Source organism: Marmota flaviventris, chromosome 5, assembly GCF_047511675.1.
Source record: "Marmota flaviventris isolate mMarFla1 chromosome 5, mMarFla1.hap1, whole genome shotgun sequence".
Lineage (NCBI taxonomy): Eukaryota > Metazoa > Chordata > Mammalia > Rodentia > Sciuridae > Marmota > Marmota flaviventris.
Window position 1 is genome coordinate 120,103,807 of NC_092502.1, and position 576,716 is coordinate 120,680,522.

The 576,716-nt window shown below is 37.4% G+C and overlaps 3 protein-coding genes and 1 pseudogene across 5 annotated transcripts; 1 reads left to right on the forward strand and 3 right to left on the reverse strand.

The window, feature by feature from the left end:
• Positions 1-78,985: 78,985 nt before the first annotated feature.
• On the reverse strand, positions 78,986-345,099 carry Rab3c (RAB3C, member RAS oncogene family). The gene is made up of 5 exons (XM_027938147.2): positions 345,024-345,099; positions 319,581-319,808; positions 203,694-203,812; positions 108,609-108,733; positions 78,986-79,193 (listed from the first exon to the last, which is right to left on the reverse strand). Exons 1-5 carry the CDS (start codon positions 345,039-345,041, stop codon positions 79,006-79,008), a joined length of 678 nt encoding a protein of 225 aa, XP_027793948.1. The 5' UTR covers positions 345,042-345,099; the 3' UTR covers positions 78,986-79,005.
• On the reverse strand, positions 140,266-141,068 carry LOC114094993 (zinc finger CCHC domain-containing protein 9 pseudogene; annotated as a pseudogene).
• A 59,949-nt stretch (positions 345,100-405,048) lies between the features above and the next one.
• Positions 405,049-415,544, reverse strand: Gapt (GRB2 binding adaptor protein, transmembrane). Of its 3 annotated transcripts, none has more exons than XM_027938131.2 (2): positions 415,453-415,544; positions 405,049-406,616 (listed from the first exon to the last, which is right to left on the reverse strand). In XM_027938131.2, the coding sequence occupies exon 2, from the start codon at positions 406,442-406,444 to the stop codon at positions 405,971-405,973; it is 474 nt and encodes a 157-aa protein (XP_027793932.1). In that variant the 5' UTR covers positions 406,445-406,616; positions 415,453-415,544; the 3' UTR covers positions 405,049-405,970. The 3 variants fall into 3 exon arrangements, with proteins under 3 accessions (XP_027793932.1, XP_027793930.1, XP_027793931.1); XM_027938129.2 differs by having other exon boundaries at positions 405,049-406,845; XM_027938130.3 differs by lacking the exon at positions 415,453-415,544 and adding an exon at positions 410,017-410,148 and having other exon boundaries at positions 405,049-406,845.
• A 27,270-nt stretch (positions 415,545-442,814) lies between these two features.
• On the forward strand, positions 442,815-448,773 carry Plk2 (polo like kinase 2). The gene is made up of 14 exons (XM_027938119.2): positions 442,815-443,188; positions 443,785-443,892; positions 444,035-444,151; positions 444,341-444,470; positions 444,685-444,772; positions 445,244-445,339; positions 445,443-445,641; positions 445,735-445,882; positions 446,233-446,330; positions 446,640-446,769; positions 447,016-447,256; positions 447,375-447,504; positions 447,752-447,862; positions 448,001-448,773. Exons 1-14 carry the CDS (start codon positions 442,928-442,930, stop codon positions 448,190-448,192), a joined length of 2,049 nt encoding a protein of 682 aa, XP_027793920.1. The 5' UTR covers positions 442,815-442,927; the 3' UTR covers positions 448,193-448,773.
• The last annotated feature ends 127,943 nt before the right edge of the window (positions 448,774-576,716 follow it).

The following is a 576,716-nucleotide window of genomic DNA, read 5'->3' on the forward strand; positions in this document are numbered from 1 at the left end:
TATCCATATTCTCATTTACAAATGCCAGAAAACACAGAGGGATGAGTAGTAGAGCAAGCGCTGAGGCTGCCATGCTCTGGGGATGAAAAGAAGAAGGGAAGGAAGCAGGCACAAGAGTCTGAAGATGTGGGAGGCCAAGCTTATGGGTGACTGAGTTACACTCCCCAGCTGGGTGCTGAGGCGCTCAGTCACAGAAATGGGTGTGTCTTGCTACAGCCCCATGGGTGAAGCTATGCTCACCTGTTCCTTTGTAATATAACCCCTTGCCCTGTTTAGGATAGAATCTTCCATGGAAGTGCCTTGAATGTGTCCCCTCCTCTTACTCTGCCCTTGGGTGTGGCCTACCCAGGTGTCAGTCAACCTGCTGACAGTGGACATCATGAAGATAGACTCAGCCCCCTGAAACCTGACCCCTTGCCTCATTTGAATAGCTTCTCCTCAATAAAAGGGGTCAGCGCGTGTGCTCTCGCTCTCTCTCTTTCTGCGGACCCTTAAGGTCAGAGGAGCCGTCACAGCAACCCCAAAGAAAAAGGTATTTGTGTCTCTTGTGTGGTTATTTGGTGCAGCCCAGTTAGCCCAGTTTAACTAGAGTGACCCCTGAGCCTTTTAGTCGTGAGAACAGAAACCCGGCATGAAGACTCTTCAGGAAAGCCCTGGCTTAGCTTGTGGTGTAGCCTGACTCATTTGACTTGTGCAAAGAGCAAAGCACTAATAATGATGATGCTATGGTTAATTCTGAAGTGAGTCAAGTGAATATTGTTAATTTGTTGGTCAAGGTTTATGCATTACAGAATTGAGTATGTAGCCAGGTGCTGTCAATAGTCTTGGCAGAATAGAAAAAGAATAAGAAAATAGCTTCTCTTTCCTCACTGGTAAGTGAAGGGAACCATAGGTGCCTGGCAGAGGTATTTAGGATATGATAGGTAACGTGTGAAGTGTCTTAATGCCTGGGCTGCAAAGGTGTCCAACAGTGTTGGACACTATTATAATAGGTCTTTTCCCATATTACTTTTTAGTTCATCATGTGATTAATGCAGAATTTGCTATATTTCTAGCAAGTGTATGTGTGTGTGTGTGTGTGTGTGTGTACACAGAAAGCTATTAAGAGACCTAACACTTCTGAGCACATTTCATTTACATATAAAATTCTTATCTTTTACTTAATTCATGATTTTGTTTTGGATCTACAGGTCAGTCATGTTGCCCATTGCTCAACCACAGTTGATTCTGGGAAACATGACATGTTCCATGAAGAGTGTTGGGGTGAGGAGTGGGGACACCTGAAATCAGGCACCTTGATGAGGGGGCTTTCTTTTAACCCAATAATTGGGCCATACTCATATCAATGGTTGAGACTATAAAAAATAAATGCCACAAAGAACCTTCAAATCTCTTGAAGGAAAAAAGACAATGGAACAAAGTCTTAAACTTAGAAATCTCAGCAGCCCAACAGAACAGTTCTGCTGTTTCCTGGGAACATACACAAAAGTAGAATTAGGGGCTACATGGCAGTTCATTCAGCATTGAGCTTTGAGTTAGGGAGAGCCACAGTGAGGCTTCACCTACGTCAAGGACCAAATTAACCACCATGGTGCTCGGATTTCCAACACACTAATAGAGAAGCCAGCAATTTTCAATGAATAACTTTCAGCATATACTTACATCCTAAACTGAAAGAAAGCTAATAATAGCAAGGAGACTTCTCTACTAGCTGGGAACTTTATGGGATAATTACATCCCCTGAGGATTAAAAGTATCATCTCTGTTTCTTGCTGTGTAAGACCAAGCAACTGATTGTCTTTCAATTATCACCCATAGCTGCTTCCCTGGCTCAAAGACTTAACAGTGGGGAAGGGCAAATATATTGCATGTAAAACCATGCAGATGTTTTAATCTGACTCTTTATCACATACCTTGAATTTCTTGAGGATAAGAGCGTAGTCACAGAAATCAGGGAATCCATTCACAGATTTGAACTGTGTCTTATTCCAGCTCAAGATCTGGAGAAATTTTATATTCTAAGTATATGTGTATGTATATATACACACAGATAAAAATATACACAGTTACCTAGAAGATGACATGTATGTATATCAAGTCATTTTCTCATCACAAGAAGAAATTTTATAGATTAATGACATAAAAAATTGTCTAGCTTACTTCTAAGAAAAAGTTTGTCCTTAGATGAATTTGTATTTGCCTACAATGAAAACTGAAGTAGATTATTTCGTGTGTGTGTGTGTGTGTGTGTATGTTTGTGTGTGTGTATGTTTGTGTGTGTGTGTGTTGTCTTCTAATCATTCATGTTTCCTTTATGCAGAAGCTTGGAAACATCTGCCTCTCTGTCTCCTTTATATAATCTCTTTTGTGTTCTTTAACTTTTAATTGTCCTCTTTAATAGCATGTAGTTTTGTAATGTACCTGGAATGTTTCTGGATATCTATGTTTTAAAATCAACTGAACAAACGCTCTCTTCTGTGGATGAAACATGGCAAATGCTGTTACCAGTTCCTTTCCAGAATTCTGCCACAGTCCTTAGAACCTCTCTTCTCCTCCTTATGTTAAGTTAGTTCTATTTTCTCTCTTTAACCTTTGCCATCCCACCCTGACTCCAGCAGAGACGTCATCAAACCTGGATTACACAGTCTCCGTCCTGCCACCCTCTCCAGCCAATTTTCTCCTCCATTTCATCTCCAAAATGATGTGAAATTAACTGTCTTTATAGGTAACTCAAGAACTTTCCAGTCATTCACTGCTGTGGCTAAAAACTAAGGTTATCTACATCATCAACTGCTAATCAGAAGTGGGTGAATCAAACCTGAGAGTCCTGTGACAAATTTCCCAGGTCTTACTAGGTTTTTCCTTCTGGAATGATTAGGATTTTTTCTATTTAAGCCAAATAGAGATTACAAGTCTTTCCTGCCAAGGATTATTTTCTTGTTCCCTAACAAGTGTAGGTCACAGGGCAAAGACTGAAAGAGTTGGAACATTTATTATTGAACAAGGTGGCCAACAATGGCACTTCAGGTTTGTTGAATATGAAAGAAGGTTACAACTCCCCTGAGAACCAGTGGAGGAGAAGCAGCCTCAGCTAAAAAGCAATAAAAACATTTTTGTGTGGCTCATGCTCTGCTTGGTGCTCCTAACAGTGAGTTTGGATGGGATTGCTTCTAGTTTATCTCTGAACTCTTCAGCAGCTCACAGTGACAATTATCAAGCCATCATTGGTTAGTATATTTGTTTTCTAGAGCTGCCATAACAAAGTACCACACACTCGGGTGGCTTCATACAGCAAGCATTTATTCTCTCAGAGTTTTGTAATCCAGAAAATTGAGATTGAGGTGTGCTCTCCCTGAGGTTCTAGATCATAACCCTTCTTTGCCTCTTTCTAGCTTTCTATTGGGTCACTCCAGAGCATTCTTTGGTTTGTAGATGCATCACTCCAATCTCTGGTTACACCTGATACATGGCCATCTTCTCCCTTTGGGTGTCTGTCTCTTCCTACGGCATTTTCTTCTCTTCTAAGGATACCAGGAACATCAAATCAATGGCCCACTTTACTCTAGCATTGATCTCATCTTACCTGATTACATGTACACAAACTTATTTCCAAATATAATACCACAGTGTAAGATGCTAGGGGTTAGGGCATCAACATGTCTCTTTGAGGCAATGTGATTTAACCTATAACGTTTGGGATCAAGTTAACTTAATGTCTCACAGATCCCTTCAGATCCTGAGAGCTTTTAGTTCTGAAGGTGGGAGTGCATTGCTGCGGTAGGATCAGGGGAGTTTGTAGAGTGCATGTCCATCCCCGCTGCTGTTCAGAAGGCTCTTTGTCTGAACCCCTTGTCATGTTTGTCTGGCACACACAACAGCCACTGTCCTGACAAAGGTTCCATCTGCGTTTGTAGAGTGAGCAATCAGAGCTACATTTGTGCTGCAAAAATACTTGCAGATCTGCCAGGAACATGAATGACAGGCATTTTCCACAAAAGTTTCTCTTCCTCTGACAAGCTAGGAACTGTTTTCTAAAAGCACTACAGAGGCAGTGAATTCCCTAGCTAGAAATCTCTTTAGAGGGAGCCAGATTTGCAATGAAGTGCCAACTTTCTCTATCCAAATTTCCTCTGTTCTCACCTTTTAGTACAGAAGAGGAGCATGGAGCCTATGGCCCAAGACTGGCTTCAGCAAAAAAAGTTGGCAATGTACTTCCGCCTGGGGACCAGACCACAAGGGCATCACTAGGACATTGGCGGGGGTGAGGGGCGGCTCTTGGCTTCCTAGTAGGCCTGGAGGTTGGGCAGGGCCAGAGCGTTGGCAGCTGAGAACAGTTGGACTTCTGCCCAGGACCCAGCTGCTGCTACTCCACTCCCTGGTGGCAGCTGCTTGGGTACTCCTTTGATGTAGCAAGGGCACTCAGAAAAAGCCAAAGGGGAGATCGGGGGTAGCCTGGGGTAGAACCATGGAGAGGCAAAGCATGTCAGAGGTGCCTCACTGAGCGCTGCCTTCTAGAGCACTCAGCCCATTTCCTGCTGCAGCCCATCTTAGCAAACCTTGCTCTTCCTTGGCTGGCTCTCAGTTTAGACTAAGATGTAGACACCATCAAAGTAAATGCATCTTGACAAAAGACAACATTACAACAAATTTAGTTATGGATCCAATTGGCTTTTATTTGTGATTTATGAATCAGGCAATGTCTCATTTTATGAAAAGGAATGGGTGTTCTGCTGAGTTGAGCAGAGCAGGTTGACTTCACAGACAGAAAAGGACTCTGGAAAGCAGAGAGAGAGAACAAAAAGCAGACTGATTGTTTCTAAATTACTTTGCTTATAGTGTTAAAATGGAGTACCTCCTTATACTGCTGAGGTAGATTGAACCCCTTTTGACTGGTTATAAATTTTATTTAATAAATCTTTAGCATCTATGTCAATACAGAAGAGAAAAGCCTTGAAAAATAGTCTTCCCTACAATGTCATATATATATATGACATTGATGAACCTTTATTTTATTCATTTATTTATATGCAGTGCTGAGAATGGAACTCAGTGCTTCACACATGCTAGGCAAGCGCTCTACCACTGAGCCACAGCCACAGCCCTTCCCTACAATCTTAAATAAGGTGGCACAATGGGTGACAGAAAAGTTTTTGTCCAAAAAATTGCAAAATATCTAAAAGCTGCTTGTTTTTTGGGGGGAGAGCTCATATCTATCTTTATTTTATATTTGTTCTTAGTAATATATTACACATACTATATTAATGATATGGCTTTAATTTTGAAGTAGTATGGCTAATAAAGAAACTAAGAGGAAAAGGAAATACAGTATTTTGCATTTCCCAAGTTATTTACCATTTGAGATTCTTCTTTCTTTTCTGAAGATTCAAGTTTCTATCTGATATCATTTTACTTTAACCCCAAATCTCCTGTTCAGTTTTGTTTGTTTATTTTGGTAGTGCAGATCTGCTTATGACTAAATTTCTTAGATTTTTTTAAAAATCTGGAAATGTCTTTTTTCTTGTTATTATTCTTTGTGAAAATTTTAGAGGTGCCTAATAATTATTGCAGAACAACGGGTTTTATTGTGGTATATTTATACATGCACATGACACAGTTGGTTCCACTTCAATTCCCAGTACCTCCCCTTGCCCACTCCTCCCTCCATGACCCCTCCTCCAATCCACAGTTGTCCCTTCTATTTTCACGAAATCCCCTTTTTTCTTTATTCTCTCTAGCTTCCACATAAGAGAAAATATATGACCTTGAATTTTCTGAGTCTGACTTATTTCTCTTCATACGATGGTGTCCTGTTCCATTCATCTTTCTGAAAATGACATTGTTTAATTCTTATTTATGGCTGAGTAAAACTCCATTGTGTGTATTACCACATATTCTTTATTCACCTGTTGGTAGACACCTAGGCTGAATCCATAGTTTGGCTATTGTGATTTGAGCTGCTATAAACTTGAATATGCATATATCTACACAGCATGCTGACCTTAATTTTCCTGGATAAATACTGAGAGTCTATAGCTAGATCATATGGTGGTTCCATTCCTAGTCTTTTGAGAAAACTCTTTGTACTGATTTCCATAGTGACTGTAATAATTTACATCCCCACCAACATTGTATCAGAGTTCCTTGTTCCCTTCACATCCTCTTCAGCATTTCTTGTTATTTGTATTTTTGATGCTTTGTCATTCTAATGGAGCTAGATGAAATCTCAGTGCAGTTTTGATATGCATTTCCTAGATGAATAGAGACACTGAACTTTTTTTGCATGTAATTGTTGGTTATTTATACTTCTTTTGAGAAATATCTGTTTAGTTCATTTGTACACTTATTGATTGGGTTTTCTTTTAACATTGAGTTGAGTTCTTTATATAAGTAGCATGCAAAGATTTTCTCCCATTTGTAGGCTCTCTCTTTGCATTGTTGTTTCCTTTACTATGCAGAAGCTTTTGAGTTTAATGCCATTGGTTTATTGATTCTTGAGCTAGGGGTCCTATTGAGGAAGTTATGGCCTACCCAGTGATCTTAAAGAATTGTCTCCTGGTTGAATCCTCAGGATCTCTCCTATCATCACAAACTCTAGCTTTGTAATATTGTGTGTTTTAGGTTTATTCTTTCATATCTAAAGAGAGCTTCTAGACTCATTCAGGATAATGTTTCTGGATCCTTCACCTTTTTTTTCATGAGAAAAAAGGCATCAGAGCCATGTGAAAAGGAGTCTTTGCAGTGGGCTGATGGGAGAATACCTAACCACCAAATTGGTGATGATTATGGTTTCTGTTCAATCCCCCCACAAAAAAACCCTGAAATTTATTTATCCCTCAATACACTAGAAAGTGAACCTTTAGTACTATAATTCCAGGTCCATAACAGATCATGGAGGAGGAGGCTGTAGCCAGAGATGTGGTTGGCAGGATGAGGAGGAACGAATAAGAGGAGATAGTGGCAGAGAAGAGATTTCCCATCTCCTTCCAAGGCAGCCATGGTGCCTATTGATGGCTCCCTGCCCCTGCCAACCCTCAACTGGAGTCCTCATTGAGGGCCCCACCTCCAATCCCTCCCACACCAGGACACAGAGTGACTCAAAGAACCTACCTTTAGGCTGGTTTTTATAGCTTTGGAGATCCAATTTAATGTTAGCTGTAACTCTAGGCACGATGCTTGTAGGCTAAGCTGTAAACACGGATCATCACATCCCCAGAATATCTCATTTTAATTGTATTTAATTTCATCTGCAGGCAACAGAACTGAATCACAGAGAAGTCATGCTTTTAGCACTTTATCAAAATCCCAAGGAGGCAAATTCCCTGAAGTGAATTTGTTCTTCCATATGCCAGATTTACCTCAGAGTTGAAGTGCTTCATTCCTACACCTCCTGTACTGGGTGTGTAAATTCTCAAATTATTTAAGAGATGGAGGATCTATGGTTTTAAGCTACTGCTTTGAGACAGTGGGGGAGTGAGGGAGATGGGGGAGTTGGGTGGGTAGGGTGATGAAAGAGAACACTGTTTTCATGAGCACGAAGTGCCACCAACCCCAGAACTCACCTCAACATGTGGAAGGTTCTAAACTGGAAGAGCTCACACCCTACAAACAGAGGTTTTCTCTGAAACACTCTGATGAGTTCACGCTTGGCTAGTGTTAGCACTACGAAAACCTTTCCCTGAAAGGTGGCGCCTTGACATGCTCAGCTGGAGAACTGATCTCAGAACCCAGGTCTGTCTGACCTTCTTCTGCCCCTGTCTGTCCGTCCTCTCTGATCTTCTTTCCTGAAGCGCAGGGAGAAGCTTCTCTGCAGTTCCCTTCTTTACCCACAAATCACTTCTGCCAGAGGAACACAATTGCCTTCAGATCTTCTTACTAAAATTTCATTAATCAAGCAAGATTAAACTCACACCACAGAAGAAGAGAGTAACACTGGAACCCAGAGGAACTTGATCACAGGCCATTGTGCATTCTCCAGGCTCATTCACGTTCTCTTGAAATCATTTACTACTCCTCCTCTAAAATTTTCTAGTTCCCTCCACTTCTTCCCTGCTACAAAGAAGGTACTTAGCCTTCAAGCAGCTAGACTTTTCTTTGAGATTCACATTCTGCATAACTCCTGGGTACATGGTGTGTGCATTAATAAATTTGTTATTCTCTTCTCTTGATAACCTGTCTTTTGTTACAGAGGTGCTGGCCATGAGCCCTTATGAAGAGTAGGAAAGGGATCGCTCCTTTCCTGCTCCTACACTAGCAAGATCAGGCACTTAGCCCTCTGAGGAGAGTATATGGCTAGGGAAAACAGTCACATGCTAACTCAAAGCATGTGGTTTTGCTGCTGGTTCTTTCATTGGTAGCAATTATTTTAGTTTTGTGTAAATTTTCTGTCAACTTAATTCATTGTAGTTGGTGATACGTACTCTTCGTGCCTTGGTTTCAAGATATCTAAGGAAAGTTTTATCCTAACTTGTGGATTGACACTACCACCCACAACCTCTAACCTGTTCAGTATCTAAGAAAGGCTTCCTAGAAGGTGCTAATACTGAGGTGAGCTAGCCAGAGACTGGCAAAGACCTTTACATCCAAATGCTCTGGTAGCAAGAAAAGGCTGCTGGACAAGAAGTATCTAGAGTGCAGAGCAGCTATGGCCACTGATCTTTCCAGGTTCTGAGACCATAGTCAAGCTGTACTGTGTTTTCCTTCAGGACACACCCAGAGCTATTCTTACTTGGCTGCTGGACTTCCAGGTGGACATGCAGTGTCCACTCACACTATCACTTTGCTCAGAATACTATAGCTGGATCACCATCCCCAAGGCTGGCTAGTGTAGAGCTAACACTCACTGCTTATGCCATCAGACCCACGATGACAAGACCAGTGCCTTAGAAGGGACACAGCAAAAATATATGATTGGAAACATTTGGAGCCCTTTTCTTATACTGAATTTATTTATAAACAATGCTATTTACTGAAATGGTATCTTGTTATAAACACATAAAATACTATTTTTAAAGAAGATTTATGAAAACACAGACAACATCACTTAGATTTTAACTCACTAAATTGTACTACCTTAGCCCAATTTGATTGGTCTATTTTAGATAGATTCGAATAAAAGAAACAGAAACATGACCTTCCCATGATTGACTCAAAAAGTAAGGGTGAGATATCGGGGCTGGGGATGTGGCTCAAGTGGTAGCACGCTTACCTGGGCATGCGTGCGGCCCGGGTTCGATCCTCAGAACCACATACAAACAAAGATGTTGTGTCCGCCGAAAACTAAAAAATAAATATTAAAAAAAGGGTGAGATATCCACAGAAGTAGCAAGTTCAAACTCTCCATAAATTATATTCCCAGTGTTGATTTTGCCAGGATTATGGATAAAAATTCCATTTGGATGGCCCCACTTTACAAAGAAAAAAAATCTCTTTTCTATGGCTAGATTTTGGCACAACATCAAGTCACCTCATGGTCAGGAGGAGATGTGAAGAGCCAAATGTGGGAGGTTCAACCAACAGGACCTCAGCACAGGGAAGGGACTTGTGTGTGTGTGTGTGTGTGTGTGTGTGTGTATGTGTGTGTGTGTGTAGGGGGTCATCTCTAATAGGAGTAACATGTTTGGGACAAGGGACTTGGGCACATAATTGTGTGTTTATGCCTTATACAGGCATTGTGGTTTCAAGTCTACCTCTAACTATTACCTAATGAGCCAGTTGTGTGGACCACACATTTCCTTTTATAGGCCTGACACACCATACGCCATTTGTTTGATATTAAACATTTTAAACTAGAATAACTTTGGAAAAATCTTGCTTGATGTCTGACTCAGAAAAAAAGAATGGAAAAACTAAAGACACAACTTCAGCTGAAATAAATGTGAATACCCACCATACTCTTTGTTCTCAATTGTCACAGATTGAACCCAGGGGTGCTCTACCACTGAGCTACATCCCCACCCTTCTTACTTTGAAGCTTGCTAAGTTGCCCAGGCTCATCTTGCACTTGTATCTTCCTGCCTCAGTCACTGGGATTGTGGGTGTGCACCACTGTACAGTGATCCCTGGCACAAATGTTCTCTCTTTTTAAAATATTTTTTATTTGTATTTATTTATTCTAATTTGTTATACATTGCAGAAGAATATATTTCAATCCATCGTACACTATAGAGCACGATTTTTCATGTCTCTGGTTGTACAAAAATTGCCAACAGATCTCCATTGTTCATGGAACTGAGTAATATTGGTGACTGAAATTGTTGTTCAAATGGCATGAGTTTACAACATAAAGATAAAAATGGCTTAATTCAGTGTTCCAGGGAAACGAAAGTGCTCACCTGTCTGTGAAGAAGAAGACATTAACAATTACATTCCAGAAAATTCTCTGACTTTGAACACTTGTCCGTGGTACTTATCCTGAGTTCTGCCTAGGAAAATGCATCATGACCTGCCTTCTTTCCATGTCTGGCTGGTACCCTGGGCCCCTGCCCACACCCACAGCAAGCCCAGATGATCACAAGCCAGCCTCTGACCTGTCTGCCACCGAAGGTTTCCACTCTGATGCTGAGAGGCCAAGATGGTTTACCACAGTTATCCTTGGTGCTTCCTGGATCGAAACTTCAGACTCTCTTTTGACTTCATTAATAATGAAGAGGGAAAAAGAGGCTATTCTGCTGTGAAGTTTGCTGATACTAACAAGTTTTATTTTTGCACTTCAGGATTTCTTGTTTCTCCGTCATTCAGGAAAGCTATTAGATAACACCGGAAGATGTCGATGTAAACCTCCTTCTTGTCTCTTGATACTAGATAGGAGCACTTTGAAGTATTCTCCAAAGCATCTGCTTAGGGCGAGGAGCCAAGTTTCCACTCATCCACCCAGAACTGCATGATGAGTCACAGCTCCAGAAGAGGAGGGCAGGCAGTGTGCCTGGAGGTGAGGAGGGGTGCCAGCAGCCAGGCATCAGGCTCCCATTTGGGCTCCAGCTGAGTTTCCCAGGTCAAGAATCTATGGCACAAAAAGCCAAAAATCCCATCTTGAAAGCACTTGCAGACTGCCCTCACCAAGCCGGCTAAGCTCAGTTTAGGTTTTGGAATTCAAATTCTTGCAGTTTATAGACGAAATATCCCTTAAAATCAGCAGACTGGAAAGTCAATGAAAACCAGATGACAGAAGGATCTGACATTTGAAAAATGCTTTGATAAGATTGGTTGAAATATCCCAGGGATCAAAATAGGCTATTTTTAACACTCAGTGCCTTGTCAGCATACACAGGATGCTCACCTTTGTCTGGGGAATTTTAACATTTGCTTTCTGAACAAGGACAGAGTGTCCTAAGATACGTGACTGATGTCTATTTCAGTGCTATCATCCAGGTTTTGTTACACTGGCCCACATTTACTGTGGCTAGAACCACAGATCCTTCCTTCCTTCCTTCCTTCCTTCCTTCCTTCCTTCCTTCCTTCCTTCCTTCCTTCCTTCCTTCCTTCCTTCCTTCCTTCCTTCCTTCCTTCCTTCCTTCCTTCCTTCCTTCCTTCCTTCCTTCCTTCCTTCCTTCCTTCCTTCCTTCCTTCCTTCCTTCCTTCCTTCCTTCCTTCCTTCCTTCCTTCCTTCCTTCCTTCCTTCCTTCCTTCCTTCCTTCTTTTCAGTACTGGGGATTGAACTCAGGGGTGTTCTACTACTGAGCTACATCCCCACTCCTTTTTACTTCAAGTCTGGTTAAGTTACCCAGGCTGATCTTGCACTTGGATTCTCCTACCTCAGCCTCCCCAGTCGCTGGGATTATGGGTGTGCACTACTGTACAGCGGTCCCCAGCACAAATGGTTTCTTTCTTTCTTTTTTTTTACTTTTTATTTTAAATTTACTTATTTATTCTAATTTGTTATACATGAATGCATTTCAATTCATAGTACACATATAGAGCACAATTTCTCATTTATCTGGTTGTACACAAAGTAGAGTCACACCATTCATGTCTTCTTACATGTACCTAGGGTAAGGATGTCCGTCTCATTCCACCATCTTTCCTACTCCCATGCCCCCTTCCTTCCCCTCCCTCCTCTTTGCTCTATCTAAAGTTCCTCCATTCCTCCCACACTCCCCCCATCCCCATTATGGATCAGCATCTACATATCAGAGAAAGCATTCTGCCTTTGGTTTGGGGGGATTGGCTTACTTCACTTATATTCTCCAACTCCACCCATTTACCTGCAAATGGCATAATTTTATTCTCTTTTAATTCTGAGCAATATTCCATTGTGTATATATACCACAGTTTCTCTATCCATTCATCTACTGAAGGGCATCTGGGTTGGTTCCATAATTTAGCTATTGTGAATTGTGCTGCTATAAACATTGATGTGGCTGAGTCCCTGTAGTATGCTGTTTTTAAATCCTTTGGGTATAAACCAAGGAGTAGGATAGCTGGGTCAAATGGTGGTTTCATTCCAAGTTTTCCAAGAAATCTCCATATTGCTTTCCATATTGGTTGCATCAATTTGCAGTCCCACCAACAATGTATGAGTGTGCCTTTTCCGCCACATCCTTGCCAAAACTTATTGTTGTTTGTATACTTAATAGCTGCCATTCTGACTGGAGCGAGATGAAATCTTAGAGTAGTTTTGATTTGCATTTCTCTGATTGCTAGAGATGTTGAACATTTTTTTTTCATATATCTGTTGACTGATTGATTGTATATTACCTTCTGAGAAGTGTCTGTTCAGTTCTTTTGCCCATTGATTGGGGTTATTTGTTTTTTTGGTGTTAAGTTTTTTGAGTTCTTTATATATCTTAGAGATTAGTGTTCTATCTGATGTGCATGTGGTAAAAATTTGCTCCCATTCTGTAGGCTCTCCCTTCACCTCACTGATTGTTTCTTTTTCTGAGAAGAATCTATCCCATTTATTGATTCTTGATTTTGTTCCTTGAGTTATAGGAGTTTTGTTAAGGAAGTTGTGGTCTAATCCAACATAATGGAGATTTGGGTCTACTTTTTTTTTCTATTAGGTGCAGGGTCTCTGTCTAATTCCTAGGTCCTTGATCCACTTTGAGTTGAGTTTTGTGCATGGTTAGAGTTAGGGGCTTAGTTTCATTTTGCTGCATATGGATTTCCAGTTTTCCCAACACCATTTGTTGAAGAAGCTATCTTTTCTCCAACATGATTTTGGTGCTTTTGTCTAGTATGAGATAACTGTATTTACGTGGGTTTGTCTCTTGTCCTCTATCCTGTACCATTAGTCTACAAAAAAAAAAAAAAAAAAAAAAAATTTGGTGCTAATACCATGCCATGTTTGTTACTATTATTACTGTATTATAGTTTAAGGTCTAATAAAGTAATGACACCTGCTTCAATCTTCTTGCTAAGGATTGCTTTGCTTTGGCTATTCTGGGTCTCTTATTTTTTCCAGATGAATTTTATGATTGCTTTTCTATTTCTAGGAGGAATGTCATTGGAATTTTGATAGGAAAATATTAAATCTGTATAGTATTTTGAGTAGTGTGGTCATTTTGACAATATTAATTCTTATCCAAGAACAAGAAAGATCTTTTCATCTTCTAAGGTCTTCCATAATTTCTTTCTTTAGCACTATGTAGTTTTTATTGTAGAGGTCTTTTACCTCTTTCCTCTTTTGTTAAGTTGATTTCCAAGTTTTATATATATATATATATATATATATATATATATATATATATATACACACACACACACACACACACACACACACACACATATTTGAGGCTATTATAAATAGGGTAGTTTTCCTAGTTTCTTTTCAGAGGATTTGTCATTGATGTACAGAAATGCCTTTGATTTATGGGTGCTGACTTTTATATCCTGATACTTTGCTGAATTCTTTTATTAGATCTAGAAGTTTTCTGGTAGAAAACTTTTTGGATCCTTTGGGTACAGCTTCTAGATAAAAGCATGCAACAGCAGAAATCACTCTTCCAACATGGTTTTTATTTTATCTTCGGACCATGGAAGGTACTTCTCTATTGTCACTGCTGAAAGAATCTGAACATATCAGAGCACAAGGCTTCTTCTCAATCCAGACACCTACATATTTCACATTCAGCCATCCAGCCCCCTGCAGGGAGCACCTGTGTGAAGTCACCTCTCAGCAAGAATCCTATTGGAATGGAAAGGGGTATTGAGATTAGTTAATTCATTGTATAGGGTTGTCCTTTGTTGTAGTGAGGATTATTTTGCACCTCTGCCTCCCTATACCAAATACATTTCTAGAAGCCCCTTGAGAAGGAGAAATGCCATCAAGAAATTCCATATGTTGCCAGGTACCATGGTACACACTTGTAATCCCAGTGACACAGGAGGCTGAGGCAGGAGAAAGGCAAATTCAAGGCCAGCTCGGGCAATTTAGTGAAACCCTGTTTCAAAATAGAACAAATATTTACAATGGGCAGGGGATATATCTTGGTGGTAGCGCATCCTTTTGTTCCCCAGCACAACATCAACAGTAACAAATGAAACTCCATATAAGACAAGTCAGAGAGTAATAAAAATGCCAGACTCTGGCCTAGGTGTCTGTGAAAAACTTAAGAGTTAGGACATCACATGGCCAATTGGCATGAGGCATCTTCTAAGGGGTGGGGGGGCATTATCAGGAACCCAGGAATTTTGCACCTCCAGTTTCCCACAAATTCCCTTATTCGTGGCCTTAGAGAAAGAAAAGACTCAAGCAGGTAAATTAAGAAAACTCACAGATCACAGACTAGTGTCTGTCTTTTGTTTCTAATGCTTTTCCTGTCCCGGCCTCCACAGGGGTCTCATAATACCTTTCTGTGCTCTCTGCTCTTAGATTTCATGAGATTTCCCTCTGCCCCTGACTTTAAATCTCCCCTCCCCCAACTTTTTTTTGTTGTTGTTGTTAATTTGTTTGTGTTGACCTTAAGCTTGTTCAAGTTGTTTCAGTTATTTTCAATCAGAAAGATACAACTCAGAGCCTATACTTGAGAGGATAATTAACAATGCATGATGCTAACAAAAGTAGTTGTAAACACAGCAAAGTCACTAAAAAAAAAAAAAGTCTTAGTATGGTGATCAAGTTTTTCTAGAAATCTTGGTTCACACCCATTGCCCTCTTTCATATCCAACATCTCAGTTTGTCAATAAATTATATTGTCACTCTAGCCAGAGGATTCAAGGTGGAAAATGAAATTTTCATAAAGATAGTTGAGCTTACCAAGAAAAGATAAAAAGGAGGAGGAAATGCTTTGCACAAAATGTCTCCTTTAGCTGCTGCCCTCAATAGATGCACTTGAGCATGGTTCAAAATAAAATGTAGCCTGTTACTGCTTTCCTTGCCCCCAACAACCAGGTTGTTGATGAATAAAACAGGAAGAGACTAATATGACCCTATTATGTTTTTCTTCAGTGGAAAGCTCAGACATTAAAACCCATCATTATTGAGCCATAGAGCAACTAATTCTGATTTGGAAGAATGGCAAATGTTTAGGTATTATAGTCTATTAAAAAGGAGTGCTGTGTAATCAGAGCACTTGAATGACCTCATCTAATTGGATTCCTTTCTTGAAGTAAGAAGAACAAAGCAGCAAAACGATCCCCCCCACTCAATAACAGCAAGGATGATTTCCAAGGTTGAAGGACATGCAATGGAAGGCCTATTTGAGAGTCCAGGACTACATGGAAATGGCACTTAGTAAAAACACTTTACCTCTGTTATCTGCCAATCGGGTTGTAAATGGATAAATCTCTTTATTTGTATTCTCTAGTGTTGAGAGCCACAGCCAAAGGAGCCCCAGCAAACTTTCAGACTGCCAGCTGATGATTGGCTCACAGCGGCCCCAGCATCTTCTAGCTGATTGGCTCCTCTGCGGTGATGCTCATTGGGCTGTTTCCCTGCCCTTTCAGACCACGGAGCTGCTCATTGGGGGACTTTTTTGGCTCCACCCACACGACCCAGCCAATGGGCCTCAAGAGCAGGAGGAGTGGGGGAGGTTGAGAGGCTTGTGGGAAGCCGGTGGTGGCAGTTTGGCTCTGAGGGTTTTTCCTGAGGAGCTGTTTTGTTTGGCCTGTGTGGTTCTAAAAATAAAGTTTGTTTCTTTTGACAAGTGGCTCCTGAATGGTGCCCAGCCAGACTGCGGCACTCTAGGTTTCAAGGCTTAGAAAGCTATTCTTCCACAAGCCTTATTAAATTGAAATATGACTTCTTCTTTGTCCACTCTACATGGGGTCTCTGGCATCTCCAAAGAGACTGTGAACAAATTGAGACCAGACAAATCAATCACAGGTTTCCCTGTGTAAGACACAATCTGGATGACTGAAAACAACTCTGCTCAACTCACTTCCAAGAAGAAGCCTGGTGAGGCAGATGTGAGACCTGTAACTCTTCCCAAGTGTGCTATTCAAATAAATCGGTTCCTCTTTTCAGGAAAGAAGAAGAAATAAATAGTTGGAGAGACCAAGCATGGGAAATATAATGTAATAGATATTCTTCCAGTGGGAAGGAGGAATTAGGAGAGGAAAAGTCTTCTTTCCCCCCTTTTATTAACCCAGTGTGGCTCTCTCTCAGGGTAGGAGATCAGGAGCATGTCAAGAAATTCCTACCCACACCCTGACAAGGCTGGTCCTGGGCTACCAACACTATAACCTTGAGGAGTTCTGGAGCCAATCTTGAGAAGTTCTGGAGCCACTCACTCTTAGGCAATTTGGAATTTGTCTTCAGATGGACCTAAAATGAGACAATACATTAATAAATCAAATCTAAGCCCACACTATACTGGCACTAAAACTCACCTCCTCCCTCTTTCCCAATCTGTATGTCTGATTGCTTTATCCATCTTAGACTCAGAGGAACAGGCAGGACAATAAGTGAAAACATTGATATAAAGTACATGAAACAACTTCAACACTAAAGTGATGACCCTGCAGTCATACCTGTATTTTGAATATAAATCTCATCAGAATGTCATGCCCTTGAGGAGAGTTAAAGTCCAAAAATGACAGGCAATATATAATATAAAGAGTTCTTAAAATCCAAACTCAAACTTCCTTTTTATGAGTTAAAAATTCTGTGTCCAAAAATCTTATGTCTAAAAGCCATGCTAACAAATTTCTTGTTCTGCTCAATTTCAGTTAGAACCCCAGTGATTTCTGAGTGATACAGCAGAGATAAAAAAGAAATCCTATTTTAGTTTTGGCCTTGTTAAATGCTGGTCAGTTATATTAGTTATTTGGAGTTCCTGACCTGGAATCTTAAATTTACTGGGGAGAATTTTTTTTTTCACTCTACATTGCTTTGTGTTAGAGATAAAACCCATCTATATACAATTTCTTCTCTTAGAAAGTCTTTTGAGGTATTGCAGTTTTCCTTGAGAGTTCAGAAGTTTTCAACGGAGACAGACTTATACACTATTTTGGGATTTCCTTTCTTTCCCATGCAGCAAGTGAGCCAGTGGTTCCTGCTCTTTCTGATTCTCCCTCTTCTGCCTTGTGCTGAGAAAAGATAGGAATCTGTCTCTAATTTCCTTACCTTCACTATCTCTTATACAGCAGATATATTCCATTCTATGGAATGGGATACATTATCTAATTCCCATGGCATCTTGCAATGAAATTGCTCAGGTCTGAATACCTGCCTCCTGAAGAGTTTCTCCTCTTCCTCCAGTTTGTTGTATTTGGAGAGCCTTATTAAACAGATTCCTAAACCAAACTACTATTGATGCTTCTGAAACATCAATAGTCCTTGGAGCGTAGAGATCAGCAAGCTGGTGGATGTATCTCCAGAGAGTCTCTTCTTTGGGAGATTCCAGATTTTGAGTAACATTTCTCATCTGTTTGCTGACATCCTGGCCTATGCCTCTAGTGTTTTATCTTTTTTCACAGCTGATGTTCCCCTTTATTTGGGGGGAAATTTCTAATTGATCTCTAACAGCCTGCTATGTTTCCCATTTCTTTCTTCATACCACTTGCTGGGTTAAATGCCTACCTTCCTATCATATTTTTTTTTCTTCTGGCTCATACATTTGTCATACTCTTTTGCATTTTATATTTTGGGAGATTCATAATAAAAAATGTGCAATCAACAAGTTCTGAGTCTTAAAACACATACACTGTGTCTAAACAGATCTTACCTTCTTCTCCTAGAGAGATTTTCCCATTAGTCCAGCACACAGCTCAGACCTGGGCTCAGCTCATTTGTCCTTCTTGGCTCTCCTTCCATTTATTCAGTGATTCCTTTTATAATCTTAAATCTACTAACTCCTTGCCATGCACCTTTGAGATGTAGACGATGCTCTAGTGACTGAAAACTTTTAATCCATCAGGTAATTCTTTGAATAATTTACCTGGTTCTTTCAGGGTTTCCCTCTCAACTTTGTCCAAATTCACTGGATAAAGCTTTCCAAAATTTTAAAGATTTCTCTTATCTGGAATTTTTTCCATTTGTGCTTTTAGGGATTGATAATGTGTTTCCAGGCAAAAGACTTATAATGTTTGATAAAGATACACAAATGGTCAATAAGTGCATGAAAAGATATTATACTTTCACAAGTCACTAAGGAAATGAAAAATCAAAGCAACGAGTTACCACTGCAAACTACTCGTATGGCTATAATAATAATAATATTTTTTTCAAAAAGCAGAAAATAACATCCTTGTCAAGGATATGAAGAGATTGGAACATTCATGCCTTACTGGAGGGAATGTGTAATGTTTTCCATCTAGTGAAAAACAACTTGGCAGTTTCTCAAAAAGTTAAAGAATTACCATATGAGTCAGCAATTCCACTTCTAATCAAAATAATTGAACACAGTTATTCAGACAAAATCTTGCATTGGAAGGTTTATTGCAATAATCAAAAGATGAGAATGCCCCAAATGTTCAACAGATGAATTTGTAAACAAAATGTAGTATATTTATACAATTAGATAGTATTCTGTCATAAAAATGAAGTATTAGTAGATGCTATAACACATATCCACCTCAAAACCATTATACTAAGTGAAAAGGCTACAATATGATGCCTGTCGGGCAGAGTGAGGCTGAAGCCTGGGAAGCAAGGTTCAGGGATCAAGCAGTTGAAAGAAGATGCAAAACCCAGTTGTGATAAATATATGCTTTATTAAGGGGTAGAAGTATCACCTAGCCAGCCCCTAGCCATTTCCAGTTAGTCCCTAGCCAGTCCCATTTAGCCCCTTGAGTCCTTTCCATATAGGCCTTTTTATATGCAAGCCAAACAAAGAAGGCATACTGCCAACAGGTTACACTGGTGGGCACATACTCACAAGCAAATGTTTATGACCTTGAGTACATTTACTGAATCATTGTTCAAGACCTTGGATACATACTAAAAACAGCCCATCAGAAGCCTTGGCAAGGGAGCCTAACTATAGCCATTTGTGTTCTGCCCCAACAGTGCCCTTTATATAAAGTAAATAGAATAGACACATCTGTAGGAACAGAAAGCAGATTAGTGGTTAGCAGGGGTTTAGAGGACTGAGAGGAATGACTGCTTAAGATACCTACTAAAGTGCCCAGTCTCTCCCTCTTTCCATCACACACACACACACACACACACAGAGAGAGAGAGAGAGAGAGAGAGAGATTCCAAACAAATTGACAATACTAAGATTGTCAATTCCAAAAATATTGACAATACTAAGTAGTGGCAGAGATATAGATCAACAATAACTTCTATACATTACTGTTGTAAATGCAAAATGATGTCGACATTTTGGAAAGCAGTTTGGCAATTTCTTACAAGATTAAACTTGCCTTTACCATGAGACTGAGATTTTTGTACTCCTAGACATTTGCATTCTCACAAAAACCTGCATGTGAATGTTTACAGTAGCTTGGTTTATAATCTCTCTACTCCCTAAAGAAAAAATAACCCAAGTGTGCCTCTGCCAGTGAATGGATGATTGAACTGTGATATCTCAGTGGTAAGAAGGAAGGAACTATTGATCCAAACAACAGAAGAACAAAGTCAAATGCGCTCCTGTGCTAAGTGAAAGGAAGCCAAACTCTAATGGACACTTACTATATGGTTCCACTCACATGGAAATCTGGGAAATTATTATGCAAATAATTACAAATATCATTGCAATTGTAAGTATATATTCTGGAAAAGACAAGACTATGGGGATAGAAGACAAAAGACACATTAGCAATTTCCAGGTGTTAGAGGTACTGAAGTACAAAGGAGGTGAGAGAAACATGAGATGATAAATTGTGGCAGTGGTCCTACAACTTATGTGTTGCCAACATTTCCAGAATTGTGCAGTGAAAAAATGGCTACATTTTATGATATGTAAATAATAGTTTAATTTGAAAAACTGGAGAAATACATGAATATTTTTCAGCATATCAAGTGTGACATAGACTCTCAATAAATTAAAAAAAATACTGCTTTCATATTTATTTTTAAAAGTCTTAAATAACACAAGAACAATTTTTACAACCAGGTTAAAATTTAGTTAGTTCATAGATTACTAAGTCTTCTCTACCAGCCCTGTCAATGTTTTTTTGTTTGTTTGTTTGTTTTGTTTTGTTTATACCCTAGGAACCTAGAGTATGAAAATGGGAATATATTGTTTTAAAGGTTCACAATTTTGGATAACCTGTATTTCAGATAGATGTTTAACTTGCTTTAAAGGTGTGCCAAGGGCCCTAATCTTTTCATCTCTATGGAATAAACAGGAGGAGAGAACACAAAAGATCTCAGGTTTAAATTGTGGCTTTCAGAAAACTTCCAGTGCTGATCTGAAGTAAAATGAGAAAGTAAACATAATGTAATGAGTTTTTCCTAAAACTAAACCAATAGAGCTTATAAAGACTGATTTTTTTCCCTGGTATTATGTGCTTTCCTTCTCTTTGGGTATTCAAATGGATTTTATTTACAAAAGTGGTAATAGTGGGCAAGTTTTTGATATGGTTGTTTCAAGATACTCTTTAAAAAGAAATAAAACCAAGGTATGTAGATGCACCTCTGTTATTCCAGCTATTCAGAGCGCAGAGGCAGGAGGATCTCAAGTTTGAGACTGGCCTAGGCAACTTATTAAGATTCTATCTTAAAATTAAATTAAATGAAAGTTCCCTAGCATTCACAAAGTCCCAGTGAACGCCAGTGATCCCCAGTGCCACCCCTGCCCCCCTCAAAAGTCTTCAATGTTATTTGAGTAATTCAATGTCCCATTCTTTGTCTTTCTCTGTCTCTTGGTCTCTCATTTATCTTTTATCCAGGCATGGAAATCCAATAATCTGTCTGGTAAATACCAGTTAAATGCCAGGGTCACTGAGCCTGGGTTGCAGCTTCCCTGTGACCACATGGTTCCCATTCGTCACTGACCCTCATCTCTGATCAGGTTCTTGGTCCCAGCTGACTTCAGCAAGTGCAACAGTCTAGACTGTCTCAAAAATGTTTGAAAACTCACTAGGCGATTTTAAAATTCAAGGACTTGCTCAAACATGTTAGATTTAAAGGATCAAAATCTAGGCCCAGAAGCCACACATTTCCCCACATGGAGGATGGAATAAGCATCTCTTTGGATCCATTGCTATTTCACACTTTCGGCCGAAGGAAAAAAAATGACTCTAATAGCCAAACGAACAGCCCCTGTTCCATGGAGGTCATGTCTGCATCATGTCTTAATCCTTAGCTTGAGTGAGGATCCCCTGTGGCCACAAACCCCTAGATGCCACTGTGTTTGCTTTGTAGGTTTGGCCACCTACATGTTCATGTACTGCATTTTCAAGGCATTCTCTCAGTTCAGTAACATCCTACTGTTAGTCTGCTGAGGATCATGTTGGCTGCTGTATTTTAACCTCCCAATTCTCCTTTGTCTTTGTTCTTACGTATCTGCCTGGTTTTTGAGTTCAGTTATGTACAGACCTCCATTTCTTCCTGTTCCCTGGCCCCTCCTGAAAACAAATATTTGATTGACAGCTTTACCTGACATTTGATTTGCTCAGCATCCTCCCTAGATTTTGCCTGAATTTCAGCTTACTCCTCATTTCCGTAATATATGTGTGTGCTCAGCCTTGGGCAGAGACAAAAGGAGTAGAATTCTAAGAATTTTGGGTTTTATGGGGAATTGAAAGAAAGATATTATCAGTATTGAGCACCCAAGGCTGGGTGCACTTGGCTAGCCTAGAGAGAAAAGATAGCAGCTTATAGCTAGTATCAGAAAAAGAGCCAATTTAAGCTGAGAAAAAAAGATATTTAATAGGAAAAATGAGGTTAGCATGATGATTTACCAAAATCTAAATATCCTTTAATGTCTTGGTTATACTTAGGTATTATAACAGAGCACTAAAATAAAAATGGTTTAAACAGTGAAATGTCTATTTCTTTTCTATAAAATCTAATCTGATATTGTAGCTCTGTTTCTCAAAGTTTTCAGGAGTCCAGGATTCAATGCATGTCCCCCAACTCCCAACTTCCACCAACAAGAAAGAGAAAATGGGATGAGAGATACAAACTTCTCTTTAGAAGTACCACTCAGAAATTGCATAATTCATGTCTCATATCCAGTTGGCCAGAACACTGTGGCCTGGCCACATCAAGCTGCAAGGGAATCTGGAAAATATGGCCTTTGTGAGTCATGTATGCAGATAGAACTGCTGTAGTTACGTGAAAATGGAAGAATGGACATTGTAGGATAACAAGCACTCCCTGACAAATTTGGTATGTTGTGACTAGGATCCAGGAACAGCTGTCAAGGAAAGATTGCTAATGTCTTGAGGTCAATCAAGTGTGTCTTCCCTGGTGTAATTCCAAGTCAATTGATAACCAATGCTCTCCTAGAAGACATCACAGTTGATGACAAGCACAGCAACCTGTATGGGAGTAGATGAAGATAGATGGGAGAAAGCAAAATTACCTTGCCCCACCATCCTCCTTCTGCCCAACCTCTGCCCCAACCCACTTCTTGGGATGAGAGCCTTGTGGAGCCATTCAAAGCTCTCTATTGGGTCACAAGTTCTAGTTTCACATCCCATCTCTCCAATCAACCCTCTGTATGCCCTTGAGCAACTTGTTTTTCCCTCTTTCTGTTTTCCGCATCTATGAAAGAGATAGTCATGGTAACTGCCTCACATACTTGATCTAATGATTAAATGATCCAATGCATATGGTTGTTGGAAGGTAACCAAAATAACTTCAGGTAGTTCAGTTTATGCCTCATGAATAAATACTGCTTAAATGTGAAACCATCTAGCGTTGAAATTGTTTACAACTCATCTGAGAAAGAAATTCTCAGTTACACCAATGGGAGTTGAATAGTTACTATAAAGATTGAAATCAGCATCATCAGGAGCACTATCAATGAACATCCAAGCTCTAACATCCAAGCTGCTCTTACTATCCTAGCTTACATTACCATCTACTGACCCAAAGTATCTGAATAGGATCTTGAAAAATTTAGTACCTATGTACTTATGCCCTTCTTCCAAATCCCAGACGCTCAATGTATTTGTTAAATTTCTACCAAGGTAATTCTCAGTGGTAGAAAATATGAACAGAGATTCACTCAAAGGAAATTCTCAAAGTCATCTGGAGAGTTTTCAACTGCACATCACACATATTGCCCCAGAGTTTGTAATACCAATGAACCCACTCACTAATGATGATGGGCTAAAGCCAGCTACTACCAACTCACAAGAACAAATTGTATGTGTCTATTTGTAACTTTATGCTTAATAACAATGCATTGGTTCTTTGAAATCAGATATGGTGGAAATATTTGCACCATGGAACTCCACAATCTTTCTAAACCAGGGGTCCTTAACTCTTCTCTGCAGTACTTCTTGGTTTTTGGTACCAGGGATTGAACTCAGTAGCATTTGACCATTGATCCATATTCCCCAGCCCTATTTTGAATTTTATTTAGAGACAGGGTCTCACTGAGCTGCTTAGTGCCTCACTTTTGCTGAGGCTGGCTTTGAACTCACAATCCTCCTGCCTCAGCCTCCCAAGCCACTGGGATTACAGGTGTGTACCACTGTGCCCTGCCTAAAGAGCTTCTTTTTAAACATTTATCAGAGGACCACTTCATCTGCCATGGAGACTTACTAATAGATGAGCTTCTAGGAATAATCTCCCACATTGCATCTCTGCTTTCCAGCATGTTGGAGTGGGAAAAGGTTGAGAATTCAATGTTCTACAATATCCAGAGAATGAAGCTGGATACTGCAAAGTCTGTGTTACCCAGAAAAATCAGATGTGTGATGCCTCAAGGAATAGTAAAGCATCTGTCTCTAAAGCATCCGTCTATTATGTATATAAGAGTCCTTGCATACATGATAAAACCTATGAGGAGAATTCAGAAGCATTTAATTTCTTCCTTAACCTTCATGCCACAAACAGCAATGATGAATAAAAGCTACTTGTATCAGAAAGAAGTAGTTCAGTTCATGGTAGCAGAAACATTAACACAAAATGGCTTAAGACAGGAATTTAAATGACCTGCATGACTAAAAATCTGTTTCTGAGTGCAATAAATTACATGACATTAGTCACTCTCACTCTACCTCAACTTTGCTTCTTCTGTGTGACTTCATCTGCAGGTGAGCTTTGCAGTGACAACAAGGACAGACGATAGCTGCTCCAACATATGTCATAGTTATGTAGTCACCTCAGCTGGAAAAGTGCCTCTCATGCTAGGTCCAAAGGAAGTCATAGGCAAAGACTCCAGTGGCCAGTTCTGGGCCTTATGCCAATGTCTCCAGAAGGGGCAAAGTGAGTGTCACGTGACCATGTGATCTAAGAGTGGAAGGAGGGCATTCTCCTATGAAAAAGGGATGTTGTTAACAATAGAGGAACCTGATGGTAGGCAGGGGAAATAGGTTTCCAGAACTCACAAAATTTTCTCTGCTATGTAGAATCAGTAAGACTGTCCTGGCTTCATTTTTCCTTACAAACTTCTGAGCCTTTCCAATATTAGTGAGAATTTGAGAACCTATTTGATGAGAATTGCCAGCAGAAGAAAGAAAGAAAGAGAGAGAAAGAAAGAAAATCTGTATTTCTCTTTTCAGTTTTGTGTGCTTTAACATAAGAAAAAAATTGAAGAAGTTCAGAGGGGAAGTAAAGCCATTAATTTTATGGAAAATATTAAATAATGTACTTAATCAGTTGGAAATATAATAAGAAAATGATGAATATGAAAGATGAGATTATTTAGTTTACTGAAGGTCTGAGGCCAAAGAGAGTGAGCAAGGTTGGAGCACAGAAAGGAAAGAAAAATTATTTTGAAAATTAAAATGTCAGAGAAGGAAGAGCTAGTCAATGATAGATGGTTTCAGAAAGTACAAATCCATCAATTTAATCAAGATTTTTCTGTTAAAATTGATGAACTAACAAGTTTGTTCCTTTCTCCAGCATCACAAGTGACAGAATAAGCAAAGCTAGAAAATCATTTTTTACATGAACTGTTTTCTCCATTACCTTGACAACATCATAAGCTGAAGACAGTAATGTTGATAATATTATAATCTAATTATTTTTCTCCTCCACCTTCATTATTTTTTTAATGTTCAGGATGATGAGAATAAAATTTTTACTTATTTTACTCCATATAGATTTTTCTTACTTTTGGAGTTGTTGAAAACTATAGGTGCTATTTTGTGTAGTATTAGATTCCGAGATAATAAACTCATCAAGAAAAATTTTGAATAGTATAAGAGAAAAATGAAAATAAAAGAATTACTTTTCCACGCTTGAGTTAATTGTGCTGTATCATTTTGTAATAATTCCATTCTTGTTATGGTTTGGGAAAGTGTCCCCTAAAGAATGACTATGTGTTAAAGGCTTGGTCTCGGGACCTTGGTGCTATTGGGAGATAGTGGAGCTTTAAGAGGCAGAGCCTAATGGGAGGTATTTAGGTGATTGGGGGTGTACTCTTGAAGGGAATTTAGAACAGAAATTTCCTTCTTTCTTTCTCTTTTGTTCCTGGCAATTTAGGTGAACAGTTTTGCTCTGCCACATTCTCCCCATCATGGTATACTGCCTTGCTCCAGGCCCAAAAGGAATGGAATCAATCAGTCATGGACAGGAACCTCCAAAACTGTTAGCCAGAGTAAACCTATTGTCCTTATAAGGAAAATCTTGGGTATCTGCTATAGTGACAGAATGCTGATTAACACAATCCTCAAACTGTGTGTAAAAAAATTTCTCACAGGGAATCAGAAATGTCACTATTGTCCAGAAAAGAAGATGAGCATTTAACACAGCATTACACAGAGCTGCAATATTGCTTTAGAATAATAAAGAAGATGGTCATATAAATTCCATTACAATTAGTATCATTTTTTTAAAAGAGAGAGTGAGAGAGGGAGGGAGAGAGAGAGAGAGAGAGAGAGAGAGAATTTTTTAATATTTATTTTTATTTTTTTTAGTTTTCGGCGGACACAACATCTTTGTTTGTATGTGGTGCTGAGGATCGAACCCGGGCCGCACGCATGCCAGGCGAGCGCGCTACCACTTGAGCCACATCCCCAGCCCAGTATCATTATTTTTGATATCATCAAAATAGTTACTGTTTGTTAAATGTTTTCAATGTGCTAAGCACCATAATAAATGCTTCCTATGTCCTATTTGATTATATAAAAAGCTGAGGCTTAGCAAGTTTAAATTACTTGCTTAAGGAGAGGATTCCAGGAAGCAGCAAAATCAACATTTACACACTGATCCTGGTTATCCTGGTCAGCATCCCACATCAATGAAGATAAACTATAAATTAAAAACATGCTCGGGCCAATTAGCCTCCTGATGTTCTAAAACTAAAGGGTCCATTCTCATCCTTTGCCACTGAAACAATACTCAAAAAGAGAACAAAGCATGAGTATGTTCTTCAGCTATTAAACATTCACCTCACAATACATAGAGGCGATAATCAACATTATCTTCCTTGAATGAGAAGCTTAGCATATGATTTTTTTTATATTCACCAAATTATATTGTCTGAGAATTTAATTATTAACTGCCTATCATGTGCAAGGTACTAAGCCAGTAACATCAGGAAGAACAATTATAAGTTAAACATAGCCATTGTTTCTAAGGTCTTACAATATGGAGTAGGGTTGGGAGAGAGGGGAGAAGCTCGGATGAGTAAAACAAACCATCATTAGGACAACACCGTAAAAGAGCTATAAAGCAAGTATTATAGGAGTTCAAGGAGAGAGCAGAACCCTGTCCATTTGTGGGAAGGCTTCACAGAGGATATACCACTTGATATGGTTCTGGTAGTATTTGGCAGGATATCAGCATTTACAGAGGAAAAGAGGGCATGCAGGAAGAAAGGAGATCATAAGCATCATAAGAAGAGGCAAGTGACTTGTGATCCTGTGGTCTGGCACACACTGAAGTGATGAGTGAAACTCCCCAATCTGGCTGCAGATAATGAATGCGTATGAGGAGTCATGGGAGGCCAGGCCTCAAGCAGACTTTGGAGAAAGTGTGCCCTGCCTTTTGGTCAAGCTGAAGGTGGGCACAGTTTGCAGGGAGCAACTGGACCAGACAAGAAAACAATTCAGTTGGAAAGGAGATGACCAGATTCAGACAACAATGCACAAAATCATCAGGTCACCGCTTTTCAGACTCTAAAAATAAATTCAGAGTCACCTGCGCATCTTGTTAAAATGCAGACTCTGCCTTTAAAACAAGCTCTCACATTAGGCTGAGGCTGCTGGTCCATAGAGCATTCTCTGAAAAGCAAGGGATAGTAGTTTAGAAAGAATGTTGGCTTCATAAATCTCTTTTCAAAATAAATTTGCTCTGATACTTTTTTACTTTTAAGCCAGAATTGGTAAGTCTATATAAACTGGTATACAACTAGGAAATGCTATTGGCCAAATCATATTGTTAACATTGCGTAATGTGTAAATACATAACAATGAATCCCAGCATTATGTACAACTGTAATGCACCAATAAGAATGTGGAAAAAATAAATAAAATAATAAAGATTTGACTAGGAATGAAATAAAATAAAATGATACATAAAATATCCTCAGTCTTGAGTCAACTCTCTCCCCGGATACTTTTTCTCTCTTTTTCATTTTTCAACCTCAAATCTAAAGTTTCCACTTGCATTTTCCTCTATATCCTTATTTCTTTTTACTCTTTAAATGCAAACTTAAAGAACAGGAAGAAACAAACAGATTAAATGAGGTCATTTAAGTAGTTTGTGGTTTCAGCTGCAGAATTTTGTTATTTCGAAGGGAAGCAGAAAACATGTGGATGTATAAATAGAGGTGTAGAACACAAGTTCACAGAAATTTATTCTCTCACTGTATAAGGATGAGCTCACATTTAAAATGCAGTGCTCAAAGATGATTGCCTTAGTGAGGAAGTGGGTTATTGGTTACACGAAGGACAACTCAGGCAATTTAGGTTTTTCTGTCACTCACTGAGGACCAGATGCTGGGGCTTTGACCTCTGGAATAAGTTAAACAAAAGGTAGTTAGTAGCACCCTAAATCTTAAAGGCTGAAACAAGAAATACAGCAGGGGACTCCAAACTGGGTCAAGGAGGAAATTCTAGAAAACTACCTGAAATAAATGATGTTTTGAACATTTTAAGTATAATGCTATAGATTAGGTATTTTCAAAAGGAAAACATGTATTTCCATATGGTATTTTCTCTGACTCCTAAAACAGTCATTCATAAAGAATCATAGGAGCAAAATCAAATCAGCCATCCACACCTTACCTCTTCAATACACAACCTTTGTTTCGTTCCTGCCCCTATAATGCCTCTGGGCCACACAGGTGAGAGCAAACTGACCCAGGATGGGAAGCATCCACAAGAAACAGATTAATCTATAGTTAGGGTCATTATAATTTTATGCATTTTAGATAGATTATTTGGCTGATTTAATGGACTGAATAGATGGTGACAGTGTCCATGTCTCCTATCCAATGTCCACTTACATACCAATTGCTAAGTGCAATTGGCAATGTAGACTGAGGTTAGAGAGGTTTTACCTAGGCTTTCTAAATTCCCATTAGCCTCTCTTTCTTGTAATGGTGTTCCTTTGTGAGTAAAAAAAAAATCTTGCCTATCCCAACTAAAGATTTCCTTTAAGAAAACTTAGTGGATCACAAAGAGAAACTATCATATAGTAAATAAGCACTCATTCTTATTATCAGACTAACACACACGGAACAAGACATTGGTGGAACCAGGGACATTTTTGTTGAAAACAGTACTTTTGTGCTGGTGGCATATGCCTATACTTCCAGTGGCTCAGGAAACTGAAGCAGGAGGATTGTGAGTTCAAAGCCAGCCTCAGCAACTTAGCAAGGCTCTAGCAACTATGGGAGATCCTGTCTCAAAAAAATTTTTTTAAAGGGCTAAGGGTGTGGCTCAGTGGTTAAGTGCTCCTGGATTCAATCCCCATTACAAAAACAAACAAACAAAAAAACCAACAACAACAACAAAAAACAAGTTTTTAAATTAAAAATAAAAACAGTACCTTTTTTACTTTTATTGGTGCATTATAGTTGTACATAATAGTTTGGTTCATTTTAACACAGTCATATATATATGTAATTTAATTTACTCCATTTCAGTACATGGTAACCTCTCCCCCCTTTATTCTTCTTCTTCTACTCTACTAGTCTACCTTCCACTCATTACTGTATTTTTAATTGACACTTTATAGATATACATAAAGGTAGAATTCACTGTGGTATATTTACACATGCACATATCATAATTTTGTCAAATTCATTTTGCATTTCTTCTTTCCCATCTCTCCTCCCTCCCCCTCAATCTCCTATTTCACTGATCTTCCCTCTGTCTTTATTACATCTGATCCCCTCCACCTTTTCCCCCTTTACTTTACTCCAGCGTCCACATATGAAAGAGAACATTCAACCCTTGATTTTCTGAGTCTGACTTACTTAACTCAGCATAATATTCTCCAGTTCCATCCATTTACCAGAAAAAGCCATAATTTGATTCTTCTTTATGATTGAGTTTCACACACATTGAAACTCCATTGTGTGTGTGGAACATTTTCTTAATTTATTTCATTTATCACATTTTCTTTCTTTCTTTTTTTTAAAGAGAGAGAGAGAGAGAGAGAGAGAGAGAGAGAATTTTTTTTTTAATATTTATTTTTTAGTTTTCAGAGGACACAACATCTTTGTCTGTATGTGGTGCTGAGGATCGAACCCGGGCCGCATGCATGCCAGGCGAGCGCACTACCGCTTGAGCCACATCCCCAGCCCATATCACATTTTCTTAATTCATTTAATCTATTCATCTATTGATGGGCATGTGGTCTGGTTCCATATTTTGGCTATTATGAGTTGTGCTACCATAAATGTGCCTGTATCACTATAATATGCTAATTTTAGTTCTTTTGTATAAATAGCAAGGAGTACAGTACCTGGGTCATGTGGTGGTTCCATTCCTAGTCTTTTGAGGAACCTCTGTACCTCTTTCCAGAGTGGTTGTACTAATTTTTAGTCCCACCAACAATATATGAATATACATTTTTCCCCACATCCTTGCCAAAATTTATTATCATTTACATTCTTGATAATTGCCATTCTGATTGCAATGTGATGAAATCTCAGTGTATAAAAACAGTATTTTTAATAACAGTGATTATATGAAACCTTCAGTCCCTTTGAGAGAAAATGCCCAGTTAAGAAACAGGTCCTGTGCAGTAAGTAATTTCAGCAACACTCAGCCCACGGGACCTACACCAGCATATATACTACCAAACCCAAGACTGTTCTGGACTCATGAAGTGGCCCTACACAAAGTGATAAATGAAAAGAGATAATTATCAATAGAACTTCCTTTAAGAGTTTGGATAAAAATTTGTGGAGAATCAGTAGTGTATGGAAGGGTGTGGGGAACACAAAGAAAAGCAGAAACTTGGAGTAGTGGAGCCACAAGAAAGGCAGAACCCAAAGAGGTTAAGTCTCTCTGCTGGGGTTCTTGGAGGTACTAGGAAATTCCAAGGACCCTTACTAACTCCTAGGCTTTGCAAGGCCCAGCTTCACCAGCTTCCTGACTCTTGGTGGAGCCTGTTGATTCAACTCTTCATGAGGTTTCATAAGAATGTAATGATCGTTATTATCCAAAGTACATGTATGAAGACACGAATTGGTGTGAATATACTATATATACAACCAGAGATATGAAAAGTTGTGCTCTATATATGTAATAAGAATTGTAATGCATTCCTCTATTATATATAAATTTTAAAAAAGACCCAGCTAAAGGCTGAGATTTCCATTAACAATTCCTGAGTTCCCTGTCCCCAGTCCATATTAATGAAAGTAACCAAATGCTTAACCAACACAAACATAGAAAGAATGGAAGAAAAGACTTAGAGATAGAGGAAAGGAAATACAGACAGGAATATAGATCCTAAAACGAAAATTCTAGTAGTTTTAAGACCTATTCATGAGTAGATAGATGTTCTACCAACATCTCTGTCAGATAAGACCTGTGAATTTAAGGTTCTCTCTAAACATGATCAGGAGTAATTACAGACAAAGAATAAAAAGGTAAGCATATTTTTAAAAAATTATTTCAAAATGGCAACTTTAATTTTAGTAAATTTTATTATTAATTATAACATGTGAATTTTTTCTTCAGATTTCAGTCTTCTTTATTAAACTCACAGTTTTGATTTTATTCTATTTTGCCATGTCTTGTCCCCCCACAGAACACAAAGGGTCTTTCAGATAAAAGATGCTAACTATTAAGGGGATGGGAAGGGGAGGTACTAGGAAAAAAATCTGACCAAATTATATTGCTATCCTGTGACCAAGTCCAGATATGTAAAAATGAAATCCTATCATTATGTAAAATTATGATGCACCAATAAATAAAGGACTCTATTTTTTACAGCTTGTGAATGTTCTGAAAAACAGAAAAAGAAATATTCATTTGTTTTATGCCCCAACCCTTCTTCCTACACAATCCATCCCCAAACTGAGAGCTCTGAACAATTTATTTTCTGTTCCTTAAAGTTATGATTGCAATAATGACCCCATGGTCATTATTAGTTCAAAGAAGAAGAAGAAAAAAAAAAACCTTTACAAAATTTCCTTCTCATTTCAGTCACCTCATGATGGCTTGCCCTGCTGCTTCAAGTCTCAATGCCATCCTTTAGAATGTGGCTCACATCACTGATGAGCACCATCACTTGAAATCCCTCAAGCAGGTTGTCAGAGAGAAAGCTTCCTCAATGAGTCTCAGCACTATTGTCTCTGGCCACAGTGAGCTTAGTGATCACCATGACAACACGGGCAAGGTTAAGAAGAAAGGCATTGTTGTTCCCTGGGAATGATGCTAGGGAAGGGGCCTTGAATTCTCAGACATCATCTTCAGCATCCGGTTAGGCCTCTCATAACTTACTGCTGAAAGCTACCTTCTTCCTCCTAATATTTAGATGACCTTCTGCACACTGGGGAATGCTATAGAAAAAAACATATATGTGAGTCTTTAGCTACTTTTATAGTAATCCTAAAACACTACATATAACTAAAACAGAGCCTTAGGGCACATGGGGAATCCAAGAATTTTAAATTATTTTTTCCTAATGTCAATCTTTCAGTAACTAACATAAATAAATAAAAAATAACAAGACTGTAGATTATGTGTGACATAGCATCCTGCTTTCCAGATACATCAATAATTTTATTTACATTATTAAAATTCTAAAGGCTATTAGAGTTTCTTGTGAGCAATAAACAGTGAACTGTGATTCAATAGAAGAGCACAGAGCCTTTGAAAACTGATCTGGTTTGTTTCTCTATGAGTTATACTCTCCCTTTGCCTAAGAGAAAGCAAAAATTCCTAAATCAGCTAATTTTACTCAAAGTAGATAACCAGTTCTCCTTAACTCTGCCTTCTAGCTTGGTATGAGACATGGCATTGTATTGTGTTAAAACACACCTCTGTGACCATGGTTAAGTTTATAAATTATCAACTCAGAAGAACTGGAAACCCTGGCCACATTACTAAATCTCTCTGCCCAGGAGAATAGGGATGTAACTACAGCATGCTCACTTACTTGCAATACAAGCAAGAACAAATCAATTACCATACCTCATTTCCCAAAATGTCATATTAAGGTAGCAGTCTCACATCTTTGTTTACCTTAAAGTAGTGGCCTTCTGTATTGAACAACACTTGACAAGATGGATGGCCAAAAGGAGCAAGCTAGATCTCAGGTTATACTCAATCTGCCCAACCACTAACTTTTCCCAGTTGATCTTGAAGATGGTCCACAGTGATCTTTAACCCCTGCTATTCATTACCATTGCATAATCTTCCCTCCTTTTGGATAAAAATTTGTGGAGAATCAGTAGTGTATGGAAGGGTGTGGAGAACACAAAGAAAAGCAGAAACTTGGAGTAGTGGAGCCACAAGAAAGTCAGAACCCAGAGAGGTTATAATGGACATAATGGCTCTCTTCTAAGGATCACAATGCAGACAAAGTGATTGGATAAAATAAGAAACAACAACAATTATTACTGCATCTTGTTCATCTTCTCTTACTCTGAGGAAGACAGCTGTGATGTTGGTGGCTGTCCTTGAAGAAGTCCACATGGAAATTAACTGAGGGAGAACTGTAGACCACAGAAAGCAAAGAACTGAAGGAGGCTTAGCCCATAGGTCACTATAAGTCCAGAAGGAACTGAATCCTGCCATATGAGTCCAACAAGTTTATAGATTAGCTTGGAAGTGATTTCTCCTGTTCCCCAAATCTGGCCTTCAGAGGAGACCTCAGCTCTGTCTAACCATTTGTTTTTAGCATTGTTGAGAGACCCTGTGGCAGATGCAGTCAGCTAATCAATACCTGGATTCCTGGTCTGAAGATACTGTGAGATTGTAAATGGGTGTTGTTTTAAACCACTTAGTTTCTGAATAGTTAGTTTTGTGCCGCAATAGATAACTAGTGAGTATGGTCAGAAACCATGGTAGAAAGTATTTGCCTTGAAATGGTATATTTTCCAATGTCTGTGTCTCAATCCACTAACGATTATGATTTAATTTAGTAACCTAGCCAACCTCAACTAGAATTTTATGGAATAGAATAGAAAAATTTAAAAATGGAAAATCAGAAGTGTTAAAGATTAAAAATCTTTTCCTTACAAAACTTATGTCATATTATATTTCACATACTAGATAATGATGTAAAATTTATTTATCATGAGTTGACCAAAAAATGCTTGAAAAATACAATCCTAAGTGAAAATTATAAAAATCAAATAGTAAAATCCATTTATCTCCCTTTCCCTCTTCCTAGTCAAGTGGAATCAACTTTTAAGATGTGACTAAAGTCTTTACCCTTTTCAGAACCTGATGGTTTCCTCCATCTCCTCTTGGAATAGAAAGCCTGCAAGACTCCAGTGTGAGGCGTGCACTGTCTTGTGATCAATGACATCGATCTCAATTGTTATTTATAATTGACCAGGGGATACATATTTCTCCTGAAATGTATAGCAAGATCCTTGAGACAGAGGGCTATGAGTCCCCTGCTCAGAGGATACACCATGGTCACTATAAAACATGCAAAGAAGAGGCATCCCTAGGTGATAAAATGTTAGGGGGAAGGAGCACAGCAATGCAGAGTAGCACTGTAACCGATTGAGGTGGGTTGGAAAATGATCCCCTCAAAGATTTCCTGTCCTAATCTTTGAAACCTGTGAGAGTTCCTTTATGTGTCAAAAAGATCTTTCCATATGAAATTAAGGATTTTAAGATAGGTAATATTTCCCAGAGTATCATAGTGGCTCCTAATGCAATTACATGCTTTGATTGGAGGGAGATATGAGACAGGTAGAGGGGCAAGAGGAAATGTGGCCCCAGGCCAGAGATCAGAGTAATGCTGGCCCAAATTAAAACATGCTGAAAGCCACCAGAAGCTCTATATTCCATCTAGAGCCTTGGGACGACTTCATGTAGTCCTGCTGACTCCTGGATTTTGGCCCGTGATACTGAGCTCAACCATCTGGGCTCAAAATGCAGAGAACAAATTCCTATTACTTTACATCAACAGGTTTGTGGTAATTTGTTATAGAAGCAATAAGAAATACACCCATCAATTCCATTTTTACCTTTAGGTCCCGAATAGTCAACATTATGATGTGCTCTGTGCCTTATTGATATTCAACAATATTTCTTTGCATCTTTTAGAAAACTAATCAGAAATAAAGTGGTCAATGTTCTCCCCAAGGATTAGGCTTGGTAGATTTGTTGGAATATTCCCAGTAGGCAGCATCCATGACAATAATCTTTCTCCGCCCCAGTACTGGGGATTGAAAGCAAGGAGTGCTCTCCCACTGAGCTATATCCCCAGCTATTTTATTTTATTATTTTATTTTGAGACAGAGTCTAAGATGTCCAGTTTGAATTTGAACTTACAATCCTCCTGCCTCCCGAGGAGCTGGGATTACAGATGTGCACCAATGATTTTTTTTTTATATCCATATCAATGTGGTGACATTGGAGTCATGCCAGCCTTATCAGTTTCCCTAAAAGACAGCCTGAGAGAGCAATACTTGCTCAACTGATTGGGTGATACTCTCAGGAATCAATGGGAAACTAAGCCATATGTGATCCCAACTACAGACTAGCTTTAGTCTGATCCTAGGAAGGACTTTGCATTATAAAGTTAGTTCCACCTTGAATTAAAGGAGTCAGCCTTTGCATACACCCAATCTCTAAATTCAGAAATGGGAGACAGTTGTAGGCATGGGAGCAAAGGGTCACGCGGGGCAGGGAATTATGGCCTCCCAGGCAAAAATGACTAGTTCCATAAGATTATTGTAAATAATGATTAATCAAAGAAAACCACATATGACAAGCATTATGTGAATAATCAACTGCTATTGTTCCTTATATAAGCAACCAATATATAATAATTAACCATTTTAGAAAATTATGAGGATAAGTTTTGGTTAATTGTAATGTGTAATTTAAATGACAGTGGGTGAGTATTGTTTACCCACTGAGTTTGAACTCTGCATTCCTGTGTTACTAAGCTCTTCATCACTGTGTCCAAAATACCTGACAAGAATAACTTAAAGGTCTGGGTTTGTGGCTCAGTGGTAAAACACATTCTTAGCTTGTATGAGGTATTGGGTTTAATTCTCAGCACCACATGTAAAATAAATAAAATAAATGTCCATCAACAATGTAAGAAAAAAATAATAAAAGAATAACTTAGAGGAGGAAAAGTTGATTTGGGGCTCATGGTTTCAAAGATTTAGTCCATGGCTTCAGGCCCAAGTCGAGACACAACAACATGGTGAAAGGGATGGTGAAGGAAAGCTGCTCAGTTCATGGCAGCCAGGAAGCAAAGAGAAAGCAAGGTGCCAGGGACAAAATATAAATCCCAAGCACATGCTCCCAGTAACCTACTTCCTCCATCTCACCCCCACCTGCCTACTCCATCAAGTGGATTGATCCACTGATTGGATTACAGCTCTGGTAATCTGATCCTTTCACTCTGAACATCCCTGCATTGCGTAAAATACGAGCTTTTTGGTCAACGACTCATATTTGACCCCTAACAGTCCTTTAGCCTGTGGCAGCTTGAGTAGTAGGGAAGAAAAAATAAACGCAACAGGAAAAAAAAAATGAAGGAGCCTTTGGGACTTAGGAGAAATTGCATCAGACAGGAAGCTCCTCAGAGCTTACCTATTGCAGCAGGAACCCAGGGCTGACTTGGGCTGAGATCCACCTGGAGTCCGGGGTAGTAGGTGGCAGGTCCTGAACTAGTCTCCTGGAACTGCCCACTTGAGAGCTAATTCCATGCATCCATCAGACTTCTTCCTCAAATGAGATACTTTTGTAATGTGGCAGATGCTGTGCACTGGCTCCTTCAATGTCCCTTCCAGTCTCTTTGTTCCTTTCTACATAGCAGAGGTGGAAGAGTTAGAGAGACACCCCTGAAGCCTGGTATTGGATGCAGCCATATGCTAATGAGAAGGAAATGACCATGCAAACCAGAGGCTCCCTGTAGGAAGTTCAGTTTTCTTTGCAAGCAGGTGACGGAGGCATGTTTACCCTTAGCACCTGTAGTAGTACTTGCACTCGCTAGTGCCTGATGATATTGGTGCATAGCAACAGACAATTGAACCCGTGATTTTCACCAGAACAGCCTGTGGATGGTTGATTATTTCTTCTGACTGCTATACATCATCTAACCTAGCTTACTGGTCCTGCAAGAAATTCTGGTCACCTAATAATTCTCCCTCCCCATTTTTTAAAAAATTTGAAATAGCAAGAGTGGATCATGTTGTTCGTAACTAAGGGCCCTGGCTGATATTTACTGTTGTATTTGGTCCTTAAATCTTATGCCTACTGTTAAATTCTGCTTCCATAGTTATGGTATAAGAAACTAGTGGTTCGAGAACATGTTTCATTCATTTTGTTTTTAAATAATTTTTGTCCCTCCCACAGTGTTGAATGTTCAATAGGTACTCAAAAATACGTATTTTTAAAAAATGTGGTCCTTCTAGAGAAGGGAAATATAAGCTAGATCACCCTGGGAGGTCTGTGAAATGATCCATTGTAGTGTAGGAAGAAAATATTAGAAGTCCATATAAATAGAAAGTTGAATTTTTACCTGAACATTTCTCATATATTTTGTTAATACTTAGATTGCTACTGGTACATATATATTTACAAATGAGTAAATGTGTGCATCCATCATCAAAAGCTTTATTGATATGGATAAGATAGAACATGCTTGTAGGTCACAGGGTGAGTGACTTTTCATGGTGTTTTCAGTGATTTTTTTTCAACTAATCAGGAATTTCCCATCAGAGCCTAGAGCTCTGCAGAGAACTTAGCAGAGGGCCACCTGACAACGATTCCTGCCACCTGCAGTGTTCATCCACTGTTCTCAGGCCACAGCAACAAAGGTCTCTGCCTTGGGATAAGGGCACCACAGTGAGGAGAGGAAGGTTTTGATCATCCTGTGGCAAGGGATGAAGGAGACCCATGGCCCGAAGGAAGCAGGGGGTGAGCAGGAGGGAGATAGAAACACAGATGGGCACCTGAGGGAAGAGTGAGACAGGTGGACACCGAATAAAATAACAGCCCGTACTTAAGGGGCATGGTGCCACATTGCAAAAGGAGACCATCTTGTCTTAAAGAAAGGAAGAAAAAAAGGGGGGGGGGGTGAGGAGCCAGGGTGGAGGGTGGCTCAGAACACTTGCCCTCCTCTGTCTGCCGCCCTCTCTCCCCAGGGCCAGGGGGTCATCAAAGAACAAGGATCTAAACCTCACCTCCCCAGAAAGAAATCATCTTTAAACAACAAAAACTTGCTCCCTAACCACACAATACACAGCCTTGAAATCCTCCCTCTCCTCCAGATGAAGGGTGTGATTTTCATTGTTCCTGATCTTATTCATCCTTGACGCAATGGCTCCCCGAGGGAATTCTGTTCGCCAAGAGCGTTAGAAGAGACACAGCATTTTTCTTGAGAGGCTCAAGGTCACTCGCTGTAACGTCAGAGAAGGCAGCTTGTTGGGATCATGGAACCAAAGAGTGACAATTATGTTTCCCAACAGATGTCTGTGTCCTTAATCTGCCCGCTGTGAGGGAGACAACAAAGCAGAGGATTCAGTCCTCCTAGGCTGGGGTGTCAGGACCATCCGCTTTGATTAGGATGCACTGGGGAACAGGGAGCTGGGGGCTTGTCACTGGAAGTCTTCTCCCTCTTAAGAGCACAGAGAGGATAAAATAAGTCAAGAGGAGCAGGTAGAGAAAACAGGGATGAGGAGCAGCGAGAGAGAGAGGAAGGGCAAGCAGAGGAGAGAGGCAAGGGGGACACACAGCATGGTCCCTGCTCTCTTCCCAGGCAGGGAATCTCATCAGAATAGCAAGCAGGTGTGAGCAGAGGAGGGGCTGGAATGAGGTCCCTGCAGAAACAGTCTGCATCAGAACAAAGAAGAAACAAATATCTCGGGGGTCCTTAGGATTCTGCGACAGCGATGTGAGAGTCTGCAGGAGAACAGGGGCAACTGTGGTGACAATTTGTCCTTAAAGACAATAAGAAGCAGGTCACCAGCAAATGCCAGAGCTTCTACCAATGTTATAGTTTTGCAGAGAAGAGTGATAGGGAATCGCCATGTGGGAGTTGCGACTTTGTAGATAGCCTCCTGTTTGCCCCTTGAGGGCAGGTTACCCAGTTTGCTGAGTGTCAGGCGAAGCAGCTCAGGATCCAGGTGACCTCACTGATCCACCTTCTGAGCTTTACTGGGGGATTAAGAAATGGGAATCAGTGTGCTATGCTGGAAGGGGGCTGAAGTGTGCTGTGCTTGGAACCTCATGTCACCTTGTGAGGGTGCCATAACACCAGACTCATTTCTTTATCTGCCTAGTGGGTATGCTAGTCCTTGCTTGATTATGCTTTGGTCGATACGTATGCGGAGGCACAACAACATGCTCAGTTTCCGCTCAGTTGGTTCCAAGCCTTATAAATGCATCAGCTCACTTGGAGAGCCCTATGACGCAAATGCTATCACTGTCTCCATTTCACAAATAGAGAAGCTAATTAAGCACAGTGGTGTTGGCTACCATGCTCAATGTTACATGAAGCTGGATATTAGAGGCTGAATTCAAACCCTGGCAGTGTGACACCAGAGTCTAACCACCATCCTCTGCTCTGCCTTCAGTCAATCATAGGTCAATGTTTTTGTCTGGAAAATGGAGTTGTTTGACCACATGGTCTCTGAGGTTGCTTCCATCCCTAAGCCTACCTTATAGGGTCTTGGGTATTAGGAAAAGCAACTTGCACCAGGAGCTGACCGGCACGTCTGTGTCTAGGCTGTGCTTGTGCATACAGAATATGGAAATGGGGAAATTCTCTCTATTCTCTATAGCTCCCAAGTCCTTCAGACAAGGCCCACCTCCTGCTGGCCTAGAAGTGCACACAAAAATGGTGTGCATTTGGAGACAGACCGATGAGTCCTTGCAGCTCTGAGAAGCAAAAAGAGAATGCTGGGTTTGGGGACTGCTGGAAGGTATCTATTACAGAACTTTTGCAAAATTTGCTCATTTTTATCCTATTTGTTTAAACTATGGTTAAAGGACTGATTCTACATTCTGGGTCCCCTGAAGTCAATGATAAACTATTACTTGAGGCAAGAGCAAAAAAAAACCATCAAAGCCCTCTTTGCACTGCATATGAGGTTTTCCTTTATGCAGAGCTGGGTAAACATACTTTAGAAAGAAGATCTCTCTCTCTCTCTCTCTCTCTCTCTCTATATATATATATATATATATATATATATATATTTTTTTTTTTTTTTTTTTTTTTTTTTTTTGAAGGAGGGAAAGGAACCTGTGGTTGAAAAATAAATACCCAATGAGGGCTCTGCTCAAGAAGCAATTGTGGGCAGTAGTAGTATTTGAGGACTTCCCAGGGAAAGACAATGTTGCCATTCATAAGTGTTTTACTACATACATTTTTATAAATTTCAAATTCCAATAGAGGAATATGGGGAGGAGAGCAATATTTCTGGAAGGTGGGCACTATAATCAGGACTTTTAGTGCTTTGGGAGGAATTCTTGTTCGGGATATCAGTGGTTTTAAGATCCTGATTTTTTTCTGAGACAAAGGGAGCTTAAATTGATCTATCTAAGGGTCCAGCCAGAAGACCTGGGGACCATCCAGCATCAAAGTCCAAGAGAAAGCAGAGGAGAGAAGATGGAAAGCTCAATGTGACTGGCGCAACGTGGGTGACATGAGTCAGACTTCTCACAGGCAGAGCCAGGCTGAGAAGGCCAGCTGTTGCCAGACATTATTTGTTCCCTAAAGTCAAAGAGCTTGGGTGTAAGGCCAGCTGAGGCATGTCCCAGCTGCTCCAGAGGTGAGGGCCAGACATTTGCTCTGGCCTTGGATTAGAGGATGGAAAATCACCATTGTCCTGTGAGGAGACACTTCACCCCCATGGCAAGGCCTGGGCCCTCACAGAGAGAAATGACACAGTCAGCCATTCTCAGAGATTGCTTCATTTTCTGAGCCTGACCTGGGAGTCAGCTGTGATGTCACTCAGTCACTCAGTCCCTACCAATATCTTCAATCACTCTCTACTTGATTAAATCAGCTGATGACAGGTGCTCAGGGACAGGATTATTGGAGGACAGGAGGTGAGGGGATGGTCTTCAGTGAGGAAGCTCTCCATATATTTCCCCTTGGAAATCCCCAGAAGTATGAGCCAGATACCTGCAATCTTGACTGTATTGGACTTGAGGGGATGCAAATGTATAGACTCTGGAAGAAGCATGTTAAGGTGCCTATTGCATTAAATTTTCTATCTCCTCTCCCCTGGTGATGTCCTGAAATCAAACTTAGGAGTAAACAACAAGTCTGTTTCTTCCCCAACACTTTGGTTTTTTGAGGGGTGGAGATAGATTATGAAACCAGAGACTGGTCCAGAGAAGGGCTGAGGCATGGGCCGTGGCACTGAGGGGCAAAAACCACAATAGCACTGGGAGTAGAGAACACACTCATTTGCCCAAAATGTATCTGAACTGGCTGCAGGTTGTTCTTGCCTCTTATGCTGTGTCATTTAATAAGGAGCACTCCCCTTGCCCCTCCCCTGGCCCAGGGTTCTGCAATTCCAGATTTGTCTTCCCAAACACACTTGGAAGCTCCTGTGGGTTTTCATACTCTCAGCATCCGCCTCCCTTTCTTTCTCACCTCAAATTCCTAAATGTGGTGATCTATCTATCATCGGTTAGAACACACACACACACACACACACACACACACACACACACACGAGTCTCTTTCTTGATAAAGAAAGTCAATGCATCATCAGTAACATTTCCATGACTTAAGTCCTGACCGCCTTGGTGAAGAATAACAGCTTCAGGCTACTTGAATTGAAAAAGGGAGACAACTTAGAGTCAAACTCCAGCCACCTACCCACAGCAACCTCAGCTCAAGAATAAAAGCACATTTACAAATTCCAGGGCCTCAACCTCAGGGTCTGGGCTCTTCCTAGGGGCAGTGAATCTTGCTGGTGACCAGTGAGAATGCTCCTGTGTGCAGTTCCCTGGGCAGCACATTTCAACATTCCAGTCTGACCAGAGAGCTCCCTCTTGTGGCTTTTTGGAGCACATGTTTTTATTTTCAGCTCACCAAATGTCAAAATGGGTAATTCCAAAGACAAGTTTGTATGGGGTTCTTAATCTCTGTTTAGATTCTTTTATTGGTAATAATAATTACTTTCTTACACCCTTATTGCATGCCAGATCCAAAATATATTAATTCTTAAAATAGCCACATGACCTATAATTGTTTCCCCATTTTACAAAAGAGGACATGAAATACCCAAATGGGCCAGATTTCCCTGATAGTGATCAGGATGCTACCTGGCCCAGCACTGCTCTCTCCTCACTGCCTGGCTGTGTATGAGCAAAGATCTGGTCCTATCAGCCATTTGGTCAGAAAAAAAAGGGCATTTCACCAATTGTGCAAATGGCATTTAAATTTCTTTGTATTAGCCATTGTATACCAATTTATAACCACAATTGCTGTCAAGAGGTGCTTCCTTTATGAGGAAAGCTACTAGGCAAGGTTCTCAGCTTTGATTTTGCTACTATAGCAAAAAAAAATCATACTCTTATTTTCTCAAATTTTCTTATACAAAAATGTAAATAACACATTATTTCTTTCTTTATTTCCTGCCACAGATAAGTTGTTTAGACAGTTTAATGGATCTTTAAGTTTTTTAAAACATCTATTAAATAAAGCTAAAAGTTATTTGTTTCCTTCTGTTATTTGGAGAATTAGATTCCTGAGGTTTGAAAGTATACTTGTTTGGAAGTTAAAAAAAAAAAAGGAAAACGCTTGGATTTGGCTCTGATTTTTAACAGCTGTCTGACCTACACAAGCATTTGTCAATTCAGGATTCCAGTTTCCTTTTTTATAAAATGTAAGCATTTGGCAGATGAATTTTAAACCTCCTACTAGCTGGATTATTAAATTTGGGTGGGTTTTAAGAACAAACATATGAAAAATGTAGTAATGACTAGCAGGTGTCGATAACTTCACTCATGCAATTATGAATCACATATTCTTCTTTCTAGATATAGATAAATTAAGCTTATTGTTACCTAGATCCTATGTGAAATGGGCTGACATGTAATCACAATAAGGAATCCCATGGGGAAAATGAAATCTCACCCATACCCCTGTCTGGTCTCTGAGCAGATTGTTAGACCATGAAAAGGTGGTGCATACCCTCTGGTCCCTTGGGCTAAAGCTCTGATGGCCGTGTATGCTCTCCGATTGCTTGGGCACAGTAGAAACCCATAGAATGCAAGCAATTCCCAGCTGACACATGTTACTTCAGAAAGTTTCTCCTTTTTCTTAGTTTGAGCCATGGCCAGCCTCCTCAGAAAAGTAGCAAAGCCCAGGCTCAGAAATATTCTATTCCGTGTAAGTCTTCATGGTTAACCTTCACAGAATATGAGGACAAGGAGAAAAGAATAAAATTTCTCCTGAAACCACTAATGAGTAGGGTCAGGTGAAGGTTAACAGGAGGTCAAGGAGGACATTTAGATCCATGGCTCTGTGGAGCTAGTAAGGAACAACTCTGTTTTCCTAATTCCCTGGTGATCTCCTTTTACATGGTTCTTCTTTATAAAGTGAAGTTACATAGGACCAATCTCCTTTTTCTCCTCCTTTTTTTTTTTTTTTTTTTGATACTGGGGGTTGAACCCAGGGCCTCACACATGCTAAGCAAGCACTCTACTGCTGAACTGTGTCTCCAACCTGTAGGACCAATCTTAATGACTGGAAATAAAGAAAACATTTTCCCAGTGTAGGAATGGGAGGTATCAAAGTCAGGCTTAACCTAAAACAAGAGAAAAAGTTAGGAGAATCAGCCAAGCTTCAGGAGTTTAGAGGTCTAAGAGAGGGTAAGATCCATCGTGATTCTCAGCTTCCAACAGTAGAATCCAAAACTGACTTGGGTAAGCCCTTGAAAAGGTTGTAAAACCAGACATTAAGCCCATGCAGCAAGGAATCAGTCGCTCACACTTACTTTCCATCTACCCGGAATGGACTCCATGCAGCTTGTCCGTTTGCTTCTTGGCTTCAGAAACAAACTCTCAAGTGGAGCCCAGATGCAAGGGAAGCTGTGAAAGTGAGCATCGGGCTTCTGTACAAAAGTCTGTTCCTGAGGTGGAGAATTCTCTGATGCTAATTTATTAGTCAGATTCTTGGCAGGAAATAGATGGCACCCTCAACTGTATGACTCAAAAGAGTTTAATGAAAAACTACTATAATTATAAAGGTGTGAACAGAACAGGGGAAACCATCAAGGAAAGGATAGGTCTCCCAAGGCCAGCCACTGTGGGAAGCCTTCACCATTCTTGGACCTGAAAGGATACAAAATTACTAGTGAAATGTGGCAGGACTGTAGGCCCAGGAGCCATGGCCTCAACAGAGCATGTCAGACACTTCCAACCTGTGGCCTGGCAGTGGAGGAGCTGGGCAGTCACACATTGTGACCCTCTCTTCCCACCTTTCAGGCTCCCATGGCTGCCTCTCACTTGCTGAACCCACTGGGAAGTGGGGCCTGAGATGCAGGGTTTGGAGGAAGGACTTTCAAGCAGAGAACAAGGTGGGGAAAGGCAGAGATGGTCAGGAAAAGCAAATGGAGATGGTTCCACATTCTCAGGAAGGGCATTCAAAGGTGCTGGATGCTACACCTCCTTCACAAAAGACAAATGTTCCAGGAATCCATGGGGAAGGGTCTGGGTAGAAGGCCACAGTGTTAGTGCAGCCTGTCTCTTTTTGGAGGTTCCCACACATTTATCTTTTCATTTAACATATGTTCTTATTCCTTCTTCTTTTAATTTTCGTTTGCCAAAAAATTTTAATGTTTTTTTCCCTTTCTTTTCTTAGTCTATAATATTTTTTCCTCTTTTACCTTTGCAACATTCTCCCCTTTCCCAACTCATTTACTTTTATCTTTTATATTTCAATTTTATTAAAGTGAAAAATGTACTTGAAAGAAGAGCCAGAAACCAGGAGACAGGTAAGCCAGAAATGAAAGACAGAGACCAGGCAGAGACACACAGGAGAGTTTATTTGTAAGAGCTGACAAAGGCCATCTCTCTATAGTAGAGAGAGGCAAAACAGGCTGGGGTTCCAGACGTCCTTGAGCAGAAAAGCAAAACTTTTTCCTTAAAGTGCTGGCTGTCACTTAAGATGGCCATCCAGATGCTAAGCAAGGAGCTTATAAATACTACAGAGGAAGTGCAGGACATTGTGACAGCTCATAAAAGAGTTAAACAGCTCTGTGTGAGTGAAGGATATGGAAAATAATGACTTCCAAGACAGGAATAAAGGAGGACAGTGTGGCTTAGGAGGAGGGAGGGGGAGAAGTCAAACACTAATCCTTCTCAGTAACTATAGGTCCTGGAAGGCAGGTGCAAATACTGAGGGCTGGGCCCTGGATTTTCACCCTTTCCCATTGTCCATGAGTCCTGGAAGGAGAAAAGCCAACAGTGAAGGTCTGGGTAACAATGGATCCCCAAGGAAAGAAGATAAGCAATGAGCACAGAGCTCTGAAATTTCATCCCTTCCCAGTAATGACGAGTTTCAGACTTTTTATAACTTTTTTTCATGACTGCCCAAACCTACATGTTATGTTTTAGTCTCCAATGATTAAGCTCCTCTCATTGGAAACTATAAAACCTAGACTCCTTCTGTAACCAGCAGCCATTTTCTACACCAAAAATGAATCCGTTAGCTCATTTTTGAGTCAATCCTGACTGATTGACTCTGTTGCTTATATAAACAGTATTGCTGAATCTGCTGAGGTCTGCTACTGTCTCGGTTATATGTGCTCACCGTGAGTATCTTAGAGCTGGGGGTAATAGTGACTTCCAGAAGGAAACACGGGAGTCCCCTGAGGGCAGAGATCTTGGGGCAGAGATCTTCCCTACTCTATCCCCAAGGCCTAGAAAAGTTCATGACTCATTGTAGGCACCCAGAAGGTGCTGTGGAAAGAATGAGTGAATGAAGTGGCCTGGAGGCTGGGACTGAGGATGGGCATGTGCTATTCTAGCCCAGCAGGGGGAAGAGCAGTGGACACTGAGCTAGCATCTCCATGAAGGGCTTGCGGCAAGAACAGGCAAGGATAAAGTGACCCTGGGGCAGTATGACCCAGGACAAAGCTAAGGGAAAGCAGGGGCCCAGTCCTGGAGCTCTTCAGCCATACCAAAATTTTTTTCCTTTATTTTATGACAATGGAGAGACATTGAATCATTTAAGGAAGGGAGAGGCAGACTAGAGATTGAGTTAGACTGGATAATCTCTAAGTTTTTGTTTACATGTGTGATTTCTCCTACAACAATGGATTCCTTTTATTCCTCAGTTTTCTCTTGTTCATAAATTTATAATAGTTGAATATCTGTTTTATGCACAACTGAATGGTAGGTACCATGGGAAAATTGAAGAGTATTAAAACATATTCTCTGTATTCTATATGCTAACGTTTTATAGAGATTTACGAATACTAGGAAAAATAAGTTAAGTGTCATAAAAGAAATCAAAAGCTACTGAGTCTGTAAGATTCCAAAGAGAGGAAAGAAAATACCCAGATATTGTGGTGGTTGTTCCAGGGCAGGATGTAGTGGTGGGAAGGGAACAGGAAGGTAACCCTTATTTTTTAAAAAGGCAACTTTTGAAAGATCTTAACAAGAAGGAAAATTTCAACAGGAAAAAAGAAGTATCTTTCAGATAAAATATAGGCATGAACAAAGGCATCCACCCTTGTGAAGGGTACCCAATTGTGGAGAACCTAATTGTATCACAGGAAAGCAGGGAGCTGAAAGTCAAAACCTCTGTTCTCATATTCCAACAAAAGAAAACTTCAAGTCAGACACCAAAAGCTAGGCAAGAGAACTTTATTATAAGTGAAAGCAAAGTGAGGATCAAACAGAGAGCATGACCGTGGGGAGGGGGGTAAATTATCTCTGAGCAGAGAACAACAAAGGAGAAAATGCTATCTCCATAGTTATTACTGTTTGATGTTTATCAGGAGAACTGGGGACCACCTTCTGCACTCTTTGCCAATCAGGTGTTCAACTCCTCCTTCATGACAGGCAGAGGAGTTTTCAGCCTTAGTTGGTCTACTCTGGAACTGACATGGTGCCCATCCCATTTAGAAGGACTTCATCCACAAGTCAATGACATGTTAATGTGGGCATAGTGATCAGTAGCTAATCAGAAGTTGCCTTAGTGCACCTGTGCTACTAAAGGACTCCTTCCCAGATAATTGGAGACACCTATAGCCATAATTCCTAGATGTATATGAACCTTAAGGACCATGGAATGTGATGGACAATATTATCCAAAGTATATGTATAAAGACACAAATTGGTGTGAATATACTTTGTATACAACCAGAGATATGAAAAATTGTGTCCTATATGTGTCATAAGAATTGTAATGCATTCCACTGTCATATATAAATTTAAAAAATTAATAAAAAAGATTTAATCCCATTAATCCTTTCTTTTGACACATTTTCCAATTAGCTCCTTTGCCTCTGTTTATTTTTTTATAAATTAATTACTACCCTTTGATTTCTCATCCACTTTAAAAGTAGTTTTAAATCAGACCCTAAGTAATTTAAAGAAAACTTGTGATCTTGCCATGAATTTCACTGCTCATTACTAGCTACTACCTGACAATTGTAGAGGATTGAGGGGAAAGGGAGAGGGATAAGAGCATGTAAGTTCTGGCTGGCCTTCAATGGCCAGTAGGGAGCTTCAGCAGCAGTTCCTAGCCTTACAGTTGCATGAGCTGGAAGGGGATACTTACCTAGGATAGCATTGTTATATAATGAAAGGAATGCTGTCACAATCGCCTTCAAAGTGGGAGCTGACAGTTTGGGTGAACAGGGGTCAGTGCAGTCATCTCAGAAATCCACATGTTAAGAAAATAGGGCCTCAATCAAGGGAGCAATGATAGAATTGAATGTGGAGCTGCATTTTATAGCTATGGATTTACACCAACTATAGGTGCCTTATCCAATGAGAAATTAACCAGGGAAGGCTCAGAACCATTTTTTTTTAAATTATGCCTGAGTCCTCGGGATTTTGTGACTAGTAGAATTTTGGTGTCATAAATAAAAAGAAGACAAGAAGAGAAAATTTCTGGGAAAGAAGTACTGACAGTTATTTTTTAGAAAGATGTAGAAGGACATAGTTCTTAACTTTAGGAGAGATGAGTTGCATAGATACATAATAAAGCAAAAAAATGTTTGGTGTTGGTAAGTGTCATAAGGATGCTACCCCAAAAGCGCACAGAAACCCAGAAGGGATGAAATACTTTACAGGTGGGAGAGACAAAGAAGCCTGTAAGAAGAAGGTAGTCTTGAAAAATGGGCAGGATTTGTGATGTGGATTTTGTTTTGTTTGTTTGTTTGTTTGTTTTGGGAAGATGACATAGGAAAACCAATTGGTTTTATCTAGTAAAACTTAAAAGAACATATGATCACTGACTCAGTAATTCCACCTGCCATTTTATACTTTAGAGAAAAACGGCTTTCGTACACAAGGATGCATATGTAAAATGTTTAATGTGTAAAGCTGAAATCTTCTGAATGTCCATGTAGAAGAAAATGGATAAAACATGTTATTTCATACAAGAGAAAAATATGTATCTAAAATAGATTAAATGAATGAGAGCTATAGGTAAATATCATAAAAACATAATGGTGAGACAACAAAGTATATATTTTAGGGACCCCTTCAGAAAACATGGCAAACTCATGCAATTTATCTAAAAATAAATCAATGAAGAGGCTATATCTGGAAGAACCCATGGGTGAATGGAATCAGGGGGTTGGTAAAACACTCAGAAACTAGCAAGAAAGAGAAATCTTACCACCGCTGCACCTGAAGTGATTAAGAAGGGATTGGTGTTAATGGAACTTGGTGAGAGCTGAAGTCATAAGAGAACCTGTTACAAGGAAGTTACTGCCCCCAAATGAAGCCATTACCAAAAATGCAGCCAAAGAGGAAGACAGCAGGAGGAGGAGAAATCTTACATGTACGTTTTCTATGTTTCTGTAACAAATTACCAGAAACTTGCTAACTTAAATCTTATCATGAAACAGTTCTGAAGTTCAAAGGTCCAAAATGAATTTCACTGGGTGAATTTCAAGGTGTCAATAGGTCTGGTTCCTCCTGGAAGTCCTGGGGAGACTTTACTCCCATGCTTGTTTCAGTCTCTAGAAGTCCTCTCTGTTCTTTGACTCAAGGTCTCTTCTTCTGCCTTCAAAGTCAGCATTTTCTAATTGCTGACTCTGACCTTCTTGCCTTCCTTTTATCAGGATACTTCTGATTACACTGGACCTACCCAGATAATCCAGGATAATCTCCTCAATAAAGATCCTTAACTCATCATACCTGTGAAGACCCTTTCACCATGTAAGAAAACATATTTATAGCTTCTGAGGACTGGGACTTTGACATCTATGGGAGGACATTATTCTGCCATATTTTCTCTTCTGTAATTCCTCAGCCTCCTGTCGCTGCTGCCCAGTGGGCAAATCCAGTCCATCAAAGAAACCTAAAGATGCAGTCCTTAGAAGTCAGCCTGTTGGGACACATGATCATGAGAAGGACAAAGAATGGAATTGGGGTGAGGCATTGGAGACTAAGCAATGAGAGCTGTGTACTGAAATGTATCATATGATATAATTTACATAAATTGGAAAAAAAATACAAAATACATAAAATGATACTATATCACCAATTATTACACATACATGGTAATGTTATTTTTAATATTTTCAGACTGTTTTAGCCAGCTTTTTTGCCGCTGTGACTATAGGACCCAACCAGAACCACTGAAAAGGAGGAAAGGTTTATTTAGTGCTCATGGTTTCAGAAGTCTTAGTCCATAGTAGGCCAGCTCTATTTCTTGGGGCTTGAGATGAGGCAAGACATCATTGCAGAAGAGATTGGGTGGGGAAGCAGTTCACATGGTGATCAGAAAGCAGAGAAAGAGGGGAAGTCTCCACTTGCCGGATACAGATATATACCCCCAAAGCATGTCCCAATTCAACCTCCTCCAGCCACACCCTATTACTTCAGTTACCACTCAGTTAATCCCTATCAGGGGATTAACTGGTATAATCCCTGATAGGGATTAACTCACTGATTGGGTTAAGACTCTTACAAAGCTACTCATTTCTCCCCTGAGCCCTTTCACATGTTCTCACATACCCCTGCCCCCCCAAAAACTCATAGTCATCTAATATTGCAAAATATATTTAGTCTATTACCTTAGTCCAAACCCCTAGTTTCAACAGTTTTGAGATTGTTCACAGTTCAAGTCCAAAGTCTTCTCTGAGGCTCAAGGCAAACTTGCATTGTAAACTTCTATAAAATTAAAAGCAATATACAAGCATTCAGTAGATAAAGGTACAAAGAAAACATCTCCATTCACAAAATTAGAGGCATGGAAAGAAGGGATAGGATCAAAGTAAGACCAAAATCCAGCTGGGCAAACAAGTCCTGTAACTCCATGTCTGGCATCTGGGGTTCATGTCATTGTAATATTCTCTCCAAGGGGCTCGTGTAGCTCCCCACCTGTGGCCTTGTTGGTTGCAGCCCAAGTGGCCTTCCTGTTGGTTTGTCTCTGCTCACTTCCTGCAGTTTTCCTGGACTATGTTCCATGTTACTGGCATTTTTAAATCTTGGGGGTCTCCACTGCAGCTTTGGCTTTCTCTTCAACCTCCACACCTTAACTTCTCAGAGAGTGCCTGCAGGAACTCTGATCCTGCTTCACTTTGCCTGGCCTTCAAGACCTTCCTTAGAAATCTTGATGAAAGCCTACAGGACCCCCTAACTCCAGCATTCTGCATTCTTGCAGAACCAGCACCATGTGATTGATGCCAAGGTCTACCGCCATCTCAAGCAGTAGCTAAGCCTCCAGGGATCCTGGCTGTAGAAGCCTCTGAATTTCTGGGTAGCTGAACATGTTGAAAAAATTCCAAGGGCTCCTTATGCAAGAAGGATTCCCCACTGGTCTCTTCTCAAGATAATTTTCACTTTTACTCCCTTGAGCCTGAGATGGATGTGGTCTTGTCAGCTCTGGAGAGGATGCCCTCAACCATCTTTCTTATTGTCACTGGGCAAAGTCTTTAGCATTTCTTTAGTGGTGATAATGTCTTTAACAACTGCAAATTCCTTAGCCCCAGTTTTAATCCCACTTTTCAAGTCCCAGTTTTTCAAATCTTTCTGCTCTGCTCTCTGCTCCTCATTATCACAATAAATTTGACTAAAAACCACCAGCAATATCCATGCCACCTCCTGAATGCTATGCTGCCTAGACATTTCTTCCATCAGATTAAGAAGTCCATCACGTTTAAAATCAGCTTCACAGAAAGTCTCAGGACATGAGCAAAATGCAGACAACTTCTCAGCCAGAACATGACAGGAATGGCCTCTACTCCAAACTCCAATAGAGTCCTCCTTTTCTGATCTCTCTTGAGATTCTCTTGAGTCTTCACTGTCCGTGGAACAATGGGCATTCTGTTCTTCTGAGCTCCCACAAGAATAAGCCATTAAGCTCCACTTAACAACAACCTAAAGTGTTTCCAGCTTGCACTGCTAAGCATCTCAAAATCCCTCCTACCTCCAAAAACTCCAAAAAATTCTGAACCACATGATCAGGTTAGTCACAATAACAATCCCACTTGGCAGTACTAATTTCTGTTTTAGTCAGCTTTTTTGCTGCTGTGACTATCGGACCTGACTAGAACAACTACAAAGGAGGAAAGGTTTACTTAGGAGTCATACTTTCAGAGGTCTTAGTAAATAAAAGGCCAGCTCTATTCCTGAGGGCTCAAGGTGAGGCAGGCAGGACATCAGGGCAGAAAAGTGTGGAGGAAGGGACAGCTCACATGGTGAATCAGGAATCAGAAAGAAAGAGCAGGGGCAAGGTCTCCACTTGCCAGATACAGTTATATACTCCAAAGCCATGCCAAATTCCACCTTCTCCAGCCACATCCTACTACTTCAGTTACCACTCAGTTAATTCCTATCAGGGGATTAATTCACTGACTGTGTTAAGGCTCTTACAACCCAATCATTTCTCCTCTGAACCCTCTTGCATTGTCTAATATGTGAAGTTTTATGGGACACCTCACATCCAAACCATAGCACAGACTACCATAATTTGCAAAGATAATACATATGGCTTCTGTATAGCCCTTTATTAACATTTATACCCTTCATCCACATCCTATTGTTAACATTTTACATTGGTGCAGGACATTTATCACAACCCATATGGATGCATTATTATTAACTGAACTCCACATATTATTCAGATTTCCTTAACTTTTTCCTAATGTCATGTCTCAGGTTCCTTTTTACTGGTGACAATTTCCCAGACTTTTCTTGTTCTTGATGGATGATATCTTTAAAATATCCAGGAGCCAAAAATACTCCTTTTAGGATATCAGGTACCTCCAGGGACAATGTGAAGGGAATTGCATCCCAGCAGGGATACACAGGTCCTTGGGATTGTTCACAATGTCTTCTTTCTTTGAACACGTCTGAAACAGGCAAACGTTTGGAACTGAGAGGACTGGATGGAGGGTATATTTGTTGTGTTATTCTCTGTGGGATTTTTGTTTGGCTGAAAGAGTTCAGAATCAAGTCAAGGACTTGGTAAGAAGGGAGAAGCATGAGTGCAGGAAGAGGGAGGGTGGATGTAGTCTGAGGGGAAATGGGCTGTGAAGTGGTTAAGCCAGAGCTGACAAATGCTGGAAAAGTAAACTATAAGCCCTGGTTCAGATGCCAATGGTGGAGACCAAATTAAAACTCTCTAAGTGAGAGGCACTGGTGACTTCTGAGCAGTGGACTTGGAGGATTATCCTTTGAGAGCTATTGGAAATCATGTTGGAGAATTAAGGTGCCCAGCTATGGATATGCAATGATAGGGCCCTGGATGTGAAATAATAGTGAACACTTAGGGAGTGCTCACTCTGCTAGTCCTCACTCTGCCAGGCCTCTGTGTTCCTAATTTAGTCTTCACAACAACCCACTGAAGTAGTATTATCACCACCTCTATTTTACAAATGAGAAAACTAAGCCACAAAGAAGTTGAATAACTTCCAGATAGTCACAAATCCTGGCACTGAGTGGGAGGTAACCAGGCTCACGGTGTTACCGCTGTTGACCGGTGACGAGTTCTTGCTTTCCCAATGTTGAAGAATAACACTAAAGAAGCACGCCGAGGCAAAGTCAGAGTAGAAATTAGAAGTTTATTAAAGGACAGCAGAAAAGACTTCTCCCAGAGGAAGAAGGGGACCCAAGAGGTGGAATCCGTGGAAGTGCGGTTGTTTCCCCTTTTTATAGTTTTGGTGATGGAATGTAGGTTGGAAGGCCCGAGGGGTGGGACACAGGTGGGCCAAAGAAGTAATCTGGTCAGGAAGGACTTCTGAGTCAGCACCTTTTTGCTGGGGGCTGTTCATTAACATTTCTTTGAGGTGGACTTTGGCCTAGGGCCTTTTCGGGACTTCCATGAGTTGTCCTGTGTTTTCCCTGAGTCATTCTCAGCATGGTCTCCATTTTAGATTTCACTCCATATTAGACCCGGATTTATCTAACTACACTGACTACCTAACTTTAAATCTGGCTTCATTGGCAGGGCACATGCACCTGGAGTTTGCATTCTTCGCCCCTCAGGTATTAGTAGTAGACCCAGGTTCATGTGACCAGGGCATTGGGACAGGGAGAGGTGGGCTTTGGGGAGTTAGTGATTCAAGTTTGGGTGACCAAAGGATACTGTTACCATGCAGAGAGCTATTAAAAATCGGGGGGGGGGGGGGGGGGGGGGGCGGGCGGAAGAGCTGGATTGAGTAGATGGCTGATAAGAGAAGTTGGGTTGAAGGAGTAGGAAAGGTCTAGAAGAAATTTGTAAAGCAGTTGAGGGACCGGCGACTTTGGAAGTGTGTTACAGCTCTGTGAGTCGCAGAGAGTGCCTTTATGAAGGAAAGGAAGAGAGAAAAGCGAAAGGCAGGAAGCAATAAAAGCTGTGAAGATCGTAATGGTCTCATAAACTCGATGTATTAAATATTTAGTAGGCTTTTTACTCAAGTATGATACTTCCTCCCACCTGAGTTCAGACAAGCCTGCATGAAAGGTAGTCTATCTTTTTTTTTTTTTTTTTAACAACTCCATCTGCTTACAGAAGGGTTCTTGGCTCAGGGGTTTCTCTCTTTGGAGGAAATAGTACCTCTCTGCCAAGTTTATTTCCATATTACTTCTATTTTTCTTCCTAATTGGCCCAGTACTTTTCACTTTTATTTACAGATAATTATATTTTTGTACCTTTTCAACATTTTTGTTCAATGCAAAATCTTATTTTGATGTGAGATAAACAGGAGTTGCAATGAGCAGGTTAATAAAGATAGGATGTTATGGGCAGCATATCGACTGAATGTTTTAAACTCATCATTGATTTCAGAGTGAAATGAAGATGTAAAATGTTAACTTTTGTACCCTCTGAGGAGATAAGAGGAGCAGGACTGTGTAGCTTCTTTTTTCTTCCTGTAGGAGCTTACCTTTGAGGATTTCTGAGGTCTATTTTAAAATACACCAAGCAATGAATTTTTTTAAAAAAACTTGGTGATATTTGACAGCAGAGAGGTATATTCATGCACATTGTAATATTTCAGATTATGGCTAAACCTGAAATTTCTGCTAAAGTATGTTATAAAGATTCACTTATTGCAAAACCGGGTTCTGGGCTATTCAATACAACTTAGAATGGGGTTGTAATCTTCCAGTTCTGTCTGAAGAAACCCCCAAAGAGGAAAGATTGGGGGGATAATGTTGATATAAAACATAATCTTTTTGGTTATTCTCATAGAAAGGAAGAATTTAAAATGTTGAGTCATTTTAGTCAAATCTATTTTTTTATATAGTCAGAACTGCATGGAATAAGAGAAGAAGCCTATAAAGAAGGAACAATGACCCACCAGCCAGAGGTATGGTCTCATCTCTTACTTGCTAGACTCCTACACAAACCAGGATCACTTGCCCTCACCTTCAGAAACCCATTGGAAATGAAATGGGATGAGGCTAAATCTTGACATTAAAAAAAAAAAAAAAAACACTTTCTGGGAGCTGGGGTTGTGGCTTAGTGGTAGAGTTCTTGCCTAGCATGCATAAAGCCCTGGGTTCAATCTCCACCACTAAAACAAACACACACCAAAAAAAAAAAAAAAAACAACCACTTCCCAGGCAATCCAGTACCCAGGGCTAAGAACCTTTGCCCAGAAACTTAGTTTATCAGCTCTAAGTTGCCATGTGATAGAAGAGTTAAAGTGAGGCAGCGAGTGCTCGTGGGAGAATAAGGGAGAGCTGAGCTGGAGGGGAAATGTGGTGTATGTTTAGACTGACTCTCAGCAATCACTCACTCTAGAGCTTAGTTCGATCCAACCAGGAAACCTGTTCTCCTGGATATCATGGGCTCAGGGTAGAGCACACGATCTCTCTCTGGTCAAGGAGACTAAAAACATAGGAGAAGTCTGCCCCAGGTAGTGATTTGGAAAATATCTTTTACCTGAGGAAAAGTTCCAGAAGGATGTATTCTTTTTTTATTCCTTGTGCCCTTTTATTTGGATGTGATGCTTGGTTCTGCTGAAGAAGAAGCTATTTTGCTCCTTGTCTATAGATGGAGTAACCCCAAAGCTCCAAAGATCCTGGTGTGGATAATACTGTTTAGTACTGGATGATACTATTTCAATCAGTGCTGGAACCTATCCCTCTTCCAGGATTTTCTTTTCTTTTCTTTCTTTCTTTCTTTCTTTCTTTCTTTCTTTCTTTCTTTCTTTCTTTCTTTCTTTCTTTCTTTCTTTCCTTCCTTCCTTCCTTCCTTTCTTCTCCTCCTCCTCCTCCTCCTCCTCCTCCTCCTCCTCCTCCTCCTCCTCCTCCTCCTCCTCCTTCTTCTTTTGGTAGTGTCTAGGGGCACTTTATCAATGAGCTATTTTTTTTTCTTTTGAAGAATATGTCTTTAAAAACATACATATCATTTTTCTTTTTTATTTTGAAATTGGGTTTCACCAGGTTGCTGGGATGGGCTTGGACTTGTCATACTCATGCCTCAGCCTCTTGAGTCCATGGTATTATAGGTATGTGTCCTAGTGCCCAGTTGTGATTTTCATTATGTTGGATGAAAAATCTATATTTAAAGCCATCTTGAGTTAGATTCTATTATTTGTAGCCAAACACACTGTAAATGATAGAGTGAAAGTTTATTCCTGTCATAAAATCAGGATTGAATTCTCTAATGTGTTTCTGTGGAACTATATAAGTCTTCTTAAGGCTTCTGTGAAGGTAAAGTCTGGAACTTGAAAAATTCTAGAATGTTCCATTAGCCATATGAGTCAAACTCCTTTACTTTGATGAAGGAGGTAAGAACTAGAAAGTAATATGACATTTCAAAGGTCACACAGCAAGTTGGTGATATCGCTATGTCTAGAAAATCTAAAAGATATTGTATAGTCAAACTATTGTAGAGATTACATCCCACCATATTAACATTCAGCTAGTTTGTTGACATCCTCTCCATGTGTCCCAATATCATGTCCCCTATAGACAAAGTGATACCTATAATGTTTCCTCCTTAATTTAGAAAGCCTAAAATATATTTTAAAAGTTATGTTATTCGGCTTTGCTGTATTAAATTTCATTTTCTCAGTTTATATTTGACAATCAAGGGAAATTAGATAATCATCCAAATTCATTTTGTTCTATAGTAGAAGCTCTTGGGGTCAAATTGAACATCTGCTTTATTCTTGATAAACTGGGTGTCAGCCTCCCTCATGTAGATAACTACCTCTTCTTCAGAAAGCTTCTTACCATTGATACTAAACTCTGCAGCTATAGGTTTATCTTTAGAGTTTAAGAATCAGTCTGTTATTAAAATGCAAATATCTCTGGGAAAAATAGTACTCAAATCCATGCTTCTCATACTGAGGTAATGATACCCTTAAGCAGCCTGCCAGGAGAAAAATGCAGCATCCTTTCCTGAAGAATTAACTCGCCCTGATGGTGAAAAAGAAAAGAGAAGGTATAGGACAAAATGAAACAACATATGCACTTTAAAGATGAAACTAGAGATCAAAAATAATTCTTGTGTTACCTGAGTACCTCTGTTCACTTAATTCTATGTAGGGGTCCTTTGGGTGAAAAGTTTAAAAAGCACTAATGTGTTGTTTGCCTCAATTTGCATGAATTGTTTCTCTGAAAAATTTAATGAATGCTTTATCTAGCTTTTTTGCTGCTATGACCAAAAGACCCAACAAGAACAATTAGAGAAGGAAAAGTTTATTTGGGGGCTCACAGTTTTAAAGTTCTTAGTCCACAGACCTCTGACCCCATTCTTTGGGGCCCAAGGTAAGGCAGAACATCCTGGTGAAAGAGTGTGATGGAGAAAAGTGGCTCAGGATATCACACCAGGAAGCAGAGAGAGAAAGGGAGGGGTTCTACTGAATATGGACAAAATATATACCCCAAAGGCATGCTGTCAGTGACCCATCTCTTCCAATAGTTGGAATCGCCTATAGTTACCACCCAGGTAATCCTGATCAAGGGACTGATGCACTGATTAGGTTTAGGCTTTTATAAACCAATCATTTCACCTTTAAACTTTCTTGCATTGTGTCACACATGAACTTTTGGGAGACACCTCATATCTAAACCATACCGAATGCCAGCTGATCCTCAAGAGGGAGCTCACTATGATCTGAGTTCCATTTACTATGTGTGAAAAATTAATCCAAAAATTAGTGGAGTAAAACAGTAATTTTAAGCTTATAAATTCTGTAGGATAAAAATTTTGACAAGATACAGAAGGACTGCCGCAGCCCGGCTGGCTGGGCAAAATAACTGGGGGGTGACGAAGAACTTGTGTAGATTGATACAGCAGGAGTGGAAGCCTTTTATTGCAGGACAGGAGCAGTATTTATACATTCCACACAGCTTATCTAATTAGCATAAACTAGATACAGCAGTCAACCAATCAGGAATCTCCACACTTAATGGCTTGCTTTTGTTACTTCTCAAACCACTCCCTCTGGCATTTTGCCAGGCACCATCCAGACTTGTTTATGAACTCTAACATTCCCCTGGCAAAATGCCAGGTGTTATTTTGACTTGTTTACAGACTCTAACATTTCCCCCTTTTGTTTAATTTAAATAACGACCATAGTGGTTTTTACAGAAACACCATAAATAACGTGCTACAAACAGAAAGGGAGGATACAAAATGCCACAATACCAAGCCAATTGATGGCTCCATGCAAGAAGCCCTTGGAAAAATTATACCAGCAATGACACCGTTAGCAAAGATGCCGAGTTACAATTTGTTGTAGATTACAGTTTGTTGTCTCAGTTCAGGTAAAGCAGTGTATCAATAGATTAACTCACAGTCCAGGTAAATTACAATCCAGGTAAGTTCTGCAGGCAGCTAGCTTAAATCACAGTCCAGGTAAGTTCTGCAGGAAGCTAGCTTGATCCGAAGTCTCGTCCGGTTCTCAGCTGAAATCTCAGTCCGGTTTTCAGCAACACTGGAAATTCTTCCACCTTGGTCTTTACCAGCACTGGGACAAAGGCAGGAACTCCGGATGGCTAAAGAAAATCCTGTAGCATTCTACTAAGAAAACAACCTTCTGAACAATTTAGTACATTATCTCAAGGTTTTTTTTTTTTTTTTTTCACATTTGAAATAAGCATTAATAGTGCTCATTACTCATCAGCTTCCAGGTGTGGGAGAACCATTGTAGCTTAGTTATTGGCATTGAAAATGACCAAACATCAGGGACACCAGTAGTGTCTTCTGCTGGCTGTAGTGCCTGGGCAGCCCCAGATGGCCCTGGGGAGTGTCCCGGACTCAAACTGCTACTGGGCACAGGGAGCAAGAGCCTGCGAGACTGTGCCTCCAGGTCAGGTCTAGATTTGGGCTCGTGGCAGTGGAAGAGCCAGCTCCCCGGCCAGGAGGTGGGGAAGGGCCAGTCGCCGCCGCCTCTTGGAAAATCCTTGCTGCGCTGTGACCGGCTTGCACACTCGGCAGCCGCCTCTCCGCTTCACGCACCCTCCGGTAACGAAAAGTATTCAGTAATAGCCTTTTGCTGCAACTTTTTTTCTGATAATCTTTTTTCTTCTGAACTTTCTTTTTCTTTCTGACTAGAGTTCCTGGGCTTCCATCAACACATGCCCTAACTATTCTTGGTTTCACTGGGGTGCCTCCTTCCCTTATCAATTTACTTAACACCCCTTCCATATTTTCATCACAAAGACAATACAACATTTCAAGACAAAACAAGACACAAACATACTGTATCAATCTTTTCCATTTTCTCGAAATGGCCATTTTTCCTCTCGCCCTATCTGCCTAGGGACGAGCAGATTTGCTCCCGTCCTATCTATGGAAGGGCAGCTTTTTTTTTCGTCACTTACCCCCCAGTGTCCCGGGGCTCCCGGTACGGGCCACCATCTGCCGTAGCCCGGCTGGCTGGGCAAAATAACCGGGGGGTGACGAAGAACTTGTGTAGATTGATACAGCAGGAGTGGAAGCCTTTTATTTCAGGACAGGAGCAGTATTTATACATTCCACACAGCTTATCTAATTGGCATAAACTAGATACAGCAGTCAACCAATCAGGAATCTCCACACTTAATGGCTTGCTTTTGTTACTTCTCAAACCACTCCCTCTGGCATTTTGCCAGGCACCATCCAGACTTGTTTATGAACTCCAACATTCCCCTGGCAAAATGTCAGGTGTTATTTTGACTTGTTTACAGACTCTAACAAAGGACCGGCAAATCTTTGCCCCAAGATCTTTAGGCCTTACTTGGGATTATAGCTTGCTAGAAATCTCAAAGACAGAGTCATGTGAAGTTTGGTCACTTATGTGTCTGGCAGTTAATGCTGACTACTGGCTTGTAGGACCATTTCTTTCCCTGTGGGTTAACTTGAGCTTTCTCACTGTGTCCATAGCTGATGTCCCTAAAAGAGAGCCAGCCAGGCAGAAGTTGTAGCCCTTCTCAGGAGTTTTAATCTTTTTAAAAAGTCATGTAGCATTATTTCTGCCAAATTCTATTGATCATCATGGACAATAGCCTGCCAAGATCAAGGGGGGGGGGGACAAACAAACCCCACCTCTTGATGTGTGAGTGGCAAGATCCTTAATAGCAAGTAGAGCTGGAGACATTATTGTGGCCGTTTTTTAGAAAATAAGGTCTGTCACTGAAAGCTTACTATTGCCAAAGGATTTCATCTTTTGGGGGTTAGTCTTCTGTGGCTGTAGAGAAATCCTTCAATTTCCACTCATATCTTCAATGGAAAGGTTGTCTTAAGAAAACCTACAAAGAATATGGATGGATTGTCCCATTTCCAGAGCCTGATAAATAATTCCACATGCAGGCACCTCAGGAACATCCTTAAAAATAATAACCTGAATATTCAATATACCTCTAAAGAATATTATTGTCAACATAATTCATAATCAGATACTCACAAATAAGCTTGATCCTCATGTCACGTTAGACCATCTGTAACTAAATTTCCTCAGGATAAGACCTGGCTCTGTCTCTCTCAGAAGTTAGCAACACAGTGCTTTATGTGCGAAAGGTCATGATCTGAGTTTAACCAGAATATGAAAAACTTTATTCACTTCTCCATCTGATGTTGAATAATCACATCATTCTTTAAAACTTTGGTTCCTTGTCTAGAATTTAGAATAAAAATCTTAACCTATTTCATGGGGATACTATAATATAATGTCTGTATTTAAACAATACAAGTAGGCTATTAATATTATGGTTGATTTATAGGTTACCTGAGATGCTTTAATGTGAAGATGTATCTTAAGTCACTTTGCACACAGTAAATACTCTGGAAAATTTGATATTGTTTTCATTATTATAACCAATTTGCTAGCCCTCATCTAGCTCAGCAATTTTAAAATCTGGTATTTATGAGATTCATCTAATATAATAGTTTAAGATATGGATTCTCAACATTCAGTTTTAGGTGCTTTTACTCACTAGGTCTGAGGTGGATTGCAGAATGTTTGATCATAATAGTCCCTCTTCCCCAGCCATGACCCCCAGTTAATTCTTACATTTTTTTTTTAATTTTTTTTTTTAATTCTTACATTTTGAAGGAATTACAGATGGGCATTGAGCATATACTCAGAAAATCTCTCAGGCACATCAGCCCCTGGGCAGTAAGCTTCACAGAATGAACTTCTGCTTCCTATAGGCAGTGAGGCCTGAAGGCACAGGAGGGTATCTCAATGGCTGCACACATGAGTGGGGTTTGGGGAGGAAAGAGGCAGTCCACCTAATGAAAGCTCTGTCCCCACATTGTTTTTCCCAGGAATCTGTTAGAGTCTTTGCTGTTCTTAGTCTAGTGAGTGTGAGGGTTTGCCTTTTGTATTGACTAGGGTATAAGGTAAGACAATTTCCCAGGTCTTAATTTTTCTTTGAAAAAAATCAATTAATTAAAGGAGCAAATCACACTTTGTAGAGGACCAATTTACATGCACAACATCATTAAAACAAGTCTCTTTAACAATGATTGACCACTAGTTCCTCTGAACAAATGATGGAGTTGGTATTCCTGAAACAGACCTATAGCACTAAGCTGGTGACTGATACATCTGACCCACAGTGCACTCTGCCCTTCTGGAGGAAACTTACACATTAATTACTGGTGAGAATGACAAGAAGTCAAGAATTGCTGGTCTTATTTCTTTGGAAAAGCACATTCCCTGGATAGTCCTTGATAACTCAGGAATACTGTGTTTTAGGAATTGTTTTAGTCTATTGGTTTTGCCTGTCCCCACCCTTCCTGTCTCTGATTTTCTAAGTTTTAACAGTTTGGTTCTGGAAAACCTTTTGTCACTTGCAATGCTTAAAAGGGACAACTGTACTAGTTGTATAATCTTCTGACTCATTTATTCTCCTTATTCCTCATCATATTTTAGAATAATTATAAGGATATTGTTGATTACTTTTCCAATTTTAAAATTCTTCCTAATCTCATTTTCCCTCACCATCAAATTTTCCTGATTCAAAAATTTTTATAACACTGATGTATTATATTGAACACACCAAATAATAGCATAGATTGCTTAATTTATTTCTTTTGGATGTAATTTTTTTCTTATCAAGTATATTAGAGCCCTGCTAAGTGAGATAAATGATGCTGAAATGCTGCACTCACATTATATTCTAGTTTTCCTTATCAAAATTGACATTTAAAAAGTCATAGAAATTCTTACTCTGCCCTCTTCTGGCAGCATCTGGATGCAAATGTTTCTTTCCTGCCTTTTCAACTTGGTATATAAATGGTACACATATAAATAAGAGAACCTAACACATACTGAGTGCCATACTGAGCTCTGTGCTGGGCATCATGTAATTTAATCCCACAACAATTTGGTATGCTATTATAAAGAAATTGAAGATCATAGATGTCAGAGTCAATATTCATATCCAAGGATGTCCATGTCCAAAGCCTACACTCATGCTCTTGTCTTGCACTAACTCCAATCCAATATCTTCAAAGAAAAAATAGTCTTAAAAAACTCTGTATTGCATCTCTGAGACCTATGTGCAGTCCAGAGCATAAGATCGTGTTACAAAGACCTGGCTTTAAACCATCCTTACCTCTTCCTGAGTTTCTCTCCAAGGACAAGTTATTTACCATTCCCAAACCTCAGCTATTTCATCTACTGCTCTCTATCAGGACAGTAATGGCCAACATTCAGCAGTTTGGTGAGAACTGAATGAGACAATTCATGTAAACCACAATGTTAACAACCAACATGTGGTGGGCCTGGTGACCATAATCTTGATGAAAACTATCGTGTTTGTAACACTTAGTTTGTTGGGCATGCTTTTGATTGCTGCCTTTTATGACTTCCCATAAATGTTAAGCAATTTTTTTCCAGTGGAAAGGGGCCTCCTGGGCATCCTATTGAGCTTACATTGGAAACTTTCTTCCTCCATGAGGCTAGTGTATGAGAATTACCTTTGATTTCATTAAAGACTTGGATTGAAATGAGAATTTGATCCCTGGACCTTCATTTCTCATATAGTATTCTACTCAAAGTGAGTTTTGACATGTATCTCTCAGTAAACAAACATATTCAATGGTTTATTTAAGATTTGGTCACTTATTTCCATTTGATGCCAAATCATACAAATTCAGTGTTAATGGTGCTGCCTAAAGGACCTTCCCATGCTTGAAAGGTATTAGCCTGAAATGAAAATGTTTTCAATGAAGGAATCAATATGGTGTAGGGTGTTTGTGGGGATGACAAAAATATTTTTAAAGTGCTTCAGAAACTCATGAAAAATAAATGACACAATTTAAAAAATTCCGCAATGCTGGCAAAAATGTGGCGAGACAGGAATCTTTAAATAATACCCATGAGTCTGCAAGTTGGCCTGGTTTTTGGAAAGCAATTTGGTAATGTGTAAAAAGAGTTTTAAAGATGTTCATACATGTTGAACTTTCACTTTCAGAAATCTGTCCTAAAGAAGGACACAAGCCAAGGCATAGCTAAGAGATTTTCATCACGACAGTGCTGATGACTAAAAGGTTAGAAGCAACCTTTTCTAAGGCTGAGATTTCTACGGTGAAGGGGGGATTACCTATAAAAATTACACTATCTATACTAAAATGAACTGCAATATAGCCATTAGTAATATTGCAGGCTGCATGTGTATCTCAGTGGTAAAGTACAGATTTTTTTTTTTATAGGTGAGGCACTGGGTTCAATCCCTAGCAGGAAAAAATCCACCCAGCCAAACAACATAAACCATTGGTGTGGGAGATAACTCAGGAAGATGCTCATAATACAGTGATGGGTGAAAAATAAAACTCAAGTTCCAAACCATACTAAAAACTATTTCTCTGTTGTGCTGTCTCTGACTTTATGTCTCTATCTGTATTCAAATTATAAACATATGCATTGCATTACAAATACAATTTGTTCCCTTCTCATATTATTTTCCTTCTTCAAAATGTAACAGGATTTTCTGTGTCATTCCAGAGCTATTTCTTCTCCCTATTTTTAGAATAAACAGGAATGTGTATACTTAATTAAAACATCACAACAGTTAGAAAGAAACCATCTAGTGTCCATGTTTCCTTTATAAGTCATTGAGTTAAATAAGAAAAAAATCTTGATAACCAACAGAAGTATGAATCCAATAATTATGGCAGGGTGTATATTTCTAATGCACAATTAATACTGTGACACCATTCTTTCCTACAATGTTTTTGTGTGTGTTCCCCCAAATCCACTTCTCTATATGATTTCAGTTCTCACTATCATCTTTAAAAAAGTCAAATACTCCTTCAATACTATATCATAGTACAGGTTGAGTATCCTTTATACAAAATGCTTGGGATTAGAAGTGTTTAGGATTTCAGATTTGGGGGGATTTATTTGTTTATTTGGGATCACACCATTAACAGTGAAAAAATAATGTGTTTGGGGTAACTGAGCAGAACAGGAGCATGCAGAGGATGCCTGTATCAGCATAAACACAAGCAACAGCAACAGCATCTGTGTTTCCATCCACACCCATCAATGAGCTCACGTGTGGAATTTTCCACTTGTGGCGTCATGTTGACTCTCAAAAAGTTTCAGATATTGGAGCATTTCACATTTTCTGATTAGGGGTATTCAACCTGTATTTTAATTTGATGGTGCTTTTATTGATTTATTTATTGTATTTTCAGCCTTGAGTTACATCTGACAGAATGTACATATTTAAAGTACATAATTCGATAAATGATTACACACCTGTCATATTACTTGTTTATTGCTATAAAATAAGTTATGCCAAAAATTTAGTGGTTTCCAACAAGTATTTTTTATTTTACTTTTTTTGTGTGTGGATCAGAAATTTGGGAGTGGCTTAACTGGGTGGTTCAGGCTCAGGACTTACCAAGAGGTTCCTGCCAGGTTATGGGGATGAGAGCTGTGTACACCTTAAGATTTAAATAAGGGAAGGGGTTCCATTGTCAAGATGGGTCCTGCTCATGGGTTTCTGGCAGGCCTCAGATTTTTACTTGCTGTTGATAGGAAGCCTTAAATAGCTTAAAAGTCTCAGCAACTTAGTAGCTAGTTTCCCCCAGGGTGAGTGATCCAAGAGAGAATAAACAAGAGGAAACTGCAGTGTCTTTTGTGACTTAGCCTCTCAAGGATATCACCACTTCCTTTTTATTCTATTTGCTAGAACAAAGTCATGAGGTTCAGCCTGCAGTGAAGGTGGAAGAGGCTCTACTCCTTGAAGAAAATGATGTTATTTTAGTCACCTATTTCACTGATGGGACTTAAAGACCTGACCAGAACAATCACAGAAGAGGAAAAGTTTATATAAGGGCTGACTGTTTCAGAGGTCTCAGTCCATATACAGACAGCTCCATCACGGAGGAAGAGTATGGCAGAGGGAAGCAGCTCCCATGATGATCAGAAGGCAGAGATAGAGGTCTCCACTTGCCAGATAGAATATATACCTCAAAGCCATGCCTCCACTTGCCACCTCCTCCAGCCATACCCTACCACTTCAGTTACCATTCAGTTAATCCCCATCAGGGGATCAATTCACTGATTGAGTTAAGACTCTCACAATCCAATCATTTCTCCCCTGGATTTCATGCATTGTCTCACATGTGAGATTTTGGAGGATACCTTATACTTAAACCATAACAGACGTTAAAAAGGTAAGAATGTATTTTAAAACAACTTCATGAATAAGACCAGCAATATTTCATGATAATAAATGTATCCTATATTGAATAAGTTCTAAGCCAAACTAGTTTATATAACTTGGAGGAGAAAAATCCAAGGATGCAACATGACCTGGGTACAATGAGGAAAAATGTGTTACTCCATGTGTCCATGGAGCAGGTTTCCAAATGTGGCCATAGATGATGTATTTTAGATTTGCCTGTGGCAGTTGTTTAAATCACAGATTCCTGTGTCTTCTGCATTCAGATCCCCAGGAAATAAATATGCCTCACTAACAAGCTTCTTGGGTGATATTTTTTCCCATAAACATTTGAGAACCATGGGCACAGTGGTTAGGAATGTAGACTTTGGGTATCTGTGTTGAAATCTCACCTCTTTTATGTAACTCTGAATGCAGGGAATTTTGGACTTTCTGTTCCTGCAGATTCCCCAGTATCTAGAACTGTGCCCCCAAAATATTTGTAGAGTGAATGAATAAGCAAAGGAAATTGTTGGAGTTTTCCCAAGTTTCTTAGCAAAAAAAGTGATTTCTCACTTTAGTGCCATGGTAATAACCGAGTGAGCTCATGTGAACAATAGGCACTACAGTGTCCATAACCCATGAAAGTTCATATAGCCTGTGGGAGGGAATTAACACTGATGTTGCTATGGTTATCACCAAAGTGGTTCTGACATCAGCAAGGATGGAGAAAACTTTTTGTTTTCAGAGAAACTCATTCATTGGAAATGTACTCTTGATTTGCTTACTGGGTGAGCATTCTGAGGTAAGGACATATTTTCAAAATTTATGAGAAAATCATCTTTCTTTAGAAGGTCCAAGTTTTTAAGTGAGTCTATGAGAGAGTCAAAGGAAATACAATTTAAATGCATCCTTTTATTTATTCTTTTCTATATCTTTTTCTCTTCCCAATATAAGGAATTTTGACATTTCTGAAAAGAAAAGTTTATATTTTGGCTGGTTTCAGGCATAAAGGATGTGCCAACTACTCCTCATTGAATGAGAAGATGAGAGAAATAAAACACACCTAACCTCCAAAGAAAAGATTGGAGATACCACAAAACTGTACTCAGTTTCAGTGGTCAAATTGTGGAGTGACTTTAGCATGGTCTGAATATTGGACAGTTTACATTTTAAATCCCAAAGTAGGATCATTTATACTAAGATCATTTTATTCATGAGCATGACATGGAGATAGAATGTAACTGATGACTAATAAACCCCAAAGAGTTGTTGTTACACTTTTAATATCACACTATCCTTGGAAGAGTCTTGTCTTTCAACCAACAATACAAGAAAAATATTCTAGACCTTTACTGTTTAAGGTCAGATATGTGAGAGAAACATTGAAGGGCCTTTTTTTTCTTTATTAAATTATTTACTTATTCTAATTTGTTGTACATGATGGCAGAATGCAATTCGTTTTATGTTATACATATAAAGCACAATTTTTCAAGTCACTGGTTGTACACCAAGTATTTTCACACCATTCGTGTCTTCATACATGTACTTAGGGTAATGACATCTAACTCATTCCACTGTCTTTCCTACTCCCCCCTCCCTCCCCTTTGCCCTATCTAAAGTTCCTCCATTCCTCCCATGCTTTATCATCCCCCCCGCCACAGCTCCCATCACCATTATGAGTCAGCATCCTCATATCATATAAAACATTCAGCCTTTGGTTTGGGGCGGTTGGCTTTCTTCACTTAGCATTATATTCTCCAACTCCACCCATTTACCTGCAAATGTCATGATTTTAATTCTCTTTTAATACTGAGCAATGTTCTATTTGCAAATATACCAAAGTTTCCCTATCCATTCATCTACTGAAGGGCATCTGGGTGGTTCCACAGTTTAGCTATTGTGAATTGTGCTGCTATAAACATTGATGTGGCTGTGTCCCTGTAGTATGCTGTTTTTAAGTCATTTGGGTACAAACCGAGAAGTGGGATAGCCAGGTCAAATGGTGGTTCCATTCCAAGTTTTCTAAGGAATATCCATACAGCTTTCCATATTGGTTGCACCAATTTGCAGTCCCACCAGCAATGTATGAGTGTGCCTTTTCCGCCACATCCTTGCCAACACTTACTGTTGTTTGTATTCTTGATAGTTGCCACTCTGACTGGAGTGAGATGAAATCTTAAAGTAGTTTTGATTTGCACTTCTCTAATTGCTAGAGATATTGAGAATTTTTATATGTTTGTTGATTGATTGTGTATCCTCTTCTGAGAAGGCCTTTTACAGAGAGTTATAGTATTCTAGGAGGCTACTAAGAAAAGCATTCTCAGGAAATGCATAAGTAGGCCTTCAGAGTAGTATTTTAAACTACAGAGAAATAGAATGTTCTAGGTCCTTTCTTTAGGTCCTTTTCAGTTTTTGATAACATAGTTTTAAAAATCATAAGAGTGTTTTTGTCAAAACTCTATTTGTAGTTGTAGAGTTTTATTTTGTGGTATCTGAGAATCTAATGCAATTTATAAGATATACCACATCTCTTTTAAGATAGCTTTTGACTTCTAGGTAACTTGTTCAAATCTCCATCAGAATGAAATACTCTCTTCTTGCCTCCTGTGAGAGACACACTTACCTGTCCAAGCCCAATGAATGGTGTAAGAGACACAAGATACAGCAAAAAGTGAGGCTTTACTTTAATGACAGTCTCATAAGGTAGGTGCCTGGTGCTCAGGAACACATAGATTGGGTACAGCAGCCTTTTATCCCCTAAAGTGCAAGGTCCCTCCCTGTGTTTCTCCTTGGCTGAGTATTATGGGGTGTCCAGTCTTCCTGAACATCGCCTAGGTTTTACTATCTCTTATTGGGTTATTTAAATAAATATACCTTTAGTTGTCCCCATTTCCCTTTGTTCTCTTGTGTCAGGAATGTCCCCTTGGATTGAGTGTCTTTTGGCATTTATACAGTTTATTTTTGTTGGTCAGGAGTGTGTATGTGTGTGTGTGGGAGGGGTGTTCTTCTCACCTGATTGTCAAGGGGCTGTGAATTTTTAAACTCTGCTTGTAGCTTTTCATTCTTCTCTATCCTCCAACCACCTTGTTACATCCTAGGTAATTTTACATGTAAAGCTAAATATTGTATTGGGAAAATGGACCACTGGATTTTCTATTTCTCACACTCCCGTCCTGACTTCCCCTATAGCTCAAACATCAACAGATGGTCTCTTGTGAATGTCATCTTTTCATTGCATGGCTATGGTTATGCCAGTTTCCAAAATTTCCATCATCAATACCCCTCTTGCCTCCAAAGTTCTATTTTAAATCTCCTTTTAATTTTAGCTTGCTCTCTCCATTAGGTGACTCCTGTCTTTTGGCCTTTCTGTTCTATGAATAGAGGCAAGGACAAAAAGATGTTGAAGGAAATGCTAATTTATTCTTGTTCTAAAGTAATGTAGGCTGCTGGGAATACATCATACCTGGCACATCCAAATGAGGAGAAAAAAGTAGAAAGGAGTATTCACCAACTTTGAGAAACTGGAGATTGCCTTCCCCTTTCCAGCAAACAGCCGGAAAATTGGTGGGAATCTGACCCCTAAGCTCAGTTGGGCTTGCCACCACTCAACAGACTATTTCTGGTTTCTGTTACATTAACTATGTATCCATATGAGGGAGTCCTTTTCTTGGTTAGTTTGTAAATTATAATAAAGACAATTTTCAAGTATCGGTTACAGTATAAAACTCAAAAAAGATAGCTGTTGTTGATTTCAGAATTAGTGCTTGTTGGAAACTGTGCAACAGATCAGTGAGAATATTAGGACAGGAATAAATCAAGACAACTGCATAGACAGTCTTCATAAGGTGAATGGGGAAGAAGAAGCTGTAATAGGGATGAGACAATTGGACTTGGGTGGAGATCATACTGATTTTTTTTCTCATGTCTTTAAACTCCATCTTTATTGGATTTTTCTTTGACATATAATATGCTATTCTCCCATTGGGAAATTAAATAATTTTGACAATCCCCATTCAAAAACCCTCTCTTCTACATTTTGTCTGAAAGAATGCCTTGTTCCCTTTGCTTATTACTATTTGCTTTTCCACCTAGTGCTGTTTTTGTTCTCCTTCTCCCTCTAAAACTGTTCCTGTCAAGTTGACTGGTAATTTTTATACCAACTTATATCATATAAAAATTTAAATGACTTCTTCCTCAGAATTTTGATGTCTCTTGGCTTCTTCTGTCTCACTCTCCCTTAATTCTATGTCCATCTCTTTGATCAATTGCCTTAGTCAATTTTTTGTTTCTAAGAGTATAGTACAACAGACTGGGTAAGCTAGAAAAAAGAGAAGTTTGGGATCCATGGTTGGAAAGTGGCATCTGGTGATGGCCTTCTTGCTGTTGTAGTCCCAAGTTGACACAGGGCTTCACATGGCAAGAAGCAGGGAGTAGCCACATATCTCTAGTTTCTCTACTCATAAGTTACCAGCATGCAAAAATGGGGACTCCAGGCTTATGATCTAGTGTAATCAAAGTCACCCCCAAAGGCTCCATCTCTGAATAGCACAGCTGAATTAAGTTTTCATCTTTTTATTGCCTCACAACATGAGTTTCAGAGGGGACCCACCATAGTCAGACCACAGTGCTATTCCATTTTCAAGGCTCCTGTGTGAGTTTGCCTTCCTCAGACACCTACACATGTACAGCACCCTAGCTCCTAGCTGGCTCTGTTATTATGTGAAACAATTATCAATTGAAATTGATAATTTCAATTATCATCATAAACACAGAAGCTTGTGTTTAACCTCTACCTGCAGTAATCAAATTATATTGTAATTGGTAGGATGTTTTTTTGAAATATTAACCCAGATTTTCCTCTAACATCCACCTTCCATGTATTTCCCATACCCTTTGCGTTCCTTCCATTTAGTTAGCAAAATTGCTTTAATAGAGAAGTAATGCATTGCATAGAGAATATATATAACTAATAGTTGAAGTTGTTTGTGAATTCAACTAAAAATAGCATGTAAAGGATAGAGGGGATTAATAACCAATTAGGAAGAAAAGATGAAGAGTTAGTCTCTGCCAGACTAAAGATTCTATGGACTAGGTGAGTGTAAAGTTGAAGGAGAAATAAGAGAATCAAGAGGTAGAGTGTGCCTGGGAGCTATTGAAAGGCCAGAGCCAGACAGAAGTGGACCCTCAGATATCTCAAAAGTACTTGTGGTGTGGCTGGATTGGTAACTGTCCTAAGGTCTATGATCAAGGACATTGTGTCCTGTTCATCACTGCATCAAGCGCCATGCATAAAGTGGTGTGTGCCCCTCATCCATCTCATCCATGCGTTGCTCCTGGTGACTGCTCCTCTTCTAGATTGTGCCAATAGGTTGCAAAGTTATCATCAGGCCTTAGACTTCTGGAATAGGAATATGCAATCTTCAGGTAGCCAAGATGACTTTTTAATACTCTTAGAAGCTCTTCTCGATTCTACCAACAAGGCCTTTGTAACTCTAGAACATAGTCAGGTCACATCAAATTTACCCACCTTACAAGATTGCACGTATTGGACATTCCTCCTACACTTCATTCCAAATTCACATGTTGGATACTCAGAGCCCTAAATGAAAGTGTACTAATCCTGTCTCTAGTTCAAGCTTTATGTTGTACCTAGGCTGCTGATGAAGTGAAAATAGGCATCCTAAGACCAAAAATAACATGCATTGAAGGAGATAAAAAAAATTAATCCAACTGAAGCTGAGAAATGCAGGAATATAGTCTCTTAGATATTTATTGTAGTTTTCAAAAAATAAAACAAGATAAACTCAAAGAACAAAAACCACTTTCCACACAGAATTCACATACAAACTGAATACCTAATAGAGCACATACCATTTTTTACACAATTAATTTCAATAAAGATAATTAAAACTTCACAATGTGAATACACTTTATAGCTCTAAACCCAGACAAGCGCTCCTGTGGACACATGAAGTCACAATATTTGCTATGCAGCAGTAGTTTTCAACTAAACATCACGATCACTATACGAAAGCGTTAAGCTGTTGTCACTATTTTCTCAAGAAGAGTTCCACAGTGCAGTCACTGCGAAGGAGCCAAAAGTGCCCGTGTACAAAGGAGGGTTTTTATCTGTGCATTTCTCATTCCTTTTACAGGAAACATGGAGCTACAGAAAAATCTCTGGGTCACATCTGCCTGGGTGACATTAGGTTGAACAATGTCTCATGGTTCTGGGCATTGGCAAATGTCTAAATTAATGGTTCTAATGTGGCTTTAAAGCAACTTGGATTTTGTGGCTGAGCATGAGGCTGCTCCAGACAGAGGAATATGGGAAAGGACATTTTGTCTTCCTCACGGAGACAGAAAGACAAAGAGCTAAACTGGGGTCACTTGAGGTTTTTCAAAGGGTCACTTTGAAGAAAACAATCATCTATAGCTGCCAGCTCTGCCACACCCCCGTTCAAAGGGACTATACTATGGTCTTTGCCACTCAGTAGCCTGGCACAATCTCCTCACTATTTAATTTTTTTCTGGGATCCTATCTGACCTCCTCCATGAAGCTACTCTTGACTCTTCCAGTTCCTTAAGGTCCCCATTCTCTGTGCTCTTGACATAACTGAGCACTTAGATTATATCTTGCACTTTTTTCTCCTCATTCTCATTAGGGACAGGAGCCATACCTCTTGCATGGTTGATTCCTACAGTACTGAGTATGTGGCATTTAATAACATGTGACAACAAATGACACTTTAAACCACACCTTTAAATTTTCATTCTATCGTTGGCTAGAACACTTTTCTTTTTTCTCTTTATTTTTAAAATTTGGCACAAAGACAACATTGGTTTCCCTGTTTTGCCCATGTTTACTTGATTTTTTCAGTGGTTTTTGAGAGCTAAATGCAACTTTCAATCACAGTTAAATTCAGTCCACATATTGACCACATAGTCCAAAGCCATTTAATGTGACTAACACATCCTCACCTGTCAGTTCCCCGTCAAGTGATATAGGGAGAACAGAAGCCTTTTTAACGTGTATGGACAGACATGACCATCTAGAACCAACTGTACTCCATTATTGTTTAATGAGTAAGTTGTAACTTGTTTTTATTCCTAAGGATATCATGGTTTACCCAGCTAACTAAATGAGAAAAAAAGTACAATATTAAAAAGAGGCATTACCTTAAAGATTGAAATGGCAACTAGGAGTTTAAAGTTGTTGACCTAAATTAACATTCATATACATAAATATTTGTAGCTTTTAGTAATCCAGCAACTGGGCTTAATTTCTTAATTTTATGTCTCTGTGAAGTTTCAGGCCACCAAATTTGGGATTAACCAAGGGGGTATGAGGATGAATATATGAGTTCATGAAGACATACCAAAGTGATATAAGGATACTGGCATTTCTCTTATATCACCAATGTGGACAACTGAGAATTGAAAGTGAACATAACATCAGCTATAATCTAAAAAGACAGTGGTGTGATAAGAGTTCCCAGAGTTGACAGTATCCAAGTTGTAAACAAAGTAAAATGTTGAGTAACAATAAAACATACATACAAATTCAAGAGTGAAAATTCTTAGTAGACATAACATGTGATCAACCTTTCTGAAAAGAGAAATAGTCACTTCTTTATGCACATATTTCCCCATAGTATCTAAATTAGTTGCTTAATACACTCTTACAAGAGGCTTAAGAAGAATTCTGAATTATCAAAGGAATGCTTTTATAAAATAAACTCACAATTATTCTGTTTTGAAAATAAAATCCACAGTTCCAAAAGGTAAAATTGACATGTATTTGCAGATACTAAACATTTGGTCTTATAGGAAAAGAAGTACTTTGAAGTAGGCACAGAGGAGTTTCACATGACACCAATAAGATATTTACTGTATAAATTGCACCACTAGACAAATACTGCTACAAGAAATCATTTGAATAAGCATACAGCCATCAAAGCATCTCACACATTCATTAGAATTCACTTTTGCACACTAGTTTATATACACTGAGTAAGTCATTAAATATTGCACTTATTGGCCCATGAACCCTCAATTCTGAGGTGTTGAAAAATAGAAAACAAATCTATTTTTAGAACATATTTCATGCAACATTTAAGACATTTCAGTTCTACAAACACCATTAAATAGTTGTACATTTGGACAGTCCAACTGTATCACATCACATCTGACATTAACAATATATAACAGGAATTACAGGACAGTTTTCATTCAGCACACTGCCTATGGATGATGAGACAATGCATGAAAATCGTCATATTGACACAGCAAACATCCCCAAACTTCACTTTGACAAGGAGGAATATGGAATCACTAGTCAGATGTAAGTCATGCTCACGTCCCTGAAAGGCCAGGTGTCTATGTGGCTCATGTACCATTTGTGTCTATAAGAATAGCACTCATGAACTTTAAGTGATCCTTGGCCCCAAATAACATTAATATAAAAATATATCCATTAAGCAATAGTTACAGCCAACTCTCAATTGTCCACAATGAAATTATGAACACAGATGAATGAAATACACAGGTAACCCCCCAGCCTCAGTTTAGCTAGTAATGACTGGTTGAAACTCCACCAATAATAGCTGCAGATAGGAGATAGATGGTGAAATCTGAGTCTCACTTACTATTCTTAGTCCTCTCAGTCTCTGAGGATAATGCTTTTAAAACCCTGAAACAAAAACAAATCAGGAAGTACAAAAGAAAAACATGAATAAAAAGTTCTAGATGATCTGATCTGACAACCCAAGCTATCTGTGGGATTTTTGAAATAATTCATTTCTGTTACTAGAATGTTTGCCGAACGCATTTTCTCTCCACCCTCTGTTTAATGGGAATTCTTTCTTCACACAGACACACAGACTCATCAAATCAGTGTGAAGAATCTATTTCATGGGCCTTTAAAAACAAGATGTGAGCTACAGTTGGCACTTAGCAAACACCCCCTTTTCCCCTAGCCCTGAGAAAGCACCATGGATGGAATTTTCCCTTTGCTAAAAAAGTATCAGGGTTGTAAGTGTGTGTTGGGAGGGGCAGCAATGTGTGTAGCCTGGGAGAAACTATTTCAATCTACCAAAGGGAAATATCATTTGGCTAGAGTGTCAAGCATTTGTAGAAATATTTAAAAATACATTTATTTATGAAATACCAATAATGATAAGTAGCTACATTTTAGATAAATTTCCCAACCTGTTTTTGCCTCCTTAAGGAATACTGTATTTCTAGTACCTTGAGCCCTTGAGGAGTAGTGTAGGGTGAAGATAATTAAGATGAGGGGAAGATTCTGGTCATAAACACTATCTTTTGCCTAATTTGTTCCAGCGAATTCTAGGGTATAAAACAGGTTTATATCTGTAACAGACTTTGGTCAAAATTTCATCTAAAATGTAAAGAACTCGAAAAAGTTGACATTAAAGTTAAAAGGCTTAGTATATCAGCAAGATTTCACCATTACTACCAAACTACTAATGCACAGGTCGGACTCTCAAATAGGCAGAGCTGAGCAGAGCAGTAGATCATTTTTCTGGGCATGATTAGAAAGATCACTTGGGTCTAGCTGCTCATGTGGCACCCTGACAGAGCACACTGAGTGAGTGTACATACAAAGGAACAGAGTTCCTGTCATGCAATCAGTGATTGAGAGACAAAGGGCTCCTTAGACAGGCCAGCTCCCAAGTCTGTTTCCCTAAAAATACCTGATTGAACACTCTAACTGTACTATGAGGATTATTAACAAACACACTAATTTTTGGTCTAGAAAGATTTCAGTCATGACTTTAAATGAAGATGTACATCACAGTTTTTCTCATGCAGCTGCTACCTCAGCTTGCTACTGCTTGGTAGGGTGGATACATTGCTGTTACAGTCCCACAAATGCCACACAGTAACTTAAGATTGTAGGACATCCTCAACCATGCACTAAGATAGATGTTGGATAAAGCACATCACAATGAACCACTGATTATCAACTATGACAGTCCAAGATTAATGTTGTTTTATGAAAGTTTAGTTAATAGTGGAATGCATTACCTTTAAAAAAAAAAAAAAAGAACTGTATACCTGAAAATCTGTCAGCATAATGTAGCTAAAATTGGAAGTTTAATCCGTCACATAAAAAAATACCTAATGTGCTAAATCAACAAAATGTCTATAATTAATCTGGGTAGGCATTAAGTAGGTTAAATATATATTTGTCTTAAATAGTGTAAGTTGTAATTTTGTAATTTATATTTCACATATATCATCACATGCTGCACCTTTCTGATAAAACTGAAGGGCATCATCAAAGTTTGTTTTCCAAATAAAAATCCTAGCACTTATATACTAGGCACCAAATGAATATTGACCCTCAACTGACCCTAAGGAGGAGTTACGTCTTTTAGTCATTAGAAGTTCATCAGGCCAGTAGTAGTAGTCCATAGGGGTGGTGGTAGCCTCCAGGAACTGACTCACCATCCTGAAGTAATTCTAATCAGTCTGTAGATGTGAGGCTAATGGTTAAACAGCATCACAGGACTTAGGAAACCTCCTACACCTTCCATTCATCTTCTGAGAGGCTGAAATGCAGATTCACTACAGGGATGGTTAATTTTAAATGAAATAATTTCCAATCCAATTTCTTAACTGTATTAGGAAAATAAAGGGATGTACAACACCAATGTTCTTGGAAGCATCTTCCTGAAGCAATTGAGAGTTATTCCTAACTGTATTTTGAGGTGTGGAGAATGGCCAGGTGATGAACAAAGGAAGAGAAATTTAGACTTAAAATACTAATTTAATTGCCTCAAAGATGAAAAGAGAAGATGTCTAAGGTTTACAAACTAACACAAGTGCATACTTTTAAAGATGCCCTGTTCTTTTAAGTACAAATTTAGTTATGCAAGGTAAAAATTTGATTAGGCATTGGTAAAAATGACGTGTAGATATTTGGGCTGTTGGCAGATGTAGGTATAGCGTGTGAGTATGTGTGTACATATGTGTACTGGCCAAATGGTTGAAAAACCTTGGCACTATAGTACTATAATTATAAACAGTATAGCTTGATGTCAATAGAAGCTCACCAAGTTAACCCTGGGCTGGTTGTTCTATCTGCCAAATTTGATTTTAAAAACCAGGATATCTTGATGAGATTAGGAATAGAGAATATTCACTCCTCTTGGCATGTGTTAAATCAGGGATATAGGTCTTCCTTCTTTTGAGTTCTGTAACATTCTTTTGTAGAAAAATTTCATTGAATTATTTGCAATGAAATTCACAACAGGGTGGCAATTACAGAATTAAGAATAAATGCAGAACTCTTCACTTCCATTAGGGTTTGGAAGATAGAAATTGTGGGATGAACCTTGGCAAGAACACCAGGGGTACTGTTGCATCGCTCTCCCCTGACTGGGATAGTGGTCCAACACTGTGTAAGTGAACACTTGGTTTAGGCTTCCCCATTAAATTCTAATAAAACATTAATGTTTTCTTGTCTTCACTCTTACAGAATGTGAGAGTGGAAATTTATTATCAATTAGTGGAACTGAAACTAAGAAAGATAAAAAAAAAAAAGAGCATGGATATGCTTAAAAACCCCAAATGCTCTTTTCCATTTTTTTTTTTTACCTTTTAAGTTACTGATAATGTGTGTGACTTAGTTCCCTGATTTGTAGGTATTTATTCTCCAGAGACATCTTTCGATACATGCATATTTTCCTATCAGTACCCTTAAATAATAAATGTGCACCCAATATTTTCACTTCTCTGTTTTTGAAAAAAAGATTTTAAAAAATCCTTAACACAACCCCCTAAAAAAGAGAAAGTCAACCTAATGGAAGTGACTTTCAGAATCTGTCAAGCACTGATCACTGCTCTCCCCAATTCCTAACTGTAAATAGTACTGGACTTTGACACAATGCCAAGTTCCTCAACAGGGTTCCACACAACACTGGAATCTGTTGTCTGTAATTTATACATTGGTTTCAGAAAATCTGGGGTAAAAGTCTGGATGTTCAAATGATTCCTTTCCTTTTTTCAAATTGCTGTAGATACAAAGGTTTCCTGGAACTTTCAGCTACAGAGTGTTCTCTAAGCAGAGTAAGCATGTTTAAAGACTTACACAATTACAAACACCCAGATTAAAAAACAGTCAAGAGGAAATCAGTCCTTCCTCAACTTAGGACCCATTGAAACGTTACTCAAACAACTTCTATATAGATAGAAGAACATAGCTGAGGTTTGAGCAGAAGGCAACGATTGGGGAAGCAAGTCTATATCCTACAGGAATAGGAGCACTAACAAGGTTCAACCTAAATTCTACTCCGAATGTTGATGGTTCCAGAGAGTTGTGGTGGTGGTGGTGGTAGTACAGGAATGTGTGGTGGGGAGCAAGCCTCTAAGGAAGTGGGGGAGCTCAGGTCTTGGAATTCTATAGCTACTCACACTCTTCTTGGTTAAAACACTTACTGCATAACTGGCTTCCAGTAGATACCTTTTCATCTGCTCAGTGCTCCTAAATATTCAGAAAGTTGGGTAGAATTAGTGGAAAGAGCAGTCCTGGGGAAGGATATTTGCTTATTTAAATATGTAAATTGATATAACTGTTTAAATCTGGTTCCAGTCAGGTTAATAGTAATGGCTTAGTAATGGCCTTAAAAACAATATTTCAATTTACTTATAGTCAATGGCCTCCTCAATTATGAATGAAAAATAGATACATTGTTTCTAGTGAAGTTGACCTGTGACATTGTCCCTAAAGAGTAACATTTTCACTTGATTTTCAGTTAAGAGGAAAGCAAATTAAATCTCCTGCCATCTCGCCCTGCTCACACATACACATTCAAGCAACTCCTTATTCATCATCTCTACAAGTGAGTAGCATAGTTTGAATCCATGGCACAAAAGTCAGATGTAACAAAATGGTAGTCTGAAGTCCCAGCAGTAGCTTAACTGAGAAGAAATTTGAAAAAACAAAAAGAAATGAAACTTGAAGACAAGTAAATAACAAGTCACATGCAGGTACCAGATGTTTATAGATGAATAGTCCTTACAAATTTAAGATCACATATTTGCCACATATTAACACAATAAATCTCCCAAGATTTGAATGCATGAACGGGCCATTGACATCAAAGACTTCCTTCAAATAATTATTAGGCAGTATAAGTGAAGGCTAATAGACCATTTATGAATGCTGTTTCTTGGCAACCGGAGCCCCCTGGAGCTGCCTGTGTGCGAGGGGCACTAACAGCCACAGTTAGGCTGCGGTGGAGGAGGGGTTTCCTTGAGTCTTGTGTTCTGCTTTGCGGCAGTGATGGCTGGATCGGTCTCCAAACTCTCTGACATTTTGTCACAGATGATATCCACGAGGCGCTCAAATGTTTGCTTGACATTAATGTTATCCTTGGCACTTGTTTCAAAAAACTCAAACCCTGGAGGAAACACACAGGAACACAGCTTGGTCATTTACATTTCTGAAATTAAATGGGATTCGATTATGATTCTGAATTGTGAAAAAGTGATGGTGGGGCAATAGTGGGTGTGGGTTTGATCTGGGTAAGAGATGACAAGTGGACATGAGCATCATTTCAGCCAAACTACCATCCTGCTACCCAAAGACCATGAATAAAAGAGTTATGATATAGAATTGGAGTATTTTATTTTTCCCCACTGATACATTCATGTTACCAGCATAGCTGAATAGACTTTAAGAAGTATTCTTTTCCAAGAGTTAGTAATGGCATCATTAAGAATCCTATACACTGAGTCTGTCTTGGCTATCTCTTCCTTACAACCCTGGCCCACATGTGGCCGCCTCCAACCTTTTCTAAAACAGGCATTATTTGGCATTTCCTTTTTCCCATATCCACATTCTACCAAAGATATTCATTTTTATTTTTAATCAGCCTGAGGTTTAGAAAATATCTTGTGCATATTCTGTTGGGAAAGTGACTGCCAAGTTCTAACATAATTCAGATCTAACTTTTTCCACGCCTGCCCTGCTGCTCTCCAGTGATGGGGTGGGTGGCTTCCAGGAAATGCCCAGTATCTACTAGGACACAAGGTGGCACTAAAGAGTCATAGGATTTACCTTAAGCTTGCTTCAATCTCCTTTAGGAAAATTTTGTATAGCTAGCCCAACAGTGCTCCAGGGCTTTGTACACAGCGTCACATCTATCTACTGGGTAGTGGTGTTTTCAGTTATCTATCAGTAGAATGTTTTTAAACCAATCACTTGGAAAGGACACTTGATAAATTTCAAATTAGTAGTCAAAATTGCATGAAGGTACAAAAACGCAAAGACAGCTTCACTCTTTGACATGTCACTGTACCTGGGTAGAAACAGCCTTAGTATGCTGCTTTAAACAGTCTTATCACTCTATTGTTTGCATTCATGTTCCACTGGCGGAGCTTGCCAGTCAGTTGCCATGACAACTTCCCCACTAGGCCAGACAGAGATTGCTCTCGTCCATTCAGGGGATGTTGATTTAGGATGTATTGGGCTGAACACAGAAAGGCTTTCTAATCCATTCTGAATTTTACACCCTATAAATCCTCTGGTTACATCTGGCCCTATCTCAGAGGAGCCACATGGATTCCAAATGATTAAATCAGGTGATTTCATTCCAGCTCTTGGGACTAAAGGGAGAAAGAACAGACTGACACTTTGCATCTGTGTCAAAATCTCTCAGATAACCCAGAAATATTTATTTTATTAACTAGCATAGAGCATGACAGAAAAATAAAACAATTTACATGAGTTAAAATTTCTAATTTAATTATGATAATATTTGATTAGGTGACTAAAATGAGCTTGAATTTCACTAGTTACTCTATTGTTAAAATACAAATGAATATTTGGCAGGATTTGGGCTGAAAAAATAAGAATAGAACCAGGTTCTATAAAATAGAAGTGGATATATCAAATTGTCTTTGGCTTCTCTCTTTCATTTTGTCTCTTTGGTAAATGATTACGCAGTTCTATTATGTTATGCACTTCTTTATCTGTGGATATGGCTGACTGGTATCAACCGAGGTCTCTTAGCTAATGTTCGTACAATTGGGCTAGAACATTCACCTTTCAACAATGGCGCCTAGATTTGGGGGAGGGCAAGTATGGATCTAAGCAATATCTTTGTTGCTTAGGTATCAGAACTATTTGCATCCTTCTTGTCATTTTCCCAGTACTAATAAAAGGATGCTTCATGTCACAAGATATGAAGAATCCACTGAAGTAGCCAAGATTTCTGGATGAGACTTTGGAGAAAATAATTTTAGAATTTGGTAAAGTTCTCATTTACAGGTTCAATTCTATTATCACTTCTGCCAATACTTCTTTTACTTATTAGCATGTTTGGAAGTTATTAAACATGAAAGGTGTTGTAAAAGGTTTAGCTGTTATAAAAAGTGGTTCACACAGCTTTTGCCAAATGAAACTCCTTTAACTTAGGCATTGAGGCCCTCATGATGCCGGTGTTCACTTGAGGTCATTAAAATGATTCTTGATCACAAAATCTTAAATGTCCTCAGCTTCTCTGCCTTAACTTGGGGCCCCAAGAACACATGGCTACTCAGGACAGAGTGTCCAAGGAAGAGAATGACACACATTTCCCCAGTATGACTGAGCAGGAGATGGTAACAAGTCTTGATTATCAGCCCACACATTTTGATACTCCCAATACCAACACTTCCTCGCTTTGAGACTATGAGCAAGTCACATTTCTGATCTCTACTTGTTTTATTAATGACACTTGCCTTACCTATATTACAGGGATATTATGAGGCTAAAATAAGAAAATGTGAGCTCAAGTTCCAAGCAAACTGAAACAATAACAACAATGGTAATAATGAAACAACATTGATTGAGTGACCACTGCCTTGTAGATACTATCCAAAGCACTTATTTCCTCCAATTTACTGATAAGGAAATGGAGGAAAAAAAAATGGCTAGGCAATTTGTTAAAACCTTTCCTAGCTCAGCTAGAAAGCGGCAGAGCTGAATTGTGAAGGATTAACTCCCACTTCTCCAGATGCCTTCCATAAGTCAGCTACTATTTGGTTCCATTTAAATTTTAAGTTCCACGTTAATTAATAATTCCAAAGTAGATTATAAATTTTCACCAATTTAAACAATTAGAACATGATTAAATAGATTTAACACTGTCAGTGCACCAAATGAAACAATCTTTCTTAATCATTTAAAAGGTTCTCTGTATCTTGTACTACTTAAGATGATCTATCAAGCTAGTCATTATGACAGCTGTCTCTCTTCAGAAGTACAGAATTATAGTTATAAAAGTTTCTTGAAATTAGAGTGTTTCTCACTGACCAATAGCATAAGTTGTTCATATAATGAAATATTAAAAACATATCAGCATTAAACTTACAATCAATATTCATCATTTAGTTGTTTAGATTCAGAGTTTACCATGCAGTTCACAATTCTTTTCACAGGTGAATCAGAGTCTTCTTTTAGTCACTTATGTGGGAGGCCATTCACTCCAGCCTTTCTTCTTCAACTAATTTGTTGGATTTCATGGATATTATCTCTTCCAGTCAGTATCTCAGTATTTCAAGTTCAACAATAGTAACAGAAGCTTTCTAGGAGCTTCTCAGAAATCTTTATCCTCCATTCGTAAATACTAATGTTAGTGGCAAGCTAGCACAACATTCAATGATGCTTCAGAAACAGAGGCTTGTAACACTCTGAAGATTACTTCCAATTTACAGGGTTGGGAAGTATGGTTCAGCAAGATCAAATAAGTAGCCCAAGGTCACATAGCCAGCTGGCTGTCAGTCCGACAAAGATCTCCTGGTAAATAGGTTACTGATTTAGCTTCCAGCCTTGGACACCTGTCCCTGACTACATCATCTGCTAGTAATAATTTCAGCACACATATGTCTTCATCAAATCATCAGTGAACACTTTCATTCAGCTCAATCATGGAAACTCTGATCATCCTTTCTTGCTCCTCCTGTATCATAACCTTCCTAATTTCTCTCTGGAAGAGATGACATTGATTCTGAGTTGGATGAGCATTGCCCTGTGGCCTGGCATATCTCTGCTTTCGGCTTCCTTATGCCTGTTCCTAAAACGATGGTTCCTGCACTTTCCAAAAGTCATTACAGGCACAGTGGGATACTATAGATGACCTCTTTTGCTTTAGGTCTTCTTGGTGTTAGGCAGACTGAAGCTTGCAAAGATTTTGTTTGGAAAAATGTGTGAGCTATGCAAAGGAAGAAGCACAAAGTCAATTTGTGTCTTAACTTTTTATGTGTGTGTGTGTGTGTGTGTGTGTTGCTGGAGATCAAACTCAGGGGCTCATGCATGCCCAGAAAGTACTGTACCACTGAGTCACATCTCCAGCCCTGTGCCCACTTTTGATGTGCAAGTCATTGAAGGAAACAGCAGAGAGAAGGTGTGAACCAGATTTCACTCAGAGGCCCAAGTGGTGTGATCCTATGCCTTGACTTCCTAGGGTTGGAGCCACACCCTGTGTTAGAAACACCTAAAATGGAATCAAGGTTATGGGTACAGGTCTTCAGATGATGCATAAGTCTGCTTAGGTTTCTTACACACACATAAAAAAGTTAAGATTCACTCTCCTCTGTGAACCCATTCTCATAGCAGCACGACTGGTAATAGCCAAAAGGTAGAACCAACCTATGAATGGATAAATAGAAGTGTCATCTGACACAATGAAATATAATTTCACCTTCAAAGGACAGAACTTTTGACATATACTATGATATAAATGAATCTTAAGAACACTACAGTAAGTGAAATAAGTTAATCACAGAAAGTTCCACTTACAGGAGGTATGTTGAGTAGTTAAACTCACAGAGACAGAAAGTTGAGTCCCCAAGAGACTGGGGGCAGGGTAAATGGGGTGCTGTTTAACAGATCCAAAGTTTCAGTTTGCAACATGAAGAGTTCTGGCTGTACCACAATGTGAATGTACTCAATGCTCTTGAACTGTACACTTAAAATGATTAAGAAGGTATGTTTTATGTTATATATATATATCTCTATATATCTATATCTATATATATATCTATATCTATCTATATCTATCTATCTATCTATCTATCTATATCTATATCTATATATATATATATATAGAATATATATATATAGAATATATATATATATATATATATATATATATATATATATATATATATATATTCTACCACAATTTTTAAAAAAAGATTCACTATCCACATACACTGCTGGAGGAAACTTTAAAATTATAAAGCTTCTTTTGTTTCTCATATGATTAAACAAGTAATTGACCCAGCAACTCCACAGTTACACACTCAAGACGAATGAACACACATGTCCACATAAAATCTCATACACAAATGTTTATATCAGCATTAGTCACAATAGGAAAAAAGTAGAAACTGTCTATATGGATAAATAAAATGTGGCATATCTATATAATGGAATATTCTTCCACCATAACAAGTAGTGGAGTACTGATACTGTGGCTGAGCTTTGGAGAGGGTATACTTTATGCTGGAACAAGCCAGCATAATGGACAACATGTTATACAACTCCTTTGACATGCAATGTCTACTATAGGTAAATCTGTAGACAGGAACTAGATTAGTGGTTGTCAATTGAATGTGGTAGGGAGTGAATGCTAATGGGTATGGGGTTTCTTTCTGGAGTGATGAAAATATTCCAAAATTGATTGTGATGAATGTTGCAAAGCACTGAGACTATCTTAAAATCATTGAATTGTACACTTTAAATAGGTGAATTCTATGGTATATGAATTATATTTCAATAAAGCTTATATATTTCTTAAGAAAAGAATTGCTACCTTAAGTGAATGAGAATTTATAGTGTCCTTGGAGATTCCTTAGAATCTCCACAACATTGGAGAAACCATTCCAGTGACAGATAGAATCCTTCATTAGAAAACATCTTCCTGCCCTAATACAAACCCTTCCTGCAAGTGTTTAAGTCGGATCCTTTTGTTCTGACCTCGGTGGAGACTGAAAAGCAACTGCTTTTCTGGAAGGGAATTCTAGTACATGCTAGTGAACATGAAGAGCACAAATGCCATGCCTTCTGGTTGGTGGCACTGGCCTGGCTTACTGGCATTGTCCTCTATGCTTTGCTGAATGTCCCTTGAGCAAAAGAAGCTTTGGAGAAGTCTGGCACCTTTTCAGACTGATAACCCACAGGGCATTCAGGCCAAAAGCATGCTGCTCACTGAGGTGGCAGGTTCCAGGCTGTCACTCTGGCACTTGAAGAGTACTGAAATATTACAGCATTCCACAGAGTCCTTTCCACTTGTGACTGCACTGAATTAACAATAATAATCACATTTCTAACATTGAACATTTAACCAGCCCCTTCAGCCTCTTTCTCTAGTGCATTCATTAAAACAATCTTAGAGGTGACACATAACTCATTCCCACACATCAATAGCTACCCCATGTTGTTTTCATAAACTATTCTGTAGAATTGTTTTTTGTTGTTGTTTTCTTTTCTTTTTTTCTTTTTTTTTTTTTGCTTCAGGAAACTCCTAAATACCAGTTGGAATTCACTTTGAAAGAAAAATCACAATTGCTGTTTTTATTTTCTGGAAAATTGCTACTAAAACAATAGTTCAGTGAATCATTTTAATTTCTAATTAGAAACCTATGATCTGTTCTTAAGTTTCTATTCCCAAACTCCCAAATAAGATCTTCTATTTCCAGATTCTAGTTGCAGTTCCAAAGTCTTATCCTCCCTTTCCTACAGAATCGGATGAACCAAAGCTACAAAGAAAGGTCATTTGGCTGCCTGGTGAGTGACAGTTGGGCCAAAAGTAAGGATTGCTGAGCAGCAGGACAAACTGCCATATTAAGCTTGTCCTGTGCTGGACCCCAGCCTGGAGTAGACTTTATGAGGAGTGGGTAAGACTTTTGCCCTATTTTCCTGAGGAAGGGCCAAAGAAAGCTGGCTGAAATTGGAGAGAAGCAAGAATGAGAGCTCAGCCAAAGGCTAGTGTTGCTTAAAACAAACAAACAAACAAACAAAAAAACGTCAAGGATTTCAGTCCCTCATTCCTTGTCTTTAGTTAGGCAGGACTAAATGGTAGGAGTCTGAAACCATGCAATGGCCATTCTATGGCTTTGAATAATCCTGGCCAATGTAGCCACCCTTCCCCCTCTTCAGTCGAGCTCATCCCTCCTCCTCTGGTGGTTGGACTCAACACAAGCCCTATTACAGCTCTGCCCATGTGAGTCTCCTTGTGAAGCACACCCCTCATCCTCTTCTCCTTCCCAATCAAAGTTGGTCCCCCAAAAGGAGTCTGCTGTGTGTTACACCTGGCTGCGACCAGACTGTTGAAAATTGAATCTTGGGCCAACTTTAAAAAAAAAAAAAATCAGAATTTCTTCCCATAAATATATATTCAGATTCTGAAGTATCTTTAAACCTTGGAATATTCAGTCCTATGAATTTGTGAGGGCATGCCTTCCATGTATACTGGTACATCTCAAAATGTCATCATTTTCTCTGCAGCTGACCACAGTCCTTGTCACACCCAATCGTCTCTGACATGAAATCCACATGCCGATTGTCAGTGCTCTTTCCATTTACACTTAGGTTTCTCGGTGACCACATCTCTATTAACAGTGGGAAAATGGAAGCTTCACAGGAAAGGGCTTTGTGTTTCAAAGGAAAGGAGAAATCATTCCACTTCTTTTGTGAAAATGTTCTTCTATGTATTTAATCTGCAAATTGTGTTTGAATTTTATACTTGGCTGCTTTACTTGTTTAATTGTTTACATTACCCGCCTGCCCCCTGTAGCTATTTGAGATTGAAGCCTTCCAGATCTGAGTTTTCTTTCTGCTAGAAGGTCTTGCCTTATGACTATAGCCCACAGGGGATCAGCTACAAACTAATGAGATCTCATTGTGATATCCAAGGCATCATGATATCCAGGGCATTACTTGCTCTTACAGTTCTTTTCTACCATGTATTTGGAGCTTAATTTCTGTTCTGTATTAGGTGTAAAACACAAACTCAAAACCCATTCTGTGGCCTTTAGCATGCTCACAACATTGCACAGCCACTACCACTAATTCCAGAAGTCCTCATCAGGCCAGAAAGAAAATCGACACATTAAACAATTGCCACCCCCCATACAAGGGGTATTTTGTTCCCCAGCTAGATTGTGCATTTCAAGTGGGGTTCTTCGTATCCCTCAAAATACTTTACACAGTGCCATGAGCAGCTGACCAGCATATGTTGTCTAATTAAAGGATTGATGACTATTAATTGTCCGGGAAAAGCTGATTGGGTGGGAATGGAGACCCAGAAGGAAAGGGAATCACTTTTTTGCTTTGTTTTTGGTCATGAAGTGACTAAAACTGTGAGCAATTTTGTCAGATACATTATTTCTAGATGGAGTTTACCAAGCATGGAATTCTACAGAATATGATTTTGTTTTTGCCTGGTGGGAAATTTATAATAAAAAAAAAAAAACAAATTAAACTAGCTCTAGTCACCCATGAAGAAATATGCATTTCTGAAAAATCTGAAGAAATGCAGGGATGTTAGTTACATTTGGACATGTGAACTAACAACTCTTAAAGTGCTGAGAAGTCAAGGTTCTGTCAGATTGGTTTTAATATAGAGATAAGAATCATTTATAATTGGTAGAGTGACTATGTGAAAATGGTGCTAAGCATTTTTTGAAAAGGGTTTGTTTTCTTAAATCAGATAAATAGTAACCTTTGTAACTTCTTAGAATTTCAGTAGGCTTTCATTAAGACAAAGAGACATTTTTCAGGGCAGCCTATTTATAAATTGTCAAGAAAAACATCAAAAAAATTTTTTGTGTGGGATTTGCAGTTTACTATAACATTTATATGCATTATTAATTAGCAGGTTATCTTTGCTGTGAGGTATACATATGAAATAAAGCAAATAGTGTAATATATTTTCAAGTGTGTAGGCCCCTAATTAATAAGATTTCATCGTAATAATCAAGGATGTGGAATCTTAAATTCAACTGACATTTATTGAGTAGGTAGTACCTGCAGGGCTATATTAGGCAATTTGCTTTCATTTCCTACTTCTGGGACTAGCTCCAGGAAGTGAATACCTTTATAATATTCTTTTTACAGATGGGAAAAGTGGTTGAGTCACATGTGGCAATGAGGACAAGAACTCCAGTCGGAATCTATAGCCTGCACTCCTAACTTCTGTACCTGCCTAATGTCTACCTTCAAATATTCTGGCAGTTCGCCCTTCAATTATGGAATAATAACTGTTAGCATCATAAAAAGTGTGTGGTGAGTCTTATCCATCCAGAATAATATGTTTTCATATTATTATGAAATGTTTTCATATTATTATACTTACCAATTCCTAAAATCAGAAAATTTATCTCAAAGTCTACATCTAGCTCCTCTCAAAGGTAACACAGCCCAGCCCTCCCATCCATTGCAGATGCAGAAAGCAATGTGCTGCCTTGCCCTGATGACGTTCCTTCATATGAGAATGAACTCTGGAAATCGTGGTTAAGTCATCTCTTCTCTTGATAAAGCTTGTGTTTAGAAAAGGAACTTTCTTTTCAGAAGCAACTGGTTTGTTCATGACCTCTCAAAGCAGAGGATAAGATGATGATGAATCTGTCTTCAGACCTTTTTTTAAGAATGGCCACTTCCTTGTCAAAAAAAGGCAATCCAGGTGCATGCCAGTTAGTGTAAGTTAAAGACAAAAGAGAGAGACAGAAAAGGATGCTAGGCTAGATTTAATAATCTATTCTGATGACTTTCATGGGTTAAATAACATAGTTCATAAGAGGAGAGGGATGAGGTGCCTTCAGAAACAAGCAGTGTGTATCTTTGTTATCTAGTCTCCAGATAGGGACCAGAAAAAGTCACCTGCTGGGAGCAAAGTTATTAAGTAAACGCTACAAAGTACATGTGATTAGGCATCTGCAGAAGTAAACTTAGCCCAAGATAAGACTAACAGATGATATTTTGGTGAGAATGGGGCATTTTCAAAAATCCATAGAGGAACTAGGTTTTATCTAAAATTTTCAACATATAGGGCAAGAGCTTTCTTTTAGGTGTGACTTAGTGAATTTTAAAATTTTAGAGGTGAGTTTATCAGAAGAGAATGGAGATGATTTGCTTGGAATGAAGGTATGGAAATCCAAGGATGGAGAGTACACTACAGGGGTGTGGTCCAGGGAGAGGAGGGGTGTCTGTACTGAGTTGGTGAGTGTGCACATTTGTCTTTCCACTCCATAGAAGCAGGGTCCTCACTCAGTGGCATTATCTTAATCGCTCAGGCCTGGCACATAGTAAACACTCAATAGAATAGGGAATACGCTGGGTGCAATGGCACATGGATGTAATCCCAGTGGCTCTGGAGGCTGAGGCAAGAGGACCATGCGTTCAAAACCAGTCTTAGCAATGGCAAGGCACTAAGCAACTCAGTGAGACCCTGACTCTAAATCAAATACAAAATAGGGCTGGGGATATGGCTCAGTGTCCAAGTGCCCCTGAATTCAATCTGCAATACCACCCCCCCCCCAAAAAAAAAAGAAGAGCATTGTTGAGAGCCACAGCCGAAGGGGCCCCAGCAAACTTCCAGCTGCCAGCAATCCAGCTGCCGGCTGATGATTGGCTCACAGCGGCCCCAGCAACATCTAGCTGATTGGCTCCTCGGCCCCAGCAACATCTAGCTGATTGGCTCCTCTGCGGTGATGCTCATTGGACTGTTTCCCTGCCCTTTCAGACCACGGAGCTGCTCATTGGGGGACTTTTTGGATCTGCCCACGTGACCCAGCCAATCGGCCTCAAGAGCAGGAGGATTGTGGGAGGTGGAAAGAAGCTTGTGGGGGGAGAGACAGGCTTGTGGAAAGCCGGTGGTGGCAGTTGAGGCTCTGAGGATTTTTCCTGAGAGGCTGTTTTGTTTGGCGTGTTTGGTTCTAAAAATAAAGTTAGTTTCTTTTGACAAGTGGCTTCTGATTGTGCCCAGCCAGACTGCGGCATTTGGTGGCTCGCACGGGGAGCGACTGAGGGTAAGTGAAACTGCTCGCCCCTGAGGGCAGGGCGAGAGGATGCGTAGCCATTTTAAGATTCTTCTTTTGTTATTTTGTTTCACTTTTGTTTTAAGTTGCCTGTCCCTGGAGATGTGTAAGATGGAAGAAAAACCGCTCACATCTGAGGAACAGATAGGGAGAAAGGACGGATGGACATTTCAGGAGGCTATTATAATGATTTTGTGTTGTTTCAATTTTGTTTCACTCTGTTTCAGTTTTGTTAGGCGTCATCTTGTTGGGTTGTATTATAGTAGAAATACGGGATCAGAAATTAGTAAAAAACAAACTGAAAGAGTGTTAAGTAAATTGTTAGAGGAAGGAGGCATCCCAGTAAAATCAATAGCAGTCAGGGCATACGTTGATACAATACAAAAATGTAGCCCATGGCTTTTTAAGGAGGAGTTGTTAAATATATCACAATGGAACCATCATGGTGAAGATTTAAAAAGAATAGAAAAGAAAAGCCCAGGGACTCTGCCAGTTGGCACATTGCCATTGTGGACGTTCATATCTTGTTTGCTTAGTCCAAAGCCTTCAGTTCAGACAATGGTAGAGGAAGGAGAAGACATATTGATTCAAGTAAAAGAGAAGGTCTCTCAAGTTAGTCAGACAGAGGAAAAGATTCAAGTAAAAGAGAAGGCCTCTCAAGCTAGTCAGACAGAGAAAGAAAGTGTAAAACAGAAAAAGCCATCAGGGGGAAAGTTAAAACAGGAGACTGCTACTAACACCTTTCTATCACCAGAGGACGTAAGTGTCCAACTAACAAGGCCACCTCCATATGCTGGGAGGTCCCCAACCCCGGCAGTTGATAGTTGGGATCCTGAGACAAGATCTCAAATATTAACATGCCCTGTATTTGAGGCAGGAGGGCAGCGATTTTTACCAAGTTTTAAATTTCAAAACAGTGAAGCAGCTAAAAGAGGCTGTAACAACCTATGGTCCTCAAGCACCCTTCACTGTAAGCATGGTCGAATCCATTAACAACTTGAACATGACGCCAGCAGATTGGGCTAATATGTGTAAAGCTGTGCTAAATGGAGGACAATACCTGTTATGGAAGATTGCCAATGAGGAATTTTGCAAGGAGACGGCTAGGCAAAATGCAGCAGCTGGTTATCCTCAGAGAAATCTAGATATGTTGTTAGGAAAGGGACCTTATGAGGATCAGCAGCAACAAATTGCATATGATCCTGGCGTATACGCACAAATTGCTGCAGATGCAATTAAGGCATGGAAGACTTTACAAGGACATGGAGGTTTACAAGGTCAATTATCTAAGGTAATACAAGGAGCTAATGACCTTATGCTGAATTTGTAGATAGGCTTATTCAAACAGCTACCAGAGTTTTTGGGAATACAGAACAAGCAATGCCATTACTAAAACACCTGGCTTATGAGCAAGCGAATCGTTGGTGCAGAGATATCATTAGACCATGGAAACATGAAGATTTAAACACATATATTAAATTATGTAGAGACATTAATGAACAAGAGCAAGTCGTGGCAGCTGCAGTAAAACAGGCTTTAGATGCCAGAGACATTAATGAACAAGGGCAAATTGTGGCAGCTGCAGTAAAACAGGCTTTAGATGCCAGGCCAAGAACATGCTACAATTGTGAACAAACAGGACATTTTAAAAGGAATTGCCCCATTGGAGGAGGGTTTAACAAAACTAGGTATCAAAGGAGTAGAATACCAGGTATTTGCCCACGATGCCGTAGAGGGAGACATTGGGCTAATGAATGCCGTTCTCAAACCACCATAGAGGGTACTCCATTATCAAAAAACGAACAAGGACCAGGTGTTTATCCACGATATCGTGGAGAAAGGCATTGGGCTCCATTGCCAAAAAATGGACAGGGGGGCCCAATGCTCCGGGGCCCAAAACCACAAATATACGGAGCACTGGAGGAACCCAGCAACCCCATCAGGGTAGTGCCCAGGACACATTGTCCATCAGATCCCTCATCAGACAAACCAGAGGGAGCGCAGGGTTGGACATCTGCGCCTCCGCCAGAGCAGTACTAACTCCAGAGATGGGAGTTCAAATCATTCCCACAGGGGTGAAAGGACCTCTTCCCAAAGGAACAGTAGGCTTATTATTGGGACGCAGCTCTTCTACTCTAAAAGGACTTATGATAAGTCCTGGGGTAATTGATCCCGATTATGAAGGTGAAATAAAAATTATAGCCAGTTCTCCAAAGGGTATATCAGTAATTTCACCAGGAGATAGAATAGCACAGTTACTAATAATACCCAGCCTACATGATAAATTTTCCAGTCGTACTGTAGAAAGAGGTTCCAAGGGATTAGGCTCCACAGGTGTAGATTGGGCTATGCTTTCTTTAAATTTAGATTCTCGCCCCATGCTAAAACTAAATATTCAAGGACATGAATTTAATGGGCTACTGGATACAGGTGCAGACCTTAGCATCATCTCTCGTCAAGAATGGCCAAAACATTGGCCATTACAACAAGCCACTCAAACGCTTCGAGGCCTAGGAGTGGCGACTAATCCCCATAGAAGTGCAATGGTATTAGATTGGAAGGATCCTGAAGGATGTGAAGGACCTATACAGCCATATGTATTGGATCATCTTCCCGTAAATTTATGGGGACGAGATGTCCTAGATCAATTAGGTTTGACATTAACAAATAACATCAACCAAAATGCACCCACTATTATGACTAGACAAGGTTTTAGGAAAGGAAAAAGATTAGAAAAACAAGAACAAGGTATAGCAGCACCAATACAAATAGATCAGGGAACAGAAAGACATGGGTTGGATTTTCAGAAAGGGCCACTGAGACAATAAAAATTACTTGGAAATCAGAAAGACCAGTATGGGTTCCTCGGTGGCCCCTGACTAAAGAAAAGATACAAGCAGCCCATGACCTGGTCAAACAACAATTAGTGGAAGGACATATACAACCTTCTGTATCTCCCCATAATACTCCCATTTTTGTCATCAAAAAGAAATCTGGTAAATGGAGATTATTGCAAGATTTAAGAGCCATTAATAATGAGATGGTTATTATGGGACCTGCTCAATCAGGGATTCCTCAGTTGTCTGCTTTGCCAAAAACCTGGTATGTTTTAGTTATAGATATTAAAGATTGTTTTTTTTCAATTCCAATTCATCCTGAGGATAGTCCACGTTTTGCATTTACTATCCCTGCACTGAATCATGAAGGTCCTGATCAGAGATATGAATGGAAAGTACTCCCTCAAGGGATGGCTAACAGCCCAACTATGTGTCAAATTTATGTTAACAAAGCAATCCAGCCACTTAGAAATCAAAATCCTGAACTACAAATATTTCACTATATGGATGATGTATTATTAGCACACAAAGATAAAAACACATTGCTAGAATGTTATGCCACACTTACAAACTTATTAAAAAATTATAATCTAGAGATAGCAATAGATAAAGTACAATTAAATTTTCCAATTAATTATTTAGGAGTTCTATTATCCTCAACCATGGTCCGTCCACCAAAAATTCAAATACGAGTAGATCAACTCAAATCACTTAATGACTTTCAAAAGTTATTAGGAGACATAAATTGGATAAGGCCTTATTTAGGTATACCAACAGGAGAGTTGGGACCTTTATTTGATATCCTAAAAGGTCCATCAGATCCAAATTCACCCCGAATGTTAACGCCTGAAGCAAGAAAGGCATTAAAAATCATTGAAACATATATGGAAAATATGCATTTGGATAGAATTGATATAAGTTTGCCTTTATTATTTATTGTACTACCAACAAAAAATATTCCTACAGGAGTATTTTGGCAAGAAGGTCCATTATTATGGATACATTTATCTTATTCTCCTAACACTATTCTTACTAGGTATCCTGAGGCTGTAGGACAATTAATACTCAAAGGAATAAAAGCAGCAAAGGGAGTGTTTGGAATTTCTCCCAATAAAATTATTACTCCATATACTATGAATCAAATTGATGAGTTAGCTAATGAGTTAAATACTTGGGCAATAATCATGTGCAAATCTAATGTTTCATTTGATAACCACTTACCATCTAATCCTTTATTGTCTTTTTGGTCATTGCATCCTGTAATTTTTCCAAAAATGACAAGAAAAACACCTATCATGAATGCTCCAAATATATTCACTGATGGGTCAAATAATGGTACAGCAGCAGTAGTTACCCCTGATCAAACTTTTACATTTTTAGTACCCAAACAATCAGCTCAAAAGGTAGAGCTTAATGCAGTTTTACAAGCTTTTGTGATGTTTAAAGATTCTGTATTTAATTTATTTTCTGATAGTCAGTATGTAGTTAATGCTATAGTATCTCTTGAAGATGCTGGTAGGATTTCCCCTTCTTCTACTGTTTTCTCTTTGCTTTCCACTATACAAAGTCTAATCTGGGACAGAAAAGATCCATTCTTTATAGGACATATCAGGGCACATACAGGATTGCCTGGAGCCCTTAGTTTGGGCAATGATTTAGCAGATAAAACTACACATGACATACATATTTTCTCTACACTAGAAGAAGCTATAAATTTTCATAAAAAGTTCCATGTCAATGCTAATACTTTACAAAAGCGTTTTAAAATAACTAAGGAACAAGCTAGACAAATAATAAAACAATGTCAAAATTGTGTGACCTTTTTACCACAAGTTAATCTTGGAGTCAATCCTAGAGGATTGATACCTAACCATATTTGGCAGATGGACGTCACACACTTGCCAGAATTTGGAAAATTAAAATATTTGCATGTTACAGTTGATACTTCTTCTGGATTTTTGATGGGCTCCCTTCATGCCGGAGAAAAAACTAAAGATGTTATAGCTCACTGCTTACAAAATTTTGCCACTGTGGGTGTTCCAAAACAGTTAAAAACAGATAATGCCCCTGGTTATACTTCTACCTCTTTTAAACAATTTTGCTCAACATTTGGCATTACTCATATAACAGGAATCCCATACAATCCACAGGGACAAGGCATAGTTGAAAGAGCTCATCAAACTATTAAAATGTACTTATTAAAGCAAAAAGAAGGAATTGGGAAGGGGTATATATTCCCCAAAGATAAACTTAAAATAACCCTTTTTACTCTAAACTTTTTAAATTTGGATTCATCAGGACTTAGTGCTGCGGAAAGGCATATGTGTCCAAAAAATGTGCATAAGCCCAAGGTACTTTGGAAGGATATTCTAACAGGACAATGGAAAGGTCCTGACCCAGTAATTGTCTGGAGTCGGGGGTCTGTTTGTGTGTTTCCACAGGGAGAACAGCAGCCGATTTGGATTCCAGAGAGATTAACCAAGGTCCTGACCCAGTGATTGTCTGGAGTCGGGGGTCTGTTTATGTGTTTCCACAGGGAGAACAGCAGCCGATTTGGATTCCAGAAAGATTAACTAAAGCAATTTCTACAGACCAAAAAGAAGATGATTTGGCTCAAATCCATAACAACTGATATCCAAAACTCCAGTTTGGCTATTCTTACATCTGCAACAGAACCAGGATGCTTTTTTCAATATCTATTTTATTATTGCCCTTTGCCATATCATGAAGTTCTATTTTGTTTTTTGAGCTCATACAGACCTAGGTTAATGTTTTGCTGATCAGTTCTATTTTTTGACTATAGAGTTTTTAAACATTGCAATGGAGATTTCACCTGTAAAAAGTTATAAGGCCTTTACTATAATGTTATGTGTTGTATGTATTATATTATGTGTGCACACTTGTGTTTTGTGTTATATGTTTGAATGTACGTATGTCCATATATCATATATGATGAGCGCTCATGATAATATGGATCCAAATATTTTTTTTTTCACGTGATTTATATGGTTTAATTTAAATTGGGTAAACAACTGTTGAGGATTGTTTTAATATGTAAACAAAAAAGAAGGTTAACAGATCTGTTTGTTTACTTTCACCTTTCCTTTTCATTATATTTAATAATTCTCTTAAAGATAATGTAAATTGTTAAGAAAATTGTTTTCTTTTAGTGCCTTCTGTAATGTTACATAATTTTTTCTTTAGTCATTATTGCCAGAATTCCTATCTTCATCCCAGTGCTGGTGAAGTCAAAGATAAAACCAATCTACAGCTTCTACAATAGCCATCACTGAACTGCTTGCAGAACTTGCCTGGACACATTGTGAGCTCACCTGTATGCATTGTGAACTATCTGTTGGTGCAGCGACTTGTGGTAGTGTTGGGGTATTTTTGCTGATGATGTCACCGGTGGTACAATTTTTCAAAGGAGCCCTCAATTGGCTTAATGTCATGGCATTTTGCATCCTCCTCTACTAGTGATGGTCTAAAATTTGGGGGCCAACAGAGGTGAGGCAAAGAACCTCACCCCCCCACTGGTGCAAAGGCCTATCCACAAGTATAGCTGTATGCTGGACCGGTAGTCAGTGACGGGTATGATCCAATTGCAGTGGTACCAACCTAAGACAGGAGGCTGACGCCTAGAGGTCAGTTCATCCGATGACGGGTAAGGACCATATGTTGAATTGGACTGCCTAACAGACACGGTCCCTAAGCCACATGCTTGTTGTTTAAACAGAGAGGGGGAGATGTTGAGAGCCACAGCCGAAGGGGCCCCAGCAAACTTCCAGCTGCCAGCAATCCAGCTGCCGGCTGATGATTGGCTCACAGCGGCCCCAGCAACATCTAGCTGATTGGCTCCTCGGCCCCAGCAACATCTAGCTGATTGGCTCCTCTGCGGTGATGCTCATTGGACTGTTTCCCTGCCCTTTCAGACCACGGAGCTGCTCATTGGGGGACTTTTTGGATCTGCCCACGTGACCCAGCCAATCGGCCTCAAGAGCAGGAGGATTGTGGGAGGTGGAAAGAAGCTTGTGGGGGGAGAGACAGGCTTGTGGAAAGCCGGTGGTGGCAGTTGAGGCTCTGAGGATTTTTCCTGAGAGGCTGTTTTGTTTGGCGTGTTTGGTTCTAAAAATAAAGTTAGTTTCTTTTGACAAGTGGCTTCTGATTGTGCCCAGCCAGACTGCGGCAGAGCATAGGGAATAAATATATGAACATCATTTGGATCCTTTTTCTGATATCTAGAAACACTGAGATCTTCATGAAAATTAAGAGTGGTTTTTGCTTGTTTGTTTGTTTTGTGGTACAGGGGAATGAACCCGGGGCCTTGTACATGTGAGCAAGCACTCTACCAACTGAGCTATATCCCTAGTCCCAAGAGTGTTTTTTTTTTCTTTTGATAAAAAGATCCTGATTATCTGACAGGACCATGAATGGTCCCCAATTTAACCATGTTTTGATTTTTTTTTTTACTTTATGGATGGTGCTTTCACTTTCAGTACAGTATTCAATAAATCACATGAACTATTCAAATCTAAGAATAGGCTTTGTATTAGAAGATTTTGCCCAACTGTAGGCTAAGGTAAGTGTTCTGAGCATGTTTAAGGTAGGCCAGCCTAAGCTATGGTGTCTATTGGCTAAGCTTATGAAATGCATCTTCAATTTAGAATTTTTTCAACATAGAATACATTTACTTTGACATAATTCCATGGTAAATCAAGAAGCATCTATTATACCAACTCTGGCAAATAATAACAGGCATTTTAAATTTGAATTCAGTCTCTTGTGAGTTTGGTGAGTGTGATTTGTTCTCCACTGTTCCTAGCACTAATAATTTTACCCCAAGAGAAATAAACAGCATTGACTAGTGTATAAAGCTGATGGACAGACCTGGACCTCAGTCAACTGTATCCACCAAATGTACATTTCCCAGTCTGGCATGAGCAAATAGTTCTTGATTTGAGCTCTCTCAATTCCCAACCCTTAGGAGATTAAATTCTATGTAGAAGATGCAGCTCTTATCTCTTATATCTGACTTGAATTTTTGGTAAAAGTGATATTAGCACTTTTGTGTTGTTTTAAAACAATCAGATAAAAAAGGAAAACAGGGCCTGGGGGTATAGCTTAGTGGTACAGCACTTGCCTAGAACACATGAAGCTCTGGGCTCAATCCTTAGCACTAGCACTACAAAAAAAAAAAAAAAAAAAAAAAAAAGGAAAAAATATACCCCCAAATTGGATTCAGCAGTTCACATGGGTCTCAATTATACAGAACTGAATTCATTTGACAAAGCAATAACTCAATGAATTAAGGGCAAAAGAACTACAGAGGCATTTCTCAAAAGAAAAAATGCAAATGGCCAACAAATATATGAAAACATTTTTGATGTGCATAGCAATCAGAGAAATGCAAATAAAAACTACATTATTTCATCTCACTCCAGTTAGAATGGTAATCATCAAGAATATAAGAAATAAATGGTGGTAAGGATGTGAGGAAAAAGGTACACTCCTACATTGTTGTTGGGACTGAAAATCAGCACAATTACTTTGGAAAGCAGTATGGAGATTCCTCAGAATACAACAGTCACTAGTATGGCAATATGTAAAAACGTGGATGTGTAACCGATGTGATTCTGCAATCTGTATACGGGGTAAAAATGGGAGTTCATAACCCACTTGAATCAAATGTATGAAATATGATATGTCAAGAGCTTTGTAATGTTTTGAACAACCAATAATAATAATAAAAAAAAGCTAGAAATGGAACCATCATATGACTGAACTTTCTTACTCCTTGATACTTATCCAAAAGAACTAAAATCAGCATATGATGGCAATATAGGAACATCAATGTTTATAGCAGCACAATTCACAGTAGCCAAATTTTGGAACCAGCCCAGGTGCCCATCAATAGATGAATGGAAAAAGAAAGTATATTTATATAATGAAGTTTTATTTAGCCATAAATAAGAATGAAATGGCATTTGCTGGCAAATGGATGGGACTAAAGAATATTGTGCTAAGTAAGCCAGGCTCAGAAAATCAAGGATCAAATATTTTATCTTAAATGTGAAAGCTATAGCAAAATAAGGGGATAGAGTGGGAAGGAGATGGGACAGGAAAAGGGAAGAACTGTGGAATAAAATTGAACAAATTATGCTATGTACATATATAAATACGACACAGTTAATTTCACACTTATGTACATTGACTAAAAAATAGATAAAAAGAAGCAAGACAAGTAAAGTATAGAAAGGGGAACAAGGGGAAGAAGGAGAGGGAAAGAGGAAGCATTGGGTATGAAATGGAGCAAATTCCATGCATGTATGATTATATCAAAATGAACCTCACCATTATGTGTAACTCTAATGCACTAATAAAAACATTAAAAGACATATTGAGAAACGGATCTGGAAGTTTCTGACTAGGAAGAGGGCACAGCTTGCAAGACAAGGAGCAAGAGCAGAGTTCTAAGCCAAATTCAAGTAAGAGAATCAGGGATGGATAATTTTGTGAGATGGGGCAGGGTATGTGAGTTTGGTTAGAGGATAAGCAGCTTAGATCCACAAAGGGTAAGAGATTAATGGAATCTGGGGAGCTCCTGGGTAAGAAGACGTTGCACATTGGTGGTCCTTAAATCAGCTGGACTCAGGAGAACGGAGATGCCCCTGATGTCAAATGTTCGTAGAGAGCTGAATTAGGAAGAAGCAGTATAGGAAGGACTACATACTTCGATGAAATTGGGTAAAGAAAGCAATGAGAAAAATATGGATTTGCTAGGTCTTGTGAGTTGACCCACTGGAGAACCCTGAGTTTAAAAAAGAAGTTTGGTGTACCATTCCAGTGATGCATGGCTGAGTCTCCATGGGCTAGGAGGCCAAACACTTCTCATTCAAATTGAGTCCCTTTGGAAACTGAAAGGGGATATAATTATTTCACACTGGGAAATAAGCATAAACTGGTGCTGTCCTGAGCAATCTCAGTTGGGTGGTCACTTTATTCATAAGGAGCAGACACTTTCTGAGGAATGCATTTTAGCTGACAGTAAAGAAAATAGAGAGCCATCAGGTTATAAAATACAGATCAAGAGTTAGTAGGACTTGGGGAGATCAAGGGAGATGAGGACCAGGAGGAAGTGGGAGCCCCTTCTCTTCCTAACCCGCTGTGTAATCACACCTAAACAAATGAAGTACATTAAAATGTGGCTTTGGTTTATTTTCTCTCTCCTGGGAATACTTAGCCCCACAGAACATGAGCCAGGAGAAAAATGGTAGGTTAGCTGTGCTGCTCCGCTGACGGCTGTGTGCAGCCAGGTACTTAGAATATTTAAATAGCATGGCTGTGCCTCCCTGCTGAATCCAGAAGTTGGCAATGCCCATTCTTTCATAAACACTGCAATTAGGATTTAAATAAATCTTTAGAAACTGCTGAAGAATCGAGTCAGTGAAAATTTAGAGCAGGTGGTTTGAGTTTTAAAAATAGGCTTCAGGGCAATGCTATCCTCATTCAAATTGCTGACTCCTCAAACTGGCTTCCTTACAGAATTGCTTTTGCTGGGGCAAGAGGAAAACAAATAAAAAAAAAATTGAAGAGAAAAAAAAAAACATTATCCTTTATTAAACTCCAGTAGCTGCAGGCAGTGTTGTGGGTCTGAGCTTAAGAGGAAGCTTGAAAAGGGGCAAGGTGGGAGCACATCCACCATGAGAGCCATTTGTGCTCCTCTGGCTTCAGTGTCCCAGCTAACTAAATGGCCCTTGACAACTCACACTCTATTGATAGGCTGAAGCCCATGGAACAAGATTAGTATAAAAATGTGTGTACTGCCAAATCATTAAATCCGCGGCAGTCTTTTGCTTAAGCGGTTAACAATGCAGACATAGATAGCTTTGCTAGCCATGTTTTCATGATTTGCTTTACTTGTTCAAAAAAAAAAGGACTTAAAGGAGGCAGATTTTAAAGACCTAATTTAATTTCATAGAAAAGAAATTTAAAAGTGACTATTTGCACTATGTAATATACAAAGTCCTCTCTTTGCTAAGAACTTCCATGCTCCATTGTCCCCCTACCCTTTGTGAATTAAAGCTCATCAAAGCACTTAAACAATAATTCACTATCATCTTTAAAAGTATGGATTTCAGGATTCAAGTGCTTAGATTTAAGGTTAACTCTGTGCACTTGTTTTCTAGATCTTGTCTGATTTGTCCTTGTGGATGTCCTTCAAATATCTCCATCTTCCTGACTTTGTACCCTGTGCATTTTCTGGGTGTCTTCTCTTCTGCATTTGAACATGTTGATTTTACTCCCCAATTGTCCTCCATGATGATTTCAATCAATTCCTCAGGCCGGACACCTGGGGTCATCTTTTATACCTCCATCTCCTCAGCCTCCAGAATCTAGATCTTAATCAAATGTTATTAGTTCTACTACCTAAATAGTGTAAAAACCTCTCTCATTTATATTCTCACTGCTTCTACTTAGTTCAGGGGTATGATCCTCGACTGCAACACCATCAATTCAGCCATGGTGATATCTTAAATCTGTTTTTCAGCTCTGATTTCTCACTAATAGAATTACCTGAGGAGCTTCAAACACTCGTGTTTGTGCCACACCATCAGAGATTTTGATTTACCTGTTGTTTGTTGGGAGCAGGGGTGGGGGTGGGGGTGGGAGAGAAGGGTATAGGAAAGAGTCCTTGCATGATTTTTTAAAGTGCTCCACGAAAGTTTTAATGTATTACCAAATTTGAGAACCCCTGGTTGGGCCTCACTGTGTCACACGTGTATGCATTTGTCTCACGTTTGCCCCTAGGCTTCCTGTGATTCACCTCTAATACATCCTTTAACCAGTGGGCTCCAAACATTTTTGTACATCCTTACAGTTTTTAAAAAATAGATTCAGCACTGCTCTAATATATGAATACTTATTTTATAAAATATAAATAATTTAACATAGGACTAATTAAAACATACCAATAACCGGGAAAAAAATTAAGATACTAATAATATTTTCTTTCTGTACTCTGCTGTTAAATGCCCTAATTCTGGGAATGCTTCATGTTAAAAGGCCAAAAATGAAATTAAATCTTAACACTTCACTGTTTAAATTTGATGCTGGGTCCTCAGCATGTGTAAAACAAAGTTCAACTTCTTCAGTCCTGCAAACAAGGCTCCCCATAATATGTCAACTTTTCTGGGCTTTGATCTCTTCATAGTTCCGTTTCCTTTGCTTATAGGGACCATCACCTGTATATCCATCCATCAAAATCCTATGCATTCTTCAAGACCTGGCTCAGTGGGGCCTTCCTCAGAGCCTCAAGACAGAGAGATAAATGTCCTTTAGCTCCTGTAACATGAGTCTGTACTATCGTAGCACTACATACAGACTTTTTAGAAGTCCTTGTTTATGTGTCCCTCACTACATTAGAATCTTCTCGGTGAGCAGGACTTTGGTCTTATTTTCCTCTTACTCTCAGTGCCTAGTCAATAGTTCATGCTTTATAATATTACATGAAAGAATGAATGGATGAGTGAATAAGTGAGCAAATGAATAAAATACTGCAATGTATTCCTGAATTCTGTTTTAAAGCATCTGCCTGCTGCCTCCATAAACAACCAAACAAATAAACTCCTCGCAGGTTGTGGAAACCAAGAACAGAGTTTAAATAGGCTTACTAGCTACAGATGAGCACTCCTTCCTAGCCCACTGAAGTTTGGGAAGAGAGTTTTGGCTCATTTATTTTATCTCTATGGAATTTTATACAATTTCAAATGGACTTTTCTAAATTCTCATTGGGCACGATGCCTTGTTATAAAATCTTAAATTTCTTTTCTTATCCTCAAAGGCCTTCTTAAAATATGTGTACCCATTAGTCACATGGGGATCAGACTAGAAAGCTGGATGATTAGCATTACGCTGTCATATAAGTCCAGCTCCTGAGCCAATACAGCTTCCTTCTGCTGACTGTTGGGCTAATGTGCCTCTTGATTTTTTCCCCATAGATCAGTGGTTCTCAATGATGTCTACATACTGAAGTAACAGAGAGTTCTACTTATTTATTTATTTTTAGAATACTGATGTGTAGGTACCATCCCAAAGATTCTAAGTTAATTGTCTTGGGAGGCAGTTTGGGTGCTGATATTCTTAAAAATGTTTGGGATCATTAAAATGTTCAGCCAAGGTCAAGAACCTTTCTTCTAGAGTCACTCTTCCTTCTAGATTTGTTTTTCTACTTGTGACTTTTTTTTTGCTTGATCCAAGTTTTCTGAGACATAAGTGAGGTCTCCATGTTCCAAGACCAAATACCTATGACTCCTACATCTTTGCTGATTTCAACTGTAGAACAGTCTGGTGTGGCTCTCAATATAACAACAACAACAATAACAACAACAGCAACAACAAAGGAGTTTCCAGTTTCTTAATTGGGAAAATTCCAGAAAGCTGGGCACATTTCGAAAAGAGAAAGCATGCATTTGAGTAATGCTGCATTTAAGAGAATTTACCCTTGAGAACAATTTTATTTTAATCTTTCATTGGATCATGAAAATCACTGGGAGATTAAAGAGCACATGAACATAATTTAGATAGGTTTACCATATAAACCTAACTTCCTTCTAGACTCTTAACGTAGAAAACTAAATCTAATTAAGACTAATTCTGTTCCTCAAGGTTGTGACAGGGTTATGGCACATGAAGTGGAGCTTAGCAAGTGGAGCTTTATACCTGAAGTGTAAAGCTTACTACTGTCATTTTCCATGCTGGAAATGTATAATCTGCTTGAATGGATCAGACAACACAGATCCGAAAATTCAGGGTTCCTATGACCATGTGGTTTCACACTGCAGTCACTGGCCTTCTCTCTCTCTCTCATCCCAGGCTTGGCAATGAGAAAAGGGTGGTGTATGCTAAAAGATTCATAGAAACAAATTTGAGAATCCCAGGCTCAGAGCTCCCCAATCAAGCACGTGGGGTCACTCAGGTTCATCAGCAATCAGAATCATGGTTACTAAAATCAGGTGGATTTTCCTGTCTGGGTTTTAATGATGATTCTTTCACTTCAGTGGGCTTTGCTGCAAGACTGGGACCAGGACATACAAGACAACAATAGTCCCAAACTCTTATCCCTGATGGAACAGAAAAATCCCCCCAAATCTGAATTCTCTCTAGGATCTGCCTCCCATGATTTCTCTAAATGCTTTTGAAAGCCATTACATATTCTTCCTGCATCATCTTTCACTTCCAGAGATAACTGGGTTACATTAGTATATTGGTGTGGAATATTGTCTTAAGTTTACCTCTTTTTATTTTAAGACACTAAGTCCTTGAAGGAATTGTTTAATGAAGCCAGTCTTTATCAAATCAACATGTTTCAGAGTTTGTAGGCATAGAATATATCTTTTTTTTTTACTCTTTATATTCCTAAAATTAGAAGCAACTGTCCTCTCATAGAAATCAATGCTCCTCCTCCATCCTTCAAAATACACAAGCTGATGCCCTCCAACCTTGTTTAATTTATGCATCATGATATTTGAGAGAATTTCTGATATACAGACCACATTTTAAGTGCCACAAAAGAGATGACATCTGTTATAACTCTTCAACATCATTATAGGAGTTGAAAAGATATTTGTCAGATGATTGATCAAAACAAAAAAAAAGTCACTAAATGTGAAAAGAAAGGGAGGAAAATTGTCCAGCTTGGAAAGATGGCAGCGTTATGCATATTTTGTGTCTGTCAGAAATCCTCATGGGGGGGGGGCTGGGGTTGTGGCTCAGCGGTAAAGCACTCTCGAGCATGTGCGAGGCCCTGGGTTCTATACTGAGCTCCACATAAAAAATGAATAAATAAATAAAATTGAAAAAGAAATCCTCATGAGGTCTCTGCACAGAACAAGGGATAAGGATGCAGGGATGGATCGAAATTTAGTAATACATCTATATGGCATGACAGTTGTTTGAAAAGTAATTGGGAATATCATTTTCTATTTTCTTTAGCAAGAAATATTACTGTAAATTAAAAAACATATTAAAAACTGACTTTTTACAAATTGATAATCAAAATAATCACTTTTTTCCAAAAGCAATTTTAATTTATCTGCAGGCTTTGTTTCTCTGACTACATTTCTGGGAAACTTAGGACTCTCTACTCTTTCACAGGTCAATATTCTTTCCCTATGACTTCAAGGCAATCCAAATACCTTTCCCTCCATAAATTTCTTTATTCCTTTTCCCAGGTAAATTCTACTTTAAGATAACCTTTGTCTTTAATTCCATGTCCCATTTTTTTCATTTAACATTTAGTAGTTTTACACTTACAACTTAAATGTTGAGAGTTTATATATATAATTGTCATATTGTAAATTCAATATAAAAGACACACATTCTTACATAATGTTATAGAGTGTATGCCCATAGACTCAAAGTTGAAAGCATGTATGGGAAGAATAGTGCCACCTATAGGACAATGTTGAGCTCTGGCAGCAATTTCTTATCCTCTCTAAATACACCCTGCTGTGAAAGTCAGTATGCTAAAAAATTTGGTATTGTATAAAAGTTATGAAAGTGTTTGCTAAACAGTGTAGGTCCTAGGCTTTAACTTCAAAAACTCTGATGCAATAGGTCCAAGTTAGGGTGGGTGAGCATATCAAACTCCAGTTAACGCAGCTACATATAGATTAACCAACCACCCTACGTCATAAATTCTGAATGTATATAGAATTGGCAGGTAGATAGAGGATCCTGAGGTTACATCATGAGATCAGTACTGGGACCCAATTTGCAGTCATTAATTTGTAGGTGGAATTAAAATCTTGTAATGGATGGGAATATACAAGGGAGGGTGTAGAGGTTGAAGAGTGGGTGGGGGACACAGAGGGAAAATCAAAGTGCAACAGAGAGAAAGGAGGAGTCTACCAAGGACAGAACGCTTGGCTGGAAGGATTATGGAGAACAGAGGGCACTGTGTCATGGAAACTAAGGTGTTGTAAAGAAGGGTTGCTCATCAGAATCAAATGAAACAAAATAGCTAGCAGAGGGAAGGCCAGGAAAAATAATCCTTGTTCATATAGTCTATCACCATCAATATAATGATTTCTGGAAGGCAGGGCTATTTGTCATTATATTCTCAGGAGCTGGTATATTGTATACACTTAATAAATGTTTGGTGAATGAAATTAAATTGGCAAGGGCACGGGCCATAAAAGAAGTTTAAAGCTCTCAGCTACAACTTGGTTTCATCAAAAACCCTCATTAGGATGAGAAAATGTTATATGGATATAACCACCCATAATGGAGAATTATTGAAACCAGGTCAATAAACCAGTTATTTTGAGCCATCTGCCAAGATGTGGTAATGACCTTTAAAAAAATTGCCTAACCTCTTTGCATGTATGACAGTATTCTGGAGAGAAAAATTATAGCAGTAATTTAAGTAAATTAAATTCTTTAAAACCTTTATATTTAGATTCTGGGTATTATTGTCCACCCTCGTCCAAATAAATGATCTCTCCTAATTATCTATAGATGCATGTGTAATCATGAGGAGAGCAAACCACACTGAAGGAGGTAAATGACTCTCCAAGAATGCACACGTGTTGGTTGCTATGACAACTGCTGGGTTTTTATTGAATAGAGAGAAAAAAATCAATTAGAAACCATTGGCAGAACTTGAACAGAAAGATAAAACATTTCAAAACAATTCTACCCCACATTCTGGTAACTTTGCCCATGTCTGTGCAGTGAATGGAGAGGGTGTGTATGTGTGTCAGATGGTGGAGTTCTAGGGAAAGTCAGGATCCTGATGCATTTCCACTAATCTAATACCCCTTCAATACCCCTGATCTCAGCACCTGAGTACTGTGTTACAGTGGAAAAAATTTAGCTATTACCTCACTCTTGTGTGGCAATGACATGGAGCAAGGTTTGAATTTGATTGAATTTTCTTGGAACCAAGCAGTTTCAGGCTTATTTATAGAGACAGATTCTATCTGTATAGAAGTTTTTTCTCTGCAAGGCATATACTTTGGGTAGTCAAGAAAATACAAGGAGGAAAGAGATAGTCTGAGGAAGTCACTCTGCTAATAATGCTCTTCTAGGTTTCCTTGTTCCTTTTTCTTGTGAATCTACTATTCTCTACTCCTATCTTCCTGAGAAACTAAGAAAGGTTGCCAAGCTTCTAGACTCTGCCTAAAATATTGATAAATTGATAGAATGGGTAAAACCAGACATCAGCTGTGGGACTTTTCATGAGTGGCTCTAAGAATGTTTGGTGGAGAGTACTCGTGGTCATGAAGAGATAGGTTTTAATGGAACGAGCCCATTGATCTCATGAGGAAATGGCCAAGCTCTCAGAGTGAACCGGGCTTAGCTCCGTTATGAGATTACCAAGGGATAGACTGAACCATTCAGAGGGTCTCTGCTTCACCTGTCTGTGCTACAACCAAAGCAGACTAATTCAGAACACCCATTTTATGGCACTGTTTTTCATATGGTAGGTTGAGACTCACTGGTGGGATCTGCTTAGGAGTTGAGACCATCATTACACAACAGAAAAAGAAAGACAATAATAAAGTGAATCTCTTCTAGTGAAGGTAAATGTATTTTGTGAGAACTTGTTTCTTCCTCACTCCCTGCTCCCCCATATATAGGCTCTAGATAAGCATATTGAATATATTTCTTACTGCAGGTCCTGGACAAAAAGGTTGGAAAGTTTGACTCTTCTCTGATAAGAATCCCTTATCATTCTCTGTGTTCTACAGAAAAATTAGTTAACAAACAAACAAAAAAATCCCAGGTCTAAACTTGAGGGCTGGAATTGTTCTCCAAAATCACAACTTCTGCAATCTTACACCAGGTTTTCTAACCTTTGTACTCACTGTCCTTTCAACTTAGCTCTTCTTAATGTCTGCCTACCACAGTGCCCTTCACCCAGAATGCATCTTCTCCCCTTGGTAGTTTCTAAATTCTGGTCTCCATACCTCGCCATTTAGTCTATATGATCTCCATCTTGTCTCCTTACTTGTCTTCCTAAGGGCGCTACCATCTCCACCTACTATCCCAGCAGGTGTCTGCTCCTCCTTTGTCCCTATGTCTGTCTCCCTATTTCTGGACATTTCCTTTGGGCATCTGCCTTCCAGCTCATCAACACCTCATTGACCTGTTCTTGTTGTCTTGTTATTTCTCGTTGTCTCTAGTCTCCCCACTTGCTTAGCAGCAACTTGAGCACAGGGACTGTGGATCATGTTTGTTTGTATCCCCCATGATGTCTGGCACAAAGGAAGACATAAAACAATGTTTTAAAAAGCCTTGATTTAACCAGTCATTAGTCCTTCCTTTACCCAGAAACTCTACCCTCCTCACTCTGGTTTCTGTTAAGATTTTGTGTTTGAAGTGGCCTTGTTATTTCTAAAGTGTGCATGTATCATTTTGGCTGATGGTACCTATAAGGGCTTGGATAAGTAGGCACAGGTTATGAAACTCATTCTTGAGAGATGAGAAACTTGAGTCTAAAAATGGTTTGTAATAGTAACATGAGTTATCAATGATGTCCACAGAACTAGAATCAAGGATGTGATGTGTTTGGTGGCATTACCATATGCCAATTATGAGAACAATTGATTACACAATAACATGCTTACTCAATGCAAAATGATGTGTTCAGAGAAAACCCCATAGAAATAGTGGGAAAGTCATAATCCATGTTTTTCACAGAATAAGAGTGAGAAACCTTGCACTAAAACTAAAATCTTGGTATCAGCTTTGCTTTTATAATTGTGCTTGAATTCCATCGATACTGCAGCAAGTAAGAAAGGCACAAACCACGTACAGAAGCGTGAGCTGCTTTCCAGTTTGTTGACAAACTTTCGGTTAATGTCACTCTGATGATTACCTGAAACTTTGTAGAGTGTTACAAATAATTACCAAGTTCTCTTCTTGTTAATTTACTAATTTGTTTCTTACCAAGCTGTTCTCCTAAATGTTGGCCTCTCTCGGTTGAAATGACCCTCTCATCTTCCATGTCACATTTGTTCCCAACCAGGATAACCTGGGCATTGTCCCAAGAGTACGTTTTGATCTGAGTTGACCTGAAAAAAAAAATAACAAGCACAAAATGATCAGAAGAAAGGAGAACAACATAAAATGAAGGGAGAAAGATCTATACCAAGATGATAATAGCAAAAAATGAAGCTCAAATGCCTGACATTTAGAATTAATGAGTTCAGTACAATTTCATCCTTAATATTCTCACCAGGGATTGCTAGAGTCAAAACTCAAGGCAACAGGCTGGTGTAATTGCTCAGTGATAGAGTACATGCTCAGCATGAGCAAGGCCCTGAGGTCAAGCCCCAGCACCATAAAACAAATCAAAATAACATTGTTATTATACCAAGAATTATTTTGTGCTGATGAAATTAGTACGAATATGTGTCTCCCTTCCCCTGTTTTGTTACTGCTTTATGTAACGCCTTTATATCGAGGGCGTCTAACCACCATGGATGCAAATGATGTGCCCAATTTTAGTACTAAAATATCTCAAGAAAACCCTCAATTCCAGGCAAATTGAGATAGTCACTCTTCGTATTTACAGCCCCTCATACAGAAACATCATTTTCCCTTCTTACCATAACAACTTAAAGAACTAAGGCAATCGAGGCTTAGGAAATCCAGCATAATAATTAAAAAAAAAGGGAGAGAGAAATCATAAGAACTGATCAATACTCAGGCCTTTCATTTGTAAGAGAAAAATGCTAGTTGAGTTAATATTAAAATAACAGCTGGACGTGGTGGCACACATCTGTAATCCCACTGACTCGGGAGGCTGAGACAGGAGGATCCTGAGTTCAAAGCCAGCCTCAGCAACAATGAGGTGCAAAGCAACTCAGTGAGTGCTTGTCTCTAAATAAAATACAAAATGGGGCTTGGGATGTCAATTCCCCTGAGTTCAATCCCCAGTACTCCCCTGCCTCCCCCCAAAAATGCAATGCTTATTCTGAGATTCAGAATAAGCCTCTCATATAGATCACAACACAGGGGATCTAAAGATGGTGGGCCAGAGGGAGGCAGCATTCTGTGTAACTCCATGTCTCGGGTCTCAACTAGTGAGAATACTGCTTTGCTGAGAGTGACAGCTGATCCATAGCTGATCCCTTACAGGAATCATGGCTGCTGTGCCATGTAGGCCCCAGGTCTCAGCATTAGAAAAGGACTCCCAACTACTCACCCATATAGGTCTGGCGGGTGCCTTAGAGGGACCACTGGCATCAGCACAGGTGAAGAACTCCCAGACACAGCTCCCACGAAGGACACTCAGCCACTACCCACTGGCAGGAACTCTGGCTGCCAGTCCCTATGGACCCCCATCTACTAATGTGGGGCTCCCCGGTCACCTCCATCTTGGGACTGGGCAGCTACTGCCATAGTCCCCTACTCACGGTAGCCTGCCTACACCTGGGGACACATCACAGGCTCTGAAGAAAGCCAACAGCCGCAACACTGCACACCACAGAGCTCATCTCTGAACGCATCACACAATGCCATTGCCCGACTCCCCTACCCGACCTGACACCCCATCACTGAAAGTAGCAGCCTCCATCCTGGGTCACTTCCATCACAGTCTTTAGTTGGGGCAACTAACAGTTTGGAATACTGTAATACACTATACCAGGTACCCATAGTTTTCTAATTCCCACCAGACCCCAGCAGTCACTAACTCAGCAGAGTGACTTCCCAATTCAAAACAACCCTCCAAAGGTATGCAGCCACCAGAATGGAACACACAAGACCCCCAAGAGAAATACTAATACTTCCTATTAGGAAGTAGAAAGGGAGAGAGTGTGGGAGATACACTTTAGAGACTAATTTAGAGGGCAAGACTGTGAGGTCTACAGGTGAGATGGGGAGATAAGACACAGCACCCACCTCACAGGAGCAGACCCCAAAAAGAGATCGCTGAGGTGCAGTCTCCCAAATGGGACCAGTGAGTGCCAAACCCTACTTCCAGGTGCCTTGTGCCCAAGACCAACCCTCAAAACCTAGTAACCCCTACCATCCTGAGGGTGGAGATACCAACTAAGAACAGACAACCTCAGCTACTGGATGAGAAAGGAGGCAGGAAAGATACTGATCTCCAACCAAAACAATTCTTGTTCTTTCTTCTCCCTCTTTATTCTCTTGCACCAAAAACATATGTTAGAGAAAAGACAGTCTCTTCAACAAACAGTGCTGGGAAAACTGGAAATTCATATGTAAATAAAATTAAACCCCTACCTCTCACCATGCACAAAACTCAACTCAAAGTGGATCAAAGACCTATGAATTAAACTAGAGATACTGTTCCTATTAGAAGAAAAAGTAGGACCAAATCTCCATCATGTTAGATTAGGCCCCAATGTCGTTAATAAGACTCCTATTGCACAAGAATTAAAATCAAGAATCAATAAATGGGATGGATTCAAACTAAAAAGCTTCTTCTTGGCCAAAGAAATAATCAGTGAGGGGAATAGAGAGCCTACATCTTGGGAGCAAATTTTTGCATCTTGTACATCAGATAGAGCACTAATCTCTAGGGTATATAAAAAACTCAGAAAGCTAAACATCGAAAAACAAATAGCCCAATCAATAAATGGGCCAAGGAACTGAACAGACACCTCTCAGAAGATGATATACAATCAATCAAATATATGAAAAAATGTTCAACATCCCTAGCAATTAGAGAAATGCAAATCAAAACTACTCTAAGATTTCATCTCATTCTAGTCAGAATGGCATCTATTAAGCATACAAACAACAATAAGTATTGGCAAGGATGTAGGGAAAAAGGCACACTCATACATTGCTGGTGGGACTGCAAAACGGTGCAGCCAATATGGAAAGCAGTATGGAGATTCCTTGGAAAACTTGGAATGGAGCCACCATTTGACTCAGCTATCCCATTCCTTGGTCTATACCTCAAGGACTTAAAAACAGCACACTACAGGGACACAGCTACATCAATGTTTATTGCAGAACAATTCATAATAGCTAAACTATGGAACCAACCTAAATGCCCTTTAGCAGATGAATGGATAAAGAAAATGTGGTATATATATGCAATGGAATATTACTCAGATATTAAAAAGAATAAAATCATAGCATTTGCAAGTAAATGGATGAAGTTGGAGAATATAATGCTAAGTGAAGTTAGCCAATCCCAAAAAACCAAATGCCAAATCTGATATAAGGAGGCTGATTCATAGTGGGGCTGGGAGGGGGAGCATTGGAGAATTGGAAAAACTCTGGATAGGACAAAGGGGTAGGAGGGAAAGGGAGGGAGTAAGGGGGTAAAAAAGATGGTGGAATGAGATGGGATATCATTACCCTAAGTACATGTATAAAAACACGAATGGTGTGAAAGTACTTTATATACAACCAGAGATATGAAAAAATTACCATTCTGACTGGAATGAGATGAAATCTTAGAGTAGTTTTGATTTGCATTTCTCTAATTGCTAGAGATGTTGAACATTTTTTCATATATTTGATTGATTGTATATCATCTTCTGAGAGGTGTCTGTTCAGTTCCTTGGCCCATTTATTGATTGGGCTATTTGTTTTTCGATGTTCAGCTTTTTGAGTTTTTTATAATAAGAATTTTTTGAGTTTTTCTTGTAATATGAATTGTAATGCATTTTGCTTTTATGTATAACAAATTAGAATAAAATTTTTTAAAAATTAAAAAAATAGATCACAACACTAAAATAATTCTGATTTTGAAATTTAGGTAATGATTATAGTTGTTTTCATTTGCAGGTGTTGTAAATATATTATATATATATAGCACATTAATTTAATCTGTAGAATAACCCAAGTGAGATGCTATCCCTATTTCACAGGTAAGGAAAGTTTGGCAGAGAGGGGTTAAATCACTTGCCCAAGATCCCACAGCTAGTGCAGTGGCAGACATGGGAATCACACCAGGTGTGGGTCTTACATCTGTGTTTTTAAACACATTCCATACTATTCATTAAAAGTTTGAAAAGTGAAGTTCTGATGCCTTTATTGTTATCCATTAGAAGAAGCTGAGAGGAAGCCCTGCTTTAATCCTCCCTTTCTGTTATTTGAGAACAGTAGGTGGTAAATGGAAATAGGTGGGTGAGACACATTGTCCAGCAGGTGGCCAGGAAGGAGATTCTGGAATGTTGAAAAGCTAAACAAATGACTAAAGTTTGGGAATCAACTCAACAAAAGAGGTGAAAGAACTCTACACTGAAAACTACAGAACTCTAAAGAAAGAAATTGAAGAGGACCTTAGAAGATGGAAAGATTTCCCATGCTCTTGATAGGCAAAATTAATATTGTCAAAATGGCCATACTACCCAAAGCGCTATTCAGTTCAATTTGATTACAATTAAAATACAAAATGTCATTCCTTATAGAAATAGAAAAAGCAATCATTAAATTCATTTGGAAAATAAGAGACCCAGAATAGCCAAAGCAATCCTTAGCAAGAAGAGTGAAGCAGGAGGCATCACAATACCAGACCTTCAACTATACTACAAAGCTGTAGTAACAAAAACAGCATGGTGTTGGCACCAAAACAGATATGTAGAGCAATGGTACAGAATAGAAGACACAGAGAAAAACCCACATAAATACAGTTATCTCATACTAGACAAGGGTGCCAAGAACTTACATAAGAGAAAACATACCCTCTTCAACAAAGGATGCTTGGAGAACTGGAAGTCCATATGCAGCAAATGAAAACAAATCCCTATCTCTCACCATGAAGGAATAGACTTTTAAAGTATCAAAAACAGCAGCCTGGGAATTTTCTTACAACAATTGTTAAGTCTTTCAGGATAGAAATAGAAGAGAGTGCTGAGCTGTTCTCAAACTGAAGGGAGAATAAAAAATGAGATAAATGGCTTTGGGGCTGGGGTTGTGGCACAGTGGTACAGTGCTTGCCTCACATGCACGGAGCACTGGGTTTGATCCTCAACACTACATAAATAAATAAAATAAAGGTGTTGTGTCCATCTAAAACTAAAAAAAAAAAAAAAAAAAGCAAATGGCTTTGAATTGCAGCTGGAAAACTTTCAAGGAGATATGATCATGGCTTCTCCCTCCAGAAAGAGCTAAGAGGCAGAGGGGGTTTTATTTAGAGTACCCCTGAAACAAGCACAAGTTTTCAAATGAGATTAATAGTCATTTGATATCCACCTGGATATATCAGAGGCAAAGCATATTTTATCATAGAAGTTATGACATTTCTAATTCCCCCTTTTTACTGGTTCTTTTTGGTTATACGTAACAGTATAATTCATTTTAATATAATTGTACAAGCAAGGAATATCTTATTCTAGTTAGGAACCCATTCTTATGGACATACCCAATGCTGAGATTCACTATTCACTATTCATTTAAGTACATAGGAAAATTGTTTCAGATTCATTCCACTGTCTTTCCTTTTCCTATTCCCACTCCCTTCCCTGTCTAATCAACTGAATATCTATTCTTCTCCTCTCCCCACTTATTGTGAGTTAGTTTTCACTTATCAGTGAAAATATTTGACCTTTAGTTTTTGGGGACTGCTTATTTCACTTAGCATGATAGTCTCCATGACCTTTCTAATTCTGGTACCTAAGTTAATGGCTTATTCTTTTAACAACAATTCGATTTGGCCTGTGACCATCATCTAGAGAAATGAAGACAAAAATTCTAAACTCTGCTTTTCCCTCACCACATCTTATCTTATGGAGTATATAAAAATGATGAATTCATAGTGAATTAAGATATAAAAAGTATCTTACACCTGGAGGGTATAAATCTCATTTGCCATATATTTTATAAAATGTGTCCAAAGCTTCTTTTGGAGGATATGAAATCTAATTAGATTTCCTTAGGTAATTTTGAAAAATTATTTTTTTTGCTTCTCTAGCTCTTGCAAACTAAGAGCTAGCCAATACTTAGAAAGTATTATCCATTTATACATATGCAACATTCCCCATTCCTTAACAATTAATAAAAAATATGAAAACAAGAACATACTTCTTCAGCCATGAGGTTACTTAGGCCCTAGGTAGAGAGTTCTTAGGTTAATGGAGAAAGTTCTAACCTAAGAGCACAGCTAGAAATCAGATGTCCAGAATGAGATTAGTGGTATGGGGCTCACAGGAGAGAGTCATACTTTGAAAAGAAGTGAGGACCAGGAAAATAACAGGGCTTCCGGCGTCTCCTGGGAGCAAATTCTTGCTTAAGGCAATTTAGCACTTTTTTAACCTGGTCAAACCCAACCTACCACAACTCTGACTGCAAAAACTTAACCAAGGATGTGCCTTGGGTAAGGTAAAAAAGGGGCAGAACTCAGCACCTACTAGCTAGTATGTGTCCATTAACCCATAAATAGGATGGCTGCTTCTACCATTAAATACAACTGAGTAGCTCAGCTCTGCTGACATAACACCCATGAAGCCTTGGGCTGTTCCTACAGATTACCCATTTATGCATATGCAACATTCCCTATTCCTTAACAATTAATAAAAAATATGAAAACAAGAACATACTTTTTCTTCAGCCATGAGGTTACAAGAATAATCCTTCCCATTTTTTCTTAAATAATCAATATTTTTATGTAACCACCTTATAAGTTCTAAATTGCTAAGAAAAAAATATAAAATGTTTTCTACAATGACCGCAGCATTATAGAGAATCATTATTTTGAAAGCTCAGAAAGTCAATGGAGTCTAATTTTCTTTTTTCATTTTCTAATTTTCTTTTTTAATGAAACAAAAATCATGGTCCGAAGCATTTGTGCAGAAGTCAACAATAGATTGATTTGCCATCAGAGTTGGTTGATTTTCTGATTGAAATCAGGGTTATAAATGTCCCATGTTTGGCTTTGGTTTTGACTGCTCTGGACTTCCCGACGTTGTTATCCATCAGTAGAGCAGGGAAGGTAGCTTTAGGCATAGCAAGAAATAATCAGAACAGTGTAGCCTAAGATGTCATAAATTACAAGATAAAAATTATTTTATAATGGCTATGATTGAAAAGATGGGCAAATTAAACTCTGTCATAATACTGTAACAACAGTCCTGCTTGACACATTTATTAGTCACTTTAGCTTCTTTTGAAATTTCTTTCATGTACTCTGCAGGATTTAACACTTTTGTTTATTTATTTATTTATTTTTGGCCTTTAGTTGCTTTGCTTAATGCTTGATAGATAATCATGCCACACCTATCTCAACAATAAAAGTTAGCATACTTTATCTGCTTGTGGGTATTTTCCTTTCTTAGGGCCTATAAAGCATTAAGTTGTTGTTTTGCAAGAAATATGAAGTTATGGTCATCAATACAAAATATTTATATTGCTATTATCAAAATTATATCCCTTCTTGCATATAAAATAATTCTCTAATCATGTGACAACAATATAGGGGACATGCAAGCAATATATCTACTATTACATGTTGACTGCAATAAACCATAGTGGACAAGATACTTCCCAATGTCAGAAATATTACAATAAGAACAATCGTGCATCTTTGGGTCTGTAAAATGCAATTTTGTGCTTGGTATTGTTCTTATGTAGGAATACCTCAGTTGATACAGGGGCTCAGGTTATTACCTTAACTCAGGAAAACTTTGATGATAAGGAAGTATGAGTCAGGAGCTGAGCAAGATCCAGAGATGTGCATATTTCATTTACATTGTACTGTGAATTTTGGTCAGAGGAATGTTGGGGGTAATAATCCAATTCCCATCTCTTCCAACTCAGAATCATAACAGTGTATTTACCTAGTTTTAGAAACTGCTATAATTCCGAGCATCAGTATCTTCACCTATAAAATGAAGCTGGCACATTTTTTTTTTTTTTTTACTTACTCTGGGTCTGTTGGAGGACAAATATGGTTTTAGGTAAACTACACTGTACTTTTCAAACTTGTAAATATCCCTTTATAAATAGAACACATTATTAGTCCCATCTTGGGCAGACAGTTGCTCCTCTTCCCAAATCCAGCTCAACTCATCTTTTCTAATTACTATAATACAGTAATTAGAATTTTTTTTCAATGAAAAACCTCTAATTTTATTTTCAGTTCATATCTCCAGGCTGAGGTTCTATATAAGGAATTTTTTTTTGCAGGTGCTGGGGATTGAACCCAGGCCTTGCACATACTAAGCTTATGGAGCTACATGCCCAGCTGGAGCTCCATGAGTAAATTTACAACGGGGAGCACATATTCTTCCTTTGCTATGACTATTAGGACTATAACACGTTTATTGAAAAAATTCTCCTTTCATGTGGTGTTTATTTATTTTTAATCTTTTAATATATTTTTGTAGTTGTAGTTGAACACAATACCTTTACAGTATGTATGTATGTATGTATTTATTTATTTATTTATTTTTATGTGGTGCTGAGGATAAAACCCAGGACCTTGCACGTGCGAGGTAAGCGCTCTACTGCTGAGCCATAACCCCAGCCCCTGATATTTATATATATTTACTTTTTTGGTCATTTGCTGTATTTAATAAAATTTCTTATTTGGGGAATGAGTTTCCAATCACCTAATTAGAGGGACAGTATAATTTCTTTGTTGGGTAGAGATACACATTTAAAGAGAGTGACTATCATCAAATAATATACATGTGAAAAGATGATTTATTTCTGAGTCCCTGCAAAAGACCCTTTGGGATTTACTGCTAATCTCAACAAGATTAATGGAATCAGAAGCCCTGTGCTAGTCACCATGGTTACTGTGCAAATTGCAGTTAACTCAGACCTTACCAGTACCAGATGATAGCGACTAAAATATCCATTATTTATTTGCCATTTAGCTAAAACAAAACAAAATAAAACAAACAAAAGTACCCTCAAACCTTCTCTCAATATTTATATACAATCTTGAAAGAGAGAAAGGAAAAACATGATTACCCCCATTTCAGTTATTGTTAAATATGAAAGTAGAGTCTCAAAAAAATTGGAGCTGATACAGATAGATGAAAAGAGGTTTTGATGTTTTACAATATTTTGCACATAAATAACTGAACTCTGCATGGAATAAAATAATTTTAAGCCTGGAAAGCTATAAAAACAAACCAAATTCCTACAATATCTTTAATCCTTCTCTCCTATTCTGAGTATACAAATATTTTCCTACCAATTCAATGTCTTCTCATAGAGAATGATGGGATCTTATTAGTCATAATGTTTTTTTTTAAAATATATTTTTAGTTGTAGATGGACACAATATCTTTATTTATTTTTATGTGGGGCCAAGGATTGAACCCAGTGCCTCACATGTGTGAGGCAGACACTCTACCACTGAGCTACAACCCCAGCCCTAGTCATAATGTTTTGAAAACAGTCTACAAAATATACTTCAGTGAGCCAGAAAAGTAATTGTTTTCCATGGTCTGATTTAGGCTATATGTGGGAAAAGTGAAGTATCAGACTGACTAGCTTTTCTTCACCCACTGAAGTGCAGACAGATTTTAGAAGCAGACAGTTTTATCATACTGGGAGTTAATATTACCCTGCTGCATATATTTCCCTTGTTCTCTGCAACGTTAGGATCCTTAGTTTTTTAGTATCTTGGCGTACTTCAAGTTCATAAGGAAACTTCCCAACCAGATATTACTCATCATGTACACAAGATTATTATTTTTCTACTTAGTTTCATTATTTATTCATTCTTTTTTTTTTTTCTCAACCTTCGGAAAAGTTTTAAACATTATCCCAACTCAGATTAATTAAATCAGAACCTCTAGGGGCTTCATCAGAGGCATTAAAAAATAGCTCCCTGGGTGATTTGTATGTGTGTTCAGGGATGAACAACACTGCTGACTCCTTTCAACAACTCCTTTTTTTTTTTTTAAAGTTTTTAAGTGATCCATTTCTTTATTTCCCACCTAACACCACAAAGTATTTTCAGGTAGTTTACAAAGATGCCTACAAAATAAAGAAATTTTAAAAAATGAAAGAGTAGTAGCAAGGAAACAGAAATAAACATCATAAAACCCAATAATTTGAAATGCTATGAATGCTAATGAGCGCTTGTTTAAGGAAGCTAAGGAGATATGCTTTTGATATGTACATTAACTCAGTTAACAAACAGATTAAAAAAAATTAAAGCATCCTTGAATAAAGATCCTCTAATATTTGCTATCATGTATTATTATTTAAAGATACAGGTTTATGTGTTTTGGTACAATTGTTACATTGTCATTAAAAATTCTAATAATCGAGAAAAGCTGAAAAAAAAAGTTATCAAAAACTCTCGCTATCCCCACTATTGACGTTCTGTGAAGATCAGGCAATAGACTGCATTATTGTCTGCACTTTGTCATTATTTCCTCTCCTAAAGTGGACTGTATTTCCACACCCAGTGACTGTTAAACAAGTGAATTGCTTTGACCAATGGAAAATAAGGAGATTTTGATGTGTGCCACTGTGAGCAACAAGCATCTGAGCCATGGTAAGTTTTCATCAGTGTGTTCTTGCTCCTCATCATGGAGACAGCCTGTCCCAGAAAGGAGAAATGAGAACCCAGGAGGAGCACATCTGAGTTTTGCAGAGACCAACACATCTCTACCAAACCTAGAAAAATCCAGTTTAACCTAAAATTCTTCATATGGTGTTGGTGCCTGTGTTTAAATTCAACTCTTGCTATCCTCCCTGCCTCCAACTCTGATATAAACTTATTAATTTCTTTAAATTTCCCCTATATGCTGTATATTCAGTGAATAAGGACTACCAATGAAGCACAGTTTCAAGTTTTGTGAGGCCTAAAATTAATAAAAATTTGAGGGCCTATTTAAGACAAAATGTGAATTCACAAATGTAAAATTACAGGTTTAGGATATTTTGCAGCAGATGCTGGTGGTGCTCTGTCCCTATCCCCTAGGACTTCATACTTCTGTGCTTGCTGGCTGACTGCCAGCTGCCAGTGTCTACATCTCTGCTTTACAGCTTTCTCTGAAGCAACTGAAAGGCACTTTACCCATCAGGGAAAGCCAAATAAAACAAGAAAATAACACACCCAGGCGCAGCCTATAGCCAATGACTGACAGGAGTCAATGTATAAATACTCTACCTCCTTTTCTCCCCAGATTGCCACCTCTCTGATTTCCAGCATTTTCTAACAGAATGAAGCTCTAGATACCCATAGTGATGGCTGGCTTAAAAACATATCATTTATTGGCTGTCTCCTTTCCACAGCTCACTTCCCAAGCCCCTACGGATGTTCCTACCACTTCCAAATTAGATGACTTTAATTCAAGTTTCTATCTTATGCCTTGCTTCTGGGAAAACCCTTCTAAGACACTTTCAGCAGGGGTAAGGGCCTAAAGTTGATCAGTGTTCTGGAGCTGGTGTAATGGCTTAAAAGCACTGATTGTTGTTAAGTTATCTTTTTCTTCTTTTTCCCTTTTTTTTTTCTAAGACCCAGTTTACTGGTACATCACCAGACTTAATCTTTATTAACTTTGCAAGAAATCTACCTCTGGTCATCACATGTTCCATTTGTCTGAAACCCACTACCACCTGTCAGGCTCTCTCATCCTTCTTCATTTAGACATGCCACACATATTTCCATGGACTAGGGGCTCCTAATGTGGATCCACATGTGACCTGTGCAGTACTCACCATGATGCCTCATTTGTCCATATCCTTCCTAGACTACATCTAATGTGAGGGCAGGGACCTCACTATTCACCACTGTGTCTCCAGCATTCAGAAGGTGCTCATATAGTAACTTTGAATTAATGATTGAATAAATCAGGCAATGATTGACTGACTGTCTATTACAGAATAAATGCCTAAAAAGCCTAGTTAATTTAGAATATAAGCATAAAATGAAAGCAGCACAGGAAGAGGATCGTCCTCTCAAGTGATGGCAATGCTCCCGTTGCACCACCCTTTTTGGATGTGATGATGGTCCAGGTCTTCCATGGTCCTTCATGCCCTGGCAGTGTCCACAGTAAGGAAAGGCAAGTGCTGGCACCTCTGCTCCTTGCAAAGGCCATCTGTGTGACCAGCTATCCACTCCAGTCTGGAAGAGTCATGTTTTCCTTTCTGATCCTGCATTAATAATCAGGATGGCCTCAGGGAGCCACTCAGCATCTCAAAATCATGGAGTATTTGCTTTGGGAGGGCCCTACTCCAATCCCCTCATTTTGTAGATGACAAAGCTGCAATTCCAGATAGGAAGTGACTCCACCAAAATGATGAACCACCTACTGAAATGGTCTATAGCCTGAAGCTCCTAGTGAGTGCTGTTCTATAATATGCTGTCTTCTTCCATAGGGAGGGGAGAGAAAGTGGCTACATTTTATTGGATATGAAACTTCGTAAGAAAATCATATGCTAAATATTTGATCATCTTTTCAAAACAAAAAAACTTATATATATGTATGTACATATATACATACATATATACATACATACATACATATATACATACATACATATATACATACATATATATACATACATATAGATATACATACATATAGACATATATATATATATATACACATAAATATATACATACATATATACATCCATATATATACATATGTATATATCTCCTGGAGAAAATCAAAATCCCTGAATACAAGAGTGTCCTTTGGCTGTGTGTGGGAATGAGCAGAACTGGATGTGCCTAAAGGGTCTCTTCAGTAGGTCTGTTGCTGAGAGTCAATGCTAGGAATTTCTTTCAAGGACTCAAGAAGCTGTCTTCTTGGTCCACATGGTCCTGGAACTATCTTGAGCCACATCTGATTCTACATTGTTAGTCTAAATCCAAACCTTCACCCATTTCCATCATGCTTCCTTTACAACTTCTGATCTCACTTTTATTTCATAAAATGTCAAACTCTATTTTTAAAAGAATATGTATGGTAGAAGCAATTGGACATCTGTCTCCTTTTATGCAAAAAATAAACAACACCAAGTAGGTGAAGCAAGACCCTCTCTGGATAAAGGAGGGGAAGGAATTCTGACCTGGGCAGGTATGTGGCTCAGCCCAAGAATGTCTGAGTTGTTCTTTTACCAGAGAACAAGGCCTAAGTCATGTCAATAGAGATATCTTTTTTTCCCCTCAAATGTGATAAGATTATGCTGTCCCTGGGGAAATTAATGGCCTTTGGCAAGATGTGTGGTCTTCTCAGTTTAGTGGTTAGTGCTTGCTATAGAGGAAGCTAGGTTTAGGGTCTCTTATCTGCTTTACATGCACTCAAATACCAGAAATTTCTACTTCCTTTTCATAGCCCTAGGGCTGGAGCAGAGGACAAGTCTCTTTTTCTGGCAGGAAAATAAGTGAACTGAAAATACTATTAGTCTCCAAACAGTAGACTACTCTTTTGAGGTTCTACTATCAGGAAAGATTGTGAAAGACTTTGAAATAGGCAAAAAAGATGACCAGTGCTCCAGTGTAGAATGCCATTCCTGTTCATCTTCATCTCTCATCATCTTTGAGCTAATTTATGACTTCATAGATGGAGAAAACTGATAAGAACACAAGTAGACGGTCATCATTATACAAAATACATGTATGAAGATGTGAATTTGGTGTAAACCAACCTTATATACAAACAGAGATATGATAAATTGTAGTATTAAGGTGTATTAAGAATTGTAATGCAAAAAAAATGAGAGTTCATGTATAATAGTATAATTTGGCGTGAACATACTATATCTACAGAGTTACGAAAAATTGTGCTATGAATGGATAATTATGAATGTAATGCATTCCACTATTATCATGTAAGAAATAAAAAATGAAACAAGCAAACAATAAAAAAAAGAACACAAATGAGCTCTTGCTAATAGAAAGAAAGAAATGAAAATGAATGGAGTCTGGTGGAAGGCAATTGATTATTGCCCCATGGATATTAACCCATTTTGCAACGTTTGTAATTGTGTTTTAGCGTTCCTGATTGCCTCTGTGTGTATGTTCATTGAATATACCCTGGAGCCCTGGCAGCATTCTAATAGTTCCATCTTTAAGTCATCAGTTAAATAATATCATTGATGTGTTTATTCTATATGTGGATGGAATTTGTGATTCTACCATTTTTAAAAAACTGACCATATTAACTTAACATCTGATAGTGGAAGGCTTGTGTTTGGAATGATTAGACAATCTGTATATAAGAAGAGCAGCAAGCCCTGTGACCACAGTAGATTTTCCATCCTCAGTCGCAGTAGAGACCCACTGGAGGGCAGCATTGAGAAACACTCCTCAAGTCAGACTGGATTCCTTCAGTGTCCCCTCAAGTTAGCAAGAAATGCCTTCTGAGAGGGGGATGACCCTGATCCTTGCTAACTCACATATGGTGCACTGGTCTTTCTCATGGAAGCCAGTGTATTGCAATAACCAAAAATATATAACAATTATTCTATATCAATGCAAACATATAATAATAAATAAATGGTAATGAAATGGTAGCTTCATTTACCAAACCCTCACTCTGTTTTAGGCAGTGTATTTCATATATGTCATTTTATTTGATTCTTAGAACAACATTGAAGGTATGTACTATTATTTTCCCTATTTTGCTAGTGAAAAAACTGTAAAATGAAAATTTATTTTGTGTAAAATTCCAGAAATATTTGCATAACATGTAATAGAATTGCTCAATGCCCTGGGTTCTAGTTCTTTGATATCTGATTAGGAGATATCTCTGAATCTCTTCTTCCTGATTTAGAAGAGGGAGGAACAAAGACTGCTCATCTTCCCTCCATATTTTCAAGAGTTTTGAAACCCTGGAATATTATATTAAGTCAAAAGAATTAGTATCACTGGTAAACTGATATAATTATGTACATGGCCTTGACACAGTATTCCAAATTCATTCTCTAAACAGTCCTCATTGTGATTTTTCTTGATTTTTGTAACCTCTAATTGGAAAATGTTAGTACGGGAGAAAAATAAAATAAAAAAAAACTGCCTTATTCGATTTCAACTCAATGAATGCATTAACAATGTCGGGCATTGGGCAAGAAGCTGGCAACACAGTCGTAAAGAAGAAAGATGTGGTCTCTGCTGTTTGGGAGCTCACTTGCAGACTGCCTCCACCCTGTGCTCCCACAGACACTCAAAGCAGCATGTGTTTATGAAACAACTACTGTGCATGAGACACTGATGTCTGTAGCACATGGTGTTGCTCTTCAAACTTTAGCAGGCATTAGAATCACAGCTTCTTGCACCCCAAGCCCAGGTATTCTGATTCTGGAGATCTGGGGTGGGCCTGAGAGTGCTTTACAAGTAAGCACCCAGGTGATGCAGATGCAGCAGGTTTTCAGACCACATGCTGTGTGGTACTGGGTGAGGAGATAGAAATAAGTAGGGCACAGCCCCTACCTTCAGGCTTCCATGTTCCCTAGAGAGGCAGGGGAGTGGCAGCCTTTTCAATCAGAGGCCCATGGTGATTGTCCAAAGATCCAGAGGCTTGTGAATGCTCTTACGATGGAGGCTCCCAGGGGAGATGATGATCTGAAGCTGGCTGGGGACACTATGCCTGGCAATGAAGAAGGGAGCCCTACGCAGTGGAGAGAGGATGGGTCTAGGGATTTGTCTTGGAGCTGCCACGGCTTTTGTGAATTCAGCTCAGATTGCTCTGGGGTAAGTTGAGAGAAATGGGGTAGGGTGTAAATCCATCTAGTTTTAGGTCTTGGAGACTGGGCAGGAGATGGGAGTAAACTGATAAGCAGGGAGGCAAGGAAAGATTATCCTCAGGGCCAAGTAATGAACTTAAGTGGGAGCTACTCTCCCTTTCCTGGGTCCTGGGTTCTGGTAAAATGAATTGTAAAGAGTTGAAACTATCTGCTCTCTTTCAGTAAGACATTTATCTTTGTAACTCCTCCTATTAAACGTTTCTGAAGCATTTTTATGTTAATTGTCATAAAATCCACTGTATGATATCTGTCTCTCCCACACTTGCATGCACACATGCACGCACGCGCGCGCACACACACACACGCACACACCTCACACATAACATAACCTTTAAAATGATGGTGGTTTTTAAATGAACCAGAGCAATGAGGTTTTGTCATTATAGAGAACTCTGGCCTCAGAAAATATGAAAAGGCCAAGCCCTACAGTTGCCATTTGCCCTTGGTTGCAGAGAGTAATTGCTATTCAGATCTCACATCAAATAACGCATCCCATAATAGGTCAGCTGCAGGTTGAGCATATCAGCCATAGCACTTTTGCTAATACGCTTTATCACGCAGTGGACAAGTGGTTCATTGCACCCCATGCTCAGTTCTGATGCTCAGATGAAGTTCTGTTCTCTGTGCCTCCGGATGATCAGAAGGATTGTGTTTATACTGTATTCCTTAGAGGCAGACAAGGTCAGGGTAACATCATTTTGGTGGGGGAAGTTCCAGAAGTCTACTATTAAAATAAGAGAGTAAGCAAGCTACAATTGATGTGCGAGAGCAATATATCAACTAAATGAAGATGCACCTCATGCATGTATTAACATCATTCTTGAAGTATACTCATGCCCTTCAGTTACTGCTTCAGAGGAAATTGTCCAATAACACCACATCCCCTGAGTGAATTGTGTTAACTAGTAATAACCATATCTCAAAACAGAAAAAGCAAAACAAAACTCAAGTCATTTCTAGGAAAACAGGATTTTTGTACCAATAGAAGCACTTCAGTCTCCTGCTGGGCTTTTTCTGGATATGCCAGTCATTTGCCTATTTGCTCGTGAATGCATTTCTTGCCCTTTTTGTGCTGTGTTCTGTATGGGTAGGAGCTGGGTCTATAGTCCCTGTTTCCCAGGCTGCATTGCCAGCTAGTTTTTAATGGGAGGAAGCTGAACAGAGGGATGAGGAAGAGGCTGTGTTTCTTTCCCTGCTCAGCTTCTATACCTTCTTCAGAAAGGGCAGCTGCCCCATCTGTGGTCTCTAGGAACACCACAAAACTAGAGTTTCCCCCTTCATAATTTATCAACTCCAGAAAGATCAATTATTACTAAATAGTAGTGTAGCTACTACACAGCATGTCTTATGCAGCTCAGCATCCTATAACAAGATACTCTGGACTGGGTGGCTTAAACAATAGGAATTTATTTCTCTCAGTTTAGAGTCTGGGAATCCAAAATTAAAGGGCATGGAAATATCGTTCCTGGAGAGGGCTTTCTTCCTGGTTTGCAGGGGACACCTTTGTGCATCCTCATATAGTAGAGAGAGACAGGGGGAGGGATATTTTGTTCTCATGTCTCTTACCAGGGCACAAACACCATAATAATGGGGGCCTATCTACATGAACTCATCTAAAGCTGATTACCTCCCAGAGACCCCAGTTCTACATATCATTATATTTGGGATTAGGACTTCAACATGTCTTTTATTTATTTATTTTATAAATGTGCTTCAATTTTTAAGTTTCAAGGTCAGTTAGGGGAAGTATGAATGTGGGGAATTTCCTGTAGAGGCTGGAATTCTTATATTGCTTTTTCTTACCTATCTACAACTATCTTTAAAATATGCTGAAATTCAGGGGCAAATATTTGTCATTTTTTAGTTTGTGTTTTTACTAGGCATTTTTTTTCTTAAAAAAAAAAAACACACAAAAAAAAATGCTTTCAAAACTAGAAACGCTTTTTTGTTTCATCAGAGTTCTACCTCCAAGGAGATTGCAGGCAAAAATTCCTTGCTGATATTTTGAAGTCAAAAGTATCTTTTCAGTGGTATCCATAATTCTCTAGAGATATCCTATTGTTATTTGAGATAAAACAATTTTTAGTCAAGATTAAATATGTCAACTCAATATTGGAGTTGTGATTCTCTTTGTCAATTCTGTTGTTGGAACTTATATTCCCTTCCATTCACGCCCAGTGTTCCAGCTACACTGAGCATCAGCATTCCCTGGGTACATCACACTCTTGACTTCGCTTGGCTTTTGCTCTGTTTTTCTTACACTAACAACATTATTTTCTCCTATTAAGGCAAGCACAGAGAGGGGAGAAGAAAGCCATGACCACCACATTTGGCTCAAAGAACTAGAGTTACTGTTTGCTCTGCAAATGAATTTTTATGAATCTCATTGTTAAAATGCTAAGTCAAGAGAGCAGAAGAGATGATTACGTTGCTAATACCCGGGAAGCATCCTCCGTGATTATGGCTAGACATGTTTTAAAATATCATAACAGTCTGAAGCAAAGCAAACCACAGTGAACAAGAAAGAATGACTATCCACCATGTAGCAGAAAATAATTTAGTGAAGAAAAAGCTTTTCAAAATGGTTAGTTTAAGTCTGAATCAAATACAAATTAAATACGAGGAGCATCTCTTCAAAGTAATTCTATGATCTGTCTCTCATTATAAGTTACTTAATTGTGTTATAAGTTAAAGAAATTGAAAATTGAAAAGAACTCTTGGGCCACTTAATCTAGCTACCCATAAGCATAAGATATACCCTATGGGTTTACTTACCAAATCAACCTGAAATAATGAGGTGAAGGATACTTCAATGATGTGATTGAAAATGTTAGTTCTATTTCCTGAGACAAATATCTAATTTTCTTGTCTTTAACCTCATCTTTGAGCTCTTACTTTTCTCCCTGAGAGTCAGATAAGAGCATTTATTCTTTCTGCAACATTCTTCGGCGCATTGTATGAAATTCTCCAGAAATGTTGCATCATATTTTGTCATTTCACAATTCATCTGGTTTTTCCCAAGAACAGCTACAGGGATCAAATATCTTAGTAAACTCTGTGATTTTAGAATTGTGAGTCAATTAATTTTGCTTAACAGGGTCTAAATTTTCTATGTTTATTATTATTTATTTCTTCCTATAGACAATTCTATTTCTCTTTCCTTTCTTCATTGGTTTTACTCTGTAATGCCCACTGTGATAGTGGATACTGTTGTGTCCCTCTGACTTCCTATGTTGAAGCCCTGATCCTCAATGCAATAGTAGCGTGAGGGTAGACGCCTTTAGGAAATAACTAGATTTAGATGAAGCCATGTGGGTGGGCCCCCATCATTATGTGGTTGGTGCTTTAAAAATAAGAGACATGGGGGGTCTCTCTCTCTCCACTATGTAAGGATGCATGAAGGTCTTCCCTACAAGCCAGGAAGACAGTCCTCACCAGGAACTGAATCTTTTGCACTTTGATCTTGAATTTCCAGATTCCAAACTGAGAGAAATAAATTCCCATTTTTAAGCCATCAGTCTATGGTATCTTGTTATAGCAACATGAACTAGACCAACTAGAGAGTAACTATAGCCTATTACATAGCCTTTGATCTCCTCACAGATGACAATATATATCCAGTTAGCTAAAACGAATCTTTCTAGAATTTATAAATTATGATGGCTATGTTAACTCTCTAGGCAGAGACACGTCATTGTCAGTTGGAAAGGTCCCACTTCTCATATGATGCCCTCTTGCCTGACATCCTGCCTAGAGCCTTCAAAAGCATATCACAGTTTCATCTGTGGACACTTCATGCATATGTTAAAATAATCCATCGAACTGTATTAGTATGTTTAGCTAATACATGTTAATCAAAAATCAAGTAAAAAAAAAATTTAAACAGCTTATCATACCAGAAAAAGCAAGGGCAGCAAGTATCAAATGGATTCACATGCCTATTGGCTATGAAAGTGTGAGATAGAAATTCATCTTTCATAAAAGAAGACTAGCTAATTAACAGCCAAACATTTATTCACTTTATTTTCCTATTCTGCAGAAGATGTGTTGATAGTACAATTAGGCCATTCCAGTTGATTAGAAAATAACATTCCAAACCATGCTAAGTCATAAAGACATCTCCAATTTTTCTGCTGTGTTTGCCTCTTTGCTTCACTCCCCCACTGACCTGCCATCAGTACTGACAGAGGAAGTGGTTACCTTCTGACAGATGAGTCCATTTTGTGGAAGATTTGGTTTACTTTTATTTGGCTAAAAGTACCAGTATCAATTTTGGCTACAATCTTCTGTTCAAAGAAACATAAGCAATGGGTTTCCATCCAATGGTTATAACATAGTGCTTCTTCATTGATGGTGTTTTTGTCTGGAGAAATCTTTGATTGTTAATACTAGGGGAAAAAGGAGTTAGTGGGTGTCCTAGACAGAGGCCAGAAATGCTGCTAAGGGCCTTTCAATGCATGGGACATCTGTCCCCATTCCCCAGTGTAGAATTCCCTGACCCAAAATGTCAATAGTGCCATGATTGAGAAACTCAATTCTAATGAAACCAAAGGATTTCTTTTTCCTCTTCTTCTTCCTCCTCCTCCTTCTTTCCTTTCTTTCTTGCTGTGATGTCCAGATGGCCTTGGCCTCAAGATCCTTTTCCCTCAGCTTCCCAAGTATCTGGAATTACAGGCACAGGCCCTTGCATCTCGCTGGGATTTCTTAAATAATTGTGTGTCCAGGGAACTCATGCTTCACCTTCATATGAAGGAGAAGTTGTTAGAGTTTAATTGGTTCAAATGAAATCCAGACACCCACTCAGGTAGTTTTGAACAAACACAAATCAGGAAGTAACAGCTGAACATTATAGATATTCCTTTATTGGCAAAGCAAAAAAGACTTATAATCAAATACCACAGAGAATAGACATTTTTGATAGAATGATCTTTTTGTAGGGGGCATTTTTTCAGATTAAATAACAACAAAACCAACAACATTAGACTGGCCCCCTGTTTTCCTGTGGCCACACAGGTTTGCGACTAAGAGAAGTAAGTTTAAATGTTCTGATTTCCTTTCTGTGGTTCCAAAAACTCCCCAAATCATTTTATCACTAAATATATCCAAGGCAATCAGATTTTCACTTAGTCGTTTCCTCCTTCTTTTATTCTAAAATCAACTCAGTGGTTGCCTGGTTCTTTCTTCCTCCTTAAAATAATCTCAATTGTTAGTATTTATTGAGCATTTAATATATGATAGGAGCTTTTATGAAAATTTTACATGTATGGTGTCAATTAATACTCATAGTAACCCTACAAGACGGGGTTAATGTTATCTTCATTTTATTGTTGTGTGAAAATGAGGTACAGTGAGTTTAAACATAAGCCCAGAATGGCACATCCCATAAATGGAGGTGTGGGGCACAATTCTAGGGAGTTTAGCTCCAGAGTTGTCAACCTTCACTACTAGAGAAATGTTCAGCCCAGAAGATCAGATATTCCCTCTATCACTCCTTCCCTTACAAAACTTCTGTTAGATATGAGAATCTATTTACCATCATGATGTTTAAAGATATTTGTAAAAAATAAGAAGGGGATTAAATACTCCATTTGCTAAAAACTCGAATATTTTATGTGTTTGATACTAAATTGAAAAAGTTATGTCCTGGTCATATATGGGTTCAGGTATGCCCATGCCCCCACAGCCATCTTCCCTTCCATATTCCCGTAGTAGCCAGCTCCCAAGCTCGCAGACTGTGTACTGTGTCACATACACCTTCCATGAACATTTCCTTTGCAGGCGGGACACTCTCTTTGCCATCTCAGTACTATTTATTGCTACTCCTCCATTCTCTGAGGCACTCATGCTCTCCCCAAATAGCCCCACTTGTTATCTGGGCATGTATTTTCTCCCTGGAATGCCGTCTTATTCTTTTCAACCTACTCAGTGTTGCTCACCTTTCAACTCACAGCTCAAATTCCACCTTATTTAATTGATATTTTTTCATTTCCCTGGTTCTTATGGTACCTGCTATCCATACTATTCTTTTAATTCTAAAGGATATCAACTCTTGCTCTAAAACATTCTATGTATTTCTTTACTTCTGAGCTATGGAGTTGGAATTTTGAAAATGGTAAGAGCTTAGATGTCCGTGTCTTTTCCAAAGTATCTTGTGGTTCTTGAATTAAGTATTTTGTAAATGACAGAATGAATGAGTACAGTTGGGTAAAAATGGAGCACTCTACTTCTGAATCTAGATAACTGAATAAATTTGAACTTAGATAAATTAAAAACACCTTTATTTCTCCCCAGGTTTTCTCTATAGTATTGCAATGTTTAATATGTACAATAATATGGAACATCCAGTATTAACCAATGGACATTGAAATACAAAAGGAAAAATACTGAGCAAACAAAAATAAATATTATTTTTAGGCATTTATCAACACCAGGGATGCTATAGTTTGAGAAATTGTGCATGAATATTGCTCTGCAGAAAGGCTGAGAGCATTTATTGGTATGTGCAAACACAGGCAGGCACCCCACCGCCCCCGCCACATACACACACTGTGTATAGTGATTTTTCTTTTTTTTCTTTACCCTTCAGTATTCAGGCCAAACCAGCTTTTACTTAACACTATTTCCCAAACTTGCCATTATAGCAAATAAAGTGCTAAAGATGTGTTAGCAATGGTGCTAAATATGACAAAAATCTCTTTGGGTGTAAAAAAGCAACTGTGAACTCATGTGATTTGATTTCAGTCTTCAGTAGCTTTTCAGACCCCTTCCTGGTTGGGAGTTTGCCCATGGGGAAAGAAAACCCAATGAAACAGGAGAAATTCCTGGGGACTCTGCAAGGTCAGAGTCCTGGGTAAAGCAAAGTAAGCAAGAAAGGTAACATTCTGATTTTAAAAGCTGATTAAAATTCATGGAGTTCCTGGCACTTGAATGCAGAGAAAAACAAGAAAGATGACTGGTCATTACTTTTTGCCAGTCATCCTAGAAGTGAAAAAAAAAAAAAAGGGGGGGTTGTCTTAAGACATGTTCCAATAATTATACTGAAGAAATCCCTGGCAGATAACCAGACTCAGAAAAAGAACAATTAGCTGAAGATCCTGACAGTCTGTAAGAGTTTCATATTTATAAGAAGCTCAGAGAATAGGCTGAATTATTTTAAAGTTCATTGTTCTAGGTACATTTATCTTGCTGATCCTTAAAGCCTATTCTGTGGAGGGTTTATGTTTTTTAACTTGACTGCCCAATAAATCACCCTACTTGAGACTGTGCAGCAGATATGACACTAACAAAGTCCTGGATCATTTGCAGAACCAAACCAGTCATGAGAATATGCACTGACACAGATGACCAGAATCTGTTTTTATTTGTACAAGTATAGAGCAGGTTTTGTAACAGAATTATTTATTGCTGACAGCAAATAGCATAGGTTTAACAGTAAGTTTTTTGCATACTTCTGTGGATATTCAACTGAGTCTAGAACACTAAGAATTACTTTCCACTTTGGACAGTTGCTGAAAATAAAAATAAAAAGACACTTATAATCTCACCAGAGAAAACCTCAAACCTAAACTCTTAGCCTCAGGCATTGAACTGGTTTTACTTCATTAACATTTGTTGTTGTTGTTGTTGTTTTTCATCAAATGGAGCTTGCCTGCTTAATACTGCTGGCATCAGAAGTCTAGTCGAAAATAAGAATGACTCAATAATGGGACCTGCAAGTCAGATAATAGACTGCTGTTTGGACTCTTCCAAATCATTTTTTTTTTTCCTTCTTCTCCTTCCTGGGGCTTAGCCATCAGCTGGAGATACCATGTCCCAGCCTTCTCACAGATGTGGCTAATCCCTGGTCGATGGAATCAGTATAAAATGGAAGGAATAATTTTTATTTTGCTTGCCCAAAAGGGAGAGCTTATTCTTGGCCACCTCATGTACCCTATTTTGCAGGAATATGGCCAAGGCTATGAGCCAGCATCTAATATGCGATGAGATTAGCACTCTGGTGAAGATTATGTTAGCAAGTTGGAAAGAACTTGTGGCCCTGTAGGACTTTGTGGAAGGTCACCTAATATAGTCTAGTTGTGCTATTAAATGGAACAGAGAAACAATATCTTGTGTCACTTGGCCTTGTATTTGAGGGTCCTTCTGTTAAAGCAGCTTAGCTTTAATCGGAATTCTTACCTGAACCTGTGTGAATTCAGTATATATCTTTATATGCACCCATCTACTGCTGCATTCCTCTTTTACAGTAATTCCTTTATGCAGATTCTGAGCCCACCACAGAAAATGAGAAAATACTTTTTAGGGCCTTTCTCCCCAGCAGCAGATGGAATCAAGTAATTGACTGCTTACTTCCAAGACTAACTATAATTTCTAAAATATTCCAGTCTAGTCATTATCATTCCTATGTCACCAGCCATGACTGTTATTCTTTGCATGTGAAGTTTCTGCATGATTTCTCTGTCCTTTGGGAACACGAACACACAGCCACTGGCCTATAAATGCAATTTATCTTAAGTACAAACAATAAAGAAACCTGGCAGAAGGCCTATTTGTCAAGCCTTTGAACCTTGAACCTGTGTTGGCCCATTAGTAATGTATATGGAGTCTATTATAAGCAAGAAAAAAGAAGCTAATACATAATATGTAGGGTTAAGGGGTTTTCTAAGTGTGGGTAAAAGTCAGATTGATTTAGTACAACAAAGTACAGTTGTTATTGTTGTTGTTTTAACTTTCAAATACAGCATTTTTTTCAGATCTTAGATTTTTTTTAAAAAATATTTTTTGGTTATAGATAGACACAATATCTTTATTTTATTTATTTTTACTTTTTTGGTGCTGAGGATAGAACCCAGTGCCTCACACATGCTAGGCAAGCACTCTACCACTGAACCACAACCCCAGCCCCAGGCCTTAGATTGTTAAGTCTTCTAAATTTATATTACATTCTATTAGACTAATAATTCACAGGAAAAAGTTTCATCTAATGCTTCACTCAGCAGGTACACTGTATATTAAGGGTAAAATTTCACACATTTCATATGAGTACAGTTTGGATGCTGGATTTATGAAGAATAGAAAAGACTACAGCTCCACATTTTTTTTTTCTTTCTTGCTGTGGCACCATGTCAAGAACAGTTGTTAAGGGAGTGAAGGCTAAAAACTCAAAAGCTTGGAGGTCTTTACACTTTTCAGAATTTACTTGAGGAATGAATTTGACACATCCTCTGATAGTCTTCTCTGGTTTCTAGAAACGTTATTTTGTTATAACCAGTTGTTACATTGCACCATTTCAAGAGCTCAGCTTTGGGTGAAGCAATGGTGGTCTTATGACCTGCAGGAGATAGTCCAAATCTAGAAGGTTGACCTCAAGCCAGAAAATAGAAGACTCCCTTTCTGGGATTGAGATATTATTTCAAATCCCATAATTTTTATAATTACCCATACTATGAGTATGAGACAATGACATGTTCAATAAGAAAGAACATCAGGATTTTAGAATTTCAAAATCCTTGCAGGAATCTAGACTTTAATGATTGACTGCTTTCTGGTTCCCATTGCTTCTCACGTCATACTGGCACCACATGGCCTATAGCATCGTGCGTTGACCTGCTTTGGAGATTAATGCATGCTGTTGTGATCCCTAGTTCCATCACTCACCATTCAATATACACTTGATTATGCTCGGGGCTATAGACATGATCCTTGCAACTTTGAGACTTCTGGTCTTAGCTTTGTGGCTTCTTATTTCAGGCATGAACTTGTATCTTTCTTTGCTAGAAACCCTGCAGAGTCTAAGAAAGAGATAAAGCACCCCAGCTCTAGAGATTGGGAGCTCTGGGGAGAAAGAAGAGAGACATACAGCCAAATTCCTTGTAGGGGTGCTATATTCCCAAAGACTGTTATGGGCTTTGTAGCTATACTGATAATGTGTTATCTACACTGAACTTCAGAAATATAGCCAAGTGCAAACAAGGGTATATCCTGCAGAATACACTATAAGAAAAATGCCAATCAGTTCAAGTGGGAAGATAGTAGCTCCAAATTGATGTGGTAAGCCCATATTTCACTAAGAATGGCTGGGGAAAGCCTGAACATATAGCTGCATTTATATCCACAGAGATGAAAGGACTCCTCAAGGTCACTTAGAGCTAAGCTTAGTACCTGGGGATGCTGATTCCATCCAGACTCTCACATTCTCTTTATTTATTTTTTTTTTCTTTTCCTTAAGCTCGCTAAAGAATTCCATTTAGAAAAATAAAATGTGGATGGTCCCTCACAAAATGTGATTTTTCTGTGCCTTCACCCTGAGTTTGTGGTGGTTGAGCGGCAGCACAAGGCTGTGCCCTGATGTGCTCACCGCAGGCAGCACGGAAACATAGCTTTTTCATTATATTTATGGAGACAAAGACACGGCAGGGATTTGCTTAAACATTAAAAAACACCCATCTTCAGGGATGGAGAAAATAAACGTTTCCTAGTGTGAGGGAAGTACTAGCCTATAGAATTAATAGCTTAAAAACCCTGATTATTTTTTCCTGCACTACAAAGAATAAAATTGCTAATGACACCACTAGCTGACTGTGAGCTTTTCCCTCCTTCTGCACAAAACGCTTTCCAAAAAAAAATCTGGCTCCTGTCAGCAATTCACAGAATGCAAGGACTAAGTGTAGAGTACAAACAGAGGGCACCCACACATGAAAGAAGTGGGGTTTTGGCCCATGAACCACAAATAATGTGTTTCCTGTGTGCCTGGTTATATTGACTGACAACATTTAAATGAGAGTCTTATAAATGCCTTAGGAATATATTATTATGCAGCAGCATGAGATAGAAAAGGAAATTTAAACTTTCAGACATCATTCACTGGGGACACTAGGCAGCTTTATCCAAATTCAGGGACAAGGAATAAGCATTACCTGAGACAGATACTTTCAAATCAATTGAGTACATTATAAAAATGATTAGTCACCTCACATGCACCAGATAAAGTACATCACTGTTTTCATAAATAGCTCATCTCTTTGAAGAAATAGGACCAATTGGTTTGAAGAAATGCCCTTTCCTCATTCCTTTTTTCTGGTGCTATCAGTATAAATTTGTCCTTAATAACTGTGTGTGACGCTGACCTCTATCAAAGCCATCTTCAAAGTTGTCTTCTGTCATCTGCCAGGTTCTGTGTCCACAGATGATGAAAACTCAGGATTAATTTAGGTCCCTGTGCTCCCCAAGAATTTACATCAGACTTTAACACCTGACATGGAATGAATACAAAACGCTTTCTGTAATATTCATAGAAGAAGGATGTGGTTGGGGTGTGGGTGTGGAGTAGAGGGCAGAACACCTGTAAATCAAACCCAAATCCTCATTGCTCAGTGAAGGAAGGGCCCTTTCTATTCCAGTCAAAAGGACTTCAGAGAAGTAAATGTCATTTCACACTGATCCTATTCACATATTCCCATCACCACCCAGGACCAGAATGTATTGAAGGGTTTAGTGAAATCTGAAAAATCTGGGTTTGAATATTGCTCTAGCCATGGAACAGCTGAGAGGCCTCAAGCTACGTTTTTATTCTTGAAATAGTGTGGTTAATACTAGTATTTTTTTTCTCCCAACTATTTTTGAAAAGTTTCAAACCTATATACAAGCAGAAGTCACACATCTAGTTTTCACCTAAGGTCACCAATTGTTGACATTTTGCCACATTTGCTTTTTTTTTCTTTTCACATAACACTTTGTGGTGGTTGTTGAACTATTTAAAAGTAAGTTGTGGGCTTGATGACATTTAAATACTTCACAGTTATCTCCTAAGAATAGAAGACAGCCTTCTCCCTAACCACAGCTCCATTAAATCAATGAAGAAATCTGATCTAGATACTAATGTATGGTCTGAATTCAGATTTTCCCAATTATCCCAGTATAGTCTTTTTATTCCCCATTTTTTGGTACCAGGGATTGAACCAAGGGACTGAATCACATCCCCAGTGGTTTTATTTTTTATTTTGAGGCAGGGTCTTGCTAAATTGTTTAGGGCCTAGCTAAGTTGCTGAGGCTGGCTTTGAATTTGCAATCCTGCTGCCTCAATCCCCAGGGATTGAGGTATACTGGGATTACAGGTATATGCCACCATGCAGGCCCAGAATGATCTTTACACCTGATGTTTTTTTTTTTTTTTTTTTTTTTTCCTGATCAAGGATCCAGTTAAGGTTCATATGTTACATTTAGCTGTCATCTCTTTAATCTATTTGAATTTAAAGCATTCACCCCCTTTTGTTTTTCAAGATATTGACATTTTTGAATAGTCCAAGCCAATTGTATAATTTCCCATATCTGAATTTGTCTGCTTCCTTGCAATCAGATTCAGGCTAAATTTTCAATCTGAACACTATGTGTAAGATGCTGGTTCCTTCCCATTACATACACCACAAGGAACACAGTGTCTGTTGTCTCATTACTGATGATGCTAACTTTGCTCAATTGATTAATAATATATTTTCAGTCATAGTTTTTACATATTTTTTTTTCTATAATAAAGAATTTTTTGGCAATATGTAACTAACCAATGACATGATACTTTGAGGGTGTGAATATTCTCTTCTCTAATATCCTTATCCATTGATAATCTTTGACTCAGTTACTATATTCATGGTTGAAAATTTGTGATATTCCATTTTTCCTTTGACTTGTATTACCTGATATTCTACTGCAAAGAAAAGCACTCTCCTTTGAGTTTCATTATAAATTGTTACTTTTGAAATGTAATGCATTATAATCAAATAATATCTACATTTAGAGTTGTGAGGGTTAAAACAAAAGTATCTAACATTCCTGGATCATACCAGTAATCGACAAGGAGTAACTATTATTTCTAATGATAATTATTTTATCTTATGTGCTGGAAGCTAACTTGTTAATTTAATGTTGCAGCAGAGCACCTACTAATCTACAAATCTTGCTCAGATCAACATTTGGCACTTCCTGACAAGAAGTGACAGTGATTTCCCTTGTTCTTAAAGATTAAAATGGTTCAAATGTTAGATAGCTTTCTGTTACCATAACAAATATCTGAGATAAATCAACTTATAAAGAGGAAAGGTTTATTTTGGCTTACAATTTCATAGGATTCACCCTATATGATTAGTTGGCTCCATTGCTTGGGTCCTGCAGCAAGGCAGTACAACATGGTAGGAGTGAGTAGCTCTTCTCCTGGCAGCCAGGAAGCATAGAGAGAGACACAAAGGGGTGAGGGTCCCAATATCCCCTTCAAGGACAGACACCAATGACCTAACTTCCTTCTTCTAGGCTCATCTCTTAAAAGGTTCCACCACCTCCCAATAGTGCCACTTATTGTTACAAAGCCTTCAACATATGGGTCTTTGAGGGATGTTTCATATCTACACTGGCAATACCTATAGACTAGCAAACAATTCACAGCTGCTTTTATTCCAGTCACATCACTGCTTCTGTCTCAAAACCCAGTACATGATACCTCCTCTGCTGGTCCCTGCTCCACACCCACAAATCCAACAAGCTCCACCACCCTGACTATTCTCTACCTTTGGAGGGAGGGAGAGGCTCATTCTTTGCAGTGAGTGGCAGTTCCAGTTTATTGGGAGGCCATTACTTAAACAAGCAGGCTTGGAGGAGAGTAATAATGGGATGTCAAGGCAGCCATGATATACAGCGAGCTGCTTGCTTATTTTCTAATTTCTCCTTTTTGGTTTCTAGGGAGTCTTATCTCTTCAATGCTAAATTACCTCATTGGCAGTAAGTTTGTAAAGCCTTTAGGGAAGCACATGAACTCCTCTTAGGGTACTAGATGATAATTATGTATCCTAGAGACAGGGTATGAGTTACAGAAGAATATATCTTGCCAAGTACATAACCATTACTGACCTGTGTACCCTTTCCTTTTCTATGCATTTTCTGCCTTTCTCGGTCCTGCTCTATGCCTAGGGAAGCTGACTATCACCTGGATTTTCTACCCATGTGGTTTCTAGTTGGGTTTGGCAATGGAAGTCACTAGCCAGAGCTCAGATGGCAGGAGAAGAAAGAGGCCACTGTCTCTTCTCTGGGAGTAGAGGATTTCTCCATACTACAGCTCTTGTGGACCTGGCCGCCATAGCTCTTCCTCTCATTGGAGATAGTTAATATTTTTTTAAGTCTCCTCTGCCTTCAGCTTTGAGGGCAGTGGTAGTTTCCTGCCATGATAGTCTGAAGGTGCCGCACTATCCCATTTTCTTATCTTTGCCAACATTCTTGTAAATAATCTCTTTACAAGTCTCTTTCTTTGAACCATCTGGGAGGGATTCCATTTCCTGCCAGGAATCTGCCAGGGCCCTGCTACATACTGAGATCCTAGTTATCTATTAGGTTCTGTACAAGAAGATTATTCACATAATCCTCCCTACCACCCTGTGCAGAGGATCACAATTACCACATTATAAGTGGGTAAACTGAGGCTCACAGAAGTTACATGGCATGCCATGTCATGTAGACCTACCATGCAATAGAGGTTGCTAGCCTTGCTCTATTCTATATAGAGTGCTTCTGCATCTGTAATCCACATAGCAACTTCTTTGAAGATGGTCCATGAAGTTTTTAATTTCATAGGTGAGGAGTGGCCTGAAGATACGAATGTTACTTGGAATAAACACCAAGAGATCTAACACAAAAGGCTTGGAGTTCCCTAGCCCCTGTTGGAATTAAATCTCTCTTCTCCTACTCACGTTAGCTTGAATTCACAGGAAAGGGCAATTGCTAGGTGAACCTATTATGTCAATGAGCCTGACTGGAGGAGATGAAGATCTAACAGGAGTTTTTTTTTTTTTTCCTGGACCAGTGATTTGCTGCCCTAGGAATGATAGAGGGAAGGAGATGAAACATTTGGTGGACCACATCAACATGCTATCAAGCGGAATCATGGTTTACTCTACTTGCAAGATCCTCCATTTCCATATCTGCTGCCCTCTTTTTTATTTTATTTTTTTTTAAATTTTTGCCTTCTCTTTTGTGTTTCTCTATATCTTGTGCCTATAATTTATGCAATAACTTCTATGTTTCTGTCTCTCATTACCATGGAGTTTTTCCTCTATGTCCAAAGCCATCTCAGTTCCTGTGAGTGTGCTGTACATTAATGGAAATCACCATGCATTGGGACTGGAAGACCCAATAAACAGAATTAAGTGATGCCTGTCCTCTTTTCTCTGGGGCCTTTTCTCTCCACTCCTATTTTCTTAATACTTTCCACAAAGCTTATTTTTTTTGTTTTGTTTTTTAAATAGCAAATACATTTTTATTCAATATTTTTAAAATATAGACTTTGTGGCAACTTATAAATTTCTATAATAATAATAATAATAATAATAATAATAATAATATTTTAAACCAAGAAAACAATATGACCAAAAATTCATTCACAGATGCAAAGCAGTATGCTTTGTTTAGAAGTGGTTCAATTTGATGCATAATTTGCTTTTAAAAAGATGATTGTTGGGGTTCGGGTTGTGGCTCAGTGGTAGAACATTTGCCTAGCATGTGTGAGGCACTGGGTTCAATTCTCAGCACTGCATATAAATAAATAAAATAAAATTCCATTGATAACTAAAAAAAAGATGATTGTTTACAATCATCTGTATTACTATATATGTATATATACATTTATATATATATATATATATATATATATATATATATATATATATACACACACACACACACATATACAATCAACTATATAACTTAGTTTTGTCTAAGTTCTATTCATTAAAAACAAGTTCTTTCAGAGAATCCAATTTAATCATCTTGTGCTTTTCTTCAGTGATTTTCTCCAAACAGTGGTAGAAATACTCCTTGAGGGACAAAATGCAGTAAACTGTTCTTGATCCTAAGGAAGCCTAACTTGTAAAGCATGCTCAGTCTGGAAAGTAACAATGTGACACAACAGTACTGAATGTTATTAAAAATTGACAGCTTTAGGTATTTTTGTTTTGGGTTTCTTTGGTTTAGGTGTATCCAAAATTTCTTCATAGTCTGCACTCATCCCCTTTGCCCAGCAACCAACTATGATCATTTGATCTGAATTCTGACTTTCAGGACAATCTTTCTTAAAGTGTTCCACAGAACCACAGAGCTTGCAATCATCACCATCAGCATAGAGTCCTTTGATTATGGGGACATGATTGGGACAGATGCCCCATTTCCCCACAAACAAAAACATTTTGCAAAAGGAAATTCACCAAGAGCTGGGTCTACTTTACCCTTGCATTTGGTTATTTCATGCTCTGCGGACCCTCATCAATAGTGCCCATATCTTGATTTTCTAGGGCAGCTGGGCAATCTGAAATTCCATGGCCAGGTGTTTATAGAGGAAACATACCATTGCATCTTTCTTTGCTGTTTGTCTTTTTAATCATCTTCATTGCCATCATCTTTCTTTAAAGCAACTGCAGTTTATTCCATTACTTCCTGGCTATCCGTTGCTATCATCTGCCCATTGTAAACCATCTGTGAGTTCTGTTTTAGGTATTCCATGAATCCATTCACATCTTCATTGAAGTACTATTTTTTTCTTTTTTGTTCTTTTTATGTTTTGCTTGGGGTGCATCATTTTTAAGAAAGAGTATATTAACTTCAAGTTTTTTTATGATTTGGTAGATTTTGGCTTGTTCCCTTCAAGAACCCCTACTTCATGTCCTCCCATTGTGCTGCAAGCAAAGGTCTCTTATTTTGTGTGGTAGTAACTTGTGCCTACCTGACCATGTTGCATCAATCCCGTGTAAATCCTCTAGAGGAGTCAAGTTAGCAAGCCAGAGAAGCCTGGCCCCCCAACCTCACAAAGCTCTTTTGGCCCTTTGTTCTAAGCAGCATTCAATATGCATTTTACAGTACGTGCTTTTTAAGATAAAAAATTATAGCTAGGAAGATTTCTGGTAGACAGTTACTCAGCAGGCCAGGGTGTCAATATGAGGTATTTCTTCCAGTAGCCTGATTTCTGTGGGGATAGAAGCCAGGTGATATAGCAGAAATTGTACAGGGTTGAGGGCTTCCTTTACCTGACCACTGAGCTGAAATCCAGAGTGGGAGACTCGCTTTTCTAAATTTCATGAGAGAACTCCCTGAATCAGGCTCAACAATGCAGACTCCTGGGCTCCAGACCTATGGAGAGGGATCCCTGGAAAGAGCTCAGCATTTCAAACAGGCTTTTACAGGGGTCTCCTCTGTGCTCTAAATCCAAAAGCCACATTTATTATCTAAATAATTTGAGAAAGTTACTGAACTTCTCCTCGAGTCTTACTTCCTTTGTCTGCCAAAAGTAGAGAAAACTTCTCTCATAAAGGTGTTAGAAACATTTAAAACAACAGACACTAGTATGGCAGTATGTATAAACGTGGATGTATAACCAATGTGATCCTGCAATCTGTACACGTGATAAAAATAAGAATTCATACCCACTTGAATCATATGTATGAAATATGATATGTCAAGATAATTGTAATGTTTTGAGCAACCAATAAAAAAATCATTTAGTCTTTTGTCCAGAATATTTTAACACTTAACAAATAAATAGTCATTTTAAAATGTCATTAACATATATTCCATGCTTGTATAATTATATCAAAATGTATTCTACTGTCATGTATAACTAAAGACCAATAAAACCAATGATCCTTACATAATAAAACTATTGATAAATTAATATTCACATTGACTAGCATTTTTAGTAAAGAAAGACTACAAAAGATGACTTTAAAAAGCATAACTAATTAGATGATCTGAACTACAGTTTGGAATATCTAGAAGATGTGTATGAGTTTGCTATTTTCTGTTTCATACAATCCTGCAGAAAAAAGATGTATGATAGACAACATATGATAATTCATACATTAATGCTTTCCAGAAGATTCTATTTTGTGCTTTACCTGCTCTTTATCCTCTTTCTTTTGGAATTTTGTCTGAATGTCCCCTCCACCTCCCCGAAAGGAGACACGAGGGGAATTATTTAAGGAAATGGTTTCATATATTTCTCACTTTGTGTGTGTGTGTGTGTGTGTGTGTGTGTGTGTGTGTGTGTGTGGTGCTGGGGATTGAACCCAGGGCCTGGAGCATGGAAGGCAAGCACTCTACTGAGTTACATCCCCAGCTCAGTTTCATATACTTCTGATGGACAATCTAATATGTTGCATATGAAGACATGAAAAGCGCCATGATTTTTCACTACTCTGCTGGTATGGAAGAGTCCTTCAGTGATATGCTAGAGCAGAAAATCTTACATGTTAACATACATCCTATTGAGGAACTTGCAGCTGGCGATGGCCTCTAGAATCTGCAGCTTGACACCCTGCATACACACTTGGGAGAAAGCATGGTTTCAAAAAAGGGGAAAAGACTTTTTTCCTCCTCTAAGAATTAAATTTGAATTGTATATTAAGGCGATATCCAAGATGAAAAAAGAATGCAAAGAATGAAATAACAAACTAGAAATGTAAAATTAAAATCATGGAAATCTAACTGAAGTAAAATATTATGAGCACAAAACCAGGAAAATGCAAATCTATTACCAGTGATTCCTCTACCTGGATGATCACCAGAAATACACAAATGCTTTTAAAAATTTGTAGATCTTTGGGACTCATTCTAGACATACTGACCCAACCTCCCCAGAGGTGATGTCCACAAATTGAATTTTTAAAAGAGCTTTACATTTCGGCTTAAGTAGCACAGATTGTACCTGTAGTCTACACATGCATACCTGTAGGCATATGGGCATACTTATGTGTATATGTGTTTTTATTAATTTATTCTGAACTCTTCCTGTCAATTACAAAAAAATGTTCATAACTCTTTATTAGAAAACATAAAAGAAGCAAAACTTTCCCAAGAAGTGAATTCTAAAAGAAGCCACTCTTTTGGTATTGTTTATGTAGGGTTCTGGGGGATCAAGTAATAGGATAAACTTGGGGGCTCATTTTAAGTCTGGCACTAAGCCTTAGGGTCCACTGAGGAGTTTGAAGCTGTGCATCTCTGTGGAGTGATCCAAATATTTTTTGTTCTTCCACTGACTACTGTCCTGTGGCAATAAGGGTCTTTCTCATGTTCAAGCATGAGAATTTTCAAACAATAAAACAACAAATGTTTTCAATTATTGCTATATATCATCAAATAAGACAAGCAAAATAATATCAATTATGAAATATTTTTTTCTTTCAAAAATATTATTAGTCTAAATTCTACAGTTTGCTGTTGTGTCTTAATAGCACATATATACATAAAATCACAGAGATATATGTACATATACTTAATACTGCAGTGCTTACAAAAGAAAGAATCAGAACTTGATATACTTCAATCTCTCATTAAAAATGGAGTTTTGAGATATGCTTTAATTTAAAAACACTATCTTGTTGGAGTTTGTTTTAAACTTTTTGATTTTGAAACAGTGAAATAGAATACGAACTACAGTTTGTATTATATTTGGCAAATACAAATTTTAGTTCACACAATAAAATACTTAATGGATTTTGAAAATATCTTTACAAACTGAAGTTTATTTTTCATTTTAAATTATTTGATAAAAAACCAAAATAACACATCAAGAAAATGAAGTGACTGAATGCACAATTTAGTAGTTACCATGGTTTCAGTCAAATACGGCTCACTCATTTATTTGTACTGGTATGTATATATATACACAAATTCAATACAAGAAAACTTTTACTGCATCTATTTCTGGTTCTGATTATGATTTCACTTCATAATATTAAGTGAAAATACTTATGTGGTATATGGGAAGAGCTTTTACAAAACAGTCTGCTCTGGTGGTCAGACTAGGTATACTGCTGCTCCCTTCCACATCCCTTCTCACCAAAATCTGTGTTTCTGTGGTTCAAAGCTGATGCTTCTGGATCTAATCTCCTCTCCACTCTTAATTGTAAAAGCATTTGTCTTTATGGCTGTCTTCATACTCCTTCCCATTCTCCCTTTCCTTTTTGTAAAATTTCTTGCTGATGCCAGACATGGTGGCACACACCCATTATCTCAGCAGTTCAGGAAACTGAGGCAGGAGGATTATACAAGTTCAAAGCCACCCTCAGTAACTTAACAAGGCCCTAAGATACTTAGTGATACACTGTCTCAAAATATAAAAAGGAGCTGGGGATGTAGCACAGTGGTTAAATACCCTAGAGTCAAATCCCTGGTACAAAAAGAAAAAAAAAATATTTCGCTGTTTACCATGCACTTGGCTTCTCTAGATGCTTGGTTCTACCAAGACTGCCAGCCAGTGAGCATGCCCTTCCCCTCTGCAGGATGCACTCACCCTGCATGCCAAAGAACTTTTGCCCCTTGTGGTTCTAGGGCTCTTATTGCCAGCTGCTTGGAAGCTATTCCAAGTCATCAACTTTACATGTTCCAAAGCAAACAGTTACAGAACCTTGCCTATATTGCTAAAGCATTAAAATAAGCTCTGCTGGTAGACTTAATGAACATAAAACAGAAGAGGCCTGCAGTAAAACAAAACAACACAATACAAAAACCCAACACTCTCATTACCATCTAATTTCCTCATATGTTACGTTTCAAACTATACACACCGCCACCTCACATTTATTTTTATGGTACTTGCTGTTTAAAAAGCTGTTTCATTTACCTGATTCCACTTGCTTTTCACAACAATATTATTGTTAGTCATCGTGGCCAACATTATCTCCATTTTAGAAAGGAGTAAACTGTCAAGATGACCTATCTACTATGGGGAAGGTCAGCAGTGGAAAGAAAAACTTTCCTGATACCAAACTGCTCCTAAGTAGCATCACAAACCTTTTTTCCACTACATTGCAGCAGGATAGCTCTGATTTTTGGCAAGAAAAATTTAGTGAATATTGATTTTTCATTCTGATTTTCTAGTTAGAGAAAGATTACCAAGGAAGTCACAGAACAAGGGTGGTCACTGTGCAGGAGAAGTTTATTATTTGGTAGAAATAGCTCATAAAATGTTAGGTGTAAGTGAGTTAAATATGCTCTTACTTCTTACAGTTTCATGAAAATATTGTAATCTCATATAAAAAAAATCAAATTTGGGAAACTCTCACTTTAAAATATATAATATCCAACAGTTTAGACCCATTTATCTGAATACTTGAATGTATAGTCTTTTCAGTATAAAGAGACCTTTTTTTTTTTTTTAAAGAAACCCTAATATTTTAATTTAAGCATCGGATGACTAAATGGCTTCTTAGAATCAGAGGGTGAAAAGCCTACTGGTGGATGTGAATGATGTTTCAACAAAAATATTACCACTGGAAATTAAGTACTTATAAATCCTTCTACATCTGAGCCTACTCTGTTTTATCCCCAGATAGATGAGGTATATTTCTCTCTGCACCTGCCGAGACTGGCATTTCCCATTTTGTCCAGCTTAATTGTTCTTCTTGTAACAACCCACATTTTCCCTGTGGATCTGCCCTGCTTCTCTGGAGTCTCATAATGTTGGAATGGGCCAACTCTCCCTGAAAGTCAGTGGGAGCCTGCGGTAGAAGACAGTCAAGCAAGTCTCCTTGGGCATAGTGGGGTGGGTTCAAGGAGCCCAAACACAAGGTTTGTCTAAAGTTTCTGTAAGACAGAATATTACTTTGGTGGACTAAGAGCTAGGAATTGGAATCTGGGTTTGTGGGACAACCATGGGGAAAGGGTTGCCTGAGTAAAGTCAGTTTTGAGGCAGAGCAGAACCAAGGCAAGGGAGAAAGGAAAATTAATCCAGGGAGACAGAGACCTTTGTTGTCACCATTGAACTTCTCGATTGACTTATGCCTGTTGCTGGACCATGTCTGGACCCTCCAGTTGTTTGATCCAGTGTCTTCTTGATTTTTCCCTTCAGGAAAATTGAGTTGCATTTTCAAGCATAAGGGAGGTGACTCAAAACAGAGTAGGAAGGAAGAGCATGAGAAGAAGATTACCACGAAACAAGGAAAAGAGGAGGGAGGGAAAGGGAGGGAGAAGGGGAATTGCACGGAAGATGGAAGGAGACCCTCATGGGTTCACAAAATACATATATGATGGTGTGAGGGGGGAGGGAAAAAAAGAGAGAGAGAGAGAAGTGTCACAGTAGAATGGGTAGAGAATAGTGATGGGAGGGGAAGGGAGGGGGGGTATAGGGAGGGCAGCAGAATACAACTGACACTAGGATTGCTGTATGTATACACATGGATGTATAACCAATGTGATCCTGCAATCTGTACATGGGGAAAAAGGAGAATTTATACCCTATTTGAATCAAATGTATGATATGTCAAGATCATTGTATTTAGTCTTGAGCAACTAATAAAAAAAAAAGATGTGTAGGAAGAGGAGGATCCCATTTAATTGAAAATACAGAAAGTTCTGTTTGGATATGTTGAGTTTGAGATGCCAGAAGGATACTAGCAGAAGGAACTGGGGATCAGTGGAATTAATGGGTCTAGACTTTAGTAAGTCTGTGAGGGGAGATACCTATTTGTCTGCACATTAGGATCACCTGGGGAGCTTTTCCAAACCAGTGATGTCCAAGCTGCATCTCAGACCAATTTAATCAGAAGCTCTGGGTGTAGAAACCAGGCATCAGTATGTTTTAAAGCTCCTAAGGTTGCTATAACTTGAAACCAACAATGAGAAATAATTCCCCAATGTGTCTAGAAAGTATTTCAACTACTGGAAAATTCAGGCAATATATCAAAATATTTGGAGACTTAATTATTGACTTAAGGAGTTGTTTCAGTTTTCCCAAGAAAATGGTGTATTTGTAAGTCCCTTTTCTCATTTGTTCCTATCTTGAAATTCAATGAAAAATTCAAATTAAATAAATATAAGTGAAACGAACATGAACATGGACTTTCTCAGTTAGCTGGATCTGAGTTCAAACCCTGCCTCCTCTATTAGTTAACCCTGGCTGAGATACCATACTTCTTTAGTCTTAGTTTTTCTGATTTATAAAAGTGAGAAGAAAGCTAACTTTGAGAAGGCTGGGTGATGAATGAAATAATTCAAAGAAAATACAGATCTAACTACTCTGCAGTTGTTCAATGTGTCAATATTAATTTAAATAAGGTATACGGTCACATGTACAACAATACGAGTAAATTTCTATTATTCTGCAGCTAATAGTCTTAAGGGTATTTGGTCTGGGGTTTACAGCTATCCCTGAGTATATACACGGCATTAGAAGCTTCTGTCACCAAACATCATGGTTTTATAGCATTTTCACCTTGGTTAATGTTGTGAGAAGAATGGATTCTAAATGAGGCAGCTGGTGCCCAAAGCAGAGCAGCAGTGATAAGGCATAACAAATAAGACAGTGGTTCCTCTCTCTCTCTCTCCCTCTCTCTTCCACCAAGGCCTGGCTTAGCATCTAAATTTTATCAGCCCAATTTTGTATTTAGACTACAATTTCCTTCTCTCATGCCTTCTCATGACTATTTCTTCTCTCTAGGCTGCATACTTTCACACCCCCAGCCCCCACCATACATGTGCCTTGTTTCCTAGAACACACCCCTAAAACCAGCCTGTTTCTTTATCTCAAAACTCTTCCCTCTCATTTAGTGGCATCATCTGGTTTTGCAGATATTTTTCACAAAACCTTGACAGGCATTAAACCAGAGAAACCCGCTTAGGGAAAAGGGAATATGATACATTTACATACCATTATCCAAAACGTAAGATTTCCACAGCAAGTATTGCTTATTTGCGATAATACCAAAATACAACCATCTATTTAACCTTGTGGCATCTTTCAAGAAAGCTATGATTATGTAAAGGCTTTGACAGTATTTAGTTCAAAGAGAACATTATACAAAAGTGAGAAAATATCCCTCCTTTCCCCATCACTCACTGTTCAATACTATGCACTTTATCAATGCATACAAAATGTATTTTCCACTGAAAAGTGTCCTAAAGTTTTTATCAAATCTGTCTTAAGGTTCACTAAAGCAGAACCCAGCAACAATTTCACAAATAGAAAATCAAATACACATGAATGCTTTTGTTCCCAGTGTAGACAAGTAGGATTAACTAATTTTCTTTTCATTTTTTCATATTATAATAAAACCCCAAACAATAGAATTCAGCAGTTCTCGTTTCAGGGAGAAACAGCAATAAAATGCACTGGACTCACCTGGCAGGAGGGGAAGGCAAGGTGGTGGCAGTGCTGCTGGGGTTTTCGGCCTACAGCATATGCATTAAACACAAAACCATCTTTGGCTGTTTTTCAAGACAGAGAGAGGCAGGGGTGCTGCAGAAAGATACCGTGAACTCCTTATATGGAAGGAAGCCAGGCTGGAGCAGCATGCAGAGCGAGCTGGATTAAATGTGCAGATTAGGGGAACAGCTTGCTTTATGTACATCAGTTAAGTTCAAAGCTTTCTGGCCTACTGTTAATAGCAGGCTTGGTGAAGAAATAAACAATGACCTGGTGACACCAGGCTGGCAGAGACAGGCAGAGCTGCTCTCGCTATCTGGCTGGCTCTCTTCCTTCAACCTTCATTTTTGTTACAGAGTGCTGTCTTTATCTGGGGATTTATCTACAGTATCTACTCTTGCACAAAAAAGAAAAGGCTTGATCTCAGTTTGGTCTGGAGTGCCTGGCCAACAAAAGTGGACAGGCATGTTCAGAATGACTGGGAAAAGGAGTTAGATCAACTGATAATCTAATAGCACTGACTAGCATCATTACCTGAGGAAAGAGGGAGCAATTCCTGCAATTCTAGCCACAGAGCTCTCAATAGTCTTCAGATGCAAATGCAGCCATGCTCATGAAAGAACTCCAAAAGTGTCAGGTGTCATAAATGTTACTATTATTGTAATTATTATGCATGGTATCTGTGCTAGTTCTCCATCACTGTGACAAAATACCCTAGATAATCAACTTAGTGGAGGAGAATGTATTTTGACTCTTAGTTTCAAAGGTCTCTTGATCCTGTGGTTTTGGGGGCTGCGGAGAGGCAGGAATCATGATGGGGACCTTGTGGTAGAGGAGGCTTCTCACCTTATGGGTAGCCAGAAAACAGAGTGGGCATGAAGGAATGAGGATGTAATACCTGCTTCAAGGGCATGCTTCCCAGTGAACTCACTTTCTTCTACTAGAGACCACCTCCTAAAAGTTAAACCACCTCCCAAAGCACCACAGGCTGGCAACCATGCCTTTAGCAAATGGCCTTTGGGAGACATTTGAGGTCCAAACCATAACCATTTCTAATGGCAATTCTGTTCCCAGCTCAGAAAGGTTGGTAGATACATCCCTCTGAGATCTGTATGTAGGTAGAACAGTTTTTTGGTTTTTGTTTCCCTCCAACTCTGCTCTTGATGGTTTATATCTAAGCTGAACTCCTACCTCCTGGGCCTCTTAATCTCCTTTCTGCTTGCCACCAACATCCTCAAAATGACAGAGGCTTTTTTACCTTTGTCCCAAGCAGAAGTGACATATTTATCTTTCCTATATGGATCTTTCCTATTTGGGGGAAGGAGACATAGAATAAAACTAAGTGTGCTTACTTCTCACATAAGCAGATGTTCTTATTTTGACACATGGGCTCATGGTCTTCTGGGATTGGGTCCGTTTCCTTTTCCTGCCCTTGCTCCCACCCCGCCCTGTTGTGTCACCAGGTGAGTTCAGTACCTCAAGGGAGCCATGTGGTCCAGGAGAAAATAAAAATAACCTGGATGTTTTCCTGAATTTTCTTTTCCAAAGCCTAAATGTTTGAGAGAACTTAGGGATTTCATAGAGATCTGTACTGAGAGCCTGGAAGAATCATGGACTAATACATGAGTTAATTGAGTTTCTCCTGGGCTGTGGGCTGGGGGGCGAGGTAGAGAAGAAGGAAAGAGGGTGGGTCTATGCAGAGCTCCTCTCTCCTTTTCTACCTATGAGGGGGCCACTGTTAAAATGGATGTTAGGTCAGCCCACCCCTCCCAATGCATCCCTAAACCCTGGACTTCAGAATAGGAGACAAACTTGAAGATGGAGTTGGGGTTCAAAACCTCAGGAAGGGCTGAGGTTTCTACTTCTTGTCTCTCTCCTTATTACTTTTCCTGTTTTCCTTAATGACACTTTGATGACTTCTCTAGTACTTAAAGAAAACGGAAAGTTATATTGAGCAATACTTTTCATACTTTGATGTCCTATATCCTATGTCCTACTACTCAAAGTGTAGTCCATGGACCAGCAGCACCACTGTCACTTGGGAGCGTGGAGAAATGCAAATTTTCCAGCCTCTTCTCAGACCTACTCAATCAGAATCTTCATTTTAACAAAATCCTCAGGTGACTAAGTCCTCTCATCTGGTTTACAGCACTTCAAATTGTGAAGGCCTGAGTCTTTTACAAAAAAAAAAAAAAAAAAAAAATGCAGTAAAAGAAGTAAAAAAAGGGAGGGGCAATTTTATCAAAAGAAAAACAGAGAGAGGTTAAATAATTCAGAAAAATAAATGCAGGTTTGTCAAACTGTCTTGTACATTCGAATCACCTGGTGATTTGGGGGAGCATTTAGGAATCCCAATGGCCTGGCAGCATCCCAGACCAGTACATTCGGATGTTCTGTTAGTGACAAAGCACCACCAGTTACATTTACAACTCCCCAGATGTTTCCAATGTTCAGCCAGTTTGGAAAGCCTGGAATTTAGAAGACTTTGGCAGTGAAGAGAGTCTAAATTCTGGGTTTTCAGGATGTCTAATTCTCAGGGTTTGCTCAGGACTGATCTGGTTCTAGAAATTAAAGTCTATGTCCCAGAAACTCCCCTCAGTCTGGAGCAAGCTGGGACAGGTAGTCACCCTTGTTTTCAGATGCAGAATCCAGCCAACTACCTACCGCTGCAGAGTTGAGTCCAGCTTTTCATCCTTAAACCTTTTTCTCTGGTTTGCTGTGGGATAATCCTGGACTTGGATGAGTCATGGGCAGGCACAGCTTTAAGAGTGTGGTGAGACAGATCATCCTGCATGCTCCTTTAGAACTGAGACACACTCTTAGATAAGTTCATTTGCATCTCACAGGGCACATCAAAGGGAGCAAAGGATCACTGACTCTTTTCAAGCATAGTGATGAGGTGATGGGAAGAAGGATAAGGGTGAATACTCTCTTCTTACATTCACCCTTTAGTCTTTCCAAGTCCTCCCTCCCTTCCAGCTTAAGGGATATATCTGGTAATAGGTGGAAGGTCATTTATTGGCTATTATTAGTAGGCTTGCAACATCTTGTTTTCTTTAATGAAAAAGCAGCCCTACATGCAAATCCAGGGTCTCCAAAATAAAAATGTGATGGCGTATATTCTGCATTCCTCATTTTTGAGGTGGGTGAGATTTTCTGACCTATTTATTTATAAGAAATATTTTTAAACAAGAGAGGCTGATAGACCTTAACCTTTACCCAATTGAGGAGAGCTGGGCAGGCAGAGGTCTGCCTATCATGCTGGACCTACATATCCCTGAGCCTCACAAGATGAGAACCAGGCACTAATTAGAGTGCCTCTAATAGGTTACTGGCAGACTCCCTACACATAGCAGAAGACAGTTCTAATTTCCACTGATGGGTCTCTCTACAGACTTATATTTTGTTTAAGGCAGCATGAAAATTCTCTGTTGATCATGAAAGGATTTGTCAGCCAACATTTAGTCAAAAACAATAACTTTTCGAGATTCCTGGCTCACTCAGGAAATCTAAAGGACGTTATTGTTAGAAGATAACAGGAAAAGAGAGAAGAAAGAAAAAAAATTGATGTTTAATCTCCAAATGCATTCTCAGGCTATACCTTGGCCATGTGCCCAAACATGCCCATAGGACAAGTGCCTTCATGGGATCACAGCATGCTTATTAATATATTTACTTTATAAATATCTGATCCAATGCAAGTACTCTATGGAAAACTCTCTGCTTTTTATCTCTTAGTACTTTGTGAGAAAACTACTTAAGATATAATATTTTTATGTGTTGTCATATTAGCCTCAGCAGAAACACAAATTATTTATTCAGAATATATCTTAATAAAATGATTACGATCCTTTGCAAGAAAACACAAATTCATTTTTGCTATGCTACGTACAAGGAATCTTTTTATCTAAACGATTCATACATGTGGTCTTTATTCCTATACTGCCAATATCCAGTATTGTAAATGACTGAGATATCAATTTGGATTTTCTCAACATAGAAAAACAAGGTAATAAGAATTTTTACTTTGCTGAGCTTGAGGTAGAGATATTTAAAAAAAATAGTTTTTGTTGTAGATGGACACAATACCTTTATTTTTTAAATTTATTTTTATGTGGTGCTGAGGATCAAACCCAGTGTCTCATATGTACCAGACAAGCGCTCTAATCACTGCACAACAACCCGAGCCCAAAGTGAAGATATTTTTTAACCTTTAATCTGAAAAATAGTTCCTTTGATGAGCATACCATAGGAAATTTTCTTAAAAACCTTATCTGTATTACAGATACGATTAGAAAAATATTTGTTTTTTATAGGAATATGAATTGTGGTAAGCTCTCACTAAATTAATTTCTAACAAAGACAGGATGAAAAACGGTAGGAAACAAACTCATTCAGGCATACCACCACTACACTGATGATAAAACATATCTGTAGCGAAAGGGAATAGTTATGAATAGGTAGTGTTAAAGGTCAACATTTCCACATTTCCAGGAAATTGAGTGGGATGATGTAGTTTTCTACCAGGAAAGAACTGAAGCCACTGAAATAAATAACATTTTAGGACATAATGTTCAATCAAGGGCTGTTACAGGGGGAAAAACTTTCACATTTTAAATCTGAAAGGCAATTGTAGAAACTGGCTCCCGAGAAAATTCTCATCATTCAATCTTTTGCTCAGGTGCAGAGAGCTATGAATGGTTTTGGGGTGTAAAACTCACATTCCTAGTGAAGTGCTGATTCATAATTGCATGACTTATGTCCCAGCAATATTTTAGAACTCTCAAATACATCATACTTCAGACATACACATTTAAAAATTGTTATCATCATTGAAATGATTTTGAACAGGAAAAAATAAAGCTTAGTTTTCATGTTTGGGCTGATTTAGGAGAAAGCAGCTTATAAGAGTCACTAAAAAGGAATATATTATGTGTAACTACAGGAATAAATATTTAACATTCACTGGCAAAGACTAGCAATTATATAAACAGTGGGCACAATGAGTATTCCCATTTGGAGGTGCTACTCTAATACTGTGTACAAAGTATTTAAAGCAGTCATTGAGAAATTCTGAGCACAACCTAAGATAGATTTGAGTTGGGGCTATTAGAGGAAGTAGAGGAGCCTGCAGATTTTAGATGGGAGTCTAAGGCATCACACCATTTCATGTGACATGTGAGCATGGAGAGAGAGAAGGATCACTTGATGCTGTTATGGTTTAGATTTGTAGTGTCCCCCAATAGCTCATGTGTCAGGCGATATAAGAACATACAGAGGTGAAACGATTACATTATGAGAGTTGCAACCTAATCAGTGGATTCATCCACTGGTGGATTAACTGGGAGGTAATATAGGCAGGTAGGATACAGTGGGAGGAGATAGATCACTGGAGGTATGACTTTGGGGTTTACATTTTGTCCTTGGTGAGAGGAGTTCTCTCTCTCTGCCTCTGCTTCCTGTTTGCCATGTTCTGAGCTGATTTTCTCCTCTACACCCTTTGGCCTTGAGAGTGCCTCACCTCTGATCCAGAGCAATGGAGTTGACCATCTATGGAGTGAGACAGTGAGCCAAAAAAACCTGGTTCTTCTCTATGTTGTTCTTGTTAGGTATATTGGTCACAGCAATGCAAACCTGACTAAAATATGTTCCTCTTCCAGGCCCTGCCTGCTTAACCAGCTGAAATCCAAACCTGTGATTAACAGTAGACACTTGGCAATGTACAGGTGGTGACTCCTATCTATTCTCTCACCAGAACTCTATCATATCGTTAGTCATGGAGATAAGGGGTGAATAATGCAAATATAACCATGACATGTTTTTCTCCCTTAGGAAGATTTCAGTCCAGAGGAGTTGATAAATTGCAGATAGTGAAAAGTACCACAAAATTTTAATGAGTAAAATCTGGTACAGTTTAGTTAGAAGTGAGAGTCCAAGAGAGATTTCATGTGGCATGTTTGAGCTTGGCCTTGAAAGATAAGTAAAATGAAACAGAGATAGGAGTCAGAAACTAGGGTAGTAGGGAGGGAGGGAGTAAGCAGAGTACCTTTGGGCTCTGCCTGGGCTAGACTAGAGAACTAGAGAGAACCCCAGTGGGCAGAATAGAGGAGATAAGAGATACAGTGTATGTTGAGATTACAGGGGGCCCTGCATGCTAAAGATGTAAGTTTAATTCTACAGGTAGTAAGGAGCCACTGACAGAATTTGAGGAGGGAAATAACATGAACAGAGTAGTGATTTAAGAAGGTTAACCTAGGGAAAGTTTTATACCTCCCCTTTATTCTTTTTCAACTAAAAATTAAGCCTTAATATCTTTCAAGAATAAACACACAAACACACATATTTTATTTAATTTTTAAATTTAATTTAATTTATTGCAGTGCTGGGAATTGAATCCAGGACCTCAGGCATGCTAAACAGGCACTCTGCTACTGAGCAATGCCCCTGCCAAAGTATTTATTTGTGCAATAAATTAATCTGTTTGCTATGAATCTAGAATGGAACTAGGTAGGAACTGAGAAAACAATTACTGAAATAATATTCAGGTGAAAAATCTTGTTTAAGAGAGGAAATGACTGGGGCTGGTAGTAGAGCTCAGAGCTCAGTGATAGAGTGCTTGAAACTAGTATGCATGAGGTCCTGGGTTCCATTCCCAGCACTGAATGAATGAATGAATGAATGAATGAATGAACACAGAAACCAAATTAGGAAACTCTTAAAGTCTAGGCAAAAGAAACAAGCCAAAATTATAGCAGAGAAAGAAACACATCTGCATTAATTTTTGATCTCTTACATCTACACAGAAGAGGACCATTCTTCTTGTTAAAGAAGATGTGTGAACAGTTAATCATAGCGGCCCCATTGTGTGAAGTCAGGTGTGATATTAATGAGCAGCTATGAGTATTTTTGCTGGAGATTTTTAATTTGATTTACATATTTACTTTTTTTTAAAATTTTTTTAGTTGTAGTTGGACACAATATCTTTGTTTTTATTTATTTATTTTTATGTAGTGCTGGGGATGGAACCCAAGGCCTCATGCATGCAAGGCAAGTGCTCTACCACTGAGCTACAACCCCATCCCCATATTTACTTTTTTAGAAGAATTTATCCTTGAATAGATAAAAGATGCAGTTCTAGTCAACAAATCATATTTCATATAATTATGCCACAGTGTATTTTATTGTCATGTATAACCAATAAAAATAAACAATAGAAAGGAGAAACAGAGCTGGTGTATAATTCAGAAGAAAACACATTGTAATCCTAGAGATAAGAGAAGAGGATCTGAATGAAATTATTACCATTATAGAGATGAAGATTGCTGTACAGGAGATAAATAATAAAATAATAGCTACATCATGGTAGTTACAATTTCTTTGCAATGGGGTTCCAATTTTTAGCCTGGTTTTTAGCAACTCTTGTTTTCAAGGAAGAGTTTTAAACTCCACTTAAGACTCCAGCAGATTTTGGACTACAGATTAAACTAGCTACAACCTGGCCACTCCAGATACCTGAGACAGGCTCATTCTGACCAGGGAGGCAGAGAGCTGCTGTATTCAACAGCCATGAACTGCATTTTGCTGGCTGCACTGGAAACATTGAGTTCATACAGGTAATACTCCAAGCAAGTACATAAGCAAATATCAAAATTTAGACACTAAGGTTCCTGGAGACAGGAACAAGGCATTGAGACTTAGAGGATTTGAGGAGAGACAGTGTGTAAGTTACAGATTAGTGTTATATCCTCAGAGAGGAGGAGTTGGAGATATACTGACATTGAAGTAGTATTTATAATAATAATAATTAAAAATCTGTTTTATTTAAATTATAATTTGCTATACTTAAATACATAACCTATTAAACCCCAGGTCTCTCCCATCAGTGAGTAGAAATGTATGATCCTTCCAAGTTCTTCCAAATCATAATGCTTTGATTTCTCAGGAAACCAAAATTTGGAGGCACTGTCCAAATTATTCATTCTAGAAATTCATCTCCATTCAGGATGGGGGACTGTGTCACTTAGTCAGAGTTCCTGTTCCTTCTCCTTTTGTAGTCTCAATGTTTTAGAATCCACAAGCCTTACCCATTATTTTGCTGTTTGACCACTTGCTCTGTTGCCCATAGTTTATTTCGAATAGCATTTTCATGACACTACTGACCTCTATGCCTCTACCCCTGGTTACTTTTCAGCCTCAGGCAAGCAGGAAATACCTTTCTGGTGTTCATGACTATTTGAGTGAGAGTGCCATACCAAAGTCATTGGGCACCATCATAGTTCTTTCCCTTTTTCCCACAGCATCTCCATTCCTGTAAGCAAAGTGTTCCCAGACAGATCTTTCTAGATATCTGTTTCTAACTGTGGGATACTTTGAAGTTATTGTCTGTATTGCACCTTAAGAAATGTGGCTAACACCACGTACGGTGATACATACCTTAATCCCAGTGGCTTGGGAGGCTGGGGCAGGAAGATTGCTAGTTCAAAGCCAGCCTCAGAAATGGCAAGGCACTAAGCAACTCAGTGAGACCCTGTCTCTAAATAAATCACAAAATAGGGCTAGGGATGTGGCTCTGTGGTTGAGTTCCCCTGGGTTCAATCCCTAGTAACCTCCATTCCCCCCAAAAAATAAATGTGGCAAAGCCTATATTTTAATGTTTTCCAAACATTTCATGATCCTTAACCTCTTCCAAACTCATTGTAACAATTAGAAAGCTGTATCTCCCAGCCCAGTTCTGGCTCCTCTAAAACCCTCCTTAAAATCTTATGTATCTATCTTTCCAAATATCTCTGTTTCATTCTTGATAAGTTCACAAGTCATTCTTTGTAGTTGTTATAGACCTTCCAAAACTCTGAGTTACAGTGTGCCTTCTAGGCTTGGCCATATGAATATTTAGACCTGACAGTGGACACAGTAACATAGAGACAAGAGTCTGAATGAGAGTTAGAGGAGGTCGGCTTTTCTTTGTGACTTTGCTTTGCTAGCACTGAATTGGATTCTCCTCTTTAAGGCTGACATTCTGGGCTGCCTGTGTTTGCAGAGCTTTCTCCAGAAAAAAATAGCATGAGCCCTTACAGTAATGGTTTAGTAGAGAGAGAATGAACATTATTTAATAAATGATTGTTGATGGGATACATGAGCTGCTAAAGATGACACTGTGCTTCAATCCTGCCAGACAGGGAGAATAATGGTATTATTAATTGAGCAAGGGAAGACAGGAGTTTCCACAGATTTGGAAGTGAGCATAATTAAGTCAGGTTTGGACATGCCAAAGAAGTGACTCTTGGGGTCATTTGAGTGGAATTGCCAGGAGGCAGTCAGAGATAGGGAACACTGAAGAACAATTTAAACCATATATTTGAGAGTCATTTACAAGGACATGATAGATGAGCCATGGCTATAAATAATCTTGATTCACTACCTTGACACTCTGGTTGGGTGTGAGAGGCAGAAAAATGGGCAGGCAGGATAGTGTGGTTGGCACATCCCATCTAACGATGAGGCTCACTCCTAATTCTTCATGGTAAGTAGGACTGGAGAAGCAAGCAAGTCTGAAATGATAGGTAGTGCCAGAGCCCATTCATGTCTTCAATCTTTTTGAACTTAGGAAGAACTGGATTCATTGAGATTCATACCTTTGACCTGCCTTCATTCCTTTTTTTATTGGGCATGACTATATAAAAGGAAGTGAAGGAAACAACAAGCTCCCAAATGACCCATACAAGCCTGCTCTCCTTTATCAGGCCTTTAGTGACTCTGAGATTCACAATTTATAAACCTGATTAGACCAAGAGGGTGAAATCCTGAAATCCTAAGTCGAGTTAGCAAAATCATGTTGAGATATGTCTAAGAACTTATTGCAAGATTTCATATAATCTTCAGAGAAAAATCTGCTCATCTGGCTAATAAAAAATCTCACTTTTAATAATTTCTCCTCCAAAATCCAATAAGATTTGGAGCTAATAATTCTTAGCACACAAATAATAAAACTCTGAAGTGCAGGAAATAAATAGGCTGGTTTTTTTTTAAAATAGAAAAACAGTTTTAATATGCATGAGAGTGATTTGTTTATTAACCAAATTTAAATTAAGCACCCACAATGTAGGAGCTTTGCACAAGAGTTAGGGATTATAAGTCTGACTAATGGAATTATACAAAAGGCATGGTCCTTCCACCTCAAGAAATTCTCAGTCTTCTGAGAGATACAGATATACACATTTTCGTAATTAAATGTGCTAAAATTCTAGAGTATATATGAATTGCTATCGATATAGACATATTAACTCTGATTAAGGACTTTGGGCAGGCTTTGAAGTAAAAGTAACATTTGAGATAGTTCTTGATGCTCTAAGAAGATTTTTGAAGTGGTCAAGGCTGGGTTGGGCATTTGAGACAAAGAAATGCTCTTAGTAAACACAGAGTTTGGCACTTAGTTGTTTGGAGAAAGAAGGAAGTTTGGCATATAACATCAAGAGAGTTGCAGAAGGGATTGAGAGACAGAACTTCAAGGTCTAAAATAGCTTAGGCAAAATTAGCTCTTATCCTGGATGAAGCAGCAGGATACCCCTAGAAAGTCTGAGATGGTGTCAAAAGCACCAATGAGAAATGATAAGGATGTGGATCACAAAGAGAAGATGGTGAACACTCCTGAAGTAGAACTATTGAGATCCAACACATGAAGTGAACATTGATTCTTAAATTTCTATTTTGGATAACTGGATAGCACAGCTAAAGTCCTAGAAGTGGCCAAATATTATTATTTCTCTATCTCTTCCTGAGTACAGAGCTAAGTTCCCAAACTCTTGTAGTTAGGTAGGGTCATGTGTCTAAATTTTACCCAACAGAATGTGGGCAGAAGTGACAAACACACCACTTCTCTCTCTCTTCCTCTTCTGCAGCAATCTTCCAGGACAAAAGGAGTTTGGCTCTAAAAAGTGCATGGAGCAAAACCTCTATGCCCTTGCAGGATTGCTATGGATGAGGACAAGCAGCTAGGGTGTATTGTCTATTGTCATAAGCCACTAAGATTTTGTGGTGTACATCTTTCAGCAACAAGTATTACTACTGAGGAAGAAAAAAAAAAGGAGGGCTATAGTGTGAATAAGATAGAAGATTAAGAAGAAAATAATAGAATATTTTACCAATATTGAAGGAAAGTGCAGAAGTGCCCAGGTGCTCAGGATTTCAGCAGAAAAATGGGTTTAAAGCTTAACAGAGCAACTAAGGCTATACTTGTTATACTCAGAGATCCTTGGAGTATAGACATTATTTGAAGTTAAGGTAGCAAAAAGTGCTACTCTTAGACTGAGATGAGGATACAAAGGCAGAGCTCTAAGGGGAACAACAAAATTAAAGGCATGAAAAGAAGATGACCACTCATGAAAAGTTGGGGACAGAATGTTATGGAGGAGAAAGGCAAAGGAATATTATTTTATTAAAGTTAGCTACTTACTTGTCATTTGGCTAAAATAGTAGGTGCTTTTACATAAACCTATCAGGCATGATTCTTGAAAATCCATTGACATGGACATTTCCCAATTTAGGAATTAGGAAATTGAGAGGTTGCATGACATTGATAAGCTTATGCATCTTATAATGTGAAAGCAAGGATTTAAATCTAGACCTGACTGCTTCAGACAGTAGGAACGACCTAACCTGTGGCTGAGAAAGTGATATGCTGCAAGAGAACCAGGAAAAAAAAATTGACCTGTTTGCGGGGAAGAGGGCTGAGCAGAACTGAAATGGAGTGGTCACAGTCAAGGGACCATGGGTAGAAAAATCAGTGTGTGATTCAATATACATAGTTACTAAGCAGGCCAAGCAATGCCCAAAGCTAAGAGAAAACAAAATTTGAAGGGAATTGTCAAAGTGTAGAGTTGCATGCAGGAGTTCAAAGCTGGGAATTGGGGAAATCATGTTCAATGCTTACCATCAGCATTTACTCACCCTTGTAGAGATGGGTAGGCCAGGGTCAGGCCAAGTCTTTATCAACACACTTAGCCATTCTTCGAAGAATATTGAAACTGGTGGCCTGCAATTTCTATATGACTCAGATTTGTTTTGTTTGGTCCATAGGTATTTTTAAAAATTTAAGTTAGTTACCAACATTTAAAAATGGAGACGCTTCAATTAAAACTTCCATTTTTAGGATTCTCTTAAATAACTGAAAGGCCTGGCAGCTCTGAGTCACCTTTCCATGTGACACTTGTCATGTGGAGGAAGAAGGATCTACCATGTCTTTCGTTTCAGCTGCCTTCACTCACTCCCATGACCTGTCAGTCCCATAGGGTTTCAATTTGCAAACCCTGCTCAAAGGAAACCCCCAAAAGAAGCTGCCATCTCTGGGGCTGCTGTGATTTCATGGCACCTGCTGCACGAGATCCTCCTACTCAGTATGACTTTTAATAGGGAAAGACACAGTTGGGTTTGCTGTAGCCCCTTGCTGTCACAAGCTGCCCCAGACACTCAGCAGAAGCTCCTGGGTTTGGCATGGGTGACCTCAGCTAAAGGAGTTTTTCAGAAGAGCAGTAGAGAAAGAAACTAGATGGGATTAAATGAGGACAGAGTAGGGAAGTAATGAGTGAAACTGCCCTTGCACAAATGTGGTGGCAAATGAGGATGCAGTAGTGCATGCCTCCTCTCTTGGATGGCTGCGATGGCCTCCTTCCCAGACTTTCTTCTCCCCCCTTTGCAGCCTGTACTCAGCTCAGCACTGCAGCCAGAGGGAGCCTTTTAAATACCTTGGATCACTTCACTCCTCCGCACTAACCCTTTCTGCAAACTTCCCGATTTCCCCAGAGTAAAAGCCAAAGGTCTTATTCACAGTGGTCCACAAGGCCCTCAAGACCTGGTCCTTCAGCCCCATACCCAACCATATTACCGCCCCTCCCTCAGCTCCACCCTCACAGGCTTCTTTGTTGCTCTGTGATTCATGCTAAAATCACTCTGCCAGTCAAAGGACCTTAATACTGGCTGTTCCATCAGCTCTACATGCAGATTTTCTACCAGGCTCACTCGTTGGTTCCTTCAGATCCTCCCTTTAATATCACCTAAACCTGACTGCTCTATTGAAAGTAGCAACCACACTTCCTCCCTAAAATACTCTGCCCCCTTTCTCTGCTCATTTCTTCTCCTAAGTGATTTATAAAAAATCCATTTTAAATTTACTTGTTTTTCCCATTAGGATTTTATGTGCTTCCCCTCCATTAATGGGCAGAAGTTTTAAATATTTTCTCCCACTAATACCTCCGTAGTGCTGAGAATAGTGCCTCGAACTCAATAGGTTCTCAATACGTACTAACTGGAGGATACAGAGACAGAGAAGCAGGGACTTAAGTACATGTGGGGTATTTCCATCTTCTAAAGTGTAGAAGATGGAAAGAGAGATACAGAAGTCAGAGCGCATAAAGGATAAAGCATGATTCTGGAAGAGACGGGAGCAGATAGATTTTCAAGTTTAGGTGAAAGAGCTGGCCTTGAAAAGGTAGAAAGAATTCATTCATATTCATTCTCTCTCTCTCTCTCTCTCTCTCTCTCTATCTATCTCTAAGAAAGCAAGGATAGGTCCTAATAACAGGCTAGGAAGAAAGGGAACCCAACATGTACCAATCCTTAATGCATTCATTTGTTCATTAAATTCATTGTACCCCTGACATGTTTGGGGCTTCAGGGGTGTTGAAGTGATACCCTCTATTTTCTCTCTGAGGCAGCAGCAAGGTCAATAGCTGAGAAGGAGGGGAGAGAAGAGTGACAGGAAGGTTCAGGAGAGTGGAAGGAGTTTGGAACAGCTGCTCTGGACACTGCAAATGGAAGGTGGTTAGAACACATGAAAAGACTGCTTGAGGTTGTCATGGTGCCAATTGGCATGGGTACCTAATTTTCTCCAGCAGCATTTGCAGCCTGGGAGCAAAAGCAGATGAAAGCAGATGGTTGGAATAAATTGGTTCTGGGGATTGCTAGGTGAGGATGTTATGGGAGGACCAGGCAAAGGGGAGTCGACTAACCTAACAGTCCACTGCCTCTCCACCTTGACACTACTCACCTGATTTGGAGGGATGCCACTGATTGACAACTGCATCTCCTTCACCCAGGGGCTCTTGAATAAGTACTGGCCTCCGTCAAGTATATATAGTATGAATTGCTCCATAAAATTTGAATATCAAAAACATTGATCTTCAATGTTTTTAGGCTCCTCTCTCCTCACTCTCCATGAATTATCTGAAAGGTATACCTACCGAACTTTCACAGAATGGCATCTTGAAAACTGATCTTTCACTATTCATTGGACATTTCTAGTCCATTATGCAATGGATCATATCTGTTTTGTTTCTAGAACAGGTAATGGCATTTTTTTAAGTAAAGAAGGATTCCTCTATTTTTTCTTCAATTTTATTTTTATTGTACATAATAGTACACAATAGAATTTATAATTGTGCATTGTAGTGTTATTCATTACTACATATTTGTACATGCTCAAAATAGAACAATATAATCTGATCAATTTTATTGCAATGTAATTTCTGATTGAGAATGACTCTAATCCAACTCCAAGTTCATTTGGGAGAGTCCCTTATTAAAATTCTCAAGAATATTCCTCTACTACTGGAAGTGACTTTCTCATACCTCATTCCCTATGCAAGTCTCCATTGTCATAATTTTGGATACTAATTAGAACCAGTATTCTATTCTGGGCCAGATCTATAGCTGGTTAGTTTTCTGGTCCCAGGCTCACCTTACCTTAACTTCTTAATGTGACAGGTTTATAAAATTCCCATAAACTGGGACAGGTTAGCTTATTGCACTATTGACCTGACCCTCTCATATATAAAATCACTATGTATACCTGAGTAGTATTGCATGTCTGTTCTTCTCTTGGGAGTATCTCTTTTATTGGATTTCTGGGTTAGGATCGATCATTTGGTACATGAAAAACATAAAATGCCTACTTGTATTGGTTGCCCTTCCTTCCTACCTTGAACCTGACCCTTTTACCCTGGCTTCAGGGCCCTGTGAATGCATAATGTTTTTCTTTGTTATTTCAAAGTATTTTACTCTCCACACATTTTATGGTTCTTTGTATAAGTCTATGATTTTTTTTACCTGATTATACAAAGTATAAGCAATTGAGGATTTTCAATACATGAATGCTGGAAATGAGAATGTAAGATTTAGATTGTTATTCGAACTAAACTATGTGGAATAGTTAGAAGTATCTAGAGTCCAAGGGAATACATTGGGGTATACTTGTATGGTATGTCACACCAAAGGGCAAATGCTATGAGCTTGCCCTCTTGTCTTGTTTGTACTTATGACAATAAAAAGACTTATGGGGCCCTGGAGAACATTTTCTGATGGGTGAGGAGAGTGGCTGCCACTGTGGTGTATTAGTCCCTTTCTTAACACAAAGAATCTATTTCCAGTATTGATTTTCTGCTCTTCTACACAAAATAAAGAGGCTACTTAGACAACAGTAACCTCTCAAAGTTTCTCCCTATCTGGATCTCTAACTACTATGATTCTATTTTACATACCATAATTAGATTTATAATTAGTTCATATCTTGATATCCTTCACTAGTTTCTTATGTTAACAAAATACCATCATCTGCTAGTATGAGATTTAGATTCCAGAACCCCCTGCAGATATCCAACTGCAATGATGCTTAAGTCCCTATGTAAAAAGATGTAGTATTTGCATATAACCCACACATCTTCACTGTAAGTCATATCTAGATTACTTTTAATACCTAATACAATGTAAATGCTATGTAGATAGATGATGGACTATATTGTTTAGGGAATGACAACCAAAACCAAAACAAAACAAAACAAGTCTGCACATGTTCATGACCAGTATGGATGCATCCATGATAGTACTAAGTACCTCAGCAATAACATAAGGTTTTCAATTTGTGATTAGTTAAATCTATGGATGGAATACCTGTAAATTTATGGAGGGTGAGCTATACAACCAATTCCCCTGATGCTGCCATTCAAGAATGTGCTTATCAAACCTATGCTTGCATCCCATTTCTAAGGCCCTATTAGTCAGTATGTTTCATGTTGCCATGCCTGGAGTTAATGTGAAGGGTCTTAAATGCGTGTGAGTACCAAGAGGCAGTATTTGTGGGATACCAACACAGCCATCTATGACATTTTCTTTGCTTGATCAAGCAGTATTTCATTACTGCTCTTTTCTATTTCCACATTAACATTGTGAGTTTATCTTTCATTTTCTTTTCATGCTAACAAATGGGATTACAATGCTTAGCCTTGAGAAGCTGACTCTCCCATTAACATCTGCCAAGAGAAAAGAATCCCAAAAGAAAAGCAAAAGAATAAGACATTTCCATTTTCCCTAAAGACACAAATACTCAAAAGACTATTTTGCTTCATATGAAAGAATTCTGAACTTGAGACATTCCCCAGAGTATCAACCTGGCTCCATGAGGAGACTTGTATAACTATAATCATTCTTTACTGATTTCTGCTACATTAAGACCTGTCCTTGCAAGTGTTACATGAAAAGTTATTGACAACACTAGATGCCAGAAATTATCATGAGGTCTTGAAAATTCTAACCAGTAACTTCTGAAACTTAGAATTTTTATTAATTCCCTTGCCTACTAACTGTTGCTAAGTAATATTTAAAGGTGTAACTACTGAAAATTTTTTAAGCAATCAAGAAGAGGGGGCTTTTTAAATTTTCTACCTCTTTCTTTGTATTTGAAGGGAAAAAATGAGCCTATGGTTTTGATAGATTCTTTATTCAAGCCAAAAGTTTTAATAGTTTTGTCTCATGTGAATTCCTAAGTATTTAGGTAAACGTCTATTTCTTCCCCAAACAAATGGAATCTCTTTTGATTCAGGGCATTGTGACTGTAGAATTATATTTATACTAACTATTAAATATATATGCATATGAATTGTGATCACTTGCCCAATATCTAGCATTGTCTCTTCTCCAACAAGCAACTGCCAATCGACTGTTAGCAGTTTACTCATGACTTTTGTCCTGAGGAAGACACATACATGTCATCTAATTGATCTTGATAGTACAGGAGCTGGTGATACCAAAATCAGGAGTTTGTGCCTACCCTTTCCCCCACCCTTCTTGTCACATTTAACAGTAAGTATTTATTTCTCTATGGGCCAGATTACATATTTAATCAAATATTTTATCTTTCCTAAAACAGGACTGCTCGTTAAATATTTTTTCAACCATTTCTTAATTAAAAAATGTGAATTTATCAACTATTCTGTAATGTATGTGTTTTGTGTGTGAGTGTGCTTCAGGATTCATTATGTTCCTAAACTACTAGATTTTATCTTTAACAGTCTTCTATGGATCTTATATGAATGCTAAGAAAAAAATGATGCATTTTGAGTTAAAAGAATTGTTAAGTTATGATAATTAATATTAATTGTGAGCTTATTTGGATTAGACTATATAGTAAAATTTATGGCAGGTTTTAAAATTTCACTCCTTCCTGCTTAAGGTTTGATGAAACCCCATGATCTTTAAAGAACTATAACAAAATGCCATTTGTTAAAGAAATTTTCTTATAATAGGTTCAGGGAACTTTATCTTTCAGAAATTCTCAAAAGCAGGAAACATCTGAGGGAAAGAAGTAGGCCATTTCATAAAAAATGAGAGCTGGATTGAGCCTTGCATCAAGCCCTGAACAGCCAGGTTTTCCCTCTGCATCTGTCAGTCCTCCAGAATTAACACTATTCTAAGCTGTTCCGCTAATTACTCAGTTTCTTTGCCAATATCATTTCTGGGATATAGATAGTGACTTCTTCCCTACTCTAGTTGAGAAAATGATTTGGATAACACAATAGCAGGTTTGCTATGTTGTTCACATTATATCAATGAGGTCATCTATAAAGTAAGAGAGAGGGTGGTTCATTAATTAAACATTACTCTCACACTAGGGTAGGACATATTAATAATTACCATTCTTATTCTTTAATAATATTAATCTGTGTTGAAGTGAATAATTAAATTACATAGAAACAACGGAGCAAAGATAATTACAATTATCATTGATGGACTAAATTGCAACCTCATTGCTGTATACTATACTTTTCTTAACTAGATGTGTCTAGAGAGATTTTCATGTAAAGTGATTTTAAGGTATAGGAACACTTAAATGGAATTTAGTTGCTGTTTTTCATTAACATTCTTCAGAGATTCATATTTTATCAGAAATAATCTCATCAAAACATTGTATATTACAAGTATTCTCTGTTGGAGAATATTAAATGTAAATTCATAGCTTGAAGAATCTTGAAGATGATTAAATTTCTCTTTAGGGAACACACATAAGCTACTTCACCTCCTGGTAGAAGTTATATATGAGGATGCAATTGAATAGCAGGTTCATAAAAGCAGAAAGAAATAAAAGGTCCAAATCTAATAAAATTATGCACTGAAAGATTAAGTCAGAGTTTCAGAAGCTTCCTCAGACTAATCCTGACAATGTTTCTTATTGCTTTTTGTTAAAGAGAGGGTCATCTGGATTGTCTTTATTTCTCTCAGGCAGGTGTAAGTTCCTGGCACCCTTCTTATCCATTACATTGTCATTCTTCAGGCACTGAGTCTACAGTAGTCTCTAGGCCACATCCCTTTACTCAGCCTTATTTTCTTTGTAGCATAGATCACCATCCTGTACTGTACTATTTACTTATTTTGTTCATTTACATCCTTATTTATTTGTTATCTGTTTCTCCACTTAGATGTTTTTTGTGCCTAGCAGACAGTAGACACTCAGTAATTTTGTTGTTGTTAAATGAGTGATTAATAGATTCCATCCAACAATATAGAAACATCACAAACACATTTATAAAATCAGATTCAGACAAACTATCATTTAAACATCCCAGGGAGAGTGGCACAGAGGTCAGGAGGCCTTCCTCCTGCTCTGGGCACCTCATTGATCCAGGCCCCACTGCTCATTCCTTCGCTCCTTGATGCTTACCCTGTGTGCATTTCAAAGTCAGCATGCTCCTGGTGGGCCCCTGCCTCCTCTCTGTCTCCTCTGATCCTGCCCCTGGCCCTTCTCCAGTCATACTCTTTTTCTTACTTTCTGCAGCTTCACTGATGATCTAGCCAAAGGGGTCTTGAAAAAAAAAAAAAAGCTCCTTCTTTTCATTCAAATTTGGTTTCAATGACAGTCCCTCAGAGAGGCCACCCATGACTACCCAGTCTATAGCAGCAGCCTCCTGGGTCCATTATCACAATATTAACATTTAATTTTCAGCATAGCACTCATGGCTCATGATTTTGTTGTCTATTTTCTTTGCCTACTATTTGACTATACGTTTCAATGTTTCTCTGGTTCCCTTCTGTATTCCCATGGCTCGTGTACAGAAGGTGATTAATAAATATTTAGTAAATACGAATATCACCCTTATGTAGCTGAGTGCTTTGAATCCACTGAATCCATAAAAAGAGCCAATGGAGACATTAGCAGAATGCATATTTTCCCTTATGCTAAATCTCCCATTATTTTGGAAAATGATGTTGTTCTTTCTTTGCAAAAACAAAAAGGGAAATGTTTTACTTTTAACCTAAATATCTCTTTAGTCTCTGTGTCTTACAGTTGTGGCAAAGTATTGTTTCTCTCCTTACTTGAAATGATCAAGGATTATGTTTTGTTTATAGCTTTGCAGCATAGAGCAGACTGTCTGATATAGGTACTCAGTAAATATCTATTAAAGGAATGAATGAATGAAACAAGTGTTCAGAATAAAGCCAAGTATTGAGTGGCTGGAACCTGCCAGAACTGTACAATGGAACAAAGCTAGAGTGCTTGGCATCATCTCAGCCCACCTTTCAGAGTTGAAAATCACCAAGTGAATCACGTTGGCCTAATTTCTAATGCTTGGCTCCCTGCTTCATTTCAGCTCAGTATAACACTGCTTAACCTATATACAAAGCAATGTCCTCATATAGATGTTGTGAAGATTCCACAGATAACTCCACTTTCTCATAAATCTGTAGCCCCTACTAATCGAGGTTGCCCTGGAAACCAGAGCACAGGAACTGGCTCTCATCTGTCCACAGATGATGATTCCTATGTCAAGGATATGATAGCCTCTGGTAGGACTATGGGGATCAAAATTTTTGCTTTATATTTAGAGATGCTGACTTCGGTCTCCTGCATGTTATTTCCTACCCTTTCCCTCCATCTCTATCACCCTTCACCTGAAAACTTTGGAATCAGCTCCTTCCCCAAGTCTCCTGGCTCCTGTGACCTTTGGTTTATCAGACTTGGCATCCTGGACTGTAGTAGGCTATACCTGAGGAGGCACATCTTGTCTTTGTGCTCCTGCAACGTGCCTTTATCTATTCTGAAGGCTCTGAACATCTCCTTAGCTGAACGGTTTCTACCATTTAGATTCAAGACCATCCGTGACCTGTTTCATACTAAGCTTCCCTCTCATACTCCTGACAACGCATTCCTTCTAGAAATATCAGGACTTTTGGGTATGCCACCTCTTTCCTGGCCATTTGTTGCCTTGAAGGGACTTCCTATTATCTTTCCTTAAATTTTTATCTGCTGCTACAAGGCAGCTTTATGTCAGAACTGTTTTCTTGTCCTGAAGCTTCATTTCTAAACTTTATTCCAATATTATCTCTTGATATCATATTCATAAATGGGATTTGGTAAATGATAGATGATTTGTCCACACACTGGAGTACTTTATAGCCATTAAAGGTATGACATGACTGTACTGGCATGGAATCATCCCCATGATTTATTCTTCATAACAATATAAAGTTCCAAATCAGTATGCCCCATATGATTTAAGTCAGATTTGATTACATATCCAAGTATAAAAAGAGGCTTTGACAGTTGGTCAACAAATATTGGTGATAATAAGATTAGATGTATTTTTCTTCTTTGGGCTTTCATCATGGTACATTCATTATACTTTGTAAAGTAAGTACTTTCTTTTTTCTTTCTGTACTGGGAATTGAACCTAAGGTAATCTACCATTGAATTACATGCTTTCTCCTCAGTCTTTTGTTGTTGTTGTTGTTTTATTTTGAGACAGGGTCTTGCTAAATTGCCCAAGCTGGCCTTGGACATTTGATCTCCTGCATCAGCCTCCCAAGAAGGTGAGATTACAGGCATATGCCTCCATGCCCAGTAAGTAAGTAGTATTTTTATAAATAGGCAACACAATTAAAAGTGGAAAGACAGAAGAGCCTTACATTTAGGGGACTACTAAATCACATTTTACCTCTCACCTATCATAAAGCAAGTAGAAAGAAAATGTAGGTTGAGAGAGGAAGAAATGGAAGGCCAAAAATCAGAGTTTAAAAAAGTCAGGACTCCCAGGGCACACTGGGTCCCTATGCCTGTCTTACCTTAGAAGCAGGAGGTGCTGACTAAAGAGTTACAGATTTCTTCACTACCATGCTTTCTTTTCCCACACAGTTCATGATCCTTGGTTGTTTGACCAGATAATAATTTCCTTTTATTTATTTATTTTTTGTAAAAAGTTTCTTTCTTTTTTTCATTCAGGGAAGTGCTTAAAAACAATAGCAATGGTATCTGTAGCAAAAAAAGAAAAGGAAATCTGAGCCAGGGTGGTGCACACCTAGTGACTAGGGAGTTTGAAGCAAGAGGATCACAAGTTCAAGGGCAGACTGGGCAACTAAAATAGACACTGTCTCAAAATAAAAATAGGTTCCAATGACGTTCTTCATAGAAATAGAAAAAGCAGTCATGAAATTCTTTTGGAAAATAAGAGACCCAGAATACCCAAAGCAATCCTTAGTAAGAAAAGTGAAGCAGGAGGCCTTACAATACTAGACCTTAAATTATACCTCAGAGCTATTAGAACAAATGGCATGGTATTGGCATCAAAACACACAGGAAGACCAATGGTACAGAACGGAAGACACAGAGACAAACCCACATAAATATATTTATCTCATATTAGACAAAGTCATCATAAACATATATTAGAGAAAAAGATACCCTCTTCAACAAATAGTGCTAAGAAAACTAGAAATCCATGTGTAATAAAATGAAATCAGACCCCTATCTCTCGCCCTGCACAAAGCTCAACTCCAAGTGGATCAAGTATCTATGCATTAGACCAGAGACCCTGCACCTATTAGAAGAAAAAGTAGGCCCAAATCTTTATCATGTCAGCTTAGGAATAGATTCTTCAACAAGACTCCTAAAGCACAAGAAATAAAATCAATAATCAACAAATAGGATGCTATGAAACTAAAAATCTTCTTCCCAGTAAAGGAAAAAATCAAGAACATGAAGAGAGAGCCTATGGAATAGGAGAAAATCTTTGCCACCTGTACTTCACATAAAGCATTAATTTCCTGGATATACAAAACTCAAAAAACCTTATACCAAAACCCAAATAACCCAATCAATTAATGGGTAAAGGAACTGAATAGACACTTTACAGAAGAAGAAGAAATACAATCAGTCAACAAATATATGAAAAAATGTTCAACATCTCTTGTAATTAGAGAAATGCAAATTAAAACAACACTGAGATTTCATCTCACTCCAGTCAGAATGAAAATTATCTAGAATACAAGTAACAATAGATGTTGGTGAGGATGTGGAATAAAAGGTACACTCATACATTGCTGGTAGGATTGCAAATTGGTGCAACTACTCTGGAAAGCAATATGGAGATTCCTTAGAAAACTTGGACCAATTTGACCCAGTTATCCCACTCCTTGGCACATACCCAAAGGACTTAAAATCAGCATACTATAATGATGTGGCCACATCAATGTTTATAGCAGCTCAATTGACTTGCTTAAGGTTGCTCTATAATTTGGAAGTAAAGCTGAGACCTGATGCTTAGTGGTGCTGCAGTCTGGCTGGGCACAAATGCCGCAGTCTGGCTGGGCACACAATCACGAGCCACCACACAGCTTGTAGATTCAAACAGCAACTCTTTATTCCCGAACTCACACCAGCCGTCTACAATCACGTTCTGGGGAAATCCACGTTCTCTGCCCAAATCCACCTCCACTGGGCTTCTATCTCCAAAATATACTGTCTGAATCCCGTGAGAACTCAAGGGGAACTCAGGCAGCAGGATACGCCCTATTCCCAGCAGGAATAATCTTAAACCTTAAACCTGGAACCTAAACCGGGAACGCCCTAATCCGCCTTGGTCCTTGAGCAAGGTCACCTACATTCAATGTCACTGCAACATGGGGTACACTGGCAAGGAAATTGTCATACCTACTTGGCTAATGGCTCCCAGCATAGTGGCTTTAAAGGGATTATCAGAATATGAACAAACAATTTTGTGTTTCAATAGAAATCCATACACCATGTATAGTGACCTTTTAGATTATGGGATTCCAGTCCTACTCATTGTTTTTGAACTATTTTGCAATATACTGTTAAGTTACTTGTAACTGACAGCTATGTAATTTCTATTCTACTTGGTTGTATTTTAATTGAATTCTTCCCACTATAGAAAAAAACAATTTTGTCATCATTTTTAATTCTTCTCAACATTACTCAACTCCATATAAAGTTATACATTTTTTAAAATTTTCCTTTGAACTTGTTTTAACAGCTGCCTGCCTGGTTCTTTCATATCATATGAATAAAAATTCTTTAATGTGTGTCCGTTTTACATCTGTATGAAAGTCATGCTTTTATCTTTTTCTAAAGATTATCTTCTAAGAGATAGTAAGTAAAAAACATTTATATTATAGTTTTATCAGATGGTTAGTTATTGGTAAGAAAAATTCATCAAAAGGATGAGCAAATATCTATGAAAAGTTAAAATATTTTCCATCAAGGAAATCAATTAACTTGTTGATAAATCAAATTTCAGGAAGAAAGGAAAATCTTGCAAAATAACATATGACATCTTTAAATATCTCAGTAATAAAATTAGCACTTTTAAGAAAGTATGAACTGTTGTTTAAATCTCTAGTCTCCAATAGGTCACCTTCAGTTAAACATACTATTAAGGATTTTCACTAGCTAATCCAAGACAACATGGGCTGCACATGGACACTGCACACCAGAATTCCAAAACTTGGTCCAAAAAAAAAACCAAATTTAAAAAAATCTCAATGATTTTTATATTGACGCATGTTTAAATTATAATATTTGAAATAAATTTGGTGAAATAAAATACATTAAATTAATTTCATCTATTTTTCTTTGTTTTGAAATGTGGCAACTAGGGAATGAAACATTATATGTGGGGCTTATGTTATATTTACATTGGAAAGCACTGCTTTGGCAAATTAAGCAAAAAAATATTAATATTATTTTACTAAACATTATGACATTCTTGGGCCTCAATATCTATGCTGGAGAAAAACAAAACAGACAAGAACAAAGGAAGGTCATAAATTGAAGAGTAGTTACCTGGGAATTCATACAAAATTAATGCACTTCCTCTTATGAACAATTAAAGCATTTGTTTGTCATTAATTATAGTACATAAAGATAGAAACAACAAAAGAGCTGTGTTCAACAATTTAAAGATCAATAAGCATATATTTAGTTTTGTGGTATCTTTTATCTTTTGTCCTTGATGAAAATCAAGCAGAGTCAGTCAGTCAGAATGTGTGTGTGTGTAAAAGTTCAAGGTTTCCATAAGGAAATGAAAACAGCTGAGCATTCAAAATGAAGAAAGATGTACAAGCTTAGCTAAGCATTCTGGAGATATGACTGGTTTCCTTGGAAGCTGTTTAAATTCTTACATCAAACAAGATCCTGGAAGTTGACCTATTTTTTTTTTTTTTCAGAGCAAGTAACATATGGACAGGGTTTTTTTCACCCCAAATTAAGCACAAATTATATATGAGTAAAGCAAGTGCTTACCTTAATTAATTACATGACTTTCATTTGTAATGAAAGAATAAATTATAAAACTATCAGGTAAAAAATCATTACTATTAGAGATAAACTGAGCTTTTTTAAGGAAATTTTCTTCAGAACATTTTTATTAAAATAAACTATTCTATTTGTTTTTATAATTTAAAAAAATATGAAATGCCCATTGTAAAAACAAATTCCACCAGCACAAAGTCTAAGGAATGAATGAAAAACAGCCTTCCACTCAGACATCCACAGGAACCAAACTCTTTGTTATTCTATAAACTGCTTTTTAAAAACATGTAGACTATCTTCCTTTGGAAAACTAAAATGCTTATGTAAGACATCCAGGAGTTTTGATCCTAGCAGATAGCCTCCACTGCCTGTCATGATGATCACTGGACAAGTGTCAGTGATGTGACAAGACACATTAAGTCCTTTGAAGGCAGATATCAAGCTGTAGTGATGCACACTACAGCATCTAGGAAAGAATTATGACCACAAGAAGCTCCTGAAAATAGTTTTCCAGTAAAATACATTTCTTGTTTTTCATCAGTCTCTGTTAAATGATTATACAAGGCATTCTAGGTCCTGAACAGCAGACCACAAGAAAGCTCAGAGCAATTGCTTGGTTAATAAAAACTGCTCACATGAATGGGCACATCCTATCAGGGGAAATATTCAGTCCAGTCTAGGCTTTTGGCAATCCCATTTTTGAGAATTACAATGCTTTGGTGAGGCCTAGAGAGTATCACAGAGTTGTCACACTAAATATTTGACATATAGGAACTCATGTAAGCCTCATGACAATTCTCCCACCGTGCAGGCACATTTTAAACTCCCATTTTACATTGAAGAATTGGATACACTCAAAAGAGTGGGTAGACTGTAACACTGGAAACTGAACTCAGCATCTAACTCTGGAACTCATACTCACATGTTACCTTGGAGAGATTCTCTCCCAAAACCTCCATAATTTTCCCACTTGGTCAGGGAAGACAACAAATAACAGGTTAAACTTTTCATATAAACACTAAAATCCTATAGACACACAAACCTACTGCACATTTATCCTACTCAATATGTTGCCATTGCCTGAATCTTACCCATGGCAATCTAGGTGAATGACAACAGCCCCTAAGGGTGAAGGAAGCAGGAAGTTAGGACTGGATGAGGTCTTTTATCTAGTAAGCAAGACAGAAGGAGAAGTGGCACTAGCCTTGGTACTCCTCTGCTGCTCCTATTAGTTTCATTATAGCTGTGACATTTTTAATACTGGAGAACAGCATTTGAATGCACTGCTACCCTGTGACCTAATTTTCATCCTCTCAATTCACCATCATGTTATTTATACCCTTATAAGTTAAATGACTCATCACTAATTAATCAATATCCATGATCATGATGCTAAGTTTTGCCCACAAGAATAAACCCAAGCCAAGTCAGTTAATTGGAAAAATTAAATAAGTGAGAGAAGCCAGTTCTTCTTTGTTATAAATAATCTGTTTCACAACTCACCCATTTAAAGGCATCAGAAAAAAAAAACAAAAACAAAAAAAACAAAAAAACATCAACTTCACTTCTAGAAAGCCTTTTCTGGAGTTGAAATCCCCTTGCATAATCTCACTCAGAACTTATGCTAACCATTGTCCTGACACTTATTATAGTACCTTGCCTAATCATTTGTATTCTTCCTCAAAATCTACCTTCCAATGAGAAGAGGTTACTGTATCCTACATCCTGTCCTATGATGTAGTCTTCTTGGTATTAAATAGCAAAGGTGATGTTTAGTATAAAGTGCTTTTGTTTGGCTACTTTATCTTTTGTAATATGCTGTAAAAGTTACTTTCATTCCATTCTTGGCTTGGAAAAGTCAAATCCAAAGGCAGGACCTATGAAGGTGGCAACAGTCAGGATGTGATCTGGCCTAGTCATGAGATTGCTGCAAATCAGATGGAAGAGGATCATGGAAATGGACTGAAAAACCCAATAAGCATTTTTAAAAGGTTCTTCTAAGTTGTAGCTATCTTCAAATCTTTGTTCATAAGAACATACATAATATGTATTTATATAAGGAGACAGGCAGGCTATATCTTTTTGCTCAAAAAATACTAGAGAATCCCTGGTGTATTTAAGTACTCAGTAAATATGCATTGAGAAAAACGAGTAACATAAATCATTCAGTTAAAATTTTATTACAAATTATAAACTATTAAAAAAGAAATTCATAGGTTCTTATGGATAACAAATAAATAAAAGGAGGAGCTTTGGCTTGGAATGGAATTTTGAGAGCTGATGGCAAACATGGAGGAAGTAGAATTGGAAAATCATTATTTTGCAAGCATTTTGTTAAAGATTGAGTCAGACAAAATTCATCAATGGAGGCTAGGTCTAGAGGGAAATCTTAATGAGTAACTAGATATTAGGATGGATTTAAAGTGTCTCCAACAGACTATTTCTTAGTTTCAAGGGAGAAAATTGTGCAGTAATTACTGAGTGGGAAAATCAGAAAACTATCAACTGAGTGAATAAAGTTAACTTCACCAATTAGGGACAGTGGACACTGTGCATCCAGATGTGATACAGTGAGAAGGATACAACATTACCTCTGTACCATTCCAACAGAGTATGCATAACTTGAAAGTAATCATGAGGACCTATTGGATAAATGTCAGGAGAGAAATGATTGATTTTTTTAAAAAGTGGAAAGAGAGTTGGTAATTTATAGTTCCAAAATGTCAAAGAAAAGCCAAATGTCAGAAAAGACAAAGAAAAGCCACAGAAATATCTATATTGAAAGAGGCCAAAATAACATGGCATACATGTAATTCCTGACCATAGACTGGATCCTACACCAGAGGAGAAAAATGTTATGAAGAACATTATTGGATCCGCTGACAGCATTTTCTCAATGTCAAATATATTAAAGTGGCTAACTCTACTGGACTAAGAGAATACCCATACTTCAGGAAATATGCACTGAGATTTGGGGTAAAGGACCATTATGCATGTTATTTACCCTCAATTTGTTCAGAAAAAATATGTATATAATTTTTATGGAGAGAAAAAGTAGGAGTGGGGGAAATAAATGAATCTCAAAGACAATTGTATGAAGTGCTAATGATAAGTGATAATTGTATGAAATGTTAATGATGAATGAGTGATTTTTATACCACTTTTATATTTGCAACTTATCTACAAGATCAAAATTATTTTGAAATACAAAGCAAAAATAGGGGACACATGTCAAAATGTATCAGTAATCATAATAAATTTTTTCCACTAAAATACTTGTGTGAGTTTTAGTATTTCACCCGGTTAAGAATGTCATATTCCTTTGCATCACAGATTTTAGAATTGCAAATTTCTAAAGTAAATTTCACTTTACATCCTAAAAATTGATTTTCATTCAAATAAAGTCAGTGATTATATGAAAGTTTGCAAACTATGGCATGGTACTCAGCAGTCCACACATTCAGCAGTTCTTTGGGTTACAAAATGCTACCCAGTGGTAAGTTTTAGAATGGAGAGACTCCCAGCTGCCCCTGCCTGGACAACACCATCACCAATGAGAAGCAGGTTTCCTTCTGTGGCACAAGTCCTGGCAGCAGGCACTTCCCTCACCCAGTGTTTCAATCTCCCAAATGCCTTTAGCTACTCCTGCTGTGTCCTGCCTGTCTGCAATCCTGACGTGCTTTGGTCCAGCCTGCAAGACTTTTTGCAGTAGCCCATGGGTACAGAGTCACTTTTGTATTCATACGCAGTATTATTAGGAGTGACTTGCCGTTTATTCTTATACCCAAAACACAAACATCATTTCACGATACACAATACACACAGTGCTTCCTGCCCTAAGGAACAGCAATCTATGTCAGATAAAAACAAATCGTCAGATTAAAGGGAAATGTTAATTGGAAGTAGCCAATTAAGCGCTTATTATGTCAGATTAGTTCAGGCTTACATCCGCATTAATTCAGAACATCAAAAGACATTGCCCCAGAATGAGAAACTAGCATGGCTGTTCAGTTCCTTTTGGAAATTATACCCTGTGTCCTTGCTTCTCAAGAATGCAACCCTCTTTGTTACAAGCTTTTTGTGGCTGCCATTCTTGTAGGATTGTTGCTTAAGTGATCAGAGAATGATGTGCAATTGATAAGATGTCATCTGTCAGCTCCAGCTGCTCGTCTTAAATTCAGCATCTTAAAGGCAATCTGATTTTTTTTTTTGCTCACTTCTTTATCTTTTAGTTTCCTTGCCCATGTTCTTGGAATTTAACTTAAGCTGACAGAAAAGCCTGTATTGATTTGTAAGGAGTTAAAAAAAGAAAAAAAAAAAAAGAGAACAAGAAAGCAAGCAAACAAGGGATTTAGATTCACCTTCCTGAATAGCAGAATGACTCTGGGTGACCAAGATGAAGGTGGTGAGAGAGGGGGCTCATTGCAACAAATACTAGGTAGGACACTCACTATTTGTGCAATTTGTTACATTTTTTGTATCTCAGTTATCTATTTCATGAAGGAACCTGGCATTAACATATTGAACATGATATGAACAGTTATTAGGGTTCCCTTTGCTGTTGTGGCTCTACAAAGCTGGTACAGTTGTATGAATTTTTATCCTATCTTGGTCTGTGTTCATTACTATTTTTGATATGGGAATGTGGATCCTACCTCCCAAAGGCAAAAATTACTCTGCTTAGCGTCTTTTTACCAAATCAGCCCTGGGTTATACATATGTTTATGTGTTCCTGTGCATATGTATGTATGTTCATCTGTTCATGCTGAATGTGATGTTGACCCAGATCTCTGTTCACCTTGGCAAGTATGTATCTAGCACCTAATATATGTATGGTGCTTGGGTTAGGAAATGTTAAACTAGAAATAAAAATAGAGGTTGGAAAAAGCTGAACTAAAAATAAAAATGAGATTCAGCCTACAATGAGGCACTTACTTGCCCCTCTGATGAGGATATCTAGGTCATAATCATTATATTGTTTAGATTACATAAATTATTCAGTGATAGTTTTTATAAAACCTTTGTTAAGGACAAGACCATGATTAACTATTGTGTTATTGTGTTTGTGAACTGCAAGTCTCAATTAGGGAGAAATAGAGTGTACTGTATATAAGACAGCATTCTTTTCCTTCTCTCATTTTAAACTTAAAATCTTTAAAGGGCTTCATTAGGGGGAAGAGGGAAGTTGCAGAGTTGCTGGTGAGTTGAACAGGTAGGTGTGCCCACGGTGCCTTCTCGCACACAGCTGTCCAGTGGACCCAGTATGGCCATTTCATCCCCAACATAACCAACCTACAGAAACATTGCCTTTCTGAGCTCCACTCTGCTCCCTCTCCTGTTCTTGTTGCTTGTTGTCTGTCCCGGCTTCCAGCCTTTGTGCCTCTTAAGGACAGGGCCAGTCAGTGAGGGCTCTCCTCTTCCTTTTCCTCCCATGGAGACAGACGCTGACATCTCACCAGGTGCCTCCTTCCAGTTGGCAGTAGCTCTCCTGACTGACCTTTCCAAATGCGTAGGAGTCTCTTCCTGTCTTGAAGGACCAGTAGGGGCGAGGGAGGTAGATCATGGTGCAGAATTTCCTTTGGATCTGAACAATCTTAAGGAAACTGGAGGTTCTGGAAAACTAGATTCTGGAGGGCTGATGGTTTATTAACAGATTAATAGATGAGAGTTTACTGGGCATTGCTTAAAGCTTACTTTTAAGAAGTTTGGATTGCTTCTTAAGAACTATGATTTAGGAAGCAGTAAACAACACCTACCTCGAAGAGAACTCCCTCTTTTTCTCTCTATTTAATTCTTGCTTTTTTTGGGTCAGACAAAGTTAATTCTATACTTCAGCTAAAAGATGTTTCTACATAGAGACAGATCAAACTGATAATTCTCAGTAGTTTCTTTCAGACATTTCAAAATAAATGCAGACTCCAGACAGGACACCCACCTTAGGAGATAATTATTTTTGTTCAGCAGCAAAATAATAATCTTAAGATAACTAATTGATTCAATGAATATTTATGAATGTTGGAGGCAGTTTAAAAAAGCTCAAAATATCCTATTAACTACTTTTCCAAAAGCCATGTGATTTTGTGGAGATTTTTGTTGTTGTTATTATCCATTATTATTAAGGTTAAAACTGACCCCGCCTGGCATCCTGAAATGGTGGCTTGCATCGAAACGATCAAAAAGCATTCAGTCTAAGTTCTTACAAGTAGTTGGTTCATCAATAACTATTTTTGGATTGGAAATGAATTTCCATAATTTAATCTTTTGGCAAGCTGGTATATGATTACATTATTCAAATAGCACACTATATTTTAAACTGATGAATAAATCTGCATTTTAGGTACTGAATGAAAAGTAATAAAATTGGACGAAGTAGGGTCTAGAAATTTCAGAGCTCTATACTTTCCCTCAAAGCTGTCATAGCTCTGTCTTTTATGGTATTTCATTGAATAGTTGGAAAAAGTCCTTCAGCAATCACGTCACCAATTTTAATCAAGCAAAGGAACAACTATTGAGAATTTCCAATGACTGGAATTCACTGGTAATGAATCACAATACCTTAAAGGTAGGAGTTCAAGATGAACATATGCAGATGTTCAAGGCAGAATATGTCCTTTTTGTTGTTGTTGTAAATGTCTTTTTCGGCCATTGACTTAATGAGTTTTCTGCACTGTGATTTTTTTACCTATTCTGCTTAAAGCTAACTTGCTGCTGCTTTTTTAAGGATGTACCTTTGGGACACAGTCCTGTTGGAAGTTTTCATGGTTGGCTGTGTTCTGAAATCCCTTGTCTACCAGTAGGGCCTGATATCTTGGTCCTTTCGAAGTACTGAATTGCAGTTTTATTACTAAGTTGTAGCAGTAGTATTTTGTGAATTGGGGCCAATATTTCCTCCAGTAGAGGATATTGCCTGATCGACAGATGTGTTGCCACATATTTACAAAGTTCAGGAAATTAAAAGTTACAAAGTAGGTTCAAGAAGTTATTTCTAGTATGTAGTTATCTAGAATTTAGCTTTTATGAATAATAGTTTGAGTTAAAAAATTTTCTGCATCTCCGCAATACTTTTATTACCAGTTTAAGGAAAGTCTAGAGTTCTGAATACTTTTAACGATCTTCCTGAGAAAAAAGAAAATCGAGTCTAAAAGCTGATTTCCATATCTACTTTCATATTTTATTGCTCTTAACTCTGCCCTTTTGACATGTAGTTGAAAAGGCAATGTTTGAGAGGTTTCAAATGAAGGAAAATCAACAATTACTTCTCTGACCTACATTTAAATCATTAGCCCATGGCTATATTGAAAAATACAGAATAATTCTGAAAAAATGATGAAATACTTTATTTCCCCAAATACAAGGTCAAGTCAGTCAAAATAAACTGTTTATTCACAGACTATAACTAATATAGCTAGCACTCATTGCTCCTAAGATAAAATAAGCATTATTTTATGATTTCAATGTATATTCAAATTGTACTTTAGCTACAGGACAACAAAATAAATGACAGAATCTTACATGTTTTTTTGTATTTAATAAGCAGACACTATACTGCCAGACTTCTTAAAGCTAGGGGTCAATTTCCCTCTGTCCCACATACACCCTGTGTGGCTGGGTCCAAGCCTCCTGCTTTCCTCTGTCTTATGTTGTTTTGTGACTTCCTCTCAGATCCCTGACCCAGACTCATGATCACTCCTGTGAGCTGCTTCACTGGCTGTGATTCACACTTGACATCATGTTCAGTTACTTGACAAATGTTTGCTGAGTGCCAACTCTGTGTCTTCGAGCTCTGGTCTGATGGTGGAGGCATGGCAGACACTCCTCACTTCTACCCCTGGATTCTTGTGATAATTCAGATTCTTTGCTGCTGTTCTAGGATAAGATCCCAAAACACAATAAAAGTCAAGACTTCTACATGATGGCACACATTTCTTTTTAGAAGTATAGAACCCTGTCCCAATCTAACCTGATTTAAATCTTTCTTTTAAAATAAAAGCATGTGTTATAATAATCTGCATAAGGTGAGAAGTGGAAGATTTACAATCTCATTAAGAAGAGTTTACTGACTGGGAATAATTTCCATATATATTAAAAGAAGTCAGAGTGAAATCTTATACTCAATTGCTTTCAAGACATAGACCTAATTCCTTTTCTTTTTTTTTTTTTCAAAACCTTTTTAACCTAAGAATTTCAATGTTTTATAATAAATATTTATTAGAGATTCTAAAACTATTGCTAACAGTTTCTGAATACAACTCTTCTCTAACTCATTCTTAAATAGTTACTGACATGCAAAGAAATGAGCCAAGGCTAGGCAATGATTCAACCTTACACAAATATCATGCATCTATTTTCCAAAGTCTTAAATACAGTTATAAAGAATAATGAGATTGCTTCCCTTGAAGCACTTACTGTGGTAAGAAATCAGAAGTACCAACTGTAAATCTTACATCTTCTTCTTTTTTTTCAGCCTCTAAATTCCTTCTCAATCCTTTTATCACTTATTAAACTTCTCACTTTGGAGAACTAGTCCCTTGCCAGAGAGAACACTGCATGAAGTTGAGAAGATGAGAAGCAAGGCTAACTAACATTGAGGAGGTAGCCCTACCATATATAAAAATAATTTTAAAGAACCAGTTGTCAAAATTGTGTGATATCCATTAAAATTAGAAGACTACAATAATGGAACAGAGTACAGACCCTTGAAATGTAACTAAGCCTATAAATTTAATAAATTAAAACATAGTGAAAAATAAAATAATGGACAAATACATAAGTAACGACTATAAGCATAGCTTAATAATGGACAAAATATCTGTTATCATAAACAACCATAACTTCCAAATTGACTAAAGGAATTACTTTAAAAAATACTTAAATTAAAATTGTGAATGAAAATATGGTTATTAAAGGAATAAATCATTAGTTGGAATGGAAGACTTTGTTCAGCAGAAAGCTAAAAGTAAAAAACAAATGGAAACTGTTCCTGATGAACATGACAAACCAGTAGAGTTACATCAAAAGCACTGCCCTGCCTTCCTATACAAATGGTTAAACCTTGTGAATAGTGAGTCACATCCTTTGACAAGCCTCTCATTCCTCTTTTAAGACCTAACTCAAGGTCACCTTCTCTATGAAGCCTTTTTCTTCTGCTTCAAGTAAAGACAACAGGATTTGCTACTTGTTCCTGGAGACTTATTCATATTGGTGTGACATTTCTGATTGTACTTTCTTGCCACTTACCCTTTATATGTCTGTGTCTTTTAGAAATTCATCAACTAATCATTTTCTAGTCCCAAGGCCTAGTAGGGTATATGTTTCACATATGGGTGCTAGATAATGTTTATTAAGAGAAAAGAAAATTCACATGAGAACAACCTTGAAATTCTTTAAGAAGTATGATTCTTCAACCAGAACACTTTTCTAAGCATGAAGACAGAAAGATGGGAAAGGAAAACCCTGTAAGAATACATAGTCTATATTTCTGCTTCTAGGACATAATAGAAGGAAAAAACAAATAGATACAAAGTAAAATTCTACTTATTCAGTATATTAGGAGTAAGGCTATTTTCGGGAACCAACAAGCCCATAGCTGAGACATGATAGAATTTTCTTCCTTGTGTACCTAATGTCCACAATGAATGTTTCTGATTGATAGATTGGGGGAAGCCTCTTTTCAGGGCTGATTCTTGAAATTTAGACTTCTTCCATTTTCTGGCTTTACCATCTTTCCCATATGGACACCAACATTTTGCACTAAACCCACTGAAAGAGGCAAACATAGATAGGGGAAATACATTCACTTCTTAACCATCATGGTCTGGCATACGTTGCTTTGCCTTGTACCATTGAGAATTAATCCCTTGGCAAACCTAGATGCAAGAGAAATTGGGAAGTGGAGTCACTGACTGCAAACAAATCCTAGTAACTATGCTATAGGAGGAGTTGCAGAAGTCTGATGGAGAGTTAGACATATTTATCTCTGATTTCCTAAAATTAAGTTCTTCCTAAGTGAGTATCTAGGACATATTAATACACACACACACACACACACACACACACACACACACTCATGGATCTCTGAGAATTTATGATATTTGGGCTATAAGGAAGCCCACAAAATTAGAGCTATGACTATTTCCAAAATTAGAAAGTTGAATGTTTTACTTGTCTCCCAATTCAATTATATTCTACTTTATAGCAATGTTTCTCAGACTTTTGAAAAAACTACTGCACATGCTGTGACTCAGGCACTAGGCTAGACAATAGAAAAACACAAAACAAGGCAGGTTCTTATGACTTCATGGGGATTCTCAGCCTACTGGAGAGTGAGACTCAAAAATAGGTAATTATAATATCAAGGATAAACATGAGGACAAAATATGCACAGATTTTAGTGCTTCAAAGTGTTGATGATCTTTCTTGTTCTTAGTATTTCCCAGCATTCTCTTTAGATGAGTGGATCATTTTTCCTTGACATTTCTTCTCGTTAATATGGGCTAGTCTAAGTGCCTTTTAAAGAATCCCCTCACTTCCTTTATATTAACAAGTTTGAGGCTGGGGTAGGAAGGACAACAGTAAAGTTCTGCAACTCCCTCATGGGTTCTTTGTGTTTGGTGTTCCCTTCTGTCATTATGGTCACATGCATGAAGACAATAGACTCTCCCACTCCAAGACTGACTTCAGATGTTTATTAAATAAGGAAGAGTGTTGACCATAGGTAGCATCAAATTTCATTTAGATCCATTTAAGTCTTAAGACTTCTTTTTTAAGGACTTGGTACTAATACTTGATGTTATCTAAAATACATATTTACTGAACATTTACAAAGTACATGACTTAGCCCTGGATATGATTTGATTATTCATAGAGTTTTACCTTATTATTCCAAAATAAAGAATTTTATAATTGTACTGATGAATTTAAAAGGTTTAAATGTATATGTGTATATATTTGAAAATAAGAATGAGCTTAAGAGAGAGGAATAAATATTTTTGGGTGCCCTAGTATAAATAACAATGAACCCACATGTGCCATGTTCTTTGTGATGGTTTCTCACTGCAGTCTTTGGAAGCTCATATGCTTTTACAGAACTAATAAATATTTTGACTAAATAATAGCACACTTTTGTTTACTAGCTGTGACCTCCAGAAAACGGCAGAGGCAGATGGCAAGACGTAAAAATGAAAGTTAAATAGACAAACCTTAGAATGTAAATTCCTTAATTTTTTTTCTACCATTCTCAGATTGTCTACAGGTCTCAGAAAACTAGGATTACCAAAAAATTACAAGACATCCAGTTATATCTAAATTTTAGATGAAAGACAAATAATTTCTTCCAAATCAAGCACAGAATACTTATAATAGGAATGCATTTATTATTTTCTGCAATTCATATTTAACTAGATAGTTTGCTTATTTGCTATAGCTGACAACAACCTTACTAAATTGTATTAAAAATCCTTCAAGTACTATCATAGTCTGTTTGCCTACAAATTGCATTTAGAAATTTTTGGTCAGAAACAGTGGTATAAATAATGTAGATGGCTTTGTCATTGCTGCAGGATCAATAAGACCCATATCTACCCAGGATATGTTTTAATTACTAAGAGGAATTTACAGAACTTGAGGTGTCTGCCAGAATAATTAAGAGTGTTAAGTCATGGCTTCAATGCTTCTTTCTGCTGCCTTAGAACTACTGGTGTGAGTCTCCTGAATGACAACTTAGCTGTCAAGCAGAAGGAACCAATCAAACAGCTTTCTGATCTAGAAAAAGGAATCAAGGAAATAAGCATCAACAGTAATTATTGAAATAAAACAATTCTACATTTACAGAGTATCTCAGTTTTGAAATTCTTTCAAGATCTGTTAGCACGTCTGATTCATGGAACAGCTTGGTAAAACACTTTCCTATTTCATCAAGATAAACATAGATTCTTGATTTCAGAAAAATCGTGTGAATTCCCTTTGCAGCTGCAGCGGTAGCATGCAACAAATATTGCTTTCCATCCTGGCTGTCAAACATGTACTTTATGGATGACTTAATTATTATGCACGATGGTACCAAACCCCATTAGTGTGTAGTGGCTGCTAATGAGAAATCATAAATCAAAGTCCTTAATGTTGAGCTCAAGCTACCACATGTAGTTCTCTTGAAATAGCAGAAGGGTGGCTACGTGTGCGTGCATATATGTTCAGCAACCCTCTTCTTTAGCTGCTCCATATTCCCAGTTAGAACATTCAGTATGGAACCCATTCCTCCCCTTCAATGATGTCTTTGTTTTCTTTACATCCTACATAATGCAGTGCTCTTTGGAAAGGGGCTGACAGGAGCGGGCTACCTGAAAATCCCACAAAATAATGCTGCTCTGTGCATTTAGTCCCTGATCCACTAGTTTACAGAAAGGACAGCAACTTGCCTAAAATGGAAGGTGGTGTTTTTTGGTGTTATTTTTTTCTAGCTTTATCAAGGAACACAAAGACCCTTCTGGTTATGCTCATCATAAATCCTTCAGAAATTGGAGATTAGTCTGAGGATACAAAACTGTCATTTTAAAGTATAAATGTTCCCATTTACCTTATCACACCATTCATCAACTGACATATCCTGTGAATTGTTTTAATTTGATTAATCCTAGAAAATATCAAAGCAATTAGCAAAAAAAGAAGCTGTTTAGATAAAGATAAAACTCTGCAGGATTAATGTAGATTAAGGTTTGTCAGAGCCCTTGTTTTCTCCTTCATTCATTTTTATCAATTAAATATTAATCAAGGGTCTACTATGTATAAGGTTTTTTGAGACATTTGGGTAATGTAGGAATGAACCTAATTCCTACTCATCCATCAAGAACCTTAAAGCAAGCTCAGCAAGCTGGCCCATGCCTGTAATCCTAGCAGCTTGGGAGGCTGAGGCAAGAGGATCTGGAGTTCAAAGCCAGCCTCAGCAAAAGCGAGGTGCTAAGCAACTCAGTGAGACCCTGTCTCTAAATAAAATACAAAATAGGGCTGGGGATGTGGGTCAGTGGTTGAGTGTCCCTGAGTTCAATCCCTGGTACCAATCCCCCCTAAAAAAAAAAGAATCTTAAAGCATAGTAGAAGAAATGGACAAGTAAACAATGATCACATAAGGCAGAAAGAGAGAGAGATAACATGATTATGAAATGTATAAAGGACAGCATAAGGGAATCCTAAAGAGGCAACAGATCCCAACCACAAACAGGAAGGGAAGGTATTTAAGCAATACCTGCCTTGTGGCTGGCCTCACCAGGCCTTATCCCCATTCCCAAGGAAGTGAACTGTAGAGATGGGGAAGATGCTGAGGTCAGCAGAAAGGAAAGGAGACTGCATCCTAATGGAACAAATAAGGTAACAGGGAGCACATTACCTGTGAGTAACAACTCACGGTCTGGTGTGGCCAGAGCAGGTCATTACACACCATCTACTTCCTAAACAGTAGGTCTGGGAGGATGAGGGTTTTGAAAATCAGAAAGTGATGTGAAAGCCCAGGCAATAAGGAAGGGAGAGTGAAGAAAGACAGGGCTGAAAGACAGGATAAAAAGAGACTTGCTTCCGTAACACTGGCCTGATGGCTTGGGCACTGCGTGTCTTACTTTCTCTTTGAGATTCTGAAGTCCAAGAGAGCAGGATATGATTCATTTTGGTATCCTTTTCTGTGACCTCCATGCAAAAACCTCTCCATTAAAAAAGTAAAAATAAGATTCCTGGTTGAATGGAATCGTGTAAGGTATGATATACAGCATATTGTGGGCTTCATAGATAGCTGACAGGGCCTGGAAACATCTATAGAGGTAGCACTGATGATACATCTTTGATAGAAAAAATTATTTCTCATCATTGCATCTCTTACCCATTCCAGGGGAAAATTCTTGATTCATTCCCTGGGTTCAAGCCTGTGTTTCTCATGATGGGAGAAAATCTAGAACAAGCCCCTGTCTCAGAAAGCAGCTGGCACTACCGCTGGTCCTCTGTTTGCTGATGACCCACAGGATTCATTACCTGAATCCTGCTGGTCTAAATATTTTGGTTTGAATTTCTTATCTATGTGCCTGTGCTATGTGCCTATCTGAATCACAGGGTCTGAAGAACACTGACAATCAGCCTTAAGGTCCTGTCCAAATTTTGATACACTGATTATAAAGGTGGGGGAATAAGAAATCACTCTGCAAACTGTGACTTCAGAAAAGGTTAGGAAATGTATAAGGTATATTTGTATTTTCCCATAAAGTTATTATTAATACACAAAAGGAGTCCCAGTTACAATAATATGTGACTAAAATATTGCCTTGGGAAAACTTCCCGTTTTTCAGTGTGACTTTACATTATAATCACTTGAGATTTTTAAATATCCAATGCTAGCTTCGTAACGGCAAAGATTATGATTAAGCCAGCACTGAGAACAAATATGCCTCCAGAAAAGGTCTCCAGGTGATTTGAACATGCAACCTGGATTGAAGACTCTGGTCTGTTATAGATCTAAGGGCTAACTAAAAGCCCTTCAGTGCTATGGTACATTTTCTCTCTATTCCTCATGGCCATCTTGTATGTTAGGAATTCTTTCCCTATTTTTAATCTAGTCAAGTAAGACAGACTGAGAAAGGCTAAGTACTGTCCAATTCCAAAGGGTACATGGTATCTGAGCCTGTTAGATTTCTCTCTCTTGGAGGCAAGGGACCTCAGGAATGGTTTCCAAAACCTCCAGGGTTCTCCTTACCAGCCCTGGGATTCTCAGCCTGCTCGCTCTTTATCTCTTTCACTTCTCAAAATGGAGTTTTTAACTAATCACCCTGTTCTCACATGGACTTTCTTCTTCCTGCCTTTTCTCCCTCCCTCCCTCCCCAGATTCCTATCTGTTAGTTTTAAATTAAGAGAATTTAACAAAATGAAAAGAACTTTTCCTCATGGCTTAAGGAAATTTTTCCTATGATAAGGTATCCTATTCAGCTACATAAATTAAGTCATATTTGATACTTTTCAGTACATATTATAAGGTCACAGAATTTAAACCTCTGTGCTCCATCAATTCAGGAAGGACTCATCTCCAGAATACAAAACATGCAGGAAAAGATTTACATAAATTACCATATTAATGCACATATTTAAAATTCATAGTTTATAAAAAATGGAATGATAAGGAGATAATTTCAATTGTAGCAAAGCCTCTGTTTTCAAGTTGCTTAAATATTTGATATGCAATTAGGAAGTGCTGGGTTTGGGGCAGGGGAGATAGCTAGTTTCTACAATACTTAACTCCTTGAATGCCATGTAGAAAATTTATAAAAATGTCATGTTTAATATCAAGCCTTGTGGAATTCAAAGGGTGTGAGGTTGAAAGAAGGGTTTTGATTAGCAATGGGGTTATGGATTGAATAGGGGTCAAAATATTTGTTGTTCTACTATTTGCTAATAAGAAGAGGCCATTTTGAGATTTTTGGCATGGGCATTTTGATGAGGGCTGTGTTAAAATGACCCTGTCATACTGGCCTTATCACTGTTTTGCTTCAATGCCAAGGAAACCACTGATATGAATAGAAACATCTGGGACACCAACAAGGGCAAGAGTGGGAAGGAAGGTCAAGGGGAACGTGAGATGCAAACAGGAGTACTAGTGGGCCAGAGAGACAGGCTATGGACACTGCAGAGGGTATGCACTTCTGCTAGCCTCACAGGCTCCTTGGTGGGGTACTTTTAGGGGAGTTTCCTCCAATGTGGCCTTTCATAAGGGTGCTAGAAAGTCATAGTTTCCAGTTTTTTATTGATTGCTAAATAAACTCTATTAACTTGCCATTTTCATAATTTATAATTGCCATGGCAGATGCGATTATTACTTGTAACTAAAATGGACATGTGTCATGAAAAATTTGGTTGACTTTTGCTCCCTATTACTCTACACCCTAGGAATTTCCCAATCAATTGGAGCATCTTCATTTTTCATGGTGGGCTCCTTCCAGAATAACTGATATTGTATGCTAATGAGATGATTCATGATGGAAGCTGGCCATGTCAGAAAGAACAAAAATATAATTAAACAGTTGGAATTTTGAGTCATGTGGTCTTAGGTACACAGCCAAAGAGGAGAAGTGGTTTGGAAATTGAGTTCAAACATGTGGACAATGACTCAACAAATTTTGCATATGTCATAGTACCCCAATAAAACTTTTGGACCCCAAACTCTGGTGAACTTCCCTGGTGGTCAATATTCTGCATAGTGTCACATATCAATGTGCCAGGAGGATAACATGTCCCTGAAGGTAACATGTCCCTCAAAAGCTTTGAGTTTAGAACCCTCCCTTTGCATCTCACTCTTTGGTTGGTTCTGATTTCTATTTGTTATAATAAAGCTGTAATTTTATAAGTGTGGCACTTTCCTGAGTTCTGTGATTATTGAACCCCAAAACCGTCATGCGGAAGTCCAAGTTTGTAGTCAGCTGGCTTGAAGAGAAGGCCGATCAGGGTGGGCTCCGAACTTGTGGCCTGTATCTGAAGTGAGAAGAGCTTTGCCCTCAACCTTGAGTATGGCTAACTTTGAGTAGACATACACTGGGATGACTACTCAAAAAATTTTAATGGCTTAGGATATTTAATTAAACAAAAAGTTTGAAATCACCTAGGAAACCATTCAGGTCTTATAACAGCTCTTCCCTTTTCCACCATCCATTAGTTGTTGTTTTCACTATGTTACAAAAGGGAATACTATTTTAAAAATTCATTTGATATTTACAAGTACAAATTGGTTTATAGGAAATAACAGAGTTTATGTGAGAACTGTTTACATGTCATTCTGAGAGCAGAGAACATGAGATTGAGGTCATAGAGACTGTGACATTAGCTGGTCTGCTTACAAGTTCTCTTACTAAAACCATGATTCTTGTTTTGAAAACTGATGATGCAGAAAGGAAATGTGAGAATACTCAACATGGATTCTTTCTAAAATTAATGGATCAGACTTCACAGAACATGACCTATATTCTGGGTTGATCATGACTAATGTGCTGTTATTCTAATTTTCTCTTTTGAATAGTTTTCTTTAATTTTTTTGTTATTGTTAAGGAGAGGGATTATAGGAAAGTTGGTTTACAACTGATAATTAAGATAATTATTGTAATTAACCAAACTGCAAAAATGAATGATTGAGTCTACTCCACTGATAAATGAGCAAGTTGAATTCCAGAATCCTCTGCCTAGAGTAAAGAGCCCTACATTTAGCAGTGTCCTAGATTTGGAATAGGTGTATATTAAATTGGGGTTGTGTCAATTTAGATTTAGAAGACTTGGTCCTTCTTTATTTCACTTGGTCCTTCTACACTCTTTTCACTCAGGCAGTGACTGAGTGCATACTTATTTAGTCATTGGGCAAATGCAAAATAAATACCAGTGTTGTGTAGCAGGTGGTATTAAACATATTCTTGAGGTCAGAAAGCAGACTGTATGGAAAGTATGTTCATGATGGACCAGAAGGCACTGAGAATATCCAAGTAGGTCACAAGTATCACCATTAATTTTTAAAGCCTAGAACTGTTTTCCAAATGAAATCATCAATAATCCCACAGCTTTGCTTTTAAATGACAGTTATTAACAATACCATCCAGGAACCAAGCTGGATATCGGGAGTTAGAAAATGCACTCTATCACAACTCCTTTCCTGAAAAGTTCTGGGACAGGTATAATAACTGTCCTTCAAGACAAATCTGCCCCTCAAAGTAGGTAACTAATTTCAAAGAAGAGAGGAAATATTGTGATAGAGACCAAAGGAACTCAGAGTCTAAGTAAAGCAAAACAAATAGCAACTATGTTTACATACCTTTGACTCAAATATCTAAGTCTTTTATTTAAATTTCTGTATAGCCTGACTGGGGTAAGACTGCAACTACCAAAGTTTAGCTTCTAGTATTTAAAGTCAATATTTAAGAAATATTATCACTTCCAAAATTATACAGTATAATTGTCTCCTCTAGGCCCCGACCTCTTTCTGCATATATAATCAGCACATTTATTGCTTATGCAAGCCTCAGACTTTAATCCATTTGCTATTTCTTAGGTCACATACATACATACATACATATGCACACAAACATAATTCTCTGTGACCATAATATAAACCCAGGTTTCCTTCTTTGCTCTGGGCAGACATTGGGTAAATTAAATGCTTAATTAAAACATCTTTAATTTTTTTTTTTTTTTTAGATTTCTGCATTCTTTATGAAGTTAATTCCTATTTCAGGGGCCAGCCTGAAGAATTTGTTGGGAGAAGTCAGATCCAAGGAAGCAAATGGAGTGAGTAGAAAACAACATCAACAACGACAGCAAAAAAAAAAAAAAAACAGAAACCAGAAGCAGAAAGTTGGCCAACTGGATGGAAATAGTAAGAGAAGCTTTGAACAAAGGCCATAGGGATGAGCAGATACGTCCCATTATGTTAGATGACATTTCTGGCTCTTTCTAAGTGCTGCACTTTACTTTGTACTAACACATTCCACCCATACACTCCCCTCAAGACAAATAAAGCCAAACTATTTTAGGGATAAAATGTGCTATAGTCACTAATCAGCCACACTGCGCAATCTGGAAAATAAGACATATTTTGGTTTCTCTTTACCAATCCTACTTATATATCCTGTCCACCTTTCTGGGAAAGGGTGGAGTCTCATTATAGTCAAAGTTTTGGTAAATTTGGCAGTGCTGTCAGGTGCAATGGTATAAGTCTGTAATTCCAGCTACCCGAAAAGCTGAGGCAGAAGGATCTCAAGTTCAAGGTCAGCCTGGAAAGTTTAGTGAGACCCTCTCAAAATAAAAAATACAAGGTGCCAGGTATGTCTTTTCCCAACATTTCACATTCAGTCTGTGGATGTCTTTTCCTGAGATGAGCCTCTTGGAGGCAGCATATTGTTGGGTCTTTTTTTTTTTTTTTTTTAAATCCAATCTGCCAGTCTGTCTTTTGATTGCTGAGTTTAGGTCATTAAAATTCAGGGTTATTACTGAGACATGATTTGTATTCTCAGCCATTTTTGTTTATTTTTGGCATTTAACTTAACTTGGTTTCTCCTTTGATTAGTTTTACCTTTAGTGTAATACCTCTCTCTGCTGATTTTCATTGTTTTTAATTTCCTAAACAGGAAATCCATATGCAGCAAAATGAAATTAAGCCCCTATTTTTCACCATGTAAAAAACTCAATTCAAAGTGGATCATAAAAAACTCAACTCAAAGGCTGGGGTTGTGACTCAGTGGTAGAACGCTTGCCTAGCATGCATGAGACACTGGGTTCAATTTTCAGCACCACATACAAATAAATAAAATAAAGGTTCATAAATAACCAAAAAAATATTTTTAAAAAAAGTGGATCAAGGACCTAAGAACTAAACCAAAGACCCTGTGCCTATTAGAAGAAAAAGTAGGCCCAAATCTCCATGTCGGATAAGGCCCTAACTTCCTTAACATGACTCCTATAGCACAAGAATTAAAATCAAGAATCAATAAATAGGATGGATTCAAACTCAAAAGCTTCTTTGCAGCAAAATTAACAATCAGTGAGGTGAATGAGGTGAATAGGGAGCCTAAAGAATGGGAGAAAATTTTTAACCACAGGCACATCAGATAGAGCACTAATCTCTCGGATAAAGAACTCAAAAATCTTAACACAAGAAAAACAAATAACCCAATCAATAAATTGGCCAAGGAACTGAACAGATACTTCTCAGAAGACGATATGCAATCAATGAACAAATACATGAAAAAGTGTTCAACATCTCTAGCCATTAAAGAAATGCAAATCAAAATTACTCTAAGATTTCATGTCACTCCAGTCAGAATGGCAGCTATTAAGATTATAAACAACAATAAGTTTTGGCGAGGATGTGGGGAAAAATGTGCACTCATACAATGCTGGTGGGACTGCAAATTGGTGCAACCAATCTGGAAAGCAATATGGAGATTCCTTGGAAAACTGGGAATGAAACCATTTGACCCAGCTATCCCACTCCTTGGCATATACCCAAAGGACACAAAATCAGCATACTACAGGGATGCAGCCACATCAATGTTTATAGCAGCACAATTCACAATAGTTAAATTGTGAAACCAACCTAGATGCCCTTCAGTAGATGAATGGATAAAGAAACTGTGGTATATATACACAATGGAATATTACTCAGCATTAAAAGAGAATAAAATCATGGCATTTGAAGGTAAATGGATGGAGCTAGAGAATATAGGGCTAAGTGAAACAAGACAATCTCCCCAAAACAAATGCCAAATGTTTTCTCTGATATAAGGATGCTGATTCATAATGGGGATGGGGATAGGGTGGGGAGCATGAGAGGAATAGACAAACTTTATATAGGGCAAAGGGGAGTGGTATGGGGTAGGAAACATGGTGGAATGATATAAACATCATTACCCTAAGTGCATATATGAAGACACAATGGTGTGACTATACTTTGTGTACAATCAGAGACATGAAAAATTGTGCTCTATGTGTATAATATGAACCAAATTGCATTCTGCTGTCATATATAATAAATTAGAATAAATAAATAAATAAGCAAATAAATAAATAAAGGACCTGGGATGTAGATTAGGGGTAGACCACCCTGAGTTAAATCTCCAGTATCCTCTCACCCACACACAAAATAGGCAGTGTTGCCTTATGTAATTTGAATTAAGATCACTGACATGCTTTCTTCATAATGCTCTGACATTATTTCAGCCATTAGTCATCAATTTTTTGTTGAAAACATACAAGGGATATGTACCTAGACATGTACTAAACTATGAAGACCCAAAGTGAATAAGACCCAGTCTTATGTACTTCTCTTTCTGTGACTCATACATTCATTCATTTGACAAATATTTATTGAACATCTTGTACATGCCAGGAACTATTATAGACCCATCAGATATCATACTGAATAAAAGGGACAAAAATCCCTGTCCAATGTAGCTTGCATTCTTGTTGAGAAGACAGCCAGTAAACATGATAAGAAGTAAATTATAAACATGTCAGAAGATGATTAATGCTAAGGTAAAAGCATAAAGCAGAGGGAGTGGATAGAGAGTACAGTATGAAATAGGGTCTTCAATATGCAGAAGGCCTCCCTGAGAAGTTGACATTACAGAGAAGACCTAAAGAAGGTGAGGAGGTCACATGGCAACCAGAGGAAAGACTTCTAGGCAATGAAGAAACAAATGTAATGATCTGAGATAAAGGCATGTCTTCTATGTTCTAGAAATTTCAAAAAAGCAGGTATGATTAGAGGAGAGTGCAGAGAGGGAGAGTAGCTGGAGGTAAATGTGTAAAAAGCAGTGGATAAATCACATGGGTTCCTATATGGTATTGTAAGGGCTTTGCCTTTAGTATAGGAGAGATGAGATGCTGTGAACTTTTAGATCGTAGGGGTGATACAATCTGATTTATAGTTCAAAAAGCTTAGTCTGATTGCAATCCTGTCCATATTTTGGGAACAGGAGCAGTGGTGGAAGCCAGGAGTCCAATTAGGCTATATCAGTAATCCAGAAAAGAGATGATGGACACATGAGCAGGTGACAGCAAGGTATTGTGGGTTGAACTGTTTCTCACACTTCACTGCAAAACCAATAGCAGCAACAGCAACATGATGAAGCTCTAATCCCTGGGACCTAGAAATGTGACTTTATTTGGAGATAGGATCTTTGTGGATGATGAAGTTGAGATGGAAGTCATTAGGGTGGCCCCAGTCCAACATGACCTTGTCTTTACAAAAAGCAAAAATTTGGACAGGGGAGGGAGAGACAACATGTAGACAAAGGAAGAACGCCACCTGCAGGCCAAAGATTGCCTGAGACCACCGGAAGCTACAAGGCAGGTATGGGACAAATTCTTCTTCTCACAACTGGGAAAGAATCAGTTTTGTGGACACTGATACAGGATTTCTAGCTTTTAGAACTGCGAGACAATACATTTTTATTATTTAAGCTGCCCACTTTGTGGTACTGTGTTACAATAGCTTTAGCAAAATCATACACAGTGGGAATGGTGGTAAGCAATAGGATTCCGAAAACACAGTTGGGCCTCATTACTTGTGGAGTCTATATTTGTAAGTTCAGCTGTTTGCTAAAATGCATTTATAACCTCAAAGCCAATACTCATGGTACTTTCTGAGATAGCTACAGATGTGCTCAATGTAGTGAAATACCTGAGTCACTGTGCATGTTCCTGGCTGAGACTGAACAGGGCCACCTGTCTACCGGATTCAGATTTCATACCACAAACAGGTACCCTTTTTACAGTCTGTTTAGTGCTATACTTTTCACATTTTCTGTGCTTTTTTGTTTGTTGGCACTATGTAAAATGGGCCCTAAGCACAGTGATAAGTGCTAGTTGGTCTTCTGAGTAAAAGGTGGCTGTGATGTGTCTCATGGATGAAATAAGTGTATAGGATAAGCTTCCTCTAGGTATGAGCCATAGCACTTTTGTCATGAGTTCAATGTTAACAAATCAGCATTGTGTTAAATAAAGTGTCTTTTAGCAGAAACACATACAAAACATGGTTATGTAATAATCAGCAAAATGTGGGACCAGAGGCTTGTGTTACATTAAGGAACATGGCTTGGTATTCACTAACTCAGTGTCTACAGTGACTTAATAGGTCATAACTGCCATGAATAAAGACACTAGGCTATATATTTTTTTATATTAGATCTAAGATATGACAGTATTTTGGGGAATCCTGAATGTGGGGTTCAAGAAAATGAGGAGTGAAGATAATCTCCAAAGTTTTGGGTGCTATTATTTATTAATATGGAAAAGACAACAGAGGAAACAGGGTATTTTGTTTTTGAAGGAACTGTGAAATAGGGTCTATCTAGCTTCTAAATAAAACACGGGTTTAAGTTGAGTCACCTGCATAGGAAAAATATTTGATGGCTGGGTCAGACCCACAATAAGAAACGTTGATGACTTCAACATCCAGGGAGAGACAAGAAACCGAGATCCCGGGTGGGTGGTGGTGAGATTCTGGGTTCTGACATCCTACCTAATCACACCACTTCCCCTCTGAGTGTGACAAAACTGATTTAAAAGTTGGTAGGAGCCTTGGAGGAGATGACGAACCCTGACAAGCTTAGCAACTGCTCCTCATATCTTAGTTACTATCAGGTCAAAATTCTTTCCTGTTTAAAGTGAGATTAAGGGTTCTATACATTTTTGGAGGGGAAAGGAAAGAGAAACAGCTGAGGAAGAGAATGTTTGAAGGTGAAATTTCATTCTGGTTCCAGCACATCTGCAATGGTACCCTGGATGTCATAGAAATGAATTATTTAAAATTAGTGGGAAGATAGTGTTAGACTTTTATCCTCAGTCTGGTGGATATCAATCTGCTCACCAGATTTTCTGCCTAAAAAAAAAACCTGATATTTATAGTTCTTCACTGTGTCATAAAAAGCAGAATGTAAATAAATAAGGAGGAGGGGCGGCGGATAAGCCAATAACATTCTCCAACAAGAAACACAGCAGCCTGTGGCCCTGCTGTGTTTAGAACAAAAGGATGTTCAACTCATGGATGGGGAAGATTTTTAAATAAAATTAAAATGCACTGCAACGTGTGTAGACATTTTGAGTCACAGTGCTGCACTTTTAGAAAAAAACCCAGACAACTTATCCAAATTCCATATATTAGATCATGTTCCCACTGAGACCCTGTAAACTCTCTGGCCACAGGTCCTCTGGGGGGGGGGGGAATCTTCAGAGTGGGGGGATTTTCAATGGTGATCTCATTTTTGTTTTTTGTAACTATATAACCTATTCAGGACTGGTTTCTCTAATAAATAATTCATTAATTTATTTCTTTAATAAATCCTACCAGAAGATTCCAAGCAGAGAATGCTTGGCTTGGTTCTCACAAAAGGGGTATCCTCTGTTTCTCCCAAGACCAGATAGCCATCAGATTGCTACTCTTGCCTCTAAAACTCCCTGCAGTCTTCTCCCCTGGAGAAAATGGAGATCTGGTAGATCAGCATATGGGAAAATCTGAAGAGCACCATAAGCCTGGGTGCAGTTTTCAGTATGAATGGCCACCCAGGTACCTTTTGCTTCCCGGCACTGTACTTCCCAATAAAGTATCAGTACATAAGCTTTTTCCTCCTGTTCCTAGGGAACATGGCTAAATGAGGATTCATTCCTGATTCTGGGGAGTTACTTTTTACTCTTGTTCCATTAACCATGTTGTTAAACCCATCTTTTGTGTTTAGTTTCTCTCATTCTTTTTTGAAACTCCATAGATTCTGGATAAATTTATGGATAAGTTCACGTTGAGCTTAATTTTGTATTAATTTTACACAACTAGGGACTCTGACCAAATTAAAGACAAATAAATCACTTTGGAAACTTCAAAGCGTAGTCAAATGTATCTTCAAAAATAAAGAAGCTCCATTTTTTTTTTCCCCAAACAATCTGTTAGCTGCTGGTATTCTCTCAAAATCTCTCTAACTGTCTTCTCCTAAACAGAACAGGGCTTATGTGTAATAAAATTTTAAGAAATGTAACACTATCTAATTCTCCCTGTAATTAGATAGTTTAAAGATTTTGTTGAAGTAACAAACATGTTTTCTTTTTACTTGTGTATCATTGAAGTGCATTTTTATTTATTTATTTTTTTAGGAAGAGTACCTGAAAAATCAGATGCAAATCAGCTGTATTTAATTTTTTTTCTTTTTGCTATATATATTTTTCTGCATTTTTTCAACCCTAAAAATCAGCACTTGGAGACCAGTAATTTAAAGAATGTGCCCCTTTGTTCTTATTTGTCTGTGAATACCTTAGTCCTGTTATAGAGGACACCCCTGAATATCAGCAACCCCCACACTCCTGCCCCAACCTCTCAATAATACCATCAGATAAAGCAAGTTCAAGTTGCCGCATTGGATGTTTCCCCCACGGTATTTTATTAAACATATAGTTTAATAAAATATAAAAATATAAAAAATATAAAGTCTGTTCTTATTCCTTAAACATGTCCCAAGGTTCTTGATGAATTGTGGGTGTTTTTTTATAATTTGTCTTTAATTTACAATAATTTTTAAAATATCAATTTTTGTGCTAGTTATTATGTTTATTAGGGAATACAACAAGTAAGAATGTCTTTCCCTACAAGTAGTTTATAGTTTAATAGGGGCTTAACTCGAGTATATACTCAGGAAAAGCAAAAGATGAATATAATTAGTGTCATAGCAGCAATACAAACAAACTTAAATCTTCTGTTGAGAGGAAGAATAGAACTCTGAATTCCTAACTATGTCAGTCTGAACTAATTTCCATATTTTCCTTTGTGAAATTAGGTAAGAATGAAATTCTCTATAGTTCCTTGTATATTCTTTGAAAATATAGTGTGTATATATATATTATATATAATATGTATGTATATATAGTTTAGTGGCTACTATTAATATACTATTAATGGGTAATATTAATATATTATTAATATGATATATATATATATATCAGCTTTGCAAGATAAAAAGGGTTTTGGAGTTGGACGGTAGTGATGGCTGTATAGTATGAATGTATTATATATATATATATATATATATATATATATATATATATATATATATATATTCATTAATATAGTATATACATACTCTAGAACATTCTTCATTCTTAAAAGGGAAAGAAAGTCTGACATATGCTACAAAATTGGTGAAACCTTAAGGACCATGAAAGAACTGAAATAAGTAAGTCACAAAAAGAAAAATACTGTATGATTCTACTTTTATGAGTCAAAATCATAGAGACAGAAAACAGAATCAGGAGCGAGGGGGAGAAGGGAATGTGAAGTTACTGTTTAGTGGCTACTATTAATATACTATTAATGGGTACTATTAATATGCTATATATATATCAGCTTTGCAAGATAAAAAGGGTTTTGGAGTTGGACAGTAGTGATGGCTATATTGTATGAATGTATTTAATACCACTCAATTAGACACACCAAATGGTTAAGACAGTAAACTTTATGTTATGAGTATTTTACCAAAATAAAAAATGAAAAAAAGAGCACATATATTGATATATTGTATTGTACTGTATTCAATATGGGGAGAAAAGATTAATGAACTTAAAATCCAATACACAAGACAAATTGTAATCAAGAAACGATGGCATCTACTAGGTTCTTTATTGGTCTGCAGAAGGTGCTAGCTTAGCATGGACACAGAGATAAGGATGTGGACATTGTGAACAAAGATGGATGTACGAAAAGAGGTGGCCACGTACTTTAAAATTCCATAAAAGTGCTATGGACTTAAGTGGTCCTTAAGGTTTTACCAATTTGAGCTGAGTTTACTAGGTGAAGAGAAATTTGAAATGGTAACAAGAAGATATTCTAGGAAGAGGAAGGAAGAAACAAGGTTTCTTCTTCAATATATGTCCTCTTTTTTTTTTTTTTTCATTTTTTATTTTGGTAAATAAACTAAGAAGGAAAAGTCTATCTGGCTGAAACCGAGATCCAATGGCAGGGAGTGGTAGGAAATGATGCCAATGAAATAGCTATGTGGAAGTACGTTATCCGTCATGGACAGTTTGTATCTCATTCTAAACCAATGGTCTTGGTCAGAAATGAGTTTCAGAGTCACTTGTGCAGCTTTGAAAATATACCCATATTTGCCATGGGAAATGTGGCTTAGTAGGTTAGCGTGGAGTCTGGGTATAGTGATTCACATATGCTCCCATAAGCACTGACAGGACATTACTAAATTTATTCTTAAAATAAAAGGAAAGGAGGAGACAAGATAGAAAGTTCCTAAATGTGCCAGGCACAGTGGTATCTGACTTTCCCATCTACTCTGGAGGCTGAGGCAGAGGATTGCAAGTTTCATGCCAGCCTGGGCAACTTCACAAGTCCCTGTCTCAAAATAAAAAATGAGACCAGTAGAGTAAAGGACGGAAAGCAAAGGCAATGGGGAATAAAATTGATCAAATTATGTCATGTGAATGTACAAATATATCACAATGAATCCTACTATTATGTATAATTAAAATGTACCCAAAATATTTTTAAAAAAGAAAAGTTCCTATGTGACAGTCTGGATTAGGACAGTGGCACTAGGAAGAAAGGAGAGGAATAGATTCGAGAGGCACTGAAAAAGCCAAAGTGATAGGATCTTGTGGTTGGTGAAAGGGAGAAATCAGACTTGACTCAAATTTCTATGTTAGATAATGGGATGATGGTAGATCCACTAACTGAGATAGCAAATGTTGGCATAGCTTCTAAACATGATGTCTAGCAGATTGGCTCTCAAAGAGTAGGTGCTCAATAAATGTTTGCTGAACAAATTTTTTTAAAAAACTAATGATCAGACAACTGTGGATGAAAAAAAAAATGAGTAGGTAAATGCAGGCTTATATGATGGGCTTTGTTGACTTTGGAAAAATTTTTTCATCTGGGGATAAGTGGAGTACGAGTTTGCAGAAAAATATATGCAAAGCCAAGGGTGGCATAAAAGAAAAAAGTATAAAAACTGGAAAGTATGGGCTGGGTTCCAGAAACAATGTATGTTTCCCTTTGCCTCTGAAATAGTGAGAAAGAAAGTTATGCGTATATAGTGGCATCATGATGTGGTATATCTGAAATGGGGCAGGGAAATTTTTAATTACTTTAGGAGGCAAGTTGAGTCGTGACTTTTGGATAGGGGTCTTCCATGATCTTTAGGATTGTGTTATTTTGAAATAATCTTACACCAGCAGTGGGATAGAATGGATTGGGACAAAAAAAAATCTAAAGCAAGAAAGGTCAGTTAGAAGGTTCTAATGAGATGAGAAGCAAAAGAAAGTAAGACATTGAACAAGGATAGTCAAAAAAAAAAAAAAAAATGGAAAGGCAGGAGTAGGTTCAAAAATGAAATAAGAAAAAAGTCAGCATGCATGACCTGACCCTAGACTGAGATGATTGAAAGTTAGAGCTAGATTCATGGTAAACCCTGAGTATGAAATATTTGGTTGTAATGAACATAAATAATGATGTCAGGAAAGTGAGCGGTTTCAGGTGAAGATAATGATTTTGAGCACTGGCAGGATGTCCACGTGGAGAAATATTTTGGGTAACTGGAAATGCAGCACAGCAGTTATCACATGGACTGAGGCCAGAAATTTATATTTGGGAACCACCAAACATGTGATGAATGAAGGAAGTTGTAAGAATGGATAAGTCGGTCAAGGACACAGAGAACATACGCATGAAGAAACTTATGGGGACTCATTTATTCTCAGCTGAAGAGAAGAAGAGGTGCAATCTGGAAGAAGAAAGAGGAATGGTCACAGAGAGACAAGAATAATCTAGAAAATGTATCTTTCAAAAGATAGGGAACAGAGCTTCAAAAGGAAAAGGGGAGTAAAATAGGGTTAAATAGAGAATGTGAGGTGTAAGAAGACTGAGATGGGGAAGATTGGACTGCTGGCATGTGAGGAGGTAAGAGCAAGGATGCACATTAAAGTTGGATTGTTGGGTTGCAGAGGGCAAGGCATGTGGAGGCAGGAGGAGGCTGAGCACTTCCATATTTCCTCTGACGCTAGAGTCAAGGTTATTAGTGGCATGTCTCCTGATGTTATTGCCCTTTGGTTTTAATGAGATCAATGTCTCCTTCCATATATGGTCAAATAACATTCATTGAAATAATAGGGCAAGAAAAACTATGGGTGCAAACAGAGTTTGGAACCTTGAAATCTGAAACTTCATTCATGAACATCTCCTGCCTGAGAGCATGGGGTCTCAACAACTTCCAGCAGTGAGACTCTCATGGTTAAAACTGCCATTTGGCATGACATATATGTGTCCCAGTTTTGCACAGCAATTACCTAGATACCATAACACCATTCAGTGAACAATCCTTTCTGGCACTAATTTGAATATTACTTTAATCAGAAACTAAATTCCCATGTAGATCTGTGTATATCTTTAAAATTTCTATTTCATTCCATTTTGTACCAAATGTGCTGGTTTGGAATTGGAATTGTCTTGAATTCCTGCATTAATTTGAGGAGAACTAACATTTTCACAATATTCAGTCTACAATAAAGAACTTTAAGTGTTCTTACATGTCCCCCAGTGCAATATAATTATTTTTCATATAGATCCTAATCTTGTTTTTTTTCAATTTATAACTGCAATTCTTTTTTTTTATTTTTTATTGTCAGTGGTATTATTCCACACATTTTAATTGTGAAAGTGTATGTATAAATAAGAAAGATGTGCCTTCTCAGATGAAAAATTAGCATTTAAAATAAATAACCTAAAGCAAATTGAAGTTTGTAATAACATCTGACCCTACTGAGCTGATAAGTATGTACAAAAAAATCATTTTAGATAATATCATCAGAGAAAACAAAAACAACTACAAAGCAAGAACACTGTTTGTTTTGCTTGTCCATTGCCCATCTAATGCCCCTTACATAAGATGAACTGTGACTATTTAGAGTCAAAATGTAGAGTCAGTTTCCTCAGTCCTGGTCATAACCAGTGAGAGCTCCATTTTCCCATCTAGTAGCACACAAAGCCTGAGTTAGACTCTGGCTCTTTCCAGAGAAAAACAGCCCTTTTCATCTATGATGCAGGAATTAAATATCATTCATTCTCCTTGGCTACTCTGTCCCCTCCTGAGGGGCTGCTGGGACAGGGTAAAGGAATTTGTAGCTGTTTCAGAAACCCCCACGGTAAATCACATTCACTGAGGACAGAGTATTATCAGGCTAGACACATCCATGAATCAGAGAAGGTTTAGATTTTGCCTTTCCCTTTACCTCGGTCCTTTGAAACTTTTCAGTATGAATAACCTAATTAAAAATCTTCTAGACAACAAGTTGGCAAACTTTTTCTGTTAATGGCCAGATAGAAAGTGCTGTAGGCTTCACATGCCATATGATTTCTGTTGCAGCTACTTCACTCTGCTGTTGCATCATAGACAATAAACAAATGAGCCTGGATGTGTTTCAATAAAACTTTATTTACAGAGCTAATGGTGGGCCAGATTTGGCCTGAGGGCCACTGTTTATAGATCCCTATTTTCTAACTGCAAATTTCCAAGCCATTACTTATTTTTTAAAACAAAAGCACTGCACTAGTCTCCACAGAAATAAGTATGACAGGGTGTGAATCCCTGAAATGAACAAAAAGGAAGAAAAATCACTAAAATGACTTCTTACCAATCTCTTGATAATGGTTCTGAGCACAACCATCATTTCTCTGTCTTATAAAGCACATTGGGATTGCAGTGTATAATAAACACACTTATTGCATTGCAGTGTGGTCATTGCTTTGGGGAGGAAGAGAGAACTGAATGGTAAACCACTCTTATTAGTAATGGCAATATTTGCTCTAACTTACCAATCTTGCACTGCATTGAAGGACTCTTCATTTGTGATGTCATACATTAAAATAAAGCCCATGGCCCCACGATAATAAGCTGTGGTGATAGTCCTGTATCTTTCCTGGCCAGCTGTATCCTAAAAAAAAAAAGAAGAAAAAAAAAAAAACAACAACAATGACAATGTCTCAGAAATAAGGCAAGATAGTTTTTGGAAATGATTAATAGTTTCACAAACCATCATAACAGAGAATCAGAAATGTATATACAATGTAAAACTGTTTTTACAGTCTTGTTTTTCCTTAAGATTTTCATGACAACTAGGCAATACTCTGAAAAATTCTTTTTTGGGGAAAGATGTAGCTCAAGGTGTCTACTTCATATGTTCATTTCCATTAAATAGCATCTAACTATAGGAAATAAAAATGGAAACTATACATGTCTAAAATTTGTGGATCTTTAGTTTAAAACCAGAGGAATATATTAGATCCTTCCTATGTTGTTTATTGTCTGTACACTAATGCAAGCCACTGTTCAGAAAAAAAGGAAATTTATAAAAATATCTGTGCTGACATTATTCAACAATAAAATGAGAATAAAAATACATGCTGTGAGTGGATTTTGAGTCAGACAGCTGAGTTTGAGTTCCTGCTCTTGCATTAGATAGCTAAGGAAACATGATCAAGTTTCTGAACCTCTATAAACTGAACCTCTCTAAGTTTTAGAACGCAAGTCAAGGTTACAGGAACTAATTCATGTATAGTGGTTCCTACACAAACAGTGGTTAATAAATGGCAAGTACTGGCTGTCATTCCTGAGATGTGGGGAGGCTGGCTAACCCAAGATAAAAGAGAGCAGCTTGCACATACAGGGGTTGCATGCCGACAAGAGAGTTGTAACATTTATATCTTGGAATCAGAGGCAGACATGTTATGAAAATGGCCGTTATATATCACATATACTGTAGCTGAAGAAATGTCTCCTCAATTCAATCAACTCTCGCCTCTTTGTTCTCTCAGAATCTGAGATATCATTCAGAATCTGAATGCTCTTTGGTTTTCCCCTTTGTCACTTCCCCTGGAGACTCAGGTCTAACTTCTCTTTCCTTGTTCTCTAGGTGTTTAGCATTTTGGACAAAATGCTATCTTTCTTTCTGATGTCAGCCTGGATCCTCTTTCTCCCCTTATTCCCAAGAAGTCTCTTCTGTATGCAAAGTGCATTCCAGCTCCCTCTAAGATCTAACAGGCCTTGAAGGGAGAGCTAATATTTACCATCAGAATGAAGTAAGTCTCATAGAGTCATTATTGGTAGCTGCTCACGTTGGATATGGGGCTGCTCCCCCACAGTCACCCTCCTGCTTGGCTGCTTCCACCCCACCATGGCAAAAGGGCAAAACACATAACCATTCACTACTTCTCACATGTGTGACATATCCTATTAGACTCTGTAAGTTTAGAAAAAGATGATCAAGGATGTTGAGGACCAGTGAATGATTATAGAGAATATGGGGTATGAAATGGGACTCAAAATTAGCCATCAGTGTAGATTTCCATGAAGCCAACAATAATAATATTCTACTCTTGGAACAAGAATAAGTCTGGGCTAATGATAAGATTTTTGTTACACAGTATTAAAGAAAAACAAGGTTTCAAAAGTAGGATGAGAACAAATCACTCTACCAAAATAGCAGAAACAAAGCAAAATTAGTGGGGAAGATCTTTTGGAACATACTTCCAATGGCAGAACATAAAAAGAAAAGATAGATTTCAGTACTTAAAAATTCTTGAATATAAAAAATGTTATAACATTTGAAAATGCATAACATTATAAAATTGAGGTGACAGTAAATCAAATGATAAATTGAGAAATAGGTTTGTATTATTTCAGAGACAGCAAAGGTTAAGATCTTTAATATGTAAAGTGGTGTCAGAATCCAAGGAGAAATATTAAATATTCTAATGTAAAAATTATTTATGAACAGTCACATAAATGGTAATTAGTAAATAGAATTCATTAAAATAAAGCCCATGGCCCCATGATAATAAGCTGTGGTGATAGTCCTGTATCTACCATAATAGTAGAAATGCAATGCATCCAAATTACATTCCAATACAATAGAAATTACCTGGCAATTATTTGAATATTTTATTGTACTTTGCTTACTGTTTTACAAATAATAAAGATGAAAATACAGATGGTAGAGATGACATACTCCATTTGGAATAATTGGGCCAAACACAAGGCAGAAATAAGCTGATATTAATCTTATCTGGATGTTTTCAGTCATGATTATCTGGATATTTGTATTCATTAAATTTAATCTGGTTAACAGCATATTTACTTTACTGAAAAAGAGAATGTGGATAAAATACCAAAACCAAATTCCCAAAGGCTGCATTTCAAAAAACCAGGTATAATCAAGAGATTTTTCAATGTTTTTTCTTTTCTAGGGAGCAGAATCCCTTATAAACCAGTCAGTCTACTTAAAAATTTCCCCACATTTGGCTTGGATTACTATTTTCCAGAACATATTATCTATAAATATAATCTTCTTATTTTTGTAATTTTTTTTTTCTAATTTCACCTCCTGTGAAGTAACTTTAAATGGCTTTCCTCTTGGTCGAATATCTTCTGGTCATTGACTGAGTAACAGGGGCACAGTCTCCATGCCTACTGCCTTCTCTATACAAACAGCTTTCCACTGATTTATCAATAAAGGACACAGCTAATGCACTGCAGACACTGCTAAAGGTGACCTAGACCCTTCCTGTCAAGCATGTTTTCAAACACAGACACTGAATAATATTGTGTTGGAAAACTGGCTTGCTTGCTTTCTTCCTGACCTTTTCCAGGGTGTCCCCTTTTCATAAGATGTTGACTTTATTGTGACAGTAAAGAAACTTCTTCTAATGTTACAAAATGTATCAATATCACATTGTGGGTGTGTTTAATCTTTGAGAAAGCAGAAAGAAATCAAGGCTCCATTATATTGTGATTGAAATGTTATGGGAAGCTGCTAGAAACCACAGGGTTGGTCAGCTATTACATCAAAATTTAAAAAAGGTGGGGAGGGCTAAATAAGGGAACAGCTTTCAAGAAAAATATATACAAGCTTTTAGAAAGTACTTAGCTCACAGCAAGAGGCCTGATCATCAACATCATTCTGATTTGAACTCAGAAACACAATCTAATTGGAGGTATTTGTCACCTACTTCTCTCAGGGAGAATAAGAAATTATACCAAGTAGGGAAAAGGTAATAAGAAACATAAGGGGGAAAATTCCTTCCAAATTAAATGAAAATATAAAGAATAAAACTAATCTAATAAACAGACATCAAGTTGACTCTATTGGTTTGGGATTCTAAAAACAATTTCTGGATTACAAACTCATTAGTATTTTCTTCCATTATATCAGGAAGAAAATAAGTCAGAAGAACACTTCATTACATTTGACATTTACTAATGAGGACAGAAGGTTATATTTGAAAGAAAAGGACATTTTATAATGTCAAGTGCCACTGATATAACTCAACGGGAACAGTGTCAGAAGATAACTGATTAGAATCTGCCTCTTCTCATTGTGCTCAGGAGACTGGCTCCAAACACTGGCTTGCCTAGCTTCTCTCCGCAGATGACTATAATAACTGGTGGTGATACCTGCTGATTTTCTATCAATACAAGCATATAATGATTGAAAAACACAACTGGAAATCTTTTACAGAGAAAATGAGTGAAATAAATGTGACTAAAAGATTAAATTTTTCTTCCATGAGCGATAGCTTTCTTTTCCCTCTTTTTTAAAGAAAAATAAACTCACTTTAGTTAGTTTAAATATTTTGATATCCAAATCATGTTTTCAGGAAAAATTTTTGGCTTTAAGGGTAGGTTTGATTAGCAAATAATTGAATATGTGTCAGGAAAAGAACTGTAAAATGGAAAACAGTAGAGCTTGATAAATAGTAGCCAGGAACTTTTTCAATTAAAGTTTTGGCATTTATGTTTTTGTCTTTGCCTTCAAATGTCTTCCTCAATGGAACTTTTTAAAGTTCCATTCTCAAACCCTTCTGACGTCATGCAGAGATAATACACAGTTTTAAGATTGAGGGAATTGCTTTCATGTGTAATTTATGAGTTATATTGTAATTTGTTTCTTGTTTTAGATTTTAATTATTTGTGTATTGCATTAAAGGGAAATGGAAAGAGCCATTACTCAAATAATATCACCGAAATCAAAATACACTCAGTGACTGTCGAGAACAATAAAAATAGATTGAAGGACAGAAAATCCTGGTGCATGTTTAAACAGGTAATTTTCTAGGTGGAGAAACCTTGTTGTTCGTCAATCAATAAAGTAATTTAAATTAAGCTAAAGAAAATAATATGTAATAAATTGGGGAGTCAATAGAAATAGAGGGCTGTAACCCAAGACAGAAAACACTTTCACTATTGAGTTTCTTTGGACAGAAAGATGTGAGGTACAATAAGTGGTCATTCAGAGTACAAGCAAGTGGTTAGTTTTTAACTAGTACTTTGCTACATTTTACCTGAAGAAATTGTTTGGAATTATCAAAGAAAAATTAAATTATGCTAAGTAGAGTTTAATATTAATTCTGATTTATTCATTTATGCATTCAACAAACATCTAGGAAAGTTATTACTCATTAGGGACCATGGCAGGAACATGATAAACTTATTTTATCTCTTCTAGGCATATATTGTATGTTTAAAAATTCTACTCCTTAAAGAATTTTATTAATCATAATATCATATTTCCTACATTTCCACAAAGGATTAACGTTGTGAAGAAATGTTTCTAAAGAACCAGACAAAACATCAACTTAATATTGTATTGGAGACAATTGTACCCAAGATGAGGCCTCTAATTCGTGGTTAGTATTATGGGTTGCATTATGTTTCCCAAAGAGGTATGTTGAAGGTCTCACCTCCAAACTGAATGTGACCTTATTTGGGAAAAGGGTCTTTGCAAATGCAATTAAGTTCAAGTGAGGTCATACCAGATTAAGGTGGGTCCTCATCCTATGACTAATGTCTTCATAAAAAAATAGAACATAGTCAGAGGAAGCCCAGAGAAGGCCATGGAATAGCAAAGGCAGAGACTGCTTCTGTAAGACCATGCCAGTAGTTCCTATGTAAGTTCTACCATAGCACCACAGACTAGAAGAGCGGCGTGGACAGAGACAGCAAGACTCTGCTGACACCTTAATTTAAGATTTCTATCTTCCAGAGCTGTGAGACAAAAAAAAAAAAAGAAAAAAAGAAAAAAGAAAAAAATCTGGTGTGTGTGTGTGTGTGTGTGTGTGTGTCTGTCTGTCTGTCTGTCTTCTGGTACTGGGTGTTGAACATGCTAGGCAAGACTCTACCACTAAAATAAATAAATCTCCAGAACCTTTTTACTTTTGTAAAAACATTTGAAAAAAATTTGCTAAGTTGCCCTGGCTTGCCTTGAATTTCCAATCCTCCCATCTCAGCCTTCCTAGTAGCTGGGATTACAAGCATGCACCATCATCATACCTGGTCAAATTTCTGCTATTTTAAGCCATTCGGTTTGAGGTACTTCATTATAGCAGTCACTATACCCAGTCTGCAATCTTCAGGATCAGGTTGAAACAATACAAATTTCATAGCTATCCATACATCTCTTACTATGCTACAGAAACACAAATATGGAAAATTATAAGCAGTCTTAGAGAGAGGTTTAGTCTCATTGTGAAATCAGGAAAGATAATGCTAAATTATAATACTCCCAGTTAGGTAAAGTTGTGTTTAAAATGTGGTGTGATATACCTTGTTTTTTTAAAAGCTAGATTATCTATCTATTGATTGATGTATCTGTATCTATTCTAATACATGTTCTTCTAATGTCATTCTTATTAGAATCACAGAACAGTATTGCTTGATGGAACAAAAATTATACATTAGCTTAGGTTGAAATTTTATCTTCATATGATTGAGATACTGTTTCAAAAAAACATTTAAAATCATGGTTAGTGAGACAAAATTCCCTCAAAAATATAAACAATAAAATGTTGATTGTTATACATCATTTCTTTTGTATGATGTAATTTCCCTCAAGTTCTATTTATTTTTTTATTTCCGTAAATAGGCATAAAGCAGCATTAAATTTAGTCTTATAAAAATAGGAAGCAACATAGGAAGCTTAAATATTTTATGATTTCATTTTGCATATTTATTTTTGGAATGAAATAAGAATTTTTTTCCCTTATAGCAGTTAATCCTCCTTTAAAACAAAATTTACAAAGCACTTTTCCCTACTGATCTTGTGCAAACAGCCAATGCGAATTCATTTACACACATTTTGTTATACAAGCATCTGTAAAACAAGCCCACATTTCGGAAGAGAACATTAATAAACCAGCTTCTAAACAGTTCTTGGATCAATTAAAGAGTTCTCCCTACCTATTGTCCTTTATCCATCTTCTTCACACCAGCAAGATTTTATTGATCAGATTTTCCTTGTCATGATGTTTAGCTTTGAAATACCAAAACCTCCATTTTACAATGGCATCCACTTCTAAGTAAAACCTAATAAAATCAGCCCAAGGCAGAAGGATAAAACTTGACCTATTATTTCATGGCAGTGTTACCATGGCAATTCATCTTTCCTAGCAGAGAGGAGAAGCCATATATAGCTCTTTTATAGGGTGCCTTTGACTCCACTGTCAGTAATACTCTGACATATCTACCAATTGTATGTTTTGCTCATGAAAGTTGGAGACACTTTTCAGTAAATACTACTTAAACACTCAGATGAACTCTCTTTATGACCTTAATAAAATTTACAATCAAACCACATAAAGGCATTTCCACTCATTTTATTTAAGTGCTTGTTTTCTAAGAATGTTTAACACAAAGGCAGGGCAAGTCATCGTTTCTGCTTTCTTTCTAATTAATCTTTTTGACCTATTTCTTGCCAGTGGGATTTTGATTATGCTCAACTTTTTTCAAAATCTGGGACATAAATACTTAAATGTAAGCAATTTAGAATTTATAGTCAGGGTTGGTGATGGATTTTTTTTTTCCGCAGAACACAATTGAAATGCACACATCTTATCAAAAGTGCTATACTTTTAAGGATAACAGGCTTTTGAGTGGAATTTTTAGAGTTGTTCTAGAAATTGGCAAGTAAGATTCAAAGTAGACCCCTTACAAAGAGATGACCGCTTTCACTCACACAGCCATGAGCCAGCTGACTGGTGAGAAGTGTCTGCTTAAGCAGTAAAATTGTTCATCCCATTTGTACAGGAGTGTTTGCTACCTGGATAGAGAGAGCAGGACTGAGTAGGGGAAGCAGTGGAGAGGCCTGAATTCCCCAGTTAGCATGATGGCTAGGTTATGTGAGTTTCCCATGGATCAATAAACAACACAGGAAGTAGCTATAGTTGAGACATTTTGCCATTCATTCACCTCCAAGAGAACTGTCTCTAAGATGAGGTGTGGGAAGCTATGAGGTATACTAATAAGGGCAAGAGGGAGGTGAAGGTTAGTCTTCCAAGTCATGTGTTGTAGGAGGAAGGGAACTGCTGGGCTCCCAAAAGATTTTACACAAGGAAACCACCATCAGATGCTTGTCAGAAACTACGAGCTGGAGGAAAGGCTTCCCTGAAGAAGCCAAGAGAGACTTATAACTGCATCTCTACCTAAGTAGAGTCACCTCCTCTCTCTTTATCTCCCTACACTCCTTCTATCCTTCATATTGAAAGAGCAAGAAACAGAAAAAAGAAAAGCAGAAAGGGTGAAAGGGTGGATCAAACTCTTTATTGCATGAGCAGTATCTGGGAATGTAGCCAGATTTACAGTAAGGGATATGAGTGTAAAATTGGATATGACAAGGGCATTTCAAATTAGGCACATTGGTCTTGAGCCTTTGTTTTTGTTTTTAAATAACAGACTTTACATTTTAAAGCAGTTTTAGGCTGAGAGTAAAACTGAGCAGAAGTACAATGATTTCTCTTATATCCCTTCTCCCACACAAATATAATTCCCCCATTATCAACATTTCCCACCAGAGTGGTACAATAGCTTCAATGGATGAACCTGTAACAACACTGCATTATCACCCAAAGTCTGTGGTTTTCGTAAGAATTTATCGTGATATTATACATCCTCTGGGTTTGGACATGTCTGTAATGACACATGTGCACCATTACATCACCATACAGTCTCACAGTCCTAAAAATCCTCTATGCCCTGCCTGAACTTTTTTTTTAAATAAGAGACTTTAAAAAAAAATAGTGACCAGAAAGTGATGGGATTTCTTCAGATCCTGGTTTGGAGATGGACATGGCCACCAGGCAGAACACGACTGAAAATATTGAAGTAATGCTAACTTATACTTAAACCTAAGAGGGTTTAAGCTTTTCACCAAACCGACCACCAATGAAGCATTGCAACATGAAGAATGTAGATTTAAGCAGGGCTTCACACATTTCAAAGCACATTCAAGTGTATCATTTCACCTACCCATTCTGAGGGTTAGACCATTTCACACACAATGAATAAGAACTAAAGAAATATGGTACCAGTTCTAAGTCACAGGACTGGAAAGTGACATGGGCCATACCAAAACCCAGCTTTCTGCACACATTCAAAATCTAGTCATTATTCTGAATATTAAGCTGACTATTGAGGAATTTAGGTTTTTATATATATATATATATATATATATATATATATATATATATATATATATATATGTGTGTGTGTATATATATATATGTGTGTGTGTGTGTGTGTGCATGTATGTATAGATGTACAAGAGGATAAACATCAGTCTTTTCATTCATATATGTGTGTATATATGTATATAACCTAAATTCCTCAATATTCACCTTACTAACTAAGCTTAATAATATATATTATTAATTTTATATATATATATATATATATATATATATATATATATATATATATATATATGACTTTGGCTCTAGATTTTGATGCCATTATTTGGTTCTTTAACACTGATTCCACATATATGCTTTTGATATTTTCCAATTTCACTATTTCTAACTCCATATTCTTCAACCAATTCCAGCTGTGTTTCATTCCAATACTCCACTGAAATTGTTTATGCTGACATAATCAGCGATTTCCTTCCTCACTATCATATTCAGTGATTTAATTTTAATTTGCTTGTCATTTCTGAAACATGGTACACATGACAGTCCCTTATTTCTTTAAATTCGTTCTTCTAGGACATGGCTTTCTCCATCCTTTAGTTTCTTTGCCTTGTCTTCTTCAGTTACTTTTGGAAGTTCCCTTTCTGTTCATCTCTTAAAAATGTTGCATAGGCTTCTATCTTCATTCTCTATCATTTTCCTTGTACTGTGCTGTCCTCCTGAACAATTGCATTCTTATAGCTGTCTTCATATGATAGAGAAAACAGGGAACAAGTTAATGTGAACTGGACTTAGCTCCAGGGAAAGATGCAGCTGGTGCAGATTCCCAGGGATAGGCAGATATCAGCCGGAAGCCTGAGAGGAGGCAGTCAGCAGTTACAATTGGGATGATAAGGAAGACTACAGAAATGGGTCAGAAAATGAAAAGACTGAATGATGTCTATCTTTTGTGCATTTCCTTACTCTTTCACATTAGAGGGACCAGAACAACATTGAAGTATTGTAGAGATTTTATTAAGCACCCGAAAATTCACCTTTATACAAAGGGCTGAATAATCACTGCCCTCCCACCTTCACACTATAGTATCTGAAGAAAGGGCAGTAGTGAGAATAAATTTTTGTTTATTCTAGAGCAGAATTCATATTCTGAGTGGAAGAGAAAAAAAAACATAATCTATAACCTGGTACCAGCTACATAACCCTGGGAAAGTAATTAAACTCTTCTGAGGTTTTACTTTCTAGCTAAAATAGTGATAACATTTTCAACATTTAAAGGTTATTAGGATTAAACAAGAGATATGTATAAATACTTCTTGTGCATACGAAGTTCTCAATAAGACTCCCATGTTTTCAAAGCAGCAATGTGTGCAGGAAATAGCAAGGGCTTTGGAGGGGGATCCTCTGAGGTTCTACCCTGGCTCTGAGTTCCATGTGCTGGCTGGCTTTAGAAATGTCACCAAACACCTCTGAGCTCAAGTTTCCTGATTTCCAAAATGAAATCAATACCTAATTCTGAGTTGAACGGCAAGTCCCTGTGAGAGAAATTCTCTGCACACTATGAATGCTACAGGCATCGTTATTATTGATCATATCAATGAGAGTAAGGAATTGAATCTAGCCTTCCAGATCCCAATAGAAAGCATGTTAAGTCCAAAGCTGGACTCATCACTGGTATATTTTTCCTTACTCAACCCACCTCCAAGGGAGGAGAGAAAATAAAGATATTTGTCCTTCAGGATCAACCAGCATTTTATTTATTTCCCCATCCTTACGAAAGAGAAAAAAATTTAAAGATGAAACACACAATTAAATTCCTATCTTGGCAATCACTTTGTTATGCTTATTGATTTCTTTAAAATTTTCTGCACATTCTTATTTTTATGATTGTCTGACCTTCAGTGAAACAAAAGCCTAATGAATTACATAGGTGTTTCAAGATTAAATCAGTGATTCCCATATCACAAACTACTTTGCTTGATAAGAATCATTTAAAAATAAATGTTAGGTCTGATGAATGAGGTCTCCAAAACATAGACATAATGGGAAATCAAAACACAGAAATTAGAAGGTAAAGAAATAGAAGCTGATGTAGTGTCTCATTTCATGCTTCCACCGAGAGCAAACATGGAGCAGGTAGCTGGCTATGAGCAATGAGAAGATAAAGTGAGTATCTGACTCTGGGAAGAGCACAGGAAAAAACCAGCTGTTAGGAAAGGGTGTCCACTGTGGAATGGATTCTTGACTGGTTCCAAAATACATTTCTCAAGGTGGGTCCAACTTATTTCTTTCTGTTAAAATAAGTTTTCATCTTAAAAATGTCTTAAAATTTAGCAAGATGAGTGGGCATGGTGGGGCATACCTGTAATCCCAGCAGCAAGGGAGGCTGAGGCAGGAGAATTGTGAATTCAAAGCCCCCCTCAATAACTTATAGAGGCCCTACGCAACTTAGTGAGGTCCTGTCTTTAAATGAAATACAAAAAGGGGTAGGAGATATGGCTCAGTGATTAAATTGTCCCTGGGTTCAATCCCTGGTACCAAAAAAAAAAAAGTAATGAGATGATGTACAATCACATGGAGACCCTAAGCACCTAAGGCAGTTTTAAGTTGCTCAGTACCATCTTATAAATTAAGTCGGTAGGAAATATTAAGGCGATTTGCCTGGCATTCTGGAAACAGGGACACTCAAACTGAGGTCTCAGACAACCAGGGACAATTTCATGTGTGACTTTGGGACCTCACATTTCCATATAAGATGGTGTAATACTAAACTTTACAAGAAACAAAGTCATCCATGGCCTCCTAAGATCAATGGTAATTGCGAATGGGACTTCAAGATCACATAGCTAATCAGATAACAAACCCTGGCTTTTTGCCTCCATTGTTGTTGATTCTGTTGAAACCATCTAGGGATGGCTTCAATTACTATTTAGGCAATATACTGTTTTCTATTCAGTTCTGATGAGACATAAGTGTAGAGATGAGACTGGTGCTCAATTTCATAACTGGAGGAACTGGAATCAGAGGTGGGAACCAGAAACCAGCTACAAAGATAATTAAGAAAAGACTAAGAGGTGCACTCATGGAAAATAATTCAAGGGAGCTTCAGTAAGCTTCAAGTCCAAAGAGTGACTTTCTATCAACTTTGAGGACCTAAAGTTATTTTTTAAATATTTTTTAGTTGTCAATGGACTTTATTTATTTATTTATGTGTTGAGAATCGAACCCAGTGCCTCACACATGCTAGGCAAGTGCTCTACCACTGAGCCACAACCCCATCCCCTAAAGTTATTTTTGATACAGCAGAAATGCATTTTCATTTAAGACAGAACTGGATTATGTTGGAGGGAAATAGGGCCTGATCATTGGCTATAAGGATTGGGGAGGCCAAAAAGGCAAACATTCTGGTTCAAGGACTGGTCTGTGAGGTATGGATTCTACTCTGTGAAGGAGGGGCTGTCCTTTTGGGAATGTGAAGGACCAGGATAGAGAAGGGAAAGTGAGTGTCGTGGCACTCAGGGACCCTTCCACATGTTATAATGGATCTTGCTTTTGGGAAGGATAAAACCTGACCAGAAAGTCAACAGAAAACAGCATCTGAGATAAAGGTCAAATGCATTAAAACTTGACACAATCTAAATCTAGAATAACATCTATAGAATTCATTCTTTGAAGGTCAATTTTTCTTCTAAGTCAGAAAAAAAAAATTTCAAGGAGTCATTCCAAATTAATCAACCTTTTTATTTCCAAGTCAACAGAAAATAAGAGTAAAATGCCACAAATGAGAAAGAACTTATATAAATTTATGTGTAAAAGAGAAAACTGACAGGCAGACAGATGCTCTATAGTACATAAAACATCCATGTGCTAACATTTTAAATTTAAGAAGAAAGGTTGGTTAGGAAATAGAAAATTATTATTGATAGGGAAATAAAACTCATGTATAAAGCAAAATCTGGTTTTTCAAAAATTTTTACAGTAAAAAGTTATAAAAATCACTGCATTACAAATAGACCAAGTAGACTTAAATTATTTGCCAAACAATCTGGCAGTCTTTAAAAGCATTTTTCCCAAATTAAAATTTCACTGACAACGTGGCTGCTGGCATGAGAATCCTGAGAGGGCATTAGTATTCTGACTATAATTCAAATTCCCATATTCAGTGAAAAAAGTACTTCTAGGGCTTGTGTGCCAGACTAATGTATTTTTCTTACCCTGTAAACAGACTCTGCTGCATGAATAGCTTGATAGCAGAATCAGAGAGCAGATGCACTGGCATCTACTCATCTTTCTCCTACAGGAAAGATGGAAACTTCTCCAACTGGGCACACCCTGGCTGGATTTTGTCAGGCTTGATGATCATGCTGTGCTAATAAGGTCAAGGTCTGATCCCTTTGTGTTCTTCCCTCTGTTTCAAGCCACTGACTACATGTTCAACCTGCTGAGTTATTTCACAAATGTGAGAGGCAGGCAGATGCGAAAGAATGTAAGGTTGGATTTGTCCAGATCCATCATGCTTTATAGAAAGACAAAGGGATGCTTCCAAGTACCTAAAGATGACTACATGCAGCTGGAAACATGACCAAGCAAGGTGAGGTTCCTTTCCTTTTAGAGCCAAGTTTTGAATTCTGATATAGCTCCAAGCTTGGCCTGGAGGAACAAATGGAGTGGGGAGTCCCCTTGCCTCTAATTTTCAGGGACATTTTAGGAGACCTATTCATTCTCCTTGAATGAATTTATACTTATAATTTAATTATAAATTCTATTTGGAATTTAACATAGTACTTCACTCTCAGGAGTTTTTCCTCAGTAGATTTTGCAGTGGAATCTAGGAATTTGTATTTTTTCCAAGTGTTCTTGGTCATTCTGATGCTGGCAGCTTGACCAACACTAGGCAACTGTTAGCAGGGAGACTGTAGAGTTAGATAACTGGTGTTCCTCTGCATCCACTGCTTACCAACTGTTTGACTTTGGGAAAATCAATTAACTTTCTATACTTCAATTTCCTCAACTGTAAAATGATGCTTTTAAGAGATACAATTATAATAAATAAACATGTTAACACAAGTGACTTGGTTAGCTCTGAAATTCAGATATAGGAAGAAACCAATACATGTTAACTATTGTAACTTTCAGTTGCTCTTTCATTTTAAATTTTGTTTTTCTTTCAACAGGCAATATTATATGCATCAATATGTTTCATGTTTATAGTTTTCAAGTCTTAAAGAATTATGAAAACATTACTGCTGTGAAATATGATTTTTGGATGATTTTTAAAAAGATGTTGACTATAAACCACTGTTGTTTGAGTAAGATGGCAAATAACCAAGGGATAGGATATTTGCTATACCTTGCTAAAATGTCACATTTTTTTCTCATATGGAAATGAGATTATAGTCATGTTCTTTAAATTTATTTGAAGTTAAGAGGAAAAAAAAAAACTGGGAGTTTTAAGATTCTTTTCTGCCAAAAGCAAGCAAATAAAAATTGGAAACTGCCATGAATAAAGCAGACAAATAAAGACTAAGATGTGGCAATCACACTTTTATATTAGAAGCACTGAAGACGTTGTATCCAGTCTCTCCCATGACTAAATGAACAGCAAAGCTATCCAGAGCAATGTGAGAGCAAGAGGAGGTAGATTGAGAAACACAGGGTCAGATGCAGCCCTATCTCCCCATCACAAGAAGAGAGACACTTCTTTCATAAGCAGAATAACAAGGAAAATTCAATTTGCTCCATTTCCAGACACATGTTTAATTAATTTAGGAACAAGAAGGTCTCTTCACAGACAGAGGGAGGGATATAGAAAGAGAGTTTATAAGAGGGAAAAAGAGACAAAAATACTAGCGAATCAGTCATTTTATCTGAGCTCTTTCCATGGTAAGTTGAGTGTCATGTAGTTCTAACCTACAAACAGTTTCAAGAGGTGTTCAATCTCTTTCAAAAGACCTCTTCTCTTAGCCTTATTAAGATTCACTGAAGCTCATGTTTATTTTATCTTGGACTCTAAATTCAAGTGTCTCTCCTTTTCTTTCCTAATAAGTCCAAATGCCATGATGCAGAATTCATCATCATATTTTAGAGTTCATAAGAGGAAACCAAATTTGGGTAGATTTCCTATGATTTCACTTAATATCAATGTTGCAAACCCTGCACCATAAACTGGAAGAATCTGGCTCACACTTCTCTACAATTGCTGCAAAGAAATTCACTTTTGAGAAACTGGTTGTCTCCTGAAGGCAGATTGCTTTGCCTACTTATAAGAATGAAAAACATATAAATCCTATGAGATACAGTTATTCTTTCACTTATTCTAAAGGTACTTTGAGAACTGAGATTCTCAGAAGAAATATCTTCCTACCTATCGTGTGTGTGTGTGTGTGTGTGTGTGTGTGTGTGTGTGAAAAAGAGAGAGAGAGAGAGAGAGAGAGAGACTATGTATTGAACCCAGGGCCTCACACATTCTAGAGTAGGTAACTACTCTATCATTGAGCTACATAAATAGCTCTTTCATTTTGTTTTGAGACGGGGCTTACTAAGTTGCTCAGGCTGGCCTTGAATTTGTAATACTCCTGCCTCAGCCCCTCAAGTAGCTGAAATGACAGGTATGCACCACTATACCTAGTTTTGTGTAACATATAATGTAATACTATAAATAACCTTATGTTTAGAAAAACATTATCAAAGACCCTGCAGAAAAGGATCTTGGCAATTGTGAACAATAATGATTCATTCTATTTTTGCTTTAAAGAAAGTGGTTTTGAATATAATATTTACTGTTACTCTTTTTGAACCTACCGTCTATGAAATGAAGTAAAAGGAAACTCATAACCGTTAATGACTCTGATTTGGTATCTTCTGTTTCTTATTGATTCTTATTGTTAACTAACAGTTGGCCCAGCATTGTCCCACAAATCAGGCTTCCTGGTGGTTAGCCGTAGGACCAGCCCTCCTAATTCAAGCCGGAGTCCAATTCCATAGTGAATAAATTTACAGCAAAGAAAAACAGGAAGGCTAGATCCCCTTTAGAGCTCTGAAAAGATAGCTTCTTAAGTAATTTGGTTAAAGAAAATGTCATTCTACCTACTCATCACTTTTAAAATTACTTTTGTATTACTGTTTTTCAGAAATAAAGAATATCAGCAACAGACATATTCAGCGGATATCAATTTACAATTTTGTTTTTGTGTATCTTTACTACAAAATTTCTGGTGCCTGCTAGGTTCTATATTTGGGATTTTATTCAGTTGTTTAGGTCACTTTTCACTAGGTAAGAAGAATTCTTTCCTTTTTAGGAAACAAAGATATCTATGCAGTTTATTCTTTCAGAGTACTTTACTACGGAGACATTGCTAACCCTATTATCTGAGTGTACCAGCAGGTAAACTTATACACTATAGACCACCAACCACAGGCAAACTTCAGCAGTATACAGTTTAAAGAGGCTATTTTGTGGCTCTGTGGTTTTCATAATTTCCTCTTTAAATGCGAAAATGTATCTCTATAAGGAAATTGATTACAGGATTTGTCTTTAGAAAATACATAAGCATTCCAAGTTTTCTAAGGAATCTCCATACATTCTTTCCTGAGTGGTTGCACCAATTTGCAGTGCCACCAGCAATGTATGAGTGTACCTTTTTCCCCACATCCTCTTCAACACTTATTATTGCTTATATTTTTGATAATTGCCTTCCTGACTGGAGTGAAAAGAAATCTTGATTTTGAATTGCATTTCTCTCATTACTAGAGACGTTGAACAAATTTTTTCATTTATTTGTTGATTGAGTGTATGTCTTCTTCTGAGAATTCTTTTCAGTTCCTTAGCCCATTTATTAATTGATTTATTAATTTTTTTGGTGTTAGTTTTTTGAGTTCTTTATATATCCTGGAAATTAGTGCTCTATTTGATGTGTGTGTAGTAAAGATGAAAACTTGGAATGGAATCACCATTTGACCCAGCTATCCCACTCCTTGATCTATACCCAAAGGACTTAAAATCAACATACTATAGTGACACAGCCACATCAATGTTTATAGCAGGTCAGTTCACAATAGCTAAACTGTGGAACCAACATAGATGCCCTTCAACAGATGAATAATGGGTAAAGAACCTGTGGTATATATACCCTCTTATTTGAGTGTACCAGCAGGTAAACTCAGCATTAAAAGGGAATGAAATGATGGCATTTGCAGGTAAATGGATGGAGCTGGAGAATATTATGCTAGGCAAAGTAAGCCAATCCCCAGAATCAAAAGGCCATATGTTCTCTCTGATAAGTGGATACTGATCCATATGTGGGAGAAGCATGGGAAAAATGGAGGAACTGTGATTGGGGAAAAGGGGAGGGAGAAGAGAGTAGGGGGGAAGGGGGCAGAAAAGATGGTGGAATGAGATGGACATCATTATCCTAGGTACATGTATGACTGCACATATGGTGTGATGCTACATCATATACAATCAGAGAAATGAAAAGTTGTGCTCCATTTGTGTACAATGAATCAAAATGCATTCTGCTGTCATATATAACTAATTAGTATAAATAAATAAATTTTTAAAAAAAGAGAAAAAAAGAAATTAAACAAGCAAAGGATTAAAATGGCATTTCCCAGTGATGAAACCGTGGTTTGGAATATGTAATCTAGTGGATTAACTGAAGCAGGGTCTGGGAGACAGAAGTAAGCTTTGGTTTTGGAGGCAGAGATTCTTCCTGGGTAAAAATACTGGCTTTTCCATAAACCAATGGTTCTGGGATGGTCACTTCATCTGAACAGTTTCCTTTATTGTTACAAAGACACGATTAAATTTCTTTTTTCCCCCCCTGTATGGGATTGAATCCAGGGGCACACTACCATTGATCCATATTGTCAGCACTTTTTGTTTTTTATTTTGAGTCAAGAATCTTACTACGTTTCCTAGGGTAACCTAGAACTTGCAGTCCTCTGGCCTCAGCCTACAGAGTCCATGGGATAACAGGTGTGCGCCATCACATCCAGTGTGAATTATGTATTTTTGAGGCTTCTTTCAATTCTAAAGACTGCATCAGGTCAGATCTTTTAAAAGGAACTGATTTCTAGGGGGAATTTACATTAACACTATAGGGCCCCTAAAATGTTATTCAGTACGTGAATTTTTAAGGGTGTTACAAGTTTCAGTGCAGTGATCCTTAAATTTTATTTTGCATCAAAACTTGTGAAGTGGAAATTGTCACACTCCCTCATTAAAGACAGAGTCAGCAGTCAGAGGTAGCCACAGGGATTTTTGTGATAAAGAACCCTTCAGGAAATTCTGCTGTGGGCATTCTGTACATTTCGCTTTGAGGTGGTATTTCAGACTTGAAAGAAATAAGCAACTTCTCAAAATCCCAGCTTAATCTCTGGATATCTGCCTCAGCAGTATATCTCACAATCATAATTTCAAATATACTCTTCTTTTTCCCTCAGAAATATATTTAGAGAATAAAGTTGAAGTTATTCATCAGAAGAGGTCATATTTGTGTGCCACATAAAATTTCCAAGTTATCTCTTTGTTTCTTTATTAAAAATTCTTTACATTTCTCTTTCTCATGGGTAGTCACCTTCAGTGACTATATATCCTGCTTATTCATTAAGTCAACATGTAGATTGCCCTGGATTTTGCTGTCAAAACTTTCAGGTTATAACCTTTACTCACTATCCAGTTCAATTATTTACATCTAATTCCAGCAATTTAAAAAGTTCTATAGTATGAACTATTTTTTTTCAAATAAAACATATAGAGATAGTACTGAAAAGAATAATGGGAACATGTAAATTTATTAGTAGTTATCTCTGGAGGATTTGCTTACAGGTGGATTTAATATTCTGCTTATTCTTGTGAATTTTCAAATTTTTCTACAAAGCCTATTATGTCTGTTACAAGTTTTTCTTTAGAAAGTTAAAAAGGAGAAAGGAAGGAAAGAAGGAGGGGAGAAAAAGAAAGAAAAGGAAAAAGAGACAGAAAAGTGGACAAAAGAAGAGAGAAGGGAAGAAAGGATAGAAAGAGAAGGAAAGGAAGAGATTGGGGGGAAGAAAAAAGAGAGAGAAAAGGAGGGAAGGGGAAGGAGAGCAAGAAAGAGAGTATGGGGAAAGAGAAAGGAAAGACAGAAAATAAGAGGAAAGAGTGAGAAAGAAGAGAGAGAGAACAGACTACCTAGCAAATGCCCCAGCAGAGGCATCATCAAGGCTGGGAGAATAAGGGTATCTGAGTGTGGTCTCCTGCCTGCCTGAGGGAATCAAGGAAGGCTTCCTTAAGAAGGTGATGCTTACAGCTGAGTCTATCAGAAGTGGAATCCCTGCTGGACCAAGAACAACCTAAATTGCACAAGATATGGGAGAAAACACCTATTCTCACGTAGTCTGCCTACACAGTAATAACCTTAAACGTTGACTTGCAACCCACTAGGAGACCAGCGACTCACTGAAGTGGGTGATGATCAGCATTGTTGAAAATAATAGGACAGAACAGAAAATATCAGAGTGCATACCATATCATTTTGTGAATACTTTTGTGTACATCTATGAGTGTAAATTGGTTCATGATGTGAAACAGATCTTTAATTAGGGGCTGAGTTCAAATAAGTTTTAAAGTTGCTGCTGAGGCCTGAGAAGTCATGAGTGCCCCAGGCAGAAAAATGGCAAATCTAGATTGGCATCTTAGAAAGAGGCCACTCTAATTCTCTGATTAAATTATGGCTCTACAAGGTGTCCATGTTCCAATCCCTGAATCTGTGTGAATGTGCTACCTGGTAAAAGGGACTTGGCAGATTATGACTGAATTAACAACCCTGAAATGGGCTATCATCCTGGATTCTCTAGGGTTTACTTTAATCACAAGGGTCCTTGTAAGGTAAAGAGGAAGTCAGGCGAGTCAAAGAAGATGTGCCAACGAGAGAGAGAGAAAGAGAGAGAGAGAGAGAGAGAGAGAGAGAGAGAGAGAGCGAGCCAGACAGACAAAGGAGGATTTGAAGCCTCTATACTGCTGGCTTTGTAGGCAGAAGAAGGTCCAGGAGCACAGAAACACAGGGGCCTCTGGAAACTCGAGAAGGCATGGAAGTGAATTCTCCCCTATACCTCTAGAAGGCACAGCCCTGAAGGCCCATTCTGGAATTCTGACCTCCAGAAATGTAAGATAAAATTATGTGACTGTAAGCCACTAAATATGTAATTTTTATAGCAGTAGGGAATGAGTATAAGTTCCACAAGAAAAGATTTACCAGAAGGAACCTACAAAATAAAATTTTTTAATATATGTAATATTATATACCATTATATATATATACATATATATATATATATACACACACACACACACATACACACACACACACAACACAAGCTAGTTGCAAAACCATAGGAAGAAATAATAATTGAATTATAGCATAATCGGGACATAAACTTGCCTTTAGAGATTCTAAAGGTATTTGGAAGATAAAATCTGAAGAACTGAAAGACTGAAGAACTACTGAATTTGGAATGTTGTGAGGGAAGAACTAAAGGTTTTTAAAGTGAATTACTACAAAAGCTGCCTATTTTAACTATTTGAAAGTCTGTTAGTACAAGAAGAATTAATGAATAGATTACCATATTTTTTCTTACTGGGTTCACCAAACTAGGTTTCCTCAACTTTTCCCCAGTGGCATGATTGTAAAATGTGTTCTCTAAACACACACACACACACACACACACACATCTGCATAAATTAACCATATAAAAAGTTTACAAGAAAACGATGATGCTACTCTAAGAGTTCATCTCACTCCAGTCAGAAGGGCAGCTATCAAGAATACAAACAACAATAAGTATTGGCGAGAATGTGGGGGAAAACGCATACTCATATTGCTGGTGGGACTGCAAATTTGTGCAGCCAATCTGGAAAGCAGTATAGAGATTAACTGGAAATGGAACTATCATTTGACCCAGCTATTCCACTCCTTAGTTTATACCCAAAGGACTTAAAAACAGCATACAACAGGGACCCAGCCACATCAATGTTTATAGCAGCACAATTCACAATATCTAAATTATGGAACAAACCTAGATGCCCTTCAGTAAATCAATGAATAAGGAAACTTTGGAATATATACACAATGGAATATTACTCAGCATTAAAAGAGAATAAAATCATGGCATTTGCAGGTAAATGGATGAAGTTGGAGAATATAATGCTAAGTGAAGCAAGCTATTCCCCCAAACCAAAAGCCAAATGTTTTCTTTGATATGAAGATGCTGACTCATAGTGGCCATGTGGGGGAAGCATGGGAGGAATGGAGGAACTTTAGATAGGTCAAAGAGGAGGGAGGGGAAAGGAGGGGGCAAGGGGGCAGGAATGATGGTGGAATGAGTTAGACATCATTACCCTAAGTACATGTATGAAGACACAAATGGTGTAAAAATACTTTATGTACAATCAGTGACTTGAAAAATTGTGTTCTATATGTATAATATGAAATAAATTGCATTCTGCCATCATGCATAATAAATTAGAATAAAAAACAAGAACAGCTTAGCAAAGCAAAAAAAAAAAGTAAACGATTCTTTGCAAACTATGAAGCTCTTTTTGGTTCATAAAGTACAAGGATATGCATCACCTCGCTTGATCTTAAGCAAACTTTGTGATGGGATGTATTAGGAATATCCTCCTTGTTTTGCAAATAAGCAAGTTAGGGCTCAAGAGTTGGGGGCACATTCTCAAGATTACCGATTGGACCTCCCAATTTTATTCCCTATTTCTAAAGTAGGTTACACTGTGTTGGCTTTTCATTGCTCTGACCAAAATACCTGACAAGAATAATTTAGAAGAGAAAAGATTCATCTTGGTTCATGGTTTCAAAGATTCAGTCCATGGTCGGCTGCCTATAAGACAGAAACATCCTGGAGGAAGGACTTAACAGAGGAAAACTGTTCAGCTCATAGCAGCCAGGAAGCAGAGAAGATTGTAAGGAGGCATGGACATAGTCCAAGGACACACCCCCAGCAACCTGCATCCTCCAGTCACACCCCATCTGCCTACCTTTATCCCCCAGCAGTCCATTCAAATTATTAATCCATCAACTGAATTAAGCAACATGTGAGGTCAGGGCCTTCAGGATCCAATCATTGCCTAAAAGCCCCACCTCTGAACCTTGCTGCATCGGGGAACATGCTTTCAATACATGAGCTTTGGAGGACACATTTTAGATCCAAGCATAGCGTACTCTATTCATAGAATTAAAATAGATGAACACTGCCCCTCAAAGCATTCCTTGCTTCTTTCCAATCGTCCTGTCAAAGAAAAAAAAAAAACTGTGTAGAGAATCTACACTGTTGGGATTTTAAAATCATCTGGAAGTTTCCAAAAGTCAAATTACACGAAACACAGGTAAAGATGTTGCTGTTGTCTTCTAAAGTATTCCCAGTAATTTTAAATATATATTCCTAAGACAATTCTTGAACACTACTAAAATCAATGCAGTGTGCTAACTCTAGGAATTAAAAATAAAAATAAAACAAAGAGGTTTTTTTCCAAGGAGCCAGTGGCTTACTGGGGGAGACTGGGTATTGAGCTCATTCAGGAAAGCCTGTAACTGACTTTTCATCAAAAAGCCCCGCCCTGTGCACAGTGTACACTTGGAATGTCAACAACAAAACAGTTATTGAGACCTCCATATCTGCTGACTGGGTTCATGACAAGATCCTGCACCCAAAAGCTTAGTCTGTGCTGGAAGAATACCCAGGCACTTTATACTGGGCCATTTAGGATAATGCTAAGCAGAATTGGTCATTAAAATTCACTTCTCAATTTCTTAGCCTAGTCACTTAATAGTTAGAATAATATCTATTATAATTAATATAAACAATGAACAAAATATGTCAGTTTTTGATACATTTAGATAAAAAGAAGAAAATCTTCATGGTTTGGATTAATCTCTTTCTCTCACAGTTTGAAATAAACAATGTTTAAATTCCCAGTTCAGGTAGATTACATGGTTTTAAGAAATTATATTTTGCGTTTCTAAAGGATTATGAAATTATAAGTATCTTATAGAATCACAAGCATTGTCTAAGAACTTTCTTTTTGATACTTCAGTTGACAAAGGAATAGAAATGGAAAGGCAAAGTCAGAGAAGTTGGCCCAGAGATAATCTTATCAAACACATGGTGACATAAAGAGACTGCTATGAAGGCCTCTCTATGCTTACTTGTATTTGAATTGAATGCCACTGTCACCTCAATCTGACTACATCAAAAATGAGTCACAACCCAGGAGCAAAACATAAAATGTTTTAAGTGTCATAATATTTTCTCCACTTAAATTTATTGTGTCTTGGTGGTAGATAGCTAAACTTTATGCTTAATGTTACAATGCAATCCCAGCTACTGGATGAAGATATCATCACCTGAGTTTTCTATTCAGTTAACCTCTTCTTTTTTGTTCCCTGAACATTATTTTCTTCCTATCCAATAAATATTCACATTTCTGTCTCATGATATATCAACTTATTGTTTTTTGACAAATGTATTATCTAAACATTTAGAGACACATTGAATTCTATTAGCTAAACTTGGAATTTATAAAACACTATAATAAAAAGATGAGTGTCTATATTTGCAAGTGTATTTAAATTAGACACTCAACTTTATTCTTTCATTGCTGGATTACTCACACCTTTCATTTTTAAGTCTTCATCCCTTTGAAGCTATTTTCCTGCTAGATACAAGAGACTAATCTATTAAATAGGAATTGCGTAGCAGACTCACTCACTCATTCTTGGCTGTTTTGGCCTTGAAAGAAAAGCACTATTTTAGTGCTTTAGCTGAAGTCTAGACTCTGATCTTCTAGTTCAAAGTGTGCTTGAATCTATGAATCTTCAGAACACGATCACATTTTGTGAAGAGTGGAACGATTCATTTATGATTAAAGAATAAGAAGTCCATTCCTTGTACTAATCAAATGATGGTAAATATGAGATTTATCTGATGTATTTTTTTCAGTGATGTCATAGATGAGTAGAAAATAAACTTTAGACCAAAAGTGCATTATACACAATTATACCTACTCTGAGATAAAATACCCATTTAATAGCCCCTGGGTGTCTGAGATCTACATAAAACGCACAGTAAAGGGGGTGTAAGCCATGTTCCCTCTCTACCACAAGCTCTCAGTGATATGACACTAATACACTCCCTGAAAAGACATTTTGTTCCTAAATTCATTTTGTCTAAATGCCAGACAGGCTATTACATCTACTAATTATCCATGTATTCCATTTGCAGCTAGATCTTCCCATCAGTGGGCTGAAAGATGGTAAAGTGTTTCTGCAAGTTTCCCCAACATGTGTATCAATGCTGAGAGAGCAGCATCTCCTCCTACCTCCCTTGCTTCTTTCTTTGGCTTTCCATTTCCTGTGGGTTTTATTCATCACCAAAGCAAACACCTATCAATGTGCCTCCAACACTCTGTTAAGCTCTTCTCAATTTGGAGGAAGAAACCTCAGCTCATTTATAAACAAATGAAGAAAAAAATTCCACTATAAATTCACCCACAGCAGATAGTCCTCCAAAACTTTCACCCCTCCAGGAGCTCTCCCACTGAACTTAGAATACAGTACAAACTATTTGACATGATCTATAAAGACAAGTCTAATTTAAATACATTTGCAAATATAGACACTCCTCCCATCCTCTCTCCTTCAACCTCTCATTCATTTCTGCCATATTGACCTTCTTTCTCTCCTTGAACAGCACGATAGGTTTTTCCTTGAACAGAGCCTGAGAACAGTTCTTATTCTTTCCTACACCTACAGCACTCTTCTCCCTGAATTTTGCAAGGCTGGTTCCTCACATGATTTAGATTTCATCTTATACTATGCCTTCTTTGAAGCCAATCCATCTGAAGTGAACTCCCATTGTTGAGAAGGCAAGTTCAACAAGAACAGGGACTCTGACTATCTCTCCTAAGTACCGCTGTATCCCCTGTTCATACCTAGAAGAGAGTGCCTGGCATATAGAAAGTGTTCAGAAAATACTTTTAAATTATTTGATGGGTGAACTGGATAATCCAACTGGAGCTGCAAAGATACACTTTACATAGGAGGGGAGGTAAGGTGGGAACAGAAGGGAGAATGGAGAGCAATATGGGACCAGCCAGGTTTTGGAATAGGTGGGGAAACCAAATTCAACTGTAAGAAATAAAATATGACAGAATTGTGAAAAGTAAAAAGAATAAGAAATGTAAATATCAAAGCCTAACTTACAGTTATACTGACAGTATAAAAGACATAATTATTTTATTAAAATAGAAAAACTCCCTCACTCAGGTAAATTGTGACCAGTCACTTCGTTAAATATTTTGATCAAACCAGTTATATTTCCCACAGACCCCTCAACTGTGGTGGTCACAGATCTGCTTGCCAGAAAAGGAATGGGCTGGCAGATGGTGGAAACCACACAATGGCTAAGAAGTAGGAGGCACCCCTAACCCCTTTCCATCAGCACAGCAGAAAGAGAATTCTGCATCCATGGGGCACATCTCTTCTGTTCATATCCCTCCCTCATATCTTACAACCAACCAGCAGAAATGGATGTAACACTTCACTTTTGAAGCCAAGATTATCAAACCAAACAAGTGTCTCACAGGAAGCTATTTTTATTTGCTCCTGAATTTCATGGAAAAAAAAAAAAAAAAAGATTTCTACCACAACATGTCACACAATGGTTGTTGTCCCAGAACCTTTCAGAAGCAGTACCTATTCTACCCAGGTACAACTTCACTGCATGGACAGATCGATACAGAATTCACAAGATGAATTCTGCACAGAGCCCTTCTATACATTTCTTCTTCAATGCCCGTTTCAGATCATAAATTCAAAGTGTTGACTGCTTTATCTCTTTTCTAATAACTATAAAGGTGATAACTCCTATGTAACCTGATGACCTATGATCCTAGTTTAAATATAGTTCAGGAAAGGAATCAAAACAAATATAGAAATATAGATCTAGAAAAGAAAACATGTGTTCAACTCATCTTTACCTTTGTACCTTTGGTGCCATACTCAGGGCCTTAAAATTCCATCATAAAACAGATACATGAAAATTAGATGCTAAAGAATAGCTAGGTATTAAAAGATTTCTGAATAAAAAATATGTGCAACCTATTATAGAAAAATTTTAAATTGACTATAATTTTGTAGATGTAACTGATCATTTATGAAAAGACTCCATTTACTCTTATGCTTACATTAAACAACTTACCATCCATGGTTTAGTCCAAAGACTGGGTCTTTAAAATCTGAAACTCCAACTGCTTAGCACATAACAGACTCTCTGTAAGTATTCCATTTGTATGGGAGAAGTTGATTGACTATGGAAGGTCAATAGATAGATATCTCAAGGTAAGCTATGGAACCTTCAAACTTTTATTCTGTTAAAAATTGACTAGCCATGTGTCTCAGATGTATTTTAGATACCGGGGGGCATTTTTCTACCTAATTTTTGAGGGGCTGGATGGAGATGATTTTCTGAGGGTGGGATTAATTGTCACGTGCTGGTCTCCCATTAAGCCCCTCATAAGGTTGACTCCATTAACGGGCATGACAATAGCAGAGAAGGAGCACAGAGCCTGTGGATATTATGTTTCAAGTTCTTTCTTGTCATGAGTATGTATAGTGGCAGTATTTTGGGACTAGGGAAAAGAAATGTTATAATTGAATAATAAATTGAGAGTTGTGACATCCTGCATATGATTTTTGGAATCAATGCCTTCAGCATCCCTTATCTATGCTTTGAAGAAATGTGAATGTTGCTTCTTTGACGAGTTTTCTCTGACATTATCCCAGTAATGGGAAGTTTACTACCTCATCCTTTTCTTTGTGTTTCCATAGGAATTTGTTCATCATATTAAAGAAGTGAGCTATGTGTGTTTATTATGACTTACTGTGGAGATTCCCCCTATATCCAGGGATATTTTCAAAACTGCCTCTAGAAATGGCATAATAAGGGGTCATCAACAGTAGGAAATGAACTATGGGTGCTTTTATGAAGCAGTTATGCCCCAACCAGATGACTGTCACATTTGGGAACTACGCATAAAGATGTTTTTTCTTCAATGATTCCTTTAGTTTCATTCCATCTCACATCTTATCAAGAATTCTTTTCCCATCTATAAGATGAATTAGATTTTCTAAGCCATATTTCCATGGTACCATGAAAAGTTTTTCATTAGGTTTATGGCCACTCCATGCACTGTGAGGTCTCCCTTTCGTCCAATACTCTTTATGAGTGATAATACAATAAGAACGATGATAATAATAATCCTCAGTGTCTACCAGATTGATTGTCAGTCTTTAATTTTCCAAGATAAAAAGATAGCATGCCTTATAAACAGAGATTCTGATGGTTTTAAATTCCCACACTAAATGCCATGAAACAAAACTTTATTGCAGAAATTAAACATACCACAGCCCATGGTATCCTCTTTCTTTCTTCATTCCCTAGCTGGTTTATAGAACTTTTATGAGAGACTATGTGGGCAGCTTTTCAAAGGCTTTTAGGTTAAATCACTTTTAGTGGAAATGGTACAAACCATCTTAACTGATGAGTTCTTTGTGAATTAAATATAGACTTACTATTAATAACCTAGAAATAAAAATGGCTAAAGAGAAGTTTATTTAACATGAAAATCTGCTTTTGTAAATGATCATCAATAATGGCCTTTGTTTATAATGAACAGCTACACTGTTTAAGTGTGGCAACAGGTTTATTAGCTACTACAAATCTTATTAGATAAAATCACTGCATTATAACCAATGAAACTGTGGTAGACAGTAGTTTCAGTGGTTTCCAGTTTACCACACTTCCAGGCATTAACACCCTTCTGTAGATTACTAACCATGGCTGTGCCTGTGACTTGCTTTAGCAACCAATGCAGCAAAGTGCCATTTCTCAGACTCTAAGCATTAATCAGACCCAGCAACTTCAACTTCTGTGCTTTGGGGGGTCTAAGTTGCCATCTAAATATCTAGGTTGCCCATTGCAGAGACCACACGAAAAGACTACAGACAGAGTTGAAGATCCAGAGACTGTATGGAGGAAAATTAAATAACCCAGTCAACAAAGAAATTTGCAGCCCTAAACACATGACACCAGTTGAATGCTTCTAGCCAACCCCAGCTGTCCTTGTCATCCCAGCTGAGGTATCAGACATAGGAGTGCAGAAGCCAAATTGGATAATCCGGTTCAGCAGACATACTGTGGAGAGAGATAAATGGTACTCAAGGACCCTGTGCAACCTTCTGACCCATGAAATCATGAGACCTATCAACATACTTTACACTACTTAGTTTTGGTAAAATTTGTTTCACAGCAATAGATAAATATGAATGTGTTTAGTTACTATTTTTTAAAAAATAATTATTATTTTAAATTAAAAATGTTCAGACTAACTCAAATGAATATAGAATTACTTTAGTAGAAGTATTGAAAAACCAGCCGCTACCTCAGAGCAAAGCCTGTCCAAGGAAGGGGGCATGACCCGTGTCCTTGGAAAGACCCACAGAACACTCCTAGGCACATACCCACCCTGCTGAGTCGTTTATCTACAAATAACAGGAGAGATCGCAGCTGTGCCAGGTGTCCCTGACTCAGTCAGTCTATGTGGGGACCCATAGCAACCCCCTAGCAGCCACCAATCAGCATGAGACAGGGAAAATACCTGAGATGCTAGATGACCCTCCCAGTAGTTTATGGTGGTTGATAACATGTTGGGAAACCATGTAGTTCAGCACATACACCCCTCATGGCTTAAACCAATCAGTTCAAATGAATCTCCCTCTTGTACTAACCAATCACCCCTACCCAACTTGTTCCGGCCAGTGAATGTGCTAATCATGTTTTAGAGTTGTTTTATGATTTTCCCGCAGTGTGTGATGATTTGCTAAGAGATGCTATGATGTATGTGAAGTCCCTGCCTTCCCCAAAGAGTGTATAAAACTGCTGCAAACCCTGAGCTCGAGGCCTCTCAGCATCACCAGTTGCTGTGTGCATGCGGAGGACGGAGCTAGCTCTCAATAAACACCTCTTTGCTGCTTACATCAATCGGGGTCTCTGGTGGTCTTTTGGGGGTCCCAAATTCGAGCATAACAGTATTTATTTTCAGTATAGCGGAGAGGGCTATGACTATGACTTACAAAGAAAGGTAAATTCAGAAAATCATTCTGCTAGGGGAAGGCAGTTTATATGGATGCATATGGATCTTCTTGCTAGCATGTGTAATTCAAGGAATGGATCGTAAAGTATTTTCAAAAACAGATCATGCAAAATTCAGGATACTGCTTCACACACTAAAATTTTAGTAAATATTGAGTGACAGAAAATTAGGTAAGAATCTGATCTGAAGTGTAATTTGTCTATGATGGCAATATATTTTAGCAGACATACAAACAAGTAGAAAGGCTTCATTCTCTTATGAAAGTTCAGAATGCTGCTAATAGTAACAGCCAGAACAGAGGTCATTTCTACCCACTTGAAGTATGCCTGAGAATGGAAAGAGACAAGAATATGATTCTCCTAAAGAAATAATTTTGCATCTGCTCCATCACATAGATAATAGGGTGATTAAGACCAAAAGACATGATTACGCTGATTTTAACTACCCTATCCCCAAAATCTTAGAATAGTCATAACCAGAAACTCACCTGAGCCATTTACATTTTTCTTTAATAAAACACTTATTTAAAAAAATATCTTGAGTGGCATATACTTTATGAGGTGGGCTGTAAATTCATGCTTAAAATAAGTATGTAGCTACAAATTTTAAGTTGCTATAGGATCTCAGCCCAAATCTGGTTAAATGTTCGGAATTAGGAGGAACTAAAACTTTTGAGTGGAATGTTCCTTAATTAAGAACTTCATAATTGTCTTTTAAAAAATGGCACAGGCTACATTCCGAAAATGATCAGATAATCATGCCTACAGACCTGAAGGATGTAAATTCATTGTCAAAGACTGAAGCAGGCAATTGGGAGTTGTTCTTAACCTATTCTGGGTCCTGAGAATCTTACTATTTATCTTAAAGTATAAGATAGAGGGAATCAGGGTGTTTCATAGCACACATAGTTGCCCTAAACAATCTGTCCCTTGTATAAAGAGCCCTTGGTCACCAGGCTCAGAGGTACCAGTGATACTGCTGGTTCTTGGTGATGAGTCCCACTTCCCCACATGTTGAAGTTTGAACATTAGAGAAGCTTGCTGAGGCAAGCACATAAAGCAGGGTTTTATTTAAAAAGGGGTAACACAGACTTCTCCCGGGAGGAAGAAGTGGGCTGGTATCCTGGTATCCCAAGAAGTAAGGGTGTTCTGCCCCTTTTTATATGTCCTAGGCTTCCTTTGTTCTCCTGCCTTTCCCCCTTATCTTTCTCCTTCCTGACTAGGCCCAGGAATGCTTGGTGGGATGGCCCAAAGGTAGGAAACAGGTGGGCTGAATGGGGAAGGGCTGGATGGAGCAGGCAAGGACACTTTAATAACCTTAGAGCTCACTGTAGGGAGGGGAAATTCCTGGGATAGGGTATCTTGGCAACAGGTTGGAGCAGGGGCAGTTTCTTGATAAGGGTAGAGGAAGGGCTCTGAAGGAACTAACATTTCAATCCCACAGGGGACAGTCTCCAACTTCCCAGACTCACTCAAAATTGGCCTCCTTTATCTGACCTACTGGTTTACCTATCTATACTGTCTACCTGTCCAATTCTGGCTTCACCAGTGCATTTCATGTTTAAAAGAGGAAGAAGACATGAATGGGAAAAAGCTAACCAAATTGCTTATGCCTTTATGAGATTCCTTCTATATGGAAGCTCTGGAGAGACCATGCAAATACCCAGCTCTGGAGTCAGAGAACTGTATCTTCTACCAGAAAGCAAACAAATGATTAAAAATATATCACTTAGGGTTAGGATTTTAGCTCAGTAATAGAATGCTTGCCTAGCATGTGTGAGGCACTGTGTGAGGCCACATAAAAATAAATAAATAAAACAAAGGTATTGTGTCCATCTACAACTAAAAAAAAAATTAAATATCACTTACCATGAAGAAAACTGATTTTGTCATTTCTCTAGAAACATTTTATTTTTTCTAAAGCATTTACCAGAATTAAAGCAATTGATATGTTGGGAATAACATATTCAACACAAGTGCCAAAAACAGCTGAGAGGTAAGGAAATGAGGAATAAATTTAGATTATAAACAATAACACTATAGCAAATCTATTCATGGACTTAGGTCACAAGTATTTTCAATGGCAAATATTTAAATTTCATAAATTGAAGAAGACAAAATAATACAGTATGACTAGAAAAGATACCAGTACACCTAAATGCTCAGTCATATCCTTTCTTTAGTATAATCATAGTGCATCTTATACATAGGATCAGCCACAGTAACATTCACATCTGGCTCATTATAATAATTTTAGTTTACACCAATATTAATCCTTTTATTCTCTAGCTGGGTCAGTTCCTCTTATTTTTTTCCAGTTTATCAATTTATGCCACATATGGTTTTATTAGGTGAGATTTGCTAACATTCACATAATTGATAATGCCTAAACACTGGGAATAAAAGTTAACTACCCCACAAAACATATTATAGTGAAGTGTTGACAGGATTTTATTTATTTGCAATTGCTTTTGTTGTTGTTGGTTCAGAATTAACTTCAGTTTCAGCAAAATTCTAGCTAATTCATATCTAAAAAGAAACACTGACAAGGAAGAAATCAACTTAAATGAAACTACCCTCCAGCTGTCTACCATGCGCTAGCACTAGAAATAAAAAATAGAACTAAAATGAATTCTGGCATGGCTCCCTCTCTTTTAAAACTTGGCATAAAATATAATTTGAAGAGTGAATGCACATTTTGTGAAGAAAGCAGGTTATTTTGATATCTGGTGGGTGGACAAAATGAACCACAATCATTTCTAGAAGGGTTCCAACTCATGAAGGCTGACAGAATGATTATCTTGCCAATTAACCACTAAAGTAAACAAAGATGAATATATTCTCATTATTCACTGGAGAGTTGGGTGGTTGGAGTTGCTAGCTATGAAAAAGTCCTTGAGCTAGAAATGAGTTTTTTTTTTTTTTTAATCAACTCTGTTTTAGGGATTATTGGACTTGCATCAAATTTGATAGTATTTGGGGGTAGATCTTGTTTAATAAGTTAAGGCTTCTACCTGTTCCAATTGACAGTGTTAGTGGTCATTTGACTACACAGTTGGATGGGCTAAGAGGTGGCCCTGCTACTTATGAATTCATTTCATGGTAAAAGGGATGAAAGTTCTTCCTATCCTTTACCCCCATTTTATTAGATCTGGTCCTAAGAATTAAATTCATGTGTTTGTGAGGGGGTTGGAGAGAATGGAAATCAGAGAGAGACAAAAAACAAAGAAAAGACAGAGCTACAAGACTCACGGGTCACAATAGGAGTAGTTGTCAATTATACTTAATATGAGAGAAATTTAGAAGCAACTGTTGCTATATTATTATATTTGATGTTTGCATATTTATATTTCCAATTGTTTACACAGTCATAAAAGTAATTGGTATAACATAGACATCTTTTTTATAACCTAAATTAAACAAAAAATTGGTTCAATTTCCCCTGTAACTTTCATCTTTAGATAAAATTTCATTGAATAAATCATCAGGATTAAGTTCTTATTATTAAAAAATGACCAATGATAAGATTTAATTTTAGAGTGATAAAATTGGGAAGAAGAAAGGCAACATTGAGTCCTGTTCCTTTCAATCAACACTTACTGGTAACCTACAACTTTTTAAGCACCACACTGGATAGAGTGGATAGACAAATGCAAAAACTACATCCCACCCTTAAGAGATTCATAGGTGTGGTGATAGGGAGAGAAGAGCCCAGCCCCTGAATGAGACAGAAAAGTAATTATCCAGTAGGAAGCTGGTAGAGTGGGTGTTACCTTCCCACCCTTGTCCTCATGACATTTGTTCTTTTTTCTATTTTTTTTTAAACAAGGCTAGTCACTTTATTCATAGTTTTTGTTTGTTTCTTTTATTTTTGTTTCATTAGCCAGTTCTCTGACTCCTTCTTTTCCATATTTCAAAAAAAAAAAAAAAATGACTGCTATCCATTGTATAAGAACAAATCCATATTAAGGTCTTTACATTTTTGCATAAGAAAATTTTTATTTTAATGATTCTGTCAATAAAAATGACCAAATATACTGACCAAACCATTTCCCACAGTGCTCTATTTACTCCATTTCTTCTCCATTAATTATACAATTCCTCACGTTGTTTCTCCTCTTTCCTCCTTGACATCATTTCCACATTGTTCCATTTCCCATCCAAGTTTCTGCCTTCCCCTTGTCTTGAAGGGATGATTCATTTAAGACACAGAGACGCTGTGACACCAAGGAATGAAAACTAAAATTTAGACAACCGACTTGTGGCCTCAGGCTACGGGGACTTCTGTTTGGTCTCATTCTCTCCCTGCACTCTAGTTTCTTCTTCCTAGAAAAGCACTGGTGAGGGTCCAGTTGTTGGAAGTGTGGACTTGGTTGATCCCTGGAGTCTGGAGAGCACGTTCACTTCAGTTCTTCAGTTTGGCTCTTACTGTTAACTGTCTATTCAGTTACATATTGACCTGATATATAAGACAACATATAATAAAAATAAAGTTTCTTCAACTTCCTCTTAATCTGTGGCAGGTTTTGGTGGGTACTGTTCATAATTGCTATGGGAGATCTTAATGGCAAATATATGCTTCATATATGATTACTAAATATATGTAAATTCCTAGATATCTATACTTACCCAGGCTTTCTGCTTCTCTCCTGTAACATAATCCCTACTTCCCCCATCAAACTTTGTTTTTAATCTCAATAAATGCTAATTTTAATCATAGTAATATGTAAATCAAGCTTAAAAAGCATATTATGAAAAACAGCATTCAAGGACCCAACATTCCATGCAATGCATCCTTGGCCCCTGTATTTCTCAATAATGTGTTTTTCTTCCCATTTTTAATTGGTCAATTTGAGACATTATCTGTTGACTTCAATTAGCAGAGGCTAATTGAGCTCAAGTGATACTCCTACTCCAACCATCTTTTCCCTCCCAACTCTCAGTAAAATCGGGTCAACATGCATAAGCTTTCATGTAACCAAATGTTCTCTCTGAAATTACTATAATAACTATGTGATTATTTTTCATTTTTGAGAGAAGTTGAATCCTGACTTTTCATCTTTCAAAACTGTCCTGATGTTACCAGTTTAGTCTTTCTGCATTTGCTTCACAGCCTATGGAATCACAACTGATTCACTCCACTGGTCTTTTAACACTACTGTCATGCGGTCAAGTATGTCCAATTCCATCAGACTGTCTTCTGCACATGCACCCTTTGTGATACCTGCTGTTTTCAGGACCTGAAATTTTATCATGTTCAGCAGGAAGAATTCATTCTCTCCTGGTACCTTAGCTGCAATTTCACCACCTAGAAAGTCACTTACTATACCTTAAGCAGCTTCCACTATTTCATAATTTCATAAGGTGCCCTGTCCTCCTTTGTTGTTCCCTTTAACTCCATTATTTCACTGGAATTTTAGAGAGTAGAAAAGAGAAGTATTTGTGTTTATGCCTCTGTGTTTAGCCAGAATTATTCTTTCCTACATCCTTCTGTTTAACAAATGACTCTATAACCCCAACTTCTTTATTTAACATATAAGATTTCCTTGCATTGAGTGAAACCAAATCCTCCACAAGGAAATTAATGGTTGGTGATCAAGACTGGCTGGTGGGTCTGGTGTCCTCTGACTCTTTGTCTGCTGCCTCCATATGAATATTACTCTATTCCACTGAGGTCCAAGCGCCTTGGCCATCCCTCACTCCCTCAATCATTGCCACTCATGGTTATTCATTGGAGACTTTTGAGCACTAGTACACAATATCCTCTCGCCTTGAACTTGTACTCCCTGTAATAATGGAAGTCAGGGTCCCAAGAGAAGTTTCATCTAACTTGCCAGCCTCTCATTCCTCGGCCTCTGTATCACCACTGACCTTCATATCCCAGTCCTGGTCCTCTTACCTCTTACCCTTGTTAAGGTCATATGCTATGCATTCCTTTGAACTCTTAAACTCAGACTTCCTTTCTCTCACTACAACCACTTACATTCTTTCCAGTTTTATCACAAAGGCACTCTAGTTCATCTAATTTTCTACTTTATCCAGAACTTAGATTCCTCGTTCTGGTTATCTCTCCCCCTTAAGTCTCTTTGGTCTTTCTTTCATTTTTTTTTTTTTCTCAACTTTGACTCTGTAGGTCACTCTACAGCTGTCATGATGATATTTGCTTCTTTTTCCTGTCTTTAGCTATTCTACTTCTTAGTTGTACAATGCTGTTACTTTAATTCAGACTATAATCTCTTCTCACCTGGATTGAAGTAGCTTCTCTTGATTTATTTTCCTATCTCCAGTCTAGTTTCTCTTCAATTATTTTTTAGCCACAAGGCTCTTTACAAGTTGTATACACACATATACAAGTGTGTATTCTCTTACCTTGCCTTTGAAATTATTTTCTGAGGATTAAGTACAACTTCCTAGTGTGGCTCACTATGACTTCATTTTTTCAAGCATTGTGTTACTGCCATGTGAAACTATGTTCCCATCTCTGAATGGTCTAGACCTTTTTCTACATCTGTATCTTTTCATATTACTGGACCTTATTTGCATAGAATTTAAGCCCATAAAGAATAGAAAACTTACTGAATTTACTCACTATAGTATCTGCATTTCCTGAAATCCTAGAAAAATGTCTATCTCATAGTGACACTCAACATATTATCTAAATAAATGTGTCTTAGCTGATGGACATTAACCCAGTTCCCTCAGAGAAGAAATTATTATCTGTGGCAGACTGAACAATTCCCCAAGGATGTCCATATCCTAATCCTATGGATATGAACCTATAAATGTTGTCTTATTTGCAAGAAAGGAATTTGCAGGTATAATTAAGTTAAGGATCTTGAGATGAACAGATTATCCTGGATTTTCTAGATGGGTCCTTTGTAGTCAAAAGAGTTTTTATAAGAAGAAGACTGATTTCAAGGAAGGAAGAAGATGCTACCCTGCTGGCTTTGAAGACTGAAGGAATGGGGGTATGAAGTGAAGTACACAATGTTCTCTAGAAGCTGGAAACTAGGAGGATAGTGATTCTTCATAAAATCTTCATAAAGAATGTAGCCCCACAGGTTCATTTCAGACATCTGACCTCCAGTAGTATAATATAAAACATTTGTGTTTTTTCAAGTCATTACGATTATGGTAATATGTTACTGCAGCAATTGTCAATTCACACATCCTCCCGGTAAGATTTATTTATGTGTCTGGCTACATGCAGATATAACTAAAATGCAGACATATGTAACTGCTTGCAAAGAGAATTCTGAGTTCCTAACAAACATATATATACACACACACACACACACACACACTAAACATTGATTTACTTTTAAATGGATATTCACAACTACTACAACAAAATGCAGACCGAAAGGAAAACAACATGTAAATAATCTAAGAAAAACAAGGAATTAAAAAGTATTCTTCAAATTACATGGTTTAAGGGTTTAAACTTTGTTAAAGTGGGCACAAGTTTATTTCTATGCCTTTCTGTAGTCAGTTCATGGAGATATACATGATGTGAAGAGTTATAAGATTCAGTGATTGGTTTATGAAATAATAAAGTATGATCATGAGAATCACATATATTCCTGATCCCAAGAAGAGAGAAGTTCTTCCAGTGGGTCCTCATAGGGAAGACACTGTGTAGCCTCAGACACAGTGTCCTCAACCACACTATACATACATATATAAAAAAGTGCCAAATTGCTGTTTCATAAAATATTTCTTAAAGTAGGTCAAAGGTATGATAATAAAGAGCAAGAACAAAGAGAAAAAAATGTCTATTTTAGTAAAGGAAAGAGCCATCTGTTTCACAAACACTATGAAGTAAAAGGGAATTATTAGTTAATAATGTAGTCCTGTTGTAACTTTGTGAAGTTATAAATCATCAGGACTAGTTGATCCCAATCCTGAAATTGTCTTAGATGCTCCCTCTCACTTAAACCCACAACCCCTCACACTGCCTTCAAAATAGTAATGCAACATATAGTATACAGCTTACTTTGCTGAAAAATAAATTTCATAACCATAGTGGAAATCAACAAAGTCTAGATTTTCTTAGTGTTTCTGAGATAGCCTTACAAACTGTCTTTAAATGATAATACCTCAGTGAAGTCTTTTTTAAAATTATTATTCTGTTTTGACATGGTGGCATAGTTAAATCACCCAAGTTCACAAAGGCTATTTGAAATTATGAAATGAATAACAAAGTCGATCTTCAGCTACTCTCATAGTTAGTTACTTAAGCATTTAACCTGTAGGGAGCTGACTCTCTTTTCTTTTCCAACCCTGACCTCTCTTCCTGAACTTTCTCTGCACAGCTCAGTTATATCACGACTGTATGTCTGCCCACACTTCACATGCAACACCTTCAAACCTGAACCCTCACATGCCCCTGCACCACACTCACACATGTGTCTTCATGACACCTCAATTCTTGTTATGCCATAATCTGTTTTGAAAGTTTGAACCTTGGAAATCTGCTTCTTTTTGAGTTGTGCTCTTCTCTGTACCGCAGCTGATAAGCTGCTATACATGAAGATGCTTCCTGTGCAGGGCTTCAGATCTGTTCCTACCTCTCTTCTAGCATTAACTAAGCTATAGTTTGCTTAGTGTCTCATTAATTTCTTTTTCATAATCAACACTACCTGAACCTAAGACATAACATGTCTTCTGAAAAGCATCACAATTAAATGATTCCAGTCAACTCCTTTACCTAATGAACTAAGCAGTTTTCATGCTGATAACCATGGCTTCAAAAGTTTCCTCTCTTTTTCTTTCATGTGTGCTCAACTCCAACCACTAGAACCAAGTATATATGATTCATCTGTCTTCACCATGGCTCAGGCAGTTAATTTTCAATATTTGTTCTGACAGTCATACCTGGCTCTTGCTGAAAGGAGCAACAAAAGTAAAGAGTGTTTGTTTATGTGAGTCCTGAACTACTTCATCTTAATTTATTTGGAGACTGCTTAATAGAAACCCTATAAATGTAAAGTTCTCTCATGGGAAATAAAAGTACCTCATCACAATACAAATTTTCCTCTAGTTCAATTGCCTGTTCAATTTTCCAAAATGATATTCTATTTTAGGGCCAGTTTGATTTTCTTTAAAGAATAAAGCAAATCTTCACATTGGCAGATCCTAGTGTTCAGGCAATAATAGTTGTGAATGTTCCCGGTTTACCACCTGGAAAACGTACAACTTCTATTTGTCAATTTAATATTTTAAAAACAACAAAATAAAGTGAGCAGGGAAAGCAGTGCCAGACTACTTCCTTCTGTGGTCATATCTTTTTATCTATTTTAGGGATTATAAACACGTAAATCTTAATATAAATAATGCTTACATAAAAACCATGTATTTTCCCCATAAACATAATCAGTTTTCTATTAATCTATGGATTTTGTTTTAGTCAGCTCTTTCGCTGCTATGACTAAAAGACCTGACAAGAGCAATTTTAGAGGAGGAAAAGTTTATTTCAGGACTCATGGTTTCAGAGGTCTCATTTCATACAGGAGCCAGCTCTATTCCTCAGGGCTCCTGGTGAGGCTGAGCATCATGGTAGAAGAGTGTGGCAGAGGGAAGCAGCTCATATGATGATCAGAAATAGAGAGACTCCACTCACCAGAAACAAAATATATACTCCAAAAGCATACCCTCAGTGATCTACCTCCTACAGCCACATCCTACCTACCTTCACTTACCACTTAGTTAATCCCATCAGGGGATTAATTCACTGACTGGGTTTAGGTTCTTATAACCCAATCATTTCTCCTCTGAAATTTCTTGCATTTTCTTACAAAATGAGATTTTCGGGGACACCTCACATCCAAACTATAACAAATGCTAGAGAAAATTAGCCTTTATTGCCTTAACATTTATGTAATTTAATGTATTTTTTAAACTGAGATGTAAAGCGGTGTGTGTGTGTGTGTGTGTGTGTGTGTGTGTGTGTAGCATGCATGTGCTATGGTTGGCTGTATAATAGCTCCTCTGTGATGTCCACATCCAAATATAGATTTATGAGGGGAAAGGAACTTTGTAGATAATTACTTAAGGATCTTCAGATGGGGAGATTATCTTGGATATGAGTGGGCTCAATATAATCACAAGAGTCCTCATAACAAGGACACAGAAAGGTCAGAAGAGAAAGAAATGTGATAATAGAGGGAAGAAGGGACCACGAGGCAAGGAGTGTAGAGCCTTTACAAGCTGGAGAAAGCAAGAGAACTGATCCTCCCCTGGAGCCTCAAGAAGGAATAAAGCCCTGACTTTGGTCCAGTGAGACTGATTCTGGAATTCTGATCTTGGGAACTGTCAGATAACATGTATGTTGTTCGAAGTCATAAATTGGTGGTAACTTGTAACATCAATAGGAAACTAACACTAGAGATAACACTGACATTTTTTTCTAATCAGTTGCTTAGCAGCTTTTTTGTTTTTTGTTTGTTTATTTTCTGGTACAACATACAAGTATCCAGGTCATTTTCTTTTGTGATACATTTTAATAATACCCTATTCAAAAAGGATGATCTTGATCTGGTTTCTAAACATTGTAATTTTTTTTCCTTGGTTAAATGACCTGGCAAAGTACCAAAATTGCTGGTGTTGCTTCTGAGCTTCTCATTTTCTTTAAATGGGAAACCTCTGAACCCTTATTCAAAAATTGAATGACTGCTTTACTTTCTTTGGTACCTTCATTTTCTATAAATTAATGCCATATTTCCCTGATTACCATTGAGAAATATGATGAATTTTGCTGTTTACTTCAGATTATAAGGTAGTGGTCATCTGTTGTTTAAAATATTCAGATGGAGGGATTTTAGATTCCTAAAGAAAGCAAAAATTTAACAAAACATCTTCTGACGAACTGAACCTCTAAAAGAATGAGTTCAGCATCCGTTTCTGTCCCCAAACTCAAACATTCCATTTTCTAAAGTAGATGCTTGCTGCTCATTGGCTTTGAAAAAAATGTTGCTTATTTTGCAGTGTAAAGAAAAGCCTATGTAAGTTTGCTGACTGATTCACATTTGGATATTCTGGTTCTGATTCTGATTTGCAAACCATGAAAATTTTATTCAATTTAAAATACATCTGTTAGAGCTAGAAAAAAAAATATTCACTATTAAGAAAATAGTTTGTTTCTAAAAGTTAGTGTATTAATATTTTCCTCTAAGACATAAAGGAAAGATTATGCAAAAATGTAAAAAAGAAAAAAAATATATTGTTTCACTGAGAGATAACCACCTGACTTATTTTTGTCTAATCATATGCATGAAGTCAGTGACTTATCTTGTCATGTGTTCACCTGAAAAATCTTCCCCTACAGAAGCTAATCATCATCTTGTTGGAGCCAAATGATCCCTTCAAAATACAAATTAGTACTGTCACCACTTTGAATATGAATATGAATATAAATTATGCTGTGAAAATTTCAACCATTTGCAGAACAATATTCCAAGATTGTGTCTGTTTTCAAATATCAGAAATGACCTACACAAGTTTCATTAGTAGCCATTAAAACCTAGTATTCACTCAGTGGCTTGGGAGGCTGAGGCAGGAGAACTGTAAATTCAAGGCCAGTCTCCGCAACCTAGCAAGGTCCTAAGCAACTTAGTGAGACCCTGTCTCAAAAAAAAAAAAAAATGGATTGGGGATGTGGCTCAGTGGTTAAGCACTCCTGAGTTCAAACAAACAAACAAAACCCCCTAGTGTTCAATATATTCCATGTTTTGGTTTAGATAGGAAGTGTGAGATAATGCAAGAAGGTAATGATTGGGTTATGAGAGCCTTAACTTAATCAGTGAATCAATCCTCTGATAGGGATTAACTGGGTGGTAACTATAGGCAGGTAGGGTGTGGCTGGACAAGGTGAGTCATTGGGAGGGCAAGGCTTTGGGATATATGTTTTGTATTTGGCAAGTGGAATCTATCTCTCTCTCTCTCCCTCTCTCTCCTTTGATCATCAAGTGATCTGTTTTCCTTTATCACATACTTCTATCATGATGTTCTGCTTATCTCAGGCCTCAAGAAATAGATCCATCCATCTATGGACTGAAACCTCTGAAACTATACGCCCCAAAATATTTTTCCTTTTAATTGCTCTTATTGGGTCTCTTGGTCACAGCAGCAAAAACACTAACTATAATATTCTATAACTTTCATGTTTTATATGAAAAATAAATGCTTATGAATTTAGCACTGTCAAATAGAATTATTTTCTTAATATAAAATAATTGAGATAAACACAAAGCAATGATTTACTGCCATTGGTCTAAAATGTTGCTTACAAATACTTCAAATACTTTCATGAGCTTTTATGACTGCTTCTAGGCCTCCTCCTCTTGCCTGCTCCTTCTATATAGACTTACCCCATCTCATGTGCACATATATACATTAACAATCTAGCTATTACCTATCAGTAAAAGTTGAGATCTGTTTTAGAAATCAGTCTTTAGAAATCAATTCTAGGTCATTACCCTGTCCTCTGGGCTAATAAAAAAGATGTGTCACAGGAAGTGCATTCATTTACTTTAATAAATAGAAAATATTACATTTCTTTAAACCAACATCCTTTTGGATCATTACAGTTATGGGCTTTGTCACTTCCGGATTTCTTCCCATTCTAAAATCAAATTTCTAGATAGTTCAAAGTTATCATTCAAAAAATATGCTATTATCTATTTATAAATTCAACTTCTTTGGTGAGTAATTTGATTTCATTTATTGAGTTTTGGCTATGTTTAAGCATTTTCCAGGGCTCTAAAAAGAATACTAGATAATATATATATATAATTAGTGTTAACTCTTTAGTAAAATATCAAAGTACATCCCCTGTCTCATTTCTGAGACTAAAATCCATTTCAGTTGGACAAGAGATGAGAATAACAAGAGAGAGAGAGGGGGAAAAAAAAAAGATCTACCCAACTAGCTATTGAAAGTTCTATAGAAAGTCGGGATAATTTTAATAAATGCTAAAATGCATTATGGGATGTGTTGTGTTCCCCCTCAAATTCATGTTTAAATGCTAATCCCTAGTGTAGTACCTCAGTTCCCTTGTTTGGAAATGGAGGCTATTTACAAATATAATTAGTTAAGTCAGAATGATGCCATATGGAAGTGGGATGAATCCCAAATCCAGTGTATGGGTGTCCTTGTCATAAGGGGACACAGAAAGCAACATGACACTGTCTTAGGATTGGAGCTATGTTCATTGAGTCAAGGAACTGCCAAACCCTAGGCTTGGGAAAGATGCTTCCTGAGAGTCTCCAGGGTACCAAGCCCTGAGGACACTATAATCATCAGCTTCTGGCCTTCAGAACTGTGAGACAGTAAATTTCAGTTGTTTAAATCACTCTCTCATACTTTGTTACAGTGGCCATGGTAAAGTAATTCAGAGTGGGAAAGGTCAGACTGAGCAAATATAAATTCTAGAGGCCGTAAAAAGCAATGATAATTTTGAGTACGTAAATTAAAAATACATCTGTACTGGGAAAGAATATAAAACAAAACAATCTCCTATGTTGGAATTTCACTGGAGGTTCCAAAGCTGTGGAGAATAGGCATCAAGAGTCTCCAGAGGCTAACAAGGTATTGGGTTCTCCATGGAGAATAGCAAACAAAGGCAATGACCAAAGGGAAGTTTGCCAAAATCAGCCCATCTCCTGCCTCTAATCTGAATTCTCAGTCCTTGCCAGTCCAATTTAGCAAGGGTGAGAATTCAGGAAAGCAACGCTTCTTTAGAAATCAGAGAGGAAGTTGTCTGGGTGCTATGATTTTTTTTTTTTTTTTAATATAAGTTAGACATCACAAAACCTCATCTGTGTTTCCTTAAGCTTGGGGGATACAAGATGTTTTCCAGACTTCTTTGTTGAAACGAGCCTAAAGGCAAAAGGCTAATGGGAGGAAGCCGCCTGGCAGAGCAAAGAGCCCAACTACATAAGGAAAGGGCTATCCTTCCACAGTGCCTCAGGATGAGGATGCACAAGGAATTCCCTGGGCCAGATGGGCTATTGCCAAAAGAAAGAGACTGGAGCTGAATGGAAAGGAGCTCTGCCCACGAGAACCACCTGGAGGGGAAAGGGTATGCCAGCACAGGAGTCACTGATAGGAAACCAGAAATGTGGGTAAGGCTGTGCATGTGAAGATGCCAATGAAACCCATAATTCTGTATAAGTATTTTGCACCAATAAAAAGAAAAGAATCACCATAAGCTTAGAAGACATATTATCATAGATTCATCATGAGAAACATTAAATGAATATATCCAGTGATTTCTGCAATAATAGTTGGGGTTGCTACTGACTTGGGTTTTAGTTTTCTTTTAGTAGTAATTTGCTTTAAAGAAAAAGTAAGGATAAAAGACAAATAGCCTCTGGTGAGAGACTCTGATGGCATGTCGGGAAGTACATTTCCTTCTCATTTCAGCCTAAGTGCGACTCCCATTAGCTATGCTTGAATGCCTGCCATGTGTGGAAATGAAGCCATGGTGAGGTTTTCTGCTGAGAAGAAATTTGAATAGCAGATGGGAGAAAAAAACAGAAAACTTAAATTACGGTATGTAGAAGTTTAAAATTTTGTCTCTACAAATGAATCTTGAAAGTAACTGAAAACTATTACTGCAGAGGTAGTAGTTAAGTAAAGGTACAGTCGAGGAAGTATGGACAGAGATAAAGAAAATTAGTCTTGGAGAAAAACATGTTTCTCTCTTTAAGAGATATATTTAATACTATCTGAAATTCAGTTTCAAGGAGCCTAAATTAATGGGTATTCAGACGTGAAGTAGTTTTCATAGAGAAGACTTATGGAAAGGTAAATATTGAGGCTGCGACACATTTGTGGTAGGAGGAAAACTTGCTTGGGGTTCCCAAGAAGAAGCTGGAGGAGCCTGTTTAATGCAAGACACACACAAGCAGTGGTGAGTTTCAGGCTCAATTTCAAACCTCAGTATGATCCTAAGGTGTAGGATTCACCACCAAGTGCGAGGAACATACCTAGAGGGGTCCTTGCAGCCCCAGGGAAATAAATGAAAGTGCATGGTCCTGTTGCTTTGGGTCACTTATCATGTGATTCTGAATTGAATTAAGAGTTCAGATTTGTAAAGAGCTCTATTTTTTTATGTCTATATTTCATCTCAATACTTTCCTTAACTTCAAAGAGAATTTGAATTTCTAAGAAGTAATACAGGAGAAATTTATGCTTTCTATCTTCTTTGGTGTCCTAAGTTTTCAATGTACTTTCGTATCTTCAATTCAAACGTGTAAGAAAGAGGTCTGTGCTTTTAAAATACAAGTCACGTGGGGATTTAGTTCCATGGTAGAGTGCTTGCCTAGCATGAGACTCAGTTCAATTCCCAGTATGGGGCAGAAGATACACACACACACACACACACACACACACAAGATATTACTCAGTGTAAAGCATCTTAGCATGTAGGAGCATATTTATGTTTTAGAAACAGAATTGCAAATTGAATACTGCATGATTGTATTTCATTGATCACACAAAGTCTTGTACTATCTACGTTGTAGACAAGAAAGTTGTTTTAACTGTTATCCATATATTTTCACATGGATTGAGCAGAAAACATGATTACTTGGCATTATGTATCATTTCCCCTTTCTTTCACTGCAGTAGGAGAAAGAAAAATCCACCAGACATTGGTTGGTTTATTTCCAACTGTTACAATTTGAATATGAGGCATGGCCTCAAAAGCTCATGTGTTAGGCAATGTAGGAATGATCAGAGGTAAAATAAGAAGACTATGAGAACTGTAACCTAATTAGTGAATTAATAAATTTGATGGATTAATCTATTGGATAAATTAACAATTTGAAGGGACTTCTGGATGGAAACTGTACCCAAGTGGGGTATGGCTGGAGAAGGTAGGTCACTAGGGGCACAGCCTTGGACTGTATCTTCTCCCTGGCTTCTCTTGTACTCTGCTTCTTAGCTATCATAGCTGAGTAACTTTCCTCCACCAAGACCTTATGCCATGAAATTCTGCCTTATCTCAGGCCTAGAACAACGATATCACCATGACTGAGAACTCTGAAACCATGAAACCAATATACACTTTTCCTCCTTGAAGTTTTTGGTTTCAGGTATTTTGGTCACAGTGATGCAAAGCCAACTAATACAACAACCATATTACTTAGTGTTGGATCAAACACCTAGGAATCACTGGATTTGCTAAAGAACACATCGATCCTGTATATTTTAAAAGCAACAACTCAAGCTCTAAAGTTATTTCATTCAAAGGGGGAAAATGAAAGAACTTATGGCATAAGTTCATTTTAAGAATTTTTTAAAAACATGATAAAGCACCTAGAGTAGTTTGACATTAATAACTCTTAGGATTTTCACAATTATTATTATTAAAAAAATAATATTAATTTATTATCAGCAACCACCACTAGTTAATTGTGAGGAAGCATAGAATAAGCAGAGACTCAACCTTAGAGGTAGGTGATTCAATCTGACCACTTGATAGAGGATAATCAGGGCCCAGAGGGGTTGCAACATACTCAAATACAAAAGAGAATTCAATTCTCCACTGGCCTAGGTACCTTTCTGAAAAATTTATGATGGCCATGGCTTTGGCATGAGTTTGACTTCATAGATGTCATTCCACATTGACTAGGTATGGCACATGGGCATTGCCATCAGGGCAAGGTCAGACTGAGTCAGTAGTGGAAATGAGACAATGGATTCTGACTTTGACCTTGAAGTTAGCTACGTTCTGGAATGTAATTAATGAAACAGCAAGTCCCAACCTTCATATAAGGCAGGCATAAGGCCTCTGCTTAACTTACATAAAGAGTTATACCTCAAGCAGATAAGTTAAACAAATAAGAACTGCAGTTTTATAGCATCTGGATTTTGAGGTGATAAATACATGATTTTTCCTGGATGACATTTCCACACGGTTAAGGCACGTTTTCACATGCAAGTTAACTTTTTCTCATGTTGGAAATGCATAATTACATAACTTTTCTTTGAAATTTGGCAGATTCTTGGCTGTTAGAATATTATCACATTCAGCATAGCTCGGGAAGTCCAAAGTCACCAAAAAGGGAAAGACAGTTGATAAGAAATGTGTCTTTTCCATGGATGTTGATCACAAATCAATTCTGTTGTTTAGCACATTTTTTTTTCTTCAATTATAGCTGAGCCAAGGTTTTTTTTTTTTTTTAAGTTTTAATCCATCTTTTGAAAAATGTCCTTATCTTAAGAAGTACATATAGGCTTAGAAAAAAGGGATTTATCACTACCAACCTTCCCAGGGGGTCCATGAATAGAGGGAAAGAGAATAGCTATTGTAGGTTTTTTGTAAAGTTTCAATAACTGCCTCCTCCACCAAGAATACACAAACAAAAAATAAGAATAATCCTGAGAATATAGAAGAGAGGCATAGAGACAGTCGTGGATATGGGCAATAGGCGAATGTTCATAAAGATGGTATAAATGGCTGATTTGCTCCTTTTCCAAATATTCAAAGCAAAAGAGTTTGACAACAAAGAAAGATTACACAATACAGAAATCTCCAAATCAAGCCATGGGGAAAATATTGGTTTCCTTAATAAGAATTCCTCTTTATATGGAGGAAAAATACACTCATACACTGTTAGTGATACTGAAAATTGGTGCAACCACTCTGGAAAGCAGTATGGAGATTCCTCAAAAAACTAGGAATGAAACCACCATTTGATCCAGTTATCCCATTTCACAACATATATCCCAAGGATTTTAAATTAGCATGCTACAGTGACACAGTCACATGGATATTTAGAGCAGCTTAATGCACAATAGGTAAGTGATGGAATCAACCCAGGTGTCCTTCAACAGATGAATGAATAAAGAAAATGTGGTATATATACACATGGAGTATTACTCAGACATAAAGAAGAATGACTTCATGGCATTTGTCAGTAAGTGGATAGAACTGGAGACTATCATGCCAAGTGAAATAAGCTAGTCCCAAAAGCCAGAAGTTCAATGTTTTCTGCGATATATAGAGGCAAACCCATAATAAGGTGGGGCTCAGAGGGGCGGAGAAAATAGAAGTTCAGTAGATTTCACAATACAGAATGGAGGGAAAGGAAGGGGGATAGGAAAGGGAAGACAACAGAATGAATCTGATATAATTTCCCTATGTACATACATGAAAACATCACAGTAATCCAACCATCATGTACATCCACAAGAATGGCAGTGCTCACTAGAATAAGATAGATTACATGCTTGTATAATTATATCAAAATGGATTCTACTGCCAAGTATAACTAAAAAGAACCAATTTATTTCCTCTTTGGTGAGAACTAGATGATGAGCTTTTGGTTGATCTGGGACCTGATCTACCCAAATGAATAGTATTTAGGATCATGACAGACTCTAGCACTAGGATCACACTTCCTGGGGTCATTTGGTTCATCCTTTTATAATTCTGTGAAGTTAATATTATTACATCCATATAACAGATAAAAAAAATCAAAGCACAGTCAAGAAGAGTAACTTGCTCAAGATAAATTTAAAATTAACTTGTTTAAGCTAAATTTAAAACCTAGTTATCAATGCAGCTGGCATGTGGCAGTAGCTAACCTTGGAGCCAGGATTTATACAATCACTGTCAGTTGTACCTTGGATTTGGGGCTAAGGGAGGTTGATGAAAGTGAATTGGATGAGTTGAGCCTGGCCCCTGTGCTAATTTTCCTCTATGGTGTAGTATTCTTAGGTGTAGATGAGTGTGACTAGGCAGCAGACCCTTTGGACATGAGGTTACATCTCTGTTTCTGTTTCTTAGCTGAGGGAAATGGTAATACATGTGACCACATTTGGGGTGGGGATTTGATTCCAGCAAGAACAATGAACACATTTGAAGGTTATCAGTAGCTTAAGCTTATCGTTGCAAAGCTAAGCATCAAGTGAGATTTATAAATTGGCATCTTATTGCAGAATCACATTGGTTAATAACTGCAATCTGTATACGGGGTAAAAATGGGAGTTCATAACCCACTTGAATCAAATGTATGAAATATGATATGTCAAGAGCTTTGTAATGTTTTGAACAACCAATAAAAATAAATAAATAATAAATAAATTGGCATCTTGATCTTGTTCTCCCAAGTCTCCAGAACTATAAGAACAAATGTTTATTATTTAAGTCACCAAGTCTAGGAGGTTTTGATAAAACAGCCTAAGAAGTCTGACACAGGAATCTTTCCACAGGAGACCAGAAAAGATGAGAATCCTAAACTTAGAATTAGGAGCCTCTAACAGAAGTCCTGGTTTAGATACCAGAGGTGACATCCACCTCTCAGCTATATGGTTTTCATTTGTAAACTCATATATCAGGATAGATACTCTGATTTCTTTAAAATCTGATGTTTCTATGGTCTAACCCTAATCACACCTCATAATTATATACTTCATATGTACTTCAAAGATACAATTTTGTAAACTTATGTAATTCTCTCCCAATAAGGGACTTGGCTGTGAAATTTATGAAAACCCTTAGTTGAGTTTTAATGATGACTTTGTGGAACACTCAGTACCAAAGAAATATTCAGTTATTTTGAGGACAAAATTAACTAGAATTTCAGACTGATATTAAAATCTAATTTAAAACTAGATTCTCAATTAATCCTCTCCCAGGATCCTAACCTTCCACCCCCATACCCAAACTGCAAATAAATTCTAGATAGTGTGAACCATTTCTTTGCAAGCTAATTTCTCTATTTATCACTGAGGTTCAGATCAATTTGCTCCACTTATTATTCTAATCACTTTCTCTAGGGGAAATGAAGAAATGTGACTTAACACAGAAACTTTTAAGATAGGCAATTGCAATAAAAACTTAATGAAACCATCTGCACCACTGGTATATATGTTTTATACTGATAGCACCGGCAAAGGGGGCCATTTCTACTCTAGGCAGTCTTTCTCCACAGTGTGCTCTCATTTACAAAATAAAAATGGCTTCTTATGCAAGAAGTTTCACCTGTTTTTCATTCCAATGGGAAGTAGAGACTGAACATTGTAAGTCAATATGTATGTTATAGAATAATATCACTATAAAGTTAGATATCAAGAAACTCTCTTAGGAGTCAGGATAGGTTAAAACAAACAAAACTCAAATTTACCCAAGTAAATTTATCCTACCCAATTAAAGCTTCATTTTCAAAATGCTATGGATTCTCCTTAGAAGCCTGAGGTTAAAAATAGAACAATGTATGTCATGGGAATGCTGCCAGGATTCAATGATAAAATGGATATAAAATTCTTAGAAAAGTGAGGAGCATATAGCAAGTCAATGGTAACCATTTCATCTGCTGGGAATTTTGTTTGTGTGCATGTAATAGGCATACAATAGCAGCTGCTTAACCAAAAGAGTACATTTTTATTCAGCAAAAGAAATCTAAGATAGACAGAGCTGGTGTCGAAGCCCTATGATGGTTCTTAGGTTCTTCCATCTTTCCGTTTGGCTTTTGTTCTAATGCTTTCAATGCTGACTCCTACATATCCCAACGGCACAACCACATTCCAGGAAAGAAGGAAGAAATGGCCAAGGGCATGACGGAGCTAAGTTTGCTCTTTATTTCTTATGTCAAAAAAAATAGTAGGTGGGGCTGGGGTTATAGCTCAGTGGTAGAGCGCTTGCCTCACATGTACAAGGCACTGGGTTCAATCCTCAGCCCCACATAAAAATAATGAATAAAATAAAAATATTGTGTCCATCTACAGCTAAAAATATATTTAAAAAAAAAAAAAAAAACAGTAGGATTCCCAGAAGCACACATAGTAGATTTCTGGTTATGTCCCACTTGCAGCAAGTTGGTCACATGAATCCATATTGTTATAAAGGAGGCTAAAAAATCAAATTTTATAACAGGGTACACTGTTACCATCTATAAAATCTGTCTTGTTGTTTTTTTCCCTTGATGTATAAAACTAATTGTCTTTTGTTCCCAATTAATGTTATATTGTGATTCGATTGGTAAGAAAGAGGGGATGATTAGGAAAACAACCAGACAGGTCTGCCACAACTTTACAATATGCATTTACACACATCATGTAATCTGTCTTATGGCATCAGATAATTTTGTTTTCCAATACTAATAGCAATTGGCTGTCTCCCTAGGACAAAATGCTCAAAGATTCAGATGCAATAAGAAAAATCTTTGGCTTTGGTCTGATGTTCCACGCACATCACCATTTCACCATTTTCTGTGAATCATCTCCATTATCCTTTGAGTCATCTCACACATAATTAGCTTCACATTCATCTTCTATCTTCAGAGAAATCAATTTCCTCCAAAGGAAGATGGAGACCTTCCTGCTCCTACTTCAGTTCAAGCCTCTGACTGATTTCCAACTACATTCCAGCCAGGGTACACTGCTAGTTTGGGGTATATAGCTAACTGGTTGGCCTAGTGTGTACTCCGAAGACTGTGATGTGCCAATCAGGCATGGTCAGGTAGCTTGTTAGAAACACAACTTCTTGTGTCACCTTGATCGTATAGAATCAGAATCTCTAGGTATAGGGCCCAAGGATCTTGTACTTTAAAAAACACATTCCATGTGATTCCCATTGATGCTCAAATTTGAGAAATTTGAGAAGTACTCTCCATGTTCCCCTGGCAACTGAAACCTAAACCTAAACTGGAGAGGTTCACACTTTGGGGTACACACTCACACAGGGTAAGAGTTTATTTGACTAATCTGTCAACAACCATTTACCACCAGAAAATGTTTCAACTATTTTTTGGCTTACTTCCAGCTGGATAGAGTCTATCTTACTTGGGAAAATGTGAACATTAAAACCATGATAAAGTAAAGTCAATCATATTGGGCTGTGTGGATTTACTGAGGGACAATAACTGTCACCCTCAAATCCCTAACACAATAATCATAGCTGCCTGCTCATTGTTTCACCTTTTCTCTCCTGTTTGTTGGAATCTGCCAGAAGCATTGAATTAAAATATTGTGCAGCTCATCATCTATTCATAAAAATCTACTGTGGCAAACACAGTGGAGTAGGCAATGTAGGCAAAAAAATAAAAGAAAAATAAAAAAGGGTTCTTTCTGTCACTCAAAAATTTTGTGAGGGGTTGAGGGCCTTCATGATTCTTAGTGCATGTGCATATTTCCTCGCAATTTCATTCTTTAAGAATTGCTAAAGGTGTAATGTTCAATAACTTCATGCGTTTCAGAAAAATAAACTGATGGATGGTTTGAACAAGGCACTATAATGATGCCATGAAGATATAAAATGAATAAGATTATAGAGAGTTTGACTAACTCAATGAGAAGCAATCCTGAGGACCTACATTGACATGATTTTTCCAAAATGAGAGTCCATCAATGAAACAAGTAACAACAAAGCAATGAAAGAACATAGATTCAAGAGCATTTAGTGGATGACTTAATATACTACTTCACTGGTACTATTTTTTGGAAATTATGAACAATATTCCGTTTATTAGTAGGGCCCAAGCTTTGGTGAATTACGATAAGGACAGGTCCACAGTATCTAATTTCTCAGTAGTAAAGCTTAAAAGAAATAACTAAAAAAATCAATTGCAACTTAAAGTAGTTGCTATCAACTTTGCAATCCATACTTTTTCCTAAGCTCTTACTCCCATAGCTCCTACAACACTAATGGGCAACAGGTACTACTTATCTCTTCTCTTACTCAGAATGTAGTATGCCCCCATGAAAACCATATCCACTCACCTTTCTCATTGGAAGAAGTGATATCAATTTGTGTTAGATTTCACACACAGATTCCTTCAAAGGTATGAATAAAGGCTCTTCCAACTTGCAGTAATGTTAAGTGAGCAAGTGAGATTAAGAAAGAGATAACTGAGGGTGGGGGTTGCAGCTCAGTGGTAGAGCACTTACCCAGTCAGTACCAGTGAGGCACTGGGTTTCATCCTCAGCACCACATAAAATTAAATAGATAAATAGATAAAAGTATTATGTCCATCCACAACTAAAATTTTTCAAAAACTGTTTTTAATAAGATAAAAAGACATTTTTATCTTGAGGCACTGGGTTTCATCCTCAGCACCACATAAAATTAAATAGATAGATAGATAGATAGATAGATAAAAGTATTATGTCCATCCACAACTAAAAATTTTCAAAAAACTGTTTTTAATAAGATAAAAAGACATTTGAGCAACTTTAAAAGAGAGAGAGTAACCTATACTAAGATCCAGAAGCTGGAGACATTAAATACAAAAGTCTTAATGTAGGAATGGCCACTAATATTCTACCAGTTTGTTTAATGATTCACCCATTGAAGAAAATCTAGATTGCTTCCAGTTTGAGACTAAGAATGATGCTGCCATGAACACAAGTCTGTAAGTTTTGTGAACATACATTTTCCTTCCTCTCAGATGTACATTCAATAACACAACTTCATGAGTTTCTAGAAGTGTAGTATTCTATGAGTTCATGGGTTTTCCAAGAAAATAAGTTCATCAGATGTCTCTATTCGTGAATATGGGAAACAAAATTCAATATCCTTTGTTTATACATTCCTTTTTTCTCAATTACATTTATGGAAAGCCTGGAACATCCAAGGCATAATGATGATACCATGAAGATATAAGACATATACTTGTTTAGTTTATAAGGAACTGCCAAACTGTTTCTCAGAGCAGCTGCACCTTTCACATTCTGCCAACATAACATGAGAGTTACCACTGCCCTGCATCTTGCCAACACAAGGCATTTTCAGTGTTAGTTATGTTTTGATCTCTGTTTTCTGCTTTAGCATTCTAACAGGTACATGGCGGTACACCATTTTGGTTTTAATTTTAATTTCCCTAATAACTAATGGTGGCAAGTATTTTCACATCCTTATCGGCTCTCTGCATATCATCTTTGGTGAAATGTCCATTAGATCTTTGATCCAAGTAATATTTACTTTTAGTTCATAGTTACATTGGGTAATTCTTTCACTATTTTACCCAAATAAATTCAGTTACATTTTAATATCATAAACTTAATATTCTTAGAAAAAAAGATGATTCATCTATTTGAAAATTATTTTTAAAACAAATGATCAAGCAATTTTGTTCATATTTCTCTGTGAAATGTGCTTTTTTTATTAGTTGCTCATGACAATACAATGATCTTGACATATCATACATTTGAATCATATGGGGTATAATTTCTCATTTTTCCAAGTTGTTTATAAGGCAGAATATCTATGTCAAGAATGGCTCTACTAATTCTAACCCTTTGATCCAAACTGATATGAATTTTATAACCCATATTTCTTACTGGGGTTGAGTTAAGCAGTGGCCAACAATGCATCATCTCTAGATGTAAGTGAAAATTAAAGCGGTCATCTGAAAATTCTAGTTCTCTAAAATATGCTTTCTTTTTAATTTTAAAAGAAAACAAAAGCATGCTTGAATTCTTCCCTTTGCACACTGGGCCTATTTAGACATAGTTTTAGTAACTGTCTCTATTAGTTACACACAGTAAAACATTTGGTAGTTAACTAGAAAATAAAGAAGTACTAATTTGGACAATTCGAATGAAAGGAACTTGCTTTTCTTCAAAAGCAAGCAATTCTCTGCCCCATCCTTCCATATGTAGTCACAGATAGTTGCTTTCCTGGTAACAGCATCTTTTTGAGGACAGTGTGTTATAATGATAGGATCATTAAGTTTAAAAAAATCAACCTTATTTGGTAAAATTTACAAAGAGTAAAATACATTCTTTTCTCATATAGTTCCACGAGTTTTGAGAAACACACTCTTGGTTAACTAGCACCACAATTAAAAAAAAAAAAAATGGAGCACACTCTTCATTCCAAAAAGTACCAGCAAGCCCCATTGAGGTCAGTCCCTTCCCCTCTTCACCCAGCCCATTGCTGATCTAATTCCTATCATGGTAGCTTAGACTGGTTCTGTGCTAAAATTTGACATAAATGAAATCATTCAATAAGCCTCTTTTGTGGCCGGCTTTGTTTGCTCTGCATAAGGTTTTGAGAATCACCCGGCTCTTTGAACTTGAATCCTAACTCTCCTTTATAAGCTGTGTGACATTTAGACCAATTATTCTGCTCTTGTTTTCTTCACTGAGAAATGGGACTGCTGTGAGAATTGATATCAAGGTGCCTGGTGTGGTGTTCAATAATTATATCAGAACGACCACAAACGATGTAATTTACATCACTATGGATTTTCCCTTCATCTTCTTATCAAAGGAAGGAGAGAGTAACTGTGAAGAATAACTGTGAAGCTGCTGCAAACAACATTCAAGTGCAACATGTTCTATGACAGGAATCAGCACAAAGAAAACTCTATAATCCTAGTTTTTAACTATTGAACTAAAATGTTCTCCTGGGAAAATTGATGGCAAATACAGAAAATTGGTGGCAGCTGTCTTTGAGTTCTCTGCCCTAGGTTCCATTTTTACTCTTTTAGAGAAAGATAATTTCCATGAAGTTAATAATTCCAAACAGTTTCCAAGAAAAGGACGCAATGTCCTCTTTCTCCTCCCCTGGAAAAAGACACAATGGGAGAGCAGAACCAAAGGACTCAAGGAGCTGTCCTGCAGAAGATCAATGCAAAAAAACTAAATTAAAAAGCCCATCCTTTCTCCTAAAGGAGATCTCATCATTCCTGACCTGATTTTCATTGAGTGAAGAACGGAGATGTGAGAGAGGAAAAGCTGAGGAAGCGCTACATATTCCCTTCCTGATTGCTTGCCTCTGCCAAATCTTTTTCTATTCATGCTAGAAAATGATTGACATTCATCCTTTTGCATTTACTACTGCTCTTCCTAGTTTGCTCCTTTAGCCCTCTGTCCATCTTTTCCTCAGATGTACTTCCATGATATTATAATGTGAACAACCATTCAGAGGAAACTGGGTGATGGGAGATAATAACAATTAGTAACTCTCAGGATAGGATCAATGGATTCAGTAACTAATGCTGCTGTAACATGCTAAGGACCCCTCTCTACTGCTCCTGGCTGCTCAAGCATACCTAACACACTGGACACAGGCAGGTTACCAAGTGAAAGACAGATCTGAGGTGTCTGATCAAGTTAAATGTTTCATCTATGGTTTCTCTACTCATTCATTCAGGTGCAAACTATTTGCTCAGATGGGTCTTTAACACTTTTATTATTGGAGTGGCTTGTTAGGCGTGCAAAGGAAAAGGTGGAAAAAATATGCACAAAGAACAGTTTTAAACAGCCAATGTTTGGCTCCAGGAAATTAACAATTCCCCTGAGTTTTTACCAACTGTTCTGCTATGGATGGCAAATTATTAACATGGACATGTATATTAGAAATGCCATGGTGGGAAAAAAAAAGGTAGGATATAGATGGACACATGATTCCACATGATACTTGACACAATCATTTATAACTCTTGAGTTTGCTTATTGCACTTAGTATAATAATATTTACCATAGATGACAAATTTCTAATGAAGACATTGTTAGATAAGACTATATTTTAAGGTATACTTTAGTTTCTATTCTTTCACATGCTTACAATTGTTCTATTGCTTATTTTATGATAGAAATGAAAAACTTATAATTAAGACTTTAATGGGAACTTAAAATAAAAAATAAACGTGGGAAGGGGCATGAACATTATCAATCTAAATTTTGATACTGTTCATATTAATCGAGTTTCTCCAATACCTCTCTGTGTCAAAGGTTGTTAGTGTTCAACTAATCTCTAGGTGCTCTGTTATATGCCTTCATCCTTATATATCCAATCTCTATAGCTCCTACAACTTCCTCTTACCAATGGAAGCCAGAGAAGTGGGGTTAATCTTCATCCAATCTAAGAGTAGGTGTGCTCTATCCCTTTTCCTTGCAGTTGAAAATCAAGAAACCTAAGACACTACTTTCATAAGATGGAAGAAGCCTGAGGCTTGGAGCTTCAAGGAGAACCACATAGAAGAGCTTGTCAGTCTTCTTAAGAAAAAGAAATAATCGCAAATCACTGATTATGGTTGGTCCATCCATCGGGTTAGTATTAATTACACTGATAAACGCAGGCTCCTTTCCACATCTGATTACGTAAATGCAACTGGTGTAATGGATCAAAATAGAGACCGTTTGCCAACTTTTTGGCCTTGGGAAAAACCCAACACCATACAGTGTGGAGTGCACCTAGGATACAAGTTACTGCTCCAAGTTCAGCAAACAGGATAAAGATATCTGCAGATCCTTTTGGTTCCTTCTCCTATTGTTACTTCTGTGTGGTGTGAAGTAGGGGTGGATGGTAACAGGCATAAACGTTTCACTTCCCACAAAGGATGTTCACCGCAGAGTAACAGTTTCAGGGACTATTTCATCTCTTGCTTTTCAAATTCTAGGTGAGGTATAGCAATTAGATTTCCATGTTAGAACATTAAAATATTATTGGTTTAGGAAAGTTTTTGATAAGATTATGTGGTAAGTTCTAAGTATTACATTTTTGGCCTGTTTATTGCATCCCAAGGTAATCACCATATTCAAAATTTAAATGCAAAGCTGCTAATCATAACATCAATGCTAGTGGATTAGAATAATTTTTCAACCACATAAAAATTAATTTTATTATTTCTTTTAAAGTCTAATGTTGGCAAATTTTTATTACTTTTTTTCTCTAAGAATGCTATCAGAGGAATGAATCTTGGATCTTCCAGGAGAATGTAGTAGACTAATTTTTCAGGTATGAGCACTGAAAGTATAACTAAATAGTCTTGCCCACTGTAGTCTCTGGAGGGTACAATATCTGTTCTCTAGAAAAGCAATCATGTCTATTCCTTTCACTGAAAAACATGGGTTGTATAAGAACAGAAGACTTCTTCTTTCTTTCTGCAGCTAAGGGAAGAAAATGATTACAATAAATCCTACAAAACATTATGCAACAGTATTTGTTGAGAATTTACTGTGCGATAGGTATAAATTCTCAATATGGACCAAAGAAAATATATGTAGTGAAGTCAATTCCTCATCTAGCAGAAGTGATATCATTTAAGTTCAGTATATTTATTGATTTAAAATAAAATATATCACCTAGAAATATAACTTATATAATGATTATATGTTTATACATACATATATGTATGCATACATGTACATATGTGTTTACCTCAAATAGCAATACTGAAAATTATTTTTTCCTATGTGATTATGTGTTGCAAACTTTTGTTTTGTTTGCTAATGTGCTAAAGTGTAAAAAATAGGTACAATTCTCAAAAGCCACCTGTCTGCATGGTTCTTTTATGATGTCACTCTGAAGCTTCTCCCATCAAGAGGTGGCAGCCATTTCCCTAGTGTGTGGAATTTGGGCTGGACCTAAGACTAGCTTTGGCCAATGGATGTGATGATGTGGCAGTTCTGAGTCAAGGTCTCAAGAAAGCTTACATGTACTCTCTCTGTCTCTGTCTGTTTCTCTCTGCCCCCCTCTCTCCTGTTAACCCTATATCAATTCTAGCAAGTATGCATATATAAACAAATCCAGGGAAGTCTGCTAGATGGTGAGATACACCTGGCTCAGTAGCCTCCCTGTCTCTGCCTCATCGCCCAGCCAATAGCCAGTCAACTCTCAGAGATGGAGCCACCCTGCTGCTGACTACAGATGCATAGTGATTAGAGCATTTGACTAAGACCAGAAGAGCCACCCAGTTGAAACCAGTCCAAATTGTTCATCCACAGAATAGAAGGCTAAATAAACTGTTGTTTAAAGTTACTAACCTTTAGCATGGTTTGTTAAGCAGCAAGAGATAACTGATGCAAACAATAAAAGACATTTTAATCTTTTCATTAATCATGGCATAATTCTTAGTAGGCTGCCAAATAACATCCTACTTATTTTTTTTAAGAGAGAGAGAGAGAGAGAGAGAGAGAGAGAGAGAGAGAGAGAGAGAAGGAGAGAATCTTTTTTGTAGATGGACACAACACAATGCCTTTATTTTTATGTGGTGCTGAGAATCAAACCCGGGTCTCACCCGTGCTAGGCGAGTGCTCTACCGCTGAGCCACAATCCCAGCCCCCTACTTATTTTTTAAAAGTAGTTTTTCTTTCTCCTTCCTAAAACACAATCCTCCTTTCCTCCACTGCTCACGTAGTGAAGACAGAAACAGACTAAGTTTAAGCTCCAAAGGTCTTACTTATTTACTAGGTGGATCTTGGGAAAGTCCCTTAGCCTCTCCAGGTTTTAGTCTGTCCTACTATGAGACGAGGATAATGGTGTTTCAGAGTTCTGTTGTGAGGATTAAATGAGCTGATGTAGGCAATTTGTCTAATGCTATACTTGCAATATAAGAGAAACAAAAAGCAGTTATTATTCTTCCTAAACATTTTTCTTCTACTTTTAAGTGTACAATGATACCCACTATCTCGTTACTATTAGTTCTAAAGCTATTACTCTGAGACAAAAGACTAGTTAATTTTTCCTTACATTTGTAAAAAAAAAAAAAAGTGTTTTTCATGATACTTGCCACAAATTAGGTGCATTACATTAAAAAACTGCAACAATTCATGTTAAGAATAAAACTGGCGACTAGAGGAAGTACATATCATGATGAAATGACAATTTTTCTTTTGGATCAAATGCAGAGAAAAGGGAAGGGTTAGGTGTTATTTTGTACCAAGGTGCATTCCGTGAGACCCTATCACCCTTCTTCCCCTGTTACAGAGAATGAAATCGCAACTCACCACAGCCTATATGTAAAGGACTGGCCCCTGCCTGCTGCTCCCACCTCCTTGTTTACCATTCTTTCCCTCATAAACTGTGTGTGAACACCAGCAACCTGCTGTTCTGTGGGAACTCTGGGCTTTTTCTCACCTGGGAGCTGCTGTACTTGCTGTTTTCTTAGTTTGTGTGTTGTTTCCTGATCCACGCAGTGCACACACCAGCATTCAGATGTCTCTGGACGTCATCTCTTCCCTAGGACTCTTTCCAAACTTCCTCCCACATTTGCTCTCTGTCCAATTCCAGCAGTTGTGCCATTGTTTCCTTTATATTTATATGCTTATTTCACTGTTACTCACTGGATCAATCTTAGATTAAGAATAGTAAACCAGGTGCGGTGGTGCATGCCTATAATCCCAGCCTCTCAGAGGCAGAAGCAAGAGAATCATGAGTTCAAAGCCAGCCTCAGCAATTTAGTGAGGCCCTAAGCAATTCTATGAGACCCTATCTCAACAATAAAAAAAGGCTGGGGATGTGGCTCAGTGGTTAAGAGCCCCTGGGTTCAATCCCTGGCATTAAAAAAAAAAAAAAAAAAGAACAGAAATACTGTTTCTGCCCATTTCTACTTTATAAAGGGGTTGCATTATTTGAGGTAGAGATATTAAAAATATTCACAACTTTATTGTTATTTTTGGCCTTTAGCATTATATTTTTTAATTTACTTTAAAATTTTATTTGTTTTAATTTTTATTGACAAACAAAAATTGTTTATATTTATGGTGTACAAAGTGATATTTGGTTATATGTACATGTTGTAGAAAAATTGATTCAAGGGCTGGGGTTGTAGCTTAGCACTTGCCTAGCACATGCAAGGCCCTGGGTTCGATCCTCAGCACCACATAAAAATAAATAAATAAAATAAAGGTATTGTGTCCAACTACAACTAAAAAAAATTAAAAATAAGAAAAAAGAAAAATTGATTCAAGATAATGAACATATCGCCACCTCACATAATCATCTGGTGAGAACATTTAAAATATGAACATATCACAGCGAATTTCACCTTTATGTATATCTATAAAGCACTAGTTAAAAAACAACTGTAAAAAAATAGAAGGGAGACCAGTGCAGTAGAGGAAGGGTGATAAAGGAAGGGGTAAAGGGAGGGAAAGGTAAAGTACTTTGGGACCTGAAGTTGGAGAAAATCATATTCCATGCATGTATGATTATGTCAAAATGAACCACATGATTATATATAACTATAATACATTAATTAAATCTATTCTCTTACCAATTTTTGAATATACAACACATTATTATTAACATGGTTGCCATGATGTATGATAGAAGTCTTTAGCATGGTGAAGTGTTTTCTTTATCTCATTCTTTTGGTTTGAGCCTGAATTGGGCTTTGTGTGGGAACTATATCAAAACTGCTGTTTTCCTTTTGTCTGCATGTGCTTTACCTATCTCTGCAGATCCCTCAATTGAACCATTGTAAATCCCTTTGTTTGGTGTGTCTCTTACAGACCACATAACAATCGGGTTTTACTTCATCAGCCCTTGTTAAAATAGATGATGTGACAATACAGCAGTGATATGACAGATATGCTTGACCTCAATTCTGTCATATTTTAGGTTATTTTATTTACTGTGTTCTATTCTCCAAATACTCTGCTTCTTTACTCTTTAAAAAAAATAGTTGATACTTAGCAGGGTTTGCATTTGTTCCAAACATTAATTTTATTCTTCACCTTTCATAATTACTTAATCCTTTTTCTTAATTTTCTATTTGGTTTGTTAAGCTTAAACTAAATCTTTTGCTTCCCAATTATTACCCATATGGCAAATAGCTTATCTTAGTTTTATCTTTATCTGTTCCTTCTCTATTTCTTTTTTGTGTGTGTGTGTGTGTGGGGGGGGGGTTTGGGGGGAATGGGTTACCCTGGATTGAACCCAAGGGTGCTTAACCACTGAGCCACATCTCTAGCACTATTTCATATTTTATTTACACAGGGTCCCACTGAGTTGCTTAGCACCTTGCTTTTGCTGAGGCTGCCGTTGAACTCTTCATCCACCTGCCTCAGCCTCATGAGCTGCTGGGATTACAGGTGTATACCAGCATACCTGGCAATAGTCTCATTTTGAAGGACAAATTTTATTAAAAACAATTTTCATTTAAAAACTTAATTATTTTTATCTGACTTACATGTTTAATATGCAAAAGTTCATATAAACTGCCATCAATAAATTTATGTCATCTTTTTTCTTTTTCATCAAGGAAAAAAACCCTTAACTTATACACAAAGATGTGTATATAGATGCCAATACCAGAGGTTTGGAACTACAAGTTGGAATGTACAGTTAACAGCATCTCTCCTATTATTTCCCAAGAGAATATGGAAGCCTCTGGGTCATGCTCTAACCAGAGCAAAAGTCACACTACAGTTCATATAATAATGATTTCATCTCTACTATAGATAATGGAGAAAATGGCATATATAATTCATTAAGTTTTATGAGGAAAAAAAATCACCTTCCTTTATTTAGAGAATATAAACTGGTTATGGAAGTTATTCTTTATGGGCAATTCATTAGAGAATATTATAAAACCTATTCCAATTTCAAAGGAAAACTGAGAATAATAATATATCAGAAGGCTTCCTTCACTGTTACCACTCCCAAAATAGGCCAGTTGCCCTATTTTAAGTGAACATAACATTCATCACCCCCTAGAAATACTATTCTAAGTGGACTGTAAGCCTTGGGTGTAAGGCTTCTGTTTATCTAATTTACATTTTGTTCTCAATGCCTGGCAGGGTGCTTGGCACAAAAACAGGTACCAAATGTTGAAAAATTAATAAATAAATGAATTGGGATTGAAATTAAAAGTCTTCATAATGCATAGTTCTACTTGGTTGACACATGTATGTGACAAATTATATACAACACTACTATACTAATATATATAGGGAAACATACATAAAATATATTTTAGGGGTATAAATACATTTTTAAACATTCACTGCTAATGCTCTGTACATGGCTTAGAATGACTATCACCTCTACCACTTCCATCACCTCCACCATCACTTTCAAGACAACCAATCCAAGGAATCACTAATAGTCTCACATATTGACTCACTCAGCAGTGCCAGAAAACATGCAAGAGAGGAAGCTAGGAAAATACAGTCATCATCAGTCATGATTAAGCAAATGGTCAATGATTTTGTGCCATGGTTGGAAGAGATCAACATTTCCCTCTCACAACTCTGTAATAACTGAGATGCAGTTTATGACACAGTCTGGGGTTGCTGTTCCTATTCAATATCTTGCAGGTTTCACTACAGGCTCTGAATGTTAGTGCGAGCTATATAAAGAAAACATTATTAGCTCCTATGGAATTAAATGTCCATTTCAACAGAGTTTCAGAGGATTGAGATTCCTCTAGATCATGAATGATCTTGCTTAATCTAAACATTCAAAGCTATTCTATATTTCAAGTTCAACCTTCCTTTTTCCTTTGCCTTCAAGTTCAGCTTCTTTTAGACTGGCATGTTTAAGAATATCGTGGAAGTTATTTTCTAAGTGTGTCTGAGGAATTTCCTAGGCAGTTCTTAATAATTCATAGGGGAATCATGGATGGTGGTGCCTATACTCGAACCATGTGCAGAAACTCAGCTATGAGGGACTCAGAAGTAATAACAAATAGAAACAGCAAATGTGACCATATTTTCTTTTCTAAAAGCAGCTTCCCTAATGATAATTTCCAACTATAATTATGAAAGTTGATGAATTGAATTATGAAAGGACTCTATTATGCTGAATTAATATTGTTTAACACACATGCCAATTATGACATGTGTCAAAAAACTCTCAGGGTTTCAACCCACTCAAGTAGGTACTATATTACTTGCTAAATATTTCCTTCACTATTCCTCATTTTCCATTCAAATGCAGAATATTCATTGGGTTTCTTTAAATCTTCCTTGATTGCTACTCTATTCTCGAACTATATCAGCCTTCTTTCTCCATCATTCTCTTGCTCTCTCATTTTATTTCCCTCATTTCCCCTCTTTTGTCCGAGACTCTGCTAAATCACTAGGGCAAGATATATCCCATGTCTTAAATATGAATAGAGATCAGAGTTAGAAATAACCATATCATATTTAAGAAAATATGATCTGGTGCAAAGCCACTATTTAATGTTTGTCCATTTAAAATGTCCCTGGCTACATGAGTTGAGATTTTATTTAAATCCAGGTAATTAGTATTTCAAGGATGACATTATTCAGGGCTTTTTCTTTTTTTGGATCATGATGATTAGATTCTGAAAATTCTTTGCATATAAATTGTAAATTATAAACAGAAAGGCAGGGAAGTCAGAAATGCAGAAAAGAAAGAAGAAATCAGAGGCTGTCATAGACAAGGGAGGAATTGTGTAGCCTGACACTGCTGTAGTGCCTGAAAGAACAACAGAGAGTGCAGCAGAGGCTTTATCTTTAGCTGTCTCCAATTGTCAGGCAAATGTGCTGTCTGGGATGTGCAGACCATTAAAACATTAGCAGAGACATGTTCATTACTTTGGCTAATAGAGTTCAGAGTTCCTAGGAAACATAATATTGGCCAGATAGCTTTTGATGAGGTGAGGATGGAAATAATCTCTTTGTTGGAAGGAGACTGACAGAGAGATTATAAGGGAGGAGAGGCCAGGAGCCTGTGTCTGGCTTGGTGGAGTGTGACAGTAAGAGACTCAGAAAGCTGATGGAGATTATGAAGATCCTGTGTGCCTTGGGGGTGAGGGGGAGGTGGGCATGTTCAATTCCTCTTTTCAGTGATTAGGAGACTCAGGAAGGAGGTGAGTACACAATAAGATGGGGGTGAACCATGGTTACTAAGTGAGGGTTTGAGAGAAGTAGTTCTGTATCCTGGCAAGAGATAATGGAGAATTATAGACAGGTACCAATTGTAAAGTCCAAAGGATGTCCCAGATGGAAAAAGAGAACAGTGACCATACAAGCATGTTAGAGTGAGTTTGGAAATGGGGAATTGGAAAGATACTTGGCTACAATACTAATGCAAAATATTTAGTAATCAGTAACAAATAAGCCCCCACCAATCAGAAGGGATGCCAGGCAAAGCTTTTAGAATAATGTCCTAGAGCTCATCTCCTTTTGGGTGTTTAGTGCCTGGACTATAGGGGTGTTCAGGAGCTCCCAGTGGAGCAGCTGGTGGTAGATGTTTGGGAAACTTGAGACAGCATAGCAGTATGGCTGAATGACAAAGACATATGCTAAGAAGTAGCTGTCTAGCCAGGACATTTCGAGATTCCCTTTTCAACAAAGTGGGCCATATGATTAATTCTTGCCAACTAAATGTGAAAGAAAGGGATACTTTGTTCACAGTCATGGTGATTAAGCATTAAGTATAAGATCATTTTCTCACTGTTGATAGGATAAGCTTGAGGCTACTGGATGGTGAAGCAATAAGATGGAAGCACCCTGGGGCCTTGGGTCACAATTTAAAGAAGTCAGAACTCTTACCAGGAAAATCATAATTGGACTTTGCATGACCAAGAAATTAAATTTTATTGTAACAACTTCCAGATTTGGGATGTTTATACTCTGCCAAAAGAAGAAAAAAGAAAAAAAAATGTGGCATAAAATACTTTAGCATTTAACGCATTCATTTCATATTGGTAAATACGAGCAGATTCCAGATTCACTGGTCTCCCTGAGAAGTTGTCAAACATTCTAGAAAGATTTTTAGGTAATGATTAAAATAAAAAGTTTCTTGATCTTGTAACTACATCTTTTTAAGAAATAGGAGAGGATTTTATTTGTTTTAATTTTCCAGCATTCTAGAGGATGAACTCCATTATTATTACAGAAAATAGAGAGATTCAATTTGTATTGAGAAGCTCATTTCTCAAATCCAAAACCCACATGACCATGTGTCACATTGTGATCTCTGTAAGGGAGAGAGGAAAACGAGTCTTGCTCATCTTTATATTCACAGCACAGATTCCATAGGACTCATCTAATAAGTGTTGGTTAAGAGAATGAATGAATGAAGTCATTGCTACTAGAAAAGCAATGTACTGAGGAAAGGTAAATTAAAAGGCAATTATGGTTCTTGAATTTACTTCTTGCACTTTAGTACTCTTTAAAACTAAAAAGCTTCTTCTCAGCAAAAGAGATAATCATTGAGGTGAAGAGAGAGCCTTCAGTATGGGAGCACATTTTTACCTCACATACATCAGAGCACTAATCTCCAGGATATATAAAGAACTCAAAAAACTTAATACCTAATTCTACATGATGAAGATTTGGGCCTACTTTTTCCTTTATTAGGTGCCGGGTCTCTGGACTAATTCTTAGGTCCTTGATCCACTTTGAGTTGAGTTTTGTGCATGGTGAGAGATACGAGTTTATTTTCATTTTGCTGTATATAGATTTCCAGTTCTCCCAGCACCATTTGTTGAAGAAGCTATCTTTTCTCCAATGTATGTTTTTGGCACCTTTGTCTAGTATGAGATAACTGTATTTATGTGGGTTTGTCTCTGTGTCTTCTATTCTGTACCATTGGTTACATGTCTATTTTGGTGCCAATACCAAACTGTTTTTGTTACTATAGCTTTGTAGTATAGGTTAAGGTCTGGGATTGTGATGCCTCCTATTTCACTATTCTTGCTAAGGATTGCTTTGGCTATTCTGGGTCTCTTATTTTTCCAAATGAATTTTATGATTGCTTTTTCTATTTCTATAAGGAATGGTGTTGGGATTTTAACTGGAATCACATTGAATCTGTATAGTGCTTTGGGCAGTATGACCATTTTGACAATATTAATTTTGCATATCCAAGAGCATGGGAAATATTTCTATCTTCTAAGGTCTTCTTCAATTTCTTTCTTTAGTGTTTTATAGTTTTCATTGTAGAGGTCTTTCACCTCTTTTGTTGATTCCCAAATATTTTATTTTGTTGACCCTATAATGAATGGGGTAGTTTTCCTAATTTCTCTTTCAGAGTATTCATCACTGATATACAGAACTGCAATTGATTTATGGGTATTGATTTTATATCCTGCTACTTTGTTGAATTAATTAATTAATTCTAGAAGTTTTCTGGTGGAGTTTTTTGGATCTTCTAAGTATAGAATCATATCGTCAATATCCAAAGACTTAAAATCAGTATACTATAGCAATGCAGCCCCATCAATGTTCATAGCTGCTCAATTCACAATAGCTAAATTGTGGAATCAACCTAGATGCCCTTCAATAGATGAATGGATAAAGAAACTGTGGTATATATACACAAGGAAATATTACTCTGCATTAAAAGAGAATAAAATTATGACATTTGAAGGTAAATGGATGGAGTTGGAGAATATCATGCTAAGCGAAGTAAGCCAATCCCAAAAAACCAAAGGCCAAATGTTGTCTCTGATAAGTGGATGCTGATCCATAGTGGGGAGGCATGGGAAAAATGTAGAAACTTTGACTGGGGAAGGAGGGTGGGGAAGGTTCATGGGGGCAGAAAAGATGGAGGAATGAGATGGACACCATTATGCTAGGTATATATGTATATATATGACTGCACATATGGTATGATGCTACATCACGTACAACCAAAGAAATGTAAAGTTGTGCTGCAGTTGTACACAATGAATCAAAATGCATTCTGCTGTCATATAAATCTAACTAAAATAAATAAAATTTAAAAAATAAATTCATCTTCACAAAACTGCAAACAAACAAACAAACAAAAAACAAACCTCCCAGACTTTCCATACTTCAAAAGTTAATTTCTGAAGTATTTCTTATGTGTCATGGTATAGAAGATGCACAATGAAATTGAATCCCTGTTGTCTAGAATAGTAATTCAATAATAAATCATAATTTTATCTCTCTCAAAAGAAAACTTTAATTCTTTAAAAAAAAAAAAAAACCCAATCAATAAATGGGCCAAGGAACTGAACAGACATCTCTCAGAAGAAGATATACAAATGATCAACAAATATATGAAAAAGTGCTCAACATCTTTAGTAATTAGAGAAATGCAAATCAAAACTACTCTAAGAGTTCACCTCACTCCAATTAGAATGGCAATTATCAAGAATACAAGCAATAATAAGTATTGGAGATTATGTGGGGGGAAAGGTACACTCATACCTTGCTGGTAGCACTGCAAATTGATGGAACCACTATGGAAAGCAGGGTTGAGAGTCTTCAGAAAACTTGGAATGGAACCACCATTTGACCCAGCTATCCCACTCCTTGGTCTATACCCAAAGAACTTAAAATCAGCATACTATAAACACACCAATGTTTATAAGAGCTGAATTTACAATAGCTAAACTATGGAACCAATCCAGATGCCCATCAATAAATGAATGGATACAGAAATTGTGGTATATATACATAATGGAATATTACTCAGCACTAAAAGAGAATAAAATTATAGCATTTGCAGGTAAATGGATGGAGTTGGAGAATATTATGCTAAGCAAATTAAGCCAATCCCAAAAAACTAAAGGCTACATGTTTTCTCTGATTAGTGGATGCTAATCTATGATGGAGGGGGCCATGGGAAGAATGGATGAACTTTGGATTGAGCAAAGGGGAGGATGGGAAGGGATTATGAGGATAAGAAAGATGGGGGAATAAGATGGACATCATTACCCTAGATACATGTATGATTGCATGAATGGTGCATCTCTATACTGTGTACAACCAGAGAAATGTTGAAATGCTACACTCCATTTGTGTACAATGCATTGAAATATATATATTTCAACTAAGTACATGACAAATTTTTTTTAAATAAAATAAATAAAAGGCAATTATGGAGATGAACCACAGGTCTTCTGATAATTTCATTATGATACAGAATTCTCCATGAACCACTGGGCTTCATTTCTTTAAAGGACTTTGGTGGCTTTCATTTTAATCCACATTTCCAATGAGGGATGGTAGATCAGAGACCCATGGAACTATTTAGTATCAACCTTTAGAGGAAATTTCTGGTTTTCATAATGCAAGAATAGAATTATTTTCCCCATACTGCATCATTTATTATTTTTGACTTTTGGTTGTTTTTCATCCATGAAAATATGGAAGATAATATTCATTTAACCTCAAATAGCTGATATAAAGAAACTATGAGGTAATTTAGAAGTATCATATTGCACTTCATATCAAAGGAACACGGTAACCTTCAATCTCTAGACTTATTTAGTCAATTTAGATCTATTTAGTCAATTCAGGTACATGCGAGGCTGTGTGGATAATTAAATCTGAGGGTTGGGATTATCTTCAACTTCACTGTGTCATTAAAAAAATTCCTATGGTACTTATTTATCCTGGACTCAATACAATACCATCTGTTCTCAGATATTCTTGTGAGGATGCCTGAAGGCATAAATTGTCAGCCAAAGTATAGAACTCAAAGTTTAGAAGCTATTATTCTGTTCATCCTAAAATATCTGGAGTATTTTATTAACTAAAAAGCTGATAATAGGGATTTTTATCATCCTCAGGCCTGACTTTTCATTTAATTGACTTATATGCCTTATCCAATAGTTCTTCAAAGGTCTGGAATTGCCCTGAGATCCAGCTTCTAAAAAGGAATATTAGATCAAGGAACACACTGCTCCTTTACATCTGGATACTTTCTGGGTGGACCTAAAGCTCCCAATCACAGCCTGCAATGTAGGATGTGCAATACAGAACGTGATCATTATTCTCCTTAGCTGATTCTTCACACTTTAAAATGATAACAGCAGAGGTGCCAGGGGGCAGCTAGTGGAGATCATGATCCTAATTGAATGTGTTGGCCATGATTGATCGCAGGTCTCACTATTTAATGAAGGCAGTAAAACCCAGGCTACTGAGACCAACTTTTACCGCCCAGACAAGTGGTGAGGGGGATGACCATGGGAGGCTGGAGGAAAATTTATTTTGATGCCTTCTACTTCCACCGCACAACCTGCCCTCCTATTTATAGCACTTCCCACCCAGGTTCAACAGCTTGGCACACACTAGTGAAAGGCTTGTGCTCTCTCTTCCCCCAGGTCTGGAAGTCTGCTTGGCACCCATGAGACCATTGTATCTGCTTTGCTCTATGGTTTATGTGTGAAACTTGCCCTGTTAACAGGGGTTTTCCTTGGAAACCTCACATATAACCAATTTTCTTTAAATTCATCAGAACAACTAACTCATGACCAAGTGCTAACATGTGCTAGGCACTGGGCCAGGTATTAAGGACACAAAGGTAATGAATAAACACATCCTTTCAAGCCCTTCAAGAAACTCAGACAGAAGCTGTTTTGAAGCACCAGTTACAACACATATGGTGCTAGATGCAATGAGAGAAGGTGGCATGAGAACAGCTCTGGAGAGGGACTGATGGGCCCTAAGGCTTCTCCACTTACAGAAAAAATCTAAAACAGTCATGGAGCATAATGCTCCATAATGGGAAAATCAGTAGGCTCTTATCTTTTCTGTGAAACCTATAACAAAGTGGCCTTAGTGAGATTTTAAGCTGGTTGAATTTCCCATAGGCTGCAGACTCTCCATGGCCCTGCTCAAATTGCAATAGGGGGAAGTGAGGGTGAAGGAAGTTTGCTTTGGAATCACTCTCCCTTCTCCTGGGTGGATCAAATAGCCTGTGTCACTTTCAGTTCTTGCTTGACCACTCTTGTCGACAGTATCCACTACTTGGAACCAAGCCCACCTGGACCTCCTTCTGTTCCTTCCGCCTGCAATTTCCTGACCCTCCCTCTGCCCGCTCACTCCCAATTAATTTCTGCTGGACCTAAGGGCTCAGGGAAGTTATTAGTTCTTCCGGAAAAGTTCTTACACTGGTCGCACAGAAGTGCTCCCATAACACCCCTGCCTGGCTCCTTCTAGTTCTTTGCAAATTACACTAATAACTCTGTTTCATATTTTCACTCTTGACCTGTTCAGGAAAACAGATCTACATATTCTTTTCCTTTGACCATAGTCCCTAGAAATCAGTGGATGCTCATAACACAAATTTGTAGGTTGGATTGGTGGTAGGTGGATGGATGGATGATATGAATGTTGTGCCTTCATTTTTCTGTCACCTTTAAAGAGCCCCAACACAAAGGGTTACTGGTGCTCTGTTTCTTTTTCCAGGCTTCCAGCTAAGTGTATTTCATGCATCTGTGAATCTGAAACATATTTTTTTCCTATTAGAAGTGAGACACATGATTGGTCATGGAAATATATGCTCTACACATCCATTAAGGAAAGCTACAAGAGAAAATTAAAATTCAGTGATCTCTCAATTTGTATGCTGTGGCATTAATAATCAGTACACAGCACTTGCTGATGTGCTGCAAACACCACAAAAGGAGACCTATTCGATTTCACTGCAGCCTCATATGTCGACTGGCTATCTTGTCTTCACCTCTCTTCTTGTCTGATGTGTCCACTGCCTGGGACACTCTCTTGGAAATTAAGTTCCTCAAATGACAGCTGGTTTTAATCATTTTCTCATAAATATTACTTGGTCCCTGAATTACTTAGTGGTTATTAACCAACAAATAGTAAATCAACACTTAGTTAACATCGTGGTTCCTGGGACAGCCTTTCCCCCATGCTGTATGCTCCTGTTGAGTTGGCCTAACCCTCCTGCAGTGACCCACGTAGTAATGTGAAAAAAAAGACACAGAAGCCTGCAACAAGGACTCTACCTGCACAATTTGCAATGATTTCTTTTCATATTGATCAAAATATTATGTATATTTTTAATACCAGAAATAACATGAAAATGAGGAAATAAATTAGAAGAACCAAGAGAAACAGGCTGGAAACATTTCTTTTCAATCCCTGATCTTATTTTCCAGCTGGGGGCCATTAGTGACCCGGACACTCCTGGCATCTCTCTACTCCTCACTCAATACCACCCTGAATGACTCATCCAGTTAGTGAGACAGGGGAGAAAACAAAAACCAGCATACATCAGGAGTGCTGCAGGACTTGGTCTTCCGCTCTGGTCCTCAGGGATGTAGGCTTCATGAAAAGCTGCTGCTTCAGGATGGCCAGAGGAGGACAGTGTCTTCTCTGGGGTTCACACCTAGGCCACCATCTCTATTTAAGGAAAGTGGTTTTCAAAACTCCACCTATTAACTGTTTGGAGTTTGAGGGGGTTTTGTTTGTTATTGTTTTGTTTTCCAAAACTCAAATAGAGAAGAGAATTATTACCTTTGTTTTTTACATTTTAAATTTTCTAGAATATATCTGATCCATGCCGGCTTGTGGGAAGTGTGGTCATTAAAAGCACAGGGTTCCTCAGTTCATATCCTGGCTCTTCCATTCATCAGTTATGTGTTCTTGGGCATATGGCTTAACTTCTCTGTGTCTCAGTTCCTCTCTAGAAATTGGGAAAGAAAGTAATGGTACTGATAGGGTGATAGGAAGCTCACTGCCCCGATCTAGCCTAACAGATCTTTCTATGGGCCATTTTGGATTATAAAGTCACACCATTTGCTGGTGGGATCTTTTGGCTGTCAGCTTAATTTTGATTCTAAACATGATGAATAGTTTAACTTGAGCCATTGCTACTGAGTCATAGAATACTAGAACCAAAAGGGACTTGGGAAATCTCAGCTTTAGATTCTAGTCGAATGGAGAATGAGGTTTTACTTGGTGGTACCACGGCTGGATTCCAGACTCACTGATTTTCCTCTACCTTAGCTTCCTCTTTTGTAACAATGATCTTTGTTTACTGCTCTTCTCATATTTGTTCCATTTGCCTATTGAATGCAGTTATTAAATCTAATTACAAACTTCATTGTACCTCCCAGGATTCAATACCAAGCCTCAATAAAATTTTAAGCATTCTAACAATAACAGATATTGCTCCCTGAGGTTCACTGTGTATTTTCCTGTTAGAGAAAACTTAGGTGAGACTTGCCTAGAATAATCACATTTAAAAAACAGGAAGAAAAAAGCCTAGAAGAACGGTGCTGTTGACTTTCTAGTATCACTGAACTGCATTGTTATTTGCAACCAAGAAGATTGTTCTTAAAACCTCACTGCTTCCTCCCTGGGGAACTCACTCTGCTGTGTGCAATATCCCCAGGGGTGAAAACTAAATGTAGTATTAAAGTAAAATCCCTGCATAGTTAATTAACTATTTTATGGAAAGTGAAGCAGGAAATCTTTTCAGAAATGGTATCAAAATTAATTAGATGTGGCCACACAAAGGTGTGATTTCAGAAACAGGCAATTTACAATAGAGAATTTAGAAGGTCATATGTAATGACCTGAAAAGTAGAAAAGCATTACTTTCAATCATACATCAGTCTGAAAGCCAAATCAGACACTTTAATGTATGTTTTCAACTGAGTACAATTTGCCTAAGTTTCAAAAAGGAAAATATGATACTTTGCCAGTAGTCTGTCTGTACAGCTAATTACCACTTATATATCATTAAGAATTTGATACCTGTTGAGTTGGAACCTTAGATTTCCCAGTATGGGCATGTGGTTGAGCACACTAAGAGATAATTAGAGTCCTAATAACTAATGGGGCATTGTCCTTTTAAAGCCCTTAATATTACTTCAATATGGAATACTCCTTTTTTAGTGAGTTTAAGATAATAACACAAATAACAGTCAGCCAGCTTATTTTAAGTTACATTCAGCTTCTGGTGACATGTGCAGCTGTTTTTAGAACCCAAACAACGAATAACCTGCTTTCTCTTTCTACATAACTTGAGGAGTTGTTCTTCTACTTGTTTATAGAAGCTGGGAGCAAGTTAAATTGGCCACAGTGTTACCAAGTCAAAAAGCTGACTGAATGCAGATTGCAAATATAAGATGATTTTTACTAAGTTTCATCTATACCAAAATGTTTAAATTATCAAAGCAATATTAGCTTTTTGTTGTTTTTTATTGATTCTTTTTAGTTATACATGACGGTAGGATTTCAATCCCAGCTCTGCCACATACTAACTAGGTGACTATAGGGCACTTGTATTTCCCGAGCTTCAGTCTTCCCTTACAGGGATAGTGATATTGACTTCAGAGAGTGCTGTGAGGATTAAATGGTAGGAGGTGTGTAAGATGCTAGCCCAGTGCTTGGTAGGTCGAAGACATTTGAGTCATCCTTTTAACATCTGAGGCCATCAGGATCAGAGAGGAAAAGTCCATCATTTTTAATGAAACTTAGTTCCATATTAGAATTTAAATTTGAATGGCTGTGGTATAGAGTCATCAAGTGGGTCTCATGCATGGTTCAGAGGTCAGGATCAGAGTTAAGGTTTTGGAGATATAAATAGGTCAAATATAGGAAAACCAAGTAAAGGCTGAAAAAAAAAGATCAAAGAAAAACCCCAGAAAGTCCAAATACGAATAAAATGAGCAGAAGGAAACAATAAAAGAGAACTAGAAAAAAAAAAGTGGGCAGAATCCTGAAAGATCCAGGAAATCTTCATGCCATGGAATCTAAAGGAGATCTAAGCAGAAACTGGCTGAGAGGGAGTACATGAGATCAGAACAGCTCTTTGTACTGATAAGTAGGATGTAATTTATAGCCTTAAGGTGAACAGTTTCCCTGTCCAGAGGGGACAGAAGCCAAACTGAGGTGAATACTGACTGCATGCCCAGGAGAGGAGATGGTGGCTGCTTTCAAGCATTCTGTCAGGAAGAAAAGAAAGAAGTGAGGGCAGAGAACCTGGGAGGGGAAAGCACACAGTCTAGTGTGATTGACCAAAACCTGCACAGGCAGACACTATTTCCCAGCTTTTACTATTTGGTGTGGCCATTTTGCTTATTCTTGTTAAAAGGAATGTAAGTTAAAAATGTATACCAAGGGCTGGGGTTGTGGCTCAAAGATAGAGCGCTCGCCTAACACATGCAAGGTGCTGGGTTCAATCCTCAGCACCTCATAAAAATAAATAAACAAAATAAAATAAGGCATTATGTCCAGCTATAACTAAAAAAAATATTTAAAAAAAATGTGTACCAATTTTGGGCAACATTTTTTAAAAGTAGATGTACCTTTTCTAAGATCTCCAAAAGGCGTGCCCTACTCCACTGTTCCAATATAGGCACTGGCTCCACCCCCGGCCGTTTTCTTTGTCCTCAGAGCTCATGGCTTCATCTATGTTGGCACTGGGAAGTATGCCCACCTTGGGAAATGCACAGCTTTGGCTTCCCACTCTTTGCTAGTATCAAGAATTGTCAAAAAGTCACAAGGTTTTTAGGTATGGGGGGCAGGCCTCTGGTTTCTATGGCAATACAATTCCCCCAAATAAATGATAAATGTATAATGAATGAATTATAGGCATTTGTAGTGCCACTGGGAAATTAATCATTCTCTGTAACATTTTTAAGTGGGGAAATGTGTTCTAAATTCCAAATGATGCAAAAAATAACACTCTGAAGTCTGTGTACATTTTTAAGCCAGAGATTGCATATAAGGAAAATGCATAGGATTGTTCTAAAAATTCTGGCATATTATATTGTGAGGATATTGGTGTTTTGGGTTTACTAAGGGTTCTGAGAATAATATATACATATACTAAAATGGAGAAAAATTAGGGCACAATCACATAATCTCTTCTATTGCTGTGTCCAGATGGATCCCCACTTTTTCTAATGACTTCTCTTCCTGGTCTTATTTGCGCTATAATTAGCATGGTTGATTTTTATTATTCTCAGATAAGAGAGTTTGATGGACAGAAAAGTGCTCAAGTGCCCCACCACCTCTACATTCTATTGACTACTGAGTATAGACTGAGTCAGCAGCATCCAGCCTCCATACTTTTAGGTGTCAATTCATTTTACTATAAGAAGTTTCCCAATCGTATCAGAATCTATTATATGAAGTTGATTATAGTTGATGATAGTCAGCCTGCTGGGGAGATCAAAAGCACTAACATGACTCTAGGATCCTTCATTTGATGGGATAAATCAAAATCCAAGGAAAGATCTGATGAACAGAACCTATATTTTCTTGTTCCTAGAACAAGAGTGCAAAATACCAACCATGTAACTCAACTAACATTTCTTTTTGGAAGCCTACTCTGTCTTATGATTAGAAATTCAATATGATTATGATATTGCACTAGAGTTATAATTTACATACAACAACAACAACAAAATCTCTGTCCTCATTCTTTAATGCTGTGAAATGTGGTTAGCATCCTGTAGGAAAGGGCACCTTCTCTGAAAACACTGTCCCTGAAAGACATTTGAGTTTTTATTCTCTTCTTTCATTTCAGCATCCTTTGGCCATGCTTATGAAAGTGTTTTAGAGTCCGCTATTTCAGCTACATCTTACATACTACCTGAAGCAAGGCAACTTCAAATAGAAACACCATTAAGCATCATGGAAGTAATTATTATTTATAATTACTTCCTCACGGTATGTTGGCTCATAAATTTTAATGGAGCACTCTCTGCAACGGTGATTGCCAACCTTCCTGGCATTTGTGGGATAAATGTTTATCCAAGCAAGAATAATATAGTCCACAGTGATTTCATAACCTGAATCTTACCTTTGTAACTCTACACTAGAGGTTATTTTAAAGACATAGGATCTGGGGAAATGGGAGCGGTGTTGGCTACCGTACTTTGGAAGTTCTGGTGTGTATGCAGTGACTCCTGATATTTTTCTGCCTGGCAGAGATATAGGTCAGTGCAAAACAGCTCCAGGGCAGGCAGACAAATTTACTGCCAGCAGCTGGAGGGTCATTCATTCCAAGAGCCAGGAATGGCTTGACTACGACAACAGACACAGGAGAATTATTCACAGTTGGCTGGAAAAGGGGTGGGGAAGAAATCAAACATTGTCAGAAGGTACTAAGAATGGAATGTGTCTTTGCAAAAAGAATACCCAGCACGAGCAAACATGTACATTATGCCTACATGTATCATAGTTTCTCTTTACGTAGTGAGTTTATTTAATACATTTAAAGATCATAGATTATTGGGCAGAATGTCAGGATACAAAGATTAGAAATACTAGGAATCCCTGACAATGAGCAATTATTGGGGAAGAAAGAGTGAATGTCTTTGCAATCATAAAATAGATCTTTGAGAAAATATGATTTTTATATCATCCAAATGCCATTAAAATATAGGCTTGTAAGAAGACCTTGTTTGAATCTGAGTTCTCCACAAATAGAGTCTTAGAGAAGAACTAGGGAGTAAGTGGTTTATTTGGTAGGTGATCCTGGAAAAAAAGTGAAGTAACAGGGAATATTATGTGCTGAATGCTTTGTGCCTCTCCCCAATCCACACACTGCAGCCCTAATTCCCAATGAGATTGTATTTGGAAGTGGGGCCTCTGGGAGGTAATTAGATTTAGATGAGATTATGAGAAAGTAGCACCCATAATGAGATAATGAGATTAGCACGCTTATAAGAAGAGAGACCCAAGCTACTAAGAGACTAAAACAGGGAAGTGAGACAGGAAAAGAGAAGATAACGTAAGGACATATATTCCATGACCTTGATATTTTTTTCATGAAGATCATAGAAAATATATCTTCACGTTATCTTTTCCCCATTTTCTTGTTTCACTCTTTCTGCTGAACAAGGATATCTCATTACTGCTACAATCTCCTTAAAAGTATAAAAAAATGTTTTAGAATTGTCCAACTGTAAGACAGAAGGCTAGAGGATTTATCCACTTGCTCCTATCCTTGATTAATTGAGCGTTATTAGAGGATTGGGGGAAGGAGATTTATAGTCCTGCAGTCCAGACCATAACTGCAAGAACGGATCTGTTCAGCTGAGCTGTCAGACAATGGTAGATTGCAGAAGGGCAAGTGTAGTGTGCTTAAGGGGGACACTGAGCATGCACACATCTGCCCACTACAGCTGGGGTTACCTTAGAAGCAGGCCGTGCAACCCTAGGAGGGCCTTGGAGGCACCTACTTATAGACATCTACTGAATGAAGAAAGATTTTCAAATAAGGTCAACTTCTCTAAGAATTTATAACAGTGTTCCATATTCCTCCATTGAAAGGTTTATATGTTTTAGATAGTCAAGGTGATGTATAAAACCTATTTCCTGCATTTTCAATTCTAAAATTTGTGTCCTTGTTCTGACATTGTTGTCATACAGGTTTCTAACCTGCTGAAGTTTCCATTATACTTATATCTAACATTTTAATTACATTGTAAAGTGGATGGTAATTTTAAAAGAAGCAGTATGTATTTGTTATTTCATGATGGTTTTGATATTAGTATGGCTTCTTTTTTGAAAGTACTAATTTTTTAAAGGAAATAATTGATAGATGTGACTTTATAAGTTTCTTTAAAAAAGGATGTCCAAAATATGTTATAAAATTGAAGATAAATAATTAGGAAAACTTATTTGCAGAAAACACAACCTTATTTGTACAAAGGAAAACTGTGACACATCAATAAGAAAAGTTAATAGTTTATGTAAGAAAAATTGCAAATGGCAAAAACAATGTGAAAAAGACACACAGAAGATGAAAAGGAAAATAAACTGTATTTGAAATTGTCAATCAAGAGAATGATCATGGCAACGCTTGCAGGGTTCAATGAGATGGCATCTCTTGATCTTGTCAGAAGTATAAATCGATACTCACGATGTCTACTTGGCAACATAATTGTGAGATCCCCCAAATTCTATTACTTGGAATTTATCCATTCCAAGAGGTATTCATACCATTGAAAAATTCTCATTATTTATAATAGCAACCAGGCATAGTGTCCTACACCTATAATCCCAGCAACCTGGGAAGCAAATTCAAGGCCTGCCTTCGCAATTTAGCAAGGCCCTAAGCCACCTAGCAAGACCCCTTCTCAATAACAATAAAAAGGAGGGAGGGGGAGAAAGAGGGGTGGGAGGGGAGAGGGAGGGAGAGAGAGAGAGAGAGAAGCCAGAGATAACAGATTGGTAAAACAAATAATTTCTATATTACCACTTACAGCCAGGCTTCCAAGGTATGTTCAAATATTTTAGAAAATATTCATAACATATAAAAAAATGCACTTAGTGATATAGCCAGTATTTTGTCACTAAAATATAAAATATACATGTAGAATAAAAACACAAACTTATATGCCAAGGTATTTATAGTATTTTTTTGTTAGCAATATTTTTGGTGATTTCTTTTTCTTTCTGTTTGTATGTATTTGCAGATTTTCTTCAGTTAACATGTACTTTTAAAATTCTAATAAAAGCAAATTTGTTTTAATTGATTTCAGGAGTCTGGGGGTGTTTTCCAGTGGTTAGCATTTGTCTAAAATGCTTGAAGCCTGGGGTTCTATCCCCAGCACTCCTCCAAAATTTTACTTCAATATTAAAGATATTATAACTAAGTCATTAGTGAGTAGCTACAAGTATTTCTTCTTAATTCCCATCAGTCCTTTTGCAGAATTTTCATCTTTTAAAGGAATTTTTTGAAGTTTGAAGTATATCTAGAATTTAATTCCTCCAAACTCTGCTCCTCTTTTTCAGCTAAATCCTTTTGTAGGAAAAATTCCAGAAAGAATTCAGAGGTATCAGGGATAGAAAGCACGGAGGTTTTATGGTTCTAGCAGAATACACAGGTATAATAAATATGTAGTCATTTAGAGAGACAAAGACCAAGAGAACAAAGAGACAGAGGAAGACATCGAGACAAAGAGAAAGAAAGGCAAGCACAGAATGAGAGTGGATCTGGCATATTTACCACTTGTTTTGTTTTCCTTCTTGAGTCTTAAGTAATCAGAAAGTCTGAAGATTGATAAAGCTTTTGGTTTTCTAAATATGACACCTTTGTGTATAATAAAATATCAGAAGAAGATAAGTATTAAAATTTATTAGAATTGGAAAGTAAAAATGGAAAAAAAAATTGTTCTCTGAACTTAAAAGAATAAAAAAAGGATGATAATGCTTCAATGGCTACTACCCACTAGGTATGTAGTTGACAAAATAGTAACCTGATCTATTAACAAAAGTTCCTGTCCTAATATTAGTTCTGATTCCCACATGCCCCAAATCTGTTTTTTTCAGCATTTTAAGATGATATGGTGAATATGCAAAAATTATGCAAAGATATAAACTTAATAAAAACTCTAATGAAAAAAATTGACACAAACAAATTTTTTTTATTTATTTATTTTTTAATTTTTTATTGTTGGCTGTTCAAAACATTACATAGTTCTTGATATATCATATTTCACATTTTGATTCAAGTGGGTTATGAGCTCCCATTTTTACCCCATATACAGATTGCAGAATCACATCAGTTACACATCTATTGATTTACATATTGCCATACTAGTGTCTGTTGTGTTCTGCTTCCTTTCCTATCCTCTACTATCCCCCCTCCCCTCCCCTCCCCTCTTCTCTCTCTGCCCCCTCTACTGGCATTCATTTGTCCCCCTTGTATTATTTTTCCCTTTCCCCTCACTTCCTCTTGTATGTACTTTTGTATAACTCTGAGGGTCTCCTTCCATTTCCATGCAATTTCCCTTCTCTCTCCCTTTCCCTCCCACCTCTCATCCCTGTTTAATGTTAATCTTCTTCTCATGCTCTTCGACCCTACTCTGTTCTTAGTTACTCTCCTTATATCAAAGAAGACATTTGGCATTTGTTTTTTAGGGATTGGCTAGCTTCACTTAGCATAATCTGCTCTAATGCCATCCATTTCCCTGCAAATTCTATGATTTTGTCATTTTTTAATGCAGAGTAATACTCCATTGTGTATAAATGCCACATTTTTTTTTATCCATTCATCTATTGAAGGGCATCTAGGTTGGTTCCACAGTCTTGCTATTGTGAATTGTGCTGCTATGAACATCGATGTAGCAGTGTCCCTGTAGCATGCTCTTTTTAGGTCTTTAGGGAATAGACCGAGAAGGGGAATAGCTGGGTCAAATGGTGGTTCCATTCCCAGCTTTCCAAGAAATCTCCATACTGCTTTCCAAATTGGCTGCACCAATTTGCAGTCCCACCAGCAATGTACAAGTGTACCCTTTTCCCCACATCCTCACCAGCACTTGTTGTTGTTTGACTTCATAATGGCTGCCAATCTAACTGGAGTGAGATGGTATCTTAGGGTGGTTTTGATTTGCATTTCTCTGACTGCTAGAGATGGTGAGCATTTTTTCATGTACTTGTTGATTGATTGTATGTCCTCCTCTGAGAAGTGTCTGTTCAGGTCCTTGGCCCATTTGTTGATTGGGTTGTTTGTTCTCTTATTGTCTAATTTTTTGAGTTCTTTGTATACTCTGGATATTAGGGCTCTATCTGAAGTGTGAGGAGTAAAGATTTGTTCCCAGGATGTAGGCTCTCTATTTACCTCTCTTATTGTTTCTTTTGCTGAGAAAAAACTTTTTAGTTTGAGTAAGTCCCATTTGTTGATTCTAGTTATTAACTTTTGTGCTATGGGTGTCCTATTGAGGAATTTGGAGCCCGACCCCACAGTATGTAGATCGTAGCCAACTTTTTCTTCTATCAGATGGCGTGTCTCTGATTTGATATCAAGCTCCTTGATCCATTTTGAATTAACTTTTGTGCATGGCGAGAGAAAGGGATTCAGTTTCATTTTGTTGCATATGGATTTCCAGTTTTCCCAGCACCATTTGTTGAAGATGCTATCCTTCCTCCATTGCATGCTTTTAGCCCCTTTATCAAATATAAGGTAGTTGTAGTTTTGTGGATTGGTTTCTGTGTCCTCTATTCTGTACCATTGGTCAACCCGCCTGTTTTGGTACCAGTACCATGCTGTTTTTGTTACTATTGCTCTGTAGTATAGTTTGAAGTCTGGTATCGCTATACCGCCTGATTCACACTTCCTGCTTAGCATTGTTTTTGCTATTCTGGGTCTTTTATTTTTCCATATGAATTTCATGATTGCTTTCTCTATTTCTACAAGAAATGCTGTTGGGATTTTGATTGGCATTGCATTAAACCTATAGAGAACTTTTGGTAATATCGCCATTTTGATGATGTTAGTTCTGCCTATCCATGAACAGGGTATATTTTTCCATCTTCTAAGATCTTCTTCTATTTCTCTCTTTAGGGTTCTGTAGTTTTCATTGTATAAGTCTTTCACCTCTTTTGTTAGGTTGATTCCCAAGTATTTTATTTTTTTTGAATATATTTCCACAAAAATTTTAAAAAATATTGAAAAGTTCCCTGAATTCCATTCTATCTGGTGGTCCCTCACTGACATCTCAATGCAACAGGGACCCCCTTTAAACTGAAAGGAGACAACTCCAAGGACTGTGATCCACCAATTTGTGGAAAATCCATTTTTGATTCTGGTTTGGCCCTTTTTTTGTTTGTTTGTTTGTTTGTTTTATTTTTCATCACTAGGGAAGGATGGCAAAATTATCTCAACATGATTGAAACTAGACTGGAAGAAGCACTTTGGCGGCTGTGGAGTCCAAAAAATGGGCTGGGGCATGGGAAGTCAAATCAGAAAACCCAAGAAAATGAGTGCAAGAAGATCAATAAAGCCAAGTAAAATACAGGGACAGGAGTGTCAAAGCAAGGTGATGGTGCATCAAGAGAACAGAGTAAGACAAGAGTCAAAAGATACATTCAGAGGTCAAGGTATTTTGGGTGCTTGATCAGAACCCATACTATTTGTTGAGATTAGCAATCAGGGCAGAAGTGTACTTTCTAAAAGGAAATGGGATGGAGGATAAAGAAGAACAGGAATGTGAGATACCAGGAAGACCTACTTGAAACTGAAGAGGTGATGAAGTAAGTTTTGATTCCATATATTTGCTTCATCAAAGAAGAGCTGGTCTCCAAGTTAGAAGGTTGAGGCAAAATCGGAAGTCATTATTTCAGCTATCCCGAGTTTCCAGTTTTGAGAACAATGAGCCAAACAGATGATTAATATAATGCGATGTTCTCTTTGGTCTTCTAAGTTTTTTTAATTTAATGACATTTTATTTTTAATGTACTTGGAAATGTCTAATATCTTCTATTTTTATTGGTGCTTATAATTATACATAATAGTAGGAATCATAAAGTCGTATTTGTTTATGCACAGAACATAATTTGATCAACCTCATTCCCTAGTACATTTCCTTTTCCTCTCTTCATCCATCACTGGATCTCCTTGTTGTACTCTACCGATCTCTCTTCTATTATTGTTATTATTTTAATTGTTTTATTATTACTAATTACATTTAATAGCAGGATTCATTGTGGTATATTCATATGGACACAGCATACATTGGTAGTTTTTTTCCCCTGGTACTTTCCCAAGCTCTCTCCTACTCCCGTCCTCTCCATCCCCTTTCTCTACTCTATTCCAATGTCTTTTAATGCACTCCTCAAACACAGCTATACATTAGATAATCAGAATTAAATAATACATTAACAAAATGTAACTCGTGTTCCTTCATGTTATTTCAGAGAAGTCATGGTCATGTCCTGCCTTCTCAAAAGGTAATAGAGGGGTAATTTATTTTCCTTTCTGTGTCAGAAATAGAAGCAAAAGCTTGAGGACCACTGTTTTGGAGGTAAAGAATGCTCTAGAGTGCAGCTTCAGGGACTAGAAGCAGCAGCCAGGAAGAATATGAGGATGTGCAACCCACTCTCCTGACCAAACACGTCCCAGAAGATTTCTAGGTCTAGACACAATTAGTCTGAACTTGATCCCCAGGATGACAATTCGCTGTCTGGGTTAAAAATATTCAATTTCAATTCTCTAGAAATTGTTCTTGTGAGCTTAGGGATCTATTCTGCATGCCAGACAATACTGCCCCCACGGGGAAAAATAAATTTATTGGAGGCAAGAATCTTTATAAGTCATCAATTTACTACTCTGCTTCCTTTAAATTATTATATTCAGATTAAGATGGACTCATTTAGAAAGTTTTCATTAAGGTTGGACTGTAACCATACTGTGTTTCACAAAAGACATGCTTCCTTGGGTGTCTGGCCATAAGCTTCCCCCCACCCCCTACCCCCGCTTTTCGTTGGCACATTATAACTATACATAACAGTGGGATTTGTTATAATATGTTCACACATGCACACAATAAAACCATATAATCTGATCAATTTCATTCCTCAGTACTTCCCCTTTCCCATCCTTTGCCCTTCCCTCTCTCCCTTGATCCTCCTCTTCTATTCTGCTGGTCTCCCTTCTATTTTTTTTATTTATTCTAATTAGTCATACATGACAGTAGAATGCATATTGACACATTGTACACAAATGGAGCACTACTTACCATTCCTCTGGCTGTATATGGTGCAGAGTCACACCAGTGGTGTAATCATACATGTACATATGGGTAATAACTTCTGTCTCATTCCACAGCACACCCTACCCCTCACTCCCCTCTGCAACAGTCCAAAGTTTCTTCATTCTTCCCTACCCCCACACCCCACTATGGATCAGCATCCCTTTATCAGACAAAACATTCTGCTTTTGATTTGGGGGGATTGGCTTATTTCATTTAGCATGAGGTTCTCTAGTTCCATCCATTTACCTGCAAATGCCATAATTTCATTCTTCTTTAAGGCTGAGTAATATTCCATTGTATATATACCACATTTTTTTTTTATCCATTCATATGTTGAAGGGAATCTGGGTAGGTTCCATAGGTTAACTATTGTGAATTGAGCTGCTATAACCATTGATGTGACTACATCACTGTAGTATGCTGATTTTAAATCCTTTGGGTACAAACCGAGGAGTGGGATAGCTATGTCAAATGGTGGTTCCATTCCAAGTTTTCTGAGGAATCTCCATACAGCTTTCCATATTGGTTGCACCAATTTGCAGTCCCACCAGCAATGTATGAGTGTACCTTTTTCCCCACCCTACTTTAACACATATATTCCTACTTTGTCCTCTGAAAAGAGAGAACACTTGATCAACTTTACATATAGATGATCTTTTGCCTACTTTTACAAACAGTGAAGCTAGGTACCAAGAGAGAACTGATTCAGGACCAAAGACTCTGGATACCAAAGTCTGCCAGTGCTCAAGACCCATAACACGGTGTCATAGTTGCATAAAACTCAGGCACATCCTCACATCTACTTTAATTCTCCTCCAAATTATTTATAATACCTAATGAGATAAAACACTATGCAAATAGTTTTATTATTTAGGGGATATTGATAAGAAAAAAATTTATACATGTTCATTACAGATAAAATTTTTCTTTCAAATATTTTAAACCCCAGTTAGTTGAATCAGAGGATGCAGAATCCTTGGTTAGTAAGGGCTGATTGTCTCTTAGGTGGCTAGGATGTCTCATTCCTTTAACTCATTTGGAACATGGGGACAGCAAGCTTCCTTTGTGTCTCTCAGAATGTTCTTAAGACAAACATTTGCCTTACTGTGACACTCAAACTGAATTTAAAAAATGTACTGTTACCAAAAATTGTTGCATTTTACATAAATTGTCTCACATTCTGTCCCTCCTCACTAATGATTAATTGGGTGGTAACTGTAGAACACGGCTCTTTTAGTGCAACTGTGAGTCTTTGTTTTGAAAGACTGTTCTTTTTCTGTAATGAGGATCAACAATCTCCAACCTATTGTTACTGTACAGTCTCAGCTTTTTACCCACTGATCTGGAGCAAGGGACAGACCCAAGTTTTGTGGATCTCATAGTTTATACAACTGGAGGGTGCCCACTATCTGGCAGAACAAGTTTGTTGTGGGTAGGGAATCAGAGAGGTATGTTCCTGAGTAGTAATATGGGTACAATCTAACATAGTAATCTTTTATTAACAAGGGAAAGTTTCATAGTGACAAAGCATAACTTTGCTGTGTTTTCATTTGGTCCAAGCCACAAATAATAACTGGTTGTGGACCAAATAATATTTCTTGAGTCTTATTCTCTATAAAGTGCTGGGTTAAGTGAACTACATGTTTTACGCTAATTATTCCTCATAAGTAGATAGATATTCTAATTGTGTCCATTTTACAGATGAACAAACTGGATGTGAGACAAGTGAAGAAGGCTATAGAATGGAGCCAATTCAGGATTTGAATCCAGACAGGTAATGTCCAGCCCATGCTCCTAAGCAGAATGCTGGGGGGCAGAGTTCTTCTGGGAAATCTTTCCCTCCAGCACTTCAAAGGCCTGAATAAATATCCCTCAACCTGAACAACTGAAATAATGAAAAGGAAGAATTGTGATAATTTTGAGAATGGAAATGATGTGTGTTATGATGTAGATATGAGGTGTCCCCCAAAAGCTCATATGTGAGAAAATGCAAGAATGTTCAGAGGTGAAATGATTAGATTATGAGATCTTTAACTTAATCAATGGATAATCCACTGGCATAGATTAACTTGCCTAGTAACCGTAGGCAAGTAGGGAGGTCACTGGGGGCTTGTCTTTGGGGTCGATACTCTGTCCCTATCTGTGCATAGCAAGCAGAGCTCTGTTCGTTCTTTCTCTCTCTCTCTCCCTCCCGCCCTCTTCCATCCCCCCTCCCCGTCTCTGACTCATGGTTGCCATGTCTTGAGCGGCTTTCCTCTGCCAGGCTCTTCTGCCATGATGGTCAGCCTCCTCTTGGGCCCAGCGCTAGGGAGTTGGTAGATCATGAACTGATCTTCTAAAAGCATGAACCAAAATAAATTTTTCCTCTTCTAAATTGTTTTCAGGTATTTTGCTCACAGTGAAGAAAAGCTAACTAAAACAATGTGAATAAAATTTAGAGGTACAACCACACAGGCTTCCCAACTAAATGTTTATAGAATAAATGAGCACAATCATAACCCAGTTAACAAAATCATGCTTATTCAGGCATTCAGGGTGTACTAGTATCTCCCAGGGACAAAGTGGGGGGAAAAAAAACACACATTAGAAAGTCAATATCTAAATGACAAATTGTTCAAGTATCTGTTAATGACTTTTATTCATATATGGCAAGTATTAACTATTGGTCTCATCTTGATTTGTTCCTCTTCTTTACCTGGAAAGAATGTCCATATTAAATATTTTTCCTGGCACTACTGAATCCTCATCACACATATACAGAAAATACCACGGTCATGGCCGATTCCACTATGGGTGAAATGTCTTAAGCTGATGTCTCCCCTCCACTTTTTTTCCTATCACTTAATTTTAAGAGATCCTGGGGGCAGGGGCAGATAGATCTCCATAGGATCTGTCATCTCCCGGGGGGGTTACTTCATGGAAAGAGCTAAGGATAGATGCGTCCTATGCTTACCAGCCCACATTCTAAGAGATATTATACAATACGAGTTTTCTAAGCCAAGTCCTCTCCACCTGGGTGAGAGATTGGGAAACTGAACTAATGATACTCTGGACTCCTTACCCTGCCCTGCTCAAAAGAGGTCAGTTTCCTCAAGTCATTGAGACTTTGACAATGTGACTCTATGACTTAAATTTAAAAAGAGGGGCATTTGAGTATCACTATAGCAAATTCCAGAGCTTGAGGAAACAAACCTGTCCTTGCTGAAGATACAGGTAGTTCTGGAACCTCCCCATTCTGATTCAGGGCATGTTCTCAGACACAAAATTAAAAACTAAGCTGAAGGGGAATAGAAGAAAAATGCTTCTAGCCTTTAATATCCAAAAATATCGTGAATAGAGGAGAAAATAAGAAACCAAAGAGAAACTTAACAACTAGTGGGAGTAAAACCATATTTGGCCTTAAAGAGAGGAAAGGGTGATAGACTGGTAGGGAAAGAATAGGAGATGAAGGAACAAGTAGACCTTTTGTCAGACAGAATATGCTGGAAGTCCTGATACTTTGAGGTTATTCTTCCAGGCTATGTTCTCTCTGTGCCCAAAGAATAGGCCTCTGTACTCCAAAGAATAGGCCTCCAGCCAGCAGACTCATTTCGGCCAACCTATGGCTATTCTCTGGCTCCATAAATGAAGAGGAAGTCTGCAAAGAATACCTGAGTCTGCCCTCCTCCATATCTATCCTTGATCTTAATAGACTAAAGCAGACTTACCTTCAGCTCAGCATGAGCAGACAGAATGTAACAATAGGTATGTCAGAACACCTGGGACCTGTTCCTTAAAAGGGTAGTTATTGTTGGACACTTATGAGAAATCCAGAATCCCTGATTCTGTTCACAGTGAGATTCAGATTCCCAAGACCTTGGATAAGACCTAATGTCTACATTTTTAACAAATTCCCTAAATAATCTTACAAAAGATTTTTGTTGTTGGGAAGGGCCAGAATCACTGACCAGACCCTCTTCTGGGAAACAACAATACTGATAAAGCCCCAGTGGAATAAAACTGTCTATCCAGGACCCTACTTTCTCCAGCCTTCTTTGGTTGCTTTCACACACCACTCTTCTTTACACTCTGAAATGAACCCATCTGCAAAGTCCAGTGCCTCCTAACCAATGGCCTTCACTCTGCTCCAGTCCTGTGTCAAGATCATGCTAAAACGTGTCAGTTAGTCTTGATTTTTACCAGTCCCTGAGCAAGAAGCCTCTCTCCCTTAATCTCTGTTATCAACCTTTTGTAGCTAAGTTATTGCAAAACTTCAGTTTTGAAATTAATTCTCAGAATCACAGATACAGACCTCATTACAGCACTCACAAAACCTGGCCATACAGTAAAATCAATGAATGAACAAATAAATAAATGAATGCTGCCGATTCTCACTCTCTTGTTTCCAATTGATTATAAAAGTGTGATGCATTAAAGGGTAGAAATGAAATCCTTGGAGTTTTGTCTTGACGCAAAGGTTAATTGCTTTGAAAAAAATTGAAGGGAATGGGAAGGACCTTTAGACATTTCCTCTCCTTAAAAGGGAAGGATAAGATGCTGTGGCTGTAGCTCATTGTTAGAGCACTTAGTATGCCCAAGGCCCTAGAACTGTGAGAGAGAAGGAGAGGAAGAGCCAGAGATAGATCCATATCAGCTTAACCAAAATGAAATTATTTCTATCCATGCATTTCTCCCCTTCATTGAGGGTAAAGTGTCAATAATATGCCAGGAGTCTGGGTCAGGGTTCTTCCTAGGTGGTCAAATTTAAAGAGTCCAGGAAAGGTGACCCCACCATTCAACTTGCTGCTAAAGCTCATTTACTCCTTGGGTTAACAATCTGCTATTTTAAGATTTGAATATCATTAGAATATCTAAGACATTAATCTTCTAGTTGTGCAGAACTTCATAAAAATTGACATTTAGCTTCTGATAAACTCTGAAAAACAAGGATTTCAGGATCCAGGAGTTTGTTCTTCCTAGCTATGCTTATCTCTCGGAATTCTGCCAGGAAACCCAGTGGCTCTTCCACCCCAATTCCCAGTTTGTAAACTAAGTGGGGGTGGAAGGAGGATCCCTTATAACCCATCACCTGCCTCACTTCCTAGAATTAGGGAGACACTTGCTCCGACGGGCCAGATTTGACAGTGAAGGTGGGTCAAGAACCTATTTTCTAGTCGTTTCCATTGGCCAGTACCTTATGGCTGGTAATTGCCAGGCATAAAGAGCCCTGGGCATGTGCTTTCAATAACTCATTCTCTCATTCAGACAGTAAAATGCCGAAAGTAAAATACTCCTCTGGTTCTGCCTCTATCTGTAAAACACACTATGCCCTGATCCTCAATCCTGGCTTCCAGGAAAGACACTTATTGTTTTAAGATCACCTGTCTGATCTGTCAGCATATGGGAGTTTTCCAAACATGGACACAAGTCCTCTCTATAAAGAAGTGTCCAGGTGACATATGCCACCACTGCTGAGATCCTCTGCGAACATTATTAATAATTTATTTCAGCACATTCTATGGCCTCGAGCAGAGTTCCACAGGGGATTTTCAGCACCATTATTTCTCAGAGGACTGTCTGGTCAATGACTAGCCCAGAAACCATGGCTTTTCCAGAAACCAAGTGTCTCTTGTGTGAATCATCTGGGAAATTTGAGCACACTTCATGGCATAAGGGTTTATGGTCTGAGGGACTTGAAACCCTTTCAGAGATCCTCTGAGGTCCAAACCACTTTCCAACAAAGTGAAGTTATCATTTTCCTTTTTCATTCTCAGTCTTCCACAAGTATACAGTGGAGTTTTCCAGAGGCTACAGCAACAGATCAAATGAGGAAGCAGATGTAAAAATCCACATCTTTATCAAAGAGATTTGCAAAAATGTTACAGTGCCTCTTTTCTCACTGTTACTGATTTTCAAACTGTAGTCATTTTTTGCTAAATATACCTTATTTTTGTTTATATGCAATGAATTTATTGTTGTTATTTTAAGTGAAGTAATAAACAGTTTACTTTTTTTCAGTTTTGATCTTTAATACAGGACTATCCAGAGGTGTATTAAGAGTCATAAGCATGTACACACAAAGTCCTGAATGGATGTCCTCAATAATTTTTATGGGTGTAAATGGATCCAAAAAGTATGTCAATGCTATCAGAGACACATTACACATATTGTATTATTTCTCAAAACAATCTTACAAGGCAAATGTTATTATCTTCATTTTATAGAAAATTAGAATCAAAGCATAATAGATTTAAACAATTTGCCCAGCATCTAATTATCAGACACTGAAAACCCCTTACTTTTCCTTGTACTGTCTTTCTCCCTGCTCTTAAGTTGCCCTTGGGTTTAGCTTACGCGTGTGAGACTAAATATACACCTGGATAACAGCCAGACAAAATATAAAAATAGAACTTTGACCCACAACATGTAGCAAACTGCCCAGGAAACCAACCTCCTTATCTATAATAAACAACCCAGGAAGCCAGCCTGGTATAAGTCACACTATTCCCTCCAGTGACAATCCAAGAAGCTGAACAAAAGCTTCTGTAGCAATCAGCACAAACAGACCAGGACTTAAAAATTAACTAGCAGCCTCTCTAAGTTTTGTCCCTTCTTCCAACTTAGGGCCAAAGAAAGCCAAATATGCACCCCTAACCAATTTCATAGGACACCCACATCTAGCTGGCCCTCCACAGCTTCTCAATGACAACAATTTCTGATCAGGACACACCTGAAGGTCTACCTCCTCACTCCCCGTACCCTGCACCTCCAAAGCTCTCCCATTGCAGTGGCTGCTTTTAAGACTGCCAAATGCAAGTAAGTGATGGTGGCTGATTCCTTTGCTACAGCAGGCTTAGTCTCACTTGGTTGGTCTTTATTTCCACACTTGTTTTGGTGCTATTATCCTATAGGTCACTGGAAGATAAGAAACTGAAATACTTTTGGCTCCCTGGCTCTAGAGCCTGGTACTTTGCACAGAACGTAGAAATCACTCAGAAATACCTGATGCTGGAAAACAGCCACATCAATGTTTATAACAGTACAATTCACAATAGTTAAACTGTGGAGCCAACCTAGATGACCTTCAGTAGATGAGTGGATTAAAAAAATGTGGCATATATATACAATGGAATTTTACTCAGCAATAAAAGAGAATAAAATCATGGCATTTTCGGGCAAAGGGATGGTGTTGGAGAAGATAATGCTAAGTGAAGTTAGCCAATCCCCCCCCAAAAAAATTCTGAATGTTTTCTCTGATATAAGGAGGTTGATTCATAGTGGGGTAGGGAGGGGGAGCATGGGAGGAATAGAGGAACTCTAGATAGGGCAGAAGGGTGGGAAGGAAAGGGTGGGGGCAGAGGATTAGCAAGGATGGTGGAATGTGATGGACATTATTATCCAAAGTACATATATGAAGACACGAATTGGTGTCAACATACTTTATATACAACCAGAGGTATGAAAAATTGTGCTGTATATGTGTAATAAGAATTGTAATGCATTCTGCTGTCATTTATTTTTTAACAAATCAATTAAAAAATTTTAAAAAAGAAATACCTGACACTTTAAGAAAGCTGTGTTGGTAGCTGTTTGACTAAAACACATCACTGTGAGGCTCTCTGGGTATCTTCTCCATACCGTCTGGCTCATAGGGGTCACTATCCCTAACCCCTCCTTGTCACTGGTTCCCAGACATTTGGACTTCCAAGATCAAAATAATGTTAAGAGGGGCTGCAGTTGTGGCTCAGCAGTAGAGCACTCGCCTAGCACATGTGAGGTGCTGGGTTCCATCTTCATATAAAAAAATAAATCACATCATAAATAAATAAATAAATAAATAAATAAATAAATAAAGTGCCCAACTACAACTAAAAATAAATAAATAAATAAATAAATAAATAATGTTAAGAATAGATAAATATAAATGGGCAATTGAAAGAGGATTTCCAGGGGCTGGGGATGTGGCTCAAGTGGTAGCGCGCTCGCCTGGCATGCGTGGGGCCCGGGTTCGATCCTTAGCACCACATACAAACAAAGATGTTGTGTCCACCAAAAACTGAAAAATAAATACTGAAATATTCTCTCTCTCTCTCTCTCTCTCTCTCTCTCTCTCTCTCTCTTTAAAAAAAAAAAAGAAAGAGGATTTCCATTTATCTTTCTGTGAGAAATATTTTTTTAAATCTACTAGATTACCAAAGGATGAGAAGGAATTAAAAAAATAAGTAATATTATACTATCTTAATTAAAAATGTTTCATAAAATGGAATACATTTAGTTTTATGGAAATGAAAAAAAGCATTGTGCTACTCTGCCTGTGGGTTCACATTTGTCAGAGCTCACCGCGGATGAGTGGGTGGTGTTTGGGAACATAGCTCAGGTGGCAGGGAATGCGCTGGTCTTCCCAGAGTAAAGGCTGGCCCTGAATCCCCATCCTTGCATAGCACACTGGGCTCTCCTGGTCTCTAATAAAGCCTATAATCCTCATGGCTTTTGTTGCTTAACTTCTTGGGCCATTTTTTTTTCTTTTTAAAGAGGTTACTAGAACATTTCAGAGAGAGCAACTAGAACATTTCAGAGAGGGCATCTCTGAGATGAAGGTATTTCTGGGGACACTTTTGTATTTTTTTCCACGAGGACACTCACCTAGTTTTGAATAAAAATCAATCTACATTTTTATGAAGGAGCCATCAATGGCTATATATTCATTCAAAGTGCCAACTAATTATCAATATCTTGAGAGTGTGATTGAATTACCCAGTGAATACCCTCTGGAAGTTAGGGAGGATCATGTGGCCAGTCAATGAAAAACAAAATACAAATTATACAATTTATTGTATTTTTCAAATAAGGGTATAAATATAAAAAATTAAATCCATGATCTTATTTCCCTAAAATGTTATTTGCCTCAATGCTTCTTATTTAATAATTGAAAATTTTGTATAAAACAATTAATAAAAAATTATCTTCTTCATTCTACCAAATATGATCCTTTGCCTCCTAGACCCACTGTGTATCAACCCCACCTGGCGCCGTGCCCCAGTTCCCATCCTTGATAGCTACCCTAGATGGGAGTCATCCAAGTAGAGGCACAAGCAAGAAACCAGAGAGTGGGATGGTGAGAGGTGAGGCATCTATTACCACGTCCCCTTCCCTATTTGGCCATTAAGTGGCAGTGGTTGTGTTCAAAAAGGCCGAAGCTCCCATCTAATGTCCCTACTCTTGCAACTACAGGTCTCTCCTGGCCCCAGTAACAGATTTTCCCCCACTTCCCTTCATTCCTAAAAGGTGGCAATGATTCTTTGATGTTAACTCTGGGGTCTGCACCTTCCCTTATCCCCTTAATCCTGCACACACTTTTGCAAAATTATTAAACTCTCCTAAATTGCCCTGTGTCTCTCCCCATAACCCTGCTTGATACTTTATCTGCTTCAATTTTTAATTTCATGTCTTTGTACTTTTATATTTAATTTATACCCTGCTGCTTTTCACATGATGCTTTTTAAGTATTCAGTTGCTTTCAACAATGGTCAACTTCCTTCTATTGCTCCATAACCATCTGCAGCTTGAGCAAACTGATTGCTATCAGTTGATGCTACATTTGCCATCTCTTTTATCTTACCGGTTCAATCACCACAATGATAATGCAGATGGCATTATTAGTGCTATGGGAGCAAAAGGGGAAAAATAGATATTGCTACTACTGAAAATAACTGCAATCCAACTAGGGAAATGCTATATTTTTTTCCTTAAATCTGACTTAAAAAATAAATATATGAAGTAATAATGCTTAATATGCACCACAATTTAAGCTGTGTTTACTTATGACCAAAATAACTGGTTGGCTGTGTATAACTTTAAACATATCAATAGAAATATCAATAGACTCAATGGCATAGGCACAGCTCGGCTCACATGTTATAGACTGGAAGCTGCCAGCATCAGTAGGCAGTATCTGAGGAAATTATATCCTAGCATTTTAATAACATATCTCTATGGATCCAATAATTTATAATTGCTTTGTTCTAGGACAGGACATCATTTTTAAGAGCATTTAATGAACAACAGTATAGGTTTGCCTTCCCTGTGCAGTTGATGACTCTATTTAAATGCACAGATGGCTCCAAAACACCAGGAAAAACCTCCACAACATAGCTGACTGAACTTGGGCATATTAGAATCTACCAGTGGCCAGTGAGAGATGCCAGGGTGACCAGAAGATGTTTCGCCTTATCAGTATGCTTATGTATTTCATTATCACATGGGAGTATCGGAAATAAAGTTCTTTACAAAAATACCTGCCTGTATTAGACCTGGAAATTTATGGCCCAAGACGTCCATTTTCAGTTCCAGAAAATATAGTTAGATATGTGATGCTCATGATGGTAAAATAAAAGACATGAGAAATAATAATGGCTTTTTAATTGAGTACTTATTTTTTTGCCAGGTATTATGTTGAAAATATCACCATTATTTTATTTAACCTTTTTTTAATAAGACAGTAAGCAAAATATTATTATTGCCCCCAGTTTCCAGATGGAAAACTGAGACATGGTAAAGTTAATTAACTCATTAAAGTTAATAGAACAAAGATTTGAACTCTGACAGAATAGCTTTGGAGTCCATCCACAGTGTGCTATTACTGTCTTAGGGGGATTTAGATCCAAGCAATTCTAGAATAAGCCTAAGGCCAAACTCACACCAATGTGTTCAGACAGGCTAAATAGTTTGGTTGGTATAAATGCAGAGAGAGTAGCAAAGAGAGGCTTCTATGGGCCAACTTAGACTTCTTAGTACCTAGACAGCAACATCCATGCATATCAATTAAAAAAGAAAAAAGATTCTCATACTGTACTCCAAGCACTTCAATTTGACTAACAAGGACAAGGAACTTGATTTATGAGAAAACAATATAATGGAGGTAAAAAAGAAAATATCAGAAAAATAGAGGAACACAGCTAGAGACATGACTCTGAAGAAAGAGAAGCAAACATATAAATTGATCTAAAAAAACAGATAACATCACAGGACCTCCACCAAGCGCAGAAGTCATCCCCAAGGGATTCACTCATACTTAGTGTTCATTTACTTCTTTTTTCCTAATCCTCCTATGGTAAGAAAATGTCCAACACGTGTTAGATGAGAGGATTTTCATTCAAATATGTAATTTATTTAAAGTTCTGGCAATTTAAAGCTTCAATTATATGAAACTTCAGTTGTGTAAAATTTCCACTCTATGTTACCAAAGATGGTACACCAGTTGTTAGAAGGTTAGAGAGCTGCTTGGGGGTTTTGCCATAGAAATCCTATAAGAACTCAGCTAAGTAGAGTATCATAAAGAATATCAGTCTGGATATAACATAATGTCCCAATTTCTTCATTTTTATCACATACATTTCTGGAAAAATTGTTTCTCCATGGATTGTTGGCACTTCCGATTTTTTTTAACCAGTTATAAACTTTAACATTATTCTATTTATTACTAATCTTCCTGAGTCTTAGTTTCCTCATATCTTTCAAAAGAGCAGTATTAGTAACAATATTTCCTGGCTGTTGCAAGCATCGTAAGTCTTGTCCAGAGCAAGAGTGTAGCAGAATGGGTTAAGGAGAAAAAAGCCCCACCACCGGGAGGGGATCACCCTCAGATCTGCTGACGGTTCTTAACATGTATGACATGGGCAAGGTATTCATGCTCTGTGCTTCGGCTTCCTTATCTGCATACTGAAGATAAGAGTAGCATGTATCTCATAGGATTTTTATGAGGAGTAAATGTTTACTACCTAGAAAGCACATACAACTCTACCTGGATCAGAAGGTATGGCTGAATGACAGTTTTTGTTTCTGTTGTGTTTTCATTTAATCCATCCCTTTCATTTTACAGATTGGATAACCAATACCTCAAGATATGAAATAAGTTCCTCCACAGTCCTGGAGTCCAGTTTCCTGCCACAGTGCTCTTCCTTTGTCCAACTGTGTGGACACCTTTGCCTGCACACTCCCACTGTACATTCCTGTACATTCCAGTGCTTCTCATCACCCACTATGTTCTTCAGTTCCCACAGACATACAGGCATTTTCCACAAAAGTGAAGATGAATTACCAAGAAACTAAGGGAAGATTGGGATTGAGGCGACTTTTAAGTGAGCCCCAACAATATGTTCACATGGTCATCTGCTTTTGGACACTTTTACCAAAGATATCTTTGTATTTCTTTCCTTAAAATGAATCAACAAACTGTAAAAGCTTCAGCTCCCAGTAGTTCTAAATCTACTCATGCTCAAAAGGATGGAAATATGGGAGGAAAGCCAGGAATTGACAAGCAAGTGCTTGTAGACAATAAGTGCTCATAGGTGACTCTCATGGGCAAAAAGAAAACCTCTCCCCTCCATTCAAGAGAACAGCTCACCCCAACTCTACACAGCCTCACTCCTTATCTTCCAGGTCTCATCTCAGGTATCATCTTGTGTGAACCCCCTTGATCAGCTAAGACAGCTCTTCCCTTCCATACTCTTGTTTTTCAATTATGAGAGTGCACAGATTATTTCTCCATGGTACTTAGGCACTCTGTATGTTTTTGTTTATTTACTTTCTTAGTGCATGTGTGTTTTATAACTTTATCTTATTTATTTATTTATTTATTTATTTACTTACTTACTTACTTATGTGGTGCTGAGGATTTAATCCAGTGCCTCACATGTGCTAGGAAAGTGCTCTACCACTGAGCCACAACCCTAGCCCTGTTTTGTTGTTGTTGTTTGTTTGTTTGTTTTAATTTCAATTCCAAATTCCTTCACAGGATCTGACATACAATGAAAACTCAATAAATGCTGACTGAATGAGCAAATAGTTCATTTTCATTGGTCAGTTCTTGGCTTAGATATGGATGCCCTGGGAAATATGCCTGAGTCAGGACAGGATGGGCATCTTTTCCTGCACATCCAGTGCTCAGGTACTCTGGATCATTTACAACAGCAGCTGGAATTCAATTTCCCTATGGGATGGTGGGCTCCAACAGCAGACCCAGCACATTCACTGTTGTGTCCCCAACACTTACCACTGTGCCTGGCACCCAACAAGCATTTGATTCAATTTAACTGCTAAACTGAGTACTAAAGACTTACCATTGGGAAACTATTTTGAGAAAAGAAGAAAGTAAGCATTTGTTGATTGCCTATATTGTGACTAGTACTATACTAAGTGTAATTATTTATAACAGCAAATACTTAGTAGCTATGGGGTAGGTGTTATATCCTCCCCATTTCACAAATCAGTAAATAGAAGTATGGGGAAGTGTTATGGTATAGCTGTGGTATCCCCGAAAACTCATGTGTGAGACAGTGCAAGAAGGTTCAAAGGAGAAATGATTGGGTTGTAAGAATCTTAAGTGAATCAGTGATTTAATTCCCTGATAGGGATTAACTCAGTAGTAACTGAAGTGGTAGGTTGTGGTTGGAGTGGGTGGGGATTGGGACATGGCTTTGGGTATATATTTGTATCTGGTGAGTAGAGTCTCTCTCTGGGCTTCCTGTTCACCATTGAGCTGCTTCCCTCCGCCACACTCTTCCACCATGAAGATCTGCCTCACCTGGAGCCCTGAAGAATGAAGCCGGCCTTCTATGGACTAAGACCTCTGAAACCGTGAAACCCCAAAATAAATTTTTCCCTCCTTTACAGTTGTTCTGGTCAGATCCTTTCATCACCGCACTGAAAAGGCGAACTAAAACAAGAAGTTAGGGCTTGCGGTCACCCAACTAGTGAAAATCAGGGACAGCATTTGGACCCTGGATCACCAGACTCCTAAGTCCTTGCTCTAGCCGCTTTGCCTCTCTATTCCTTGGCAGAATAAGGTTACTGATCCACTGGGTGATCCTTTCTATCACATTTGTTTTCCCGTCTTCTCACACAGTTGGGAAGCTCTATTAGTCCCACAACAAAGCCCTCAAGATCCTCTCTATTTTGTCCGTGCTGAGGAGAGTGGCTTCAACACAATGAGATGCAAGAGCTGCAGCTTTCAGCTGCCTGGCGGAGTGAGTAGTTTCATGCATCTTGATATTTTGCACACAGTATCAGCTTCTTCTCAGAAGGGAAAAGAAATCTTGCCTTTCTCAACCTCTCAGGAGAAGCAGATGGTAAGTTAGAGGAAACGTGATGGGAAACAGAGCATACAAATGACAGCACTGAGAATGGCCCTGGCAGCTGTCACTGGCTCCGCTGGTTCTCTTAAGGAGCTAGACTGGGCAGAGCATGTTGGTTCCTTATAAACAGTCTGGAGGATTTGAACACCACCCTGAAATTAGTGGACAGGAGCTAAATGAGCTCAGAATGCAAAGGTTACAAGCAGGAATATCTTCCCACCTGCATTTACTCCACACTCTTGGTTTTTTTGCAAGTTCCTCAACAGTGGAAATAGGCATTCCAGAATGTACAGGAAGAATTTTTGAGGCCATCCTACTGGGCTATCTATGTGTTTTAAACACAAAACAGATAATGCATGAAGTGCTCCTGCTGGCAGAGAGTAAGCTCCAACTGACTTTTTTTCTCAAACTATAAATAATTTCTTGGAACAGATAATAAGGGAATACTGAAAGCTAATGAGCAATTACATAGTGTGGAAAAAGCATTTGCTTAGGATTAAATTGTTCAGGATTTAATATCAGATCCCCTGAAGAGTCCAACAAATCTTGGCCTCCCTGGACAAATGTACTATGATCAAGTACAGGGGCTTTGCACACAGCATGATGGTTGGGAACCTGCTGTTGATATTTTGGCTATGACCTTGGACAACATTTGTACCCTTTCTGATTCTCTTTTTCCTCATCTATAAAACATACCTATAACACCATTTGGTTGTGCCAAAAAAATAAATTCTAAAAAAAAATGCATATAAAGAACATTCTTTATGGGTCAATAAACATTGCCAGTATTAATGATTCTCTAAGTATCATTGATACTCAATGGCAGGACTGGACCAGCAAATTTGTAAGATCTTTTCCTGACCCAAGGTTCTAGGACCCCAAATACTGAGACACAGAAATATACAGGACCTGTGATGACAGTGTTCAGAATTACAGCATCTTTCAGGGTAGAGTCAGTGACCCAGGGATCTGAAAACCTTTTTTTCTGTATTAATCTTATCTTCCATTTGTTTACTTTTTATTCTGAGGCTTTGACACTGAGGCCTTACTGACCTAGGTAAAGTGCTCTCTCTGGGTTAGTCATTCTAAAGACAGTAAACAATTCATTAGTGTCTGCTTTTCAAAAGCAAACCAACCAAACCATCTCCCTGTGCGGCTCTCATACTCTGGGCTATTGTTCACTTGCCCTATCACCCCAGGGCCATGTACTAGACAACTAGGGACAGCCGAACTAGCCAATCCTGAGCCTGCTTTCCTGCCTTTCCCATTCTTTCCTATAGAAATCACAAATGAGATTATTATGGCTTAGATAGGAGGTGGCCCCTAAAAGCTAATGTGTGAGACAACGTAAGAGTTGTCAGAGGTGAAATGATCAGATTATGAGAGGTAGAACCTAATCAGTGGATGAAACCACTGATATGGATTAACTGGGTCCTGTTAGCCAAGCAGGGTGTGGCTGGAGGTGGTAGGTCACTGGGTGTGTGCCTTTGGTGTTTATATTTTGACTGAAATGCTCTCTTTCTCTGCTTGCTCTTGCCATGTCCTGAGTGGATTTCCTATGCCATGCTCTTCTACCAGGATGTCCTGACTCATCTTGGGCCCAAATGTATGAAGTCAGTTAACCATGGGTTGAATTTCTGAAACCACAAGCCTAAGAAAAAATTGTTTTCCTTCTATGTTGTTCTTGTTAGTTCCTTTGGTCACAGCAACACAAAATCCGACTAAAGCAGAAGCCCCTTTCCACAGTTCCTGCCTCCGACCATCATGGAATTTCTGATCACCTGTGTGCACCCTAACCATGCACCTTTCTTTTGCAATCTGTGAATATAACAAATTATCATTTCAATGACCGTTATTTCCTGATCTGTTTGGCTTGCCATACCTAAAGAGAAATAAAACATATTTTTTAAATACCCTCTTTCTCTAGGCCTCCACTAGGGAAGCAAAGCTGTTATTCTCTGCTGAGTGAATTTATACTGTCTCTTTCACTAGATTCTAACACAGTCCCTGCTTTCATATGTACTTGCTACATGAATCTAAATCACTTTTGGTTATATGCAGAGCCGTCAGCACATAACTAATGAACAGACAACACCTTTATGAAAAGGAAAAGGCACCCCTTTCTGGAGACAGGCACAGCTCTAAACAAGTGCTAGAGGCTCAGCAGGTGGAGTTCTGGCTGGAGAGCTGCCCCACTGGACTCCTTGGTTGGTGCTCTTGTCCAGTGTACAATGTGAACATCTCTATCAGATGGCTCTGACCTCTGAACATCCTGAGGGTGAGTTTCCCAATAACTCATCCTGATCAGAGCTCACAAATGAGGGGAAGAAGGGGGAAGAGGGAAAGAAGAAGACAAAAGACAAGAAGCGGCAAAGAGTAAGAATGGGAAAAAGCAAAAGCAATAAAAACTTGTTCTAATTTTTTAAGAAAATGATAATTCCCTTTGCTGACCTGCCCCTGCCTATTTTAAACCTAGTTTCTCTAACTGAACTATATATTTTGCAGGCTGAACTTTCTATTAGTTAGAGTTAACCCTGAGTTTTGAATTTGAAGAGCATAAACCCAATGAAACAGGAAAAAAGAAAAAAAATCCATCCTTTCTTTAAGCAAAGGAAATTGTCATTTCATTCAAGGGACCCACAATGTCACATCTGGCCATCTAGAAAGTCAAATTTCAATAACTGCCATAGTTTGCAAGCATTTCTCTAAGCCTCAATGTTCTTGTGCTATTGATCTAGACACTGAAAATAAATACAGGTGATATTCTTCTCAGCAATGACTACTATACTGTTTTTCAATCTTTTCTCTGGGAAGAAATCAACTCCACATAGCTTTTATTAAATTGTTTCTTAAATTACAAGCAAAATATTATAGATACAAGCTATATATTTTATATAATTAAAGTGAAAAGTCATCATAAATTTCTAATACATTCCTAGCAGCAAGAAGTGCACATGCGCGCACACATAAAAATACACACAATAAAGAACTAGCCCAAACACTGGAATCTAAAATTTTAAAAATGTTTGATCTGTGAATCATAAAAATGATAACAAGTTAGAAATGTGATAAGAAATGTTAATATGGCAAAGGACAGAGGGATCATAAACATGTAGGGATACAAGGATAATAACAAAGTACAAATGAAGGATGACCTTTCTCTAAACAAGTTTATTCCAAGGTAGTAATGAACTACCATAGAGAGGAGGTATAACATGTCCAGGAAGAGATGTAAATGTTTCTAGCAGTTAAAATGCTTTAGTTGGAAGGCAGACTGGTGAAAACTCCAGTAGTTCAGTTTGTAGAATCAGAAAATCTCTATGCAGCACATGAAGAAAAACCAAACCATCAAGGTAGAATTACCAGGGGAGTATTCCCAAAGGCTCTCCCTTTCTGACATGTTAAAATACTATAAGAAATCTGGCCTCAAGTTTAATTTTTCTATGCCCAGTAGATTCCACTGGCAACTGGATGTGAGATTTATCAATTCTCAGGAATAGCATTTACCTTGAGAGTCATCTTGGTGTAGAAGAAATGAGACTGGCCCACTTAGCAAAAAGCCTAGATTTTAAATTTTGCTCTGGCACTAACTATAAAATCAAATCACTTAATGCCGCAGTCTGGCTGGGCACTCCCCATAATACTCCCATTTTTGTCATCAAAAAGAAATCTGGTAAATGGAGATTATTGCAAGATTTAAGAGCCATTAATAATGAGATGGTTATTATGGGACCTGCTCAATCAGGGATTCCTCAGTTGTCTGCTTTGCCAAAAACCTGGTATGTTTTAGTTATAGATATTAAAGATTGTTTTTTTTCAATTCCAATTCATCCTGAGGATAGTCCACGTTTTGCATTTACTATCCCTGCACTGAATCATGAAGGTCCTGATCAGAGAGATGAATGGAAAGTACTCCCTCAAGGGATGGCTAACAGCCCAACTATGTGTCAAATTTATGTTAACAAAGCAATCCAGCCACTTAGAAATCAAAATCCTGAACTACAAATATTTCACTATATGGATGATGTATTATTAGCACACAAAGATAAAAACACATTGCTAGAATGTTATGCCACACTTACAAACTTATTAAAAAATTATAATCTAGAGATAGCAATAGATAAAGTACAATTAAATTTTCCAATTAATTATTTAGGAGTTCTATTATCCTCAACCATGGTCCGTCCACCAAAAATTCAAATACGAGTAGATCAACTCAAATCACTTAATGACTTTCAAAAGTTATTAGGAGACATAAATTGGATAAGGCCTTATTTAGGTATACCAACAGGAGAGTTGGGACCTTTATTTGATATCCTAAAAGGTCCATCAGATCCAAATTCACCCCGAATGTTAACGCCTGAAGCAAGAAAGGCATTAAAAATCATTGAAACATATATGGAAAATATGCATTTGGATAGAATTGATATAAGTTTGCCTTTATTATTTATTGTACTACCAACAAAAAATATTCCTACAGGAGTATTTTGGCAAGAAGGTCCATTATTATGGATACATTTATCTTATTCTCCTAACACTATTCTTACTAGGTATCCTGAGGCTGTAGGACAATTAATACTCAAAGGAATAAAAGCAGCAAAGGGAGTGTTTGGAATTTCTCCCAATAAAATTATTACTCCATATACTATGAATCAAATTGATGAGTTAGCTAATGAGTTAAATACTTGGGCAATAATCATGTGCAAATCTAATGTTTCATTTGATAACCACTTACCATCTAATCCTTTATTGTCTTTTTGGTCATTGCATCCTGTAATTTTTCCAAAAATGACAAGAAAAACACCTATCATGAATGCTCCAAATATATTCACTGATGGGTCAAATAATGGTACAGCAGCAGTAGTTACCCCTGATCAAACTTTTACATTTTTAGTACCCAAACAATCAGCTCAAAAGGTAGAGCTTAATGCAGTTTTACAAGCTTTTGTGATGTTTAAAGATTCTGTATTTAATTTATTTTCTGATAGTCAGTATGTAGTTAATGCTATAGTATCTCTTGAAGATGCTGGTAGGATTTCCCCTTCTTCTACTGTTTTCTCTTTGCTTTCCACTATACAAAGTCTAATCTGGGACAGAAAAGATCCATTCTTTATAGGACATATCAGGGCACATACAGGATTGCCTGGAGCCCTTAGTTTGGGCAATGATTTAGCAGATAAAACTACACATGACATACATATTTTCTCTACACTAGAAGAAGCTAGTGGGGGGATACAGAAGGTTGTATATGTCCTTCCGCTAATTGCTGTTTGACCAGGTCATGGGCTGCTTGTATCTTTTCTTTAGTCAGGGGCCACTGAGGAACCCATACTGGTCTTTCTGATTTCCAAGTAATTTTTATTGTCTCAGTGGCCCTTTCTGAAAATCCAACCCATGTCTGTCTGTTCCTTGATCTATTTGTATTGGTGCTGCTATACCTTGTTCTTGTTTTTCTAATCTTTTTCCTTTCCTAAAACCTTGTCTAGTCATAATAGTGGGTGCATTTTGGTTGATGTTATTTGTTAATGTCAAACCTAATTGATCTAGGACATCTCATCCCCATAAATTTACGGGAAGATGATCCAATACATATGGCTGTATAGTTCCTTCACATCCTTCAGGATCCTTCCAATCTAATACCATTGCACTTCTATGGGGATTAGTCGCCACTCCTAGGCCTCGAAGCGTTTGAGTGGCTTGTTGTAATGGCCAATGTTTTGGCCATTCTTGACGAGAGATGATGCTAAGGTCTGCACCTGTATCCAGTAGCCCATTAAATTCATGTCCTTGAATATTTAGTTTTAGCATGGGGCGAGAATCTAAATTTAAAGAAAGCATAGCCCAATCTACACCTGTGGAGCCTAATCCCTTGGAACCTCTTTCTACAGTACGACTGGAAAATTTATCATGTAGGCTGGGTATTATTAGTAACTGTGCTATTCTATCTCCTGGTGAAATTACTGATATACCCTTTGGAGAACTGGCTATAATTTTTATTTCACCTTCATAATCGGGATCAATTACCCCAGGACTTATCATAAGTCCTTTTAGAGTAGAAGAGCTGCGTCCCAATAATAAGCCTACTGTTCCTTTGGGAAGAGGTCCTTTCACCCCTGTGGGAATGATTTGAACTCCCATCTCTGGAGTTAGTACTGCTCTGGCGGAGGCGCAGATGTCCAACCCTGCGCTCCCTCTGGTTTGTCTGATGAGGGATCTGATGGACAATGTGTCCTGGGCACTACCCTGATGGGGTTGCTGGGTTCCTCCAGTGCTCCGTATATTTGTGGTTTTGGGCCCCGGAGCATTGGGCCCCCTTGTCCATTTTTTGGCAATGGAGCCTGATGCCTTTCTCCACGATATCGTGGATAAACACCTGGTCCTTGTTCGTTTTTTGATAATGGAGTACCCTCTATGGTGGTTTGAGAACGGCATTCATTAGCCCAATGTCTCCCTCTACGGCATCGTGGGCAAATACCTGGTATTCTACTCCTTGGATACCTAGTTTTGTTAAACCCTCCTCCAATGGGGCAATTCCTTTTAAAATGTCCTGTTTGTTCACAATTGTAGCATGTTCTTGGCCTGGCATCTAAAGCCTGTTTTACTGCAGCTGCCACAATTTGCCCTTGTTCATTAATGTCTCTGGCATCTAAAGCCTGTTTTACTGCAGCTGCCACGACTTGCTCTTGTTCATTAATGTCTCTACATAATTTAATATATGTGTTTAAATCTTCATGTTTCCATGGTCTAATGATATCTCTGCACCAACGATTCGCTTGCTCATAAGCCAGGTGTTTTAGTAATGGCATTGCTTGTTCTGTATTCCCAAAAACTCTGGTAGCTGTTTGAATAAGCCTATCTACAAATTCAGCATAAGGTTCATTAGCTCCTTGTATTACCTTAGATAATTGACCTTGTAAACCTCCATGTCCTTGTAAAGTCTTCCATGCCTTAATTGCATCTGCAGCAATTTGTGCGTATACGCCAGGATCATATGCAATTTGTTGCTGCTGATCCTCATAAGGTCCCTTTCCTAACAACATATCTAGATTTCTCTGAGGATAACCAGCTGCTGCATTTCGCCTAGCCGTCTCCTTGCAAAATTCCTCATTGGCAACCTTCCATAACAGGTATTGTCCTCCATTTAGCACAGCTTTACACATATTAGCCCAATCTGCTGGCGTCATGTTCAAGTTGTTAATGGATTCGACCAAGCTTACAGTGAAGGGTGCTTGAGGACCATAGGTTGTTACAGCCTCTTTTAGCTGCTTCACTGTTTTGAAATTTAAAACTTGGTAAAATCGCTGCCCTCCTGCCTCAAATACAGGGCATGTTAATATTTGAGATCTTGTCTCAGGATCCCAACTATCAACTGCGGGGGTTGGGGACCTCCCAGCATATGGAGGTGGCCTTGTTAGTTGGACACTTACGTCCTCTGGTGATAGAAAGGTGTTAGTAGCAGTCTCCTGTAGAGGTGGTGCTGTTGGTTGGACACTTACACCCTCTGGTGATAGAAAGGTGTTAGTAGCAATCTCCTGTTGTAACTTTTCCCCTGATGGCTTTTTCTGTTTTACACTTTCTTTCTCTGTCTGACTAACTTGAGAGGCCTTCTCTTTTACTTGAATCTTTTCCTCTGTCTGACTAACTTGAGAGACCTTCTTTTTTACTTGAATCTTTTCCTCTGTCTGACTAACTTGAGAGACCTTCTCTTTTACTTGAATCATTATGTCTTCTCCTTCCTCTACCATTGTCTGAACTGAAGGCTTTGGACTAAGCAAACAAGATACGAACGTCCACAATGGCAATGTGCCAACTGGCAGAGTCCCTGGGCTTTTCTTTTCTATTCTTTTTAAATCTTCACCATGATGGTTCCATTGTGATATATTTAACAACTCCTCCTTAAAAAGCCATGGGCTACATTTTTGTATTGTATCAACGTATGCCCTGACTGTTCTTGATTTTACTGAGATGCCTCCTTCCTCTAACAATTTACTTAACACTCTTTCAGTTTGTTTTTTACTAATTTCTGATCCCGTATTTCTACTATAATACAACCCAACAAGATGACGCCAAACAAAACCGAGACAGAATGAGATAAAAAGGGAACAACAAAAAGTCATTATAGCCTTTCTATCCTCCTGACATGTGCATCCGTCCTTTCTCCCTATCTGTTCCTCAGACGTAAATAGTTTTTCCTCAGATGTGAGCGGTTTTTCTTCCGTCTCACTCATCTCCAGGGACAGGCAACTTAAAACAAAAGTGAAACAAAATAACAAAAGAAGAATCTTAAAATGGCTACCCATCCTCTCGCCCTGCCCTCAGGGGCGAGCAGTTTCACTTACCCTCAGTCGCTCCCCGTGCGGGCCACCAAATGCCGCAGTCTGGCTGGGCACAATCAGGAGCCACTTGTCAAAAGAAACTAACTTTATTTTTAGAACCAAACACGCCAAACAAACAGCCTCTCAGGAAAAACCCCTCAGAGCCTCAACTGCCACCACCGGCTTTCCACAAGCCTGTCTCTCCCCCTACAAGCTTCTTTTCACCTCCCACAATCCTCCTGCTCTTGAGGCCGATTGGCTGGGTCACGTGGGCATAGCCAAAAAGTCCCCCAATGAGCAGCTCCGTGGTCTGAAAGGGCAGGGAAACAGTCCAATGAGCATCACCGCAGAGGAGCCAATCAGCTAGATGTTGCTGGGGCCGAGGAGCCAATCAGCTAGATGTTGCTGGGGCCGCTGTGAGCCAATCATCAGCCGGCAGCTGGATTGCTGGCAGCTGGAAGTTTGCTGGGGCCCCTTCGGCTGTGGCTCTCAACATCTTAACCTCTCTAGAGCTTGGTTTCCTAGCATGGTTCTATTTTTTATTTTTATTTTTTTTTTTAGTTATAAATGGACATAATACCTTTATTTTATTTTTTATGTGATGCTGAGGATCGAACCCAGTGCCTCACATGTGCTAGGCAAGTGCTCTACCACTGAGCCACAATCTCAGCCCAGCTTGGTTCTATTTATAGTTAATTAAACATTAATAGAGCTATAAAAATCACATCAATATCTACAATCTATCTTGGTAAAGACAGTGAACTAATCCATGATGGTTTCCATACTGTGAAACTGTTTTGCTTGATTGAAGCAAAATAGTTTATATAGAGAGAATATATAATAGGCTAAAATGATGTGACCATCTTAACAAAGCTTAGATACACAATAAAATATAAGTGCATAAAAGTACTATAGGCTTGGAAGGGAAGTTAGTTGGTTCATAAAACAATGAGATAACAAATCATCAGCGTTAAATATGTTCCCAAGGAAATGATTTGTCAAACTTGTTAAGCACTAATAACTATACTCAACTAAATATTTTTCAGCACAAATGCATTAGAACAAAAAGCAAGCACACCACTGTGTCAACTTCTTATTATATTTCCTCTTGAATGCTGCAATTCATTGAGAGAGTCAGACTCTTTCAAAAAATATTTTCAGTATCCCAGGATACTCTGATCAAGTGCTCTTCACAAAACACTACTGTATTCAAGGCTTCTTAATCATATCAGCATAGTGGTGAAGGGCACATACCCCAAACTGGCATATGATGATGGATCTATCCCGGAATTTCCTCTTACCATTCATAGGATATGACCCTAAACAAGTTATTTAATTTGTCCCACCTTCAGATTTCTTAGGCAAAATAGGAATTATAATAAATACAAAGTTGGGTTGTTGTGAGAATTAAGAAATAAGGCATGGAGAATGTTTATTCAATAATTGATAGATGTGTACACTGTTGCTGCAATTTGGCATCTTTTTGTAGAAATATGTAATTGTTATATAAACATTAATCTTTCCTTCTAACTATGCTATAAGGTCAGTAATCCCAAAATCTTTGTATAATACTTGTTTTGAATATTTCACAATCTAGTAGAGCAGATGATAGTAGTATAAAAGTAATTTTTACACCCCTAGACCCATGTGCATTAAGAGCTTTGTGTGTGACTGACCCTGAGTGAGGCAGGGTGGGGGGTATCCCCAGAAAAAGGGAAGGAATCCTGGAATGAGGTCCCAGGTTATGAAGAAACACAGAGGTTTTAGAAAAAAATGTTAAATAGAGGATTCAAGACAAATGAGAAGAGAATGATATATCAGAGGCATTGTGTGAAGTTACAGAAACTAGAAAGCATGAGAAAGTAACAGAATAAAAGAAATTGGAGGGTCCCAGTTGGGCTATGGTTAGCTCAGAGAAGAGCAGCATTCATCTAGAAGGAAGACACTGATTGAAATCCCTGAACCTCAATGTCAAAATAGTGAATGAAAGTAGCCCTGGTCTGGCTCAGGACTATGTTTTTTAAAAAAAAATATTTTCATAACTAAGATAAATAATCTGCTTTACATTAAGGATAGAAGATTTTGCATCACAACAAAGATTTCTGTCAAAAATCTAGATTGAGGGGGGAAAAAGATGGCGGCGAGGGGAGTGCATTGCCCCTGTGTGCCGCGTCACTGTGTGGGAGTATGACGAGTCAGGACAGCTAAAGGCTATCTTGTTAGGAATTTCCAGCAATAGTGGGGTGCTCCGGAACTTGGAGGAAGGATTTCCATCGCACGAGGATCGGCTACGGGGACTCAAACGCGAGAGATTTGTGGCACGGAGGGTAACACTGCTTATTCAGCAAATCGCCCCGCGGCTAGAGTCTGCAGCGCGCCCTGGGAAACGAGGAGATAGCGACGCAGGGATACAGCACTGCAATTTCTGCCAGCCGTGCAAGCACCGTACTCAGTGCTGAATTCTGGGTTCGAGACGGGGGAAGGAAGCAGTCCAATTTGGTTCTCCACACCGGTCAGACCACAGGGGAGGCCAGCGGCCACCATCTTGGAGAGCTGACATCACCATCCCTGTTTTGGACTGACAGCAGCTCATTCAGCTATAGAACAGGTAATTTCTGGCTGCCATTCACCTGCGGCTTGCAGACAGATTACTCAGGCTCAGTGCTAAATAACCCGCGGAAACTGCTTCTTGGAGCCTGCTCTTATCAGAGCATACACCGAGCACGGAGCGGCCGAGTTCCGGCTCCCGGAACTGCTCTGGCCCAGGGCTAAGGAGCCCGCGGAAACTGCTTCTCGGTCCGGGTCCTGCTGAGTACTGTGGAGGTAAATACCAACCGAGCCTTCGTGGGCAGTGGCAACAGGACTGAGACGGGGCCTGTGATGGCCGGTCAGGACTCACCCGTTGCTTTGGTTACCTGGCAAAGGGAACGAAATGCTGCCATTCGCATAGGATACCAACATGGCAGAGATCTGATGTCATCAGAAAGCGGCGGAGGAGAGAACTTCATCAATACCAGCGGCGACAGAAACAGTTGGTCTCCTGGTAGGGAGGGTGAGTCACGGACACCCGAGTGTCTCTCGCTTTGTCGTCGAGCCAGAGGGGAGGAGCCGGGCCGCCGCCCGCGCCCGGAGCAGGCCCAGCGGCTTGCCGGCGTGGTGGTCACGTGACCCCAATTGGAGAGGGGGTGGAGCGGAGCCGCCACCCGTGCCTGCAGGGTGGGCAGACCTGCGACCAACCTGCAGATCAGGCCCAGCGGTCCGCGGGCGTGGTAGGAGGGGCAGGGCAGAGCCGCCGCCTGCGCCTGCAAGGAAGGCAGACCTGCGACAGACCGGCGGATCAGGCCCAGCAGCCTGCCGGCGTGGTACACACGTCACCCCAATTGGAGTAGGGGCAGAGCAGAGCCGCCGCCCCCACCTGCAGGGTAGGCAGACCGCCGCCCGACCCTGCAAGGGAGACTTTTCAACTATACAAGAGCAATATAAATATATAGGGGAAAAAAACATTTCAAAAACACAACAGTTTCACCAAGCAGAAAGAAACACAAGCAGTATGAAAAGACAAGGAAAGAAAGGACCACAAGCAATGCAGGTCAACTCAACTTTAGAAGAGGTAACAGCTGCAGCAGATGGAATGTCAGATAAAGAATTCAGGATATACATGCTTCAGATGATCTGGAGTATCAAGGAAGACATGAGACAGCAAAATCAGACAATGAAAGATCACTTCGACAATGAATTACACAAACAAATCCAGGAAGCAAAGGATCAACTATACAGGGAGATAGAGGTTATAAAAAACAAACAAACAGAAATCCTAGAAATGCAGGAAGCAATAAACCAACTTAAAAACTCAATGGAGAATACTACCAGCAGAGTAGAACACTTAGAAGATAGAACATCAGACAATGAAGACAAAGTATTTCAACTTGAAAAGAACATAGACAGCTCAGCAAGACTGTTAAGAAACCATGAGCAGAACATCCAAGAAATAAGGGATAACATTAAGAGACCAAACTTAAGAGTCATTGGGATACAGGAATGTACAGAACTCCAAACCAAAGGAATGAGCAATCTATTCAATGAAATAATACGAGAAAACTCCCCAGACTTGAAGAATGAGACAGAATCCCAAATCCTAGAAGCCTACAGGACGCCGAATGTGCAAAATCATAAGAGATCCACACCTAGACACATTATAATGAAGATGCCCAACATACAGAATAAGGAGAGAATTTTAAAAGCTACAAGAGAAAGGAAGCAGATTACATTTAGGGGCAAGCCAATCAGGATAACAGCTGATCTTTCAACACAGACTCTGAAAGCTAGAAGATCCTGGAATAATGTATTTCAAACACTGAAAGAAAATGGGTTCCAACCAAGAATTTTGTATCCAGCGAAATTAAGCTTCAGGATGGAAGATGAAAATAAAACCTTCCACGATAAACAAAAGTTAAAAGAATTTGCAGCTAGAAAACCATCTCTTCAAAACATCCTCGGCAAAACATTACAGGAAGAGGAAATGGAAAATAACAATGAAAATCAACAGTGGGAGGTAGGACAGTAAAGCGGGGGGGAAATAATCAAAGAGGAAAACAAACCATGTTTAGTAACAGAAATAAACAAATATGGCTGGAAGAACAACCCATATCTCAATAATAACCCTAAATGTTAATGGCTTAAACTCACCAATTAAGAGACACAGGCTAGTAGAATGGATCACAAAACAAGACCCAACAATATGCTGCCTACAGGAGACGCATTTGATAGGAAAAGACATACATAGGCTGAAGGTGAAAGGTTGGGAAAAATCATACCACTCATATGGACTTCAGAAACAAGCAGGAGTGTCCATACTCATATCAAATAAAATAGATTTCAAGCCAAAGTTAATCAAAAGGGATAAAGAGGGACACTACATACTGCTTAAGGGAACCATACACCAACAAGACATAACAATCATAAATATATATGCCCCAAACAATGGTGCAGCTATGTTCATCAAACAAAATCTTCTCAAGTTCAAGAGTCTAATAGACCACCATACAATAATCATGGGAGACTTCAACACACCTCTCTCGCCACTGGACAGATCTTCCAAACAAAAGTTGAATAAGGAAACTATAGAACTCAATAACACAATTAATAACCTAGACTTAATTGACATATATAGAATATACCACCCAACATCAAGCAGTTACACTTTTTTCTCAGCAGCACATGGATCCTTCTCAAAAATAGATCATATATTATGTCACAGGGCAACTCTTAGACAATATAAAGGAGTAGAGATAATACCATGCATCTTATCTGATCATAATGGAATGAAACTGAAAATCAACGATAAAAGAAGGAAGGAAAAAGCATACATCACTTGGAGAATGAACAATAGGTTACTGAATGATCAATGGGTTATAGAAGACATCAAGGAGGAAATTAAAAAATTCTTAGAGATAAATGAAAACACAGACACAACATATCGGAATCTATGGGACACATTGAAAGCAGTTCTAAGAGGAAAATTCATTGCTTGGAGTTCATTCCTTAAAAAAAGAAAAAACCAACAAATAAATGATCTCATACTTCATCTCAAAATCCTAGAAAAAGAAGAGCAAAACAACAGCAAAAGAAGTAGAAGGCAAGAAATAATTAAAATCAGAGCTGAAATTAATGAAATCGAAACAAAAGAAACAATTGAAAAAATTGACAAAACTAAAAGTTGGTTCATTGAAAAAATAAACAAAATCGACAGACCCTTAGCCATGCTAGCGAAGAGAAGAAGAGAGAGAACTCAAATTACTAGCATACGGGATGAAAAAGGCAATATCACAACAGACACTTCAGAAATACAGAAGATAATCAAAAATTATTTTGAATCCTTATACTCCAATAAATTAGAAGAGAGTGAAGGCATAGATAAATTTCTTAAGTCATATGATCTGCCCAGATTGAGTCAGGAGGATATAGACAACCTAAACAGACCAATATCAATTAAGGAAATAGAAGAAACCATCAAAAGACTACCAACTAAGAAAAGCCCAGGACCGGATGGGTATACAGCAGAGTTTTACAAAACCTTTAAAGAAGAACGAATACCAATACTTTTCAAGCTACTTCAGGAAATAGAAAAAGAGGGAGAACTTCCAAATTCATTCTACAAGGCCAACATCACCCTGATACCTAAACCAGACAAAGACACCTCAAAGAAAGAAAACTACAGACCAATATCTCTAATGAACCTAGATGCAAAAATCCTCAATAAAATTCTGGTGAATCGGATACAAAAACATATCAAAAAAATTGTGCACCATGATCAAGTAGGATTCATCCCTGGGATGCAAGGCTGGTTCAATATACGGAAATCAATAAATGTTATTCACCACATCAATAGACTTAAAAATAAGAACCATAGGATCATCTCGATAGATGCGGAAAAAGCAATCGACAAAGTACAGTATCCCTTTATGTTCAAAACTCTAGAAAAACTAGGGATAACAGGAACATACCTCAATATTGTAAAAGCAATCTATGCTAAGCCTCAGGCTAGCATCATTCTGAATGGAGAAAAATTGAAGGCATTCCCTCTAAAATCTGGATGCCCTCTCTCTCCACTTCTGTTCAACATAGTTCTCGAAACACTGGCCAGAGCAATTAGACAGACGAAAGAAATTAAAGGCATCAAAATAGGAAAAGAAGAACTTAAATTATCACTATTTGCAGGTGACATGATTCTATACCTAGCAGACCCAAAAGGGTCTACAAAGAAACTATTAGAGCTAATAAATGAATTCAGCAAAGTGGCAGGATATAAAATCAACATGCATAAATCAAAGGCATTCCTGTATATCAGCGACAAACCCTCTGAAATGGAAATGAGGACAACCACTCCATTCACAATATCTTCAAAAAAAATAAAATACTTCGGAATCAACCTAACAAAAGAGGTGAAAGATTTATACAATGAAAACTACAGAACCCTAAAGAGAGAAATAGAAGAAGATCTTAGAAGATGGAAAAATATACCCTGTTCATGGATAGGCAGAACTAACATCATCAAAATGGCGATATTACCAAAAGTTCTCTATAGGTTTAATGCAATGCCAATCAAAATCCCAATGGCATTTCTTGTAGAAATAGAGAAAGCAATCATGAAATTCATATGGAAAAATAAAAGACCCAGAATAGCAAAAACAATGCTAAGCAGGAAGTGTGAATCAGGCGGTATAGCGATACCAGACTTCAAACTATACTACAGAGCAATAGTAACAAAAACAGCATGGTACTGGTACCAAAACAGGCGGGTGGACCAATGGTACAGAATAGAGGACACAGAAACCAATCCACAAAACTACAACTACCTTATATTTGATAAAGGGGCTAAAAGCATGCAATGGAGGAAGGATAGCATCTTCAACAAATGGTGCTGGGAAAACTGGAAATCCATATGCAACAAAATGAAACTGAATCCCTTTCTCTCGCCATGCACAAAAGTTAATTCAAAATGGATCAAGGAGCTTGATATCAAATCAGAGACACGCCGTCTGATAGAAGAAAAAGTTGGCTACGATCTACATACTGTGAGGTCAGGCTCCAAATTCCTCAATAGGACACCCATAGCACAAAAGTTAATAACTAGAATCAACCAATGGGACTTACTCAAACTAAAAAGTTTTTTCTCAGCAAAAGAGACAGTAAGAGAGGTAAATAGAGAGCCTACATCCTGGGAACAAATCTTTACTCCTCACACTTCAGATAGAGCCCTAATATCCAGAGTATACAAAGAACTCAAAAAATTAGACTATAAGATAACAAACAACCCAATCAACAAATGGGCCAAGGACCTGAACAGACACTTCTCAGAGGAGGACATACAGTCAATCAACAAGTACATGAAAAAATGCTCACCATCTCTAGCAGTCAGAGAAATGCAAATCAAAACCACCCTAAGATACCATCTCACTCCAGTAAGATTGGCAGCCAATATGAAGTCAAACAACAATAAGTGCTGGCGAGGATGTGGGGAAAAGGGTACACTTGTACATTGCTGGTGGGACTGCAAATTGGTGCAGCCAATTTGGAAAGCAGTATGGAGATTTCTTGGAAAGCTGGGAATGGAGCCACCATTTGACCCAGCTATTCCCCTTCTCGGTCTATTCCCTAAAGACCTAAAAAGAGCATGCTACAGGGACACTGCTACATCGATGTTCATAGCAGCACAATTCACAATAGCAAGACTGTGGAACCAACCTAGATGCCCTTCAATAGATGAATGGATAAAAAAAAATGTGGCATTTATACACAATGGAGTATTACTCTGCATTAAAAAATGACAAAATCATAGAATTTGCAGGGAAATGGATGGCATTAGAGCAGATTATGCTAAGTGAAGCTAGCCAATCCCTAAAAAACAAATGCCAAATGTCTTCTTTGATATAAGGAGAGTAACTAAGAACAGAGTAGGGTCGAAGAGCATGAGAAGAAGATTAACATTAAACAGGGATGAGAGGTGGGAGGGAAAGGGAGAGAGAAGGGAAATTGCATGGAAATGGAAGGAGACCCTCAGAGTTATACAAAAGTACATACAAGAGGAAGTGAGGGGAAAGGGAAAAATAATACAAGGGGGAGAAATGAATGACAGTAGAGGGGGTAGAGAGAGAAAAGGGGAGGGGAGGGGAGGGGAGGGGAGGGGGGATAGTAGAGGATAGGAAAGGCAGCAGAACACAACAGACACTAGTATGGCAATATGTAAATCAATGGATGTGTAACTTCCAATATGTAAAACCAATGGATGGGTAAAAATGGGAGCTCATAACCCACTTGAATCAAAGTGTGAAATATGATATATCAAGAAATTTGTAATGTTTTGAACAACCAACAATAAAAAATTTAAAAAAAAATCTAGATTGAGGACTGGGGTTGTGGCTCAGTGATACAGTGCTTGCTTAGCATGTGTGAGGCACTGTGCTCAATCAACAGCACCACATAAAAAAACTAAATAAACAAAAAGCCCCATACCTTTAAAAAAATCTAGATTGAAAAATTACTAACAATTATAAGACTGGTTGAACACATCATGTTGTTGTTTTGTCTAAATGATTACAACAAACATTTTAAAATATCTCTAAGACAAACAAGAGAGGAGAAAAAGAGAAGCTTTCAGCCAGAGGAATGACTGTTCTTTCATATTAGTAGAAAGAACACTGTAATGGATTAAGAGATGTGTGGCTGCCAAATACACCAAAGATACTGAGAGTAAAGGGCCTTTCTTAAACCTGATCATGAAATTTATCATATGATGTTTGGTTGCCTAAAGCTCAAAAGGAAGAAAAAAGAGGTCCCAAGGCTCTTTTCATCTCCATACACAGGGGTGTATAGTATGGCTGGTGTCTACTTTGATTGAAGTCAAGCTCCTAAGCACGCACCCTCTCAAACAAAATGACTTTAGGAGATGGTAGAGCTTTGAAGGTGCTCTCTCTGAGACCTAATTGTCCAAGTTCTTATGAGTTCCAGTTAGACTTGCAAGACTTCAGAGTCAGAATAAGTAAAACACTAACAAAGAGTTAGTGTTTAAATTTGAAGGTCATTCTGTTATATAAATATTTTTATAAATGGCTGTTTTATTTTAAAAAAAAGTTTAAGTATCATGCTCTAGGATTTGTCTCTCTTTCAGCTTTCCATATTGAAGAAAGAAGAATTACCATCAGTCCTACATCATGGAACCAGCACCAAATGGTAGTAGCTGTCAGAAGTATCTTGGAAGGAGGGAGTAAACACCTCTTAGGAAATGCCTATTTATAGTTGGAATCATCTGAGTGATACAGGGACATGTGAACAGGAAAAGGGGTCCAAAATTGACTGCAAAAACATTTTGTCTAAGTACTTACTTTGGAGTCCATAAAATATTTACTACTTAAACCCCTCGTGTTGTCACCGATCTGGTCTTACTTCATCTCTTATATTACCTTGGACTTATTACCCAAATACATTTTTATTCTGTTTTGTTTTGTTTTGTTTTGTTTTTTTGCTCATGAGTCTCCTAAATTTAGTTCAACAATTTAATTAAGAAACATCTGATCTTCTTCAGGCAGTGGAAGGAGGCAGAAATCTAGCCAAATGCTCTCAAAATTTGTGGGCTATTTTCTACCTAGAGATGACCCATTTCAAATAACTAGTTTGTTTCATTTGAGGGTATAAACATAGTTTTTAGAGTTGAAGACACAAAGTTTGTGAACTACAAATAGACCATGTACAAAGTCAGAGCTGGAACTTTATGAAGGATCAGATCCCAGCTTTTCTTATAATTTGATTGTTAACCTTCTGTTTTACAATGTCCAGGGCAGGCTACTTCCTGGGTCCTAAAAAGTCAGATCTGCATTGCCCATTTTATAGACTGTAGAAATGTCACAGAAAAACTCACAGATTTGTTTGAGGTCACACAGTTCATAAAAGGCGGAGCTGGACTTCTCACTGAGTGTTCCTTCTGCCACAAGACAACAGAAGTTTAGCTTTTTTCTCCTTCTTAAAACTGTTAAGGAGCATTACTTGACAACAAAGCATAATTTGTTCTCCATGACTTCAAAAGGTGTCACCCTACTGTCTTTGAAACAGAATGTTCTACCGCAAAGCAACTAGAAATCAAAGCTCGCAGATCCCATGGAGACAGAAAAAGGCAGAAAGTTTTTCCCTGACACACTTATATGTCCACCACCCCAGATTGAAGAACACTGTCAGTTCAAAGTCACTTACCCAAATCTGGAGCTTGATTCTCTTTTCATTTTTGAATACAGTTTTTACTTTGAAATCGATCCCAACTGTGCTGACGAATGCAGATGTAAAGGAGTCATCCGCATAACGGAACAAAAAAGATGTCTTCCCCACACTGCTATTGCCAATGATCAGCAATTTGAACATGTAGTCAAAGTTCTGGTCAGAGGAGTCTTTCTGACCATATCTGGCATCTTGGGCGGAGGCCATCTGTGGAGGGAAAACAGGTGTGCATCAGTCTTCCATTTGATATAAACTACTAGCACATTCGTTATTGGCCTTGCCAGAAACAGATGTCAGACACTCAGGAGGCAAGTGGATAGTGCTCCCCAGTCTTTCTCTGATGCTGGTATCCATGGCAATAATTCCCTGCTGGAAGACAGAACTGCAAACCTTACAGCTCTTTCCAGCTGTGTTGGTGCTTGTCACTGCTCAGCATTCAAAACCAATCAAAGACACCAAAGGAGACATCTCTAAGGGTAACATGAAAAGCAAAGATGTGAGGAATTGGTCAGACCATGAGTGCTCTGAAACTTGCAATCTCAGTGATGAAGACACCAAAGTGACTAAACAGCAGGGTGTTTCTTCTTGAATTATCTAAATTATTAGTCTCTCTTATTTCTTAGGAAAATACACCCAAAGTATTCCATCTATTAGTATCATATCAAATCAGCATCTTTACAAAGGACAGTCTCTTTCAAATTAAAAATAATGATGATAGGCAATTCTGATGGTTTAAACAATGTGCCAGATGTTGTTAACTTACTTTACCCTCATAACAAACCAGTGAGGTGGATGCCTTTCTTATTTCTATATTAAAATGAGAAAATTGAGGCTTATGTGGTAGATGCAGGATTCAAATCAGGCAGCTGGTGCCAGAGTTCATGTTTCTGACTCTGCTGAGCACCATGCTCTACCAGACCAGTTGAGGAATATTCATTGTGAAAAGCATTAGTGTTGAATCTTCCCTGGACTCCAGTCATTGGCTCTACCACTTACTGGCTTAAGACTTTGGCTTTCTTATTAAACTGGCATACCATTTTCCTCTCTTGCAAGATATGGGGAAAAAATCTAATTTTAAATGCTTATGAAAATCATAGATGATAGATTTGTTATGCAGATCTTCAAATCAGCATACAATAGAGAATGGTCTTTTACTAACTATAAATACTTCAGTTAATTTGGTTATTTTTCTTTATTAATAATGATTTTAACATCTAGAAAAACTGATATAACATTTGAGTATCATTGAATTCAATGTAGAAATTCAAAACGGTGAATCGCACTGAGTAATTAATGCATTTCCTCAGTACATTTTCTGATGCTGTGAGTTTTTCGAGGATTGCTGTACTATTCAGTGTGATAGCCACTAGTCACATACGGCTATTTAAATTATGTTGAAATTAAATAAATTTTAAAATTTACTTCCTAATCACATTAGCCACATTTTAAGTACCCGATAGCCACATGTGGCTGTTAACTACTATGTCAGATATAAGTACAAAATGTTGGCATAGTCGCAGACAATTTTATTGAATTATGTCAAGCTAGACATCTATTTTTCATTTCTTTAAAAGTTAATTAATAATTATGTCCTTCTCTTGAGGAGAGCTATGGATTGGATATGATTTGAGTGTTTACACAAATGTCGTGTGCTGGAAGCTTAGTCCTCCAAGTGGCAGAGTTGAGATGGTAAATTCTCTAAGATGCGGGAGATTTCAATTAGTCATTGAAATCACGACCCTCAGAAGGGAATAATGTAGTTCTCAAGGGACATTGACTAGTTTCCAGGAGAACAAACTGGATCCCTAAATTGTTCTGGCCTCCTGTTTCACAATGTGATTTCTCATTCCGGCACGCACTCCTACCATGGTTCATCCACCATGTTCTGATGTTGCCAAAATGCCCTCCCCAGAGCTAAGCAGATGCTGAAGCTATCTCTTGGACCTCCAAACTGGTAGTATACAGAAACCACTTTGTAAATAAAGTACGGAGCATCAGGAATTTTATTATAGTAACAGAAGAGGAACTATTAGGGGCTAGGGTTTTAGCTCAGTGGTAGAATGCTTGCCTAGCATATGGGAGGCACTGGGTTGGGCCCTTGGAACCACAAAAATAAACAAATAAATAAATAAATGTATTGTGTACATCTACAACTAAAAATATTTTTAAAAAATTTTAAAAAAATGGACTAATACAGGGAGTAGGAAGGCAAAAGAAGCCCTAGAAGACTAGGAACAGTTAATAGTACTCAGGCTGGCTCATCTAAGATAACAGCAACTGTCTGAAATCAGTGGTATACGTGTGTGTGTGTGTGTGTGTGTGTGCATGTATGAGAGAAAGAATACATTTTGATTGATTTACATTTTCTTATTAAATATAAGCTTAAGTATTTCTCTTTTTAAGTCCACGCAATCATGAGTATATCCAATAATTATGACAACTTGTGAGGAGTGTTTGCTAGTGGGCAAAAATGGCATCTAAAACAGACAGATATTACACCCTTCTTTGCCATAACAGCAGCCCATATGCTAAGGTAAACTCCTCCAGCATAGGTAGCCAAACAAGGGCAAATGCAGCTACAATGCTTGACTATCAGTCTGAACAATGAGTTTTACTCTGATGACTTCTGATGCCCTGAAAGCCAGATACTTACTTCGTTTGTCATTGTCATTCCTGCAGATATATCCATTTTACCAATTAATACTCACTGCAGGAGCTAGTAACTAAATCAACAGGCCTGCAGATGGACTTCATTAAGAAGGTCCTTTTACATTTTTTTCAGCCTAAATTCCAGATTCTGGATTCAGAATGTTCAGTTAAGCTGCAGTCAGAAAAGATAATGCTTGAATTTCTTAGGGCTGCTCATGTACTCAGCCTGTGATAGGCTGCACTTCATGACCCTGAGGTGATATTCCAACTGAGGCCTGTGGATTTCCAGGTGGCTTTTTTAAAAAATGTGATGAAGACTGTTGCTCTTAACCAGGTTCTGTTCAAAAATTAGATTGATTCCCAAGCTGAAGACATACAGGTATCATCAATATATAGACTTTTTAAAATATAATTGTGGGGATACAGATGGAGAGAAACATACTAGAAAAGCAAAATCAGCAATTTTGAGAGCTAATATACCTTTCTGTATTGGTAGAAAATCATGTGATAGGAGCATAAGAGGGTGTCCAAGATGAGGGAGATGGAACAGTTGGAGATGTGTATCCAGAGGAATCCTCTTTGGGGAAGAGCCTTTGAAGGATTAATTAGAAGAATTTACTAACCCACTTATTCTTGAAGACCATTTTTGTAGATTGGTTTGTTTGTTTTCACTTTTTGAAAATGAATTTGTATCCCTAATAAGATGCACTAGTGGCCAAAAATGTGAATTGGGAATGTATGCTCATTTTGTAAATTTCAGAATAATGAAATAAATCCTCACCCAGAAAATGGAGAGACAGTCATGATCTTGCTGAGAATACAAATGAAGCAATTTGACAGCATATGAATGTCAAAGGGGCTCAAGGATAGTCACAATGCAAACTTACTGCAACCTCTCAATACTAGGTTATGTGAACATTATCAAAGTTTTATGGGAAAATATAGCTGAAATGTGAAAACATGAATAGGCATAAAGTCATCTCACAGAGAGCAAATCACATTTCATAAAAGATCAATAAAAGTAATTCTTGAAATAACATTAATCTTGAATTTCAAAAATGAAAGTTATCACGGAGTTTGATCTGTGAAAGATCTTCAGGGGAGTACAAAGCCTTACCAAAGAGGCTCTTTCACAGCATCTTAGCATCTCAAATGAGAGTGCTAGCCAGCCCTCCATACTGAGTGATAGGAGCTTCACGATGTTGAGAAGCAGCCTGCTGAACAGCTACCACTATGACAAAGTTCTTTCTTATAGTAAAAATAGACTTCCTTGTATCCTCCACCAATGTGTTCTAGATTCTGCCTTCTGACTTAAGAGAGTCAATTCCTTTGACACCTAGAGACCATCAGGGATCTGTTGAACCAATCATGGTTCCATAAGCTTTCCCTCCTCCTGCTTAGATGACACCAACTACATTAGCTATTCTCCCCACACAGGGTGTATCTGAAAACTACCACACATCCCACCAGGTTAAAACTGACATCTCTCCAGAGTGTCCAACTCCCCTGTGTGGCATCCATGACTGGTCACAATATTCCAGGTATTTATCTGGTCAACGCAGAGTACAATGAGTACTCACCACCCTTGGATTGACAGTAAAGTCTCCTAAAGTGACAGCTCATTTTTCATGTTAATTGCTATGAACACAGGTCTCCTCATTTCTCATGTCACAACTGGAAAGTTACTGTTCGTATGGAAGTGTTGACCTTTATATGTAACCTATTATATTTATGCCTGCTTTTAAATTTAAAATTCAATTCTGATCTCATAATTTCATGCCTTTTCATCAAAAATATTAATTAGCCCTTTCATATTTGTATCATTCCTAAATTTTATTGGTATGTATTTTATAGATTCATCTAAGACCTTCATCAAAAATGGTAATCATTTTAATCAACTTTTTAATCTGTTGAATATATGAACCTATAGATGAGAGTTCCACAATATGTCATTTCAGAATTCAGAATGTTTGCAGCTCATCCTTAACTTGTGAGAGTCACTCACTGCCTTGGAAAGCAACTGTGCAGTTGTTTTAGGTTCATTAACAGGTCAGGGATCTTACTGAAGTGCCATTTTAAATTTCAATTCTAATTTCTCCAGAAGTCATACTGATGAAGTCCTACTGACCAGAGATCGCCTCTGACTAATGCATACAACCAAAGTCTACTTTGACATTTGCTTTTGAAACTAAGGGGAAATGATTAATTTAAGGAATTCACTTGGGTACTTAAAAATCTAAAGTACTAGGGATATAGGTCAGTGGTAGGGCACTTTCCTAGCACACATGAGGCCTTGGGTTCCATCCTCAGTATAGGGTCCAGTGGGTGGAAAGGCATCTAAACTATACTAAGCCATTTTGTGGATCTAATAAGAAAAAGAAGTCATTTGAAAGTTACTATGTTCAGCTATGACTACAGACAACAGCCTGAGGATGAGTAGGAGGAAGAACAAGGGTAAATTATACAAAGGGAGAAAAAATATGAAAAAAAAAGTGTAATTCTTTAAAATTACAAGGATCAAAGTAAAAATGAGACATATGTATTAGAAGTTTAGACACATAGTAGTTTTAAATCTCAATCATTAACATCTGGGGAAGAAGAAAAATATAATAATTATTCCTGAGAGATCCAAACACTAAAGTTTTAAAGCCAAGAAGGAAAATATTAATAGTAGGACTTCCAAACACCTGTCATCTGGACCCCAGGTGGTTTCTTCTGGCAAAGTCCTCATCTGCACACAGGTTTGCCTGCCTCCCTCTGTGTCTCTGAGATGGATTGAAACCTTGGAGTGCTCTCTGCAGTCTTCAGCCAGCAATGTCTCAATGTGTCTGCTACTGTCTGCTCTGGCAGGAGCCAGCTGAGAAGCAATAAGACCTACTAAGATCACAGTTAACAAGTCACCATCCAGCTGAGAGGATGCATTCCCAAGAAGGGGAAGTGGCCAAGACTTGGAAGATTTAAACTATAACCCTGACTTCTGAAGTAAATGGCCTGAAAAAGTAGGGCAGACTTCAGAAATCACCTTTGCTTCTTTCTCAGAGAATAAGTAAGAATCTCACAGGACTCCCAGGAGACTGCACATGATGGATGGTGTGCCAAATTATGGTAATTCTTCCAACATGCAAATCATCACACCTTTAAAAGTATTCCTAAAGCTCCCCTTTCATAGTTGTCCGTTAAGCCTCTCTGTGGACCTCTATCTTATGTATATCTTCTTTAGTAGATGTGGATAAGTTATAGTTAATACAGAAAATGGTTAAATTATAAAAGCAACACAGCTCTCACAGGCACTGGGCTTGATACATATGTCACGCCCAATCCTTTCACTACCCTAACAGGTCTAATGAATGGGATTCACATTTTGAGTGCTCTAGCATATTTGAAACTGGCTACTCTTCCCTTTCTCTCTGTTGGAACCATGAGGAGACTTTTCTCTGGTCTTCACTCTGGGAACCTGGTGAGGTCCGTAAAGGTAAAATTCGCAAAAGTGTATAGGGGCCCCCTAATATTGGAACAGCTTTGGAATTTTTCCATCACAGACTTGCCCACCATGATCACCAAGTGATTCATCAACTATAATTTAAGATTTCCTAACCTGAGAATGGTTCACATGGAAGTTTCTGTTCTGTTCAATGTGGTTCTCTTTATCTTCTTGTCTCTCCAAAAAAAAAAAAAAAATTTTTTTTTGAGGGGGCAGCTTTTTGCCTGAAGACTTCAGTTCTCTGATCGCTCTAAGAATTTTGCTTTTCAGTTTGTTCAGCTTTTTTCTTACATGAGGACAGAAGTGACTTTTGCGTTCCTTAGATACAAACTCGAGTCATCATCCCCACTTTAAAGAAGTTAAAGGACTTGGAGAGGACACTAAAAGAAAATGGTCCTTGTTTTTCAATACACTATCTTCATTCCTCTCAGCCTGTGTACTGAGCCTTCACAGCCTGAACTCTGTGTGTTCTATAAGAGTTAGCCACAGACAGTCTCAGCTAGTCCATTCTGCCCTTCAACAGATTAACAAGTCTGAAACTCACAGCACAGAGGATAATATTGGAAGGGACAAGAGAAATTCTTTTTGCTTCTAGAAAGCCTTCATTTCTTTTGTTGAAGAGACATGATCTAAATAATATGTGTGTGTGCTTATGTGTGAACAGGCATACATGTGTGTGTATGGAAAGAGGGAGAGAGATGCTCCTCAAGTTAACATGTCCTGATACACCTGAAAATGCATTTAGCACACTGAACCTACTTGGCAATGCAGTACAATGTGGAGTAATTTTACCCTCATGATTGGGGACCGGGGCTCACTGCTACTGCTGCCCAGCATCATGAGTCACTGGCCCAAGAAAAGATCAAAAGTCAAGTTTTGCAGTACAGTTCCTATCAATGCATGTTGTTTTTGTACTATCATGAAGTAAAAAAAAAAAAAAAATGTAAATCACACCATCATAAGTTAGGGACCGTGTGTGTGTGTGTGTGTGTGTGTGTGTGTGTGTGTTTTAATGTATTATAATGGTTACTGATCTGCTTTGAAATCTGTAGATGTATACTTCAAGAGTGTCAAGAAAAAAATAAAGTTTACAAACCATGTAAAAACCCTTCCTATTAATATCAAAGACTAGTATTTTCTCAGTACATACTATAGCTCACTCCTGGTCTGGCTCTACAGAGTTTTCAGACTGGGAAAGAGTCTGCACTGGGGCTGAGCAGCAATAGGGTAAAAGGGCATCCAGACCTCAGAGAGAAAGCAGTAAGTAAAGACTGCTTGGAAGGGAAGCACAGTGGCTAGGAGAGTCCCAGGATGGTGACAATGCAGTTCTTATGACAGTGATGACATATGGCCCTTATTCCACCAGCTTCTATACATACTCATATGCTAAAGCCAGAAGGTCGTAATTCCAGTCCTGGGATGCTGGTGAGCATCACCTAGGCCTTGTAAATCAGAATGAAAAGAAGTTCAAAACAAATAAAATATTCCATCTGTTTTCTAGCAGTTCTAAAATTTTATGCATGCAGACACACCTGTGAAAAAGAGCACACCATATTCTTGTGTGATGTGAGTATGGGTAAAGAGTGCATACTCTGCACTCAGGCTGGCTGAAAAGGAATCCCAGTTTTGATATTTGCTATGTTGCTACTTGTGTAAACCTAAGCATGTTTGTTTATCTTGTATTCTAGGCTGCACTTTTCTGCAAATCATCAAAGTAAAATTGTTGGTTTGTGTTAAATGCTTCATTAAAGGTCTCATCATCATCTTTGATTATTCTTTCTTATTTCTCTTGAAATTATGCACAGGGGATCTATTTTTGTCCTAACTCCCACCAATGCTGTTCTCTGAAACAGAATGGTCAGCTTTGCAGAAAATATTTCTCCTAAGTTCCTAATTTCAGAGGGCAAGGGGTTTTGACATCCAATACTTCCATTCTGTAGACTTTTGTAATTACTGAAATTAATACTTTAACTTCAAATACTATGATAGACAACAAAGACCATTCATCAATATACTTCCCAGGGCAGAAGCTGAGACACTGGAAGATCAATGTGCAGACAGACATGTTCTGTGATCGAGAGAGGCTAAGGGAAGGAGAATATGGCAAAGGCCATAGAGGAGGGAGGGATGCTCTCCTATGGCATTGCCTGAACCTAGTAGTAAAACCTATTGCTTTAGTCAGCTGTTCATTGCTGTGACCAAAAGACCCAACAAGAACAATTAGAGTAGGAAAAGTTCTTTTGGCCCACAGTTTTAGAGGTCTCACTCCATAGAGAGACAACTCTATTGCTCTAAGCTCAAGGTGTGGCAGACCATCATGGCAGAGAGTTTGAGAGAGGAAAGCAGCTCAGGATGTGGCAACAAGGAAGCAGAGAGAACATTCTGCTCATCAGGGACAAAATATATAACCCAAAGGCATACCCCAGTGACCAATATCCTCTAGCCTCACCCGACGTGACTACAGTTACTGCCCAGTTAATCCCTATCAGGGATTAATGCACTGATTAGGTTTGGGCTATCAAGCCCAAGCATTTCACCTCTGGGTTTCTTGCATTATTTCACACATGAACTTTTGGGGAACACTTCATATCTAAACCATAAAACCTACTAAACTCATGAAACCCATGAGTTTAAGTGTAAAAATTGAAAAAGACCTGAGTTTTATGTTTGCAGTAATAAGAGAAAGAATCCAGGTAATATATGATGAGAAAAGGATCCCTAGAAACTCACAGTACTGAGAGACACTGTCCTCTCATAAAGCCCTGGAGTTGATTTTAGGTAAAATTTAACCCAACCTCTGATAATTCAGCAAATCACCAAAATCAACTATATCCGTATTTCAAAATTAGAACTCATATATATGATTTTATATGTATATATAAAGTATATGTGTGTGCATATATACATACATATTTATATAATCTAACATTCATGGTGGTTATCTTCATTCTTTCTCCAAATCCCTCAAAAACAATGATAAATTGTTTTTTAAATATACTTTTAGATGTAGGTGGACACAAAACCTTTATCTATCTATCTATCTGTTTATTTATATGTGGTACTGAGAATCAAACCCAGTGCCTCACATGTGCTAATCAAAGCACTCAACCACCGAGCTACAACCCTGATAAATGGTTTTTCATAAAAGCAGAAATCCTTGTGGACAAATATTAGATAGAGCAGAAAAGAGAGGTCAACGAGAGTTGGGATCTAGAATTGAATGAACTAGAAAAAGTGAAATCCTAAATCTGCTGCAGAAGCCCATAGGAACCCTGATTCTGCAGAACCTTGAAGGGCTTTGTAATTGGAGACACTAAGTGCCTCAGCAACAGGGTGTGGCTAGGATGGCCAAGAATCCTAGTTCTCCTGGGGCTGAGGATTTCACATCCGGTCTTCCAGTGCTAAAACTAAAGAGCTGGATGGAATGCTTGGTCATCCCAGCTGTGTCTGCTGCAGACATTACTGGAGATTGATTGAAAGTCCAACTCCCACATCCCTCCCAAAAGCCAAGCAACCATTTTCTCCATATGTGACTTTGAAAAAACAAAATTAAATTTAAAACACAAGAAAAACCATCAAACATATTTGACATTCACACTTTCTTTATGCATATGCCAATTTATAAAATGAAAGGGCCTCTCTCAGCATCAAAATGGAAAGAATCCCTCCAAACTTTTCCTGTGGATAAGGATAAAATACACAGAAGCTTCCTCACCATTTCTTGGCAGCAAGAAATATCAGACATCATGTTCCCAAGTACCTGTTTTTCTAGTTTGATTTTTTTTTTCAGGAATACAAAACTAAATGCTTTTAGGGGATACTTGATCCAAGATTCCCAAACATTAAAAATGCTACCCAAATTCTGCAGAGTGAAATATTCTGGATGGAGCCAGGAATCAGTAATTTTCAAAGCTCCTTTTGATCAATCAGGCTTGGAATTCACAAACATCCACATGTAGGCCAGGGTAGGTCAATGCTCAGGGATCTATATGTGAGGAGAGTGAGTAATCTGACATTTAAACCAAGGTCCTGGGGTAATGGAAATGGGATCCTAAAGTGCTGTATTCAGCATAGTGACAGCAGAGCTCACCATCATCATGTGGACGCTAGCAGGAAAATGCTACACCCTACAGTGCCCCCCCTGCTAGAGGAGCTGAATTCTGTGAAACATGTTTCATCAGTTACCTCCTTTCTGGTAAGAGACAACCTTCTGAGGACCCGTGTAGCACCTTATCAGACTAGGAGAAGATATGATCAAGAAAGACATAGTCATCATGTTCTAAAAGCATATGCAACTCTGCTCTGCTTAACTCTGCAGAAAGTGGCTTTGACTTATCAGCAGTCTATTTTTTTTCAATAACAGAATTGTATTTTACTTTCCTTTACTTCATTAGAAAGCACAACTGAAGGAGGCGAGTATTCACACTGAGACCAACCACAAAATGATGAAAATGTCTTATAAGAATATCTTTGAGAAGAAAATAAGATGTCAACAATATGAGCAAAACCTCTTCTAAACATACATAGTGAGGATGACACACTCCTGTAATCCCAGGGGCTCGAGAAGCTGAGGCAGAAGGATTGCAAGTTCAGTCAGCCACAGCAACGTAATGAGACCCTGTCTCAAAAATTTTTTAAAATTAAAGTACTGGAGATGCGGCTCAGTAGTTGAGGGCTCCTGGGTTCAATCTCTGGTACAAAAAGAAAGAAAGGGGAAAAAAAAAACCTATTAAAATTACTCTGCAAGTTCCTACTGAGGAGAAAATAACCCTAAATTTCATTACTGATATATTTGTTTCCCCAAACACTTTTATTTTTAGATATTTTCAAAACATTAAGTTTTACACTTTAAAACATGTTTTAAAAATATGTGAACCCCTGAAAAATACTTCTAAGAATTTTCTATGAACACTTCTTCTGGATCTTGATATCTCTCCTCTTTTTTCTATTCATCAGGGCAAGAACCAGTTGTCCACACATTTATGAGAAAAGTAGATATCTAGACCACTTATAGGGAACTTGGTGCTTTTTAGTCCACGTATCTGCATTTATGTCTCCAGATTGTATGAGTCTACAAATTAGACTTTCAGAGCCAATTTTCTAGGTATAATCATCCCTGCTTTTCATTTAAAAACTACTGCTACAATTATTTACTACAAAAAAAAAACCAAAAAACTCAGCCATGGGTTTATAAAGAACATTCACATCCACAGGTGTGCTGTTTCTGTTACTCCTTTTCATCAGTCCCGCCACTCAGACAGGTGTTCAGTGACTCAAACATTCAAAAGAACATCCGTCTTTTATTTCTAGTGCAATAGACGAGTGTCATTGAAGAATCATGGTTTGCCAGTTGGTACTTAATGAAACCTTTCTTCAAGCTCTTTAAGGCTCCTAGGGCTATAACCATATAAGCAGAAATTATTCATCAGTGGTGGTTTACAGGTTTCTCTAGTTCAAGACCAGATGAGCATCTGAGTCACTGGGTGACTAACAACAGACATGAATCTACACTGGACTAGAGTTAAACTAAGAGCAGCAAAGAATTGATGGGAGCCACATGGCCTTATCTCTTAAGGTTAGAGTATAATTTTTCTTTCTAGACATAAAAAGCTGAGATTTTGGGAGCTAAGTGGCTATCGTTCCAGATTTTTCTCAGGAACCCAATCACACAAAGCATGGGGGTTGACCTAAGTTCCTAATGCCATACTAATCCAATCAGTTGGCTGGAAAGTGCTTCAGGAAGCTACTGATCTAATCTTTTTACCATTATTTAGAGGCCGTTTAGAAGCTTCTATGGCTTCAATGTTTAGAGTCTAGAAAAATACTTTATAACTTCATTGAACTAGCACAACACTTCAAACTAATAGTGTTGGATAGGCATTTGAATTCTGCAGAGTTAAAACTACTAAGAAAGATACAAGTTGGCAAGCGATAATAATTATTAAAATTATTTTACTTTTACAATTTTGCAACTTGCTCAAATTTCAAAAAAGGCATTAAAGCTCAGAATGTTTTTTTTTTAATTTGTTCTTTTTAGTTACATATGACAGTAAAATGTATTTTGACATACTATACAAACATGGAGTATAACTTCCCACTCTTGTGGTTGTACATGATGTGGAGTTACACTAGTCATGTATTCATATATGATCACAGGAAAGTAATGTCCAATTTATTCTACTCTCTTTCCTATTCACAACCTCCTACTTTCTCTTCATTCCCCCTTTGTCTAATCCAAAGTACTTCTATTCTTCCCTAACCTCCCACCCTTTATTGTGTGTTAGCATTCACATATTAGAGAAAATATTTTGGCTTTGGTTTTAGAGGATTGCCTATTTCATTTAGCATGATAGTCTCTAGTTCTATCCATTTACCAGAAAATGCCATAATTTTCTAGTTTATGGCTGAGTAATAATCCATTGTGTATACGTACCACATTTTCTTTATCCATTCATCTGTTGAAGGGCATCTAGGTTGATTCTATAATTTAGCTATTATGAATTGAGCTGCTCTAAACATCGATATGGCCGAGTCACTATACTATACTGATTTTAAGTCCTTTAGGTATATGCTGAGGAGTGGGATAACTGGATCAAATCGTGGTTCCACTCCAAGTTTTCCAAGGAATCTCCATACTGCTTTCCATAGTGGTTGCATCAATTTGTAGTCCCACCAACAATATGAGTGTACCTTTTTCCCCAAATCCTCCACCAACATTTCTTGTTTTGTGTATACCTGATATTTGCCATTCTGACTGGAGTGAAATGAAATTTCAGTGTAGTTTTAATTTGCATTTCTCTAATTGCTAGAGATGCTGAACATTTTTTCATAATTTGTTGACAGATGGTATTTCTTCTTTTGTGAAGTACCTGTTCAGTTCCTTTGCCAATTTATTTGTTATTTCTTATTTTAATGTTAAGTTTTCTGAGTTCTTTATATAGCCTAGAGATTAAAGCTGTATCTGAGGTGCAGCTGGCAAAGATTTTCTCCCATTCTGTAGGCTTTCTCTTCATGTTCTTCATTGTTTCCTTTGAAGGCTCACAATTTTTATTTTAAAGGCACAAAAGTATCACAGAAAAAATAATCAATAGAAATATAATTAAATGATAGATTTGAATGCAAACATAAACATTGCCAAAGAAAATCTATAAGGACTAAACAAAGCACTAGAATTATTATTTACATTTCTATTTTGCCTTTCCTATAAGAAGCTTAGTTAATCATTTGTCTTCTTGGTTTCTGCACAATACTATAAATGGGTATCATTAAACTTTTCCAATATTCAAATCTCTCATTCCAAGAGCTAATATCTATCTTTTCTTGGCAACATGTTTCTATTGTAAAAGGAGCTAATAATGAGCCTAAAAGGAAAAGTAAAATACCTGAAATAAATAATCCCTGGATAGGCTTAACAAAAGACTGCAGAAGGCCAAAGATTCACTGCACTTGAAGACAAATCAATAGAAATCATACAACTTAACAGAAAGAAAAACCTAGAGGAAGTGATCAGAGCCTCAGTGTTTTGTGGAATAACATCAGAACTCTAATACATATGCAGCTGGAGTCTCTGAAGGATAAGAAGGGAATACTGGGATGAAAAATTACTTAAAAATATAGTAATTAAATGTGCTTCAAAGCTGGCAAAAAAAGGATGAACTTACATGTCTGAGAAGCTCATTCAACCCTCCAAGATAACTAAATATTAAAGAAAACTGTATCTAGCCATATCACAGTCCAAGCACTAAAATTCAAAGTTAGAAAATCTTGAAAACAGAGGGGAAAAAAGTGACATAGTATTATGAATAATAAGTAGAGCAGAAGCTTTTGCAATACAACAGAGGCCTGCAAACAATACAATTATGTATTTAAAGTACTGGAAGAAAAAAATCAGGAGAAGATTTATATGCAATAACACTTTTACTCAAAATCAGATGCAAAATTTTTTTAAAAATTATCCAATAAACCAAAACTGAGAGAATATGTTGGCAGCAGATCTGTACTATGGGAATAGTTAAGCAAAGTAGGTTAGGTTGAAGAAAAATGACATTATACAGAAACTCAGATCAACGGAAGAGTAAATAGGAAAAACAGGAAGTAGGCAAATATAAATAAATATGTATGCATATATATTTCTTTTCTTAATAGGAAATACACATTACTGTTTAAAGTTAGAATTATGAAACTGTTTTGGGGAATTATAATAAATGCCAGTGTAAATCTACAACAATTCCAGAAAGGATGAGCTACATGAAATAATATCATAGCAATGTCACTTTATTTTATATGACTAATATAACATTAAGTCTAGATAGACAGCATAACAACTTGAAGATGCATATAATAATCCTTTGAATAAACACTTAAAATGCAAAGGCATATATTAAAAACAGCCAACAGGAACTAAAATATTCACAAATATTTAACTAAGCAAAATGAAGAGAGGAAAGAAATAACAGAGGGAAAAATATCAAATAAAATAAATTTTAAACAAATAGCAAAATGGTAGATTTAAATCCAACCTCAATGACTATTGTAATATATAAAATTGAATCAAAATTTTAATTGAAAGACTGAAGTTCTCCAGACTAGATTAAAAATACAAGGTTCAACTATACATTGATCATAAGACTTATATACTTCACACCTAAAGGCACATACAAATTGAAAGTAAATTATGAAAATTTATGTATACCATGAAAACAGTATTATGAAAGCTAGGGTATCTATCAATGTCAAACCCAGTAGACTTAAGGTAAAGAAGAGATTCCGGATATAAAGAAAGATATTTCACAATAACAAAAAGGAAAATCCTTCAGGAAGACACAACAATTACAAATGAGTGTACACCTGCTAACAGAGCTTCTAAATAGAAGAAGCAAAAAAACAAAAGAATCAATAGGAGAAACATAAAAATTGATATAGTTTAAAATTTGAAAACCTTTTTCTCAGTAAGAGAATAGATAGACTAAAAATTAATCCAGATATAGAGGATCTTAGCAACAGCACACAACAGCGTGACCTAATTGACATTTAAAGGCCACTACACCTCACAACTGTGGCCCACATGAGTGCACACAGACTGCATGACATGAGACCACACACTGACTAAAAAACATGCTTAAAATTTCCAATATATTGAAATCCTACAGAGTATGTTCTCTAGTAGCAATAAAATTGGAAATACTCACGTATTTTGAAATTAACCACAGGTATAAACCCATGCATTAAAAAAAAATCCCAAGGAAACGAGCATATAATTTGAAGGGAAGTATAATCAAATACTACATTTAGATATTTGGGAATCAAATAAAGTAGTATATAGAGGTAAACTGATCATTTAAAATGCTCATATTTATTAGAAGAAAAGAAATATTTAAAATCAGTGGTCTAAATTTTTACTTGAAAAGCTAAATAAAGTTCTAGTAAAGTCAGGGTAAAGAACTCAATTATTTAAAAAAATACAAATACAAAATAAACAACAGAAAAGTTAAAGGCAAAAGTTTGTTATTTGAAAATGTTAATAATTTTGATAGACATATAATAAAACTAACAACTGAAAGAGGGAGAAAATTAAATTAGCAGTAATAAGAATTAGAAAGAAGATTTTATTACAGATCCTAAAGAAATTAAGAGGGTAATAAAAATACTTTGAACAACTTAATTAGAAAGTTAAGAAAAAAGATAACCTACAAAACCAACTTACAATAAAATAGAAAAATGTATAAATGCATCTTTAGTTTTCTATAGCTACCATAATGGCTGTTTAAAACCACATCCATTTATTATTTTTTGAACCAGACTTTTGGACATGGCCTGACTTCGCTGGGTTCTGTGTTCATTATTCTAAGACCCTATAAGGCTTCAGCCAAGGTATTGGCTGGGCTGGCTTTTCATCTGGATGCTCTAGGGAAAATTCCACTACCAAACTAAGCTGTCAGCATAATTAAGTCACTTGTGATGACAGGACTGAGGTCCTGGTTCCTTGATAAAAGGTCTTCTTCATCTTCAAGTCAACTATATCTCTCATGTCTTGAAACTCTATTTAGGCCATATCTCTCTGACTCCAACCAAAGGTAGTTCTCTGCTCTTAACAGCTCATGTGATTAAATGGGACCCATTTGATAAACTGGGTTCATTCCCTATTTTAAACTCCATTATATTAATTATATCTGTTAAGAGCTTTTGGGTATATAATGTAGTTAATTTACATGTTCCAGAGTTATACTATGGATACCTCCTGGGACTAATTCAGCCTAATAATATATATTAAAGGAAAATGGAAAGATAAAGATTCATAGATGAATAGTGATAGATATAAAAAGGTTACTATATCAAAGAAATTGAATTTGTCATTAAAATTTACACAAAGAAAACTATAGGCTCCAGTATCTTATTAAATAAAAAAACAAAATACACAAATGTTACAACAAAAGTCATTCAGAAAATAGAGGAGAAAAGAACAATTCTCAGCATGCTCTACGAGGGCCAGCATAACTAACTGCCTGAGCACAAACAAAGACAGGCAAGTGGGACTGAACCAAACTAAAAAGCTACTACACAGCAAAGGAAACACAAAACAGAATGAAGAGCTCATCTATGGATTTGGAGAAAATACTTGTAAACCATACATCTGATAAGGGTCTCATATCCAAAAATACATAAGTAACTCCAAGAACTCAATACCATAAAAACAAATAACTCAATTAAAAAAATTGACAAAGGATATAAACAGCTATCTCTCAAAAGAAGAAATCTGAATGGTCAAAGGGTATACGAACAAAATTGCTCAATATCTCCAGTCTTTAGGGAAATACAAATTAAAACTATAGTGAGTTATTACCTCATGCTTGTTAGAATACCAATGATCAGAAAGATCAATGACAATAAATATTGCCAAGGATGAGGAGAAAAGGGAACCCTTGCACACTGTTGGTGGAAAAGTAATTAGTATGGCCATTTTGGAAATCTTTATAATTCCATTTTTGAAAAGCAGTATGGAATTTCATCAAGAAACTTTATAATTCAGTAATTCCTCTTTGGGGTTTTATTGGTCAGTTTTTCACTACTATAACAAATACCTGAGATAAATTACTTACAGTGAAAAAGGGTTTATTTTGACACATGGTTTGGGAGGTTTCAGTCCATGATGTAGTTCGCCTGTTGCAGCACACCATGGAAGCAGTGTGTGGCAAAGCAGAATCATTCACCTCATGGCCAGGGAGTGAAAGATGGGAAGAAAATGGGGTCAGGGTCCCACAAGCTCTAATACTTCTCTAATGTCTGGAAAACTTGCCACTAAGCCCCACCTCTCAAAGGTCCCACCAACTCTGAATAGCAGCAACTGAGGACAATGCCTTTAACACCTGGGCCTTTGAAGGACATTGCAGATCCAAACTTAATCATGGACACATATCCAAAGGAATTGAAATTGGTGTGTCAAAGAAATATCTGAATTCTCATGAGGATGAGCATTTAATAGTCTTTGGGGAATAGTCTAGATCCAAACTGTAGCATGGGTACACATACAAAGGAACTGAAATTGGAATGTTAAAAGAGATTGTCTATACTCTGATGCTCATTTTAGCATTATTCACAATAGCTAAGATGTAGAGGTGTCCTTCATTAGATGAACAGATAAAGAAAATGTGGTAGTATGCACAATGGAATACTACACAGCCTCAATAAAAAAGAAAATTCTGTCATTTGTGACATGGATAGAGTTGTAGGACATTATTTTACATATAATAAGCCAGGCACAGAATGACATATACTGTTTGAGCTCACTTATATGGTAAACCTAAAAAATTCAAACTCCTATAAATAATAGGAAAGTGGTTACCAGAGGCTAGTGGGGAAGGAGAAAAGTATGGAAGAGGAAAATCAAGGGTACAAAGTTTATGTTTGATGGCAGGAATGTTCTAGTGATCTACTACAATAGTTAATAGTGATGTGTTATATAATTCAAATGTAATAAAATACATTTTAAACATTGTCAGCACAAAAAATCACAAACTGGTAAATTAAGAGATGTACTAATTAGCTTGGTGAATTTTTCTGTAATATATACAAATATCAGAATATCACATTGTAGCCCATAAATATACACAATTATTATTTGTCAACTAAAATACTTTAAAAATCTTGCATCCCAATGTACATAAATATTATCTCAAAATAAAACTGTAAATCAATAAGCAAAAACACTGACAATCTTTTAAATTCCAAATAACAAAGATTTAATCTTCACATGCTACAGTATCTTGGTAATGGAGTAACCTATTAAGATGGGTTATCTGAACTAAATTAAGTAATGGTGGGAAAAAAAGAGAGAAATGATGGACAACCTTTAATAAATACAAGAATACAAGAAAACTTTTTAAATGCAGTGAATTGTGTAAGGAGCAGTCCCAAGGAAATTCATTCCTTGGGAATGAATATATAAAATATATATAAAAATATATTTTCTTCTTGGAATTCTATGATCAAGAGAGAAATTTCCTGTGCCAATACAAGCTTAGAAGGCAGCGGGGAATTGTGATAAATCCTTAACTTCTTGGACTACAAGGAGTAGAAATGAAAATGTATTTTTCTTTTATTGCTACTGAAGATTGAACTCAGAGCAATTTAGCACTGAGCCACACTTTGCTTCTTTATACACACACACACACACACACACACACACACACCTATATATGTATAAAATATATATATATATATATATATATATATTTTTTTTTTTTTTTTTTTTTTTTTTTTGAGACAGGATCTCACCAAGTTTCTGAGATGGCCATGAACTTGTGATCCTCCTGCTTCAGCCTTCCAGGAGCTGAGATTACAGTTACGCAGCACCATGCCCAGTGGAAAACCATTTTTTCTTTTATTTTTTAATTAAAATTTTTATTCTAATTTGTTATATGTGACAGCACAATGCATTACAATTCATATTACACATATAGAGCACATTTTTTCATATCTCTGGTTATATACAAAGTATATTCACACCATTCGTGTCTTCATACATGTACTTAGGGTAATGATGTGCATCTTATTCCACCATTTTTTTTACATCCCTTTCCCCTTTCCTTTCCCTCCCTCCCCTTTACCCTATCTAGAGTTCATCTTATCTTTCCATGCTTCCCCTCCCAACACCACTATGTAATCAGCCTCCTTATATCAGAGAAAACATTGGGCATTTGTTTTGGGGGGGATTGGCGAACGTCATTTAGCATTATATTCTCTAATTTCATCCATTTACCTGCAAATGTCATGATTTTTTTCTCTTTTATTGCTGAGTAATATTCCATTGCGCATATATATATATATATATATATATATATATATTTTTTTTTTTTTTCTTTATCCATTTATCTACTGATGGGCATCTAGGTTGGTTCCACAGTGTAGCTATTGTGAATTGTTCTGCAATAAACATTGATGTAGCTGTGTCCCTATAGTTTGCTGTTTTTAAGTCCTTGGGGTATAGACCAAGGAATGGGATAGCTGAGTCAAATGGTGGCTCCATTCCAAGTTTTCCAAGGAATCTCCATACTGCTTTCCATATTGGCTGCACCACTTTGCAGTCCCACCAGCAATGTATGAGTGTATCTTTTTCCCAACATCCTTGCTAATACTTATTGTTGTTTGTATTCTTAATGGCAGTCATTCTGACTGGAATGAGATGAAATCTTAGAATAGTTTTGATTTGCATTTCTCTAATAGCTAGAGATGTTGAACATTTTTTCATATATTTGTTGATTGATTGCATATCACCTTCTGAGAAGTGTCTACTCAGTTCCTTAGCCCATTTATTGATTGGGTTATTTGCTATTTTGGTGTTTAGCTTTTTGAGTTCTTTATATACCCTAGAGATTAGTGCTCTATCTGATGTGCAAGTTGTAAAAATTTGCTCCCAAGCTGTAGCTCTCTATTCAACTCACTAAGTATTTCTTTTGCTAAGAAGCTTTTTAGTTTGAATCCATCCCATTTATTAATTTTTTATTTTATTAATATTGTCAAAATGACCATACTACCAAAATCACTATACAGATTTAATGCAATTCCAATCAAAATCCCAATGACATTCCTCATAGAAATAGAAAAAGTCATTATGAAATTCACCTGGAAGAATAAGAGACCCAGAATAGCTAAAGCAATCCTTAGCAAGAAAAGTGAAGCAGATGGCATCACTATACCAGACCTTAAATTATACTACAGAGCAATAGCAACAAAAACAACATGGTACTGGCACCAAAACAGACTGGTAGACCAATGGTACAGAATAAAGGACACAGAGACTAACCCACATAATTATAGTTATCTTATATTAGACAAAGGCACCAAAAACATATATTGGAGAAAAGATAGCCTCTTCAACAAATGGTACAGGGAAAATTGGAAATCCATATGCAACAAAATAAAATTAAACCCCTATCTCTCACCATGCACAAAACTCAACTCAAAGTGAATCAAGGACCTAGAAATTAAACCAGAGACCCTGCATCTAATAGAAGAAAAGTAGGCCTCAATCTCCATCACATTGGATTAGGCCCCTACCTCCTTAATAAGACTCCTATAGCACAAGAATTAAAATCAAAAAATCCATTCTTACACCACAAAAGTTTGTAAAATAGGTTAATTCCCCTCTCACTTTCCTTTTTAGAAGTGAGGTAAAATCTTGAAGAACTGGCCCAAATAGAATAGGAAAGAATTTCTTGTTTCTCCAGTGTCAGCTAGGGACTTCCTTTTTCTGTAAAGAATGAGGACTAAATTTCCATTTCACATTAATATAGTGTGATTATCTTTGCAGATGTACATGGAAATTCAATAATAATGAAATGTAAAAAGGTCATAGGCATTCCATATCCAAATGAAACCATGATATTTAAACATTCATTCACTGTAATTTGGTTTGGTGTATTAATATCCATCTAATAGTTTTCACCTAAACTTCATTTTCATTCTGCTCTACATTCATCCCTCAATCTGCCCACATCTTGGACTAAACAATCTTTTCTGGTACTTTTCTCCATGCTTTAGTAAGACACTGTTATTTGAAGTTTTCTAAAAAGGCAACTCTGCATCCATGAGATAATCCAGAAAGTTCATGATAACAAAACTTAAGAGTAAGTATGTAGGCAGAGACAACAGATTCCACTTTGATACTGCAAGAGAGTAAGTAAACCTACAAAAAATTATAAGTCTAGATGACAGAAAGTAAGCCGTCTTTAAAACACTGGCCCTTCTCAAATATTTGGTTTAATTTATAGCAGATTATTTTATAATAGAAGATAGTGATAATATAGATTTCTCTTTCTTCTGAACCAACTGAATGAATCACACTTATCTACCTTTATACAACCCACTCATGTCTTCTTGGGGAACCCAAAATAATAAAGGAAAGAACATGGGCATGTTGGACAGGGAGATCTAGCAGAATTTTAACTCTTACATGTTGGAAAAGTTATTTAATCCTAATAAGCTCCAGTATCTTGCTTGTAATTAGGGTAATGAGAACACACAGGATTTTAAGTATATTTATAAATATTTTGACCTAAATATAATAATATATGATTGTTTTATGCACACACAAATATAATAGGATGCAAAGCACAGTGGCTGGCACAGAAAAGGCACTAGATAAACTGAAATTTGTTCAATCTGGCTCCTGAATAAATGACAATCTGTTTGCAAAGCCTTGCCTTCAAGTTATGGGCACTCATATTTCCCCCTTTTACTTGGCCCTCAGGATTTACATACACACTACATGAGAAGATGCAAATGACCATCTTCTGCATTGAAATTCTAAGCTCATCAACTGGAACACACTTACTAAATGCTATTCCTATTTACTTAGTTACAAAGGAAATACATACCTCTCAGACTATCATTACCTATTATTTTAGTAGTCATGTAAAAAAAACACAATTATTATTTCTTCTTTTCTGTCAATTTAGAGGAAAATATTCTTCAGAAAATATGCACATATCAAAGGCAACTACCTTGAACCAAACACTAAGCTATTTACGTAGGCACAATACTTTTAAAAGGACATTGTATATTTTAAGCCCTTCTTTGATTTAAGAAAAATGTAATAAATTAGGAAATCAAACCTATAAATGAAAAAAATTCATTTTGTTTCACATCAACAAATACATTAAATATTTCAAAAGAAAAAACTCTGAGGATAATTAAATTATATAGTGAGGTTTGGCTTGTGACTCATCTATCAGAAAACCTGGTGAGAAATATTTGGGGCCTATATTTAAAATGATATTGTTCAACATTTACATGAAAAATAAAAGAATGGCAACTAGTTGTCTTCTTGTATTTTCATAATTCAAGTCACCTGAAATGTGATTATGATTTAGAAGTATAGATGCTGAGGCATTACTTGCTGTTTAAAAAAAAAAAAAAAAAAAACTTAAATCATGCTTATTGATTTTATTCTTCCTATCATAATATATTTTCAAAAATTCGTTAATTATTATGCAGAGTTCACCATCACAGCAATAAACTGAATCAATGTATGTGCTTTAATTAAATGTACTTTAAAAAGTCATTCTTAAAATATACATGTACTTCATGATAGCATTTGGGATTTTAAACTTTCAATTTTTTAAGAATCTGCTCCAATGAATAAAACGCACCATAAATTTGGAAAACAATCCACACATGAGTAAATTAATGTCATCTTACCTAATATTTATATTAATTCTTAATTTAAGTCCTAAAATAGGACCTTACAATACCTATTATATAGTGGTGGACACATGAAACAATTTGAAATATTTTCTAATGCACTAATTTTGCACAATTCTATGATATTCAATGGCCCCTCTGAATACTCTAAATAACATTTAAAAGAAAAAAATTAATATACAATTTGGTTGTTTGTTCAGTAATTTGTTTTGACAGAGTGATTTCAGTACCTACATAGAGTTTACTACAAGTACTAATGATCCACCTTATTTTGAATTTTGGAGAAGTTCTTACAGTATAAATTTAAGATGTACAACATGAAGTTTTGATATACAAATAGATAGCCAAGTGTAACAACCCACTTTTAAAGTCTACTGCCAATGTTTACTCATAATCAAATATGATTAATTTAGCCAGTTGGCTCTTGGCAATAATTCTAGTAATGGAAAATTATCATAAGCCAATATGTCTTGATTGCAAAGCCTGCCCCTTTATTGTCTGCCTAGATTCTTTTCACATCAAGTCTATGGTGAAAAGCAAAGTCACAAACAGAGGTATTAGAATGCGCACAATGGGACCACTGTTCCCTGGAACAAATCAAGTTTTCAATAACTCTTACAGCAATTTGAGGGCTTCCATTATATAATCCTTCAAAAAAAAATAAATTATATATTTTTTTCATTGAACAATCCAGTGAGTGTACCTTAATATACACAACAAGTAAAATAAATTAAAAGTAAATCAAAGCACATGTTTAAGTCCTGGGTTCATGAAGAAAGCATGAGAAATGTTTAAGCCTCGATTAATGTCAAATATTCAAGTTGTTGGGTTTGGCGACAAAGGTGGATTCTCAAGAGAGAACACATTCCAAATGGGATGTTCTATTCTCCTCTCAACCCCATTCATAAAACGCCTTGCTGTTATGCAATGGGATCACTCTGCGTGGGTAATGAACATACAGGCTGATGTTCAGCGTTGACTGGTTGCACACAGAACTGAAACATCACTTATCTTTTACTTAAAAACAAAACTTAAGGGAAGATGTTTAGGCAGAAGCACTTTTGCACGGAGTCGTTTGCATTTCTTAAGGAAACAAACCCAAGAATGTGACTGAAATGAGGAATCCAAAGGCACAGCAAATGAGTACTTCACACAGGAAAGCTCAGAGCAATGGTCTCCTAGAAGGAGTAAACCAGTTATGTGGCCATAGATAAAGGGCTGGCATAGCTCTGGGAGAAGCCAAGCCTGAACGTGTTAGCTATTTTCAGCTGATATTGAAGAAAGGGAATTTGAGAACCCTAACATTGGCTTCCCTTTTCTTAATGTGACCGTAACCGTGCAGAATTCTCTCTATCCCAACTCAGGTAAAGAGGTTTCAACCCCGAACCTAACTCGCCTGCTTTAAATCTCAAGAGTTTACACCGCAGTCACAAATCTGGGAAACCAAGAGGGATGATCAATACCAACATGAGACTGCACGTTCTTTTGACTTTTGTTTGCTGGGGTTTTCATTTTCGATAGACCTCCTCACTCTCTTTATGGAGCTGGGAAAGATAATGAACACCCATATTCCTCATTAAGACAGCCCCAATTACAGCCACACGAAACCTAGAGGACCCAAATCTGTCCCCAGAACCGAATCACAGAGCCGCCTCTCCATGGGTGGCCACCTAGACCGTCCCTTAGGTCGAGAACAGTTTGTGCCTGGAATGAGGGGAAAGCATCTCTCTTAATTCCTCCCCAGACCACTCTTTCTGTATAGACCCACCTGCATGGGCGCTTCGTGTCTCATTGTAGGCAAATGTTCTTTCTCTCTAGGGCAGCGCTGGCCGGGACGCCCCGCAAAGCGTGCACAGCCCGCGCGTTCCACGCTCCACACTGCACTCTCAGGGTTCACTAACCGGTTCCAACATCAGCACCAGAGCTGTCCTCTCCTGGCGCCCGCACACGCGTACTGGCTAGGAACCCCGAGTACTCCTGGGAGTTGTAGTCTTGTCCTGCAGGTCTTTTATGCAAACGGGCAAGCTGTGAACTACACCTCCCGGCAAGCAAGCAAGACTTTAAATAGGCTCGGTCTTCCAGTAGCACTTGGCCGCGGATCCTCCCTTCTTCGCCTTACGGGTTGCTCCTGGCTATTATCGCTCTTAGCTTCCTCTGCCCCTTTCTTTGCAAGGCTCCAGCAAAAGTGACCTCAGTGATCTCTGCTGGAGATTTTTCTTTACTAGCTATCCCCCTTGGGAAGCCAGATTGAAATTCCCTAGTTGGGAAGCGCAGTCTTGGTGCTCATTTCCAATACAAATGATACCTTCTATGACTCCCCGCCTCACCTCTACCCATCTCAAATCGGAAAAGTTTATACATTTCCATAGGATGAGTGGGGTAGTTTTACTATCTTATTCAATAAACACGAGAAAGAAAGGAAGGCACACATATAAAGAAAGTGTTTTATCTGCATAAATGCATTGAGAAGACTCGAGGGCGCGCGCGCGCGCACACACATACACACACACACACAGAAACAGACACACGTCCCAAAGTCCGTGAAAGCGAGATTTCTCGCTGAATACACTCAAGAATTCCCTTCACTTGCTTACCTTTCCATAGAGCTCCATTGCAGCTGGAGGTTCGGAAACTCTCGAGTAAATCTCCCTGCAGCAAACGGAGTGAAAGTCTTACGCAGCAAGCGGGGCTAAACTGAAAAGGCACAACACAATGGAAGAGCTAGGGGTAAGCGGCTCCCAGAGAGAGAAACGAGGGACGTAGATAGGACAACTGATTTAGATGGATAACTTCTTTCCTTAGGTGGGGGAAGCGCGGAGTCTTCAAGTGGCAGCTGCAGAGAAAGGACTGAGTGTCTCTTAGGAAGTGTCAGGGGCGATCAAGCTGGGCAGCCCCTCCCCAATCCCTCCCCCAGGAACCTTCCACCGTCATTAGTGCGCACACACAGCCACCGCTGGCCGCAGGCTGGAGAGCTGATAGGGCACCGGGTTATTTATCCAAAGCAAGTCACATAAAATGAACACATTCATCACCAGAGCCCAGAAGCACCACCAGGGAATGAGATGGGAGACCTCTATTAAGTTATTCTGTCCTTTCTTTAGCACAGAGCCATTCCTTATATTACAATCGCACTCCTCCTAGATTAGTTCATAGCATGATTTTCAAATCTCTGAACTGCATTTTTGTTACACGTACCCTTTCCCATCAATTGACTACCATGTATGGCTATTTATGTCCTCTATACCTATCTAAAGATAGCCCTCTCCCCGTAAGAGTGAACGTTGATCATCCAGAAATGATGCCTGTCTTGGCATGAGGTCAAATGTATTGTTTTGGTGGTGGAGTAGAAAAGGAAACAATCATTATATTTGCAGGAAGGCATGAAAGGAATAACTTGAATCCGCTTTAAACTTCACCGCATTAGACAAAGCAGTAGAAGGGAGGTTCTGGAATTTAATACATTTGACAATCTCTTTGGGAGGGAGGGTTGAAATTCATATTTTCAAACTCTATGTAGAGATTTTGATTGACTATATCTGATCAGAGGTCTGGGAATTTTAAACAAATACCCTAGCAATTCTGATGAAACCGGCTCCTTTACCTTAACTTGAGAAACACTACCTTAAAAGATTCATATGTAAGACATCTTCCACCACATTTTAAGATACAAACCTTGAAATTTTCACTGTATGAACTTAATATTGCAACAACCCTGTATGGGGATCCTATTCAAAACATTTAGTTAATTAAAGTTTGGGGTTTTTTTTGTTTTTGTTTTTTTTTTTTTAAAAGAGTCTAAGATCTATCTGCTAATCTATGATTAGTGAGAATGTAATGTGACATCATCCAGATAAATAATTTTTATAACTACTCAGAAAATACATTTTAAAATGCTCACTTCATAATGGAGGATTATGATTAGAAAATAATTTTTAAATAGCCAAAAGCAAAATGAAAAGTGAAAGGGAATTCTATAACAATATGTTTCATGGTAGCAGCTTACTGCAAGTAATACAGAGTGTTTTATTAAGACATATCTAAGAGTGTATCTCTTTATGAGTTTTTTCCAAGAGAAATACCAATTAAATAATACTGATACTTAAATGCATAGAATTGACATTTAATATTTGTTCAACTACTGACAACATGTTTCTTCAGAACAATTTGCTGTATTTTTTCTACCATCAACACATTTCTTAAAGCATATTTAAATATCATGAATATTTAACTTACAAATTTACTTCTTTGAGAAATTTATCCCTTCTCAGCATTTTACTAAAATGACATACATCCTTGATTTTTTAAAAAAATATATATATAATTTTAGTTGTAAATGGACACAATACGTTTATTTATTTATTTTTATTTTTATGTGATGCTGGGGATTGAACCCAGTGCCTCATACAGGCTAGGCAAGCACTCTACCACTGAGCCACAACCCCAGCCTACATCTTTGATTTTTTAAGTGTGTCTTTAAGTTTGTGGAAGTATCCATAAAAATTAAGTTTAAAAAACTAGATTTGCAAAAGGGCTTTGGGAACTAAGTTCTGTCCTACTCATAAATGGGTAGGAAAAAATAAAATATAGTCAGAAGTCTGCTAAACAAACAACAGTGAACCAGAATTGACTGTCTCCTGAAAGTCGGAGCAGTCTGATTTCAAATGTACCTGTTCCCGGCATCTCTCTTTTAATTTAACAGAAATCAGTTTAAAATTAAATTAAATTTTAATTTTAATTAAATTCAAGGGATTACCCAATGTTAGCATACCATGTCTCCCATTGAGCAAACAGGGTAATAGAGAAACATTCTTCACTTAGATTTGAATCTGGGGCCAGGAGTTGATATTAAAAAGAGTTAATATCAGAATTAACAGAAGGAAAAGGGGCCACCAGTGACATGTGACATGAATACCTCACCATCTTAGAATGTAGAGCAGGCCCAAAATGACCTCCTCAGGGTCATGCAGATAATCCGAAGGATAGCTAGGTTGAGAACTCTCTAATCTCTGCCTTCAGATTCACTTTTTTTTGCCACTCCCCATGTCCCTGCTCAGGCACCAGCTTTTTGCTTCCCTGTATTTACCTAGTATTCACTTTGTTGTTGCTTTATTAGTATTTGCTTTGCTTTTTTACCTGAATTAGGACTTAGGCTGAAAACTGAAACTACTGAGGTTTGGCATAAGGATTAAGGACACCCTCCAGGGATTCTCTATGCCCCTCATGAAAACCTGACTCAAATCCACAGTTCGTGGATGCGAGTCTAATCTTAGATATTTCTGGGACCATATCCAGTTGAGGGAAGGATTCTTCTGGCCTGAGCCCTATTACCTTTGTCTGACTCACCATATTTGAGGTTGGTTTTGATTTCAACTCCATGCAGCATCCATACCAAGAAATGCTATTGATCGTTTCAGGTTCCCTTTAAAAGAAATTAAGTATTCCCATGGCACTATTGATTTTTTTTAAATTAAAAGGCAAAATTATTTTAACTCATTCCTACTCTCGAGGTTTTCAACACTATAAATAACCATTATAAGTAAGGTGCTTTGTAAAAAAATGTAAATGTACTAAAACCAATAAATATGGTATTATTAATAATAGCCCTTTTAAACACCTGTTTGGTTGTAGGCACTTGTATATATTATTCCATATAATACTTAATAATATTGCAAGGTTATATAATTAACCTTATTTTATAAAGAAGAAATTTAATAATGGGGTTAAGGACAAGTATTTTGCTTAAGGTCAGGAATTGAAGCTCAGGGTTATCTGATTCCAAAACCCAGACAATTACCCATGTTTTTCCTCATAAAAGGTAATGTTGCTTAAAAATAGTATATTTTATAATCTCTTGGAAATAAGGTTTACTGGACTTTGTTCTTCTTGACAAAACTGATACAACTATAGGTATCTCATGGAATTATAAGATTGCTTATAGCTTTTAAAGAAATACTTTTTAATTTGAAAACTGCCAACATTTTCAGATAAATAGCAATCCACTTGATTTAGCAGAATGAAAAAATAAATGAAAAGCCCACAGCACGGGGTTTAAATGATGACTACAGACTGAACCCTTTAAAACCATGAACCCAAGCACATCTTTTCTCTTTTAAATATATTTTTTCTCTAATAATACAATTTAAAGTCCACAGTCATTTGGCCCCATCACTGTGAGCTTGTGGTGAAACTCTGAGAACATCATGGCAGGGAGAGTGTGGTGGAAGAAAGCCACATGGCAGCTGGGTAGGGAAGAAGTGGGGAGAAAGAGAGGGAGCAAGAGAGAAGGACCAAGGATAGGATTTACTTGTCCAGGGCATGCCCCGAGTCACTCACTTCTTCCAACCAGACCCCACCTTCCCCATTTTCCACCACCTCCCCAATAGTCCATTCAATTATGAATCCATCAACAGATTAATCCACTGATGAGATTAGTGCCCTCATGACCCAATCACTTCCAAAATATTCCACTTCGGAATATTGCTACTGGGGATTCAAGACTTCAACACATGAACCTCGGGGGAACCCGATCCAAGCCATAACATCTGCTAAACAGTAATCCCCACCCTTCATGCAAAATGCTTATTGAAGAATTGGTTTCAAATTGATATTATGTTCCCTACCTCTTTAATAAATCTGGAGGTACCTCCAAAGAGACGATTCTCATTATCTTTACAAAAATTCATTACTCTTATAATGCTAGTATAAATTTTGATAACAATTTTATAGTGAAGGCCTCTCTTAACTATGTACAATTTAGATGTTGAGCTCTCCAAGAGGCTTTTGGCCTGGTGAAAGAGAAACAATTCAATAAACTGACTCTGAGGACACAAAATAGCCCTGGGCAACATAATTCAGAAGACTCACAGCAGTATAGAATTGATGCCATAAGATTGGAGAGCATGCTGCTGGCACCCAACCTTATTACCCATGTCAGTTAGTCAGCATGTTTTCACCTGCATGGGTGCCTAGAGCTGCCTCACTACAGCTCTAAACTAAGCTTCCCTCTCAGAGCCAAACCCAGCTGAGCACGAGATTCCTAATAAGCATCCCTGACCTGAAGTTACACACAGAATTTTTGAAAGACAGAACAGTATACTAGGAAGGGATCTTGCAGATACCTAGCTAAATCATTTCATTCATGGTTAAGAAATTAGTACCTGAATAGTGCAAAAATCTGCTCAAGGTCACCTGATGTTATCATAAATATCAGGAAAAACACAACTCTTCTGAAAGTATATTGTAGTTTATTAATATGATTGAATGTTATGTGTGTCAATAATACTCATTAAAATATTTTTAGGTTTACCTCTTACAATTCAAAAATGAGAGTCAAAAAGGACACCATCCTCATCCCAGAGGGGGCTCCACGTTAGTCCAAGAGACCAGACATGTAGGTAGGTAAAAAGTAACTAAACAAAACTTCAATGGCAGAGATGATACCAGTCAGGTTAGCTGCCTGACTGTTCTTATCACCAGTAACTTCTTTAAAGTTTTATAGGATAAAGTAGTCAGTTTAAAGATATGCTATGGAAAAGTAAATATCTCAAGACACATGTGTTTGGGAAGATCATCCATTTATAAATATAGAATGGGAGACATAGCCAGGCACAGTGGTGCACACCTGTAATCTCAGCAGCTCCAGAGGTTGAGGAAGGAGAACCACAAGTTCAAAACCAGCTTCAGCCACTTAGCAAGGCCCTGTCTCTAAGTAAAAACAACAACAACAACAACAAAAAAAAAGAGCTTGGGAAATGGCTGAGTGGGTAAGTGTTTCTGGGTTCAATCCCCAGTACAAAAACAAAACAAAACAAAAAGATAGGAACATAGAATAGAATTTCAAAAGAACTTAAAGATTATTTAGTACTTCTTTTTTAGTTTGAAGACAAAGAAGCAATGACCTAAAGATCAGTAATGAGTCACATAACATCATTCTAATTAGTAACAGAGCCAGAACTAATTATAACTCATGTGACTTCAAGTCCAGTGTCCTTTCTAAATTTACAACATTTCAACAATTACTACTTTTAACTTGAATACTTACTTGCCACCTTATAAGTTGACCACATATTTCATCTCGAAGATTGGGAAATCACTACACATTAAATCAGAAATCAACAGCCTCTCCCAGAAAGGTGTGATCTGATGATTATCTTTCACTGATGGAGAAATAGGATATAAAATCTAAGAAGGGTTGAAATACAATACTTTTTTCCTTCAAGTAAGGGGTTGGGAAATATTTTAAATTTTATTTCTTTAAAATATTGTCTATTAAGCTACAGAACCCTACATTTTTCTAATTAAAATTATATTTCACCCAAATCCATACATGTTAAGATGGTCATAAAGTTCATTGTCAACTGATTTGTCAGGAGCAAAGAAGGGGGAGCTGCTTCTTCCTCCTTGGATTCCACAAGAACCATGGAACATAGGCTTAACAGAATGTGGTGGATGCTGGGCATCTCCCTCATCTTCAGTGCCTGATGCTGTTCCTCTTCATGTCAACGTGGCCTATTTGCACACGGGTAGCTCCATTCTCCCCATGCCAAGCAGAGTCATGGGGATCCAGAAGGACTTGGATGCAGAAAAGGATGGGGAATGGAATCATTGTTGCAACCTACCACACACAGGCCAGCATACCTATGGAATCTCCACCACCTTAGAGGCTCTGCATTCTGGTATAAGCCCCTGCCTCTGTTGCTTTTGACCAAAAAATCCCACCATCTTTATTATTTTGTATCCTATCAAGCTCAGAGAGGCTTGCTTTAATCCCCCATCATAGTACCTTTTCTTATTGATTTTCTCTTTGAGAAATCCAGTTTTATATTTACATGGACCTAAACCTTTAATAACAAAGACAAGATGTGTTCAGGAAAGTTCCTCTAGCACATCCTTGAGAGCTGATTACTTCTCCTTCTGATTGTTAACTACCCCTGAAAGTTGAGTTCCTAGACAGGACTCACAGGTCTAATCTTCTTACTGCAAAAAGACAGCATCTTTTACTCTCCCATGATCAACCTACAGAACAGAAAGAGCTATCTCTCAATAGCTAATCTGTAACAGTAAATTCTCAGGTTATCTCTTGTCACAAAATTTAAGAGACTTAAGCTCAAAATAGTATTAATGATTTCAAACACTAAAGTTTGCAAGAAATATTTTGTCCACAAAGATGTTATCTGTGTCCCAAAAATCTGACTTCTCACAACTTATTTTTTTCTTCTGTTTCTTTATATCTTTTGTTGAATAGATAAGTATTACCAAGAAGAGGAAGAGAATATCATTCTAAAGCTTACATTCAACTCTAGTTGTAGCTTCAGTTATAGCTGAAGTATGTTTTTCTTTTTATTTGTATGAGTTTTGGGAAGATGCAATTTCTTAATTTTATTTGCAAATGACTTTTATGTTAGTAGTACGTTTTCTTTATAATAATAAAGGCCTCCTGAAGGAGAAGCATATTAAACTACTAAGAGTCACATTAAACAAAAATCCTATAATAATTGATCAGAAGGAGAAGTAGCACAATAAAGCTGCATCTATCTAAGACTTATCTTTATACAAGGGACTGTGCTAGGCACTTCATATAATTTAGCAGCATTTACAATAGCGACAGGTGGCATGGTCACACTGGGTAATTTGTAAATAATTTATTAAGGCACTATTTACAGAAGCATAGGTAGTGTTAATAGTAACCAACAGAAGGAGAATACGGCACCTTGGGAACAGGAACAACAGGGAACAGAGAGAAGTTCAAGCAAGAAGGGCCATTGTGCAGGAAAATACCATTATTTGGAATTAGGAGAAGTTGATGTGGAGGACAGAGTCTACAGGGGAAGGAAATAACCAATCCCTCCACACTTTTATCTCTTGATAGCTCCCAGTAGCTGAAGCCCCTCAGGATCCAGAGCCACCCACCTCTTGACACAGTGCACGGATTCAGTCTCCTAAGATAGAGCAGTATGGAGAAGGGTAGAGAAGGAGACAAACTAGGAGTCATCGGAATATATGTAACCATTACATGAGCAATTTGAAACCCAAAATTAAATTATTTTTGTAGGTATCAGAGGTAAAATAATGTTAACTTTGGTCTTCCTTGTGTCAACTACCTTTTGTGTACTTTGACTGTAGGAGTGTTTTCCAACTCCATTTCCTCATTTAACTTTCACATTCATGTCCTGCTCAGGACTACATTTTAACTAGACCCTTAAGTAAACTATATACCATCTTCTTTTTGTCTGCTTTGATTATTATTTCCTAATATAAACAGTTTCACTGCCAATTTTTTAAATCAAGTTAACAAATATTTATTAATTGCCCAATACATACCACTACTGATTTTGACAATGTAGATAATACAAGTGAAATATATAACATGGTATGGACCTTTACTTATTTTTGTTTGTTTGTTTTTGAAATGCTAGGGATTGTACTCAGAGCCTTGTAAATGCTTGCTAAGTGACCACTGAGCTAAACCCCCAGGCCCACGTAGTCTGTATCTTTGAATATTTATAATCTTTTTTTCCCCCTCTGTGTTCTTCAGGAGAACCAAGGGTCATGTCTGACTTGTTCATTATGTTTTAATCAGTACCTGGAAGAGTGCTTAGTATATAGTAGGTGCTCAGTAAATACTGATTAATTAAAGAATAATGGGAGGTATAAAATACTGAAATAAAATGTAACAAAGCCCATAAATATGTGGCACACATACTAAAGGGTTAGGAAGCTTGGGAGGATGAAGATCAGGGATGATCACCAAAGACATTTTCAGAAATGGAGATGTCCAGATGAGCTTTGAAAGATGAATGAGGTTTAATAGATATAGAAGGAAAGGACAGTGGGGTACTTTAATCTTGAGAGGAGAAATGGCTCAGGTGACTGGAGTTTTCCCACAGGACATCAATCAAACGTGATAAAAGGGGAGGGTTTGTTCTGGAGGAACCTACTGTGCCTCTTCTGCTGCCTTTGCCAGTCTCTTTCATTCCTGTCAGCTCTTTCTGATGATCCTCCTCCCACTCTGAAATGTTTCCTTTTTCCGGGTGTTTCTTCTGTTTTAGGTCACATGATATTCAGGAAAACCTATCTCACTTGTGTAGGTCCCAGCGTAAGGCTTTATTTGGCAACCAAGAATTGAACTGTTTATTTTAAGGTCTCAGTTTAGCTGTTGCTACACTGCAATGTTTTTCTCTACCTCCGGACTCCAGGTATATAACTGTGCTCCTACAATTCTCAGAGGAGCTTCTGCATCACAGCACTTACTGTTTAGAAGTGGTTTGGATTTTAGCCTCTCCCGCCACAGTAAGTGGCAAGAGATCTGGTACTGTCTGTCTGCTGCCAGATGATGTATAAAAGATTTTATGTCACCAATAATCCATTGGAGGATTTAAAGTCATTTTATGAATATAATGATAGTTCTTTCTTCTTAGATGCTGTTCTTCAAGCTGATAAAGATGCTTCTTTTTTATTATTTAATGAAAGAGTTTTTGGAAATATGAAAATTACAGTGTATGCATAGCTAGGAGTAGAACTAACTTGTTTTGAGAAATATAAAAATTAATCATTTTGTTTTATACATGCCTGGGGGTTCTTGGGACCTGGGATTTTCAATGCCAAATCCAGGAAAGTCTCAGGCAAACCAGAGAGAGTTGGTCACATCCTAGTGGGAAATAAAAACATAACAATAAGCTTCCTCTGTGCACTGCCCTGGGCCTCAATCCTAGCCAAGATTATATTCTTGTTCTGCAATGTTACTTATTTATTTATTTGGTACCTGGGGTTGAACTCAGGCCACTTGACCACTGAGCTACATCTTCAGCCCTATTTTGTATTTTATTTAGAGACAGGGTCTCACTGAGTTGCTTAGCATCTCCCTTTTACTGAGGCTGGCTTTGAACCTGTGATCCTCCTGCCTCAGCCTCCCAAGCCACTGGGATGCAGGCATGCACCATTGTGTTTGGCTGCAATGTTATTTTTTAAAATCTCAATTTTTTTCCATCTCTTGACTAATGAATCATTATATCTTGATAGGAAAGCACTCACTGAATAGAAGCCAGTCAAGGCTTAAGATTCTTAGACTCTTTCTGTGGTTCTTAGCATGCCACAATAATTGGTCACCCTTTTCACCTTGTGATATAATCAATATCAGAATTTTCAAGTAGGGAGTTTTCCTTTTAGATATTTTGTTAAAGATGCATTCACAGGAAGTGTTTTTGTGGTTGTTGGTTTGTTGTTCTTAACTCTGAATCCACTTAAGGAAGAATTATCTTCATCTGTCAGAAAGAGATACTGAGCTGGAACATCACATTCAGACCTAAAAACTTCAACACCATTTGAGTTGAACTAAAGATAATTGAATTTTGGTTCAATTCACTCCATTATATCCTTATTGAGTTCGTTGTTTCTGTCTGCAGAAAAAGAAGTTGATGGACAGATAACAAAGATGAAAAATTGCACAAGAGGAATTGATTTTCTTATTCAGAGCATGAGGGGGACAGAATAATATGTTGGAAGTACTCTACAGTCTAAGACTCAAAATTGGGGGAGAGGAAGCTATTTTGTTCTTTCAAAAGCATGGAATCCATAAAGATTATAAATTTGACTCATGTAGCCCAGATGATTTTAAGGGACATTAGGAATAGGATATAAAAGAAAGTTTTGCCCCCCACCCCTCTGTGAACTTTATGTTTTATACACTTGTGGATGACTGATGCTCAGATTGCTAGTTTAATTGTCGACTTGTGCTTATGAACCACAGACACATATCAGACAAAGCTTAAGTTGACTTTCTTTTTTAAGGCAGAAGTCTAGCAATACATTTAATAGGTGGTCTTCTGGGAGCGTTTACTCAGCATTTAATATATGCTATTTTATCATTTTCTCACATAAAAGTCACAAGGGATATATTAAGATGATCTTTGTTTATAGATGAGAAAATCAATTGCAGCTTGGGAAATTTAAGAAGATTGCTTTTTCATAAGCATTCACATTAAGGGCTCAAGTCCAGATGTTCTGACTCCAGAGCTACATGATCAGTCACCCTTCCACCACCATAGGTATGAGCTAGGATCCCTGCACTTTTATACAGAGAAATGGTGGGTAGAATGATACCTGAAGTTCTTGGATCTTCCCTATAACTTTACAGACATAGGTTTGGTACTCATTTTTCAATTTCAGAATTTCTCAGTTTCTGAATTAAAAAAAATTACAAGCCAGCACATGCATTTCCAATTGTCCTAATTTAATGCATAATATACATAAAATCTAGTAGCGACTTCCTGACAAGAATCTCAATCCTAACCTCCACAACCTAAGTTTTGAATTAAAAAAGATCAATGAAAAAGATAGGAAAGTAGAAATGTAATGTGAGATAAAAATTTTAAAAGAGGAAATATTTTTACTTATTAAAAAGTTAATATTTTCTAAGATTCACTAGGTTCATGGTTTTATACACAAAGTTCCTGTGTTCCCCTTTTTCAAAAACATTGCATTTCTTATGTCAGAACATCTAAGATAAGATACCTTCCTTTTAAATAGATGAATTCTAGATCGGGCAGAGGGGTGGGAGGGAAAGAGAGAGGGCAGGGGATTAGCAAGGATGGTGGAATGTGATGGACATCATCATCCAAAGTACATGTATGAAAACACCAATTCGTGTCAACATACTTTTATATACAACCAGAGATATGAAAAATTGTGTTGTATACATGTAATAAGAATTGTAATGCATTCCGATGTCATTTATTTTTTTAAAAAATCAATAAAAAAGAAAAAATACCTTCCTTCTAATAATTCTATAACGTATTCAAGTCATTTAAAGTGAGATTATCAAAAAATTGAGAGATAAACGTTATAAGTAACAATTTCTTATATCTTTGTAGTAATGATGATGAAAACATTATTATCATAGCTCACATTATATTATATAGCTGAGGAAACAAAATCAAAAGTAACACATCTTGGCTCACACATAAAACACATGGAAGACCCCAAACTGAATGCAGTTTTACTAAAGAAGCCATAATTTACATGGAACTTAGTAACTATCTGAGGAAATACAAGTCAATTCCTGGGTCAACACTTCAGTCCTCGCATTTCTATGGGAACTGGGCAGTTAGAACCTAATTGTCACCACTAAAGGAAGTTAGTCATTCATGCTACCATGAGCATTCACCAAGACCAAAGGCTCCGTCTCTGGTGAAATACCTTCTATATTCACACCTAAATCTGTTTTCTGTTTTCATTGATATTGGAACTGTTCTGGACTGATTTAATTTATCTGCATTAAAAACATATACATTGTTCATGATGAATTTTTTTTTAGCAGGGTGTTACAACATTGTAGCAGGATAGCCCTGTCTGACAAATAAAACTCCAATCATTATCATCAATGAAATAATGAGAATACTCTTTTATTATGAGTGCTATTTGACATTTACAAATCACTTTAATATTGATTTGGTAATTGATTCTCAAGACAAACTTTTGGTTGGAAATACGTTGTTAATCATATTTTGAACTTTTGTGGTTAGGGATGAGCAAATAGAATATTTATAGGTGACTCCTTCCTGTAATGATTCATAAATTTATATATAAATAACTTCAAGGGTATTTCAGCAATATTTTGTTAACTTCTGAATTATACTGTGCTTCTCACTGAATTTTCTTGTTACTCGTGTTTAGAATTCTGTTAACAAGATTTAGTAACTTAAAGGTTCTAAAATAACACCCCACTATTTTAACTATATGGCAGAAGGAGTCTGGAACTAAGGAAGGAAAAAAAATCCCACTAGTGTTAATGTTTATTTATTACTTTATTTTCAGAAGGAAATGTACACCCTCTGGCAAAAAGTTAGTGTGTTCCAAGAAGTGCTTGATGTGCATAATCAGAGGCCTATTTATGCTTAAACAAATTAAAAAAAAAAAAAGAAAAGAAACTGTCATTAAGTCATGGCCCATGAAAATTTAGTAAACTGTTATTTACTCTGAGTCAGCAGGCATTGAAAGCTGATTCTATAGAATCCAAGGACCCAAATACAGGTTCAGCTACTTCATTCTTGAGATAAGTAAACCTCTCTCATTCCTCAAATCCAATCAATCAACAAGTATTGGCCATGCTGCTATCTAAATAAATCTCCAATTAAATCCTTCTCTCTGTGTCTACTACTTCAACCCAGGCTTGGCTGCCATCACCAGTCACTAGTATCATTTCTATTCAACCTTTACTTTCTCCCTATCCATTGTCCACATTGTAATCTTAATGATCGCTCTAAAATCCAAAGTTGATCAGATTTTCCCTGTTCTTTAAACTCTCTAATGCTTCATCCATGCCTCACCACTGAACATGATTTACAAAGATAATGCATGATGTATCTCCCACTTATTCCCTCGTTTTCCTCTCTCACCCGACACATTCACTCTGCACCAGGTTATGGAGTCCCTTTCATTCTTCCATAGTTCCATGCTCCCTCTTACTTTCAGGCTTCTAGCACAGGGGACATTTTCTGCTAGGAACACTTTACCACTGTCCTTCTTGCAACACACACACACACACACACACTTTATTTTCTTGACTCATATTGAAATTTTAGCTCTCAAATTAATCTCACTTCCAGGAATCTTTCCTTATCCATACCACTCTGAAATCTAGGCCAAGCGTCCTCCCAACACATTCCTGTTACTTTCACTATCATGAAACTTGCACTGTAATGGGTTACTCCCATGACAGCTTCACTAAACCATACGATTGGTACACGATCTGTGTCTGTCTTATGTGTCCCTCTCTCTTCATGCATGCATCAGCGTTAAACCAGAAAAACAGAATTAGCGGGATACATATGATAAGATCTGTATTAAGGAAATGACCATGTGGTTGTGGGAACTGGCTGAGCCAGTCTGAAATCTGCAAGGCTGGCAATCAGGAAGTCAGATTGGAACTCTTGGACATGAGTATGGAATTAAAGTCTGCAGAATTTCTTCTTCAGGGAAATCTCAGCTTCACTCTTTAGGCTTTCCGACTCCTTGAATCGGACCCATCCAGATTAGTTAGGATAATCTTTCTTAATTAAAACCTGCTGATTAGGAATTTAATCACATTTTCAAAATACCTTCACAATAAAGTGCAGATTTTTTTTTTGATAGAATGTGAAACCATAATCTAGTCAAGATGACAAGACTTACACCCCATAAAACCTTGGCACCTTCTACAGGGTAGGTACTCAATAAATATTTGTGAAATGAGTGAATACACGAACTATTTTGTTCCATAAGGACATCCCTGGAATCCATCTGAGATATTCCACTTTATACTACTTGAGTCAACATTATATCATTTGTGGTTTCTTATGTAACAAAGTTTGTTTTCTTTTTCATTTTGGTACATTTGAAAAGAAAAAAAATATACACTCTGCCCACGTATGTATAATTTGTCAAAATATACTCTACTGTCATGTATATCTAAAAAGAAAATTTTTTTAAAATGTAGAAAAAATATGCTCTGCACTATTTATGATCTGTCAGATTACTTCTGAGAATCAATTCACATTGGATGTAACTGACTTTGAGTTTCTCAAGGCACAACTGTGTTGCTATCTGTGTGCACTTTTAGCTCTTCCACAGGGAAAGTGCACAATAGTTATTGAACTATTAGATTTGAATCTGTTGAAAAGATGAGATTAAATTGCTTGGGATTATAAAAATAGATAAGAGTTATAGCATTTGCTCTTACAGTTGTATGGACTTTCAATTGATCTTGGATTTATAGCAAATACCTTAAAAAGAATCAAGAATATACATTTGGGAATAAAGACTTTTCTACAACATCAATGCAATACAGGATTCTACAGTATATTTAATAATTGAAAGATAATGGTTAATGTTATCACTGCATTATCTAAAAAGTACTCTAAGTGTAATAGCATCTCTTACATTTATTACAATACTGCAAATACGATTTGTTGACTAACAAAAACCAACAAGAATAGAAAGTATTTTAAACATTTCATATTCTTTGATTGTAGTGAGGGGAAGAGGGAAGGAAGGTTAGCATATTTCATCAATTCTAAGATGCCATCAATTGCAAGAAACACCATTATTTAATTTAATATTAAGAAGAAGAAGAAAAAAAAACTACCAATCAGCCCTTACTCATTATCAACTATAAGTTGCATCTCAATTTCAGATGTGGTAAATGTAAAACCAAAAAAAAAAAAATCTATAAAACAGCACGACTGAGAACTGATCAAAGGTGCTGAGTGGTCCTAATGGGTAGTCCCAGTGCATCGTCAGGGTGATGACCAGTTACATGCTCCATGTTGTTCTAAGTGGAACATGAAAAACAAACAGGTATCATACTATGTTCATCACTCAACACAAATAATAAATGTCATTATTTTTTCTATTTAGTTATAGATAAGGAACCCTGTTTAATTAGTTTCCAGGTGACCTATCATTCTATCTTTGAGGGAAGATAGAATTTTTGCTAAGCCCTAAATGCACCCATAACCCTAAAGATCTTTGCTTTGGACATTAACATGCACTTCCTCTTTCTCCCACCAAGGGGCAGTAAATGATGGTGGTCTAGCTATGTGCCATAAAGACAGACCAACAAAAATCAATTCTTCCCTCTCTAGATATAAATTAAGGAGACTTTGGTGCTCTGATTGCCTCATCAGGAGAACATAGGGGAAATAGCACTAGCCACATTATATGGTGATGAAATGGTTGACATGAGTGCTGTGTTTAGAAAACATCTGATACATAGTCAGACTCCACAAATGCCAGCTTTTATTTAGACCCACTGTTTTTATTATTATTATTATTATATTGTTATTTATTATTATTATTTATTCTAATTAATCATATATGACAGTAGATTGCATTTTGACATATTGTACAGAACACAACTTCTCATTCCTCAGGCTGTACATGGTGCAGATTTCCTTCAGTAGTGTAATCATACATGTATATAAGATAATAATGTCTGTCTCACTCTTCTGTCCTTCTGTCTACACAAACCAAAGTTCCTTCATTCTTCCCTACCCCCATGCCCCACTATGGATCAGCATCCGCTTATCAGAGAAAACATATGGCTTTTGTTTTGGGGGGATACGCTTATTTCACTTAGCATGATACTCTCCAGTTCTATCCATTTACCTGCAAATGCTAGAGCCACTGTTGATTCTCAACAATGTTGAAGAACTTTAAGAAAAAAAAAATATATATATATATATATATATATATATATATATATATATATATATATATATATATATATATATCTTTTCTGATGTTGCTACTGTAACATCTAAATACACAGACTAATGAGGGAAAAGCTGGTTTCCTCAGACCTGAACAAATAGACCATCCCACTGCAGCTGGGGACTCTTGTGCTATTTCCTGCTAGGAACTCAGAAGATGAATTGACTGAACAAGCCAATACTAATAAGGACAGATGTCTTCACCTCCTGCTGGGCTCCTAAAATCTCGGTATTTCTGTGGCATTTCTCCAATGTTGGCTGACCTGCTTTCATTAGAACTGTTACGTGAACTACGTACAGCATTATTTTTTGCTACCCTGATAGCAAAACTTGAGGCACAGAGGTGGGCTATTGGGCTAATGGTGTGTGGCAGCACAATTCAGTTGAAAGTGTGTGATCTGAAGTCATACCACCCACAATATGGACTCTGTTTATATCCATGTACTAGATTTGTGACCTTTTGTAAATTACTTGACTTCCCTGAATTCTGATGTGGGAGATATATAGAAATTTTTTATTGGATATAATTACAGAAGAGTTGCAAAAAGAATACAAAGAAACCTCAATTCACTGATTACTAACACTTTCACATTTGCCTTATCATTCTGAGTGTGTGTGAATATGTGTGTGTGTACATATGTGTATGTATATATGCCTACACAGTGAAAGGTATATTTTGCTCAATCATCTGAGAGAAAGATAAGAATATTCTTATATAATCAAAGTATATTCATCAAATTTAGGAAATTTAGCACTAATATAAATAATAGACCATATTCAAAATTCACCACTTGTCCCAATGATATTCTTTATTGCTCTTTTTTTCCAGTCACAAATCCAATCATAACTATCACACATTTTATTCAGTTGTCCTGTCTTTTTCATCTTCCTGGATCAGATTTTCATTAACTTTATTGAGCTTGACATTTTCAAAGAGTTTGGTCTGGTTATTTTATAAAATGTCCCTCAATTTTGTCTTGTCTGAGGTTTCCTCAAAATTAGATTCACTGTGTGCATTTTGGACAGGACTGTACAAAGCAATATATACCTTACATCATCACATCAGGGGGTATGCAAGGTCAGTCTGTCTCAGTATTAGCAGTGTTAACCATATTGAAACTAATCATATTCTTCCCTACATCCCCCTTATTGTATGTTAGCATCCACCCATCAGAGAGAACATTCAGTCTTTGGTTTTCAGGGATTGGCTTATTTCACTTAGCACAATAGCCTCCAGTTCCATCCATTTACCAGTAAATGACATAATTTCATTCCTCTTTATAGCTGAGTAATATTCCATTGTATATATTTACCACATTTTCTTTATCCATTCATCTGTGGAAGGGCATATAAGTTGGTTCTATAGCTTAGCTATTGTGAATTGAGCTGCTATAAGCATTGATGTGGCAGCACATTGGCCCTATTTTGTGATTGGAGCTTTGTAAATAGCAATAAGCATATACTGAGCCATTTTCCTTTCTCAAAACATAGTGTGACAGTTTAAAGAGAAGGCCTTGTCAGTTAAGTATCCCAGATCTTCAATTTTCCAGCTGTGTGATTTTTATCAAGTTACCCAATTTGTCTATGCCTGTGTTTCCTTATATGTGAATGGAAATGATAATAGTAACTACTGTTTGGGGTTTTGAGCAATGAATGTTCATAATTGTGTGGCTTACAATAATGTGTGGCATATTGTAAGCATCAGTGTTTGCTTTCATTATTTGGAGCAATTCTGACATATGGGAGGGTCTTTAGTTTGAATAAAGATGTAGCATAAACAAACTTAACTAGAAGATGAATCATGCTCTAAAAGAATGGTCCTGCAGTCCTGGGAAGGGAGCTTGCGCTGAGAGACAGGAGCTAGCTGCAGATGTCAACTATGAGCCACACGCACCCAATAGGTGGTTGTGAGTAAGTTCTGTATTTCTCCATTTTATTTTTCCCGTGGAAAGCTGTTTAATATGTCCTCATGCACTCCTCCCATTGTCTCCTTTCTGAGATAATTGGATCGACCTCGCTGGTGTAAAAGCCATGTCTGAGTGAATTACGGGTTTGGCATTTATCTGATTCTCACGGTCCCTTTAGCAATAGAAGCACAGACTTGCTAGAACATAGTGCTCCTTTAATCCTTGTGTGGGCTGTCAGGTCACACCATCCCTGTGTGTGTTTTACCACCAGCCTCAATGTTATTCCACACACATTTCCAATCTTTGCTGGGTGGTTTCTACAAAAGGACAGAAAGAATTACATGCAAAAAAAAAAAAAGAACTTTAATTTTCATGTAGGCTGACCTCTTGAAAATGAAATATTAATAACCTAGCTTGTGGTTTCCATGACTGATGAAATCTGAGTTTTACCTACTATGTCTACTTTACTGGGAAACAACTCCCTTGCTCACATTATTCTATAAACTATAATTTAAGTCATTTATTCTATATTCTTTTGAGAGTTTAGGGACTAATATTTTTAAGATATGGATGTATATTCATTATTCTTCTATTTTTATAAGCAGTTTAAGCTCCTTCAAACCCTGTGGTAATTATAAAATTGTGTCAGAAAAATTAAAACCACATTAAAAACTTCATATTACAAACCATATTACAAACACTTTTCAGCTTAGCCTTTTAAAATGATAAAGCACTTTTTTATGCAAATTATAAGCATAACTTAGATACTAACAATTCTAAGTTTTAAAGTACAAAGTAAATATCTATGATACTACCAGCCAGAGACAACTTCTTTTCTTCACGTGTTTTTTTCAGAGTTATTTTTATGTCTATTATTGGGTCAAACAAAAGCCTCATTATTTAACCTCCATACCACTAAAAATATTTCCACCTTATTTTTAATGGCTTTGTAATTTTAAGCCATCTTTATCATCAACTATAGGATACAATATATACACATATGTACATGGTTAAAATGTGTATGTATATTTGAAACTTTATTTTGTATTTCTTTGTTTCACTGTATGTTCTAATGTTACTACCACAGTTCTTTAGCTTTTGTCACTTTGTAGTGCCTTTTAATTTGAATAAGTACCCCTTCATTCCTCTTTTTTAAAATTTTTAAGTAAATGATTATTATTTTCATGATCACTACTTAATCTTAGAAGAGAGTGATCAACTTAAATAATATTTCCCTGCTTTATTACACATATTTCACAAGAGCATGCACACACATATGTGCATACACACACACACACACACACACACACACACTTCAAAGCAGGGCTTTTACAGGAAAACAATGAACTAACATGTGCTGGTTTTAGCAGTCTCACTCCTTGCCTTACGTGGGCTTCTCCTCATTTTGGGAATTCTTCGAAATGCTAAGTTTTCAGATCTCTCTGCCAAACCTCCATCAAATCTTCTCAGTTTGTGGTCCACCTGCTAGGAAGGAAAGGTAATCTTATATAAAACTTCCCTTTTTTGAAGCTATGCATTCTCATGATATCCACCTCTTGAAGCCCCCAAATGACGTATTATTTCTGGAATTTCAGTTTTGTAGACATGAAACACCAAGTGTGGAATTTTTCATCCAAAGTAGTAACCACACATTGTCTAAACTATGGTCCTGGCTCTGACTCTGGAAATCCAGACTTCTTATATATTATGGTATGTATCAATTTTTAAGATTCATTAAAATATTTTCCCAGCATTAAAATTAATAATAAGAGCTTATTATGATGCACAGTGGAGATTTTTGCATTTGTGGAAGCTACTGTGTGAACAATTGACAAGGGCTCAGTAATGAGGAGCAAGAGAAGGAACTGGAGAAGGGGAGTGATATGTTTTGGATCCGGAAAGTTCATTGAAGGCTTTAGTCCTGGTGCAGCCAGAGGTGGGGCTTTATGAAAGTGACTGGATCATCTGACCTCATTGGTGGATGAGTCCATTGAGAGCTGAGTGGACAACTGCAAGGCGGTAGAAACTGCAGGCAGATGGGGCATGGTTAGAAGAAGTAGGTCACTGGAGGTGTGCCCTTGGGGAATATTTTCATGGGCCTTTCCCCCCTACCTCCTTTCTCTCCTTTCTGGCTGCCATGAGCTGAGCAGTTTTCTTTCACCATGCCCTTTTATTAAATATATTTTTATTTGTTCTAATTTTCTATACATGACAGTAAAATGCATTTTGACACATCATAAATAAATGGATTATGATTCTAGTTGTACATGATGTAGAGTTACACTGGTCATATAACCATATATGCACAAAGAGTAATAATGTCCAATTCATTCTACTATCATTCCTATGCCCATTCCCCTCCCCTCCCTTCACTTCCCTCTATCTAGTCCAAAATACCTCTATCCCTCCCATTGTGAATTAGCATTCACATATCAGAGAAAATATTTGGCCTTTAGTTTGGGGGATTGACTTATTTTACTGAGCATGATAATTATCTGTTCCATCCATTTACTGGCAAATGCCATAATTTCATTCTTCTTTAAGGCTCAGTAATATTCCATTGTGTATATATACCACATTTTTTTTATCCATCATCTTTTGAATGGCATCTAGGCCAGTTATATAGTTTAGCTACTGTGAATTGAGCTATTATAAACTTTGATGTGGCTGTGTCATGATAGTATGCTGATTTTAAAAGTTCTTTGGGTATAAACCTAGCAGTTGGATGACTGGGTCAAATGGTGTTTTCATTCCAAGTTTTCTTAGAAATCTCCATACTGCTTTCCATAAATGGTTGCACCAATTGTCAGTCCCACCAGCAATGTATGATGGTACCTTTTTCCCCACATTCTCGCCAACATTTATTGTTGCTTGTATTCTTGATGATTGCCATTCTGATTGGAGTGAGATGAAATCTTAAATTAGTTTTGATTTTCAAGAGATTTTGAAGATTTTTTTCATATATTTGTTGAACGTGTTTCTTCCTCTGTGAAGTGTCTATTAAGTTCCTTAGCCTGCTTATTGATTAGGTTATTTGTTGTTTTGGTGTTAAGTTTTGGGAGTTCTTTATATATCCTGGAGATTAGTGCTGTATCTGGTATGTGCATAGTAAAGATTTTTTCCCATTCTGTAGGCTCTCTCTTCAGGTTATTGATGTTTCCTTTGCTGTGAAGAAGCTTTCTAGTTTGATTTCACCCCAATTATTGATCTTGATTTTAATTCTTGGTCTTTAGGCGTGTTGTTCAGGAAGTCAGTTCCTAAGCTGACATGGTGGAGATTCGGATCTACTTTTTCTTCTATTAGGCACAGGATCTCTGTTCTTGTATCTAAGACTTTGATCCACTTGGAGCTGATTTTGTGCAGGGTGAGAGATAGGGGTTTAATTGCTTTTTTTTTTTTTTTTTTTTTTTTGCATATTAATTTCCAGTTTTCTCAGCACAACTTGCTGAAGAGACCATCTTTTCTCCAATGAATGTTTTTGGCATCTTTGCTAGTATGAGATAACTGTACTTATATGGGTTTGTCTCTGTCTTGTATTCTGTACCATCACCATGCCCTTTTACCATGATGCTCTGCCTCACCTTGGGCCCAGAACAATGGAACCAGCTGATCATGGACTGAAACCATTCCCTCCTTTAAGTAGTTCACGTCAGGTATTTTGATCACAGAGATGAAAGGCTGACTTACACAGCAGGGATGGAATGAAACAGAGTTTGGGGCTTCAGTACGACATCAGTGTGCAGGACAACTTGCAAGGAAAGTGGCTGCCAGAGAAGAGTATCGTCTGGGTCAGGGGTTAGGAACCCCAGAGGCAAACCAGAATCATCTGTAGAACATTTAACAGATGCCTGTACCTTTCACACAAGAGCAATTAAACCACATCATCTGGAAGTAGGGTTCATGTTTTATTTGTTTGCTTTGATGATTTCTAAGTGATTTTAAAACTTGTTTATTATTGTGATGTGTGTGTATAGCATCTCTCTATATAGCATCTCTATATATTTATTTATGAGATATATCTATCTCACATAAATATATGTACATACATACACACATATATTATAAATTTTTTTTATCAATTTTACTGTTTTCACGTATACAATTTCCCAGTGATTGCTTAGGGTCTAAGTGAGTTCTAGTTAAGGAAAGGGGTAAAGGTATATATATCTTGGGAAGCTGGAAAACTTTTGAAACAATATAGCCGATCCTTGCAAGTAAATTAATGTGACAGCTGTGATATTTGACTGATCACTTGATAAATTTATGGTGACTGCTATGATTTGGGTGTGTCCCCCAGTTTCATGTGCTGGGAATGTGGCCCCTGGTGTTGGTATTGAAGTGGTAGGAGCTTTAGGAGGTGGGGACTTGTGCAAGGTGATTAGATCACAGGGCATTGCCCTTGGAGAGGATTATTGCTGGTCTCAAAAAGCAAGTGGAATAGTTCTCATAAGAATGGCTTGCTATAAACGGAGGAAGTTCCACCCCTGAATCTCTCTGGCTTTCTGTCTTGCCATCTGATCTCTCCCTTTCTCACAAGCTCCCACCATGATGCCATTTGCCATGTTGTGATGTAGCCAACATGAGACCAAACAGATGGGGCTGCCTGATCTTAGACTTCCAACCTCCAAAAGTGTGAGCTAAAAAAAAAATGTGTCTTCTTTATAAATTATCCAGCATCAGGTGTTTTGTAATAGCAACAGACAATGGACTAATACAGTAACTTTTATTAAATAACAAAAAAATAGGCCTTAAGAAGGATTGAATTAGAGTAAAGCATTTATGTAGGCAAAAGCAAATTTTTTATATAAATTATTTGCCCACTTCAGGAGTTCTTTGACTTAGGAATGCATTCTAATTTTAGTAATGAGGCCTTTTCATACAGGGTAGCCAATGTTTAAAGTCTGCATCATTTTGCTGAGTTACAGTCCTGCATTCTGGCAGTTGCTACATGGTTTAGATCTCACATTGTGTGTGTGTGTATTTCTCTAAATAATTCCTCTGATTATCAGTTCTAAATATAAATCCTCACCTAAAATATCACTAAATATTGCTATTACTGTTAAAAGCCAGTAATATACAGGCATCTTGTCTCATAATGATCTAAATTAAATCAAGTTAAATCAGATTGAATGCTTGAAATAAGATTTTCCTCAACATACGTTAAATCTGCAAATGTAAAAAACTTAGTTTTTTTTTTTTTTACATTTTTTTTTCATTCCCTTCCATTTTATTTCCCAGCTTCAGTAACTATTACCTCACAAAAATAGCAGCAGGTTCATGTCATCAGTCATTAAGTGTGCAGCATCAGAATTTATTCAAGACAAGCAAACTACTATGATCTGGTAAGAATTACTATGTCAGAATATGGGAGGGAATAGCTTATTTTTACTGTTGCCTTATAGAATTAAAATAGAGCAAAAGTGTCATAAAGCAAGTGGTCAGTGGCCCAACGAATCAAGGTACAATGAATCAATTAGGAGAGCAGTTCATCAGACTTAATGTGCAAGATGTTTTCTTTAAGATTGAGAAGATCATAATGGCTGGGTCAATTCTGGATAAATCAAGTCAAATTCCTGAAAACAACCCCTTCCCTTTGAACTTAAAAGTCACCATATCACCTGAGCACGATGGGATAGCCTGTAATCCCAGTGATTCAGGAATATGAGGCAGCAGGACCCCAAGTTCAAAGCCAGCTTCAGTAACTTAATAAGGACCTAAAAGAAGGAGGAGGAGAAAACAGAAGATTTGCATTTTCATTAGAAATAGAAGATTAAGAATTAAGATCTACTAAAACCTGAATCAGGTATTCCCAAATTTATTTATCTTGATATTTTTGTATCTTGTCATGACTCAGACTACCTTCATCAAAAAAATCCAAAGACCTTCTTCTCCTAAAGCACTTTGGACATTTTTTAATTATTTTTTTTTATTTATATATGACAGCAGAATGCATTACAATTCTTATTACACATATAGAGCACAAATTTTCATATCTTTTGTTGTATACACAGTATATTCACACCAATTCCTGTCTTCATACATGTACTTTGGATAATAATGTCCATTACATTCCACCATCATTTCTAACCCCATGCCCCCTCCAATCCCTTCCCACCCTTCTGCCCTATCTAGAGTTTGTTTATTCCTCCTATGCTCCCCCTCCCTACCCCACTATGAATCAACTTCCTTATATCAGAGAAAACATTCAGCATTTGGTTATTTGGGATTGGTTAACTTCACTTAGCATTATCTTCTCTAACTCCATCCATTTACCTACAAATGGCACTTTGGACATTTTATTCTCTCAAGTGACTTAGACAACTGGGTGAATCTAAAATACAACATAAACAATGTATTCTGTCAGAGAATCAATCTCTGTAATGTCAAAGAAGCAGTAATCTACCAGTGATCTCCTTTCTTGAGATAAACAATTATATACCTTTTTAGGGAAATTTTAAAATAAACTGCTAACAATGGAATTTCTCAATACTAACATTTGCATGCTACACTCCTCAGTTTCACTGTTGTGAAACAAGGTGAAATGTCTCAAAGCCCTTGAGTATCTTAAGTAACCCTGACTAAATGTGACAGCCAAAGGCCCTACAAGGCAAGTGTTTTTGCTGCATTTAGGGACTCTTGGAACCTCACGAGAGAAGGAGGTTAAGAACAGAATCACTCTCAAAGACCAGAATTTTCCCCTGTTGGCTTGGGTGCTCTCCCCCTCCTAGAGAGACACAGAGAACTTCTGTAGCTGACTAGAGTCCTGGTTACAGAAACTACAAGAGAATTTCAAGCAGGCAAACTCGATTGCAAAAATGAACTTTGCAATGAAAAGATGATTTAAAAGCAGAAAACACACTGGAAATGTTTTGACTGGGGATAAAACAATGGCGAACCTTTGAACAGGATGACAAAAAGGTTAGACTTCACCAAATGATAATGGGAAGTCATTGAAGTATTTGGGGTCAAGGAGTGATGTGATAATATTGTTTTAAGGAAGACAATATCGTGTCATGATGTAGATGGATTAAAGAGAAGTTGACTCCCGGCTGAGAGGCATTGTTGAAAAGGAATGAAATTTATTGAGGAGAAAAGTGTCACTGCAAACTCTCAGTGCTGATGGAACAGTTAGGAGAGAAGTATATAGATGCTCCTTCTTCCTGGCCTGGAAGATTTGAGGTGAAGATATTCCTCTGGTCCGTGGTTATGTCACATTGACACATTCAACAGTTTGCTTGGTTCCTAACCTGGGAAAGATTAAACTGTACAAAATTATTTCCATCTGCTATTGGGGCCTGTGTGAAGAATAAAACAGACCATGAAGTTCTGCCCTATACTATTCCATTCTGAGTGCCTAAGCACTGGTAAGATAGACTGTGAAGGTGTCACCCAGCCCTCTCAACCTGGACCACGCATCTGACTTAGACTTCAGGCTCAGTGTTAATGACAATAGAGTAGGATAGAGGGAAACATCTACTGCTGATCTTTGGCTGAAAAAGAATGAGTATTGTTATCAACTCGGGAAGCAGAGTCTTTTTGCCAGTACGCCATATCCCTCACAAGAGACAGGGGTCTTGGAGGATTTGTTTTGAAGTAGAATATTAAGGGAAAAAATTAGAAAAGAGATAAAAAGTGAACAGATGAACAGAAATGATGGTTAGCTTTGGACAGTACACTACAAAAAAGAAGGCTGCCTATATAGACTATGTAACAGATTGCAGGTGTTTAATATGCTACATGTGGACATGACTGGCAAATACGTGCTTCCAGAATGATTAATCATCCCCTCATATGCCCCTGGGCTGATGACACTGCTGAGAGCTGTTTAGCATTCCAGTTCCATTGCTGAGTTCTGGACTCGGAGGGCCTCTAGCGGCTGCCAGCCTCGTTAGAAAGTAAAGGAAGTGCTATGTCATCTCGAAAGCGTTTTATGCCCAGAATTTAAAATGGAACAGTTCTAGGGCTGCCTTCTTTTTTGAGACAACTAGGGAACTTTGGAGAGACTAAAAGTTGAGCAGAGTCTATAATAATGAAACAGCAACCTTGGCACTTCTTGACTTCATTTGTATTTGTCAAAAATTGACCATAAGAGGTTCCCCAATAAAAATAAGGGATGGTCAGAATGCACTGTTCTGGGAAGGGTAATTCAGGTTTGCTCTCAATGCCCATCATGAGTTGCTGGTAGGTATTAGAAAGAACTTTTAAGTACATTTATTCCTGTTGGTGACACACTCTGTTCTTCAGTCACCCACTCTGAGAGTCCTTAAGAGTGGAGAGAGTGCATAACAGCAGCCTTTCATGGGGCAGCAAAATGTAGCTGAGTCCTGTGTGACTCCTATCAACACCTTTTGCTTTTTAATAAAAGATGGGACTCCAAGTGTGTTCTGAAAGATGCTCAAGTCAGAGAGGCTGATAAGAAGTAGGACAGCCTAACTGGAATCCTACAGAAGGAAGTTGTAAAGTGGGAGGGACAATGTCTGTCCTGTTACTACATCTCCTATTCCTCACTCACAGGAAGTCTTCAACGTGTTTTTTTTTTTTTTCCAATAAGAGAATGAAAAATTGTCAGGTGAGTTTCCTCTGTTCTAAGCTGCATGAAATAGTACTTCTAAAAAATTATCTAGATCTTATCATCCACTTTAGAAACTAGATAGGGCTTTGGGAAGGGAGAGGAGCTACATTAATTAATAGTAGAAATATTCATACTGTCAATATACCTCTTGGTGCTGCTGTAATAATGAAGAGGAGACTGGAAAAAGCATGAAGCTAACAAAGGGGTGCTTCCTGGTACCCAGAAAGCATAGCTATGAGGTATCAGGAGGCAGGAAGGAGTCACTGTGCTCTAGATTTCCAAACTCAGGAAAAACGCCCTTACACTTGAACATTCTTCTTTCCTTGTGATACCTTATAACTGGGAATGATGTGGCACTAAGTCTAAGACTGAAGAGGTAAAAATGAGGATGAGAAAAACCAAGGTATACTTTTAAATACATTTCTAGCACGGCTTACTAAAGATGGCAGATTGACCATCTGTATGTATCTCCTCTGCCTCCTAAGAAGAGAGACTGTATGTTGGAAAGAGATTTTGATAAGTTTCTATAAGGCACAAAGAAATAAGTGATTCTGACTCTGGAGGCTGAGTCGAGGGAAGCTGCATCCTAGAATTCAGGCTGTGTGCTGTTTCCAAAAGAACTAATATCCCACCCAGTGAAGCACTAGCAAAGATTTAGACTCAAATCCCAATGGAGGGAGTGAGAAAAGGGGAATTCACGAAAGGTCTGAAAACCAACCAATCAAGACAGCCAGATGGCAGGTATTTATCCCAGAAGGAAGACATGAGGGTTCCTTCCTAAAGAAACTGAGAAAAAAACTATTTGAGAGGATTAGGGCATCCAGTGTGAATATATTTATACCAAAGCAAGGTGCATCGTGTCCCCTAATTTGGGGGGATATCCACCATAACAATCAGCTTCTTACTCCCCCTAAAGCAATAGTAACTATAAATATAAACCAATCTAATACAAAGAACCCCAAGATAGCCCGACCTTGTTCTGAAAAAACAAAATGGAAAAAAGAAAACTAACCAGGTCTTTAAAGGCAGACTTCTAAATGAAAGCAAAAGTAGACAATAAACAAGTTTTAAGAATTTCTCAGAAAGAAACACATTCTGGGAAGAGAATGTAAAATTCCAACCTTTAGAGAAATATGAGACAATAGTGTATCCACTAAATTATAAAAAGAATGCTATGAAAAATGAGCTATCAGAGAATAAGAAAGAGATCTTGAAAATTAAAAATATGATTGAAAAATATAAAAGTCATTATTAGATTTTTGAAAACAAAGTCAAAATAACTTATTTCCTACATAGCCTGAAAGTGTTCTAAGTGCTTCATCAACACAACAAGTATATCATGTAAATAATATTATGACTTTTTAAATGTATATGTGTTATACACACACACACACACACACACACAGCTGAAGTATAGAGATTAAGCAACATTCCTAAAGTCACTTAGCTAAGGAGTCACAATTAAAATCTAGATGAGTCTATGAGCTTAACTGCTATTATATTATTTCCAATAATAATAACTACCACTGTCCATGTTTTAACTCATTTAGTTGTCAAAACAACCCAGTAAGTTAACATTGTTAATCTATTCTACACATGGAGATACCTAAGCAAGATGGTTAAGAAACTTCCATGGGTTACACAGAAAAGTGGGGAGGTAAGGTTTTATCATGTCATCTTGTTCTAGAACTTATTTTTCTATCTAAAGCTCAAGAGGGTAAAAAATATGAAAGGAAAAATAAGGAGTACAATCAATCAGTTTAATACCCAACTTAGATTAGGTTCAGAAATCTACTCCAGGGGCTGGGGTTGTTGCTCAGTGGTAGAGTGCTTGCCTCGTACGTGAGGCCCTGGGTTCGGTCCCTAGCACCACATAAAAATAAACGAATAAAAATAAAGATATTGTGTCCATCTACAACTAAAAAATATGTTTTTAAAAATCTACTCCAAAAAATAGGAGTGAAGAAATCATCGAATAAATTTTAAAAGAGAAGTTCTCCAGCTCAAGTAAAACACAAAATTTTATGTGGAGAGGTCTTACTATAATACCATAAAGGGTAATTTTCAGGAGAAGAGCACCTAGACATACGCCTGTGGAATTTTAGAGCAGTAAGGGAAGAGAGAACATGCTTGAATTTCTATTTGTGTAGAGGCGTTATGATGGAACAAGGCTGGAAAAAAACAGGCAAAATGAGATTTGACTGACAATATGCATCTCATCTCCTCTACTGGTTCAAGAAGACTGGGGCCATGACTGGAAATTCTGAAAGGAGCAGTGCTCACCCTGGAATTCTGCTCATGGGCAAATTAACAATGAAATTTGATGACAAAGAGGAGACAGTTTAGATGTGTGTTAAGTGGGAAATGTCATCTCCTCTTGTCAGTAGTTACCTGAGGCTCTGCTCCAGCCTTGCAAAACCAGACAGGGTGGTGATGGAGGCAGACAAAGGATCCAGAAAATAATGGCTTCAACCCAAGTAAACAATTAGAAAAACTCCCACACACAGCAGGTGCCAAGGTCAATTACTGTGGCTTGAAACAACAGCCTAGATGGCTTCAAATAGGAGAGGAGGAAAAAAGGGCAAGAATAAAAATGAAAAATGGCGATTTCAGGGAAACACGAAGCTACACAACAGAAAAGAATTGTAGTCCTGACTTTTCTACAGTGAAAAAATATTTGTGTAGTAATGTAAATATTTGACATCAACATTCAACCTATGAATAAAGTACAGATGATTGGGGTTACAAACAGAAATATAAAGGTTGAAAAGTACAATTGACAAGAGTGGGAAACGGAAGGAGAGAGGGGGAAAGGAAGGGTGACTTCAGGGCTTGGTGTATGGTTGCCTAGTGGGCACTGCACAAAGGTGCCCAGCTGGTGGTACAATGAGGGCTAAAAGCTGACACCTGGGAGAAGAGGCATGCTTTCTTTGCACAAAGGAGCTACCAGCCATGCCCATGTGGGCTGAGTCCACCTGGAAGAGTATATTTTCCTAATTGATGCAAATATGCTATGTACACTAATAGGAGCCTTAGCTGAAAATATTGACAGGGGCAGTTAACTTAAAAGTGTTCAGATGCTACTTATAGGTGACATAATAAAGGGAAAAGGCATGCTATTTAGTGTTACAATGGTAATAGAAAACACATCTAAATGTGAGAGGAGACTGACCATAGGTGTCAGCCCAAGCAAGAATGAAGAGCCAATAGATTGTGGAATATGCATATTATTTAAGCACATGGTGATATTTATAAAATATTTTAAAAAATAGTTTAAAGTAAGAAGGAGAAATAGAGCCTGTCACATGCAGGGCCAATTCTTTCTGTCTTTTCACTTTTACATAATTAAATTCTTTAAACGACTGTGTATTTCCACAAAGCAGGCATTTTAAAACAATACACAAAGTGTTTTAAACTCAATATATTTTCCCGTCCAAATCTCCTTGTGTCTTCATTGTTATACTTTAAGCATAAAGATCTGGAGATTAGAGAATAAGGAAATATATGAAGCAGAATCACATACTAATCAACAAATATTATATAAGAAAAAAAATGCCAAACCAAAGGACCTTTGGTGGCAGAGAGATTCATGTACAAAATAATGACAGGAAGAGAAAAACACAGAAAACCATCTGGAAAACTGATAGGAAATTCAATTTGTTTTTTACCATGTGATTATTCATACTTTCAAAAGACATTTATTGAGCACTTACTCAGTGCCAGGCACTGTGATGGTAAATAATTGACTTATATGATTCCTGCCCTTTGGGAATCTGTCATTTTGCAGGAATGGTAAGAATAGATCTCAGTATGCACAAAACGAGCCATGGAATAAAGTATAAATATAGAGCTTGAAGAGAGTTCAAAGGGAGGCAGTATCTCCTTATGTGACAAAAGATGACCATGGCTGATGCTGAGAGTCATGGAGGCATCACAGGACAATATCTTTCTGAAAAAAAGGTATGTTCCTCACACACTTTAACCAGGGTTACAGAATATTTGAGGTTACAATAAAGGAAAATATCAAAATGACCAACCAGTTTGAAAATATATGCCAAAGTAATGTCATATGGTAAAAGTCCCTATGCCAGGGTATCTACTGGGATTTTAAACACTCTTCCAAAACCATAATCAGGGTAGCAGAAACAACCTTTCTTTGAGGCATGAACTAAACAATCAATCAGTCAATCAATCAATCCAGTTATCTAACCAGATCTAACAATAACAGACTTCTTGGGCACCTTCTATTTTTAGGCCATAGAGTTTCTGTACGCTTACAGAGTATAATCATGATTTTAAGCAAAATCTCAAGACTTGAGGTAACTTTAATGGGTCACAATAGAGTCTTCAAATTTAGTCAAAATAAATACAGTGTCTGATCTGACAAAGAGCCAATGGCTAGAGTTGCAATATTGCCTTTCTATTGATTTCTTTGGCTAAAGATTCCATTTGTTATTTAATGGGGTATTCTCATATCCCATTTATTTTTTCTTCCATGTGTGTGGATATGACTTAGCTTTTCCCTTCTACCCTCTCGCTCACTTTTCCAGGGATATTTGCGAATGGGGAAAGAGAAATGGCATGAATGTCTCCAGCCCCTTCCTTATCTGTCCTGCTATAAGGTCCATTTGTTCACAGAAACTCACATTTGACTTTGCTATGAACCCTATAATGATAGGGGCAAGCTCCCATAAGGAAAAATGACAAATACTGGTTGTGTTGGTGGTGTCTGTGCAAATCCTTCAGTGTGTGAATTTGTGATTAGAGAGCCCACTTGCTCAGCCAGGCATGGTGGCACATGACTGTAATCCCCGTGAGTCTGGAGGCTGAGGCAGGCGGATTGAGAGTTCAAAGCCAGCCTCAACAATTTAGTGAGACACTTAGCAACACAGCAAGACCCTGTCTCTAAATAAAATACAAAAAAGAGCTACGTACATGGCCTAGTGGTTAAGTACCCAGGGTTCCATCCCCGGTACCAAAATAATCATAATCATAATAATCATAATCATAAAATAGAGAAGTCAAAAAGATGAGAAGAGTGAAGCATCTGCTGAACCAAACAGACAGCATGCTCTCTGCCCTCGGGAAGCTTATGCTGTACAATGAAAGAGTGTGGAAATTAGAGAACCCAGGCTCTATTTTATCACCAACAATGTTTTATCCTTCATAATCTAGGATGTTAGGTAAATTTATGAGACATTCTAACAATTTGGAATTATTTCAAAGTTAGTAGAAAATTATTATTATAAAAAATATATTATTAAAAAATATATTATTATAAAAAAATTACACCATTTACAATCTTGTGAGAAAGATAGTCCTGCTTTCTATATGTGGGAAGACTGAGGCTCAGCAAGGCTCCACAGGCCAGAATCAGGGAGAGGGGTTAACTCCAGTTCTTTTGACTTCTGAGTGCATTTTTTTAACCACACAACTTGTTTGCTCTCACGGTACAGAAAGTAGCTTGTGTTATATCTTAGTGGATGACATAAACTTAAAGGATAAGTGAAAGTACTGTGATCAGGAGAGATGGTCAGAAGACAAATGAAACTCCCTCTCCTGGAACCCTATAGTAAATGCAGGAGAAAGCACAGGTGGAGAGAGCAGGGCTGAGGTCCCGTTGTGGGAGATAAACAAATATATAACAAACAAATCAGGATAAAAGCACAACCTCAGCAACCTTTTTTTTTTTTTTTTTACAAGATAAAACATCTTTAATATCAGTTTTAAAATGTATATGCCTGTTGGGGTTTATTTGCTTTAAATAAAGATAATAACAAAAAAGAATGGCATTCATTTTCTGAGTTGCTGTATTTTAGAAACTCTTTAAGACTAGAAATTTTAAAATAAAGGTATACAAACTTATTTATGATGGCGTGTTACAAACACGAGTTCCCTAAATATGCTTAATTTAATATTCACCAACTTTTTGAATGACATTTTTAAACCTCATACAAATGGCAGGTTTTTACATTACATATTCAAATGCTGTGTTGTAGCCACATTTTCACCGAAGTAGCTTTTCCAAAGAATCTCCCAAGATTTAGGCCCTCCCCAGTGGATTAGTGAAGTAGTTGATAATCCATAAATTTTAATTGAGAAAGAAAATGGAAGACCCTTTTCCCCTCTTTCTTTCTTCCTTCCCTTATTAGCTCTGTGTCAATTTGCCAATGATGTTCAAATTCTATGACGAGGGGCTTAACTTCCTTTAACAGGATGATTATCTCCTTGGTGACAAGCCAGCACATTACTTTAGACAAAGAAAGTTGAAATATGGGCCAAGAAGTTAGAGGTTAGAAAAGAGTTAGATGTTGAGAAAGGGGAAGAGGAAGAAGAAAGGCCATGTCGAAAGGGAAGAGTACCAAATATAAAACTGTTGGCGTCACTACACAGATTGGCCTAAGATACTTGTAAAAGAATATACTTTCACTATTTTTGAGAATGTGAAGCTATGAGAAAGGCAACTTTTTAGACTGGAAAAGAGAAATGTTAATTTGAATAAGGTTAGGAGAAACACAGAATCCACAGTATGTTGAAGACAGCACAAACACCAGAATGCAAACTCATTTAGCCATGTGTCAAATAAATTAAGATTTTTTTGAGGAATCGCCAACAACTTTCATAATTAAAGGATACCAGTTTCTTTCTTCAAAGAAATGCAAAAGAATTTTAAGAATACATCCCAAAACGCCTAAGAAAACATTTCTAGTCCTTGGGGAAGATGCAGAAAGCAAAAAGCATAAGAGAGCTTTTCCAAATGATTTAACCATTCCATTCTAAGAAAATGCTAATGGGGAATCTCTACCATGTGAACACTTAATATTCTTGTGAGAAAGCTGCCTCTGGAGGGCTTTGAATCATCATTTCTCTCTTGGAATCTGAAGTATAAAATGAAGTACTTTGAGATGTGTGAGGTAAGTCCATTATCACTTAAGATGCCAGTGCACCTTGTCATTTATTCATGTAAGTGTGGTAACCAAAAATTTTTAAATATGAACTCTGTACACATTTAAATAGATATAAAATTACAATTTGAAAAAAATATGTAAAATACAATTTGAAAAATACTGTTAATAAGTTATAACACTGTTTCATTTTAAGAAAACATTCATTGAATCAGAAAGCTTTACCTCGCCTACTATATGCATTAAGAAATGAGTTTGTGACAGAAGCATAAATTGTATATCGGAATCTTTCTATGCTTTTTTTCCCTGGAAGAAGTACTTGACTCTTACACAACATTCTGTAGTGAACTCATATTTTTGAATTTCCAGTTTTACTGTTTACTTTTGAGTTCACACTCTCTCCCCTATGGAAGAAAATACAAGATCCCTTATTTTCTTTCCCAAAAGTTCAAAATTGAGATGCAACTTCTACCTGAAATAAATCATGTTTTTCATGTGAATATAGGAATTCAAATGAAATTATAACTTCTGATTCAGTCCTTTTGGGTAAAATCAAAAGATGTGAAATTTGTGAGAAAGGCAGAACAAACCTGGTTTTAAATTTAAAAAAGAGTAAAATAGTGTACCCTTTTCCCCACATCCGCGCCAGCACTTATTGTTGTTTGACTTCCTAATGGCTGCCAATCAAACTGGAGTGAGATGGTATCTTAGGGTGGTTTTGATTTGCATTTCTCTGACTGCTAGAGATGGTGAGCATTTTTTCATGTACTTGTTGATTGACTGTATGTCCTCCTCTGAGAAGTGTCTGTTCAGGTCCTTGGCCCATTTGTTGATTGGGTTGTTTGTTATCTTATTGTCTAATTTTTTGAGTTCTTTGTATACTCTGGATATTAGGGCTCTATCTGAAGTGTGAGGAGTAAAGATTTGTTCCCAGGATGTAGGCTCCCTATTTACCTCTCTTATTGTTTCTTTTGCTGAGAAAAAACTTTTTAGTTTGAGTAAGTCCCATTTGTTGATTCTAGTTATTAACTTTTGTGCTATGGGTGTCCTATTGAGGAATTTGGAGCCCGACCCCACCGTATGTAGATCTTAACCGACTTTTTCTTCTATCAGACGGCGTGTCTCTGATTTGATATCAAGCTCCTTGATCCATTTTGAATTAACTTTTGTGCATGGCGAGAGAAAGGGATTCAGTTTCATTTTGTTGCATATGGATTTCCAGTTTTCCCAGCACCATTTGTTGAAGATGCTATCCTTCCTCCATTGCATGCTTTTAGCCCCTTTATCAAATATAAGATAGTTGTAGTTTTCTGGATTGGTTTCTGTGTCCTCTATTCTGTACCATTGGTCCACCCGCCTGTTTTGGTACCAGTACCATGCTGTTTTTGTTACTATTGCTCTGTAGTATAGTTTGAAGTCTGGTATCGCTATACCGCCTGATTCACACTTCCTGCTTAGCATTGTTTTTGCTATTCTGGGTCGTTTATTTTTCCATATGAATTTCATGATTGCTTTCTCTATTTCTACAAGAAATGCCGTTGGGATTTTGATTGGCATTGCATTAAACCTATAGAGAACTTTTGGTAATATCGCCATTTTGATGATGTTAGTTCTGCCTATCCATGAACAGGGTATATTTTTCCATCTTCTAAGATCTTCTTCTATTTCTCTCTTTAGGGTTCTGTAGTTTTCATTGTATAAATCTTTCACCTCTTTTGTTAGGTTGATTCCGAAGTATTTTATTTTTTTTGAAGATATTGTGAATGGAGTGGTTGTCCTCATTTCCATTTCAGAGGGTTTGTCGCTGATATACAGGAATGCCTTTGATTTATGCGTGTTGATTTTATATCCTGCCACTTTGCTGAATTCATTTATTAGCTCTAATAGTTTCTTTGTAGACCCTTTTGGGTCTGCTAGGTATAGAATCATGTCACCTGCAAATAGTGATAATTTAAGTTCTTCTTTTCCTATTTTTATGCCTTTAATTTCTTTCGTCTGTCTAATTGCTCTGGCCAGTGTTTTGAGAACTATGTTGAACAGAAGTGGAGAGAGAGGGCATCCCTGTCTTGTTCCAGATTTTAGAGGGAATGCCTTCAATTTTTCTCCATTCAGAATGATGCTAGCCTGAGGCTTAGCATAGATTGCTTTTACAATATTGAGGTATGTTCCTGTTATCCCTAGTTTTTCTAGAGTTTTGAACATAAAGGGATGCTGTACTTTGTCGAATGCTTTTTCTGCATCTATCGAGATGATCCTATGGTTCTTATTTTTAAGTCTATTGATGTGGTGAATAACATTTATTGATTTCCGTATATTGAACCAGCCTTGCATCCCAGGGATGAATCCTACTTGATCATGGTGCACAATTTTTTTGATATGTACACTTGTACATTGCTGGTGGGACTGCAAATTGGTGCAGCCAACTTGGAAAGCAGTATGGAGATTTCTTGGAAAGCTGGGAATGGAGCCACCATTTGACCCAGCTATTCCCCTTCTCGGTCTATTCCCTAAAGACCTAAAAAGAGCATGCTACAGGGACACTGCTACATCGATGTTCATAGCAGCACAATTCACAATAGCAAGACTGTGGAACCAACCTAGATGCCCTTCAATAGACGAATGGATAAAAAAAAATGTGGCATTTATACACAATGGAGTATTACTCTGCATTAAAAAATGACAAAATCATAGAATTTGCAGGGAAATGGATGGCATTAGAGCAGATTATGCTAAGTGAAGCTAGCCAATCCCTAAAAAACAAATGCCAAATGTCTTCTTTGATATAAGGAGAGTAACTAAGAACAGAGTAGGGACTAAGAGCAGGAGAAGAAGATTAACATTAAATAGGGATGAGAGGTGGGAGGGAAAGGGAGAGAGAAGGGAAATTGCATGGAAATGGAAGGAGACCCTCATGGTTATACAAAAGTACATACAAGAGGAAGTAAGGGGAAAGGGAAAAATAATACAAGGGGGAGAAATGAATGACAGTAGAGGGGGTAGAGAGAGAAGAGGGGAGGGGAGGGGAGGGGAGGGGGGATAGTAGAGGATAGGAAAGGCAGAAGAACACAACAGACACTAGTATGGCAATATGTAAATCAATGGATGTGTAACTGATGTGATTCTGCAATCTGTATATGGGGTAAAAATGGGAGTTCATAACCCACTTGAATCAAAGTGTGAAATATGATATATCAAGAAATTTGTAATGTTTTGAACAACCAACAATAAAAAAAGAGTAAAATAGAACTGTTCCTTTACTTAATGCTACTAATCAGGCTAAGACTGATAAAAGCCAGAGGCAGATGAAAAGTTTTTTAAAAAATGTTTTAAAAGATGTTCTTAAGAGAAATTAACATTTATTAGGCGTCTATGGTTGTACCAGATTCTTTCCCCTAAGTCATCTTATTATCCTATCATTGAATTAATTTCTTTCTGTTGTTTTGCCTTTTCCAGGATCTCTTATATGGGAACATTTTTTTTTTCACTTAACATAATGCTTTTGAAATTCACTTAGCTTATTGGAAGAATCAATGCTTCCATTTTACTGCTGAGGAGTGTTTCATTGTATGGATTAGTCACAATTTTTCAATCCATTCCACAGTTGGCAGATGCTGTGATTTGGATGTGGTCTGTCTCCCAAACATCATGTGCTGGAAGCTTGGTCACCAGTATAATGGAGTTGAGGCCCTGGAACCTCTAGGAGGTGAGGCCTACGGCAAGGTGATTAGATCAAGGTGGCACTGAAGGGCTTAACACTGGTCTCCTGAAGTGAGCTAGTTCTTCTGAGAATGGGTTGCTATAAAGCAAGGCCATAACAGTCCCTTCTACATGTGCTTCTCTGCCATGTTGCACTACACCAGGAAGGCCTTCACCAGAGGCCGAACAGATGGGAATCACTGGATCTTGAATTTTCAGCTTCCAAAACCATAAACTAAATAAATCTTTTCCTCATAAAGTATCTAGCATTTAGGTAGTTTTTTTTGTTTTGTTTTGTTTTGGTTTTTTTTAATGACATACAACTGATGAATATAGTGGGTATTTTGGATGTCTCCAATTTGGGGTTACTATGAATAAAGCTGCTATAAATATTCATGTACCTGTCTTTGTGTGGACTTATTTTCATTTACCTCCAGGAGTGAGATTGTTGCATCTTAAGTAAATGTATATTAAACTTAATAAGAAACTGCCAGACTCTTCACAAGTGTCTGTACTGTTTTGCTTTCTTGCAACTTAGGTGAGTTCCAGCTGCTCTCAGCCTCCCCAGCACTTGATATGAAACTCTTTATATTGTAGTGCATTATAGTAAGGGGTAGCTTCTTTTAACTTTCATTTCCCTATTGACTAATAATGCTGAAATTTTTTTCCATGTGCTTTCTTGCCAGCGACTCGCGCTGATGAAATGAACTGGGTTCAAAAGACCTGGCTGCAACACTAAGCTAAGGCGAGACAGCACAGGGCACAGAAGTAATTTTCATGGGGGTGGGTAGGACGGCTCTGCGACCTTAAGGGTCAGCTTCCATGCTGAAAGGGGCTGGAGAGAGAGCGTGCACCCAGAATCTCTTTATTTTTACAGGGGGAACGCACAAAGAAGTTTTGATAGAATGTTCTTCACCAAATAAAGCAGGTGATAAGGTTTCAAAGGGGAGTTGTCCAATCCCACTGGGTAATGCCCAAGTCCAGAGCTGAAACAAATTTCTTTGCCCAATGAAGGTGAAGGCCACTTGCTTTGGATGTCTCCAATTGGGGTTACTATGAGGTGCCAGATCGAAATTCCCCTTATTCACTGCTAAGAGGGGATGTTGAGCTCATGGGCAGGGCAGCCTCCCACGGTGCTTATTTGCCACCTGTATATCTTCTCAGGTGAAGTGTTTCTTCATACATTTTACCATTTTTAATTGGCATTTTTGCCTTCTTATTGAATTGTAAGAATTCATTACATAGTCAGGATACTGCCTTATATCATACAGGTATTTTTCAATTATTTTCTCTGTCTCTGAAGTTTGCCTTCAAAATTTTAGCTTTTCCCACTCTATCAAAAAATTACAGATTTCCACATAGTATCAATTTTGCTGAGCTTCCTAGGGCTTCTGAGATCCTTAAAGGTTAGAGTACATCTCTCCCTCCCTCCTTCCTTCCTTCCTTCCCTCCCTCTCTTCCTTTCTGTCTTTCATCTATTCATTTATCTGTTTTTCTATCTATTACCATATTTCAAATATTGAGGTACTATATAAGTTTTTGGAAAAATATTTGAAATTACCACTACAGTGTAGAAGGCTGTGTTAGTTGTTTACTAGGTCAACTAGGATCTTACTTTCCAAACATTTATTAAAGCATTGATGAGAAGCTAATGATAGTTTGCCCTGATAGGGAGATTTTAAGAACTTAGTGGACTTTTAGTGGACTTTTGGTGATCTTGCATTTGATGATGTCTGTATGCTATGATATACAATTTAAAATTACCAAATTCTACATGATATATATCTAAATTTTTTATTCAATAATATGTGTATCAGTATGGGCATCACTGATATTTATTTTATACTTTTTCAGCAATTATGATATATACTCAGGAATTCTTGCAAAATGAGGAAAAAGATAACCTACAAATTATTTTTGAGCAAAATATGATTACTATTAAGTAAATGTAATATGCATCTTTTAGCACTTACTAATTTTGATTTTGGAGTTTTATTTTGTGCATTTCAGAGTCAAAATTTACTTTCTTGGTTACTTTTCTGGGGCCCTGTTTCCTTGAAAGACTCCCAGGTCCTGTTCTCTGTACCTAAGTGAAAGTGCACAGGAGGAAATAACTCAGCCTTGTGGGGTGAGAATGCAGAATAAATGTCAGTGGATCACCAGAAACTGCCCAGATGTCGTGAAGATGGTACTTCTGCTTCTGCTTTGCTGTTGTCTGACTTTGTTTTTCCTCCCACAAAAATGACAAGGCTGAGCAGAAGATAGCAACAGCTGGAAAAGGAGAATACATTAGAAAATTGAGCCTATGTAGGTAGTTATTACAGGAAATAGAGGAATACAGACAACGAGCGATAAACCTAGTAATTAGAAAAGACTTATGCTGCCAGTGTTTCCTAGACACACTAGCTAGTGTGATAGAAGGGAAAGAGGTCTCACCTCCAGGGTGGATAATTGTAGTAGCTGTTAATTCTCTCCTGGTGAGTGCCGCTGGTGGATTTTCCAATCCAGGCAGAACCCGTGTCAAAGTGATACCTAATAAGAACTAAAGTTGCTACATAAGTCTCTCAGATCATAAATAGCAACAGCCTGGTGAAATCTCTTGTTGCATGCACCTGACCAGTTAAAAACAAACAAGTGAAAAAAAAAAAACTCTAGAGAGATTTCTTTTTAAAGTACAGATTTCTCTGTTCTAGCCTGAAAGATTTTGTTTTATTCTGTGGAACAGTCCAGAAATCTGTAGTTTTTAAGTCTTTTGAGGACTTTTAGTGATAAGTCAAATATTTAGAGTACTAATGTTGGACTGGTTTTCCTCTGCTTATAAAGGAATATTTTATGTAGAATTTTAATCACAAATGGAAAATTGAGTCTCTATGATTTTATATAATTTGTTATTCTTTTTAAAATTTTTTTTAGTTGTTGATAGACCTTTATTTTATTTATTTATATGTAGTGCTGAGAATTGAACCCAGTGCCTCACACATAGGCAAGTGCGCAACTGCTGTGCCCCAGCCCCAGCCCTAATTTGTTATTCTTTAGAAGGATACATGCTAAGAATTTGCTGTAATTTGGGATGAATCAGAGTATAGGAGGGCTGGGGTTGTAGCTCAGTGGTAGAGAGCTTGCCTAGCACATGTGAGGCACTGGATTCAATCCTTAGCACCACATAAAAAAATAAATAAAGTTATATTATTTTTAAAAAGAATAAAAGCATATATATATATATTAAAAGAGAAAGAGAGAGATTATAGGAACTAGGATCTTAAATTCAAGCATCATGGGCAGGACTGAGTATATAAAGTACAGGGCCCAGTTCAAAATGAAAATGCAGAACCTCTTGTTCAAAAATGATTCAGACTTTCAAGAGAGTGACAGCAGAGCATTAAACCAAATGGAACATGAGCCCCAGTGTCCCTGCACAGGGGACATCCCGCAGTGCCCAAGGACAAGGATGAGATGCAGATTAAATGCGTTCTGTAAATGAGGTCATCAGCTTCGAAAGTCAAATTGCTTGCAGGATTGAATTTAGGCTTAATTATTTAGCTGAGAGTGAATTATAGGACATCATAATTAGCACAAGACTTTCCTTCTATAATTAACTAGACACCTGTGAAATACAGTTGGGTATGTGTAAGGTTAGTATTGATTTTAACAAATACAGAGAAGTTACTACTAGATGTAAAGATAATTAGTTTCTCAATTTTATGTTTCTATATGTCTGTTTATACAGAGTAGGCTTGATTTGTTCCATGTGCGTATCATGAAAAGATTAAGGGGAAAATCTTGGAGAAAGTCAAGAACTTCTGAGAAAACACATAATCTGTAACATGTCAGACTGAGAAGGAATGAAGTGGTACATGTAAAATCAACAGAAAAATCAGGAGGCAAAGGAATTAAACGGATGGTCGCTGTGTTAGTTTTCCATCATTGTAACAAATACTCGGAAAAACAACTTCCAGGAGGGATGATTTATTTTGGCTTATGGTTTCAGAGGTTTCTGTCCATACTTCATTGCTCCTGGTCTGAGGTGAGGCACAACATCAGGGCAGAGGGTGCAGCAGAGGAGAACTACTCTAACAGCTAAGGTACAGAGTGGGTAGGGTGGGTCCAGGGACAGGATACACTCCCCACAGCCTTGCCCCCAGTGACCTACTTCCACAATCATGTTCCACCTGCCTACAGTGTACCTTCTCCCAGCAGTCCATTCATCTATCAATGGATATTCCATTAATATCCATTGATCAGTATCCACCGATCCTGGGTCCACTGATCCCTCACGATCCAGTCACTTCCTTAAAGCTCACCTCTGCACATTACAGCCCTGGGGACCAAGCATTCCAGTTCTAGACCCTAACAGTCACAATCAATGTCCACAAACAAACGGCATAGAGAGGCTTAGCATTGTTGCAGCATAATTAGTAAGTAATGTTCTTAATAAGGAGAGCTATCTATAGCTAGTCCTCTATCCCCTAAGAGGTGAAGAAGCCCCTGTATGGCTTTATAATAATAAAACCCTAACAACTAATAATTGTTACAGTTTTTAATAATGCTAACAGACTAGATCAATGTATCATAGTGACAAGACTATGGGTTGTATAATCCTAGCTAAATGAGCATTTAAAATATATTATGTGAGGCTGGGGCTGTAGCTCAGTGGCAGAGCACTTGCCTAGCATGTGTGAGGCAATGGGTCTGATCCTTTGCAAAGCATAAAAATAAACAAAATAAAGGTATTCTGTCCATCTATAATTATAATTTTTTTTAAATTACAAAATATATATTTACATATGTGTGAGGAAAAAACAGAAGACAAAATAATGAAAATAACAATATCCACACAATAAGTGAGGCCTGAAAAAGCAGCAGTGAAATAAAAAACAAAATGTATTCACTTGGGCTGGGATCATGACTCAGTGGTAGAGCACTTGCATGTCTGCGGTACTGGATTCGATATAAATTCATTATTTATAAATATATTGTGTCGGGCTGAGGTTGTGGCTCAGTGGTAGAGTGCTCATCTAGCATGTGTGGGGCCCTGGGTTCGATCCTCGGCAGCACTTACAAATAAATTAACAAAATAAAGTAAAATAAGAGATATTGTGTTCATCTACAACTATTTTTTTTAAATGTGTTCACTTAAAAAAAATTCACTTTGGGAAAAGTAGCCAAACTCTTTCTCTAGTTCAGCATGTCTATAGAGTCAATGCCATGAAAATCTATTAACAATTAAAATCCTTGGCTGGTCTGAGAAGGAACTATTTTAATTTGGGGGATGTGGTAAAGTTACTTCAATCCCAACGACCTATCAAAATAATAATACTGTAGCTCTTGGTATGTGTCAAGTTGTACTCCTAGAAAGATATTAACATCAAGTATGAAGCAATTAAGAAATTGCTAAGAGTCAAACCCATAATAGTGAAGTTGTAGAATAAAAATAAGTAGAAAAATAAATATGCTAAATTTGAGTGTGTGTGTGCAAATTTTGTCTTTTTTAGGGAGTTTGAAGTATTCAAAGAAATCACCTACAGTAAATTTGTATTTCCAGTTGAAATCAAATAACTTGTTGGTGGGACTCCAAATTGGTGCAAGCACTCTGGAAAGCACTATAGATATTCCTCCAAAAACTAGGAATGGAAACACCATTGGACCCAGTCATCACAGTCCTTACTATACATCCAAAGATTTTAAAATCAGCATACTACAGTGTGCCACATTGATATTTAGAGCAGCACAATTCACAATAGCTAAATTATTGAGCCAGTCTAGGTGCCCTTCAACAGATGAATGGATAAAGAAAGTGTTGTATAAACACAATAGAATATTAGTCATCCATAAAGAAGAAAAAAATATGGCATTTGCAAGTATATAGATGGATCTGGAGATTATCATGCTAAGTGAAATAAGGCAGTCCCCAAAAAACAAAGGTCTAATGTTTTCACTGATATGTAGAAGCTAAATCATAATAAAACAGGAGGAGGAGAAGAAGAGAAGTTTAGTAGATTAGACAAAGGAGAATGAGGGAAGGGAGGAGACTGGGAATAAAAAAAGAGTAGAATGATTCTGACATCATTTTCCTATGCACATATATAAAAATACCTAAGTGAATCACACTATTCAGTACACCCACAAGACTGGGTTCCTAATTAGAAAAACATATATTTCATGCTTGTATAATTTTATCGAAATGAATTCTACTACCATGTGTAAAAAGAATCAATAAAAAATTTTTTAAAATTCATTATTTGGGGGAATTTATATTTGATATTTATGAAACTTTCTTTTAAAGTTTCATTGCTGATGTCAATGTATATGTTAAATGTATATGTTTTCAAAATTGACCATTCCACTAAAGTCACATAGTTGTGGGTGTTCCTCTACATTATGTGTTCCCCTCAGACATTAAAGAATTGGTCAGTGCTCCCCAAAGAAATAATGCTCTGACCATATACCACAATGTACCATCCTGGAGCTCCAGAGATTTCATTTAATTATCCACATGAAATTGAAAATGAAATTTCATAGTCCATTAAATTGTGAAACAGGTCATAGGTGCATTTGTGCTGTGGTAGTGTAAACTCTCCACATTTTTATTAAAAAATAAACAGTTTGTGAGCTTCATCCTCCACTGATGTAATCTACCCACGAATGCATAGGTCAGGCCCCTGAGGTCACTGCTTTTGCTGAGTCAAGTAGTCAGAGTGAGAAGTGCATAATGACCAAGCGGGGAAACCTAACATCTCCTGGTATCCTTTGAAATTTGAACCATACAAATACACAACCAACCAAATTTTAAAATTGCATCTATTAAAACTGGGCCCTTTTAGTTGCTTGATGTCTTATGTCTGTCTTATGGCTCTTCCTGTGTTATGTTATTGTTATTATTTTAAGTGAATGATGTCATTGAACCAATAGGCCACTGGCCTTGGAAAAAGTTATGGAAGAGTTTAAACAGATATTTTGGGGAAGAATGTTCCAGGGAGAAGAGAGAGCAGGAGAAAAGATATGGAAGACACCATTCTTTTTTTTTTAATTAGTTTTTTATTTGTTTTAATTAGTTATACCTAACTATAGAATGCATTTATGTACTTTAATATATCATACATAGATGAGATATAATTTCTCATTTTTGTTTTTTTCTATTTATTTATGTATACATTTTTATTTATATATGATAGCAGAATGCATTACAATTCTTATTACACATATAGAGCACAATTTTTCATATCTCTGGTTGTATACACAGTATATTCACACCAATTCATGAGGAAGACACTATTCTTGGGCTTATAACATCACCTTTAGAGATGAGATTATAGTGACATTCTTACTTCTCTTGAAATATGCCTTATGTATTAAGAGTCAACACCAGCCTGTAATCCCAGCAGCTCGAGAGGCTGAGGCAGGAGGATCATGGGTTCAAAGCCAGCCTCAGCAAAAGTGATACCCTGTTTCTAAATAAAATACGAAATAGGGCTTGGGATGTAGCTCAGGGGTTGAGTGCCCCTGAGTTCCATCCCTGGTACTAAAAAAAAAAAAAAGAAAGAAAGAAAAAGAAAAAAAAAGAGTCAACAACACACAAATTGCTCCCCATATACAGTACACTTTTATAATGTTGCAGATCAATTTTAAGGATAACATTGCTTTATATTAGTCAGCTTTTTTTCTTGTTGCTTCAACTAAGAGAGCTGACGAGAACAATTGTAGAGGAGGAAGTTTATTTGAAGGCTCATGGTTTCAGAGGTTTCAATCCACAGATAGCTGACTCCATTTCTCAGGACTCAAAGTGAGGCTGAACATCATGGCAGAAGAGTGTGGCAGAGTAGAAAGAGACATCTCCAATTGCCAAAAAAAAAAAAAAAAAAGTAGACCCTCCAAAGCCATGTTCCCAATGCCCTGTCTCCTCCATCCACACTCCACCTGCCTGCAATTACCACTTAGTTAATCCCATCAGGTGATTAATTCCTGATTGGGTTAAGTCTCTCATACCCTAATAATTTCTCCTCTAAACCTTCTTGCACTCTCCTACATGTGAGCTCTTAGGGGCACATCACATATAAACCATGACGTATTCTAAATTCTTTCATCACCTAATTCTTCAACCTAAACTTTCAGACCAGTGATACCAATTACCATTCACAATATACCCTAAAGAATGTTGTATAGCTGTGTGTCTCTAGTGTGCTATGCTTATAAAAATCAGGGCTACCACAAGGAAATGGAAATGTAAAAAACAAAAGCATAAAATATTTTTACTGTTTTTATCCTATCTTCATTTTTCTTAACTTAATTTTTAAATAGCCACAAATGCTATTATTTATTGTTAAAAACACAATCCTTCATAAATTATTTTGTGAAAACTCAGACTTCTTTTTTTTTTGGGGGGGGGGGTCTATATATCTCCTTTTTGTTATCGAGCTTGGTTTTCCAGTTGCCATTGTTCTATAATCTTTAGCTATTTAATCTTTCCTTGAAACAGATGCATCTTATTTTCTAATATATACAATAGATATACTTAAACAACCTGAATAGTTGATTATTAGATTTTAGCTATATGACATTTCATTAGCAGAGGTCACTGGGTTGGAAATATATCTTACTTCTATTGAACTTTTTAATGGTGGGAGCAAAGCAAATGTGATGACACAAAACAATTAAAAAGAGAGCATAAACTTAACACAGTGATACACACTTAGATCCCAGCAACTTGGGAGGCTGAGGCAGGAGGATCATAAAGGTGAGGACAGCATGGGCAAGTCCAAAGCTAGCCTCAACAACTTTGTGAAACCCTGTCTCAAAATAAAAAAATAGAAAGGACTGGGGAAGTAGCTTTTGGGTACAGAATCCCTGGATTTAATCCCCAGTACCCAAAACAAACAAACAAACAAACAAAAAAAAAACCCATCAATTTATAATACAAAAGAATTTATATTTATTTGTGTTGGTTAAGAAGAGATCGAAAATGGAAAAGATTTTTTTAAAAAATAATTATTATTAGCCTTCTCTACTTGGTTTGCTTAAAGGTTTGTTTACTCCTTAACCTGTGTCTCTCCTATTTATTCAAACTTTCTTTCATGTATTTCCAGTACATGAAACCATTTCCCATTCCCATGAGTAGCTACGAACATGTAGGTATGTCAAAATGAAAATTAGCACAAGTATGTGAATGTCCTTCCTGTTGTTCTTTGCCGATGGAGACCTGGGTAGAGAAGGGAAGGGCAGGTGATTCTTAAGACAGGACCTGTGGTCTCTGGGTGCTGGCTGTTATCTCTCCACTCCACAGTCATTTTCCTGAATTCTTCTCTCTGCTACTGGAGATGGGAACCTGCAAAGTATATTTCTCAAACTCCCTTGTCAGTTGGCTTTTTGTCTGATTAAAACGTGGGGTGAAGTAAGAAGCCACTAGTTCTGCTCTCTGTTGGCACCTCCCACAGCGATGGTGGTGATGGCGCAGATGTGGTGGCTGATGAGTGCTGCTTCCTGGTTACTGCTCACACAACTCCATTCCATCGGCCAGCCTCAGGGCGGTGGTAACCGTGGGCTCCAAGCAGTTCCATTTCACTGAAGCCACACTGGGGTATAGAGCGAATGGATTGCTAGTGTCAGACTTTTTTGAATCAACTTTGTCTTTGTTTCAGGGTTCTGCAACATCTTTGTCACCAATTCCATTACTAAAGTCCCTCCATTAAAATGTCTATTTGTATACTCATACATACATTTGTTACAAAATACTAAGAAAACATGAGCATTTATGTTTACTTTACCAGCTTCCCACCTCTTCACAGCTCTCTCTCCCACTTTTAGTATTCTCCAGACATCAAAACTGCCTCTAACTCTAGTTGCACACAGTTTAGTGTGATGCTTCTTATTTTCTCATGATCACTTGATATGTTGCCATAGTGCCCATATTCAGAGTTTCTCTCATATCAAAACCTATTTGTCTAATATCTAATATTTCCAGGAACATATAAAATATAATACATATACTTTAATTCAAAATATATGTTTGTAGAGACTTTCAAGTTAGTAAAATCCTACATCATCTCCCAAACTTAGCTGAATCTGAAGTACTTTCTCAAGACATATTTTACCCTGTCAGGAGGAATTAGGCTTCCTTTGCTCTCATAGCTATAAGTGTGCACTCCTACTAAGGACAGCACTTATTATAACATCAGCAGAATCTAGACTGCTCAAGAGCAGAAATATGCCCTTCTATACCCTCTGCTTAATATTGTGCTGAAAATATGCTGTCAACTAAGCAGACATGGTGGTGAAAGCCAGGCATTATAAAGAACAATCAGGGACCCAGAAATAGGAATCTAGAAGCACTCTGAAAATATTTATCTAATTCCCTCAATAACATCTTTCCATCCAAACTGTCTGAATTTGCAGGCAGCTGCATGGAACCTTCCCTCTGAACCCAGTCCAGATCCCAAGAATCCCTGCATTAAGTTACCACTTGTCTTGGAAGAAAGCACATAAGTGCTTCCCCAAATGTGTGGTAACTCTGGTCCAAACCACTGTCACTTAGCACAAACATTAACTCTTAGAGACATTAATAGTGGATAATGTATTGGGAGCATATCATATAAAGATATGTACATTTAGACAAATTCTAGAGATTCCTAGCAGCAAGGGGAACTCTGTAATGGTGTGAGTACCAGGCTGTGTGATAGGTAGGAGAGATGAGTAAGTGGGACTTTTGATATTCTTAAATGGCTTAGACTCAAGCAACAACCTCTTTTGCCAACCTTACCCATAGGCAAGTGCACATACTCATGCTAGCAAGTCATTATATGGGAAGGTAACTCCAGGGCTTATCACTAGTCTTGGTAATTGAAAAGAAGTCATATCCTATCATTGCATCCTGACCCATATGAGGTTGTTTCTTTGGCATCTGTCCTAAGATTTCCTTGAAGTACTCAATAATGGTCAAAGGAAGGCAGCTTATGAAAAGTAGTAGTTAAGAAAAAGCTGATGATTTGGGGGCATAGATATAGACTGAACTGTGAATATTGCAAACACCCTTGGTATTAGAACACATGAAAGAATATGTGCTAATTTTCATAAGAACTCACCATTTTGATGAAATCAGACCCAACAATGAGCCAGTGACCTAATAACTAGAATCAATAGACCCCTTAGAAACAACAAAGAATGTGGTTCTAAAAATGTATAGATAATTTTTCCCTGACACATATTGAAACTAGGGATTTAGCTAGATCGTTGCATATGTGTGTGTGTTAGTGCGTGCATGCATGTATGTGTGTGCAATAGAATCCAACCGAGGCCCTCAGAGCTGTTGGAGGGACACATACCTCATTCTATCTCCAGCTCAGCTTTCCTTAACTTTGCTGTTGGCTCAACATCCTTGCCCCTGATTTTTCTGGAAAGAAATTTGAACAAGAAATGCTTTTAAGGGATTCTTCATATGATAGGTAGCTATTTTAAATGTTTTAAAAATGAAAGAATTGTAGCAATTGTTTTTTTCTTATTGGAAAGTTCAACTAGTATAATCATGCTGATCAGAAGTTCTGAGTTTTAGATATAAGTGCATGATTGCAGAAAATTTCAAAAGAAATGGCTATATAATAGTTTATTTTATTGAATAAAATATTTGAAAGCAAAATGGCTTTGAAGAACACAGTCATAAAATGTAACCATAAGTAGGTCATATCATTGAGACAAGTGTAAGAGGTGATTAATCTTTTATGTGTATCTCCGTTACTGAATGATGATTGGGACATTTTCACACATTTTCTCATTCACTTTAAACCTCTATCTCTCACCCTGCATGAAACTCAATGTGGATGAAGTGCTATAACAGAGAGACCCTGCACCTACTAGAAGAAAAAGTAGGCCCAAATCTTCACCATTGTTGCTAGGGGACAAAATTTGTGATGTACACAGTCGAGGGGAGAAATACAGAATGTCCACGCGTTTCTGCCCCTTTCAATGCCTTAGTCACTCAAATTACTCAATACAATTTCATTCTATAGGGTCTTAATCAAGAAAACAACAATCCTTAATGCTAGGCACCGCAATAGACATAATCAATTCACAGCAAACAATTCTAGATTAATTAATTCTAGATTAATTCTAAGCACTGTAAAACACACTTAATTGTGACAGGCTAATGACAATCATTCCCTCTGCATGCTAAGTTCAAAAGTCTTAAACCTTAGGCTTTATGTCCAGCAGATGCACACTCACTTAGACCGCGGTAACCAGGCCTGGAACCAAGCCAGGCTTTTCCTGGCATTGAGTGGATGATGGATTGAGGAGAGTGTTGTATAGAGAAGTTGCAGCTCTCACCAAGGTCCAGATGAGGCCATAGAGTTTGAGAGTGGTGAGGATCACGCAGAGGATCAGGAATGATCACAAGTGATGGGACGTCAGGTCTTCATCAGGCTCTTCAGCTCGGGTGCATCCTTGTTTCGGCTGGCTGAATCCCTGTTCATCAGCTCTATTATTTATACTAAACTTGGGGGCTTTTGATCCCCCTTTCTATCCTTATCAGCTACCACCAGATTTCTCCATAACATCATTTACCCTGGGGTCAGAAACATCTGGTGGTCTCCACCCTGAGCTTCTTGCCTTTCCCTCTTATCAGGTGAGGACAGTCTGCCAGGGTCTTCACTCTGTTTATCAGAGTGAGGGCAAGTAACTTGTTTGAGGTCATATTGGAGGGCTCTGTGGGTATGCCTGGTGAGACTGCAGTTTTCAAACTGGAGTTTCTAAAATGGAGTTGCCTAAGGCCATTGTCACAACCATGTTGACCTAAGATCTGACTTCCTTAACAAGATCCCTAAAGTGCAAGAAGTAAAATCAATAATCAATAAATGGCTAGACTAGGTGGCTGGGGGGTGGGGTTGAGACAGGAGGATCTCTAGTTCAAAGCCAGCCTCAGAAAAAGGATGGTGCTAAGCAACTCAGTGAGATCCTTTCCCTAAATAAAAATACAAAATAGGTCTGGGGATGTGGTTCAGTAGCCAAGTTTCCCTGAGTTCAATCCTCAGTACCCACCAACACCAAAAAAAGAATCAATAAATGGAATGGATTCAAACTAAAAAGCTTTTTCTCAGCAAAAGAAACAATCAATAATCTGAAGAGAGAGCCTACAGATTGGGAGAAAATCTTTACCACATGCACCTCAGATAAAGAATTAATCTCTAGGATATGTAAAGAACTCAAATTTTTTAAAACTTTATTTGTTCTTTTTAGATATACATGACAGTAGAGTGTATTTTGACATATTATAAATGGAGTATACATTTTTCAGCTATATTTTAGGATTCTTACTTCTCAGCTGTTGATTTTCTGGTTCAGAAGCGCCACATACCTGATATTCTTTAGAATCGTGCTTCAAATATGGGTGTATTGTATGGTAAAGTATTTACTTGTGATACTATTGCATTGCCTAGAAATGTTTAAGATAGATATACCTGTATGGAAAACAAATCTTTATGAAATTTTCTCAAAATAATATTTTTGTTTCCACTTATGTTTAGAAAGCAGTTTAAATACCTTTCAAAGCAGCTTAAAATTTTGACCTTTCTTTTAAACAAAAAAGCTAACACAAATGATTATGTTCTATAATAATGGGTCTCTTTCACGACAAGACAGCCACTAATTCTTGTTTTCTTCCTAGGTGAATTCTGCTTAAATAATTAATACATTAGAAATACAGTTTAAGTAGATTGCCCTAAATGCTCCAATGAGTCAAATTAAAGTTTTTATATTATAAGCTTTCAACCTACCATGTTTCTTTTCTTCATAGCATTTATTTGTGTTTCTAACTAAACACTTACTTGTGATTTTTTTTTTTGTATTTTATCTAGAGTGTAGGAGTAGTTTTTGTATGTTTATATTTATTATTGGGTCCTCAGTTGCTATCACAATGCAGAGTAGCTGACAGGCCCTCAATAAATATTAACTGGTTGATTGGATGGCTAGAAAAAGAAAAAAAATAGATAAATGAAAGAAATCCAAAAATAGATAAACTATTTTGGATTTCTAATATTGAAGAAAGCTTCCAAAATGACCTAGAATTTAATCTGGACTTTGAAAATTAAGATCTCAGCCTACATGTTGAAAACATATGATCTTCATTACAGTTTTTCGTTTTCTCCACCAAGTGCAGCCAAGAAGATACATTCTGATAAGCTTTACCATTTCTTTTTCAACACATGTGGGAGAAAATGGTATTGGTATATTAAGTAATGCAGCCAAGTAAAAGAGGAAATTAAAATCTTCTTAAGTGAACCAAGTTCCACTTCCCCTCTGGTTTCCTTTAGTATTCGATATCTGAACATATATATTTTTGAATACATTTAAGAATACATATGTTTTACTCATAAGACATTACTTTTAGTAAAAAGCAAAATTGAAGCCATATCTGCCCATTCTGCAAGCCTGCATAAGGCATTAGAAATCCAAGCACCAAGCACCAACGTCCTGGTGCAGAGTTCAGGGGCACATTTGTTTCCTTATCGTTTGGCCCTAATGTCTGAAAAGAACACAACTGGAGCAGCTGTTTCTCCTGCTCACCATATAAGACTCACTCCACTGCTCTCCAGCAGGACTAATTCACAGCTGTGTGCCCTGCCTTACCCTGTAGATGTCTGAGTTTTCCACTTTTGACAGAACTTCCTCTCTCGATCATACCTAGGAGGATATGTGACTCTATCAAAGCCTTCTCCATTGTGCATTTCTTCATTCCTCCTTTTTCTAAGTTTTCTCTGCCATGTACTTCTCCAGTCCTCTCCCAAACACTGACTCTAAGCTTTTATCAACTCTAATACTCTAACAAACTAAAAATTAATTATTGCTAGGAGATATATGTGTGTGTGTGTGTGTGTGTGTGTGTTTCTTATCTGATTTGAAATGAGATAGGTTTTCTTTGCCTGGATGCTTTGCAGTATTCTCCTGAATCTTCTTCTGGAACAGAAAAGACCAGAAACCTGGTCTAGGCTCTCTCCATGCGCCCACAGTGTAATTGCTTTGTCACTAGCCCTTCTTTCCCATATACTCCTCAGCCTTCTTATTGCAATGCTCTTGTCACAAGCATATCCCCTCCCCCACCTCTCCCCTCCCAAGCAGAATGCTCCTCTATTGTTAGCTGTTTTTCTTATTAGATAATTGAGTTAAAAGTGTATATAGTCTAGACAAATTCTGCCAGATGAGACAAGATGACAAAAGAGTATGTTTTAGGAAATAATGACCAGAAGAGGAAGTATTGTCCACCACTCCACTCCTGATGGATTGCCTTAATTACTGAGTGCTAGCCACACAAGAGCCACAAGCATTAAGAAATCTGTTTATTCTGCTCTCTTAGGACCATCTTTGTTTCCATTTGGAAAACCCAGATTCGTTTCTAGAAACAAAGAGAGGAAAATGCCCAAATTTTAAAATGGCATTCAGAAAAGCAAGGCAGGAGAAAAAAAAAAAAAAGACCTGGATCAGAAAGGAAAACAAAAACAAAAATAAACAAAACAACAACAACAACAAAACCCTCTATTTACAAATTCAATATAAAGGCAGCAAGTTGAAAATCACCTGGAAGCTGGTAGCCCTAGATCCGGTCCTGATTAGTCCTTAATTTCCCAACAGACATCAGGGAAACCACATAAATTTTCTGATGCTCACTGTTGTTAAAATGTTAAAAATAAGGAAGGCCATCTAGATGATTTCCAAGTTATTTTCTGGATCTGAAATTCGATAATGCTAAGACAGAACTTATTATCATCTGCTAGAAATGTTCTAATAAAATGTCTGAGCAAGTTCTTCCCATTTGGGTGACCAGTTCAAATATTGCCTTTTTATTTTGTGGTGGGGGTTTATATATAACGTTAGGATTCATTTTGACATAATTATAAAAGCATTGAATATAATTTGCTCTCATTCAGTCCCTAGGACTTCCCCCTTTCCCTCCCCTCCTCTTTCCTCTTGTTCCCTTCGCTCTACTCTTCTAATCTTTCTGTTACGTATAGTTTTATGTTTAAATTAGTGTCTTATAGATGCATATGATGGTGTGATTTACTCTGGTATATTCATATATGTATATAGGAAAGGTAGATCAGATTATTTCCACGGTTTTCCCCTTATCCCATCCTTCTTCCTTCTCTCTCAATCCCCTTCCCTACTCCACTGATCTTTCTTCTATTTTGACAGAATTCTTCCCCCCTTTCTTTTCTCTTTTCACCTTATTTTGAACTAGCTTCTGCACATCAGAGAAAACATTCCACCTTTGACTTTCTGAGTCTGGCTTATTTCTCTGAGCATGATAGTCCCCAGTTACATCCCCTTACTGTCAAGCATTATAATTTCATTCTTCTTTATGGCTGAATCATACTCCATTGTGTATATTTACTACATTTTTAAAATTCATTCATCTGTTGAAGGAAACCTAGGTTGGTTCCTAGGCAAATTGTGCTGTAACAACTGGAAAGAAATCTTGCTTTTGAAAATTTTAATTTCCCTAAACCTCGATCATCTCATTTGTAAAGTGGAGAGATAGCAACAATATCTTTGAGACAGGGTCATTTGTGAATGAAGAATGATAATTCACATATAGCCTCTTTATGATACTTGGTGCTCAGAAGTACTCCAATATGAGGCTGCTAATGTGGACCTCAGTCTTCTCTGAAATGCCTAGGGAGAAAAGCCAAACATTTTATTTATTTGGTGAGTTTCATATCCCTAATATAATTTTTTTAAAAATGCTAATAGATAAAACCTGTTTACATGCATTTCTCCTCCTAAATTTTGGCTATCACAATTAGTATAGAGAAGAGTTGAGAAAATGAGCCTGAGGCAATAGGTAACCTCTGTTGCCCTCTACTGAGCTTCAATCTTGTGCTTTTGACAGCCTCAGGACTTCTGGGGAGTTCACCTCGGATTGCCATTGTTTCCCTAAGAAGAATTTAGACTACAAGTGGCAATTGATGATCCAACTTCTATAATTTGTAGTCTTAACTCTCCACTAAAGCCAATCTGTCCTTTAAAAGGGAAACTATGCCAGGCCACAGAGCGTTAGTTTCCATGGCAACAGCACGGTCAGTAACTGCAGTCACACCTTCATCATCCATGATTGCATTTGGCAATGTACCATCTTCTGTGCTTCCTTTTGTTTGAGCCACTCTCATCTGCTTAATTCTCATCTCTATTGGAAGAGTCTCAGAATTCAAAACAAGCTGAATTTATATTAAAAGCTGTGGAGGCTTTAACACAATGCTGGAGAGCACTGTAAATCTTACAACTCATAGACATGTGCTTTTTTGGAATCGAGTCCTATATCCTTGGTGTCAGAGTCTTGCTTCTCTTATTTTATTGCCCATTGGAAAAACTTTTGCTTGCAATGAATGCCTGTAGTTTTTAGAAAATACCAGTCTTATTTCAGCCTCTGAGACCATAGTCTGATATTACAGGTACTGGATTTTTTTTTAGGATAAAGTCTAAACTCTGTAAACTCATGTAAAACCCCATATCAGCTGACCTTCCCTGGTAGGTACTGTTTTCTTTTTCTTCTCCTTTAACATGCTATACTTAAGCAGTGTTTTTCTTCCTTCATGTTTGTGAAACTCACCCTATCGACATGGCTCCCAACCACTAAACTGTGCAACCACCCCACGTGTCCCCACAGAGAAGCAGTGGTGGATCACCACAGTGGTAGCCCAAGGGGCTTGAGTGCAGGTGGCAAGCGTGCAGGCTGTGAGGAGCCCACTTTGCCAGCCCAGGTCTAAGGCACTACAGGTCAGGGCTGAGGTAAACCAGGGCATACCAACCTGTCACCCCACAGTGGCCCAGGCCAGTGAGGATGCCTACTCCACACAGCACCACAGCTCTGAATGTCCCAGCACCCACTATCCCCTGAACTCAACCTCCCAGGAAGCTGCAATTGCCAGTGAGTGGCAATAAAACATAAGTGGGGAGAAACCCAGATAGAAGTTCAGACTTAAGGGTTAACCAATGGCATTAGTCCTTTTTCAAACTCTGATTAGCTGAAGAATGTGCTACTTAAGACTAGCACACTCCAGCAGCAGCCCCTATCTGATCCCCTCTAGGCCTGTGAGAGTGCTTTCTCTTTTTTTCTTCCCACATGAATAAATACCACTCTTTTGCATTCACTCTTTCTCATCTGTAAAATTCATTCTTCAAATTCATGAGACAAGAACCTGGAAAGAAGTTGGTTGTGAGCTTCTGAGGTCTGCTGCAACACTGGAGGCCATAGCCTGCCATTAAGAGCTACAACACACCATTCACGGTAGTGGAGAAGAATTGGGCTTTGCCAGCTGCAACCTTTAAAGCCAGTGCCAGCAGGCATCCCCTACCTTGATTAGCTGCTAACATTACAACAGGCTCTCTTGGCTACAGAGGCCTGAAGCTGATGCAGACCCCACCTGCTTTGAGAAGTGGAGAATCTAGATTCATCTCAAACTCTAGCTATACTCTGGGTGCTCGAATGTTAACCTGTTTTTGGAATACTACTCCCTTGACATCTGCTTGGCTGTCTCCTAATTGATATCCAGGTCTCAGTTTATGTGGCATGTTCTGCAGGAAAGCTTTCCTAACCACATCTCTAGCTTTGATCTTCCTTTATACTGTGTTTCTATCATACTATTATCAGGAATACATTTTAGTAGTTTCTGTAAATATTAGACTATATCTGTAAGTATCAGAACTCCTCTGTAGATGATCTCTCTGACTACTGATACAGGGTCTATTTCTCTGACCTTCTCCACTATTGAATTCCCTGAGCCCTCCCAGTACTCGATATGTTATAGGCATTTGATAAATATTTGTTGCATGCTAAAATCACTTTATCCTATTTGGTCATTAAAGCCACTTGTTATATTCCTGATCTTGATGTTCTGTAACCTCCTGTCTATCCCTTTTCAGGAGTACCAGAAAATGCTTTTCATTCAGGTTATATTTCATTCAAGTTATATCTTCCTATCTTTCAGAGGAATATAAGTGAATATCCATTCACTCAAAGTGGACAAATTCTATAATCCCTGGTCTGGCTCTTTTCCACACAATTTATTCTGTTAAAAATCAGTTTTTAAGTCCAAATCATACAGCTGTTCCAAGATTTTACAATAAGCAGTAAACAAAAGTGTAAATAAGGTAAAATAAGGGGACTACTAATCTGCTGCTCTGCATCTGTAGTTTTCAGTCAAGTCCTCTAGCCAGTCACCTAACAGGCCCTTAGCTTTTTGCTACTACATATACAGTCTTGTGTTTCAGAGATCATCACTCAAAGGAAGGCCCGAGCAGGAGATACACAATTTTCCAAATGTAGAACTACATGGAATCAGGGACTGGGGACCTCAAGGATAAATCTTATTTGTTTGAACCAGGCACTGATATTGAAAACACAGCCTCTTTGTACATAGTATTCTGATGCCATGATATTTTGAAGCTATCAGATTTTTAAATTATTAGCAAGTAACTTATGCAATGGAACCTTCCCTTCATCTCCGAGTCTTATATTCTATCTATTTCCACATCTATTTCTGAGTGAGATCTCAATTCACTAGTCTGGCTCATGTTGAATTTCAAATGACTGAAGGACACCACATAGAATAAAGCAGTAGGTGCTGAGCTATCTATATCATGTGATTCAAGAGGACATTGAAGCAGGAACGTTTATGTAAAAATGTCCAGAGTACCTAGGAAAAACTGCTGGGAACTGAGGCTAGATAATATGGAACCACTGCACTGATGGTGTGCAAGAGAAAAGGATGCTTCAAATGACCTTAAGAGAAGAGGGAAAATAAGTACGTGCCACAGGGTGATCACATAAGGTTAGCACTTAGCTACTGGGGACCATCACCACTCAAATTTAACCCAAATAATTATGTCTTAGAATAACAGTTTTAAAAGTAACTGCTTGGCTGGGCGTGGTGGCCTACCTCTGTAATCCCAGTGGCTCAGAAGACTGAGGGAGGAAGATCATGAGTTCAAAGCCAGCCTCAGCAAATTGGCAAGGCCCTAAACAACTCAGCAAGACCCTGTCTCTAAGTAAAATATAAAAAAGGGCTGGGGATCTGGCTCAGTGGTTAAGCACCACCAGATTCAATCCCTGGTACCAAAAAATAAATAAATAGATGTAACTTTTCATTCTGCTATAACAAAATCCTATAGAACAGATGGTTAAAGCAAGCATTTATTTCTCACAGTTTGGTAAGCTAAGAATTTCAAGATCAAGGTGTTGGTAGACTTGGTTCTAAGCCCTCTTCCTGGCTTGCTGACTCGCACTCATATCTTCACATGGTGAAGGGGGGGGGGAGAGAGAGAGCACATCTAAAATGTTCTCTTCTTATAAGAACACTAATTCCATCCGGAGGAGCCCATTCTCATGATCTCATTTAAACCTAAGTATCCCTCACCAAGTACCATGATATTGGACCTACGGTATTAGCATAACTATTTCAAAGAGACACAAACATAACACAGTCCACAATAATCTGTGTGCAGGCATCATATTCTCCTTTTAGATTTCTTTCTTTTATGTCTCTTCCAAGGAGCCCAATGTCTCAACCTTCCCACTGCCTGAGTGCTCTTCATCCCTGCGCTCATTCTACCTGGCTTGAGCAGTAACTGGGACGTTTGAAAACAAAGCTTTCTGTGGAATAAGCACAGTTCCATTTGCTGTACAGATCAATAATCATCTGGGAAGTGAGGCCGAAGGCAGACTGCAGTAAAATTTCAAGAGCAGGCTGAAAGTAAGGTCAAGAAGCCATGTACTTACTGTCACGGGACATTGGCCACAGACTCTAACAGATACTAGCCGTAAGTCACAGGATGTGAGCACACCTACATTTCTGTGAGCACATAGCAAAATCACACTGGGTAGATTTGATGCTGCTGTTTCCTTTCCCAACCCCAGCATCCTTCCTTTTTTAATTGTGGCACATCTGGCTACTTTTACGAACATTATGAGACAACTACAAACTGCTGTCCTCAGGAGATATAGACAGTCTTTAATAAACTTTATCTGTAATGGAAAAATTCAACTTTCAAGATTTTAAGGTGGAGAAATGTAATTAAGGACGCTAATAGGTGACAGAGAGTTGAAAAGGAGTGAAAGAGGCAGAGGAAGATAGATGGGAGGAAGAGGAGAACTGGTGGGAGGAGACATGAGAGAGAAAGAGGAAATAGGAAAGAGGAGAAGGAATGAAGGAAGGCATGTGAACACTTAATGACAATTTCCTCTTTTTCCCTTGTCCTGCCCCTACGTCAAGGACTGCTAGTGGAGAGGTTTTCATTTGATAAAGAACTTACAATTAATTTTTAAAGCAAGTCAAGGTTAAAAACTAGGCAAAGGATCATTGAGCAAGTACTTCTTTTACACAGATTTTTATCATCTCTTCTGGTCAAAGAGAATACTCAAAGATAAACCACTCATCCCATTGTCAAATAAAATTATGGGAGGTCATAGATTTGGACATGGCTCCTGCCCTAGGCCCCAGAAAACTGGTACAGTTTTCTTTAAAACTTTACCAGTTTAAAAACATAAAACTGGTAAAGTTCCACATCACAGAGCTGAAACTAAGATGTTCATCTGGGCTTCTGAGACATCTGGAGAGGCATGATAACCAAAGCCCCAAAGAGGCAGTTGTTGGGCAGCATGAGGTGAAAGTCCCCTCTGCATTAACCCTTCCATGGAAAGAAACCTGAAGAATCCTGGTGTGAACCAATCCTTTTCCTATCGTGGTTCTTCCTCATTTCTGCTCAAATTACTTCATGAAAATGGACAGCTATGCCATGCCAGGTGAGTGCTTGTCTAAATTTTTAGATGGGATATTGCCAGATTAATTAATGGTAAATAAAATTCAATTAAATCTGTTTGTTGAAATTTTGTCATTAGACATTTTAGATAATTAACTATGATGGATAAGTGTCAGTAAGTCATATATTTCATAGTATCAACCATTATTCTTAGGGATCAGAGGTTCCTCTGAAGAAGAGGGCAGGCAATACTGTCAATGTCTTCATTTGCCCTGCAGCTAGATGCTCCTTTCTAAGCGAAATCTAAAAGCTCCTTAACAATCCCACCCACATTCACTTTGCCTTTGCAGTTCTTCCTCAGCCCAGTAGCTCTTCAAAAATTCAAATGCTTTCATGCCATTGCTATGCTTAAAGCCCTTTAGTACTCCAGTTGCCCCTATTATAGAGTTGAACCCCAAATCAAGACACCTATGACAAAATCTACACCCGCTGTGTGCCAAGACTTACAGAAAGTCACGTGGTAAGCTGTTCATTCCTTTAACCCATCAGGTGCCGCTCCAACCCTCCCCCAGAGAGCTGCAGTCACAATGGCTTTCCATAAGTCCTAGAGCACCAGAGATTTTTCCACGCCCCAAGCTCTTTTTACTACATGTTGCTCACGTACTTACCTCTGTGGAGATGGATAGCTTCTTTTCACCCTTAAGTCTCACCTTAAGTGTTTCCTAACAGGCTTCCTTTGACCACCTGATTAAAATTTAAATCCTTTTCTCTATTCTACTCCATTGCTCTCTATAATAGGATGCCTCTTTCATTCAAAGCACCTACTATCATTCAGGGTTTACTTGGAGAAAGAGAAAACTTACCAGTTTTTTTCTAACAGAATTCAGAGAGATTTTGCAAAACAGGTACTGGACTTGTGAAATAAACAAAAAGGGGACACTGAGGTACCGCAGAGTTAGCAACTGCCGAAAGAAGTTATTACCACCCTCAGGACTGGGCATTTTCAGAATAGACTGAGATGTCACTTGTCTCCTGCTGGTACCTCTGGAGCCTGCAGGAGGCCTGAGAGCTAGTTCTCTGACTCTAAGGCAGGCTGCTGACCAGCTGGTGCTATACCTCCAGCAGGGTGCATTGAAGCTGGTTCTAAAATATTAGAAGAAACTAGAAACTGTAAGCAACTGGTGATGCTGGTGTAACAGCAACTGGTATAATGACAAGGGGGACCAGAAGTTCAAGTTCCTCTTGCTTCCTATTGCTTCCAGTCTTTCTTGTCACACTCCTCCCATCAGCAGAGCCTAATATGGATACATCTGGCAAAAGATAAATGTAGTTTGCAGAGTCCCAGGTCAAGCAATTCAGGGCAGCATATGAAAGCTTAGACTTAGAAACAAGATATAATAGCATCATAATGAATGTAGTCATTTGTTCATTGTTTTTTATTTCCTACTAGACAGTAGTGTGCAAGATTCACATCTTTTTACCATTGTAACAACCTCTCATCTCCATCCTCATGTGCATAGTACAATAAAAGGGAGACAGAAGATACTCAATGAATATTCCTTCGATAGATGAATGATGAATAGATTTATTAGGTTCTTTTCAAAACTACTTGGCAAAATGTACAATTCAATTCTTGTCAAGTGAACAAATAATTAGGGCCTCATATAATGATCATGGGACTAAAATACGAACATGAAGCAGTTCCCTTCTATTGAGTGGGAATTTGAGATATTCTCATATGACTTTAAGTACTAAAATACCACATTCACCATTCATATTCATGTTTTAATACCAAAAGAATAGAGCAGGAAGCAAAACCTATAGGATGTTAGAAAATAAAAAGGTAAATGTAGCTTTGGGATTACTCAGAAGACTTGTGGAAGAAGTTCTAATCTGAGGCAGGCTAGAGAGAGCCATGGAGGAGATGAGTTTGCCAGATTTTGAGATGATTCTGATGGATGCAGAAAAATTAGGGTTAGTAGGAGATGTTGTTGGAAAAGTAAGTGGGAACAAACTTTTCATAAAAAATTATGAATGCAGGAGTTAGAATTATGAGCATTATGTCTTTTTTAAAGAGCAGCATTAAGAGGTTTTCAGCGAAGGTATAATGCGGCCAGTGGGAATATTTTCTGTAGATAAATCTGGCAGCATCATGTGCAATTGATTGAGTGGGTAGAGACAGGAAGACCCAGGAGGAGACCGTGAAAATAATCCTAAATCAGAAAAAGATAGTGGAAGTAGAAACAAAGCAAAGACACAACAGATAATATTTAGAAGGAAAAATCAATATACATGGTAGAGATTTAATCCCAGGAGAAGAGGGAAGAGAGGTTATTTAGAGTGAACCTACAATCATGCACATAGACAGGATCCATGGGGTGGACACTGAATTTCATGAGAAGAACTTGGTCAATTAGCGCATCAGCACCATCAAAGTCCCCGTGCATACTTTATCCTCCAACAATGAAACTCAGTAGTTTTGAAAAGCTAATAGGAGTCAGGAAGAATGTAGATATCCTCATCTTGAGCTTCAGAGGCAACAGGTTTCTGGAAGTTATAGTAGTCACAGGATGTCTCACTTCCATACATGTGCTCTCTGAAATTGATCTGCTGAGTGTTTTCGTAGAGTCCCTTGTCAGTTTCTTTGTTAGCTTTGGGAGGCCCCATTTCCACATTTTCGTAGTTGGCCTGCATCCTAGTTCCCCTGACAGACGGTCTGTGGCTTTGGGTTTCAGCTGAGATTTTAGGCCTAGAGCCAACAATGTGAGGACTCAAGCAGAACGTTTTTGCTAAGTCTTTTTTCCTGCTGTTTCTCCTTTGCAAAAACCTCGGTAAGGTAAATCTGGTGTTGTTTCGGTGTTTCCAGTGCCAAACACACCCAATCCCACAGACCACCAAGAGTACTAAAAGGGAAATGCCTACAGAAATGGCCACCGATGTGTTTCCACAGCTTTTCAACATTTCTGCACAAACAGTGTTGTTCAGGGGCTTGGGGTTGTCAGTAATAAACTCACAGGTACAGACAGATGTAATTCTGTATAGACTAGTACTGTTCAAAAATGAGATTGGAAGCTTTCTTCGGCATTTTTTTTCCAGATCCGAGAGAACATTATCTGGCAGAGTCCTGATGCACCTAGAGGTGATATTGAGTAGACTTAGTTTTGAAAGATGGCTTTCTGTGTATTGGATGCTGTTCACATTACAGTCATTAATATACAATTGGACTGTATCAGGGGGGATTTTAATCCACTCCACTTTCTTTTCTATCAGTGGATCACAAAATGAAGCAGAAGTGAGTGGAAGATAACAGCACAGTAGAAAACTCAAGTAAACAAAGGTTATATTATCTGCCATCCAGAAACCTGTTGTAAATTTTAAAAAAATGCATTAATTGCATAGTTAGCATGTAGCATAATCAAAACTCTATCACATCTACCAATACATTACGACCAGCATGTAGTGTGTTCCTGGTTGCAATATACACTATACCAGTAGCTGTCGTTGAGGGAGAGAAGGTTTGAAGAACCCATCCTTGCCCAAATCTGAGTGGCTTAACCACCCAGACTTCAACATGATTTTTAATGATCAAGATAATGACTTTCAAGTGAAAGACAACGTTTCACCTGCGGTAGGATAACGGGACAAGAGGATGTGTGTGATCGTTCCCATCACCTCTACCTTCTCTACGAAGCCTGCTCATCCCTCTTTCAAGTGGGCAGGGGTTGTCTTTCCTGATTCAGTCTTTCCACTGAGATCCCACATTAAGGAGTCAATAATCTGTTGAAACAAGATAACCTAAATGACAGACAATTATGTGTCTTTCTACTTCATTAAGGGTGAGTAGGGATCAGCTCATTTTTTTTTCTCTTTCATTCAGTAAATTTATTATTGATGATGTTTAAAATTATTTTTAATCTTTTATTGATTTTTTATACTTATACAATAGCTCATAAGACACATAACACAAAGTGTGCGCGCGCGCACACACACACACACAGCATTGAATCTATTTATTTATTTATTTTAATTTTTTATGGAACTGGGAATTGAACCCAGGGGGTGCTTTACCACTGTGCTAATTACCCAGCCCTTTTTATTTTATTATTTATTTTATTTATTTTTATTTTGAGTACTGGGGATTGGATCCAGGGGGTGCTTAACCATAGAGCCATATCCCTAGCCCTTTTTTATTTTGAGACAGGGTCTCATTAAATTGCTCAGGTTCTTGCTATGTTGCTGAGCCTGGTCTTGAACTTGCTATCCTCCTGCCTCAGCCTCCCAAATTGCTGGGATTACAGGTGTGCTCCACCATATCTGGCTCAATCTATTTAATGAATGAAGAATTAAATATGAAAAATGACTAGAAAATTCAGGATCTAGTTGGTTAATTGCTTAAGACTCAAGATATGTCTTCTAAAAGGTATATAGTTTATACTTAAATATGAAAAGAGATCTTTGAAGTAAAACCTTTTATTTTGTAGTATGGGGAATCAAACTTAGGAACTTATACATGTTAAACAAGTATGCTACAATTGAGCTATGTCCTAGCCCTTTTAAAATGTATTTATTTATTTTATTTTGAAATAGGGTCTTGCTAAATTTCTGAGGCTGACTTCAAACTTGTGATCCTCCTGCCTCAGCCTCTAGGCTTACAGGCCTATGACACTGCACCCAGCTTTTGCAAACCATCTTATCATCAATTTTCTTACATCTTTCAATGAGTTACTTTCATTCAAGTAAGATAAATATAGAATTTTTTCTGCTGATGCTTTAAAATATCAAAGAAGAGAAACAGGAAGCATTCAGCTAGGCTGAATATTCTATTATGATTTTATCAAGAAAATATTATTACTATATATTTTCAGACTAGACGTAGAAATAGTTGCACATAATATTTCTAACAGTCCTTGTTGGGGTATTTATCATAATTTATTGAATCTCCTAATCACTCATATTTAATTACTAGCATATTTTGAATCAGCCTGTAAATAATTTTATATAGACTATATCACTTAATTCTACAACTGCCATTTGAAGTGGTTACTATTGTTATCCTCATTTTACATATCATAAAACAAATGATTAAAAATGTTAAGCAATTTCATTAAAAACTAAGTAGTGACTGAATCAGGAGTCAAATAAAATTTTCTTCCAAATATTACACTTAGCAAATATATGTAAATGGTTATCAATTGCATTGATCACTGTTTTTGTATAGCTTGATTAGTTCTTGATTAGCTCTGATTTCCAGATTAGAATATACCAATGTGCAAACCGTCCATATGATATTTCCTATAACCAAATTGAATATGACACATAATTAATATATAAAATTTATTTAATAAAATACTGCATCAAAATCCCAGGTCTAGACACCTTTATTTTTTAAAAATAGTTGTTCATGGACACAATACCTTTATTATATTTTATTTTATGTGCTGCTGGGGATTGAACCCAGTGCCTCATGCAAGTGCTCTATCACTGAGCCATAACCCCACCCCTGGATACCTTTTGATATCCTTGAAATTCTGGGGAGTACATTGGGATTAAGAATACATGATCACCATGTAAGGATTCCTCCTTTATGATGCCCGAAACGAGGTTTGTGTTCAGGGTAAAAGTTTGTGAAATGTCTTTTACCATTAGGATCCCTTTTCCTTTGCAAAACTGATGAGAACTTATCTTAAGATATTCTGTGGTTTAAATGATTATTTATTTAAGCAATTATTTGCCAGACTATTTAACATAAATTTACAAAACAAATTTCAAATATTGATCAGAATTAACAAGCGTTTAAAGAGGTACAGGCCTACCACAGAAATAGAGTCAGGGGTTGGGATAGAAAACTAATGTCCTGCTGGCAGCCAAAGATAAGGTAATAAATTGACCTTTCGATCTCAAAGAAGAGATTTATTTTTATCATCTGTGCTGTTCTATGCAGAGCAGACATTCCAGTACATTCCTAATATCAAGGTGTTCATTGAGATAAAGGCAAGGAGATTTTTTACAGGGAGCGGGGAGCTTTTCCCTTTCTTCAAAATAACTTCATAGGGGAAAATTCAGTGAGACATACACCCAGACCTATAATGATAAACATGTTTCAAACAAGAGCCTTTCAAATATAACAACATCCACATCCCTTTAATTTTATCCTGCTCAAAGAAGACTTTTCATTTTGGAAAGCAGTTTCAACAGATTACCTAATAATTATCCATTTGTCTTAAAAGTCACAAATTGTTGATAAACTGGAATTTAATGAGCCAGATACTGCCCCTCTATTGGGAAGCAAGGCAAACACAGAAAAACACTCTAGGCACAGATCTATGAGCATATATGCATGTAAAGAAACATCAGCATCACTCCCAGCAGGTAATCTTGTTTCCCCCTATGGCCACCTGAAGCTTTTTTTTTTTTTTTTTTTTTCTAAAAACAGTATTGGATAAAATAAAAAAAAAAGTCATTGCTCGGTTTAAAGTGAACCTGTTTCTTATCATTTTTCACTATCCAAACACCTTAGACAGGTTCTTTCTTACCTCAGGATTGGTGTGCTAGGCTCTCCCTTGTTCTGGCTGAGCTTCAAATGTGCTTCTGGTTTAGAACCTGTTCCTCTTTTTCTCTTGGGTCAGTTACTTCCTCCTTCACCTCCTCCTTTCAGAATATTTAATACTTGCAAAGTTTCCTGGCTCTAGAGGAAGTTCTTATCAGGTATGCCAAAATTAAGATAAACAGCACACATTTTTTAATAAGGAAGTCTGGTCCTTCATCTTTAACAGGCAATAATTTTTCAAGTAATCAGGAAAGGATCCATAAAGCCTCTTGTTTTTGAGCAATATTTGCAATTCTCAATTGACATTGTTTCATTTGTATTTCATTTTTAAAAAAGATTTTAAATGTAATACAACATAAGTCTTAGTTTTTTTATTTCTTTATATGATTTCTAGAACAATCCTCATTTCAAATATGATATTCCAATGCCCAAAACTTATGCCTGTCAAATTACTGTCTTAGTTTTAGTTCAGGAATATCCCTGAACTATACAATCCCTTTAAATTTATTACAAGAGAAATTTGCAAACTATATTCTGAGGCACACTACTTTAGGACATGCTAGTGGTCTCCTACAGAGTAGACTTGTGAAATACGGCTTCTGTGGATATTCACGGGCTCATCAGAACATGAAAGACCCTCAGCAGTCCTATAGGAAGCAAGCCAAGCCAAGCCAAGTAAGAGAACTAGTTAATTTTGCTGAAATAACAGTAATCAGTAAGTTTTTTTTTTAACACTTAACAAGTGTTCTACCAAGACTAAACCTTCAGCGGATTGCTCATGAAATCCTGATAACAGCCCTATGGGAGAAACACCTCTATTAGTCCCATTTTGGAGGAAAATGGAAGCAAACTGAAGTGAGGTAAAATAGTTACACTCCTATGCCAGCAGTTTGCCTCCAGCACCTTTGTGCTAAACCTCTCTGCTTGCTACCCTGCTAGACTGCGTAGTATGTTTCCCACATAGAATCTTTACTTAATGCTATCTCTCACAGCCTGACTCCCTGCTACACAAAAATAGGAAATGCTGAATTAGATAGATTACAGATTAATTAAACAGTTCAGCTAGAAAAATTAATGGGAATATTGCCTTTTAAATTGTACTGGAACTTCTTCAACCATACACTTTGTATAAGGTGGTTTGAAAGAAGAGGATTTAGTGGTTGAAATGCCAATCTGACATTGGAAGAACAGTCCTATATATATATATATATATATATATATATATATATATATATATATATATATATATCTGACATTGTATGAGGCTTTAAGCAACATATTCATACTCACATTCCTTTGAGACTGAATAAGCTCCCTGTAATATTAAAATGTAAGAGAAGCTGGGCAGATTGGCTCATGCCTGTAATCCCAGAGGTTCAAGAGGCTGAGGATTTCAAGTTCAGGTCAGGAGGATTTCAAGTTCAAGGTCAGCCACAACAATTTTGTGAGGCCTTAAGCAACTTAGCAAGACCTTATCTCAAAACAGAAGATAAAAAGGGCTGGATGTGGCTCCATGGTGCAGTGCCTCTGGGTTCAGTCCCTAATGCAACAAACAAACAAACAAAATGCCTAAGAAAAGAGGCCAGTATATTCATAGATTATTTCAAATCAAGGTGGTAAGGGCTAAGAAAGATGTGATTATGGATAGGGGACAGCTGGGGCAAGGAAGAGTCATCCTATCCTGCTCAGGTTGGTCAGGAAAGGCCAGAGCTAAGACAAGTTTTACAGAATAGAAACAAGGGTTCTAGACAAAGATCCCAGAATGGAGGAAGTTAAGAAATTGTGAACCTATAAACTCGATGTTCTCTATACTTCTCATCAAGATAATTAACTGTAATATTAGCCACCTCTCTAAATAATACACATATGTACCCACACATGTATGTGTTCGATCTGCATGTAATGTCATAAAAATACTATTTGTATGAAATTATGTGATCTGCTCTAGAAGTCAGGACATCTGAATGTCATCCAAATGTTGCCCTTTTTAAAAAAAATTACTTCATGCCTATCCCTTTCATTTTTCTGTGAATAATAATTTTTCTGTAAATAAATGGAGGTAGATTGCCTGTTACCTTCTTCAAGTAGGATTGTTTGTTTGTTTGTTTTTTGTAACGGGGATTGTACCCTGGGATGCTGAACCACTGAGCCACATCCCCAGTCCTTTTTATTTTTTACTTTGAGACAGGGTCTCACTAAGTTGCTTAGAGCCTTGGTAAATTGCTGAGTCTGTCCTCAAACTTGCAATCCTCCTGCCTCAGCCTCCAGAGAAACTGGGATTAGAGGTATGTGCCAACATGCCTGGTGGAATATTTTTAATTTTTTTTATTTTAATTTTTCTGGTCACTGGGGGTTGAACCCAGGAGAGCTTTGCCACGAGTTAAATCCTCAGTCCTTTGTATTTATTTATTTTTGAAACAGGATCTTGCTAAGCTGCTGAGGATCTCACTAAATTGCTGAGGCTAGTTTCAAACCTACAATATTCCAACCTGTGATCCTCCAGCTTCAGCCTTCTGAGTCGCTGGGATTACAGGTGTGTACCACCATGCTTGCCATGAATCTTTTAAAGGTTTTTTTTTTTTTTTTTTTTAAGTCATTCTTTAAATGTATAGAATAAATGCTACATATATTAATATAAAATTATTGTATAATTTTATTTTTTATGATTGGTATTGTGTCTTGAATGTGTATATTCTTAACTTCCCAATCTTTAATTTATCAAGGTACATTTTAATTTTCTTTTTATATGTCCTTTTTAAATCACAATAATTATGTCTAGAATTTTTTTTTTTTTCTGTAAGTGGTTCATTGCTCTATTTGTTTATTGTACAATTTTGTCAGGATAATTTATTGAATATAACCTTCTTCTACTAATTGAGGATTGCAATCGCTTTACTTGTAACTTAAATTCCTAGAAACTCCTTGGTGTCAATTAATTTACTTAATTTAATCCTGTGCTTTTTTCAGACATTTAAATGAGTAATATTAGAAATGGTAGATATGATCAATATTTGTATATGTGGATTTTACTTGAAAGTTTGGAAGACAAAATTTTCTTAGATATTCTATAAGGAACCCTAAAGTTCCATGTCATTTGTTCAGGGTATTATGGGAATACATTTTAGCTTAAAGTTGTTTACCTGGCAAAGCAAGAAATTTAGTGGCTAGCAAATCCTTCAATACTGATTGCTTCATGAGATTAATCAAAAAAAGCAGCTAGAGTTTTGATGAAATGCATGGCTGCCTTCCAGCAACATACTTTCACTATAGGGGCAGAAGAGCTATGTACACAATGAGAGAAAATTGAGCAACTGAAGGTGAAAGGAGATGGTGTGAATTTCAAAAGGTCAAAATAAAACCATTGTTTCTTAGTTGTGCTAAGGACCAACCTTGGTAGCAGCTGGCAGACTTATATTACATCATTTTGGAGGGGTGGAGGATAGGTTTTAGTGAAAGGGATCTCAGATATATTTAGGAATACATTTTCAAACCTGAAACTCTATCAAAATTACTTAAAGTTTTTAAAATTGCAAATTCCTGGGATCTTGAGATTCTACCTCATTAGGTTTGGAGTAGGGCCCAGGCATCTTTATTTTAAATGTTAAGAGCAACACTAAGGAATTTCTGGACAGGAGATCAGTCTAGTTAACAGATTATGAGGGGAGGAATTTTTACTTCTTACTTGATACTCTTTTGTACTATTTGGTATTTTTTCCATTAACATGCACCATTTTTGTAACAAAAATGAACAATAAAAGTTTCCTCAAGACCATTTTAATTTGCAGCCAGGCTGGGAATTACTGATTCAAACGGACCTTCTGACTGAGGGGCAGGCAGGCAGGTGCTGCCATTTACTCCACAGTCTCCCACCCAAAAACAGAAACTTAGGCTGGATGGAAAACCCAGTCCCCAGACACTGAGCCAGTACTTCTTCACTACACCAGGATACTTTCTCCATGAAAGAAGTCCTCTGATGTCCCTTTAAGACACTGTTTTTTTTTTTTTTGTTGTTGTTTTCTCACATTGTCAGGAAATTAAGGATATGGACCAGGGATAACAAACCCAATGGCTGGAGGCATAGAGAACCACAAAAGGTGTTCTCGTGGCTTAAGTGGTGTGGACCACTTTAAGCCATGAGATCTGCCACCCGGAATGTTTCTCAGGCCTACATGGTATATATTATTCTGGTTTACTTGGCAACTTAGAAAGATTAGATTATGGCCTAGAGCTTAAGAAGTCAAAAGAAAAACAAAATAAAAGACCTGGGAATTCCACTCCTAGATATATGCTTAACAGAAACAAGTGTCATTTCTGTTTATAAACAGCTTTACTTAGCATACCTCAAAGACCTAGAAATAGGTCTGATCAATCATCCATCAGCAATAAAATGGGTGAATAAAGTACAGTAAATTCACAGAAAGGAATAATAAACAACAATGAAAAGGAACAAACTACTAATATGCACAGCATCGTGGATGAATCTCATAATTAGAATTAAAGAAGCCATACACAAAAGAGTGCATACAGTGTGACTCCACTAAAATAAGGTTGCATTCATGAAATTTCGACTGTGGATATATGATGGTAGAGGTAGAAGAGATGAGGCTGCTACAGACCCACAGGTGCATGAGCTAGCTTTCTCAGATGCTGGAGACATCCTGTGCCTTGACTTTTGTGGCAGTTACTCTATGTAGCCTTTCATTAAGCTATACATTGAATATTTGTGGTCCCTATGTCAATTTTTTTTTCTTTTTTGTACCAGGGATTGAACTCAGAGGCCCTTGACCACTGAGCCACATCTCCAGCCCTATTTTTTTACACTTTAATTTAGAGACAGGGTCTGAGTTACTTATTGCCGCACTTTTACTGAGGCTGCCTTTGAACTCATCACCCTCCTGCCTCTGTTTCCCCAGCCACTGGGATTACAGGTGTGAGCTACTGTGTCTGGCTGTCAATTGTATCTTGATTAAAGAAAAATAAATTGGAAATCAGTAATAAGAGATAATTCTTTTAATAATCATGAAAATGAAGACAATTATATGTGCTTCTTATTTCTAGATCATTGTATTCCTTAGCAAAATAGTTTAAGTCAAACAATACTTTGCTAAGTTGTAGGCAGACTTTGAGTTAGAAGAGTTCTAACTTCCTCTGGATCTTCCTGAGCCAGAGGTTGGTGAGGCTAGTGATGAAGAAGATAGGAGCTATTTTATTGATAAATCTTGAGTTTCAGCCCAGTCAAAACAGTAGAGTTTTACTTTCAGAAATCATGAATTTGGTCTTTCATTGGCACAGCTTAATTTACCGAAGGGCTGTAATCCCCCACCCCCAGTCATATATACCCTAAAAGAATAGTGATGTAAAACAATATTATCTTATAAAAATTGACATCTTGAGCAAGAATTACAACTTCCCTGAGTCTTACCTTCTTCAACCGTAGGACAACAATGGATGTCATGATCCCTGAGTTCCTTCAAAATCTACTAACTGCAAATGAAGTATATATGAGGATGATTGTCATCACATTCAGAAGCATGTGGAACTGGGGTTCAGGTTTAATATATACTTCCTTTTCATCTAGATCCCTTGTTTCATCATAAGTCTTTCCCAATTGCTCTGCAGCTCAGATAGCATGATATGAGGCTTGCTTCAGCTTCAGTTGAATGACACTCCCTATTCTTCCCCTATGTTTCCCCTTTTATTCCATCAGATAAAAAGAAACATTGAAAAACTTGAGTAAACTTTGCATATGAAAAAATATGAGCCATTTTACTTCGATATGAATGGAATGGAAAGTGGCATTCTAAAGCAGCCCTCAGATTGTGCCCACAATTTCTCAGTTCAGAAAACTTTTACACAAGTTCAGCAGATTTTTGTGTTCATTTAAGGAAGCCAGTCATGTAAATTGGGATTCATAATGGGTTCCAATTTTGTCATTGTTGGATTCTTCCAAATTATTCAGTCAATGTTGAGAGGAATAGTATAACCTATAATGATTTTAAAGACAACTGGTCAGATTTGAAATTTTCAAACTGTGTTCAGGCTGGATTTGAAAGCAACAGGATTCACAGAGACCTTTTTTTCCACAGACACTGTCAATCACTATTACCATTTCTGACCTGGTGGGGGGCCAGCTCATCAGAGGAAAACACTACTCTTAAGCCCTTTACCTTAAGACACTGCGTTTTCTCCCTTGTACCCTGAGCATGAAATTTGAAGAGACAGAAAGCAGTAGCTGCTTTTGATCCACTCCTTTTACAAAATTAGATGGTGCCTTATCTATCCCTACATGGAGTAGCAGAGGGTGAAGAAAACTACACAACACACACAGAGGGAGTGGGGTAGGGGCCTGTCTACAAGGGTCCTGGAAATCAGAGCCCTGTTTTCTCCCGTTGTGCAAAAAACACTTTAGAAGCAAATCCATCTTCAGATGAACATTGTTGAATATTCACCTGGAATGTAGGGACACTAGTATGGGGCATAAATGGTTCATGGTCCCAGGTAAGCCAGGATGCTTCCGCTTATCCTGCTTCTCCATAGACCGCCATTTTCTTTTCTTTTCTTTTTTTTTTTTTTTTTTTGAAGCAATGATAAAGGATTTATTCTGGCCAAGGCCAAGGGAGCAGAAAGCACACAGTTCTGCAGCCCAAGACACTGAATGCTGGTTGGGCGCAGCTTAAAAACAGAAAACCACAAAGAAGGGGAGTCAGAGAGGTAAGTACAATCTTAAGACACATTTCACACTGTGTCACCAAGTTCTCAGAATTACCTACTCAGGAACGAAGCTAGCACCGCTCTACAGTTTAAAGACATTATGGTCAGGGTGCAAGTGGGTGGGGGTGTCAGCTTCTATGCGAGTGAGCTCTTAAAGGAAGGGGGGCCAACTCTGCACAGGGAGAGATGTCTGAGCAGAATGGGGTCAGCCTGACTTAACTTTCAAATCATCACATAACAATACGATACCCATTAGCCACAATTAAATAAACACAGAAGTCAGAGGAAGCCAGTGGGATTTTGTTTTGTTTGTTTGTTTTTGATTTAGGTGCTGGTGATTGAACCTATCATTGATCTATATCTGTAGTCATCTTTATATTTTATTTTGAGACACGTAGACCGCCATTTTCTTATTAGCCATATTAACAATAAATTAGACGAAAGTCATATTGATCTTTCTTCTATTAAGATAGATGTTTCTCACTGTGATATGCTTCTTTTGTTAGTAATTTATCATAATTTAAAGTCTGTCTCCGTATTGTCCTCAGAATCTATCCCCATTGCTGACATTGACCATCTGAGGCCAGTGGTTCAATCACAGAGTACCTCAATTTTTTAATCTGTAAGATGGATTTTAAGGAGCTGCTGATTCTTAACTCCAGTTGCTTATTAAAATCTTTTGAAGAGCTTTAACAATATTGATGCTTAAGTTCTGGGCCACAAAAAAATAAGGCAATATCTCTGAGAGGGTAGCTAGAGCTTTAATATTTTTAAAAGTTCCTTAGGTATTTAAAAGTTCTCAGCAAAGGCAATACTAAAAACTCAGGCCTTTGTGAACTAGCATTTTCCTACTCCGTGCCATATCATTTTGAGTAAACTATTCAACTCTTTACTTCAGTTTTCTTCACGACAAAAGGGAACTTGAGTGTTGCAAAAAAAAAAAAAAAAAAAATCCGAAAAGTGCCCAAATTTCAGCGGAAAAAAATACACTACAAGAAATTTGCAAACTGGCTCAAACAGCACTAATAATTCACATTTGTTGAGCACTCTGTTATGTGTCAGACAACTCTCTAAACCCTTTAGAGCTATTTGTTTTGTTTTGTTTTGTTTTTAATCCCTACAATAAGCATAGGAATGGGTATTGTTCACTGGTTTGGAGATGAGAGGCTGTTACCTCCCCAGGTCAGACAGCTAGTGTCAGAGCTTGAACTCAAATGTGGACCATGAGAACTGAGCCCAGAGCCTGTGCTTTTTACTTCTATAGCCCAGTGCCCTCCTATGTATATCCAAATTCCTGAAGTCCCAAAGTGAAATCTGCTTTATTTCAAAGGGTGTATACTTGAATCTTATCTGGCTTAGAATATTTGACCTGAACTAAAGATGTTAGCTGTGACTTTGGAGGATTGGTAGATTTGACAGCTCTTGCCCGGCTTCTGTGTTTTGTTTTTTTCATTTTGTTTGCATGATTCTGGGCATCAAAACCAGGGCCTCACATACCCTAGGCCCGTGTTCTGCCACATAGCTATATCCCAGTCCTTTCCTGCCTAGGTTCTAATGTAATATGGGGAGTTTCAGTAAGTTAACAAAGGAGATATAAAAAGACAGGCTCAGCTCTAAGATCACGAAGCCCCCAAATAAGAGTCTTTTGTTCAGCTTACAGACAGGGACAGACATGCTAAAAATGAGGCTGAGTTAGGGACTCTTGTTGCTCTTATAGAAAATGGTAGGGACAACCACCAGCTCAGTGAGCTCTGCAAATAGAGGCTATCCACTCAGATAAGAGGCTGCTGCATATGCAAGGGCATGTCTGTCCTCCAAGTCACACCATCTTTTGCCTGAACGCAATCACCATTTACAGTTCTATCTTACACTGGTTATGGTACCATACCTTGAAGCTGACAGAGTGATATTTCTCAAGTTATGAGTCAGATCACATCGTTATCCTGGACAAGACCCCATTTGTGGCTTCCTCTAGTCTTAGAGTTAAACCCAGTCCCTAGGACAGAGTACCAGCTATGCTCTGGCTCCTGCCTCCTGTTGTGACTTCCCCAGCTTCCTTCCCCCACTAGATTCCTAAGACACCTCGTTATTTCCCTGCCAAAGGGTCTGCACCGGAGTTCCCTTTACCACGGTGTTCTTCTCTGCAGCTTCCTAGCACCCTTCTCGACCAGGCTTCCTCTTCAGTGGCCCCTCCCCAGAGAGTTATTTCCTCCACCAACCCAGCAGGAAGATGTTGTTATACACACCCTCGCTCACCCACACCCCTATCCACACCCCACACCGTCTTCACTCATGCTTTCCCACACACTCACTCCCAACCCTAAACATTGCCACTTTCTGTCACCCGCTGACACTCACTTTGATACCTGTTCTGATTTCATAACAGCATGCAGCCCCCACTAATACCTGAATAGTTTGTGCTTATTCTTTCATTCCCTTGTGAACTTAGTGTTGACTTCATGAGAAGAGGGACCATGTTTTTCACTGTTCTGCTTCTTAGCGATGTCTCTTCTGGTCACATGGAACGTGTCAATTTGCTTATTGGCAAATGAAATAAATAAGGATAATCCCGAGAGAGTGAATTTTGGACTGAAACAATAGAATTTTTTGGTGTTAGACATAAGTACATACGCAAGAGTACATGAAACATCTTTTTTTTTTTTCAGTTGTAGTTGGTCACAATACCTTTATTTATTTATTTATTTTTATGTGGTGCTGAGGATCGAACCCAGGGCCTTGCACATGCTAGGTGAGCGCTCTACCACTGAGCCACAACCCCAGACCCTGAAACATCTTCATATATGTATATGTACATATTTATATCCAAACACATGTATATACATACACATATGTACATGAAAAAAAAATTCAAAGAAAAATATTAAAGTAAATATGGACGCATCAACTCTTCAAGTAAAGGAATTGAAAATTACCATTACTTTGGAATTCTTAATTTGTCCCACCTATGACATTTATTAGCCCTCAATTCCAGAATAATCATCATCTAAGTTTTACTTTTATACCTTTTTGTTCTTTTAAATAGCTTTACTGCCTAAGTTTGCGTCTGCAAATCACTTTGGGAAACTGAAGAGCAAGAGCAGACTATGAGTGTAGAGATGGTGAAATCCCTGGCCTTAGATGCAGCTCTCAGGGGAAGAAAAGCTGCACTGAGTCATGGGGCCACAGGCAGCCCTAGCTTGCTGAGAGCTCGGAGGCCTCAGGGGGCTCTGGTGTTATTAGGACGGGTCTGGAATATGCCACAAGAAGCACATATGTTTCTTGTGTGAAAGCAGAGCACAGTATGGCCAGACACTGAATGTCTGACAGACACTCAAGATGAGAGTTGTCATCAGCTTTGTATTTTCTGCTTCTAAGCATGGCCTTTAGGGATAGGTCAAGGAAGAACATGTCTATGGGGTAAAAGGGGTCTTCAGCTGATCCAGACAGCACATCATCAGGACAAGCCAAGGGTGGGCAAGCATGAAGGACGTTCTGTCCTTATGTTTAAATAGTGTATAAAATCAGCTGTAAAAGGATCCATTATTTGCAACCAAAACTGTTACCGATACCCTGTGCCTTTACTTATTTATTATTTAATATTTATTGATTTTTGTCCCCTTAGGATGACTTAGGTTAGGATTTTTTTAAAAAAATTTATTCTAATTTGTTATATATGATAGCAGAATGCATTACAATTCATATTACACATACAGAGCACAATTATTCACATCTTTGGTTGTATATAAAGTGTGTTCACACCATTCGTGTCTTCATACATGTACTTAGAGTAATGATATCCTTAGGTTAGGCTTTATTGGACATTGAACTTAAAAGTGAATTCCATTTAGATTCTTTTGGATAGAGCCTAAATTCAAGCTGGCTTCCATAAAGGGAATTCAATCACTTATGTAACTGAAGGTGCTATGAATTTAATTTCATTGATATTCTTTTATTTCTCAAACTGCCTAGAGGCTACGTGGGCACACAGCATCATCATCTTGAATTTCTGAATTATTTCACAATAAACCAAAATAAAATAAATATGATGAGGTTCAGTCTGGGGGTTTGAGAAATGTCTTCAGCTCTCCGTCTGTCCTTCCCTTCACTGGTTCCCTTTCCTCTGGGCCTGCTCCAGGTGGGGATCCCCGCAGCTGCTGGCTCAATATATGTAGAACAGGCCTTTGAACAAGTGTGCTCACCTTCCCCACAGCTCCACAAGTCCCGAGATTGACCACTGGTCTGAGTTAGATTCCAAACCAATTCTCAGACCAGCCTGTGTGTGCACACATCTGGGTGCACCAGTGGGTTAGGCGAGGCTCCCCCACCTACCACACCCTGGAAGAAAGGAATGACAATAGCTGCTGCTCACCCCCACTGGCCTGCCACCACATGGATTATCAAAGGATAATGTGGCATCTTGACTAGAAGCAAAGAAGTGGACACAGGGCAGGAGAAGCCCAGGTGAATCCTTCTGTTCCTGAGCATTGTTTTAAAGGACAGGAACAAGACAAAAAGTTCCCTCAAGACAGAGATAGCCATTTCTCCCTTAGTCTCCCAAATTCTATTGAGGAGGTAAGGTAGCTCCAAAGCAAAGTTGCTGTCCGTAAGTGACAATGAAATTGTCCTATTGGTAGAGGAGAAGCAGACTTAGTCTTTCATCAATAAAACTAATATTAGGATACCTACAGACAAGAATTCCCTCCTTGACCAAACTGTAGCCACGTCCTTCTGAGCCTTCTTCTTCGCGGGGAATCAACATTGGCCTATAAAGTCTTGAACAAACACCAACATAACTTGTAACAGGTCATGGCCACATCTCTGGAATGATCTTAGCTCCCCAAAGTGATTGTCTTAAAAAACAAACAACCCCCCTCCCCAAAATAAACAAAACCAACCAACTAAACAAAGAAACTCAAGGAGGCCAAAAGAATTAGACTGCTCCAGACACACCCAAAGGTAGAGCCCCTGCCTCCCAGAGAGGGAGGGTAGGAGCCCAGCTTTAATAAGCACCAGTAGCAAACCCAGTTGTTTCCCATAGACCAGACTGGCTTCCTGCTTTCTGGAATGTGTTTTCACTTCCGTGACACTACTGAGCCCCTGCTCAGCCCATACTACTCCTTCAATTCTCTTTTTAAAATGTCCAGTCACCTTTGTGCAAATCATAGTTGAGTTTAGTTCACATTGGACTCTTCTCCCTCTTGCACTTTATTACTGATTCAAATCTGTCCTTATCATTTTACTAGTGTCCGCCTTTGCTTATGTTCGACACCTATATTATTCCTATGGTGGAAAATACCAGAATACCAGTGTGCTGCAGGAGCAAAAGCTGACATCGAAAGCCTGGAGAAGGCTGCCCCCTCCTGGCCTTGCATGACTAGGTGTTCTTTTCCTTTCTCACACCCAATCTTTGCATGCATACATGCCCAGTTGTAATGGCCTTTGCTATAGATGTGACTTCTGTGCAGTTAGAAGCCACCGTACTCCGGACCAGCTCAACCTGATGAGGTTGTGTGGCTGACTTCCAGCTGCGTCACTCTTCCGTGGGCCAACTTCCTGAAAGTACCAGTCTATTCCCTAACAGAGTCTTTATATGCCACTTGGAAATGAGAAACCACGGAGTTACTCTACAGCAAATCAATCAACTCTGCCTTTACCCTACAGTACCACGAGAACTTGCTGATAATATTGTTTACCTGGAATTCCTTGATTTTTTAAATATTTTTTGATCCTTAATTCTAGAAAGCAAGGAGTCTTTATTTCTTGTTCACTGTACAAAATCTGAAAAATATAGAAATCTTAAAGGGTGGGAAGCATTGATAAAATGACATTTTAAAAACCCGTAAGAAAGCTGGGATGAGCAAGGATGGTAAGATGGTCCTCTCCCACTCCTCTCTTCTTGATTTCCAGCACCCCTTCTCCCTCTCCACCCACCCCACTGCAGCATGTGACTTCACTTTGTACTTTACTCAGAAGACGCTCACCTGCAGGTAATACTGGGGCTGCTTCTCTCCTCCCCGGCTTTTGCCACAGCTCTCTTCTCATCCTGCTGGTTTCAGAGGAGGAGCTGTTACCTTCCTTACCTGGAAGGTGAATTCCTCCCCATCTGTCCAGCCCCAGATCCTGGGCTTTCAAATGGTTTCCATGACCCAGCTTCTTGAATTGCAACAGCTTTGCCCCAATGATCTTACTAGATCGTATTTTATTTCCTCCTCATCAGTGTCCACCTTGTTCAAGGGTGTAAACAGATTCCGTGTCACCTGCAGGAACGGCACCCACACAGACTGTCCTGCACTTATCCTCCTTGGTCTCTCTGCAATGTCTGGCACTTTCTCTCCTGCAGCATCCTTCCTCTCCCCTGCTGGTTCTCTCCATGCCTCTGACTTTTTCTGGTCTTTTCCCGTCTACTCCTGTTTTCTGTCTCACAGGATTTCAGATGTTTGGGTTCATGGGCTCCCTAAGAAAATAATTTTAAAAGTTATGAACTACTCACACACTTTTAAGTTGATATGTAAATTTTTCATAAGAATAAAGTGTCATAAAGATATAATATCCAATATGGCAAATATGTGTCTTAAGGGCATTTTGCGCAAGCTTTGGAGCTATACCTTCTGTTTATGGAAAACTTTTACTATATAATGAAATTGGCAAGTGGCCTTTATTGTCAAACTATTAATGGGAAAATAGGACTTCATGTTCTAACTAAACTGTGTTACCGCCTGTCCCAGTTGTTATCAACCTGCTTCCCATTCTGAGTCTTAGGGGAAAAAATAAACAAATAAAAAAGGAAAGGAAAGAAAGAATGATGCTGGGTGTGGTGGCACATGCCTGTAGTTTCAGTGGCTTGGGAGCCTGAGGCAGGAGGATTGCAAGTTCAAAGCCAGCCCCAGCAACTTAGGAAAATCCTGTCTCAAGATAAAAAGAAAGGATGAAGCAGGAGCCCTTCCTATATGGGCTTGTCACTAGGCTGAGGTAAGATCCATGTACTAAAATATTTCTTATAGAAGTTCTTCAGGCTCAGTTTTTCCCTTGGCTTGGGAGCCTATAGATGTATTATTTACACATCACAGTAGAATTCTGTATGTGTTGGTAGATGATGGATGGATGGGTAGAGGGATGAAAGAGTTGTTGAATAGACAAATGGATGGATGGATGAAAGGTATAACTTCCTTTTGCAAATTGAGAGAATAATTGCAAGAGAGAAATTAGGAAAGGTAAAAGGCAGACATGGAGTGTCTTCAGACAGGTCAGTTTGAGGAAAGAGTCATAACAGTTGGATGTCTTCCTTAGAATATCTGTGCAACCCCTGGAAACATCCTCGGGGACTTGCACATCCCTGTTTGAACTGACTTTTCTACAAAATTAGTCACTTGCTATTTTCTCTCTATTTTTTTTTTCTCTTGGAGAATTGATTCATTACCACAAGTCCAATCATCATTTCTAGGTGGATGGCTCAGAAATCTATTGATCACTTCTTGTTTTTACATGCACCGACTAGATGTTTCTATTCGAAGACCTCACATTTAACTGGAGATTTTCACCTCATGGTAAGCATGACATTTTTTTTGTGGAAAGGTATTTCCAGGGATAGAATTCAACTATAGCACTAATAGTCTCTGGCATGGACTTGGACTAATTAAAATCTGCTATGGTTTGAATGTGTTCCCTCCAAAATTCAGATATTGAAACTTAATAGCCCATGTGATGGTAATAAGAGGTGAGGCCTATTCAATGTAATTAGTACTTGAGAGTCCCTTTCTCATGAATGGGATTAGGTCTTCATAAAAGAATCTGATGAGTATTCAGCTCTTACCTTTCTCCATTTAAAGTCACAACGTGTCTTCCCTCTGGAAAAAGTATATGGAAAATATAACAGCAAGGTGCCATGTTAAAAAGTGAGAGCAACCCTTACCAGACACCAGACCTGTTGGAGCCTTGATGTTGGAGTTCTCAGACTCTAAAACTATAAAAAATGAATTTATAGACAGGCATGGTGGTGCACACCTGTAATCCCAGAAGTTTGGGAGGCTGAGGCAGGAGGATTGCAGATTCAAAGCAAGTCTCACCAGCCTAGTGAGGGTAAGCAACGTAATGAGACCCTCTCTCAAAATAAAAAATAAAAATAAAATAAAAAGGGGTGGGGATGTAGCTCAGTGGCTAAGCACCCTTGAGTTCAATCCCTGGCACACACATACACACATACACATGAAAGAACTTATGTTTATAAATTATTCAGTCCATGACATTTTTTTGTTATAGCAGCATAAATGAACTAACATAAAAACAAAATCCCAATCTTCTAATGGGTCCTTCCATCTCTGACCAACCTCTGGGTGATTCAAGAATGAGCCTTGTATAAATACAGAGTGAATATTATGTTACCTTTGGTGTGAGAAAGGAGGAAAAGTAAAAGTATATGAATAAAGTTATAATATTCATGCATGTGCATAGGAAGGAAGGGAGACAGATACCTATATCTTCAGGAAAAAAAAAAAAAAAACGATAGGAAGGTAAACCAAAAAGTAATGAAAATACATACTTCTTAGGGATGGAAGTAGGGGACCAAAATAGGGGTACGTGAACAGAAATAGAAGACTTCCTAGAGTATATTTTTATATAATTTGACTTCTGAATTATGTAAATGCTTTACACATTCAAAAATAGTAATTCCTATAATTTAAAATATTTTAAAGGAAAGATACAAACTATATATAAAAATCTAACATAACCACACAAAGGACAGATGACTCTAGAACATAATATTCTTACTGAAAACTTTCTGAAGATCATTCTAAGGACAAAAAGATCTACAAATTCAGTAGTTTTTTTGTTAATAATAGTATAGTTTGTTATTTTGAAATCTTTTTTTGTGCATGATATGGATAAAAGAAATAAATGATGGTCACTATTACTATACAATAAAATTTTCATTTTAAGAGAGGAGTATACAATCAAAAGAATTAAATAAAACTATACACTGAATTTGTCCTGGAAAATGCCAATTTAAACTCCTGATTTTGAAAAATGTGTACCTGTTGTCTGGATTGGCCTGCATTTAAAAAAATAGTAAATATAATTAATTAAAATAACCCAAAATTTAAAAAATGTGAGGTCACAATAGTACTTAGAAAAAAGTAAACATCCAAATAAAAAATTGCTTGGAGGTGATTATTACCCCAAATACTTTTTCTGAGACAGAGAAATTAAAAAGAATGAATTGCTGGCGGGACTGCAAATTGGTGCAGCTAATATGGAAAGCAGAATGAAGATTCCTTGGAAAACTGGCAATGGAACCGCCACTTGACCCAGCTATCCATCTCCTCAGTCTAAACCCAAAGGACTTAAAAACAGCATACTACAGGGACACAGCCACATCAATGTTTATAGCAGCACAATTCACAATAGTTAAACTGTGGAGCCAACCTAGATGCCCTTCAGCAGACGAATGGATAAAGAAAATGTGGTATATATACACAATGGATTATCACTCAGTATCAAAAGAGAATAAAATCATGGCATTTCCAGGTAAATGGATTGAGTTAGAAAATATAATGCTAAGTAATGTAAGCCAAACCAAGTGCCCAGTGTTTTGTCTGATATAAGGATGCTGATTCACAATGGGGAAGCATGGAGGAAGCATGGAAGGAATAGACAAACATTTTTTAAATTTTATTTTTTTATTGATTTAATTTTTTTAAAATATACGGTAACAGTGAAATGTATTACAATCCTTATTACACATATAGAGCACAATTTTTTTATCTCTCTATATAAAGTATGTTCACGTTAATTTATGCCATTATACATGTACTTTTTTGCATTACAATTCTTAATACACATATATACCATAATTTTTCATATCTCTGTTTGTATATAACGTATGTTGACACCCAATTCAAGTCTTCATACATGAACTTTGTATAATGATGACCATCACATTCCACCATCCTTGTAATCCCCTTCCCCCTCCCTTTCCCTCCCAACCTTCTTCCCTATTTAGAATTTATCTAATCCTCCCAAGCTCTCCCTCCCTACCCCACTATGAGTCACCCCCCTTATATCAGAGAAAACATTCGGCATTTGTTTTTTGTGGATTAGCTGACTTCACTTAGCATTATCTTCTCCAAGGCCATCCATTACCTGAAAATGCCATGATCTTGTTCTTTTTTAATGCTGAGTAATATTCCATTGTCTGTAAATGCCACTGAAGGACATCTAGGTTGGCTCCATGGTTTAGCTATTGTAAATTGTGCTGCTATAGGAATAGACAAACTTTAGATAGAGCAAAGGGGAGGGAGGGGAAGGGAGCGGGCATGAGGGTAGGAAAGGGAGTGGAATGAGATGGACATCATTACTCTAAGTACATGTATGAAGACACAAATGGTGTGACTCTACATTGTATGTAACCAGAGATACAAAAAAATTGTGCTATATATGTGTAATATGAATTTAAATGCATTCTGCTGTCATATATAACAAATTAGAATAAATTTTGAAAAAGGAATGAATTAAACCTTTATACCTCTAATCCCAGTGGCTTGAGAGGCTGAAGCAGGAGGATTATGAGTTCAAAGCGAGCCTCAGCAATTTGGCAAGGCCTTAAGCAACTCAGTGGGATTCTGTTTCTAAATAAACTATGAAAAAGGCTTGAGGATGTGGCTTAGTGTTTGAGCACCCCAGGGTTCAATCCCCTATATAAAAAAAAATTCAAATTGATGATGGAATATTTTTATGTAAGAATACCAAATAATAAATGTAGAAAGAATGGGTAGTAACAGAAAATCACAATTCTGCAAACATAAATTAAAATTGATCCCAGTAAGAACCATCAATTCAGGATCAAATTATTAGAATGGTGAATGGAACTTTTTTCCTATATAAATTCATATGTTGTCTGCCAATATATGTACATTACAGTGGTGATATACTGGCTCTGTACATTACATTATCTCACCAGATAACAGCTGTCATCACCTTATCACAATAATCAGACAAACTATCAGGAAGAGTGAGACACACATGCCTCCTCCTGGGATGCTATGGGAATTACACCATATTGTCTATGACATATTCATACTAAAACATGCTTAACCTACATCTAAATAGGCCCACATTTCTGACTTCGACTTTAAAAGACATATAGATGACAAAAGAATGCATTAATTAAAATACTAAGAAACAATAACAAAAATGGGAAAGTGGACATTTTCACAAGACATTGGGCAGGTCTCTTTGAAAAGTCAAAAGGAATAAGTAATGATTCTTGTGGATTAATTGGGAGTCACACCACAATGCAGCCTATGGTCTTTGATTTATTCCTCATTTGTACAAATCAGTCATAAAATGTTTTGGGAACAAGTGGGAAAATTTAAATATGAACTAGGTATTAAATACTAATAAATTTTTATTTTTCAAGTTATGATGAAAATATTATAATTATATGAGAATTTCCTTGTTTTAATAGATACATGTTGAAGTATTTGGGTAAAACGTATTCCAATATTTGTATTGTAGTTTTAAAAAGAGAGAAAAAGCTGAGTAATATTTCATTGACTATATATACCACATTTTCTTCATTCATTTATTTACTGAAGGACACCTAATTCGGTTCCATATTTTAGGTATTGTGAATTGAGCTGCTACAAACATTGATGTGGCTGCATCACTGTAGTATGCTGATTTTAAGTCCTTTGGGTATAAACTGAGGACAGGATAGCTGGGTCAAATGGTGGTTCCATTCCAAGTTTTCCAAAGAATCTCCATACTTCTTTCCATAGTGGTTTTATCAATTTGCAGTCCCATCAGCAATGTATAAGTGTGCCTTTTACCCCATATCCTTGCCAACATTTATTGTTGCCTGTATTCTTGATGTTTGCCATTCTGGCTGGAGTGAGATGAAATCTTGGTGTAGTTTTGATTTGTTTTTCTCTAATTGCTAGAGATGTTGTGATAATGTGAGGAAAAACACTTTTTATGTGTTTGTTGATAGATTGTATTTCTTCTTCTGTGAAGTGTCTATTCAGTTCCTAAGCCCATTTGTTGATTGTTTTTTTTCTTTGTGGAGTTAAGTTTTTTGAGTTCTTTATATATCCTAGAGATTAATGATTTATTAGAGGTGCATGTGATAAAGATTTTTTTCCCCCAAATCTGAGGGCTCACTCTCACATGATTGATTGTTTCCTTTGCTGAGAAGCTTTTTAATTTAAATCCATCCCATTTATTGATTCTTGATTTTACTTCTTTCACTTTAAGGGTCTTGTTAAGGAAGTCAGATCCTAGGCTGGCGTGGTGAAGATTTGGACCTACATTTCTTCTACTAGGCACAGGGTCTCTGTTCTAGTGCCTAAGACTTTAATCCACTTTGAGCTGATTTTGTGCAGGGTGACAAATAGGGGCTTAATTTTATTTTGCTACATATAGATTTCCAGTTTTGCCAGCACTATTTGCTAAATAGGCTATCTTTACTCCAGTGTTTTTGTTTGTTTGTTTTCACCTTTGTTTAGTATGGGATATTGCTCAGCTTTAAAGAAGAATGAGACTTTGGCATTTACCAGTAAATGGATGAAGTTGGAGAATATTATGCTAAGCAAAAAAAGCCAAACAAAGGCCCCCTAAACAAAAGCCTAATGTGTTTTCAAATATGTGGATGCTAATTCACAATAAGGCAGGAGGCATTAGAGAAGAATAGAGTTACCTTAGATTAGGTAGAGGGATGTGAAGGAAGGGGTGGGGAGGGGATGTGGGTATGAAGGATAATAGAATGAAATAGACATTATTACTTTATGTATATATATATATGACTGCATGACCAATGTGATTCTACAACATGTACACTCATGAGAAATTATATCCCATCTACATATAATATATTAAAGGCATAAATGCATTCTACTGTCATGAATAACTAATTAAAACACATAAAAAATTAACAATTAAAAAATAAAAGGAGAGAAAAAAAAATTGTCGCATTTGGTGGTGAATGCATGGCAAAACTGGAAATCTATATGTAGCAAAATAAAATTAAGCCCCTATTTGTCACCCTGCACAAAATCAGCTCAAAGTGGATTAAAGTCTTAGGCACTAGAACAGAGACCCTGTGCCTAATAGAAGAAATGTAGGTCCAAATCTTCACCATGCCAGCCTAGGATCTGACTTCCTTAACAAGACCCTTAAAGTGAAAGAAGTAAAATCAAGAATCAATAAATGAGATGGATTTAAATTTTACCCTCTTTCCTCCTTTCTATATATTTTAATTTTAATTTTTTTTATAAGGCTCCCAGCTACCTACCTGTCATGACCACTTACCTTTATTGCTACAATTAAGGAGTCAGCAGCTTTGTTGTGTTTACAGTGATTGGAGCTCCTGGGTCAGAGGCACCACACTAAACCACCCGAGTCAGGCCCAAGTCCCTGCCCTCCCAGGAACGCCTTCGCCCTTTCACGTTTCCACTTGGTCTTTGTAGTCCTCAGAAGCCAAAGACTGAGTTAGGTGTAGATATGGAAGCAGAGGGGCAATTGTGTGAGCAGAGTGGGTTTGGGCTTCTCAGGAACAGCAGGTCACTCCCCACCCATACAGCCACTTACAGGCCCCTAACTTGGCCAGATGTCTGCTTCAGGAGCAGAGTCCTGTGACTCCCGGATGCAGGCCCTGAGAGAAGCATTCCACCCCTCCTCCCCAGCATGTGACCATTGAAGCTGCAGCTTCCCTCTCTTTCCAGGCTCAGAATTGAGATAGCTTCTCTTTTGTCTGATGGTGACAGCCTCCCAAGCACTGTCTCTTTCTCTCCTTCCTCACTTTCCTAAGTCAAAAAATGAAAGCTGGGCATGGTGGGGCATGCTTGTACTCCTAGCAGCTCAGAATGCTGAATAGGAGGATTCTGAACTCAAGGCCAACCTCAGCAATTTAGCAAGGCTTTGTCTCTAAATAAAATATGAAAAACAAAACTAAACAACGGCTGGGGACGTGGCTCAGTGGTTTAAGCACCACTGGGTTAATACCTGGTACCAAAAAAAGGAAAAAGGAGAGCAAACAAACGTGCTTACTTTTTGTCCTTCCTTCCTGACTCCCTGACAGCTCCAGTCAGTAGATAACCCAGATGCTGGGGACAGACAGTGTCTCTCCACTCCCCTTGTCCATCCCTCCTGCCCTTGGAAGTTCTTTTTCTCCCCCTGCCTTTCTCCTGAATGTTAAATGGCAACAACATCATTGATCTCTCACTCTGTGGTAGGCACTCCTCCCAGCCCACTCCATTCATTGCCTTATCTAAGGCATTGTCCCAATTGTCTTAGTCTGTTTAGGCTGCTAGAATAAAATACCACCAATGGGTAGCTTCTAATCAAGAAATTTATTTCTCCTAGTTCTGGTGGCTGGGAAGTACCAGCAGATTTGGTCAAAGTACCAGCAAATTTGGTGTCTGCTTCCTTCAGCACCTTCATGCTGTGTCCTCACACAGTGGAAGGGGCAAAGAGTCTCCCTTGGGCCTTGTAAACGCATAAATCTTATTCACGAGGGCTCCAACCATATGAGCTAATCACATCCCAAAGGCCCACCTCCTAATATATCATCACCTTGGGAGTGAGGATTTCAATATGTGATTTGAGAGAGAGGATTCATACCATAACAATAACCTCATAAAATATTATAATTCCCTGTTACAGAAGAGGACGCTGGGTTAGGTAATCTGTGCAAGATCAAACCTAGGAGCTTGCTAGTCTTCCCAATAGTTTTATATTTATAAATGTTTATAAATAATTGAGTTCTTATTCTTGTCATATACTGTTCCAGACATAGGAAATCTAGCACTGAACTAATCAATGTGTCTGTCCTCATGAAGTTTTCCTACTTGTGGGGGGAAAATACTAATCAACTGAGGAATATAAAGCAAGGTATATCTTCATCAATCTTCACCAGATAATAGAGAGTAACAGAGACCAGGCCAGGAAGGGCTCTTTGAGGACTTCACTCTATTATTAAAAACTATCTCTGTATGTGTTTTATGAATAGTAATTTACTCTCCATTCAAACATTAAAACACAAAAAGGATCAGGAAAGTAAACAATCCACTTGCAAAAATAAACATAAAAATGAGTCAATGGAAAAATCCTAGTGTTAGTTTCCTGTTTATCCTTTCAGAACTTTTGTGTTATTCGTATTTAAAACTAAAGATCTGTTTTTCCCTCCTTTTTTACTTCAAGGAAACATGCTTTGCTATGCTAACGCTAACATATACTTGCTTTCACAATATTTACAAAAGTTTTTTAAGTCATTTGTTTTTACTCTCACATACATTTCCATTGTATGAATGTATCATTTACTGCAGTGCTCCCTTGACAGGACCTTAGTTGTCCCTAGTCTTTGTCAGAAACATTGCTGCAATCTGGATACCTTTGTGCATTTAGGGTTGGCAGGCCCTTTCTGTAAAGGCCAGAGAGTAAAGGCTTCACCTGCCACACAGTCCCTGTCACAACTATACTTTGCTTTTGTAGCATGCAAGCACCCATAGGCAATAAGTCTATATGAGAAAATAAGGATGCTCTTGTTTTTCAGCAAAACCTTATTTACAAAACAGGCATGAGGCTTAATTTGGTCTGCATGTTTTATCATTTGCTGATATCTCTTAGTCATTTTATATATGGGATTATGTCCATAGGATAAACTCCTTTCAGTAAGGAGATTCCTAAACTCCTGGGTTTGATAGATTCTGCCCAGTCACTTTCTACAGAGATTGTACCTGCCTTGGTTCCCACCAGCAGTGTATGGAGAGCTTGCTTCCTCAACACTTCACCAATGTGGGGTATTCATACAAACTTTTGAAGGGTTTAAGGTCTCACATTCCCCTTTGGGGACATGCCCCCAATGATCTAGAGACCTTCTAGTAGATCACCTCTCCTTCTAATAGCACCACTCTGAGGATTAAACCTTCAACATCCAGACCTTTGGGGGCCATTCAAGGATATAAGTGAGATTATCTGCTATCTTATTTGTATATTTTTTGTCATGTTTTACTGTTGATTTTATGCCTGCTTTGTAGAAATAATTCTAAGTTTTTGTTCTCATTCTATGACCTGAAACAGTTAACGTTGGATTGGAAGCATTTTAACAATTTCAAAGAATTTCCCTGTGAAGCCATCTGGACTTGAGGTCAGTTCAGATGATGGCAGTTCTTTGAAGATTTCCTCTACCTTTTTGTTGAAATTGGTTTGTTTAGATTTTTGGCTTTTTCTGGAGTCATAGTTAACAAGTATTTAACTAAGAATATATCCATCTTATTTTAGTCTTAAGTTATTTATATAGAATAAAGTAGTCTCTGGTTTGTCTTTAAATTTCTTCTGTGGTTATTTTGTCTGAAAACATTTTCTCTCTTTCTGCCTCCCTTGTATTTTGATGGAGGATTGGGAGCATGGTGGAGTCTGGGTTAACTAACTGTATATTTTTACTATTTTTTATGTGCAGACTTATTTTTATTCTTCTTCATATCCTCATAAGTAAATACTCATAAATAAGACTATGAATTTACCTCTGAGCACCATTATAGATCAGGGTTTCTTAACCTTAGTATTACTGCATTCAGGTAAAGTAATACTTTGTTGTGCATTCCAGCATGTTTAGCAGCCTCTGGGGTGTCTACCTACTAGATGCCAATGTAACCTCTTCCCCAGTTGTGACAATCAAAAATGCCATTGGATATTGTCAAAGGTCCTCTTGGGGAGAAGGGGCACAGCTGCCCTAATTGCTAGCCACTGCTTCAGCTATAAACCATAGATCCTGATAGCAGTGTTGTCTTCTTGTTTCTTCATATTTTGCAATTTAGGCTTAGGTTTGCATTTTTCTGTGTGATCCAATTGTTACTTAAGACAGTCTTTTTAATACAATTTTTGAGCAACTACCGTTGTTTCTGATAACCTACACTATTTTAGAATCTTTCTTTAGTTTCACTTGAAACAGAGCTTGTGGTTTAATTTTTCATTCTCCTTCCAGGGGAATTCTGGGATTAAAAAGAGGGAAGGCTAAAGTATATAGTCATTGCCATGCGAAATTCCTCAGAGTTGCTATCTATTGAACATGCTATAGTCCAAGAACTTGTGAAGTATTTTCCATAGATTGCTTAATTTAATCCTCACAACAACCCTGTTTGGTGGGTTTATTATCTCATTTCTAGATGGAGAGAGACTCAAAATAACTTGTCAAAAATCCTTATAGCTTATATGTAAAGTATGCATCATTCTAAAGAGTGCCTGCAGTTTTCAACACAGCTTGATTTTGCAGGAGAAGAAGAACATAAGATCAACAATAATGGCTAGGTGAGCACAGGTGTGACTATGCTAATGTTTGTTCTAGAGTGGCAGGTCTGAAGCATTTTTTGCAAATGTCAGTTGTAATTCTCCTGCTTATTACAGAAGAGATTTCACAGGGAGAAACAAAACATACTGGAGAATAGGACATTTGAAACAAAGAAAAACTTTACACACACAGGGCCTTCCTTTGTTCCTGGGGAACAAGTCCCTGAGGTTACAAAAAAGTGGGCAGGCATTGGTTGAACTGGTCAACAAGACACCCATCCAGAGAGATGGAGTGCTCTTTGTTACTGTGTACTCTATACTCTTTGTTTTTCAAGTGTGAATTTGATAAATACTGTACATTTTTAAGTCTAATAATTTAAACTTACCTTTGTTAAGAGCAGTGTTTTGCAATAGTTCTAAAAATCTAATAAACCGTATGGTTATTATCTGGAATTTTCCACAAAGTCTCAGGTGCTTATTGTTGGGGCTTTTGAGAAATGATTGGATCATGAGGGCTCAGCCCTCATCAGTGGAATCATTTATTGATTGCTGGATGAAGGACTAAGCAGTGGTGGAAACTATTAGCAGGTGGGTCATAGTGGGAGGATATAGTTACAGGGGTCATGACCTTGAGGAATATATCTTGTCCCTGCCTGTCACTCACCCTGTTTCCTGACTGCCATAAACTGTGCAGTTTTCTTCCACTCCACTTTTCTGCTATAGTGTTCTGCCTCACCACAGGCCCAAAGCAATGAAGCTGGCTGACAATGGATTAAACCTCTGAAAACATGAGCCAGAATAAACTTCCCTTCCTCTAATTGATCTTGTCAGGTATCTTGATCACAGTGACAAAGTTGTCTAACACATGAATATAATGGTGGTCCACTTTATGCTTTGAATATAGCCCTAGCTGCTCTGCCTCTGCAACTTAGTTTTTTAAATAGACATTTCTTTCTCTTCCTCTCTAATCTCTTCCCCTCCCTAATTTCAGGGGAAATATGATTACATTTATTCCCCATCTTAGATTTATCTTTCCTTATACATACCCACCATATGTACAAAGTAATCTAGAATTGGGAAATGGTACCAGACAATCTCAGAAATGGCTATCTCCCAAATTAACAAGTGAATTACAACTCCAACAGAGAACACAAGGAATGTAGTCTTTGAATCCCTCTTTAAAAGTCCCCTGTTTGTTTTGATGGGCAGAATCACCATCCTTGAGATAGGAATCCACTGTTTCTCCTTTGCTAGCAGAGCAATAAATCTTTTTCCTTTTTCTAAAATCCATGTTCTTATTATTGCATTGACATTGGAGACAAGGACAGAGCTTTTGGCAACAGAATCATTGGTTGATGTTCATTTATGTCTAAAATTCCATGTGAATATGATTTCACTGTGAAGATTGTTAACCCTCTGAAGAGTCTAGACTCAAACGAACTGGATAGTATAAGAAAAAAAAAATTGTCCTGTTTTTAATCTTTCAAGTGCACATTTGGAAAAAATGCTCTTAAATGAATACAAAGGTCAGAAATATATATGTAGAGAATAGACTAATTACAAGACTCCAAAAGTACAAGATGATCTTTAAAAATAAAAATACAGAGAAGCTGGGTGTGATGGTGCATACCCATAATCCCAGCAATGCAAGAGGCTGACGCAGGAGGATCCCAAATTCGAGGCCAGCCTGAGCAAGTTAGCGAGACCTTGCCTTAAAAAAATAAAAATGAAAAGGATTGAGGACATAGCTGAGCAGTCAGTGTTAACAAAAGCTTGTTTCTTGTCCCTAATGCCAACCTAATACTGCACTTAATAATGCACTGCAGCTTATTTTTAAAATGGATATGGCGTTGAGACAAAGGTAAAAGAAGTCTTTATTGCTTTGCTAGCAAAGGAGAAACGCAGGGGACTCCTGTCCCAAAGGCTGTGATTCTGCCCATCAGGAGAAACAGGGAGTTTTTAAAGAGGTGCTTCGCAGATTATATTTCAGGTGTTCTCTGTCTAGAATCATAATTCACTTGTTAATTTGGGACTATTTCTTTCGTAAGTCTTCTGATGCCATCCCCCAAGTTGGAATTGATTCATTCCTGTGGTGGGTGTGTGCTCAAGAACAGATAATTCTCTCTAGGATGGAGAAGAAAGGTAATCCTGTTTCCTCCAAGATTAGTGAGGGGAAGGGAAAGGGGAAGAGAAAGAAACATGTCCTTTTAAAAATAAGTCGCAGTGGCAGAGCAAGTAAGGGCACTTACTGTTACAGTAAGGGACTGCTGTTATAGTAGTGTACCCCTGCACTCAACCCCCAATACTGTGAGAAAATAGAGATGTGAATGAGATAAATTTTCCATGTAAATCTTAATAAAGAATGCAAAAGAATGAGGAATAAGCTAAACATTTTAGCTTATTTTTGTGTCATATTCATTTAATATTTTAACATTATGAAATATAAATAAATTGACTTTATAAAGTCCTCATGCCCCTAAGAAAGATTTTAAAAAGTAGCATTATCTTTTCTGTTGATGCTATACAGCGTGACATAAAGAATAATGTGTTCTAAACCTTTAAGTATACAGCATTGATTGACATTACCATTTTGGACCAGCAGAGGGAGATCTAAATCCACTCCAACAGATCAGTAATTGCAGTTTGTTTAACAGAAAATGGGGGAAAGTTTTGCTCTCAAACACGACTTCCATATGTAGAAAACAGATATGGTGATAGTAGCTACAGAGATAAATGGATAAAAGTAATAAGAAAGGAGATTAATTTTAGTTAACTATTTCAAAACCGTATATATAAAGCTTCATGAAAGATTACTGGCAGGATTTTTATCCTTTCACCATATGCCAATAGTTCAAAATAAACATCATATAAAACATGCTTAACATATTTAAAATTTAAATCCTAAAATTAACCTTGTATTACATATTAAGCTATTTTTCAAAGAGATATTAAATTAAAATGTCCAATCAAATATATTGTGATGTGTATAAAATGAGATTTGGATCTTTCACTTTTCAGACTGAAGCCTCAAATGTATAGAGCTATGATGCAAATGTTGGTGTTCCAAATTCATGTACTGAAACACAATATCCAATGTGTTAATGCTAAGAGGTGGGACCCTGTGGAAAGTAGTTAAGTCCTACCTAAAGCCTAGTGCCCTTATAAAAGAAGTAAAAGGGAGTGTTCCTGGCCCCTTCTGTCAGCCAGGGGAGGACTCCACAAGAAAGTATCATCTGTAAGGAACAGACAGACCCTCAGCAGAATCTGTGGGCAACTTGATCTTGGATTTCTAGCTTCCAGAATGGTTGGTAATAAATTCCTGTTATTCATAAATTATTCAATCTGAAGTATTTTGTTATAGCTGCAAGAATGGACAAAGATACTCAGGATACATATTTCAAATCAGACTTATTATGTCCAAGTTTGGCCTCAAAGCCTCTGAGCAATGTACTTTATATATATTAATGTAATATATCAAAATGTTCTTTCCATTCAGTTACTTCCTTTATATCATATGCTCATCAGAATTCATTTTCTTTAACCTGGATTTAACGTACACATTATAAGACTAACCATAGGCCTTGGTTCATCGCATAGTAACCACTGGTCTCTGCAGCGTGTCCCTTTTGAACATTCCCATAATCCAACCCTGGAACTCAGTCATTGACAGTAACATACATGGACCTATGTATTCTTTCCTCTTTCTTTTCTAAAATTTGTACTTGACATTTTTATTTTTTTTCCAAAAACAATTTAAAATCATATACATATACATGTCTGAAGAAATACATTTTAGGGCTGGGGTTATAGCTCAGTGGTAGAGCCCTTGCTAGCACATGTGAGACACTTAGCACCACATAGAAATACATACAAAAAAAGTATTGTGTCCATCTACAATTAAATATATATATATGAAAAAATAAATACATTTCATTTTGAAATTTTATAAATAATCATCATTTATTTGCCTTTTAAAATTCAACATTATCAAGAGTCATTCATATTTTATAGGTATCTGTCATTTATTGGTTTTTATATAATATCACATTGTTGGTATATATCATGAGTTATTACATTCTCCTATCTATGGATATTTGTGTTGTACTTGCTTTTAAAATTTTTTTCAATTTACTAACTATGATATATGCTTGTTTGTCTCTCCTGGTAAACATGTGTAGGCATTTCTCTTACTGGCTTCTAGGACATAAGAATGATTAATTTACTCTCATATGTAATTGTATAAATTGTTGATTTTTATCTTTTCTAACACTTGATATTGTTAGGCTTCCTAATTTTTATGAACTGAGTTTAAATGGTCTTTATTTGCATTTCCCAATAATTAGTGACTTGGACACTCTCATCGTGTTTATTGGCTTTAAGTAGTTCTTTCATGAAATGCTTGTTTCTGTCTTTAACTAATATTTTTTCCCTTATCAATTTTAGGAGCTATTTATATGTTGTACTAATTTTTATGGCCATATATATTGTAAATATAGAAGGTAATTGGAAGGTCATTAGGATGAGAGCTCTAGTGCCTCAGGTTCCTACTTAAAGCAAAAGAAATCGTGATGTAAACAGAAAACAAACTTAAGCTTAACCAATCAGAAACTGCCACCTAACCTCTCACTAGAGTTCCTACCAATGAGAAATCACCATCTAAAAACTAGGGACTTTCCACTTCAAGGAATCAAATGTCTTGCTCCTGTGTCCCCTGAGTGGAGGGCTGAAATGCCTGTAGTCTGGTCTGTCTGATATATGAACTCTCAAATACTCAAGTAAATGTGTTAACATTTTAATATGCCTCCCTGTTAGCAGTATGCAAATACCGTCCAGCACCTTATAGTTTATCTTTTGTTATTCAACTTTAAGGTGTCTTTTAATGAATCAGAGTCCTTCATTTTAATTTAATCAAATTTACCAACCTTTTGTCATAGTTTGAGCTTTTTGCATGTTAAGAAGTCTTTCTCTACTGTATGCTCAAAAAGTTAGTTTCCGGGCTGGGGCTATGGCTTAGTGACAGAGGGCTTGCCTGGCATGTGTGAGGCACTGGGTTCGATTCTCAGCACCACATATTAATAAATAAATAAAAAAAAGTTAGTTTCCTTTATCTTCCACTAATCTTATTTATCTATTTGGTACTGGGGATTGAATTCGGGGACACTCAACCACTGAGTCACATCCCCAGCCCTATGTATTTTATTTAGAGACAGGGTCTCACTGAGTTGCTTAGCACCTGGTGGTTGCCAAGGCTGGCTTTGAATTCCTGTCTCACTGGAGCTGCTGGGATTACAGGCGTGCACCACCATGCCAGGCTATCTTTCACTAATATTTTAAAAGCTTGCTCTTGATACCTAAGTCCTGTTTCCATCTGAAGATTTTTGGTATATGGTTTACATTATGGGATGAATTATGTCTCCCCAGATTTGTTAAATCCCTAATCCCCAGTACTTAAGAATGTGACTCTATTTGGAGATAGGGACTTTAAAGGGATAATTAAGGTTAAATGCCTTCATATAGATGGGCCCTAATTCAGTCTTTCATCACCTTAGGATGAAATTTGGACATACCAGGGGACACCAGGGATATGTGCATAGAGCAAAAAGACCACCTGACACTAGGGCAGCTGCCATTTGAAAGCCAAGAAAAGAGGTCTTAGGAGAGACCAGATCTGCTCCAGTTTTTCTGTGATCTTTGACTTGCATTATCTAGAATTGTAAGGAAATTAACATAGATTGGATGATCTATGAAAAATATAGAGAACAGTTACCTAAATTCTCCAGGCTCCAGTTTTCTCTGTGATTTTTGACTTGCAGTATCTAGAATTGTAAGAAAATTAATTTCTGATGTTAAGATACTCAATCTATGGTATTTTGTTTTGTCCACTCTAGAAAACTAATATACAATGAGATGTGAATTTCTGTGTGATTTTATTATATGGGGAAGTTATTTTATTCTAATTTCATCTTTCCTTATTAATTTATCATAACTTCTCCAAGATACATCAAAGTTCTATAAATATCTGGATCTATTCCTTTGATCAGTTTGTCTTTCAAGGTGAGAGAAAAAAATTTTTTGACTGTTTTCTTAGTTGTTATACCATTATTTTTGATCTGGATAGCTGATATAGGTCTTTTTTATCTTTCTTAAAAGTGACTTTGCTATTTTTAATCCCTTACAATTTTATATAAATTTTATAGACAACTTATAAATTTTAAATAAAGTCTTACTGGGATGTTTGGCTATCTCTTCATTAAATCCATATATTTAAAAAGAGATAATTGTAATTAAAGCTTTAATACCAACGGCAAATGTATTTCTTTACTTTTTATTCTAAAGACCCCAATTTTCATTCTTTCCACATGGTGGCACCACAACCCGAAAAATCACATCTTCACAGTAAGAGACAAGAGACACCATAAGACTTAAACAGGCCTAATATTTTATTAAGTGCCTTCATATTCATAAAATGTCAAATAGTCTATCAAATACTAAAGCAAATTTGAATAAAGCTGAAGAACAAAGGTCATCCTTAGATTCATGAATAAAGAGGAAGCTTATGTAATTCTACATTTCCACTTCCAGCTCCTCCCTTTATTCAAACCCTGATAATCTTGGGGTTAAAGTCTGTTGTCACTTATGACAAACATGTCTGGGCTTGCTCTGAACTGTGTAAGGCACCATAAAGGAAAGTGACAGAAAAGACTTTTCCTTTCTACTTCGTAATGCCCATAAAGCCTCCTTCCCACACTGTTAGAAGTTTTGAAATAGAATGCCTTTGTAAATGTTTGATTGATACCCCATATAACTAAACTTGATAGTGGACTGGAATAGACCCTTATTCTAAGTACTTTTAGTGGATTACTAATCTGATATCCCAAATTTCTCTGGAACCTAGTAACAAAAACTGTTTTAACTAGATAAGAAGATTCTCATTGCTCTTAAACTAACATAGATTGGCTGATCTATGAAAAATATAGAGAACAGTTACGTAAATTCTCTAGGCTCCAGTTTTCTCATTTGTAAAATGGGAATAATGTGGGAGACCAGAATGTGCTACCTCAAGATATGACCACAGGACACCAGAATATGTTACCTAAGATACACTTCTGGAATCAGGATTATTTTGATATAATTATTTAAAGAAATGGCAGGCACAGAAGAAGCCCTGAAAATGGCATCTTATCATTTTTAAGATAAATTCACATTTATTAAAAGAAATCTCTACTCTTAAGAGCATCTCCTTTATACCAAGAAGAAATGACTCTAAATCAGAGACTTAACAAAGAAATACAAACCTCACTCCTATTTACCATAATTTTAGTGGCTCCCTTGGCTTGCTGTTTGTTGTAGCTATGGTGGCATTTAAACCCAAATTCTAAGCCATATCTGAGGTACTTATTCTCTGTGTATTTTTCACATATATGAGATATATATGTCGATAAACTTATTTTTTTTCTTATAATCTGTTCTGTTTCTGGGGCTACAGCCAGAACTTAGGTGGGCAGAGGGAAAAATTATTTTTTTCTTTTTCAACAATAGCAAGACTTTTCCTTCAGAATTGTTTTAGGATTACATAAGGCATTCCAAAATATTGAAGAGTCTTTTATTTACAATATTTACACTGCTTCTATCAGAGCGAAAACAAGAAAAGGTGTACTTCCAGGTTAGTAAAACTGAATGGCAAAATTTGGAAGCTAAAAATTAAGCCATGTTTTAGCTCTTTCACCTAGACTGTTCCTTTCACCTTACAAATCCCCCCCCTCCGGAAGACATGAATTAACTCTCTTGGCATCAGGGCTGATACATGACTTACTGAGCCATTTGAACCACGCACTTTTAATAGCCCACTCTGAATAAGTCATAGATGACTTTGATTGCAAAATCCTAATTAGCACGGGGCACACTTTTACCATCACTGACAAAGCCCTCATTGTCCTTTACTGCTGCCTATCCAGACCGCTAACCGCTTTTCTCAGAAATTCCACAGGATGGCGCCCTTGCTTTCGGGTCTTTAGACAACCCGAGAACCAAGGTTTCCCGGGGAGTCAGCAATCCTCTTCAAGGTTAAGGGCTGACCTCCGACAGAGGATCACGCTCAAAGGTGATGGGAAGAGACTAGACGGACCTCAGGTGACCCCCGTGATCTCAGTCTGCGAGGTGGAGTGCCCGCTCATTCACAAACCTTACTGAGCTCGGAAAGTCCAGCTCTTTGCCCTCTGGCCTTTCACTGGCATGACCCTGCACACTGGCCCCAGCAAGACCCCAACAATTTCTGGCAGCAGCTCCAAGTCTTCTGATGGCCAGGTGCGGCCTCGCGTGACTGTGCAATGGACGCCGGCACTCACATAATGACACAGGTGTCAGGTTGCGGGCAGGTCAGGAAAGACGGGACGGGGGAGGCATTTACATCAGCCGCCAACCGGCTCCGGTCAACTCGACCGCCCCGCCACCCGGCGGCGGGGCAGGGGGAGAGGCCGGGCGTCGCCCCTCGGGTTTCTGTTTTTAACACCAAAGCTCTGAGCATTCGAAGAACGGAGTGGCGGTTCGCGAACCGCCGTACGCCTCTGCCGGCCTCCGGGTCGGTGCGAGCGCCCCCTGATCGCGCGTCTCGGCAGCGCGGTCCCGAAGGCGAACCCGAGCGACAGCGTGAACCTTCCTCCAGGGCCGGAGCGCCAGGGCAGGCGATGGGCGGGGCGTCGTCCGTGACGTCGTATCCCGATTTGGGTGCCGCCCCCTTTCTCCCGGCTCATATATAAGGCTTCGCCCGGCGTTCTCACTCGCACAAGTGGATGAGGGCTTCGGGCGCGGGTTGGTTCTAGGGACTGGGGCTCGAGGAAGGTCAGGGCCAACTCGAAGGAGTGTTCTCGCCTCGGAGGCGGCGGCAGGCGGTGCCGGGCAGAGAGGCGACGATGGAGCTCTTGCGGACTATCACCTACCAGCCGGCCGCCAGCTCCAAGATGTGTGAGCAGGCACTGGGCAAGGCTTGCGGCGGGGACTCGAAGAAGAAGCGGCCGCAGCAGCCCCCCGAGGAGCCGCAGCCCCAGGCCCAGGTGCCCCCGGCGGCCTCGCACCACCACCACCACCACTCGCACTCGGGACCCGAGATCTCGCGGATTATCGTCGACCCCACGACGGGGAAGCGCTACTGCCGGGGCAAAGTGCTGGGAAAGGTGATGAGCGGCGGGCGCCAGACTGCCGGGCGGGAGGGAGTGCTGCCTGGGCAAACCCGAGGCGGGAAGGACCGCGCGTCCCCGCTCCCGTCGCTCCTCGGGGATCTGGTCCCAGAGCCACAGGGTCCTCTCACCTGCCCTCCTCTAGCTTTTGTGCGCTTAGGATCGGCTACTCATCAGCAGCCGAGGATGTGTGTGCCTCCGGCGGCCTCAAAACATTCATCTCAAGTCTAGGAGCAAGGTCTTTCTCTGCCGGACCTAGTCCCTGCACCTGCTCCCCAGAGAATTTTTCTGACATGTCACTTAAGACATTATTTTTTTCATCTTTCCCCATCCCAACCCCCCTCCATAAAGCTCTGCTTTGTAAAGGAAGAAGAGAAACTGTTTGGACTGTTTTCAGGACTGCATTTCCCTTCGTGAAGGACCTTTAATAAAGTGGACTGCATTTCTGTCCACCCTCTATTCCCCACATTTCCCCTGTTTTTATTTTTAAATTTATCCATCTAATTATTTATTTATTTATTTATTTATTTTAAACCTCGGCCCTCCATTTTTTCTGCCATGCTCAATTCCATCTCGGCTTTGTTTCCTTTCAGGGTGGCTTTGCAAAATGTTATGAAATGACAGATTTGACAAACAATAAAGTCTACGCTGCAAAAATTATTCCTCACAGCAGAGTAGCTAAACCTCATCAAAGGGAAAAGGTGTGTATGACTGTTGAGCAAAGTATTTTCTTTGTGTGCTGGGATGGCCCTACCCTGTTAGGAAAATGTCTTCTGCATGTGTAAGCAATGCTGTTCAGAGATGACGGGAGGCTAATAAGCCTTATCTTGCTCTTTCTTTTAGATTGACAAAGAAATAGAGCTTCACAGAATTCTTCATCATAAGCATGTAGTGCAGTTTTACCACTACTTTGAAGACAAAGAAAACATTTACATTCTCTTGGAATACTGTAGTAGAAGGGTAAGAGCTAACTCCTTTTCAGTACCTTTATTTCTTGAAAACTGATGTGATATTCAAGTTGCATTTTACCTGGGATTTTAACTGTGGAATTTAATTATTATACCACTTTAATCATTCATCCTGCAAAGGGAAATGACTGATTTTGGTAACTTTCTTTGACAGATCCTCTTTTTTTCCTTCTCTTCCTAGTCGATGGCTCATATCTTAAAAGCAAGAAAGGTGTTGACAGAGCCAGAAGTTCGATACTACCTCAGGCAGATTGTGTCTGGACTGAAGTACCTTCATGAACAAGAAATCTTGCACAGAGATCTCAAACTTGGTAAGCTTTTGACTTCAATATAGACCTTGAAGTTAGAGGTGCTATTCTTCATTTTACCTACAAGTGTTCTTAATTGGGATCTAGCCTATGTAAGCCACCCATGAATGGATGACTTAATTGAACAACTGGCTGGCTACCTCCAAAGCAGATGTGTGTGTGCTTGATTAGAACATCTTTTCAAGGGGATTAACGTTTTCTTTTGTTTATCATCTAGGGAACTTTTTTATTAACGAAGCCATGGAACTAAAAGTTGGAGACTTTGGTTTGGCAGCCAGGCTGGAACCTTTGGAACACAGAAGGAGGTAGGAATCAATCAGTCGGACTTATCCTATTAGCATTTCATGGGGACCAAATATGCTTTTATGATTTTCCAATTAATATTTCAGAAAAGGCTATTAAAATTTGTAAACCACAATAATGTTAATTTATTGAAAGAATTATTAAGGGCTCACTATGGATTAGACAGGGTATCATATGCCTATAAGCTGATAATTAAAGAAAACAGAAAAGTCTTATATTTTCCTGAAATGTACAAAAATGTCACACTGTCCCTGTTCTCATTTCACTAAAAATACTTGGTCATGTGGACTACAAAAATTATACTGATATTAAAAAAATTACCAACATCACTTGATTAAATGTCAGTTGTTTAAATATCAAATAGAAATTTAATATAGTCCTTTTAAGGTTTTATTCCCCATTGAGTTAATTCAGAGAAATAAGTTTAACAATGGAATATTTCTTAACAATATTTCCATATTTTGTTTTTCCAGAACAATATGTGGTACCCCAAATTATCTTTCTCCTGAAGTCCTTAACAAACAAGGACATGGCTGTGAATCAGACATTTGGGCCTTAGGCTGTGTGATGTAAGTAAATGCACCAGAATGATTAAAAAGCAACTGTGGTTTAGATTTTAATGTTTAAAGAGTTCCTTTAGGACCATTCCTAAAGATGTTTCTTTTCACACAGGTACACAATGCTGCTAGGAAGACCCCCATTTGAAACTACAAACCTGAAAGAAACTTACAGGTGTATAAGAGAAGCCAGGTATACAATGCCATCTTCATTGCTGGCTCCTGCTAAGCACCTAATAGCTAGCATGTTGTCCAAAAACCCAGAGGATCGTCCCAGTTTAGATGACATCATTCGACATGACTTTTTTTTGCAGGTTGGTACACTCACTGTCTTATGTATTTTCTGTTACATGTTATTGATGCCACTTACCTGAAAGGTTACTGAGGTCTTTTCTAATACTCCACAGGGTTTCACTCCAGACAGACTTTCTTCCAGCTGTTGTCATACTGTTCCAGATTTCCATTTATCAAGCCCAGCTAAGAATTTCTTTAAGAAAGCTGCTGCTGCTCTTTTTGGTGGCAAAAAGGACAAAGCAAGATATATTGACACTCACAGTAAGTTATAAGACTTCTCCCCCTTTCTGTATTCAATATTACATCTAAATTTGATAAATGTGTTAAAGTGACTTTCATGGGAGTATAATTCAGTCAGTATGTTTGTATACTATTGACCTTTGACATTTATGGCATAATAAATCCACACCTTGAGTCTTGATTAAATAGCTTTTTGTTTTGTAAACACTAAAATGTGCTTCCTGCATGATTGCATTTGATGTCAATGATAAAATGTTGTTTTTGCCTTGGATGCTCATAAGCTAGTTAACAATACACAGGAAATATGGCTAGCTTGGTTCCTACCTTGTTAAAATAGACTGACCCTCTTAATTTTTTCCCTTGATTTACAGATAGAGTGTCTAAAGAAGATGAAGAAATTTACAAGCTTAGGCATGATTTGAAAAAGACTTCAATAACTCAGCAACCCAGCAAACATAGGACAGATGAGGTATGTTGGGAAAGAATGAAATATATATAAACACTCTAAGTCATTTCCACTCTTTTCAACTGGCACTTGTTGTGGCTCAAGCATGTCATATTTACTTAAGATTTTTTTCTAACTTTTGAAAGGAAAGATAATATCTTTTAGTTTAACAATGCATGCAGTTGAGTTACTGCCATATCTTTTATCTGGCTTGTGTCCATTGCTTTTTGATGAGCTTTTCCAGCAATTGCCACAATGTCATCCTAACCTGGAATTTCAACCTTTAATTGATTTAGATATTTGACTTATTGCATGACTCTTCTCTTTTTTAAGGAGCTCCAGCCGCCTACCACTACAGTTGCCAAATCTGGAACCCCCGCAGTAGAAAACAAGCAGCAGATTGGAGATGCTATTCGGATGATAGTGAGAGGGACGCTTGGCAGCTGCAGCAGTAGCAGTGAATGTAAGTGGTTGTTTATTATATTTTAAATAATAAAACTACAGTGCTAACTTCTAAGTAACTGAAGTCAATGTATTTTGTAGCTGAATTTAACATAGAAGAAGCAGATTAGAGGAATTGGGAAAAGATAGGGAATAACCCTGAGTCCTGTGTATTTAAAATTAGTTAGTGAAAGGAAACTTAGAAACTACCAGAGCCCAACGTGTTATTGTTAAAGGTTTTGTGACTTATCTCTCTCTAACTTTTCAGGCCTTGAAGACAGCACGATGGGAAGTGTTGCAGACACGGTGGCAAGAGTCCTTCGAGGATGTCTGGAAAACATGCCAGAAGCTGACTGCATTCCCAAAGAGCAATTGAGCACGTCATTTCAGTGGGTCACCAAATGGGTCGATTACTCTAACAAATATGGCTTTGGATACCAACTCTCAGACCACACTGTAGGTGTCCTTTTCAACAATGGTGCTCACATGAGCCTCCTTCCAGACAAAAAGTAAGTGCATCCAATTAATGAAGACTGATTTTTTTGTCTAGTCTTAACACTAAAGAAATCTGAAAACAGTGACTAACTGCTTCTGTTTTTTTCCTTTTCTTTTTTTCCTGATTTTTAGAACAGTTCACTATTATGCAGAGCTTGGCCAGTGCTCTGTTTTTCCAGCAACAGATGCCCCTGAACAATTCATTAGTCAAGTGACGGTGCTGAAATACTTTTCTCATTACATGGAGGAGAACCTCATGGATGTAAGTACTGTGCTTTTAAGCAGTGATATTTGAAGTAGTCCACAATGCATCTGCATTACTTACTGCTTGATAGAAATATAGAGATTCTCACTGTCCTAGATCTACTGAATCAGAATCTCTGGGAAGTGGAACCAGGAATCTTCAGGCCATTTGGATGTTTACTTAAATTTGAGAGTCATCTTAGAAGAATAGAATTTACATTGCAAAATTTTCATATGTATTAACACCCTCTTCTAATCTTTTCTAGGGTGGGGATATCCCTAGCGTTACTGATATTCGAAGACCTCGGCTCTACCTCCTTCAGTGGCTAAAATCTGATAAAGCCTTAATGATGCTTTTTAATGATGGCACCTTTCAGGTAAATGAACCCTTTATAGAAGTACATGTTCAGGTCCTTAAAAAAAGTTGGTATTTACCTAACCAGTTTAATTTTTGACTAAACTTTTCTAATTCTTGAATATTTAGAGATATCTAACATCTGTGTTTATTTTTTAAGGTGAATTTCTATCATGACCATACAAAAATAATCATCTGTAGCCAAAATGAAGAATACCTTCTCACTTATATCAATGAAGATAGGATATCTACAACTTTCAGACTGACAACTCTGCTGATGTCTGGCTGTTCATTAGAATTAAAAAATCGAATGGAATATGCCCTGAACATGCTCTTACAGAGATGTAACTGAAAGAAAGACTTTTCCAATGGACCCTATGGGACTCCTCTTTTCCACTGTGAGATCGATGGGGAAGCCAGTAGAATGATCTAGAGTATGTTGAAAAAGATGGACAGGTGGTGGTACGAAAACAATTCCTCTGTGGCCTACTGGACTGTGTGGAACCAGACCAGGCTGAGGCAAACACTTCTTGACTTTGGACAATCCAAGAGAGAATCAGAATGCAGTTTCCTTGAGATACCTGTTGTAAAAGGTTTTTCAGTCAATTTTGCAGAAAGATGCATTGACTCTTAACTTCTCTCTGTTGAGAGCATTTCAGCCAGAGGACTTGGAACTGTGAATATACTTCCTGAAGGGGAGGGAGAAGGGAGGAAGCTCCCATGTTGTTTAAAGGCTGTAATCAGAGCAGCTTTTGGCTGCTTAACTGTGAACTATGGCCATATATAATTTTTTTTTGTTTGTTTATTTTTGAATACACTTGTGGCTGGAAAAGTGCATTCCTTGTTAATAAACTTTTTATTTATTACAGCCCAAAGAGCAGTATTTATTATGAAATGTTTTTTTTATGTTGACCATTTTAAACTGTTGGCAATAAAGAGTATGAAAAAACAGAAATAGTGGTCTCTGTCTTTAGTAAAATGCATCACGGCACATCTCATTCTGTAGTCGATTCTTGGGACTGTTTGGCGTGACATTAGGTACAGAGGCATACTAGAAAGTTAGCTCTTTGGTATTTATAAACATAGCTTCTAGGAAGTCAGTCTTCAATTTCTGAATTATAAACTTTCTTGAGAAGATTATAACAAAAATGCTATTTATTTCAACTAAACTACTGGCCTCCACTAAATCCCAAACCAATTTCTCCCTTAAGTATTTCCTTAAAACTCTTTTAACTTAGAACCGAAAGGCAAATTAATCCTGTATAAACAGACCTCTGTAATTAGGTGTCAAAAGGCACAGGAAGTTTATCTTATCATGAGCAAAATTTTATGCTTTATAATATGCACATCATCTAAATGTATTACTCAGCTTAAACTTGCCTAAACACTTCCAGTGCTGCTGGCAATAGTAGGACATAATTCCAGTAGTAGGAAATGCTTTAAAAGCAAGTCATTTTATTTTCTTTTTGGGTTTTGGTGGTTGAGAAAGAGGTATGGGAACCAAATTATGTTTCAGGGTCCAATTTTTAAACTGTTAAATTATCCAAGAGGCAAATCTGATATGGTTTTCTCTTTCAGTACACTGTACTCTTTAACAGGTGTAAAGAAAAGCTGCTCATCCTGTTACTCTGAACTTATAGTGACCTTCATAAGATGTAAATAATTTCTTTGTTCAATTGTAATTCCACTAGAAGGAAAATACTATCTTGTGGATTAAGACTATGTTTACATTTGGTCTTACACAGGGTAGTACAGAAATGGTAGTTGTACACTTAAATTTTTCTCAAATTGTTACAACCTCTGCACTTTGCATTATTTGTTATTCAAAATCAAATTTGTCATGAGCATTTTACCAGTCTTACATTAACTTTGTTGGCCAGTGTTCTCTAGCCATGTACACAAAGTCAGCCTTGTTAAATGGTTTATAGTAATAGCTGAAGAAAATTCAGTAAAAACTAGGTATCCAAAAGTAGAATCTTATTTTTTGCTAGCAGAGAAAACTTGAAAAGAATTTGCAAAGAGTGAGAAATGGTCTTCCTTTTGAGATTCACACTGTAGTATTATGTTTGTTTATTTATTTTTTTATGGTTTCAGAACATGCTTACCCATCATTGTCTACTAATGTTTTCTGGATGTATTTGGGTGTCCATGTATGAAACTAAGTCAGCCTAGCCTAAGCTGAATCAGATACAGGGCCTGTCATTGGCAATGTAGAGTGAATCTGAGCCTCTACCTGCCCTACAGGAAGTCACAATGGAGTGGTGGAAACAGTAGATTTGCCTCTTAGTCTGGTAAGTGCTGTGATATGATGATGAAGGTACGTACTGGTTGTTGGGAGAACTCAGAACAGGGAAAGGAATCCTGAGGAAAAAGCTGCAGGCAAGGAGAGGACTCACAATAGATTCCAGAGCAGGAAATTCTTTGCATTAGATTTTGAAAAATCAGTGAGGTTAAATAGAAGTACCAGATGGGAAAGGGTATTGTAAGTAGGGGAAACAGCATGTTCAGAAGAAGAAGGAAGAAAGCATTCATAGTAGAAGTAGTGTGTTAGTCTGAAGTATCATAGGTAAAACTGAAGAGACAGATGTAATGTGTCTCATATGCATCCCAAGGCATTTAGGCTGTATCTTGAAGGCTGTTCAGAGCTAGGGGTTGGGGTAAAGCTCAACAGCAAAGCACTTGCCTAGAATGCATGAGGCCCAGGGTCCAACCCCTAACACCATAAGAAACACACACAACACACACACACAACACACACACACACATACACACATTCTTCAGGAGAAGATGGTACTGTATTACAGATTTATAAAATTAATTCTGAGGGCGTAGGTGTGTTGGGTAGGGAACAAGAGGGAGAGAGAGAGCCCAAATAGTAAATAAATTAATCTTGTGATCCAGATGAGAAAGGACCTGAGACTTAATAAAAAGGAACAAATGATGGATTAGTATCTCCTTTGGCCCACCTGGTTCATTTCAGTATTCTCAGCACTGAGCACCAGTCTTGGCAAGGGACAGTCAAATATTAAATGAATGAAGAAAGGTAGATTTTGGAGGGACTTATTTGATTTTAACAGGATGTGGAGCCTGGCTGAATGTGGAGACTGAGAAAAAGGGTGGTGTTTAGGATGATTGGCTGGAGCTGTCAAGGGGAGAAAAGTGGTATGTATTGTGTGGCCTGAAATAAGGATGACAGAAGCAAAATCCTGATGATATTCAGATAAATATGGTGAGCTAAGGCTATGCTGACTTAGTTTCATACAAGGAAACCCAAATACATCCAGAAATCACGTGGATATGGATGTCTGAAGAGATTGTGGAGTAATCAGGTTCTGGACAACCTTAAGGGAGTGGATATAGACATGTAAGGATGGATTTTTGTTGTCCCTTCTACCCAAGAGCATTGCTTTGTGTGTTCTGCTTAGAGGACATCTCTACAAAGCACAACATTGTTGATAACATCTTTGCCATGGAGCAAGGACAAAAGATTCTCAAATAAAATTACCCTTCTAAACAGAAAGCCCCTAACTGAATTTCGTAAAAACAACTATAAAATAGCATTTGTTTTTAATGAACATCTTTATCCCCATGACTGTTTCTCTATTTGCCATCACAAATCCTAGAAGGGTATCAGCTGAGAAAAATCACAAACTATAAAGATGTACTAGTTTTGATTTATCAGCTGAGCTTAGTGTGGCTATGACAATCACCTAGATCTTGGGTTATTTGACATCTACTACTTTAATGTCTTAGTCCCCTCAATTCTTCCAGAACTATTTCTGAACTATAATTTTATGTCTTCCTGGGGGGAAACATATTTCAGTATGAAAACTTTGGAATTATTCCTGAATTCAAATTCCTGTTCAGACATAGAATAGCAGTGTGATCTATAATGATAACCTAATCTCTCTAAACACCAGTTTCCTTGTCTGTGAGTATGAAATGATAATAAAGCACTTACACACCAAAGGTGCTCAATAAGTGTTCATAGCTATCCTTGTTCTGTGTTTCTCCTGCCTCTTTCCACACCCATAATGGCAAGAACCCTAATTACCTAGAAATGAAAATAGTTGACTCATTCTTGTTTCTCCCTCTTCCAGTATTCCTTTCTGTGTCAGTCATGGTCCACTCAGGAATGAAAAAAATCCCTTTAGGCCTTTCAAAGAAAAGGAATCTAATGGAAATTATTCACTAACCAACTGATGGAATAGCTCAGAAGCCAATTGGGAAGTGGGGAGACAACCTAGATATTAGCAATAGCAGGAAGTCACTACTTACTACCCAAAGGTTGGAGAAACCCAGAGAAAAAATGGATTTCCTGAAGTTCAGAACAGTGATCTTCTGGCACAAACTAGAAGCATGGTGGTCACTGTCAGAAAATTGAGATCATGGAACAAATGTATCCACTGATTGAAATGACCCTACATTTTTGGGTGAGGAAAGAAAGGAGAAGAAATATTCTAGATTTTTTTCTTCTTCTTGCCTGCCAGCCTCTCATTGATCGAATGAACTTGAAGACAGCAGAAGAACATCTGAGAAATGTTGCTGGAGTTTTTCTTATATTGCAGAACAAAGGAAGGGAAGGATCTGAAATTTAACTGTCAAATTTCTTCTTTGACACGCAAATAGGTGGCCTCGCTGCCTTTCTTAATTTTTCTCTTCCATTAACTTTATACTACTTTTATCTTCTCTTCCTCTTAAATCCCAAAGTGACATAATTGCTAAGAGCTATAATAGGCAACAGGATGACAGGCAGTGGAAGGTTGAAAGTTGAGCAATACAGGATTGAGGGCATTAAGGCTGAATTCATGTTTGTTATAGGCCTCTGGGATTTAAGATTCATTCTTGCTTTAGGCCTTTGGATTTGTAACATTATCAGACTGTTTTTACATTGTAGACATTTTAACCTAATGAAAATACGCATGACTAAAAATAGATGCATTTTCATAAGGTGCTCAGGTAAGTCAATATGGTTAGTGACAATTCTGTGCATAGGATAGTCGGTGTATTTTTAAGGTTTGTAAGGTAACTCTTCCATAAACAAAAACCTGTGGAATCTACTTTGTTTTTCCTTGATTTGAAAGAGATTCTAGTCTACACTATGCTTAGATTCATGCTTTATTCTAACACTCCTTTATGCCTTATTAACTTTTATAATGGAAAGCATCTCTGTGAATTGCCACAATTTAATTATATTAGTGCATTCAAATTAAAAAAGTTAAACTTCCATACACAGTGTTGGAATATAATATCATGGTTCATCAATGTTTGGAATTTAATCGAATAGGATACACAGATTTTACCTCTGGGGATCAGCCTTATAATACCTTCGTATATAAAACAAAGTTGATTTCCATGATCAATAAAGGTACAATAACTTCACTTCTAGGATGAGACAAAGTAACAAACTTATGTAGCAATCTCTTCTAAGAAGTATGGAATGATTAGATATTTTAACCCAAACACAAAAGTTAGAATAAATTCTGTTTTCTAGGCCTATAATGAATCAAGAAATGAATACAAGAAATCAGGCAACAGGCCTAAATGAAATGAAATGCACAGTGCCTTTCTTGTATACTCCCCTGGGATCTATGGCAGCAAAATGTTAAAGTTGTGATCCTGTGGTCAGACATGCCCAAGTTTCACTGGCCTATCAACTTATTATATAATTCACATGGCATCACTAAACCAAAAGAAAATGGGAAAATATAGGAGTATGTGAATTTTGAGAACTTTGTAACTACAGGGAAGATGTTTTAAATATTTTAAGAGCTAAAGAAATGAAAAGTCTTAGCAAGTGATGCCGTAGCCCGGAGAGGAGTGTGGACAGAGAATTAGATGAGGACATAGCTCATCTTTCACTGGTAAATGTAAAAACAAGCTTCTTGGGAGGTGCTGAGGATCCTGACCGAATCAGGAATAAAATGAATCAGCATTTGCTGATTATTTGGTGTGAATACTTTCACCATGACTGATAGTAAGACACCAGAGTGATGTCACTCTGGAGAATATGGAGCTGGAAAGAGATTTACAGCCACATGCCATTATATTTCTATCATACAGATGAGAAATAGATAAAAATGACCTGAAGAAAGAGATAATAATAAAATGTAGTAGAAAAATAATTAGATAATCATAAATTTTGAGTGTTTGTTACGTTTTAAAATTATGATTTGATTTTTAATAATGGTTGTGTTTAACTACTGGCTTGCACAATTCTTGAAATTTTAACAATCAATTTTCACTAACTTGTACAGACTAGCTCAGCATAGCTATCGTAATGACTCAAGCCTGGGGATGTGGAGGATACATACTGAGAAGAGGAAACCACTGCTATACTCTGAGTAATTAATGGGGTGTGGTATGTTCCTTTTCTCAGAGAGTGCTCCAGTGAGTATCTTGGTCTGTATCTCTGATTATAGATGCAATACTAGCTAGCCTAGGTTACCAAAAAAAAAAAAAAAAAAAAAAACTGTTTAGGTGACATAATAGTTTATTTAGGAGGGAAGTATCTTTCAATTTAATAAAAATTATTATCAAGCAAATAAGTATTGAAGATAATCAAAATAATGGAATCAATTTTGGTTGAAGAATCTACATATTAAGTCAAGCATTGGAATTCTATGCTACTATATCATATATAGTAATGTATTGGTAGTATAATTCAAATTGAGAAGTGAAATTGTAAAGCTGGGGATGTGGTTCCTGGGTACAGCGTTTGCCTGGCCTAGCATGCACGAGGGCCTGGGGTCAACCCTCAGTATCAGAAGAGAAAAAAATGAAATTGTAACTGACAAAGGTTTAGAATTTTAAGCTAAAACATATTTATTTATTAAGTATTATATTTAATAGTAAATATAATGTTAAATTTGTATTTAATATTATATGATAATATTTTCAATATAGGTTAGTTGTAAGTCGAGGTAAATGACTGAAATAGGCACAAGAGGAGCACCCGCATTTTCAGTTTTGTTCAAACCATATACTTGGAGTTGAAGTAAATTGTCTTTCAAATGCAAATTTCCTATCCATACTGTTAAAGAAATAGAATTACTTTCAAATTTTCTAGAAACTGATATATTTCTCTTAGGATTTTGCTTCCCCAGGAACAAATGAACACACACACACAAACACACACACACACAAACACACACACACGCGCGCGCGCACATACATGTTAAGCTAAAATGATGTTGGCAACGGTTGAGAATTTTGTTTTACTTTAAGGAAATAAATCGAAAAATAAATTAGAATCATATTTGCAAGTGGGGTTTTATAAATGCATTCAGGAATAGCAATGAAAACCAAATTATTTTATCTAATTGTAAATACATAAATTAATGTATTTTCAAAAATCTTGTGTGTGAAAAGAATTATGGTCAATCTCAAAGAAAATATGCAAGTTATATTGTGTTTAAAATACAGAAATTATGGCAAAAATCTCATTCCCAATGAGGTCAAAATGTAGCTAAAAATAAACAAATTATAAAAATACATGATGTAGCAGGGAAAAGCTTATAATTTTAACCAAATATATCAAACCTGAAGCAATTGGGCCAATTGTTTGTTGAGTTTTCATGAAGAAGACACCATTTCTTATTTTTCTCTTCTGTAAACAAGGATAATAATAAAAATTTAAATTGAGCTCTGTGGTACACACACCTGAAATCCCACCTACTTGGAAGCTGAGGTAGGAACATCTCAATTTCTTTTTTTTTTTTTTTAAATTTTTTATTGTGGGTTGTTCAAAACATTACAAATTTCTTGACATATCATATTCCACACTTTGATTCAAATGGGTTATGAACTCCCACCTTCACCCCATACACAGATTGCAGAATCACATCAGTTACACATCCATTGATTTACATATTGCCATACTAGTGTCTGTTGTGCTCCGCTGCCTTTCCCATCCTCCACCCTCCCCCCTCCCCACCTCTCCCCTCCCCTCCCCTCCTCTCTCTCTACCCCCTCCACTGTATAACCCTGAGGGTCTCCTTCTATTACCATGCAATTTCCCTTCTCTCTCCCTTTCCCTCCCACCTCTCATCCCTGTTAAATGTTAATCTTCTTCTCCTGCTCTTCGTCCCTACTCTGATCTTAGTTACTCTCCTTATATCAAAGAAGACATTTGGCATTTGTTTTTTAGGGATTGGCTAGCTTCACTTAGCATAATCTGCTCTAATGCCATCCATTTCCCTGTAAATTCTATGATTTTGTCATTTTTTAATGCAGAGTAATACTCCATTGTGTATAAATGCCACATTTTTTTTATCCATTCGTCTTTTGAAGGGCATCTAGGTTGGTTCCACAGTCTTGCTATTGTGAACTGTGCTGCTATGAACATCGATGTAGCAGTGTCCCTGTAGCATGCTCTTTTTAGGTCTTTAGGGAATAGACCAAGAAGGGGAATAGCTGGGTCAAATGGTGGCTCCATTCCCAGCTTTCCAAGAAATCTCCATACCGCTTTCCAAATTGGTTGCACCAATCTGCAGTCCCACCAGCAATGTACAAGTGTACCCTTTTCCCCACATCCTCGCCAGCACTTGTTGTCGTTTGACTTCCTAATGGCTGCCAATCTTACTGGAGTGAGATGGTATCTTAGGGTGGTTTTGATTTGCATTTCTCTGACAGCTAGAGATGGTGAGCATTTTTTCATGTACTTGTTGATTGACTGTATGTCCTCCTCTGAGAAGTGTCTGTTCAGGTCCTTGGCCCATTTGTTGATTGGGTTGTTTGTTCTCTTATTGTCTAATTTTTTGAGTTCTTTGTATACTCTGGATATTAGGGCTCTATCTGAAGTGTGAGGAGTAAAGATTTGTTCCCAGGGTGTAGGCTCCCTATTTACCTCTCTTATTGTTTCTTTTGATGAGAAAAAACTTTTTAGTTTGAGTAAGTCCCATTTGTTGATTCTAGTTATTAACTTTTGTGCTATGGGTGTCCTATTGAGGAATTTGGAGCCCGACCCCACCGACTGTAGATCGTAGCCAACTTTTTCTTCTATCAGACGGCGCGTCTCTGATTTGATATCAAGCTCCTTGATCCATTTTGAATTCACTTTTGTGCATGGTGAGAGAAAGGGATTCAGTTTCATTTTGTTGCATATGGATTTCCAGTTTTCCCAGCACCATTTGTTGAAGATGCTATCCTTCCTCCATTGCATGCTTTTAGCCCCTTTATCAAATATAAGATAGTTGTAGTTTTGTGGATTGGTTTCTGTGTCCTCTATTCTGTACCATTGGTCCACCCGCCTGTTTTGGTACCAGTACCATGCTGGTTTTGTTACTATTGCATCAATTTCTAGACAAGCCTGGGCAACTTAGCAAGATCTTCTCTCAAAAATATAAAAATAAAAAGAGTGGGGGAGATAGCTTAGTAAGAGAGTAACTTTGATCCCCAGAGCAGTGAAAAAAATGTATTAGAATCTATTAGTTTGAAAATAAGATATTGACAAAATTTGACCAATTTTTTTTAACCTACAACTAAAGTCATCTCTTATTGTTCAAAATGATATTAAAGAGGAGAAATGAAAATGTTGAGTTTTCCCCTCTGCCAATTTTAACATTATCTTTATTAATATTTCCTTGTGTATATTACCTCTTTTTTAACATTGACAGGATTAGGCACTGATATTCTTATCATATAATAACATTATGTTATGAAAGATTTATCTTATACTAACAATCGAATTATTATTAGGGTTTTTCAATTATTAATTGCTTTATTCATCATGCTCCTTAGGAAACCAAGTTAAAGAATTCCCCAAGTGAAAGCAATTACTCTCTTATTGACTGACAAAAATCCAAGGTTAGTCACATCAACATCTCCCATATTTGGAGTCCTCCTTTTCTGCTTTTTCTTACTACAGTTCCTTCTTAACTATTTTATAAAAAAATTCCCCAACGGTGTAGTGTGAATACATAATTTCTTGGATATCCTAAAATCTTCCATGAAAGATGTACTTTTTGGCAAATTCTTTTAAAAAACACTTGTATAAATAAAATTAAACAAGTTTCTTTATGTCAAGTCTTCTTGGGAACTTCAGTATACTATATCTGCATTATGAGTCCCTCAGAGATGGATCATGTGTGAGGGAAGGGTTTTTCAAACTTCTTTGCCCTGATACATTATTTTTATTGGTATAACAGCCTTCTGCTCCCAGCATTGGGGATTGAATCTAGAAGATCATGCATCCCCAGCAAATGATCTACCCCTGAGCTACACCCCCAATCCTCTTGGAATAACTTTTGAGATCACAAGGAATGTTCCTGGGAAGATAGTTTTTATATATGTAGTAGTAATCCTCCGTAAGCTAAATTTAGTTTTAAAAGATCATGTACCCATAAATAGGCTGGAATGCAATTTCTGATAATAGGACAATATTTAGGCAAATAGAGACTTTAGTATCTCTATAACATCATAGTAAGTTCTCAGATTCTTATTTACAACCTCTCTCAGTAAGAAAAATTTTCTTGTCCAGGGAGAAATTCATGGCCCAGAAATGTTCCAGATGGCCAGGTAGCTAAGATAACTTTGCAATGCAAACATTGTACACAGTTAATAAGAAATGACCTACTTGACTTTGGCATATTTCTGTTTCTTTATAATGGCAAAATTGAAATGTTTTAGAAATAAATTTAGTGTATGTACATTCTGGTTTGCAAAAGGCATTCAGGATTTATAAAGGAGTTTTTTTTTTTTTTTTTTTTGGTAATCCTTTATGTTGAACAGAGCAGCTATAAAAATTATAAAGCCACTTCCTGTGAAGAACCCACCCATTAAATTTGTGAATAGATATTATTGAACATATTAGAGCATGATTTTTAGGCTTGAATTTAGTCAGAAGGCCAACTAGTGCCTAGAGTGAGATTTTCAAAAGTTAAAATTTAAAAATTATTGTACAAGGGTAGGGGTCAATTGATTTATTTTAATGATACAATGAGGAAAAAAAACTATGCCTTCAGAAGTGATATAGAAATACAGTTCAGTAAAGAAGTCAGGAAATGAGAACAGAAATCTCATAATGTTCCTTATATAAAATTGTAACAAACTTACAGTTCCAGTTCAACTGAGATGTGTCCCTTGGTGTTGATGACATGATTTGACACATGTTAGGTTAGCTATTGATGAAATAGCTCAATTTTTTTCTTATTAGTAGTAATAAATAATTCTTTACTGCCAAAAATATGACACATATAATGGATAATGTATCTGTTTGCTTGGGAAAAACTTAAACTATGCCTGTAGTAGTCAAAAGTGTCCAGGGGCTGGGGTTGTGGCTCAGTGGTAGAGTGCTTGCCTAGCATGTGTGAGGCACTGGGTTCAATTCTTGGCACCACACAAAAATAAGTAAATAAAAATAAAGTTTCATCCACAACTAAAAATATATCTATTAAAAAAATAAATGCCAGAATTGGAAGAATTATATGATTACCCTATGAAATATTCACTGGTATCCCATGTGAGTTTTAGGTAGCTAATCCATAGCATGACCCATTCCCCCTGTTAACACACCTTTAGTTTCAATAACTTCTGCTATGAAAGGCAGGTTAAAATTTTTGCATGCTGTAAGTGTCTATGACCTTATTTTTATGCTTCATTAAGCAGAGAGCAGAAGAGTGTATTGAGGCTACACAAATTTATTTAGATCCTGTCACATAATATATGATGTTTAACCTTTTGTGCTTAAGACCACTATGACTGCGGTGATAAAAATTATTAATGACAGTCAATGGCACAGGTACCATCTGGTAAATGAGATGAAAGGAATGTATTTGGGCATGATAGCATTTTACTAACCTCTATTCTTTAGGAAAAACCTAACTCATAGTCAAGTACTTGTCAATTCAACTTGGAGGTCTATGGTTATATTAAACAGCAATATAACTTTACCCTATTTTCAAAGAGGATAGAATGAAATAGAAATGTGCAGCTCTGTTTTTAAATAAAAATGGTTTCCTTCAATTTACATAGACACAAATGGAAAAATAATTTGAGAGGAAAAATGAATGCATTTGAAAAGTGCTCTGGGAATAATAGATCTCATTAATCTTAAAAATGTTTAAAATATGCTGTGGGGTTGTGGTGAAACTAATATAGAGATAAGAGTTTAAAAATAGCCAAATTAGCTTCTTTGATCAATATTGGCTGAAATGCCAATGCTAACTAAACATACAAAGATGTCAGAATTATTTATCTAGAAAAGGAAGTTACAAAATGATATTCTTCTGATTCCCTAGATACATCAAAAGAATTTCACCTTGAACTTACTAACAATATTAATTTACTTATTCATTTAGTGTTACAATTGAATTGATATCTTTTATAAGCTTAGCTAAAAAACTAAAAGAAAAATGTGCTTTACATAAAGACAGTAACAGCTGGCTTGCTTTATTGACATAGCTAATATAATGTGATGTACTACATAACAATTTAGTTTTCATTTGAGTTTCTCAGTGTTGAAGTGCCTTTTCTCTGAGCATTCATGGCACAAAAAATGCCATGTTATGGATTTTGAAGCTCCCTTTCAATTTTATTGGAGATAAGAACAAAAGTAGGCATGAAAATTGGAAATTACAATAATTAAATAATAAGACTTGTTCTTTAGGTTTTTAAGAATGTAAAAAGCAACATAGTGTTAAAAGTATTTGGGCTACGTCATTATTTTTATTGAAACCCTAAAAGGTTGTGCATAAAAAAATAACAGATATTATAGTCACATCACAGAACCCAAATTCCTATTTAAAAAGGCGAATTTAAGTTTTTATTCTTCACTGCAATTAGTTCAGCATTAAAATGGACAAAGTAGGGGCTGCAGGGTTTAGCTCAGTGGAAGAGCATACAGGAGACCCTGGGTTCCATCCCCAACACAGGGGAAAAAAATAGCCAGAGTAACTAATTCTTTAAGATGTCATTTATTTCAATTACACAGACCTGGTTTTAATATTTCTATGTTTTTCAGTGACTTTTTTTCAATGAAGCACTATAAAATTTTCAGAAAAATTTTCACTAAACCCATTGATATTATTTATCTAGCACTGTTGCCATTGTATGATAAGAAAACACATCAAATGTCTGTGAGGGCAAATTCCTTGAGACTACAAAGCAATTTTAAGTCAATAAAGTGGAGAGAATCTCATTGTTTTTATTCCAATCTATTGACCTCATTGGAATTACTATGGATTGTTTTCCAAGCCCTGTGTTCTTGATTTAAGGAGTAAAAGATGAGTAAAAGGACAGTTTCTTGATAAGTGTGTGGAAGAATGTTGCTTGCTTTATAAAATAAAGCAAAACTGCACAAATGGCACAGCCCTAAGGAAAGTGTCAGAAACATGGCAGGTGGCCTTAGAAAAAAATGGATATTTTTAGTGCTTTGAGTTAGGACTTCTCTATTTAACAAAATAAACGAATAAAATCCCTTTAGGAATGAGTTTTTTATTTGAATCAAACACTACTGATTAGGAGTAAGGAAAGCACTTTGACAAGTGTTTTACAGAGAATATTTAATTATTTATTGGAAAACTTTCAGAATGTGTATTAATTCATCATCCTAAAATGAGAGGTAAAAGGAAAACTAAATGACACTAACTCACTTTAGAAAATATTCATTGCAGTGGGTGTGTAACTGATGTGATTCTGCAATCTGTATTTGGGGTAAAATTGGGAGTTCATAACCAACTTGAATCTAATGTATGAAATATGATATGTCAAGAGCTTTATAATGTTTTTAACAACCAATAAAAAAAAAATTAAAAAAAAAAAAAGAAAATATTCATTGCATATGAAACAGTCATAACGTATGATATCATTCATGAAAATCTTCATTAATTTCAGTTTCTTTGAGAAAAATTCTTCTGCATTGTCAGGTGTGAAGGCACATTGACTCCTAAGGCTGAGGCAGGAGGATCAAGAGTTCAAAGCCAGCCTCAGCAAAAATGAGGCAATAAGCAACTCTAAATATGAGAGATCCTGTCTCTAAATAAAATACAAAAAATAGAGCTGGGAATGTGGCTCAGTGGCTGAGTGCCCCTGAGTTTAATCTCTCTTACTACCCTTCCTCCCCCGAAAATGTTTCTGCATCACTTGGAGCATCTCGAGCGAGGTTCAACTTGATAGCCAATAGCAACTTTATGGAAAATATTTTGTTGGTTCAAGTGCTTTAGGCAATCCAATCCAATGTAACAGTTTGCACTTCTTATCATGAAATGTCCTCTCAAGAATTAGCATATCACATCAAATTCCCATGCTGCAGCCATAACCTGCACGTCACGGCTTAATGGTTTTATCCCCAGTAGCTGGCTTGTTCAAGTAGAGTCATTCATTTGGAAGACATCAGTTGTCTGGCTGCTGTACCTCAGGCTCTTTGTGGAGAGATTACCCATCCTAGAGTTCCCTGGAGTGGGAGGCCTGCCAGCCTGATTAATGAAGACTGTCACTGAGATGCAACAGTCACCAGGCCCAGAAAGAATATTGTGCCATTGCTGGATTATATAGGGCAGTGGTACTTCTTATGTCAAAGCAAAACCTGCACCATCATGTTACGCTTTTTTTTCTGACCTAGTATCTAAAGAACATATCATTATTTATGTAGAGCAAAATAGACAATGTTTATATTTGTAGAAAGTAAAATAAAAAATCAGGCAGAGGTTGTAGTATAAGGGGATCGAAGTCCCTAGATGTGAGCTCTTAAAGTGTCAGAATCTCTAAAATTACAATGTCCATTTACTGCCATAGTGCTTAAAGTGAAAAGAAAAATAATAACAATATCACAAATTATGAATAGCTCAGTATGGCAGAATTTTGATGAAATTTTAATTTCAGTTTAAAAATCACATTTGGTATGGCAATATGTAAATCAATGGATGTGTAACTGATGTGATTCTGCAATCTGTATACGGGGTAAAAATGGGAGTTCATAACCCACTTGAATCAAAGTGTGAAATATGATATATCAAGAACTATGTAATGTTTTGAACAACCAACAATAAAAATTTAAAAAAAAATCACATTTGGATGTATTCGATATAAATGTCACATCTCTGTTTCTAAAGCACCTCTTTCACAACCTTCCAGAAGCTTTAGTTTCTTCACTCTAGTGTTTGTGGTGAGCAGCAAGTATTATTCTCTCCATTTAAAAAACACATTGATTTTTTGTTTGTTTGTTTTGTTTTTGGTACCCGTGACTGAACTCAGGAGTACTCAACCACTAAGCCATATTCCCAGCCCTATTTTTTGTATTTTAGATCATCACAGAAAAGAATACTTTATTTATCATTGTAGAGTCAGTGATAAATAGAACCTCAAGACAAAGAATGCAAATAAAATAAAGTTCACCTCTTTGTTCACTTCATCCAAAAAATTTTGAAGAGGTCCTTCTGCCACTGAATTCAGTGCCAGAAGTAAAACTTTAAGATGGATTTTCCCAGCAGCTTAGGTATTAGTTGTTTTTTCTTTTTTTTCAGAAGCTTGGCCACACCTGGAATGCCAGAATGGGAAGGTGGCAAGAGAAGTAGGTAGATTGTCCTGAAGGTGGTTTTGTCCCTTACCAACTGTTTGACCCAGTCCAAGTTTTTCCCTGAGTACAAGTCCTCACCTATAAATTGAGGACAATGCTATTCAAACTCCGTATCAAGGATATTACGAGGATCACCAGGAACAACAGTTTTGAAATATTTTTGTAGAATACAAAGTGCTGATTACTAGTCACTGTTAAGGATGTCATCAGCAAAGCAAACATAGGCAGAAACTTACTCTATTGTAGGTCCTAGGGAGGATGATGTGGCAATATTCATATGGTGCTTGAGGAACCCAAACTTCATCTTTCATCAGGACTGCTCTTTATTGGACAGATCTCATTCAAGGCAAATATATGGGCAGATGCTAAGGTGAATGGTAGATCCTGTCCTCCACACCAGTCCTTAAAACCTTGGATTATTTCTGTGAGCTCTCGTTTGTGTTCCTTCGTCTCAGTTGTCTATCACGATGCCACTATGATACTGCTAGGATTGTGTGTGTGTGCATGTGTATATATGCTATAATTATTCTCTTATTACAGTCTGTCTAAAATTTTGTTATTGAAGATAAAATCCTTCATACCATGCCTGTGCTTTCTTCTCTTTACTAGGAAGTGCTGGGAATGGTCATGGCCATAAAAAGCAATAAAGTTGTTTTATCTATAGCTCTACCCACTCCAAAGATGTCAGAAGCATGAAACAAAACAAAACATAAAACAAAATAAAAATACTAATGATAAGATTTGGGTAACAGCCCTAGTCTAGCCCCTTCCCAGCACCTTCATAGCTGCTATTGATGTATTTTCTTTGGATTACTTCCTAAACCTATGCATTAACGTTACATGTAATAACGATATCATTTTACTTCTTTGTCCAGACAATTACGTGCTGTTGTAAGGAGACAAACTCAGTCCTTGCTAAGTGAAGTATAGTATTCTGATAATGCATAGTGATCCCACATATAATTAAAACTGAAAACAAAGTTATTGTAAGATGAGTGAGAAATGTTTAAAATGCTATTTATCAGAATGTGAAAAAGGAACACTGTTGGAGACTGTCTTTGTGAGATTATAAGGGAATACCACAGACTAGGTAATTTATAAAGAAGAGAAATTTATTCTTTACAATTCTGGGCGCTGGAAAAACCAAGATAAAGGCAGTGGCATCAGGCAAGGCAGCTGTTTGTTTGCAAGATGGAGTCTTGAATGCCAGATCCTATGTCCTCAGATGGCAGAAGAGCAGAAGAGAGTGAACACACTCCTGTAAGCCCTTTTTATAGCAGTATCAATAGCAAAGCCTTTGTGACCTAAATACCTCTCAAAAAATCCCATCTCCCAATACCATTGCTTTGGGGATCATTTCCAACACGTGCATTTTAGGAAACATGTTCAGACCGTATTAGGGACTAACTCCATTTTCATACATTGCTCCAGTGTGTGAGAGAAGGAACAGGGTAATGGAGTGAGATAAAGTTATGGTGAAGATGTTATAGTTAAAGTTATGAGTTCTCAACTGAATTTGTTATTGAAGAACCTATATGTATAGAATATATATAGCTTCCAGTGAACTGCACCTCCCCTACTTGTTTTTGGAAACTGCAGAAGCTCTCTCACTAATATTCTGATGTGAGTTCTTTTAGATGCTTTAGCCACCAGCCATTTGCATTCTTCTGCTCTTAAAAACACTGTTAAGAAAATGCCTGGACCTGTATAGTGCTTTTGGAAGTATGGTCATCTTGATAATATTAATTCTGCCTACTCAAGAGCAAGGTAGATCTTTCCATCTTCTAATGTCTTCTTTGACTTCTTTCTTTAGGATTCTGTAATTTTCATTATATAGATCTTTTACCTCTTTTGTTAAGTTGATTCCCAAGAATTTGGATTTTTTTTTTAGGCTATTGAAAATGGGGTGGTTTTCCTCATTTCCTTTTCTGTGGATTTGTCGCTGATAAACAGAAATGCCTTTGATTTATGGGTGTTGATTTTATATCCTGCTACTTTGCTGAATTCATTTACTAGTTCTAGAAGTTTTCTGGTGGAACTTTTAGGGTCTTCTAGATATAGAATCATATCATCAGCAAATAGTGCTAATTTGAGTTCTTCTCTTCCTATGTGTATCCCTTTAATTTCTTTTGTCTGTCTAATTGCTCTGGCAAGTGTTTCAAGAACTATGTTAAATAGAAGTAGTGAAAGAGAGCATCCCTGTCTTGTTTAATGCAATTTTTATCAAAATTCCAATGACATCCCTCATAGAAATAGAAAAATCAATCATAAAATTCATCTGGAAAAATAAGAGAACCAGAATAGCTAAAGCAATCCTTAGCAGGAAGAGTGAAGCAGGTGGCATCACTATACCAGAACTTAAACTATACTGCAGAGCAATAGTAACAAAAACAGCATGGTATTGACACCAAATCAGACTGGTAGACCAATGGTACAGAATACAGGACACAGAGACTAATCCACAAAACTACAATTATCTTATATTAGACAAAGGTGCTAAGAATATGCACTGGAGAAAAGATAGCCTCTTCAACAAATGGTGCTGGGAAAACTGGAAATCCATATGCAAGAAAATGAAATTAAACTCCTATCTCTCACCGTGCACAAAACTCAACTCAAAATGGATCAAGGACTTAGGAATACAACCAGAGATGCTGCATCTAATAGAAGAAAAAGTAGGCCCTAATCTCCATCATGTGGGATTAGACTCCAACTTCCTTAACAAGACTCCTGTGGCACAAGAATTAAAATTAAGAATCAATAAATGGGATGGACTCAAACTAAAAAAAAGTTTCTTCTCAGCAAAAAAAAAAAAAAACAATCTGTGAGGTGAATAGAGATCCTACACATTGGGAGCAAATCTTTACCCCTCACACATCAGATAGAATACTAATCTCTAGGGTACATAAAGAACTCAAAAAGCTAAACACACACACACACACACACACACACAAAAAAAAAAAAAAAAACCACAAATAACCCAATCAATAAATGGGCCAAGGACCTGAAAAAACACTTCTTAGAAGATGATAAGCAATCAATCAACAAATACATAAAAAATGTTTATCATCATTAGCAATTAGAGAAATGCAAATCAAAACCACTCTAAGATTTCATCTCATTTCAGTCAGAATGGCAGCTATTATGCATACAAACAACAATAAGTGTTGAGGAGGATGTGGGGACAAAGGTACACTATACATTGCTGGTGAGACTGCAAATTGGTGCAGCCAATATGGAAAGCAGTATGGAGATTTCTTGGAAATCTGGGAATGGAACCACCATTTGACCCAGCGATTTCTCTCCTCTGTCTATACCCAAAGGACTTAAAACAGCATACTACAGGGAGACAGCCACATCAGTGTTTATAGCAGCACAATTCACAATAGCTAAACTGTGGAACCAACCTGGATGCCCTTTAATAGATGAATGGATAAAAAATAAATATGGCATATATACACAATGGAATATTACTCAGTAATAAAAGAATAAAATCATGGCATTTTCAGGTAAATGAATGGAGTTAGAGAAGATAATGCTAAGTGAAGTTAGCCAATCCCCCAAAAAACAAATGCCGAATATTTCTCTGATATAAGGAGGCTGATTCATTGTAGGATAGGGAGCAGGAGCATGGGAGGAATAGATGAACTCTAGATAGGGCAGAGGGATTGGAGGGGAAGGGAGGGGGCAGGAGGTTATTAATGATGGTGGAACGTGATGATCACTATTATCCAAAGTACAGGTATGAAGACACAAATTGGTGTCAATATACTTTGTATACAGAGATATGAAAAATTGTGCTTTATATGTGTAATAAGAATTATAATGCATTCTGCTGTCATATATAAATAAAAAATACATTAAAAAAAGAAAATGCTTCAACCTGCACAGGGTCCATACACTTAGTACCACTGCTCCTAAGTGGTACTAAGCAATTTCCTGTTCTCTGAGACCTTCATCATGCCAAGATGAGTGAGGGTATATATGCCAGAACCTCCAGTGGCTGAGGACACAATGCACATGGTACATTGTATGCAAAAGGGCAATAATGCCACCTACCTGACTCTGTGTGCTACTCTGTTATGTGGATATCAAAGTATTCTCTTTTATGAGTTTTTAGTGATAACTATTTCATATTTTACTCACAGTACCTTTTATGTCTGGAACAAGTCAGGGGTCTCTGAAGTTATGGGTGAGGGCAAATCTGTGTGACTAATATAATTCTGAACACTGGTAAAAGACGTGGTTTCCAAGGTCAGACTACTGAGCCCAGGTCTGCAGTATATCATAACTGTTTCATGACTAGGCAAGTTGTCTGACTTCTTTGTTTGGCTCTTGTTTATACTCCCTGAAAATAAGGAATAAAATCTGTTTTGCAGGACTATGAATCTTCTGAGTATTTGGTACAATATTCCATAATCACGTCTGGTACACAGTCCAGACTCAGTAAATACCAGCCGCTCTTTTTCTCCAAACTATTCACAGTTGGATAAAATATCATTCTTAATGTAATCAAATGAATATAGTAAAAGCTCCTTTTTAAAAACTTTTTTTTTGGTATGCACATGATAAAATTATTATATATTTTCAGGGGTTAAAAAATAGTCTTCAGGCTGGAGTTGTAGCTCAGTAATAAAGCACTTACATAGCACGTGTGAAGCACTAGGTTTGATCCTCAGCATCACATAAAAATAAACAAATTAATTAAATAAAGGCATTGTGTCTATCTACAACTTATAAAATCACACACACAAATACATATATATATATATATATATATATATATATATATATACACTACATATATATGTGTGCATAAATATGAAAAATTATATAGATGACATATATATATGTGTGTGTGTGTGTGTGTGTGTGTGTATATATATATATATATATATATATATATATATATATATATAGAGAGAGAGAGAGAGAGAGAGAGAGAGAGAGAGTGTTTTAAAAAGTAGCCTTCAGAGAGCAACTTTTTCCCATGAGGTAATTAACATCATAGGATCATGGGGTAATTCACATCATAGGATCATGGGCAGGGGCATTCTCTGAAGTTTTGTTGTCATGGACTTATGTACTGGAGAACCATAATCAATTCATTTAGGCCATCTCTACAAACATGTACTTATTATTCATATTATTCATATATTATTAATTTATCCAAATGTATTCATTGAGCTGTTTTTTTTTAACCTCTATTGTTGGATTAGCAGCACTGATAGAATGAAAATGATCTTTTTGGCTCTATGTAAACGATAGTCTTAATATTTTTATTCAAGAATTTCTTTATGTATTGATGAGAGTAGTCACACAAACTATAAAGGATACAACAAGAAATAAGTGGAAAAACTCATCAAAATGCTCCAAGATGCAAAGTCCTCTAGAATATGATGATGTATGACAGGTACCACATTGAAGACCCTGTTTTGTCCCTAAAAAATAATCATTGCCAATAAACTACTTAATATTACAGGAGATAGAAAATTACCTTATGCTCAGTTAGGTTTGAAATCTGATCCTTTCCATATATTCAGTATATGTGAATATGGTCAGAATGTGAATGTAGACAATTTTATTAGCATAAAGCAAACCAGAGTGTTATTTTTAATCTGCTTAATTGTATTTGCTGTATCTTCTCAAGGGTGAATCTATAAAATGAAAGACAAAGCTTCAAAATTAAATTTAACTTCATCTCAAATAGATACCTTGAAGCATTAAGTTCAGTTTCCAAATGTGCCTTGATAGTGTAAGATTTTAGTTGAAGAAATAAACCCTCATTTTATGAAATTGCCTCAAAGGGCTTCACTGCATTGACATTCTTTTATTCATGAGTAATGAGTGCCAAAACTTATTTCAAAGTATAATGATTAATATGCTAATATAAATTTTGTTTCTATCCACAAGTAATTGAATACCATATGGATGAGAACTAGCTCACAATGGAATATTGAACTGAGAGTTGTGAGGGGTTTCCTTGGTCTTTTCTGCATAAACAAGACAATGGGGAATCAAGTTGTTACAAATACATTTATGCAATGGCTGTTTTCCCTCTATGTCAGCTGAAGCCACTGAATGATATTTTTTAACATCAAATATCAGTATATTTTAACTTCCTACCTTTGCTACAATAATTATTCCAGCATTTTGATGTAGGAAGTCAATAGCTTCACCAAAATTTCTTATATTTTCCATTGACAGCTATAGTTATATTGAGAAAAAAAATGAAATTAAAATTTAGTTATATTTAATTTAATAAGATTTAGAGATTCCTAAGGACAATTAAGAAGATTGAATTATGGATATAATACTGATAAATCAAGAATTATACAATGTATCAAATGTATAGGTAACATTTATTAAAATTTATAACAACTAAAAGAAATAGTGCTTATATGTTACTGATAAAAATCAGGTAGGTTACATTACTAAACATGTCAAAGACATACTTCTAAATCACTACATCTTAGTATTTCAAGTTGTTCTTTAAACATTGAGTTTCAAAACTTAGCATCAATTAAATAATCAAATTCAGTGCTTAAATATCAAGTAGTAGGAGACTATGCTGATTTGATTTTATAAGAGTCAACTGACAGTTTTACAAGTTTAGGGGTATTGAAGAAGTTGTGATTTGAGCAAAGGGGAGCTATCTTTTGTTTGTGGGTGGTTTTAATAATAATAATGAAATGTACTTTGATTAGCTGAGTCAGACTGTGCCTCTTGTTCTAAAATGAGCGTTTACCATCTCCAAGATTAACAGCCAAAAATATCACTTACACATAGATCATCTTGTTCAGATTTTCTTACCACTTGTTATACCTCCTCACACATTGATTACAACTTGTTTAAAAAGCAATGATACTATCTCAGAAAACAATAAATTTTAAACCATCAAACATAATGCACTTGTGGATTAAAGTTTGCAGTATTAACATTTTTGAATCACATATTTAAAATCCAAATCTTATCCACAGACAGGCTTATTTTTAGGTGTGGTCTAATCAATGGTAAGACCACCTTTGGGAAATTGAATGCTCAATCATTTTGATCTTTTGCAGTTGGTGACTAGATTAAGCTATACCAAGATACTAGTTTTCTTTAGTAAAAGTTAACTGTGAATTTGGCTCTTATTGCTAATTGAGACAGGATTTTTTTAAAATAAGACATTTTGCCATAGTGAGATTCTTTATATGCAGATTTCCTTTATAAAACCCATATTGACTCTCATCTTTGTTCTGAACTACCTCTGTAATAGCCAACTCTTGATTTACAACATGGAGTATGATTTTGACATTATAGGGCCGACTCAAAAACTTTTGGTTTCAATTCATTCATGTTTAGAAAAGGATTTTCTTCAGAAAAAATATAGGGAAAGCCAGGCATGATGGCACATGCCTGTAATCCCAGTGGTTCAGGAGTTTGAAGCAGGAGGATTGTGAGTTCAAAGCCAGCCTCAGCAACATAGTGAGGCCCTAAGCAACTCAGTGAGACCCTGTCTCTAAATAAAATATTGAAAAGGGCTGGGGATTGGGGATGTGGCTCAGTGTTTAAACACCTCTGGGTTCAATCTCTAGTATGTGTATGTATGTGTGTGTGTGTGTGTGTGTGTATATATATATATATATATATATATATATGTGGAAAAATGAGATCTGTCTAATAATGCACAATGAATATCTGTCTAATTAGGCACAATGGAAGGTGTAATGAAATTTAATTAATCTGAGTGAAATTTTAAAGATTTTTTCTAAATCCAGAGTGAAATTCACCACAAAACTAATAAAGTTTTACTTGCAAGGGTCCCTTCCATGGCCTTCAAAGCAGCAGAATATGTTCATAAGAATATGTTCACGTGCATTTTATGAAATTTGCAAAATATTTTAACCACAATCAGTTAAAACCACCATTTCCATCCCTCCCCATGCTTTACCTTCCCTTTTGTCGGGTAGCGTTGGAGTTGGCCACATTTAGGGCAGTTGACAAAGGATGTTGAATTGGTGGTACATTTAGTATGAAGTGGTTTTTACAGACATACATAACAGATATATGAATTTTACATACATATATGAAAGTAAGTTTGAATTTTTTCTTAAACACACAATCCCCCCATTTATGTAAGCTTTAGATATGATTTTGAATTTGTTCTTTTCCCCTCCTTTGTTAGTAAATTAGTGTTTAGATTTTAGAAAGTATCAAAATATTTGAAATATATTGAAAATATTCTTTACATACCCTTCAGTAACAGATGAAAAAAAGTATAAAAGGTAGAATTTGCAGCCAACATAAAAATTTATAATTTTTAATTTCTCCTGAATCCTGTCTTTATTAATAATTTTGATATTTTTCTACATAAAAAAATTCATTAGTTTGATTTTTAAAATATTGTATTAAAATATTGATCTTGGGCAAACCCTTGAATTTTGTTCCTAAAGTGAGCCCCTTACTTACATCATCTTGGCCACTCTGTATTTAATAATAATTTGAATGTATGTATATAAATTATAATCTGAAAAATGAGAAATTATACCCCATTTATGTATGATATATCAAAGTGCATAAATATATTCTACTGTCATATATAACTAAGTACAACACAAATTTTTAAAAAGTAATATTAAATATAAAAATTATAAATTATACTTATTACTAAGTAGGATGAGAAAAGTATCTAACATCTCAAAGGATGCCTGAAAGTCAAAAGATAAAATTAAGCATGATAAAAGTAAATCCCTTATCTGCATTCAGAAAGTCAATTGGCAAGTACAAAGAGAACAAGTTTATTAAGAGTTCATGTGATTTGGGCTTGATGGTGCATTCTAGTAATCCCAGCTATTCAGATCATGAATTTGAGATCAGTCTGGACAAGTTAGCAAGAACTTATCTCAAAATAAAAAATTAACAAATAAGTCTGGGGATATAGTTCAATGGTAGAATGCTTGACCAGCATATGCAAGGTCCTTGGTTGATCCTAAAAGTAATGGGAAAACAGCAACAACAACAACAACAACAAAAAAGAGTTTGTGAGAAAAATTACCTGAGCCTATCTTGAGAATGAGTTCAATATGAATTAGGGCAAAATGATCACCATGAATTGGGCCTCCAACAGCCAGCTTGTTCTTAGATCCATTCCTGACTCTTCTCTGCCTTTGCTGTGTAATTCAGTAACTGTATTTCCTAATTTTCTCAGGACTTGGCTTTCAGTTTTATTCAGCCAATGCAGGGTATTGGCTGAGGGCTGGGGGGTGGGGGTGGAAGGGAAGAGGATTAAGAGCATTTTTATTCTCCTCTCCTGCATCTTACAACTTTCATTCCCATGGGCAGGGAAGTCCATGTTAAATTTTAGTTTCCAACTTCTATTGTGTAGTCCTGACTGCTGGTCTCTGATTCTGGATCCTAGGGGCTGTAATGACTTCCTACTTTTGTTAATTTCCTGGTGGCCTTTGTGTCCCCTGTTTGGCTTTTCAAGTCTTGCATCCTATATGTAACCAAATTCCTTGTATTATAGCTTCTATGTTTGGAAGTTGCAGAATTGTTTTTATTTTCCTGGCCAGATTCTGACTGACAATAAATTCAAGTTACAATAGTAAAATAATGCAATTGAAGACAAAGGAGATTCCTTCAGTGTGCAAGTATTCTACTTTCTATGTTTAATTCTCAGTACCACAGTTACTAGCTGTGATCTTACACGAGTCTATAACTTCTCCAGGCTTGAATTATTGACCTATAAAATGGTGATGGTGGTAATATTTTTCCTATATATCAAGAGGTTCAAGTGACATATTATATATGATAGAGCCTTAAAAGCATAAGGCACTTGTTATTGCTTTTTCTTTTTTTGTTATGTCATTTGAAAAACTGCTGCCAAGCAGAGGAGAAGTCTCCAAGAACAAACTAGAGTAGTCTGCAGTATAATGGAATAAAGAGGTCCAATGGAGGGAAATCCCAACAAAGCATATTTGATTCAGCAAAAAGCAGAGCCTATCAATAAGTAAAGCTGTTCAGTAATGTAAAGGAAAGTTAGGAGTTCCTGGTCTCTATGTTGTAGGGCAGGCTGGTGACTCACAAATGGGATAAGATGGTGATTCTTCAGATAACAGTAAATAAAGTAATAGCTAAAATTTCCTAAGGACTTAACAAGCTCAAACTCTGTTCTAACCATCTAACATGCATCAATTCATTTCATTTCCAAATAAAACTGGTGCAATTGGATCACATTACAGATAAAATTACCTGAGGCACAAAGATACAGTAACTTGTCCAATATCGCACAACTAGTAGGTAGAAGATCTGTGAGCTACAGTTCTAGGAATTTTAGGAATTTCAATATCCATAGAGGAGATGCTTAATAAATGTGTTTTGACTCAATATATTTTACATAATTGCCTTATATGAACGCTCTTCATTTTTCTTTTATTGCTTTAGCTTTGTTTCTAATAATATTTTTTCTCTGATTGCAAAAATAATACCTATTTATTAAAGATAATTTGGAATGTACAGACAACAGCAAAGACAAAATAGAAATTACCAGTAGTTACAAAATCCCCCAAATGAAAACTTTGTTGCATTCTACAGCTTTTTTTCTATGCATAGTCTTTATCTTTGAACAAATATATGTGCCTACACACATTTTTACATGGCTGTTTGTTTTATAAAATTCAAAATTTTTGTAGCTAATTGAGAAAATTTATATTGCTTCACCCTGTTTCCGAAAGAAGTAACCAAAAGTTATGTGATTTTTCAGTGTATACTTAAAATGACCCTCACTCAGAGAGAATTGTCATTGTCCCTCTTTTTCCCCTAGGAACCATATTGCCTGGCATAGGACTTGTTTCAGAATATGTGTAATAACATTTCTTGAATGAACAAATTCTATTGAGTTATATATATATTCAGGTAGCACTTGCATTATTACTAGTGACTGCCTGGGAAGAATTGGAAATGACTTATGGCCGTCTCTACTTTCTGGCATGTCACTGGGGTATGAGGCTGTGCTGAATACTCCAAGTGTGGCTGTTCTTGTAATTTGTTCAATTGTCATTTAGAGACCTCCTGTACCAGAGTCACTCTACTACTAAATCAGAATTTTTGTAGAGAAAACATGCACATTTTAAACACATTTCTAGATGATTCCCAGGAGCAAAATGATTGAGAACCACTGCCCTTTCTCTTTCAGCCAGGGTAGAAGCAAGTTACCCCTTCAGGAAATCTGGAATCAATATGCAAGAAAACACCTACTCCTTGATGCCTGGCCCTTACGGCTACAGCCCAGGAAAGGAAAGGGAGACAAGGATTTTCCCTTTAACTGATTTCAGATGCACCCTGATGTCCCTAAAAATAATTTCTTAAAGAGATCATGTATCTTATCACTTAGAAATAGTTACTTAATACATACTCCCCGACTACATGATACTTTTCTGGAAACTAGACAGACAGCTTCTGCTAGAAGCATTCAGTCCCAGACTTCTTAGATAGCGAAGGATAGATGAGGTTACAAGGACATTCCAGTGCTTTCTGACCTGAGTTTTGATAGGGAAGCCAGCCAATAAGCTGCTTGGTGAGTGAGGCATTGTTAACTTTTCTTCGGCCATGACCTTACCACAGTCATTCAGGCAAAAGTATATACAGGTAAGGTCCATAACAATGTCAGAGTAGTTGAGGAAAGATAATACTCATATTTAAAATGCCAATGCCCCAAGAATTTAAGCGCTATATCAGTAGAACTGGAATCAGCATATATCAGATGGCTTATACAATATCCATTGCTGAGTTCCATCCCTAGGGTTTCAGATTTAGTAAGTCTGATGTAGAGCCCAAGATTTTACATTTCCAAGAAATTTCCAGGTTTTATTGATCTTTGAAAATCACTAGGTTAAATTACATGAGTCTTTTGGTAAATGCTATATAGATCCAAAAAGGGTTTATAAGAGTCATGGAAGAATTTCTGAAAATAGGGCTTTAGAAAAGTAAGGCTGGGTAAGGTGGGTGGGTGTTTAGTTTATCTAACATTGTGCACAAATATGAAACACAGAGTTGGACAATCTGCCTGACTTGATGTCTGTCTAGCTCATTGCTTCTCAGGGTAAAACAGTACCTATTCTCTCATCCCTCCTTTGAATGAAAGGAATTTCAGACCTTTGATTATCACCCTTCAACATTCAACCACTTTTCTTGCAAATCCTCTGGTTTGTCCTGTCACTTTTGGCATAATTGACGATAGTTTTCCAGTTGAGTCCTAAATAATGTGTACTACAGTAGAACTGTGACCATTGAGCATTGAATTTCTCTTAAGGCAGCCTAAGAACATTTTCAATGATCATGATCATGTTATATTAACTAACTCTGAGTTTATATCATGGAAAAGCTTTTCCTGCTCTCAATTTAGTTAGAACATATTAAAATTGCATAGTCAATCTTTGGGATTTAAAAATGATCATTTTTATCATATTGCATACAACATAGACACACATACACACACACTCATGCACACACAAATAAAGGTAAAACCTGTGCAAGCTGAATAAGGTCCGGAGCCTAGTTAGTAGGAATGTTCAAGGTCAAAGTCCTCATTTTGACATTGCATCATAATTGCATAAGATGTTACCATCAGACAAAGCTGGGAAAAGGGTACACAAGACCTCTCTGTTACCTTTTTGCAACTTCCTGTAAGTATACAGATATTTTTAAATATAAAAATTTTAACAAAGTTAGTCATTTCAGATATTTAAGGTTTCCCAAAATGTTTTGGATCAATTTATCTGGCCATTCTTCAGTGTTTTTTATGCATACACTTCACTTTCAAACATGATGAATTTCAGTTTCACCACTTAGTCATTTTGTGACCTTTCATTCAATTAATCCTTCCTGGCATCTCCACTACCATTTTTAGAATGATAGCACCTACTTTAATCCTTAAAATCATTAAAGTAGTTAATATGTGCTTATCACACTATCTGGAACAAAGTGGGAACTCTATAAATATTGGCAATGATGATGATGATGGCAAAGATGGTAAGATAATAAATTTGAGCTCAGGTCAGCTGCTAAATAATCCTGCTTCTGATCATCTGATATGCAAACCCTCCTCACTGCTATGGGTTCAGCTGTATCTCCTTGTGTAAGAATTTTAGGTAGGAAAGGACACACAAATGTGTTGAAAGGACTGCAGGAAGTTAAAGTCAAGGAAAACTATGGCTAGTTCTTTGCTTTGCTACTAATATTCATGGAATCAGGAAGTTTAAGCAACCATAGGAATGACCCTCCAAGTTCCCAGATGGAGAACAAAATCAGGTAATTCTTGGGAAAATGTCGAAAGTCACTAAAAATCTCAACTATATTACAGGTAAGTCACATACTGGTTTACTCCTGTCAAAAGAACAATAACATAGCTTTGCATCTCACTTTTCTCCAAATTTTGTGTAAGTGCTGTCATTGGCAAAGTTCAACCCAAAACCTTGCCAGCAAGGGCTTTAGGCACAGGTAGCTTCTCCTTTTCTAGCCTCCCGCTTTTCATACAAAGGAATGACAGAAGAAGAAACCAGAAAGTGTTCTACCTTGCCAACAGAAAATAGACATTTGTTTTTCTTGAATAATTTGGTCATCAGTCCGGCCACTTCTCAGAAGTCCTTTGGCATTTTCTTTGTACCCCATTTTGGAACTTACATATGTCCTTATATTGTAGCCATTTTTGAATGAAGATTATCTCTCTTCCTAGACATAAGGTTCTAGAAATTTAGAGGCATGTCCTGCACTTAACAAATTCACATTACACATTCATTAAATTACTGAATGTATTAAGATATTTCACTTTTTAGTCCTTTTATTTTTTCATATTTACAAGGTTCTACAATGAAGTAAAATCTTAACTCAGAGGGAAAGAAAAAGAATCATTCAAAAAAAAAAAGAAATATGAGTGATTTATTTAATAACTTCTAAAAAGCACGTGAAATGTTTCAATAAAACTAAGGCATTTATACAAATGCTGCCATCTCTACAGAGGTCTAATAGCAGCACTGTGGTTCTGGCCTCTGACTGGCTCTGCCACAGAGAAAAGATAGCCTTGTCCCCAAGCATATGCAATGCCTTAGGAAGAATCCAGGTCCCCTTAAGCCCCCATTTCTTGTTCTATGCGGGGCAAAGCTTCATGAAGAAAAAGCAAAGTCCTGAGTTCAGATTACCTAGTAGAACAAACCTGGGGTTATCACTCTGAGATCATTGAAGATGCTCCATTCAATCAGGTATCTGACATTGCAGCTTCTTAGACTTCCATTGTGAGACTGTTTTAAAACAACATGGAGATCACTTTAAGGATGCAGTGTTCTCCTCATGGAACAGCCATGCCACATTCAAGACAGAGCAGTGTACTGTAGTTCAGAACTGGTCACACATTTGGGACCTGTTGTCATGCAGTTTGTAGCTGCTTCTTTTTCTTTTATATTTAACTGTGGGGCTAAATCTCTTCACGGAGACAGCTGTTAATTTCTGAATCAAATTCTGCTGGGTAGAAGGTGATTATTTATAAAGGTCCTATTTAGGAAATTATGAAAAAGACTCTAGCTAAAACTGGCATTATCTGAACTATTCTGCTCTTTTATTCAAATTTATTTATTTTTTTATCATGACCTTGAAAAAAAGTCAGTTTTAATCAATGGATCGTGTTCCTGGATTAATTTAACTGCATAAAGAAAACTTACCCAGGAGTTCTCATTATTTCCTGGGTTACAGTTATAGCTTCAGAAATGGAGAATTATTATTTTGGACCCTATGTGAGGGGAAAACAATATTAGTACTAATTTACTATTGTTTCAGCTGGAAGGAACGTTCCATCACAACACAGTGACTCTTCCTTCAGAAATGTTGACTAGAGGCAAAATTATGAGGAAATTTTTGATATTTCAGGTCTTTCTTGATAGGTTCTTCTTCTCTTGTTTCCTGTTTTGTTCCTCTTGGATGCCCAGTAAGGTTTTATTTCTCTATCTTATCATAATCTAACATAAAAGACAATTTAAATTAATGTCATAATTTTTTACCTAAAAGTCTTTTCTCTTTGGGTTTAAATAAGAATACACATTTATGCCTCATAGAGAAGAACTGGAACTTCCCCAGCAGGTAAATAAAAGTCATGTTTGAGACACAGAACATTCTCCCAGGCAACCTTGAACCTCTCTGCATGGGAAACATGATACAGTGTGAGCAGTGAGGACTTGGGCTCAGAGGTGTGAAAACATCTACTCATAGCTCACCCTGGAACAGGAGGATTGCATACATAATCTATATGACTTTCTGTACCTGTAAGATGAGGGGAATGATGTCTAACCTCATGTGTATATTGCAGATGTCTGTAATAGAGTATCCAGCTCTGTTCTTGCTTCAGGCACATTTTCAAATACTGTAGCTCCCCTTCCCCTCTTCTCCCTATTGCATCAGAGAGTTGTCCTATGGGGTAAACAAAAAAAAATTTTTTTACATTATTATTCTAATAATAAATGAAAACAAAGCAAGAGAATCAAGAAATGCACCATATAAATAGAAAGATCAAAACTTTTTAAATTATTAATATTTTTTCATTTATTTGAAAAAGTCATCCAGTATTTCTTTCAAAGATAAATGTCAATTTTTTATTGCTTTAAATATAAATTTTGGCTTTTCTGAATCAAGTTTGCATCTTCTTTTTTACTATTTAAAAAGCAATGTGTTGAGTTGGCTGGGGTTGTGGCTCCGTGGTAGAGCACTTGCCTAGTATATGTGAAGTACTGGGTTCAATTCTCAACACCACATATAAACAAATAAAGGTTCATCAATAACTAATAAAAATATTTTTTAAACAAAGAAAAATGGTTGTTCCAGTATCATTTATTTAAAAAAGCAATGTTTTGTATCATTGAGTGTGAGGAATTAAGTAAGCTATTTCATTACAATCCCATACATCACAACAAGTAAAGAGATGAATAAAGATAAGTTTGAGTTTTCATATAATGCATTTGTTTTCTATCATTCTTGAAACTTTCTCCTCCTCTTTTTCATACACACACTATTAAAAATTGTTTTTGTCTTTATCAAAATTCATAAAGAACTTTTAGAAATATCACATTCATCTCACTCTACATTTTCAAGAAGAAATCCGAACGATAACTGTGGGGACCAATTAAATCTAATTTAAAGTATTGGGTAAAATCATAACTTAAAAATGTCACTTTCCACATGTGGAAACTATAGTACTTTACATCGTTCTGGATTTGATGATCCCAGGAGGTTAAAAATCTCAACCCTTCCTGTAATTCTGAGATTTAGGGAATCGATAAAGTAGAACTAAATTTCTCCAGAAGCAAAGCTTGGAAACTTCTATAAACATAAATGAATCCATTCTTCATATTGTGTTCTTGTTTGATGTCTCACTGGTGGCTGACACAATCATAACTTCATCTTTAAAACTATCATTTTTCTTGACTTTGGAAACACTCAGTATTTGGCCTTGGTTTTCCACCATCTCATTTCCACTTCTTTTTTTTCCACTATGAGATGCTTCTCTCTGTCTCACTCTATATGATGGAGCTCTTCAAGGCACAGCCTGAAGAAGGCTGTTCCCTACCCTTCAATGATTACACACATATGATGACTCCCAGAGGGAATCTCTAGCTTTGACCACTTTTCAGAGCTTCAAACCTATTTGAAAAATCATCTCGGAGTTCTCAAATTAGGTTCAATGCAACACATCCTAAACTAAACTTATGATCTATTTGTCTAATTCTCAGGCACATTTCAGTATCCCATCTCCCATTGACTAACTCTTCTTAACCATCCAACAACTCCTGCTAGTCTGAAAGCTCACAGTTACCCTGGCCCTGTACTCACTCTCTCTCTCTCTCTCTCTCTCTCTCTCTCTCTCACAGTGAATAGTTAAAGTTTTGTTCAAAAAAAAAAAATTCACCTTTTCCCATGTGACTCCCTCTCATCTCTGAGCTGTAAACTCCCTGGTTACCTCCTGAGAGCTTTAGCAATGAATTTCTGCATCTCTGGAGAAGACAAATCTACACTGGCATGAAAGAAGACAGCCAACATTTGTCTATTAAGCAAAATTCTATATTTCTATAAATGATGGGAAATAGTTTGTCATAATTTCTTACTAAAGGCAACAAATTTAAAATAAGGTCACAACGTTAGAACAAAATATCTCTTTAATTACCATTATTTTTTAGAGCAAAGAGAACAACTCTCTAATGCATTTTCAATTTCTCATTTGTTGTAATTCTCTACATCTTGTTGATATTATATAGATATTAATCAGTGAATTGATTTTGACTTAGCTTCATTTAGGGACAGGATTTTCTCACTATTTTTATAATGAAGAAAGTAGGTAGAAAGTAGAAAGAAGTTTTAATTAAGAACCATGTAAGCAATCAGTAAAATTTTCAAAACTTCAGATAAAGAGAATTGGTGAGCATTGAGTTTTTTTTTCCAAATATATTCAAATGGGCACCATGTCTGATTGTGTTCTCTCTTTCCCAGGACTAGCACTGCTGTTCCCTTGTTTTATAGTTTCTTTATTCCACTCTTCTACTCCTTGTCCCTCACTCCACTATTCTTTTTTAAGTCTGAACATAATGACAACATTATATGTGTATGTGGGCTGGCGATGTGACTCAAGCGGTAGCGCGCTCGCCTAGCATGCATGCATGCGGCCGGGTTCGATCCTCAGCACCACATACAAACAATGATGTTGTCCGCTGAAAACTAAAAATAAATAAATATTTTAAAAAAATTTTATGTGTATAAGAGGCATAATATGATTTTTGATAAGATTTATACATAATAGAACGATTCTTCCAATAATGTTAATTAATCCATTGCAGAATTCATTTAGCATTTCTTTTTTTGAGTATACTTATGTTCTATGCTCTTAGAAAATTTCAAATATACATTATTTTTAGCTATAGTCACTTATTAAGTATCTTTTTTTTTTTTTTTTTTTGGTGGTGCTAGGGATTGTACTCAGGGCTTGGTGCATTTTAGGCAAGCACTCTACCAACTCAGCTATTTCCTCAACCCCTTAAAGTATCTTATTAAGTATTTAAAGTTTATTCACCTTACATTTTAAATCTTGGGTTCTTTCAGTAAGACTCCCTTCCATCCCAGGTCCCTGACAACCTCTGTTCTATTTTCTGTTACTATGAGTTGGACTTTTATTTAGATTTCACATGTAGGTGAGATGAGGCAGTATTTGTCATTCTGTGTCTGACTTTTCATTTAATATAATGTCCTCCAGGCATTTTGTTTTGTTGTCACAAGGAAAAGGATTTCCATCTTTTAAGGTTGGGTAACACACATACACACACACACACACACACCACACCACACCTTTCTTTATCCATTCATCCACTGGTGGACCTTGTTGTTGTGAGCAATGCTATAAATGAACGAGGAATGCACACAAGTACTCCAGATCCTGATTTCATCTCCTTTTGTCATATATCCAGAAGCAGGATTAACAGTTCTCATAGCAAGTCTACTTTTAACTGTTTTGGGGAAGCTCCATGCTGTTTTCCTTAATAGTTCTATCACTCTACCATCCTGTAGCATCCTTTGATAAACTTGTTTCTTAGTCTCTATTTGCAAAATGTGTCACACAGAACTGGTTAAATTACTCATTGTGTCCTCATTATTAAGCAACACATGACTACATAATTTTTAAAATTAAAAATATAGAGTAAATCATAAGCTTATTTTAGTGTCCACATACACATTGAAAGGGTGTAAACTAAGTTCATGAAATATGAAGTCAGAAAGCACATGATATTGAAAGCCGTTATTATAACAAATTTCATTAGATTGCAAGATACACATGAAAAGCAATTTAGGTTTGATCTTCAAAAATACTCTGAACTCAGCACTAGTATGATATGAAACCCATTCAAACCCATGAAAAATCGTCTATTTGAAAAATCATCTTGGAGACCTCAAATTAGATTCAATGCAACATATCCCAAATTAAACTTATGGTCTGTTTGTGTAATTCTCAGGCTCATTTTAGTATTCCATCTCCTATTGACTAACTCTCAGACAGGGTTTAGACAGGACCTGCAAAAATGTTTTGTTGTGGATCCCCCTCCCCCGCCCCCCGCCCCTGTATTATCAGGAAAAATCTTCCTTTTTGTAATTTTGATGAGTCCTGCTTCCTCACATGCTGAAGTATAACATTAGAGAAACAAGCGGAGGCACGCGTATAAAGCAGGCTTTATTTAAGAAGGGGGTAACATAGACTTCTCCCAGGAGGTAGAAGGGGGCCATAGCTGGTATCCTGGTATCCCAAGAAGTGAGAGCATTCTGCCTTTTTATATGTTCTTGGCTTCCTTTGTTCTCCTTTTCTCTCCCCCTTATCTATCTCCTAGGGCCAGGAGGTGGGATGGTCAAAAGGTGCGAAGCAGATAGGCTTCTCGGGCCAAGGTGAAGTGATCTAGCAGGAAGGGGACATAATTAACAACTTTTATAACTCCTTATAGGGATAGACAATCCCTAGGGCAGGTTACCTTAGCAACAGGTTGGAGCAGGGGCAGGTTATGGTGATAAGGGTGGAGGAAGGGCTCCGAAGGAATTAACATTTCAGTCCCTCCATTCTCTGGATCGACCCTTGTCTATCTGCCTGTTTAATTCTGGCTTCAGTAACATGGAGGCAGAAGGGTGTTCTAATGAGTTGTAAATAAAAATGTATTTTTTTAAAAGAAAAGTGAAACTTGAATTAATAGAGCATGTATTCATGTACACGTCACACACATAAACCTGTATTTAGCCACAGGAGTTCTGCACACATTCTAAATTTTTCCACCAGGCTTCAGTGCTAATATCCATAGAATAAGCTTAATAAATTTTCAAGACACATGGATATAGGGTATGCATATGATGATGATGATAATAATAATAATAATAATAATAATAGTAATAGTAATAACAACAACAACAATAGCAACAATAAAATATGAAAGTTCCTGATAAAGGCAACACAGTCTTTATCAATAGACTTTATCAATAAACACTGACAATATGACCCAAAATGAAATGCTTTAAGACAATATTTTTTTTTGTTATGCTTTGAATTTTCCTGTGTATTTAGTTGAAATTTCTTTAATTCAAGTGATGTTTCTTGAGCCTCATACTGAGATTTACTAGTTTATGAAAAATGGCCAGAATCACATCCTGAATGGGGAATTCCACGACAAGGAAGATCTAAGCCTCATTGCCACAAAAAGGAGAAGGCAAGCCTGAAAGGTATAAAACCAAGTTCAAAGGAAAAAGCCCTAAACAGGATTTGTGCACACCTGATGGCTGGAGTGAGCCCTTTTCATATTTAAAAGTGTTTTGTTATGTATTTTTTCCTATTGCTTTTTTTGTAAATGAAAAAGACCTCTGTAATAACTAAAGGTCTTTGAAAACTTCAATAGGTATTCACCAAGCATTGTACCTGTATGATGGTTTTAAACCTTTCAATCACTTCAAAACACACATACTATTGTTAGAATCAAGCCTTCACAGGTATGAAAATTGAGTATCACAAAAGGAAAACTAATTCATTCAAAGTTACAGAGCCAAAAATAATAGGGTGATTCTCAAACTCCTGTCTACATGAATCTAAAATCGAAGCTCTCTACTACTATGGAAGTGCCTCCAATAAAGGGGTTTCTTTAACCATCCTCTCAGAAAAGGGCCAGGAAAACAAAGGCTGCATCTGCACCTGCTGTGATGTCTGGATCTACCAGGAAGGCTAAAGGATGAGACAGGGTTTCCATAGGACCTGCAAAATGTTTTATCATGGATTCCCATTCCCCCTCATATGATCAGCAGGCCACTGAGGGCAGGTTGGGGCCTTGGAGAAAAATAATTTGGGAGCCTCAGGAAGAACAGATTTCTCTCAACAGGAGGTAGTGACTGCTGGGGATAATTATGCTCTTTCTAGGACCCCCATGGATACCAAAATCCACTAATACTCAAGTCCTTAAATGAAATGGTGAATGTTGCACATACCCTATACATATCTTCTGACATACTTTAAATAATCATTATGCTACTTATAATACCTAATACAATATGAAGGCTATGTAAACATAGTATATCGTTTAAAAATAATAATGACAAGAAAATCTTCTGTAAGTGTTCAGTACAGATAATTTTTTTTTTCAGTCCTGGTTGGTTGAGTATGCTGATGCAGAAACTGCAATTAGAGAAGAACCACCACTGTACTACATTTGGCCTCTGTCCCCTCTTGACTTTTAACTCTGAGTAGCAGCCCTGATAAACCCTTAACTTCTTGCAGGACCAACATCCCAGGGCTCATCTCACCTCCATAACTATACCTACTCTGCTCCTTCCACCTCAGAATCACCCTACTCAATCTGAGCTCAATGCTGAACACCTACTTAATATTTGAAGACTCCATTTCCCTCATGATATTTTAGAGGGATATCTTGACCCTTCAACATCTTCTTACTGATATGCTGCTTTGTTCCATTTTATCGCTTCTGTTCCAGTGGCTTGTGGATAATTATACCAAAACACCTGTAGAATTTTATTGTATTTATTTGTTCACTTGTCATCTTTCCCCTATCAGCACCTTAAATAGGAGGGTCCTAAACTACATGACTGGAAGCAAAATACAGGCACTTAATACATCCAAACAAAAAAATAAATAGAAAAAGGAAGGCAGGTACACATGAAGAAAGAAATTGTCTGGCCTTTGTTGCAAGCTACCACTGTTACCGCTGTTGACCGGTGACAAGTCCTTGATTCCCCAATGTTGAAGAATAACACCAGAGAAGCACGCTGAGGCAGAGGCAAGGTCAGAGTAGAAATTAGAAGTTTATTAAAGGACAGCAGAAAAGACTTCTCCCGGAGGAAGAAGGGGACCCAAGAGGTGGAATCCATGGAAGTGCGGTTGTCTCTCCATTTTATAGTTTTTGGTGATGGAATGTAGGTGGGAAGGCCTGAGGGGTGGGACACAGGTGGGCCAAAGAAGTAATCTGGGCAGGAAGGACTTCATTAACACTTCTTTGGGATGGGCTATCCAAAAAGTCTGTTATTTTGATTTTGACTCCAGCTTATCCTGAAGTGACACTTTTATCAAACGTTATCTTACCTTACTTTTCTACTAATAATATTTATAAATAATAGTCTGTTCCCCCAGCTTTATAACTTCTTGGTTTAAGAGATCTTCAAAACTGATATGCTTGGTACATGTTTTTCCAGGTGTAAAGTTGTTCCCCCAATATGGAGCTGAATTCGAAACTGAAGAAATTATGATTGAAATTGATTCCTTTCAGGGTTTCTGGGCATTGGACATGTGTCTGTTGCTTTTCCAAAATGGTGAGGAGAGAGGGATGACGGAACAGGAACCCTGTTCTGTTCTCTTGGGTCATAAATTCAACATCATCAAAAAAAAAAATTAAAAATAAAAAGAGAGAGAGAGAAACAAAGATAACTTTGATTTCTTCCAAACAGTAAGAGTAGGGTCTTTGTCACATTTGTTTATATATTGTTCTCTCAGTAGAAAGCCAGCTTTTCTTCCAAGCTGTTGGAGCTGGGGTTTTCCAAGGTTTAAATTTGGAGTAAGTGGGGTAGATATTAAAAAGCACTTCAATGATCTTTCTGAATATCTTCTGTATAGTTTACAAAAAGAGATCTGAGCACAGGTATTTATGTGCTTGGCTTAATTTACATGATCAAATGATCAAAGAGAAAAAAAGATATTTTGATTTTGGCTAGCTCATCTGTCTAGCTACTGAAATGTCTATACATAAAGTCAAAAATCTTTTCTTCAATTCTGAAATCCAAAAGATTTTTTTTTAAATATAAAGATTTTTATAATTCATTTGGTAACAAAATGCTACTTGGCCTGAATCACTTGGCATCTAAAGTTGACAGGAATTGGCATGGTCTATTTATAGGATTTATTCATTCCTCTCAGAGATTATTAACATTTTAATGCAGTAGGGTAGGAATTATAAGGAGAAGCCTCAGACTTTTGATGGGTCATTAGAGAATGATATTCTATATATGATATAGAATACATAGTAAATGCAATGGAACTGTAAGACTGGAAGACACCGCACCACACGACACAGATCACCAAAGAGGTTTCCACTTTATTACAAAAAGCTGTGTGTTTATATAGGTCTAAGGAGAGGTCGCAGGGCTGAGGTAGATAACAGGTCGCCTGTTTATTGGCAAGCTCTTCCATATGTCAGTTCCGGAGCCCAAGAAGTTAATTCTAATTGGGGCTAAGGGTTTGAACATTGGCGCTGGCGGGAACGTTTCGTGCCAGTGAAAGAAACAAAGAGGAGAAAGAGGGTCCTTAGACGCCATGTTGGGGTTTTTCTCTGGGGTGCTGCTGCCGTTATATGTTTTCCCAACAGGAACAATTTGAAAATCCTTCAATTACATAGTACGAAAAAAATCTGGTTCCCAAATTATTATATTCTCAACGTGTCAGCTGTCAGGTTGTGGCCCTGTATCAACAGCAGACAATACTGAACTCTGTCTTCTGTCTTAAAGAAAATCAAATGATTTCTGTTTTTTCTTATCTCTTATAAAACTATGTTTAACATAACAAATGCTCAATGCATGTTATTGACTTGACTTATGGTTGAGTACTATAGCTGAAGGCAAGGAAGAGGAGGCCTAAGTGAATATGTGGAAATGTAGGGAGAAAAAGACTTACCTTCGTAGTGAGGGAAACACATTTAATTTTCCAGGTAAGTTTTGAAGGGTTAGAGTTTTAAGAGGTGAGGTTCCCAAACAGAAGATTTCTTTAAAATACCCTTTCTTTCATAGAAAACAAAAAAATGATTTTTTTTTTTTTTTGCCCTGTGCTTAAAATTAGTCCAGGATACCTGTCACTTCTTTAATACTTTTTCTTATGGATAAAAGAAATGAGGTAACTAAAAAGTTAAAATTCACTTATTAATCAAATAACAAGAATTTAAACTATTCCACTTGAGTGCTATACAGTAAAAATTTCATTTAATCCTCACAAAAACCATATGAAGTGGAAATATGGCCTTTCCCATTTTGCAGATGAGGAGGTTTCTGAAAAAGTCAAGTGATTGGTTCTAAGTTATATAACAGTAAAGTTAGAGTATTCAACCCAAGCAGAACTGATGTTCTTTGTACTCAACTACTATTCTGCAATGCCATGAAGTTTGTTGTTAAGAAAAAAACTGTGGAGCCCTTCAAATAACTATACCTACTGTATAACATGAGCTGTAATTTATTCTCTCCTGAGGGCTTAGTCGGGTGTTATCTGAAGGCCCTCCTGGGTCTAAGTTATATCATTAGGGAAGGATTCAACTATAAGAATGGTCCACAGTATTTACACAAATAAAGATTCGTGTTTCTCACAAAATAGGAGGTTCTCAACATGGATTGATGGAATAGGATGCTAGGATTAATGTCTTTGTATTTATTATCATTATTACTTTTTAAAAATTTTTCCTTATGGTTCAAGGTGTCCACTTTTATATCCCCATTCAACACAGAAATAAAGAGGGAGAAATATGGAGCACCTATCACTGTCTTTTAAGGAGCAAATAACAAAATTTCACTGTAAGTGTCCCAGTAGTTGTCTAGTTTTCTGACCACCCCTAGAGACAAAGGAGAGTGATAAAGTGAAGAATGATGTGATAATTGGGTCAGTGCAACCTTGGTCCACCCAGCACCCAGCAAAGGGGGCAGGTAACTTTTTATGTAAAAAGCCAAGTAGTCAATGTTTTAGGCTTTGTAATCAGTGCGCTCTCCAGCTGTGCTCATATTGTAGTAAAAATAGAACAATGAATGGCTCTTCTGTGCTCAAAAACAAAACAAAACTTATTTACAAAAACAGGCAGCAGCACAGATTTGCCCTCTGGCTCTGGTTGACTGACCCCTAACCAGGAACTCAGTGCATTGCCATCCAACCAAATTGCCTTTGACTATTAGCAAGGAAACAGTGTCTGCAGGTGAGAACAGAATCAGTCTCTCTCTCTCTCTCTTTTTAAATATATATAATTTTATTTATTTATTTATTTATTTATTTATTTATTTATTTATTTATATGTGGTGCTGAGGATCAAACCCAGCACCTTGTATGTGCCAGGGAAGCACTCTACCACTGACCCTAGCCCCAGCCCCCAGAAATAGTCTTAATCTTTTCTCTCATTTTCCAAGTTTGCAGCTGGAGGGTTCATGTTATTGTGCAACATGGTTGTAAAGGTAGCAGTATTAAACCTTGCAGCACTCATCAGGAAGCTTACATGGATTTGGTTGGACAGACTTGAGGCTGCCTGTTGGCCCACTCGAACTGAACTGTCTGCTTTTGTTCATGACTGACTGTTGGGTACCAGGGTGTGGTAGACAGTGATTACTGCTTGCACATAATCTATTTCTATTTTTCTCCCTTACTATTTGGCAAGGGGAAGTAATATTCTCAGATTTTAAATATATATATATATATATATTTTTTTTTTTCCAGATTCCCAGGCATCAAGGAGTATTCATATGATGTTATTTTGTCCAATGAAATATGCATGGAAGTCTCTGGGTGGAAAAGTTCTTCATAGCAGGTGCCCCATTGGGCATGAGATTTTACCCTTCCTGCTTGGACAGAGTCATATTGCAACCACAGTGCAATAAGCAGGAAAGTGAAAACTATTTGTTAAATTGACAGAACAGGAGGTTAGAAGGAGCCTAGGTCCTGAATAACACAGTGGAGCTACCCTCAGCTGCCTACCTCTGGATATCTTGTTATAAAAAGAAATCCCTTACATTGGGCAAGCCATTGCCAAGAGGAATACCTCCATGCAGTACTACAAGTATTCTTTGTGTATGCAAGTGGAGAAAAAAAATGGCTCTCCTTCCCACTAGAGCTCAGGCAAAAAAAGGACTCCTTTTCTACCAACTCTGTGGTGAGCCATTAGCATTCTTCTTAATCAGGATTTGACTCCTATAATTTTTACTGCTGTTTTGGTTGATATTGGCTTAGTATGTCCCATTGCAGAGAACATGCTGCTAGGTGGTGGCTGGGATCCTGATTTTCCACTTTGGGTTCCCACCACACCTTATTTGTTTATTAGGTCACAGAGGTTTCTTAAAACCTATTCAAGCAGTATAGAGTTTTTGTGACTGCATTTTCTCAGCTCAAGTGTTTAATCTATTTTGAGGTGATGAACAAATAAAGTCACTGCAGGATTAGGCATATTTAGTTATATTTCAATTGGCTTACAGGATGATTGCATATTTTCTCCCCTCCCCCCCCCATTTTTTAAAAAAAATCATATATACTATGATCAGTAAACTTGAGTGTAAAGTCTCTTTGGATGTATGCTTTCTCCATGTTTGAACTACAATTAACCTCAATGATGTCTTTTAAAATCCTTGACTCTGAATGCATTATGTTGAATGGAACTTTAATTTTTTTTTTAGTTGTAGATAATACCTTTATTATGTTTATTTATTTTATTATTATTATTTTTTTATGTGGTGCTGAGGATAGAATCCAATGTCTCACATATGCTATGTGAGCACTATACCATTGAGCCACAACCCCGGCTCCTTGAGTGGAAGTTTTTAAACTAATTTTTTTAAATACTTTTTAGTTGTTGATGTACCTTTATTTTTTATTTATTTATATGTGGTGCTGAGGCTCAAACCCAATGCCTCACAAAGCTAGGCAAGTGCTCTGCCACTGAGCCAGAAGCCCAGCTCCTTTTAAGCCACTTTTTGAAACTGAAATAGATCTATATCTCTTTTCCTCATCTACTTTGAAAGTGGCACAATTTATCTAGAAATGTTCATAAACAATATGCATTAGGCACTTATTTAAATCTGATGACTGTTAAACTTCCTTGAAGCTAAAACAAAGTCTCGCATGGAAATATAGTATTTTACAATTTTATTTTAATCACATATTGCACATTAGATAACTGTTGAATAACTTGCTTTTCTTAAATCTAATACTTTAACCACCTCTTTCTTCCCATAAAAAGATCGTAAAATTCCTGGAAAAGTTATTTCAATGGACATGTTTAAAAAAGTCACAGTTCCCCAGAGTTAAAAAAAATTAGATGCTGGAAGTTGCCTTTTCTCTTACTGGTTACATCTGCTCCTCCTTCTCAGCTGACCAGACTAAGACTCTTCATTGTGAAACCAGAAACTGGTGATGTCATGTCTGAGAATTTCATTGTGTACCATTTACAGTGGGAAAGAAAGCATTTTTTTCCATGTCCCTCTTTGTATAAAACAGCATACTATTCCTCACTTTTGCCTAAAATAAATTTGTGCTATGCCTGATGGTTACTCTATGGGAGGCCCATAGGACTACTGTGAGTCAGGTCTCTATGCAGTCAGGTAACTAAATCAGAGATTTCAAAATTAAAATAAGAGCTTGGTTCTTCTTTAAAAGAAGATTTCTGTTTTAAGAGCTTGAATCCAAACAACCATATCAAGGAATTATTTCTGTCTAGTTTATGGGGCGATAAAAATAAGATCAATGACAGCCTGATTAGATTATAATATACTTCTCTTTGGTGATACAGGATGTTTCCATCAACTTAAAGTCCTTAACATTTGATATATCACTATTTTGTCTTGAGATGATCCCTACAAGGCATTTTCTCCCTGGGCTCAGTAATAACAGTTATAAAAAACTCCACCTTTCCTAACATGGCATGTACTGACCCCCACACAGCCTTCTTATAACCTGGTGATACAAGGCTTGACAAGCAAGATTACCTTTGTGCATATTTTAAAAACATGCCTCATCTTAGGACAGATCTAGCTCATACCCAGTCCAGGCTTGGACAAGAGTATAGGCTGGATTTTAGCCCCTGCTTGCTTCCTCAGCAAGGTATCCTGCTTCACCGTGCAACCCACACATCTACATCAGTGTCAAGTGCTTAATGTGGGTTAAAACACTTGACTGGGAGATTGGGAACTCTATTAGAGTTGAGAACTGTTATTGCAAGGATAGCAGGCTTAAATAATTCACCTAAAGGGGAAGAAATGATAATGGAGGCTATGCCCAAAACGACTGCCTAGTGTCCTGGATAGGGTCCCACTTGGGCTCGGAGCTTCCTCCAAAGTAAAAAAAAAAAAAAAAAAAAAAAATCTTCCATTAATTCAGAACCTTGATATGTGCACGGGAGATTCAGCAGAACCATGAGCAGAGCATCACAGCTCAGGCCCTTATTTTACAAGCATGGGAGGGAAGAAACAGGGTTTGTGATGAACTGGGAAAGCAGCCTAATAAAGAGGGGCAGCAACAGCTCCCACAGAGATGGATGAGAGCTTCATTGATTACTCAAGGTCACATCACTGTAGCCATGTTACTCTTTGGTGAAATTGATGTACCAGAGTTGATAAGATGCAGAGTTCAAATTACTCATGGACTCCAACATTTCCTAGGATTAATTACTGGCATGAGATATATCAGTGAGCCAGAGATAGAGTAAGAAAGAAATGCTGAGTGCCACACTGGGGATGTGATGATGTCAGATGGGTAACTATAGAAAGTACACAGAAGCAGTGGCTGGGATGAGCTTGGGTGACTGTCTAGGATATGCAGTAAGCATCAGAAGTACTGGCAGCGAGAAGGTATAGCAGGGGCCCATCCAGAAGAGCATGTGGTGTGTGGCCATAGGTTCCTGCCCAAAGAGGACATGTTTGGAGTTCAGAAATTAAGACTTAAGACTCTTTTCCTGTTTGAGCAAATTTTTTTCTAGAATTGAGATTCAGACTATGATAAATTAGACGTATTGAGCATGTTAAGTGGGGATAACTGTAATGGTCACTGAGGACAGTGTGCTCAGGAGACAGCGAGTAGACAAATCTGGAGCAGAAAACTTGTTTTAGGGGATGGTGAAAGATACTACTGGTAGGTAGGTAGTAGTCAGATTGCAGAGGGTACAAACTACAGAAAGGGACTTTACATTTTTTGAATATCTTTGATTTGCTTTGAGAACTGGTGATTTAATAGGTATAAGGTAATTTCATCCTCACTATAATCACATTTTAACTTTTTAATTTATTATTGTGATTCCCATTTTGCTAGTAAGGAAAATGAATTCAAAGGAGCTTAAATAAGAGCATTAGGCCTGGTTCTTAGAAGTTTAAAAGTAGGTAAGAAATTTGCACACAATTCAAAATCCAAACACTTTATTATTCCAATACTAGAATTTAACAAGAAGGTTCTTGAGAAACTTGATAAAATTAATTTCTAAGAAGCATTAAAGCAGCTATGGTGAACTGAAATGGAGAGCTTGGGGACACAGAGCAGTTTTGGGGAGTAATTTCAGAGTGGATCCTAGAGCAGGGTGGTTGCAAAGAGAAGTGATGCACTTGAGAGACCTTCCTGAGAAAGCATGTGTGGGACTTGGTGTTTGACTAAAAAGTAGGTGAAGAAATGGGGAAAACCAGGTGGAGCAACAAAGTGTACACTCATTAGGGATTTAAGAGATTTAAGAGCATTAGGCTTGGTTCTACTGCTCATAATGTGAGCTTGAAGAAAGCAGGAGCTCTCAAAATTTATTGCAAGGTAAAGGGACTGGATTAGGTGTCCTTTAAGAATTTAGCCAGCTCTAAAATTCTCGGCATCTCTGACTCAAAAGATGACTCAAAGGTTGCAAGCCTGGATAGTTGGAAGAACATCTTTTCACTGATGGAAAAACAATAATGGGAAAGGGGTGGTTAGGTTTTAGATTGGAAAAGCATTTGTTTAGCTTTGTATGCAGCCTTTGCCCAGATGCACTCACATCTTTCACCTGATTCTCCACCTTGAAGGTCCTTCCCGTCCTTCCCTGTTTAAATCCCTCTGTCTTCCAGCCACCGCCACACATTCCAGCTTCTTGGTCCCCCCTCCTCTGTGGATGCCATCTGAGTAATCATCCTTAGTCTTGCCAAATGTCAATAGTTACAAACTACTTTTATCATAAAAGGAAAGACCAGACCAAGAAAATGTTTCATGTAAGTTATTTACTGAAGAAATACTTCTAGTTTGACATTAGAAACCATGTCTTGAGCTTTCAGCACAATAAGATCTAGAGTATGCAAGAACTTTCCTCAAAATATTTGTATTTTCCTTCAACAAACACAACATACAAAAACATAAATTAACAAAACTGGTGAATTATGGAAACATTTCCTTATGAGAAAAAGCTTGCTACTAGAGAATTTCTTAAATACTGAAATTCTCTAAAGCATTTAAAATATGACTTCAATGTTAAAAAAGTTAATAGCATGAACATATTTAGGTTCGTACCTTGGTATAACATCACTCACACTTGTGATGGATAGGTAGCATTGTAATTGCATGAGTAATCAACCTAAAACAACGTTTTTGAGAAAGTAAGATGCACCTGATATTCCAAGATTTTTGCTTTCTCAAAAGGGGAATAAAAAACATGATAATAAACTCTTCCCTGACCTTCTGGTTCAGATGAGATTTGCAACACAATAGGGAGCAGTGGTTATGGGAATGATTTCTTAGAAGTCTCTTGACAAAGACTTTTGTTTCTGATAATTCAGGGACATTGCAAGTGAAAGGGCTTTTGATTTCCCTAGCAGAATCTTTTAGAGCTGGCCTGCAAGGCAGGGCCAAATCCATCTGCGAGACTGAGTGGGCCACTGACTTTTCAGTATTAGATCTTTGGGCATTCCAAGAAAGAGTTCTGCCAGTCATGCCTGTCTGTCAGACTGGACATTCCATTAGAAACTTTTTTTTTGATGTTAAGGGATGTTGATTTCAAGAACTTTTTAATAATGCAAATACATTACCAGGATAATAAAACACTGAACTGGCTTTAATTCCTGCCTTCACTACTTAATGCCTTTAGATAGCAGCTAACTGTCATGGACTCCCATGACATGGGTGAATGTCTAAAAAACTCTTTTACATTATAATTGACTGATCTCATAAAGGTGAAAGAATGTACTCAAGGTCACTCCATTGGTTAATAGCAGGAGCAGAGATCAGCTTTTCAAACTCTCATCCGGACAAATGCATGATCTGCTGAGCACATCAGCTAAGCAAAAGCAGAAGAGCTCTGTCTGCATTGTTCTTAGTTCATTGTCTATGCTTAGGAAGTCTTCAGTAACTATGATGAAATAACACAAGAATCTGTCAGAAGGGCGTAGGGAAAGTGAAGACTGAACTTCTGAAATCTAGTTAGAAATTTCACATGCAGGAGCAAAAAAGATGCTCTTCTTGGCACCTCAGGAGGTTCCTCTAGTAGATTCTGGCACTTTGCTTATTGTAGCAAATATATTATTAGTTTAGGAATTAAAGAAGATTCTTTATTCTTGTTATTTTTTTCCTTCTACTAAATACTTATATGTGACTAAGTCCTTTTAGTGCAAGGGAAAGTAGCAAGATTCCAAGACAGTAGTATATAACTCCCCCTCCTGACATATCTGTACCCATAACTGCCCTTCCCAACTCTGTCATTGAGTTGCATTATTGTTGCCTCATACACAGGCTTTTCTTGGCAGTAGAGAAAGTAGAGAAAGGAGAAGGAGGTGGAAATAGAGGAAGAAGGGAGAAAGACTGAATAGCTGGTTCTTCCCCTGCTGCAGGCATTATCTATTTCCTCACTGAAGTCAGCAATTGCCTGCACAGGCAGGCAGAGATGAAACTCTGACAAGCAAGCACTCCTAACCCTGCCAAAGTCAAGTCATGGGGTTGCTAACTAGCTTCCTCTTCCTTGCTTTGAAAAAGACAGACCCAGAGAACCTTGTTACTTCTAACAATTTTCAAAAATTGTTCTTCAAGATTTTGTGTTTTATGGTGTGGATTGAGGAACTATTTCCCATGACAATTTTGTCTATTAGAAATTGATTATAAGTTTCCCTCCAGAACTAGAGTTGCTAAGCTGGAAATATCCTTTTCTCCTTGTTTGTTAACCATAGCATTCAATAATGCACTTGGTTTAATAGCCTTACCTGGCTTATTTTAAATCACATACTGATGAAAAGTTTAGACTTCTGTTCATAAAACCAGATGGAATTCACATATGAAAAAGCCTGTTCTCCAAAGTAGATAATCATCTTTCCAGTAAAACACTGTGTCAAGCTACGAAGTGATGATTACCCTTGGGTGGGGCTTTGGTTTTTCTTGTTGGTGGATAGCTTATTTTCTCAGTCAAAATTATAATATATAAGCCAGCAAATTCAAATTTCTTCAAGGAGTTAAAAACCTAAATAAAAAGAGACTGAAAAATGTCATTTCCTAATGTGGTAGGTTATACTACATTTGTATCATCTTACACCAAACCCAGGTAGCCACATGTTCACAATCTGACAAGAACCGCAGACATATCCATGCAAATAATGGCTGCCTTGGAAACATTATTAGATGAAAGACATATAAAGAAATATACACTACCCTCTTTAATTTTTGGAATTGAACATCAAGTGTAGATTAATGCTTTATATTATGTCAATGAAAAATTTAAAGAATGAATGAGTTTTAAATAAGCAACTTTGTTTTGTTTTGGTATCAGGGATTGAACCCAAGGGGTACTAAACCACCACACCATATCCCCAGTTCTTTTTTATATTTTATTAGAGACAGGGTCTTGCTGAGTTGCTTAGGGCCTGTTGATTTTGGAGGGGTTTGGAGGATAACCAACGAGAAATATTTCTCACTGGTATGCACTGAAAAGCTTTCACCTAATTCATGCTCTGAAGGGCTCCATACCTATAAATTCATACAATCATATAATAGAGTTGCATCCATATCACACACCTCCTTTCCATGGGAGATCTGAGCAATAAAATATTTGAATCATTTCATAATGCTTCATGTCCTGGCATGTCTCATTACATAGGTACAGTTTTACAGTGAGAATCTACCTACTACTCACAAAGCCTTATGATTTAAATGTTTCAATTTCATTTAGATAGGCAAATAGAGACTGTATCACCTCATTCTCTGGAGTCATAAAAGTTATGATGGGCTTTTTCCTCTTTGTGTGTAAAAGATCTGTGAGAAGCCTTTCTACCAGCCCTCAAGTATTCAGATCTGTCAGGATCAATGACCAAGCTGCCATTCTTCTAGCTGAGTGGGCAACATAAGCTTGTCCCTTCATCACAACCAAGTGCAGAAACATAACAGAAGCATGCCCAACTGGGGGATAATTTGTGAAAGGTTTCCATTTAGGAATTGATCCTACAATAGTGGGAGGGTTTTTCTAGCTCTCATGGAATGTATTTTTCCTTTTATTAATGGCCAGTACTTACTATATGAGTCAGGCCTTTAGGAGACCAAGAGGAGCCTCCACTACAAAGTATCCATCGTTCATATCTTTAAGTCAAGAACATTCATTGTTGGTCAGAATTTCTAGTAGGTAGTCAGGTTGGTAATTCCATGAATCACTTTCCAAATGAAGACTCTGGGGGAGGAGGTGTCTTGTGAACAGTTTGAGACCCCCTTAGTGGAGAGTTACATAAAACCATAAAGATATCCATTAACTTCATTGCTTAGAGATCTGGAATCTTCCAAATTCATGGTACCCTTTCCAGTTAGTGACCTTAATTTTGTAAAAGTCTTTTACCCTGAACAAATAGGTTACAAAAGTAGCTTAATGGAATTAGCTAACCCCTACTGAAAGAAGCTGTCAGATTATTAAAAAAGAACCTGTAAATCTATATTGTTGCTGACATGGCTTAGGAGGCTAAGGCAGGAGGATTGCAACTTCAAAACCAGCAATTTAGCGAAGCCCTCAGCAACTTAGTAGATCCTGTCTCAAAACAAATAAATAAGTAAATAAAAATAAATAGGACTGTGGATGTGGCTCAGTGGTTAAGTACCCCTGGGTTCAATCCCAAGTACCAAAACAACAATAACAAAAACTGCATTGTTGTTTATGTCATTTTATGTGGTAGAGGTGAAATGTAGACATTAGGAGTAGTCAGCAAAGTTTGCATGTATTTCAGATGAGCGCTTAATGAGACAGAACATAAAATTACTTATTTCATAAGATTTCCTTCGTGACTTAAGTATACAGACCAAAAATGGAACAATGAAAATAAAACTGAGACATGACTTAGTGGGACATTGTTGATCTTGGGGTGGCTTCTGGCTAGCACTCTAATAAAAGTTGGAATGTTTATCTTCAACTTATTGTGTCTCACTTTCCATTCAAGGCAATTCTAGGCCACTTTAACCACTCTGAGTGGTACAAATGTTAAGGAACCAAGTCATGCTTTTAATTACTCACCACATATAAGTAGTTTATTTTCTATGACAACTATGCACACACCAACTAAAACATTTAATGAAATAGACTTGACTAAATGAATTTCATAACAAGTAATTAATAGCAGAGGATGAGAATCCCCCTTTTCTTTCTGCAGTTTCTTGCTCCCTTTTTCCTGTGCCCACATCTGTACCAGTCCCTCTCCTTCTGTTCTGCCTTCTCACCTTTAGCTTGAATTCCTTTAAATGGCTACTCCTCATTTGGCCATGCAATTCCAGGGGTCTTGCTGTCTTTCAAGCATATAATGACACTGGTCCTGAGACCACCGAAGGTGAGCCAAGAGATGGCATGAGGGGAGAACTTGGTAATGATATTTCAGAGGCTGTTGTGACCCATGCATTAAACATCATGAAATACTAATTCTAAGAAAAAAGTGATGGGGAAAAGAAGGAAATGGAGCAAAATCAACATAATTTGCTCTCTTTTCCCTCATACATCTATTCTAGTAGATTATCTGCATAAAATTCTAAAACTTCAGCATGCTGACACTCAAGTTTTTTTCTATCGATGCAATTCAAAACTTTTCAATAGTTACCATGTTTCAGGAGAGGAAATGCAAGGGTAACTAAGACATTTTGCCTGCCAGGATGTGCTTGGAAAGTTTAATGATTGATTCTATCTATCCTCTTCTGGTATCTATGTCCATGACTCTCAGAATTTGGGGGAGTGAGGTGGTAGGGGAGGAATCTTGGGTATAGAGAACAAAGAAATTTTTCATCTTTTTCTTTTTTTCTGTTAAGACAAAGTTTTAAGGGAGAAGTGACCACCTGCTACCTTTGGGTTGTTTCCAGTGATGCAGTAAACAGGAGAGAGGTTTGCTAAGCTGTGTGTGAGGAGGAGCCTGCAACCAGAGGGCCTGCTTAAGAAGGCCAGTTAGGCACATAGAAACTCCAGAATCATGGACAGGGTAGGAACTTTTTTTGTTTGGGGAGAGATATATAAATGTGCTACCTTCTATGGAGCCTAAGGCACTAGTCATCACTAATCATCACCTCTGTGAAGAATCCTGCTCAATCTCCAGGGCATTCTCTAAGAGTGCTACCTGCTCCAGGGAACTGTGAGAGATCAACAGTTGAAACCAAACCCAGAGTAATCATGGTCCAGCAGACCCAAAGTCTATAGTGCCTACTCTGGATTTCTACAGTTCTCTGAGATCTGAGACCTGTCACCAGGGCTTGTTTCTGAGATATGAATGACTTACATAATTTAGGGTTGGGTTAATGCACCTTGTGAAAGTACCTGGCACATAGAATGCAATCAGTAAGTGTCTGCTTCAAACTAAGGGATCACTGGCCAGAACCCAAATCCAGCCTGAAGCTGGAGGCAGGGAGCTGCCTCTGCTTTGCTACAAGATCAAGTGATGCTCATCGCTTCAACTCATTGACTGGCTATGAGGATGAAGGCCAAATGGGGTGGGGTGAAAAAAGATCACACCAAAATAGATGGGTGAACTCTTTAAGTTTTATGTTTTCTGAATTAATATTTCTTTCTACTAACCGTGAATAAATAGAGCTAGGTAGGATATAGTTTATTCTATTCTGTCCTTCTTAGTTTTTATTTCTCATAAAGGAAACTGAGCATTTGAACATGTATTTCTAATTCACAGTACAATACCATGTTTTCTTAAAAAAAATTGTGGCTATGGTTGACCAAAAGAATTTACAAATTCAAGAAAATTCTAGTTGAGACATTGCCAGGTAAACAATCCAACTGGGAAAAGTAGAGGTTATGACCTGGATGATTATTTATTTTTCCACAATTTGGTCTAAGCACATATCCGAGAATTTATGGTTCTTTTCAGAACAACTAGTTCTGTTAGAATGATCAATTCCTGGCAGAAATTAGAGCATTTAGAGTCAACACTCTGGAAACAGCTCATTTTAATCTAATTATTGGCACAGGTAGATTTTTCTTGAGGTTGCTAAAATTGCATTGGTCACTTGAATGGAAATTATGCAGATTACTTGAGATTTCAACAGCTCTCAGTGGGAATTTACTTACAGCCTTGATTTTTAAAATAATGTTTGCCTCCTTAGCCAGCAATAAATGCTGACCACTGTTTGTGAAAGAAAGCTCAAAGACCCCTTTGATCTTTCATGAAAATATCAGATAATAAACATTCATCTGCCTATTATCAAATTTATGTACTTACAATATAATCAGTCAGTAAATATTTATTGAGCACCAAACATTGTCTTAAGGACTGAAAATAGAGCAGTAACAAGACCACAGAGACTCCTACTACCTTTTTGGGGCTCACAGTCCAGTCAGGAAGACAAATCTGAGTGAGTAGTTATCAGTATAATAAAAACCTTCCTCAACATGGAAAGCAGCACGCTTGATAAATGTGTGATAGGAATTTAGCTGTTAGAGTACAGGAATGGCTTTCCAGAGGAAATGCAAGGTGATTAAATGAGTGTTAGCCAGGCAATGAGAAGGGGTTAATAAACAGGATGTTTCCTTAAGGGTTTAAATTTGTTGTAAGATGAAGATCACATGACCAGGTTTTTCTATATAAAACTACTGAATTTCTACTGTACTGAAAATGGATTATATGCAATGCAAGAGTAACTACAGAAATTTTAATTAGGAAGAGATTATCATAGCCAGGAAAGGGAGGATTGTGGATGTGCATATGGAAGTACAAAGTTTATACACACATGGAAGTCAGATGGGTATGTCTTGGTGGATAATTGGCTGTAAGTGATGAGTGATGCTATGGAATACTCCTGTGAGGCCAATCAGGGCTGATGCCCAGCAGTCTATGCCTCACAAGATGATTATAGTTGTTTAGTTAATTTGGTTAATGTAGCAGATAATAAAGACACTTAAAACAAAATTAAGCAAAAATAACCTTACAATTTGGGGTAAGAATTACCTGATTTGGTTACCTGATTTGATATAATTAAATTCAGCACTGAATGATGTACACACAATTTCAATTAGTGAATGGAGTAAAATGCAGTGTATACATGTATCAAATATTACATGATACTCTGTTGATATGTACATCTTTAATGCTTTTTGTGTATCAGTTAATAATAATAATAATAAAAAGTTTATAAAACCTAACAATTTAAATACTTCTGAAATTTCAAAGCAGGTAAAAACCCAAATGATTTCCATTATAAAGACCTCAGTCAAATATAAACTCTATTTCCAAAATTTGAGGATTTCTCCTATCCTAAGAACTATTATGAACAGAGTAGACATATGATTTATCTCTTTTTTGAATTGTTTTTAAATATTGATTCCAGTCTCCAGCAGATACAAGAGGCAGTAGATTATAGTGCTGAGTGTCAGGCTTTGGATTCAGACTTGGATTAAAATGCCAGAATTATCACTTACTGTGTCAACCCAGCAAGTGAACTCCTCTGAGCTTTGTCTCAGAAAACTTCCTGAGTTTCTAGAAAAGGTGTATTATTATTTTCAAAATGATACTCAGAAGGAATATTTCTTGCTTTTGAACCCAGGTTAAGGTGGCCTATTAGCAAAAGGGTGCCTCTACAGAGAAATACCTAAAGCCATAGGACCAACAGCCCCAAAGAACACTTCAGACACTCTAGGATATATTTTGGTAAGGTAATTAGATAGTTTCATGAATCAAATGTGCTGGGGGAGATGGGAGAATCATCAGGAGTGGTATTTGTGTGACCTCCTGAACTTCTGTGAGTGCCTTCACTGTGCCTACTGCCTGACCTTGATATGTCCTAGTTCAAAAACAAAAGTTTGAAACTCCAATGGATTATTCCTTTCTTTAAGTTCCACAACAAGTCAGGCAATAAGGAAGAGGGACAAAACAAGAGATTTTATATGATATTTTGAAAAACATTTTTGAATAGCATTAAAGAAGAGTTTTACTAGTTGTGGTGGCACATGCCTGTAATCCCAGAGACTTGGGAGGCTGAGGTAGGAGAATTGCAAGTTCAAGGCCAGGGTCAGCAAACTAGTGAGGCCCTAAGCAATTTAGCAAGACCCTGTCTCAAAATAAAAAAACTAAAAAAATTTAAAAAGTGGGGGGATGGTGGGGATGTGGCTTCGTGGTAAAGCACCTTTGGGGTCAATACCCAATGCCAAAAAAAAGAGATGAGTACCCATATGCATAATTCATATCATCAGCAATTCTGCTTTTCTTTCTTTTTTACCTTATCTCTTGTTTGGTTAAATTAACATTAATTTATTTTCACCAAGTGATATAAAGAATAATTAGGAAACTTCTAAAGTACTTTTACTTTTCATACCTTATAAATTAATAGTGATGTTAACAAAGTGAATATTTCCATAGTTGTCATGCATCTTGCTTTGTTATGCTTGACACTGTTCTTCAAGAACTGATTTTAAGATTCACAATAATATTATTTTTGGTCTAGAAAAAAACCAAACTGTAATCTAGAAGGAAAAAGGAAAGCTCAAAAGTCACTTTATTATCCCCACCAAGAAAAAAAAAAATACTGGTACCAAAAAAAGTATGATCTCCATGTAATTGACTCATCTGAATGGCTAGTTACCAATGCCAATAATAAAGTGTATCCATTGAACGAAGCATGAGGAAAGAATTAATTCATTGAATATTTTAAAAAATATTTATTTTTTAGCTGTAGTCGGACACATACCTTTATTTTATTTATTTTTTTTTATGTGGTGCTGAGGATCGAACCCAGGGCCTCGCACATGCTAGGCAAGTGCTCTACCACTGAGACACAATCCCAGCCCAATTCATTGAATTCTGAAGGTTTACTTCTGGAGTCTGCAAATATAGAAATGTCTTTGTTTCTCATACATATGAAACATAATTTGAATGGATGTGAATTTTCAGATTTTATTTTATTTTTTAAAACTCTACATAATGATCTTCCTTAGTGGTATTTGGTGTTCTGTATGAGATGTCTAGTTTTTTCCCCTCAGATGACACTTAGCTTTCCTATTTTATATTTGAATATTTGTTTGATTTTTTTCATAATCTTATTAATTTACTGTTTTCTAGACTATGTTTAGATGTCAGTTGAACATTATAAATTCTGACTGATAGGGAGGATCCTTTCAACTAAAAGAGTAGGAGAGGTTACTGTAGTTTTGAATGTGATTTTTATTTATTTTCATATTTTTCTAAAAAATAAATTACTTCTATGTTTAATTTTATTCTGTTCTCTGTGTGTTTATACTTTTTTCTTTTTCCTTTTTGGTATTGGGGGTTGAACTCAGGGGCACTCAACCACTGAACCACATTCCCGGTCCTTTTTTTTTTTTTGTATTTTATTTGGAGACAGGGTCTCATTGAGTTGCTCAGTGACTCGCCCTTGCTGAGGCTGGCGTGGAGCTCGCAATCCTCCTGCTTCAGCCTCCCAAGCTGCTTCATCTTCTTTCTGATGTTCTCATCTATCTTCTTTCCTTTGAAACCTAAGAGGTTATTTTCAAGACAGTGTTCATTCCAATTCAACTTTCTGCAAATTGTGTGTATGGTGTTTGTTTACTAATACTGTTTAAAAATTCAGCCATAGGTTTGCTCTTTAAAGCTATCTCAGTTCTGCTGCCTATCACTTTATCTCAAGTCTTTGTCTTATTGCCTTCTTTTCATTTATCATAATTTATTTAGTTTCTTTGAAAAGGCAAAACATTTTCTCCCCCAAATGTTCTTCTGTTTCCTGGAATAAATGAAAAGTGTGCTTCTCACCGGGTCCCTCTATACTTTGTTTATCTCATGTCACAGAACCTCTTCAGAGACTCAATGGTGGTGTTTTTCCTTCTATTGGTTACTAACCATGAATGAGGACAAGCTTTTTCTGGGCTTGGTGGGTGCCCCCAAATACTCTACACTAATTATATTTAGTATCTTCCCAGTTTTTCTAAACTCCAATCAAGATCTTCTGTTAAGAAATAAACTTGGAGAAAAGACCTCTGGGCATCCATAGCAGCAGCCTCTGAGATAGCGGTGGCTGCTCAGAGTACTACAGTGACACGGCTACGTCAATGTTTATAGCAGCTCAATGCACAATTGCTAAACTATGGAACCAACGTAGGGGCCCTTCAGTAGATGAATGGATAAATAAAATATGGTGTGTGTGTGTGTGTGTGTGTGTGTGTGTATTCAAATGAATATTACTAAGCTTTAAAGAATGAAATTATGGCATTTGCCAATAAATGGTTGGAGTTAGAGAATATCATGTTAAGTGAAATAAGCTAATCCCATAAAACCAAAGGCACAATGTTTTCTCTGATAATATGTGGATGTTAATTCACAATGGGGTGGAAGACGCTAGGGAAGAACAGTTACTTTAAATGAGGTAAAGGGGAGTGAAGGGAGGGGGTAGAATACAGGGATAGGGAGGATAGTAGAATGAAGCAGGCATCATTACTTTATGTACATATATGACTGCATGACTGATGTGATTTTACAACATGTACAATCAGAAAAATGAGAAATTATACCCCATTTATGTATGATATATCAGAGTGCATAAATGCATTCTACTGTCATGTATAACTAATTAAAACAAATAAAAAAGTTAAAAAAATTTAAAAAGAAATGAACTTGGAATTCTAAATGAAAATTATGAAAACAAAATTATATTACCAATGCAGAGCATGAGTCTCTGTAGTTCGAGGGGAGATGGGATTAAAAATGGGGTGCATACTCAGCAGGGCAGTTTTTCTCTGCATTACTTATTTCTTCTTACCTGGGATCACTGCACACAAAAGGGACTAGCTTTCTGGCTTTGACTTTCAATTGGCCTGATTTCTGCTTCAGATACAACATGTGGCTATGCCCTTCTGGATCTTTTGCATGGAACTGAAGACTTCTGGGTCAGAAGAAACTTTCTGTCTCATGTCAGGAATGTCTCTATTTTAAAAAGCTTTCCCAAATCAGGGTAAACTGGTCACACTGATGAGAAATTCTGCCCCAGGAAAGCACTGGCCTCACTTTACCTCCAGCAGAGTCACTTCTGCATGCTTGTCACCTGGTGAAGCTCTAGATATTATATCCCATCTCATTCAAATGTATGATATGTCAAGATCATTGTACTGTCATGTGTTACTAATTAAAACAAATAAAAAAAAAAAAAAAGGAAAAGTGACCTCCAACTCTCCACAGTCCAACAGCATCATCTTTAGGTCCCCCTGCAAATTGGGGACTCCTCTCCATTCCCCAAAGTGCTTTCTCATGTTACTGTCACCTCTTAACTCCACTGAGAAGGTGGGCCATAAAATAAAGTGGCCCATACCACCCCCCAGGTGTCTGTGGGGTACAGCTGTCACTTTCTCTGAAAGCTCCCCTTCTGATTCTCAAACTGCTCCTCATTCTAATTCCTGCTGGTGATGCCTGATTCTCTGGTGGCCTCCAGGACTCAGCCACATCCTCCAAGAAAACTTCCTGGAATATTGCAGGGGTTCCAATCCCAGGGTCTTTATTTATTACTTGTAAGATTGCTGTAACCTTATGGGAAGTGGATTTATGATCCAGTCTTTGATATTGTTCCAAATATAATATATCCCATCAAAATTCCTCCTATTTTGTGGCAAGGGGTTTTCAAAGATTCTTACTGCCAATTCTGATTAAAATTTTTATTTTTAAAAATTTTTCCGTGACTTTTATTGTTGCTTTTGTAGGGATTTTTGTTATATTATTCTTTATATTACAATCTTGTCAGCTGTTGTAAGGTTCTGGATATTACGATCTTTAAGGAATTCCTACATTCTTTCAGTAAAATGTACTTAGGAGTTCAGTTAATCCAAAGAGTTCAATTTTGTATTTAAGGGCTTTGTTTAATTTTAGAGTGGAAAGACTCTTGCATAATTAATCCAAATTGAAAGTAACTATTACAATGGACTTGTTCCTTCTTTTATAGGTATCTGTAATCTACAGGGTAAGGTCAGGTCACAGTGCTCATTAGTGGTCTGGCCAGCACTCAAACTCAGATGTCCTGATGCCCTCACAGGCTTTTCTTGTGCTATAATCTTGTTTCTTCACTTTTGGCTGAGATCGCATATGTGCATATTCTCTGTGTAATAAATAGGAAAATAACCATTTTGGCAATATCGTACATTATTGAAGACTGTATTCAAAAAGTTAAAAATCTTGTATAGTAAGTTATAAACTGTCATTATATTGATAGTCTGATAATATGATGGTCTAATAAAAATGAATGGAATAAGATCCACATGGCCTGAGCCTGATTCTGTTCCTGCCTTGTTCTCCACGGTGATTGGATATGGATTATATACATCACCCCATGGGAATTTTCAAGGCAATGGCATTATTGTATTATTATTGTACAGCAAAATAGCTCAAGGCTGATTTCTATACTTGGTGTTGCTTAGTTGTCTCCCCTCAGGCTTTCTTGCCAGGGGTTCTAGCATTAGGTTTGGAATATGTAGCCATACTACACTTGCCACCATACCATCCCACTTGCTGGTAGTCTAAACAAAGTTTTCTTTCTGGAGATACCTGCTTGTTGGCCATTGTTCTTGTGTGAAACTACCATACCTGCTGCTTGTCTATGGGTTGGTTCGGCTGAGGTATCATATTGTAATTCCAGTCTATTTGCAGAGAAAAAAATGCTCTGAACTGATACACTTTATAATGATCTCATTTAATCTTTCAGCATTGGACCATGATGACTATTATTTTTCTCTTAAAATCCCACTCTTTTGGGGCTGGGGATGTGGCTCAAGTGGTAGCACGCTTGCGTGGCATGCGCAGGGCGCTGGGTTCGATCCTCAGCACCACATAAAAATAAAAATAAAAAAAATAAAGATGTTGTGTCCACCAAAAACTAAAATAAATAAATAAATATTAAAAAAGGTTCTCTCTCTATCTTAAAAAAAAAAAATCCAACTCTTCTGATAGTCCTGTTATCTTTCAGGCCTGAGAAGAACACAGGAGTCTGGAATCATACTGTGTGGGTTCATTCATGCAGCAGTTGGCTATTCCTTCAATTATGCTGTGTAACAAGTAACCATTCTCTCCTGATGGAATATGGGACTTGCTTCTCATATGTCAGTGCATCAGCTGGACTTGCTCTGCTGATTTCAGGTGGCTTTAGTTATGGGACTATGGATCAGCACAAGATCTGCTGATGTAGCCTACATTGGCTAAGTGTGTATTTTTTAAGATGCAGGTCTAACTAGGTATAGATGGAACTCAGGTAAGTTTCCTGTTTAATCATTTTGAAAACCAGGTTGAAGAGAGCAGGCTGGGAATGATGCTAGAAATATAAGAAAGACAATGGAAACATCAAATGCTTCTCATCTTCTAGTTTGAAACAGGTAAATTGCAATTTCTGTTCACATTCCTTTTGGCTATAAAACTTAAATGGTCAACCTTGAAGCCAAAGAGTGGGAGTGCACTCTGTCTCTGTTGGAAGGGACGACAAAGTCCATGGCCAAGGTGGTCCATCAGATTGATGGGAAATACAGGGGAGGACAGTTAAATCTGCCAGAGAACCAAGAGTACTGTTCTCAATTCTCTCCGAGTACAGCTCTACAAAAATATTTTGTTGCATGGAATTCATAAACAAACTTGAAATTACTGTGAGAATAATATTGACTCCTTGTATCCATGAACATGATTTAGCTCTTCATTTATACAGGTATTTATGTTTTTTCTTTCTTTCTTTTTCTTTTTTTTTTTTTTTTGGTTTAGTTGTAGATGAACACGGTACTCACTTTAGTGAATTAGGTAAGTTACTTCCTTTTTGTAAATCTTGTCTATATTTTATAGATGGTAATAATTTTTATTTCATCGGGTTGTAATTAGGAGAAAAAAGTGCATGTGAAAAGACTAGCAGATACTATGGCACAAAGAAAATGCCAATTAACAACTGGTGATCGGGTAGTGGCCTTATGTCCTGATTGTCTCCTCAGCCCTCTGAGTGTGTCCTTTGCAGGCCACTCTTGTATGGTCTGACCTGTACATATAGCTGCTTCCCACAATTTTAGCTGGAGGCCCCTTCCTTTCTCACTCTGCTCATGCTGTGTGGGTAATCAATTGCATATCCACAGTAATCATGGAATGTGTAAGACTATGCCAATCATCACAGATCTCTTTGCTAGACTTGGAAGCCTCTAAATATTTCTGGTAGCAACCTTGATAGATATTATTTCTATAATTGTTGATGGAAGTCAAAATGGAAGAGTCAAGGGATCAAATTTTAAAAATAAATACATATGTGTGTATACACAAAAACATACATATTTCAATATGTATTTCAGGAGAAAGAGAATTACTTAAAATCATGACTAAAACTTGATGTACATAAATATTGAGGGATTGAGGGCAAAACGTTGTAAAGCCTAAGGAGAAAGGGAATGTTGGTTAAAAATAAAAACGGAACTGACATAGTGTGGTCCCAATGCAGGAGTACTCCATGGCAAAGATGGCAGTTCCAGAGGAGAGTCAGAGGGCAGAGGAAGAGCTGCCCATGCTCATCTCTGAGAGCCTAAGCTTCCTGGTAAACATTTTTCTGTTGTTCTAGAACAGGCTGGCATTGGCTGCCTGAGCTAACCATTTGGCCTGATGAGAACCTACACATCTTGCATTTTATTATACTCAAAAGGTCTGGAAGAGGATTTAGCAGATATGCTTCCTCAATGTAGTCTGTAGAATTTTGTCTTATATCCTAACATTTGGTCACCAAGTTCCATGAGGTCACTATACTGAGGGGAAAATAGGGAAATTCTTCTGACAAGGCCACATGACCTCAGTGTAGGGGAGGACATATTATAACTCAATACAGAAGTTCCCAGCTGTAGATGAAAAGAATGGTAGATTTGACTACATTAACTTTAGTAACCTTTGTAAAGTAAAATACAACATAAAATCTAGTTTTACTATCAGTTTTGGCAGAAAATAGAAATTAAAAACAGCTCTACAAAAATATTTTGCTGCATGGAATTTATAAATAAACTTGAAATTACTATGAGAATAATATTGACTCCTTGCATCCATGAACATGATTTAGCTCTTCATTTATACAGGTATTTATGCTTTTTCTCTTTCTTTCTTTCTTTTTTTTTAGTTGTAGATGAACACAATACCTTTTTTTTAAAATGTGGTGCTGAGGATCAAACCCAGTGTGCTAGACAGCTTTCTACCACTGAGCTACAATCCCATTCCCTTTGTTTATGTTTTTAAAATGAAGTTTTACATGATTCTCTAGAAGTATTTGCATCTTTTGCCAGATTTATTTATTCCTAGGCATAAAATAAATTCTGTTGCTATTGGAGATATTATTTTACATATTTTCTAATTAGACTGGTAATAGAAATTCAATTGCAGGTATATATCTTTATTTATGTCTATACCTATATCTTAATATTTTTAATTCAAGTAGTTTCTCTGTGGGTTCTTTTAAATTTTTGTTTCACAAATGTGTTATTTATGAATAATCTTTCCATAGTAGATAAAGAGGCTTCTCTCCTCCAAATCCATTCTCACTAGCCTTATGATAGTTCTAATTTTGTTCATTGATGCCATTTCCCCAACTAAATTTTCTAAATTTTTTGTAAGGGGAGATGCTGAGGATGCATAGTTGTGATACATTTGCCATCAATAGAAATCTTCTAGAGGCTTTTGGGTGTTTTGAAAGAAAAGTTTTCCTTTGGCATTCCTCCCTTGCCTTTTGCCCTTCTCCTTTCTTCCTGCCAGAATGTGCTAGTGATGCTTAGGAGAGCAGCAGCTATCTTGTGAGTATGAGGATGAGAATCCCAAACTGAGGATAGTAGAATGGAAAGATAATAAATCCCTGGTAACATTCCATACTTCTGTAAAGCCCAGAATTATCTACTTACATGAAAAATACAATCTCACATTTCTTTCAGTCTCTACATGAGATTTAAAACACAAAACTGAACAGTTTTAATTTGTTAGCTCTTATTCATTCTAGTCTACTGTGACATTTGCCCTTCTCTTTTTGGTTTTAATTTGCTTGTTTGTTTTCACTTTTCTGCACTGGCTTAGCCTCAAACACTTTCTAAGGTCAATGAGGAATACCATATTTTAAAGTAATGTTTCAGTGAAGTTTTAAAGGCAAATAGTAGTCATAATCTTTACAACAAGATAAAAGCTAAAAGCAGGGATCTATTTCACATATCTGTGCATGAATTGATTTATAGAATCTAAGATGGCTGAATATATGTGCTCAATCTTTATTGAAGAAGCCAATATGAATTTAGTTTTTTAAAAATAAGAATCAGTAAGAAAAAAGTTACCACCTTGTATTCTCTGTCACACACACACACACACACACACACACACACTCATACATATACACACATCATGTGCACACCTACCTGATTATTTATTAGCATATAGTATTCCATACTGGTTAAGAATATAAGCTTTATATTTTGTCGGCTCAGCTTCAACTCCCTGTACTACTGTGTACAACTCATTTGACCTTACACCACTCACTTAGCCATCCCTTTTTTAATGATCTTAGGGTCTAGCAGCAGAGAACATCACAGGCACAACAAAATACAGTTGGACATGATGGGTAATGTGAATAAGCTGAACTAGAAGCTGAGACTATGTTTCTAGGCTTAAGTTGCTGTAGAAAATTAAATTTTGGATCTAAACCAGAACTAAATTATCCAATTGTCAACAATGTTTTTCCTCAGTTTTTTTCATATTCATTTATTCCTGTGTCTCAATCTTGAATACTAAACTAACATAGGAATCTTTGTTCTTAAAGGTTCATCTTAAGCTTGCCTTGGGACATAATATGTCCTAGAGAGAAGAGTGTGGAGTGTCTAGCTAGAAGTTCTTTGCTATTACCTAATGACTCGGGGGTTAGGGAAAGTAAAAGGGCTCCTTGAACTTCATTTTATGTATTTGTGATTATACCTTTCTAATTCTATTTGCTTTATTCCATAGGATTTTAATGAGGATCCAATAAAATAATTCACATTAAAGATTTTGTAATGCTATATGAATGTCACATTTCACACAGCATTTGCTCCAAGATAATTCTGTAGAATATTCTCAATAAAAATCTATTGATTAGATTACTGGGTCCTTCCTTGTTTTTTCTGTTTTTGTCTTTGTTAGAGTCAGTTACTAACAAAAATATAGCATCCTGAAATATCCAACAGAGTCCTGCAATTTCTTTGTCTCTACCATCTTTTTTATTCTATGACTTACTTTCCAGTTTCAAGGTATAAGTCATGGAAAATAATCATGAATTTTGAATAACCACAATCCCAGCTCCTCAGAGAAAAGAAAAATGTCTTTGCCTTCTTTCCTTTGTTACATTTCAGTTCCTTGGCAATTAGTCCTATTTCTCATGCAGGTTCAACCAACAATTAAAATATTCATTTGGTATCTGTCCTGTCAACACTCCAGCTGACAGCCACACCACTCACTCTCTGTTGTTTAAAGCTTATTAAATATCTTCAGCTGTTAGTTTTCTCATATAGTTCTTTGAGGATTCCTTTAGCTATTGGGATCATCATTATTACACCACCTAAGGTTAACCAGCACAATTTGTTCATAATGATTTTTATAGTTCTCACGACAGCTACAGTTTAAATGCATGATAGAATTTTTCTACCCATCAGAATTATTGACATGTGAAATTACCTTCAAAGTGAAATATTTAGTATCATGGAACCTCATAAACTATCCTGGGATTGTTTTCAGTCACTTACTACATGAAAAAATCTGCTGTAGATCTTAGAAAATGAGAATAAAATTGCTATTCTTATTCTTATAGATGCAGTATGGAAAGGGAATTTTTAAATAATTGATGGTATATATGAATTCCTAACAGAGTGTTAAAATTACAAATGATAAGACTTCAAAAACAAGATTTTCCACACCATTTTGAAACTAGTCAGATTTTGGTTATATCATTTCTTTATGTTATATATGTGAATTTTTCTTCTTCTTCTTCCCTTCTAATGTATTTTTAATCTTTCCCTTTCTGTTTTTATTTCCAAAATTCTTTTCAAAAAATTCCTTCATTTACTGCTGTAAAGCCTGCTTCCCTTATGTTTTTCTTCTGTTGATTCCTTTCATATCCAATATATTTGATATATCACCATAAATCATTTTTACTTAAGCAATTCATTTATTATGCCAAATATTTAAAAATTCTTAATGGTCCTGTTTCCATCATGAGAATGAGAGGGAATGAAGAGTCAAAGATAACTGAGGTTTTCCTAACTATAAGATGAAGTTGTTACCAAAACAAACATCCAGAAGAGAGATTGGTTTAGGGTAAGATGGAAATGAGGAAGGCCATTGAGCTGGAGTGACCTCCATGACATTGATATAGCTAACAAATAGATACTCACATTTGGTTCTCAAGAAAGATCAGAGCTGGGCAGAAATGTTTGGGAGTCATGTTATTGAGAGGATGAAAACCAAAAAGATAGATCAGATTACCCAGGGAACATCTATAGACTGAGAAGAAATCATCTAGAACTTAGCATTAAGTTCTGATAGCATTAGAAAAACTTCCAGTATTTGAGAAATTCCTGTGTGCCAGAAGAATTAAGTTAGCATAACTATTTTTAATGGGAAGAGCTCTAGAGAATCCTATTAGATCTCATTTGGGGTAGAAACATATAATAACTAGATCTATCAATGGCAAAGACTGTACCATTCCAGGAAACACAGGAACATGAGCTGAGCCACTTTTTGTCAGTAGGTTGGAATCACAGGTTTTTGGTATGTTGCAGAGAGGACCTCCATGGAAAAAGATTGATGGGGAAGTTTCTCAGATTTTGTGATTGAACATATATTACATTTTCTCCCCTGTTTGTAAACACCACGTACACAACGATTATTCTTAGAACATCAGGAAGCACTGGACACAATGTGGGATCTCAGTAAAAATTATAGATTGTTAGGACTTTGAAAAGCTCTGGATGCTTAGACAAACACATTCTTTTTAATAACCCCTGTTTCTAAAGCATTAAAAATGACGTAGAACTAGGGTGAAGGAATTAGGAGTGGTGGTGGACAAGAAAAGAGTGGGGACAGGCAATTGAAGGATAAAAATGAGCCCAACTAAAAGGGGAGATTTATGGTTGTTTGCTTTAGAGTAAGGGCTTAGTTACTGATAAAAATGATATCCCAATATAAAGTACTAGAAGATATTTTATCTATATATAATGTGTCTTTGTTATGATAGACTGTGAGAGTGCCAACATTATTAATAATACAGACACACAGAGAAACACATACACACACACAGAAGCACACACATATCCAATAAAGCTTGACTTTCCCTTTTTCTGCCCTGAAATAATATCTAAAAGATAGTGGCCATATTAAACAGAGGTATTCCACATGATGCTGCTTCAAACTAAATAAAAATCAAACTACACATTAACATATACACTAAAGCTTAAGTATGGAACTCTTTGGCTTTTCACTCAAAGCCCTGCCGTTGGTATCTACTTGGGAGAAAGGAGGAGTGTCATCTATAAAAAATGGCATCTTCAGTCAGCATCTTTAATTATATCTGGTGCTAAAAAAATGTGGTTTGTTCTTTGTTAAAAATTTTGTTATTTAAAGGTTATCATCGACTCACACTAGTTGAAACATACACCGGCTATGAAAATTTGCAGTTGTAAATGTGTGTTCTATATTTCCCATGTTTAAAAGGGTCCATTAGATTGAAAGCATAATTTTCCTGGTATTGTGATTGTAAATGCTACCAAATGCCTGCTTTTCTTCCTTGTCATTGCCTCATTTAAGACAATTATATTCACTATAGCAAACAGTTATGTTGTTGATCTTTCAGTGCAGATATAATCCCAAGGAACTGGGTTGTTTGCATGTGACTGATGGCCATTTCCAGGGTCAATTTCAAAAGTAAGAGATAGTTTGCAGAATCCATGCAACAGAACTGAAATCAGTCTTTGATGTATTTTGTACTCTGTTTGCAGCTGCCAAAAATGATCTTTTCTTGATACTGAGAAAAATGGGGCTAAATCCAGTTCAACAAAACTATGGTGATTGCATTTTGATTGATCGTTCAGTGGAATATTACATTGTTTTTTCAGAAAGCTGAGGTAACTACAAAGGCTCCTAACACTGCCCTGTAGCCGCACTTACAAAATGTCTGGGAAGGAAGTAGATTTCCTATGGAAGAACAGGTAGTCTGTCTTGCATAATGGACCCTGATGTGAGCAAACCACATTCTTGGTGAGTTGCCTGTCACTTTAAAATATCTAGACCTTCTGACTGAAGGCAATAGGCAAGATTGCTAGGTTACTTTGCTTATAAATCAATTTATTTATTTGGTACTGGGGACAGAGCTCAGGGGCACTGTCCCCTGAGTCACATGCCACATCTCAGGCCTTTTTACTTCTAATATTTTAAGCCAGGATCTTGCTAAGTTACTTAGGACCTGACTCAGTAGAGGCTGACTTTGAACTTTCAAACCTCCTGCCTCAGCCTCCTGAGTCTCTGGGATTACAGGCATGTGCCACCATACCCAGCTATAAATCAATTTCTTATAATGATAAAACCCTCAAAACCATTGACTTGGTCACAAATCTGCTCCCCACCTCACAAAAAAAACCCCTCAACAACAACAACCAGAACAATACTAAAATTTCAACAAATTCCATCTCTAATAATATTAATTGTAGCCCAAATCAAATACTGCTTTGTACCAGATACTATTCTAACATTTTTTTTTTTTTTTTTTTTTTTGGTTTTCGGCGGACACATCTTTGTTTGTATGTGGTGCTGAGGATCGAACCCGGGCCGCACGGCGCTACCGCCTGAGCCACATCCCCAGCCCCCAGATACTATTCTAAGCACTTTATGTATACAAACTCAATTCTCACAAAGCTCAACAGTATGGGTACCCTCCTGATATTGCCTCTCATTTTACATATGGGGAAATGGAGGTGGGGAGTAGTTAAGGAGTTGCTCAAGTTCATACAGCTATGAACTTGTAGAATCAGGATTCAAACCTAGAATCAGGATTCCAGTATCCCAACACTTGAACATGTTACTGAAGTTATTCCCATTTTTTGGATGTCTTATTATAATCCCTATTGAGAACTGTTTCTTCAAATCTTTCTTCAGTCCTATTTCTATTTAGGCTGTTTCCTTATAAACCTATTTTCATATCCTTAATCTACTTCTTTCTGATTTTATATTTTCTGTTTTGTCTTTTTATCGATGAGGATGCAGTGAGTACTACCCTGTGCACAGTTCATTAACAGATATATATCATTATTTCATATAAGTTAGAAGCAGGTTTTGCACACATAGCCACATTTATTTATTTGGCAATTCTACTAAAAAATAATATTTGTATCACTGATATAGATTTACCTCTAGTATGTTTTTAAATTAATTTTTTAATTTTTGCAACATAATTATACATAATAGTGGGTTACATTGTGACATATTTATACATGTACGTTCTACATTTTTTTTTTTGGGGGGTAACTGAATATCTTTTCTAGCACATTTTTTATTCCTTTTTTTTTTTGTACCAGGAAGATTGAACCCAGGGGAGCTTACCCACTGAGCCACATGACTAGCCCCTTTTTTAAAATTTGTGACATGGCCTCACTAATTTGCTAAGGATGGCTTTGAATTTGCAATTTTCCTGCCTCAGCTGTCCTAATTTTTTACTTCCTTATCCTTTTCCCCCAACATTTTCCTGCACACTTTATTCCTGACTTATTTTAATTCCTGTGCTTACCTAATATCCTGAATTATTATTCTTCAAGTGGAATAATTATAGTAACCTCAGTTAGAAGACTACTTTCCAATTTTCCTCTTAATAACAGTCTCTACCATCTTGGAGTTCACCAAGTCACAAGCTTAGTTGCATTAACACTTCTCAGAGCTGTTCTGTCTATCTCCACTGCCATTTTGTGGTTTCAGACCTGGGTCATTCGTTGCTTCAATAAGTGCAACCAACTGCTCAGTAGTCTCTTTATTTATAGGTGTATCACTTTTAGATAAGTTTTCTCCCCAGTTACTATAGTTTCTATAAACCTCAGTCTGCATTTGTCATGCTCTTGCTCAAAACCCTTCAGCACTTCCCCAGCCCTGAGAACTACAGTACCACTGACTCTCAGGCTCCTCTGTCATGTCACCACTCCTGCAACTTGCTGCCTTCCTCTCTTCAGGCTTTACCCTCTGGACATGCTGAGCTTCCCAGAGCTGCTTGTTGCTCTCCATTCTTTCCCCTCTTTTTCACCTGGTTTACTACGTGCCACTTTGCAGAGTCAATGCCCACAGTATTTCTTCCAGGATGCCTTGCCTCTCTTTCCTAAAGATTCTCCACTGCAAACCTTTTTGTCCTACTTGGCTGGTTCTCTTTTGTGTTTTCCTCCATTGTGCATTTACTACAATGACTCAAAAGATATTTCTTTATTTCTATACTCTATCAAGCCTTAGTCACCTTTCCGTCTACTTCGTTGTATTCAAATTCAAGTGCTCGGCTCAGAATGGATTTAGCAGATATTTGGGGAAACTGAACTAAAGTTTTCCAATATTTTTCAATAAAGGAGGAAACCAAGAGTAGATGGCACACAGTCATCAAAGGTTTAAATTTGTAGGAAAAGAAAGGAAGATTATTTCAGACAGAGTCTCATAGGCTGTTTCTTTTTCTGTGTTTTAAAACTTGACTTGCTTTAGCAATGCTTCCACAGGACTGACCCAACTGAAGTCACAGAATGGTGGTAGTGGAGCACCACTCTGTTTAAATCTAAATCTCCTTTTACCAGGAAATGACAGGCTGATGCTGTCACAATCCACCTCCCAGCTTTCGCAGATCTCCTGCAGGGCCCAAGTGAGCCACAATTAGGTCAAGTGTCTTGTTCTGTGAGTCAATGGCTCTGCTTGAAATAGAATGCAGATGGATAAATCACTTCTCTCAATCACTGCTCAAAGCTAGAATTTTGATGTAATATTAAGCATAGCTAGAAATTAACTAAGAAGCTAATACACCTGTTGAGAAAAAAAAATATTTGGGGCAAGGATTTATGACAAAGTGACAATATGGGCTTATTCCAAGTTGATTTCAAAGGAAGCAAAATATATTCAATACTAAGAAAAAATCATTTAACTAAATGTATCTATGTGAAGGAATAGGCTTGGTCCATAAATATGATTAAATTTACCTTTTAGAAAGATGCTCCTCATATCTTGTTGTCAGTATTAAAAAATATCTTTATGAGATGCTTTTAAAAGTCCCATGACTAAGATGTGGGTGTGAGGCAAATTCAGTTTCAAAGAAAAGAACAGAAGTTGGTCTTTCACCTTTATCTAAAGACCTGTTATCTCTCCTGACCATGACCTTCAGATGGCAGCTACATTGCCTGCGTTAATTCATGTCACACTGCATCTCACTTCTGAGCCCTAGTTAATTCTATTTTCCATCCTCTGCATTCACCTAATACCCCATGTGCCCATTCTTCCTACACTTACCATGTTGATGTCTGCAAACATTTTCAATTATCACAATCACTTGGGAAGATGAGGTTTGTTCTACTTGGCCTTTAAGGGTAGAGGTGAGGGATCCTGCCAAATATTCTACAATGTGAAATTCCAATTTAAAAATTGTTAAAATGTTAGTAGAGCTGATGTTGAAGAAAATCCTAATTTAGAATGGCTGTTACAAGAATTAAGCTGACTTTTTGCAAATGCTTGAGGAAGCAAGGAAGTGTCTATTCCCCTAAAAAAGTAGGGTTTAACAGTTTTTTTAAAGATAATAATTACCTTTTAAAGACTGATTCTCAATAATAAGATCAGTTCTTTAAACATAGAATATAGTCAACAAACCCAAGTTTGCAAAAACTTTTTAGAAAGATTTTAGCACAACATTTATTTTAATTCCAGTTATAATACATTGAAACTTGATTTGATTACTGCCTCCAGTGTTTTTTTTTTCCAAAGAGAAAAATGTTAGATTCTAAGAGGAATATATTTGTAATTAGTGCATTTATATTTGGATGGGATCTGGATTCTCTAAGGATTTGGAATATGACACTGTGCCTTCTTGATCCAAGCTCATATGTTGAGAGATCTATATTCAAAGGAATCTAGCTCAGGAAATATGTTTTTCTTTAGGAGTCATTCCAACACCTTCCACCAGTCTTAGGCCAAAGAATGTGGTATATCTGGAATAACTACTCTTGAAGGAAGAATGCCTTTACCATTGTAACTCTTTATTCTTATTTCATCTCTTTTGGAAAGTAGATTTCAGTTCTTTATTTAGCAGCAATAGAGGTTAAAGCCTATGACTGCATAACTACAGATCAGAAATCTAAGTTCTTCATTTCTTCATCATCATAGGCAGGACTTGAGCGATTATATAAACAAGACATGAGGAAGTTAAGTTCTGCTTATCCTGGTTTTAGTTGGAAAGTCTAAACTATCTTTTTTAAGTCCCAGATTTGGATAGAAATGATCCAATTATTAAAAAAAAATCTAGCCAAATCAGATGCTCAGCAGCAACAGAACTCTTTAGAAATTTCATGAGAGTTATTGCATCTTCAAATTGCGAAATTCTTGAGATTATACAGGACTTGACATCCTGTGTGCTAGAGGAGACTGGAACATTTATAGCTACTTTGTTATCTAGAATTCTGGATTTATAAAAGTTCTTTAAGAACACCTAATTTTATTATTTTACTTTTCTATGAAATGGCTTCTCAGTACAGAAGAGAAAGAAACTATCAGCTGCCCCTACCTGGGTTGGATTCTAACCCCCTTCAGCCTGTGAAGGCATTGGCAGATACTTAATAGTTCTGCATCAGCCACACAGGGAGTGGAAAATCCCACAGACATTAAAAATGCCAAGCCAGGGTGGATGTGGAGGGTGAGGTTACTTGGGACTGGGTGGGGAGGGATAGGTCAAGATTCTGAGGCTCACTAAGGTGGAATTGCCTATCATTGTCCTTTCCACTTGTTGCCAATTCTGCTTCCAGGGACCATGTCCTAATTTGGGCAAAGAGCAAAAGTCTACCTGAAGGGTTAGACAATGAAGGACGGGATTTAAGAGTTGAGGAAGTTAAGTTCCTTTTGCCTGCAGTTCAGCTCCTACAGAAGGAAAAAGATGGAGCAGTAGATGAATTTGTCCTCTTCAATAATCAACTACCCAGTTTAACAAAATTGGCATCTCTAAAATTTGCAAGTGGCACACACTTTTTTACATTCAAATTATCCTAGATGGTGATGGAATAAAAGGTAGATGAAAATTCTAAAGCAAAAACCCTATCACCCACCCAACACAGTTAATATTTTAATTAAGCTCTAGAAAATAGAAAAAAGCAAGTCCACACACCTTACTGGAGAAAAAAAAAAAAAGAAATTCAGCTCCCAAATTTAATTTTGTAATTGAGAGAAATGATCCTCCTGAATAGGTATGTCCCAGAGATAATACAACTCCTATGATCCCCATTCCCTCTCTTTCTTACAGAGCTATCTAAATGAGTTTTTCTGTATTCTTTTTCTCCTGGTTACTCTAGATAAAAAGCATTTGTTTAGAAATAAGTTATTGTACAAGATACCTTTCTGATATTACTATAAATAGAAGAGTGTTTTGTTTTAACATTTCCAAGTAGGAGAATACATGTGAGCTTTTCAAGAAACCTCTGTTAGAAGTAGTTGGACCTGGTATTACAGTTTATGTAGCATCCTTAGGCAGGAAAAGGACAGACTCACACTCTATTGCCACCTTTTCTCAGCAATGCATGTGTCATCTAAAGAAGAAGAGTCTGGAGAATACCACCTTTGGGACTCTGGTTGGCTGTGTGTTCTTGGTCTTATACTCATCCAGACATGCTGAGGCATTATGAGAATGGAGCATCTGGATGATTCATGGTAATATACCTTGTATGCTAAATCGGATTCTGTCTAACATGCAATAAGCATACATGCCATCACCAAAAGTTTTGTCAGGCTTTGGAAATAAGAAAGTGTTTTATACTTATTATTTCCTTTGCTTTGGAAGTACTGTTGATGTGCAAGATGTACATTTAAGATTTTTCTCTAGGCAGTTGGTTGACTTTACATATGAAGAATTTGAATGAATTGATATGTATTTGCTTGGAATTAATCTTTGTTTAGTTCTTTAGTCTGTTTAGCATATCAGATATGTATAGAGTGATCATATAATTTATTATTTAATCAATGAAGCTTTTGTTTGAGAAAATGCTAATGTTAAATAAACACTTGGATACACACTAGGGTTTTTCCAGCAAATTAAGAGTGTGTCATCTTACTTGTGAGCAAATGAGCTGGGAGACATGGATCAGTAATTCAGATATTATACAAACGAGAGTCATGGAAGAGAATTGTATTCTCTGTTAACTAAAGCATAGACTTCTGATTTCTTAAAAAGTGAAATATATGCTTATGAATTGTTTTAATTTTTTGGTCAAAGAAAGATTCAGAACCTCAAGGGAATGGGATTTGCAGGATGCCTCCATTTTCTTCTGCTCTGCTTACTTACCAAATCATAGGACATCAATAAAAGTGTAAAAAAGATCCTTACTAGTATTTCAGTTCAGTTAGTTCAACTGAGGCGAATGTAGAAAGATAAAAGATGGGGCAGAGGAAATAAATTCTCATTCATGCCCTAAAGAATACATCACCAAACCATCACAATTGTCAAAGCAAAATTATAAATTGAAATTTATAATCTTGTCATTTTCTCCATCACCATCTACCCTGGTATTATGAGTAAACTTTCCTTCTGTTCTCCTGTTCTTTTCCACAGGACTGTTAAGATGTATCACTGATCTTAAAACATCTTTAAACTGTAATTGTTATAAATTATGTTCATAATCTTGAAATTCTTAGCACTGTTAGGACTTCAGTATGGACTCCTAAAGATTATATATGTTTTTACTTGTTGCTCCTATGTGTTGAACTTGTTGGTTAGTTTGTGTTTAATTGACATGTAGTTCTGGAATTTAACAGCTTCTCTTTGACATCAGTCAGAAGCTATTGGCATTGATCAATCCCCTGGTAAGAAGGCTAATCAGCATTTGAGTGGGTCATACCAACCTCACCAAACTTTGGAAATCTATGCTGTATTTTGAGTGCTTGGTGGTTTTTCACTGCCTGTTTTTGTACTAGCTGGAAGCTGACAACCTTCTGCATTTAATAATATCTCATTTCTCTGCTGGATCATGGTAATTCTTAAGGTACTTCAAAAGGCAATTAGTGAATCACAATTGTGATTAAAATTCAACCACAGGTGCTGCTACAATTGCAAATATCCCAGTAGAAGTGACAATACATAGACAGATACCTTTATACACATTTAAATTTGCACATATTCAGGCAGTTACCACAAAGCATAACTTATACTCTAGGAGCCAGCATGTTGCTTTTCATTTAATTATGCAATGAATACTTGATTTCAAAGACATTGCAATGTTGGCAAAATATGCCCACAAAGCAAGAAAATACAGTAATGTATTTGGCTAGTTTTCTTTCTTTCTTTTTTTTTTTCCACAGAGAATTAAAAGCTCTGAAGTAGCCACATGGTTAGAATTTTCATAATAAAGGAAACAGGGTAACTCAACAACTCTTCTCTCATACTTTGGTTGCTTTCATTCTGTTTTATAGAAATCAGAATAATTTTAAGTAGTTAGACACATTTATTTTTAAGAAACTTGGCCATGGCAACGGTTGGTAGTCTCTGTTTGGTTACTATATTTGGTAACGAAATCAGTTTAAAAAATGTGTTAAAACCCAACAATGAACAGCCTATGAAATGTGAACAGGAAAGATACACGGGTATAAAGATATTTTGAAGGATGTGACAGGGCCTTGTGATCTGATCAATCAAGAGAATAAATAAAGTCTGGTCAGAATCATCACCCTGTCCTTCTCCCAACTGATCACATCAACATTGTTCTCATTATCCTTAAGGGTCTCTCTGCATAGTCAGTTTTATAAATTACTTCAGGGGCTTTCTCCCTGTTTACAGAGCCTGTTGCTGGATTCTGCTAGATGACCCAACCTGGTCAATACCTGTGTGACTTACAAATTTAGAATGACATTTGGGCTGCTTGTTTCCAATAATCTTGATGATTATGACAACAGAGTTGCTACTGGAGAACTACTGGGAACTCCTTATTTGTCATTGAGTAGGAGGTGACACCTGCTGGGCAGGACAGCTCAGGGATAGTGAGGACAAGTGGGTGCTCCCCCACATTTCTATTTCTAATGAGTCTTTTTCATGCAACTGAACCAATACCAGTACAGAGATCTTAGTCCCTTGTGATACTCACCAAGTATTACCCACATGTTTTAAGACAAACCACTCAGTGCTACCAAAAAAAAAAAAAAATCAGCTATCTCTTTATGCAATCCTATGACATCTATCACTCTGGAATTTAAGTGCTCCTGCATACCTTGAAATGAAATAGATCAGGTAAGAACATGCCAAGAGAAGGCCTTTTAAGGTACAGAAGTCCCTAGATGGTTATGATGTTGTAGCCCACTTCCAATGTCCTATCATATCTCAAGAAAAGATATCTTTGATACAGAAGTCCATTTCAAAGAAAAAGAAGGTGTGTGTGTGTGTGTGTGTGTGTGTGTGCACATGTGCATTTTGTGGTATGCTAGATACTTTCTCTTCTTCATCTTCCTGTTTTCATAAATATATGTCATGTACACCTGTGTTCCCAGACACAGGTGAAGTTGAGCACTGGGCTCATCTCAATAGAATTAAAATGGATGCAACAATATCTTTGTATCTGAAATGGAAATAAAAATGAAGCACAAAAGTGAAATGAAGTAAAGGGCCTCACACTTAGGAGACTGGTCAGCTATTCAGCAGTTATTTAAGGGTGACCTAAACTTAGAAGAAAGACTAAACTTGTAGCAATAGATTGGACACAGACAGTGCAAACAGCAGCCCCAGGTAGGACTGGAGGCAGGTTAGAGTCAAGTTGAAAGGAGGCCATAATGATGTTGGAACCAAAGCTTAGGAAGTCCTAACAACATGCCCACACACATCCCTGCTGCAAGCAGACTAGCTCATTATCCTTTTTGAATTTTAGACACTAAGAGGCCTCCCAGTTGGAGAAACAACTAAGACATTTTAATAGGACTCACCAGAGCTGTCTTTTATTGTCGGGACGTGCACCCAGTTGAACCCACTGTTCATGTGATTCCTGGTGTTGTAATAAGTTCTACTGCATCTCCACACCTAAGCAATACTTTTCCACTTCCATTTTTACAGATGAAAACAACTAAACCTCTAAAGATATTAACCAGTGAAAAACTAAGAAGAAAATATTAAGTAGAACCCCAGACCCAACTTTGCTTTCTTTGGCCCTGTTTACTGCCCTTCATAGACCTAACACTTCCAATATTTGATAAAATTGTGACATGTCAGTCCACATGATCCTGAAAGAAGAAATTTCCAGTTTATGTTTAGCAATTTATGGCAGATGAAGAATGACCGAGGCCAGCTGTGTTTATTAGCTCACAGACATTGCCCTATTGCTACCATCTGCGTGGAGGTGCTTTGGTCATTTAGGGCTTTCTGTCTGTATATTTTGTTTCCACCCTTCCTTATTTTGTTTTGTTCCCTGGGTTAAACCCATACATCATGAGAGCAGACATGACATACATCATGAGAGCAGGAAGATGAAGAAAAAGGAAATGTCTTTGATGCTTTTTCCTTGAAAATTTTCTTCAGAGGTAAGCTATTGTTCCACTGGGTTTTGAAGGTCTCTGTACAGTCTCCTTGGGGAAAATGATCCACAGGGAAGTGTCTACCTGATTCCCTGGTAGTCACTCAACAGTTCACAGAATTGTGCTGCAAATCAATATGTCATGTCAGTAGCACAGAAAAGCTCACAGCATGTGACACAAGTTCCTGTGAAGAAATGGTATCTCCAGGGAAATGGGACTGAAAAGACCCACTGAGAAGGAAGAATGGAAATGGTAGGGGGGCTGCTTTCTACTATGAGTGGCAATAACTTAAGCCTTGGCCTAACCTTCTCTAGCAGGAGGTGGAGCTGTGCAGGAATTTGCACAGCTGCCCCAAGCTTGTCCACTTAGAGACTGTCTTTGGTTTGAAGGGGTGTGTGCTAGGTTTTGTACTGATTGCCTTCTATTTCCTCAGTTGACTTTAATGGCTATCATCTTAACATTCCTCCCAGGGTGGCTTCCATTGCTCTCTTGGCATTATTATCAAAATTTCACACTGATTCTAAACTGAAAATAGGAAATGCTGTAGGCTTTATTTGCTTTTAAAAAAGTCAACTTTTAAACTATCAGACATTTCTCAGCATTCATTTGTTTTTCCATGGGTAACCATGACATTCAAAGGAAAATAAAAAAAAAGAAAAAATCATAGCTGGATATGCTAGTCGGCAACATTGAACTAAGAGGCTAAGTCACTTTAAAACACTTAATTCCATTTTTGTACATTCTATTTTGATTTTTTAAAATATGCAGTCAATTTATCGGTTTTGTCAGATCCCCATACCCTCATAGCTAAAATGGACAGCATTCTTAGTGTGGGAAAGCCATATAAGTCAGATAGGGCAGAAACTTTGTGCAGGATATTCAAATGGAGGCTATAAAATGGCTAAGAGATTACAAAAAAAGAATTGTAGACAAAATGTTATGATTGAAAAAGCCAGTGGAAGCAGTGGATATAAAGGACACAATATAATAGTATTTGCAAGGTCACAGAATAATTTAAAAAAATTGTCTCAGATACTAATACATCACACATTTGCGTTGTGCTGGTTGAATTTCTAGCTAAAAAAGAGCTGGTTCATCTTTCAGTTCTGAAAAGAAGTAGTTGGACAGCAATCCCATGAGCACATGCAGACCAGCTCTACCGGTATGGGCACTGTTGTGATAGCTTACATGAGGTGTATCATAGCAGATGAAGGAGCAGGTCATCAACTGCAACCAAACAAAGCAGACCAAGCCATGGAAACATGTCTGTCCACAAGTACTTTTCCAAGGGCGAAAATGGTGTAGTGTTCAGTATTGCCCCATGTAGGATGGCATTAGCAATCTTAATGTTGGTGTTATTCATCTAAGAAAATAAGGTTAAGATATTACAAAATGACTGTCCAAAAGAGGTATCCTTTCTGAATTCAGAACCTATTTCAGAAGGGATCATTTGGGATTAAGTAATAAAAATAACAATTGCTAAATCCCTATTTCCCTCTTAACAATGAGCAGAATTAGATAGAATCAGAATTTACATTCTGTTTTTGCACTTGAATGGGCCTTTATAAACTCTGAGCTTCAATTTTTCTCATAAGGTGAAAATAATGACGTTTTCACATGGTCATTATAGAGTTAGTTTTGGGTTCATGATATATAATTAGAAAATAGCAGCAGTTTGAAAAGAAGCTTGCATTTTAATTTACTTTTGAGTTAGCTCTGTAAATTTGGTTCAACAAATACTTATTGTGCATCTATTACCACTGTGAAGTATTCTGGACTCTGGAAACAGTGTGAATAAGACACAGCCCCTGCTTTCCAAGAGTCTATGATCTAGTGTAGGGAAAGACTAATGCACAAACCTGATATGATCAGTCCTAAAAACAAAGTCTTACTGAAACATGGAACAGAGAACAATTAATTCCAATGGATGGGATTTGAGGACACTTCTTGAGGAGGTGGCTTTTGAAGTGATGTATGAGTAACAAACATATATTTTTTCTTAGTTCAATTTGTCAGCTCAGTTTATTCCTGATCAATTTGTCATGATAATTATGAAGGCAGTGAATGTCACACCCTGGACTCAATGTCTAATTTGAAACAGGAGACAGAGATCCATTTCATCCTCCATGTATTATATGTACTTTACTACCAACTTTATTGGTTATCTAATAAGCCTGCAATGTGACTATGAAAAAGGAGGACCATCTGCAAAGTCATTTTTAGAAATAAGGAAAGAAAAGAAATAGGAGAAAATCCTTTTTTCCATTCAAAATTCATTACTACTAAATTCTATATTTCTAGTAGCTAAATATGCAAAAACATTAATTTAAAATGTTGTTTTAAGTAGTAAATTAAAGAGCTACCAGAGAGTAAGTAATAATAATTAATATTCACAGAGTACTTACCATGTGCTGGCTATTCATCTATGTACCTTAAATACATTAATTTATTTGATGCTCACAACAGCCACATGAGTTAGACACGTAGGACACTCACTTCACAACTGAGGAAACAACCATTAAGTTCAATAATTTTTTCCAACACCACACAACTAAGTCTAAAGACCTTGAAAACTGGGAGACTAAGTCTACATTTAGATTTGTTTCAACTAAGATCTAGCTGTGAGATCTTGGGCAGGGTACCTTGTATTTCCAGAGGGCCACAATTTAAGTGAATTCCCTGAGATTTTCTAGTTGTGCAAACACTAAAATAATCTTTGTTTTGAATACTGTTAGATATTTTCAATAATTTTCACATTCATGCATTTAGAGATTTTAATTTAAAGGGGGTCTTCAACTTAATTTCCCTTCCTATTAGGTGCAACTAAGAGCATCAATCCAAGGTAGTTTTACATTAAGAAAAATTAATAACACCCTTAAATCTTAAGTGTGAGAGAAGGACGAAGGTGGAAAAGATTGATGTAGCCACATACATGAGAGTCTTACTGACTAGTCACTGGCGTCTTTGTTTCTCATTTCTTTCTGCTTCAGAGTGGGCCTTAGATGAATATTCATTCCATGTCTATTTGAATTTAGATATAGAATCTTAGTTAACATAGAACAATATGATCAGTATTCTTATATCATCATTTCTTGATTAGATCCTGTCTATACTGGTTCCTATAATAGACAAGCTGAGTTTCATTGCCTGTAAGAATGAACTATAAAAACACAAATCTGAAGGAGACCGGCGGAAGATGAACATTAAATCCCTGGGTCACAATGGTGACTTTCCTTCTGGTCACTCTCAGAAGGCTTCACTTCAGCTAACTGCGGAGGCTGAGGACAGGGTTAGAGAGACTCTGGCCACTGCTCAGCTGGAATCCAGCTTTCCAACTGATGGACTGTCTGGGCACTTGGCCTGTGGCTTCCATGTTCAGTCTGTTCTCAAAAAAGAAGCTTAGAAAGTTTACAGGCTAGATTCTCACTTTTTGTGACCCTAGGGAAGGCTTTTTTTATTATTATTTTTTTTCAGTTGTATATGGTCTCAATACCTATATTTGTTTTTATGTGGTGCTAGGATTGAACTCAGTGCTTTACCACTGAGCTACAACTCCAGCCCCCAGGGAAGGCTTTTCAAGCTCACTTAGTGAGATGACAAGCCCAGCCAGGAGGCATGATTCTCCTCAGAAAAACTTTATTCTTGAATAAAGCATTGTTTGAAAACAAATCCATTTGTCGCCAAATCCCCAAATATACAAATACATAAAATTTGGAGAGGAAATCTACAAATCCCACAGGGCATGGTTTATTGCCAGCCTGTTCTCCTGAAAAGCTCTCATTTCCTTTAGCTTTACATAGACCTCTCTTTTCTACCAAGGTATAAAAGTTCATGCAAATTCTCAACCTCTTAGGTTTGACCTAAGTCATTACCCTGGCTTGCTTTTTAAATGTACTCTCTTTTACACAATCCAAAATGCAGGGATAAAAAATTTCACATTCCTTTCTGATTTCTTTAAGCACTTTTTTCTTTCTGAAATGTCTGGCTTCCTCAAGACCATTCCTCAAATTTAAATAATTCATATTTTACATTCTCTCCCACTTCTCATAGTCAGAACAACTGTCCCTTCTCTTTGTGATTCCCGCCTGCCATCCCTCTAGTCCTCTGTTTCTGGCACACTACAAACTTTTAGCTTCTTAATCCAGGTTATATTCTTTCCATTCCTCATTGCTGTGCCGGGGAGGGGCTGTGTTCTATGTACCAGTTCTGATCTGTAGCTGTTGTAGATTTGAAGAAATGAGATGGTAAATGTCATCAGTGTGGCACCCACAGTCATTCCATGCACTCACAGACTGCCTGGGATCTCCCATGGCTCCTTGTAATTTTCCACTCCAGCTGACACTGTACTTCTTGCATATGCAGGTTGCCTCTGGGCTGTGGCCACATCTGTACTGGAGGTGGAAGTAGGACCAACCCAGGTACAAGGCCACTGCAATTCTAGAGCTCTAGTTCCAATTAAATGCATCATGCTTTGGTGAGGGACAGGAGGAAATAAGCAAGTCTTCAAATTCCTCTTAGTTTAATATCCTCCCTTTCTACCTACAATGGATGCTCTGAAACCTTAGGCTGCAGCTACCACAACTGCTGCTCTTCCATTTTAACCCTAATTTCTTAAGACCTCCTACAATCCCTAGCAGTAAAAATGGCAGTAAACTACCCTGTTTATTCTTTTTCCTCCATTTCTTCTTTCCTTCCCTCTTTTATTTTCCCTCCATTCCTCCTTTCCTCCCATTTAATTAACTGAACATGGGGTATTTTGTCTTAGTAATAATTAAAAATTTATTCTCTTTTATTTAATATAAACTTGTCTTTAACTGTTTTTATATTCAAAGTTTCAACAAATTATTTCATATTACTGTTGAAAGAATATATTGCTCCCATGATAGTTTCTAGCAATGCTTACTTCTGATAGAATGTCAGTCACATGAACATTTTGTAGATTCCAGGAAGTAGGACATGTGAGCCAAGTGTAAGTTGGAGTACTTAAGCTTTATGAAATCCTGAGAAGTGTAAAAACACCATTCTGTAGTAACTCCTGTCCTCTTACATTTCAACAATGCCTTCCATGATTAAAGTCCTTAAAAAACTTAGATCATTAAAAATTGTGATTGTAACTGCTTTCTATTGTATATGTCAAACAATACAAAGGGCAAATAAAAAGTGAACACTCTCACACTCACAACCTATGCTCATTCATGACCTGAGTAATCAGCATAAAAGGTTTTATGCTGCTTTTTCCAAAGCTTTCTTTACAAATGTTTACTTACATGGGGAGGTTTTTGTTTTGTATTTTTATGATTATGGAATTAGACTATGCATATAACTCTACAACTTTTTTTTAAACAATAGATCTTAGCTATTTTTTCTAACCACCTATAGATTCATTCTACTGGTTTCAATAGCTGAATATTAGCCCACTCTGTGACTATGTATGTTTGTGCATAATTCACTCAAGCATTTCCCAATGTTAGACATTTGGTGGTTAGGTTTTGTTTTGTTCTTATTTGGTTTTGCAATTTCAAGCAACACTGTATTAAATATTCACTTATAATTGATGAATTTAAAAATTCTATTCTTATCTGATTTTCAGATATAAAGGTGAAGACTTTGAAAATTAGCCTTTAAAAATAATTTTGATGTTATTTTTTCTTACATAAAAAAGAAATGATGCCAAATCTGTGGCATTCTTGATAGAAAAATCACAGTAGAAGACACCATGACTTCAAATCACATACTTAGATATACCACTTTCACCTTTAGACAAATTTCTGTACACTTTCATTTTCCTAGTCCCCATTTTTTTAAAAAAATTAATTTTTCTGAAAATAAAATGAATAGATTTAGGAGATGACAATAACGTATATGTTCCAACTTTGAACACGAAAATGGAGTTAAATAAAACAGGAATGAACATACTAATTTGAGAAGCCTAAAATTATCTAAAAACAGAAGTCCAGGATTTATTCAGACTTCAGATATATGCCTAACTAAATTTTGCTTTATTCGGTTTTGCTTATTGCATGCTGCATCAGATCCCATTGTACATTATGAACTCTTAGGAGTACAGGGGATCCACCAGTAGAGATTATTCATCTAAAGATTCCTTCATCTAAACTTGACTTGAACAGATAAAGCAAACATCTACTTCTTACAGTTTTGCCATATTGGAAACCAATAACTAGGTGAACACCTTGCCATTTACCATGAATGTCCAATGGAAATCAGACTAACTTCCCAAATATGGAATAGCCAACCTGGAAAGGAAGTTAGCCTTGACGACCTGAGTAACAGTGTAACTACCTATTCTAATTTTCTGTTTAAACACAATCTGGCCTAGTGCAAAGTCCCTAGATCTCTAAACTAAAATGCAAGCCCTTGCCAGGAGTGAAGTTCTAAGAATTCAGGAAACATTTTTGAATATTCTTTTTTAGTCTTGTTTAGTTTTGTTTGTTACTCAACTCATAAGCATATTTCTCATCTTCAAGGAATTTCTACTATAGTTGTTGTTGTTATAAAACAAAAATAAAGTAGTAAGATGCCATTATTTTGGATTCTCTTGCAATATAGCTTCTACTTGTCAAGAATTAATTCTAAGCAGATATGAGTGGTATTGAAATGATATTTGCTGAGTGCTACTAGATATCAGATACTGTTTTTAAGTGATGGCATGCATTTATTTAGTTCTTACAACAAACTAACTGCAGTAGTTGCTATGAAATAGAGGCTTAGGGAAATTGAGTAACTTGCCATATATCACATAGTCATTGTGGTAGAGTTCAGTTATTAAGCTCAGTTCAAGATTTTTCTTTTAGGATTATTAGAAACACTAAAATTACTTTGAGAATCTATAACAAGCAGACCTACATTATGATGACTCTGGCAAAATCAGTGTTTATTTCTTGCTTATGTAATAGTTGCAAGCAGATGCTGCTGGTCTGGGGACAGCTTCCTCAGCAAGGTGATTTCAGGACCTAATCTTCTGTTCTGTGATTTTGTCAAACCCTAAGGACTCATTCTTACAGAATGAGACAGAAGCATGGAGAGAGAGAGAGAGAGAGAGAGAGAGAGAGAGAGAGAGAGAGAGAGAGAGATGGAGAGGCTTGTGTGAGCACAAAAGTCTTAACTGGAACAAGCAGAGAAGTGGCATAATCACTGAGATTCATTTTCTTGCAGAAGATACTGGGAAATGCAGTCTTGCTTTATGACCAAAAAGAAAGAAAGAAAGCTTGTGTGAACAACCAAGTAATCTCTGCTACAACTCCACTGTTAATCCACCAAGTAGTGTCAAAATACCTGTGTGAAGAGGTGTGAGGGAACAAAGACAGAAAATGGTGCCATGCCCTCCAGTTATTAATAATTTAACAGAGGAAAACAGAAATTAATATAGAAAGAAAAAATAACAGGACAAGTTGGCAGGCGTAGAAGCTAAGGGTCTTATAAGAATTCAGGAAAAGAAACAATGATATTTGGTGGAATTCTTCAGGATGTGAATTCTATCTTCAGGGGAAAGAGTCTTTGTTACCTGGGAGAAAAATCCAAGGAATCATGAAGTAAAGAAACAATCTATATTTGGACTGAAAGCCTCACATTCAAACTTCATCTACTTCACAGTTTTGTCTTGAGCAAGTATCCACCTGTCATGATAGATGCAATATTCTGTGGGTTGCAGTGTTATTTGCTTTCATGGAAGATAGTCCTGGGCACCCAATTATGTTTTTATAAAACCTAACCAGAGAGACTAAAGTTGACTCTTCCAATTCATCTTGGCCATATCATATTGTAACATTTCATATTCTTACAATAGAATAAAAAACCAGATCAGGAAGGGTGATTGGCCAATATTAGGAACATGGAGAGAATTTTATTTGCATTTTTCTACCTAATAGCTTGCTTCAGATAACTTAGATTGGTGCACCACTCTAAACACAGACTACTCTCCTTAATCTGGAGTCATCATTATATTTTCAACAGAACCATGCAATTTTTCTGTGAACCAAAATAATTTTATTACTTCCTAATATTGTCTATTTTTGCCCCAATACATAAAGTTCATTTGTGTTAATATCTACTTATCTTGGAAAGTGAAAAAGATGTGAAGACCCTCAAAAGCACAAATTCCCTATAGATCTTTTCACAGGTGACTCATATCAGGCCTGTATTTGCTAGGAGGCAAGGTGGTGGGAGGTGGGGTGTCTTCTTACTTAAAAATATCATAAAATCCTTGTTTAGCTTATGAGGAAGTCCACGGATGCAACCAGGCACTACTACCCAATATCGAGTCATAGAACAAGGAAGCTAAGTGTAGATGTCTCTTAAACAATCTATTGGGTCAGAAAAGAGGAGAAATGTTGGTAGAAGTGAGTACAGAGGAGTGAATAAAATACTGAGCAATTTGGAGCATCTGTTTTTTTGCTTCTTTTGGATCTGGTTATGCCGTGGTGCGAGGTGAGCCCTGGGAACTAATTGAGCCTTTGATTCATGCAAGCAACATGCTCTGTGGGGCATAGATTAACCTGAACTGCTGTGAAGACAAGAAGCAGGATTGTAGAAAGAGGCCTAAACTAGAGTGATGATAGTATAGATGATGATTATAAGAGTGGAGATGTAGAGAAATGGATGGATTCAGTGGGTGGAGATAGCAGTGGGAGTACTTGCCAGTAAAATGTAATGAAAGAGACTGAGGGATGAAGCTAATGATCCCTCAATTCTACAGGCGTTTGATAAGAGCTGTGTTGCTTGAGTTTGGGGGTGTGGCAGGATTGGCTCTTAGACTGTGACACCAGATATTTTGAGACTATGGCACAAACATTCCACCTCCCCTTCATATTTCCACGGATTCTCCACCCACACCCAAGCTCTGTTTCCCTAACCCGTTTTCTTCTGCCTTGCATGTGAAGTGGTTGTTTCCCTGCTGTGATTTCCATGTTGTTGTGAAGGAGTGTGTTGTATACAGATTGCTGTGCTTATTTCACAGGGTGGAATTTTCTAAACACTAAGGCCTTTCTTATACCACTCTAGAAGTACTGGACCAGGCCCAAGAAATGTTTTGTTCATCTTGATAGGATTTGTTTTTACGCAAAATATCACTTGGAAGAATGCTGAGCTGGGGTTTTAAATACACCTTGACTAATTTATCAGAAAGGCTTAGCTAATACATAATTCGTTGACAGCAACCTGCTTTACCAAGCATCTACTTAAACATGAACATGGCTACGTACACATGAACAATAAAGTGTTATAATAAAGTGTTGCGTTTTGAGTCCTTCAAAAATAGATATGTTGGAGTTCTAACCCTCAGTACCTCAGAATGTAAAGTTATTTGGAGGTGAAGTCTTTGTAGACGTGATCAAATGGAATAAAGTTATTAAGATGGGCCTAATTTAATGTGAATTTAATGTGTCCTCAGAAAAAGGGAAAATTTAAATATGGAGACATAGAGGGAAGATGATATGAAGACACATAGAAGATGGCTAATGGTAAGTCAAAGAGAAAGACCTGGAAGAGATCGATTCCTTATAGCCCTAAGAAGGAACCAAACCTAGGGGCACCTTGATCTATACTCCAGAATTTTGAGACAAAAATTTTTATTAGTTAAGCCATGCAGTTTATGGCACTTCAAGATAGAATGAGAAAACTGATATTTATATAGAAAATTCTAATATATAAGCTTAGTAATTTGAGTAAATCAAATTCAGTTTCCCAAACCTAGAGCATGTAGGTTACCATTAATTTTGAAAAGAAATTAATTTACATAGTATCATTTTGCAGAATGCAATGATCTAAATAAGTAAATAATTCACTGATTCTTATGAAATATTTGTGTATGTCTAGTTTCCCTTTATCTGTGAATTGTTAATGTATAGCTCACATATACGAATCACATCAATATAAGCTGTTTTAAGAAACTTGCTTTATCTAATGTAAGATTATTATATAATAATGATATAGAGTTGAATACAATTCTTGATATTCTCCTTTGTTATATATATCCATTTTGGATACATAAATGTACTCATTTATGTATATGTATGTATTATGATAATAACTGTGAAAACAATGTATGCTACATTGTTTTCACAGTTATTATCTTACAATATATTATACTTGGTAAGATGACTTCCCTTTGCTCTTGTTTCTCATCTTATTCCCTGTTATAATACACTGTAGAGGCTGAGGGTTCAGTTGTTGTTTATCTCGACTCCCTCCCTTATCAACCATGTGAACTTAGGACATCTTTTTACCCTCTTGTTGCTTCAGCCTCCTTGTAGGTTGCTATGAAGAAAAACAAATGTATGTAAAGTACTTAGAACAATACCTCGGGTATAACACCCAGTAAATGCTACCTATCATTGTGCCATAAGCCAAGCATTATCTTAAGGTTTGCAACTCTAATGGTTGATATAAATAGAAGACTCATTTACAGATGAGGAAACTGCAGCCACAGGGAAGCCTGATAATATGTGAGAGGGGAATTTAAGATTCAACTTGCACATACTGCAGGCCCTTGTTCTTACCAAATCACTGGATGTGCTCTGTGTGGGAAGCCTCAGTAAACTATTTCTATCATAGTCATGCATGTTTACTTTCCTCAAAAAATCATAGAATTATTTTCTAGAATTCCAAGATGTCCTGTCTAAAGACTTTTTATTGGGATTTGCTTGAAATTCATACATCAATTTGAAAAGTATTGACCTTTCAATATTTATATCTTTAATGCTTAGTTTCAAATTTTCTTTGTAAAGGTCACGTCCATTCTTTTGTAAATGTATCACTAAATATCTTATTGTGTTATTTTGAATGCCAACTCTTTTCCCTTTTTTCCCCTTACCCTTTTGTATTTCCTAGATAGAGAAATAAATTGAAGAAAAAAAAAAGTATGAAAGTACCTGATATAAGCATTATTTTAGATGAGACTTAAAACTCAACCCTTAAAGTGTTTGCTAAATACAGTTCCTTGCTTACTCTGTGCACACACCTGCTGTCCACTAGCCAAATGTGGCTGGAGGACAGCACACCACCATGTTACATGGGCTCTTTCCAAAGTCACAGGCAGTTATTCTCACAGAGCTTTGGTGCTGCCTGGCAATTCTACTACATTTCCTCAACCCTTTCCCTCTCTGTTCTGCCCACACAGATACTTAATAAGACTATCTTCACTCTATTGAACCCCCAAATACCATCTTCACAATTATCCTCCAATTTCTATTTCTCTGAGAAAACTGAAGCAATCAGAAGAAACCCACGGTCACCCATCTACAGTCCACCAGCCTGTGAGCCAGCCCTGTGCTCTTTCCTCTTTTCTTACTGCTGTCACTATTGGTGCAAGGCCCAGGCTCCAGCCTGAGGCCAACTCTTCCTTTTGTGTGCTAGATCCCCTCACCTCTCACCTACTCAGGGGCTTTGCTTCAGGAAGTGACTGTTCCTACTGTGGTTTGCATTGTCAGTCTTGCCTTCTTCAATGGGTCTTTTCTATCAGCATGCACCCTGTGGTCACAGTTCCCACACTGAAGTATACAAGCAAAACTCTCCACATTCTACTTATAGAACTCATACCTTCAAAATAATTGTGTATTTTTGTTTTTTCTAGTTCCTGTACTTGCAGTTCCTGTACTTTTTCCAGTTTCTGTACTTCGTTGATTTTTACATATTTGATGGCTTTTGAACTAGTGATAATGTTGTTCTTTTTGGTATTTACTTTGCTTCTCTTTTCTGTCTAGTGAAAGTCCCTTCAATTGGGTTCCTCTATCCTTTTAAAATGACCCAATTATTTCTTTATTGTTTGTTAAAAAAAAAAAAAAATTCCTGGATCATCATGTTTATTTCCTTCCTCAGATTTGGACTGAGACGTATCTCCATAGTACTCAGTTCTTTCATTGGAAATTTTGAGACCACAGTTGGGGCATCAGAAGTACTACCAACAATTAGTACTTCATAGCTTCTAAGCCTATTCAGTGAACACCGCTATAGAATATTTGAGATTTATTTTTGTTTTTGAAAGACAAAATTAGTCATAAATTCTTACTGTTATTAAAAATTCAAATGTAAAATCATAGACTTTTCACTTGAACTCTTTTTTACTTTCGTATCTTTTATCTTAATCTAAAAGTCTTGATTACCAATCATATCAACATAATTATTTTCTCTATGTTAATGTGTTAAATACTTTCAAAATATATTACAATAATAATATTGATGAATATAGTTTAAGTTTTATTTACTATCTTTTTTGCTTTTAGAACATATCCCAGTAAGGATAGACCTGTACTGTACAGACAAAGAACAGATTGAAAAGTCAGTTGAAGTCATTCTTCTCTGCGGTGAGATATGGTATACAGTTACAGTCCTTTTTATTCTCATGATTTTCCAAAATTGTTTTACCTTAATTTGTTTTCTATTTATTCTTTTTATTTTTTACTTGGTCCATAATTATGGAAAAGATTTAATATGAATCATATTCTGGCTGTTAAATTGCTTCCAGGTTTTGGCATTTTTAAGTACCACTGCAATGAAGAAGTCTTGGGAATCTATCACTTCATATTTCTGCCTGGATTATGCTTGAGATCAGTTCCTAGAGTGAGATTATGCTTGAGATCAATTCCTAGAAGTGGGATTATTTGGTGAGAAAATATACACATACACTGTAGAATTTCCCTCTATAGAACTTCCATCATTTTGCCTTCTAACAATGTATAAGAGAACTAGTTCTCCATAGCCTTATGTCAGAATTTATGTTTTTAAACTTTTGTTTAATATCTTTTTAAGCTTTTGGATTTTCTTGGGTGTGTCTTTTTAAAATTTGATAAGAAATGATATGTCAATATTGTTTTATTTTGTATTCCTCTTGTGATTGAGATTGGGGTTATTTTTGTGAGTTTTACTAAGTCTAACAGATGCATTTCATTCTCTGTGAGCTATTGTACATACAGTTCTGCTCATTTTGCTATGGATTTATTTTGCTAAGGATTTTTCTTTCCCAAATATACCATTATCTTTGGAACACAGTCCAGTTAGGCTTTTGCTTCCACCATTATACCAATAAAGTTACGCATTACCTTCAGTAGCTAAAATAAATGATCATTTCCTAGACATTATCTTATCTGACCTGTCAGTAAGGCACATAACTGACAATGCCCTCCTACGAGAAAGGTAGTTTTCACTAGATTTCTGTCTTATCATATACACCCATTTTTCCTGTCATCTCATTGCCCTAGAATACTCAATTTCTTGTGTTTTGTACATCCACCTGACCTTTAAATATTGGCATATCCCAGGAATCAGTCCAGTTACACTCTAACCCTGAATGGGTTTGGCCAGTTTCATGGCCTTAAACCCTCACAGACTGATGATTCTCCAAGACAGACCTTCTACACAGAACTCCAATGCCAGCTACTAAACTGTGTACTTTCTTCACTTGGATGATCTACAGATATCTCAATATTATCATGACTAAAATCCTTCTCATTAGTACTTCCTAAATCCACTCAGCACCCACATCATATCTCCTAAGGTTTTTTTTTTTTTTTTATCATCCTTCAAGTAGCATGGGCAAAGCATTTTAGATTTATATTTGACACCTCTTTTTTTTCTCTTATAATCTGTATCTAATCTCATAGGGGATCTTCTTGGCTCTTGAAATTATATATCAAATATGGCCTCTTTTGATTGTAATTTCTCTCCTGGGTTTTTGCAAAATCCTCCTCACATGTCCTGTAGTTACATTCTTGTTTATTCTAACAGAGCAAAGTTGTCCTTTAAAAATGTATATCCAGTCACATTATTCCTTTGTTCAAAGCATTGCAGTAGTTTCCTGTTTCATTTAAAATGGAAGCCAAAATTCTAACAGTGGTCCCAGACCTTATAATACATTGCCCTGAGATATGACTGAGATGTAGACTCTTTCTCTTTTTCTCTGACATGAGACTAAATTCCAGAGCACTGGCCTCAACAAAAATAACTTACATTTAAGTGATTCTGCAAATGCTGTCAAAAAAATAAATTATTTTAAAACTTTGCTTAAAAGTTAGGTATAAAGACACAGTGCAATAACTATAACTTGAAGAGCTCTAAGAATGTTGCAAAAGGTTAATTTAAAAAAAAACCTGTGGATTAGATACATGTAGCAACATATTAGTTGGTCTATTAACAGTTATTATATCCTTCCTCTGTCCCCAGGTCTCCACTCTTCTAGTTAAAAACAAAGAGATGCTCTCAGAAAATTCTCAGGACTGACATGCCAGTTCCTGCCACCATTGGAGAGCGGCATTTGGAGTTGGAATATATTTTGCGAATTATAAAGGGAATAAATCTCATTTGTAGTCTATCCAGTCCTTTAATTAGAAAAGAAATGAAAAGACAAAACACAACACGCTGTTTTAAGCCCCAAGAACCGAGAGTTGGCAGGAAGTAATTATTGTTCTTGGAGCCACAGCAAATGCCCAGGGCTCAAGTACAGAGCCAGCTCCAAAATTCACTGTATGTGGCATCACAAGGTCCTGCTGCAAATGTCACCTTTTACTCTCAGAAATGTGCCTTCTTGTTCACTCTTTGCAAATTTCAAGAGGGCCAATAAAAGGCCTTTCCTCACCTCAGTTTTTGAAGTCACTTTTGTGTGATTTATCTCAAGTTTAACTTCAGTTCTAGAATAATTTCTGGATTGACCTGAAGAAAAAAAAAAAAAAAACCCTCTCACTTTTATGCAATGACTTTAAGGTTAGAAAAAGTCAAAACACTTAAAATTAGGCTGTAAGTTTCTGTTTAGGTTCTGAAGTTATTTCAGCGTTGTCAGCAACACACCACTTAAAGGATCAGTGAGGTCATTTCAAAGGTCACTGGTCAATTTCTCTTTAATTGTTTGCTATGATTCTGATGTAAACTTTACTGTGCATCAGGAGGGCTGAGCAATCATTTTAAAAATTCAGATTTCTCAGCTTGCCCTCCCTAGAGTCTGATTTGTTTGATCTGCTACAGGTCCCAGGAATCTGCATTAAATTAACAACCTAGGGGACTAAGGATCAAACTGGATTCTTCTTTCCTCTCACTTTGACTAGAGGAAGGTTGTTCTGGTGAGAATTACTAAAGACAAGTCAGGGAGATGCTTTGGGGGGTTTTCTCAAGAAGGCTTCTCCCTTACCTCTCTTTTTCTCTTGGCAGCTACTTATACTCTTTGAGCATTTGGAATTTGGGTCTTTGTTTCTTTTCTAGCTTCAAGCCATCAAAGCAGAATGAAGCAGATTTCCCTAATCCTCCTTCCTTATCCCATCAAGAGAGAAAAACAGACTCCTTCCATCAGAAGACCTTTATTGAAAATCCTCAGGGGTGACAAACAGGAGACAAATGTTGAGAAATTTAAAACATCCTGAATTTTATCAGACCACATAGCTGTGGTTTCAAGTCTGTTTCCCTTCCAAAGAGATGGAAGAAATTTCATGTTTTAACATTTAATACTCATTCTTAAAACTAGATATCCCCCAACTTTTCTTTCTTCATATACCCTCCCACTTATTGCTCCAACTTTGGTAAGTGCCCCGAGATCTCTGGATGTCATAGTGTTGTTGTTTTTGTTCAAACTCTTTTAGTAGTAAAACATATAAGGTAAACTCAATGCACTTAGGAAACTAATTCTCTTAATCAGAAATATTGGAGAAACCAGAACTATTAGGAAGAGGTAACTTCTTTCACAAATCACCCTTTCCTGGCAGCTTGCAGCTGGTACTTCTCTGTCATTCTGAGCAGAAGAGCTTGCTTGGACAAGCCCTAATTTCCTCCACAAATCCTAATAGGTTCAGGTTTTTTAAATTTAGCTTCTACTTTAAAATTCAAATACCCCAAAGGTTTAAACTGACAGCTACTTATTATGGTCATGCTGTGAACTAACTCCCTCTTTCCCCACCCTCCTTTTCTTCTTCCATTTTTCCTAGTCACAGCATTTTGGAAGGGTACACACTTGTTTAGGCCCCAGAGGAACAAGTTGAACAGGAAAGAAATATTTCTAACTCCATGACAATTTTTAAAAAATGCATAATTAAGTAACTAAAATATTTTCACGCAATTCTAACTAATTGAAAATGTTAAATAAGAGAATGGCATAGAGACTAACCCTTAACTAACATATGCAAAAAATAGTGTCTTCATCAGAAAATGTTTTAGAGCTAAGGGCACATCTAAGGAAGAGAGACCCAGGACCATTTATAAAATGCAGGGCTCTGATAAGGTAAAGAATTGTGGAGGAAAGGCTCACAGGAAAGGAAGGTACTGGTGGGAGAGTGGAGAAAGGACGTGGAGGATGTGGAGGGAGTCTCATTTGGTTATGCTTGGTTTATAATATTGCATTGATTCCTAGTGACAATCTTTTCATTCCCTGTCTTTGCAAGTAAGCACAAAGACCAAAATGATTAACTACTCAGTCTCGACGTTTTGAGAAAGTCAGACTGTGTTCCATGAACTTGAGTTTTCATACTCACCCTCAAATAGTCAAGTACCCTTTAAAAGGAAGTTATTTTTAAAATTAAAAAAATAGAGTATTTAACATTTACCCACACATGAATAGTTGGGGGCATTCCACTCCTTCATGTTTCCTTTTTCTTGCACACTTCCTTCTGGTATTATTTTCCTCCTGACTGAAAGATTTTCTTCCAGTGTGTTGGTGATGAGATTTTTAAGCTTTTCACATCTGAAAAAGTCCTTATTTCCCCTTTAATTTTCTTTAAAACTAGGTGTAGAATTCCAAGTTGCCCATTTTTTTTCAAAGTAATTTAAAGATGTTGCTTCACTCTTTCCTGGTTTGTATTGCTTCTGATGAGAAGATATCTGCCACCGTCTCTATCTTTGTTTCTAAAATATGACACCCATAAGATGACATAATATGTTATGATACAATGTTTTAGTCAGCTTTTTTGCTGCTGTGACTAAAAAAACATCTGATCAGAACAATTTCAGGAAGAAAAGTTCATTTAAGAGCTCATGGTTTCAGAGGTCTTAGTCCATAGAAGGCCCACTCCATTTCTTGGGGCTGTAGGTGAGAAAGAACATCAGAAGAGTGGAGCAGAAGAAAGCAGCTCACATGACCATCAGAAAGCAGAGAGAGACTCCATCAGCTAGTTACAAATATATGTCCCCAAGACAGGACCCAATTCCCACACCCTCCAGTCACACCCACCACTTCAGTTACCACTCAGCTAATCCCTATCAGGGGATTAAGTCACTGATTGGGTTAAGACTCTTACAACCCAATCATTTCTCCTCTGAACCTTCTTGCATTGTCTTACATGTGAACTTTTAGGGGGCACTAGATGTAAACCATAATATAACATATCATCTTTCTTTAAGATTTTCTCTTTGATCCCAGGTGTGTGTAATTTTATAATATATTTGTTATAGTTTCCTCTAATATCTCCTGTCCCTAGTGTTTGTTAATCTTCTTGGATCTGTGCCTTTGGAGTCTTTATCACGTTTGAAAATGTCTTGGCCATTATTTCTTCAAATATTTTTCTGTCAATCCCTCTTTTGTGAGAGTTACCATCACACAGATATTTTATATTATAAATTTCCCCATAGACCATGCATACTTTATGCTCTTCTCCTGTGTGTTTCATTCTGGATAGTTTCTATTATTATATCTTCAAGGTGATTGATCTTTTTGTCTGCAGTATCTAATTAATTGTTAGTGTTTCTACTTTACTTTTCATATCAGACATTTTAGTTTCTACTTATAGAAAATCAATTTGGATCTTTTTACATCTTATTTATATCTACTTAATATCCTTAATCTTTCATCAACCTACTAAAACATGTGAGATAAATTAAATGACTTTTAATTTACTTGCCTGATAATACCATAGTCCGCATTATTTGTGGGCTCATTTCTGTTGATTTATATTCTCATTATGGGTTGTTTTTTTCCACATCTGATAATTTTTTATTGGATGCCAGACAAAATGACTTTTACCTCATTTGGTGCTCGATATTTTTATATTCTTTTAAATATTCCTAAGCTTTGTTCTAGGATGCAGTTGTCTGAAAATAGTTGGATATTTAATGAATCATTCTTAGGTTTGTCAGGTAGGACTAGATCTTTAGTTTAGGGCTACATCTTCCCTGTTATTGATACAATTTCCTTTAGAGTACTCTGTCTAGTGCCACATTAAGTTTGTAAATTTCCACTCCAACTGGTATGAACACAATTTTTCCCCATGTGAGAGTCAGACTTAGATCCAAAGATGGTTCCCTCTAATCCTTCTGAACAATTCTTTATCTTCAAGTAGTTTACTCACATGCATGCTTTGATATGTATTTAGTTTAATACAAAGGAGAGGACCTTCTCTAAGTTTCTAATTTTTTTCTTTTTTTCTGTGCAGCTTTCCTTTCCAGTTCTTTTCCCACTAACTCCAGATGCTCTGGATTCCCCCAAATTTGGGGCTCCAAGTCCCCAACTAATAGAGACCATTGAGCTCTGCCTGGGGCCCTCTTCTCTTAGCTGTGGTCTGGTAACTTCTCCAGACAGTAAACAGGGTTGGATGTAGGCCTCAAGTTCCCCTCTTTCAGGTGTCACCATCCTTTGCTGACTGATGTTCAATATCCGAACATTGTTGTTTTATATATTGTGCCTGGGTTTTAAATAGTTTAGGTAGGAGGACAACTCTGGCATGTTTGGCCAGAAATGAAAATAAGCCCTTATACTTTATCCTGGAACTTACAAGCATGCTGTGTATCTTTGCTATACACAACTTAATCAGAGATTTGTTTAAAATCCTAAGGTTGCTACCTAAAGGTTGCCCAGAAAACAATGACTCATGTTACCTACCCTTTTATGGACATTGAATATAAAACCTCCAGGTAGACAGTGGCAGCAGAAAGATGAGCAGACACAAACAATGAGATAACTCAAATCCAAGATGCCCACAGAAAGAAAGTGGCAGTCAGAAACCAGGTGTCAGTTGATGTAATCGGTAAGAATGAATCATGGAGCAGAGAAGAGAGGAAAGGAGAGGTGGTATAGGTAGCTTGAGTAAAACAGAGAAGCAAGAATTGAGAGAAGGATCATGGGGAAAGTGAACTAGAGATTCGGTTGTGTTCCAAATGATTTTCCCATTTTCCATGGAACTCATGCTTGAAAGAGTTCCTGACACTCTCTTACTTCTTCCAGAGTCTTTCTAGTAGCTCTCATCATTTGAAGACCTGACCACACTGTTTCCAAAAGAGCTGGAGACCCACATGTTGCAATTTTGACTATGGCAGTTGGTTGAAACATGAGGCTGGATGCCAGGTATGAGTACATACTGTTAAACTGTTATACAACCATACAGTAGGTCCTTGTAATAGGAGACAGGAGTATATGCCTATTTCATTAAGTAGTTATTATCACATCTTTATTACCAACAAGAGAGTTAATTATATAAAGAAAGAAAGAAAGGACAGAAGAAAACACTGTCTTGTAACAAATTATAGGAAGTGATATGATAGTTCAAGAGCATTCATTCTTTAGGTGACAGCTCAGATGTCCCTCTCAGAGATATTTTGCCTGGTCCCTCCCCTCAGTCAAACATCCTGCTATAAACTCTTGTAATACTCTATATTTTACCTTCATGCATTCACCTCAGTTTATAATTATATAGTTCATGAATGCATAATTAATACATTTTTTCTCTACTTAGATTATAAGAAGAATATAATAATAATAAATATAAATTTTAATGAATAGATGCTGATACCATGGGAAAACAGAGTTCATGTGACTATAACTTCTTCTATCCACTTTGAACTGGCGACATAATATGGCATTTCTCAGGTTCCCTTACACAGAGATGTGGCCATGTATAGTGGTGTGAGAGTGAGGTGGGTCATTTCCAGACCTGGCCTATTAAGATCTCCCATATGTAATCTCCCAGGAATTTTTCCCTTTTTAGTGTTTAGGTAATGACCCCTCACCTGCCCCCCAACAACACATTACTTTCTTTCCCTTCCTCCAGGTTCAGGCACTGCCAGGATAGTAAGTTATAATTCTCTAATGTATAAGGCTTTGAACATTGAGGGACAGATTGCAGGAGAATGGATCTGGTTATTTCCTGAGATTTCTTACTGCTCTCTATAATGCTATTTCTATTTCCCACAGGTACTTACAGGAAAATGATTGACCCTTGTTTACCAAAGCATACATTGTCATAGTGTCTAAGAAACATGATATTGGCATTCTGGATTAATTGAGAATTCTATCATTCTATTGGACAAAGTTCCAAACTCCATGAAAACAGAGCCCCTGTGAAGCTGATTGCATAAAACTAAAATATGAAAGAGAAAAACACTCATGCAGAGCTCCCAAATATGTTTTCAAATCCAGCCTTGATAAAAATTCCTGTGGTTGAAGAGTTCAAGAGCCCACCTATCAAGTAGAAAAGATACATTCACTCTACCTGTACCAAATGGTACCTTCATCTGTTTGATGAAACCAGGAGTAAAGCAATAGACCAAGTTCTGCTTTTGGAAAAAGAAGATAGATTCAGTCATTGCATATTCTTAATATGCAAATCATTAACAGGTATGTATGTTGTTTAAAAAAATACACAATGGCACAAACAGCCTATGAAGTCAAAACTTGTGTCTGAACTTCATTTATTAAATTAGTTAAATAATTAGTATATTTAGTTTTTCAGACCACAAAATATTTCATTGGAGAAAATAATGACCTTGTTTTTTTTTTAAATCATTGTTTCCAATAGACAGTCATAAAATATCTCTGTGAGCTGGTACTATATAGTACTGACCTCATAGGTAAAGAAGACATGGCTCCTGTCCTCATGTAGTTCATAGTTCAGCTGCAGATATCAATTACAAATCCTACAGAGATAATATCAAAGATATTGACGACAAGTGGGAAAAGTTTAAGAATGTAGTAATTTTTAGAATGATCCATTTTATTATTTTAAAATTTTATCCTGAAAACTTAATTGGTCTTAATCTCATGAGGGTGTCATTATGATTTAGAAAATCATTATGTTTTGAAATCAGACTAATTGTTGCCTCAAATTCAGTTACTGATGTGAAAGAACAGGAAGAAAGTTTAGTGAAATAGTAGGGGAAACTCCTGTCAACACTATCTTGCAGGCCATTTAGTTGCAAATGGCAAAACAACTAAAAAAAATGATGTCCTTGTAATACTAATTGAGTAGTGCATTTGGAGGAAAACTCATATTGAGATGATTTTCAAAATTAAAATTTGACGTTTTTACTGGCCAGAGCAATTAGACAGACGAAAGAAATTAAAGGCATCAAAATAGGAAAAGAAGAACTTAAATTATCACTATTTGCAGATGACATGATTCTATACCTAGCAGACCCAAAAGGGTCTACAAAGAAACTATTAGAGCTAATAAATGAATTCAGCAAAGTGGCAGGATATAAAATCAACACGCATAAATCAAAGGCATTCCTGTATATCAGCGACAAATCCTCTGAAATGGAAATGAGGACAACCACTCCATTCACAATATCTTCAAAAAAAATAAAATACTTGGGAATCAACCTAACAAAAGAGGTGAAAGACTTATACAATGAAAACTACAGAACCCTAAAGAGAGAAATAGAAGAAGATCTTAGAAGATGGAAAAATATACCCTGTTCATGGATAGGCAGAACTAACATCATCAAAATGGCGATATTACCAAAAGTTCTCTATAGGTTTAATGCAATGCCAATCAAAATCCCAATGGCATTTCTTGTAGAAATAGAGAAAGCAATCATGAAATTCATATGGAAAAATAAAAGACCCAGAATAGCAAAAACAATGCTAAGCAGGAAGTGTGAATCAGGCGGTATAGCGATACCAGACTTCAAACTATATTACAGAGCAATAGTAACAAAAACAGCATGGTACTGGTACCAAAACAGGCGGGTGGACCAATGGTACAGAATAGAGGACACAGAAACCAATCCACAAAACTACAACTACCTTATATTTGATAAAGGGGCTAAAAGCATGCAATGGAGGAAGGATAGCATCTTCAACAAATGGTACTGGGAAAACTGGAAATCCATATGCAACAAAATGAAACTGAATCCCTTTCTCTCGCCATGCACAAAAGTGAATTCAAAATGGATCAAGGAGCTTGATATCAAATCAGAGACACGGCGTCTGATAGAAGAAAAAGTTGGCTACGATCTACATACTGTGGGGTCGGGCTCCAAATTCCTCAATAGGACACCCATAGCACAAAAGTTAATAACTAGAATCAACAAATGGGACTTACTCAAACTAAAAAGTTTTTTCTCAGCAAAAGATACAATAAGAGAGGTAAATAGAGAGCCTACATCCTGGGAACAAATCTTTACTCCTCACACTTCAGATAGAGCCCTAATATCCAGAGTATACAAAGAACTCAAAAAATTAGACAATAAGAGAACAAACAACCCAATCAACAAATGGGCCAAGGACCTGAACAGACACTTCTCAGAGGAGGACATACAATCAATCAACAAGTACATGAAAAAGTGCTCACCATCTCTAGCAGTCAGAGAAATGCAAATCAAAACCACCCTAAGATATCATCTCACTCCAGTTAGATTGGCAGCCATTATGAAGTCAAACAACAACAAGTGCTGGCGAGGATGTGGGGAAAAGGGTACACTTGTACATTGCTGGTGGGACTGCAAATTGGTGCAGCCAATTTGGAAAGCAGTATGGAGATTTCTTGGAAATCTGGGAATGGAGCCACCATTTGACCCAGCTATTCCCCTTCTCGGTCTATTCCCTAAAGACCTAAAAAGAGCATGCTACAGGGACACTGCTACATCGATGTTCATAGCAGCACAATTCACAATAGCAAGACTGTGGAACCAACCTAGATGCCCTTCAATGGATGAATGGATAAAAAAAATGTGGCATTTATACACAATGGAGTATTACTCTGCATTAAAAAATGACAAAATCATAGAATTTACAGGGAAATGGATGGCATTAGAGCAGATTATGCTAAGTGAAGCTAGCCAATCCCTAAAAAACAAATGCCAAATGTCTTCTTTGATATAAGGAGAGTAACTAAGAACAGAGTAGGGTCGAAGAGCATGAGAAGAAGATTAACATTAAACAGGGATGAGAGGTGGGAGGGAAAGGGAGAGAGAAGGGAAAATGTATGGAAATGGAAGGAGACCCTCAGAGTTATACAAAAGTACATACAAGAGGAAGTGAGGGGAAGGGGAAAAATAATACAAGGGGGACAAACGAATGTCAGTAGAGGGGGCAGAGAGAGAAGAGGGGAGGGGAGGGGAGGGGGGATAGTAGAGGATAGGAAAGGCAGCAGAATACAACAGACACTAGTATGGCAATATGTAAATCAATGGATGTGCAACTGATGTGATTCTGCAATCTGTATATGGGGTAAAAATGGGAGCTCATAACCCACTTGAATCAAAATGTGAAATATGATATATCAAGAACTATGTAATGTTTTGAACAGCCAACAATAAAAAATTAAAAAAAAAAATTGACGTTTTTGTGAGACTTGACATCTCAAAGAAGAAGCCAGTCAGCCTAAACAGCCAATTTTGCTTTTCTATTTCCTTATTTTCCATTTTCTAGACTTCATTTTTACTTATTGCCTCATTTAACTTGTAAGAAAAGATAGGGCACACAATCAAAGAACCTTGCCATTCAAAATTTCTACAGCTAGAACACTTTCTAATCTCAGCAGGAATAAAATATCTGTAGCTGGACCATTAAGGGAGATGAATGATTGTTTAATATATTTTAATGGATTACTGGTTGGCAATCCCTCATCTGATGCTTTCTAAACAGGATGCGTTCTAAACTGGAAGACTCAGAGAATAGCAGCCCCAGGCCATGGCAAAATCAAGTTGGCACTGAGTCCTTTTGATCTGCAGTCTTTTGATACAGTTTGAAAAGTTACCGTAGCAACAGATTATGTCACCTGAAGTTGAAGAACACCGAAGATGTCAGAGGAAATGAGTAATCTTTACCTGGAGAAGTAAGACAAGTAGCCTACGCCTCTTACCAGAAAGTGACAATGATGGCTACATCATTCATTATTCTTCTCTTTTATTAAAAGAACATATATGGTTATGGCATTTGCTATTAATGAGCATGTTTAAGACAAATCATAAGAATCATGTTTAAGGTATTCCTATGATCTCTTGCAAAGTATACATTAAGCTCAAATTTAGACATTCTTTTTATTTAAAACCAAAGAGAAAAATTGGCAACATTAATCTTTGTTTTTGGAACCTAATGATTTACATTTGAACAAGTAGTTTAACTTCCGATACATATGCTATAATTTGATGCATTGGATAGCATTTTAAGACGTGGTAATAATGATGCAAACATTCGTTCATTGGAAAGATAAAAGTGAATTAAGATAATTTTTATAAAATTGTAATCAATGATTTTCATTAAAGTGCATGTAAGATAACCAAAATGTATTTAAAATGCTGTAATGACAGTGTTGAATAAAGTTGTTTAAGGTGATGTATACATACATACACATATACATTTATATTTATAAACTTACAGACATAAAAGAGAAAATTGTTTCTAAAAGTACAGTTGCCTTTATTTTTGTAAATATGTTTTCTTTAGTTCATAGGCTCAAACCAAGGTTGTATAGTTTTTTAACTACCCAATTTTGTAAATAATTCCACCTCAGGTTATTTAGTTTTGAAATGTCTTACTTATAGGCAGATTTCAAAAAGGAAAAAAATAAATTCAGCTTTTTTGAAAAGTTAGAATGGAGAGCACAGGGTATTTTTGAAGGCCACTAAGCAATTATTTCACTGGCACCTTAAAACAAACAAATGAAAAACACCAAAATCCAAATGACAAACAAAACATCTTCAGTACCTATGGTCACTGAATGTGATTGCATATTTTGTCATGCCAGACTTCCATTTCAGGAAGGCGAACTTAAAATCTGTATGTAATTTTTATATAATGAGGTCCCGACTTGTCTTGGTTTCCTGATGCATGATTTTTTGGTACCTTGCACTGCATCAGCTTTGCCCCCATCCATCGACAGGGAGAACATCTGTTGATAAATATTCTTCCAGATCTTGATGTAGGGCAAGTAGTTAAAACAGAGAGGAGAAAAATATTACTCTGGATAAAAGATTTTTAAAGCTGTTAGTCTTGGGGTACTGTATGAATAATGACCATTATGTTTTGTTTTATTTTGTTTTTCTGCATCAAACATTTTTCTCTATCCCAATTGTGAATCCTCCATGTCTAAGACTGGATTAAGTGTCTTTCCTCTGTGCTTTCATAGTACCTTGTACAGGTCTCCTGTGGTCTTAGTCAGTTATCTGATAAGCTACCCTTCGGTGTGCTTGGTGCTTAGCACAACTCAATGATCAACATATTAAACCCTGTGTTTTATCATTTCCAACATGTGCATTTTTACATCACCAATGCATATATCCTAGAGTTAATGTTGACTTTTGGAGGACCACAATCGTTCCTGAAACAACAACAACAAAAAAAGTTGTTTATGCAGAGCAGTGGAGTGTCATTTGATTTTACTGAAGCATTTATTAATCATTTCAGGAATTCTCACAATTCTTTCTTGCAAAGCAATCACAGCTGCCCTGTGTCCTTGCTCCTTCAAAGTGTGACCCACAAACCAGCAGCACCATGGTGGCTTGGGAGCTTGTTAGAATTACAGAATCTCAGGCCCCACTCCAGACATTGGGAATCACACTCTGTGTTTTCAAAAAAAAAATCCCAACTTCATATGTCTATTAACATTTGAAAAGCACTGCTTGATGGAGAAAGGAAGAAATAAGAAAGGAAAATATAACTAGATGGATCTGAGTCCTACTTTCGTTACAGTGATTTGTGGAGGAGGATCTTTCACATGCTGAGAGCTGTAGCTCAAGACAGGAAAACAGCCACATGTGCCAATAGGAGAAAATTTAGAAAGGAGCACAGGCTGGTGTTAGCCATTCATATGTGGAACGTGCCTTTTGCTAAGGCATTGTCTCACTGTTTAGTTTGCAACCTGTTTTCTCCAATGATATTTAAATCAATGTTGTATCTTCTGAACCTTGGCATCATGCACTCAATAATTCATGGTGTTCCTTCCCTGCCTGCAAGAAGACCTCTCTAAGGCAGGGGTAGGGTTTTGAATCCAGCTGCCCCCAGCACCAAGCCAGTAGTGTCTATGAGCTAGTGGGCATGTAATACTATTTTCAGAAGGGAGAAAATAATTAATTTTTCTTTTTTGTACATTAGTGTATGGAGTTGTTTGTATTAAATGTGTACGGAAAGATGTTTTGAAATATACATATATAATAATATATATACATAGAGGAATAAATAAATATAGCTAGTTACCATATGTATTACCTCACATAGTTATCATTTTTGAAGTGAGAATACTTTCAATAGGCTCTTATGAGTTTTTAAGAATACAATACTTTGTTAATTATAATCACCACAGTGGACACTTTTAAAACTTTGTTTCCTTTGAAAAAATGTAGTTAATATTCCTGAGCAGTATTGATCCAAATTATTTAATCCTATGAACCTGGTAGGTGTGATAATTTGCAATTTTCTGTTATAAACCAGGACCAAGAGAAACAGTAAATAAAATATTATTTATACATGTTTTGCCTATGATTTATGCAGAACCTGGGACAGGGAGTCCAGAACCCAAGTTTCACTTCTAGTCTGATGAGCCTCTCGCAGCTCTCTACCTGTCTGCACTTTCACCTCCTTGTTGTTCTAATGAATTGGGCCTAGGGGCTCTGCAAGGTGAGCCCTATCTCCTTCGGAGGCCCAGCCCACAGGATGAGGGCTGTGTCTCGCCTCCCAAAACCCTCACTGTCCATCCTCATACTCCTTATTTGCTTTCTTATTTATAAACTTGCAGATGAAAAAGAAAACATTGAGTGTTAGGGTCAAATGTTTGTCCATAGAGTGTTCGTTGACACACCTTGCAAGGCTTATGGTTGATATTAAATACATAATTTAAATGAATAAAATTAAGAAGTTAAACAGAACATTTGAACCATGTTTTGTTCTGTTTCTAATAGTTTTTTTTTCCTCCAGGGCAGGGTGGCTGGGGATTGAACTCAGAGGCGCTTGAACACTGAGCCACATTTCTAGCCTTGTATTATATTTTATTCAAAGACACTGTCTCACGGAGTTGCTTAGCGCCTCAGTTTTGTTAAGGCTGGCTTTGAACTCACCATTCTTCTGCTTCAGCCTCCCAAGCAACTGTGATTACAGGCATGTGCCACTGCTCTGCCTGTTTCTAATAGTTTTAATCTTAGCGGACTATTTAGAATTAAGAATATTCTGCTCTTGAGACTAAACCCTTTTTTGTATCATTGAGCAAAATATTCTCTCTTCTTTTTCCTTCTCTCTCTCTCTCTCTCTCTCTCTCTCTCTCTCTCTAAACTGATTGTGGAAAAAATGGCAGCTCCACACAATGTTCCAAAGCTTAAAAAGACCATTTATGGTTATAAAGGTGAAGTGTAGCTAGGAAGAGGACATGTGAAAAAAATATCAGAGTTTACTTTAAGTTTCAATCAAATGAACAAGTCAAAGTTCCATAAAAGAAAATTAGTCCTACGAGTATTGGTAGACTTAAAGTCTCAACTCTACCTAGTACTTAATAGTACTTTTACCTAGTACTGTTTTCACTTAGTAGTACTGAGTACTTAATAGTATTTAAATTGATGACTAAGTTTTCATGTTTGTGAATCACATATTTTCAGTAAATTGGTTAAACTAGAATTGGAAAGAAAGGGACTAAATACAAGCACAACTAAAATGAAAATAGACTCTTTAACTCCAGATTTGACTTTCCTACTATACTCCCATAACTTACTTGATTAGAGTCACAGGTTTTGATTTATTATTTTTCAGAGGTGATTATCATGTGTGTTCAGAGAACTTATGTTAAGTCTAAACTTAGGGGTTATTTGAAATTAGGTTAAAAACCTCATCTTGGTTGATTTGTATTCCTACTTTCTTGGAAATTGGTTAAAGTGCTGCTTTGTAATTGCTGACTATTCAAGATTTAGCATAATCTACTTCCAGAAAAATGTAAATCAACATGCATTTCTGCATTTTCAAAAGGATAAGATTTTTGGACTATGTAAATATCCTTAAAACTCCTTAAGGACCATCCAATAATCAGATAATTTTTTTCTTTTCCTGTTCATCAATTTTTTTTTTCCTCATCTTTCTCCTTAAACTTTTATTGCTTATTACATCACTCCTTTTCCTTTACGGGCTTATATTTCTTTGACAACTAGTTTATTTAAATTTTTGCTTCCTAGATGTGAAAAGGTGGATCATTACTAGATTAAGTTTCTTTCCTCAAAAATTAACTTTTGAAGTAAATTTCTTTCTCAGAAACAAACTTGGTTAATAATTACAAGAAAGATATGAAGAGATATTACAAGGCCAGAGTAGTAGAGCTAGAGAGAATCTTAAAGATCAAATGGTCTAGAGGCTGTAACTGGTGACCCTCAGGCCCACACATTTTTTGTTTTTTAATAGGTTTGTTGAAATGTAATATTTACCCATAACTCAAAATTCACTTTATTCTCCTTCCTTCCTTCCTTCCTTCCTTCCTTCCTTCCTTCCTTCCTTCCTTCCTTCCTTCCTTCCTTCTTCCCTTCCTTCCTTCCTTCCTGCCTTTCTTGGCAATACTAGGGATTGAGCCCAATGATGCTATACAACTAAACTAAACCCCCAACCATTTTTATTTTTTAATTTGATACAGGGTCTTGCTAAGCTTCCCAGTCTGGCCTTCAGCTTGCAATTCTCCTGCCTCAGCCTCCTAAGTAGTTTGTATTATAGGCATGGGCCACCATGCTGGGCTTTACTCACATTTTTAAAGGATTTAGTTTCAGCACTCACAAAATCTAAAATTTTGATTTGTCTTGGAAAACTAATTCATTTAGCAACACAAGATCTAACTTTTCCTATGTCAAAATTGGTGGCATTAATATATTTTTTAGGTTTTTGAGGTTGACATAGACTCCTCCACACCTGTCTTTGTGCTGCTATACAAAATAGCTGACACTGAGTGATTTATAAACAACAGAAAGTTGAATCTAGAGGCTAAAAAGACCAAGATAAAGGTGTTGACTGATTCGATGTCTGGTGGGCACCTGGTCTATGATTCCAAGATGACGCTGCGGAGGCTGAGTCCCTTGGAGGGGGCACATGTGGCAGAAAAAACAGAATGAGAAAAATGTCTGAAAGTTCTCTACAGTTGCTCTTATATAGGTATATTAATCCATTCATGAGGACGGAGCCATAGTGACTTGATCACTTCCCCAAAGGCCTCACCTTTTAATCACCTCAATACAATCACATACAAATTTTAATATATATATTTTTAGTTGTAGATGGACATAATAACTTTATTTTATTTATTTTTATATGTGGTTCTGAGGATTAAACCCAGTGCATCATGCGTTCTAGGCAAGCATTCTACCACTGAGCCATAGTCCCAGCCCCACATATGAATTTTGGAGGGACATACACATTCAAGTCATACCAATACCTTGTGGTCTTATACTCAGCCTGCTCCATTTGTTAAATGGTCATCACAATCCTGTAGGCATTACATCTGTGACACTTGATCTAGTTAAATCCTCATTTAATAAGCAAACTCACTTGGTCTTACTGAGGTGAAAGGACTCATGCAAGTAAACTGAAAACAATTTATACCTTTTAAATGTTACTAAAATTACTCTAAGACAGGCTTTAATTATGAACCTTAATGCCAGAATTCATGTAACTCCATTCGTATGCTTCCAAATTGCTTTCATGAAACACTAATGGGTTTCAATCTGCAATTGGAAAACATTGTGCCAAATAATGAATTGATTTACAACAGACTCTCCCAATCTGCTCATAAACATAAGTTTTAAGAATTAATTTAGGGGAAAAGGTAGGTAGTATATGAGTAATAATAGCAGTAACAACAGCAATGCTAACTTTCACTGAGAACCTGCTAAGTGGAGAACACCATTAAGAGACACCATTGAGGGCTGGGGCAGCACTGGGCTGGGGCTCAGCGGTAGTCTATTTGCCTGGCATGTGTGAGGCACTGGGTTCAATTCTCAGCACTGCATATAAATAAATAAAATAAAGAAAAAAAAGAGACAGCAGTGAGGAGGAGGATTCTGTGAATGACAAGGTGGAGTCAAAAGTCACGCTATCATGAATGAATGATTTCATTTGTGGAATATTAATGAAAAAGAAAGGATTTTTTAAATTTATTTTGAACTAGTAGGGAAATTTAAGACTCCAGAACTGTGCTGTCCAATATGGTTAGGTTTCTATTTGAATTAAATAAAATTAAATAAATTAAAAATTTCTTATTTTAGTCACATTGGTCACATTTTAAATACTAACCATGTGTGACTACCAGCTACCATTTGAAATACGAGAGAGAGAGAGAGAGAGAGAGAGAGAGAGAGAGTGAGAGCGCACTTTTCTCTTTTCCTTGTAAGATTTTTTGGACTGTACTACTCTATTAATATTTTCTCTTGAAGTTTTTAAATCATGTTTGAAGACAAATTAAAATTGCCATATACCAACTATATGCAAAGAAACTCATGTATATTTTATAGTCTCTTATAAAATACAATAAGGGGGGCTGGGGTTGTGGTTTAGCGGTAGAGCGCTTGCCTAACCTGTGCGAGGCCCTGGGTTTGATCCTCAGAACCACATTAAAAAATAAATACATAAATAAAATGAAGGTATTGTGTCCAACTATAACTAAAAAAATACAATAATGAATAATTGTCATCAGTCAGTCAACATCTATTTCTTTTAAAGAAATTGAAAAGTAAACTCATGTGAATTAAGTGAGCTGGTCGTGGAGTTAAATTTGTTTTCTTTAGGATAATATTTCAAACTTCCATTTACTTTAAGTGCAATTGTATGAAGCGATTAGCTAGAGTGAGTGTCAAGTGACTCTCTCATTTCATGAAATAATTGGGACAAAGGCAAGTGTTGATACCTGAAGGAATTTTCCTGGAGGCTTATCTAAGCTGCAAAATGCAAGCCTCTGTCTCCATCAAAATAGTGAATTTCCTGGAACAATTTCTCAAAGCAAAAGAATTTTGACAGGTAGACACGTACAATTTGATTTTCAAACCACCATTGCCCTTTTAATGAAGGACACATTAATTTGGTGCTATATTTGAAAATTGAAGAAATTATTTCCTAGATATTAGAATTTATCTAACACAAATGACAGAATAACTAATCCATCTCACCATATTTCCCCTAATGTGTTATCTTACTTTGGATAAGAATGGTCTAGAAGCAACCTAATTCTGCAATTTCTCTGCTCAGATTTTAGATCCAAAGTGCTATGTCTCCCCATCTTTATCCAAACATGTCAGAATGCACATTCCTCAGACTGGTACTTTTCTGTTTTGTTGACTACAACTCACAGTGAGCAGGACATTTTACAGTGGGACCATAGAAAAACATCTAAAGTAGAAGTTTCACAAATAATATTTATCCTTATAAATATAAGTATCCTTATAAATATATAAACCTTTAATGGGTTTCCTGCTAATATTTTCTATTTATTCCATTGTATATCTTTATTTTAAAGTGCTCGTTGAGACCCACTGAATTGGTATCAGGACTACTGCAATCTACTGTTTGAAAAATACTGCCCTGAGCAATACTGTAATTATCTGTATCCATTCCTGGATAGGAAGACTCCATGAAAATCGATTAAAATATGCAAAAACATGATAGCTCATGCAGATCTGTCGATCTTTCTGAAACATGGATGAAAATACTTTCCTGCTGCTGCACTTTTGACCTGAGCTTTCCTGATGATTTGTTGGGACTGATGTTTCCACTTGCCAGAAGTTCAAAAGCTCTTCTCACAACCAGCTCGTTAATGTTTCCACTCGCCAGAAACGAGTTCAAAGGCCTTTCTGAAACGAGCTCATTATGACTTGGAAGATAAATGTGTGCACCTTTTATAGTTAGCTATTATCATGAATTCTTTCTCCTTTCCTTATAATCTCTTGCAGTTTACTTGTAGTCAAGTTATAATGACAGAAAAGCTGATTCTGCAGAGGCAGGGAAACATGCCATCTGAAAAGTTCTATAGAGCGAACACTACCTTGATGATTCCTGAGAACAGAACCTTTTTCCATCCGTATGTATTCACAAATTTTATAGTTTAAAAATTGATTTAATCACAATATGCATATTTAAATTACTTCAAAACTTCAGTTGCTATCAGGTCTGTTTTCAACAACCATTGTAACAAATTTTCTACAGAGAAAAAAAGTTTTACTAGTCTTTGGAGTCTCTTATGCTATTGCTACTTTATTTGTTACTAGTACCTCGCAGTCTATAATGCATTTTTGTTATGTTAATTATTATTACCAATTAATAAAAATTTTCATAATGATCCCAAAGCCTCATAAAATGTCTCCATTTTACAAGTATATTAGCTCCAAGGAATAGAAGATAGTAATTGACCAGAGAAAATTAAGTTCCTGTCTTATCTCTGCTAATGATCCAGAAGGTAAGTCCTGGGAAAGTCACTTGGTTTCCTTGTTAAATACACAGGATTACCTCTCATTTAAGAGAGATAATTTCAATTAAGCTTCCTAGCTCAGCAATAGGAACAAAACAGGTTCTGGAAGGCTTGCTTTGTCTGTGAGGTTCATGAGTTTTTAAGACTTCACAGCCAGCTTCCTTGCCTTCTGTCAGGTTGCCTGTGTCCTTTTTAATGAAATTGGTAATATTACTTAATTTAATAAAAATGAAAAATCTGAGAAGTTAAAACTGCATATAAGTTAAGAAATTGAGAAATCAATGAATTAACACTAAAGAGAAGGGATCATAAAGAAAAAAGCATTTCATTAATCTCCACTGATTTGGGTGATAAATTTTTCCAGCTTAGTGAATTTACATTTTTTTTCCAACCTGTTAACATGGTTTTCCTTAGACAATAGATGGCCAAAAGAGACAGATATGAAAGGACATGGAATTACTAGTAAAGTAAGGAGAGGAAAATAACATTCCCATTGCTCCCATAAATACATAATTTATCCCTGACAAATAAAGACATATTCCATTAAAAAAAAAAAAGAAACCACTTCAAATGTAAAATAGACTAAGGATCTTCCAGGAACATCCAATGCATATCTCTCTGCTTCATATCAGGGATGTCACTAGGTGCTTTCACACACTGATGGTGGTGATGGTGGTGAAGGTGGGCATGGCAATTATGGAGATCTTATAGTGTCCCAGGCATTCTCCTAAAAGTGTACAGGGGTTAAGAAGTCAAATCCCCCCATAATTATATGCAGGACCACTGTTGTGCTGAATAGGAAACTGAGAAAGAGAAAGGGTAAGAAACTTATTTGCCCAACACAGTAGTAAGTATAGAAGCTGGAATCAAGCCCCAAAATGTGATTTCACTATTTATTATCTTAACTAATGCTCACAACATCTCTTTAAGATAAAGGAGAAAAGGCTGTCTTACATTCCGTAGCTAAGGAGCTGAGCGAGCCGGAGCTTCAAGAGGAGATGCTCCTGCAATATTGCTATAAATATTGTTACCAAGATAATAAGTAGGTGAGCTTGGATTTAAGCCCAGGTTTTTTGACTTTAATTCCCACACACTTCATATGCACGTGCGCGTGCACACACACACACACACTATATGTATATATGCACACATATGCTCTATATACACACACATGTATATACACAGACATGGTGTGTGTTTATGTATATGGATATTGTGTGTATGTATATGTAAATATATTATTTTTTCAGGAATAGAAGGAACTTAAACACCTATAGGTAGTAGTTAGACAAATGGGATATTTCTTTCTATAACCGGCGGATTTTTGTATCTCTTTTATTCAGGTGTACTTGCGTTGATTTCATTTTTGATATAGGACTTCTTAAGAGTCAGACAAATGTATATTTCTCTGTGCTCTCCAATATCTTACAACAAAAATTCTTATATGTATTTTATCACACCTAGACTCTAGGCATCAAATACATTTTAAAATATATTTGACTGATAAAGAACAGAGTTGGCTGCTTTGACAGTTTCACCACAGTTCATCTCTCAGTTAAGCTATTCTGATTTAGTTAGCTGTCTTCCTACACTTCAGAATTATAATGGCAGGCATTGTAGTTTGTGCTTCTGTTCATCCCCTGCATATACCTGACCCACATGATACAAGTATGTGACTCTTCATTTACAGCTATTTGTCTTAGCAAGCCATAGCCAATAGCATCCAGATAGGAGCACACTTCCACAAAATAATAAGGAACATTTCATTTCTCAAAGCTTATCTGTGAAAAGAGATGAATTTACTAGGAAGTAAGAAGACCAAGTTCTAGGTAAAAACCTTCTCTTATCCTTAAATATCGTCTCAATGAAAAAAAAAAATGATTTCTAGTCAAGGAAAGTTACCTGGTCTCACCAACCTCCCATTTGGGATCTTTCTCTCTTCTTGTCTGTAAACTGCCTTGCCTCAAAGTTGTAACACTTGACATGCAGTGGTGATTGTGCTTGTAGAAATGACCGGTGTACTGAAAAATGTCCCATGGAAGGTTGCAATGCTTGTCGGAGAGATGCATTTTAAACCTTTAGCTGGAGTCTTTCTCTTCATTGGTGAGGACAAAAGGAAAAGTGATACCAGAGACTCATGATTTATTTTACTTCTTCGGAATGTTCATAAAGTGAAAGCTGAGTGGTCTCCCACTACCTCCTGGTTGGGTTGGTGTCTGATAGGGAGACTCCAGAAGAGGCTATGCTCTCTTGAAAATCTTGTTCTCTCTCTGGAAAACCTCCCCTTCACTTCTCTCCTAACTTGTCTTTGTTAAAACTCCAACCATGTCAAGTGACATGTCACCGACCAAACCAATTTTATATTTTGGATGGCCAAGGTCCAGTGAAGCCATCTAAGAGCTAATCGGATCCATGTTGATTTCTCTTAAACACTTTCTTTCTAATACATCCAGAGAGCCCTTACATTGAAGCTGTTTGGAGGGAACTTGTAGCATACCCTGCCTCTGGAGCTGCCCCGGGTTTCACCCTTCTGCCCTCCAGGTGGGTACTGCCATGGTGTCCTGGGCTCCCACGAGGAAGCAAGTATCCTGGTAAAACATAACTCAATCTCAAGAGATTCTAGCTTTCCCTTTAAAAAGTTAATCTCCTTAAGAGCACATTCAAACCATTTCTGTATATCTTGTGGATAGCATTCACATCTTTCACGGTGGAGATAGAACATGAATGACCTGCAGAATTTATTTTTTATTTTTATTTTTTTATGGTGCTGGGGATTGAATCCAGGGTCTTGTGCATGCGAGGCAAGCACTCTACCAACTGAGCTATATCCTTAGCCCAGAATTTAAGTTGTGACTGAAAATCTGGGATTATTTGCATTACTAGACCTTGGCCATCCAAAATATAAAATGTAGATTACTCTAATATTTAAAATTCTTGCTTGAAAACCACCTCCTTTTAACATCAAATATGCTCTAATGATATGTAAATATTTGAATCACACAAAGAAATGAAGACACAGAGAAAAAGGTCTAGTCCACCTAGTAAAAGTTTTAAAGTTTCAACAATTTGTAACCTCTATTGATATTCTTGCAACAAGCAAAACAACAACAACAACAACAAAAAAACATACCTGTGGTCACTATTCTTTTGATGATCACATAAAATTTTAGAAAATTATATTTTCTGCTCTAAGTACTGAAGAAAATTTTATATTGCTATATTTGAATATGGCTTAGATTTAAGAAAAAAAATTTGGTTATTTCAAAAACACCTATTGAAATAAGACTATGTTTTGCTTATTAGTTTATGTTTTCAACTTTTAAAAAATTCTGAAAACTTCTTAAAGCTTTCATTTATTGATCTTTATTTCCCGGATAAAATCTAAAGGAATCTCATAAACCGTTTCAACATAAAATTATGAAAGAAAAAATATAAGGCAGAGATCTCAAGAATGGGAGCTGAGCTCACTTTTATGATCATTATATCATGGAATACTTTTCAATTTCATCAGATAAAAGAAATTACAAAAATTCCCGGATTTAATAAAGAATGCTTGTTTTAGCATTGCTGTATTTCATGTTTTTCAATAGTTTTCAAATGTCACCAGTCTACTTCTTAGTGCCCTTGGCCAAAACAGACTAATAAAAATGAAAATCACAGGAACTCATATTAGTTACCCCTCAACCTCTTTTATGTTCAGTGATTTCATATATGTTTGAAAATGAGCCAATTTTCTTGAAACTTGGAATTACACTAAAAAAAGAGAGACAAAATAGTTAAAAATATCATTCTTCTGGTGTAGTTTTTTTTCTTAAACAAATATATATTTTTTTAGATCTCTTGGTTACAATTGGATCAGTGTTTGGTATTTGCTCAAAATTGTGAAACAAAGGGAAAATTCTGTGAATACTCTGTACGTCTTTCAAAACTAAATGCTTCCAAGTATGAAGGAAGTTTACAAGACATGGTTATCCTTCAAAATTTTTCTTGCTCTTCATCAAAATCTCTTGGTTTCATAAATTCAAATGATTCTGTGATTATTGTCACTAACTATTAGAAGGCAATCATTTTCAAAACTTTCACAAAGGAGCAAAGATGATACAATACAGTGAAGATAGTCTTTTCAATAAATGGTATTAGAAAAACTGGGCATCCATATATTGAAATAAATTAGACTCATATTTTACGCCTATCACAAAAAATGAGCTCAAAGTGGATCATAGACCGAAGTGTTAAATGTGAAACAATAAAACTGCCAGAAAATAACATAGGAGAAGACTTAGATTTGTTGTATGATGATAACATTTGAGACCCAAAATCAAAGGCACAATTTATAAATCTATAAATTAAATAATTGGTAAGCTGGAATTCATTAAAATTGAGCCTCTACCCCCCCACCCCTTTTTTGTTGTTGTTGTTTTGTTTTGTTTTTGTTTTGTAGCAGGGATTGAACACAGGGGTGCTTTTTTTACCACTGAGCCATATCCCCTTTTTAATTAGAGACAGGGTCTCAATAAGTTGCTTAAGTCCTCACTAAGTTTCAGAGGCTGACTTTGAACTCATAATCTTCCTGCCTCAACCTCCTGAGCCACTGGGATTACAGGTGTGCACCACTGTGTGTGGCAAAATTGAACACCTTTGTCCTGTGAAAGACATTGTTAAGAGAATGAGAAGATAGGCCATAGGTCAAAAGAGACTATTCATAAAAGACACAACTGATAAAGGACTGTTACCCAAAATATAAAAAAAAAAATTGTTAAAAAACAGCAGTAAAAAAAAAAAATCAAACATTCCTATTTTAAAATACACTGAAGACCTGAACAAATACCTCACCAAAGATTAAATATAGATGGCAAATAACCATATGAAAATATGCTCCATATGATTTGTCATTAGGGAGATGCAAATTAAAACAATAATGACATACCACTAGGTACCTACTAGAAGGGCAGAAATCCAGAACATTGCCACAGCAAATGCTGCCAGGTCCTCCTTAAGAGGAGCAGGATGCTCTGACCCATGTGAAGTGATACTTTTCCCTTCCCTCTGCCAGAAGCATGAGGGGAATTTCCTCAGATACTTGTCCTGGGACCTTGGTCAATCTCCTGGAGATAAGCAAGTGCTGAGGCTCCCGAAGATCGTGTCCCGCTGGGGTCTTTGACTCAGAATTGACCCCACTGCACTGCAGTTCCTCAGCTGTAGTATAGGTCTTCCTACCCTGGCTCAAGTTCCTACAGAGGTGTCTGCTAGGGGGGTTCTGCCCTCATACATTGTGATTCTGTGTATTCAACTGTTTCTCTTTAGGGGAATGGTTTACCCTGGGACCTCACTTCTCTGATTGGTCCAAGAAGAATTGTTACTTTTTCAGTTTGTTTGGCTTTTTACTTGTAAGAATGGAGGGATGATTTCTTACATGCTGGGCTGTAATAGTCATTAATTTTTAGTTTTCCAAGCAGGTTGCATAGACTAGAAACTGGGTAGTTTGTATTTATAGCTGTATTCCCAGGACCTGGAAAAGTATGTGACTTGTAAGAGATTCTTGACAAAGATTTACTGATTAGTAACAAATAAATTAATGAATGGATGGATAAATGAATAGTGTCAAATCACATCTACTATCTTTTAAAACCTACTGTATCTTATTGTACTGAATATTCAACACTTTTAATGATTTTTATTTTACTATTAGACATACTTTATTTTAGCATTTAATGATCCTCAAGTCTCTCAAAACATTTTATTTATTTATTTTTTTTTACATAGAGTATATTTTGACATAGTATACATACATGGACTATTAGAATCCCATTCTTATGGTTATACATGATGTGGAGTTTCACTGCTGGTGTGTTTGTATATGAACATAGAGGCAAGTTATGCCCAATTCATTCTACTATCTTACTTATTTCCCCTCCCTTCCCTTCATTTCCCTTTGTCTAATCCACTGAACTGCTATTCTTCCCTCTGCCTCCTTATTGTGTGTTAGCATCCACATATCAGAGAGAACAATGGTCTTTGGTTTGGGGGGAATTGGCTTATTTCAGTAAGCATAAAAGTCTCCAGACCCATCCATTTACTGGCAAATATAAAGTGTTTTTTTATGGCCAAGTAATAAGTAATATTCCATGTGTATATGTGCCACATTTTCTTTATCCATTCATACATTAAAAAACACCTAAGTTGTTTCCATAGTTTAGCTATTGTGAATTGAGCTGCTATAAATATTGCTGTGGCTGTGTCTCTATGGTATGCTGATTTTAAGTCCTTTGGGTATAGAAAGAGGAGTGGGGTAACTGGGTTAAATGGTGTTCTATTCCAAGTTTTCTGAGGAATCTCAATACTGTTTTTGAGAGTGGATGCACCAATTTGCAGTCCCACTAACAAGGTGTGAGTGTACCCTTCTCCTCAAAATTTTTATAGTCATTTTCCAATCTTATCTTTGCTCCCTCAGCCTCAGCTTCCTCATACATGTCTTTTTGTGTGTGTTTTTTTTTTTTTCTTTGCTTAATATTCTCCTTTCTCGGAACACTTCTTAGCATATAGTTCAGATTTCATTTCACTATCAAGTCTCTTGAAAACATATGTTTTCCTGTTTTTCATTTCATGTATCTCTAGAAAGAAATCTTTTGGTAAACAGAAAAAGTGTACTTACATGTATGTTGCAGCCACCTCTCAGGGAGGAATCAGTGAGTCACTAAGTATCTGACAAGAGTTTCTAAGTTAAGCAGCCTGTCCCCCAAGGAACAATGCTCCTTGATATTGGTACTTTAGATGAACAGGAAAACACATGGTATCTTCCACACAAAAAGGGAACATGAAGCAGTGAGTTGGTTTAAAAGTCTCTTAATATAGTCCATGACATGACAGTTCTCCAGCCAGAGGACACTCTGTCCTTGAATGTAAACAGCCAAATAAATTAAAAATGCTTCAAACATTCCTGAAATGGTAATCTTTACTTCTGATCTTGTGAGCTGCCCAATAAGCAGTTTATAATTTAAATTTTAAATAGGCCGTCCATTAATTAATACCCATTCTTTTTTATTTCAAAATAAAAACATTTGAATTCCATTTTATTTTCAACTTTCCTTTAAGCAGTTTGTTGAGATTTAAGGTCTTCACACTTAGCAAATAAAAAAACAGGATATCCGGTTATTCAGAGGTTCAGAGAAACAATAAGTACATTTTGGTATATGTGTATTCCATGCAATATTTGTCCCATGTGGTATTTGGGACAAACTTACATTAAAATTATTTCTGTTTTATTGAAATTCAAATTTCACCGTCTATTCTGCACTTCTTTCAGGCAACCTTACTCAAGGTATACATCTTCTAGAGACAGGGTGGGTAGATGTTTAAGGAATTAATGTTCTTTGTTTTGCTTAGATGAAGAACTTGATTGCAGTTTATGTGAAGAATATTTTTTGATGAAAGGATGAGCTAAATTATGCAGAGGCCAAGTGAGTGAGTCAGAATTGCTGCAGGAAGAATTTTGATTAGGTTTAAGGAAAGCTATGTTGGTTAATTAGGTACTAGGTTTTGCATCTATTTCCTTGAAATGTATTTTTCTCCCAAACTAACCTTTTCATGATCCCAGATCCTCTGAGATATTGCTGACTTGCACACTCAAAGACATCTTAGGTATAGAGATGAGGTATTTTAAACTATGGACAAAAGTAGATTGAATCTATATGAAAGCTTAGATTGTTCATAACGATAAGTAACTGGTTATGACTGAAAGCCCTGTTCAGTAGAAATCTTTGTAGGACCTAGAAGAGTATTCCAGAGAAAAGTGCATAATATTTTAAAATGTAGTTGCTTTTTCCTTTTTTAAAATTTGTTCTAATTAGTTATACATGACAGTAGAATGTTTTGACACATCATACATAAAGAAGTATAACTTCTGATTCTTCTGGTTGTACATGATGTGGAAACACACCAGTCATGTAATCATATTGTACATAGGATAATAATGTCTGATTCATTCTACTATCCTTCCTAACCCCAAACCCTTCCCCTCCCTTCACTCCCCTCTGCCTAATCCAAAGTACCTCTATTTTTCCCAGCCCCCATTCCCCTTATTGTGAATGAGCATCCACATTCAGTCTATGGTTTTGGGGGATTCTCCAGCTCCATCCATTACCAGCAAATGCCATAATTTCATTCTTCTTTAAGGCTGAGTAATATTTCATTGTGTATTTTCTTTATCCATTCATTTGTTGAGGGGCATCTAGGTTTGTTCCATAATCTGGCCATTGTGAATTGAGCTACTGTAAACATTGATGTGCCTGTGTCACTGTAGTGTGCTGATTTAAAATCCTTTGGGTATAAACTGAGGTGTGAGATAGCTGGGTCAAATGGTGGCTCCATTATAAGTTTTCCAATGAATCTCCATTCCACTTTCCATAATGGTTGTACAAATTTGCAGCCCCACCAGCAATGTATGAGTGTACCTTTTTCCCCCACATCCTTGCCAATATTTATTGTTGCTTGTATTTTTAATAATTACTGTTGTGACTGGAGTAAAATGAAATCTTAAGAGTAGTTTTGATGTGCATTTTTCTAATTGCTAGAGATGTTAAAATTTTTTCATATATTTGTTGAATGACTGATTGTATATCTTCTGTGAAGTGTCTGTTCGGTTCCTTAGCCATTTATTGATTGGGTTATTTGGTTTTTTTGGTGTTGCATTTTTTGAGTTCTTTATATATCCTGAAGATTAGTGCTCTAGCTGAGAGGTGCATATGTTAAAGATTTTTTTTAACATTCTGTAAGCTCTCTCTTCATGTTATTTATTATTTCTTTTGCTGAGAAGAAGCTTTTAGTTTGATCCATCCCATTTATTGATTCTTGATTTTATTTCTTACACTTTAGGAGCCTTGTTAAGAAATTCAGTTCCTAAGATACATGTAAAGATTTGAGCCTACTTTTTCTTACATTAGGCACAGGGACTGTGTTCTACTACCTAAGTCTTTGATCCACTTTGAGCTGAGTTTTTTGCAGGGTGAGAGATAAGGGTTTAGTTTCATCTTATTATGTATGGATTTCCAGTTTTTCCAGCACCGTTTGTTGAAGAGGCTATCTTTTCTCTAATGAATGTTTTTGGCACTTTTATCTAGTATAAGATACCTGTATTTATGTGGGTTTGTCTCTGTGTCTTCTATTCTGTACCATTTGGCTATGTGTCTATTTTGGTGCCAATACCATGTTGTTTTTGTTACTATAGCTCTGTAGTATAGTTTAAGGTCTGGTATATAATGCCTCCTGCTTTACTTTTCTTGCAAAGTATTACTTTGGCTATTATGTGTCACTTATTTTTTCAAATGAATTTCATGATTGCTTTTTCTAGTTCTATGAAGAATGTCATTGGGATTTTCATAGGGATTACATTAAGACTGTATAATGCTTTTGGTATTATGGTCATTTTTACAATATTAATTCTTCCTATCTAAGAGTATGGGAGATCTTTTCATCTAAGATCTTCAATTTCTTTTTTTAATGTTCTGTTGTTTTCATTGTAGAGGTCTTTCACCTCTTTTGTTAGATTGATCTTCAAGTTTTTTTTTTTTTTTGACACTATTGTGAATGGGATAGTTTTCCTAATTTCTCTTTCAGTGGATTTATCACTGATGTATAGAAATGCATTTGATATATGGGTGTTGATTTTATATCCTGCTACTTTGCAGAATTTATTTATTAGTTCTAGAAGTTTTCTGGTGGAATTTTTTTGATCTTTTAAATATAGAATCATGTCATCAGCAAATAGTGAGAGTTTGAGTTCTTCTTTTCTTATTCATATCCCTTTAATTTATTTTGTCTAATTGCTCTGACCAGAGTTTCCAGAGCTATGTTGAATAGAAGTGGTAAGAGAGGGCATTCTTATCATGTTCTAATTTTTAGAGGGAATATTTTCAATTTTTGTCCAATTAAATGTAGTTTTGAACTTAAGTTTTTACCTGAGGGTTTTCCATTTGGAAGTAGACTATAAACCCTTCTATAAAATAAAATCTTTTTTTTTTGAGTTAATTAAGGAAACAACTTTATTTTTACATTGTTCTTACAGGAATGCATCACTACTGTAAAGATTTCAACAAGGCAGAAGTGTGCGGAGTTAAAAGCAAAAGACCAACATATTCATGAGTGTATGCAACCTATTTTATTCCCCAGGGGTAATCACAAACACCTGTTTCATAATTGAGAACTTATGCTGTGCATTTTCATTCATATATATAAAATACACATATATACATATATAATATACATCTATATTATATATACACAAAGATACAGTGGTATTAAAATATGTATATATGATTATATGTAATGTTTTGTAACTTCTTTAATAAGTTGACTTTTTCATGTTAGTGCAAATAGACATATCTAAATATTTTTAAATATTAACCTTTTATTCCATGGTAGAAATCTGTCATTCATAGTTTAATTTCTTTTTTTAAAATTTTTTATTGTTGGTTGTTCAAAACATTACAAATTTCTTGACATATCATATTCCACACTTTGATTCAAGTGGGTTATGAACTCCCACCTTCACCCCATACACAGATTGCAGAATCACATCAGTTACACATCCATTGATTTACATATTGCCATACTAGTGTCTGTTGTGTTCTGCTGCCTTTCCTATCCTCTGCTATCCCCCCTCCCCTCCCCTCCCCTCTTCTCTCTCTGCCCCCTCTACTGTCATTCATTTGTCCCCCTTGTATTATTTTTCCCTTTCCCCTCACTTCTTCTTGTATGTACTTTTGTATAACCCTGAGGGTCTCCTTCCATTTCCATGCAATTTCCCTTCTCTCTCCCTTTCCCTCCCACCTCTCATCCCTGTTAAATGTTAATCTTCTTCTCCTGCTCTTCGTCCCTACTCTGATCTTAGTTACTCTCCTTATATCAAAGAAGACATTTGGCATTTGTTTTTTAGGGATTGGCTAGCTTCACTTAGCATAATCTGCTCTAATGCCATCCATTTCCCTGCAAATTCTATGATTTTGTCATTTTTTAATGCAGAGTAATACTCCATTGTGTATAAATGCCACATTTTTTTATCCATTCATCTATTGAAGGGCATCTAGGTTGGTTCCACAGTCTTGCTATTGTGAATTGTGCTGCTATGAACATCGATGTAGCAGTGTCCCTGTAGCATGCTCTTTTTAGGTCTTTAGGGAATAGACCAAGAAGGGGAATAGCTGGGTCAAATGGTGGCTCCATTCCCAGCTTTCCAAGAAATCTCCATACTGCTTTCCAAATTGGCTGCACCAATCTGCAGTCCCACCAGCAATGTACAAGTATACCCTTTTCCCCATATCCTTGCCAGCACTTGTTGTTGTTTGACTTCATAATGGCTGCCAATCTTACTGGAGTGAGATGGTATCTTAGGGTGGTTTTGATTTGCATTTCTCTGACAGCTAGAGATGGTGAGCATTTTTTCATGTACTTGTTGACTGACTGTATGTCCTCCTCTGAGAAGTGTCTGTTCAGGTCCTTGGCCCATTTGTTGATTGGGTTGTTTGTTCTCTTATTTTCTAATTTTTTGAGTTCTTTGTATACTCTGGATATTAGGGCTCTATCTGAAGTGTGAGGAGTAAAGATTTGTTCCCAGGATGTAGGCTCCCTATTTACCTCTCTTATTGTTTCTTTTGCTGAGAAAAAACTTTTTAGTTTGAGTAAGTCCCATTTGTTGATTCTAGTTATTAACTTTTGTGCTATGGGTGTCCTATTGAGGAATTTGGAGCCTGACCCCACCGAATGTAGATCGTAGCCAACTTTTTCTTCTATCAGACGGCGTGTCTCTGATTTGATATCAAGCTCCTTGATCCATTTTGAATTAACTTTTGTGCATGGCGAGAGAAAGGGATTCAGTTTCATTTTGTTGCATATGGATTTCCAGTTTTCCCAGCACCATTTGTTGAAGATGCTATCCTTCCTCCATTGCATGCTTTTAGACCCTTTATCAAATATAAGATAGTTGTAGTTTTGTGGATTGGTTTCTGTGTCCTCTATTCTGTACCATTGGTCCACCCGCCTGTTTTGGTACCAGTACCATGCTGTTTTTGTTACTATTGCTCTGTAGTATAGTTTGAAGTCTGGTATCGCTATACCGCCTGATTCACACTTCCTGCTTAACATTGTTTTTGCTATTCTGGGTCTTTTATTTTTCCATATGAATTTCATGATTGCTTTCTCTATTTCTACAAGAAATGCCATTGGGATTTTGATTGGCATTGCATTAAACCTATAGAGAACTTTTGGTAATATCGCCATTTTGATGATGTTAGTTCTGCCTATCCATGAACAGGGTATATTTTTCCATCTTCTAAGATCTTCTTCTATTTCTCTCTTTAGGGTTCTGTAGTTTTCATTGTATAAGTCTTTTACCTCTTTTGTTAGGTTGATTCCCAAGTATTTTATTTTTTTTGAAGATATTGTGAATGGAGTGGTTGTCCTCATTTCCATTTCAGAGGATTTGTCGCTGATATACAGGAATGCCTTTGATTTATGCGTGTTGATTTTATATCCTGCCACTTTGCTGAATTCATTTATTAGCTCTAATAGTTTCTTTGTAGAGCCTTTCGGGTCTGCTAGGTATAGAATCATATCATCTGCAAATAGTGATAATTTAAGTTCTTCTTTTCCTATTTTTATGCCTTTAATTTCTTTCGTCTGTCTAATTGCTCTGGCCAGTGTTTCGAGAACTATGTTGAACAGAAGTGGAGAGAGAGGGCATCCCTGTCTTGTTCCAGATTTTAGAGGGAATGCCTTCAATTTTTCTCCATTCAGAATGATGCTAGCCTGAGGCTTAGCATAGATTGCTTTTACAATATTGAGGTATGTTCCTGTTATCCCTAGTTTTTCTAGAGTTTTGAACATAAAGGGATGCTGTACTTTGTCGAATGCTTTTTCCGCATCTATCGAGATGATCATATGGTTCTTATCTTTAAGTCTATTGATGTGGTGAATAACATTTATTGATTTCCGTATATTGAACCAGCCTTGCATCCCAGGGATGAATCCTACTTGATCATGGTGCACAATTTTTTTGATATGTTTTTGTGTCTGATTCGCCAGAATTTTATTGAGGATTTTTGCATCTAGGTTCATTAGAGATATTGGTCTGTAGTTTTCTTTCTTTGAAGAGTCTTTGTCTGGTTTAGGTATCAGGGTGATGTTGGCCTCATAGAATGAATTTGGAAGTTCTCCCTCTTTTTCTATTTCCTGAAGTAGCTTGAAAAGTATTGGTATTAGTTCTTCTTTAAAGGTTTTGTAAAATTCTGCTGTATACCCATCCGGTCCTGGGCTTTTCTTAGTTGGTAGTCTTTTGATGGTTTCTTCTATTTCCTCAATTGATATTGGTCTGTTTAGGTTGTCTATATCCTCCTGACTCAATCTGGGCAGATCATATGACTTAAGAAATTTATCTATGCCTTCACTATCTTCTAATTTATTGGAGTATAAGGATTCAAAATAGTTTTTGATTATCTTCTGTATTTCTGAAGTGTCTGTTGTGATATTGCCTTTTTCATCCCGTATGCTAGTAATTTGAGTTCTCTCTCTTCTTCTCTTCGCTAGCATGGCTAAGGGTCTGTCGATTTTGTTTATTTTTTCAAAGAACCAACTTTTAGTTTTGTCAATTTTTTCAATTGTTTCTTTTGTTTCGATTTCATTAATTTCAGCTCTGATTTTAATTATTTCTTGCCTTCTACTTCTTTTGCTGTTGTTTTGCTCTTCTTTTTCTAGGATTTTGAGATGAAGTATGAGATCATTTATTTGTTGGTTTTTTCTTTTTTTTTTTAAATTTTTTATTGTTGGCTGTTCAAAACATTACATAGTTCTTGATATATCATATTTCACAATTTGATTCAAGTGGGTTAACATATCGGAACATATCGGAACAACATATCGGAATCTATGGGACACACTGAAAGCAGTTCTAAGAGGAAAATTCATTGCTTGGAGTTCATTCCTTAAAAAAAGAAAAAACCAACAAATAAATGATCTCATTCTTCATCTCAAAATCCTAGAAAAAGAAGAGCAAAACAACAGCAAAAGAAGTAGAAGGCAAGAAATAATTAAAATCAGAGCTGAAATTAATGAAATCGAAACAAAAGAAACAATTAAAAAAATTGACAAAACTAAAAGTTGGTTCCTTGAAAAAATAAACAAAATCGACAGACCCTTAGCGATGCTAGCGAAGAGAAGAAGAGAGAGAAGTCAAATTACTAGCATACGGGATGAAAAAGGCAATATCACAACAGACACTTCAGAAATACAGAAGATAATCAAAAATTATTTTGAATCCTTATACTCCAATAAATTAGAAGATAGTGAAGGCATAGATACATTTCTTAAGTCATATGATCTGCCCAGATTGAGTCAGGAGGATATAGACAACCTAAACAGACCAATATCAATTGAGGAAATAGAAGAAACCATCAAAAGACTACCAACTAAGAAAAGCCTAGGACCGGATGGGTATACAGCAGAGTTTTACAAAACCTTTAGAGAGGAACTAATACCAATACTTTTCAAGCTACTTCGGGAAATAGAAAAAGAGGGAGAACTTCCAAATTCAATCTACGAGGCCAACATCACCCTGATACCTAAACCAGACAAAGACACTTCAAAGAAAGAAAACTACAGACCAATATCTCTAATGAACCTAGATGCAAAAATCCTCAATAAAATTCTGGCGACTCGGATACAAAAACATATCAAAAAAATTGTGCACCATGATCAAGTAGGATTCATCCCTGGGATGCAAGGCTGGTTCAATATACGGAAATCAATAAATGTTATTCACCACATCAATAGACTTAAAGATAAGAACCATATGATCATCTCGATAGATGCGGAAAAAGCATTCGACAAAGTACAGCATCCCTTTATGTTCAAAACTCTAGAAAAACTAGGGATAACAGGAACATACCTCAATATTGTAAAAGCAATCTATGCTAAGCCTCAGGCTAGCATCATTCTGAATGGAGAAAAATTGAAGGCATTCCCTCTAAAATCTGGAACAAGACAGGGATGCCCTCTCTCACCACTTCTGTTCAACATAGTTCTCGAAACACTGGCCAGAGCAATTAGACAGACGAAAGAAATTAAAGGCATCAAAATAGGTTTTTTCTTTTTTTAAGGAATGAACTCCAAGCAATGAATTTTCCTCTTAGAACTGCTTTCAATGTGTCCCATAGATTCCGATATGTTGTGTCTGTGTTTTCATTTATCTCTAAGAATTTTTTAATTTCCTCCTTGATGTCTTCTATAACCCATTGATCATTCAGTAACCTATTGTTCATTCTCCAAGTGATGTATGCTTTTTCCTTCCTTCTTTTATCGTTGATTTTCAGTTTCATTCCATTATGATCAGATAAGATGCATGGTATTATCTCTACTCCTTTATATTGTCTAAGAGTTGCCCTGTGACATAATATATCATCTATTTTTGAGAAGGATCCATGTGCTGCTGAGAAAAAAGTATAACTGCTTGATGTTGGGTGGTATACTCTATATGTGTCAATTAAGTCTAGGTTATTAATTGTGTTATTGAGTTCTACAGTTTCCTTATTCAACTTTTGTTTGGAAGATCTGTCCAGTGGTGAGAGAGGTGTGTTGAAGTCTCCCATGATTATGGTATGGCGTCTATTAGACTCTTGAACTTGAGAAGAGTTTGTTTGACGAACATAGCTGCACCATTGTTTGGGGCATAAATATTTATGATTGTTATGTCTTGTTGGTGTATGGTTCCCTTAAGCAGTATGTAGTGTCCCTCTTTATCCCTTTTGATTAACTTTGGTTTGAAATCTATTTTATTTGATATGAGTATGGACACTCCTGCTTGTTTCCGAAGTCCATATGAGTGATATGATTTTTCCCAACCTTTCACCTTCAGCCTATGTATGTCTTTTCCTATCAAATGCGTCTCCTGTAGGCAGCATATTGTTGGGTCTTGTTTTGTGATCCATTCTACTATCCTGTGTCTCTTAATTGGTGAGTTTAAGCCATTAACATTTAGGGTTATTATTGAGATATGGGTTGTTCTTCCAGCCATATTTGTTTATTTCTGTTACTAAACATGGTTTGTTTTCCTCTTTGATTATTCCCCCCCCCCTTTACTGTCCTACCTCCCACTGTTGGTTTTTGTTATTTTCCATTTCCTCTTCCTGTAATGTTTTGCCAAGGATGTTTTGAAGAGATGGTTTTCTAGCTGCGAATTCTTTAAACTTTTGTTTATCGTGGAAGGTTTTAATTTCATCTTCCATCCTGAAGCTTAATTTCGCTGGATACACAATTCTTGATTGGAACCCATTTTCTTTCAGTGTTTGAAATATGTTATTCCAGGATCTTCTAGCTTTCAGAGTCTGTGTTGAAAGATCAGCTGTTATCCTGATTGGCTTACCCCTAAATGTAATCTGCTTCCTTTCTCTTGTAGCTTTTAAAATTCTCTCCTTATTCTGTATGTTGGGCATCTTCATTATAATGTGTCTTGGTGTGGATCTCTTATGATTTTGCACGTTCGGCGTCCTGTAGGCTTCTAGGATTTGGGATTCTGTCTCATTCTTCAAGTCTGGGAAGTTTTCTCGTATTATTTCATTGAATAGACTGCTCATTCCTTTGGTTTGGAGCTCTGTACCTTCCTGTATCCCAATGACTCTTAAGTTTGGTCTCTTAATGTTATCCCATATTTCTTGGATGTTCTGCTCATGGTTTCTTAACAGTCTTGCTGAGCTGTCTATGTTCTTTTCCAGTTGAAATACTTTATCTTCATTGTCTGATGTTGTATCTTCTAAGTGTTCTACTCTGCTGGTAGTATTCTCCATTGAGTTTTTAAGTTGGTTTATTGCTTCCTGCATTTCTAGGATTTCTGTTTGTTTGTTTTTTATAACCTCTGTCTCCCTGTATAGTTGATCCTTTGCTTCCTGGATTTGTTTGCGTAATTCATTGTCGAAGTGATCTTTCATTGTCTGATTTTGCTGTCTAATGTCTTCCTTGATACTCCAGATCATCTGAAGCATGTATATCCTGAATTCTTTATCTGACATTCCATCTGCTGCAGCTGTTACCTCTTCTAAAGTTGCGTTGACCTGCATTGCTTGTGGTCCTTTCTTTCCTTGTCTTTTCATACTGCTTGCGTATCTTTCCTACAGGCGCGGGCGGCGGCTCTGCTCTCTCCTTATTCCAATTGGGGTGTCGTGGCTACCACGCCGGTAGGTCACTGGGCCTGTTCTGGGCGCTGGCGGCGGCTCTGTTCTGCCCCTACTCCAATTGGGGTGACGAGTGTACCACGCCTGCAGGCCACCGGGTCTGATCCGCCGGTCGGTTGCAGGTTTGCCTACCCTGCAGGCGCGGGAGGCGGCTCTACTCTGCCCCTACTCCAAATGGGGTGACGTGTCTGTCGTACCGGCAGGCCACTGGGCCTGTCCCGCTGGTCGGTCGCAGATCTGCCCACCTTTCGGGCACGGGTGGCGGCTCTGCTCTGCCCCTACTCCAATTGTCGTGTCGTGACTACCCCGCCTGCAGGACGCTGGGCCTGTTCCTGGCACGGGCGGCGACTCTGCTCTGCCCCTACTCCAATTAGGGTGGTGTGTGTACCACGCCGGCAGGCTCCTGGGCCTGATCCACCAGTCTGTCGCAGGTCTGCCTACCTTGGAGGTGCGGGCGGCGGATCTGCCCTGCTCCTCCTACCACGCCTGCGGACCCCTGGGCCTGATCTGCAGGTTGGTCACAGGTCTGCTCACCCTGCGGGCACGGGTGGCGGTTCCGCTCCGCCCCCACTCCAATTGGGGTCACGTGGCCACCACACCGGCAGGGCCTGATCCGGGCATGGGAGAAGGATCTGCTCTGCCCCTACTCCAGTTGGGGTGATGTGTGTACCACACTGGCAGGCCACTGGGCCTGACCCGCCAGTCTGTGACAGGTCTGTTTACCTTGCAAGCGCGGGCGGCAGCTCTGCCCTGCCCCTCCTACCACGCCTATGTACCACTGGGTCGCGGGTCTGCCCACCTTGCGGGTGAGGGTGGTGGCTCCGCTCCGCCCCCTCTCCAATTGGGGCACGCGGTCACCACGCTGGCGAGCCGCTGGGCCTGCTCCGGGCGCTGGCGGCGGCCCGGCTCCTCCCCTCTGGCTCGACGACAAATTGAGGAGACTCGGGTGTCTGTGCCTCACCCCCCCTACCAGGAGACCAACTCATAAAATCTTTCTTTTAGACATCTTCGCATCACCTGCAGTACCTTACAAAGCAGGTGCTCAGTAAATATTTTCCAACCAAGAGATTAAAATTCAGTTTGTCTGGAAGGAAGCATTTGTCCTTGAACACATTGCCTGCCTCGTGCCATAACAGTAGATCTTGCAGCAAATAAGTATGGAGAGTTTGTTCCTGCATTCATAGCACTGATGAGCTGTCAAATCATCTTTGAGCATCTTTTGTTGGTGTGTCCCAAGTTATTTTCTTCCCACTGATGTCATCCAAACCGTCTTGTTTTTCTTGTTCTTTGAATGCTTTGATATCCTCCTGCCTTCCTCTAGCTGCCTCCAGCGTCAATTATGTTCCCTTCGCCTTTCTGATTTATCGCTCCCACTTCCTGCTAATGTTCCCAGAGTAGTGTTAGAGGGATTTCCTTGTAGAAGTTTCTTCCCAGAATCTGTGATGCAATATGAACAATGGAGAGAATATGTTCAACTGGATACCTATCATTTTTTTTCTTATACCTTCAATTAAATATATTATTTATCACCAAGATATTTTTAAACACTCCCATGTCTGGTGCACTTTATTGGCATAAAAGTAAAATGGCTTTTCCTGAATCTTTTCTTATGAAAGACTATTTTGACCATTAACTTTTAAATAGTCGTTTCCTCTGTTTCTTTTTCTGCCTCCTCTCTCCTTAAAACACAAAATTTCATAACGTTTTTTAAAACCAAAAAACATTTAAAATTTTGTGTAAGTTTTAAAATATATAACACAAGGGCATGTTAGAACTCTTTGTCTCCATATGGACACCTGAGAGGACCACTTGGAGGATGTTTTGACCTTAAAATGTACAGAGCATTAGAAGTCTAAAGGTCCGTCATTCTTCTAGCCCCACCGCAGAAAACCTAACCACATTTATGCTGCAAATCATCTTAAATCCACTTTCTTCATCCCCCACATCCACCACAAGGAGAAATTCTAACTCTCTGCTTCCTTTTGCCAAATATTGGAGCACTGCTTACCTGAAGCCTCTGAGGCTCCCACTGGTGATGCTGAGAATCCTTCCTCTCTTGTTTCAAAGGGGACTGCTCAGACCCACGAGGTACAGCACAGACCCCACCACCACACAGAGCAGTCACCCCTAGTGACTCCCAGCAATGAAGCAGGATTGGAAGCTCTCAGAATAAACAGTTTTCCATAACAGATATCCCACTGATTTAGAGAAAAATATCATTTCTTTCTTTGCATGAAAGAGTGAGGCATGTCTTTTATTAACCTGTAGAAGTCTATTCCCTAGCCTTTGATTTAAGGGCACTCAGTTGAGTAGGTGCCCAGAGACCCTTTGGCCAGTGCCTCACTGTGTGTGGCATGTGATTAAACAACTTCAGGGCCAAGGCATGACTGGCTGCACATCAAAGTGCCATCATTTGCTCTCATGGCATTTTGTGCTGATGTTTGCATATCACCTGGAAGTAGAAACGTGTGGGAACTTACACGAAGACTTCCTCTTCATGGGAAATCCAAACGGTGGCTTCCAGAAGTTCAAAGCCTAACCTGCTTGTTCTCTTTCGTAGGGAAAGAGAATACTAGTTGAGTGATGCTGTTGTTTGGAATTACTCTTTGCATTTGGGGACAATTGGAACAGCTCATTAAGCAGCCTTCAAGTGGCATTACTGTGGAAATGGCAACAGAAATACCTGAGAAGAACAAGTTTAGCTTCTTAAATAACACCTAGTAACATAATTTTACTCTTCCCCTTAGATCCTCATCATTGCAATTTGTAAAAATTTTTGAGTCCAGAATTGACAAGTTTGTGTTTATACTCTTGGTAATAAGGAAAGATATTTAACTGACTCAACCTGGCAATTCATTCATTGCCTTCATCCATCCTACAGCCTTATTCTCTGTGTCCATGTGATTTGACTTTAGAGCAAGTTCTTTACTTACGGGGTAAGTCTAGATAGTTTATTTATAATTCACCTTGTATTGAATAGTTTTTTGATTTTTTAGATGATTTGGAAGATTAAATGAGATAGGACAATGCCAAAGCTCTTAGGTTGGTAGTGCTGTCCAATAAAAACGTAATGCTAGGCACAGATGTGAGCCACAGATGTAGTTTTAAGATTTCTAAGCCAAACTTAAAAGGCATGAAAAAGAAGTGGCAATAATTTTGATATTTGCTTTAATTTAATGTTTGAAAATGTATTATGAATTTAAGAAATATTAAAAACCATTCATGAAATAGTTTACATTTTTTTTTCATATTAAACCTGGTGGACATTTTATGTTTACACCCACTGAATACATTTTTTTTATTAGCTACACATGACATTACAATGATCTTGGCAATTCATACATTTGAATCAATTGGGGTATAATTTCTCATTTTTCTGATTGTACAGATTGCAGAATCACATTGGTCATACAGTCACCTATATACTGAATACATTTTAAATGCTCAATAGCCACATGTGAATAATGCCTAAGGCTTTAAATAGAAATATTAGAAAAATGTAAAAATATTTCATAAATATTAGCTACTTTGTGTGTTACTATCTTTCATTTTCTCTCCTCTCATGCTACCTTTTGGCTCTAGCATTTATAACTTATTCTTTTTTTTTTCCTTTTGTTAATGGGGACTGAACCTAGGGGCTGAGCCACATCCCCAGCCCTTTTTTGTATTTTACTTAGAGTCGGTGTTTTG

Coding starts and splice junctions, on each gene's coding strand:
- Rab3c (XM_027938147.2), bottom strand. Junction 203,813..319,580: donor GAATCAAGCTCCAGATTTGG/GTAAGTGACTTT, acceptor TTTTTTTTTTAG/GATACAGCTGGCCAGGAAAG. Junction 79,194..108,608: donor ACATTTAGGAGAACAGCTTG/GTAAGAAACAAA, acceptor TGTTTCCTCCAG/GGTTTGAGTTTTTTGAAACA.
- Gapt (XM_027938129.2), bottom strand. CDS start 406,837: ATGGCAGATAATATAACCTTTGTTTACTTGAGTTTTCTACTGTGCTGT.
- Plk2 (XM_027938119.2), top strand. CDS start 442,928: ATGGAGCTCTTGCGGACTATCACCTACCAGCCGGCCGCCAGCTCCAAG. Junction 444,471..444,684: donor GCACAGAGATCTCAAACTTG/GTAAGCTTTTGA, acceptor TTTATCATCTAG/GGAACTTTTTTATTAACGAA. Junction 447,505..447,751: donor TGGAGGAGAACCTCATGGAT/GTAAGTACTGTG, acceptor AATCTTTTCTAG/GGTGGGGATATCCCTAGCGT.